Genomic DNA, 453,630 nt, shown 5'->3' with positions numbered 1-453,630 from the left:
CATCTTCCTCTCGAATTCATCATTTTTCAAGAGATCTCTTATCTGTGGTCCAGTAAAGATGCCTTCCTTTATTTTTGCTTCCGAAAGTTTAGGTAGTACTTGAAAAATATGCATGAAAGCGGGACTTTCATTTCGGCTCATAGCCTTGACAAGCTGTTTGATAATACCTAATTTTATGTGCAAAGGTGGAAGAAGGACCTTATTAGTTGATATCAAACTTGGACCTATGATATTTTTTTCGCCAGGAATCAATTCCTGCCTCAAAGGCCAGTCTTTTTTCACATAATGCAGATCTCTAGCTCGACTGTTCCATTCACAAATGAAGCACGGAAAAGAAGTATTTCCAGATTGTTGCCCTAGTACAATTGTAAATATCTTTAAATCTCCACACAGATACCACTCATTTTCTTCGTACTTCAATTTTTGTAACAACAATTCTAAATTATGGTATTCTTCATTTAAGACAACTGAATGAGCAACTGGCAGAGGGGCATAAATATTTCCATTATGTAGCAAGATTGCTTTCAAACTTCTTTTTGACGAATCTATAAAAAGTCGCCAATCGCTTGGTGTATATTCTATATCGTTCTATTCTATATCTATATTCTATATCTATATATCTATATTATTCTATTCTTTCACTAACTCTTCAATATTATGGCAATAAACTAAATTTTTCATTTTTGAAAAATATTTTCGGAAAGTTCGTTCTCTCGAACGATACAAAGAAATTTTTGTTCCTGTAGAAAGACTTTTTTTTTCTTTTAGTCTGGATGCTAAAAGTTCTGAGCTCTCTTTCGAGAGTCCTAAGTCTCTGCAAAGATCACTCACTTCATCTTGGTCCCATTTCTCAGCATCTGCCGTATTTTCCTCAAAATCTGACTCTTCTGTGCTAAAATTTTGACTCTCATCACATTCCAATGATCCATCTAACAAATCTTCATCATTTAAATCTTCCAGTTCCTCTTCATTTATTTCCTTGCTATCATTAGTATTCGTGTGAATAGGAACTGGAAAATTCACAGATCTGACTTGTGGATATGAAATTAAATTTTTATTCTTTCGGTTGTAACCTTTCACGTTTGTTAAACAGAAGAAACAGTCGGTAGCATGATTTGTTGGGGATCTCCATATCATTGGTTTAGAAAATACCTGCTTGTTAATTTCATTAAGAACACTACGGCATCTCGAACATATAGTTTTGGGAGTATATGAGTTGTCCAATGAACTTGTATCAATACTATAAAGTTGTTTATATTTTATTTTCAAAGCATCTGAAAATACAAATTTTTTCTTTTGTGGAATAAACTCCCCACAAACAATAAAAATTGTTCACGTCAATAGTACATGACAAATGTCTTGTAGCATTCGACTCTACAGAGGCCAAGTTTTCCACCACTGTAGAGCTACGGTCGCTTGATGACGACGCCTGCGGGCCCGCTTCCCCACCTTGACCAGCCGCCGATTCTGGGTATCCGAAACCCTGTCTCGTAAATTTTCTACGTTTAGTTGCCATGACGGCGTAACCCAGGGACTTCGCCGGATAGTGAGACAACTCCGTTGCACACCGTCACCACGGGGAGGTGCCCTGGTTGCAACCAAACCTAAATTCTGGAATCGAAAGCTAAACTCAAAAAAGATATGTATGAATACATTTTGTTTGTGCTTTATATTCAAATTACCTTAGAATGACCTTGTATGACCTCTAGGATAGGTCGCGGGTTTAAACAATTTATGGATTCGGATTCGGGGACCTCAAAAACATACCCATGCATTTTTTCATATTTTTCAGACGGTTATTTCTCTACTTGACCTACAAATTTCCTACGAATGACCTTGAATGACCTCTAGGAGGGGTCGTGGGTTCAAACGAACTACGGATTTGGATTCGGGGACCTCAAAAACATACCCATGAATTTTTTTGGATTTTTTCGAAGGTTTTCTCTCCACTTGACCTTGAAATGACCTTGAACCTGATGTGATGAAGCTTAACCAATCCGCTCATCGTAATCAGCGACCCAAAAAACCTACTGGGACCAGTCCGCTTCCAGAGTATCCTTTTAGATCAAATGTTGACCTGTGTTATTAAGGCCGAGACAACAATTTTTTTCAAAAAATCACTGTAGCTCTAATTTTTAAGATTAAAAGTTCCGTCTGGCATCAATTTATCAAAGAAGAATTTAATTTGCTATTAAAAAATTCTCGAATTTTTTGTTGTCGAAAAAATTTGTTTAAAACCATTGGAAAGTTGAAGAACGTGGACGAGACAGTGCGCCGGACGGAGTGAGGGAAGCCGCCCTGATGAAAATAAAACGTAAAACGAGTGTCAATAAAACGTTAATTGGAGTGTGAAGGAAGTGTAAGGAAGAAGTAACAGAAACGTAAATTAAACTCGTAAGAAGCGAAAATTGGAACATGAAACGGAAGGAAGCGTCAACTAAACGTTAAAGAAACATTAAAGTATACAGGGTGCGTAAAAATCCGGACAAATCAAACAATTTCTTTAAACATATTTTTAATGAAAAATTAAATATTTTTAATAAAAAATTAAATATTACAAAAAAATCCTTTTACATGACACTTGGGGGATCCCCGTAGAGCAATTATTATCGATATATCCCCCATTAGCTTGAATGACAGCCTCTGTTCTCGGTCTGAAACGTTCGCATGCACGCTGTAATGTAGCAGTGTCCAACGAATGTTGCCTCGAATAGCGGCCCTTAATGACGTCACATTGGGATGCCGAGATTTATTTGTGACCTTTTCAACTACGCTCCATACGTAGTAGTCCAAGGGACTACTGGGCTTAAATCTGGGCTGTTGGGAGGCCAGAATTCCTTGGACCAAAACATATCGACGTTGTCTGAGAGCCAATTTTGAATCAAATGACTTGTATGAGCTGATTCACCGTCCTACTGAAAAATATATAGTCTTCCGGTTGCCACAGTTTCCATCCATAGTTTCACTACATCCATCAGAACGCGCAAATACACTTCTTTTATGACAGTTTCTCCTTTTTTAAAAAAATGTGGTGGCATCATCCTCACTCGACACAACAACTTGCACGTGAACATTGGCTGGAAATTTTATTCTGGTGACAATAGGGACATCCAGGATTATAGACCATCATTCCTTGATTTTGGCATCAACAGTAAAAATTTTTTTGTCAGAAAAGAATCTGATTCGTTCCAATGCTTCGTTTTTCAAAGAACACAATAGTAGATTGTCAACTTGACTTGTCCTGGCAGCTTCAGAGAATATCTGTCGTATCTTTAATGTGTACGATTTGTATCGAAGGTCTTCTTCGGCAATTCGATGCATTGTTGGTTCGCTTACACTAATAATCGATGCTAATTTTCGCAACAATTGCCCTGAGTTATTCCAAATCAGCGCTTAAGCCCTTTTAATGACTAATCCTCGCGGTGTGACTAATCCTCGTTCTTTCGAGTGACTCTTCGCTGGTATACTGGAACCTTTATTGGACTTGTTGTACCGCTCAGTGTGCAAGGGTGCCGCTCCGGGCACCGTTTATAGAATTATGGGTCAGCCGTTAACCAGTCCTACCGTAAGGTATGACGTTCCGCTCAGGCGTGTCCATCACAGATTGGACATGGCGGTATCGTTTAGGAAGGGCTCGAGGTTTCCAATTAATCTAAGCCAACGTTCGTGGTAAGAAGTTTTATTGTCACTTACGAGTATTCGATGTGTTCCAATCTTCTCGCAGTAATGCTCGCAGTAACGGAGATTCTCACAGTAGTCGTGTGTCTTCTTGACTTTTTGGAACCATCCGCAATGCTCGAGGCTTATGTTTTTATATATACAAATTAGGCCGAATTAATGCGTGATTGCATTTTAAAGTAAAGTATGTCGTCAGTTTTGAAATCAAAAGTAGGTGACTTGATTTGTGATGCTTTAACTGCTGGTCTGCAGAGAATCTGCAGACGTAGATTTTGGGTATGACCTATTTGAGTCATAACATCCTTCCCTCATTGAAAAAAGAAAACGAAGGGTTGTCATTTTCTTTTTTTTTCTTACGCGAGATTTGTTACATTCGCCGCGCGATTCTTTCGTTTGTTGATAGTTATACAATTATTACAATAATTACAATAATTAATATATTGTAATAGTACTACTTAAAATTGTATATATAATATTAAGTGTACAACTTTGCTTCCGACGTTTTTCTACAGATGGCTTTAGCGGTCAGTGGTGGTTGAAATAAATAGATCATAGAAGTCATACAATAAACTTGGGCATCTGTCAATATAACCCCATAGAAACATTAGTCGATTTGTGTCTGCATCATAAAGTTATTCTCGATTGAAAATATCAGTTTACGAGCCAAATTCTCGTCATTTGCGGAAGGTTTTAATTTTCTGCTTCAATATGAAGAAATCTGCGGCTGAGACTCATCGAATGCTCTCAAATACTTATGATGAGGCTGCTATTAGTGAAAGAACGTGGCGTGAGTGGTTTCAACGCTTCAAGGTGATTTTGACGTCGAAGATCAGCATAATGGTGGAAGAGAGAAGGTTTTCGAAGATGCAGAATTGGAGGTATTATTTGATCAAAACTCGTGTCAAAATCAAGAAGAATTGGCACGATCATTGGAAGTGACTCAACAAGCCATTTCAAAACGCCTCAAAGTCATAGGAATGATTCAGAAGCAAGGAAATTGGATGCCATACGAGTTGAAGTCGAGAGATGTTGAACGGCATTTGTTTGCTTGTGAACAGCTGCTTGAAAAGCAAAGACGGAAGGGATTTCTGCATTGCATTGTGACTGGGGACGAAAAATGGGTTCATTACGATAACCCCAAGCGCAGAAAATCATGGGGAGTTCCCGACCATGCTTCCACGTCGACGGCCAAACCGAATATTCACGACTCCAAGGTCATGCTCTGTATTTGGTGGGACCAGTTCGGCGTAATGTATTATGAGCTGTTAAAACTGACTGAAACAATCACAAGCGATCAGTATCGAACGCAATTGATGCGTTTGAGCCGAACATTGAAAGACAAACGGCCGCAATACAACGAGAGACACGATAAAGTGATTTTGCAGCATGACAATGCTCGACTCCATATTGCAAAAGTGGTCAAGACATACTTGGAAACGTTGAAATAGGAAGTCCTACCCCACCCGTCGAATTCTCCAGATTGCTAGCTCTGACTATTACTTTCGATCAATGGCACACGGCCTGGCTGACCAGCATTTCCAGTTTTATGAAGAAGTAAAAAATTGGACCGATTCATGGATCGCCTCAAAAGATGATCAGTTTTTTCGACGCGGGATTCGTACGCTGCCCGAAAGATGGGAGAAAGTAGTGGCCAGCGATGGACAATACTTTGAATCATAAATGTATAATCAGTTTTTTACAATAAAGCCTCGAATTTCGGAAAAAAACGGCGGAAGCAAAGTTATACACCTAATAAATTCCGGCAGAAGTAATGAATTTCGTGCGTTTTTTAATTTTGCTGTTAAATCTTGTAGTTTGACGCTTAAATCCATTAATTCCGTCGGGTCACGAATAATTTTTTTTAATTTTACTACTTCCGGTTGGCTTAAGTCCTTATGCTCTAGTTGATTTCGCACACGGGTTAAATTGCACTCTGATTAGCGAATTTGAATGGTTGTAACTTTGATGGTTCCTATTGTTTTTACAATCATGTCCGCAGTTGTTAATTTACATTCTCCGTATAGCGCAACTTCTCCCGTTCTTACAATTTTCATTTTATATTCCTCACGATTTTTACAGTCTATAGTATTTATTTGTTCATAAGGGGTAAAGTATAATCATGTTCGTTGATTTTCGAGGGCTATCCATATGGAATGATTAGATTCAATGTATCGCGTGTTACACATATCTTAGAATTAGAATTTTGCACATACATTTGAATTTCACCTAACGAATTTGTGTTTTCATGGTATATAAGATTGGTGTGTTCGCAGATATAAATATAGTTAATTTGTTTACATCTTACGCTTAAATCTTCGCATGTTAACATCATATAATGCTGATTTTCGCTATCTACGGCTATTATGGTCTGATCTACTTCAGTCAGAGCATACATTATCGTGGTCGGATATGGGTAATGGTATGACCTTGAGTATATCATATTTCGGATAAGAGATTAGAGGGAATTTCAAAATGGTATATTTGGTTCGTCATAATCGCACTGACAGTGATGCATTTTTCTATCAATAATTCAATTTCACTCAAGGATTCTGAAAGAGAAATGGAGTCCTAATGGCAAATGTACTTGAGCTTTCAGGCTGGTTACGATCTCATTTATTGATGTAATCCCAAGATGTAGTCTTCCTTTTTTAAGAAAAGTGAGATGGTTGATAATAGAATTTATATCTTGTAAGATGTCCGTAATAATGGCGTTTAGTGTAAGAAAATATTCATCCATCTCCTCTCTTAAGTTCTGTTTGGCCATCTTGCTATTTATTCTAGTGATAATGTTAAAAAGTAATTGAGCATTGTAGCTGGTTACTTCTTGTAACTCATCGACATGCGCGAGTGTGGTGTTTAGAATTTTTCATTGATTCGCCATGACATGATGAAGTGTTTGCTGTTTATTATTTAGAATCGCAATTTGTTCGCAATTTGATGATTTTTTTCATCCGAAGCATCCATAGTGCCAAAAAGTGCTTTAGCAATGGATCCACCTATTCCATCAATTAATCCACATTTTTATTTTGGAATGTTTGATAAATGGTGTTTATTCGATCGGCTAAAGTAACTATTTTATGATTTTCCGCTTCGATTAGCTGTTTCATATTTTCGTATGTTTCGCGTCCTTTTGTCTGGATTTTACACAAGTGATGAGCATGATCGATATAATCTTGTAGTGTGTAAATTCGCTTATTTATCGAGCCAATGTCAATATTTATCACTAGCTTCCATGATGATTCTGCTTGATACAATTCTCCTAGTTTTTCATAGTATAATCCTGGCTCATATAAAAAATTTTTTACTTCGTAAGCTTCATTCTTTATATGTCACCCGGTTGTTGAACCAGCAGTCATCAACTTGAAATAAATGTATCAGGTTATTGACCGGTGTATTTTGCTGATACTATGCAAAAAAATTTTTTTTATATTTTATTATATTTCTTTTCGCCTTTCTTTTGCTTTCTTAATCGTTGCTATTCAATTATACTGTAATCATGTTGTCTCATATACCGCTACAGCGTGCTGATTCAGTTCATGGTGTTGTAAATCAAGACGAGTTATAGACGATGTTGAATTTACTGACCGGGAGGTTTAAGATTTGTTGAACTTCATTGAGTTTCTTAGCGAATCCTCGGAGGAGGAAGTACGAGGATAAGATGAGATAGATACGTATGCTTAGACATAACTTATATATATTTTCATCTTCCTTCCATCTTCTTTATTTTATTAGTTCTATATTTCCATCTTCTATATTTTATATTCGATAAATGCTTTTAGACGATGTGTATACATTTAATTTTTCGTCCTATTTTTATCTTGTAATTGACAGCTGATAATTTCTCGATAATTTCGCATGGTCCTGTCCATAATGAATCTAATTTTTTCGATCGATTTCTTCGCAGAGTTTCGTCGTGGAGCAATACCTTGTCTCCTAGTTTAAATAAGATAGCTTTAGTGTTTTTATCATATTGTTCTTTGGCGGCTAATTTAACTTTAATTATATGTTCTCTAGCGATTCGATTGGTTGTCCGTAGTCGTTCTTTTAACTCCTTGACATAATAGTCATAATAGTACATAGGATTTGGAGATTTTGTCAGTGCAGAGAGTAACGTCGGTTTGGTATCCAAAAACTAGTTCTCGAATGGAGTATATCCTGTTGCTGTGTATGGAGTAATATTGTATATGAACATGGCGTATGGAATCCATTCATCCCAGTCTATTTGATCCGCATTAATGTAATGTCGCAAATACTTTCGCCAGAATACGATAAGAGCGTTCTAACGCACCATTGCTTTCAGGATAATACGCAGTTGTCTGTACTTTACTGATTTGTAATAGTTTACAGACATTCTTCTTGATGCTTCCATGGGTGCTTTCTATATAACTAATCTGTGCTTCGCGGGTTTTCTCCATGTCTTGGTCCATTCTTGATGTGCCAACGTTTCGTGGGCCTTGCAGTCCACTTCATCAGGGCGAGGAGCAGCCTGATACTAGTTTACAGACATTTTTAAACATTTCACTTACGAAGTTTGTGCCCTGATCGGTCAATACTTTGTTAGATATTCCATATTCGAAAATAATTTTAAATATAAATTGTTTTGTTATTTCGGCGGCTTCTTGATTTAGTATGGGAATAGTTTTACTGAATTTAGTGAGATTATCTTGGAAGGTCAATATATATTTATTTCCATGGTTGCTCAGCGGCCGACGATGCTTAAAGCACATTTCTTGAAAGGTCGTCAAGCTGTATTTGTGATTTCCAGTGGCGCCTTTCCTTTGTTCTGCCTTTTAATTTTTTTCTGGCATGTCTCGTATCTCGCGATATAATTTTCTATGTATAGTTAATCCTGGCCAATTGTGTTTCAATCAAATCCGTTTAATAGTTCTTTCCATTCCTTGATGTTTTCCTAAAGGTGAGTTGTGGTATTCATAAAGTATTCGTTATTTATCTACGTCGTTATATTCATTCATTTTATCGTTATTTCCCTCGTGTGTGTCTTCGTTTGTCGTGTCTTCTGGTGAAGTAATAATATTTATGCATCGGCTTAATGCGTTCATGTGCATCTTGCCTGCACGGTGAATAATCTCGTATTCCTCTAATTTGAATCTCCATCGAATTAATCTTGATCTAAAGTCAGTTACATTAAACAACCACTAAAGGCTCATGATCAGTTACTATTTTAAATTTTGTGCCATACAAATATGGTCAGTAAACTTAACTATCCAAATGGCTAATAATTCTTTTTCGGTAGTGTTGTATTTACTCTCCGCTCTTGACATTATGCGACTAGTGTATGCTATTTTATCTTTTAGTGTATGCTAGTTTATCTTGATCCAAAGTCCCTTGAGAGAGTATAGTCCCGATTGTGTAATCAGATGCATTGATAGTCACAAGAAATTCTCGTGTGAAATCTGGATATTGAAGCGAGTGCGGTAATCAATTTACTTTTTAGCAATTCGAACGCATTTTGTTGTTCGATTGACCATAATTTTAATTTGTGCTGTCTCAGCTTATTGATTATTTCGACTTATGCTCCTATAAACTGGCTCTGTACACTATGTTATCTAGGTATACTAAACATTTAACACTTTGTAATCCAGTTAGAACAGAATTCATCAATCTTTGAAAAGTGACTGCATTTTTCAGTCCGAAGGGCCGATTAAATTCGTAATACCCATAAGCGGTTGAAAAAGCAGTTTTGCCTTTATCCGACTCAGTCATAGGAATTTGGTAGTAACCAGACGCTAGGTCTAATGTAGCAAAGTATTAATTTAGCGTTTCCTAGCTGATCCAATATATCGATTATATTAGGCAGAGGAAAAGAATCACCTATAGTCAAGTCATTCAATTTTCTAAAGTCTACGATTATACGTAATTTAGATGTTCCTGTTGCATCAGTCTTTTTGGGTACAAATAATGGCGCGTTTCACTGACTATTTCTTGATCTATTTCGTTGGTTATTATTTCGTCTTTAAGCATTGTGCGTATTTGCTTGTGCACTTCTTCCTTATACTTCTTCCTTATGCTTCCTTATGCTATCCGATATGGTTTCACATTAACAGGCGCACTGTCTACCTGCGTGTGAATTTCATGTGCGACAGTATTAGTATGCGTCAATGGATCTCCTTTCAAATGGAATATGTCATTGTACTGCATGCAGATTTCTGTTATGCTCTTCTTTTCCTCAGTATTTAAATGTTCTAACTTTAAAGTATTTTCGATGCAGGTGTTTCTTGAAATTACTGTCTTAATTTCTTCTTCTTTTTCTTCTCCCTTTTATATAGACGACTCACAAATGTCTTCTGACGCTATTTCTATCGGAGTTACGCAAGATACTTGCATTTCTACATGCGTCTCCGGTATTTATGATATTGATCAGACAGAGATGATTTTTCGGCTGTACTAGACAGTTTCCAATAAGTATTCCTGGTTGCGCTTCTTCGGCTTGAATTATTCCTGTAATGTTCGTAGTTGTGGTGACTTCTATGATTGTCTCGCGTCTAGGGTTGATTCTTATTATTTCAATATGCTGTCTCTTATTTTTAAAAGCTTGTTGCTGTAATCGCATTTCGCAAGATGTTTTCGTAGGAAATCAACTCCAAGTAGCCTTCGAAGTCGATTGGAAAAATCATCTGCAATTATATATATGGGGTGTTGTATCTGGCGTTCACCTAATAGTATAGTAGCAATTATTTTTTCTATAACAATTATTTCGTATCCTGTAACTCCAGCTAACGTCATTTTGTCTTCATATATGAACGTTTCTCTCCTTAAATTTCGTAGTTTTACGAGGGTTACTGCTGCTCCAGTGTTGAAAAGAAATTTAGTTTTTCCTTTCTTGAATTCTTTGATTTGCAAATTTATTAAATCCAGCCCTGCCACTGGCTCGTGGCATCTTAGTGACTTGCGAAATTTTTAGTCGCGTGTAAATTTTGGCGGTTTCATCTTTGCGAAATCGGTTCTGCTCCTTCCATCACCATTTTCTGCTGTACCCTGCCTTCGAGTTTTTCCGTCATGCGTTTTCATGCTTCCTCCTGATGCGGTTCTTAAGCGTCCATTTAACATTCACTATTTGTTACGGATGTGTCCTGTCTTTTTGCAGTAATTGCAATATTTTGCAGCTGTATTTATGTTACCTTATCCGCTCGGCTTTGGCAAATGTTGGTCAGCGTATCTGCTGTTTCGGCATTCTTGACCACTGTGTACCATTTTCCCACATTTTTGACAATATGATCCTCGGTGATGATTTGACAAGTTTAAGTATTGAGGGTTCCTTGGCTCCTACCAAGTGGTTCCTCGATTTTTTCTTCGGCAGTGGCCCCTGCTATTGCTTCTTGCAGTGTAGCATAATGTTGTGACCTCACAAATAATTTGATTTTATCTCGCAATCCTATTTGGAAATTCTGTAGAGCTTGTTTTTGGATAGCATTTAGAATTATGCGTTTTTGTTTGCTATTATGCTCCTGTCCTTCGATCATCGACTCATATATTCCATTGATAGTTATCGATTCTCAAGCCGTATTGTCTAGCGTTCTCGTCCAATTTTTGTTTAATAGTATTACATTCTATTTGTAAGTGAGTAGTGCTTCTTTTGCTAAGATAACAAGTTTCTAGCTCCGATTTTAATTGTTGGAAGTCATATATATATATATCCCATGTCTCGAAATCTATCATTGCTTTGCCTTTTAACTTGGTGCACAATATAGCATCTAGTAACGTTCATTCATCTATTGGATTTATGGTTTTTATGGCATATGAACATGCGCTTAGAAATTCTTTTAGTTTAGCCTGTGAATTTCTATCGAATTCGGGTTATCATTTCTCATGCTTCTTAAGTTTCATACATTCGTTTACGTGTGGGTATTGATTGCGTACGTCCTCAGTCGTACGTCCGTAAATGTTGTCTAAGCGATAATCATTCCTCGTGTGTGTCGCGTGCTGAGTATTTCGATGATCCTCTAATTTATCTATTCTTTTATGCATAGTTTCCATTTCTTCCCAGAGTTCTCTAATTCCCAACATTACATTGCGTAAGAGATCTGTTTGCAAATCATTATATCGTTTCCAGCTGGTAACTGTGGTTCCATTACAGCTTGCACTAATTCTTCGGATGGGACTGTCAGTACTTGTCGTTTTGCACTAGGCAGAGTGCGATGCATTTCTATGACCGTGTAATTTTCTTTGGGATTAAAAATGCTACTGTCGTATGACGTAAGGGAGTATTCCCGTCTGAGAGTGACTTTACTCTTTAGAAGTTCTGTTATGATTTATTCGCCTATCGTCTGTGCTATCGTCACTAAACATAGAGGTATCGTCGTCGTTTCCTGTTTCGGAATTTACGATCTTGTTATTTTCATGAGAGTTTTGTTCTTCGCTTGAATTTAATTCGATGAGATTTTCTCGATTTTCACGATTTATAGTATTCTCGCGATTTTCGCGGTTGTCACGATTCTCGTGAATCTCCCATTCCGTCTGCTACAGGTAGTGAATTTAACCGTTCTATTGCGCGCTGTGCTTGTGGACTTAATAACCACGATGCGTTCGGTGGAAGATTATCAGTATTGTCCGACATTCACACGGTTTGCAAAAATTTTCGACTTACAGTAGAAGTACAGTTAGTGCTTATAGTTTGCTTGGCCTAAGCCGCATGATCAGCTCGCTTACCGATGTTGAAGTTGGTCGATATACGTAGTCTGCTCTGCTTAGTTGTGACATGCGTTGTCCTTGAGTGAATTCCGGTAAGGCTGGATCCCACTGCTGCCACCAAATGTTGTACCGCTCAAAGTGCAAGAGTGCCGCTCCGAGCACCGTTTATAGAATTTACATTAACCAGTCATATTATCAAGGTACGACATACCGCTCAGGTGTGGCGGGATCACAGATTGGACGTGGGAGGTGTCGTTTGGTAAGGACTCGAGGTCCTTCAATTAATATAGGCCAGCGTTCGTGGTGTAAGAAGGTTTATTGTCACTTACGAGTACTCAATGTGTTACAATTTTATGACATCTCGCAGTAACGGAGATTCTCACAGTAGTCGTGTGTCCTCTTGATTTTTCGTAATCACCGGCGATGCTCGAAGCTTATGTTTTTATATATACAAATTAGGTCGAATTAATGATTGCGTTTTAAAGTAAAGTATGTCAGTTTTGAAGTTAAAAATAGGTGATTTGATTTGTGATACTTTAACTTCAGAAAATCTGTAGACATAGATTTTGAGTATGATTTTGGATCATAACAAACTATTCTAAAAATATATTATATTTTATCATAACGTCATAAATGGTTGATCTTGAGTATCCAAAGAATTGAATTATTTCCGTTGCTGAACGCCCAGCGAGGAGGCCTTCGATGATAACGACTTTTCGATTATGCTCTTGATTTCAACATTGCGGCCATTTTAAGAATATGACTGTTTACTAGAAGCATCAGGCTTTTTCGGATACCAACAACAAGCTCTGGCGGAGACACAATATAGCGAAAAATTTAAATTGAGATTTGTCCGGATTTGGATGCACCCTGTAGATAAGTTCTTCGGCAAGCACGAAGCAGAATGTTCGTTGAATGTAAACGGAGCGTGATTAGGCAGTCTAGAGAACATAAACGGATTATCGTCGAATTCTTAGACGAACGTGAATGAAATGTAATCGAAGTCCTTGGTAAGCAAATGATATTTTAAAATATACTTCATTTATTCGGTAAATATCTAAAAAAAGTGCTATCTTCTTGGAACCCTAGGGGCTCACTTCAAAAAATTATTTTATTAGAACATAGCTGAAAAATCTTTCGGCTGAAAAAAATGCTACGTCTTTTACCCTAATCTGTGCAGTTTTTTAAATTTGAGAAGTTAGTTCTCACTAAGTCTCTCTGGTGGCGGTGCCGCGTACTACTCAACGACGCTTTGTTTACGTTCGCTGTACAACTCAATGACACTTTAAAATAAATTTGTTTTATCTCTATATTCTGGAAGCGTATTTGAATAGTCCGTATACTTTTTGCCGAACGTTTTCTCAATGAACAGAGAACAGAAAAAGACCCTTTTCGGTGTTTATTTTTTTTTCTACTGAACTAATAGATCGATTTTAATGGTCCACGTTTCATTTTGTAGATATTTCGAATATCTACATTTTTTTACCGAATTTTTTTCGATACAATCAATATCTTTCGTTTTATAAAAAAAAAGGTGCTTTTTGCAACTATTCGATTTTTTTTGCATATTTTCTTCACAAGTTTTCTTCTTGAGTCTCAAACATACGCATTTCTTTTCTGATGGCTTTTCCATGAAAAGAAATGATGGTTATAATTTTTTTCCGGTAAAATTCTATTTCTACTGAACTATTCTTGCAACTCGAGTTTATGAAGGAGGGATATACTGTATAATGCGCATGAAAAATCATAAACAATTAAATATTTCATAAACTATTGCGTTTTAACGCAAATAAATAAATGATTTATACTATTCTGGAGGTTCATTATACTTAATGGGAGGATACTCATTGTACTTAATGGGAGGGGTACACTATTACTATAATTTATTAAAACTTATATGTTATTTAGAATGCCCCCCGCCCCTTATTGATGCCTAGGGTCGCTGAACGGCCGAGATTGCCGAGAAAACATTTTCGGTCGCTTGAAATAAGCGACTAATATGAGGAGCTCGCTGTCTTGTTCACTCTCAGCGCGCCGCGAAACACGGACATGAGCTCGTGCTTAAGTGTGTGGTTACCGGTTTCGCTAGACTATCGTCTGATTCTGTGTCGCCACTGTCAACGCAGAATCATAGTATAAGTAGAGCACTAGAAACGTATATATTCGTCTATCATTTTTATTCCTTTTCTCACTCCCTATTCTGTCTTCATTCCATCACTGAACTGTGATGGGTTATGGTCATTACAGGTTATGATTTGTATTTGCTGCTTGAAATGTAGCTCCTTTCATTCCATTTTGCTCTCAAAATCAGTTGAATATCTATTGGAATATTAGTGCAGAACCTGAAGAGTGTCTAGCAAATTCAAGTTATTTTTAGTTAAGGTGCCAAATATATATGTCAATTTGAAGAAAAGGAAAATGAAATTTCTCTGCGAGGAAATGTAGTGATGTTTATTCACAAGTCATGTATTTATTTTACAGCAATACAGCAAATTGTCGACGAATATTATCCGCAGGAAATTTAAATAATCGAATACTTTTTTTTTATTTATTGATACAGTTTACCGCAATACGGCATTTTATAATTTTTTTTTGCTTTCGTCAATATATAATATTTTAGTTTTTTTTATACCTTCTTTTCGTATTTTAGTTTTATGGTAAAATTTCGAAGTGCAGAAATACATAAATATGAAGCTACAAGGTTTCCAACAGAAGCGATAACCTATCACAACCGTAACGATCATAACATTCTCAGCTCAGTGGGATTAGAGCAAAGAGTGGGAAAAGAAGTAAAAATGGCGGATATGCGAATACTCATATTTATAGTGCCTTAGTATAAGTACATACAGTATGGACACTGAACTTTTTATGTGGTCCCCAATTTTTATTGCGCATGCACGTCGATTTCCAACCAGGAATGTAGCTGCCTTCAGCAAGTTTCAACACGCACGCACGCGCGCACGCACGCTCATCATCCTTTTCTATATGTAATAAATTATTAATTTATACATAAGAATGAAATGATACGTAATGGAATTATCTTTATTATTCCTTATTATAGTCTATGATATTTTTACAATGTTCATAATATACAACTTACCTTATTAGATAATAATGAAATAAATTCTATTTCTAAATTTTGTTTTCTTCACAATTCTACTTTAACAATAATCTTGATATATGTTCTGTGGACACACGACGCCGTGACAGTTTATAATGTTTATTAGAGAGCCTATAATCAGAGTGGCGTCATACGAGAGATGATTTATTATTTTATAAAAAATATGGTCAAAATTCTACGAAAGAGAAAGAGATATACGGTCTCAGTCTATCCAACAGACTGTCAGTTTTTAGGGTTAGGTGCAACAGCATTGAACGACATAGATACGTAAAGGTACATTGATAAAAATAAAATTATTGAAATTATTTTAGAAATAGAGGTTGGATGTACAATACCGTTTTGTAACAATTCATTAAAAAAAGGATATGTTATGAAAATAATTCCGAAAGACACAAAACGCCCAATAAATTGGTTAAAGAGTATAAATGGCAAATATAAAAATTGGACACCGTCAAAAAATTCATCTGTATGTGAGGTAAAGTAATTTATTCTTTATAAATAATCTATTTAAAATATTAAAATAAAAATGTAACATAAAATATACACAGATTAATTATAATATCTGAAGTGTCTTGGCACTAAGTATATGTACAGTCATCATATTGGTTACGAATTTAATTCTTTCTCTTTTTGTCGTAATCTTTTCAATTATATATCACTGCATTGTGAGTCTAAATCAAATAATATGATAATTACGATATTTAATATATAATATTTTATGAAATGGTATATACATAAAAATGGTATATAATATTTTTCTGAATTTTTTATTTCTTTTATATTATTACAGATGCATTTTACAGATGCTCCTAAAATGTAGGAACAGAGAATGGATAATAAACTAGCGCATTTAATAGCGTAAATAATGTGCAATAAATAACGTTTTGTATAAAGTAATGTGCAATATTACAAAATGTACAATATTGCAATAGTACAAAATAAATGAAATTTTATAATAAATAATATATGTAAAAGTTTTATTATTTTATATACAATATTTATTTATTATATACAATATTTATTTATTATTTTTTAATTTGTCACAATTTTTGAGCATTTTTTAGCATGAATTCAAAATTTAGAAAATAATGCGTTTAAAAAACTGGAGGGAATGGCTAAAACATGACGGACCAATCACAAGTGATACCCGTATGGCGCCACTCTGATTATAGACTCTCTAGTAATCAGAAGTCCCGCTGGTAGAAGTCGACATTTCTGCTTTCTATACTACTTATTTTACTACTAGCACGAATTCTGATTAGCTGCTGCTTTTCCGTTTTCTGCTTTTCCATTAAGGTACGAATGCGCCCTTATTACTTATTAGATACCTGATCACTCTATTACGTAATATCATCACATAGTTTTATAATTAATTAATATTAATTAATATTATTATTATTAATTTTTTTCGTTTGATATTTCATACTTCTGATTAAACAAGATTCAAATTAATTCCCACAGGTTATATCTATTCTCTGTTCGACAGTAACATTTGCGTGAAAGAAAAGAATCGTGGAATCTTTCCGACATAAGAGACATAAGACACAAGAACATAAAATATCTCGTAAACTATAATACTGTGATTTGTTATAATTCTGAATACAGCCAATGTAAAGAAATCATATGATTTTATTTACAAAATGGAAAATTAATTTTACAACACAATTAATAAGAGATGAAGATCTAACGGCCGAAGTTGGATCTTTAATGCTTAGATAATTCCATGTAACTTATATATACTATACAGTAAGATCTAAAAATTCTGGAACGGTTAATATAAAAAAATATTGATTTATTTGGAAAAATATTTCAGACAAAGTTGTAGAGTTTAAAAAGATCTATATTGATTTTTTTAAAAGATCTTTTAAACTCGCACACCGTTTGTTCTTGGGTGTCGCCAATGTCAGGTCAAGGTCACATCGGTTTTATTAAATGAAATGCACTAGCTATTTTTTATTCCAGAATCTAGTAGCTAGTATATCAAGAGCTTTCCAAAACATAAAGTTCATTTTCATCAAGTACTTTTCAAGTTATAAGGCTTGAAAGTTACAATACCGACATTAGCATTATCCAAGTCCGATCAATAATTGAAACCTCTTGAACATTATTCAAGGTCATGTCCTGGGGGGTCGATTCTGTATCTTCAAACAAGGTGAAAATTACAAAAATGAACAAATTTATTAGATGTTGACCAATGAAATTATCATTATTCTAGTAAGTTCGCTCACTTTTGTAATTTTCACCTCGTTTCGAGATACAAAATCGATCTCCTGGATAACATTTATTAAAATCAAGACCATAGAAAGTTACTATTCTTATTTTCATTTGAGTACTAAAAATTCATTTTTACGTAAAATTGGATTTATTCGACGCGTTTTTACATGAAACGAAAGAAGTTAACGACTATCAGGATAAGAAATTTGTCAGATTTGTTACATTGATGGCATATAGAAGGACATAAGAATGTAAACAAGGCTACAACAAATATTACTTATATGATCATAATATGAACAGGAAAATATGTATTTCTAAAAGTTTTTTACACAGCCAGTTTTATAACTTTTTAAAATTCATGCAGTGATAGAAAACCAATTATAGTAGAAAATTTTTAATTTTTTTCATATTACATCCCTTAGTAAATAATTCTTACAGTTCTAGTATATATATTACGTATTATATTATAAAACATACATAATTAAAATTTATTACATTTATTGCACTATTTTTGCCAAAAGGTCATTCTAAAAATCAAAGAGAATTACCACATAAAGATAGGTTTTGTAATATATCTTGTATATATGTTCATATATTAGCAATGTTATTGTAGAAAACAAACAATATAACTCTTCTTTAACTGTTAACTTTAACTGTTCTTTAACTTATGAAATAAAGATAATAAATAAAATGTTTGAAATTATATAATATCCTAGAAACATATTGAAATAGCTATATATTCATATATATTCAGTTAATACAACAATCCTGCTGAGAATCTACTCCAGGTGGGAATGGAAAAGTGGGATTACTTCCGAAATCAAATTGAAAAGGCAAGAACTGTTCGCCAAAAAGATCGTCAGGTGCTTGACCATAATTTTGCATTTCCGTCATAAATTTTAATACACATTCAAATCGATGTTGTTTAATATCTTCTGTATCGTCTTCCTTTTCTTTTTCCAATTCAATACATACCTTACATAGAATATAAATATATATAAATAAATATATATTAATTGTGTAAAGCTTCCACATAAATCATAGGTTGGTTAGTTTATTAGTTTATTATTAACATACCTTTTGCATCAATTCTGACTGTTTTGTATACCTCTCTAAATCAGAAGCATTTAAAGTTGCTTTATGCTCCTCTAACCATGCTGGATATTTATCAGATAGTTCTTTCAATGACGGATAAAGAATTTCTTTTGACAAAAGATGCTCCATCATTCCTTGCATAAATGGTAATATATCACCAGTATCGCCGTCAAAAGATGTTTGTTCAAGCATAGCTGCTACATCTGTTTCATTCTAAAATGTATTATTTATTTTGATCTTATCAGAAAGATGAATAGAAAATAATATTACTTATTTACTATTATTGGTTACTTTTATAAATTTTAAAAAATGTTAAATTGTAAAAATCAATATAGGCAAGTATTATTGCTATAAAGATAACTTTTATGAATCCTTATATGGTACAACACACAAATCGGTATATTATCGATACGAATCTGGATATTTCGAGTCTGTTCACTTTTCCACTTATTTAAAGTGATTCAAAAATATTTAAAAATTCATGAACATACGTTCAAGTTTCTAGAACAAGTTTCTAGAATAATGTCTGAATTTCGTTTTAGACAATAATTAAATGTAATATAATTTACTGAATTTTCTTAAAAAAAATCATAAGTTGAGTAAAAGTGTAATTTGATTTAAAAAAAATGTAACTTTTTATAATAAAGGCATATAAAAATGGCTAACTTTTTAGTTTAGATACAAACAAATGTTTTGAAAAAAAAGTACAAGAACTTCAAAGGACTTCGTCATAATCTTATGGAAATTGGGTTTCGGCGGAATTGAAATTTTGATATGTTGTAGCTTTCGGCATCCTGAACAAATGTCTCCATAGACACAACTCTCGAGATCACAATCCTTCGCTCGCTACGAATCGACAAAGTAAAGATCAGTAGGCCTAATTGCAATAACAGGCTATATATTACGGGAAAAGGATTGATTGGATTTCTGGGGGTTGTGCCTATGGAGACATTTGTTCAGGATGTTGAAAGCTACAACATATCAAAATTTCAGACAATTCTGTCGAAACCCAATTTTCATAAGATTATGGTGAAGTCCTTTTTAAAAAAATATAATTATTTGAGCACACAAAAATAAGAGATTTTTAATAAGCACGCGCACGCGCGCACAATTTTTTAATACAATTTTTACTTTGCACAAAAAGGATACATTCGGTACAATTCTGAGTCATTATTGTATAAATGCGGAATCGAATTACATACTATTTACAAGGAAACTGACAGCTGCAGTCGCTTTATACTGCGCACAGATGTTCTCCACTACAAATTTTTTTTTAATAAGAAAATAATGAATGAAAGATTAATCGAATTTTTAGTGAAAAATTTGCACGAACAGAAATCGATCGAATCAGACACAAAAAATATCCAATATTGTACCATATTAAAATAACTATTAATATAATTATTAAAGTAACTAAATTTGTCACTTATGATCTTATTTTAATCTTTCGTCGGTCATGCGAAATTTCGCATCTTTCGTTAACAATCTAGGTTTTTGAGGTTTAGTACAAATTTTTATATTATTCTAGACAATATAAAAATCTGAGAAACAATCTTATAAAAACTTTAGTAACTGTTACTATCATAGAAATCGGATTTTACTTATTTTTTACAGATTTACCTATCAGAATTTATAATTAAAAAATCGATTATATCTTCAAGGTTAATTTAGTCAACGGAGGCTTAAAATAAAAGCATCATACACTATACAAGTTGACTTGAAAAGAAAGTTGTAAAATATCTAAAAAATAGTTCGAGAAAAAAAATGTCATGCAAAAATTGTAGGATTACAATGAATCACTTTGCGATATCTCATTTGATCTTGACCACAAGAGTAGATATAGAGTTTCACTTAATGTGTTTACAACACTCGTGTGCATCATTTCATCCTTGTTTGACATTCGATTATTACGAAGCTGAAATGACGCTCGCGAGCGTTAAGTGAAACGCACCCATAGAGCAGCTATCAAATTAACTTTAAAATTTTTAATGAAAACCTCTTTTATTCAATATTATAGCTAATATCATAATCTCTTCAAAACATTACAATGAAATTCCTTGATATTTTCGTATTTTTCGAGATGAATTGATAACATATTTATTGCTGGCATTAACATTATTCAAGATGTTCGACTGATGGCCAAAACTTTTTGGATGTTATTCAGTCATATGTCAAGGCCATCAGAGATTATTTTTTATTTTCATTTTAGGAGTGCCTCATACATCTGTAGTCATATATGAAGCTGCATGAAATATACCATTGTTTTTTGCGAATGAGTGGATTAATTCAGTCACATCCTGCACTTAATTTTTCCTAGGATGTGTTCCACTTGTAAGTATCATTTCATTCCTATTATCATCAAATATTAAACAAGAATGAAATGATGCATGTCAGAGATGCATGTGAGTGTTGCAAACATTAAGTGGAACGCATCCCCTAATAGTGTGAGATACGAGCTGCATTCTCTTAATCCTTTCAAGAATGTGAGATATAAGTTGCAGTTAATCCTTCCTGAATACAGTGAAGTATAAGTTGCACTCTCCACATGTCCAATCAAGAGAATCTCTCTCTTATCCCTTGCTTTGATCTTTGCGACTTTTAATTATGAATGTTTCAGCATCCTCCCACATCAAAATTCCCAAAAAAAATTCTATTTATTTGTAATACCGTTACTCTCTTTATCATTATCTTATTATACGATTTGACAATGACGAATTTTTTTTATAATTGTAACAGTTATATTAAGGTTGGAAAGTCACGCCGGTCTCACGTAATACTAAAAAAAATTAATTCGCCATTTGTAACTCATTATTTTTTAGTCGTTACTTATAACAAGGTAATATTACTCGTTGCTTATAATGAAATAATGTTACTTATTACAAATTACTTTTTTCAGAAGTAAACGCATAATAATGCAAGTTGTTTAAATAATGCAAGTTGTTTCAAAGTGACTTTTCCAATCTTAGAGCAATCTCTCTTTAGTTAATTATTATTACAGTCATAAAAAATTGCAATCATTATCAAATTATTATAAAAAGTAAAGAAATAGTAACTTTTCCCCAATTAAAACATACTATTTGGCATTTCCTTTGAGTCTACTATACAAGGAAAAGGAAAAAATAGAAGAGATCAGAACAAATCTCTGTACTGAAACATTCATCATTGAAAGTAGCAAAGATCAATAGAAGAGTTAGCCTGTACCGTAACAATTCTGATTGATCTCTCGCTAGCAATTATCTCAGATTACATCTCTATAATGCGAGTTTAACTTCAAATGTCTACAGTTCGTTAGCTGTTACGTTGGAGCTAAAGCTCTTAAGAAAGATTCTAGAAACAGATCCAAGATATATTGTGAAAAGAATGATGATATTCTATATCTTGTGGTCAAGGAGCATTAAAAACACAAATATGTTTTATTTTTAAGACTTTACAAGAGTAAATCAATTCCCTAAACATCAGTGACTTAAAAATGAAGCAATCCATTGTGCTCTTGGAACCAGATGGCACACTGGAATATGACGTAAAACTTACAAAAATTAAAATTAAAAAAAGAGGAACAACTTCCAATGACTTTAACATACATTGTCAAAGTTATGTTTAAGTCCTGAACAATATTCAAGTTTTTAGCTGTCTCTATACCTAAAATTTATTAGTTAAATACTGAAATTAATATCTAATAATATCTGAAATTTGTTAACCTATATTTCAAAAAATACTTAATCAAAAGGAGTTTCATCATAGTGTTTTAAGATCTTGATAACTAATAAGAGAACATTGAATAAAGTTTCCAAACAAAATTTAAAAGTTAACTTTGAGAGCTCCTCTATATTCAAAGTTAATGGATATCACTATCAATGTCAATATCATCGCCATTTCATACATTTGTTGAAATCCTACAACTTGTATTTGAAACACTTCCCAAGATGTCTTGTCTTTGAGATATTTCATTGATTCAATATTTTTTAATTATCCTTATAAAGATTAAATACCTGTAAATTTTCAGAATTAGCAGTTAAATCCTTCAAAACTTGTGAAACAGCTGACTGAAAGTCTGTATTCACATTTTTTTCATCCATTGCATTATTGGCCGACATTTGTCCAAGCTTCTGTAAAGCAGCTTCCAGTTCGCTATCTTCTGATAATAAATTATTATTCTACAAATATTTGTTTAATGTTTTTTTTCATATATTTTTAATTATCTCACCATTTTGCAATAAATTTTGTAAATTTTTTTCAAATTGATCAGCTGTTTGTTTGAGAAAATCCTCTGTCCATTTCTCCTCAGACGTTTCATGTTTATCTGTTTGCTTCTGTGAATTTGCTGTATTTATGTCATTGCTTTTTTCGACATTTGATAAGGATACTTTATCAAAATCTTGTAAAGCACCTAAACAAACAACAAAATTTAATGCATATTATATATACATATATATATACATATATATATATATATATATACGGCAGTTTAAGATATTTATAGTTTACAAAACAAATAATGATATTACATATAATGATATTAACTACTATACTTCCTTAATGTCAAAGATATGTATTTAAAATTACAAAACAATTTATTAAGTAAGTATGAATAATTTATTTGTTTAATGACCGTAGAACTGAACTTGCGACATAGATTTCCGTAAGGTTAGATCGATTTTTTTAAACATATAAGATATACTTACTATCCAATAAATCGTTCAAATCTTGATTTTCTGTTTCATTATTTGTTTGTTCGATATTATCAGTCATATTTCCGTGATTTTTTAATATCCTATTACACTCTTTTCACAGAGAGAGAACTATCACGTATGGTTCTTCTTCTTCAAATCCCTAATTGGTTTCCAACCTAGGCCATCTTCATAAATTGAGGTGCGTTCGGATTCCCTAGATATTCTATTGTACAATATAATCAGGCCTTCTTTTTGGCTGAATTTTTGCACCAGTGCATCTTTCTTCCTCTTCTTTTCTCGAGAATATCGATCATATAACTTTTTCTCTAGAGTCGAAACGTGAAAAGTGAAAATTTTTATGCATGCATGTATGAACATATACACACATATTGGGTCATCTAAAAAGTATCCGCGGTTTTTTGTCACTAGATGTGTGTTGATGGTCATATATCTAGTGACAAAGTACCGCGGATACTTTTTAGATGACCCAATATATAGCTTAAAAATTTTTTTTCTCTAGAGTGGAAACATGAAAAGTGAAAATTTTTATGCGTGATGAACATATACACACATATTGGGTCATCTAAAAAGTATCCGCGATACTTTGTCACTAGATATTGGGTCATCTAAAAAGTATCCGCGGTTTTTCACTAGATGTATGTTGATGGTCATATATCTAGTGATAAAGTACCGCGAATACTTTTTAGATGACCCAATATATGACCATCACACACATCTAGTGACAAAAAACCGCGGATACTTTTTAGATGATCCAATATATAGATCAAAATGTAAGAATCAACCAACTACAGTCGAGCATTCCCCTGTCGTTCGACTGTAACAGGGGAATACTCGACTGTAGTTGGTTGATTCTTACATTCTGATCCGGATTAAACTCTCGGTGAAAACTAGGCTAGTCATGAAACTTTATCCCCAGGATGGAAAGTGAAAAATGAAAATTTTAATTATTGAAGCTAATGAAGAAATTGTTTACTTTTTTTACTTTTTAATCTAGGTCTGTTCTTTTTGACTAAACTTTTGCACCAGCATCTTTCTTCCTTTTCTCTCTAGGGTATCGATTATGTAACTTCTTCCCTAGGATGGTGAAAAATGGAAATTTTTTTGTACATGGATGGAGCAACCTAAAATTGTGCTCTACCATTCACTGAGCGCTATATAACGGCCTAAAGGCATTAGAGAAAAACAGTAATAAATAAGTAAGAAAAATGATATTAAAGATTATTTACGTTACTAATTATAATAAATAAACATTAATAATAGATAAATCCCTTTTTTGCTCAGTGAGCGCTCAATGAGCGATCGTCGCTTCTGAATGTACCTACTGAATTAACATTTGAATTCAAAATGGCGTCGAAGTACTATCCTAACCTGATTCTATTAAAAAGTCGGAAATTCATACAGGGGTCTGAAAGAAGAAGAAGAACCTGATTTTATTATCGAAAATGGTTGCTGTGTTGTAACTGCAGTGAAAGAGGCTGAAATTTTGAATAACCACGCGTCATGGAGTCAAAATAGCGGCAGTTCGCGGTACTTTGTATGCCTTCCAACAAGCGATACAGTGCGACACAGTGATCATGTCATCTTTATTTAACATTGACAAACAATAAGGGTGTAATTATCCATTGTGTCACACCGTATCATTTGTGTCACTTGTTGGAAGGCACACTTTGTTAATCTAGTGACTTTAAACGACAGTGATCATGCCATTTTTGTTTAACATTGGCAAACAACAAGGATGTAATGATCTCAATATTGCAGAGAGAATCATGGAAGAGTAGAGCGGATAGTGTTTCTTTTCTCTGATTAGTTCCACCATATATAGCTTTTGTGCAAGTGTGTGTATGTTGTACATACAGGCCCGTTGCACGCGCTTTTATTGATAAAATCGCGCTTTTGGCCCGTATTCAGAACGTGCTTTTATCGATAAAAGCGCGCTTTTATTTCTGAAATTCTATTCTAGTAACGTAAATTATAGTAAATTAGCACGCTAACATCATTGTAAACGCGATCTGAATACGGACCATACAATACTAATGCGGTACAATATCATAGACTTAAGGTGTATTCACATGCAAGCGTCAAGCAGTGAAACAGCAACCAATCAACGAGGCGATTTTTACAATAAAAATATTTAAAAAAAAAATATTTTTTAGGCCGCCGTCCCATGAGCAGAAGTTTACAGCGGAACGGAACAGCGCGACCAATCACTCTGCAGTCATTACTCAGCTTTCCTTTCTGTGATTGTGATTGGTCTTACTATTTCGTTCCGCTGTAAATTTCCACTCACGGGACGGCAGCCTTACACCACTGCCCGTATCGTCCAGCTGATATCGTCTAGCTCGTATTGACTGTTGGTCGCTGCTTCCGCTGTTTGACGCTTGCATGTGAATGCACCTTTAATCTTCCTTCTTATAGACAACGCTTAAGGAAGGGTGTTGTGTAAATGTGGTCTATGGTTTTAGCACTGGCAACGAATTTTGGACAGCCCTTATAGTTGAAATTTATTTGAAACAATGGATCAGGTATATAAGCTTTACGATCGTCAAGCATCATCACAGATTTGTATAAAAGATTATTTTCATCAATATAGTGAATTAATCAAGTCATCTATGTGTTATGAAATTGATAAACAAAGTGAAGAAAAGATTTTTCAACTTATGGATACCGATCTCTCACAAGCGAGAATACTTTTAATGAAACATTATTGCAGGTATTTTATTTTACGACATATAATAAATATGACTTATATTTCTTAACAAAATGAATGCTCATATATATTGTATCAAAATCTTTTTTATAGTATCGATAATTTAACATTACCAGTGGAAGCTGTTATTATGGAAGAACAGGAAAAACAAGGATATGTTAATGTACCTGAAAGAATTTTAGATAATGTTTCATTAGAAACAATTAAAGTATTAGAGATCTTATCTAAACAAGCTTCAGTAAAACCTAGAAATCAAAATGGCATTCCTATTGTAAGTAATTACTTCAAAGAGCTATTAAGACCTATAGAATAATAAAAAGATTCACTAAAATTTACTTGAATTATAATTGTATGATCGATAATTATATAAGCACTACATTGGTTTTCTTGATTAATGTGCATGATTAGTACTTATAAAAAGAAGAGTACAAGATATTGTTTGTGATATTTAATTATCATTACATTAATAAAACATTAGACGTTTCAGCCATAATCTGGCCATCTTCAGTAAATTCACAATATTCTTAAAACGCAGAATTACATATAGCTAACATTAAATTCAACCGTCGTGTACTTGAAATTCATCATTTTTTTTGCTGTAAAACAGATAACGATTCTATTCTCATATATTTCGACTAGAAGATATTAATGATAGGTTAATTTATTAAATTAGAATCTGGAAATTCTTGTTCTACATATTTCGTAATATAATAATCGACGCTGTAACATTTTTGTATGAGGCACCTTCACATAATAAAAGAACACATTTATACATAGTTATATTACACGACGGTTGAATTTAATGTTAGCTATATGTAATTCTGTGTTTTAAGAATATTGTGAATTTACTGAAGATGGTCAGATTGTGGCCAAAACGTCTAATGTTTTATTAATGTAATGATAATTAAATATCACAAACATCTTGTGCGGTGGTTTTTATGCTCTTCTTTTCATAAGTTTTAATTTATAAATTATGTTTATTTTTATTATGCATGATTAGTATTGACAAATCTAGAGCATTGAAATAATTACTTGTTTCTTTTTAGAAATATGACAAATCAAGATCTGTTGATGATAATTCTTTAAAGCCGTATGAAGAATTTTTAGTTTATATCAGGATATATGAGCCATTTAAAAGTCAGCCTCGTTCTCTTAAGTATAGAACAAGTATACCTGTTCTTAAACTTAAGAGTGTCATATCGATATTGGGAAGCCAAACTCTTTATGAATTACGTCAAAAGATAATGTGTCAATCTGACTTGTCAATTACAAAAGAAATTAGTGAAAATCCAAATCAAAGGCCTGAATCGATGGCAAAAGTAATCATTTTTTCAATTTTGAATTATATCTATTTTATAACAATCCATGTATTTGTTATAGATTAGATATATTAGAACAATATGAAATATTTTATAAACGAAGCGTTTTTGAGAAAAAGGTTTCATATAAAAATCGTAATTCACTATTAAAAATCAAAGATTATTTAGAATAGCCCTCCCTCCCCCTCCCCATTTTTTTGTTTTCATTCAAAACAAAAGAATCGCAACTGAATCTGACAAGGAAATGCGGCGGTCGGTTTTATGAATCAATTATTAAGATTTTAGAGGCTAAGATATTTGTCCTGACTCGATACAGTGCTGTGTATACATTCTGCATTACATAAATTCTCTGCTTCACAAACACAAATTCACTGCTTTAAAAATGAATTCATTGTTTTAAAAACACAAATTCACTGCTTTACAAACAAAAATTCACTGCTTTAAGCACACAAATTCTTTACATTAGCAATGAATTTGTGTTTTTGAAGCAGTGAATTTTTGTTTTTAAAGCAGTGAATTTGTGTTTTTAAAGCAATGAATTTGTATGTGAAGCAAAAAAAATTTGTTTTTAAAGCAATAAATTTGTGTTTTTAAAATAGTGTAATTAAAATAGAACGTATACATAGCACTATATTGAGTCGGGATAACAGATATCTTAATCTCTAAAGTCTCTAACGCTTAATAATTCGATTCACGAAGTTGACCGCCACGTTTTTTTTTTGCCAGATTTTTTCGTTTTGAATGAAAACGCGTTGAATGATATTTTTATAAAGATTTTTTGGGAGGGGGACTATTCTAAATAATTATTAAATCAAAATAACCTCCAATTTTGATCTTGACAAATATTATCAAGTTCATGACTTTGAGTAATATTCAAAATTTTGTCGTCAGTTGAACATAATGTATAATATTAATGCTAGTGCCTGAGTTTTGTCAACTCATATTTCGAAAAATACTTAACTTATTTTCGTAAAAATGCTTTGTTTTAGAGATACTTCACAGTTTCACATTAAGATGAAATATTCAATATATAAAATTCAATTGCATTTACTATTATAGGATGTTTACCAATCTGGATTTTTTTATATTGAAGATACATTTTATAATGATACTAGTGTATCAACTAACATTGATTATAGTAATATTATATTAGAATGGGCAACAGTTCGTGATATAGGTCCATTTAAAGTTGCCACTATGGATGCTCTGATAAATTCTCTTTATACAAAGTTTGGTTTTCCATGGGTATATCAGCATCAAGGTTGTTGCGAACACTTAATTGTCTTGACTGATGCCAGGTAATTTTTATTAACATAATTTAGAGGAATCTATCAAATTTAAAGTTTTTAAGTCTTAATAGTTCTTAAAGGAGGAGTCTGATGTAACACACTGAAAAAAAGTGATTTCTGGGAATTTTTTTTTAAAGAAACGATTATTTAGAAACTTTGAAACTTTTAGCATGCTTTTATATGTATATTTCAAGAAATAAAAAAAATGTTTCTTTGATAATATATTTGAAAATAAACAAGCCGATGTCCAAGCGCTGGACGTCATTGGCATATAGTCTAGCTTTTATTGTATTTGTCTGAAACCAAATTCTCAAATATTTTAATTTTATTATAATATTCCACTATGAATAAACTTATCTCTAAAGTGAAAAATGTAAAATTAAAAAAATAATGGGAAAATATTGTGATGTTCACAAAATATTTGCGAATTAAAAATGCAATAATACAATAATTACTTAATAATATCATCAAACAAATAGGTTTATGTAGAATTTAGTTACCTATATATGCACAGGGAGAAATCGATTAGTTGAATATTTTTTTAATTATACTGTACGCCAATTCGAAAAACTTGTTTTTAAGAAAAACATGTTTAAAGTTTGTGTAAGGAAAAGTAGCTGTTTTTAGATACTTAAGTTTTTTTTAAGTTATTCTGCTATTCCAGATCCATAGAGTGAATCTTCTATTTCCTCATAAACGTCTTTCAGTTGTATTTGTTGCTCCCTGCGAGTTGTTCGGAAACCAAAGCACTTTTCTGACCAGTCATGATTGCGATTTCTACGTTTTTTTCTTATCTCACATCTTACATCATGTCACAAATACGTCTTGTTATGTTTCGTTACATCTCGTTCTCTGCCATAGCCTTGTGTGACGCGCAGGTATAAGCATAGACTTATGAGATAGACAGAGCATTTGTACGAGAGAAACTGAAGATTTGATAAAAAGAAAGAAAAATAGTCTCGGAATAGTCCTCTTCTTTTCTAGTAGCGAATTGATTGATTGCCGTGACTGGCCGAGAGCAACGAAAATAAACGTCCGAAGGTCAGTGGCCGAGAGTTGTGAGCTTACGTTCAAGCTGATTGGTCTCGGCCACTGATTCTCCCCCCACTACTCACTGTGAAAGAGAGAAACAACTATGTCTGAAATAGAGCTATCCTTCAATATTGTCTTCAGCTTTTCTCGTATGAATGTTCCGTCTCATAAGTCTATGGATATAAGATAGTCAAAAGTATCGTTAAAACTTCGAATTTTGATCTGAAACTTTACGAATATATTTTTCAAATGTAGTACTAATAATTTATGCAAAATCGATTTTTTTTATCTGTTACATCAGGTTTCTCCTTAGGATCTCTTTCATCAACCTCACTTAAGTTAACTGACTGGTTATATGGGACTCATTTAAGCCGAGTTTCATAACTCATAGTTAACTTTTAACCGAGATTTAACTTAAAATAAGTTGTGAAAGTTGTGAAACTGAGCCTAAATGAGTCCTATGTAACCATCGGTTAACTGAGGTCGGTAAAAGAGATCCTTAATGCTTTAAAATGAAATCATGAAATAAAAGAAATGCTATGAAGTGAAAGATACACAGAACTATACACTAGTTGCATTACTATAAACAGCATTATCTACTATTACATTTGAGCAACTTCTGAATTCAAATTTGGCTATCAAAGTATATTAATCTGTTAATTAGTAACACTTTTGTAAAAAAATAATCTGTACTCAAAAGTATTGTGTTCCTGATTGAAGAAGAGTAAAGAATGAGTAAAATAATCCTAAGCTCCATTTATAATTATTTTCTGGTAAAGAATAGGAATTTGAAAAAAAGAAAGATTTAAGGCTGTGTGAATCGTTTCAAGCAAATAGTTATTTTTGGTATTGTATTAAAATTACTTTGCTTAATGAAAATCAGTAATATTTAGTATAGTATTCTATTTTATATTAATAGTTTTTCATCAGTTTTTAATATTGAATTTTTCATATTTATAAAAATACAAACAGCCGCAATGTGTTTGCTTTTCTCTTTCCATCTTTGCAATTACATAAAGAACTTCTGATGAATTTATCTTTATTTAGTTATATGAAAGATTGAGATTTATATTGAGTGTTATTACTGTTATTTAAATTATTTAACGAAAAAAATATTTTGATTTATATCTATCTTTATTTTAATTCAATAAGATAATTCGATAGGTGGTCATTTACATTAGTTTATTTACATTAGTTTTTCGAATGATAGATTCTTCGATCAATCTATTTTCAGAATTTAATTTCAGAATTAATATTTTTGGAAACATTAATACATGACAACTTTATAAGTCGGCTACTTTCAGAAATACTTTTCAGTGAACAGATTAGTTAGAATTTCAGCAGTCCTTATTATTTTTGACAGATATCGAGCATGAAATAAATAATATATCACAGGTAATATGAAAATAACATCCAACTATGTTTACTATTAGGGCAATTACATAATATCTAACTAATCCAAAATTCTAACTAATCTGTTCACTGCAGAAGAAATTTATCCAGTAAATAATAATAAATAATTTTATTAAAACTGTAATGATTAAACAATAAGTAAGAATAAATATTCAACCCTATAATGGTCGAAACTAGATCTTTAATGTTCAAATAATTTAGTGTGAATTATATATTGGGTCATCTAAAAAGTATCCGCGGTTTTTTGTCACTAGATGGTGTTGATAGTCAACACATCTAGTGACAAAAAACCGCGGATACTTTTTAGATGACCCAATATACAATATATATATATATATATATATATATATACTGTATATGTACATGCATATATACCATATTTGTAGCTATTCAAACTATGCCGAATTGGTTTTCCGGACTTATAAACGCAATTAAATTGTTAATAAATTTACATATATTGATTATTGCGAGGAATATTACTAAGGCCTTGGTGGTCTAATGGCTTAGGACGCTCGTACGGAATACAAGACATCCGGCTCCCGGCCGAGTTAATATTTTTCGCAATAAATTTATTTACAGTTTTTCAACACATTAACATCTTTCTAATATGATACTGGATTGAACATCAAAATTATTAAAATTTGCTTGTTAATTTAATTTATTTTATGATATTATTCCAGTAATTTAGTTGCGTTTAAGTCCAGAAAATCAATTCGGCAGTTTGAATACAAATATGATATATATGCATGTACATATATACAGGATGGCATGAATATACGGCCCCACTCGTCCCGAGCAGGTAGAGTGGACTAAACTGAGTAGAAAAGTCCTTTACCATTTTGTAATGCTCGCAATGATTAACGAGATATTAAAGTTTAAAGATAGCCGAATACGCACGTCCTTCCGACCTATTATTGCCGAAAGTACGGTCCACTGAGCGCGCGGGCTGCGAGGAGTGGGCCTCTAAGCTCGAACGGCGCGGCGCGCCTGCTAGGCCATTGTCGCTCCTCGCGGCCCGCGTGCCGTGCGTCCGATGGGCCATACCTTTGACAATAGTAAGTCGGGCGGACGCGCGTATTCGGCTATCTTTGAACGTTAATATCTCGTTAATTATTGCGAGTATTGCAAAATAGTAGAGGACTTTTCTACTCAGTTTAGTTCGCTCTACCTGCTCGGGACGAGTGGGGCCGCATCTTCATGCCACTCTGTATATATATAATTCACATTGAATTATTTAAGCATTAAAGATTTAGTTAAATTTTTAAATAATAATTTTCAAGCAAAACATTTCAATATGGAATTTTATAGATAAATAAAAAATATTAGAGAACTGATGAAAACTATTTGTGTCATTAATTTTTTCAAAAAATTAATGAGAAAATGTAAATTTAATTTTTTTTCAATGTGGCCCACCTTTTAAAACAATCTGAAAAAATATATTTTGGTAGGAAGTTAAACAGAGATTCATGTGCAATTTTTTTAAGGTGATAGATTGATAGATCAACATAATCAGGGTGAAAAAATTTTTTTGAAGTTATTTTAATTTTTTTTTAATCGAAATTTACTCCCAAAAAAAAGAATTGAAAAAATATCTTTATTGATATCCAAGATTTCAGATTTTTTTCAGAATTTTATTTGATTTTTTACTAAGTATTATATAATAATTAAAATTAGAAAATTGTAAAAAAAATTATTTTTTTTTGCTTTAATTTGGTCACGTCACGATATAGAAATCTGAAATTTGATATGTAAGCGTTTTTTATAAAATGTTACCTTAGAAAAAAAAGTCAACTCAAAAAGGGGGCATTTACACCATACTTCTTTCACTAAACCCTTATCTAATGATCTATATTGTAATTATTTTGTAATTATTTAAAGTAATTTGATCTTAAGAAAAATTAGGATACTATGATTTAATAAAAGTGTTTTCAAAGTTAACTTTTTATTTAACTTGAGTTAACTCAAGTTAACTCAATTTTATATATATATAAAACGCTAGAACTACGGGTTTAAATTAATTCAATCGCAATTCAAGATAAATCTGGCTTTTTACGAGGGAACGTTGTCACCACAAAAGAAAAAACACTTTTAATTAATTATGATTATTTATGAAAAGTCACAAAAATCTAAAGCGTGCAAATCCAAATTAACAAAATTCTGAATATGAAATGTAGTTTTTCAATTCAATTGAATTCAGTTAAATTCAATTTAATTCCATTGTAACAAAAAAGTTTTTGTTATTTAAAATACGCATTCAGATAAATAAAATTTGAATTAATTTTAATCCATTTTCATTTACTGGGAATGTTCCTCGTAATAATCTTTTTAATAATAACATTATTATTTTATTATTTTTATTTATTAATTTTAATCTTTACCTTGCGGCTTAGGATGGCTTTCAGTATACATATATTTACATTTGTTCTTAATTTAATAACATCTAACCCTTATCCTCATTCAGTATCTATTCTTCATATCTTTCTCATACACAGCTCTATTCTCGCTCTATATATATATATATATATATATATATATATATATATATATGTATATATATATATATATATATACACGTATAAATACTTATAAACATTTGAAATACTTGAAATACATATAAATGCTATTCATTCAAAGACAAAACAGTGAAATACTTGAAATATATATAAATGCTATTCATTCAAAAACAAAACAGTGAAATACTTGAATACATATAAAAAATACATATAAAATACATATAAAAGCTATTTATTCAAAAACAAAACAGTGTGTATCGCATATTACAAACTTTCCTACCTATAGCGTGCCTACACATAACTACTTGTGACTTTATGATTGCTTTTGGAACTGCCCTTAAAATTATACTTATATATTAGGTGTTGGAATTAATTCGTAGCGTTTTTAATGAAAGAATGTTATTTATTTCACATGAGCATTAAAAAATACATTAATGAAAGTACTTCCCATCACTTGTAAAACGCTACGAATTAATTCTAACACCTAATACAACTTTACTTTCTAATCTACTTGGTGTGGCAATCTGTGATAAGTTCTCACTCTTGTTTCTTTTCTCTCCCTTCTGTTTCTTTTCTTGCCTTATCTATCCTCTTCATTATCTTTATCCTTTTACCTTCTATCCCTATGAATTCTTCATAGCATCAACATCTCACTCTTTGTCTCCTTGCACTCCTTGAGTATATAGCCCATACTCTCTTCTGCAGCATGGCAGATTCTACATCTCTTTTCTACATCCTCTCTCTAATACTGGCCTCCTTTTATCTTGTTCCCATATCTGAATCTTGCTATTAAACTTCTATCTTTCATCCTTTTTTTGCCTTCCAAGTATTTTGGTAACTTTTCTGATCGTATATTTTTATAATTGCTATTATACCTTGACTCGTTTATCTCTTTACTTGTCTTTCTTCTTTTTCTCTTCTTTCTAGTCTCTTCATGAGATCTTCTGTTATACTTGATCTCCTGCCTCTCTTACTCTTCTTATTTGTTTCTTACTCATTCCTGCCTCTTTCCAGCACTTCTCATCTCTTCTTTTCCCAGTCACCTTTTCCTCTACTGTTCTTTTCCAACTCTTTTATACATTCTTTTATTAACTTTTTCCTCGAGTTCCCTATTCTTTCCTTTACTGCTCTTCTGATTGCTTTAATTTTCATTTCATTTATCTTTGTTTCTTCTACCAGTATATAATTAGGTGTTCTCCAGTCCAGTTTTAGAATTCATTTCACGTACTTCCTTTTTATTCCGTCTAGTCTATCTGTCCTGTCAGCCCCACACCTCCGCTCAATACAGGGCTATACTCTCCACCAAAGAGTTGAATATCTTCATTCTCCTTTCGAAATTGTCTTTGAATATTTTTTTCTCCAATGCTCCATGTTCTCTTCATTGCCACTGTTGCTTTTTTTATCCTTTTTTTTTATATGTTTCTCAATTCCTCCGTTTTTTTGTAGCGTGTATCCTAGATACTTGATTTCTTTAACTTCTTCTATTTCCTCTTTTCTCCATTTCCACTCTCTCTTTTTTGTCCTACCTCTTCCTTTCTCAAATACCATTATTTTTTACTTCTCCGGGCTCAGATTCAGTTCTTTTTTTTTGTGTAAACTTTTCAAATCTCTTCAGCATCTCTCTCATATCAGCTTCTCTATCTGCCAGTAGAATCACATTATCCGTATACATTATTGTCCAGCATTTCTCTTTTCCTATTACTATTCCTCCTGTCTGACCTTTTGCCATCTCTTCCTCCAAGTCTGACATATATATATATTAAACAATGTCGGGCTTAGCGGACATCCTCTAAGGCCTTTTTCAGTCCAAAACTCCTCCGACTTCCTATTACCTACTTTCATTATATTCCTTGTTTCTTTATACGTCTCCATAACTCGAAGTCTGAGGTTGTTCTCTATCTGCATCTTTCTTATCATTTCATTTAGCAGCTTTCAGATCCACGAAAAAGGCAAACATCTTTCCTCCTCAATTCCCTGTTAACCACGTGATTTACTGTGTAGACTGCATCCATCGCTCCTCTTCCTTTTCTGAATCCATATTGTCCTTCCTTCAACTTTTCCTCTGCTTCTGTTTCAAATCTTCTATTTAGGATAGTCACGTAAATCTTATAGTTGTGTCCATTAATGTAATTCCTCTATAGTTTTTAATTTCTTTTTTATCTCCTCTTTTGTAGGACAGATTAAGCCTTTGTTCCAATCTGATAGTATTCCTTCCCCTTTCCATACTTTGTTAATCATTTTCCAGAATTCTTCTCCGATTTCTTTGGACATAAACCTCCATGTCTCATTCTCTATCTTGTCTTCTTCCGGAGTCTTTGCTTTTTTTAATTTTCTCAACACCTCTATTAACTCTTCTTTTGCAATTTCTTCTACTTCTTCTCTTCCTGTCTTTTCCTCTTCGCTTTCCTCACTTTCCATACTCAGAGTCGTTTTCTCCCGCGTGTCTCCTAGCAGCTCCATAAAATGGTCCCTCCATCTGTATATCCTTACTTAATGGTCCCTCTGATTTCTTCTTCCTGTACTTGTTTATATATTTCCATGCCTTTTTCTCACTTCTTATATTTTTTATCTTTTCTTCTGCTTCCTCATGCTTCTTCTGTGCTTCACACCATTCTTTATAATTCCTCCTTTTTATCACATAATCTTCCCTGCTAATTCTTCCTTTCTTCAGTTCTCTCAGTTCTTTTCTTAACTTTCTTTTCATACTTCTCTATTCTTTATTATATCAATCTTTCTTTCCTAATTTCCATGGGAGTATTTTCTTTTTATCTTTCTTGATCGCACTTTTAATCTTTTCTTTTATCTCCATCCAAATGCCCTCCCGTATCCTCCCGTGTGCTCCTCCATTCTTTACTCTTCTCTTGATAGCTTTTTATCCCCTCTTCCGTCCAGTCACTTCTCTCTATTTCCACTTCCGTCTCTTTCCTATCTTTTTTCTCCATTATTTGCGGTCCTCGCAGCTCTACCTCTAATGGGATGTGATCTGACTCCGTTTCTATTGCCTTCTTCTACCCTTTTGATTTCTTCGCATGCTCCATCATTTCCTATCATATGGTCTATGAGCGAAAATCCTCTCTCCCCTATATAAGTCCATCCCCCCTCTTCTTCGAAGCTTCCATTCAGTATCGCCCATCCTCTCTCTTCTATCCTTTCTATTAGTCTACGGCCCTCTTTGTTTATTATTATATCTATTGATTTCTTGCTCTTGTTTCTTTTTTCATTTTTTTCCTCTATTATCAATCCTCCTTCACTACCTATCCTTGCATTCAAATCTTTTCCTATTATTAAATACTCTTCCTCTTCTTCTTGAATATTCTCTTATTCTTGTTCCATCAATCTTTTCATTGTTTTTTCTACCTCTCGACTATACTGTTATTATTCTCCATTTATTTCCATTTTACATTCTATCGCTGCTTCGCTTATTTCCCTAACTTCTATATTCTTTATTTTCTTGTTCACTGCAGTGATTATCCCACCTTTTGCTCTTCCTTTTTTTATGTTCTTTCTTTGTCGACACATAGTTCCACTCGTAGTCTTTCGGCAATCTATTTTTAATTTTCTCCCACCTTTCTTCGTTTATCCATGTCTCCACTAATCCCACGATTATCAAATTCTTCCAGATATTCCCATGTTTCCTCACATTTATTAGACAATCCCGCAATATTCCAAAAACAAATTCTTAATCTTCTTTTCGTCTCTTCCCCACCATCCTTTTCCTTTTCTCATTCTGTTCTTCCTCTTCTGTCTTCTTCTATTCTTCTCTCTTTCTCTCATTCCAGCGTAGCCACTTATCTTTCACAAAAATCTTACCATAGCTTACTTTCACTGTTTCCTTTCTCTTTCTCCTCTTTAGCTTTTTCCTTCAACTGCATTTGCATTTTTCTCTCTTTTCTTGTTAGATTATTATCTATAAATATTCCTGCACTTAACTCTTTCTTTCTTGTCATAACCTCTTTTTTTTCTTCCCAGCTCTCTAATTCAGCTATTATGGTGCACTTATTCTCCTTGTCCTGTACCTTAAACACCTTTTTTACTTTCACCTCTACTCTCAAATTTTCTTTGACGAATTCTACAACCTGCTGTTCTATCTTGTTTCCGCCTCATTGTTTATGCCTCTGATTACTATGTTGTTTCTCCGTCTTCCTCTATCCTTCTTTTCGTTCTCCCATTCTAGTTTTTTTATTCTTCTTTCCAGTTTTTTCCTTTCTATGTTGTGTTCTTCTTTATCTTTTCTTCTTCTTTCCTCCATCTCCAGCTTTCCTTCTTTCCATTCCTTTCTCATTTGTTCGATTTGTTCTATCATGTTTTCCATCCGTTTGCAAATATTTTCCTCCATCTCCTTCATAAACTTTATCATAGGTTCCTCTTTTCCTGTCATGTATCTCTGCATGTTTTCTTCCTTAGGTTTGTTTTTATTGCCTGTCAGTCTTCCTACCATTGGTACTACCTGACGGCTGCTGCCATGGACTCTTTGCTCTTCCTCCTCCAGATTGCTCTGTCTTTTGTCTAACCTAGCGGTTTTCCCGAACCTGCTCAGATCTTTTATTCCTTCAGATTCTTCTTTTCTATACTCGCCTTCTTTTCCCGACCTTTTTCCATCTTTTCCCACCTTCTTACTTTCTGATCCACTTATTATTTTTTCTTTCTCTTTCTGTTTTTCACTGTTTTCTGTTACTATTCCCTCTGTCAACATACACACGTCACCACGCTCTCTAATTCACGCTTTCCTAATCGGAAGTTCCTTAATAATAACATTTAATATCTTCTAATAATTGTATTAGCAGCGAAATTATTTAAAAAGAATTTAAAAATGTATAATTATATTCAGATAACGCTTCCGTCATTTTCGTGATTTCTGTGAAGTACGCAACTAATGTATGGTATTTACCATGGTGGAAGAAGATAGATACAACTTGAGAGATGCGCAGTAGGACTAAATTTAGAACCCAAATTTGATTCAGTTTGATTGGCTGTTGTGTAATAATGAAAATTTAGGACCCAAATTTGATTGACTAGTTGATTGCTTTGAATTGTGCCGTTATGCGCGTTGTCTCACCTGTCTTCTTCCACCATGATATTTATATTAATAATATACAAAAAAATAAAAAATGCAATAGAACGAAATAACCATCATAGATTTTTGGGCATTGAATATGATTTTGTTTGTCAAGTTATGGCCGCAGCACAAACTCTTGCATAACGCATAATGCATAATGCATAAGGGAATTAATTAATTAGAATTTTTCCTTTTCTCCTATTCCATGGAAAAAAAGAATTTCGATTGGTTAATTCCCTTATGCGTTATGCAAGTCTGTGGCCATTACTTTATTATGTTATAATTTTTCGAAATTTGTAAATAAAGATATAAAAAATAGCTTTTTTTAATGTCTTTTAATGTATTTATTACAACTACAATATATATTGGAAATGTTTCATTGTATAATAATCAAAATTAAATGTATCATAATCGACATAAAATCTTTTTAACTTAATTTTAACACTGACGTCCGCACAAAAATCTGCTAATATGATCGTTGTGCCTCTTGTAATTAATTGTTACCTTATACAATACGAACGATATGCGACTAACATTTATTCGATGACTGCGTGTGACATTCAATGTGGTGTCGCCATTTGTCTGATAGTTTCGCTTGCGATATCAATGTGGTGCCACCGGACGGTATAGTGTTAACTGTAATAAAACTTCTTCAATACGCCACACATTATAGCCATGCTATTGGTGATTCTCAAAAAATTGGAATTATTTGATAGTGATTTTGTTCACATACTTTTCCATTGAATTTATGAAATGTAATAGATTTAAAATATTCCATAAGATAGTTAGTTAGTTTTGTCACAAAAGCAGCCAGACATCCAAATAATATTGGATGTGAGAAAAAGTTTGTGGCGTTTTTCCCACTAGATGACATTAAATGTTCAGCACTTGGTAACTACTAATCGCATCGACAATACTAGACATGCATTTAAAAAGTGATATTTCAACCTTTGTTTTGAGCCGAAAAAGATTCAAATCCGTGAAGTGGATTAAAAGTTATTTTATTTTGAAAATGGAAATAAATAAGGAAAAAATTCGCTACATTTTGCAGTATTACTACGATAAAGGCAAGAACGCTGCACAGGCTTGTGAAAAAATTTATACTATTTACAGAAAATATTCTATCAAAATCAGCAGCAAATGGTTCGCTTGTTTTCGTACTGGAAATTTCGATTTGAAAGATGAACCTCGCTCCGGTCAACCAATCACTAAAAAGTCCGATGAAATCATGGAAAAAGTCGAGCGTGATAAGCATGTGAGCACTATGAAGATTGCCAGGGAACTAGGCATCGATCACAAAACAGTTTTAAATCATTTACACAAAGCTGGATACAAAAAGAAGCTCAATGTTTGAGTTCCTCATGAATTGAGTGTTAAGAACATGATGGACTGAATTAACATTTGCGATACGCTACTGAAACGCTACGGCATAAATTAATACGGAATGAAATTGAGCCATTTCTGAAGAGAATGATAACTGATGATGAAAAATGGATCACGTTCGACAATCGAACTCACAAAAGATCTCGAACGTGGAAGGAGAGAAGGCACAAGCAATCGCAAAACCTGGATTGACGACGAAGAAGGTGATGTTATGTGTGTGGTGGGATTGAAAGGGAATCGTTCACTATGAGCTGTTATCGCCTGATCAAACAATTAATTCCGAATTCTACTGTGAACAACTAGAGAGATTACAACAAGCAATTGAGAGGAAGCGGTCAGAATTAATTAATAGGAGGGATGTCGTCTTCCATCATGACAATGCTCGATTACACACATCTTTGATAACTTAGCAAAAATTGCGAGAGCTGGGAAGCATTCACCGTATAATCCTGACATAGCGCCCTTAGACTATCATTTGTTTAAGTCTCTGCAGAACTCTCTTAATGATGTAAAGAACTCTCTTAAAGCTGTCTTCAAAAGAGGCCTGTGAAAATCACTTGAAGCAATTTTTCGTCCAGAAACCACAGAAGTTTTATCACGATGGAATTATGGCTCTGTCCCAAAAATGGCAAAATATTGAAAATAATGGAGCATATTTGGTTTAAATAATTAATTTATTTAAACCAAAAATAAATTGATTTTAATACTCTAAGAAAAACAAAAAGAAATTGAATTTTACTAAAAAAACCGCCACGAACTTTTTCCCATACCCAATATAATCATGATAATCTAACGATATAGAGGGTGTCTCAAAAATAATCGCCAAATATTTCATGGACAGGTAGTGTGAACTAAACTGTCTCAAAAAGTTCTGTACATTTTATAATTTTCGCAATGGTTAATAAGATATTAATTACTAAAAATTGTTGAAAATTGGTCTTCAATAATTTTTTACACAAATTTTTAACACTATTAACTTTACTATTAATTAACTTTACAGAAAAACTGTAAGAGACAAAAATTATTTATTTTCTTCTCATAGAGCTCTAAGAATTTTTTCAGAATTTTTAGTACTGCATTTTCTTATTTTTATCAACATGAGAAAATACAGTATTAAAAAATTAAAAAAAGAATCTCAGAACTTTATGAGAAAAAATAAACAATTTTTGTCTTGAGTAAAAGAATACTGAAGACCAATTTTCGGCACTTTTTAGTAATTAATATCTTGTTAACTATTGCGAAAATTGCAAAATGGTAAAGGACTTTTCGACTCAGTTTAATCCGCTCTACCTGTCCATGATAATATTTGGCGATTATTTTGGGACTGTGTACAGAATAATCCAGACTACCCGCAGGAGACGGCATGTATGTATCCCTCATGAAAAACTGAATAGAAAATGTTAATAGAATATGTTAAAATGTTGAGGTGTCAATACTTTTGAATGGTGAGTCTTTGAAACCGTCCAACCATGGCATGTAAAATTCTCGCCGTCAAGTGGTCGACCACGTTCGCTCTTTGACGGATATAGAATTTTGCATAACGCATACTGCATCAACTAATCGAAATTCTTCTTTTCCATAGAATGAAAGAAAAGGAAAGATTCTGATTAGTTGATTCGCTTATGCACGTTATGCGTTATGCAAAAGTACTGCGGCCTTATCGTTAAACATCACGATGCTGAATGAGTATTGAAAAGGTTTCGTGAAATCTCTATTAACGTCTACTGCTGTATTCTTAAATTACATCCAATTTAATTGGCGAGGAGTAATTTCAATTGCAAATATAACGAAACATCATTAAAAAGTATGTTTTTAAAATACACATTTTAAGTAATAAATATTATATTGTAATAAATTAAATCAATATTAATTAAATCATCCAAACAAATAATATTAAAAACATTAGCCAACATACATTTCCAAAATTTGTATAATTTCTCCATAAAAATGCCATTGCATATTTGTGTAATCTTGAAGGTGCTAAGAAGACCCTGAAGCACCTTCACCACTTGTCATATAGTCGCGATCGACCTAAGCGCGCGAAATATCAGCTCCGTGATTAGTAAACTTTAATCGTTATTAATTAAAAAATTATTATAGTCTCGACATTTCCGTATTAAGACTTTCGTCTTAGAATGTTCCAAAGAATCCGTTCTTAAAAGGATATTCATGCGTTTTGGGATCTCTGTATATAAATAGATTCAGTAGATATATAAACTTTTATTAGTCTCCTTGGTACATTTTTCAGTTCTCTGTCATACTTTTTGACAGGGAATTAAAAATTTTGATTTTTTTAAATGTGAATAAGTTTAAACTAAATTAGTATTTCATTCTGATATCAAAAATATATCAATACAATATTATATTCATGTTACATTAAATAAAACTTAATAAAAACAAAAAATTTGAAGTATAATACATACTAAATAGCTGATGCTGATGGTTGAGTAACTTAGTACTTTTTTCGCAGCGAATATGCGGCGTAGCATAATCGTGAAACATAGGTTATGTTTAACTTATTTCGTATTTATTAAACATGTGAAAGTAGTTTCTTTGCTGATATTGTACATGCCATATTTTTAGAAACAATTTTAAGGCCTTGGCACATACAAAAACTTAAGACGTAAGACTTAAGCAAGGAAATCATCATATTGGATTCTACTACTTACCGTAAGCTACTGCTTACGTTATGATCCTACGTCTTAAGTTATTTTATGTACCATATATCTTTATATTTAAAAGGACAAAGTTTGATGGCATTTTTTTGTAAATAAAATAAAAAAAATGTGAATGATACGTATGACTAATGTAGAATATATATAAAGCGAAAAAGTCAATAAATAACTCTAAATTTATGTTATGAACATTGGATTGTAGTATAAATTTCATAATTGTGACACTCTAAGGGACTCAGATTTTCATATAGAAGTTCATTACATACAGAAGTTCATTTTTAGACATAAATAAATTATCGGTTCTTTATTGGTTGCCTATATAGGTATAGTTATAATCTTTCTCTGTGAGAAAAATCAAATACAATTTTAATATATTTAAATGTATTTAAATGTATTTAAAAAGTGTAGGAGGCAAAAATTTCAATTTTTTTAGAACCCATATGACAAAAAATATTAAAATAATTTTCTTTTATCCTGTTCGAGAGCGAGTTAGAGCGAGAGTGATAGTAAGAAAATTTTGAGTGATACGGCGTTTTAGCTGAAGTTCGATTTACGCGAATTTTCTATCGCGGATCGAACGCGGCGGTTTTCTGGCGGCAAAGCGTCTCCTAGGTGGTTGCACTTGTAGTGAAGAGTTGATTCTAATCGAGAACAGCAAAGTAAGAGCGAAGAGGAAAGGCATTGCTTCTCGATTTTGCCTTTTATCCTCTTTGAAGAACAAAGGCTTCCTTTTGCATTCGCCTATGAGATTCTCGCAAAATTGAAAAATTTGAGATGACCCTCTTCGGGCAGCGATTGGCAATTTCGAACGCGATGGCCAAGCAGTACGCTATTGCCATGCGCGCCCGCTAAATCTGGAATCTTGATTGGGATGTACGCATATTACGCATTTTGCATCATGCGAGCGCGCGTGCGCTGCGACCGATCTGAGTTAGCTCGCCGTTATAGCGGTTGAGATTTGTGTACGTACGACATGCGGCTTAGCTTATGTTTTTCGACTTTATTGACAAGGTGATGACCAAGTTTATGTTTTGGAAACCTCTAAAGACGCTTGGAATCCTTCTAGAAGCTTCCGATCCGCATGTCGCACGTACGCTAAGTCTGCAAAAACTGCCTATGTTAGTATCTCGAATATATCCCAAAAGGAGAAGGGTCAATAAGGACGTTTTTGATTCGCTTAGGATTTTCAATAAATAATTTTTTATTATGTGATTATTGGGAATATGAAAAATAATCATCAAAAATGAAAACTTAATCCATAAAACTACAATTAATAATTAGTCTAGGAATACCACTATAATATTATCAGTCATGAAAAAAATACTTTTCATGACTAATAAACTTATTGCCATCATAAAGTTTCTTCATCGCGTCAAGGTTGTGATCATTGTAGAGATTTTAATATTTAAAAAAACCTTTATTTTTTTCATTTTATTTTTAATAGATTTTTTATTTATAAAGTTTTTAGATATTATTAAGGCTTCTACATGAATCGTGATGCCATAAGCGAGAAATGACACGTTCGTTTTTGTTGTATATCATTTGTAAATTAAAAACAATTTGGATAAAACGATATATGATTTATGTCTGTAAATAATCATAAAAGACACTTAAAAGTGCAAATAGGCTACGAAATAAATTGCCTTTTACAATCTTTTACGATTATCAGGATAAGAGCTTCAATCCATTTTTCCAAGTGTTTTGAAGCAGTCTCATTATTTCGTTTTATCCAAATTATTTTTATGTACAAATGGCACGTAACAAAAGTTAACATGTCATTTCTTATTTGTATCACGATCCAATATGATCGCAACAACTATTAGTAGCCTTAAACATTACGATCATAATTTTTAAGCATCTTCTGATGATAATTGTTCAAAATTTGATGGTTAGAATTTAGATACAGTAACAAAATTGGAAATTATTTCATAAAATTAATGCATTACCGTAATGGTGGATATCAAACTATGGATTGAATGACGATGAATTCAGACGAATACAATTGACGGTTGCTCGGATCTATTTTAATTCAATCACGTTGCACTCCCTATATCGTAATTGGCTGAAATATAATCAGACAAGTGTTAATCGTCAACCCATAATATACAAGCATTATCGTTATTTTTTGTAATGTTAAAGTATATTAAATTTAAAAATGATATTAGTTAATAATTAATATGATATTAGTTAATAATTAATATGATATTAGTTAATAATTAATATTAATTGTGAAATGTTAAAGCTTAATATTTTAATATTTTAAGTTGGTCTCTAACAAGCTTTTCTTTATATTAAATTTATCTAACAATTCTGTAATAATTCTTTATATTAATATTTTTATTTTTTTATATATGCTTATTATTAGGAAATTATAATTTACAAACGCAGATTAAAAAAATATTTATTAAACATTATTTTCGATGTTATTAAGAATGTATTCTAATATTCTTTGTTGATACTAAAAAATTTATAATCCATATTACATATAGGCTGCGGTCCGATTCACGATCACAACGCTTAAAAATCATTTCATCCTTATTGTTTGCCAAATGTTAAATGAAGATAAACGATGCTCATGAGCGTTGTCAGCATGAATTGGACCACGTCCATAGATATATTACAGATTTTCAATATCGGCAGTAAGTATCATAGCCTAAGATATGAAGTATAAAACATTTGTCGATATTTATATTTCTATTTAATAAAATATTTATAGCTAATTAAAAATGCGATCTATTGAATAGTTATGAAAGTAATAAAGAATTAAAGTAATAATAAAAGTAATGACTTAATTTGTTATCGTTACATTTAAAAGAATTTAAGAAATTATGAAGAATTTGAAAAGAAGAAAAGGAACAAACTGCATTTAAGTACAACTGCAGACTTATGGTCTTAGCACATTTAGAAGATAACGATTCTGTTTTACCATCTTATGAACAGAACTCTTAGATAAATTAGTTTCAGTAGCAACTGCACAAAAGGAAGCGGATTTTCTTCTAATATAAAAACTGAATATAAAAACTGTTGAAGCATTCTATGCTATACTACAAGTTATGTTGATATTTTTTTTACGTATATACTACATACACGTATGAACTACATTCGGGAATATCACGAATTTCGAAATGGTTACGTTTGTTCTTCACGTCTGACTGTAAGGTCATCTCAAGGTCATAGTATAGCAGGGCATTGAACTCGTCTTGACTCAATTATGTTAATATTATGAAGTAAAAAATATGTAGTGCCACTTAAAAAAATTAGGGTGACCTTGCCTTTTTCCTAAAAAAGAGTATTTTGCAAATTTTTAATATTGCTATTTTTTGCCGAATAACTTTTATCCAAACTAATTTTTGTCAGATCATCGGAAGTGCCGGAAAAATCATGATCACAGTTACGTGGGACACCGTATATATATGTGAAAAATGTTATAATTCTTTGATAATAGATAAGTGGTGTAAACAATCTATGTCCGATTGTAAATTTAAATCTGATTGATTTGCTGTTTAACGTGTAGCATTTCTGCGAGTTTTTTTATTATAACGTGTCTCTTGATCAAGTACTTTAATATTATTCAAAAATCATGGTCATATTAAATTCTATTGGTCAGTGATGACTGAATGTGTTATTGTATTTCTATTTATGTATCTAATGTGTTCTGATACTCTAGTATGGAGTACCTATTGGTCTGTCCCACATAAGATGCATTACAATTTAAATGAAATGTTATATATTAGGTCATTTAAAAAGTATCCGCGGTTTTTTGTTCAATTTTTGAATGAAAAAACCGCGGATACTTTTTAAATGACTCAATATAATACTATATTGCTATTTTCATTCAATGGGAGAGCGTCCTTTTGCAATTTAATAATTTATGTAACTTATTTAAACTATGAAAGACCATAAAATTAAAATTCTTAAATATATTTATGAATTTCTCAGAGCAAGTAGGAAGATAAGCATCACAAACCAAGGAACTTGATCTATTTGTAGTCGATTGTATGTTATTATTAATCTGTTTTTTATTCTGTAAAAAAGTCTTTATTAAAAAGTGTCTTTATTAAAAATATGTCTAAGGCGTTTCTTGATTGTTTCAAATATGTATTTTAAAGGGTAATCGTTTTCTGAAAAAACGTGTATGATATAATTAAAATTTTTCTCGTGAAATCTAAGATGTGAATAAAGGAAAGCTGTCCACCAGGCTCATTATCATGCATCTTTTTAGAGAATCTGGATGCTAAGACAAATAATTCAGATACCTGCCTGAAAAGGATGGTTTATGATATCGAATTCAATATCTCTTTCATAATAATGATAATTGTGTCCAAAAAATTAAGTTTTTGACCACCCACTTTCATAGTAAATTGTAATCTCCTATGGAAGGAATTGAAAATCTGAAGAATGCAATGGACTTTGTCAATCGGTATAACCATGGCAATATCATCTATATATCTATAGTAGAAAGGTATTTGAAAATCGAATTGTCTTAGCGCCTAGATTTCAAGGTAACACCAAATCCGCAATTATCGGTGAGGGGGAGCTTATAAGTGTTCAGAAATTTTGTTTGTAGAATTTCTCGTCAAATTTAAAGTAAATAGTATGAGTTGAATATGAGCGTCAATAAATTCTTTTTTGAGAATATTGCACTTGTTAGCCATGTGAGTCCACCTTACGGAAATGTTATTAATAGCTAGATCGATAGGAACATTCGTAAAGAGGGAAACCACATTCAAAGGAACCAAAATATAGTTATCCTTTAAATGAAGTCTCCTCAATTTGTCAACTAGTTGAAAACTGTCAGAAATATAGCTATCAGCTGTAGATATGTTATTCAAAATTAAGTCATGCAAATATTGTGCTAACAAATGCATGGATTATCAATGGAAGATGTAGTGATTCTTAACGTGAAATTCTCCTTGTATTCCTTCGAAGGATCATAGAGCTCTGAGAAGCATCACTGATCACAGGATTCAATATGATCATGATTTTGACTGGAATAATATTATTGGGAGTACAAATTAGTTCGGTCCGTTTTCCAAAAAATGGCTCCGGCTGTTGTGAATGGTTCATAGTGACAGCTGATTTTGACGTTTTCAGAGAGGTTAGACATCTGCTAATAATATTCAGTTTATATCGCTTTGAGTTTCATACAAAAACCTTGATTTTTACTGTGTTTAAAATGTCGAATTTTGTGTTAACCAAGCAGCATTTGCGGGAGGTTCTAATTTTCTGCTTTAATTGGAAAAAAAGTGTAGCTGAAGCCCATCGAATGCTTGTCGAAGTTTATGGTGACACTGCTCCAACTGATAAATCATGTAGGGAATGGTTTCGATGTTTCAAGAATTTCAGCTTTGAAGACAAGCCTCGCTCTGGACAGTCAAAAAAATTCGAAGACAAAGAATTAGAGGCATTACTCGAAGAAGATCAGAGTCAAACGCAAGAGGAGCTTGCAGAATCATTGGGAGTAACTCAACAAACCGTTTCTGCACGATTGAGAGCCATGGGAATAATTCAAAAACAAGGAAATTGGGTGCCTTATGAACTGAAACTGAGAGACGTGGAAAGGCGATTTTTCACTTGCGAACAGCTGATTCAAAGACAACAAAGAAAAGGTTTTTTGCATTGGATTGTGATTGGAGATGAGAACTGGATATTCTACGACAACCCCAAGAAGAAAAAATACTACGCTAAGCCTGGTCAATCGTTGCCATCGACCTCAACATCAATACCAAAGCCGAACATTCATGGTTCGAAGATCATGCTCTGTATCTGATGGGACCAAAAGAGTTGTTTACTATGAGCTGCTGAAACCTGGCGATTCCATTACGGGCGATCGGTATCAGCTACAATTGATTCGTTTGAACCGTGCGAGAAAAACGGCCGGAATATGAGACATGATAAAGTTATTTTTCTTCATGACAACACTCGGCCTCATGTCATAAAAAGTCGTAAAAAAATATTTGGAAACGCTCAAATGGAATGTTTTACCGCATCAGGACATTGCTCCTTCTGATTACTGGTTGTTCCGAAGGATGCAGCACGATTTGACAAGTCACGATTTGGTTTACTTCTTTCGCAGAAATCGAAAATTGGCTCGCCAAAATTGGATCGCCTCCAAAGATAAGTCATTTTTTCGAAATGGAATTCGAAAATTGCCTGAGAGATAGGAAAAAAGTAGTAGCCAGCGATGGACAATACTTTAATTAATCTGTTCATTCATTTTGTTTTGAAATAAATGCATTCTTGAATATAAAAAAACGGACCGAACTAATTTGTACTCCCAATATAATTATAGGATGCGATCGAATTGCCATTTCAAAGCATTTTTTTGATTGGTCAATTAATAAAATTTTTTCTTCCGATTGATTAATCAAATACTTCGAAGCATTCGTAGTGGCAACTCGACCACATTCATAGTAACAGACTCATTACAGAAATGCTATATATAAACATCAAATCAACGATTTAAATTTGCAATCGGACACAGATTGTTTACATCATTCTTACTTATTTATTATCGAAGAATTATAACATTTCTCACATATATTTATATATTTTACATTTCTTGTTTGACCTGCAACACTTAGCTCTTTGTCATAAACGGACTCTCATAGTAATCAGACATCAGAGTACCACATTTTAATTTTTATTGCTTTAAACTTTTTACTAAATGTAATTTTTATTGAACGGACTTAACGAATATATCTTTGTTATATTCGTTTCTGTAAATTGTGGATCTCAGGGTGAGTCTCTTTTTGTGTTATTAGCTCTTTATTATCTCATCTCATTTTGCTAAGAAAAATTGTTTGAATTATAGTGATATTCATGCTTGAGATTTGGATTTTCTAATCAATATTCTAAATTCTGGCATTTCCTTAGCCAGGTAGTTTTCATTCTTGAGATCGATAATAAAATCCATTCTTCTCTCAATTGATCTATCTATATGGTTTGACGCTTGTCATCATTTTGGAACATTCTGAAGATGGTTCAAATAACGAACCACGAAAAACTTTTTTAAATACACTACTTATATGTTGTAAAATTTGTTTCATTTATCACACTATACCTGCGTCCTTGACTCGTACTAGCCATTCTCTCTCTAATTTCATGTATTGAATATTGTCTTCCAGGAGAAGAAACCTTCTTAATCGATAATCATGATTATTTAGTATAGAAGTCACAGATCCTATGAATTATTAATGTAATTCAACTTCAAATATTAAACTATATTAGTATAGCTATAATAAATGAAACATAAGTCATGAATGTAAAAATTATAAATATCGAAAAAAATGTTTTTAGACATTTTAAAGTCAAAGTCAAAATTTATATTTAATAATCAAAAGTAAAATACCTATGCATCTAACCTGATCTGACTATAACTATCTATCTTTCATGTTCTTTTATTATAAAAGTAATGACTTGATCGGAGTCGAAACATTAGTTTAATGTAAGCATATTTTTATTTAACATTATTTATATCATATTACGTACATTAAATTTGTTACTTTGGCTTATAGCCCTTCTTAACACAATTTCTTTTATAAAAGTAATCATCGATGACAGAAGAAGCATAACAATCTAACTTACGAAAATATTTGTTTAAATAATTCAATATTTGTGTAGATAGAAAGAACTATTCAGGGAAGAAGGATTCCCTCTAAAATAGAATTCATGGAGTGAATATATTTTCAAGGACAGGGAAATAAATATTCGGTGATTTATCAGTATCACTTTGCCTTTAATCTGTAAGTCAGTTTTTTTCTTATATACATGATTTCAGATAATCGTGTAATATGAAGGTTCTACATCTAGGATTGCAACTGATTGTCCCATTCAAAATCATAGTTTTGTTGATTTAGATTAATCACATACAGAGAGAGTGAGAGAGAGAGAGGGGGGGGGTTGACATGTTTTGTAGCTTTTTGCAAATGTATTTTTATGTATGTATTTTGAACGATAAGGTCTACAAAAAAAAGTATCTTGTGCTGGGGTGGAGACCCAGCTATTCTTATGTATTTTGAGTCACTGAATAGGAATCTGACATAAAAATAGGACTTTCCAGGGCAAATTTTCAATCTAGAGCGAAAAAATGGGTCAAAAATGGGTCATTTTTTTGCTCTAAATTGAAAATTAATCTTGTAAAATTGGTTCTATTTTGATTCGTATTCAGCAACTCAAAATACATAAGAATACGAACTCGAAATACATAAAAAAATATTCTGTGCTGTGTAATTTTTTATATTGAAATTGATAAAAATCGAAATATTTATTGTTTTTCTGAAAATGAAAGAATTTATTATATTTCGCAACAAGAACCAGTGTTGACTTTCATGCTCCTGTTGTCACACGATTTTGATTTATTCATAAAATCTTTATTATTAGTTTTATTATAGCATTATAGATCAAGTTTTTTCTCATTTAATGGTTATTTTTGACCTGATGATCATACGAGATAAAAAAATTGTTTTTTGAAAATCATTAGCGAACCAAAAATGATCTTATTAATCCTTCTCCCTTTTGCAAATTGTAATGTAATAGAGAAATTTGTATGAGAGATCATATTTAACGCTTAAAAAAATGGGAAATAGTTACGTATTCTTGTTTTTGAAAAAATAATTTTTTATTAATATATAGTAAATCTTTTTTTATTTAATAATTATTAAATAAACGTTATTAATGAATCAATTATTTTTAGGTTGGTAACTATAGATGATGTATTAACGTCATCTGCTTATCCAAGAATAGAAAAAATAAGACCTATTTCTGGAAAAAACTGCATCTATTGCGGAATATTTAATGTACATTGGATTGTAACAGAACATGATAGAATACCACATGATACAAGTTACTTTTGCAATAGATGTTTCATATCTTATAACTATGTTGACGGCAAAAAAGTTGGAAATTTCAAAGCATATAGTTATCCTTGTATACCACAATTAATGTCGATAATAAGAAGACCTAAAAAATCTTAAACTTTTATGTATGTATCCGTCGTATGTGTGTGTATAAATATATTTGAAATACATATTAGTGTATATTTAATGTAAAATATTAGTGTAACAAAATTATTTTATTGATGCTTTTAATGTATACAATCTTTGCAAGTTGTCTTTTGCACTGTATAAATCTGGTTTTAATTGTAGTGCTTTCTTATACATCTCCTCTGCAGCATTTAATTTATTCCAACGATGATATAAGACACCTAAATAAAATATTTCTGATTTTATATATTATCTTAAATTATATCTTATGCATACAATTAAAAATTAGTGTTGTCATACTAGTTTGAAGAATAGTTTGAAAAAATCGTCGAAATAATGGTGTATAATTTAGACAAATTGTTATAGCTGTACTTATTTAAAAAATTCAGAAAGAGTTTTTTATCAATACGTCTTTTCTTTGGCTTTCTTACATCAAAACTTAATTTTTAAAAAACTTTAAATCTATTAAGGGTTAAGAGGAGTGACAAGCTAATTCACATCCACCTCATTTACAATGCAACTACATATCTGCATTCTATAAAATCATATATTATCTTGTAGAAGAAATATTTTACTGTGAAACTTGTTTTGACTTACATTTTATGAAGCTATGAGACCTGTTAAACAAAATTTTGCAATTTTTAAATTTTGCTCTTGTCAAGGCTCTTGACTTAGCCAAAAACTCTGCGGTGACGGTAGCGACATAGAATCAGACGGCGGTCTGGCGAAACCAATAGAGTCACAAACTTAAGCATGAGCCCATGTCCGTGTACTTGCCTGCGGCGCGCCGAGAGTGAACGAGACAGCGAGCTTCTTCTCACATTAATTACTTGTTTCAAACGACCGAAAATTCTCGACAATCTCGGCCGCTCGGCGGCCCTAGGCATCAATAAGGGGAGGCATTTTAAATAACATATAAGTTTTAATAAATTGTAATAATAGTGTACCCTCCCATAAATCCAGAATAGTATAAATCATGTTAAAACACAACAGTTTACGAGATATTTAATTGTTTACGATTTTTCATGCGCGTTATATAGTATACCTCCTTCATAAACTCGAGTAGCAAGAATAGTTCAGTAGAAGTAGAATTTTACCGGAAAAAAAAATTATAAACCAGCATTTCTCTTTATGAAAGTCTCGAAAGACTATCAGAAAAGAAATGCTTATGTTTGAGACTCGAGACTTATAAAGAAAATATGCAAAAAAAATCAAATAATTGCAAAACGCTTATAAAACGAAAGATATTATAATTGTATGGAAAAAAATTCGGAATAAAAAATGTAGATATTCGAAGTACCTACAAAATGAGACATGGAACATTAAAATCGATCTATTAGTTCAGTAGACAAAAAATAAACCTCTTGATGAAAAAGCCCTTTTTTTCACTCGCTCTCTGTTCATAGAGATTTAAACGCAAAGCTTTGAAATTCTCGCAAAATGTAACCTTCGTAATGACGTACAAATCTAGCTCTGAACAAACTGATGAAATGTTCATCGGTTTTTGCAAAAAGCCATTTGTTCACTAAAAATCTGTCTGCGGAAAACTTAATTTCTTCATCTTTGAGCAGTCGCACAGCAATTTACAGGAGTGATTTTTCTTCTTTAAGAATTGCACTCTCACGTACACTTAATAACAAAACGATTTTTTGCAGTTAAACTAGTATAAAACGCCTTTAAAAAGTGAATATCTTTTATAAAAAAATGGAAATAATTTCGTTAATATGCATCATATCAAATAGCCATGTGAAGCATTCGAAATCTTGACATTTTTCTACGAATTTAAAAAAAAAGATTATCCTCTGATTAATAGGAGCCGAGATAACAATTTTTTTTTTAAATCACCGTGGCTCTAATTTTTAAGATTAGGAGTTCCGTCTGGCACAATTTGTCAAGGAAGAATTGAATTTGCTGTTGAAAAATTCTCGAATTTTTTGCTGCCGAAAAAATTTGTTTAAAACCATTGGAAAGTTTAAAAACGCGAGCGAGATAGTGCACCGGATGGAGAGAGAGAAGCTGGCGCGCAGTCAAGTAGGGAAAATCGGTCCGTTTGGTGATTCGCGAATATTAGATTTCATGCGTCAAAATTTGCTAAATTTACATTTTCAAAGCAATAAATTGACGTGGAAATCTGATTTTTTTTATCTGGAGCAGCTCGACGAGATATAAACAAATAGCTTAACCAAATGACTTTTTGCAAAAACTGATGAACATTTCAGGTTTGTTCAGAGCTAGATTTGTACGTCATTATGAAGGTTACATTTTGCGAGAATTTCAAAGCTTTGCGTTTAAATCTCTATGAACAGAGAGCGAGTGAAAAAAAGGGCTTTTTCATCAAGAGGTTTATTTTTTTTCTACTGAACTCTAATAGATCAATTTTAATGTTTCACGTCTCATTTTGTAGTTATTTTGAATATCTACATTTTTTTATACCGATTTTTCATACAATTAATACCTTTTATTTTGTAAGCGAATAACGTGCTTTTTGCAACTATTCGATTTTTTTTGCACATATTTTCTTCACAAGTCTCGAACATACGTATTTTTTTTCTGAAAGTCCTTTCGAGATTTTCGTAAAAAGAAATGCTGGTTTATAATTTTTTTCGGTAAAATTTTACTTCTACTGAACTACTTTGCTACTCGAGTTTATGAAGGCGAGATATACTATATAACTCGCATGGTAAACAATTAAATATCTCCTAAACTGTTGCGTTTTAACATGATTTATATTGTACTATTCTGAATTAAGAAGTATACTATTACTACAATTTATTAAAATTTATATAAAATGCCCCCTCTTATTGATGCCTAGAGTCACCGAGAAAACATTTTCGTTCGCTTGAAACAAGCGACTAGTGTGAGAAGGAGCTTGCTGTCTCGTTCACTCTCGGCGCGCCGCAGGCGAGCACACGGCACACGGACATTGGGCTCATGCTTATTTATGTGTTACATACCACATTGTGTGCGCCATACCAAACTTATAGGCGTGGAAAAATGATGTTTTGACGACGAAATTTATGTTGCGTGCTATTTCGTTATTATTTGCTTAATTATGAAAATGTGACTTGTCTCGTACTTATCAAAGTCATAATTATCGGTGAAAATTAAAGTTATCTTGGAATTTTATATGTAAAAGCGTATATTTTACTCGTTTCAATAGCTGTCGGACCGTGTGTTTCAGCCTGAATATAGGCTCACTTTGCGTGCCTTTTACGACCATTTACTGACTGTCAAGGGAGGAAATGGCAGTTTTCATCAATTTTTACAAGTATTTTAAAGTGTCTCGTCATTTCGTTTTATTCAAATTGTCTTTACTTGAAAATGACACGCAACATAAATTAACGTGTCATTCCTCGCTTCTGACGTCACGATTCCAACATGGCCGCCGCGATTAGTTAAGAGTCTTAAAAACGTTATAATAAATAAAATATATTTCTTATTCGCGATGCAGATACATGTTTTTATGCTGATATTTATCTCTTAGAAATAATATTACGTTTTGAGATCTTTTTAGTTTATTTTATGAAGATGCGAAGGTGTATATACATTGAAAAAAAATTTACGAAATTTGAATAAATATTTGTTTAGATAGTAGGACCATTGCTTATAGAAAATAAATATTTATTCAATTTAACAAATGATTAAAAATACCTAAATTTAAGTTTAATTTTTTTTAATTTAACAAATATTTATTTACTGTAAATAAATCGTTCCATTGATATCTAAATAAATATTTATTCAAATTTTGTGAATTTTTTTCAGTGTAGAGCCAGATCAAATTGATTCTCGCAAAATTATAATAAATAATGTTACTAATAATTATGTAACTTCAACTATACTATAATACACATCGGATAAAATCAGAATGAATTTTTATTTTGTCTTTTTTTATAAAAAAAATCGCTCTATAGCCAACTTTCTTGATTATGAATATCGTTAATGAAACACTATTCATGTCGTACCTTAGCGGTAATGTCAACATAAAGAAATTTGTCTCAGACACTGGAATATTGATTTTGTCTTTGGCTTATGAAGTATCATTTCTAAAATATTCTTTGACATTGAAAACGATGTTGTTTTCAGAATTTGCTTATCACATTTCTGAGAAAATTGAGATAATTAGATAAAAATTGACGTTTTTGGCTACTTTTAAAATGAAATTGTGGTTAAGGAAATTTTATTTTGCCAATTTTGTTTACGCTATCTTAAAGTGCCATCTTTTACCTTTAAAATGTATTTTTTTTGTTTCTGTACGATTTTTTATGACCAAATTACGTGGATTTAAAGTTAGACATATGTTGCTTCGCGTTGTCGCGCTGCGCGTTCACTTAGCACGAGACACTACCGTATCTCTTTATCACACGCGCACGCATACACGAAGAGAGACATATCCGTACGTGTACAGAGTGAATGATAACGAATGTTCTTACATTTTACTATGAGAGATAAATATTTTATTTTCTCTTGCGTTCTTTCTAGTTCCACAGTCGGTTATATCTCCTATATTATAACGTAGAGACGTATTTATGGTTCATTCTGTATACGTGTATGTATAATGGACAGGGTGTATCAAAAGTCTGGAAATGGTCGAATATCGAAAGCAAAGCATTTTTGAGAAAAATGTTTCAGATAAAAGTTGTAGCATTTAAAACGATCTATTCACTGATCACATCCATTTAACCTTGAATCCAAGATCAGATTAAGGTCAAATCGATTTTTTTGTAACGCCTTATTTTTGATGGCAGAATGTAATAGCTGATGTCAAGAACTTTTCAAAACACTATAATAAAATCATTTTTCATTAAGCACTTCTTGAGTTATAAGGCTTGAAAGTTACAATAATTCCGGCATTTAGCATTACGCAAGGTGTCCGATCGACGGCTAAAACCTCTTGAATGCTATTAAAGATCATGCCCTGGATAACATTTGTCAAAATTAAAACTATTGGAGGTTGTACTTTTTATTTTCATTTTAACGAATGAAATTTTAGAAATGAATTGTAGAAATGTATTTTTAATGCAAAAATTAAAATAAAAGGAACAATCTCCAGTAGCTTTGGTCTTTGCAAATGTTATTCAGGACACATGATCTTGAGCACGACATTTAAAAGATTTTAGCCGTCGATAAGACACCTTGCGTAATGCTAATGTCGGCGGTACTGCAACTTTCAAGTTTATAACTCGAAAAGTACGTAATAAAAAATAACTTTATTATAGTGTTTTGAAAGTTCTCGATATCGCGCGCGCGTACGCACGTATACATGTATATATACATATAATATTATACGGGGTAAAGCATTTTAATCGCCTCAGGCGAATATCTCAAAAACTAAGAGAGATACAAGAAAAAGTTTTATATGAAAGTTATAGGAAAGCTTTTGGGAAAGAGAAGGTGGAAATAACGGATTTCGGATAGGAGGCACTACTAAGATCAGGTCAAGATGATTAACATAAATTTTTTGAATAGAACCCATTTTTTATTGCATATTCTTGTAGCACACCTCGAGAGCTTTCCAAAACTATAATAAAATATTTTTTCATGAAGTTTTCGAATTGTAAGGCTTAAAAGTTACAGTATCATCGACTTTAGCACTACGCAAGGTCCGACTGACGACTAAAACCTTTTGAATATTGTTCAGGATCATGTACTGAAAATAAAAGAAATAATCTCCAATGACCTTAATCTTAACAAATGTTATCTAGGACATGGATTCCGTTTCATTTAAAAAATTCATGTTGACCTTGACCTGATTTTGGTAATGCCCCCTATTCGAAATCCGTTATTTCTACTTTTTTTCCAAAAAACCTACAACTTCTAAAAATATAAAACTTTCTTGTATCTCTCTTAGTTTCTGAGATATTTACTTGAGCTGATTTAAGTGCTCCTTATATATGTATATATATATATATATATTTATATATATATATATATATATATATATATATATATATATATATATGAGTGTTTTATTTTAAATGATATGGTGATTATTTTGAATCGATGATTTTATTAAAAAATTTTTCGAACGAAAGTTGCATTGCTGGAAGGGGGACACATGATGGAAATGTGGACTTGATCTTGTGTGATCTCAAAATCAGATCAAGGTCATTAATGTTTTTTTAAATGGAAACCCCCTATTTTTTATTACATATTTTTGTAGCTTATTTCAAGAGCTTTCCAAAACACTATAATAGTTACTTTTCGTTAAGTATTTATTATAAGGCAAGATCACTGATCCGGCTGATTAAGGCAAGATCGAGACTGATCCGGCCGATTAAGGCAAGATCAACGATTTCATTTGAACTGTAAACAGCCATTTTGAAAAGCTTTGAAAAACCCCATTAATATAAAAAAATTGAAAGAAAAAGCTATACGAAAAAAAGAGAAAAGTTGAATCGTTCAATTGAGAAGATGTTGGGATAAGGACAAGGGTACAGGATCCAGCTGGCCAGAATGCACTTTGAAGGCGAACCGAAAGCAGATTAGTAATAAGAAAGTGAATATATTTTGGATAAGGTATTATAAGGTATTAATGAAGACCTATGATTACAGAAACTTTTTTACAGAGAAGTTATTTATAAAATAAAATTTAATAAGATAAAGGAAGCATACTATTTTAAAATGATAACATGATTGTAGATTGTAGATTGTTTACGAGTCTTAGCCTGAGCCGATCATCAGGCTCCGTGTTTACGAGGTGTGCACGAGGCACCGCTTGAGACCGTTCAAGTAAGTCTATTCGAGCCAATTCATCGGACACTCACTGGTGGAATAACTCACCGCCTGAGTCAGGCAACAACGAAAGAAAGGAGGCGGCCATTGTGTAAGACGCCGTTGAGATTGACATTATGAGCGAGAACATTTGGAGGCCCTTTCTTCTCTCACCTGTGTTATAAGTAACTTGACTTCAAGTTATCAGAATAACGGGAGTTGGCTGCTGATGTTCCACTAATGTGATTAGGCTTGTCAAATAATTCGTCCTTGCCTATCGAAAAGCTATTTATGCAGTGCATCTATCACACGCTGTGCCGATTAAAATCGCCATGAAAACAACAGTTTGCTAAAAGCAAAAAAAAACGCGACTATAATCACAGCGCGATCTATTCGCCATCACATCTTCGTTGATAATCGAGCTTGACCGAACAGAAGGATTGGATTCAATTCCGTGCGTGTGGGCATACGAGGCCTGTCCCAAAAGTATCCGACCTACCTCCATTTTTCGGCGCTTGGCTTATTCTTCGTTATCCGGTTGGTGGCATCCTTCGAAGTAGTCCCCATTTGATTGAACAACACGCTCATATCGATGCTTCCACTTCCCAAAGCAGTCTTGAAAGTCAGTTATTGGAATCGTCTTTAGTGCATTCGTCGCATTGGTTTCAACAGTCTTCTTGTCGTCGAATCGGTGTCCTTTAAGCGGCATTTTCAATCGAGGAAATAGCCAAAAGTCGCAGGGAGCTACGTCGGGACTGTACGGAGGCTGGCGAAGCTGTACAACACTGTGTTTTGATAAATACTGCTGCACAAGGTTTGATGCATGCGCTGGAGCATTGTCGTGGTGAAGAAGCCAGTCACCGGTTTGCCAAAAGTGCGGTCGTTTTCTTCTAATTGCATCACGCAATCTTTTCAAAATTTCAACGTAGTACTCTTTGTTGATCGTCTGACCTGCAGGAGCATATTTGTGATGCACGACGCCTTCATAATCGAAAAAAACAATCAACATTGACTTGATTTTGCTCCGACTTTGACGTGCTTTTTTATTTGTGTTTTGCCCATACACTCGTCTCCAAAGGCCTTTTGCAACATTTCAATAGTTTCTGCACAAGTTTTTTCAAGTTTAAAGCAAAACTTGATGCAAATTCGTTGCTCAACTTTTTCGGTCATTTTTAGCTACTTAAAAATCCGACGAACGTGAAAAAGACACTATAAATAAATACACACTGCGTATGAACTATACGTCCTACTAGTGTCGGCGACTAACCGATAAGTTCGTAAGGTCCTACTGTTGACGTGCCTGCCCGGTAGAGGTCGCTAGAACACTTTGGCGCGAAGATATAAATGCAGGTCGGATACTTTTGGGACAGACCTCGTATGTTAAACAGTGTGGATAGATCAAGGAGACGCGTACACGTAAGAATCCTGCTCACGCGCATGCGTACATGGATGACGCCGGCGATACTGTAATTTTCAAGCTCCATAACTCGGAAAGTACTCAATGATAGTGTTTTAGAAAGCTCTCCAGATAAGCTACATTGTAGCTGCTACAAGAATATGTAATAAAACATAAGAATTTCCATTTAAAAAAACATTAATGACCTTGATTTTGACAAGATCACTCAAGGTCAAGTCCACATTTCAATCATGTGCTCCCTTCAAGCCATGCAACTTTCGTTCAAAAAATTTTTTAATAAAATCATCGATTCGCGAGATAGTCGACCATATAATTTTAAAATGAAACACTCTATATATAAAAGAAACCTGTCATATATATGTCCTAATGTGCGAAAAAGTTCGTGACGGTTTTTTAGTAAAATTCAAGTGTTTTTCTTAGAGTGTTAAAATCAATTTATTTAAACCAATGCTCCATTATTTTCAATAATATTTTGCCATTTTTTAGGCAGAGCCATAATCTCATCGCGATAGAACTTCTGTAGTTTCTGGTCGAAAAACTGCTTCAAATGATTTTCACAGGCCTCTTTTGAAGCCAGCTTTACTATTAAGAGAGTTCTGCAGAGACCTAAACAAATGTAGTCTGAGAGTGCTATGTCAGGACTATACGATGGATACATTAAGACTTCCCAGCCAAGCTCTCGCAATTTTTGCCGAGTTATCAAAGATGTGTGTGGTCAAGCGTTGTAGTGATAGAAGATGACACCCCTCCTATTGATTAATTCTGGCCACTTCCTCTCAATTGTTTGTTGTAATCTCTCCAGTTGTTCACAGTAGAATTCGGAATTAATTGTTTGATCGGTATCGCGATAACAGCTCATAGTGAACGATTCCCTTCGAATCCCATCACACACACAATATCACCTTCTTCGTCGTCAATCCAGGTTTTGCGATTGCTTGTGCCTTCTCTCCTTCGTTTATCCACGATCTTTTGCGAGTTCGATTGTCGAACGTGATCCATTTTTCATCACCAGTTATCATTCTCTTCAGAAATGGCTCAATTTCATTCCATTTCAACGTATCGCAAATGTTAATTCAATCCATCATGTTCTTAACACTCAACTCATGAAGAACCCAAAATCGAGCTTCTTTTTGTATCCAGCTTCGTGTAAATGATTTAAAACTGTTTTGTGGTCGATGCCTAGTTCCCTGGCAATCTTCATAGTGCTCACATGCTTATCACGCTCGACTTTTTCCATGATTTCATCGGACTTTTCGACCGGAGCGAGGTTCATCTTTCAAATCGAAATTTCCAGTACGAAAACGAGCGAACCATTTTCGTGCTGCTGATTTTGATAGAATATTTTCACCGTAAATAGCAAAAAATATTTAAAAAAATAAATTTTTTCACAAGCCTGTGCAGCGTTCTTGCCTTTATCGTAGTAATACTGCAAAATGTAGCGAATTTTTTCCTTATTTATTTCCATTTTCAAAATAAAATAATTTTTGATCCACTTCACGGATTTCAATCTTTTTCGGCTCAAAATAAAGGTTGAAATATCACTTTTTAAATGCATGTTTAGTATTGTCGATGCGATTAGTAGTTACCAAGGGTTGAGCATTTAATGTCACCTAGTGGGAAAAACGCCACGAACTTTTTCCCACACCCAATATATATGTAAGACAAATATGTCCCCCCATCCCATTTTTGCCTTAATGTATTTTTGTTTTTCAATAAATTTAATAAACTCGAGTTTTTTAAAGCTACGTTTTGATCTTAAAAAGTCAAAGAAAAGACATGTACACACACACATACACACACGCGCACACGCACACACGCACAATATATATACAGGATGTAGAAAAAGTCCCGGACTTTTTCTATTTAAGTCCCTTAAATATCTTGAAAAGTAATCATTTTTGAGAAAAATGTTTTATATAAAAGTTATAGGATTGAAAATGATCTATGATCTACTGACCTTATCAATTTCACCTTGGATCGCACCATCAAGATCAAATTGATTTTTTTATACAAAACACCCTATTTTTGATTTTAAAATTTAATAGCTGAAGTCGGGAGCTTTCCAAAACACTATAATAAAGCCTCTTTTTAATTAGTACTTTTCAAGTTATGAAAGTTAAAAGTTACGGAACCGCCGACATTAGTATTATCTAAGGTATTACGTACAAATTGCCCGACTGAATTTATAAGTCGTGTATGTGCCCGCGAATGTCTGTATCTCTATCTCCTCTTCCCTCCTACCCTTTCCTTCTCCTCTCCTCCCCCTCTTTCCCTCCTACTCCTTTGCATCCCCTCTCCCTCCTTCTCACCCTTTCAACAAAGCTGGAGACTACATAGCTAGAGATCTCTCCTGTCAAGTTCACTCTTTATCTGTGACCTGCGAATGAGAAGGTATACTTTTTCATGATACTCCGTTCTGAGATTGCTTATCGCCACATAGTTATCTTTGTGTATAAAGTATTTATAAAATATTTTATAATGCTTACTGAACAGGAGCGTATATCCCTTTTAATGATGCGAGGATAGGGATCATAGGTCTTACGCACATCTGACAGAACTTTTCAATCAACTTTTAGGAATGAGGACAATGATATATCTAAATCAACTGTTATTCGTACTGTACAACGTTTTAATGAAATTGGTTTTGTAAAAGATCGTAATTGACAAGATAGACCAACAGCAATAGCGATAAATCCTGATAAAAGATTGAATGTTCTATAGTCTTTTATCGAAGATCCGCAGAATTCAATTCGCAAAATTGCATAACACATCGATCCTATGTCAGTTCTAAAATTCTAAAAAAGGAGAAATTTCATCTATATAAGATCCATCTGGCGCAGGAACTATGTGAAGATGATTTTGATCGTCGCATTAAATTTTGCGAAATGATGTTAAATATCGATAGAAATCTTTTATTTGTAGTCAACATTATTTTTTCAGATGAAGTTACTTTTGAGCTAACTGGGAATGTAAATCGACATAATTGCAGATATTAGAGCGATGAAAATCCTCATTGGATGTATGAGACACATACTCAGAATCAGCAAAAAGTCAATGTATGGGCTGGAATTTTAAATAAAGCCATTATTGGGCCTTTCTTTATTGAAGGTAAACGCTGACAATTACTTATCCATACTTCAAGATGAAATAGTTCCGGCAATCCGAAACATCGTCAAAACTTCAATGACATTTGATTCCAGCAAGATGGGGTGCCACATCACTACGGTTTATGAGTACGCCAATATCTGAATGAAGTTTTTCCGAATAGGAAAAAGGGGTTACATTGAATGGCCAGTACGATCTAAATCCACTCGACTATTTTTTGTGGGGATATTTAAAGGGAAAAATTTATAGTACTAAACCTCGAAATCTTAATGATTTATATCAATGAATAATAAATGAATTTAGAATCATGTTTCGCGAATTCTGTAGAAATACAATCTTAAATTTTTATAATCGTCTAACACATTGTTAGACTGCGGAGGGACGCCAATTTGAGTATAATATGTAATATTCTTTTAACCTTAACTCGCCATACTGGGATATGACGTATCTAATGCGATTTTTCACATTGCAATTCAGACTTTAACTTTTTATGATGTAATTTAAGAATAAAATATTTTTTGTTTCATCTTTGTTTATTTGTTCTTGTCTTATTCTAGAGATATCAATTTTGCAAGTGATAAGTTAAAAATATGTTTTCTATTTAACTTGACGAAGTTCTAGATTCCGATGTGATCTAGCCGAGAATGTAACTAAAAACTGGTAGGTAAGGCGAACTGGGTTAAAGGAATGACAAATGCTCAAACGAATGACAATTGATTTAGATATACCATTGTCTTTATTTCTAAAAGATTGATTGAAAAGTCTTGTCGCTTGCGTAAGATCTTCTATGACCACCCTATCCTCGTATCATTAAAAGGGAGCATCTTAGCTTAGGTAATGTTAATGCCGCGATTCCGTAACTTTCAACTCTCATAACTTGAAAAGTATTGATTAAAAAGAGGCTTTATTATAGTATTTTGGAAAGCTCCCTCAATTATTAAATTCTAAAATAAAAAATAAGGTGTTTTAATTTAAAAAATCGATTTGACCTTGACTTGACTTTGGTGGCGCCCAATTGATAAGATCAGTCAATAGATCATTTTTAACTCTACAACTTTTGTATAAAACATTTTTCTCAAAAATGATTACTTTCCAAGATATTTAAGGGGTCCGGGACTTTTTCTACACCCTGTATGTGTGTATACACACACGCGCACACACACACACACAGAGATTTTATAATAATCATATATATATTAGGTCGGGGAAAAAGTTTCTTCGTATTTAAAAAAAATTTTTTGCAAAAGTTTTTCATTTGTTGCAAAATTTTCGTTACAATTATATTATTTGTTAGAGTAAAGTTTTAGCTTTAAGAATCTGTTTTTTAAATTGCGGTGGGATGATTTTTATCGGAGTTACGAGCAATCAAAGTTAGAATGCTCCTTTACTTAATTCGCGAATAACTCAGTAACAAAAAATCATAGGAACATTTTTAAAAAATGATTTTATAGGAAAAGCTTCGAGCTTTCACGATAGGTAGTCGAAAATTTTTGTAAATTTTTTTTGGACACGTGAGAGACCCTCAAAGTGAAAAGAAAAATTTTCATCTTTTTCAGCTCGCAGTTTTTTTGATGTAAAAATTATCAAACTCACAGAAACTGAAAAAATATAGTAATCTTTCGAAAGTAGAGATTTCAAGCTTTAAAACTCTCTTTTTAAATTGAAATTTCATTTATTTTTGACGAAGATATTGTATATACAATTTTGAATTAAAAAATACGAAGAAACTTTTTCCCCGACCTAATATATATATATATAAATGATTATTATAAAATCTGTTTTTTTTTAATCACAATTATAGATAATTTTATTAACTATTGCATTTCCAAATTGATCTCTAATTATAAATCGAACACAATAAGAGATTAACAGTAACTTATATCACTTATCGAATACATATGTTCTCTGATGATGTAAGTTATAATCTATTATATTCCAGTTCTGTTTTAAACTTATTACATTTTTCGACATCAATAGAAATAGATAGTCCGTTTAACATGAAATATTTTCTTTCTCTATAACTGTTGTGTGTTTCGCGGGTTTTCTCCGTGTCTAGATCCATTCTTGGAATGCCAACGTTTCGTGAGCCTTGCAGTCCACTTCATCAGGGCCAAGAGTAGCCTGATACTAAGCTGTTCCTCCAGGCCCTTCCTTTTTTATACGCTTTATACGCTGCTTGTTGGAGTAGGGGGAGGTGGAAAGAAGAGGGAGGGGTGAGAGAAGAGATGGTGGAATTTGGTTGGTCTTCAATAATCGGGAGAATGGTCTTCCATATTTTATTTATGTTGTAGCCATTATCTCTATTCAGATTATTAGGATGTTTTTATATTTCTATAGCTTCTCTATACTTTCTTGGAAAGGCTCTATCTTCATGGAGCACTTTGAGAAAGAGGCCCTCAGAAAAACACAGAAATTTGGTTCCGTTATGTGGATGACACATTCGTGATATGGAGACATGGTAGAGCCGAACTCCGAAAATTCCTTATTTTCCTCAACATCCAAATATCCGCTTCATTATAGACATAGACGAAAACGGAAAACTCCGTTTTCTTGATGTTCTTGTCTCTAAGAAAGCCGACGGCACTCTAGACCACCAAATGTACAGAAAACCAACACACTACATGCATACTTACATGCCGAGTTGCACCACCATCCAGCACAAAAACAGTCAGTTATCAACTCATTTGTACATAGAGCTTTCGCCATCTCTGACAAAGAACATCTACAGACAGAACTCAACCACCTAAAACTAGCCTTACATAAAAACGAACACAAAAAAGATATAACCAAGATAATCAATAAACATGCAAACAAGACAACGATCTCTGACACACAACCAGACGATAGGATCCTACCTATTGTTCCATATGTCAAAGGAACAACAGATCGGATTGGCAGGATATTAAACAAACACAATATCCGAATTATCTTCAAATCACCCAAAAAGATAAGACAAATCTTAAGAAACCCTAAAGATTAAAGACCTCCACTCAGCTCTGCAGGAGTATACAAAATACCTTGTTCCTGCGGACAAGTATACATTGGAGAAATCGAGAGAATGGTCAACCTACGAATAAAAGAACACCAACATGATGTCAGGTTAAAACACGCCACGCTGTCGGCATTATTAGAACACAACATCAAAACAGGACATCAAATATTGTTTGACAAAGCGATCACGATAGCCAATGTTACATCATACTTTCCAAGAAAGTGTAGAGAAGCTATAGAGATACAAAAACATCCTAATAATCTAAATAGAGATAATGGCTACAATATAAATAAAATGTGGAAGACTATTCTCCCAATTATTAAAGACCAACCAAATTCCACTACCTCTTCTCCCACCTCCACCCCCTCTTCCTACCTCTACTCCAACAAGCAGCGTAATATAAAAAAGGAAGGACCTGGAGGAACAGCTCAGTATCAGGCTGCTCTTGGCCCTGATGAAGTGAACTGTAAGGCTCACGAAACGTTGGCATTCCAAGAATGGATCTAGACACGGAGAAAATCCGCGAAATATACAACAGTTATATAGAAAGCATCCGTGGAAATCTCAAGAATATTATTTTCTTTCTCTTATGCATTTCCCGATATACCTAAATTTGCATAAATCATAGGGCCTGTAGGATCTCTCGATATCGCTTGCTTAAATTGGATTTCTGCTTCCTCATATTTTCCTTTTTTTCCCAGTATGTTAGCAATATTGAAATAGATAGAAGCATGATTTGGAATAAATTTCAAGGCTTTGTTTGCCATTTTTAATGCTTCTTCTGTCCTATCTAAAATCATAGAGAATATCTTAAAATATGTTTTTCTTAATAATTAATGTATAGAAAGTTACAATGTTAATTTAAATAAACACAAACCTAAATCATCTAATAATAATATCATATTTGTCCATGCTCGTTTATGCGTAGGTTTTTGTTTAGTTGCGTTTATCCAAGCTCTTAATGCCTTATTGTATTGCTTTCGTTCTAGATACTATCATAAATTTTGATAATTTGTAATATTTTAAAATCAGATTAAAATCATAATTTCATTATAGTACTTACTAATACGCCTAAATTGTAATAACAATCTGGGTAATTTAATCGATATTGTAGAGCCGTAAAATAGCTCGTTTCTGATTCCTCATATTTTTTCAATGCTGACTGAACTATACCTAGATTCATCCATGCCGTAGAAAAATCTTTCCTAAAATTTATGAATTTTATGAAAAACACTACATCTATATATTTATATTCATAATATATACATATATATTTCTTAATTTGTCACAAACATTACATATATACAGTGCTCGCCATGTTCCATGCAACCTAAATAAAATATGAATGATTCGAGATATAGGATTAAAATTTATAAAGATACAATGGGATTGTGAAATTTATTATTTAAGTCTCCTCAGTCAAGAATTCGGCATTAATAGCGACACCAAAGAAGTTGTATATATAGAGTAGGCAAAGCTTAGAATCCCTATGAGTGAAAATATTAGACAGTAGAAAAGGAAAGAATACAAGATGTCTTAGAATATCTATAATAAGAGTACGGCCAATAGGATAATGATCGGTGATTGGTCCGCCAAATTGAGGCAAAAGCGGAAGTTGCATACCTGTGTGTACATCTAAGGATTTCGATTCTTTCCCTCGGAAATTTTTACAAACTGAGAAATGACCACTTTTCTACATTAATACTCATAGTCCGTGCGCGATTAACGACCAAACCTTACGTCCGTTTACAACTAAATTTGACGTAAAGACGAAATAACTTGAATTTTTGAAAATTTTAAAAAAGTAATCGAGGAAAAGAACTTTTCCTTGAATGTACATACAGCATACACCATTTACACAGCCATTAATTTATACTGTTTTAAGTGAGTTTTCTATGTGTCAGATGTGATTCGTTTGCTGGTCATTTTATTCGGCGAGTCAAATTGAGAAGGAGAAGAATGAGTGACGAATGTTATTATAACTTAATCTTTGATTATTGAGACAATAGAGTTATAATGCCTGATTATGTAACAGATTAGTGCATAAACTCTGCTACAAAAGGTTTTAAGATGCGTCATTTTTCTGAAAAAGACGAAAAATTTGGGCTAAAAAATCAAACGATAAGACTGGACTCCATCTAATAATTCAGTGTTATGTGAGAATCAGTAAGAATTTGTTTTTGTGATTTTTTAATATAAATAAATTATTAAACGATGTATAATATTATTCCAGGTATATTATTCCAGGTACCAGGTCCATTTTAATGCAGAAATGTGAACTGAAAATGACAAGCATATGCTGAAAAAAGATGCTATCCAATTATGTTTGGTGAACTCGTCAGAATATATAGGAAGATGTATACAAGATATATTAATTTATTACTTTGTATTATTATGCAATTTTATCATCACTGATAATATATTGGATGTAAATTGATAAATTATATATATATACTATAATAAAGTACTATAATAAATATACCTAATAAAAAATTAAATATATTCTTAAAAAAGTAGTTAATAAAATCCTAAAATCCTATTTTTAAGCTCATTCATTTTTACTATTATTTTTAAACAAATTTAATTTTCATTCTATATTTATATTTACTTCTCTTATCATTCTTCTTTAATTTACAATATTTATTATAAAATCATTAGCTCTCTCCTTCTGCGTTCAGCAGAATATTTATTTTGCAATTGTTAAAAATTTTCTTCGCGCTGATTGAATTAGTTTTTAGATTTAGAGGAATGGTCTTATCTCAGTAGACATTCATAAAACAACACGGTTACATTCTGCTGAACGCACCCATTGTTATATGTACAATTTCAGTTTTACACTTCAGGTTGCGTTCCAAAATTTACTATCAGTACTGGTAGTAAACTTTTGAACATAGCCTCAATTTTACACTTCACATATGAAAATGTGCGCGCGTTTTGATGCGTTTTCGGTTTTGTCTCATTCATGCTGTGTTGGCCGTACTCTTATTATACAATAGGTACTCTAAGATGACCATCTTTATCTTTGTCTAATATTACGCATCGAACTTTGAAAGTTGAGTGGGGCGGCATCGAAGAGGGGAAATATGTTGCTGTCCTCAAATCTTTCCATCTAAGTAAAAATCAACAGCGATTAAATAAGGATACATCTTGTTTTCTATTTCTTTCTATTCGCTCACGCATTTCTTAGCTGGCTCCTCTACTCTATTAGGTGCTTTCCAATTGTAATATCCCTAGACACTTTCGTGCACATGGCAACACAAGTTGCGTTCCGCAATTGTCCGTTATCATCGACACAACACTACATCTGTACTTAATCGAGGACTGTGTAAGTTTGTGTTTTCTAGTGACAATTACATGTTATTAACTAGCGGCGGCTATAAATGAGATTGGAGGACGTTGAGTGACCGGTATTTTTACTTTTTTTTTTTGTTTAATACACGCTGGAAAAGCTACATTTAATCTAACTCTATCCGAAACGGATCTTAACCACAGCGTACACATTCTGTTCCAATTGAATCGTGCATAATGTTATACTTTGTGCATTCCTGTGTACCTTGTGTTAAGATGTGTTAAACAATTGGAAAGCGTCCTATATACCTCTTTGGGCGACACAGAATCAGCGACAGTAGTGAGTATAGAGTGACACCAATTAATCGGAAATCGCCATTTGGTGTCCTACATCTGGGATATCTATATGACGCAATTTCTTGTCTTAACCTCTTCTTTTTTGAACGTTGTCTTTTTTCTAACTAACAGTAAGGACACTTAATGGCGAAGCCAATCAACATTAGACACGCGATCTAGCGTCACTAGTCAGCGGCCTAGTATAATCGACCGATAGCCATACACATAACCACGAATCCATAGCCATATATTCGCCTTCGACGCGCAATAGTATACTTCGTCGAAGTAGCTTGTATACACAGATCAGCAGTCGCGGAGTGAAGACAATAAGAATAGGCTCTTTCTCTTGATACATTTTTTCGGCCATCGGCTCTTTACATTGGTTTATTAAAGCAGATTAAATTTTTGTTCTATGGAGGAATAAGAATGAAATGCTAAAATTATAGAGTCCCTTCAGCAGTCTATCAATCATCACAGTTGCGCACGCGTCAAAGCACACTATAGTGTACATAATCTTAGCACAAGTCATATGTATGCGCATATATATCACATATTATGTATCACAAAAGAATATATTACACAGATAGTTACACATAATCTGCATGAAATTACATTGCATACTAGGCCTGTTCTTTTTGGCTAAACTTTTGCACTAGTTTATCTTTCTTCCTTTTTTCTCCAGAAAGAAAGAAGAAAAAGAAAGGTGAATTGGTGCAAAAATTCAGTTCAAAAAGAAGGTCTACTATGAAAACCTAGTACAATTAGGTACAGATGCGCGCGCAACACATGTCCAGCCTATCATAACATGGAAGGGGCAACGTTAATGTTGTAAAAGTACGTGTGAAGAATGCAAAGATTACAGAAGTCAAATTTAGAGAGATTCTAGTGTACATGTAATAGGATATTCGAAAAGTCCCGGACCCCTTAAATATCTTGAAAAGTAATCATTTCTGAGAAAAATGTTTCATACAAAAATTGTATAATTTAAAATGGTCTATTTACTGATAAGATTATCAGTTTAACTTTAGGTGGCGCCACCAAGGTCAAGTCAAGGTTAAATCGATTTTTTTTTAACGAAACATCTTATTTTTTATTTCAGAATCTAAAAGATGGTATCAAGAGCTTTTTAAAATATTATAATAAAGTTATTTTCCATTAAGTATAATACTTTTCAAGTTATAAAAGACTTGAAAGTTACAGTACCGCCGTCGATATAACACTACCACACAAAGCTGTCTGACCGACGGTTAAATGTTGTTCAGGATCGTGACTTGGATAACATTTGTTAAGATCAAGACCATGTGGAGATTATTTCTCTTATTTTTATTTTTGCACAAAATTCATTTATACATAAAAATGAAAATAAGCGGTAAAAATTCTAATGACCTTTCGTTTGAAAAAATCGATTTGACCTTGACCTGACTTTAATAGTGCCACTTAAGATCAAACTGATATGATCAGTAAATAGATCATTTTAACTATACAACTTTAGTATGAAACATTTTTCTCAGAAATACTTACTTTTCAAGATATTTAAGGAGTCCGGGACTTTTCGAATACCCTCTATATTACATGCATAATATTGTGTCATTTTTGCCTTAATTGGTTGGATCGATTCTCGGTCTTACACACACACGTGAATACATTACAATCTTATCGATTATCATCGAGCGAATAGGATGCATTTTCATATTTTAGTGCTCCATGATTCGGTCCCTAGGATTTTTGAACTTTGTGTCCATTGAAACATTTGTTCAGTAAAGAGAACAAAATATATTGGGTCATCTAAAAAGTATCCGCGGTTTTTTGTTACTAGATGGTGTTGATGGTCAACATACTTTTTAGATGACCCAATATATATATATATATATATATATATATATATATATATATATATATAATATTAAATTTTCAGACAATTTTACCCGGAGCCAAAATCCATAAGGTTGGTGCGGAGTCCCTTGTAACTCATATAATTCGTAAGCGAATTGCGTGGATTTAACAGTTGTATTTAAAATTTAAGATGAATAGCAGTAAACATATCAACATGAAAAACAATATTTTGTATAAAAGGAAGATTCGAATGAACGATAGGGCTCGAAGACAAAACATCGAGAGAGTCAATATAGAGACACGGTGTAGAGACATATTCCGCATATATAATTAAATAGTACATTTTTTCTTTCACATCTAATGACGCGAGTATAATTATTTGATCAACCATCACCTAAAGCTTAATTAGAATAACAATTAAAAATTAAAGAAATGAGGTGCCAAAGCTACGCTATTAATTTATTAATACGAGTATTAGTGCTAAATTATTAAACTGATAAAATTTGTTAATAATAAATATTTTCCCTTTATTTGATCATTCTCTCAATGTATAACAAATTCAAATGTTCGTAATTATTAGAACCGTTATATATTGTAGTATAAACATAAAAAAGTACCGATTAAATATAAAATTTAACTTATAGAAATTAAAACCTTAAACGATCTAGTTAGATCTTAAATACTTATATGATTCTTGTGTGAATTTATATACTATGTATGTAGTCCGCAGAAGCGTATCAAAATGATAAAACTTTGATTTCTATAGTTTGTGTTATTGTATATACGTCAATATGTTATATTGTTTATTTACTTTATGTTTGTTACTATCTTTGTTATATTGTTTATTGTCGCCTAAAGAGACATTCCTTCATATATCAATTATTAGGTGTTGGAATTAATTCGTAGCGTTTTTTAATGAAAGAATGTTATTTATTTCACATGAGCATTAAAAAATACATTAATGAAAGTACTTCCCATCACTTGTAAAACGCTACGAATTAATTCCAACACCTAATATTGCGAAGAATATTACTAAGACTTCGGTAGTCTAAAGGTTTAGGACGCTCGCACGGAATGCAAGAGATCCGGATTCAACTCCCGGCCGAAATAATATTTTTGGCAATAAGACTTAATTATTTACAGATTTTATTCAATATATGTTATTCAACATTATTAAGATCGTTTCGAAGATGCGAATAAGCATCAAATTGCTAGTCAATTTAACTCGTGATATTAATGCGGTAGTTTAGCAGAGTTAACGTTTTCAAGACCGAAAAATCATTTCGGCACGCGTTTCTGGGGATTATGTTGAAATAAGAATTTTATTTACAGTTGGTAATCGCGTCGAACTAATTGTCAGAAATGGCGTTGAATTGCTTTTTTCTTGTTTTAGAGAAGTTTGAACATCGCTGTTCTCTCTCGTCCCTTTTTCTAGTGAACTTAGTACCAAGCGGTTATAGAGATTGTGAGGCCTTGCAATAGCGATAGTTTTGTTCTTTCAGATAAGTTTAGAATTATACTTACTCATTGTAAAACATTTATGTACTAATTTTTGTATTTATTAATTAATTTAATATTGTACATCTATTTCTATATTTGATATTGTATCATCAAGTCTTACGTTCCGATTGTATTCTTGCCTTTTTCTTTTTATCGACTTGAAATAAATTAATGTTCTAATTAAATTCTAATTTATAAAACAAGATTTAAATAAACTTGATTAATCTTCATACAAAAGAAATAAAATTCTTCTATTAAAAGTTTATTTCAATAGACTATATGCGTAATATATATTCACACAAGAAGCATTTAAGATCCAGTTAGGCCATTTTAGGCTTTGATTTCTATAGTTTGTGTTATCACATATACGATCCTATAATATGTTATATTGTATAAAATTTAAGATGTGATAACTTGAAACCAGGGAGAAAGATTAAGGAGATGTCACTTAGTCTAATCAGTCCTCAGAAAAATGGACTGATTTTGCGTTTCGAATTATTAAGTTTCGATTCTCGACACTCACGGCGCTTGTGAATTTGACAGTCCTGCGCATAATGAGTGTGCCGTAGAAAAAAGTGTCACAAACGTAACTTAACCCGAAGGCGATTTTGTCTGCGGTTAATCTTCCTTCCTGATAATCCTGACGAAGATTAATCGCAGATTAATCGCACTTTCCTACAGCGCACTCATTATGCGAAGGATTGTTAAGTTCACAAGCGTCATGAGTGTCAAGAATCGAAACTTAATTCCAAATGCAAAATCGGTCCACTTTTATTAACGTAAATGGAATCTCTTGAAACTAACATGGTTCTAATATTAACACATAAAAAATAAGAGCATAAAAAACCACAGCACAAGTTATAGTTTGTGATATATAATTATTATTACATTAATTAAAACATTAAACGTTTCGGCCACAATCTGGCCATCTTCAGTAATTCAATAATATTCTTAAAACGCAGAGTTACATCTAGTTGACATTAAATTCAACAGTCGAGAGTTGTAATTAAATAAACATGTTCTTTTGTATGTGAAGATGCTTCATGCAGTAATGTTACACCGTCAATTGTCATATCAAGAAAAGTGTAGAACAAGAATTTCCAGATTCTAAATAAAATTGTATATATTAAAATCTTCTTTAGTCGAAATATAAAGAAATAGAATCATTACCTGTTTTACAGCAAAAAAACCAAACGATGAATCTCGAATATTTCTTTTACACAGTTAGAATTTTGTCGTGACATTATGTGTTGTTATTTGTCCTATCATATATTTTACCACTATTTATATATCTGAGTCAAAATTTTTAGAAAGTTCTAGAATTGTTTATTAACAGAAAGAGACATCCTTTTTTAGAAGAGGAAAATAAACCTCAGGCAAACCTTCCGTGTCACTTTGCTTATTGATACCACTTGTTTGTCTTTTTATATGTATCATTTCCGAAATTCTTCTTTTCGCTAAAGATTGTTCTCTATCTAAAATTCTTATATTATCCCAATCTAATTCATGCATCTCATTCATACGGTGACGTGAAACCACAGAAATTTCGGAAGAAGGTTTTCTTATATCAGCCTTATGTTCTTTAATCCGAGTTTTTAATTTCCTTTTGGTTTGGCCAACATAAGACGATTCACAGTTTGAGCAATTATTTTTAAGCAATTGATACAAATTTTAGTATTATATCATTTGACGTGGTCTCCATGTACACGAATATTCCGACCGAATTAGTACCAAAAAGCATTGAACGCAGGTGGAATCTTATGGAGAATAAGACTTCGATTCCTTTACATGAATTTATCAAAGCAATTATGATTATAATTAATTCTACATTTTTTAGTTTTGATAATAAAATATTTAAACAGATTTTTGGCATGCCAATGGGTTCTCCTTTGTCCCCCATACTGGCGAACATTGTTTTACAAGATTTTGAACAAGAAATCATTACCAAGAATAACATTAATTCATCGTTTTATTTTCGTTATGTGGACGATATTGTATTAGCTATACACAAAGAAAAAGTTGAAGGAGTTCTAGAATTGTTTAACTCATATCATGAAAGGCTTAAATTTACTGTGGACTTTGGCGATGATAACGGCATACATTTCCTAGATATTAAATTAATGAGACAGGAAGGAAATATCATCTTCGATATTTATAAAAAACCTACCAATTCTGGGAGATATCTTAATTATTTTTCGAATCATCCGTTAGAACACAAAAGGGGAGTTATTATTGGGCAATTTGATAGAATTCTATTCTTATCTCATCCTAAATTTCATGAAAAAAACATCTCTGAATTAATTCACACGTTTCTAAGTAATGGTTATCCTTTAAAGTTTATATTTTCTACAATAAATAATAGAATTAAAACGTTGGAAAACAGAACTAATTTAGATCAAAATCGTAAAGAAATTAATAATGAATGTGACTCTAATGTTACTTCAAAAAAATTTTTCACGATACCATATTTGGGCAAAGTTTCGGAAAAATTTAAAAAACTTTCACATATGTACGGTTTTAATATAGCTTATAAACCTATGAATAAATTGAATACATTTATTAAGACAGGAAAGGATTCTTTGCCTAAGGATGACCAATGCGGAGTAGTTTATAAAATTAATTGCTCAAACTGTGAATCGTCTTATGTTGGCCAAACCAAAAGGAAATTAAAAACTCGGATTAAAGAACATAAGGCTGATATAAGAAAACCTTCTTCCGAAATTTCTGTGGTTTCACGTCACCGTATGAATGAGATGCATGAATTAGATTGGGATAATATAAGAATTTTAGATAGAGAACAATCTTTAGCGAAAAGAAGAATTTCGGAAATGATACATATAAAAAGACAAACAAGTGGTATCAATAAGCAAAGTGACACGGAAGGTTTGCCTGAGGTTTATTTTCCTCTTCTAAAAAAGGATGTCTCTTTCTGTTAATAAACAATTCTAGAACTTTCTAAAAATTTTGACTCAGATATATAAATAGTGGTAAAATATATGATAGGACAAATAACAACACATAATGTCACGACAAAATTCTAACTGTGTAAAAGAAATATTCGAGATTCATCGTTTGGTTTTTTTGCTGTAAAACAGGTAATGATTCTATTTCTTTATATTTCGACTAAAGAAGATTTTAATATATACAATTTTATTTAGAATCTGGAAATTCTTGTTCTACACTTTTCTTGATATGACAATTGACGGTGTAACATTACTGCATGAAGCATCTTCACATACAAAAGAACATGTTTATTTAATTACAACTCTCGACTGTTGAATTTAATGTCAACTAGATGTAACTCTGCGTTTTAAGAATATTATTGAATTACTGAAGATGGCCAGATTGTGGCCGAAACGTTTAATGTTTTAATTAATGTAATAATAATTATATATCACAAACTATAACTTGTGCTGTGGTTTTTTATGCTCTTATTTTTTATATGTGTAAATGGAATCTCCTTAGTCTATCTCCCTGCTTGAAATAATACAAAAATGCTCTTACTAATTGTAAGTACAATTCGCTCACAAATCTTGTTAAGATGTAATTAAAGGTTGAAGTACAATTTACTCGTAAATCTTGTAAAGATGTAATTCAAGGATGAGAGCTGTTTTTAGTGGATAATCGTCAATAACAAAGACTACAAAAAAAATTGTACGAGACACTATGGCCCTGTTATTAATATGTAAAATTGTAATAGTGACAATAAGATTTTTTGAAATAAATTATCAAACTAAAATCCAAATATCAAAATTATCGGTCACAATGAACAGTTATTAAATAATTTGTACATAACATATCACAAATAATAAAATGTTAATGACGAGATTTATTAATGATATACATAGTAGTTCCGCATACTATTTTTATTTTTTATTTTTCATTATTGACTACTATCCATCGAAGATAACTCTCATCTAAAATTTTCAGTTACGTTTTTAAGATTTATGAATAAATTGCACTTACAATTAGTAAGAGCATTTTTGCATTGTTTCAAGTTGTCACATATTAAATTTTATATTTAACTGACATTTCTTTATATTTATGCTATGTATCAGTTTTAATGATTACTCATATTTGAATTCGTTATACAATGATAATGACGGGAGAATTGACCATGTTGCGCACTATTGGATACGTTCAATTAAACACAGCACGATTGTATGCCGCATAATAGGATACACAATTCGATAAAACACAATCCTACATTGCACAATTCAGCACCATGCAATTCGATACTGTGCAATTTGACACCATACAATTCGAGACCAAATAATTTGACACTGAGCAATTGGATACTGCACGATTTTGAACATCTTTTGCAAACATAAAGTGCATTCAGGAGTGCAGTTGTCCAATCGTACCGCATCCAATCGAGCGTGCCGTGATTTTTACATGAAAAGAAATAATTATTAATTGAAATTTAAATATATAATGTTTTATATAGTTTACTCTAAGTTTATAAGTTTACTCTATACCGCATGGATATGATATCTTACAATTTGACATGTCTAATTGAATGTATGTATTCATTCAAATGTTGCATGTCTAATCGAGCGGTATCTAATCGTAACGTGTGCAATTGTTGTCACTGAAAAAGAGAAAATAAAGAAAAAGTGTTTATTATGATATGACAAGTTTTATCGATTAATAATTTAGGATAATATATATTAATAATTATTTACAACAAGGGATCCCACCAATGACCTTGACCTTGACATATGTCATCAAGGTCATGACTTCCAAAAAGTTTTAGCCGTCGCTCGTTATTCGTTAAAGTTATTATAAAAAAATTTGAAAAATGATGTCCCGTTTCTACTATATAAAACAGAGATTTTCTACTTTAAAATATATTTTACGACTTTCTACGCAAAGTGAGTTTCACTCTATCTCCCTCTCTGCTAAGAGACGTTCGACTTTTCACGCAAAGCGAGTTTCGTCTCATTTACCACCTGCCAAGGGGTGCACGACTTTTTATGCGAAACAAGTTCCACTCATCTCCCTTGCCAAGAATTACGACTTTTCATTCAGATCGTTCTTCGTGTGGAAAGTTGTATTTCTTTAATCGGTTCACTCCGTATCTCTCTCCGTGTCTAGAATTATCAAATTTTTCATATAAAGAAGGGAAATAATTGCTAATTTGACTGTTAATAACTTTATAACGAATAAAGAGCGACGGCTAAAAGCCTTGTTGGTCACTCAGAGTCATGATCTTGACAACATATGTCAAGATCAAGGTTATTGGGGAAGGAGTTCTCTATTGTAAATAATTATTTAATTTAGCACTAACACCTAGCTCTGACTCGCATAGCCTCTTATTTCATTAATTTTTAGTTGTTATTTTAATTGAGCATTTTATTATTATTATAATTTTAACTACATTTTCTTGTGTTGTTAGAAGACTTCATTTTGATAAGAAAGACGATTATAGTTCGAAGCGAGGTTCCGACAATGTCACTCGTACAATAGCCACCGTAGCTATTGCCGCATATAATGAAGAACTTCTCGCGAGTCTAGTAACCATGATTACTGGGTGGCCGTATCTCGCTACGAGCTTAGATTTAATGGTAGACCACATGATAACGAAATTTGCGTTAAGAGTTACAGAATAGCCCTGCAGGCTTATTAAGGGAGGATTACTATTTTTTGGACGAAAAAAATCGATTTTTTGAGAATTTTTTTGACCAAAGTCAATACAATTGAACTCTGGCATATTGTTTTGTGATACTTTAATGGAGTTACAGTTTTTTTATTTAATTTGACCCTAAATTACGTCCTTTCTCTCTTCTCAAACGTGGCGCCACGCGTCGTACTTCAGTTACTGGTTGGAAAATATTTTTCCTCCAAGTCATGTAAAATGCGAAAACTTGATGGAGTTTTATTATATATATATATATATATATATATATATATATATATATATGTTTCAGAATATTGCAAACATTGCAAAATGTCACAAGATTTTTCGATTCGATTTAGTCCATACCTATGCATGAACATTTGCTCAACATGCAGTTCAAAGTAGAAGATGATCGATCCATAGTTTCGATAGTTAGATATCACATCAACCAGTCGCAAAAACCTATTTTCAGTGTTACACTTAATATCAAACATCCTGCATATATATAATATAATGTTCATTATATTATTGACATATGTTCATTATATTATTAACTCATGTACAGGTAGGGCGAACTAAATTATGTATCATTTTGCAGTTTTTGTAATATTTATAGAGATATTAATTTTTTTAAATGCTGAATAGCGGCCTATCGCTAAATACAAGCGTACAACACATAGCTCATTATCGTAAATTGCTAGGCGTACAAGAAATTGTTTACTCCAAGCGACCTTGATACACAAGACTACTAGCGGCGAAAGAAAACATCTCAAGTCGCGAGTCTTTAGTGTGATACGACCATAAGATGTCGTATGCCACGTGCTTGCATTTGATGGTAGGATACATACTTATTCGGTGATCTTTGGAAATTAATATTAATATCTTCTTTACTATTGAGAAAATTGCAAAATGATAGAAAATTTTTCAACTCAGTTTAGTCTGCTGTATCTATCCATGAAGTGCCTCCAGGGTGTTACTTAATATTACACATTCTGTATATATAGAGTCCCAGATAGTAAAATGCTAGCAATACGCTAGTGGCCAGCAAACTCGATCATGACAATGCAGTAGATTTCAATCTATTACTTCCTCATTAAGCTTAGTTCCTAACAATTTGCCAATATAGAATGACGATAACAATACAACAAAAATCCAGCAGTATATTACCACATCATAGCAAATATGTAGCAATTATCGGAAACAAAGTTTGCCATATCAAATACTGACAGCAGAAATCAAGCATAATCTGATTACATTGTGACGAAAATGTAGCAAGGCTATAGCACAACTTATTATATATCAAATAGTGACAGTAAAAACACAGCAAAAATCGAGTATAGCCCATCGTAGAAGGAATAACATGGTGTGTACAGTTGCACACTCTGTCTCTGCTGTTATCCCTTCTATCATGGTATAGCCTATCTTTGTCCAGTTGCCCCCCCCCCATCATACCAAAATAAAAAACCGCATAGCTCAGAATTTGGAGAAATTTATGAGCTTCCAAATCCCGCAAAAAATTTTTTTGAACTCGTCCCGGTTAGCAGGAATCTTAATTTAAAAGTGGCGGTGGGGGGGGGGGAGGCTAAGTGAATGTCCACTCAGCCCATCCCTTAAAATTGATAACAGGAAATCACTCCCAGATTCAGAATTAGGAGCTCTTTATGAACTCTTAAATCAGTGCTCTTTCGATTTTTGAGCTCCATTCCTTATCCCCAAAACTAATCTACACTCAAGAGGTAAGTCATTGAAAATAGGACTACATCTAAAATTTCATTAATGAATATGATTTTGGTATAAATCTGGTACAAAAATATATAATCATTAATTTTTGAGCTATAACCCTTTAGCAGGAAAACCACTTCTTGCCGTTTTCACGCAAGAGAGAACTATGTGTGAGGAGGCTGAGTGGACGTCCACTCAGCCTCCTCACCTTTAAATTATTTCTGCTCGGGACGAGCTCAAAATTTGTTTTTGAAAGCTCATAAATTGCTCCAAATTCTGAACTATGCATTTTTCGGCATGATGGGGGGGGGGGCAGCTGGTCAAGGTGTATAGCCTGTCATCACGACGTGCAAAAACGCAGTAGTATAGAAAGCAATCTGCGTTATCAGCTGCTGAGGACAAAAACGCAACAAAAATTACGCATAATAAATAAACATATTTCTCTCATCACATATTTAACTGTTATTAAATAAATACAAATTAAGAGTTATTAAAACCTGGCTGGTTACAATTCATGCCAAATTATATATTTTTGTGATATAATTATATTACAAATACATTTCGATCCTTAATATGATTCTTTTCAGCCTAAACTATCTAAATTATCAATCACAGTCTAAATTATCAATGCTAATTAATTACATCAATCGCTTATATATAGCTTGATTTCGTATATCGTATTTCTTTTTTTGTCATTTCACATATCGCAATCATATATTTGGAACAAATCGTTTTAGATTGAATAAAAACTTATGTATTCGTGTATGTAATTCGTTATGTGCAATTTTTAGTTGTCATCTTAAATGAAATCAGATGGACAAAAGAATCCTGATTCCCAAACTATGTATATTAAAGAATCATTGTAATACGATGTCGTTGTACATTGTAATTAAAAACGTAATTATAATTATTAATTTGAAAGAATATTATTTGATTTATGTTATTTGAAATTTATTTAGTAGAGCCAATTAATATATTATAATATTTTATTTAATAGAGGTATTTTTATTAAAGAAGTGCATTTAATCAGAATAAGATTTTGCTGAATAGAAATTGCACTTTTAATTTTTTTTTTACATCTTAAGTAATATTAATAAATGAACAATTCTCTGCATTGTGTGTGAGAGAATTGTTGCCCGATTTTCAAAAAATCAGTTTAATATTATGAATTCTCTAAAAGAATCAAAAATTAAATCGATAGGAAAGTACTGCACATTTTTACTTGCACTAGCCGCGATATGTAGTATTTATATTTGCGTAACAGAAATTTAAATACGAGATAAGTATTGATATATACGTCGTATAGAGGTAAACGGAAAAACTATAGTCCGATATAATATTTCCATGTCGTATTTCTGCTGTGTTTTTGCTATTACTTTTGAAACAGCAGCACATTATTGATTTTTGCCATGTTTTCACCATCATGCCGTGAAGCAGATAAAATTTCTGATGACATTTGCTAGTACGAGGGCAAGGTGAAAAGTTCTCGGCCTAACATAGATGGTACTGCTACAAATAAATGTATTTTTAAAGTAAAAAACTTATTCTTTCACTTTCTAGGCCGAGAACTTTTCACCTTGCCCTCGTATATGATGATATCACGTTATGCTCAATTTAGTTTCTGATGACATTGTGTCAGCATGCAATGTATTGTTTTTATACCAAGAACTTCTACTTAATTTCTGCAGGATTTTTTAAAAATATATCTTGATATCGGAAATACTTGTTTTTTGCTACATTTCTACCGACGCTACATTTCTAATTGAGACGCTAGATTGGCTACTGTCCGAGTTCTACCAACATAGTATGTAGCACACAAATAGTAATACATGATCTTGGCAGACTTGGCTGGGGTGGAGCATTTTAATCGTCTCAAGCGGATATCTCAGAAACTAAAAGAGATACAGGAAAAAATTTAATATAAAAATTATAGATTTTCTTGAGAGAAAGTTGGAAATAACAGATTTTTTTATATGGGGCATTATGAGGGTAATTATGTTTTATTGAGAGTAGTGTGCCCGAATGAATATAAAAATTTGTAATTGAGCTCCAAATTGTATTTATTCAAAATTTTCCCGTAAAAAGATGTAATATATTCATTTAAAATTTTGGGTTTTTTAAAAATATTTATTCACAAAAAACTATGAATATTTAACAAGTATTCATATTCATTCAAACAAAATTATTTTTCATATAAACTGAAAAAAAGCTCCAATAAGCAATTGTTATCCCTTAACTATAACCGGCACTTTGATGACTTAAGTAAAAAAAAAAATAGAATATTATTTATTTTTATCATTGTAATATTCTAATTTTATGAAGGAAATTAACAAATTTTGATATTTTAGAAAGCAATACATTTTTTATTTATAAATATCTATTATATTTGATAGAGCGTCATACCGATATAATTCCGGTTACATCACAGTAAATACAGTAATGTTATAAACATTTTATAAGATATCTTGGGCGCGTTCATTATGGTGGACACTAAATTCCGAAATATATTATTTATTTCCAATAAAAATATCTTTGTTTAACTAATAGATTAAACAAGAACGTCCATCATATAGATTGGACTAAGCACACGGTGTAATCGTAGCCATTGGTTTTATAGATTTTTGTTTTCTCTTGCAGGCTTGCAAGCTATGTACTAAATAATACAAGAGTGAATACAAAAAAAAATGAAAAAGTAAATACAAAATGAAAATATTTGTAATCATATTAAAAAAATATTCATTCAAATGGAATGAAAAAATATTTATTCGTTAAAAATATTTATTCGAATGAAAAAGAAGTATATTCGAATGAGTATTTTCATTCAATTTTTATTCATTTATTCGAATATTAGGTACATTCATCGGACAGATTAATTGAGAGGCAAGAGGACTCACGTAAATCAAGCACCCTAAAGAGTTGAAATTCACGTTGTTCATCCTAGGTAATGTTAAGCACGGGAAAATACATGTCAGTCGATCTGGTTGATCATCAAACATAATCAGTCCGATAATGAATAAAAATAAAAATAGGATATATATAATACAATTTTGAACTCTTCTTCCTCTCCCTCACACGCACGCATATACGCACGTATACATGCACATACACACGCGCGCACGCACGCACACACGCAACAGATTAAGGAATCTAACCACTCTGAAAATTGGAAAAAAACGAAAAATTTTTTTGCATTTTTAAAAAATTTGAACCTTTAAGAATATTTTAAGACAAAATTTAAGATAAAGTAAGTCCATTTTATTATATAAAAAAATCGTTTCGAATCTTCTTTTTTTCAAGACGGGTGTAAACTTTTCTCTGAAACTAACAATCCAATTGACTTCAATTTTTGCAGGAATCTTAAGAAGATTATTTATTGTGTACATACAATTTTTTTTATATGTTAATCCATTTATTTATAATAAATTTTTCAAGTTGTTTTAAATTGAAAAAAAAATTTTTTTTTTCAAATCGCTACTTTCCACATTTCGTAATAAAAAAACCCTTATGTTTCACGATAGCTGTTATATCTGTTTACAAGAAAATTTGTTTTTTTATTTCAAACCACCTCTTCCCTTGGAAATGTTACACTCGTCCGATCGAAAGAGCTTTACGCGAATTGCTCTGTAGTTTAAACTTTTTAATTAATCTGTTTCAAAATTTACAAATTTACAGTTTGAACATTGTATATTACACATACAAAATATAAGTTAATTCTACGCAGTAGTTAATTTAAAAAAAAAATCTTAATTTTGTGCTTATTTTAGATCCTGTCAGGATGGTTAGACCCCTTAAATGAGTACCTCCACGTGGTACATTTTGCGTAATTAAACAAGTATATAACAGTAGTTAGTAGTAGTCAACAGTATAGTAACTATCAAGTTTTTCTCGAAAAGTGCTTAATGAAAAAAAAATTTTATTATAGTGTTTTAAAAACGTCTTGACTTTAATTACAACAATATGTAATAAAAAATAGGCTCCTATTTACAAAATTCATATTTCACTTTAACTTGATCTTGGTAATGCTCCATATACAAAATGTTATTTCCATATTTCCCCCAAGAAAACCTACAACTTTTATACAAACTTTTTCCTAAATTTCTCTTAGTTTCTGAGATATCTGCCTGAAGATTTAAATGTTTCATCTTGTATACAAAATCTCATTGTGAGATATAAATGAATTTATAAATCGATGCAACTATTCATCTTAAATAACGATATTTGATCAAACTTACTGTATATTAATAGCTTGTTTAAATAAACTTATAGCCTTCAAAAGCTGCCCGTCATCTTTGAATAAATTACCAAGATTGTTCATAGCTTGAGCATAATTTGGATTTAATCTGTGTGTAGTATAAAGAAAATAAATATATAATAAATTTCTTAAAAGAAAAGAGATTTTAGAAAAATAAATTTTAGACTTTGCAACTTTATATAGACTGTATACAGTACCGTAAAGCCTCTTGATATTCTAATTTGGCAAGGTCAATGTTTCCTGCATCTGCAGCATTTTTTGCGATATTATAATGCACTTTTGCATTGAGAGGACATACATCTAATGCTGATTGAAAAAGCAGCTTCTCATTTTTCCATTGAGTACTCCTTATCCAAGAACGTATAAACAATAATACAATGAGCATTGTATATGCTGACAATGACGTTTTAGGCAAAGAAAATCGGGCGGAAAATTTCTGTAAACCGATAACAACCAACAAGCAATATCCCGCCGAAGGAATATACAATACTCTCTCTGCCAAAACAAATCCAACATTGAAGAAGATATTACTAGCTGGCAGAAACGGACAGATCAATATTGTAAGTCCCATAATTACATATCTGTAAAAGTTACGTATTTTACACATATATCATTCTCAATATATATATATATATATATATATATATATATATATATATATACAGGGTGTCATAAATATACGGTCCCACTCGTCCCGAGCAGGTAGAGTGGGCTAAACTGAGTAGAAAAGTCCTCTACCATTTTGTAATGCTCGCAATAATTAAGATATTAACGTTTAAAGATAGCCGAATATGCACGTCCTCCCGACCTATTATTGCCGAAAGTACGGTCCATCGAGCGCGCGGATCGCGAGGAGCGGGGCTTACCGTCGCGAGCATCTAAGCTCAAAGGGCGCGGCGCGCCTGCTAGGCCATTCCCGCTCCTCGTGGCCCGCGCGCCGTGCGCTCGGTGGGCTGTACTTTTGACAATAGTAAATCAAGCGGACGCACGTATTCGGCTATCTTTAAACGTTAATTTCTCATTAATTATTGCGAGCATTACAAAATGGTAGAGGACTTTTCTACTCAATTTAGTCCGTTCTACCTGCTCGGGATGAGTGAGGCCGTATATTCATGCCACCCTGTATATATATATATATCTTTTTAATTTAAAAAAGGTTTCAGATTACCTTAAAGTCTTATTTTTATGAGAGATAAACGTGTACATTATTAATGTTCCAAACATAAACCAGAAAATAATGACTACAAAAGTTCTATAGTCGTAGTTGGTGATCAAAGATATACAACCCATTGACCAATCAAAACAGAGCCATATAGGGCAGATAAGTAACCATATATTCAAGCAATAGATATAGTTATAATTAAGTATACGAAGCAATACGTTATCCATAAAAGATGCTGGATTATCTACTGATTGAAATTTTGGAACTGAGAACCCCATAATACTGAATCTTAGAAGCAAAAGTATTATTGCAATAAAAATAAGTGCAGCAAGCCGTAACAAAATATTTTTATACTTAATACAGTTATTCAAATTTTTATCGACATGTTTAAATGAAAAAAAATTAATTACGTCAATTGGATATATTTTATTCACAATAACTATATCATATATTGCGCAAATACCCTAAAAGATAAAGACAAATATCTGTTATTGTCATATTTAAAAAATTTAGTTTAAGAACGCAATTTTAATACTTACAATAGCAGTAATACCAGTTTCTTTACACAGTATCGCTGCAGTTATGCAAATAATAAAACTGAACATAGCAACCCATGCATGTAATATATTTTTTGCATATATCGTATGATTATACAACAAGATCGATAGCCATGTAAACAAACCACATAATAATTCAGCACGTCCGACAATTCCAGATACCTAACGTATGAAGAAATAACTATAATTATATTCTGATATATAAGTACTGATATGTAAAGATTAACCTGGGAATTGTCATCTAATTTTTTCACATGAATGATCACCTGAATTTTTTTTTACAGTTCACTGTTATTAACTACATATTGTATACTGATTGTTGTATAATTTTTTAATATTTGAAATCATTATGTATATATAGTTTTATTCTTAATATTCAATATTTTCTTAAAAAAAGAGAAAAATAGATACAAATTACTTGATCTGTAATCTATTGTAACTATTATAACTGAACTTTAGGTTCTATTTTATAACTCTTAACGACGTGTTAATATCATTATACTGTCGTTGCTAACTTTTTTACAATAAAACTACCAATACTGCCGTGTGTTAAGAACTGATTTTACCATTTTAGATTAGATCTTGATTAATAAATTAAATATCAACTGTGACTCATTAATTCTTACGACAATGTTGTATTTTATGGATCAAGATGATGAAACTGGCCTTAAGAGTATAGAATAGGGACATCAGTTTCTTATTCTGCTGTGATATAAAAATAATTTCAAATTAATATAATTTCCAGGTTAATATATATAATGATAATGATGCATTTATAATTATAATTACAGCTTCTGTATGAATTGGATGAACTGTAAATAAGGCTGCGGCGTAAAATGAAATGCTCCGTCCTTCTGGTCCCAAAAATATATTGTATACAAATAAAGTTAGTAGACAAATCATACTATGCAATATTATATTTACTACATGATAGTCCTGCGAAACTAAGTCTTGTCGTAACCAGAATTGTAATCTACAGAGAAAGAAGAGGAAATTAATTTTTATAGTTTCATGACAAAGTATCATTATATATACATATAATATATGTAAATATAATGTTCCAGACTATCCATGTACTCCTTTTAAAATGAAGGGAAGTGATCTTTATGAGAAGTATCAAAAATTGTGATAAGTATATCGAGTACACAGAATCGAATGATGATATATTCAACTTCCGGTTTTGATCGGAAATGAAGTATCTAAATAGGAAGTTGTTTTTTAAAAATGCAACATAGTATTTTTTTATTGCAGATTCTACGCGAAAAAACTCGAAACTTTCGTCTTAAACATTTTCTTCTTGAATGCTTTTATTGATCTTGAAATAATTTTGAAAGTAAGGAAAAATAAACTTTAACTGCTGTAAGCGTAACTCAATCAGGGAAACATGGTAGATATCTGATCTCGTGTTTATCTCTATGTGTATGCGCGCGCATTTGCATGCATATATGCGTACTTGCACACAAAATACCCATGTGTGCAAACATATGTAGGTATGTATTCAAATGCGTGTGCACATGCACCATGGTTGTTACTAGAGGTGTGCGGGTATCCAAAATTATGGGCAGCCTCGAGTTCGGATCGGAAATTTTTTTCGGGATTTGTTTCATAGGACAATCGAAATCAAAATTAATAAAATTTTTTCATGATAAGTAGAGTAGAAGAAGAAAAATAACCATATTTTCATTTCGACATAAATAAAGAAATGAAAATTTATTTTTCGGAAAGAATTCTTCGGCGAAATATCGATGCAATAATAGATATGTGAAAATGCAATCATACAAGATTTCCAATACTGGCAGCAATTGTAAAATAATATATTTTTGCAATTTATATATATATCATGAATTGTTGTCCTTGTGGACTTTTAAATTTAATTAATTATGCTATAGTTTAAGTGGAAAACTCGATTGAAAGATCATGAAGAAGTATCACATTTATGTCGTTCAAAAGTTTCTATGATCACTGTCTGATCCGATTTTAAATTCGGGTACATGAAATTTACGAGTACCCGAACATTACAAATATTCGGGTCCTGACCTGATCCCAAAAAAAATTCCCACCGATCTAAACTCGAAATCTAAGATATCCGCATACCTCTAGTTGTTACGTTTTAAACATTTATGTTTAAAACATTATTTTTTTAATGTGTTTTTAACACTATTTATAGATTTATGAAATATTAAACTATTAAATTTAATTAAATTATTTATTATTTTTAATTTGAACATGTAATATAAAATCATACAGTGAATAAGGCCAAATTCTGCCTCGCGATGGAACCTAAATCTTTAAAAATCTTTCGTTAAGATTTAAGAAGGATGAAAATAATTATTTATCCGAGAAGTGATAAAAAAGTTGTGAAAAAGTTGTAAGACTAGAGCAGTAAGCTATTGGCTTTGATATTACATACACAAACGATCTGCCATATACAAACTTTAGAAAATCACATCTGTATAACCAAAATAAAGTATTTTGAATTTTTTTCTTTTAACAAATTGTTTTTTAACTTTTTTATTAATTTAAAATTGAATATTTATTTGATTCTTTTATAATATGGGTTAATAATTAATAATAATAATAATAATAATAAATAACATTTAATCATTAAACATAAATAATCCATGTGCACTTTTTATTTATATTAGCGAAAAGAATATGAAATTGCAACAAGAAACAATGATATATTGAATAAAGCATAAGCACACATCTGAGGTAGATTGATTTTCACATCTGAGATAAATTGATTTTCATATATGCGAATGATCGAACGCGATTATATCTTAAATTTAATAAAATCAAGAATACTATATTATTCGAAAAACCTAAACTTTGATCGATCATTGGCACTCTTTATTGTATTTGTTGTACACGGTCGGGTCTTATTCCTAAAGCGTAAGCATCCTGCCAAAATGTAATCATGTTTGTATCTGTTGTGAAATAAAATATTAAATATCTCAATAAAGCTTTTTAGGCTTTCACGGATATTATCTTCAAAGATACAGAAGATTTGTGGGTTGTCACTGTGTTTTCATCTATTGCTAATACCAGTTTTGTGAACTTTGCCGTTCACTTCATCAGGACAAGGAGTGCACTTATACTGAACTGCTCCTCTGAAGAAATATCTCATAACTATTAATTTTTTTTTATAATCGTACCTTGATATTTTTATGAACAAAATAATGAGATGAATCAATTGGTGTAAAGAAAATAAATAATTGTCTTTAAAAAATATGTAGGCACAATGGATAATTTTTTAAGTAAGCAATTATGTGTTTTATATTATTAAAAAATATGTATGTCAGTAATTTAATATTTATACTTGAAAACATATAACATATTTATAAGAACATGTTTTTAATTTTCTACAACAATGTTTCAACTTTATTTTAGAAAATAATAAAATATAGTATATATAATGATATGTAAATGTCAGTACTATATGTAATTTAATTCGTTGAATTTGCAAAAAATTTGCACGGATAGGAATCGATCGGACACGAAATACTCAAGATATTTTAGAAAAAATAAATTTTTTAATAAGATTCTTTGTGAAAAATTGTATAAATCTTTTGTAAAAGAAAATGTTTAAAGTTAAAAAATCTACTTTAGACTGTTTGTTAAATTTTTTCCAATGATGTTTCATTAAAGTATGTTTTAAAATAAAACAAATAAACAAAAATATAAATTTTCAATTTTATATAATTAAAAAAAATATATTGTAAAAGCATAATTCGAATGTCAATTAAAAGCTGTATCGTTCCTCTTTAAAATTCAATTTTAAAAACTTCTCTACGATTATTTTTTTTTCATCGAGATTCTTGAAAGTTTTTGTAAAATGTAAGCATTCTCAAATTCTTACATATATAAACGATAGTGTATAATTCACACGACACACACATATATGTGCATACATATATATTTTTTTATGATTATATTTAATAATATTCTTTTACCTGAAACTAAGTATGGTGAAAGGTCTATATGATTTGTGGCTTTGCTTGTGGGATAATTTAGTACCCCAAAAGTCATTTTGAAATATATCCCAGAACGGTGTCTTACGCACATCAACATTATTGACAATAGCCTCGGTATCGTCAAAAACAAAGTCTCCGTTATAACTGTTAACAAAACAAAGTGACAAAATCACAATTATCCATGGAGAAAGCGATGGTGATACGGCTGAAAATGTACAAAATATCTCATTAAAGTGTTTTTATTGTCATGCGTAATTGTGTATTAAGTGGTAATTTACCTGGTAAATAAGTATTTATTTTACTTTTCATAATACTCCGAACAAACACAAATTGCTATTTTTGTAGCTATTATCGTAGATATATATGCTTAGATACAATTTTCCCTTTTGTGACTAGGTGTTATAATTGTACCTTTTTCTTTATCTTTTTCTTAAATTTTAATTGGCACTTTCTTCAGTCGAAAATAATTCGACCAATATTTCAAGATATAATATACATGTTTTTTTCTATGGCCGAATCCCGATGCATGGTGAGAAGATTGCGTAGGGTGCATCCACAGACTTCTATATATATTACTAGACTGCTAACTCCTTAGGACTAGAGAGCCTACAATCAGAGTGACGCCATATGGGTATCACTTGTGATTGGTCCGCCATGTTTTAGCCATTCCCTCTAATTTTTTAAACGCATTATTTTCTAAATTTTGAATTCATGCTAAAAAATGCTTAACAATTGTGACAAATTAAAAAATGATAATAAATAAATATTGTATATAAAATAATAAAACTTTTACATATATTATTTATTATAAAATTTCATTTATTTTGTACTATTGCAATATTGTACATTTTGTAATATTGCACATTACTTTATACAAAACGTTATTTATTGTACATTATTTGCGCTATTAAATACGCTAGTTTATTATCCATTCTCTGTTCCTACATTTTAGGAGCAAAATGCATCTGTAATAATATAAAAGAAATCAAAAATTCAGAAAAATATTATATATGTATATACCATTTCATGAAATATTATATATTAAATATCGTAATTATCATATTATTTGATTTAGACTCACAATGCAATGATATATAATTGAAAAGATTACAACAAAAAAAGAAAGAATTAAATTCGTAACCAATGTGATGACTGTATATATACTTAGTGCCAAGACACTTCAGATATTATAATTAATCTGTGTATATTTTATGTTACATTTTTATTTTAATATTTTAAATACATTATTTATAAAGAATAAATTACTTTACCTCACATACAGATGAATTTTTTGACGGTGTCCAATTTTTATATTTGCCATTTATACTCTTTAACCAATTCATTCGGCGTTCTGTGTCTTTCGGAATTATTTTCATAACATATCCTTTTTTTAATGAATTGTTACAAAACGGTATTGTACATCTAACCATATTTCTAAAATAATTTCGATAATTTTATTTTTATCAATGTACCTTTACGTATCTATGTCGTTCAATGCTGTTGCACCTAACCCTAAAACTGACAGTCTGTTGGATAGACTGAGACCGTATATCTCTTTCTCTCTCGCAGAATTTCACTAAAATGTGACGTTATCTCTCGTATGGCGCCACTCTGATTATAGGTTTTTTACTTAGGACGCTTATGTGAAAGTTATGGACCCCGAAGTATGGTAGTTCTGCGCGTGCGTCACAAATATACCAAAAGGAATGCAGTATGCTGTGTTTTGCATCAACTGTTCATATGCTAAACGTATAACCTTATGAAAGTGGTGTGATCTCATAGCGAAAAATATTGTTTCTTTTGGAAGAGAAAGAGTTCAAGTAAAAATATTAGAAAGACAATTGAAGTAATAATTGTAGTAATTGAAATAAAAAATTGTAGTATTAGTAAACGTGTATAAAAGATGTAATCGTATTCAATTTCTTATAAATTATTATAATTTATAATAGCTGGATTATGAAAATAAGTACTTGGTAGTTTTAATACTGTTAAATTAGGTTAATTTGTCAAACAAGTTAGCAGTCTAATAGTATACAGGTTTTAATATATTGGGTCATCTAAAAAGTATCCGCGGTTTTGATGCTGTTGATAGTCAACACATCTAGTGACAAAAAACCGCTACTTTTTAGATGATCCAATATTTCGTCATCCATCATGAGCAGATAGAGTGAATCGAATTGAGTCAAAAAGTCATCTACCATTTTACGTAATACGTTAACGAGATATTAATTATTAAAAATTGCTAAATATTGATCTTGAATAATTTTTTACTCAAATACTATCAACTTTATAGAAAAACTGCAAGAAACAAAAATCTTTTTTATTTATTTTCGAATTTATTTTCTTCTTAAATTAGAAAAATAATAAGACTCAATAAATCAAAATAAGTAAAGAGGAAAAAGGGCTACGAGCCTAAAACATAAATTGACAAACTGTATAAATAGTTTAAAAAATTGAAATAAAACTATGTCTTAAAATTAAAAACGTAAAATATAATTTGACAATCAGAAGGTAAACAAACCAAACGTTTCGATCCTAGTTGGATCATTTTCAATGTGTATGTTTTTATCTACGTTATAACTCTATTGTTAATTACCGTTGTTAATTTATTTGTCACACTAATTTATTTGTATATAAAAGTCTGTAGGTGCATCCATAATGGAAAAGATAACATAGCCCGTGTTCGTATATTACTGCCAGTTGTGTCAATACAGGCTATGTTCCAAAATTTACTGCCAGTACTGAAAATCTGTAATGCACATGACGTAAATTATAGATTTTTATTGGCAGTAAATTTTCGAACACAGCCACAGTATAGTAACAAAAACTATAGATTCTCAGTGCTGGCAGAAATGGTGCGGTTCCATGGTGCAGAATTGGCGGAACGTTCGTGATTGGTCATGGATCCATTCCGCCAATTCCATCGTATTCTGTTGCGCAAATTTATTTCTTTTGCAGATTCCGCCGATACCTGCGTGTGTGCGTGTGCGTGTACATGTATCTATAAAAATTAACCTCATTAAGCTGATTTAAACGGAGAAAAGTGTCTTCTACAAGCGCATAGTTAATCAACATGATGAGGCATGTCGGATTCCTACCTGGGTGTTCTCCGAGTGTCATGTCATCTTTATTTAATGTTCGGTAATAACAAGAATAGAGTGATATCTGGGTGGGACTCGGATGGTAATCTGGGCTGCGTTCGGGAATTATCCAGATAACTAAATTATAGTGTATATTATAAATGCAAAAATGCACACTATAGTGTGGCGTAATTCCCGAACATAGCCCTGAAGGTAATTAAGTCTCCACATAAATTCAGAGGTCAATATGGTTAGAATACGAATGTTGTATAAATAATATACAGAAAGACGAAAATGTAAATCAAAATCAAAATGGATACACAAACGAAGTCCCTGTATGTGTGATTTCCGATCTGCAGGAATTTATTTTCCTATGTCCCATTGAGCGGAACGGAATGAAGCCACGGCTAAGCATGAACGTTCTGTCAATTCCGCATTGCGCAAATTCCGCACCATGGGACTGCACTATAAAGGTGTCTTTTCATACTAACGCTCCATACTTATTTTCAGCGTCAAAATAGGTCACATGATCAAAATTGCCGTTGATAACGAAAAGCACAAAAGGATTATAGCGTTAAATTTTAAGCGTCACAGATCACAGTGTCAGCCGCAGTTCAGTCTTTAGTCTTTGCAGTGATAGAACAGAATTAGAAAATATACACTTGTGAACTAATTTGGATACTTGACATTATGACGGAATTTGATAAAAAAGATGAAAATTATAATTAAAATTAATATTTTCGAAAGTTACGAAGATTATTATATTAATAAAAGAATATATAGCATTACATAGTATAACTTCTAATTTAATATAAACACTACGTTATTAAAATTTTCTTTTTTTGTCTTGGTATGGATATTAGAGTGTCAAATAATCATTGAAATTATGTTTTACTAATATTTCTGTTTATATCTTATTGATTTTGATACTTTCGTCCAAATTAATAAGTAAGCATATATATTCTGCAGATTTAATCTAATCTAACTTTTTATTTTAGAATGATAAAAAAATTGAATAATTTTAGAATAAATGTTTAATTAATTAGAATAAACATTTAATATGATAAATTTATTTACAAATAAATATTTATCGCCTCTTCAGATTCCATCTTGTTTAAATCTAAATCTAGCTACTTGTCGTGTTCTTCTTTTTGTATCACTGTATTTCCGACTTGTCTATTTTGCTTGTCACGTTGATGCTAGAAATTGAATATCCAACTTCTCTTTCTTGATACAGCGTCACAGTAGATAGTCACGTGCATAGAACTTATAGTAAATGGAAGGGAGATACGGACGTTGAGCTGTGAGCAACATCTAAAGGATAAAAATATCTTTCTATCTTGCTCAGTAACTGCTTTTTATGCGCATGACTTTCCTCCGCCAATAAAAATTTCAAATGCCAACACATAATCATATTGTTTACTTAAAATTTTTATGAGACGATTTTTTGTTTATTAATAAATATAAACACGATTTTATTATAACTTTTTACATAAAATGGTTCAATATAGCATTTTGTGTTGTAATCAAAATAATGTCTTACCACAAGTAAATGTATTATACAACCCGTAATTATCAATATTTGTATTCTCGCATGTTTTATATTGAAAAACAGAGGAAAATTAACAATTCCTTCGGAAGATGTAGTAAAAGTTATAGGCGCGTGCAAAAAATTATAAAACAGAATAATCATTTTATTTTTGTCAAACAAAATATTAAAGATTTCTTAACGTTAAAAATCATTAATGTGATTGATTATGCTTTTATATATTATGTTTGAACATAAAAGAAATCAAAAAATTTTCGATAATAAAATAAAGCTGATAAAATGTATCATTGAAATCTAATATTAAAATACGCCTATATCACGAAGCAAAATTCTTAAATGACGCTGAAAAAAAAAAATACATTAAATATTAAAAAATGATACATTTTTGTCATCAGTAAATTTAAAAGTATTTTTAATTTCCATTTTAATTTCTTTTGAATTAATTATTTATAAGTATTGTTTTTAGTTTTTAGTGATTATACATATAAGAAAAGTACAATTATGTCAATTATATACAAGATATAAATGATTACTATATCTCGTATATAATTGACATAATTGTACTTTTTTTATATACTCTTTATAATTCGAGTTATATTCTGTATAATTCAACATACATATATTCTTATATCTTATCAAGTGATTTTTCCTTTTCATTCAATATAACTTCAATCTTTCTTCTTTAATATACAGTTTACAATTATTTTATGTTTTATAAAATAAATTAAAGAGAGAACTCGCGATAACCACGCCTCACTTGATACATGCGCGAAAAAAAGAAAAGTCACTGAGCAGAACAGAAATACATCTTGGGTATGTACCGAATTGCGCATGAAACGCATAGACTGCATTACTGGTGCGTAATGCTTTGAAATCGTTTCGTTTAGTTAATGCGCATGAAGTTATTTGGAACGATTTCCTATGCGAGTTCAAGATGGACGCTATATAAGACGTCAATAATCGATTTCCAGTAATTGTAATTTCTTCGTTAATATTTTTAAAGAAAAATGATGAAAATTCCGATGATAGTTCCGAATCGAGCGATAGTGAAAATGAAGTCGAAAACATATCTCTATGCAGACGTTATTTTTTCTATTAATGGTAGATAAATCACGTGGAAAACAAATTGAAATTGAAAAAATTACAGATTACGTCGATCGCGTAATTATAACAAAGTTACGTTTAAATAATATTTTAGATATAATAAATATTTTAATATAAATGTCATTAAGTTATAAAATTGTAACGTTATTCATTTGGTTTTATTAAAATCATGATCTTATATTCTAGACTATATCCAGTTACATTTGAAATGGTTTTATCACTGAACCAGCATTAAATGCTATAGGAACCACAATTGGTAGAAAACCAATTCCAGCAGAAAAGCAATTATATATTGCTCTTTGGTTTATGGCTACTCCTGATTCATATAGGTTTGTATTATCATATTGTATTTAATGCATCTTCATGTATGTTTGTGTAACTTTATAGAATTCTTTTGAGTAGTGTATTATATTATATTATATTACATTATATTTTATTATATTCTTATTATGTTTCTATCCTATTACATTCTATTATCCTATTATATTATATTATATTTTTATATTCTAAAAAAATAGAATAATCATCTATTACTTTTCTGGACTGTTACATATCAATTTGTCTCAAATTCAGAGTTGGCAGAGCAACTGCTTTTAGGACTGTAAGACGTGCTACTTATGCACTTTATTGTATTGCATCTCGATTTATACAGTGGCCTAAAGAAGATGTTGCTTTCAATGTATGGAATGTTTCGAAAAGACTTTTCCAAATGTCATCGGTGCCATAGATGGAACACATATTAAAATTCGAGCTCCGCTAATTCATTCAACTTTTTATATAAATCGGAAAGATTTTCCATCCTTAAATGTCCAACTAGTATATGATTCACATGGCCTTTTTAAGCACTGCTATGCAGGAGAAATAGGATCAGTTCACGATCCTCAAGTTTTTCGAAACTCCCCAATAGCACGTTTTCTAGAGATGCCTAATGACTCTCATATTATCGGATATGCTGCGTATGCAATTTATCCGCACCTCTTGGTCCCGTTTCGAGACAATAGCCATTTGTCAAACCGATAAAAAAATTTTAATTATTCTTTATCATCGACAAGGGTGGAAATTGAACATGCGATTGGACAATTAGAAATATGTTTCAGAATACTTTTAGATTGTCTATCTTTGACAGATGTCAAAAAAATTCCAGAATTCATAATAGCGTATTGCGTGTTACACAATATTTGCATGTTACAAAATGATGTAATGACTGTTGGCGTCCGACATTATGAAGAATTACAGGCACCTATTTGTAGTGATAATACTGTAGTGATACTACTTATAGTAATACGGAAAATATTAAAAGAATAAGAATAATGCATTGCAAATGAAGTTCGTCAATAACTGATGAATGAATACTAATCGATATAATATAATAATCAATAATGAACATTTTAAAAATATTCTTTTCAAAACCAAAAAAATTGTTGAAATATTTTTAATTAATAAACAGATATTTTTAATTAATAAACAGATATTAATTACAATTTAATTTTTATTCATATTATACTATTCTTACATTATATTTCAGTCTTATAGTAGGTTTATTCGAGTTGCTTGAAATTCTTAAAATTTTTGGCAAACTTAACAAGAGATAAATTTATAATCAAGAGTTGAAGCGAGAGGAAGCAAAGGTTGTGAGTGCAAAAACATTAGCAATGCGAATAGACTTATTGTATTACAATACATTTGTACTTCTTCCACATTTTAAAAATATTTTTCACGTTTCAAAAAAATAAACATTTCTTTTTAAATAAATTGATGGATGAGCCTTATTATTATTATTCGTAAGCGGAATAACATATTATTCATAAATAAAATAACATAACATTACGTAACTTTGAGATTTAACATCTTAAAACTCATAATTAAGATAAAATAAATTATAAAATATTGGGTACGGAAATAAGTTTCCGCCCTTTTTAAATGAAAAAAATGTGTTTATTTAAACAAATCTATATAAGTGAGTTTATTCAAAGTATGCTCCTTCGGAAACGACAACTTTCTCCTACCTTTCCGGTAATAAACGGATTCCTCGAATGAAAAAAATCTGATTCTTTTGAAGCGATCCATTCATCAAGCCATTTTTTGATACTTTCATAAGAATTGAATCGTTCTCCAGAAAGGGCCGATTGCATGGATCGGAACAAATGGAAATCTGAAGGGGCAATGTCCGGTGAATACGGCGGGTGGAGCAGAATTTCCCACTTTACTCCTTCCAAGTATTTCTTGACCGGTTTTACAACGTGTGGCCTAGCGTCATCATGTAACAGAATCAGCTTGTTGTGCCTATTGTCTCAATCCGGTCGTTTTTCTTTCAAAGAAAGCTTGATTTAAACGTATCAGTTGTAACCAATAACGATCGCGAGTGATGGTTTCGGACGTTTGAGTAGCTCATAATATATTGGGTCATCTAAAAAGTATCCGCGGTTTTTTGTTGACTATGTGTTGACCATCAACACCACTAGTGACAAAAAACTGCGGATACTTTTTAGATGACCCAATATAAAACAAAAAACTTTCAAGGCTTCAATTAGTAATGCTCAACTTTAAACTTAGCTTATATTTTGTCAAGAAATTGTTGTAATATTGATATTAATAACTTCTGCACTTCCATTTGTTCCTTATATTTTCTGTTTCATTCTTGTTTTCTTCGCGCCTTTTTTCTTTATTTGCCTCCCGTTTTCTAATATCTTCTTTTCTTTCTTCTTTTTCTGCCATAATATTAGCTAAGAACTCTTCCATAACGTTTTTAATTTGTCTTCTCTCTTTTGGCGGCTCTGTAATGAATAATACAAAAACAATTATTATGTTGATAAATAACAATCGAATTAAATTAATTCCCTTCATCTTGCTTGCATATTTTGTACTTAAGATCAACTTTCTATACAGTCTACACTCTCATTCTGTCTCTTACGTATTCTAGTAATTTTACTAGAATACGTTATATTGGGTCATCTAAAAAGTATCCGCGGTACTTTGTCACTAGATATATGACCATCAACACACATCTAGTGACAAAAAATCACAGATACTTTTTAAATGACCCAATATTTTACAATATTTGCTAGAATACGCTATTCTAAAAGCTGGCATTCACTTGGGCGTATTTTGTGGAAAATTAAAGAAATGCGGAATGAATGCAATCAATTGCTGATTAGAATTTCTGTTGTGCGCTCGTAATAGAAATGCTAAACGAATTTACAATTGGTTTTCGTAACCTACGTATCTCGAAAAGTATGCCTGATGAGGAATCGATATTTTCTATCGCGTATATGTATATATGAGCGGATGATCGAATGAATCTGAAAAGATAATAATGAATCGAATTTCGTTAAAATCGGAGATGAAGCAGCTGTTCTAAATAATTATAATTTATTTAATATAAAAATATTAAATAAACATTTATATATATAAAAAATGGATAATTATTCAATTTAGCAATCTCAAAAATCAAATGAAAATAGGCTTATTCGACGCGTTTTTGCATGAAAAGAATCTAGCAAAAAAAAAAAAACGTTGATGTGCTCTGTGATCTGAGATATTAAGCGTTAAAGTTGATGACCATTGAGATTAGGAAATCTGTCACAGAGGCAAAATGAGGTCTATAATTGTACTGTTTCACATGGGTAATGACTGGTTTCGACTTTCCATGCGAAGCATGGTTGAAGGGATAATGTGCTTAGTTTGCAAGCATCTCTCTTTAAATCTCCGCCGTCTCTGTCTATGAACCATAACGCGAAGCGACTCTCATCCTCCCTCCCCCTCCCTGCAAAGGGGCGAGACTTCTATAATTGTACTGTTGCAAAGTCAAAACCCATGTGCATTTTTTCAGACAGAATAAGCTAAAATAAATCAGAAATTAGATACGACGCATAAAATATGGTGATTTCACCATATTTCGGCATAACAACAAAATAGCGTAAAAAGCATACGTAACTAGGCGGAAATTGATGTTCAAATAAAACGATATGTTGATTGGCGCAAGTTGCGCTTACACAAGTTATGCATATGACGACATTCTCATTGCCTGGATAGATTATTCCGGTTCTATTACTATAAGTTATATCACGTGATACGTTTGATGCTGCTTCTCAGCGTCCTACGAGATGGCACTAGAAAGGAAAACTAAAGCACAAGGTACATTCATATACAAGCGTCAAGCAGCAACCAATCAAAGAGGCGATTTTTACGTAAAAAATATTTTGCCCATATTGCCCAACTAATTGGTTGATGCTTCCGCTGCTTGACGCTTGTATGTGAATCCACTTTGAAGACTCCACTCAGGGGTGCGTTCCAAAACTCGACTCCAAGTAATGAAGTTAACTCTAATGCTGTTCCAAAATATGAAGTAACTAACCATATAGGCGGAGTTTATTTGTTTCAAAAGTGGCCTAGTTTCCATTGAGGATTTAATCCGGATCAGAATGTAAGAACCAACCAACTACAGTCAAACATTCCTCTGTCGTTCGATTGTAACAGGTGAATACTCAGTACTGTAGTTGGTTGGGTCTTACATTCTGATCCGGATTAAACCCTCGGTGGAAACTAGGCCAGAATTAAGTATCCTTGGAATTAATTCTATAGCATTGTTCATTTTGTCTCTCGGGAGCTGCTCGGGATCGCCCCGAACGAACCCAACATACTTGAAACGTTCGATATTCATCGTTATGTCGTATGACGGATGTCACATGCAGTGTGAATCCTGCATTTCAAGTACGCTGGATTCGTTCGGAGCGATTCCGAGCAGCTTCCGAAAGACAAAATGAACAATTATGCGTTCGTTTATGCAATTACTGTTTACGCAGATGTCGTTCATTTATTCTGCCTGCAAAAGCGACTGCAGCGCAGTTTATCATTCGTTTACGCAGGGATGTATACCATCTGCGCAGTCGAAGATCGTACTCAGGATGTTTCATAAGAGTGCAAGCAGGATCAGGAAAGAGAAAACAACTATGGCGGACGTGCCACAGGTGTGGGGATGAAATTTGCATTTGCGCTTGTGTAACTCGGAATCGAATCCGAAGTATGGCGATAATGACTAATTGGACACAATTCTTGAATCACAACGCGCCGAAGCACTCAGTCATTGTTCTATTGTGCTTCCATAACATTATTAACCACTATCAACGTACAACGAATACTTAGGGTGCGATTATATGAAGTTCGGTACGCGGCACGCGATACAGTAACTAATAGTAACTAACTAGGCAACTAGGAAACCACGTACCACACGTATCGCCTATTTCTTTCATTGATATTACATGGAGCGTGGTTTGCGCGCGGTTTACGGCACGGACTAGTGACAAACTCATATCAGTATGAATTTTTTTTAACATTGTATATTAACTTACTTTTGTGCACATTTTATCGATATTTTTATTTTTTTAGCAGATTTATTTAATAGTTGCGTTTAAATCAATTAATTCCATCAAAAAGTGCATAACAGTGTATAATAATGTGAGTTTGTTACTAACCCATGCCGCAAACCGCGAATCATCAGTGAAAGAAATAGGTGGTATGCAGTACGCGGTTTCCTAATTGCTTAGTTACTATTAGTTACTATACCGCGTACCACGTATCGCACTCCATGTAATCGCATCTTCAGGGATACGTTCCAAAACTAGACTCCGAATAACAGAGTTAATTCTGCCGCTCCAAAACGCAAGGTTACTGACAATATGAGAGTCTATTCGTTCCAAAACTATAAATAATCTACCTCGGAGTCAACTTTATGAATCCTGCTTCCGAAGTGAATTGAAGGAGTAAGTGCGGTAAACGAAATTTAACGTATGAAAGATATACCTATTATTACTTGTGACATATAAAGATACTAAAATAGCTCTAAAATTAATTAAGGATGTGCATATATTAATAACTAATAATAACGGAACACCATTACAAGAAAATGATTCATTGTGGGTAATGAACATGAGAGGTAAGTAAAGAATATGATTCGAAAGCTTGTATCAAGATTAGATGTATGTACGTACATATATAGTTTATCTCTTTGTACTAAATAAAATATTAAATATAATATTATATGTACGTACATGTGTGTGTGTGTGTGTGTGTGTGTGTGTGTGCGCGCGCGCGCGTGTATAACGAAAAATGAGTCATTCAATAAATAACCTTAATTTTCTCAAAAATCAAGGAGATATACTAAGAGCTGTTTTCCAGCTAGGACACAGAGACGTTACACTGTGTTTCTCTATGTAAAGTACTTGTTAAAACGTAGTTTAGTTTCATAGTGTAACATCAGAATGCATTGCAGTCTTCCATTCTATTCTTATAATTATATTTAGTATCAATAATAAATTTATGATTTTTATTTAAACTTAAGTTATAATTTTTTCAGAATTGGCAATTTTTATAAAGGAACTTTTTATAAAGTTGGTAACAATGACATATTTTACACGTTCGTACTTAGCGTTTTACTGTGTCGAGCAGTATAACAGTGTTATAGTTGGAACACTTTGTGTGAGACACTGTGGCGTTGCGAGCGTTGGTCGAGGCGCTGCGAGCGTTGGTCGAGGCGCTGCGAACGTTAGCTGCGGCGCTGCGAGCGCCAGTGGCGGCGTCCGTCGCGGCGCTGATGTGATCGTTCTTTCCGCTTCTTCTTCCGTTCGCTCTCTCTGGTGTTATGGCATGCCGCGTGCGTACCTCGTGTAAGTCTCTGCGATAGTCAATAAATTAGAACTCAGAAGTTAAGGTTCCGAATTACTTTGTGTATTCCGCGAGACCGATATCGATCACCGTTCATGTCTGTGATAATTATTAGCGTCGTCGAATAATTACTTAGAGTGTATTTTCATAGTTCTTGTATTATAACTCCGCGACACAATGCCGGTATCCGAGCCGTCTTACACGCGCAATCACGTCTCTATTTTCTAATCTATATTTGTATTTAGTATTTAGTTTAATCAAGTTTGTATTAAATCGTCTTATGGCATAAAAATCAGAAGCAGTGAGTAGCACTCATTCTCAACCTAACGATTTCCCACCAATTGTCCTTCGTCTTTGATTGGTAACCATCGGCGCCATATTGCACAGCAGTCGCTCCAACAGCCACAACACAGTGTTACACAGTGTCACCTGTGTATGTTGTTGAAAAACATTTAAGGTTATTGACTGACATACATTGATTAAGACATTATATAAATGATGTGATTTTAATATTAACTGTCTTTCTTATTTAGAAAAAACTTTATTATTAACATAATATATGATCTGTATATATAATATCTGTATGTACATATCATATAATATACATATCATAATGACTTCATCTCTAACGACTTCATCTCCCTTACTTTTTCACGTTCCAAATTTGTTCAACTCGAGTAACGTACTTTGAGAGTGCGATTACATGGAGCGCGGTACGCGATACGCGGTACAATAACTAATAATAATTAACTAGGCAACTAGGAAATCGCGTACCACGTACCGCCTATTTCTTCTGCTAATATTACATGGAGCGCGGTTTACGCGCGGTTTGCGGCACGGACTAGTGACAAACTGACATTAGTATGTGTGCGAGAGCGCACCGCGCGGAAAAATTCGAGTGAGAGAACGGCACAAGGTTGATGTGATGCACGACAGTAAAGAGAACTCCGTTTCTTTTAATTTAACAAAAGAATTTTCTTTAATATAATCAGTTACAGAGTCAAAAAATATAATTAATTAAATATTAGATTAACAAAATATCAAATGCGGTCACCCTTTCCAAAATTGTATTTGGAATCGCGGTGATGGAAAATCTCGGCGATTTTCTCGGAAAGATTCGTTTTATCGCGATTTCACTAAGCGGTTAGCACGGCGATTTTACGAAGCGGTATAGTAGCGAGACTATGATTCTAAGAACTCGAAGAACTTTTAGAAGTACGAACTCTAAGAAGTCTAAGAACTCTAAGCGGTGTAAACGGTATAAGCGGTGTAAACTATTTAAGCAATCTGCTTCGCGGACCGGCGAGATCGAAGCATTTATTGCTTCCGGTCCGGGCTTTCTTCTTGGGAGAAGTCCAATTAAATTTTGCCACAATCGTAATTATCACGTGGCATTGGTTGTACAAAATTGATTGGCGCTTTCGATTCTTTTCTAGCGACGTAACAGTCATGCGCGACAGAAAATCTGTACGCGGGATTGGTGACAGCGCGTGACGTATTCGTCGGAGCGCGGCGCTCGCGTGCGCGAATTGAATTGTTCTAGAACTTTCGATGGTCCGTTGCCGGTGTCTGTTTGCGTGAACCGAATTGTTTTGAAAAGACTAAAGAACAATGAATCCCTGACTTTGACGAGGCTTAATGTCAGGCTCGAGATGAAATCACGAGCTCGCCTTGTGCGTGCGTTCAATAACAATTACTGTCGGTCGACCGAAAGAATTCTTACCCTTTTTTTTTTAATTACCGATCTCAAACAGTATGAATTTTTAAAAATATATTAACTTATTTTTATGCATACTTTATCGATTCTCTTATTTTTTTAATAATACTCTTATTTTTTTAACCAGATTTACTTAATAATTGCGTTTAAATTAATTAATTTCATTAAAAAGTCCATAGCAAAAGTGTATAGTAAGTCATCGTTTTCGCTCCCGCTTCGCTCCAACTGCCTCATCTCGGGAGGTAGGTTAGCTGCAGCGTTCTAAGATATTTGGCGGGAAATCATTTTCACGACAACCTTATTTAGATTTTCAAAATGCAATACCAAATTACAGATAACGAAACCGGTAACATTTATATATTTAACCTGACTGAAGAAGAATATCTTTGTGCTTCATAAGATTAAATATTTTTTAAATATTTTTTAAATATTTTTTAAATATTTTTTAAATATTTTTTAAATATTTTTATTCTGCTTTTTCTATGCTTTCGATATGCACGAAATAGAAAAGGTTAGGAATGCTATATACAAAAAGATTTTAAGATAATTTACAATATATTCAAACTTTGGTGTCTTTCCTTTTAGATTTAGTATATTGTACTCATTATTAGAAAAGGCAAAAGAGAAAAAAAATAATGAAAATATTGTGTAGCAAGAAATACTGTCTGATAATGAAGTTTATAATGATACGTATGAATATACTTGTATGTATATGTATAGCCCTGGATATCTATCAAGGAACAAGTTGAAATGGATTCCGATTGGAATTACTCTGTTTTCTCTAGAAAACATAATGGAAATCTACAGAATAATTGGATAATTTCGATTAGAATCCATTCTGACTTGTTCCATGACAGGTATAGGGTTCAGGTGTTGTCCATGGACATTGGTTTGACATGTATTAGCATTCACAGCTATTTTCTTTCTTTTTCTTAATGAAAAAAAAAGGAAAGTAATAATTGTGGATGTTAATATGCATCAATTCAGTATCTATAATTATAAATCTAAGCCAGTATTGTATGTTATATTTTTGTATTTACTATTCTTAATAAGTATCAAGTTACTTTTTTGTAATAAATAACATATAACAGTTACAAATATTTATCGAAAAATTGACTTTCTTGAATTTAGCTTTTAGTTAGTTATCGAATAAAAATTGTAATGGTGTTATCAAATTATTATTATAAAAAAGAACGATAAAAATAGCGGTGTTACTTATTCCCCCCTCCCCCCCTCCCATTCCTGAATTTATTCCAATATACACTACTGATACTGAAAATATGTAGTATACATAACATGAAAGCATATTATTTTCATATATTTTCATATATGAGTTATAGATTTTCAGTACTGGTAAATGTATATATCAGAACGAGATCTAGATATGTATAATGTTTAATTTTAGATAGCTTTATATGGGCGGATGAACCTACAAGATTATTTTTAGCAACATATAAACAGCATGAAAATTTATTACATACAGGAAAATTATCTCTAAAGAAATTTTGGAAAATGATATCCAACAAGTTAAAAGAAAAGGCATATGACGTTACAGGACAACAATGTAAAAATAAAATCGGCTTAAAGAAAACTTACAAAAATGTTAAGGATTACAATAACAAAAGCGGTAACAACAAACGGACTTGGCCTTATTTTGAGGTATATAATTTTGTGTGTGCGTATGTGTGTGTGTATGTGTGTGTGTATCTCACACACACACACAAAATTGCACGATGTATAAATATACCGCTCCTTATCCAAGCAGAACAACTATAGTATTAAAATGATGTCAAAATGATTCCAATATGATCATTAAAAGTCATTTTTCAATCATTTTTGATTCATTTTAATGTCATTTTGATATTATCGTAACTTGCTGTTCTGTTTTGGTATATTTTCATTTTTTAGTTTTAAAATATAAAATACAACAAACCTGATTTATATTTTTGTTTAGATGGATGAGATATTTAGACAAAAACCATGGGTGACGCCAATTTTAGATTCTTCAAAACAAGAATATATTGGGTCATCTAAAAAGTATCCGCGGTACTTTGTCACTAGATATATAACCATCAACACACATCTAGTGACAAAAAACCGCGAATACTTTTTAGATGACCCAATATTATCCCCTGCCAGTCCTACTTCAAGCAACGGCAATAACAGTAGTAACACTTACAATGAGATCTCTTCATCTCCATAATCTTCTAAAAGTTCTCGAAAACGTAAATATTATTAAATATATTATTATGTAAATATTATTAATATATAATATATAATATTAGAAAGAAGAAAAAATAAAAAATCAATAATTACATATTGTACAAAAAATATTAAATACGAAATTTGCAAATCCTTTCTTTCAAATATTAATAATATTTATTAATATATATTATATATTAATAAATATATAATATATTGGGTCATCTAAAAAGTATCCGCGGTACTTTGTCACTAGATATATGACCATCAACACACATCTAGTGACAAAAAACCGCGGATACTTTTTATATGAACCAATATATTAATAAATATTATTAATATTTGAAAGAAAGGATTTGCAAATTTCGTATTTAATATTTTTTGTACAATATGTAATTATTGATTTTTTATTTTTTCTTCTTTCTAATTCAAGACAGAAACTAACTTAAGACTGCATTAGAAAAATTACTCGCAGTTATGGAAGAAAATAAAGAAGAAAGGAAAAAAATGCATAATGAGGCTGTGGAAAGGCAAGATCGAATGTTAAATATCTTAGAAAAACTTGTCAATAAATAACGAGTCCACTTTTCTCGGTGATTTTCAACTGTGATTTTTTTGTTTAAGTTCGGCTTTGGCATTAGTATGTTTAATTAATTTTAGTGAGGTGTTAATATGGGCTGTGCTCTTTTGCCACAAATGATTTATTTTTATTAGAATAAATGAAGCCTTTTTTATGCTAAATTTTTACTATGTAATAAATTACTGCAAATGTTATACATATATACATGTAATTAATACATGAATTTCCAATAATTATACTATTGGGTCATCTAAAAAGTATCCGCGGTACTTTGTCACTAGATATATGACCATCAACACACATCTAGTGACAAAAAACCGCGGATACTTTTTATATGAACCAATATATTAATAAATATTATTAATATTTGAAAGAAAGGATTTGCAAATTTCGTATTTAATATTTTTTGTACAATATGTAATTATTGATTTTTTATTTTTTCTTCTTTCTAATTCAAGACAGAAACTAACTTAAGACTGCATTAGAAAAATTACTCGCAGTTATGGAAGAAAATAAAGAAGAAAGGAAAAAAATGCATAATGAGGCTGTGGAAAGGCAAGATCGAATGTTAAATATCTTAGAAAAACTTGTCAATAAATAACGAGTCCACTTTTTTCGGTGATTTTCAACTGTGATTTTTTTGTTTAAGTTCGGCTTTGGCATTAGTATGTTTAATTAATTTTAGTGAGGTGTTAATATGGGCTGTGCTCTTTTGCCACAAATGATTTATTTTTATTAGAATAAATGAAGCCTTTTTTATGCTAAATTTTTACTATGTAATAAATTACTGCAAATGTTATACATATATACATGTAATTAATACATGAATTTCCAATAATTATACTATTGGGTCATCTAAAAAGTATCCGCGGTACTTTGTCACTAGATATATGACCATCAACACACATCTAGTGACAAAAAACCGCGGATACTTTTTAGATGACCCAATACATCGTATACAAATTAATAAGAATAATCGCATTGGTTTAAGTTTTCTTTTCAGTTCTTTTTAATTTTGTGCATATTGTATTGTTTTAATAATAAATAAGAATAAAAAGAAGCTAGTGAAAGTCAGTACGGTTTAAAGTGTGCAATGTAATTTAATCATTAAATTGTTTAAAAGAATTGTTTTAAAATAATTATTGTATTATAAAAATGTTTAAAATCATGACTGTTAAAAATAATTTTTATACAACTATTTTAAACAATCATTTTAATGATCCAGTATTTTCTTAATTACAGAAAAAGCATATTATTTACATATATTTATCATGTCAAATATTGCACATCACAACACGCTAAAACATAATAATAAGGAATATATCTTTATGATATAATAAATTTTGTTTTAGTTATGAAATTATATTGCGTACTTTCAACTGCGCCGATTCTTATAAATTTCTTTTTAGCCTTGTTTATTATTTATATTCAGAGACTCCTACCAATTTGTTGTGTTTTGATTATACTGCAAAGGTATTTTTTTTTATATAGTTTATATATAATGTTTAGCAGTATTAATACAACATAAATTTATATATTAGTAATATGTTAGAAACAGATAAAAATTTTTCTTTTTACAATATAATTAAAAAATGTTGGAGTATTATATTAGATGTAGTAAAAAGAAATCCATTATTTTTGCAATAGATGGCTTTAGTAATCTGTATCTCGTCTACGCATGATACAGATTACTAAAGCCATCTATTGGAAAAATAATGGATTTCTTTTTACTACACCTAATATGTATGAGTTATTATATATTGGGTCATCTATTAGGTGTTGGAATTAATTCGTAGCGTTTTTTAATGAAAGAATGTTATTTATTTCACATGAGCATTAAAAAATACATTAATGAAAGTACTTCCCATCACTTGTAAAACGCTACGAATTAATTCCAACACCTAATAAAAAGTATCCGCGGTTTTTTGTCACTAGATATGTGTTGATGGTCATATATCTAGTGACAAGTACCGCGGATACTTTTTAGATGACCCAATATTTTGAGTGATATTTAAAAATATTTTTAGTTCTTGTAACAATATACAATAACATATTATTCATTCTTCAATATCCATTCAGACTTAAAAATTCAATGTTTTTCATTATTTGTGTTTATTTTGATCAACAAATGTTACTTAATCTCAAGAAAATAAAAAAAGGAATTAAAAAATATTTTTAATTATATTTTTGAACAATTTTTTTCATTTAATTCTATTATGAAGAAGTAGTAACTATTTATATTAACATGATTATACAAAGACCTATGGCATCCTCAATATTTTTTCTAAAAATTATTTCACATTCACTATAAAAGAGTAATAATATATTAACGTTAATATAGGTACAATTAATAAAATTAATCCATATTTTTTGTAGTTCATGACTAAATAACCCTATAATTGAACAGTATAACTTTTATTCAATTTAACTGTTTTTAATCATTCAACATTTTCATAATTACAAAAAACATTATTATCATACATTTCTTATGTTAAGTGTCATACATATCAAGTTTCTTTTGGCTTCAGCTTCATCTCTATTGCATCTTTGAATTTCTTCCAGATTTCTACTACTATATTATCTATATTATCTAATGTTAATGTTTCAAAGTCATCATTTTGTATTAAACATACATTGTGTAACAACACAATACGCTAAAACATGATAAGGAATGTATTCAATCAATCCCATGACTAAATAATGAAGAAGGCTCCGCCAACGTTCTTTCAATAATCCGATAGCTCTTTCCACATGTATACGAGAAGAAGAGAGACAAAAGATATAATTCTTTTGTCTCTGTAAGATGATCATTATCAGTATGGCACCATTAATTGCTTCAAGAGTGGATAAGCAGCATCTCCTATCAGATGGCTGTCATCTGGAAATTTTGTTGAATCAGAAACGTAATCTTGTAAGGCTGACAATCGGAACACCCTAGCATCGTGCACAGATCCTACATTTTTCACATACACGTGGGTGAAAAGACGCTTGTGATCATAAATTACCTATAACATAAAAATAATTATATTTAATTTTTTACAAGCAATAATAGAATTCAAAATAACAAACAATATACTTGGGCTTGAATGGAATGATGACCTTTCCTATTTACATATGCTTCAGGATTTTCCTTAAGAGCTAGTATATTGAACATGCGCCAACAATTCCTGGAAAGCCATTAGCATCAGAGAAACTTTGTTTCTTCGAGTCTTCTTCCTATTGGCCATTGTATGAAGCAATTCTATAATACATAACGCTACACTCGTATAATTCGCTATAACTCGTCGTACTGTCCTTATACATGTGGCTTTTCCTATTCCAAATCTAGTATATATATATTGATCTGAAATAATATTATGACTTAAACGCGGACTGAGTTGATTTATTAATATTAACAACAAGTATGATAATTTATACCTATACGAATCTGGTGTTACTATAATGTAACTAAAAGCTGTTTCTCTGGAGTAATTATTTGATTACCATCTGCAGCAGTTCTTTTCAGATACTCAGATGATCTCTCCTAAGAGAAATTCAAATGTTGTAGGTAACATTCTGAAAAATGAAAAATACTAATAATGTAATAATTAATGTCATTTTTTTTTAATGCTGCTCATAAAATTATCTATTATATTTTCGTATAATTTATAAATTAGATGACTCTTGTATGGATTTAATAAAAGAACAATAAATATAAAATATACTGAATAGTAATTGACAATAATGTCAATTAGTCAATAATCGTTTTCAAGTTTTTTCTTTTTGCTATCACATAAAATAAAAAAATTTTAATTGCGATTTTACCTGAAATGACTCTTGAATTCCATGGCAGTAAGTGACGGGACAATGTGTTCTACATAGCCAATTCTGGGCGTATTTGTTTGCTTTGCCTCTTTCAAAATTTAACAACTTATTATTAATTGAATTTCTTCTTCATCATTTTCATATATACAAGTTGATATGTCGTTAAATGTATTCAAATTAATTAAAATTGGAACTGAATTTAATTCCATCACAATGAAATTTTCTTTATGATTACAATACAAGAATCGGATTTCCTTTGTATAAGTTAAGATTGGCATCAATCTCATGCAACGAAAATTAAAATTCATATGGCGCTACAAATGCTACAATCGGTCCACTAGCGTAGCGATTGCAGCATTCGTAACATTAGTGGACCAATCGGAGCGTAGCGTTTGGAGCATCAAGTGGACCGCAGCCTAACTTAATCGACGATTAGCTCAATCAACAGAATTATTATTATAGATAGAAGATTTTCATTACTTTTATCAGTTAAGTATAGGAACGCAGAGATAAAAGTATATCACAAAGAGATAAGGTTAAGAACAATATACAGTCTTGCTGTTGAGTTAATCGTCGATTGTCGAAGTCAGAAAAGAACTGACGTTATTTGTCATTCTAATATCAAAATGATTGCAAATAACGTTATTTCTCTCTCTCTCTCTCTCCATCTGGGAATGTGTAGGTTTATTGCGTTGCATGCTCCAACACATACACATTATAGGATATTAGTTTTCTGTCAGACCATTTGAGGCGCGACGATTATCCTCCATTTCCATTATTCAATACAGAGCTCGCATTTCTCTTTATATATGTTCTGTGGAATGCTCTGCTGCTCGCAGTACTGCGTAAACGAATGACAAACTGCGCTGTAGTTGTCTTTGCAAGTTGAATATCGTGCTGTTCATAATACCGCCAACCGCCTATAATAGCCGATTGTATTACTAAAAATAAATTTTATTAAAATATTAAAAAATGGAAAGAGCTAAGAACAATTTGTCGAAATCGATTCTACTAAAGTGAAAATAATACAATATTTATAATGGAAAAGGTGTGTTTGCTAATTTGTATTTGCGATCAGATTAATCTAAAAATCACGCTTTTTGAATGTAGATTGAAAATATTAACATATATAAGAATTATAAACTTTTATGAATAAATTTTATAATATTTTGGCATTTATTTAATATTTCCGGATTTTTAAGCCTAATTTCACAATTCATAGTTAACTCTTAACCGAGATTCAACTCAATTTTCATCTACTTTCAATTCTATCATTAGAATGAGATGAATAAGTTGAAGCCAGATTCATAAGCCAGATATTCATAATCAGAGTTTATATTCAAAATCGTTTTAAGTACGGTCTTAAGAAGTCATAAACTATTCAGAGGGCTGCATTAGCGTCTTAAGACATTACTTAAGACCGTGTTGAAATAAAAATCGATTCTGAATATCGACCTTAAGAGTTAACCATGAGTTCTGAAACTGATACCTTATTTTTGAACACATAAATAATTTTTACATACGAAAATGACAGTTTCTCGATTATGATTGATCGATTATATATGAAATTGCTATTTCCGTATGCGATATTTGTTCAAGAATAGAGCCTCTAGGCCTTAATTTTCAATCAGCTTAGTTTTTTCAGATTTTCTATTGGAAGATACAATCCAGTACGATATGAGCAGCTATTCATGCTCATGCAGAGGTCCATTCCGTAAATTTAGGGAATCAATCATGAAAAAAACTTTATCCCTAGGATGGAAAGTGAAACATGAAAATTTTTACTATTGAAGTTAATGGAGAAACTTTTCACTTTTCATCCTAGAGAAAAAAGTTTTATGATTGATACCCCCCTGCTGCAAATTCCTATGGGAAATTTTCCTATGAGTTTGTCTAATCATGGGTATCCATGGTAGATTCGAATGGTTCCCATGAGAGGAGGCTCTTATCTTGCTGTAAACTCCATGGATTTTTTCATGTGTTTTTTCCTATAGAGAAACTGTAAAATTCTGGCTGTGTTCCAAAATTTACTGCCAATACCGAAAATCTACAACTTTCGTTACGTGAATTATAGATTTTCAATACTGACAATAAATTTTGAAACAGTCTCTGTAGGAGCTTGTATAGTGTAAACAATTAATGACAACAGAGAAAAATATCAGGGCATTCCTCGTCTCGAACCCAAGTCTCTCCTTCGAGTTGGTAGACTTCCGTCTTGCCACTGAGCCACACAGTCCGCTGATAGCTTCTTTGTTGTGCCTATTTCCTTTAAATTTCTTACAATACCTATAGGATTTAAACAGCATGTATATATAGAATAATATAGGAAATTTTTGTACAAGGTTTTACATAGGAATCTGTGACATCCAGTCCATAAAAAGAGGCTCCTATAAAATAGCATGGAAAAAAGAATGATGTACACGTCATTGATGCAATCCTAAATATAGGATGTCCCGTATTTGGGACTATTTTCGTGTACAGATAGATTAAACTGTCGAAAAGTCCTGTATCATTATGTAATTTTCACAATAGTTATATAGTTTCTAAAAATTATTGAATAAACGGGTAAAATCGACGCATAAGATATTTTTCAGAGTTCTTTATGACGTATTTTAAAGATATTTTTCAAAGAACTCTTAAAGATACCTTAAAGTTGTTTAATGCGTCGTGATTGACATTCTGTTCATTGGGTAATAATTGCAAAAATTGCAAAATGATAGAGGACCTTTCAGTTCAGTTTAATTCGTTCTATCTGCACACAAAAATAGTTCCAAATATTCTGAGACACCCTGTATAGTCCCTATAATTTACATATTAGACAAAATATTATACACAAAATGTTATAACAGTAGCCGACTGATGTAATTAAACGTAAAAATCTAAGATAATTTTTCTATAACTACAAAAATTTAAAATCACGTGATAAACAAAGTGTGTTTGGTGACTCAAAAAAGTCATGAGTATATATTTTCTTTATCAGTCAGGACTTTTTTTATTCGACATGGAACGTACCTCATTTATTAACTATTATCGTGGCTTCTAGTTTTTACGAGTTATGAATTATTCTCTCAAATTGATATAGGTACCTATAGGAATGCGGAAAATATGCCTTATGGGGAATATCTATATCTATAGGAAAATATCTATAGGATACTACACTTTGTATAGGAACATGTAGGTGCACATAGAACAGGAGATGTGCATACGTCATCCTAGCTTATAGACATGCTAGCTTATAGGCATTTTCAGTTTCCTTGAGGCATCTCTTCTTTGTCTTACGTACGCTTACATATTACTATATGTCAAACTTGTATCCTATAGACCTTTTAATTCTCATGGGGCATCTGTCTACGTTCCTGTAGGTACCTCTATTACCCTATTTGCATTCCTATGAATGTCCTACGTACACCTATGCATGCTGCGCCAACCCTATAAATAATTACACAAACTTCTACCGAATCTTGTAGTCCTCTATAGCAACCTAAAATATAAAAAAACCCATAAGAATTTGTGAACAGGGCCAGATCATGTGAGCAAATGAATAAGCAGTGCATGCGCTATCCACTGCATAAACAATTGCACCCTATGAACCCTGCTTCCGAGGTGGGTTGAAAGAGTAAACCGTTGCGGAACTAAATTTGAATAACATACGGCTTCGACGTAAATAAGTTATATAACAATCTGTGCGTATAAAAATAATAAATAATGGCGGTAAAGCTTGATAATACCCCGGTCACCTCAAATTTTGATAAAAATAGATTCAATCTATGCATTTTCGCGTAAAAATAAAGATTCCACAAGAAAATGTGTCGCTCTATGAATCGAAATATTAAGTGTTAAAGTTAACGACTATTAAGATTAGGAAATCTGTTACAACCACGAATGCAAGCATACGCTGCGGGTCACAATTATTCATTACTTTAAATTCTCTGCTCTAAAACACATTCACTACTTTAAAACAAATTCTCTGCTCTAAAACAAAAAATTCACTACTTTATAAACAAAAACACAAAAATAAAATAAGAAAATAATTTGTGTTTTTAAAGTAATAAATTTGTTTTTTTAAGTAGTGAATTTGTTTTTAAAGTAATAAATTAGTTTTTAAAGCAGAAGATTTGTTTATTAGAGAATAGCTTGTAATTTCCTGGGAAAAAATGTTTTATATATAATTATATAAAATTATATAAAAATATATATAATTTTATATATAATTGGATATATTTTATATATAATTATATTGTATATAATTATATTGGATTATCTAAAAAGTATCCGCGGTTTTTTGTCACTAGATATGTGTTAATGGTCATATATCTAGTGACAAAGTACCGCGGATACTTTTTAGATGACCCAATATATATTTATATAAAATTATATATATGATTATATAGAATTAGATATAATTATATATAAAGTATGTCTGTTTATATATTATACAAATATATAAAGTTATAAATAATTTAATATAATTATATATAAAATATTTTTTCTCGGATTAACATTTATATCTGTAAATAATTTACGAACAGAGAAAAATATTAGGACGCTCCTCGTCTCGATCCCAGGCTCCTCTACTCCGATTTGATAGACTTTCGTTCTGCTACTGAGCTACACAGTCTTGACGCTGTTGGTATATCTGTTGTGTCTATATCTAGTAAATTTCTTACATACTTTAACTTTTTTTTATATGGATTAAAGTATTCATATCCAGCATTTCTTTAAAATATACGTTATAACTGTAAACGCGGCTTCGACTAAATAATCCTATAAATTTTGAAAAATGTTACAAATTTTTCATAATATATTATATAATTCGTTAATTAAAATAATATTACTTCATGATTTAAATGAGGCATATCCGTCCAGGCTGAGCAATCTTTCGAGACTCTCCAACTTTTTTGTGTTCTAAATTTGTCCGATTCGAGTAACTTACTCAAGGTGCCTACTAATGGACACAACAAATGCCGAGCGCGGCATTTTAGAAGGAAAAACTAGATTCTAGAAGCTAGTTCCTTCTAAATCATTCTGCTTCTGAATCATTCTGCGTTGCAAGTGAAGTTGGATTAATCCAATTTCATTTACGGCAACGCAAAAGTGGCTACTTGTGCGAAATTCAAAAGAAAAGATTCAGTGATGGCTGAAGTGAATCGAGATTCCAAAAGTTAGTTATATTTATTAGGTGTATGACTTTGCTCATTCGGTTTTCGTATAGATGGCTTTAGCGGTAAGTGGTGATCGAAATAAATAGATCATAGACGTCACACAATAAACTTGGGAATCTGTCAACATAATCCAAAAAGAAACATTAGTCGATTTGTGTCTGCATCATAAAGTTATTCCCGATTGAAAATGTCAGTTTACGAGCCAAATTCTTGTCATCTGCGGGAGGTTTTAATTTTCTGCTTCAATATGAAGAAATCTGCGACTGAGGCTCATCGAATGCTTTCAAATATTTATGGTGAAGCCGCTATTAGTGAAAGAACGTGTCATAAGTTTCAACACTTCAAGAACGGTGATTTTCACATCGAAGACCAGCATAGCGGTGGAAGAGAGAAGGTTTTTCGAAGATGCAGAATTGAAGGCATTACTTGATCAAGACTCTTGTCAAAATCAAAAAGAATTGGCAAGATCATTAGGAGTGACTCAATCAGCCATTTCAAAACGTCTCAAAGCCATGGGAATGATTCAGAAGCAAGGAAATTGGGTGCCGTACGAGTTGAAGCCGAGAGATGTTGAACGACGTTTGTTTGCTTGTGAACATTTGCTTGAAAGGCAAAGACGGAAGGGCTTTCTGCATCGCATTGTGACTGGGGACGAAAAATGGGTTCATTACGATAATCCCAAGCGCAGAAAATCATGGGGAGTTCCCGGCCATGCTTCCATGTCGACGGCTAAACCGAATATTCACGGCTCCAAGATCATGCTCTGTATTTGGTGGGACCAGCTCGGCGTAGTATATTATGAGCTGTTAAAACCGACTGAAACAATCACAGGCGATCAGTATCGAACGCAATTGATGTGTTTGAGCCGAGCATTGAAAGACAAACGGCCGCAATACAACGAGAGACACGATAAAGTGATTTTGCAGCATGACAATGCTCGACCCCATGTTGCGAAAGTGGTCAAGACATACTTGGAAACGTTGAAATGGGAAGTCCTACCCCATCCGCCGTATTCTCCAGACGTTGCTCCCTCTGACTATCACTTGTTTCGATCAATGGCACACGACCTGGCTGACCAGCACTTCCGGTCTTATGAAGAAGTCAAAAATTGGATCGATTCGTGGATCGCCTCAAAAGATGACCAGTTTTTTCGACGCGGGATTCGTATGCTGCCCGAAAGATGGGAAAAAGTAATGGCCAGCGATGGACAATACTTTGAATCATAAATGTATAACCAGTTTTTTTACAATAAAGCCTCGAATTTCGGAAAAAAAACCGCATGAGCAAAGTCATACGCCGTTAGGTGCGCAATTAAGTTCTCGCTGTTATTTTGATGAAAATGCAACTTTATTGTGAAAAAATGGCTTGGAAATGGTTCGGCGGGTAACTCCTAATACTGAAGCAAGCTCTTCTTGCGTTTGGCACGGATCCTCATCGAGCAATGCCTCCAATTCAGCGTCTTCGAAGGTTTTTGGCCTTCCTTCAGGCAGACGGTCGTTGACATCGAAATCACCGTTTGAAGCGACGGAATCAATCTCGGCACGTTGTTTCACTTAGAGCAGCATCTCCGTAAACTTTTTGAAGCTCTCTATGCGCTTCAGCCGCCGTTTTCTTCGAATGAAAGAAGAAAATCAATACTTCCCGTATATGACAATTATTTGGCACAAAATCAAACATTTTCACACAACCAAAAGAATATGACGTAAAAACAAAATCATTAATGTTTCAAAGTGGTTTGTTTACCATATGTCTAAGCTTGGTTCATGACGTTTAGGTTATGTCAGAATCGACCAGTACTTACTGCTGGAGCCATCTGTTGACAAACAGCGGGAACTTAGTTGCGCACCTATGTTTTTGTATAATACAATTTTAGGACAAAGATAGGATGATAATGGCTGCTTTCCTTTTAAGAGACACAGTTGACACACTTGACACAAATCGACACGTCGCTTTCCATTTACAATTTTGTTTAAACTCAATCGACATACTTTGCCTCTGCTCGGGAAAGTCAGAGTGTTTTAAGTCTGTTCAAGTATGATTTTAATGAATTAAGTGATATTAGAACGCACCCGCATACCAATTTTTATCATTTTTTCTGTTTCCAATATACAAAATTACTTGTGTCGACGAATGTTAATAAAAAATTACAATGGCAAATATTATACACTTTTAATATAATTTATATTAAGAATAAATAAGAAAATAATTTTATATTAACATTTTATATTAACTTTTTTTACATTAATAATTTATTGAGGTTAACTTTTTTTATTAATTTGTATAGGATTTCGATTCTAATTTCATTTGTGCTACTTGCGACGGTATTTTTATGCACGCACGCACGCACGCACGCACATATACATATATTTATTTTTGTTGTGAATATGTTTGTTTTCCTTTTAGAGGATATATTTGACACAAATATTCTATCTTTATCGTTCGATGAATGTTAAAAAGAATAAACAATAAGTCAAATTTAATAAGTCAAATCGAAAAGGTAAATAATGTCAAAAAAGAAAACATCCTATGTAACACTGTTTATGATCATACATTGAAATCGTTTGAATAACATTGTTGGCTACGATATATTTTCGAAAGATAGTCACAGTCATTATTTCTTTAGAATTAATTGATCTTTGTAGATAATATTTTCATAAATAATTATAATTATAATAAGTATCATAAATTGATAGCAATAAGGTATATATTCAGATTATAATATATGTATCATCATATAATATATGTATTATAACATTCTAGTGGAATGCTGTATTAGGACTATATAATACTATATTAGGTCTATTAGCCGTATATGTTACTATACAATGTGATAAAGAAAATGTTAGAAAACACAAAAACTTCTGGTAGAATGTTGCGAAAGATTTACAAACATTAAGATATGAGGTAAGTATAATTATTTTTTATAAGTTTTACAAAAATCTGAAATCCTCGATACAGTATAAAATTTAACTAATGAATATTATAGGTGATACTGCTGATCAGACCAGATGCAAATTTAATGCACTGTTAAAAAAATATAAAGAATGTGTCGACAATAACTCTAAATCAGGAAAAAGTCCAATGACATTCACTTATTTTAATGAAATACAAGAAATGTTTGGAAAAATATTAATTGCAACCACATAATCGGTTCTTCATTTTTTGGGAGCAAAAGACAATAATCTTCATTCGTTGAATCTGATAAGCAAATATCAACAGCAACAAAAAGAAAACAAGCGGTATCATCTATATCTGGATCGTTATTAACAAAACTTTCAAGAATTGAATATCAGCAAGAGTTATTAAATGTGGCACCTTCTGCAACATCTTCTGAAACATTTTCTGTAATACCACCTTCTAAAGAAAGAAAAAAAAGTCGACCTGGATCTGCAATATATGTTGCCAAGACAAAACTGGAATTAGAAAAGTAGTGATTGGAACATCTAAAAGTATTAGCTATAAAAAATCAGAAGGAAGATGAAAAACTAAAGAAAATAGATGAGAGATTACAATTAAAAGAAAAACAGTTATTATGGAAAGAAGCGGTAATAAATCGAAAGATGGAAAAGAAAGAAGAGAGGCACAGAGAACGAATTGAAAATGAAAAATGCCAATTATTGAAACAATTAGTAGAATCAAAATATCTATTCTATGAATAATATGCTCTCATTTAAAAAATAAAAAAAATACTGTTTATTAAAATTTTTTTTATTATAATACTTTAATTAAAAGTTACGTAAAGTTTAATAGAACTCAATATATTTGTAATTTAAAACTCTTCAAATAGATTTCTTTTCATTTTAGTATTTAAAAGTATTTAATTATTTAATTGGAAAGTTTATGAGTTTATATGAATTTCTGAAAGAGTTCCTATACATCAAGTTGAATTTAAAGAAATATATATTTGTTTTAGACTAAAACAATTTTCAAAGATATTTTAGTTATATTATTAAAAGTTACATGTCATTAATAAATGTATAAGAGTTTCAGAGCGATCTCATTTCAATAATAAGAATTATTAGTTTAATCAATATAATTTGGTTTTGTCAAAAGTCATTAGTACAATCCCTTATTACAATATATAATACATAAAGGATAGTACTATATAACGACTTTTATTTACATAAATGTATGCATGTTTTTTTTTATTCTAAGCAAATACATTGAGTTACATTTTTCGTAGTAAGGTTTAAAAGATACGTGGCCAAAGGTATGCAAAGATAATTTTATTTCTAAAAGTACAAATAAAAGTAAAAATATTTATGAATATACATATAAGATGTGACATTATATTATGTGGATTCCCTGTGGAAATATTTCATATAATAAAATAAACTCTATCTTCGGTCGTTACCGTTTTCTTCATTTCCATTTTCTCTTACATTTATATTATTATCTAAATCGCTATCTTTATCATATAAATCCATGCCGTCATCAAAAGCAGCAATGCATATATTATGTAAAATACATCACGCAACAACTACTTCAATTATAAATTGAATATCTTGATATTCATTAAAAAATTTTAAGCGTCGAAAGCGTGCTTTCAATACACCAAAAGCCTTTTCTATTGCCATACGTGTAGATGAATGAATAAAATTAAACTCAATTTGCTGTTTTGTGAGTTGATCATTATTTCTAAACGATAGTACTAACCAAGACAAGGATGGATATGCAGAATCACCTAATATAAACATTCTGTTTAGAAATATTCCATTTTTATTATTTTGTGATTCCCAATGAAGACGTAATACCACCGTAATACCTGCATCGTGGAGTGATCCAGGTTCATCACAATAAATTGTAAATCGCATATTAGCTGTAATAACTGCTTGTAATATTATCGAGTAATTTTTTTTTCGATCAGCAGCATTTTCTTGTGGTTGTAAAATGGTAATATGCGAGCCATCAATCGCCCCAATACAATTTCGAATTCTTCTTTTATTTTGAAAGCCTTGAGCTGCTGCAATCAATGATTCTTCTTCTGGCCACTTGATTATATTATCTAATTTAATTAGAATCCAAGTAATTACTCGCGAAATATTGATGATATGAACACATCAAATCTATCCGATAAAGTGCGATATGGTTCAGTGTTAGCTAGAAACCATAATGTGATAAATAAACTTCATTCTGTGGATATCTTTGGTCGACCAAATGAATGCAGAATTCCACTTTCTGCAAGATCATCTGCAAATTCAAATAAAAAATGATAAAGAAAGTTTATAAAGCGAATAAATTGATAAGAATAATAATAGTAAGAAATAATTATCTATTTGATATTCAAGATTATACAAAAATTGCGCATATATTTCATAAACATCAAAGATGAGAAAATCTTATTCTATAAACAACATCTCTATTATAAGCTACGACAGGCGTGAAATAACTGTAAAAGAAAAATAATCATGTAATTTACTAATTTTATCTTTATCTTTATCTTATAATATTTAGATATATCAGTCATTATAATTTCTTATCATTCTGTACTAACTGTAACTGTAAAATTATCTTATTGACATATATACATTCATAGAATATATCATAACAAATCATAACATTTGTTTAAATAAGAAAATATAGTAATCTATAAGAAATAATTTCCATATATGTACCAATTAATCTTATGGCAACATTATGATGCAATCTGAAGTATTCTTTGAATTCTGCATCCGTCCAACTATGTGCAACTTCGATGTAGTTTTCTACGCGATGTCTTCTACAATCATTTGTAGGATTGGAAACAGAATATCATGATTTTATTCATCATTAGTTAAAAATTCATATTCACTATTACTAATAATGCTGCTACTGCTACTGCTGTTGCTACTACTACTACTACTGCTATTTTCCATCAGAATATTTGTTATTGCATTCATCTTAAAGAAATAATTTAAAAATTAACATATTAATATTCATATATAAAAATGTATGTATTTTCGATTTCTTTACTGTTCTCTGAGTTTATATATTAAACTGCATTGTTGTTAATTTTTTTTCAAATATATTATTATTTTTATATATTTTATTTAAAAAATAATAAAAATAATAATAAACTTTATTTTTAAAATATATTTCATCTGATAAAAAGTTTGATATACAATCTATTATAGATGTTCGAGATACAACTAACACGGATAGTTTTTGCTGATTTGGCGTACGTGCGACATGCTGATCGGAAGCTTCTAGAAGGATTCCAAGCGTCCTTAGAGGTTTCCAAAACATAAACTTGACCATCACCTCGTCAATAAAGGCGAAAAACAATAAGCTAAGCCACACGTCGCACGTACGCAGATCTCAACCGCTATAATGGCGAATCAACTCAGATCGGTCGCGTTCAGTGCGCATGGCAATAGCGTACCGCTTGGCCATCGCGCTCGAAATTGCCAATCGCCGCCCGAAACAGAGGATCACCTCAAAATTTTCAATTTTGCGAGAATCTCATAGGCGAATGCAAAGGGAAGCCTGTGTTCTTAAAAGAGCATAAAAGGCAAAACCGAGAAGCAATGACTCTCTTCTTCTTCGCTGTTCTCGAGTCAACGCTTCGCTACAAGTGCAACCGCCTAGGAGACGCTCCGCCGCCAGAAAACCGCCGCGTTTGATTTGCAATTGAGAATTCGCGTAAATCGAAATTCAGCCAAAACGCCGTCTCATTCAAAATTTTCCCGCTATCGCTCTCGCTCTAATTCGCTCTCGAACATTGCTGGTCCTTTGAGCCGGATTCGCCTTCGCCGAATTTATCGTTCGTTCGGAAGTATCATCGCGTTCAGTGCGTGTATTATCTAAAGGAACAGAGAGAGAACGTACGCAAGTGAAATCATGAGTGATGAAATAAACGTCTTGCTGACCGCTCAGAGTGACATCCACGGTCGCATGGCCAGATCAATGGCCAATTTAAAGAAGATGGGAATGGCCAACATCACCCTCCACGCCGTCAAAACCCGCTCAGCGCTTCTCGATCAGCTGTGGACGAAGTTCGAAAAACAGCACGAGTTCATTCGAGCACATTACAAGGAAGCCTTCGATCAGAATGAATACAATACGTCTCAATTCGCCGATTCCGCTGAGATCACTTACATACAGCAGCGCAGCCTGCTGAACGATCGAATTACCAGACAAAGCTCAAGGCTAAGAAATCAAGTTCAGCTCCTCTGAATGAATCGGGAACCAATTTTTCTATCAAATCGACGCTGCCGCGTTTAAAAATCCGATCATTTTCGGGCGCATTTGAAGACTGGCCATCGTTTCGAGACATATTCTTGTCTATCGTTGGCAATAATCCGTCTATCTCAAACGTAGAAAAGTTTAAAGCATTAAAGCATTACTTGGAAGGATCCGCGGAGGCATTGATACGTCCGTTGGCCGTAACCGGAGACAATTATTCGCGCGCGTGGGCGCTGCTGTGCAAGCATTACGAGAACAAAAAGGAGTTGTCGCGCTCCAATTTTTGCACGTTCACCGCAGTGCAGAAAATGAAAAGCGATACCGCCGAGGAACTTAGCCGCATTTACAATGCCGCGATCAGTGCCGTGAACGGCCAAGAAAGTATAGGGAGACCAATTGATTCACATGGCTTCGATCTTTTCAATCACTTCGTCATCGAGCTTTTCGACCCGAAAACGCGCCTCGAGTGGGAATCACACACGAGCGATTCCACGGACTTGCCAGATCACGACACGTTGTTGGACTTCATCATGAAGCGAACTCTGAGTCTCAAGGCCGCAAAACCAAGGGCCACTAAGGTCTTTGGAGATCCGCGAATCGCGAAATCGCACATCGCCAAACGTGTAGCCGACACTCCCGGTTGCGTTCTGTGCAGAGGTCGGCATAACGTAATAATGTGCGAACAATTTAAGTCGAAATTCGCATCCGAGCGAAAGTCCGTCGCTGAACACATCGATTATGCTACAATTGTCTCGGTTCGCACCCAATCGCGAAATGCCAGTCAACGAAGACGTGCTTTTCGTGCAAGGCGAGACATCACACACTCTTGCATGAAGCGTACGTCACTGCGAAACCCGCCGACGCAAGCGTGTTGACCGCTGTGCGCCAAGATAACGAGTGCAAGGCTATTCTACTCGCTACCGCGAGAATTACTGTTGATGATCGCCACGGGGATCCACACCCGGTTAGAGTCCTGATCGATCAAGAATCGGAAGTGTCCTTGATCTCCGAGGCGCTAATCCAGCGCTTACGCCTGCCGCGATTCCGCGCGGCAATCTCAATTTTCGGCATCGGCGGCTCACCCTCGGGTTCCTGTCGCGGGAAAGTATCTCTCAATCTCACCTCCAGGATCAATGGAGCTCTAGTCACCGCTGTTGCTTTCATCCTGCCACGTCTCTCGCTATATCAAGGAGCAGCTACGATATAAAACTACATGGCCTCACATTGACGGTCTCCAACTGGTCGATCCGCAATTCTCAGCCGCCGATCCCATCGAGCTGTTGCTCGGCGCGGAAGTGTGCTTTATCATTCTGCAAGAGGGTCTGCGAAAGGGCGATCCGCATACTCCCGTCGCTCAGCATACCCTGCTCGGATGAGTTATTTCGGGAGGCTGCGGTGAGAATCTCTCAGCGACTCCACACCGCTCCTTCCAGTGCACCGCCGACCACGAGCTGACCACGCGCTCGTGCAATGTTTTTGGGAGCAAGAGAAGGAACCTTCCGCCTCAGTGTCCATCACGTCAGACGAGCAACGATGCGAGGAACTCTTTGCTCGAACTCACAGCCGCATCGATGCAGGGAGGTACGTTGTGCGACTGCCATTTGCCGCGCCACCAGCAGCACTCAGTGACACCCGCCAATCAGCCGAGCGACTGCTCACCGCCATGGAGCGACGATGCGACCGCGACGTTCGATTCGGACTTCTGTACCACGCCTTTCTAAAAGAATACGAAGAGTTGCATCACATGGAGGTAGTGCCATCGGAATCTCAGGCAAGATGCCTACCTGCTCACCATGGAGTGCTCCGAGAATCAAGCTCGTCGACCAAACTCAGAGTAGTATTCAACGGATCTCAGAGTACAAGATCCGGTAAATCACTAAACTCCCAGCTGTTGGTCGGCGCTAACTTGTTGCCATCGCTCGCCGATGTGCTAATCCGCTGGCGATGGCACCGATACGCGATCGTGACGGACATCGAGAAAATGTACCGCCAAATCCTCATGGCGCCCGAGGACAGAGATTACCAACGCATTCTCTGGAGTCACTCACTCAACGATCCGGTTCGCGAGTACCGATTGAACACGTGACATACGGTCTGTCGTGCACGCCATTTCTTGCTATCCGTACTCTTCGTCAGCTCGCCGACGACGAAAACGCAAGATTTTCGCGAGGTTCCGCCGTACTGAGACACGACTGCTACGTCGACGACATTGTGACCGGAGCACATACGAAAAACGAGGCGAAACAATCCGAGCTCCGTCAGCTGTGTCGAGCGGGTTCCCGCTGAAAAAATGGGCCGCCAGTCATTCTGAAATTCTCGTCGATATTCCTGCGAATCACTGTCTCGCGGATTCGCGGTCGTGGGAACACGAGGGTCATGCAACGCTGGGCTTGCAGTGGCACCCGGTGGACGATACCTTCGCATTTTCCATTCAAGAACCATTGAGAATTTCACCAAGAGGAAGGTTCTTTCAGAGACCGCGCGTTTATTTGATCCGCTCGGATGGTTGTCACCAGTAGTGATCCGCGCAAAAATCTTACTTCAATCAGCACGGTTGCAGAAGCTGGACTGGGACGCCCCGCTCCCTCGAGCAGACGCCTGCCATTGAAGTCGTTTCCTGGAGGAACTCCCAAGGCTTGAACAGCTTAGAATCAATCGCTGGTTGAACATAGACGCCAAGGACGCGAAAGTCGAACTGCACGGATTAGCCGACGCGTCCGAACGAGAGTACGCAGCCGTGGTGTACCTTCGTGTTCATCAGCACTGACGATGTCAAGGTTCTCCTACTAGCAGCAAAGAGCAAGGTCGCTCCAATCAAGCCGCGATTGGAGCTGTGCGCCGCCGCCTTGCTCATGAAATTAGTCGCACACACACACGTACCGTTTTAAGACTGTCCACAGATCTAGTTACTCTTTGATCCGACTCCAAGGTCACACTCTACTGGATTCAGGGTCACGCCTCTCGATGGAAGACTTATATGGCCAACCGCGTGTCTACAATTCAAGAGGCACTTCCAGAAGAACGATGGCGCCATGTTCCTGGAAGGGACAATCCGGCCGACTGCGCCTCTCGGGGGATAACATCAGGAGAGCTCATGGATCATCCACTCTGGTGGTCAGGCCCCCCTTGGCTGCTCAGGGACGACTCGACTTGGCCTAACGTTCAGCCTGAAGTCCATCGGAGGAAGTGCTCGAGCAACGCATCCACTCTCGCACCATCACGTCAAAGGTGGTCACGAAGCCGAAGCTCCTTCTCCGATTCTTCTCACTTCACTGGCTCCTGAGGGTCACAGCGTGGTGCTTACGTTGGCTGTGCCCAAGGAGAATGTGCCAACAACAGAAGGAAGTCTGAGGTCGACCTTGATACCCGACGAGCTCGACGCTGCACTAGGACGATGGATCCGAGCAGTTCAGGCACTGCATTATCCACGCGAGGTTACTGCCGCAGAGGATCAACGCCAGTTGCGGACCTTGAGTCCCTTCATCGACAAGCAAGGGGTGCTGAGAGTCGGAGGTCGCCTAAAGCACGCAATTCTCTCTCTGGACGAGCGGCATCCGATAATCATTCCGCCGCACTCACACCTCGCACGCCTCTTGATATCATCGTGTCATCGCCGAGCACTCCATGGAGGGGTGCAATTGACTCCTGTTGCGACTGCGGTACTGGATCCCTCGAGGGCGAGCCACAACAAAATACTGGCTGCATCGGTGCGTCACTTGTACCAGATGGAGAGGGGTCACAGCCGTCGATGGGCAATCTCCCTCAAGGATGCGTAACTCCTGCATGTCCATTCCTCAGGACCGGTATCGATTACGCCGAGCCGATCATTCGCACGAGTCGAGGACGCGGGCATCGGTCCCACAAGGCCTTCATTGCAATCTTTGTATGTCTCTGTTCCAAAGCGACGCACCTTGAGGTCGTGTCCGACGGACGCATTCCTGGCCGCGCTTCGTCGATTCATATCAAGGAGAAGACTATGCTCGGATATCTACTCCGACTGTGGCACGAACTTCATTGGCGCGGATCGACAGATACGAGAGCTTTTTCGCACATCTTCCACCAATGGCAGCCGCATAGCGAATGCTGCTGTCACAAGAAGGAATCCGGTGGCATTTCAACCCACCTTCCGCACCTCACTTCCGAGGCCTCTGAGAAGCAGTAGTAAAATCGACGAAGTACCATCTTCGAAGAGTAATCGACAACGCTACGCTCACTTATGAGGAGATGAGCACTCTCCTAGCTCAGGTAGAGGCCTGCCTGAATTCTCGGCTATTGCTGGCGTTATCCGACGATCCCGACGATCTCTCAGCGCTTACTCCAGGACACCTGCTCATCGGAGCTCCGCTGCTAGTCATTCCAGAACCGTTGCTCGCAGAGAAGCTATGAGCTCTCTCTCTCATTGGCGGCACCTTCAAGGAATGCGCGATCATTTTTGGGAAAGGTGGTCGCGGAAGTACCTGCATTCCTTGACCTCACGCCCGAAGTGATGCAAGGTAAGCGCCGCGCCTCAGATTGGCTCATTGTGCCTCATACTTTCAGAGACATCACCGCCGAGTAAATGGCCTCTAGCTCGCATCACCAAGCTGCACCCGGGAGAGGACAGTGTGACCTGAGTTCGCACGGTTTCTTCCGAGCTCATCCGACCTCTGGTCAAATTGGTGATGCTGCCCGGACCTGCTGCCTCGACCACTCTAAACGCAGACTTGCAGGAGCAGTAAAACCGCACATTATATTAAACCGCGCGATCTTCTTCAATGTACTCGCGTCAGTTAAAGCGTGTGTAATCACAGTAATGTTCGCGTTGATTTTATTTACCTTTCGCAATCTTCGATGATGCGAATTTTTCAATTTCTTGAAAATAACATGTTTACCGCTTGATGCAATGTACTATACACTGTTACATTTTCGCCGTTTCGTTTCGAAATTATTCTGATTACGTTCGCAACCATTGCGCAACCAACGCCTTGTAATCGCGATTGCCTGCTAATTTCTTTTGATTGATGTCATAAATTACATGACCACGTCTGAGTCATTATATCTCTTGAATATTTTCTTGTTACTTCAAACTTAGAGCGTATTCGATCATGTGCACAGGCTTCCACGACACCGTGCGCGGAACGCGCACACATCATCAGCCTGCGCTACCTAAAACGCCGCGATCTCCCAAGCAATAAACAGAACTCGCGACATCTATACGCTTGCCGAGCGTGATCATTAATTTCGTCACTGCGTGACAAGGCGGGCGGGTTCGAGATATAGCTAACCCGGACAGTTTTTGTCGATTTCGCGTACGTGCGACATGCGGATCAGAAGCTTCTAGAAGGATTCCAAGCGTCCTTAGAGGTTTCCAAAACATAAACTTGGCCATCACTTCGTCAATAAAGTCGAAAAACAATAAGCTAAGCCGCATGTCGCACGTACGCAGATCTCAACCGCTATAACGGCGAATCAACTCACATCGGTCGCAGCGCATGCGCGATCACATGACGCAAAACGCGTAATATGCGTACATCAAGAATCCAGATTTAGCGGGCGCGTATGGCAATAGGGTACCGCTTGGCCATCGCGCTCGAAATTACCAATCGCCGCCCGAAACAGAGGATCACCTCAAAATTTTCAATTTTGTGAGAATCTCATAAGCGAATGCAAAGGGAAGCCTTTGTTCTTAAAAGAGCATAAAAGGCAAAACCGAGAAGAATGACTCTCTTCTTCTTCGCTGTTCTCGAGTCAACGCTTCGCTACAAGTGCAACCGCCTAGGAGACGCTCCGCCGCCAGAAAACCGCCGCGTTTGATTTGCAATTGAGAATTCGCGTAAATCGAAATTCAGCCAAAACGCCGTCTCATTCAAAATTTTCTCGCTATAGCTCTCGCTCTAATTCGCTCTCGAACAATAAATATCTGTAAAGTTTAAAAATAATTTTGAAAAGTTTGTAACTTGTAAGATGTTAAATCTTTTTTTGAAATACCTCCACCAATTGATACAAAGTATGTACCTTTCGAAAATATGCACATCACTTCTTGCAATAATCGGATCTCATATGTGCTTTAAGGTCAAAATTCAAATCTTTTAAGGTTAGGTATTAAAAGTTTGTACACACACACTGCACATATCGCGTTCCATTTAAGTGTGGCAAACTGTGTTCGAGTGTGTTATACTATGTCGATTTGTGTCTCCTAAAAGGAAAGCAGCCAATGTTACACTAATTAGAGTAATATATAAATTATATATATATATATTGTATACATTGGGTCATCTAAAAAGTATCCGCGGTTTTTTGTCACTAGATGTGTGTTGATGGTCATATATCTAGTGACTCAATATATATTGATATATATATTGGGTTATCTAAAAAGTATCCGCGGTACTTTGTCATTAGATATATGACTCAATATATATTGATATATATATTGGGTCATCTAAAAAGTATCCGCGGTACTTTGTCACTAGATATATGACCATCAACACACATCTAGTGACAAAAAATCGCGGATACTTTTTAGATGACCCAATATACAGGGTTGGCCATATTCGACAGAAAAATCTGGCAACACTGTAACTTTTGACAGAGATGTTAGATCGAGTAACGACGTTTCCCATGATTGAAAAAAAAAACATCTTTCCGTCGAATGGCCAACCCTGTATATGTATAATTATCAAGATTGGAGGTTAAGTGTATATTTTATTGGTTCTACCAAAAACGTACTAATATGTGCGAATAAATCATCTATTTCAATTCTTATAAATATTTATGATTTGGAACCAAAGTTTCGAATGATACATTACGTGATGTTATTAGTATTTTTTTGTTGCAAAAGGTATATACACATGTGGAAGTTGCAAGACAATTCTCGAAGAAGATGACGTACATGTCCAAATGTTTAACTAAAATTATCCATCGCTTTTTTGTGATGAAAACACCCTTTAGGCTGCATTCAGAATCATCACTCATTGGTGTGTTTCGATGACTTCAGTAGAGAAGTATGAGGGTATCATGTGCCTTTGGTGTGTGATGAATGTTCTCGAACGGCTTCCGTAGCGTGTGTGTCATCTCAATTCCATCTCACCGCTCGTGTTTAACTCTAACCTCGAGCTATAATTCACCGATGAAGAAAGGCGGTGGAATGATTGTAAAGAGGAACGACGACGGTATATGATTATAAAAAGAAAGGAATATAAATCATTCCTTCCAAATTTCGATTGGTCGATTCCCTTATGTACTCCACTATGCGTTATGTAAGTCTGTGCCAGGGTTGCTAGATTAGGCAACATGTCGCCTTTTAGGCGACTTGGAATAAAAATTTGCGATAAAAAATGGCCGAGATCCTGGTCTGTGCTGTGGCCATAACACACCGGCTCACACTGACTCCTCTTGTTTTTCGCACTGATGGTTTAGTGACACTTGGTGTGACTCTCTCGACGTTTCCGAACGATCTCACACTAGTGCACACCGAATACATACGAGTATTTCCGAACGGCTGTGTATAGTAACATGGAATATTTATGTATAATAAATAAATTTATCACCAATGAGTGTTTCCGAACACAAGTTTATTTATATTCTCAATGTGGTAAGTAAAATTATTTAAAACGTACCTTTTTTTAAAAAAAAGTGGAAAAGTGTGATACTATCTTTATCTTTATTATGTTAATGATATTATTGGGTCATCTAAAAAGTATCCGCGATACTTTGTCACTGGATATATGACCATCAACACACATCTAGTGACAAAAAACCGCGGATACTTTTTAGATGACCCAATATATGCATGATATTTGTACCAAATTAGAAAGTAAAAAAACCCAAATAGTACTATTTTTAACATTTATTTACTTAACTCTAATGATATCTGTCATTTGTATAAAAGATATGATATCAACAATTGGCGCCAAGTTAAATTCTATCAAATTAAAAAAGGCAAATAAAAAATAAAATATAAAAGGCAAAAATGAATGATATGTTATTTGAGCGAATGTAATAATTTAAATATCTTGTAGAGGGTGGAAACATTGTGCGCCAAAGTGCAGTTGACGGAGCAAAACTTTTTGTTATGGAGCAAGTTCAGACTAACAAAGAGCCAGTGACACCAAACCAGGGGTGAAACCTTGAAGAACTAATAATTGCAGAAGTATCCACACGAGAGCTATTGTGGAACCAAAAGATAAATATAACGAAACGTGACATGCAAATTGTACAACAGCTTTGAGAGTAAGTGGTTGACGCAACGAATGATACGTACATATAGTAGGTGATCATATTATAATCTATATATTAGAGCCATAGTTCAAATAATGTGATTTTTGAGTTTGAAATAAAATCAGTATATTTGTACATATAATAATCTTTAATGATAATTGTGCATTAAAAAGGTAAACTTAGTAATACTTATGTAATTATCATAAGGTAAAAATAACAATAAAATTAATATTTGGTAACGCCTTTTGCTATAATTACCATGTTGATTAGTTTCGTATACATTTTAGGTAATTTAAAATAATATAAATAGAAAAAGGACTGCAAGCCTCGCAAGGTATTAATTGCTCAGATTTACGCTTTCCCCCGGATTTTTTTAGAGTTAACAGAGTCAAGTTTTAGAACGCATCCCAGTTTAGCCAGAGAGAATCGAGGGAGAGTAGAGCGGATTCACCCGGGAGTCGCCATTTTTAGTGCACTGTTAGTGCAAAGTAAGTAGGAGTAGAGTCATTTTTTCTACGGATAGTCTTCTAGGATTCTAATTTCAGTAAGTATCATGATTTTTAAATCTTGATATGTATACTGTAGTCTCCAAAGAGAATCAGTATTTCTTTGTAATCGGTAGGGATACTACTGTTATAGGAATTGCACTTCGTTTGTAGAATGACATAAGTAATCGTAAATCGCCATTTTTTTTAGACGATTGATTATAACCTTTAAATATGCTCGGTTGTACTTCTCTGTTATATCTATAACTTTAATGCCCATATTCATAGTCAGACTTTTTGTACTTAAGGCTTCTTTAAATTTATCTTTAGATGCTCAGCAGCCAATGAAATAATTCATAGAGTATTTAAAGATAAATTTAAGAAAGCCTTAAATATAAGGCCTGTCTATGAATACGAATATAAGTAGGAGATATGGTAGTCCAGCAAACGAGAATGGATTAAAATGGATTGAAATTTTTTTCTATCCAAATATGTATTTTAAAAATAGCGAATACTTTTTTTTGGGTTTAATTGGATTCAATTAAATTCAATTGGATGCAGTTGAATTGAAAAACTTCTTATTCAAAATTTTAAATTGAACAGTATTCGCAATGCACAAAAAAGCTAATATTATTTTTAGATTGAAAGGCATAGAGATATGCTCCATGTAATTCCTATAAATGAATAAAAATGCATTTAGGATTGAAAAGTATTCATTGTAACATTCGTGAATCAATATTTCTGAAAATCCATTTCAATTCATTTCAATCCATTCTCGTTTGCTGGGAGGAGCGTGATGGAATATACGGTGCTGCACGCACTAGTATTGTGTATATGATACATACGTACATATACATACATGCACATTTGCGGAAGTTCACTATAAATGGCGGAACTAATCGGAGAAGAGAAACAGTCTTCGCTTCACTCTCTCTTGAGTCTAGCCAGTCCTTAGAATATAGTTTGATTTGTGTTTCGAGGAAAAAAGAAAATTCATAACATTTTTTCTTGAGATATATTGCAGTCTCACACCGCACCAATTGTGTGTAAGCGCCACACTCAGCTACACTAGAGATGGTGCACACCATAGTATACACTGCATCATTATTATGCTAAAACTCTATTCCCGCTTAACTTTCATTTTCAAATTTTAAGGCCGATATTCATAGTTAGATTTTATATTCAAGACCGTCTTAAGACACGATACGAAGTCACGAACTAATCAAAAGACTGCATTAACGTCTTAAGACATTATTTAAAATGATCTTAAAATAAGGCTCGACTATGAATACCGGCCTAAATGTCACACTGGTTTTACACGTTTCCTTTGATACGGTGTAGCAAAATCCCACTTCGTGTATAAAATTTGCACTGCACCATAACCACGGAAACACGATACACCGAATGAGTTCGCTTACCACCAACTATGGAAACACTGTCTTAGAGAGCCTTATAGAGAGATAGCAAACTGCATCACGTGACCCGGTCTCCTTTGATTGGACTTGGTAATCGAGCTCCAGAGCCATGGTGGGGATATGCCATTTAGGTTAGATGACTGCAAAAGCAATACGCTATTGTCATCTGCAATTTCCTTCTCGATTGATAAGATTTTGTAAGTAATACGTATTATTAATCTTGGAAGTATGTATCTTCCTCTATTGTACATATATACATGAAATAAAATTACAAATTTTTACATTTCAGATATTTGAACAGGATTTGTGCATATTATAAAATGCCTGTCAGGTATAGTGTTCCAAGATACACAAACTCTAATAATTGCTACAACATTTGCCCAAGATCCAAACTTGAGACAAAAATGAATTGATGCTGCCGAAATTCTTGATTGAAAATCTTCAAAATGAGCTTTACTGTATTGATACCGAAGCGTGCATACAAATGTTTGATAATGTAACTCCCGTAAACACCAACAAAAATAACATCAATGTTATAATTTCTTAATATTAATACATTAAATTCAATATAATGCGAGTGTATGTAACAATTACGTAGTTGCATGACAAATTCTAACATATTGATGACGTTAATGATAGATAGTTGGTAGAACAAATATTTTTCTCTAATGTGTACCTCTTATTTTTTAGGTTCATTTCCATTCATCAGAATTATATAGCATAATTATATTGCATTAGTAGCAAAAAACTTATAAGGAAAGATGCCATATCAAGTTTGTTTTGCAAATGTGATGAATCTGTAAAATTAGAAAGAAGAAAAAAATTGAAACATGTTATTCATAATAATAGTTGTTGCGGAAAAAATTGCCTGAACATAAAAGTGTTAGAGGAATCAGCTAATAAAACAGTATGTTATTGATGAACTCTTACAAACCTATGAAGTAATACAAATTAAGTTACAAAATATTATACAAGAAAATGAAATTTTAAAAGAAAGATTTCATCGTTTACAGGATGATTTGACACATATAAAGTCCTTTACATTTGATATGTAATGCATTAATTTTTTGATCAGTTAATTTTGCAATTGTATAAATTCTGTAAGACGTCTTATTCTAAGAGATAAAAATTTTAATGTTATTTCTGATATACATATTATTTATAGAGAATTTATTATAGCTACTTAAAAAAAGTGAAAGTTTGAATACGTATGTGTTTGTAATATTAAAGTGGTTTGGTAATAAAAATAAAATTTGTGGCAAAATAATTATGTTTGATTTTTTAATCGTAAGAAATATAAAAGATTAATTTATGAACATCATAAAAAATATATATGTCATTCATAAAAGAAAAATATAAAATATTTATTCAACATAAATTTTTAATAAAGTATTTTTATTTATTAAAAAATTTTTAATAAATTACACAACATTTATTATAAATTTTCTTAAAAAAAAAAAAGAAAAATACTGATAATTCAATCACATAAAATTATAATCAATAATAGATTATAGAATAATTCTAAACAAACTCAAATATAGAATAACTTTAAAAAAATAAAATAAAAATAAAAAATACTGCAAACAATCACGAAAAGATTACTGAAATCATTTGTCATTTTAAATTTAGCATACATAAAAATGTGATATTACAAAATAATTATAATATTTACAAAATAAATAAGTTTCGAATTAAAATAAATAAGTTTTTATTTGAATCTTAAAAATAATTTTATCTCCAATCAGTCTTTTTGTGCATAATTTTTCTGTTGAAATTATAGTATATTAGTAATATTTCTGCTCCCATAGTTTTTACTTCCAAAAGGTGATGATTTATTTTTGTTCATTTTTTTTGCACTCAGAGTTACTGATAGTTGGTTTACGCATATTGACACAAATCGAGATATTAATTTGTTTTTAATATAATGGCAAGCTTCAAGGGAGATAAAGAGCAAAGCAATATGAAGATAAGATACTAAATTGTCATTCAGAAACTTGTTTAAGAGTAATAATTTGGATTTGACTTTTCATATAATTTTTTCTGCTCCTTCAAGAATATGAAACACTTCTTTACTAACTCTTTATTTGAGCTTCAGGAGTATAATCTGAAATAGTTACAAAGGCAGATAAAGAGGATGGTGTAAACGTTAAATCAGAATTATCTTGTAATTTCAGATAACAATCTTCACATTTGATGAAATTCCTCAATTTGAAAACAACATATTCTATAAAATATTAAACAACACATTCTATAAAATATTTGTTGTACAGTCTCTGACATAGGCAATCATTTAATTTAGGGAAATTGCAATGTGTTTTTACAGTTTCTTCTTTTTCATTTAATTTAGTTAGAAGTACATTCAAAAAGGAAGGTACTTTATCATATGTGTAACTAGAGGTAGGTATTGCGTGGTTTCTTATTATACACATCTGTCTTATTTGAATTGAAGAGCTGTTGACTTGGGACCTCTACATATGTTTGAAAAACCACTTTCCAAACTATCTTAACTTGCTCGGGCTGGAAAAAAGAAAAGAAACTCTTCCTCGTTTAAAAGACGATCTAATTGAATCATTGATTTCGTGGTAAGTATTACACGAGTCTGAGAGGTTTCCATAAACCACATCCGACTTTCATATTTTCGAAAACATGACAAACTAATTTTAGAAGTTCTATTGTATCATTATATTTTTCAAGGTTACGAAAAAGCATGGTAAAGGTTTCTTCCGGTCATTATATCAAATTATTCTCTAATCAATCTAATAAACCAGGCTACTGTTTCCATTTGCGGAAGTCCGCCCTTTTGGACTAGAAATGTTAACGCAGATGCAGTGGAATGATTTATAACTCTAGTAGAATTTGTGACTTTCATTTTACCGAAATGGTTTGGTCTTTATACTGTTTTGCTTAATTTAGGCGCAAGTTTTAGCTCCATGCAATTTTGAGACTGATATAAATGTAACAACTTAATATGACCCATATCAACAACATTACTAGATAAATTATATAATTCTAATAACATCCTGTGGCAAGTAAATAAATTGATTTTCCTTAGTCATTTTTTCAAATTTTTAAAAACATGAACAGGATCTGGAATTAACTGTAACATGATCTCTGGATCGCAAGGATGTGTTATAGTGTACACTATGTCTGCCTTTATAATTTTGTCAGCAATCCTCTATTTCTCATATCACAAACCAAAATAATTATTTTTAAATCTACATAATGACATTTTTAGAGTATTTCTAAAATAACCTCTTTAATTGCATCATTTACTGAATAAGATGGAGTAAAGTAGTAAGCTAGATACTGCTTTCAATGAAAACCGAATCCAAACAATTGGAAAAGTAAAGTTTTACATGCCAATTTATTTATATTGCCAGGCAATGTCATATTTCTAATATATGCTTTTGTACTTGTATCAAAATCAATCTGCTCTTTAATCACCATTTCATCAAATACTAGTCCACAAATTTTCCATATACATGGAGTACGATCAACTGCAGATATTTAAAAATATCTTCAAATATTCCTGGTTCAAATTTAATGTGCTGTATCTTATTTCTTAGAGTTCTCAATGAAGGAAATGGAGCAACAAGTTTAATATCTGATTATAACCATGTAATCTACATGCAAAATACAAGTTCAATCCTTTTTTGATTGTTTCATCTGACCACTTGAAACCTTTTGTAATACCATATACAATTGCTCTTTGATTTTTATTAACAACTGTTTTGATTTATTTTAGTATTTTCTTCTATATATTTTTTTAAGTCATTAATTTTACTTTTTAAGATGTCTCTTTCCTTTTCTTTTAGCCATTTTCTTTTCGTATTTCAAATTCTTCTGGACTAGGTAATTTCTCCGTAGACAATATTTGGTTTGCAGTAATTTCATATTCTTCTGGATTAGATAAATTCTCTATAGACAATATTTGGTTTGCAGTACATTCTGATGATATATGTATATCTAAATTAGAATTTGATATGTAATTTTCCTCTTTAGAGAATGTCTTCAATGTATTTATATCAATGGGTTCTTTCATTACAGTACAATGTGCAGTATGGATATACTTCTTACGTGACTTTCTTTTTTTGGAAAGTAAATCATAAATGTAATTCATTTAAATACTGTTCTTTTGCAATTTTTGTTTTCTTGCTCCACAGAATTTTCTATAGCAGTATACAAATGATTACTTCTTAAATCTGTCTTTTTGTGAAGAAGAAATTCAATTGATTCATTATATTGCTGTTTCTGGTTGAATTTCTGCAAGAGGTTTCCTTTTCATAGGTTGTTGACATTTGCAAAACAAACTTGGTATGGCACCTTTTTTTATAAGTTTTTTACTACCAACGCGGTATAATTCTGATGAATGGAAATGAACTTAAAAAATAAGAGGTACATGTTAGAGAAAAATCTGTCCCACCAACTATCATTAACATAATATCAATATGTTAGAATTTGACACGCAATTATGTAACATACACTCATATTATATTAAATTTAATATATTGATATTAAATAAAAAATTATAATATTGATGTTATTTTTGTTAGTGTTTACGAGAGTTACATTATAAAACATTTGCACGCTTGGGTACCAACCACACAGTAATGCTGATTTTGAAGATTTCCAATCAGGAATTCTGGCAGCATTAATCCATTTTTGTCTTAGTTTGGATCTTGGGCAAATGTTGTGCAGCAATATCTGTATTTATTAGAATTCGCATTTGGGAGCATCTGACAGGCATTTTGTAATATCAAATCCTGATATCCGAAATGTAAAAATTCGTTTTATAAAGAACATAATATTTATAACAATTTATAATAGTTCTTGTTAAAACGTGTATCTCAAGTACTGTTATAATAGTAAGACGTAAGTATTTTTATTGGAATCATGGTTTACTTATTTCAAGTATATATGTACAAAAGAGGAAGATACATACTTCCAAGATTAATAATACATATTACTTACAAAGACCTTACCAATCGAGAAGGAAATTGCAACACAAGGTGACAATAGCGTATTGCTTTTGCAGTCATCTAATCTAAACAGCATACCCCCATGGCTTTGGAGCTCGATTACCAGATCCAATCAGGGGTACGTTCCAAAACTTAACTCCGAATAACAGAGTTAACTCTACGCCGTTCCAAAATGAAAGGTAACCACATAGGCGGAGCCTATTCGTTCCAAAAGTATAAATAAACTTATCTCGGTGTCAACTCTATGAACCCTGCTTCCAAAATGGATTGAAAGAGTATAGGTAAAATCACGGTGCGGAAAATGACTGCGGAATAGAGAATGCGTTATAGAAGCAATCAATCAGCGTTATTCAGCGTTATTCCGAATAGCGCTAATTGATTGTTTCAATGACGCATTCTCTATTCCGCAGTCTTTTTCCGCATCATGTGATTTCACCCTAAGTGCGGTAAATGAAATTTGAATAATGTATGGAAGATATACCTATTATTACCTGTGACATGTAAAGATACTAAAATACTCTAAAAGGCTCTAAAATTAATTAAGGATGTGCATATATTAATAATTAATGATAACGGAACACTGTTACAAGAAAATAATTCATTGTGGATAATGGACGCGAGAGGTAAGTAGAAAATGTGATTCGAAAGCTTATATCAAGGTTAGATATATGCACGTATATACATACAAGTATATGGTTTATTTCAGTTTATCTCTTTCTACTAAATGAAATATTAAATATAATATGTGTGTGTGTGTGTGTGTAACGAAAGATGAGTCATTCAATAAATAGTCTTAATTTCTTCAAAAATCAAGAAGATATATTAAGGTTACTGACTCACATATATTGATTAAGACATACAATATAAATGATGTGATTTTAATATTGTATATTAATTGTCTTTCATTTAGAAAAAAAAATTTTATTATTAATATAATATATGATCTGTATCTCAGACTTCATCTTCCTTACTTTTTCACGTTCTAAATTTGTTCAACTTGAGTAACTTATTCTATCTTACTCTTTCCCCCACTACTCCGGGTTCTTTAGAGTTGGCAGAGTCGAGTTTTGGAACGCACCCTCGAGGAGAACGCACCCCGGGTCACGTGATGCATTTTTTTTCTGTGAGGCTCTCTAGTCTTCTTCTTCTTTTTCTTCTTCTTCTTGGCTAATAGTTTCTGTTTCCCCAAATAATAAACGGAGGTCGATACGGCCAGATCATGTCCTAATGGGATGTACAAAAGCAAAAAAAAAAGTGATGCAAAAATGATGCAATGCGAAAATGGCAAAGCCCGCACGGACACCAGACGCCTGCGTCTACGGCATCGTTACGCCGCACGGACGCGTGTCAGGACGAACGGACTGGTCGTCCAAAATTACGGGACAACTGCGAGAGGTTCAATGCTCAGTCAAAAGTCGGCAACACTTTCAAAAATATGTAAACTTGTAACACCCGAGCCGAAACACGTCCGCCACGGTCGAGTGGTTCTTCGGTACTGGCTCTCTAGTCTGAATATTGCACCTAGTTGTACTAGTAGACGATAGTGCAGCCAAGAGAAAACTTTATAAAGGACTTTCGTAAATAAAGATAAACCAGGTAAACCGATTTTGCGCTTCGAGTTAAGTTTCTATTCTCGGTATTCACGGCACTTGTGAAGTTTGTAGTTTTGTGCTTTGTATTTGAGTGCGCCGTAGGAAAAAGTTTTCACTCAAAACGAAAGAATTCGACAAAAAAATGTGGCGGTCGGCTCCATGAATCGAGAATATTAAGCGTTAAAGTTGGCGACCATTGGGGTTAGGAAATCTGTCACAGATTTAATGCAGTGTTATTTACACATACTTTGGTCAGCATTTATTTAGAATGACTCATCTCCGATTTTAATGAAATTAGGCTCATTCAACGCGCTTTCTTTGAAAACGAAAGCCTGTTCTGCTCTTGCTATGTGCGAAAAGTGATAAATTCGTATGGAATCATTCATAGGTTTACAACTTTCTACGCGAAGCGCGGTTCTACATAAGTTTCCAAGTTTGCACGCAAAGCGAGATTTAACATCTTAAATAACGTTTTAAGATGCTAATATGGCTCTCTGATTGGTTTTATGACACTTCAAAGCTGAACCTAAGATGATCTTGAAAATAATGTTTACGCTTCACTTTTTTAATCCTAAAAGCCAATGGAATAGATTTCAGTTAGGACTAATTAAGACTGGTAGACCTATTGAATTTTAGATTTTTATCGGTCAAGACGGAAGTATAAGAATTAACTATGAATACTGACCTAAGGGCGATTTATACCAAGTTCTGTTAACTTAATCAGAGAGAAACCTGTGAGAAGACATGACGGCCCAAAATCTGTAACCGTAAAATGCTATCGTCTTCTGAAGAAGTGGATATTAACTACACAATAATATGCACCTTTTTGCAGTACTTCTGATGAAAATAAATCGTTGAAATCGTTGAAATCTTTATTAATTTAATAGATTTTAATTATTTTAGCGATTTCAACTATCTATTTCCATTAGGAGCACCGCAAAAAAGTGGATATTGTTGTGTAGTTAACGTCCATTTTTTCAGAGGGCAGAGGTGCGCGGCATTTTGCGGTTACAGGTTGTGGACCGTTATGGCCGCAGCACAGATTCTTGCATAACGCATAATATTGGGTCATCTAAAAAGTATCCGCGGTTTTTTGTCACTAGATATGTGTTGATGGTCATATATCTAGTGACAAAGTACCGCGGATACTTTTTAGATGACCCAATACATAGTGCATAAGGGAATCAACCAATCGAAATTCTTTTTTTCTATAAAATGAAAAGAAAGGGAAAATTCTAATTAGTTGATTCGCTTATGCACTATGCGTTATGAAAAAGTCTGTGCTGTGGCCTTTATGTCCTCTCTCAAGGTGCGATTACATGTAGCACGGTACAGAAACTAACTAGGTGACTATAGGAAAACCGCGCAAACCATGCCGCTTGCTTCTTTTTCCTTCTATTACATGTAGCGCGGTAAGCAGTGACACGGGCTAGTGACAAATAAACTTTAATATGAATTTTTTTAAATATATTGGGTCATCTAAAAAGTATCCGCGGTTTTTTGTCACTAGATGATGTTGACCATCAACACCATCTAGTGACAAAAAACTGCGGATACTTTTTAGATGACTCAATATTAACTTACTTCTATGCATATTTCATCAATACTCTTATTTTTTCAACGGATTTATTTAATAATTGCATTTAAATCAATTAATTCTATATTAAAAAGTGCTTAGTAACGTGAATTTGTCACTGACCCGTGCCGCTTACCGCGCTACATGTAATAGAAGAGGAAAGAAGCAGACGGAACAGTTTGCACAATTCCTATACTTACCTAGTTAGTTTCTGTACCGCGTACTGTGCTACATGTAATCGCATCCTCAGATTTCTTTCCGAACCATTCTAGTAGCTTTCCAACTGATGTCAGAGAACATCTCCGGAGAATATCTCCGATATTTGTTTTAGTTGGAATCCTGCAAAGTAATTAGAATGTTTAAGTTAATCGGAGCTTGGTAAAAGTCATCTAAAGTCACTAGATTAACAAAGTACCGCGAATTGCCATTTTGGCTCCATGATACGCGATTATTCAAAACTTCAATCCTTTCGCTGCGGTTTTTGCAATTTTCAGCATAACAACTGAACATTTCCGATAATAACAGAATCAAGTTCTTCTTCTTCTTCCAGACCCCTGTATGGATTTTCAACTTTTTAACAGAATCAGATTAGGATAGCACTTCGACGCCATTTTGGTCCCAAATGCTAATTCAGTGAATTTTCTCATCGTGGTACTTCGTTAATCTAGTCATTTTAAAGTCATCCTATGCGGAACGCACCCTATACAGTTTATGTGCCTCATACGAGAAACGGAATGGCTCTAAGCTTGTATTTTCTAGTGACAATTACATATTGCTAATCGCAGCAGCTATAAATGATGTTGAAGGACGTTGAATAGCCGGCATGTTTACTTTTTTTTATTTAATACACGGAAAAAGCTACATTTAGTCCAACGACAAAGGCTGCGTTCAGCGGACTCAACAGTTGAGTAAGCACTATTGATGTATTCTTCCAGATCTAAAATGCTAATTGGCTGATCTAAAAGAATACATCTGTAACAGCAAGCATTCACTCAACTATTAAGTCCGCTGAACGCAGCCATAAGATTTTGTTCGCGTCGCAACATGTTTCAACATGTTTCTAACATAGCTCTTACTCACTCTAATGAACGCGTTTGAATGAGGAGCTACGGTTGGAGGAAGTAGGAGCATATTGGAACATGCGACGCAAATAAATCTATAGAAAATGGACTACGATCTGTATCTAATGACGAATTTGATTGAAAGCACTAGTGCGCACTAGTATATTAAAGCCATTATACACTGATTTAATTTGAGTATAAAAATGAAACGCAAATATTTCGAATTATAAAATACATATTTTACTTAATAATATAATAATATGTATATCTCATATTGAGTATCTCACAATTTAATCGATTTCTATGTTTATTTATAAACATATCTTTACATTATTTTATGTATAATATATATGACGGATTTAATGCGCACTGAATGCGTTCAATCGAATTCGCTACAAAGGATTGCGCACAATGAAAGGAACAGGGAACAAGAATTTCAACCTATTAGAAACTATGTATTCCATAGTATTGGGTCATCTAAAAAGTATCCGCGGTTTTTTGTCACTAGATGGTGTTGACCATCAACAATATATGATAGGTTGAAATTCTTATTCTCTATTCTGTATTCCTTTCATTGTACATAGCCTCTAATTAAACACAATAGACACAGCCAACAGGGAATAACGAGCTCTAATCAGAGCTCTGATTGGTTGGCTCGTTATCCCTGTTGCCTGTGCCTATTGCCTGTGCCTATTGTGTTTAAGCATTAACTCTATCCGAACGGTCTCAATCATGCACAGCGTACACGTTCTGTTGCAATTGAATCGTGCACAATGCTGTACTTTGTGCATTCCTGTGTATAGTCGTTCACAGAAAGGTTGCAACATCTTTTTTCGATGGATTTCGGAATGCAGCTTACTCACCGAGCGAGTTCTTATTCATGGATCCACAAATAAAAACCAGTCGCTTGAGTACGTTGCATTGCGAAACTCATCGAAAAAAGTATTGCAACGTTTCAGTGACCAACTGTACGTTTGTGTCAAGATGTGTTAAGCAATAGTCTAATTTACATCGCACCTGATACGGATACTAACTAATAACTTTCTATTAAATTATCTTAATTTTGCGTATTTGTAGAATGTATTTAAAGACTAATGTATTAAAGTAATACAATATGCGTCAAAATGATTAATTAAATACATATACAATGTATAAGTTTACACTTACCCAGGAAGGAAGGCTAAGAAGACTTTACTTATGTAAATAAAAGTGGGTCAATTTTGCGTTTCGAGTTAAAGGTTGACAAAAGAGACCCGTGGAGACCTTTAGTCGAAGATGAATTTTTTTTATAACAAAATTGCGGCTAAAAATATTGGATGGATCGCGTTTTAATTGCGATATTCATAATCAGGAAAGACTCGTACAGAGCGATTTTTTTGTAAAAAGAGAAAAAAAAATTTGTTCTGATATCTCACTCGATGTGTACTATAGTTGAGGTGTATATGATCTTATTAATAAAAATTTTCAAGAATCAATTTGCAAAACTGGCTTTGTACGAGCCTCCTAGTAATATAAAAAAGAAATCCTAAGATTTCATAAAGAAATATTGTAATATTTCTTCAAGAAGAAAAATGAGCATAACTTAGGTCACCAGAATTGCACGTTCTGCTATAGCTGATTGCTAATCATAGAGAAATTCTTCACAGAGTTGAATAAAAAAAGGTAATAGGTTTCCTTGTCTTTCTTGATGGCATTGACAATTCTTGCCTTCATCGTGCCGAAAGTGGCCGAGAACTAGACAGCATGAGACAACCTATTGAAAAAAATCCTCTTTCGATCTGTCGCGCTTGGAACGACCGAAGACCGAAAATGCTTCCTCAGCGATCTCGGCCGCTCGGTGTATATCAGTATAAGGGCAATCGAGATAACATATAAATTTTAATAAATTTTAGTAATCATATACTTTTCCCATTAATGTACGAGGTCTGTTCAAAAACTATCGCGAATTTTGTGTTTTTTCAAAAATTATTTATTTATTCATGAATATCTATTTTGTCCCCTTCAAAGTAATCCCCATCAGATATTATACACTTGTGCCAACGTTTTTTCCAATCCTCGAAGCACTTCAAAAAATCATTTTTTGTGATCTTGTTCAGCTCCTCCTTCAATGCCGTCTTTATCTCCTCAATCGTAGCGTAGCGTCGTCCTTTCATGGGCCTCTTTAGTTTCGGGAACAAGAAAAAGTCACAGGGGGCCAGATCTGGGGAATACGATGGCTGCGGCATCATTAGTGTGTTGTTTTTGGCCAAAAATTCGCGCACAAGCAACGATGTGTGAGCAGGGGCGTTATCATGGTGCAAAAGCCAATTTTTGTTCTTCCACAAATCCGGGCGTTTCTGGCGGATTGCTTTGCGCAAATTGCGCATAATTTGCAGGTAATATTCCTTATTGATCGTTCTACCCTGTGGCAAGAACTCATGATGCACCACATTGCAATCGAAGAAAACTGTAAGCAAAACCTTCACATTCGACCGAACTTGGCGCGCTTTTTTCGGTCTTGGCTCGTGCGGCAGCTTCCATTGGGATGATTGAGTTTTGGTTTCCACATCATAACCATAAATCCATGATTCGTCACCAGTTATGACCCTCTAGAACACATTTGGGTCGTCGCGGACAGAGTCCAACAGCTCCTTAGCAATGTTAATGCGATGCTGTTTTTGGTCGAAATTGAGCAATTTTGGTACGAATTTCGCGGCGACCCGTCTCATGCCCAAATCATTGGTAAAAATCGAATGGCATGAGCCAATCGATATGTTTAGGTCCTCAGCAACTTCTCTAACGGTGATTCGACGATTGGCAATACTATTTTCTTCACTTCATCAATGTTTCGTCTGTTGTTGACGTGCTCGGGCGTCCGGCACGCTCTTCGTCGTTCACATCTTCTCGGCCCTCTGAGAACATTTTGTACCACCGATAAACGTTGCTTCGATCCAAGGTAGCTTCACCATATGCCACAGTCAACATTCGGAATGCGTCCGCGCACTTAATTTTGTTTTTCACACAAAATTTGATACAGATTCTTTGATCCATTTTTTGGAATAGGCAAAAATCGAAGACGAGCCAAAACACGTGCAAGCAAAGCAGCTGTCAAAAATTAACTGAATATTCAAAATGGCCGAACTTGTCGGCATAAGTGAGAGACATGAGTACCAACATAACGCCACAAAAAAATCGAAAATCGAATATACGTAACCCGCAGAAATTCGCGATACTTTTTGAACAGACCTCGTATAATAGCAAAAGTGATTTTAAAACGCAATAATTTATAAGATATTAATTATGATTTTTTATGGGAATTATACTGCGTTTATAAACACAGTTTGTAAGAATTTTATGTGGTCGCGTAAGGTGCGAGATCAACATGCTGAAGATCCTACGTTCTAATCCTATCATTTTTTTCTTTTTTTCATATATTTTTTCTGAAATAAAGTTATTAATAAACATATTAGGGCGAGCATATTTTTATATATTATAATTATTGAATTTATTTGTGTACTTTTAAAAGTTTTAAACGTACAATCAAAATATAATCAAACGTTAGAAAGAATATATTGTAGATAAAATTACTAAAACCATATTAGAGGTTGGATACAATATACATAAATTAATTTATTAAATCTTTATTATGTGTTAGTGAATAGTGTTAGTAAAAAGTTCAAATCAGATCTACACTTTGTTGAAAAGCGAGAAAAATTGGAATCATGAGTTAAAGTATAATATTTATAATTACGTTATATATGAAATTAGATGATGAAATCAACTACTTTATTTTATCTCTTTCCTGATATATTATTCTTGTTTTACAACTAATAAACAGAAGATGAAATAACAGAAATAGCGATGATGTCTTTCCAAATGCACTCGTCAATTTCAATTTCTATTTCAAAGTTGTTCTGTTTGTGAAAATAATTTCAGTATTAGGAGAGTGGCTTTTTATCTCAACACATAAATAAAAGCACGTGTAGCGAGATAAAAAGCTAATATTTTACAATGAAAGCACAGTATAAACTAAATTAAACATTGAATTGATTAATCAACATTTGGATATATAATATATGAAGAGAAGTTATTGTTAAATTAGTAAATTATTAAAAGAGGTTTTAATTAAAAATATTTTTTTCATTAATGCACTAAGGTCTGGTTGCATCAATGTTACTTTGATTTTAAGCGAAATTTAAAACTCTATCTTGTTTTAAAACCGAAAAGAGACAGGAACAAAGAGAGTTTTAAGCTTCGCTTAAAATTAAACTAACGTTGGTACTGGAGGTAAAAAGTTTATTTAATCTTAAAATTTTATTATTTTATATATTATAATATATTTATTTATATTTTTATATCAAAATTAAGAAAAGACTCACAGAAGAAGAGACAATAATTTTATTATTTTAATATATAATATTGATTTAAGAGTTTTTATTCGCTAGTCCGCCTACGAGTATTTATAAATATTTTATAAATATTTCGTCTGTCGGAGAGTAAAGTTATCAATTTTTACGTTTCAAGTTTCGTTATTTGTTACAACATTAGTCAGAGAAAATACTTTTTATATTGCGTTTTTCATTTATTAATTTTTCTAAAAAATGTTAGCGTATACTGTCTCGTCTTTATTTTATTAATATAATTGTGTAAAATACAATAAATAATTATTACTACAAATACTGATTATGTAAATATGTAAATTTGTAATCTGTTAAATGACTAATTATAACAATTGATGTTTAATCTGTCTGGTAGAAACTTTAATTCAACTAAAAAATTAATAATTCAATAGTCATATTAATTATACAAATTCTTTTATGATGTTTTATTAATTTGTATATATACAAAATTATTAAGTTTTTTGTAAAGACAAATAAAGAATATTTAAAATATCAATATTTTAATATATTTTAATATATTCGGAGGAGATCATGGTCATGAAAAAGTAATTTATTTGCTGTAGAAGAATCTGAAACGTCCTTTTATTCTTTCAAAATGAATATTTAATACTCTATAATTATAATTTCCTTTAAAGCTTGATTATACGCTATCGTACTTAATTGTTTGAAATATTAATAGGAGTATTAGATCATATTGCTACTATTAATTTATTACGAAACATTTATTAAGAAACATTAATTTGTTCATAGAGTATTTTTTTTGTACATGTGTATTTACAATGTATGCGTAATTATAAAATAACATTTACGCAAATATGTATATACCTGTATACAAAAATTCACAATTTGCAGTGGCGCCTGTTAGCCTTATTCCTTATTGTTTTCTGCTACAAAAAGCCAGAAAGGATTTTCATACCAAATCTTGAGTAGATACACGGTGTGACACAGTGTATCGTTACATCCTTGTTATTCGACAAGAATAACATGATTACTGTCTTGCACTGTGTCACTTGTAAGAAGATACATGACGCTTTATTGCAATACAAAATATAAAAATCAGGGCTAGAATTATTATATTGAAAAAAAACGAGCATTCCATCTAATGAATTTATTTTCATTGTAAAATTCATATTCTCTCTCTCTCTCTCTCTTTCTCTCTCTCTCTTCTATTTATTTTACTACTAAAACACTAAGACCCGTTGCATCAACATTACTTTGACTTTAAGCGAAACTTAAAGCTCTGTCTGTCTCGTTTTAAAGCGAAAAAGAAACAGAGTCAGAGTTTTAAGCCTTGCTTAAAGTCAAAGTAATATTGATGCAACTGGGCCTAAGAGCTTAATTTGGAATTATTCTGACATGAAGCATTTTTACTGTTTGGTCTATTTGAATATAATTTTTTCATAAAATCTGTTATTATTAAATTGAATTTTCTTATAATTAATTTATTTTTTATATATAATATGTACATAGATGTACTTCAGGACATTCAATTTTGGCTAAGGTGCATCAATTATTTGATTTTATATAACGTAATTATAAAAACTTTAACTCATTTAACTTAATTTTTTTTGCATTTGAACAAAGGAGTAGTTTTAGTTTGAATTTTTTACTACTCACTGACACAATGAAGATTTAATTTATTTATCATATTTATTTATTTATATTGTATCCTCTGATATGATTTCAGTAATTTTATTTATATTCATTCTTTGACTATATTTTGTTTTTGTTCGACTATATTTTGGTTGTTTGGTTTAAAACTTTTAAAGTGTACGTATAAATTCAATAATTATATAAAAATGTTCGTCCTAATATGTTTATTAATAACTTTATTTTAGAAAAAATATGTGAAAGAAAAGAAAAAAAACGTAGGATTTCCAGAATGTAAGATCTCCAGTTTACTGAGAGTTTATCTCGCATCTTACGCGCACGACCACGCAGAGTTCTTATTATGCTTCTTATATTGCTTTATGAACGTGGTATATAACGCGCACAGAAAATTGTAAATAATTAATATCTTGTAAGTTATCGCGTTTTGAAACCAATTTTGTTATTATACATTAATGGGAAAGGTATATGATTACTAAAATTTATTAAAACTTATATGTTATCTCGAATGCCCTTACTGATACACATCGAGCGACCGAGATCGCTGAGAAAACATTTTCGGTCTTCGCTTGTACAGCGACCAGAGCGAGAACGTCGGGTTCTCGCTCTCTTTTGTTGTCTCGTTCGCTCTCGACAGGAATCATATTAGTGTTCGTACATATATGAACACACAACCACATAAGATAGAGATGATATTGTATTATCTGAAATTGGCAGCTCTGAATCCAGAGCTTTAAGGTCCTACTACGTGAGGTCTCCAAAGTCAAATCGGAAATTGGCCCATCACTCCTGTCGATCTTTAAGTTTCGATTTTCGACACCTCACAATACTTGTGTACTTTGTAGTTCTGCGCGTAATGAGTGCGCCGTAATTAGATTAGATACGATAAGAAGAAAGAAATCAGGAAGGAAAGTCTTTCTTCCTGAAAAAAACATTTTTATCTCCGATTTCCGAAAATATCATGAATCTGGATGTTTAAAGTATATATAATTTTTGAAGATAAATAGGAAAACAATTGCAATGTCATTCTAAATTGTGTAATGTCCGGTTGCAAAATAGGATATAAGGACGTGGAAAGGAATATAGGAACGAAATTGAGTTCCTTTCAGATTATACGTTCTTTTTTAATCTAAGATTTCAACATATAACATAAAGTCCTGCATATATCGTTAGAATTAAGAAAAGACAGTACAAAGTTACTAGTCAAAGTTAGTACTCGTATCAAGTGCATGATGTAAATTAGGCCAATTAGAAGTTGTGCTTGCTTTCGAATTCAACTAGTACCTTACTATCATGGATCTAGTGACCGAGCGATTTCTTACTTTTTCCTGACTTATGAGTCTTTCGATAATGATAACTTATACTACATTTCATTATTTTCCAAAATGAAGTTTAAACATTTGTTCTAGAAAATCAAATGTATGTTTGTGAATTTTTAGAACTATTTTTTGAACTATTTTAAATAAGTAATATGAGACACCAAATTGAGCAGTGTTATAAGAGTTAAACTTAGAATACTATTATAACATATACTATTGAAAGGAGCATAGGCCTATAATCCCTGTACATTCGGCTGAAGCCGAGAAGATTGACAAGGATAGAGATAGAATGCATGCAATTAGCAATGTGCATGTTCCATACTGATATGCACGGAGTGAAATCGCCTTTTTTCATTGCTTTTCTTCATCCCGCAGACCCCCATGCGCACCAATATGGAGCATATGCATTGCTGATTAGGCGCATTCTATTTCCATTCTTGTCAATCTTCTCAACTTTCTATTTCCATCCTTGACAATCTTCTTGACTTCAACTATGCTCCTTCCAGTAGTATATGTTCTGAAGGATTAAATATCATTGATCTTATACACTTAATCGGGTTTAACATCCGTAATTATGAAGTTGACCAATCATAGCTGTTCCCAGACTTATATAAATAGACTGCTGACTCAATGTGATAGAAAGAGATGAACCTAATTTCGAGATGTCTTTGTTTTAATTCCCCTATGCGTATGTATATGCCCTGTCTGTAAGTATCGTGTGAATTTATCCATATAATTTATATATATAATTTATACATGTGTAAACGAGAGAACTCATATGGCCTAGTTTCCACAGAGGATTTAAACTGGGTTAAAATGTAAGAACCAATTAACTACAGTCGAGCATTCCTCTGTCGTTCGACTGTAACAGGGGAATATTCGACTGTAGTTGATTGGTTCTTACATTCTAAGCCTATGTCGCTGCCCAAGTGCTGTCTTCAAACATGGAGGTGAAGTTAGTAGCTACTTATAGAAGTATGTGCTGTTCCTTGGAAGAATGGAATAATTTGTGATTGACCAATTTCATAACTGCAGATGTTATTAAACCCGGTTAAGGGTTCTGTGTAAATGTAGTCAGTGAATAAGCAGGAAGACTTTTTGACTTAGTTTATAAAGAATGTTAAGTAACGATAAAACTCTTGCATAGAGGTAGAGCGGACTAAATTGAGTTGAAAAGTCCTCTACCATTTATTTTCGCAATAGTTAACAAGATATCAATTACTAAAAATCATCGTATATCGGTTTTTAATCACTTTTTACTCAAGTACTATCAACTTAAAAAAAAATAGCAAGCGACCAAAATTGTTTATTTTCTTCTCATAGAGCTCTAGAAGAGCTTTAAGAATTTTTTATCAACTTAATACTGCATTTTCTTATTGCAACTATTTTTACTAACATGAGAAAATGCGATACTAAAAAATTCTCAGAACTCTATGAGAAGAAAATAAATAATTTTTGTTACTTGCTGTGTTAAGGTTTTTTTGTATAGAAAGGTTATTTTTATGTTCTATTTGATTCATAAGTTTATTTATATTCTTGTGGATATAACCTAAGGTTATATGATACTGTGCGTTCACAAATACAAGTGGCCAATGTCTGCACTCTATCATATATTTTTTTTATGGTCTTGTTTGCGCGCGCCGTTTTTTGATGCGTTGACAAATCGGTTAAGTTCATTTATGTATTTTGTTTTTGCAATCTGAGATAAAAACGGATTCTGAAATATCTCGTGTTCCTGTTTCATTTTTCCTTCGTCATTTGGCGGATCATATAAAATTTTAGTTTAACCTTAATATGCTGTTTTTCTGTAAAGTTAAATAATTAAAGTTAGACAGCACTCCTACTGAAAAAATTTTGCTGAAATTATTCTGCGTTTTGGAACATTTTAGTGAAATTGCTGAAAATTATTGAAATTTTACTGAAAGTGAATTTTTCAGTTAATACAAAAATCACTGATATTTTTCCGAAAATAAATTGAATTTCTCTGAAATTTTTACTAAAAGTTCTTTGAAATTTTGTTGAAATTTTGCTGAAAATGAATTTTTTAAACTAAAAATTGCTGAAATTAAACTTAAATTTTTCTAAAATATTGAAATTTTGCTGAAAAATGTTCCAAAACATGAAATAATTTCAGCGAAATTTTTCTATCAGGGATTTGAGTAAAAAATGATTGAAGATCGATATTCGATTCATAATAATTAATGATATTAATATCTTGTTAACTATTGCGAAAATTATAAAATGGTACAGGACTTTTCAACTCAGTTTAGTCCGCTCTACTCCTATTGTCACTAATTCTCTCTATCTGCACACGAAAATTCTTTCATATATTATGGGATTCCTAGTATATGCATGTACATATACAGGATGTCTCATTTTAAATAATGCATTAAGATTTCTCGAAAACTGTGGTAGATATGGAAAAACGTTTCAAACAAAAGTTGTATGGTTCGGAGGGGGACATAAGAAGGTATTATTGATTTGACCTTGGATGGCGTCGCTAAAGTTAAGTCACATGAATTTTTTTTAATGGGACACTCTATTTTTGATGGCAATCTAATAGTTGATAAGAGGTTTTCAAAACAATAAAGTTATTTTTTATTACGTACTTTTCGACTTACAAGGCTTAAAAGTTACAGTACTGTTGGTATTAGCATTATGCAAGGTGTCCGACAGCTAAAACCTCTTGAATGTTGTTCGGGATCATGTCTTGGATAACATTTGTCAAAATCAAGACCATTGGAGATTATTTCTTTTATTTTCATTTTACGCTAAAAATTCATTTTTATGTAAAAATGAAAATAAGAGATACAACCTTCATTGACTTTAATCTTGATAAATGATATCCAGGATGACATGATCAGCATTCAAGAGGTTTTAGTCGTCGGACCTTGCGTAATGCTAATGCCGGCAATGCTGTAACTTGCAAGCTTTATAAGTCAAAAAGTACTTAATGAAAATGAACTTAATTATAGTGTTTTGGAAAGCTCTCAAGATAAGTTGCAAGAATGAAAAATGGGGGAATTCCATTAAAAACATTCAAAGTGACTTTGCCTCACCTTGACAACAACATCAAAGGTATCAATGGTACCATCTTACGTTCCCCTCAAAGTCCCAAAACTTTTTGTCTGATACATTTTTCCTTAAAAGCTAAAATGCACTGTTCAAGAGATAGAATTGAGGTGATCGATTGATAAAATGGGACAACCTGTACATACAGAGTGTTCGATAATAACTGCATAATCTCTTGTGAGTAGGTAGAACAAACTAACTGAGTTAAAAAGTTCTTTATCATTTTACAATTTTTGCAATAGTTAACTAGATTTTAATTTTTAAACATTGCCAAATAAGCGAATAAAATCAACACATAAGATAACTTTAAGATATTTTTCGAAGTTCTTTATGAAATAGTTTAAAGATATTTTTTTAAGAGCTTTTAAAGCTATCTCAAAGTCGTCTTCTACGTCGATTTTAGATATTTTGTTCATTGAGTAATTAAAAAAAATTACGAAAACTGCAAAATAGTAGAAGACTTTTCGACTCAGTTTAGTCTACCTGCTAACGAGAGATTATATAGTCATTATTGAACATCTTGTATATGTATATATATTTTTATATGTACATATATTTGTATTATATTGTATTATATTTTGAGAGAAGAGACATTACATGTCTTGCACGATTTTCTCTCTGTAATTCATATCGTTCACACAAATATATTTTTAAGATGCGATTTACATATGTATTAACATTGTATAATATCGTTACTACTTCAAAAATACAAAGCGAACATTGATTTTATGTTAACCGACAAGAATACGATATGTATTTTTTTTGTTGGATGGCACAAAAAATTGGAAATATCGTTAACAACTAATGTTCACGCTTCCCATTCAGCTGTCTTACGTCAATCGGTCGCGTTCGGATTTGTATAAGAGAATCCGCGGAAAACACCTTGATCCATCGAAGTCAAAATCTGCTCAGGCACTGGCGTAAGCCTTGGACGTTCAGTCGTGAATGCTGTATCAAAGTATTTCGTATCCAAAGTATGATCAAGTGCGGGCTTAAACGGTGGTTCTAATTGCCTTCTTTCTAATCGATCCCAAGGCAAATGCTATGAAATCAAAATGTTATTTGACTGCTATACATGATATATTATTGCCATTTAAAAAATTATAGTAATTTATACCTGAAAAAAAGCATGCACAGCGATTTCGTGAGCAGGTAGCCTCTTTCCAGAATCTTTCTCTAACAAATAGATAAGTATTTCGGTAGCTTCTTGACTTAAATATCGAGGTATAAACGGCCGTTCATTACAAATGCTCCAAAACAACTCGTCCTCATCGCATCCAGAAAATGGTGATTGACCAGTGAGCATTTCATACAACAGAACACCGTACGACCACCAATCCACAGCTTGATTATACTTAAGTCCTTTTATTATCTGGAAAAATGAATCATTACATAATTTTATCATTAAATAATTAATGATATTTTAATGAAAACATAGAGCGAAATAAAAATTTAAAGAGAATTATGATATACCTCTGGCGCCATGTAATCTGGCGTACCACAGAACGTATCGGCCGTTCTATCTAAGAAGATCTGAAGTTTACACATGCCAAAGTCCGCGATTCTAATATGACCCTCGAAATCGAGTAGCACATTGTCAAGTTTGAGATCCCGATAAACAATACCCTTCTTATGTAGAAAATTCAATCCAGACCAGATCTCGGCAGCATAAAAACGTGCACGCACCTCAGAAAATCGGCCAGACTTCTGTATGTGAAACATTAGATCACCTCCATTGAGATATTCCATAACAAAAAAGAGATGCGAATCAGTCTGGAAAGTGCAAAACAAGTGACAAAGATACGGATGTCTAGTCGCCAGCGTGAGGACCTTCCTTTCAATTAATGTGCATTCGACATCGTCATCCTCGAGAACCACATCTTTCTTTAAACATTTAACTGCGTACACACAGTCCGTGCCACGTAATTCCGCCAGCAATACTTTACCGAAGCTGCCTTTACCCAAGACCTACGAAATAGAATTAGAATTCATTATAGCATTTCAGTTTATTTTATAAACAATTTTATTTCTTTAACAGAAATATAACTAAACAGATATCTTGATATCCTATTAAGAAAGACGATATAGTTGCGAAATTATGAAGTAAAATTACTTATTTATTAAATAGGAAATTACTATAAAAAATATTTACCTTTTATATATCTTTTTTCTTATCATTGAGTCAATATAACAAATCATTTTTTTTCTTATATAATTAGCTATACTTTAATTGATATATTTTTTTCGAATACCTTTTTTTTTCTATTTTAATAATAAAAAAAATTAATTTTTTATTATTTTGATTGCTATAATAACATTTGATAACATTATGATTTTTTACAAACTTAAATTTATTAAATCAGAGATAGATCCTTTAGTTCTAATTTATAAAAATTATAAAATCAATTCATTATATTTCTTATTAAGAAAAATATACATAATATTAAAAAAGATATGATTTTATAAAAGAACTTTTCAACAATTTTGATGTTATTTGGTATCACAATCTCACATTTCGTTTGATTCATTTTATTTTTTTTTATATTTTTCAAAAACTAAAAGTAGAAAATTTTATCTTACTATATCAGAATAATATCAATGGGTGCATTCAGGGCCCCTATTTTTGAAAAGATACGTATAAAAAAATTAAGGAAATACTATAATATACGTTTATACATATTCCGTAAAACAGCAATCTCATTGGAATTCAGGCTTCATTAAATTCATGATTTTTTATTATATAAATAATAAATAAATATGAATAATTGTAAAGCTATAATATCCTATATATTATAATTTTTGCCGAAAAATTACAATTTTTTTCTCTGCAGTTATCATCTCTGTTGATAATTAAACTTTGACGATAACACTGAAATCACAATTTTAAGGCTTCTGACTAATCGCGGCGGCCATGTTGGAATCGTGAGATGAGAATTATGGCAGAAGTGAGGAACAACATGTTAATTTATGTTACGTGCCATTTTTAAATAAAGACAATTTGGATGAAATGAAATGACAAAATCACTTTAAAACAGTTGTAAAAATCGATGAAAACTATGCTCTCCTCCCTTGACAATCAGTAAATAGTCGTAAAAGGCACGTAAAGTGAGCCTATATTCGGGCAGAACACGATCCGATGTTGAAACGAGTAAAATATATTTTTACATAAAATTTCAAGATAGTTAGTTTTCATCGATAATTACTACTTTGATAAGTACGAGACAAGTCACATTTTCAATTAATAACAAAATGGCACGCAACATGAATTTTGTAGTCAAAACATCACTTTTCCACGCCTATAAGTTCAGTTATTTATCGTGGTGCGGCGTTGTAACGCACAAACAAGCACGAGTCCATGTCCGTATGCTCGCATGCCAAGAGTGAACGAGACAGCAAACTCTTTCTCATACTAGTCACTTGTTTTAAGCGACTGAAAATGCTTTGTCTGCAATTTCGGCCGCTCAATGGCCCAAGGCATGAATAAGGGGGGGGGGGAGGGCATCCTAAATAACATGTAAGTTGTAATAAATTGTAGTAATAGTGTATCCCTCCCATTAATCCAGAATAGTATAAATCATATTAAAATGCAACAGTTACGAGATATTTAATTGTTTACGATTTTTTATGCGCGTTATATTATAGTACCTCTCCTTCATAAACTCCTTCTAATATTCGAATAGTAAGAATAGTTTAATAGAAGTACAATTTTACCAAAAAAAATTTTAAACTATTTCTTTTCACAAAAGTCTCGAAAGGCCATTAGAAAAGAAATGCGTATGTTTGAGACTTGTGAAGAAAATATGCGAAAAAAAATCGAATAGTTGCAAAAAGCATGTTTTTCGCTTATGAAACGATATTGATTGTATAGAAAAAAATTCAGTATAAAAAATGTAGGTATTCAAAATAACTACAAAATGAGACGTGGAACATTAAAATCGATCTATTAGTAGTTTTCAGTAGAAAAAAATAAAAAACACCGAAAAAGATCTTTTTTCACTCGCTTTCTGTTTATTGAGATTTAAACGCAATGCTTTGAAATTCTCGTAAAATGTAGCCCTCATAAATCTAGTCCTAAACAAGCCTGAAATGTTCATTAGTTTTTGCAAAAAATCATTTATTCATTAAAAACTTGTATGCGAAAAACTTAATTTCTTCATCTTTGAGCAGCCGCACAACAATTTACAGAAGTGATTTTTCTTTTCCAAAATTATACTATCATGTACACTTAATAACAAAATGAATTTTTGCAGTTAAATTATTATAAAACGACTTTAAAAAGTGATTTTAAAAAGTAAAATATCTTTTTTCATATAAAAAAATGGAAATAATTCCGTTAATGTGTATTATATCATGTGTATTATATACAAATAGCCGTGTGTGATCTGACATTTTTCGACATCTGACATTTTTCTATGAATTTAAAAAAAAATTACCTTCCGATTATTAGGAGCCGAGATAATAATTTTTTTTTTCCAAAAAATCATGTGGTTCTAATTTTTTAGATTTAGAGTTCCATCTGACATCAATTTGTCAAAGAAGAATTTGAATTTGCTGTTGAAAAATTCTCGAATTTCTTGATGCCGAAAAAATTTGTTTAAAACCATTCGAAAAAGTTGAAGAACGCGAGCGAGGCAGTGCGCCAGGCGGAGTGAGGAAAGCAGTCGAGTGGGGATGATTCGCGCCGCTCGGCAATTCGTGCGTATTTGATTTCGTGCATTAAAATCTGTTAAATTTACATTTTCTCAGCAATAAATTGACGTGGAAATCTGATTTTTTTATCTGGGGTAGCTCGATGAGATATAAACAAATAGCTTAACCAAATGTTTTGCAAAGCAATTGTAACCATGAAATTTTTAGTTTTTTGTTTCTTGAATTTTTATTTTTTTGGTTTATTACTAAAAAATCACGTTTGAGTATGGAGTGCATGTCTGATTAACAAATTTAAGTCACCTTAGTTATGTTTCTTTATTTAATATGTTGTAAAAAGTGTCCAATTAGATAATTAATGTACGGAATTATCAGTACAAAATTGTTTTTGTGAATGTAATTGCAGATGCAAATATGACATATGTAAACAATTAATTATTTACAATTAATTAATTAATAATTTGCCATGTTAGTGTAAATGTTAGTGTAACTGTTAAATATAATTGTAAAATATATTTTTCATGTAACACTAATTTACTTTTATATTTGCGAAAGTTAGTTATATCTTTAACAGTTACGCTAACATTTGGCAAATTACTTATTAATTATTTGATATATATACTTATTAATTATTTGATAATGATATTTACATATATCATATTTGCATCTGCAATTAAATTCATAAAAACAATTTTGTACTGATAATTCCGTACGCATTTAATAATTTAATTATCCAATTGGACACTTTTTACAGCATATTAAATAAAGAAACATAGCTAATGTGTGCTTAAATTTGTTAATTAGCCATGCATTCTATACTCAAACGTGATTTTTTAGTAATAAACCGAAAAAATAAAAATTCGAGAAATAAATATTTTTTAAAATAAAAATTTCATTATTACAATTCGAGATTTTTTTAACAGCAAATTCAATTCTTCCTTGACAAATTGTGTCAGACGAAACTCTTAATCTTAAAAATTAGAGCCACGATGATTTAAAAAAAAAATTGTTATCTCAGCTCTTAATAATTTTTTTTAAATTCGTAGAAAAATGTTAGATTCTAAATGCTTCACTGTTATTTGATATGATATATAATATATTAACGAAATTATTTCATTTTTTTATACATTTTTATACATTTTTTTTACAAAAAAAGGTACTCACTTTTTAAAGTCGTTTTATAATAATTTAACTACAAAAAATCGTTCTGTTATTAAGTGTAAGTGATAGTGCAACTCTTGAAGAAGAAGAATCATCCCTGTAAATTGTCTGTTCAAAGATGAAGAAATTAAGTTTTCTGTAGACAGATTTTTAGTGAACAAATGGCTTTTCGCAAAAACTACATTTCAGGCTTGTTTAGGACTAGATTTACGAGGGCTACATTTTACGAGAATTTCAAAGCTTTGCGTTTAAATCTCAATAAACAGAAAGTGAGTGAAAAAAAAACTTTTTCGGTGTTTTTTATTTTTTTTCTATTGAACTAATAGATAGATTTTAATGTTCCACGTCTCATTTTATAGGTATTTCGAATACTTACATTTTTTACATCAAATTTTTTTCTATATCAATATTTTTCGTCTTATAAGCGAAAAACGTGCTTTTTGCAACTATTTGATTTTTTTCACATATTTTTTTCACAAGTATCGAATTTCAAACATGCACATTTCTTTTCTGATTTTTCAAGACTTTTATGAAAAGAAATGGTTTATAATTTTTTTCTGGTAAAATTATACTTCTACTGAACTATTCTTGTTATTCGAGTTTATGAAGGAGGGATATACTATAATATAACGCGCATGAAAAATCGTAAACAATTAAATATCTCGTAAACTGTTGCGTTTTAACACGATTTATACTATTCTGGATTAATGGGAGGAGAACACTATTACTACAATTTATTAAAATATACTTATATGTTATTTAGAATGTTCACCGCCTCTTATTGATGGGCTGCACTGAGCGGCCGAAATTGCCGAGAAAACATTTTCGGTCACTTAAAACAAGTGACTATAAGAGTGAGTATGAGAGTGTCGATTCTGTATCTTGAATGAAAATTATAAAAGTGAGCGAATTTACTAAAATACTGATTATTTTATTGATCAACACCTAGTAAATTTGTAGCTTTTGTAATTTTCACCTTGTTTGAAAACATCCAAGATTGGATGCTTTCCAATTGCAATATCCCTAGACATACGGTTTCATGAATACGGCGACACAAGTTGCGTTCTAAGGACCTATTCTTGAAAAGTATCGCATACAAAAAACTAGGGAAATGCTATAGTATATGTAATAGTATAATATTTCTCTAGTTTTTCATATACGATACTTTTCAAGAATAGAGTCCTAATTGTCCATTATCGTCGACACAACACTACACATCAGAATATCGATTATGTATCTTTCCCTAAGATGAAAACGTAAAAAGTAAAATTTTTTTGTATGATGTGTGTACCTATACGTGCATATATACATAACATTTTTCACTTTTCATGTTTCCATTTTAGAAAAAAAGTTATATGCTCGATACTCTGGGGCCTTAGTCTTGACAAGTATCGCATACTATAGTATTTCCTTAGTTTTACGTATGCGATACTTTTCAAGAATAAGGACCCTGTACTCAGTTGAGGGCTGTGTTGTAACAATTACATGTTGCTGCGGCGGCTATAAATGAGGTTGGAAGATGTGGAGTGGCCGGCACTTTTACTTTTTAATACAGAAAAAGCTACATTTAATCTAAGATCCGAAACGAATTTCAACCGTACACATTCTGTTCCAAGTGAATCGTGCACAATATTATACTTTGTGCATTCCTACGTTTGTGTTAAGATGTGTTAAGCAATTGGAAAGCATCCATTATTTCGAAAAGTAATCTGAAAAAAAAGAACTAAATCTTACCGGATCAAATTATTGCCTAGTGGCTCAATTTACATTGTGGATCGTGTACTTAATACAAGTATTAATTTGTAACTTTCTATTGAATTATCTTAATTTCCGCGATACGTGTAAACATATACATGATATGTATATTTAAGTAATCATTTTAATGGAAAGAATAGAAAGTTACTAGTTAGTATGTGTCCCTGAAAATTTCGTCGAAATTGTTTCATGTTTTGGAACATTTATTCTTGCTAAATTTCAGCATCTCGGAAAAATTTCAATTTAATTTTAGTGTTTTTTAACTGAAAAATTCATTTTCAGCAAAATTTCAAAGAAATTTCGGCAAAAATTTCAGAGAAATTTCAAAGAAACAGTTTGATTTCAGCGATTTTTTAATATTAACTAAAAAATTCACTTTCAGTGAAATTTTAGCAAATTTTCGGCAATTTCGGTAAAATGTTCCAAATGTGGAATAATTTCAGCGAAATTTTTTCATCAGGGGTATCAAATGCACGATGTAAAATAGGCCATCAAACATATCTCGGCAGATGAGCTCCAAGGCTGTGTTTTAAAATTTATTGCCAGTGCTGAAAATCTATATGTTACGTACATTATAGATTTTCAGTACTGGCAATATATTTTGGAACACAGCCGAAATTATATCTGGTCAGATATATTCAGATATGACTGTACATATCTACGAAGATCTGATTATATATGTTCATATATAACCATATATATAGCATAATCTAATCTTCGATGTCTTGTGTCTGCTGCTCAGGGCTCCTATTCTTGAAAAGAACCGTATACGAATAGAACCGTATAGTATATTATAGTATTTCCTTTAGTTTTTCGTATACGATACTTTTCAAGAATAGAGCCCCAGTTTTCTAAACATTTTATCGACAATTGTTGCTATCATTAACTAGCGACAGCTAATGACAATCGCGTTGTCTTCTAGGATTATCTTGTCATTGGCTATCGCTAGTTAACGATAACAATGATCATCGATAAGATGTTTAGAGAATCCCGTTACAAGGCTGCTATTCTGTAATTCGTTAAGAAATTGTGTATTCCACAATACATGATTTCTAATAGATTTTTTGTTCTCTGTTCCCTATTCCTTTTATTGTGTGGAGCCTCTAACGATATTGTTGCGCAGCTTTTTATACCATAAAATATTTTATGCAACGATGTCGTTAACTATCTTAATGAGTTATAGAATAGGTATCAGTCTCTGTATTCTGTAACTCGTTATGTGTTTACAACGATAGTTGCGTAGGTACTTTATATAGTAAAAAAAGCTGCTCGATTGTCGTTATGAATACATAATAAGTTACAGAATACAGAGGCTGGATTCCTATTTTTGAAAAGAAACGACAAAAGTCTAGGGAAATACTACAATTATGTATACTACATTACGTACTATAGTATTTTCCTAGAATTTCGTACACGTTTTTTTTCAAGAATAGCGGTATTTATTGAGCGATTGATTCTTACTTGAATCCATAATTAACAACCAATCGCTTAGAGAATAGGATGCATTCCAAAACTCATTGAAAAAAATGTGTTACAACTTTTTAATTGCTGATTATATCTTTAGGATGCTATTTCATTTCTGCGTTTTTGTCGTATGACAATGTGTGCAGAACAGAGAGATCTTCGGATTTCTCTATTCTATAGCCAATCGAAAGGCTTGAAAAATTTGTCATACAGTAAAAACGCACAAATAAAATAGTGGCCTTAAAGTCGATCCTTAAATTAATTTTTATACAAAATTAAACAAAATTGTCAAAATATGTCTCATTTCTACTGCAATGTTTTGATATATACTACTATTGAGAATATAGTTTACGTTACATATATGTATATATTTTTAATACTGATACATATTGGAATATGATTTGATTTTTAGTATAAAATATTATTTAGCTCTATTTTATGCATTCGCTTTTAAAAAATTATTTTTATCAAAACATAGATGAAAAATCTCATAATGTGCTTTTAATTAAGAGCTCAGACACAATGAAAGGAATAAAGAATAAGGAATAAGGAATAACATAGACTTATTGTGAAATTTTTTTGGGGGGAAGGGGGAGGGTTTCAATTAACCCAGGGATGTATCGTGCATCATTCGGAAAGACAATAAAAAAAGATTTTGTTATTGTACTGAAAAGAATGTCACCCCTGATGAAAAAATTTCTCTGAATTTCTCCGAAAATTTTTCTGAAAAAGTCTGAAAATTTTCCTGAAAATGTCCATATTTTCGGACACGTTGCAGAGCTTTTCAGAGAATTTTTCAGTATAAATTTAGATATTTGTCAGAATATTTCAATGACTTTTAAAGATTTTCATAAAATTTTTTACAATATATTCATAGACTTTTAGAATTTTTCAGACATTTTCAATGTGATACTTGAAAACAAATTTATATTTTAAGACTTATAAATTTTGTTTCTTTATTTAACAGAAGTTGTTCCATACAAGATATATGTAATAATTTTACCCGAAATTATTTTGAAAAACACACTTACCTAATGGGATTCGAACCTGGGACCTCTGGATTGTAAGTCTCCTACATTACATACTATACCACTTCTTCAACTGATAAAGCGTGTTATTTATATCTATTTAAGTTTCAGAGACATCATTGAATTCGCGTGAAATTCAGGAACATTCAGACCCTTGAAAATGATTTTCAAAGGATTCCTCTGAAAGCCTTTGAAAAAGTAAGATATTATCTTACTTATTATTAAAATTCTATCTTCAGAGATATCACTGTAATAAAAGTAAGATACTATCTTACTTATTATTAAAATTCTATCTTCATAGATATCACTCAACAAAATTCGAGGAATTTTAGACACTTGGAAATAATTTTCAGAGAATTTGCTGAAAATCTCCGGAAAGTAAACAGTCGTGAAAATTTTATTTCCAGAGATATCCCTTAATTCTCGAGTTTCAATGAAATTCAGAGACTTTTAGACACTTGGAGATGACTTTCGGATAATTCGCTGAAAGTCTCTGAAAAATGAGAAACCATGAAAATTCTACCTTCAAAAACATCACTGAATTCTCGAGTTTCAGCGAAATTCAGAGAATTTAGACACTTGGAGATGATTTTCGGATAATTCGTTGAAAGTCTCTGAAAAATGAGAAACTAGGAAAATTCTACTTTCAGAAACATCATTGAACTCTCGAGTTTCAACGAAATTCAGAGACTTTTAGACACTTGGAGATGACTTTTGGAGAATTCTCTGATAATCCCTCAATTTCTTTGAAAAAGCGTCTGAATGTCACTAAAAATCTCTGAAAAATGATTTCAGACATTTTCAACGAAGTTTTCAGAGATATTTTTTTATCAGGGATTGCATCAATTTTGTTATTGTAATTTACAACAATTTTTAACATTATTGAATTCCATTTGGATATTTTTACAACTTTTAATATCTTTTTATATCTCATTTTGAATAGGAAGAATGTTACATTTAATATCATGTAACTTTTATTTCTCATTTTAAAGACTTCTTTTTAAAAAAGAATAATACAGGTACTATAAGTATCAATTATAGCGTATTCTGTTTTTCATGATAAAAACAAAAATTTTCTATATATCGCATATTTTTTTTGTCAAAGCTCAAACTAACAAAAATATTAAAAATTATTTAAATTTTTTATAATGAGAAGAAAAAAAAATTTTATGTTACAGCAAAAAAACTCACACAAAGTAAAGTTATATGTTTTTTACATTTAAAAGTGAAAGAGAGAAGTTCGATAGAGTATATGTATATTGTCAATTCAAAATAAAATATTCTTATTAGTAAAGTAATGAAAAATTATTAGACACCAATCGATGTGAGTGGAAGTGAATGCTATCAGGATGTGCTAACAGAACTCTCTCAAAATGAAATAATTAATAAAAAATTTCGGGGAGGGAAGGGGGTTAAATCCTCCAAAACCCCCTCCTTGAATATGCCCATGAGAAATAAACAAATTTTACCCTATCAAAAACTATTATTTCGGTGTATTTGGTTTTTAGTAAGTTAAAATCAGTCATTCCTTATTCTTTATTCTTTATTCCTTTGAATATTGTGTTGAAATTATGTTTGAGCCATTTCTATCTTGCTGGAAAAAAACAAAGGGCTGCTGGTGAGTCAAGAAATTTATGGAACAAGGCTAATGAGAGACTAATGCTGTTATAAGAGCGAAGAGGAGATGTAAATAATACTCAAGTGTTGGAGGTTGTCTTCACACGATTTGTGTTAATTTATATCTCATGAAAATTGCGAATCGATGTTTGTGAACTTCTTTGTTTTCCCATTGAGGTGAGTCACACGATTATTACTGATTTTAAGTATTGAACTAACAGTAAAATGTTAATAATTTATATACCGTATTGATTACTGCATTTCTGTATCAATACGGTATATAAATTATTTTCAACGTGATATTATATTTTATTTTTTCACTGAAGAGAACTTTAAAGTAAGCCGAAACCTTCGATATAATAAATGAAGACAACCTTCAACACTTGAGTATTATCTCCTAACTCTTCGCTCTTACAACAGCGTTAGACTCTCATTAGTCTTGTTCTAATTTTTTTCTTTGAGTTATTAAACGTTGAAAAATGATCACTTTTGCTTCAACGTTCAATAACTCGACGAAGAAAAATCACTCAGTAAATAAGCAAATTGAAGATAAAGATTAACTCTTTCGACTGCCGTAAACCGCATTTTTATGAAAAATGAAATTTTACCTCACGCCATAGATCTTCGTGAAGTTTGTAAAAAATTTTCAGATTTGACGGGTATCAATTTGTCTCTGTATATCTCCAGAAATCCAAAGAATCAATCAGATTGAAATATAAATTACCGATTTCAAAAGTAGAGATTTCAAGCTTTCAAATGCTTTTTTGATTTTTTGTCTGCAATAATTTTTTATCAAGTTACAGTGTTCTGAATATTGCGCAATTTTGAGCGTGTCTTAAAGTGTTCTCTATTTTTTGTTGAATAGTGATTGTTGAGTAGTAATTTGTAGGTATTCAATATATGTTCATCTATTGTTCGTATCTTTTATCACAAGATTCAATGATACGTTTATAAAAAGCGACACAACATCCAAAGAATCTCCGAATTTTTAAATTTAAAACCAGAGAGTGTTCTAAATTAAAACTATTATTAACATGGCCGAGGGAATACTATAAGAAATTATTTTATGCAGGAAATTAGCTAGAGAGAGAATATAAAGCAATATTTTCAGCTGAAATTATAATGCGAAACAGATAATTCTTCTTATGAATCTTTGGCAATCGTATGCTTTTGTTGACAATAAATCGCTGAAATGTAAAGTCCTGAGAAAAAATAAATATTTTTTCTTAGTGAATAATCTTTTTGGAACTACTTTTTAAAAAGATTATTAAGATTTTTTTCATTTGCTGGACTGAATTTTTAATGATTGTAGAGTAAGTTATCTTTGAACATTTATTTAACTACATTTAGAGCATGGATGATCAGAATAATTGGTATCAATTATTTTGGCAAATGTTCACCTAATCTTTATTAATAAATATAGATCTCGGAAATTTACGGTTTATTTCATCGAGTTATTAAAATGGCCTTTGGCCAGTTTGGCTTAGAGTTGGACTAGAATTAATCTGAATCACGTGTATTTACATCACGTGAACTGATTATGACTCATGCAGTGTTTTCTATCAGGAAATCTTCCAGAGGATGAAGTGTCCATTTTCCAAGATTTATTATCAAGCAAAATTCTTGCATATTTTATTTTGTTTTTATAGAGAACAGTCATTATTAAGGATTTATTTGAGGATACTTGAAACAGAATTTGTACGAAATAGCTATATAAATATAGATTACTAGAATTAGCACATGCGCAACGCATTATTTTTAACGTCCAGATGCGCGCGACAAAACTTACCGCTCAACATAAACTTGGAGCATTCATCTAAATTACATGTTATTTTAAATTGAATATATAACAATAATAATGTAGTTTTAAGATTCTTAGTTTTTGCACCTATATTATATTATAACATAAAAAAAAGGATTTACGAAAATGTTTTGCATTATATATAAAATAAATTATAATTTTTTCATATACTATGAAAAACGCAAATATACACACACTGCAGTATAAATTGATAAAATATGTCACATTAGATTTTCTTCTACGTTTGTGGATTAAATTAATTAAAATGATCAATAAAGTCTATTTTTGTTGAAAATGTATGATATAATGTTCATTGAATATTCAATTATATGTATCTAATATATAACGAAAAGAAGTTGTCAATATATTTTATCAATTTATACTCTTGAAAAACTACTAAATGATAATAAATAAATTTATTTATTTTTATTATATATTAAAAAAATATTTTTCGACTATTTGTTCAAATAACATTTAAATAAACATATGTTTATCCTATATATTATCAACATTTTTTCATCGTATGCATTATTAATTGTTTTCTATTGATGCATATATGATATATATTTCCTTCTTATTAATCACTATTTAAAATTTTCCGTATGCATTATATTTTTATTATTTCCAGAATTTTATATTTTTTATTGTATAAAATAATATAATATTTTGTATAATTATGAGCTATTTATTTATATTATTTTATAAAGTATAATAATCGAATGAGAGTCAGGTGTTTGACTCTCATTTGCCTATATTATTTTTAAATTTAGAGAGTCCGTTAATTATAATTATTATATTATTTTTATTAAATTTATTTATATTTCAAATGTAATATCTAATGTACATATAAATTAAAAAAAGAGAGGAAATGATAAAAGGGAAAGAAAATGAAATAGTAGAAGACTAGTATGAAATAAGGAGATCGATTGTGTATCTTGAAAAATGAAAATTACAAAAATGAGCAAATATTTACTAGCATATTTATAATTTCATTGATAAATCAACTTGATAAATTCGCTCAGTTTTGTAATTTTCGCTCATTTTAAAATAATCGACCCAAGATCTATTCTTTTGTAGCTCAACTAAAGTGTACATTTATTATATACTCAGTAGCGCAACTCGCTGTCGATATTTTTTATGTCAACATATTCGAACTGAACTGCACATGCGCGAGTTAAGCGAGATAATCAATTATAAACCTGCTCTTCGTAGCACTATACTGCACTTTCTAAAACTTTCTATTTCGCTTTCACTAAATGTCAAAATTATTGTATTGTATAATATCTATTTCATTTTAACCTTACGTTACGTACCCTACGTTAGTATGGTATTATTATTTTTGGTTACTTTCTCGCTAACACTAGGATTTGTGAAACCCTGCAATTTTGTCATGCAATATATCTCTGGACTGAATACATATTTTTTAGCTCAAAACGTGTGAAATTTATACCTCGAAGTCAGACAAAAACAGGTAAAAATATGAATCAAATAAATAATATTTTATTTTCAATTATTTACAATGCTTTAAAGAAATTATATTGGAAAAATTCGCAAAAATAACTACTTTGGATAAAAAATTCTCAAATTTTTAAATTTAATGTTCAAATAAAAACCTGTAGAATTTTTTTAGTTGACCCTTTGGATTAAGGGGAGAAACCACAGTAAAAGTTTGAAAAAATCGAAAAAATTTTTTTTCGCTTATAAGGTGCTTTAGGGTCTTAAGAATAACATACCAAAAGATGGAGTGCCGCAAAAATTTCGGAATACCCAAATTTTCCATTCTGCAGCAACGCCTCTCAGGTATGCTCCGAGCGCCTTTTGTGATTCCGGCGCGCGCTGTAATTTATGAGTACGGGAGCAGGTATAATGGCGATGGAGAAGGAACTTCCCTCCGAAAATAAACGATAACTAAAAAGGAATGCGTAGATCACGTACAAAAACGCATGGGCACCCACCTCCGTAATTTGAAGAAACGCACAAAAGGCTTGGGAAGAAAAGGGAAATTGACAGGCAAACTGATCGACGAACTGTCAATATATTTCGAGTTAGCTATTCGTAGAAATTGCGAATCAGTCGAAAAAATGAAGACAGCTATATGGGCCACATTACTTCACAAAATATCTACGGATAACCATCCCCAACACGACGATTGCCCGACTGGAGAAAATTCATGGTGCTCGTGGCAAAGGGCGAAATCTTCTAACACTTTGGCTACCTATACGCACAAATCACTAATGTCTGATATAGTTTATGAAGCAATTAAGCCAGTTTATGAACAACTCACTATGGATGATCTTCTCACTCGCTGCATCGGGGGTTTCACTCAAAACAACAATGAGAGCTTCAACTCGACAGTGTGGGCGATGGCTCTGAAAACTATGAATTCCGGCAAAATAATCATCGACATTGCTACGAACATCGCTTCGTTTTTAATGACGGATTAATATCAATTTTACATATAATCCAGGTCATGGGCATGAAAATTGGCTCAAAAAGTCACGAACTATGCATGGACTTGGATGAGAAACGCATACAGAAAGCGGAACGATCTTTGAGTGAGCGCAAAACAGGCCCGCATCGATCTGAAAACAATTCGAAAGACCAAACAAGAGCAGGAGATAGATGAAGAAGGCCAATTGTATGGCGCAGGCATCGCAGATTAGAGGTATATAAAAATATTATATGATTTTACAGTACTTAAAACTTTAAATGCGTTTTTCTCGAAATCACTTTTTTTAAACTGGGCGGACACATAACTCGAATAAATCTTTACCGATCGGTTTCAAATTTTGACAGTATATTCAGAATACCTTTCTCTATGGAAGTGCGTAGGGTTTTTTTTATATTACATGGTTTTTTTATCAATAATTTTATGGCGTTTTTTTTTGTTAAATTTGCAAGTTTTCCTTAAAACGTGCACCATTTTGCGAAAAATTAATATATCGAAAAAATCCTACGTACTTCCTATATAGCTATTGATATATAGAACCTAAAAAACTGTCATTTTTTGTTCCAGGTCAAAAATTGAGGACTCTAGATATCCGCCCATGGTCCCTCCTTCAAAAATAGGCGCCATCGGACAAGTGCGGCACAGCCGCCATTTTATACCAAAAATGTATGAAAAAATTCTTATTTGTACTTCATTCATAATATTATAATGCTTATTTTACAAATTTTTGATTGATCATTTCATTGAGCCAAAAAAAATTCTCGAAAATATACTTACTTTTTCGTGCTCTACTGTGGTTTCCCCCCTTAACCAAAAAAAAAATAGTACGATATGAATCGCTAAAAAAAGTATAACATATTGCAATAAGTTTATTATAGGTAGTTTTTTAAGATTAAATTTGGGAAATTTGAGGGGATTATTAATATTTCAGATTGATTTCGTTGAAAGTCTAATAACCATATCGGCACGCAATTAATAATTTCTTTAATTAATTCATTTAAATAAATATATATAATAATTCAACATCTTAACATTCAGATCATAGTGGCGCTTCGTATTTAAAGTAATAATTTTTTTTAGTTCTACATTTTTGTGTACTTACTTTTACGCTATCCGAAATTTAGTAAACGTATATTTAATAAAAAATAAAGAGATACCCAGCACGCCGAAAACTTACAAGCTGATCACATGTGCGTCTCAAGTATCCTCTTTGAAATTTCGTGCATTCTCACATCGAGAATAAAGCAAAAAAACTCTTGCAGGCTTATTATATTTATGGACAGTTAAAGTTTTTTTTTCAGCCTCAATCCGGGTCTTCAAATTATATTATAAAAAAGTTATAGTAAAATATAAAAAATCACATAGAATATATTGAATCCATGATTACCATACTAGAATTAAGTACACTCATCAATTAGGGCCAATATTACCGTTTTTTGTTGTAGGATGAATTTTTCAAGTGTATTAATTGCTGCAAGACTGAGGATCTCGGACCTGTTTGTCTCACAGCTAATCGACAGGCTTTAAAAATTTGTTATACGGCAAAAAACGAATACATGTAATATTGGCCTAAAAGATTGTAACACTTTTTTTTAATGGGTTTTGGAATGCAGTCTGCTCACCGAAGCATTGGTTCTTACTTATGGATCCGTAAGTAAAAACCAATCGCACGGTGAGTAGGCTGCGCTTCGAAAACCATAGAAAAAAATCTATTATTTTTAGTCGGTGACTTAAACTTATTGTATAATTTTGATGTTTAGTGAAAGCGAGATAGAAAGTTTTAGTGCAGTCTAGTACATCGACTAGTACTGGACGGAGCATTTGCCTAGTTTACATCGTGCACTTGATAACGTACTAACTTTCTATTAAATTATTTTAATTTCGGCGGTACTTGTAAACATATGTATGTACGATATTTGTTTTTAATTAATCATTTTGACGCATACTGTATCAATTTAATACATCATTCTTTAAATACATCACTGAAATTAAAATAATTTAATAGAAAGTTATTAGTTAATACATTATCAAGTGTACGATGTAAACTAGGTATATGATTGATTACCTCCTTATAACTCATATACATGCAGTTCAGTTTTATATACACTGACATTAAAGGTATCGACAGCGATTTATGCTACTGCACGACAGTATAGGTAAGAATAGTAGTTTCATTCAGCCAAAAATAGTAGCGACGTTCTGCACAATTTTCAATATGGCGTACCAATCAGTTTTTTTATTTTCTAAGATTCTTCGCTCTTATAGGTGCTCATCATCAACATATACAATAGAATGGACTATCAATAGCAGTGGTGAGTTGCTGTTGATCATAGACGTAATATCTCTAGACCGAACATTGTCAAAAATTTGGGGAGTGGGGATGCCCTCATTTAGGAAAGGACACACTCATTTGGTCCACGTGCGTTCTCTCTCGTTTCGTGCGTATAAAATGTGTCTCTGAAAGAGGGAGGTCGAAAAAGAAAACAAGGAATTTAAATGTAACAGCTTACAGTCAGGTTAGCGAAGAGAGTCTCGTATATGTTCTGTGAGAGTTTCACGACAATCGCAAACCGAGACAGACATGTCTCGGAATTTTTATTAGCCAGATTAGCTCACCGAGCTTCTTCGTGCTTTCGATCCCCTCTTTCAGAGGTACATTTTATATGCAAGTGCGAAACGAAAGAAAACGCCGTAGGCCAAATGAATGTGTCTTTTTCTAAAGAAAGGCTTCCCTCACTCCTTGAATGCTCGGTCTAGAGATACTATGTCTATACTGTTGATCCGGCAGTAATTATCAATCAGGCTTTAGTAAACAGAGAAAGAAGTTCATTCATTTATCTGCTTCTCACTCTATTCGTCTTTCTATCCCTGCCACTGTCATTATGATCCATTCTATATGTCGATGCTACTCAGGCACATTTACAACATTGGGGTCGTTTGCATCAGATCAAAGGTGCCGACATAGAGTGAAACTACTGTTCTTACTTATATCGTGATTATGTATATGGTTAAACTCTAGCGGCAAAGTAACTCCGGTTTAAGCGGAGAGCACATACCGCATAACACGTAATGCATAAGAAAATGTACTAATCGAAAGCCTTCATTTCCTTCCTTTCTATGAAATAAAGAAAAATCTGATTAGTTCAATTTCTTATGCTTCATGTGTTATGCGTTATGCAAGAGTCTGTGCTCCCCACTTTACGATACTAGATATAAATGTGTTCACTTACACTATGGGAATCATAACATGTTGGAATAGTTGTGAAATAATTAAATATTAAATATTAAATCATGGCAAAGATGTAGAGAATAGATTGCGCGATCTGTATCTAATTGTAAGTAGTATTCAAATGAGAAATGTATTGACAATAATGAGGAATCATGGAAGACGATCAATCTCCATCTCATCTTCTCCCCTTATACCTTTGAATGGAAAGTGACAGAGATTGGCTATCTTCCACGATCCCTCCTCTCTTACTTTTTTATCGACCATTTTGACACACAAATCGCGCGACGGGCAAAATCCATTCTTTATGTCTTTGAACCAAACATTGATGTTTAGAATTATGATTTTGTCAAAACATATGCGCAAAAGCTTATAAAATTCGGAATAAGATTAAATTTATCACTTTGTCACTATTACATACAATTGTATTGTATAAAAGACCATATGCATAAATAACTGTAATATATTGTATCAATTAGAAATATTAATATTTACTTTATATCGGAGTAATGTTAATTTTAAAATAATTCCATAGCTGCATTTTACCCAGTATGCGTATACCTATAATTGTGTGTGATATCTTAATAACGTTTTTCACTGAAATCTCATTTGAAGTTTCCTCACTACTTAGGATGTTATATTGCAACAATATTACTGTAATATTTTGATATTATTTATTAATGTAGCATATTAATATTTCTTTAATATCTTTAACTATCTATTGCACAATCTTTAGAGTCTGTTGCATAATCTGATTGCAGATTGGTAGCAGAAACCGAGCAAGATCTGTCATTTTATACGGTTCGCCATGAGATGGATTTGTTTCTCGTAAGAAGAAAACGTCCCGGAGTCCTATAAGAATTGGCGTATATAAATCGAATAAGCAAATCTAAAGATTCCCAAGTTCTTCGGAGTGTTTCTGAATTTCCGAATATTTTTTTGATTAGTTTATAACTTTCTCATGTGTATTTTGAAATATGAAGCTAATAATACTTTAAGCAATAAAACTGTATTGATTGTTTCCAGTTTTCACATCAATATATACATATAAATATATAATTAGATATGTATAATTATACATATATAATCGTTTATATGTATGTATGTAAAATTTCTTATAAGAAATTAGGTAGAATGAAACTGACAGATTTTGCTCGGTTTCTGCTGCCAATCTGCTGTCAAATTATGTCAGCAGACTCTGCTCGGTTTCTGCTCGCAATCTGCTATCAGATTCTATCAACAGATTCTGTTTGATTTCTGCTATCAGTCTGTTTGCATAGAACAGGTTCTATCAGCAGAACAGAAGCAGAATGCAACATCAGTTGTGGTCAGTTTGCTAACATCTTCTGATTAAATCTGCTATCAGTCTGTCGACATCCTGCTAATATTTTGCTATCTGGAATAGATATGCATGACGCGCATAACGACAAATGAAAACACAAGTACATGTATAAAAGATATATATTTTAAATTAAAGTCAACCATTTGCATAAAAATAGCATGTAGATTTCACTCTGAATAAATCAGATACATTTCATCACTAAGGAAAATGTTAACAAGATCTTTGACTTATACTTACTTTGAGAAAATTAAAATCCATTATAGTATATTTCTTGAATCTGGGCAAATTCGTCGCCGGTGGTGTTATTCGGCCACTCGAAAAATGATCCAAAGAATCTGAGTTTCGTTGATTATCTGACGACTGTGAAGGAGCTAAAAATAAATCATAATCAGCAAATCGATTTAAATGTAAAATTAAACGTTTCATTGTTGGAATACATTTATTGGAATATAAGCATATGTTTTCTCCGATTCATGCAATTTGTTAGACAGACAAGAATAATTAATTTTAACTTTTCAGTGCAACAAATACGAGAATACGGACAAATATATTAAAAATAGATGAAATATTAGGTGTAGTAAAAAGAAATCCATTATTTTTCTAATAGATGGCTTTAGTAATCTGTATCACGCGTAGACGAGATACAGATTACTAAAGCCATCTATTAGAAAAATAATGGATTTCTTTTTACTACACCTAATATATTATATAAGCGATATTTGTATTACACATATACGTGTATGTGCGCGTTTGTTATATGATTTGCATATACATACGTATATAAAATATGATAGTTTCTTCATTACGATCAAAAGAATTTCTTATGATTTTGATTACCTTATTAATTCGTTTTTATAAATCAATTACTAACCACGTAGCAGTAAAATATTTCTTAAAAATAGATCTGACAGTTAAAAAATTATTTACATAATTAGTATTTATATTTCATATTCATGTTTGTGAAATCAGCTAAAAATCAACCACAAAATATTGTTTACTTTAGTAGAACTATGTTTATCGATATGTTGCAATTAAATAATTAATACGAGAGGTACTCAGATCATTACTCACTTCTCTTCAAAGCTTGCAATGCTTCAGCGACTAGTTTTTGATTCAATCCACATAGATTCCCTGTCAGTTTTTCGCATTTCTTATGGCAAGCCATGTCACAATCTGTAGGGACGTTTTATCAGAGACCAATCAAGGATACTATTATTATATATACATTATTATATATAATATATGTATAAAATAATTCGGGAGAAGATGCCACACGGAAAAAGATACCACGCGTTATTTATAACATGTAATATTATAGCAACATCACAGCAATATTATTTTTCTATTGCAATATTATAACGAAATATATCAGAAATATTGCTGAAATATTGGGCTATCACAGTAACATTAAAATGTTCTCGAAAATGAATCACGATAATATTACGATGACATCTCACAGTTGCATTATTATAATATTATGCAATATTTATATGTGATACTTATATAATATTCATATATTAGGTGTTGGAATTAATTCGTAGCGTTTTACAAGTGATGGGAAGTACTTTCATTAATGTATTTTTTAATGCTCATGTGAAATAAATAACATTCTTTCATTAAAAACGCTACGAATTAATTCCAACACCTAATATAATACCATAAAGAATTAAATCGTATTAATGAATTTTTCAACATATTATTAAAAAACTTAATCAATTAAATTTTTATATCAGCCATTCCGAAATACATGGCAAAAATTTCTTGAGATAAATTACAAAAATGATCCATTAAATTATGAACTTGATTATAAAACACGGTACATAAGATTTAGATTCATTTTATTTAAACTGAAAAGATAACAAAAATAACTGCATCTTATTGAGAACAATAATACGTTCGCGTCCATATTGTTAGAAGTCAAAATAATAATCTGTACAATATAGAAAAAAATTGATACTTGATTTTGTTTACTATATTGCAAATTACAGCATATTGGAACAGCTAGTCAAACAAAACAGATATATAGAATCACGGTTCCGTCAGACATATATACCGCAATTGCTTATAAAATTCCATACAAAGATAAAGTTATTATTTTGCCAATATTATATACAACTCAATAAACCAAAAACATGTAACATTGCACGAGTAAGTGTTATGTTTTGGTGTAGCTTTATGTCAATAACTTTGAATAGTATATCTATGTATTAGATATACTTCAGTGATATGTTACTAACATATAGTATGTTTACGTGTGTATGACATATATGTACGTATGTAAATGTTATATATTTTTTAATATTTTATTTATGTAATTCCATACGCTCTAAGAGCATATACATGAGTATATACATGATAATTATAACTTTTCAGATTTAAAGGCACAGAAAGCACTATAAAAGAGTTGAGAATCTCTGGAAGATTTGCCAAGATCAATTCGAACGCCTTTTTATAGAAAGTCTGGATGTTTTCCTACTTACAAAAAGCGTTTCTCTTATAGCGTATTTGCATACTTATTTTTTATACATTTAACCATGAAATATAGTATTGTTTTTTCCGCGAGCTCTCTAAGTCATATTACAGTTATGATGCTCTGGGATAATTTTGTGATATGTTAATAACATCTCACTAATATCTCTAAGATGAAATATCATTGAAACATCATTTGATATTATCTTGCTCTATTTATATTATAACAATATATTGCATTTTGTAATATTTCAATGTTATTTATTAACATGTAATATATCAATACATTTCAATTCTCTAGCTGTAGTTTGTTAAACAATGATAAAAAGAAGATAAGTCAATTAAGAACAAAAAAATTGATCAAATTAAAAAGTTTATTATAATTTCGCAACATTATTACTAATTTTTTCTAATAAAATACATAATAAGAGGAACGTTTCGACTTTAATTAATCTTCCTCAGCTTCCTAAATAAAAAATAATAATGAAAATAATTAAAATTCACATCGTAATTGCATAATGAAAAGTCAAAAAGTCAATTGTAAAACCGACTGAAATCATAAGTTGGATACATGTAAAATCAAATTAAACATATTGTAAATTTTTAATTTGTTTTTTATGCTCTTAATTGATCTTTCTTCTTTTTATTGTTGCATATCAATAACATTTTCGTAATATTGTATTTAATTATACTACGTAATATTAAATTTAATTATACTACGTAATGGATATAATGCAATATTACTGCAATATTTACGTATTATGCAATATTACTGCAATGCCATGTGTTATGTGGATATTTTTTTTCCAGGGATTAAAAGTAAACACATTATTTATAACGTTATCTTTTTTGGAAACTGTAACGGAAACGTAGTAATATTTTTTTTGTGTATAATGGACCTGTTCTTTTTGGCTGAACTTTTTGCACGATTTATCTTTACTCTTTTTCTCTCGAACGCATTGCAACGTGGAAAAAAAAGGAAGAAAGATGAATCGTGCAAGAAGCTAAAAAGAGCAGACTTAATTTTCCTTTACAGCACAAAGTTGCACAAAAGTTGCAGCAACACTGCTGCAACACGTTACAGCAATATTGCAAAAATTTTGCAACGATATTGCTTCAAATTCTGTGCTATATGAGTTACTTTTATCGTTACTTTTATATTTTGAATCTATTTTCGATAATTTTGTGTATAGGTACTCAATCTTTGGCCGACATTCATAATTCATTCTTACTTTAAGACTGTTTTAAAATGCTAATACGGCTTTATAATTGATTTATGATGCCTTAAAAAAGCCATTAAACCACAAAGCTATATTATTAGGTGTATGACTTTGCTTATACCTTTTTCGTATAGATGGCTTTAGCAGTAAGTGGATGCCAATGGACATGTCCATTGTTCCTTATATTAGCGAATATTGTTCTACAAGACTTAGAACAAGAAATTATTACTACTAATAATATTATCTCGTCTTTTTGTTTCCGTTATGTTGATGACATTGTATTAGCGGTGCATAAAGACAAAGTGGAGAATGTTCTGAAATTATTTAATTCATATCATGAAAGGCTAAGATTCACAGTTGACTTTAGCGATGAAAATGGCATTAATTTTCTAGACGTTAAATTAATGAGACAAGAAGGAAGAATCATCTTCGATATTTATAATCTACTAATTCAGAGAGATATTTAAATTATTTTTCGAATCATGCGTTAGTACATAAAAGGGATGTAATCATTGGGCAATTAGATAGAATATTGCTTTTATCCCATCCAAAATTTCAGGAAAAAAACATCTCTAACTTAATTCACACTTTATTAATGAATGGTTATCCTCTTAAATTCAATTCTTTTCAACAATAAAAAATTAAAATTTTAGAAAATAGATCTAATTTAGATAAAAATGGTGAGCACAATAATAATGAAAGCGAATTCTAATTTAAAGAAAAAGTTTTTTATAATATCATATTTAAGTAAAGTATCGGAAAAATTTAAAAAACTATCACATATTCAAGGCTTTAATATCGCTTACAAACCTATAAATAAAATGAATAGATTTATTAAAACTGGAAAAGAACCTTTGCGTAAAGAGGACCATTGTGGAGTGGTTTATAAAATAAATTGTTTAAATTGTGAGTTTTTTTATATTGGCCAAACAAAAAGAAAATTAAAAACTCGAATAAAAGAACATAGGGCTGACATAAGAAGCTCCACCTCGGAGATGTGGTTTCACGTCACCAGTTGAGATGTATAAATTGGATTGGGATAATATCAGAATTTTAGATACAGAACAATCAATAATGAAAAGAAGAATTTCTGAAATGATGTACATAAAAAGCCAAATAAGTAGTATCAATAAGCAAAGTGACACTAGAGGTTTACCCGATGTTTATCTGCCTTTTCTAAAGAAAGATCTCTCTCACACTTAATAAATAATTCTAGAACATTCTAAACTTTTGACACATATATACAAATAGTGGTAACATATATGATATGACAAATAATAATACACAATGTCACGACAAATTTCCATCTGTGCAAAGGATGTACTTGAGATTCATCAATTTTTTTGCTGTAAAATAGGTAACGATTCTATTCTCATACATTTCGACTAGAAGAGATTAATTATAGATTAAATTTTTTAAATTAGAATCTGGAAATTCTTGTTCTACATAATTCGCAATATGACAATTGGCGCTGCAACATTGTTGTACGATGCACCTTCACATGATGAAAGAACACGTTTATACATAATTATATTATACGACGGTTGAATTTAATGTCAGATATATGTAATTCTGCGTTTTAAGAATATTGTGAATTTATTGAAGATGGCCAGATTGTGGCCGAAACATCTAATGTTTTATTAATGTAATGATAATTAAATATCACAAACAATATCTTGTACGGTGGTTTTTATGCTCTTCTTTTCATAAGTTTTGATTTATAAACCACGTTTGTTTGTATTAAAGAATTTTATTTCTATCATAAGGGAATATTCAAATAAAGAGGTTAGTTTTGAAAAAGTATATACATATGGATAAATAAAATATAAATGAAATGAGAAAAAACATCAGGAAAAAAGTGAAAATAAACATTTTTTCTATTTACAATGTAATTTTTTACAAAAGTCTGTTACTATTAATAGAAATACTGGTAGGATCTGTTCTGAAAGTGAGAGAGGGAGGGAGGGAGGGGAGTAAATGAGTGTGTATACACTTTTATTATTTGCAATATACATATTTGCTTTATGAATTTCAGTTTCGAAAACACTTCCGACTGAACAAAGATATAGCTTATAAACTCATTGAAAAATATGAACAATTATCTTACCCACCATTAAATAATCATGAAAAAATTAAAAGAAAGTTGCCAGAAGAAAACATGCTGGTATTCTATAATATATATATTTTACATATTTTTTCGCAAATATATATTTTACATTTTACAGGTATGCCTATTTTATACATATTTTAAACTGTGAAATAGTAAAAAGGAACTCCATGCATTCTATTTCATTTTCATTGCAATATATTTAAAGAATTTTTTAAATCCAAATATTTCAAAAAATTATGAGAGATGATTATAAAGTTTTAAAAATCTTCTCGCGCGGCGATGACAACAAATGTTCCAATGAACACTATAGTTCCTTAATGGAAATAATTAACAGTCATCTAACGTGTAATTGACGCATGTTTCCATATGTGACAGCAGTTCATTACTCAAAAACTAAAATGTTTTTAATGTCTCTGTAACAGTGCTGCAAGATTTTTAAAATCTTGCGCCATAATATGTATTATATACAATTCCTAATATCTATGTTGCAGCGATATTACAGCGCAATCTGCAATATTGCAACCTTTCTGCAATGTTTCTGTGCTGTATGGATAGTTGTATTTTCACATATCGGCCTAGTGTCACTACTGTTTATTGCGTTATTAATATTTAAACAAAATATATTGCAAAATGTTTTAAACTGATTTTGTTTTAGTATTAAACATAACGGAAACATAACTTATCGTTACTTAATAAGTAACGGTAACGGTAACGAATTATTATTAGTATTAGTTATTTTCGAAATTAGTAACATAGTAACGGTAACTAATTACTTTTAAAAAGTAACTACCCATTCTCTCTACCCAGCAAACACCAAATATAAATACAATAACGTAGGAGGATAAATACAATATAACATATACATTAAAAAAAGAATTCATGGAGCAGCAGAATTTTATGTACGTTTGTAATACACATAAATATAGTACAACGTTTCGGCAACGGGTTGGTGAAGGAACAGGAATTTAGCTGAAAATCGGCCGAAATTAGGGCTGCGTTACGCATGAAGCGCATAGACTGCACAGACAGTCGTTCCAAATTAGCTATTGCTTCGAAAGTGCTAAGAATTCCTCAGATTGTACTAACTGTACTAAATTTTTAGTACTCCTCCCTGCTTCTCTTTTGACTTGAGGCAGTTGATACGTCTGATGTGTTCATGCAGTCTATATGCTTCATATATTATATAATTCGGAACGAATATTCATATGATACTGTGATCTTTAAGTGGATCGGAAATCTTTCTAAGAACTCTAAAGAAGAACGAATATTGTGAAGAAAAAGTTGATATAAATACTTGAAAGTTGTTTATTTTATATTATATTAGGTGTTGGAATTAATTCGTAGCGTTTTACAAGTGATGGGAAGTACTTTCATTAATGTATTTTTTAATGCTCATGTGAAATAAATAACATTCTTTCATTAAAAACGCTACGAATTAATTCCAACACCTAATAATTAGTTTATTTAACCTTAATTAATTACGAGTTTTTAAATTTAGAAGTCAATCTTTTCAATGTTTAATGTTATGTTATTATGTTAAATACTTTTAACTAACAATTAAAAATGTGTTATAAAATAATGTAATATATTTAATAACAATATAGTAACATAATATATATAATAATTATATATATAATATATATATAATATATATAATATATATAATCCATGTATTATATTACATATTATTGTATAGTATAATATAATAATAACATAATTTGAAATATATTTTTAATTTTTAATATTTTTATAATTTGCAATTAAGGATGTATGGGTGATATTTCAACAAAACAAAAATTATGAAAAAAAATTCAGATTATTTTAATTGTAAATAATTGTAAATCATATTTAAAAATAATACGACAAATTTGGATTTACTATTTAAATCATAAATTATTTTAATAAATAGTAGTACCTATTTTTTAAATCTGTGCTCTAATAAAATTGTTTAGAAATGTATTATACATATGAAATAAATGACAAAAGTCTCAACTTTTTAATATAAGTACATTATGTATTCAAGATTATGTCAAGTTATATATTGCGATGCATGAACTAGTTGTCCAATAAATAAACAAAATATTTATTTGTTCTGTATCTTTGTAACTAATCAATGAATTGCAATTATCCATTTTTAACATTATCACTGCAGTCTACTCAGGGCACAGCTCGCATAGGAAACTGATCTGAATTCACAAACGCTTCATGCGTGTTATGCACGCATTGAAAAAATGGAACGATTTCGCATCAGTATTGTAGTCCATGCGCTTCATACGTAAGAGTGAAATCACACAGTGCGGAAAAGGGCTGCAGAATAGAGAATGCATCATTGAAACAATCAATTAACGCTATTCGGAATAATGCAGAATAACGCTGATTGATTGCTTCTATGACGCATTCTCTATTCCATAATCATTTTCCGCACCATGTGATTTCACCCTAACTCGGAAAGCATCCTAAATCTCAGCTCTGCGATAGGAGATTATTTCACCAACGGTGAGCAGGCTGCATTTTGAAACTCATTGGAAAAAAAGACTTGATATTTATTTATTATTATTATTTTATTGGAAAAAGTGTTGCAATCGTTCTGTTCACAACTATACATTATTATATTACTAACATTGATCGTGAAATATGGTCTTTATAATATTCGATACTAATAGCTAAGGTTTGGTAGTTTATTCGAAGCTTATTTAAAACCGAGCAAATAACATATGATTTTGATCAGTGTTTTCATCACGTAGCTGGTATAAGTTATAATCTGCAGTATTCTTATATGCGTAAAAGTTACAATGGTATTATTAAATGAAAATAAACCAATGAGATTAAACACATATGTGTAAAATACTATATTCGATCAAGGCAGTTCTTCGTGCTTAATAATATTATATTTCTTATAAATTTGTACAATTTCCATGAGTTCAGAATGCTCGTCAGATGCAAAGTTATTTGAGATCTGTTTTTTATTGCACTTTCTGAACTAGTACACAGAGTGTAATAAGTTAAAGTGAAAATACATTTTTTCATTTTAACTTATTGCACCGGTTCAGAATACAACAATAAAAAACAGACCTCTGGACATCATATAGTGACAACATGTATTGCATACTGCTGTGCATTATGCTGGCATTTTGCTATTATAATATTTTTGTTATTTGAGATAATATTAATTATAATATGTATAATAGATAAAATATCTTTTTCAGGTGAATTAAATAAACAGTATTAAGAGGATCTTGAAGTGAAGTCCGAACTCTGATGAGATCGCTGCTTACAGATAAAATGCGATACATCGACATATCTTTATATGCGAGGGCAAGTCAATAAGTTCTTAGAAAATTTGTCAGAGGGCACTCGCAGAGTCATGTCATATTATTTAATATCTTTCAGCTGATTACTATCAAATTTTGAGCGGAATTCATCGCGTGGTTTCATTTCTGTAGACGATTAAAGCGAACAACCTTTGTATTCTTTGCAAAATGGAAAAAAACGAGTTTCGTGCAGTGATCAAACATCTACATATGAAAGGTTTAACATCGAAAGAAATCAAAGCCGTTAGATAATGTTCATAGCACATCTGCACCAACGTTTGCGACTGTATACAATTGAGTGAATGAATTTAAACGTGGTCGTACATCCACATGTGATGCACCTCGGGACTCAAATTGAGGCTGCTATGCCAGAAATCATCGATAAAGTCCACGATATTGTTTTGACAGATCGACGAGTGAAAGTGCGCGAGCTTGTTGAGGCCACAGGTATATCACATGGCACAGTGATTTCAATTTTGCACAAACAATTGGATATGAAAAAGCTATCGGCAAGATGGGTGCCGCGTGGACCATAAACGCGACTGTGTGACGATTTCAAAACAATGTTTGTAGATGTTTCAACGTAATCCAGATGAATTTCTGCATCGATTTATTACTGTTAACGAAACATAGATCCATTACTTTACACCCGAGATGAAGGAACAGTCAAAACAATGGACTTCACCGAATGAACTAGCTCCGAAGAAGGCGAAGATCATGAAGTCGGCCGGAACGGTGATGGCCACAATTTTTTGGGATGCACGCGGTAATTCATATTGATTACCTTCCGTCGAAGCAAACGATCAATGGTGATTATTATGTAACCTTATTGGACTGTTTCAACAATATTTTAAAGAAAAAACGTCCCCATTTGGCAAAAAAGAAAGTGCTCTTCCATCAAGACAATGTACGGATTCACATGTGCCCGGCACCGATGGCCAAATTCAACGAATTGCTTCCCCATCCAGCATATTCGCCAGATTTAGCCTCCTGCGACTATTTCCTGTTTCAAAACCTGAAATGGTTCAGAGGAAAGAGATTCACCACCAGAGAGCAGCTCATCGCCGAAACAGAGGCTTATTTTGAAGAGTTGGATAAATCATATTATTCGGACGGCTTGAAAAAGTTGGAGAATCGTTGGATCAAGTATATCAAACTGAAAGGAGACTATGTTGAGAAATAAAAATGAATCGATCAAAAAAAAGTTTTACTACGTTTTTCTAAAAACTTATTGACTTGCCCTCGTATTATACTATGTCAGGGTCGTACTCACATATACCTACACATTTTCTAACTAACTAATCTTTCGTATTAAGTATCTAAACCTAATTTTAAGTACTCTCAGCATTGGTTGTTTATATAATCTCTAGTTCAAATCAAGATTGTTATATATGCACGAAATATAAAACTCATATATAAAGCAAACATTATTACGAGTCGACATTAAAAGTTGATAACAAAGTTGTAATTTTCCACCTTCTTTTCATTTCTGACATAAAGTCGACTGGTTTGAACTACATTCATTTATATTTTAATTATGGAGAAGGATTTTTTAATCTGTAAAGGCAATTAGAAAAATACTTGTTTGAAAAAATTGATAAAACAGATTCTAACATTACAGTGAAGCCCGAATTCCGACGAAGTTACCAGAGTCGCTGTTTTTCCAGCGCATTGACCTATCTTTATATACTACCACACCAATATCTCATGCAACTTATGCAGTCGCACTTTCGTGTCAATTTTCGTAAATCTCGTGACGAATGTGAATCGGGACATATGTCCTCGGCTTGGATATTGTATCATCCCTAATTTTTTTGAAAATGTTGCCATTGAAATGTTTAACTGTGCTTTGGATTTAACTGGCTATATATTTCGTTTTCGAGAACCAGGCCTAATCAAATCAGAAGAAGAAGTCAATTTTCATATAACAAATTCGTCGTGTTTAAGTCTAATTTTAAGAACGTTATTTGTTTGTGTAAACTACATGTTTATGGATTACTATTTCGTAAGTACAGGTTACAAAACTTTCGTATCAAAGCAAATGTTGTCACGACTTGACAGCTTGAGACGCCATGTTACACTAAGAAATGGTAAAAAATATATCAATTTCGAAATTTTTGGTCTTTCTCGGCATAAACTTCACCTCACAAATGTATTAATGCATATACTTTAATCCTAAAAAAAGATTCTCGAATCTGTGAAAGAGAAAAACAATATTTGTTATACAAAAATTACATGATTTAATCGGTAATACAGACGGCTTTAGGATCTCCTTAAGTGCAGAGAAATAGATTGATGAGATTAAAACCCATATGAGTGAAAAATATTCGATCAAAATGATTTTTGTGACTAATAATACTTGTGAATTTATACAATTTTTAGTTCAAGAATCGAAGCTGAGTAATATCACAAATTATTGCTGCAAATAAGCAATAATTCTTAAAAAACTGTTAACGATTTATGCCAAATGTGTAAATAATTTATCTGCCTGGCAGTTTTCAGCACAGCATGCATTTTTCAATGCCTTACTTTTTGTGTACTTGATTGTTGATGAAGGCTCAAATGCCAAAATTAAATAAATGGAATGTTGTAAGGTTTAAATTACTTGACTTATTGAGTAAATGTGATTTTTTTATAAAAATTTTATTAAAAAAATTTTAATCTGTGCACTTTTTACTGTACTTAACTCCCACAGCCTTCTTGTTATTTTAATTTATTTGAAATATCGAATCCTTATTGTTTTTATTATTTGTAAATAATTTATTGCGAAAAATACCCTAGGTATATTTTCACTCAATATCAAGACGCAGCAATGTTCTGACATGTCTTGATGCGAAAATTATTTATTTACGTTGCTTGAAAAAGACGTTCTATTTAAATATACTTACAATTAATTGTCACATGCTACTGTGATTGAATTGGAAGCACGCAATACAGGAGATCCGGGTTCTGGAATTCCGGCTGAGGTAAGATTTTTCACGATAAATTAATTACAGTTTTTAAGATACTTATTAGCATCAAATCATTAAGCTTTAATTTTGAGATGCTTATTTGCAGCAATAATATTAAATTTCTTATCAATTTAATTTGTGATGATTACTATTCCAGCTTCTGTTTAAGATTGTGTTTCAAGAATGACAAATAATCAGTGCACAATTAACTTGAACTGGAAATTGTATAAACTAATAAGAAATATTATTAGACACTGTTACGTCCTATCATCCGTACAAGTAAAATTTTCTTTTTTTTCCTTCTCGCTATTCTATACTATATTTTCGTTTGCTATTTGATTTCACATCGTCTGTATAAAATACCTTAATTTAAACATTTTGCGTGAATATTTCATGTGAAAACTTATTTGGATAATCGTATTACTCTCTATCATTTCGTATCAGCGTGACGCGTATGTTGACTAGCATGAGCCCCAATCAAATCACTTACGAGGCGCGTGCCGCGTGCCGATGCCGAACAATGCAATTCTCGGAAGAGATAACTCTATCCGGAGTCGAGAAATTCATTCCCACGAACCGAAGTTTTTATCACACTGTTACATAACTGTCGTACATAAAAATCATTATGAATTAATTTGATTGAAATGCTTTAACCCTTATAATCGTTCGAAACAAGTTGGTTATTGCGGACCAATCACGGCCCTCGACGCGCGTATTGTTCGAATTCATGAAACCTCATTCATGCAGACTAGAGTTCTTGGTGTTTTGCATTCGTATGTTATGCTCTTCACATTTTTGTTTAATTTCACTATTTTTATCGTAATTACTTTATACAAGTCCGAAATATGTATTAGCGAACGCGCCAATCACATCTTTTGTGAGGCGCTTGATTAATCAGAATAAATAACGTATTAACTAATCAGAAGTCTAGCAAAGGGGGACTTAGGCTAGAATGAAAAATTTGAGAAATAAATCAGTTAATAACTCCGTAGCTTCATTAATTTATAGGAAATTGATCCGATCTTTTGAAATTTACATAAATTTAGTTGTTTCCGTGCCAAATTCCATCTTGATACCATAAATTCTATGCCCAAATTCAGCAATGTATTTGTCGATTCCTAAAAAATCGAGCCCCCCTTTCCTCCCGAGTCGCGAGCGTCACTTGTGCCTATATAAGCGCGACAAAAATCGTCAAATTGATTATTGTGATTCATTCATGTTCGGATTAAGGCACCTCGTTGAGAAAATCAAGCAGGATACTGCGAAATCGGAAAAGAGCTTGGAATATCTCGAAATGTAATAAAAATTTTTGAAAAGTATACATATTTCTATTTTCTTTTTCTTTTTCTTTTTCTTCTATACTGTAATAAACTGACTGTACTCGTAAAAGCTGCTCAGTCTTTCTCTTCTTGTTTCTCCTTCAAGAGGGCTGATTACACTCATAGGAGCTACTTAGTCCTTTCCTTCGTATTTTCAATCGATTTACATTAATTTCATAACAATAATTGCAAATGCGTTAGTAAACAATTTTTGTCTTTTTGTAGAATGACTCAAAGAGATAATCGCGCTAATAGGAAGATATGTACACTCCGTGCCGCAGTAACCGCTCTATCTCCGTCTTGCGACAAATCTCGCGGTCCTTCAAGTCATCGCGATTCCCAAAATCATTTGATTCTCAAAAATCATTTCCGACATGCCAGTCAACAATTGGGTAGTAACTCGCGTTTCAGTCGGATATACAGTAAATAAAAATGTCATGGAAAGATATTCAGCGTCCTCATTTTTTTTTCAATTCACTCCTCTTCCCCTTTCTCATAAGTACGAAATGATAACAGGGCTCTAATGCTGAGATTAATCATAAATTTCCTTGCTCAAAGAAATATATAATATGCTCAAATTGATTATTGTCTTTAATCTTTAGAAGCATAAATGTTAACCATCGAGTCAGACAAATGCTCTATGCTCTGATTAATTAAATCAATGCTCGCAAAGATTTGCACATTTCGGGCCGATCTAGCGCACTACCTCCGCTATCGCTCGAGGCCCGCCGAACACTCACGTGATGCTCTGGTTCAGGAGCGTCTCTGTAGCTTAAACGTGCGGAGATCGTACTTTACGTTATTATATTTTTCTTGCAAAATAATTTTTATGTTCTTAAAAAAATGAAATACTAAATTTTCTAAAACATTTTGTCATAATAATTCTTACCTACCAGAAACCATTTAATAATTATTATAAATTTACATCGAGAAGTTTCTATAACAGACTTACGAAGATTGAAGTCAGGAAATATGTAAACTTTGTGGATTTCACGGAAATTCCGTGTTTTCCATACGAAGTTTTGTAAAGTCTCAAGTAGATTCTATATAAGAGGATTCTATACAATAACTATTTTCTTCTATAAACGAATATAATTTTATCATTGTAATTAAATAATAACAAAAAAATTTTTAATATAACGCAAAAATCTTATGTACTTCTCTAGATTAAATATCTGAGAATAATCTGTGCAAATTTCAAGTGAATCGATTAAGAATTATAAAAGTTATCGTGTATACCGATTTTTAAAACCTCGTTTTGAGAAAAACGCGTTTAAAGTTTTACAGAACTGATTTTTGCTTATAAAATTATAAATCGGAATTGTGCTTTTAGTCTGCGCCATATACTTTACAAGTAGCAACATCTATCTGCCAAAACCTGTTTCTTCGAAGGAAGTTCTTTGGAGTTTTCTTTTATCTGCGGAGCTCTGCTGCGCGAAGTCTGCCGCTTGCAGACTCAACGAAGTGAGGAGATGCAAGATATTGCTTCTAACTATACAGTTGAAGTATTGATTTAAAACTATTGAAATATTATTCTAAACAATATGAACAAAATATTATTCTTAACAATATGAATATTATGAACAATATAAATATTATAATTAACAATGAACAATAAATTTAAGAAAAAAAAATTTTCAATTTTTTTTAAACCTCAAGAGTGGTGTCTCCCCTTAAACGAATAAAAGTATCTTCAACTTACTTCCTAAATTATTCTCTTCCTAAATTATTTCTTCAATTTATGTTTTATCATACCTTTATTTTTATAACTTAAGTCATAATTGCCTACAGCAGATAAATAAAATATGTAAGTTTATATTGTACTGCGTCATATTATTATTTAATTGCTTGTGGCATTTTCTGCCGATGTGGTATCTTATGTGCCCGATACGTGAATATCAAAAGTGTAATATGTTAATTTGTATAAATAAAGGAATGATTCTAGAATATAAATAACATTTTTTCAATTTAATTCAATAATAATGAGAAGTTATTAAAAATAAATTTTAATATGGCATCCTTTTACGAGACACTTTGCACGCATTAATAAAATAATTGATAAAAATACCGGTCAGGGAACCCCGGTCTGATGACTTTGACCTTGACATATCCCATCATGACCCTGAGTAACCTCCAATAAGTTTTAGCCGTCGCATGTTACTCGTTAAAAAGTCATAAAAGAAAGATATATATACGGACACGCGTGCGCACATACACACAACTTATACAATAAATTCGGCAACCTCCACGCAATACAAGTAATGCTAATGCCGATGATATTGTAAGTTTCAAGTCTCATAACTTGAAAAGTACTGATTAAAAAAAGGTGTCATTATAGCATTTTGGAAAGACACCTGTTATTAGATTCTGAAATAAAAAATAGGGTATTTTGTTTAAAAAAATCGATTTGACCTTGGTGGCGCCATCCAAGATCAAACTGACAAAATCAGTAAATAGATCATTTTAAACCTTACAAATTTGTATAAAACATTTTTTTCTTAGAACTTACTTTTTAAAATATTTAAAGGATCTCGAACTTTTTGTACACCCTGTGTATATATATATATATATATATATATATATATATATATATATATACTTGTATATATATAAAAGTTTGATTAAAAGTTCACCACGTTTTTTTTTCAAAAACGATAGGAGATAGGGGAAAGACATACTCATTATCAAAATTGTAGAATAAATGCATACTTTGATAACTTTGTGTAACTTTGAATGTTTCTTGGTTATTTACTACTAATAAAAAAAGGTCTTTTTAATGGAAAGGAGTATTTTTAGTCATTCTATCGATAATATTCCGTCAGTCAAATATCTTTATAATAAAATATTTCTTCAAAAATTCAAGTGCTTCAGAATATAAATTAAAAGAAGTGAAGTTATGGATTATTTCGCCTTTTGATAAATTTGAGTTCTGTCTTATCCTTTTATGCTTTTACTCTATTACTCTTTTGTTTATTTAATAGGTTAATTACCACATAATTTATTTGAAGATGAAACAACCGATCCGAAACAACATAAGTTTGAAACAAATTTTTTTATTATTGCAATGTTCAAAATGTTCATTATGTTGATCTAAACGAGTCTGTAGTCTTCGTGGATAGCTTGTTTGGACTTTTTTTGATTTTTGTAAACATTTTTCTTTAGAAAGAATGTATAAATTGCGATTTACATTTACATACATTATCTTTTATCAATATCTAAAATACATCGGCAGTGTGGCCAAACATTTTAAAAATATCCCATATATTATAACATCTTCTAACATCTTTTCTTTCTAATAGTAGATAAATAGTAGATTAAATTTATTAGACTATTAGTTGATATTACGAGAATTTTAAGTCGTTTTAGTAATACTAATAAATCTGCACTTGCGTCGTGCTATTATCCTGTATCTATCGCTTCCATCATTGCCGAATGTCAACGCGTAATATTTCTAAAATAATATACGTTGTGAAAAATTATGATGTAAAAAACGAGTTTCAAAAACTTAAAAATGTTCTGGCGTGTTGAATGAAAAGATTTTGACTCAATTTTTTGGATTTACAATACATGGTAGACTACATTTATACTACAACGTTTATACTAAATATGAATATTTTCGGCAATCATTTTTGACAAAACCTTTTTTACAAAATCTGATTTTTTTGCTCGCGCATATCGTTCGTTGATTTAAAAATCAGCATATGTAAAAGTAATTCGGAAAATGTAGACATTATTAAAATGCAGAAATGTTAATATTAATAAACATAAATTAAATTGCCATGCAAGGATACTCATTGTCATACAAGTATCTTTGAGACGGGACTATGTAATAAGTGCAATTTAGATAGTTTCTGTCTAATTCCGTAACACATACTGTCCACATGCAAAATTATTGTCAAAAAATGAGAGAATTAATAAATATTTGGAGCATTCAAATGTAAACGTAAATTAATATTATGATCACATATTACTGAATTAGTATTATTATTTTCTAGATATTTTTCAAATGTTATATTTAAAATATATGAAATAATATTTTCAATAATAATTAAAATGATAAAAATGGCACTCATAAATAAATTTTGCACGATAACTTTGGCGATGCGATTTAATAAATGTTTTCAATTATTAATTAGTTCCACAGTAAAAAAAATGCCAAAAATTCTACCAAAAAAGAGCATTTTTACTTTCCGAATTATTTACAGCTCTTTAATAAGTATCAAATATAAAAAATCTGAGACTTTTATATAGAAATATATATATATATATATATATATATATATATATATATATATATATATATATACATTAAAATTACATCGTAAATTTAAAATTAATGCCTGCTCATACATTTTATGGGAAATTGTTCTCTTTCTTTTGAAACATTTGGAATTTGTGCACTTTGTAATTTTATAGTTCATGGGACACTGATAAAAAATGTCAATTGTACAATTGTACAATTCTCTAGAAACTATACTGAAGGAAAAATATACTAAATTTTAATAAATAATTGTTTGAATATAGTACTAATATTTATTTACGGAAAATAAATAATAGCTAAATAAAAAATGTGATAGTTAAATTAAATTAATGGTTATTGTACCAAATGAATATGTATATGTTCACATTTAGTGAATATTTAATCGATATTCAAACAAATATTTATTAAAATTTAATACATTTTCCTCTTGGTATACAATTTAGTCTTTAGAGAGTGTTGAAAGTTAATAGTATTTTAAATCATAATGCAAAAATTATCATGTTTCCAATTCTCTGTGACTTTTTTTGATAAGTATAATATCTCGTAAATCACCACATAAAAATGTCTGCAAATCAAATCCTACCAATCATCGAGCTATAAAATTAAAGTATTTTTAATGATTGCATCGTGATTACATCAAATCCAATAATTAGCAGATATAATCTTTTAATCAATATAATGATCACAGTTTTGTTAGTTACATCTTGTACCTTACTTAAAAGATCTGATAAAATATTTTAATCGCAATTTTAAATCGCTTCATGAATATTCTATATTTTAATCTCACATCCTAAATACCATAAGATAATAGTAACACGAATACAAATATCTAATGTTCATGCTTTCGTTTTGCATATACAATAGTATATTAGAATAGATTCTTTATTGTTCTAGAATTTTACAATATAGATTATAATGATTAATACCTTGTGAAGTACTGAAATTGTAAATTTATTCTCATCCTTACAAATCCATGACTCATCTGATTTCTAAAATTTCGTCTTCATCTACTCATTCTAAACTTATCTTGTATGTAAGTTGGATCAAACTGTAAAATGTAACATTCAACAAAACTGAAAGTAAAAAAATTAATTGATACAGACTTATTGATGAAATAATTATAGATTTATATACATATATATTATATGCATATACATATATGTATATATATATATACATATATATATATATATATATATATATATATATATATGTATATAGGGTGGTCTATTTAAATCATCTGAAATATCTCGCTTATTTTTGATGATATAAAAAAATGTTTCAAGTGAAAGTGGAACGGTTTCAAGGGGGTTTCAACGTATTTTGATTATGTATCTTAATTTTGATATGGTATATAGTTGCTTAAATACCGATCGGCACGCGAGTTGGTGAGGTAAAGGATAGAAAACAAGCTGAAAATCGTGTGAAAGTTGCAAGTAAATTCCAGCACCGTTTTACATCATTAAAAAAAAGCAAGATATTTCAGATGATCAATTTAAGTGGACCACCCTGTATATACATACATATACAGGGTATCTGATCTAACTCGAGCAGTTGAAATATCTCGCTTGGTTTAATGATAGAAAAAAATATTTCAAATGAAAATGAAACGGTTTCAATGAAGACGTATTTCGGTGTTGTTTTTCTTCTAGAAGAAGGCGTCAAAAATAAAAAGGTAAAGGTCAAAAAGGTATAAAAATATAAAGGTCACCACTTTTTTAAATGAAATTGTGTTATTTCTTTACACAATATGATTCCTCTAATTACATGCATATAAAAGTATTTAAGCAGAGACGTAAAAAAACCAATTATTAAGATATTGTACACTTTTCTGGTATAAATTGACATAAAATGTTAAAATGTTTAATAACTCGTAAACTATTAACTTTTTTACACCCGTACCTTAATACTTTTATGAACAGAATAATGAGATGAATCAATTGGTGTAAAGAAAACACGTAGTTGCTTATTTGAAATATAATCCATTTTGCCAATGCTTTTTTTTAAGCAACTACAGTATCAGTCAAAAATTTAAGTTCACTTCCCATAAATATACAATTCTGAATAAAATGCAGTCTCGCCATATTTTACAACGTTGCTTTTTCATGAGGAAAGAGAATAATAGGTTCTGGTTTTGTTTTCCAGCAGGATAACGATCCTAAGCATACATCAAAATTGTATAAGAAGTACATCACGAACAAAAAAAAAACAGAAAGAGTTAAAATTCATGAATTGATCCTCTTAGTCATCTGACCTGAACCTAATCGACTACTATGGAATGAGTTGGACAGAAATGTGCGAAAAATGCAACCAACTAATCAAAATCAACTGTGGGAGTTTTTGCAAGTGTGTTGGACTCAAATTTTAGTTACTGCTTTGAAAAAATTTATAGAAAGAATGCTCAACGTATGTGCTGTTCTGAAATGTAAAGAAAAATATTTTGAAAAGTCAAAAATCAACAAAAAAAAATATAGAATTTAGTTTCTATGCTGTTTTATTTTACGATACTACTTTTTTCCTTGAAAATAAAGCTGTTAGGCCAGGATTGATTACAAAAACTTGTGTTATTAATATATTCCCAATAATTTGGGATAAAACTTAAACTTTTGACCGGTAGTATATATATTTTTTTATTCCAATTAATTCATCTCATTACTCTATTTATAAAAATATTAAGGTACAATTATCAAAAAATAAGTAGTTCACGAGTTATTTAATATTTTATGTCAATATGTATCAGAACAAAGTATAAAACATCTCTTAAACTATTTGGTTTTTTTTATGTCTCTGTCTGAATACTTTTTATGTGCAGAGTAATTAGAGGAATAATGTAAAAATAATCATACAATTCCATTTTAAAAAATGGAGTTGACTTCATATCTTTTTGACATTTCCATCTAAAAGAAAAACAATATGACCGAAATACGTTCCCATTGAAATCGTTCCACTTTTATTTGGAACATTTCTTCCTATTATAAAAACCAAGCAAGATATTTCAGATGCTCGAGTTAGATAGGATACCTGATGTGCACGCACGCACGCACGCACGCACATAAAATATGTATATTCATATATATATATAATTACTGTTAATAATTATAGTGAAATTTAACATAATCTAAGTCGCCACGCTCTTATTCAATATATCGTTTTATTAAAACAATGGTTAAATTTGACAATGTAGTTTTAAATTTTATCATTATTTTTAACGATATATTGAATAGGACCAGTAGTGACTTACTTAATTTAAATTAGATTAAATTTGATACTACAGATTTAACATATTATGCATTATCATTCACTATATATAGTATGTATTTATCATTTTCTTATTTCTTAATAAAACTTTGTAAACACATTTTTTTATGTTATTGTCTTTTATGCCTTATTTATAAACATTGTTTGTAAATTTTTTTATTTGTCGTATATTTCACCTCTATAGGATATATTACAAAAATACAAAGATTTTAAAAGTTTTTTTTTTTATATAAAAAGTAAATATTTTAAATTTCTAATATTTTTTCGTAGTAGTAGACAGCATAAAGTTTTTATTGACACAGTTTATTTAGTTTAAACATATAGTAATTAATACTTGATAAATTAAGTTTTTTTTAGATCTAGCGTATATATCGAAGTTACTCTAAACATATTTGGTAAGTGCTTGTACTGTTTAAGATATCTAAAACAATGAAACAAGAAATTTGGGCTAATAGGAATCGGCGCTGTAAACAATGCGCAAATATTTAAACCCGCACTTAATATTAAATCATTTATCGTACTTCTTAAAAAATATTTCACAATTAAAGTACACTTCTATTAATTTTTTAATCATCTTCAATCGAAAATGAAATGATCGTAGTAAACTCTTATGTTAGACTATGTTACTCGTTACTCGGTCTTTAACGCAATTTCTCTTTTATAAGATGGAAATTATCCCACAATCACTTATAAAGATGGATGGTCTCAAATGAATATGATAATATTATTAAATATATAAAATTATAAAACACTAAGATATAAAAAGGGAAATAAATAATGTGTATAGAAATTAATTGACTTCATGGAAACGCAACAGATGTACAAGACATGAAAAACATACATATGTGATGTAAATGTAAAGTTTGAAAATTTAAAATACGGTATATATAAAATTAAAAATCACCAAAAAGATGTAGTAACACAATTAGTAATTGCTAAAATAAATAAGCTAAAGTAAACTACAGAATGTGAACCTAACAAGTCAGAAAATAAAATTAGACTTAATGTCATCATTAAGAACAAAATCAAAATTGTTGTCAAAACAAGATAAACTATTACGGTTATTTAAATAACGGTAATAGGCTTGGTTAAGCAAGTATTTGTTTTCAGATTAATGTAATTATTTTGACATTTGATGTTTATTATTTCTGAAATAAATCATTTGTTATAATTCCGCTTTATGTCCAAAATTTCGATGTTCTTGTTGTCTATCAAATATTAAACAAGAATTAACTAATGCTTAAATTCTAATTGAGAAAAAAAATTGGGGAATTAGATATTAAGGAATTAGATATTAAAATACATTGATTAAAGAATATGAATGAATGTTTATTACTGACTGCAACATACGCTACAATTTTGCTTTTGATACGTCCTACTTTATATACGAGTCTGTCTAATCATTTTAGTTTTCATTATTTTTAATATATTGTAGATATATATTTAGAAACAGAAAAATTTAATAAATATATTCAATGTCTTTTATTGCATAGGAATTATATGTCTTACATTGCTTAGGAACCTGTCTAATCTATTCGGTATATATTATTTTTAGTGTGTTATAGATTCATTCATATGTAGTTGGGTGAAAATTTAATTTAATACATAAAGAGCATGCACACATGTGAAAAAACAATATGTTAAATAAATTTTTTGTTAATAAAATTTTGTTTTTAATAAATAAACGACAGCTAAATTCTTTCAATTGTTTTCAGGGATATATCTTTGATAATATATATCATGGTCATTGAAAGGCTTGACTTAATGTTTTAGAACATACATACTGAAAGGGCCATAGGTGACTGTCGATGGCTGTAACATCTATTTGTCCTTGTCTAAATGCTTCATCGTAATATGTGTCGATTATTATTATGTAGTATTAAGAGTATTGTACTTTCACTTTAGAATATATACATGCACGTTCAAAGCTCACATGTAAATCACGCGCAAGCGTACACAAACAAGCTTTCAGATAAGGACAGATAAATGTTGGAGACACTTTTATTACATTGATCAGATACGGTATAACCCTTTCAATATGAAGCCTAATGTGAAGGTTTACTCATGATCAATGCAATTGGTCAATTTTTTCTTCATCCGAGATTTCAGATCGACTTCTAGCATTGTAAACACAAAGTTTAATAACCGAAGTGCAATCTAGTTATAGAAATATGTGATTGGAAGTATGGATAAGATTTGAATCAGAGCTCCATTTTTAAATTTATTTATCTAGATTTATAAAAGTAGCGCATTGTTGTAGCTCCATTTTGTGTAGCTCCATTTTACATGCCGACAACCCCGTTTTCTTATTATAGTTAACCCGTTACTCTTGTAATCTAAAGTTCTAATTTGAATTGCAGACATCTTTACGTGATGGGGTGTTTTACTTGTTAAAACTAATAGGAGTTGTAAACACGATAATTTTTACATTATAATTCTAAAAATTACTAATCTTCAATGCCTTCTAGAGATTAAACTTATAAACTTATAAAAAGTTATGTTTATTGATATTTTTGATCAGCATTAAAATTATAAAATATAAACAAATTCGGGAGACAATTTCTTATAAAGTATGGGCGGAATCATTTTATGTTCAATTTTTAAAAATTAAATTTTTAAAAATTAATTTAAAAAATTATACTTTTGTTATTTATGTGTAATATATGTATATTGACTTAATAATACTTAATTATGTAAATCTGAACTTTAATGATAATTAAATAAACTTTAATGTTTATATTCCATTATCTTTTTCCAATATAATTCGAGAATAATTAATTAATTTTGATTTAGTTTTAATCATCATTTCCAATGTTTAAAAAATTATTTGGAAAATCATTCTCATATATCACATCGTCAAAGTATTAGATTCTCCTTAAAAAATATTTAGAATCTGTTTAGATGTGTTCAATGGCAAAACTTCGATGCAAACAATCGCAAAATAAGTACTCAAAATTCTCGGTGAACCATCAAATCCGGAATCGTTGCTCCTTGTTGAATTCATTCTCTTATGTTCGGAATCGTCATTCAATTCAATGCGAGTCGATCCATTTTCGTCCGTACTCCTTGTCGTGACAGTACTCGTCGTACTTTCAGTACTGTCGCTACTGATGGACGGTGTTCGCGAATGATGCCGTCTTCTCTTGATCTTTACCCGTCTGACTTTGGAGAGATCCCGCGGCGTAGCCGTAAGCAATGCGGACGGCGTCGTGTAAAACATCTTCATAAGATCGAGTGGCCGTTGTAAAGGTGTATTCTTCGGACTGGACTTGGGAGACGTCTTTGGCAAAATTTTCACTAGATGGTGCTTCTCGGGGACAAGTTTTGTGATAAGCATATTCCGTTCATTCACTGACGTTATTAATTCATTATTACAAATCTCCTTTAGCCCCTTTTCACTTTTTTCTAATAATGCCTTTTTAATTGATGGTTTCTTCTTTTTAATCGCACGCTTCGTTTTGGAAGATTGCAGAGGACTAACGCTAGGACTAGTGACCAAACTGATTTCCTCTGACGCAACTGGAATTTCGACATCGTTTATGTTTGTCAAATCGTCTTGATTGCTCCATCTTGAAATTTTCCTGATTAAAGAGGGATTGAATGACAAGTCATTTGTTGGAGTGTTTGGATTTTCATGTTCCTCCTCGACTTTTCGATTGTTGCACTCTTTGAACAACTCGGGTGCTTCAACTATATTTATTTCCGGCATGGTAACCTCGACTGAAGTAATCACGGAAGTTGTACCGAAATTGTTGCACTTCAACGAAGCTTTCTTCACAGTCGGACTTATGTTCTTAGTGTCGATCACTATTGAAAAATTCTTCTTTTTTGATGATATCTTATGCATCGTCGGCATGTTTCTTTCGATTTCCATTGCTTTTGCAAGTCTCTCTTTTTCCGCCTTTTCTAATCTTAAAGATTTCGAAACATTTTTTTCTTTTTCTTTCTCCTTTTCAAAGACTATATTATTAAATCCGTCTATCGAATTTTCGAATGTCGTAGTGTTCATTTTAACGTTAATCTCAGTTTTTCTTTCATTATCTTTCCTCTTTGAATTCATCGAATTTATATTTTTTTCAATTTTAGAAGTACTTGTTTTGCGGAGAGGAAATCCATTTTGTTGCTTCGATCTCGTCATTTCAGGACTATTCGGCGCTTTGATTTCGCTCCAAAAATCAATGGACTCAGTAGAAGTGCTTCTCGATAATATTACACTTTCATCTTGAGAGTTATAACTCGGATCGATCTTCGTTGATTTCTTTTCTGTTATTTTGCTTACAGGTTTTGTCTTTGACGTCTTCTTAACAGATATATCCTTACCTGTAGCTTTTTCATCATTAGATACAGACTGCTGGAAAACCTTGGAAATATTATTCGCTGAACAATCGTTCATCAATTTCGAAGAATCAACAGAAATGTTTTTTTTCAAAATTCTTATCTCATCATTAGCATTATTGCATAAAAATGATTTTCCATCTTCAATTTTTATTATGTTAAATGTACCTGAATCTTTTCCAATATTTGACAAGCCACTTTCGTTTGTATTGTTTTCTAAGAACATCGGCATCTTACTCTTAAAACTCGATAAATCTTTCAAAGAATCCTTTCCTACAATACAATTAATTTTTTTAATTGAATCAGTCTTTAATTCCGCTTCTTTTGCATCCGCTGTTGCTTCGGTAATAATCGTTTCAGTTTCGATGTTTGATGAATCAGTTGTTTTCAAGGTTAATATATTTTTGTTAGTCCTTTTCGCATTGTTTCTCGATGTTTTCGTCAGACTGATATCTTCTGGCTTAATATCTGCTGCTAGTTTTACCTCGTTACAGTATTCATTACTATACACTTCGTCATTTGTTTCCTTGGCCAAGGTCGTTTCGTTAGCCTCTAATTTGACTGCATTATTGTGTCGAGTTGCGTCGATTTTAAAACTTAATTTATACGCGTCTACGCTATTGGTTCTCTTTGAGGCATTTAAGGAAGAAACTTGCGCCAAGTTCGATGTTTTGTTCATCTTCTTTTCCGGCAATACAACAGCCGCGGTCCCGACGTCATGATCACTTTTCAGCGAATCCGCCTGATACTCTGCAGTCTCTCGTAACGGAAGCTTTGGCGCTTCTACGGCATTATTTCTATCCGTATTAATTTTAGACAGTTTTGGCAGACGACAGGTCGCGCTATTTGTTGTGAGCATCGTATCGCTGACGTTGTTTTTACCAACATTGTCGCTGCTTTCAATTTCAATGTTTTGCTTTATCATATTCTCGTTGTGCGACATCGCCAAACTCTTTGGCGTGAGTTTTTCCGATATGAACTTATCACTTTCAACGGAAGCAATAGAATTTTTTCTAGCGAGTACTTTTGGTGTTTTGATAGTTGAATCGACTTCCAAGTAGTCAAATATCTTCTTGGTAATATTATCAATCAAATGATCCTTCTGATTTTCGTCATTTTTTATATCTGCGATGAAAGTGTCTTCCAATATTCCTCGAAAATTTTCCATTTGTGAATCGTTTCTCGATGCGTTTGTTGAAATAAAAGCTAAAATGTTCGATTGTATGGGAGTTATCTCAGTTTCTTTTGAGAACGATAAATCTTCAGTAACGATTTCTCGCATATTGCTTTTTGTTGTTAAAATATTGATATCTCGATTATTCGACGAGTCATCTTTCGATATGGGAATACTATTTTTTGCCAAGGATTCCGTGTTTTTAGATTTATACATTGCCTTTTTTAACGCTTTAAAGTCTTTAATATTATTTGTCATTTGAATTTTGCAATTCGGCTCTGCTGAATCTACATCTGTTAAACTTTTTGATATATTATTTGTAAGAATATTATTTTCGATGTCGACGAAGTTATTCGTTAAGTTCAATTTATTTTCATTGGCTTTCACGTCGAGTTTCTCGAGTTTCTTGTTAAATTTTTCTGTCGGTTTTTTTATCGTCAAACGCACGCTATTTCTCGACATATCTTTTACGTAAGATTTTTGTACTGTCAACACGACTTGCGTTTCTGCTTCGTCTGCATCGTTCGAGATAACGTCTATTTCGTTTCCAGTTCCAAATCTATTAGGAATGGAGACTTTTATACTCTCCTTAAATTTCTCGTCTGTCGATTTGCACTTTTTGTTCTCTGCATTTGTATTCATCCAGAATGTGGAGAAATCTCCAGCGCTATTACATGCTTCGATCTTATATATCTGAGGTCTTGATTCATCATTCTCTGTAATCTGCGAATCAATGGAAATTTCACTAGAGATGCTTGATCGTCTTTTATCAATCTTATCGGTCGATGATAATTTATCAACAAATCTTTTTTTCTTTGTTTTTTTCATGGCTTTCCTTATTCTTGTCATAGCCGTTTGTTCTTCCTCCTGAATCATCATATCAGAATCGATATTGTTCGCGTAAGGATGCTCGAGCAATCCTTTTGCCATCGTTCCCTTTTTAAATATTGAAGTACCTCGACGTGTCTCATTCTCGATCTGAGCTTGCTCCTCTGCTACAAGACTGTCTAAGACTTTCGCCTGTACTTGCGCGTACGCAGCTTCTCGTTGCATTTGCTCGGAATTAAGTTGTAAATCGGAGGAAGATCTGCGTCGCGTGAATCTGCGAGTGATTCGCTTTCGCACAGCTTCTCGCTCCTCAGAATTTTCTAAATGATCTAAATTAATCTGATGATCTAAACGTATTTCCTGTTGACTATTATGGTTGTCTACTAACTTTTTGTCCTTAATAAAAAACTTCTCCATTAAAAGTTCACCTACTGACTTTTCGTGCTTCTCGTTGTGCTCGCGTAATGCTGGATTGTCTTTCAGGGCCTGCGATCTGATCTTGATAGTCGGCCGATCGCGACGTAGATTTCTGGAAGGATTCCTATTGTGCGAGAGTATTTTCGGTGATGAGACATCGATATCCGCCGTATCGATCACTCGTCTAGCTGATCTCACAGAGATCGGCGAGAAACGATGCAGATGGCTGAGTGGTGATTCGGAAATCGTCGACAAATGCGGCGAGAAACGCGACAACGAAGTGTGAAAAGGCATTCTGTGCGAAACATCATAATCTTATAAATACAATGAAACTTAAAAGCTCAATCGAGATAAATCAAATAAAAATATGTAATGCCTTGTTGAGCCAGCCATTGGATGTACATGTGAACAATGATTTATTCAATTTAAAAGTACATTTAACTGGAATAAATGACATATTTTCATTTGATCATAATCTTATTTGGAATTAGTGAGTCATAATTCTAGCTCTTTACATTTTACATAAACTAATTTCTGTTTGGCGGATACTTTTCTCATGAATCGTTCAACATGTTTATTTCATATATAAATGGTATAGATATATTTCATATATAAATGTTCAGATTATACCATATACAAAACAGAAGCTCATTAGAAGTTCAAGTCTTAACCCTTTCAGATCCTACGTACATTATAATATACATCAAATTTAAAGACATTCTTCATTGAAATTATTTAATTCTATTTACATAATTTAAGATCTGATGTACATAATAATGTATATGTTGGAAAAATAATAAAAATTTTGAAAACAATTGTTTAGTGAGAATTACTTATTAAAGTGCGAGTTTAAATTAAAAAATTGTTAATATAGTTCCAATAAAATCAAGTCTGACAGGGTTAACATAAATCATATCGAAAAAATATTACAAAATAATATAATAATATAGTATATATTATTCATATATATATTATTTAAAATATATCTATTATTTAAAATATATTTTGAATATCTTACAACAAATAAATATACGCGATTTGTATATATAGATTTATTAACATAAATTATGAATTTAATATTTGTTACTTCTATGATCATCGGTTTATAATTAATTCCCAAATTCATCATCATTGGCTACGTTTAGCAGAAAAAGCAGCTTTGCAACTGTTGTAAAATTCTTGAATATAACTGATTCATATATTTAGATTCAGTAAGGACTTAAGGGCAAGATCAATCATATTAAAGAATTTTACAACAATTGTAAAGCTGCTTTTTCTGCTGAACGCGGCTATTGTCGATGATAAGTGATATAATATGCCGTATCTGTCGTAGTACTTGTTTGTCTTGCCAAAGACAGATTTCATTCGTAATCCTAACGTTTTATGTATTTATATACATATTTTATAATTGTTTAAAAATATTTTTAGTACTGACTTTTCTGAAAAACTATGAAAGTTTAAACCAAAATCAATCCTGATAATAAATATATAAATTTTCGCAATTAAAAATTTTAATTTGTCTATAAGCAAGTCACACAATAATTGTCGATTTAACTAATTTTCAAAACATGTACATATTAACGACCTTGAGAAAGATTTCCACCAATAAATGTCCATTCGAATAAAAAAAAGAACATATTTTGATCCAATAAAAATAAGCTACAAAAAACTTCTCCGTTAAATATTATATATAAATAATAATGTTTTCAGTCGCATTAAATTAAAATTGTCTTTATTCTTACCGTACTATTCCTGTCATTAACGAACTATGATTAGCGTAAGCTCCTCCTCCATAATAGTACGGCACATCGTTATAGTACGGCATTTTCTTTTATACCTTCTTCTTCGTTTACACTAAATAATAATAGTCACAACGATAATATGAGAAAACAATGACAAACAAATTCGCGAGAAACAATCGATGCGTCGATCAAGAGGACAATTGAACAACTGCGTTGTTCTGCTTTTAGAGATAGTGGAGCGGTCACGTAAACGCGGTAGCTCTGGCTCTCAGGTGTGCGAAAAGTGAAGCTGTTCTCACGGTTCAGAGAGCCAAGACCAACTGAGTTTAAGCGACCCAGTGTAATAATAGAATTCTAGTATATGAGGCTTCCAAGCGCTTACTACTCGACTCTAATAACCTACTCGTTCGCCCGACTATTATGACTGGTAATTTTAACGATAAAAGGAATGCGGAGCAATAATCTTATCTGCATTTCCCACAACATTGCATTTAATACTTATTCATGCTAACAAAAATTAAAAGAATCTTTCGTTCCTATGCATATAATTGTTCCTTCTATTAAGGAACAAATTTATGCATAAAACGAAAGGAAAGAACTAATTGACCGTGAATGTTAAAAAAGAGATTTTGCTTTATTCATTTTTATTTATTTGTATATAATTGACTACATCAAATAGAAAAAAATATATAGAATATATATAGAAATATATATATAGAAGAATATTAAATACAGGATGTCTTACGTAACTGTGATTTTTCCGGCACTTCCGACAAAAATTAGTTTGGATAAAAGTTAATCAGTTTTCAATCGGTTATAAATTGCAATATTAAAAATTTGCAAAATACTTTTTTTTTAGGAAAAAAGTCAAGGTCACCCTAATTTTTTTAAATGGCACTACATATTTTTTATGTCATAATATTGTAATTAGAGTCAAGACGAGTTCAATGACCTGCTATACTATGACCTTGAGATGACCTTACAGTCAGACGTGAAGGACAAAGCCATTTCCGAATTCGTGATATTCTCGAATGTAGTTCACACGTATATATACGTAGAAAAAATATCAACATAACTTGTAGTATAACGAACGCTTCAATAGTTTTGTGTTCAGTTGTTCAGTGTTGTCTTAGTTTGTTGTTAGAGCAAATCATAGTTCAGTCTCAGTTTGTCGAAAATATATTCCTAATGAGAAAGTTGATATACTGTTAATATTCGGTGAATGTAAAAGGAAAGCACATGAAGCTGCAATTCTGTATGCCACAAGGTATCCACAGAGATATCACCCGTGTGCAACAATGTTTTATAACATTGAAAAGAATTTAAGAAATTATGGAGAATTTGAAAAGAAGAAACAAGATGGAACAAACCGCATTTAAGTACTTGCAGTAACTGCAGACAATATTCTTATGTCTTAGCACATTTAGAAGAAAATCCGCACACTTCCATTCGTGCAGTTGTTACTGAAACTGGTTTATCTAAGATTCTGTTCATAAGATGGTAAAACAGAATCATTATTATCCTTACAAAATGATTAATGTATGACATTTACGTATAAACGTAACTGATTTACAACGTCGTCTAAATTTTATAGCTAGTTGTCACATATGAAAGTAATCTTGAAATATTACAAAATATCCTATGGACAGATAAATATAAGTTCTCAAATAATGGTGTAATTAATCGTTATAATCATCACTTTTGATCGAAAGATAATTAGTTCCGAGAACATAATTTTCAACAGAAAGTTTATTACAGTGAATGTTTGGTGTGATCTAGTATACGGTTGTATGATTGGACCTTACTTTTATGAACAGAATTTGACAGCCCAAGCTTACTTAAATTTTCTTCGTTCTCAACTTCCAACATTGTTGCAAGTGATGTTGCAACGTATTTATTTCCAACAAGATAGTTGTTCATCTCATAACGCTCGGATTATTGTTTAATATCTAAATTCAAAATACGGAGAACGTTGGTTGGGCACTTACGGATCAATTCCTTGGTCTCTCGATTTGTCACTACTAGATTTTTTCTATGGTCATTTGCAATCAATAGTTTACGCGGTACCAATTCAAAATATGGAACATTTAAAACAGCGAAGAAATCCGTACAGCATGCGAAAAAATTCGCCGTGATAGTATTATAAGAGTAACTAATGGAAATTTATTATATAGAGCAGAATTGTGCCTACAAGAAAGTGGACTACAATTCGAACATTTATTGTAATTACATAATTTCTTTCATTAAAATTTGTTATAATTTTTTGTTCTATTAGGTGTTGGAATTAATTCGTAGCGTTTTACAAGTGATGGGAAGTACTTTCATTAATGTATTTTTTAATGCTCATGTGAAATAAATAACATTCTTTCATTAAAAAACGCTACGAATTAATTCCAATACCTAATACTTTCTTGTTATGCTACTATTTTTGTTTATAATTTGTTATTTTGTATGTAGTTTCATTTAAAAAACAAGAATCCATATCTGTAAAAAAATAACAGATACAAAAATCTTTTTTTACTGTAGAATAGTCCATATAAAAAATTTAATACAAATAAAATAATTTTTCACAAAAACGTTTCCGTTCATCCCATAACTGTAAGGTCATCTCAAGGTCATAATATAGTAGGTCTTGACACCAGTTATAATATTATGAAGTAAAAAAAAAGTAGTGCCATTTAATAAAATTAGGGTGACTTTGACTTTTTTTCTAAAAAAGAGTATTTTGCAAATTTTTAATATTGCAATTTATAGCCGATTAAAAACTGATTAACTTTTATCCAAACTAATTTTTGTCAGATCATCGGAAGTGCCGGAAAAATCGTAATCACAGTTACGTGGGACACCCTGTATATAAAATAGGGAGAAAATATGATACATACAAAAAAAAATTTTTTATAGCAGAATTTTATTAGAATAAATGCCAATCAAATTAATATAACCGAACATTTGATTATTTCACCATAATAGCTATTACCAAATTCTAGGGGGATCAACCACTGTTAACATATACTGCTATATATACTGTACAATGATTGCTAATTATGGCAATATACATTTTATTGCTAGTATTGTTAATATTGTTATCCTATGTGTTGTTATGTACTACTACGTATTGCTAGCGTATTGCTAGTACTGCTAACATTGCTTTATTACTGTACTGTCACAATATATTTAAAAAAAATGTATACTAATTGCCATAGTGGTTGACTCTTTGATAGACTATTTTTTCAGTGTAAGATAAGAAATAATGAAAATACTCATAATACGATTATGCATACTTATCCGAAAAACTCCTGCGTCTAATAAGTCAATAAGGTCTCGGGACTTTATAAAGTTAGAATGGCTCAATAATGTTTACTTTGCAAATATTAACATATAGAACAAAATATCTTATCTCAATGTAGATTGTAACTTATGAAATTAGAGGAAAAACGTAAGAAATAAAAAAATGGTACTTACTTATTTAATATGATAAATATCCGAAGTACATAAATTTAGATCAAACTTTGCAGCAAATTGGAATGTCGTGAGGACAAATGCATCTTTTTATAACAGTTGGCACTACTACCGATTATTACAGAAATATAAAGGATGCTCATATTACTTGCAGTATACATAGTATCCAATCCTATCCTATATAGATCAAGCATTCTTATGATTTTTAATGAGGGATGAAGTCGGAAATTGACAGTTTATGTGGCGTTTAGAACTCGTGCTATTTCAATCTATCGTACTGCTTTCATCAAAATAGAAAGAGAGAGAGGGTCCTAGACGCTACATAAACTGTCAATTTCCGACTTCAAACTACAAACAGAATGTTTGGATTATGTATACATGTCGTTGGATAAATCGATTGATGTAGAGAAAAAATACATAGGTAACTATATTTAAACTATTTGCATATGAAATGCAACAATTCAGAAAAAGTATACATAATTTTATTAATTTTTTATTATATGTAATTATTTAGATGAATTATTTCCATTTAAATAAATAAATAAAATATACTACGCAAAAAAATTAAGGGATACTCTATTCTGTTCTCCAAAAATGGACAATTTTCAAGAGAGTGTAACTTTCAAGGGGCGTTTTATAACTATCTAGAACTGATTTGATTCTCTTTGAAATATTGTTGTTAAATACGAAAACTCTAAATGACATATATCTTTTTATACGTGCAAAATTTCATGTTTAAGGGATGAACAGCTCTTTGAAAAAAAAAAACGGTTTTTTTCTTTCGAAGCGTACATCGTCGGAAGTATTAAAAAAAATCGGTAATTATTTACTCAGCCCCTTTGAGCTTAACATATGTTGTCAAAGTTATAATAAATCCTAAGTAACTTTTCCTCAGCAACTAGATGACGGTCTCTTATAGTTTTTGAGATATTTAGAGTTAAAGTGCAATTTTAGTATTATGCGTCTATACGATTTTCTACCCGAAGCGAAGTCCATTTCTTTTTCCCTCCTTATCAAAAGGCGACTGATTTTCCACATAAAGTGAGGTCCAACCGACCACTTCCTCTACCTAAAAGTGTTTGATTTTCCACGCGAAATGAGGTTCAGCCCCTGCCTAGCGACGTCCAACTTTCCTTTTCACGCAAAGAAAGTGGGCTGGAACTCGCTTCGCGTAGAAAATTTTTTTAAAGTACAAATTCTCTGCTTTAAAAACATTCAAGATCAAGATCATCGGAGGTCCGTTATTGTCAAAATTTATCGAAATATTTATTTGTTACGAATTAAATTATATAATTTATCTATTCATCTACTTTCCTGATGAAATGATTAAATCCTAGCTCGCCATTGTTATTTTTTGTTATCTACTCGGCCACACCAAAATCTGTGAAATCTTACAACTTTGTCACGCTATACCTTTGAACTAAATATATATTTTTTTAGCTCAAAACAAGTGAAATCTGTATCTCAAAGACAGAGAGAAAGACAGATAAATATAAATCAAATAAAAAATATTTTATTTTTAATTAATTACAATGATTTAAAAAAATTTTATTGGAAAAATTCGCAAAAAATGATGATTTTATATAAAAAATTCCCAAATTTTTTAATCTAAATGTGAAATTTTTTTAGTTGACCTTCTGAAGTAAAAAAAAAACAATAATATGATATAAATCGCTCAAAGAAGTATAATTATTTGAAGTATCGAAAATCGACGTTTTTTTAAAAATCTAGATATTTATCTAGATTTTTAGATATCATGATTTTAATAAATAAAATTTTAATGAAAAATGTAAAAAAGCCCATCAGAGCCTACAACTGTTCGGATGCACAGAAAATTCTTATTTTCGCATAAATGTAACAAAACGAATAAAATATACGATTCGACTTTTTAATTCAGGTCCTTATCAATATAAAATTATAATACAAATTTATCTGATGTTGTTAGCAATAATTCTCATACAAAATTTCACTTCCAAGAACCGAAAAACAAAACGAAACGATTAAAGTGAATCTTTCTGCTTCCCAATTTAAACACATTTCATATGATATCTTTGAAGTAAATAACAAATGGTTAAAAAATCTCAGCAATGCCATAGGAAATCAAAGTATTGTTACAATTAGGTGAGAATTTCTGCTTGCCAACGTTCAACATTAGAAACACCTGATTGAATTTGTTAAAACATCGAACATAATTTTGTCAGATTAAAATTACTCAACATTAGAGAATTTAGGAACAGAATTTTTCCTTTAATCAAGGAGATAAAGCAAGCATGTGATAGTAAAACTGACATAGAGAAGAGAATTTTTTCTTTAATCATGACAACAAAATTATTTGTTAAAAACAATCCACATATTCTTTTTACAAAGGTGAATAAGGATGATGTCATAGTGGCACTTGACAAAACGGAATTCATACAAAAAACTTTACTGTATCTGATACTGATACTTATAAGTTATTGACACACAATCCAGTTAATAAAATTTTAACACAACTTAAGACGTTATTAAAAGGATGGAAGCAGCACAGTTTCGTTGAGAATTTTGTTTACAACAAATTGAACGCTTCTAATCCTGTTATTTTCCGAAAATACAAAATAGGTTATTCACTTCGTATTATGTTTCTTCAGTGGGAAGCTCTCTATAATACCCTCTCTATAATGTAGCCTCTTTTTTAAATGATATATTACACGACAGTATACTAGCAAACAATTTTATCAAGAATAGTTTTCATTTGACTAAACACATTTCTAATTTGACAATCTCTGACAACGTTCTTTTATTTTTTGACATGATTTCATTATTCACAAATGTACTTATTGACTTGGTTTTGAAAAGCATAGAGAGGAGATGGCATCTCATTGAAAAAAAAACGAACATTCTCAAAAGGAAATTTTTTAAAGCGTTGGAATTAGTTCTTAATTCAACAATTTTTAGTTTCAACGACAAATTTTATAAATAGACTTTTGATGTTCCGATGATTCCGGGTTCACCATTATCACTCATTGTGTTGAATATTGTTATGCAAGATCTTGAAATAAAAGCATTACAGAGACTTCCAATTTTCACTATCCTTTTATATGAGATATGTTGATGACATTGCGTTAGCATATGATACGTCATACATTGATACACTGGTGAATCATACACCTTTAATTCATTCCATTCTAGATTAAAATTTACAACTGAAATAGATGGGGACAAGTTAGATTTTCTTGATGTCAGCTTAATTAGAAAAAGAAATTCTCTTATTCAGAATTGGTACCACAAATCTATTTCTAATTGATACCACGACCTTCTTCTGGTCGTTATTTAAATTATTTTTCTAGACATCCTTTATGCCAAAGTGAGAACAATCGTTGGTTTAATTGATAGTTCTTTCTTTGTCCCATCTTCTATTTACCATCAAAAGAATTTCGAATTAATAATTAAAATTCTTTTAAACAATGGATATCAACTGAAACTCATATTCTTTGAAATAAAAAATAGATTGTCAACAAAATTTAATGCCAGGATAATACACCTACGGATAAGACAACGGACAATAATGAAGATTAATCACAAATTTTTTACAATCCTTTTTATACTACTTTTATTAGAAAAGATCAAAAAATGTTTTAAAAAAGACTCCTTAATATGACATATAAAGGGATTAATAATCCTAGAGGGTTCATCAGGGATCATAAAGACGTTCGTCTCAAACTATCTCACACAGACGTTGTATATAAAATTGATTGTCGAGATTGTGAAGCATCATATAATATGTGGGCCAAACAGATAGATGTTTGAAGACACGCATAAATGAACATAGAAATCATATAAATTGGAACACTACACAGCATTTCGTAATAAGAGAAGACAGAATTAGTCATCAACATAATTTTGATTGGGGAAATGTTAAGATATTAAATGAGGAAAAGGTACTTAATAAAAAACTGATTTCGAAAGTGATCCATATAAAGCAACAGAAACAGAGTTTAAATTTACAGAATGCTACGTATTCTTTAGATCCACTATACATGAATTTGTTTACGGAATTGTGACGTTGATTTTACTCTCTTTTTTGTTCTTATTTTTATTTTTATTTCAATAACTACTTGACTTTATTATTTTGATTCTCATTGTATCTCTAACTGTCGACACCACAAGACTTTTACGTCGAGTTGCGAGAAAACGCTTACATGTAAGTTGATAATTAAAATTCAGACAAATGATTTTAATGATTCTCTAATTTTTCGTTTTCGTGTTTTTTTTGAATGACAGTAAATCTGCAAATCTGATAATCTGATGAGCGATTCTACTTAGTGACGCAATGTATATGACTTCGGTTTTACTTTATGTAAGTTTTTATATTATTATTGTATAAGTTAATATTTTTGATAATCATTGGGCTATTCATTACATAGCTAATGCTTTGGCATTTGAATAAAGAAGAACGAACTAAATTGTCGGGAATCATCAACTTGGAATTCACGTTATTTATATAATTTCGATTTATATTTTATATTGATAAGGACTCGAATTGAAGAGTCGAAACGTATATTTTATTCGTTTTGTACATTCACGTGAAAATAAAGAATTTTCTGTGCATCCGAACAGTTGATGTAGGCTCTGATGGACTTTTTTATATTTTTCACTGATAGATTCTTTCGGGCCTCATTTTATATATTTGTTTAAAATTTTAATATTTAGAACTACCTGTAAAATTACCTATAAAACTAACTATTTACCAGTAATTGCGTTTTTTTATCTCTTGGTTTCGGAAGCGCCGAAGGTTACGCCAATGATTTAGAAGATGATGTAGCTTGATCTAAAAAAAATTACTGTTGCAGGTTTATTGTACCTATGGATAGTTAAAGTTTTTTTCTTAACCTCAATCCAGGTCTTAAAATTATATTATAAAAAAGTAACAGCAATAGGAAAAATCGCATAAGGTATATTGTCTCCTAGGGTGGCGAGGTAAATAATGTTTTATAAATACAATAATGTTATTGTATTATAGAGAAATACATATAGGCGAATTTAAAGTTTACTATAAAAAAAAATTTTACATATTTTTATTTTACAGTGTGTCTCGAATTTAAATGGCTAAACTTCGAGAGCGTATAAGGGATTGATAAATTAAGAAAAAAAGTCCTTTAGAGATATGCTTGTTTTTGCTTCATTTAAAAAAAAAGACAAAACATAATTTTTATTTTTGTATTTATTTATTACTTATTCGTTCACACTTATTTATTTGTCACTTGCTTAATGTAGATATTGTTCAAAATATTGGCCTCTTGCAACAATGCACGCATTGCATCTTGTACGGACAGTTCATTTTGCAGCCAAATACTGATCTGGTCAACGTAATGACGTCCGGCACTCTTCTGTCTGGAAATTGGCACGCACTCTCGCACTGCCTCTGAAACATTATCGCTGAAGTTGTATACGAAGAAAACAACAATATTCCGAAAATTATGTTTGTTTTCTTTAGCATTTTTCTCCAAAACAAAGTAAAAACAAGCATATCTCTAAGGACATGTTCGAATTCCCTGGATGTTCCTCGAATGTCATATTATCCTTGTTGTTTATTGAACGTTAAATAAGGATGACATGACATCCGAGGAGTAGAACTCAGAATCAGAACACGCCTCAAAGGACTTTTTTCCTAGTTTATCGATTCCCTATAGTTTGCCATTTTAATTCAGGACACCCTGTACAATAAATTGTTTAAATGTATTTATTTACATACAATTTCAAAATATACAATAAATATAAAAAATATAAGAAAAATATACAAATATTACAAAAGTATAAATGAGGAGCAGACTTTCAAAATGTGTATTTGTCAAAAATTTGTAATTTTTAGAAAACGAAGAAAGAAAGAAAACCAGGAAAAGTCAGGGGAAAATGTAAAAATCTGGAATTTCGAAATTTTGCTCACAATTTCCTTAAAAAAAAATTTCCTGAGTTCTGCTCCTATTCCAAATAATTGTTATAATTTTTTAAATATTATATGACATTTGTAGTCAAATACGTCCTTGCGAACTTTAAACGATTTTAATACAATAATTAAAATTTATATTTTATTCAGTATTTTTATTTGATTCCTTTTTTCCTAACTGCATTCTTTTTCCCAAAACGAATTAATTTTTTGCTGGCTTGAATTTGGCCCAAAATTTTACTATGCTTTTTTGGGGTTATTTTTAATAATATAGACTAGCTTTCCTATATTCCTTGAGTTTAAATGTTAAAATTTACATATTTTATATTAGAAAATTTTCCATTTTCATCTAGAAAACCTTGAAAAGTCAGGAAATTTTTAAATTCGTTTCCTGTGGTAACCCTGACATATAAGAAAATTACGCACTTTACAAAAAATAACAATATGCCAATCAGTATGTGAAACATTAAACAAAATTGCTAAATAATTGCTAAAAATGTTAAACAAATGCATTTTGTTTATCTTTCATTAAAAAACATAATGCACTTCGAAATGTTTATGGCTGCATTGCATGCATAATGTGCATGATGTATCATTCTTTAGAAATTAATATCTCAATTGCGAAAATTGGGAAATAATCAAAAATTAAACTAAGAAATGATTATGACAAAGCGGTTTGTTTGTCATCAATCTCTATTTGTGACTTAATACATAAGGTAAAACCACTAGATGTGAATTAGGCACTAATTCTGAATCACTTTTTTATATTTACATAATTATAGTATTTTTCATTAAATGGTACATATCACAAGATTCTTTATTGTATTTGTTTATTTCTTTCAAGTGTCAATTGAATTTAATTTATTAGGAATGACGCTACACATTTCATTGATGTCGTTGACTAGTTAAATGTGCGAGGTTAATTAACGTATGTATCTTTAAAAATTCATTTAACGTGTAATATCATAAGAATTGCCTTATAACTTTTATAGTAAGTAGTAATTAAATTTCATGGAAAAAAATCAACGTTATGCTCAGTTAAGATTAAATGTGTCTACGGGTGTTGTGTAATCGTTATGTTATAACGATACTTTTATTGCGTAAATTTATTATGAAAATGTTTAAAAACTTGTCAAATCTCAAATCTTACAAATGATGCCATCCCGACAAAATTTATTTGTTTTAAGTAGATCATAAAATAATATACATGTCTATATGCAAAAAGTGTCACTATTAATAATTTAACTGTTTTTTTATTGCTAAACTTTAATTTTCATCAATTTTTTAAATTATCATTGATTTTTAATTGTCACTAATTTTAAATAAACTTGAATATGTTAAAATTGCATCATTATTCACAATTAGATCCTAGAACTAGATGTGGATCATCAATTATAATTTTATTATATATACTAAGATATACATGCGCAAATCTTAATATAATCTTAGTATAATTTTTATTATCCTTATAGGATGTAATAACGCCATCAAAAAGAATAAAGCATTTGATGAATTGATTCACAATTAGTACATGGGATCTAATTGTAGATAATTGTTCTAATTGTGGTAATCATTACTTTATTTATTGTACATATAATTCAAATTATAATATATAAAACTAATGAAGTGAAATAAAATCATCCATGTAATCTTTATGATCAATCAGGACTATTAAATATTTTATTAATTGTTTGATATTATTTTGGATAAAAATATGAATTTTTTTTTTTAAAGAGTGACAACTAGTGGTTTTACCCTAATGAAAGGAAATCGAACGAAAACGAAATTATACACTATATTTGTTAACTAAGTTAGATGATAATGATCTACTTGATTTCAAATTGTTTATAACTTAATATTTAACAAAAGGAGATCGGATGGAAACGAAATTATACGCTGGTATTTATTAACTAAGCTAAGAATAAGCTAAGAATGAAGAAGCGGTTTATTCATCATTGATCTCTATTTGTATAACTTGATACATGACGAAAGAATATTAAACGAAATTATACGCTATATTTGTTAATTAAGCTAGAAAATGAAAATGATCTATTTGACCTCTATCTCTATTTGTTTATAACTTAATTATAAATTAATTATTATAATTTAAAGAGATCGGATGCAAATGAAATTGCACGATGATATTTGTTAATACAAAATGCGTGATATCAGTACAAACTTTAAAAAAAGGTAAAAAAAACGCTAAGAATATGCTTTTTAAATAGAACTTAAGTGATTACCTTACGTATCTTTTTACGTATCTTATTATTCCAACCCAAGTAGTAGTAGTTTTAATTCTTTTTCAAAAATATTCTTATTGGAAATTCTCTTATTCCAACCCAAATAATGACAGCTTTAATGCTCTGTCAAAAATTATTACTCTTCGAAAAAAACTATTGTACCAAATTAAAAATTAAAACCAAAATGATACAGTCTTAACTAACCAAGATATATATTAAAAGTAAAATCTAAGTGATAATATCTTTGTTACTTAACTTTAATGATATGTATCTTATTGGTATAAAAGATTTGATATTATAACACCTGGTGCCAAGTTAAATTCCACAAAATTTTATATATCATTTGTATAAAAAATTACTTTATTTAAAAAAGGTAAAAAAGGCGCTAAGAATATAATTTCTCGAATAGAACCTAAGTTATATGTATCTTTTTATTATTCCAACTCAAGTAGTAGCAATTTTAATTCTTTTCCAAAACTATTCTTATTGAAGGTCCTTTTATTCCAACTTAATGGCAGTTTTAATTCACTGTTAAAAATTATTACTCCTCGAAAAAAAATTAATGTACAAAATTAAAAATTAAAACTTATATGATATAATCTTAACTAATCAAGTTAAATTCTATCAAATTAAAAAGTAAAACATAAGTGGTGCTATCTTTGTTATTTATTTAACTTTAATGATATGTATCATTTATATAAAAGATTTGATTTATCAACAATTGACGCGAAGTTAAATCTCATACCAAATTAAATTAATAATATTAATTCTAATATGTATCATTATTAAAGATTTGATATTAATAACTGGCGCCAAGTTAAATCTTACACTAACCATACCAAATAAAGAATAATCCAAGTGATATATTATCTTTAATTTTTGTACTATGAAATCTAAATATACAAGGTGTCTCACCTAAGACCGGTCATCCGAATAACACTCACAGTTTTGTAAACAAGAAGAAATGCTTGAAATAAAGTTATTCGATATCGAGAGGGGCATCATGTGACGATAAACATTTTTTTCCAAGTGGAGGCGCTTAGGAGATTTGAAGGTTACCTTTGTTTTTGAAAATAGAATTATGTGAATTTTTTTACATAATATGATTTCTCTATTTTGCATATAAAAGTATTAAGATAATGATATCGAAAAACTAATAGTTTATGAGATATTTTATGCTTTATTCTGGCACATATTGACATAAAATGTTAAATAATTCGTAAACTATTAACTTTTTGATAATCGTACTTTAATACTTTTATGAACAGAATAATGAGATGAATTAGTTGATGTAAAGAAAGCACATAGTTCCTTTAAAAAAATATGTATAATAAATGCAAAATGAATAATTTTTTAAATAAACAATTATGTGTTTTCTTTTCACTAACTAATTCATTTCATTATTCTGTTTATAAAAATATTAAGGTGTTATTCGGGTGACCGGTCTTGGGTGAGACACCCTGTATATCTTTTTATTTTTATTGAAGAATCTTCTTATTTCGATCGAAATGATTTTAATTCTTTTTATATGAAATTTTTATATCACAATTTATTCAAAGACATTTCTTCTTCCAACCAAAATAATGTTTAAAGTAATTAAATTGTCCTTCAAAACATTATTTAAAACGTTATGACAAAATTCTGTTACCTTGTATTACTTCCATTCAAGTATTACCATAAAAAAATTAAAGAAGTAAATATTTAGCGCTGCTAAATCACAGTATTAAAAACATGAACGTAATATTTGGAATAAGAAAAGTAAAAAAATATTTTCATTTAAGAGTAACAGTATCCATCGTGTATATATATGTAATTAGATTATACATTCGTATAAGTTATGAAAGTTGTGCAAGCTACTAGATTTAAGTTTAGGATAAATAAACTTATATTTGTAAGATATGCATTATTAAAATAAAAAAGAAATTAACAGTGAATTTATTTTTATTCAATGTAAAACATTCAGATTAAATTCAGTATTGCATAAAAATGGTAATTATCTTTTATAATAATAACAATAATAATAATTTTATTGAGAACAATGGTAACATAGAAATTATTTATTTCTGTTACCTATTAATAAAATTTTTTAATTGTTTTTATAGTTTTTCTTATTTGATCCTACAGTGCCAAATGTTTACATCTTTCATTTTTTGTGATAACATTGAAAGGAAGTAATACAAGGTAACGCAACTTTGTCATAACGTTTTGGATAATGTTTTTGAATGAGAATTAAATTACTATTGTACTACTTTGATTGGAAGATAAAAAGTCTTTAAATAAATTGCGATATAAAAATTTTATATAAGGAGAGTTTATATAAGGAGAGAATTTTATTAAAGTCAGAATAGAAAGATCCTTCAATAGAAATACAAAGATACATACTTAATTTTCGTAGTACAAAAGTTAAGATAGTACCACTTGAATTATATTCTTTATTTGGTATGGGATTTAACTTGGTGCCAGTTGATATCAAATCTTTTATACGAATAATACTTATCATTAGAGTTAGTATTATTTAAATAACATTACTTTAAAATCCGAAGCACCACTACGTCTGAGTATTGAGATGTTGAACTAATATATATATTTTCAAACAAATGAATTAATTTCAGAAATGATAATTGCGTGCCGATATGGTTGTCGGCATTAAACGTAATTGATCTGAAATATTAATAATTCCCCCAAATTTCCTAAATTAATCTTAAAAAACTATAATAAACTTATTGCGAAAAATATTGCCTCGGCCGGAAGTCGAATCCGGATCTCTTGCATTCCGTGCTAGCAATAATTCTTCGCAATAACCGATATGAAAAAATGCGTTACTCTCTATACATATCGGTTATTGCGAAGAATTATTGCTAAGGTCTCGGTAGTCTAAAGACTCAGGATGCTCGCGATCTTATAGTATTATTTATTTAATTTGGTATGGGATTTAATTTGGCGCCAATTGTTGATATCAAATCTTTTTTACGAATGTTACATAAAATTGTGTGGAATTTAACTTGACGCCAGTTGTTGATATCAAATCTTTAATATGAATGATACATATCATTAGAATTAATATTATTTATTTAATTTAGTATGGAATTTAACTTTGCGCCAATTGTTGATATCAAATCTTTTATACGAATGATACGTAAAATTAAAGTTAAGTAAATAACAAAGATAGTACCGTTTGTGTTTTACACTTTTTAATTTGATAGAATTAAACTTAATTAGTTAAGACTTAATTAGTTAATTTAACTTAATTAGTTATTACTATATCATTTAGGTTTTAATTTTTAATTTCATACTTTATTTTTTTCAAAAAATAATTATTTTTAACAGAATTAAAACTGCCATTACTTAGGTTGGAATAAGATATCGTTGACTCTGATTTTTTCTTATCAGCAGTGACAGATTAACCCATAGGCAAACAAGACACTTGCTAGGTAAATTTGAGGGCGGGGGGCGACAAAATTTTCAAGAAAATTTTTATATAATTGAGATAAATTTTTAATTTGTTAATCTAACGCATGAGTTACACCGAGCGTATTTTATCAGAAACGATATTTTAAATACAGTTAAAAATGTATTATATTTATATACTTATTAAGGATTATTGAATATTTTTATCAACTAATGTATCATCATGTGATTTATATTGCATTAGTTAATAAAAATATTCAACAATTCTTAATAAGTATATAAATATAATACATTTTTAACTGTATTTAAAATATCGTTTCTGATAAAATATGCTCGGTGTAACTCTTTTTAATCTATTTTTCCTTTTACCAAATTTATAAATTAATAAAACCACCTGGGGGCAGCTAGATGTTAGTGCCTAGAGGCGGCAAAATGTTTAATCTGTCACTTCTTATCAGTTTATTAAATTCAATTAAATCATTTTTTACAGTATAACTTTTAATGTCATTAATTTATTCAGAAAATTTCAAATTTATTTAGATAATTAAATTGATATTTTACAATTTAATAATCTAATTCATGTATTAAATATAATATGTATACATTTATTATAATTAAAATAATTTAATGTAATAAAATTAACTTTTATGTTTATTTCAATTAATAAAATATTAAATTAAATTTATGAAACATGATTTAAATTATACAATATATAAATAAAAGAGTAAAAAAGTCACACACAGGATGTCGTTAGTGAAAATCATATATTTAAAATTCAATTAAAAATTAATAATAAACGTAAACGTTTCGGCTAAGATATGGCCATCTTCAATATGTAAAATATATAAAATAATGAAGTCAAGACAAAATTGAGTCAACGTATTACAATTAATTACATGAACGCAGATCATATAATAACATTTTTTTAGCAAAAGTTGAATTGATTGAGACCAATGTCAATTGATTAATTCGTCAAGTTAATCCTCATGTATTTGGTCTAGTAATGATTGCCGTGTATCACAAAATTTCCAAGTTCTATTAAGAAATATTATGAATAAGATTAAATTAAATTAAATTGTTAATGCCGAACGATTTTTTTTTATGTGAATTTCAGAGACCGATCTTTTAAAAAAGGACGGATTCAGAATCGAGAATCACAACATTACTCCAATTTATGATATAGTCATTATCTATTGGATGTGGGAAAAAGTTTGTGGCGTTTTTCCCACTAGATGACATTAAAAGCTCAACAGTCGGTAACTACTAATTGTATTGACAACACTAGACGTGCGTTTAAAAAGTGACATTTCAACCTTTGTTTTGAACCGAAAAAGATTGAAATCGATGAAGTGAATCAAAATTTAGTTATTTTATTTTGAAAATGGAAATAAGGAAAAAATTCGCTACATTTTGCAGTATTACTATGATAAAGGCAAGAACACTGCGCAGGTTTGTGAAAAAATTTGTGCTATTTACGGTGAAGATACTCTATCAAAATCAGCAGCACGGAAATGGTTTGCTCATTTTCGTACTGGAAATTTCGATGTGAAAGATGAACCTCGCTCCGGTCGATCAACTGAAAAGTCCGATGAAAAAAATTCATGGAAAAAGTCGAGCGTGATAAGCATGTGCACTGTGGAGATTGCCAGAGAACTAGGGTAGGATTGCCATAGAACCTATCGACCACAAAATAGTTTTAAATCATTTACACAAAGCTGTATACAAAAAGAAGCTCGATGTTTGGGTTCCTCACGAGTTGAGTGTTAAGAACATGATGGAATTAACATTTGCGATGCGCTACTGAAACGGAATGAAATTGAGCCATTTCTGAAGAGAATAACTGGTGAAAAATGGATTACGTACGACAATCGAACTCGCAAAAGATCGTGAATAAAGGAAGGAGAGAAGGCACAAGCAATCAAAACCTGGATTGACGACGAAGAAGGTGATGTGTGTGTGGTGGGATTGAAAGGAAATCGTTTACTATGAGTTGTTATCGTCCGATTAAACAATTAATTCCGAACTCTACTATGAGCAACTGGAGAGATTACGACAAGCAATTGAGAGGAAGCGGTCAGAATTAATCAATAGGAGGGGTGTCTTCCATCACGACAACGCTCGACCACACACATGATAACTCGGCAAAAATTGCGAGAGCTTGACTGGGAAGTCTTAATGTATCCACCGTATAGTGGACTGACAGCACTCTCAGACTATCTTGTTTAGGTCTCTGCAAAACTCTCTTAATGGTGTAAAGTTGGCTTCAAAAGAGGCCTCTGAAAATCACTTGAAGCAGTTTTTCGACCAGAAACCACAGAAGTTCTATCGCGATGCGATTATGGCTCTGCCCCAAAAATGGCAAAATATTATTGAAAATAATGGAGCATATTTGGCTTAAATAAATTGATTTTAATACTCTAAGAAAAACATTTGAATTTTACTAAAAAACCGCCACGAACTTTTTCCCACCTAATAATTAGTGCCGTGATATCATTGAACATGATTCTGTAGGCTTTTTTATATTAGCTTTATGTTCTTTTAAACGAGTCTTTAGTTTTCTTTTTGTTTAATCTACGTATGAGGCGTTGCAATCAAGGCAATTTATTTTATATATTAAATTCAATATATATTAAATTCAAATGTTCTTCCTTGTTCAGTGCGTCTTTACCAGTTTTTATAAATCTATTCAAACAATTGTTCGATTTGTAAGCAATTTTAAAGTTAAATTTGTTAGAAACGGTTTTAAATTTTTCCGATACGCTAAAATAAGGAATTGTGAAATCTTTTTATGTCGTCAGGGGAATTATTGCGGAATTGCTTCTAGTGCCTGTGTAGAAGCTGATTGGATGGTCGGAATATCATCAAAAAAGCGTTCTTTCAATTTCAATTTCAATTTTGGGAATAATGAGAAGTCGCAGGGGGCCAAATCAGGTGAATACGGTGAATGGTTTAACACAGAGACACGATTTCGAGCAAACATTGATGGACAATCAATGAAGTGTGACTCGGTACATTATCATGCAACAAAGACCAATTTTCTGGATCACGATATTCGGGGCGAATACGATGAATTCTGCCCCAATCGCTTTAAAACTTCGAGATAATATGCACCAGTAATTGTTTGGCCAGTTGGAACAAACTCTTTGTGGATAATACCTTTGCTATCAAAGAATGTGATGAGCATTGTCTTGATTTTTGATGGAACTTTTCGTACTTTTTTTGCTTGTGGTGAATTTTTTGACTTCCATTCCGCACTTTGACGCTTAGTTTCTGGATCATATTGAAAGCACCATGTTTCATCACCCGTAACAATTGATTTTAGGAAGTTTGGATTATTTTTTGCGGCTGCAACGATGTCTCTGGAATAATTGATTCTCGCTGATTTTTGATCGCTTCTTAATATGTGTGAAACAAACTTCGCACAAACCTTCGTTTTACCCAAATCTTCATGTAATATGGTTCGAATCGTTTCTCTACTGATATTTAAAGCTTCCTCCATCATTTTTAGTGATGCATTGCGATCATTTGCAACAAAATCACGTACTTTTTCGATCGTTTCGGGTGTTCGAACCAAAATTGGCCGTCCTGATTTTTTGTCATCTTCAAGGGTCTCTCTGCCTTCCAAAAAAAGCTTATGCCACTCAAAAATAGCTGTATGACTTAGACATTGACTGCCGTAAACTTGTTGCATCGATCGGAATGTTTCTGATGCACTTTTACAAGTTTTGCGTTAAATATAATCACTGCTCTTTGTTCCATATTAAAATTTCTACTTCGATCAAAATCTTGTTTAACATGAACTGTCATATCTTCGTTATATGTCAACCAAAATGAATGAAACTTTGACAGATGATAGCAAAATGTTCAACCTTTAAAATGCATGTTTGAACGCACAGATGTCGCCACTGATTGGTGAGATGTGGTTCGTGTCCGGAAACATATTTATCGCACTGTGTATTGTCAGCTGAGGATCTCTGAGAGAGCATTTTCATCCGATTATTAATTGTGACAAAAATCATGTATAGAATATGTAATAGGATATTTATTATTAAGAATATTTGGATCATGGAATATGTTTCTTTTCTACAAGGAGAAGGCTCAATAAGATGAGTTTTTGGGCCCATCACCGATTAGTCTCAAAGTGTCATTTTATTTTTCTATTCAAGGATCATAACGATCTGAAATGGTTTTTTTCCAAAATGATTCGGAGGAATAATCTTTTTTAAGTTTCCATTTAACATGGGTTTTTGTACTTTAAAGCAAATCAATATGCGTTTCATATTCTAAATATTGCTCACGCAAGATCAACTTCCCTACAAACTGCACATATGTATGCACTATGACGTATGTCAGAGCCATCATTTCCCTGAGGTACTTAATCTTCAAAGAAAGGCTTATTTTTTCCAATTTCTTTTATGTTAACTCTAAAATATTTTATTTTATAAGCTTCGTCAGAAATAATTCCCAAAATGAAATAAACAAATTTGAAAATGTAAATAACATGTGTAAAATATTAGGTGCGCAACTAAGTTCTCGCTGTTATTTTGATGAAAATGCAACTTTATTGTAAAAAAATGGTTACAAATGAATCATTGAAAGTATTGCCCATCGCTAACTACTATTTTTTCCCATCTTTCTGGCAGAGCTCGTATATCATCACGATAAAACTGTTCACTTATTGCTGGAGCCTGTTGACAAACAGCGGGAACTTAGTTGCGCACCTAATATAAAAAAAAATATCGAGGAATGATAGATATTCAATATAATTCTTACGCAATTTCAAGATATATTTTGAGATTTTTTTGGGACAATCTCTTTTGCAATAAAAACTGTGCAAGAAAAAAATTAATCAAACGAACTTAAAGAAAAATACGTTTTTCGAGAACGAACAGAATTCTTGAATGAAGTAAATAAATAATGTCAATAAGAGTATATGTGATTTTGAATAGATTTTCCATGTGGGTCTCACATGATTTCAAGATATTTCGGAATTTTCTGGGGATGATTCTTTCAATATAGAAATTACAGAAAAAATGAATCAAACGAATTCAAAGAAACATGTTTTTAGGAATAAATACAATTCTTGGCTAAAGTAAATAATAATACAGGACCACAAAATAAAAAAAAGTATTTTGTTCCGGAAGGAAGACCAATTGAATCCTACATATGAGGGCAAATCAATAAGTACCCGTATTAGTAATGAAGACGCAAGCTTTCCACAAAAAATTTTTTTTATTTTTCTACATCAACTTTTTTTAGGAGGATACACTTTTTCAATGCTTCTGCCATTTTTTTAATCCCTCAGAAAAATATGATTTGTCGAACTCTGCAAAATAGGCCTCTGTTTCGGCGATGACCTCCTCATTCGACGTGAATTTCTTTCCACCGAGCCATTTTTTCAAGTTTGGAAACAAGAAGAAGTCGCAGAGGGCTAAATCCGGAGAGTACGGTGGATACGGCGTAATTTGACCAATTTGGCGACTGCGGAGGAGTGAGCCAGTGCATTGTGAGCAATCGCGGCACCCATCAGGCCGACAGCTTTTTCCCAAGTTATCATGCAAAATATTGAATACCGTTCCGTACGATAGACCTACGGCCTTTGCTACTTCATGCACTTTTGTTCGGCAAGAATCATGTCGTGGACTTTTTCAACGATTTCCTCAGTAACGTCTGCTGGGCGGCCTGCTGGGCGCTCCTCATCAAAAACAGACGAACGTTTGAATTCGTTGAACCAATATCTGACGGTTGTCATAGATGGTGAAGAGTTGCCATAGATGGCATCCAACTTCGTTTTTACTTCTTCGCACGTTTTTCCATCCAAAAATAAGAAACGAATCACGGATCGATATTGCTCTTTTTCCATTGTATCGGAAAACATCAAACATGCTCACTACGAATTGCTATCAAATCAAAACTATTGCATGAATCACTCTGAAATTTTGTATGGCATCGTTTGAAAGATGGTAATGCCAACTTGCATCAGCCTGTCTTGAAACACGGGTACTTATTGATTTGCCCTCGTATATTCTGACGTGCTGAAACAGGATCTGTTTCCCGAAAATTCGTATCTCGTCACATTTATGAGATACACGAAGACAAGATTTTGAAATGATTCGATCAGTGGAGGCAAGATCTCGAAATGATTCGGTTAGTGAAGGTAAGATCTCGAAATAATTTTTTATGGGAGAATCATTGTATTAGATCATATACAATCAGAATTACTGAATAATCAAAATACAGTTCACTGAAAAATCATTATTCTAAACAGAAGTTTCACCCATCAGAACTAGATATGTCATTCGCAGATGATACTTACAATTTTCTTTTCTGCTTCTTCCTCCGACCAACATAATGCATCATTGAGATGACTCTCAAATTGACATGATCCTTCGATCATCGCGGCTCTTCGATTATACTCCGCACTTTGTTTCAACATCGCGGCCATTTTGAGAATATAACTGTTTACTAAAAGCATCAGACTTTATCAGACGCCAACAACAATCTCTGACGGAGGCACAATATAATGGAAAATTTAAATTGAAATTTGTTCCGGATTTTGATGACCCTGTATATATGCAATTTTTAGGGAAGATATGTAAAATGGCAACTTAAAAATAATTATTTCTTCGGATCAATCATTTTTGAAAAAAAAACCATTTCAGGACGTTATGAGCCTTGGACAGAAGAATAAAACGACACACTTTGAGACTGATCGGCGATGGGCTCAAAAATCCATTTTATTGACCCTTCTCTTTTAGGATGATTATTCAGTCAAACTGTCCAATAATTACACCTTTCTTGTGTTCGATAAAATGATTCGAATTGAAGTTAAGATATTTTTCAGAGTTGATAGATTTTTTTGAAAATATCAAAGATTATTTTTCTCTCTTCTATTATTAATCTCACATCTTACCATAGGTTCTGTGGACGAAATATGAATCCATTACTTCACACCCGAGACGAAGGAATAGTTAAAACAATGGACTTCACCGAAGAACCAGCTCCGAAGAAGGCGAAGATCATAAAGTCAGCCGGAAAGGTGATGGCCACAGTTTTTTGGAATGCACGCGGTATAATTCATATCGATTACCTTTCGTCGAAGCAAACGATTAATGGCGATTACTACGCAGCCTTATTGGACCGTTTCAACAACATTTTAAAGAAAAAACATCCCCATTTGGCGAAGAAGAAAATGCTCTTCCATCAAGACAATGCACGGGTTCACATGTGCCTGGCACCGATAGCCAAATTCAACGAATTCCGCTTCGAATTGCTTCCCCATCCTGCATATTCGCCAGATTTAGTCCCCTGCAACTATTTCCTGATTCCAAACCTGAAGAAATGGTTCGGAGGAAAGAGATTCACCACCAGAGAGCAGCTCATCGCCGAAACAGAGGCTTATTTTGAAGGGACAAATCATATTATTCGGACGGCTTATAGGATTTTTATTACAGATTATGTATGTATTATCGTCAGACAAAATTTCATGCATCTTGGTTTTACATTCGTTTAAGTCTAATATCATCGAGGTATTTCCTTTATCTGCGCGTGTAATTAAAATCTCAGGATGTTTTGAGATGAATTTACGTATTGAAGATGGCCGAAATGTTTATGTTTATTATTAGTTTTTGATTGAATTTTAAATATATGACTTTCGCTAACGACAACTTTTTTTGCTTTTTTATTTATATATTGAATAAAATATTACTTTTACACAATTTTCCCAAAATTTTAACATATACTCAAACGTATACGTTGTATCCCATATCTCACAATCAGTAAAATACTTCGTATTAATGATAATATTATTAGGTGTTGGAATTAATTCGTAGCGTTTTTTAATGAAAGAATGTTATTTATTTCACATGAGCATTAAAAAATACATTAATGAAAGTACTTCCCATCACTTGTAAAACGCTACGAATTAATTCCAACACCTAATACTTAGAAATTCACAATAAAATGTCTATCTTTTTTGTAACGTTGCATATGATAATGGCAAAATAGGAACTTTCTATAATATGTATTGCAAGGAAATTATGTAATAACTTCGAATTCACCGCGGAATGATGTAGGCTTGATGACAATTCTGATGACAATTCTCTTGACTATTACGTGATTTTTTTATGCGCATAAGCGTATCTACTCTTGTATTTATATCATGGCTCAGAATGTCCGGCATTTTTCTTCAAAATTGTGGGAGAGAGAAAGTTGTGCTATCTCAATTCTTACTCACTCAGTGGCGCTATGGTGCTGTAAATATGGCAACTCTATAAGCTTCATACAGATTTCATAGTTCCCCACAGATTTCGTACTCATATTCCTGGTGAACATAAGTAAATACGCGGTGAATATAATGAGTGCATTCAGAACGCTCAGCGAGCGCTCAGTGAGCTCTTTCATGATTGGTCTATATTTTAGAATCTAATGGAATCTATGCCAATCAGATGAGAGAACTCAGTGAATGAATGCACCCAATATGTACGTAGTACATATCTGTATAGTATTTCTGATTTTTTTCAAATATAACTTTATTTTTTTCAAATAAAGAAAGCCATCGGTCAAAGTTAGATGCTTCGAACAATAAATATATATTTTTATTAATATATTAATTTATTTCAGATATGACTGCGCACCGATAACTTTCGGACTTTCAACACAGTCAGTCTGAAATGCTAATAATCCCCTCTAAATTAGATTAGAAAGAAAGAAAAAAAGAAAGAAAGAAACTTATTGCAAAAAATATTACCTCAGCCAGGGTTTCAAACCTGGAAACCTCTCGACTTTCCGGGAAGAGTGTTTTAGCCAACTCGACCATTGAGGCTTCGGAAATATTCCTCGCAATAACTAATATAGAAAGAACGCGTTACATGGCCGCGTGTGTATAAACATTATAAGATTTAAGAATGACCATTTATATGAATACATCATATATGATAAAGAAAGCTATGGTCGGTCAAAGTTAGATGTTTCGAATAATACATTATTATATTCTTTTTATTAAATCAATTTAGGTACAATTGAACCTCTATAAAAGTAACTTGTCGAGATCGACCCCCGTAAAAGTAAACAAATGCGCATGCGCTAACATATGTGCGGATTACTCTATATGGGAAGTTAAGACATGACTTTTATGCATGGTCTACAATGGATAGTAACAGTAGTTGATTAAGGAATAGGCATAGAAATTGACCAATCATAGTTGATTATTTTTCTCACATTCAACTATGATTAGTCGATTTCTACGCTTATTCCTTAATCCACTACTACCCACTGGAGATCATGCAATAGGGAGATTAAAACAAACGGAAATTAACTTTACGGAAGTTCGACTGTAATATTTTTCGCAATAAGTGTCTTTCTTTCTTTTTTTCTAATCTAATTTAAGGGGGATTATTAGCGTTTCAGATTGACTGTGCTGAAAGTCCGAAAGTTACCAGCACGCAGTCATATCTGAAATAAATTGATTTAATAAAAAGAATATATAATATATCATTCGAAATATTTTGACCGATCATGATTTTCTTTATCGTATTTGATGTATTCATATAATCGTTCTTAAATTTTATAATATTTTTTTTATTTTATATAATATCTAAGTATAAGTACTTCTTTGTAAGTAAAAATGGTTGGAGGCACCAGCACTTTTCTGCAGCAATTCATCAAAAAAGGCTAGATAATGAAATACATTTCAAATAACTGCGGCGAATTGAAGAAAAATGTCGGATCATGAGGCTACATCGTGATCAGATTCGAATTTAGACCTGTCCAATTTGAGTTCTAGAACCAAAATGCAAAGCCATCAATGTAAAAAAATTCAATGTGAGTAAGATTTTAGGAACTGTAAAGTATTGATACGCATTTAAGTGACGCTTATCAAACACAATTTACAGTTTCTAAAATCTTACTTACATTGAATTTTTTTATATAGATGGCTTTGCATTTTGACTCCGGAGCTCAAATTGGATAGGCCTGCTGTAATTATAGAGTCTCTAGGAATCGTAAGGGCAATTGGAGCATATTATGCGAATAAACCTATTATCGCTAAAAACCGGTATTCATATAGATTTATTCTTATACTAATATGGTTCTGTGATTAGTTTATATCTTAAAATTATTCTTAAGACGATCTTAAATGTAACAAACTATGAATATCGATCAAAGACTGCAGATTAAATATGCGAAAATCATGTCATAAATGAGTCTAAAATATAAAAAGTAATAACAAAAATTTCGTTACTGAAAAAATGAAATTATATACCGTTATAGTTACCCAAAAAAAGTAACACATTACCAGTCCGTTACCAAAAAAAGTAACTTGTAACGGTAACGATGTTACAAGTAACTAGTTACTTCCATTCTCTGTTAAAAATTGATATTATCAATTTTTTGACGGAAATTCTAATTTTGTTTTGGAACAAAATATTCGTTTACAAGTGAATCCAATTGATCCTAAAATTTCCTTTACAGTGCCATATTCTATATATATTAAAGTATTATAAACCATATATATATTAAAGTATTTTTGAGAATTTTTTTGAGATTTTAAAAAGTGAATATAATTTATTATGGAAAAAATTAATTTCTTTATACTATTTATTTTTCTCACTAAAATTAATCTTTATCTGTGAAAGTATGGAAAAAATTCTAAAAAATTCATGCTTATAAAAATTTTACATAATTTTAGTTCACGAGAAAAATTACAACATAAGAAATTTTTTTATACGACTCTAATATCTTGCTGACTCTAATATAAGGCACATAATACTTATATTTTTTACTTTCAACTTTATACAATATATTCACTTACAAGTTTTCATGATCATTTCAAAATTTATTTTTAGATAAAGTACGTAGAGTATACCTTTCACGTAGAATACACCATAATATAAAGACAAGGGTATATTCATTTCGTGGTAATCCACTGTGCAGTCAAAGTGTGACGTCACACTCGGAGCCAATCAGATCGTCCGAATGATTTGACTATTAAACATGGTAGACTCTGATAAAGAAAAACAGAATCTGGCCATCGTTTTTTCTGGCCCATGTTTTTGATTGACTCATATTAACTTGCTCTCACTATGGCAGAACGAATTACAATGTAGTTACATAAGGAAATAGCACGCTTATTGAAAAATTTGTAGACATAAAATAACGTAAAACATTCTTTATTGATATATTTCATTTATTATAATCATAAGGAAATGTTACAATTGTAAAGAAATAATATAGTTATGAAAGAATATACAATTTATTTAATAAAAATATAAAATTTCAAATGAAAACAACAATACGACCAGTATTAAATGTTCCGCGCATACCTTCACAAGGGAAGGTGGGAGAATAATAAAAACGAAATGTGAAATCAAAACAAAAAAACCCGGGCGGACTTAACAAAAATTGGGGATGGTGCAACATCCAAGCCAAGACAAAGACAAACATATCTGTCCTGGTTTACTCTCGTCATAGAACTAAGTCCTAAGTACGAAAGTATATAAAAGTGTAAGCACTAAGAACATTCCTATCACTTTTATCTGACATTTTGGGTATGATTAGACTCTGTTTTTCTAGGGATTCTAGTCCTTGATAGAATCCCTAGAAAAACAGAGTCTGACCATCAGTCCATGTTTTCGATGTTTGTGTCCGAAGAAACATGATTTCAGTAAAAACGCATAATTGAGTCTCTTTTCTACTTTAATTGTTGATATTATATATGCAATGTCTTGTTTCGTAAAAGGTTGTGACAATTATTTTCGGAAAACAAAATTGCTTAATGGGAATAGCATAAAATATTTGTTTTCGAAAGATTTTACAATCGCAGGTAAATGAATTGCAGCATGCAAAAAACAAAATGTTAATATCAAAAAAGGTAAGATTTTCTATTTCTTATAAATGTATAAATATACGAAGTAAACTATATATAATTTTGTTCGTGTTCAGTTATGATATGTTTCCAACACTTCAATGCATCATGCTTCATATTGCTGTCGAAAGAAAAGTACAGGATATTTATTAGTTTATAAAATATTATTTTAAAACAGATTTTTCCTGTAAACTTAAAATCAAAATAATACATCTGACGAATATGCTGCTAACATAAGCTATTTGAAAATAATAGTTTTAAATTTATCATTTATCTATGACGTCACACTTTGACAATTTTGATTGGTCGCATGAGCATACCCTTGTCTTTACCATGGTCATATATGCCAATTAAAGGCTCGTATATCATGTATTGAATCAGTTCGTGTCAGTTGATCGATATAAAAAAATAACTTAAATCTAAGATGCATAAAAGAATTTTTTAAACTGTGCAACATGTTGTTTAAAAATATCCTAAACTGCATTTTACATTCTTACCGTCGCATCTTAAACCTTGTCGAAACAATCCATACAACATTGAGCCGCAATGATCGCAGAAAGTCGGTGACATGAATGTGTGAGTACGAAATCTATGAGGAACGTCTATCTTAAAACGTTCTCTCAAATACTATAACAAAATAAATATTTAATAATTTAGATAACAAAATGAATGGCATTACTGCTGCTATTATATCTGTCTAATAATGATTACGTCGTTTAAATATTTATATAGTTTATTTTTATATTATAGATTAAAATAATCAATATTACAATTTTATTTTATTTACTGTAATCTTCTTTTAATTTCTAATCGTAAACACCGATACTTACTATTGTATTTTCTGATTCTCTTCCACTCTCAGGACACTTAGTTAATAATTTGTCGTGGCATTTCTTATGTACTGCCGTTTGACACGCTATAATTAAAAAAATTCTTTCATAAATCTTATGAAGAGATACAGGAAAGTAATAAATAAAAAGAGCAAAATTATAGAAACTAAAAACTTTACCCTGACATTGATAACCCTGTTTTCCAAAACCCCTAAAATAAAAAATAAACAATTAAGGAATATTTATTTATTATCAAAAATATATGTATAATTGTAGAAATTGTAAGAATATAAGATAAAATTCAAAATATTAATAAGAAGAATACAAAGGAAATCTAAAGTATTACCACAAAAAATCTTTACAAAAAGCGCAGAATGTCGGTTGTCGAAAAAACTTGGCTACAAGTTTATGACCTCGTACAATGTGTACTTTGTTATGTTTAACAGCACCCCTTCTTCTCGTTATAGCGCGTCCAATGTTGTTCTCTCGTAACAGCGAAGACGTCGACATTGTTGACTCCGCAAGATCTTTCCTTGGAACTCTGGTTCTATAAATGTATATTTTGCTTTGCGTTGTAGTTGTCGAGGGTAATTCCATAGGATTTAACGTTGGTACTCTTGTCCTAAAATCATTCGATGCCAAGACATTTCTTATGTGCGTGGGTGTTTCATACAATAAAAAAACTTAACGATAGATATATTATTATACATTAGATCATTATTTTTTTATAAAAATAAAAGATATTAAAACATTTTTATTTAATCTTTTGTCTGTGTACAAATAATATTTTAACATTAACCATGCATAGAAGTGTAATTACACTACATGCATTTTTAATGCAAAATGTAAAGAAAAAAAAAAGAAATGAAACGGCTTTATATGTAAATAAATTCGATAATTATTCGGATTAGGAGACACCGCGCCGATCATCTTGACTTTGACATCATACGTCAAAATCAAGGTTATCGGCGCGGTGTTCCATTGTTGATAACTAATCCGAATAATTACCATAAATTCTGTTCTATAAAGAGCATGCAAGCTTGCACAGGATCTCAATATGAAAATATTTTCGTTCTAAAACATCTATTTTATAATAAAACATAATAAATACAATTGTATGTTCTATTGGATCATCCCCAGTAACTTTACAAATTCAATTAAACAATTTAATGATGGAAGAATTAAATTTGATCTATATAAACAGCCCATCTCTGGTGAATATGTAAACTTTAATTCGAATCACCCAAGGTTGCTTCGAAAACGTTACCCGAGTGCCTTCGTGTATCATTTTATCCTTGTTGTTCATCCAATGTTAAATAAAGATAGGACGATACACGGGAGCACCCAGATAATGTTTCCGAATGTAGCTCAATGGAGCATAAAAAAGGCGTGATACTGAATCTTTTCGAGAGAATCCTTTTCTCATTTCATTTAAAATTCCTCACAAAAAATTTAAAAGCGATGGTTAACACTTTGCTGAATGACTGTTACCCATTAAACTTCGTATTTTCTACTGTTCTGAACACTTTAGTGTTCTGTACACTTGATACATGAAGTGTATTTTTAATACGATTTTTACAAATAAATTTATTACAATTTTGATCTTGTACTGTATTTTGTATCATTACTGACACGGACATAATATTGTGATCGTTTTTCATTAACCGCTATTCTGAGTTATCTTATCCCTCAAAGATCAAAATGACCCTACATTCGTCGTATGAGGATTAAAATTACATTAATACTCATGCGTAAACATGGGTATTAATATGAAATAAAAATACTAAAAACTCCACAAGAATAAAAAAAAAATAATAAACGATAGAAAACATTTTACTATCCCATATTTAAAAAATATTTCAGATGAATTTAGAACATTCGCCAAAAAATATAACATCAGTATGACACATAAACCATCAACTTCCTCAATAAAAATGGGAAAAGACAGTATTGATCCAATGTTACGTTGCGACGTTTATAAAATAAATTGTCAAAAATGCGAAGCCACTTATGTCGGCCAGATGAAACAACAATTAAAAACGAGAGTAAAAGAATATCTTACAGACATTAATAAAAGACATTAATAGTTCTTTATCAGTAATTTTGAAACAGATTTTTAAAAAATTGTGAGTTTAAATGGGATAATGTAACCCATACAGCATAAAAATATTGCAAAATGATTGCAGATAAATCTCATTGCAATGTTGTAATATTGTAAATAAATTATGCAATGTATTTTTGCAACTATTATTAAAAATAATTCTTTTATTATTAGTTTCTTTTATTATTGAATATAATTTGAAATATAATTTGTGATATAAATAAAAAAAATACAGAAAAAGAATTAATCAATATATATTTTATACTATATATTAGGTGTTGGAATTAATTCGTAGCGTTTTTAATGAAAGAATGTTATTTATTTCACATGAGCATTAAAAAATACATTAATGAAAGTACTTCCCATCACTTGTAAAACGCTACGAATTAATTCCAACACCTAATATAATTTTATATAATTTCATATTTTATATAATTATTATATTTTATACTGGATTGCAAATTTTATATGCAGATATACACACATATATATATATATATATATATATATATATATATATATATTAAAGTTTACATATATGGATACATATATAATTTAACTTTTTTGTAAATATATATTTTATATTTTATACAGATACGCCTATTTTGTACATATTCTTAATTGGTGATATGGAAATATTAGGTGTTGGAATTAATTCGTAGCGTTTTACAAGTGATGGGAAGTACTTTCATTAATGTATTTTTTAATGCTCATGTGAAATAAATAACATTCTTTCATTAAAAAACGCTACGAATTAATTCCAACACCTAATAATAAGAAATATTTTATTTCATTTTCTTTGCAATATTTAAAGAATTTTTAAATCCAAATATTCTACAGATTATCAATTAATATTATAAAGTTCGAAAAATCTTGTCGAGCAGCGAAAACAAATGTTTCGACGAACACTAAAATTCCTAAATTAATGGAAATAATTAACAATCATATAACATGTAATTGACGTACGTTCCCATATGTGATAGCAGTTCATTACTCAAAAGTCAAAATGTTTTTAATGTCTCTGTCTCTGAACAATGCTGCAAGATTTGTAAAATTTTGCGACGTAATGTATTATATTATTGTACAATTCCTAATACCTACAATGTTGCAAGGATATCACAGTGGAAAACGTTTCTGCAATGTTACTGCAAATTTCTGTGCTGTATGGTAAATATTTTAGATGTTGAGCCCTCATATTATAAAAGACTAGTGTCTGAGATAATATATATTAAAAAAATAGCATAACGGACTCAATAAACAGAACAATGATCGCTTACCGGATAGCTATCTCCCTATCATTTATGGAATATTCTCTCCATAACAACTAATGTAAGAGCTCCTATTTACGATGGCTTTCTCACTCACTTTTTAATCGAGGTAAAATACAGAAGAATAAATTTTAAGAAAGTCGTGATTAATAATTTTTCCATCGTTCTATATGTTCAATTAAGAAATTTGAGAGCGACGCACAGTAATGATAGCAATACAGGTAGAAACCTTCTAGATACAGTAATTTCATGTTTTTTCTTATTTTTTTCAATCATTGCAGTGCTGGGTAAAATGCCTTTCGAATTCCATTTAAAATATTAATTAAAATACTTTTAAAAAGTATATTTAAAATTCAAAATGGGTTTTTTTGAATCCATTTTAAATGTAAAATGGATAAATAAGTATTTTAAATAGTTTTTGAATGCGAAATGGTTTTTTTTGCCTTAGCAGAAAAAATTTTTACAAAAAAATACAGAAAAACTTATAAATTGAGACAAAATCTTAGAAATCCTTAATTATTCGTAATGGGACATACAATGAGGTTTATTTGTCTCATTGTCAGAAATCTAGTTTTTCATAGGCAGTCAATAAGTTCTTAGAAAATCTGTCAGAGGACACTTGCAATGTCATGTCACATTACTTTTTGATAAGTAGCATCTTTCAACTGATTACTGTCAAATTTGCAAAATACAAAAAACGAGTTTCGTGCAGTGATCAAACATCTACATATGGAAGGTTTAACGCCGAAAGAAATCAAAGCTAAGTTGGATAATGTTCATAGCACTTCTGCACCAGCATTTGTATACAATTGAATAAATGAATTTATGAATTTAAAATGGTCGTACATTCACATGTGATGCACCTCGTTCGACACATCCAATTGAGGTTGCTAAAAGAGAAATTATCGATAAAGTCCACGATATTATTTTGACTGATCGACGAGTGAAAGTGCGCGAGCTTGTTGAAGCTCCAGGCATATCACATGGCACAGTGATTTCAATTTTGTACGAACAATTGGGTATGAAAAAGCTATCGGCAAGATGGATATCACGTTTACTCACTGTGGACCATAAGCGCAACCGTGTGACGATTTCAAAACAATGTTTGAAGATGTTTCAATAATCACATAATCCAGATGAATTTCTGCGTCGATTCATTACTGTAGACGAAACATGGATCCATTACTTCACACCCGAGATGAAGGAACAGTCAAAATAATGGACTTCACCGAGTGAACCAGCTTCGAAGAAGGCGAAGACCGTGAAGTCGGCCGAAAAGGTGACCACAGTTTTTTGGGATGCACGAGGTATAATTCATATCGATTATCTTCCATCGAAGCAAACGATCAATGGCAATTACTACGCAGCCTTATTGGACCGTTTCAACATTTTAAAGAAAAAAACATCCCCATTTGGCGAAGAAGAAAGTGCTCTTCCGTCAAGACAATGCACGTGCCCGGCACAGATAGCCAAATTTAACGAATTGCTTCCCCATCCAGCATATTCGTCAGATTTAGCCTCCTGCGACTATTTCCTGTTTCCAAACCTGAAAAAATGGTTCGGAGGAAAGAGATTCACCACCAAAGAGCAGCTCATCGTCGAAATAGAGGCTTATTTTGAAGGGTTGGATAAATTATATTATTCAGATGGCTTGAAAAAATTAGAGAATCGTTGGATCAAGTGTATCGAGCTGAAAGGAGACTATATTGAGAAATAAAAATGAATTGATAAAAAAAAATATTTTACTATGTTTTTCTAAAAACTTATTGACTTGCCCTCGTTTTTATAGTGAGACGTAGAATGACATTGTTTAAAAGCGGAGAATTTCTTGGTTTTTCAAACAACACTATTCTACATCCCACTACAATATCTATTAGGTGTACAACTTCGGTTCCGCCGTTTTTTTTCTGATATTCGAGGCTTTATTGTAAAAAACTGGTTATACATTTATGATTCAAAGTATTGTCCATCGCTGGCCACTACTTTCTCCCATCTTTCGGGCAGTGTACGAATTCCACGTCGAAAAAACTGATTATCTTTTGAGGCGATCCTCGAATCGATCCAATTTTTTACTTCTTCATAACTAGAAGTGCTGATCAGCCAGGCCGATGTGCCATTGATCGAAACAAGTGATAGAGGGAGCAACGTCTGGAGAATACGGCGGGTGGGGTAGGACTTCCCATTTCAACGTTTCCAAGTATGTCTTGACTACTTTCGCAACATGGGGTCGAGCATTGTCATGCTGCAAAATTATTTTATCGTGACTCTCGTTGTATTGCGGCCGTTTGTCTTTCAATGCTCGGCTCAAATGCACCAATTGCGTTCGATACTGCCTGTGATTGTTTCTGTCGGTTTTAACAGCTCATAATACACTACGCCGAGCTGGTCCTATCAAATACAGAGCATGATCTTGAAGCCGTGAATATTCGGCCGTCGATGTGGAAGCATGGCCGGGAATTCCCCATGATTTTCTGCGCTTGGGGTTATCATAATGAACCCATTTTTCGTTCCCAGTCACAATGCGATGCAGAAAGCCCTTCCGTCTTTGCCTTTCAAGCAGCTGTTCACAAGCAAACAAACGCCGTTCAACATCTCTTGGCTTCAACTCGTACGGCACCCAATTTCCTTGCTTCCCATCATTCCCATGGCTTTGAGACGTTTTGAAATGGCTGATTGAGTCACTCCCAATGATCGTGCCAATTCTTCTTGATTTTGACACGAGTCTTGATCAAATAATGCCTCCAATTCTGCATTTTCGAAAACCTTCTCTCTTCCATCGCTATGTCGGTCTTCGACGTCAAAATCACCGTTCTTGAAGCGTTGAAACCATTCACGACACGTTCTTTCACTAATAGCAGCCTCACCATAAGTATTTGAGAGCATTCGATGAGCCTCAGTCGCAGATTTCTTCATATTGAAACAGAAAATTAAAAGCTCCCGCAAATGACGAGAATTTGGCTCGTAAACTGACATTTTCAATCGAGAATAATTTTATGCAGACACAAATCGACTAATGTTTCTATGGGATTATGTTGACAGATGCCCATCTTATTGTATGACGTCTATGATCTATTTATTTCGACCACCACTTACCACGCTAAAGCCATCTATAGAAAAATACGACAGAAGCAAAATTGTACACCTAATATAAAAAATTAAGAATTTATAACATTTTTCAATCTATATAGATTAGAGTTAAAAACTTTTTGTTAGAGGTATACATTTTTTAAAAGTATTTTACATTTGAAATCTATTTTCAACGGAATTTGAAGCCCTGACTACAGTATTATATTATAAATAAAGTATTTCTGACGAGAATATTTTACATTTTTTAATATTATGATTTGGAAATGTTTACTTGAATAAATCAAGTTAATATGAGAAGCGCCGGTTACGATCAAGATTAGATGTTAAGAGTAATATATATTTTTAGAAATTTATAATGTATTTTACATAAAGCTAGAACATTAATTTTTTTATTAAGATTCTATATTTATGGACTGTCTGAAATTAATTTTCTCTTTACAGTTTAATTTGCAGTTTATTTAAATATTCATAAAAAGTTTTGGCCAATCACATAGGACTTGGTTTTTCTTATACGTCAACGATTCTAAAGAAAATTTGCGAAAATAAAAAATTTAGGAAAACCATTTACTTATTTTATAAATGATTAAATAATAAATATGATTCCATTTGAAATGTAAAATGAAAATGATTTTCCAAAAACCATTTAAAATGCAAAATGCAAAATGCCATTTCCATTTTAAATATATATTAAAATGGAATTATTTTAAATATTACCTAACCCTGCAGTGCACCTATAAATTATTAATGATTCGTTATTTCAAAATATTACAGGATTTAGGAATTAGGATTTCTGTATGAGTATTTACAAATCTTAATTATTAAAATTTCAAAGGTAAGTAAAAATAAATAAGAAATATACATATATGAAGAAAAACATTTTTGTAATCTGGTACAATCTGAACAAAAATAACTAGAGTATTTGTTATAGTTGATACGCAAAATATCTGTTTTGCATAGGGAACAACTTGTACATTGAGAAAAGAGTTAGAGTTGTTTAATATTTGTAATTATAATAATAATTATAATACATGATAAAAGATAGTTATAGTTAGGAGTTCTATTTTTATGATTATTATTCAGTGCCATATTAAGGCATGAGCTAAGAGAACTATAGGCTCAAGACGTGAAATTTTTAACAAATTTTAAAAAGAACTTTTTTTAGTTATGCGTTAAAAAATATTAAAAAATAAAAAAAATAAAAAAGAAAATTTTTTTTATCCAAAATATTTGTCTCTTTTCAAGAGACAAATATGATGGTGATAGCTAGATATTGCAGAGTATATAAAGTGAATTACATAAAGCTTACATACGCTCGTCTTATACGATCAGTTGTTCACTGAGAGTATTGAAAATTTATATTAGGTATATGACTTTGTTTATTACCGTTTTCGTATAGATAGCTTTAGCGGTAAGTGATGATCGAAATAAATAGATCATAGACGTCACACAATAAACTTGGGCATCTGTCAACATAACCCCATAGAAACATTAGTCGATTTGTGTCTGCATCATAAAGTTATTCTCGATTGAAAATGTCAGTTTACGAGCCAAATTCTTGTGGGAGGTTTTAATTTTCTGCTTCAATATGAAGAAATCTGCGGCTGAGGCTCATCGAATGCTTTCAAATATTTATGGTAAAGCCGCTATTAGTGAAAGAACGTGTCGTAAGTGGTTTCAACACTTCAAGAACGGTGATTTTCACGTCGAAGACCAGCATAGCGGTGGAAGAGAGAAGGTTTTCGAAGATGCAGAATTGAAGGCATTACTTGATCAAGACTCTTGTCAAAATCAAAAAGAATTGGCACGATCATTAGGAGTGACTCAATCAGCCATTTCAAAACGTCTCAAAGCCATGGGAATGATGGGAAGCAAGGAAATTGGGTGCCGTACGAGTTGAAGCCGAGAGATGTTGAACGGCGTTTGTTTGCTTGTGAACAGCTGCTTGAAAGGCAAAGACGGAAGGGCTTTCTGCATCGCATTGTGACTGGGAACGAAAAATGGGTTCATTACGATAATCCCAAGCGCAGAAAATCATGGGGAGTTCCCGGCCATGCTTCCACGTCGACGGCCAAACCGAATATTCACGGCTCCAAGATCATGCTCTGTATTTGGTGGGACCAGCTCGACGTAGTATATTATGAGCTGTTAAAACCGACTGAAACAAGCACAGGCGATCAGTATCGAACGCAATTGATGCGTTTGAGCCGAGCATTGAAAGACAAACGGCCGCAATACAACGAGAGACACGATAAAGTGATTTTGCAGCATGACAATGCTCGACCCCATGTTGCGAAAGTGGTCAAGACATACTTGGAAACGTTGAAATGGGAAGTCCTACCCCACTCGCCGTATTCTCCAGACGTTGCTCCCTCTGACTATCATTTGTTTCGATCAATGGCACACGACCTGGCTGACCAGCACTTCTGGTCTTATGAAGAAGTAAAAAATTGGATCGATTCGTGGATCGCCTCAAAAGATGATCAGTTTTTTCGACGCGGGATTCGTATGCCGAAAGATGGGAGAAAGTAGTGGCGATGGACAATACTTTGAATCATAAATGTATAACCAGTTTTTTATAATAAAACCTCGAATTTCGGAAAAAAACGGTATAAGCAAAGTCGTACGCCTAGTTCACATTATATATGTTATTTTCAATATTCGATCACTCATACTAGAACAGTGCATATTAAAAGCTGCTTTGCATGAAATTAGCAAAGTTAAATGTAAAAATATATAAATATTTTAAACGATTAACTACTAATGATATTGTCATGTTATTTAACAAAATATATGTGTATCATTTCATTGTCTAATGTAGTGCAAAAAGTAATCGAATTTGCGCTAATATATTCCAATACAGAGCTAATACTATTGCCGCCATATTTGTCTTGTATGCAGATTTTCACCTTAGGGTCCCTGTATTAAAGATCTGTTCTCTGTAATAAAGGTCTGTTCTTTTTCGAAGAGTTCCTTCCTAAAAACTGTAATAGTTCTGAGTTAGTGCAATAAGTTAGAATGAGACAAACTATATATTTATCCCACTTTAATAACAAATCCGATTGAACGTGCTCAGTGCACACTAGTGCACATTAAAACTAACCTACAAATTGACGTAAAGATATTTGCTTATATATAAATACAAAAATCGATTAAACCATGAAATATTTAATATTTTATTGCGTTATTAAGTAAAATTTATATTTTATACATAATTTAAAATGTTTGTATTTTACTTTTATACTCAGATTAAATCACTGTACAATAGTTTTAATATATACCAGTGCATACTAATGCGTTCACCGAATTCGCTATAATTTAATGCACTTATATAAAAGGGCGAAATATTTTAACCCATGGCACAGTGGAACCGATTGCCGAAAAAGTGGCCAAAAGTCAAAGATATTATAAAAAGCTGTATTCATAAATTTTTCGGGTCGCTGAACACGATTCTGATAGAAATAAAAAATTTTTAATGGCAAATCCAATATGATGAATTTCAATGTAAAAATTTTAATTTTGTTTGAAGTGACATAACATGGCATAAGACGCTGTAAGGCGCTATATGAAGTCGTCGGCCGCCACGTTCGTGACTCCGGATTCGGCAAAAAGCGGCAACCATAAAAAATAAAAAAAAATTTTATATTTTATTTTTAGTAGAAACATTATAAAATTTCATTGCATGAGCAAGTTAACTTATATACGCATCTTTTATACAGACATTTTGAATTTTCTAATTCTGATACCAGAATCATCATGATCAGCCATAAAAAAAACCCCTAGAAACCCACTGTTATTTTAAACAATACTTTAAATTAAAATTCGCCATATTGAATCCGCCATTTTGAATTATTTATTTTTTACATCAGAATCGGGATTGGCGATTCAAAAAATTTTGGAAACCAATTATTATCCATTTTAGACAATATTTTAAAATTCAAATCCGTCATATTGGATTCGCCATTTTACAATTTTTATTTCTGAAGTCAGAATTATGTTCAACAATCTGAAAAACTTATAAATACAGCTTTCTAATAATGTAATACATCTTTGACTTTGGGTCACTTTTTTGACAGTTCATTCTACCACAACGCGCAATATCTGAATTTTACAAACTTTCAGCTTTGAAACTGAAATTTATAAATATCAGCAAATTTCACTATATAAAGCTAAATATACAATCAAAAATGATACTTTACTCATGCGAAAATTCAAGGGATCAAAAAAGATCAAACTTTTGAAAGTTTGCATTATAACGAAAATATAACATAAAACCGTACATTAATTATCTGTATAATTGCGATGAGCAATGGTATTTATATTACATCTTTTAATTATATACATATGTTACATTTAATAAAAAAAACGTCTAAAAAAGTTACAAATTTTAAGACAGTATTAGAGAGACAATGGATTAAAAGCTTATGCAAATCAAAGCTTATGCAAATTTTTACAATCATTATCAGTTTTAATTACGCATTATTTCCATATTTGTCTATACAATGCTTTGATATTTGAGTATTTTCTAGTTTTAAGTATGTAAAAAATCATTATGTACTTTCCATATGTGAATACTACAAATAACTTTTGGCCACTTTTTCGGTCCCACTGATGGGCAGGAACCGGGTTAATGAGGCACTGTTATTACTAATGTTAGTAATAATAATTATGTCTATAATTTTATGTACTCTCTAAATCTTTTGAAGTGAGATCTCACTCCAAAAGACTGAAAATTGAATCAGTCTTGAAAAAAGAGTGAAAATATTTATTTTAGTTTATTTTAAGTTTAGAGTAACAAAATAAATATATAACTGATTATGTCTTAAAATCTCATCGTAGACGCCGCTTTATATTTTTTAAATAGCACCATATAATTTTTTCCATAATATTGTAGGAGTCTTCAAGACGAATTTCATCATTGTCGAAATGCACTTTTATGCTGAATACTGTATAGAACTATAAACATAATCAAGTAACATAAGTGATTTATTATTTTCGGTCAAACTTACTGTTTAATAATACTAAATGCAAATTTTTACAAATATATTATTTCAGTTATAAACTGCGCACCAATACAGTTTGTCGAATTTGAAACGCCATCGCAAATTGAAGTTGAAATTAATATCTCAAATTAGATTGATTGTTCATTTTAATAATGATTCTAATTTAAAAAAACTGTAAATAATTTTTTATAAAATTTTTACTTCAGCCAAAGTTTGAATTTGAAATTCTCGACTTTTCGAGACAGATGTCATATCAATTTGATTATCAAGGCACAAATGTGGAAATATTCATCATAATAACTAACTAATCAGTAACTAGAGAAAACGTCATTTTTCCAGGAAATGTGTATAAATAAAATTAAACCGACAAGAATAAATCGTATTTTTCGCAATAAATTATTTACAAGATGTTTATTAGCATCACTATAAAAATAAAAATGATCAATATTTGAGATATTAATTTTAGTTTCAGTTTGCGATTACATTGTAAATCTGACATATTGGAACGCAATTTATAAAACTGAAATAATATATTTGCAAAAATTTGCATTTATAATAAAAAGTATTATTGAATATTAAGATCCGCTTACACCGAAAATAAGATTTTATTTTTATTGATTGGTTTATTCTCGTCAGTATAATTTCGATTTATAATTATAAATATAATTATTATAAGGAACATTATGACAGTAATAATTATAAAAATGAAGTATCTGGTTATAATTATTTTATTAATTACAGTCACAAATACCAAACTTTTCTCTTATTATAATGACTTACAGTATCTTACAACACAAATTATACACTCATTTATAGATATAATTCAAAGAAATAAAATAATCCATATTCACAATGAAATTACATTACATACAATCTATAATATAACAATATAATGTAAATAATATAGAATATATAAATAATATGGTAGTAGAAATAAATAAAACAATAAAAATTGCTTTTCTTACGTAATATTTGATAATGTTCTTTAATAACTAAATTGCCAAACATTAGTTTATGGCACAATATATCTACTTAATTTAATAATATTTATCATAAAACATTAAATTCTAATTAATATTACTAAATTATTAATGTTTGTCCATCGGATTATATATGTATAAGTCTCATGCATATAACAATTACGAATATCTAAAAAACGATAAAATTATTAAAACTTTCTTAATCAAATTAATGTTCGCGAATTACGAAACGAAATCGTGAAATGTCAGAACGTTCATTTACTATATAAAAATATAACACGGAAATAAAAATTATTTCAGATCAAATAATAGACTCGAACAGTAAAGAGATTTATTCAACAATAACTTATTTGATACCTTGCTGCTATTTTAAACTTGACTCAAGTTTACTCTACTTCTAATCATTTTCGGAAAAATAAAATGTCACCCCACAGATAGTTCAGATAAACTTCAGTAATAAATATTTTTTTCCAAACTTTCAGCCACTATCCATTTTCAAGAAAAAAGGATGATATGGGTGAAATACTCTACATATTAGGTGTTGGAATTAATTCGTAGCGTTTTTAATGAAAGAATGTTATTTATTTCACATGAGCATTAAAAAATACATTAATGAAAGTACTTCCCATCACTTGTAAAACGCTACGAATTAATTCCAACACCTAATAAAATTATCAAAAATTTCAAATTATTTTTTTGGCTTTAAAGTTATGTAAAATATTGCACAAGGTGCGTTTAAAAATAGAGAAAAAGGTAGTAATGTAGGCCTCTGTTATTAATGTGAACTTCACTTAAAATTCTGTTCTAACATCATTTTTTGTAAAAGGTTTTTTTAAGGAGGTTCTCGCGCTTGATGAAATACAAGACAAATCTATAATATATATGTCATACAAATTAATATTAATAATATCAATAATATCCAGAAAAAATTTCATTGACTTTAACCATACCATATTTTGAAGATATTTAATTTTAAATTTATAGAATTTTGCATTACAAGTTGAAGATATAACCTTATTCTACAATTATTCTCTTTTAAATTAAGACACTTGTGTATAAGGTAGCAATTTAAAAATCGTTATAGTTATACAGTAAATACTTAAGTTTGTTCTCGTAAAGTTTCATTTAAACTGATCGTATAGTTTACAAGAAATTTATATTCTTCAATGAAAAAAAGTTAGAATATATGTTAAATAGATGATACGTGTACATCAAACGAACATCGTGCAACTTTTATTTTGTCATTTTGAAAATATTTAGTAACATATGAAATTAACAATAATTATATATAATGATATAAGATATTGTTACTAAGCTTTTTATTCCATTATTTCAATCGTTTTACATAATATGAATAAACTGTCTATTGATTAGGAAGTAGCCTGAGAACCTCTTTAACTTGTTTTTGGATGAGTAACAAAGGTGTGAAAAAATTGTCACACGACTGACGCGATATTTTTATTGACAATTTATGTTTATCTATTACAAGATACATCAAAATTTTTTTTTATAATTTTTTACAATTTTTAATGTCAAGTTTAGGGTAAAACGTAGTTTAGGGTAAAACCATTAGATGTGGATCAAATCTAAAATATTTAATAGTCATGTTTGATCACAATTAAGATTACATTATGGATGATTTTATTCCATTTCATAACCGTTTTATATATTTAAATTTGGATTAAATAAAGTAATGACAATTATCCATGATTAGACCCTATATAATTGTGAATCAATTCACCAAATGCTTTATCCTTTTTGGTGGCGTTCTACATTCCATATGGAAAATAAAAATGATTTGCGTATCGTAATATAATGAAAATATAATTGATCCATATCTAGTTCTAGGGTCTAATTGTAGATAATGATGCAATTTTAACACATTCAAATTTATTTAAAATCAGTGACAATTAAAAATCAATGATAAATAAAAAAAATTAATTAAAATTAAACGTATAACAATAAAAAACAGTTAAATTATGAATAGTAACACTTTTTGCATATAGACATGTATATTATTTTATATTCTATTTTATATTCTATTTTACTTAAAACAAATAAATCTTTTCGGGGTGACATCATAAGATTTGACAAGCTTTTAAACATTTTTATAATAACATTTTTATAATAAATTTACACAATAAAAGTATCATTATAATCTAGTGATTAAACAACAATCACGGACATATTTAATCTCAATTGAGCATAACGTTAATGAAATCTAATGTTATAATATTTATTACCTACTATAAAAGCCATAAAATAATTCTTATGATATTACTTTGAAATTTTTAAAGATACATACGTTAATTAATCGTACATTTAATTAGTTAATGATATTAATAAAATGTGTAGCTGTTCCTAACAAATAAATAAATAAATAAATAAATTCAATTGACACTTGAAGAGATATTTGAAGAGAGAAAACAAATGCTAAAAAATCTTGTGATATACCATTTAATGAAAAATAATGTAATTATTTAAATTAATTAAAAAATGAACCGGAATTAATGCCTAATCCACATCTAATGATTTTATCCTACAATTAAGAATAAGTAAGAATAACGAGGATATATTTTGAATTAATTTTTAACGCTATTTTGCTGTTTTTCTATTTTGAGAAAATAAGTAAATTTGAATAACTATATTTTCACTGAAACATAAGGTTTGTTCGCGTCGTATGCTCCAACATGCTCCTACCATAGCATTTACTCACTTTAACGCGCTCGTTGAAGTGAGTAGGAACTATAGCAGGAGCACATTGGAGCATACGATAAAAACAAACCTATAATTGAATGTAAAGGAGGATGTTAAAAAAAGTCCGATTTTTGGCCCTCCTGTGGAATCTTAGGATTGCCACAGAAAATGAACTTTAAAATTCTCTGACTTTTCCAGGTTTTCAGATAAGAAAGCTAGTTTATATTATTAAAAATACAAAAGAAGTTTAGTAGCATAATAAAATTTTAGGCGCAAATTCAAGTCAACAAAAAATAAATTAGTATTAAAAAAAAGAATGCAGTTATGATGAAAAAGGGCGATCAAATAAAATTATTGAATAAAATAAAAATTTTAATTATTTTTTTTAATTATTTAAAGTGCACGAATTTTGAATGTATTTGAATATAAACATAGACATAATATATTTAAAAATTATAAAAATTATTTGGAATATAGGAATGATTTAAAGGAATTGTGAAAAAGTTTGAAATTTCAGTCTCTTTTAAATTTTCCCTTGTTTTTCCGGTTTTCCATGATCAATTGTAATTTTCCTGTCTTTTCTTGGTTTTACAGGTATGTGACAACCCTGTATAGTGAACTACAAAAAGTTGTTGCTTCCCAGTAAACGAAAATGGATTGAAACGCATTCAGATTTTCAGAAATACGCATTCGCGAACGTTAAAATTAATCCTTTTCAAATCGAATACATTTTTATTTATTTATATAGGAATCGCATGAAGCACATTTCTACGCCTTTCAATCTAAAAAATAGTCTCAGCTTTTTTGTGCTTTGTGAATATTTCTCAATTCAAAATTCCGAATAGGAAATAAAGTTTTCAAAATCCAGTTAAATCCAATTGAATCTAAAAAGAGTTTTTATTATAAATAAGCATTCGGAAAGATAAAATTTCAATTAATTTTAATCCAGTCTCGTTTACTGGGTGATTCAGATTTAGAGTGGAACCCCAATGAAATAGTGAAAACAATTTTATATCCCAAAAATGTGGTGAAAATAAATTTTTTTTATGTTATATCGTGTCTCTTCTTGTAAATTGAATTTTCGTATACATTCTAGAATTTATCATGAATCAGATGTATTGTAAATTATCTCATGATAATTAATACTTAAAGATTTTAAACATTGATCACAAATCTGTTACTAAAAATGGCAAATTATAGAAATAGGGGACCCAAAATCGTCCTTAACATACAGTTTTATATGTAAAATTACAATAATCAATTTTTATCGAAATGAATCTGAGTGTGCTTTTTAAGATACGCTGATGATGATTCATTAAGGTTCGGTTGCACCAACGTTACTTTGACTTTACTTAAGCAAAGTTTAAAACTCTTTCTGCCTCTATCTCTCTTTTACTTTAAAACAAGACGAAGAGAGAGTTTTAAGTCTTGCTTAAAGTCAAAGTAACGTTGGCACAACCAGGTCTAAATGAAAAAAAACAATGGTAACGAATTCAAAATGGCTGATCCAAAATGTTTGTGTCTGATTAATGTCACATATTTAATATAGGTATTTCACACAAAAAAATGTATACGACATCTTTCGAGGTTTTCTATTGCGCACTGTTAAAATAGGATTAAAGAAAATTTAAATTAAAAAGAATTCTCATAAATGATGCATACTAGAGAGCGGATGTAAGTTTAATTATTTGCTTCAGCCAATGAAAATGTCCTACTTGATTACTCTCAATCAAATCCAGAGATAATGGCGACGATGTGGTAGTCACTATCTCTTACTTTAACATTTAAAAAAATTTTTTTGTGTTTTATGTCTTTTAGTCTTAGAATTTTTTTCAATTTGTAATCTGTAATGTATCTAATGAAAAAATTTCAGATAAAAATAAAACTATTTCGAAAGGGACGTTCATGTTGTTTTTTTTCTAAGTGGAGGCATTATATAAAAGTTACTATTAATTTTTTTAGATGTAATTCATCTCATTATCCTGCATAAAAGTACGATTAAAAAAATAAATAGTTTATAATACTTTATTCAATATGTGCTAGAATAAAGTATAAAAATAATTCGAAAATTATTATTTTTTCGATATCTCTAATACTTTTACATAATTAAAAGAATCATATTATGTAAAAAAAAGTTATATAATTATATCTCAAAAAAAAAGTGAAGACTTCAAATGCTTTCTACCTATAAAAAAGTATAACATAACTAAAATAAATTCTTCTCGAAACACTTTATAACACTTATCTAAAACATTTTTTCGTATCAAATATTAGGTGTTGGAATTAATTCGTAGCGTTTTTTAATGAAAGAATGTTATTTATTTCACATGAGCATTAAAAAATACATTAATGAAAGTACTTCCCATCTCTTGTAAAACGCTACGAATTAATTCCAACACCTAATATTATATAAGTGAAATATTTAAGGTTTTCAAGTTAAGTGTAATAGATTGGTTATGTCAATAACCCCTATTTCTTCTATTCTTTCCGATTTTAAGGTGGGTTCAGGAAATTCGCCCAGATAACTTTAGATTCTAGATTATAATACTCATAATGATAAATTATGATCTAGAGTTCTAGAGTATCTGAGCATAATTTCTGCCTTTATGGCATAAATCCTCGCGCGGCGTATTACATCGGATTACTTTATTGTACGAATTCTATTTCTATTTATTTTAAAATATCTAAAAAATATTATAATGTAATAACTTTTCGATTGCAATTTAAAATAATGTGTAATTAATAAACGATAAGTAAATGCATGACTTTTTAACGTGCTTTTTGTCATATTGAACGAAGTTGAGTCAAAGAGAATTAACATATTGTCACTCATTAGCTGAAAAATGAGTATTGAAAATGAACAATTTACTCAAAAATATTCATACACACGCGCACATATTTGCATATACATTGTCGTTCATCAAAACAAAAAATGAGTACTGAAAATAGTAATCTACCCAAAAATACACATACTCGCGTATACTCATCAAGTTCCTTCTCAATAGCTAAATTGCATACTTAATAGATCAAAAAACAGACGTAAAAATGATGGAAAGGGCTAAAAACGGTTCATATAAGACATAAAAACAGTGAAATATTTTTGTAAGGATTGCAATTTATTAGGTGTTTGACTTTGCTCATTCGGTTTTCGTATAGATGGCTTTAGCGGTAAGTGGTGATCGAAATAAATAGATCATAGACGTCACACAATAAACTTGGGCATCTGTCAACATAATCCCATTAGAAACATTAGTCGATTTGTGTCTACATCATAAAGTATTCTCTATTAAAAATGTCAGTTTACGAGCCAAATTCTTGTCATTTGCGGGAGGTTTTAATTTTCTACTTCAATATGAAGAAATCTGCGGCTGAGGCTCATCGAATGCTTTCAAATATTTATGGTGAAGCCGCTATTAGTGAAAGAACGTGTCATAAGTGGTTTCAACACTTCAAGAACGGTGATTTTCACGTCGAAAATCAGCATAGCGGTGGAAGAGAGAAGGTTTTCGAAGATGCAGAATTGGAGGCATTACTTGATCAAGACTTTTGTCAAAATCAAAAAGAATTGGCACGATCATTAGGAGTGACTCAATCAGCCATTTCAAAACGTCTCAAAGCCATGGGAATGATTCAGAAGCAAGGAAATTGGGTGCCGTATGAGTTGAAGCCGAGAGATGTTGAACGACGTTTGTTTGCTTGTGAACAGCTGCTTGAAAGGCAAAGACGGAAGGGCTTTCTGCATCGCATTGTGACTGGGGACGAAAAATGGGTTCATTACGATAATCCCAAGCGCAGAAAATCATGGGGAGTTCCCGGCCATGCTTCCACGTCGACGGCCAAACCGAATATTCACGGCTCCAAGATCATGCTCTGTATTTGGTGGGACCAGCTCGGCGTAGTATATTATGAGCTGTTAAAACCGACTGAAACAATCACAGGCGATCAGTATCGAACATAATTGATGTGTTTGAGCCGAGCATTGAAAGACAAACGGCCGCAATACAACGAGAGACACGATAAAGTGATTTTGCAGCATGACAATGCTTGACCCCATGTTGCGAAAGTGGTCAAGACATACTTGGAAACGTTGAAATAGGAAGTCCTACCCCACCCGCCGTATTCTCCAGACGTTGCTCCCTCTGACTATCACTTGTTTCAATCAATGGCACACGACCTGGCTGACCAACACTTCCGATCTTATGAAAAAGTAAAAAATTGGATCGATTCGTGGATCGCTTCAAAAGATGACCAGTTTTTTCGACACGGGATTCGTATGCTGCCCGAAAGATGGGAAAAAGTAGTGGCCAGCGATGGACAATACTTTGAACCATAAAACTTTGAATCAAATGTATAACCAGTTTTTTACAATAAAGCCTCGAATTTCGGAAAAAAGCCGTATGAGCAAAGTCATACTCCTTATAAAAATGTTTAACTAACTCCCTTCCCCTCCTTTTTTATTTAATATTCTTATAGCTATAATATTGAGATCTTTTCACTACAATGAAATTTCTTTTGATTAATTATTTTATTTTTCATGATCTAAATTATTCTAAATTGACAGAATTTAGATACAGCCGGTATTAGCATTATACAATGTATCCAATCGACAGCTAGAACTTCTTGAATGTTGTTCACAGTCATATCTTTGATAATATTTGTCTAGAAGACTATTTAAGGGTTGATTTTTTAATTTTAATTTTTACGTTAAACATAAAAAATTTTTTTTTTCTTACACGCACACACACGCACACACATATATACTATATGGAGATGCCAAATTGTCTAGCGCCATCCTCCTGCTTTTACGTACTGAATAGCTTACCTGTATATGTATCCTTCAGTTCCGACACTACGCGTTGAAAGATTTCGTTGATCTACAGAAGATTTCCTTCCAGAAAAACCGGATCCACTGCCGCCACCGGCGTTTCTCCTCTTCGCATGAGAACCACCAGTAAACATCATCTTCCAAAACTTCACCAATGGCTCAATAATTTAACTTTACTTCATTACCCTTGCATCAATAATATTATTGTTGTGATTCATTATTCATGATTCATAATTCATGATTTGGGTGTAAGTGAACGGGCACTTCATACATCCTCTCTGCATATTTGATTTTTAATCTATGACAAATATTTAACATATTCTATTTCTTGTCTCAGTCTCTTCTTTTTAATTATGGATACATCTTCAATTATATATAAAAATATGATCTTTAATTATAAATATGATAATAATGATATATGTAATAAAAATTGCCCATAAAAACTTTAATTTATAATAAAAATTTTTTAATAGACGTGGAATTAACAAATAATATTAAAATTTGAGAGATGTTTTCATAGATTATAATCATCTTTATTTCATAATGATTACTTGAATTAATCGATTAATTAATTATAAATTTGTACGCAAAAATTAAGGATTATTTACAAGCCACGAACTGTAAATAATAGAATTGTAAATAATAGATCTTTCAAACATAAAATTTGTAAAATATTAACCCAAATGGCTAAAACGATTTACAACAAAAATTAGTTTAGAATTAGTTTGCCTCTATTCAAAGAATTCTTTACTCTTAGTTATTTACATATATCATATAATATCTTTATCGAGTGTCATTCGTTAGTTAGGACGTTAAATCGTTCACATTAAAATGAGACTACGAATTCGATGTAAGTACTTAGTAAGTAATTAATAACGTTTAATCTTAGTTATTCTATAATTTGATGTTTATTTGATTTTTATAAAAAATAATATGGATTCAATTTGACTAATAATTGATGATCTTACTGCCAGTCCATTTTTCAAGAAATTTATCAATACTAACACATCTTATGTATCTCAATGTGATATGCTGTTTCAATGTATTTGATTGCGACATTCTCTTTAATCTTCATGTAATAATTTTGGATATATTTTCGTGTTTGTTAATTATTGAGGATGACTCAAAGCAAGGAGTCTAAGTAATTTGTATTCACATATTAATTTGTATTATATCTATATAATAAAAAATTTGAATTCGCACATCTAATGTTGATTCTGATTGACAATTATACTTTTGTGATTTATGTTCCTAGAACTTCTTATCTTTTTTTTTTAATCAAAAAAATTTATTGAAAAATTTTATATTATTTTTAAATTACTTACAATTATGAACTATTCAATGTGTTGTCACTGGTATGTAATAATAATTATATGAAACGACCATCATATTTAATACAGAATGATCAGAGTAAACACGACTCAATGCAAAAAAATTCGCACACGAAATTCAAATTTATAAATATAGTCAATCGTTTCGCAATTTACTAGTCAACATACCACCGATTCATTCGTCAATAACAAAAAAAATGACGTATTTTTGATGTCGACTTATGACGTTATGTACCTGTGACAAATCACGTCATTTTTATGATGTTTGGATATCATTTTAAATGTCACATTCGTCATAAGAATGACTAATTAATGACATTAAATAGACGATACCTTGTTATCTGGGCAAGGTATTACGCGCAGATATTACGCGCGAAATGTGTTTCTAAATATCAATTCATTTTGTCCCTCTCTATTTATATTTGATAGTAAGAAATGATCGTGCATGTGATTGTGATATTATATTTTTGAAAAAATTTTAAATCATGAGAAAACTTTTTAATAAGAAACACGTTCCGTTTCTTCGAAATAACTTCAATCAAAGTTATAATTTGATCAATATATTTATATTTAACTTACCAAGAAATATTTACGTTATTTTGACAATATTTACATCAACATCTTACATATAAGATTATTAATATTTGTTAACATATTTGTAATGATTAATATACAGAAAAAGATTTAATTTGGGACAATGAATTATATTAGAAATTTTACTTAAACAATTCGTCGGTTAAGTTTATCGATTAATCTTTTGTTGTACAAATTTTTTTTAATATCTATTTGGTTAAATTTCAGAATGTATGCCTAATAATCTAAAAATTTTTGGGATGCAATTACTAATTGCAAATTTTAAGCAAAATTTAACAAGTCAAAATAGCAAATTCAATAGACAACCAAAAAAATTTAATTACAGCTTATACACAATAGGCGATTTCAAATTTATCAATATTGGAAAATTGACAATCTCTAATACCGAAGAAATCTTTGATGCATTTTAATGAAATGTTTCGCTCCTAATCGAAAATTGACGAAGTTAGAAGTCTCAAATATAAATATATAAGGTTACAGTTTAATATAAATAATTGTTCAAAATTTTTATTCATTTTATTCACTATAAATGTGATGTTTTAGACTTTCCATTTTTGAGTACAGATTTGAAATCAGCGACTTCAAAAATTAATATACAGATTTTCAGGACATATTTTTATTTGTCGTCTTCTTTTAAGCATAATTTTTTTAAGTATTAATTTTGATTGATATTTATAACTTATGCTAATACAAAATAATTACATATTTACATTATTAATGTCTCAGGAACATAAAAGTCAAACATAGTATACAAACCAATTATGAAATGCGTAAAGATACGAAAAAATTGCAAAAAGAGACAAATATTTCATATATAGGACATATGCAGCAAATGAATAAGTTAATCCGCATTTCATCAAAGTCTTTCTGAGAATTAAAAATTTCCGTGGCATTAATGTGCATTCTTTAAGGATTAATCCACTGCATTAATCCACGCATGCTCATTCACGCCATTTATACTGTCGTGATATCAAATTTCCACTTTTCTCTTTTTATAAAAAATATATTTCACATAACATTATATTATAGATTTTTTTTTATAATTATTCGGACACCGCACCAATAACCTGGACCTTGATATATATTGTCAAAGTAATGCCTTGAGTGATCTTCAAAAGATTTTAGGCGGTCACTGTTCATTCAAAAGTTATTAACAAATAAACAAACAAAAGTAATTAACAAACAATATTAAGAATCTTTATTTTAGATCGCATATTTGAGAATACATTCAATATTAGAAATTAAATAACGGTCAAAGTTGGATCTTTAATGATTAAATAATTCAATGTGAATTATAAATATACTAGTATGTTACAATTATAAATATATTTGTGTGTGTGTGTGTGTGTGTGTGTGTGTGTGTGTGTGTGTGTGCGTGCGTGCGTGCGTGTGTGTGGCGTGTGTGTGCGTGTGTGTGTGTGTGTAAGTAGTAGACAAAATAAATCATACACTTAAATAAGTATAACATAGAATCCCGTCATTGTTTACATTTCGTCGTTCTGTTACTGTTTGTCATTTCATTGTTTGTTTACGTTGTATCTACCAATTATAATTTACATGTTCGGTGGATCAGTAGTAATTGTGACGAGCAAAAACAATGTCAGGAAAGCAAATTTCTCTTGATATCCGAAATTTTTTTTTAATTCGTGACAGACAGAATGGTGATTCCTTTAGAATAATCGTTGATAAATATGCTATAAATATCTCTCACCAGAATTGTTCGAATGACAAAGTTCGAACAAAATTCGAAGCTATTATCGCGAAATATTATGGAATCTGAATGTCAGCAGTCGCACTGTAGGTCGCAGACTTAAGGAATCTGGACTGAAAAGCGTGTTCGCATCAAAGCGTTCTTTCATCAATAAAATAAATAAGAAAGAGATTCGAATTTGCCAAAAAATACGTGAATATGCCTCTAGATTTTTGGAAAAAAGTATTATGGTTGGATGAGAGCAAATTTGAATTATTCGGACAAAAACGATAGTCTAGGGTGAAAAACTGATGAAGCTCTCAAAGAAGTAAATATTCAAAAGATAAAAACTATAAAACATGGAGGTGCTAATATCATGATATGAGAGTGCTTTGCCTGGTCTGGTGTGGTCGATAATTTGGCTCAAATTAAAGGCATTATAACGGATGATGTACTGTGCGAGAATTTAGAAGAATCTCTTTTGAAATTAGATTTAGAAAATAACTTTATCTTTCAACAAGATAACGATCCGAAGCATAAGGCAAAAAAAAACTACTGCCTTTTTCAAATCTAATAAAATAAAACTGCTCGAATGCCGCTATAATCACCAGATTTGAATCCAATTAAAAATTTATAGGCTTATTTAGATGGAAACGTGAATAAAACAAATGTAGTTGACAAAATATCGTATTATACAGCACTGCAAAAGGCCTGGAATAAAATTGATCCTGAGTATTTGAAGAAATTAGTCGAAAGTGTGCCTCGTCGACTGGAAGCAGTATTAAAAACAAAAGGCGGGCACACCAAGCTACTAAGCATCATTAAAATTAATTTTATTTGTTTGTTACTTATTATTTTTAAAAGTGTATGATTTATTTTGTCCAGGGTAAAATGTATCAATATATAAATGTATCAATATATTGAAAAATAAATTTTTTACAAAGGAATTGAACACAATTTTAATTATATGACATTTTCTTTATTTAAATACTTTCAAATATTGTGATTTTCTAGTATCCAATAATTTATTTGTTAAAAAAATAGTTACACGAATTCAATTTCTTACTATATGTATGTGTGTATATATATATATATATATATATATATATATATATATACTTATATATATACACACACACACATATATATGTATATATATATATATATATATATGCATATATATATATATGTGTGTATATACATGCATATACCATATTCGTAATCTTTCGAACTGCCCGAATTGGTTTTCCGGACTTATAAACGGACAATTAAATTACTGTAATAATATCATGAATTAAATCGACAAATAATTTTTTAATAATAATTTGATGTTCGATCAGGCATCATATTAGAAAAATGTTAATGTGTTGAAATAAAGTTTAAAAGATAATGTCTTATTTTTGCCATATTCAATATTAAAAATTATCCTATACTTTTCTTGCCTAGAGTGTTTCACTTTCCACATGAAGGGAAGTTCATCCCACTTAGCCCCCCTGACTACGAACGCATGACTTTTCATGCAAAACGAGGTTCACTTCCCCCTGCTTTAGGGGCATTCGACTTCCCACGCAAAGGGAGGTTCTCTCTTCTCCCTATTTAGAATCGTTATGTTTAATGTCTGGAACAAGCGTCAAACAGCGGAGCAGCAATCAATTAGCGAGGCGATATTTATAATGACGTAAAAATATCGCCTTGCTGGTTGGTTGCTGCTCCACTGCTTGACACTTGCTGCATCCAATTTGAACTAGGCATTAAGATGCCTTTTCATGTTGACGTTCAACGCTCATTTTCAGCATCAAAATAGGTCACGTGATCAAAATTGCTTGATATTCGTCATTTTTATCATGTGACTTATTTTGATGTCAAAATTGTGCGTCGACCGTTAGCATGAAAGGACTTTCCATGTTAGACTGTCCACACTAGCAAGATTCACCGTATGAAAAGTCGGTAAGCTCTTATACAGGGGGGAGGAGGGATAGTTCTCGTTACGTATGGAAAGTCGTACGCCTATCAGTATGTAACAGAAATAATTACCTTTTAAACTTTATTTATTAATAACTTTTGAACGATCAATGACCGCCACCTAAAACCTTTTGAAGTTCACTCAGGGCAATGGACACCGCTCCGATGATCTTGATTTTGACAATATATGTCAAGGTCATCGGCGCGGTGTCCATTAATCCGAATAATTATCTTTCTCTCTTTATAAAAAGTCAAATAATTTTAATTGTATCGGCCAATACAAAACATTGAACAAATACAAAAAATGTTTTGTCGATGTGCTTATTTTATTATAAAAAAACGAAAGAAAAAAATATATAATTTTGATGAGTGATTTTCTTACGTCGATTATTAACCTTCCATTGGCAATGTGCAATCTTTGTTTCCAAAATGGAGCGTCTTTACAGCAGATGTTTTTATTATTTCGGACTTTATAAAAAACTTAAACGGACTCTGAAAAAAGTTTTGTGAACTATTTGTGAGCTTTTAACAAGATTTTAATATGATAGAAGCTCGATTGTATTTTACATATTTTTTTAAATGTAAGAGTTTTCAAAAACGTAATATGAGTTAAAATTTGTAACTTTTATATGAGTGTGAGTGAAAAAAATCTTTTTAAACTACAATAGTTGAAGATATATATTTAAAAAAAATAATATAATATTAGCTTCAAAAAGTTGAATTATTTGAGTACCTGGAAATGAAAATTTATATGATTAAAAAATCAAATCTTTTTTTGAGTAAAAAATAATAAAATTAATTTTATCGAATTAATTATTAAATTCTTTTTATTTTAACCAAAATGAATAAAAAAAAATCTAAAATAAAAATATAATACAGCACAGCCTATACAATAATATGTGCTTATTTTATTATAAAAAAACGAAAGAAAAAAATATATAATTTTGATGAGTGATTTTCTTACGTCGATTATTAACCTTCCATTGGCAATGTGCAATCTTTGTTTCCAAAATGGAGCGTCTTTACAGCAGATGTTTTTATTATTTCGGACTTTATAAAAAACTTAAACGGACTCTGAAAAATATGTATAATGCTCCTTGCTAGCGATTTGCCATATAAGGTACAATACATAATTTCCCTATTATTTAGTCAATGATGAAACAAACCTCTTTTACGTTCCTCTAATTTATCAAGTATTTCTGAAGAAGTTTCTTTTTCAAAATTTCGAGTAATGTTATTATATATATTATATATTATATATGTATATTTTTCGTGAAATATGTCCGATATCTTCACAAATATTAATTTATGATAAGCAAAAAATGATATAAAACACTGAAAAATCTAATAAAATTCTTATGTTATTAAAATTAGCGTCAGAAAGACGTAAAACACAAAAAAAACATCAAATTTTTATTTGTACAAAACTTTATGTGAACTGTAATGCGGATCGTTAAGGACACGATTTTTATTCGTCCTTGCAACGAAATTAATAAGTTGATATTGATCCTTCTATAAACACAATCTTAACATTACTAGGGCTGCGTTCCATTTAACACTCGCAATGCTCGCGAGCATCATTTGTTCTTGTTTAATATTTGATAAACAAGATTAAAATGATTCCATGAGCGTTGCGGGCGTTAAAGTGGAATGCACCTTAGTTGAATGTTTTTTTAGAAGGCAATACCGTACTCTGCTATGTACCCATTTTTATAAAATTCACAATAAAAAATTGTGTCTTAAGAGGACAACATTACCGATAAAGAGTTAAGAATCATAGAAAATGTTCGCAAAGTGATTACGGGAAGAAAAAGGATTGCGGAGCGATCTCGATGTGTAAACTCGATGACAGCATATAAAAAGGTGCGCGCTGTCAAGATGATTCACAATTATTAGGGCAATCGTTCTCAAAGCAAATCTTCATTTACATTACCTCAACTGCCAACGGGAATCACATTTCCGGCAAGAAAACATTCCATATCACAAAATTCTCGTGTATATAACTTTCTATAAGTCGAACGATATGTCTCCGATTTCGAGATTTTTCTATCATTCGCCACTCGCGAAAAAATACGACGAAAGTATTATTCCTTTTCTCTTTTCTTCCTTTTTTCTCTCTCTTTCCATGGCTCTAGGCATGCAAAGGATAATGGATCACGTCGTTACGGTTGACGTTATTGCGGTTAGCATTCTCGATTCGGCTCATCACGACACAAATAGCAACGTTATCAAAAACTCGACACGACACGACACCAAGCGGAGAGAAACGCGTTACCACGACGGAACTGACAAAGATCTGATTCGAGCGAGACTCGAGCGAGTGGCACAGCTGGTCTCGGATCTTACATTAGAATTCCTGTGATTTTCCCAGCGGAACCAGCCGACGAGATGTTCGCTATACGTCGTATTCGAGAATACCGTTATCCTCGTCGTCGTCGTCGTAGTATTTGTTGTAATACTGCATTACCGCACCATCATGCTCGTCAAATCGAATCCAATGGTTATCAGACAGACGCTGAAGTGAACGTAGAAACCAGTTATTGATACCGAAAGCTTTTGCAGATTCATAAGAAGCTTCGCCAATAATCTTACATCTATAACAATCTATAAATATCAGCCTGTTGAATGCTGTCCATCATGGCGCGGCACGATCGCTGCGCCAACTGCGCTAAATATCTCAAGACTCGGTAGCTCCTCAAGTATATTTTCCAGGCTGGAAAATAGAATCGAGATGCGTAAGCAGTAATAATGTATCTCTCGACGGTGATGCGTTTCGTAAAATATATACGAACGATATCTTATACTATCCATTTTGTCTAAAAAATGTCTAAGTAATACAAATTATATCGAGTGTCTTTGCACTAACAATATAATTAAGAAAAATGAATTATTTTTTAAAAATAAATTAATAAAATAAATAATAAAATTTTTATAAGATTTTTACTCTAAAAAATGACTTTCAAAATTGGAAAATTATTGTATAATAATTATTATATAATAACATTATGGAGAAGACTTTATTACATAAAACTCTATATACATAACTCTATATACATGCAATAAGCCTAGCATGTTGTTAATACGACAAATATTCTATTTTATTTATTTATTCAAATCAAATCAAATATCATTATAAATAAATTCCATATGTTTCGATTCTCACAGAACCATTTTCGATAGAAAAGGAAACTTACAAATTTATGTAGAATAATGTAGAATCGGTCTTGCCTCATTTATCAGTTGAAAGCTTATCAATTATATAAATTGTGATTTTTAGTAACAGAATATCTAACAAGAAGTGGCAATCCATAGGTATGTGGAATGAATTCCGTTGAATTTTTTCATTGTAATTAAGAGATATAGACTTAGAAATGTTATATAGATTATAAGTTAGCAGGTGACAGAAACAAACAGAATGACTTTATTAGTTTCAAGGAGAGAAAGGGAAGAGAGGGAGGGGAGAGAGAGAGAGAGAGAGAGAGAGAGAGAGAGAGAGAAACATGCTGCAATATCTGGGTGTTGTGGAAATTTCGAAAATATTTGCAGAGTTTTTCATAAAAACCAAATATAAGATCACTTTTTTAAATCTGAATTATAACATCAGACCGTTCTCTATCAATAGCGTTACATAATGAACAATTTAGTTTTGACAAAAAAACAGAAAATATAAGAGTTTAACAAAGGATGTTTTGTTAAAATCAATTTGTAAAATTTTGTAATAAGAAAATTATTGCTTTATATTTTAAATAATATTTCTTTCTTTTTTATTATTAATATTATAAAAAAAGGTAAATGTAAAATATTATGACATAGAGATAGTATTGGGATAAATCTAATGGGCCTTCTACAATAAGCCATTAGTCATAAATCAGAAGTCAGAAACTAAAAATTGACGACTGTGATTGGTCATATTATTGAAGATCCAATAGACATATAAGATAGACCAAACATATATACTTTTTATAGTATACGCTGGATTTAGCAAATCGATGCGAGAGGCAAAATATCGGGGTCAACATATCCTTCTCTATGCGTACATTGATATTTATATTACTAAAAAAAATAAAATAAGATAAAAGTTAAGAGTATTTAAGAATTTTACCTTACTCACTGATTTTGATGAAATTAAAACAAAAAATATTTTCTAGTCTTACTTACATGATCTCATGTTCCTCTATTAAAGCACTATTTTCATCCGCTATTTTGGTTCCACTTGATTGTTAAAGTACGATTAATGGTAAAGGTAAATGTTAATTAAGAAGAGTCCGCTCATCTCAAATTTTGATAAAAATACACTGAATCGATGCGTTTTCTCGTAAAAATCGAGATTTGACAAGAAAAACGTGTCGTTCTGCTTCGCAAACTGAGATATTAATCCTTAAAGTCGACGACCATTCTGGTTAGAAAATCTGTCATAACAACCCTTACAGAAATGGACTATTAATGGACTATTTGATTATTCAGTCGTAGTTTTTTCGCGAGAAGAACTATTGAGAAGAGCTATTATTAGATTACTGGAAAAACTATTCAGATAATTATTGAAAAAATTAATTCAGTGTTATGATATATGCTAAAATAAATATTAGTGTTTATCATATTCCAGATATACACGACAAAATTATAATAAAGAAAAGTTTCTTCTTGAAATCGGAATTGCACGATGCTCTCCAGCTGCTCATCCAAAACTATACTTCATCTAGTGTTATGGTCAATAGATATTGTTAAAAAGCTCAAAAAGTTTTAGTTTAATTTGTCCGACGAATAGTTTGACTATAAGAATGACTATTACAGATACTTTGATTACTGATATGGCATTATCTCTTGATTATAAGTTTAATAAATTATATTGTAATTAGGCATAATTTATTTAAATAGTCATTATTGTGAATAGTTCTAACCCACACAGCATGTAATGCAGTGAGATTACAATATTACAGTAATATTACAACTTGCAATGCAATATTACATAAATACTACTGAGATATTACATTGTGATGTATCACAATGTAATATTGCAATAATTTTTTTGAGATATTGCAATGTGATATATCATTCTGCAATATTATTACAATGTCGTCTAAATATTATAGTGAGATATATCGCAACACAGTGTTACCATAATATCATCCAAATATAATATATCACACTGAAGTATTACAGCAATATCGTTCAATTATTACATTATAGTTTATCGTATTGCAATATTAATGCGTTACAATGCATTTTATCACAGTGCCATCTTTCTAAGATATGAATAATATTATGTTTTGATTTATTATTGAATAAAAATTAAGTATTAAATGTAAAAAATTAGGAATATAGATTGAACATAATTCACAATGGATATAAATAAGCTATAGTATCTTATATCTTATTTGTATCTATTGCAGTTATATTTAATATACATTTACAATTTTTTTATTTCTCCAATATTTAATATTTTTTTCCTGTTTTTAATTTTTTTTTATTATGCGAGGCTAAATAATACATTATTGAAATATATATACAAGTCGATGTACCAACATTCGCTATTCAAAATATAATATAATAATAATGAAGATTTAAAAAAATTAAGTAAAAAAATTAAGTAAAAATAGTTTATTTATGAATTTTTATTTTAAAAAATAATCTTTGAAATATAAGGATTATAATATGACTATACGTACAGTACGAAATAGCAGTATTTTAATAGTGTAGCAATATTTTAATAGTGCCCAATATTACAAAAATTGCAGCAATAATGCTGTAATATTGAAATTTTTATATTTTATTGAATATGTTACAACAGTATTGAAAAATATTTTGTAGAAAATATTACAATTTACTGTTGTAGTGTTACAATTTAGTAGATTATATTTAGAGAAATAGTACTTACATATTGCTTTAAAATTATGCAATATTTCAATAATTATTCCACTTTTATTACCTAATTGCTAACTAATATTATATTGCTTATATTCCAAAACACATACGATAAAGTTATGATGAAAAAATATTCGGGGGCTTAGATAACACATCCAAAAAGGTAATAATTTAGGAATCTCCAGGAGACTTGCCTATTCGACTTATAAGAAGGAGTACTCCTTCTTATAGAACTTTTAGACATTTTCTCCTTATGAAAAGCATATTCCTTTCGTGATGGGACCGCATATTTATTTATTGAATTGCAATTTTGCAACAATATTGCAATATTTTCTACAAAATTTAAATTATAATATTTTACAATATTGTAACAATATTTTCAATAAAATATTATAATTTTATTAGTGCAGCAATATTGTTGCAATATTGTAATATTGAAATATTGCTGCAATATTTCGTGCTAAAGATAAGTACGCGGCCCAGCAACAAGAGTGATACGCTACTCGTAAGAAGAAAATGTTCAGCAATTCTATAAGAAAGAATATACAAATCGAGTTGGCGTGTCTCCTGAAGATTCCCAACCTTTTTTGGAAGTGATTTCTAGATCTCCGAATGTTTTTTATCATGACTTTATCATACGTACTTTAGCGTGTAATATTAAGCAATAATATTTTAGCAATTAATAAAATTGGATTAATTATTGTAATATATCATAATGTTGTAGCAATAAGGCAGGAATATCGCAGAAATATTGTATTACTGTGATAAATTTTTTGCGAACATTTATTATTGTATCAATATTTATTAGGAATGCAACGGATTGTAAAATTACTGGATACCGGATATCAGAATGTAATATCGAATATTCGAGAAGGCAATCTTCGAGTTGGACATCCGACCGGATTTCGAGAATGTCTTCTAAAAAAAAGAGTCTATAAGGAAAAAGATTGTAATGTTGCAACAATGTATAAGATATTATAACATCATGAATATGCATACTTATTTCTAGAACATTTGTATAAGAAAAAAATCAACAATTTAATGATATAAAATTTCAACCGGATATTTCCCTAGATAATAATAATCTGACTACCCAGTTGGATAGTAAAAAAGTGCCGGATAATACCGGATATTTTCCGGATATTCGGTGCATCCCTAATATTTATACTATATAATATTACTGCAATATGACTATAATTATAATAATATTAAGCAATATTTCTGCATATTATGCTAATATTTTACAATATTACGATAGTATTATATTTATATGTACTGTAGTAATATTGCAGTAATATTATATAATACAAAATCGTTACAATAATAAACGTTCACAAAAAATTTATCGCAGAAATATTTCTGCGATATTTCTGCCATATTATTGCATTATGATATTTTACAATAATTAATCCAGTTTTGTTAATTGCTAAAATATTATTGCTTAATATTACACTCTAAAATACATATGATAAAGTCATGATAAATAAACGTTCGGAGGCCTAGAAAGCACTCCCAAAAAAAATTGAGAATCTCCGAGAGACAAGCTGACTCCATTTATTTTGTATTCCTTCTTATATAGGACGGCTAGATTGTTTTCTTCTTACGCGTGTCCCTCTTAGCATGGCTGGGCCGTGTGCGTACTCCTTCAGCACGAAATATTGTAATATTTCAATAATGTGCAGCATTTCAATAACATACAATATTACAAAAATTGTAACGATATTGCGGCACTTAAAATTACAGTATTTTATTGGAAATATTGCTAAATATTGTAATTCTCTCTCTCTTTTATAAAAAAGATTGTAATATATTGTAATATATTGTTGCAATTAAATAAATAAGCGCCCCGCCACGAAAGGGATATGCTTCTTATAAGGAGAAAATGTCCAGAAGTTCTATATAAAGAGTACGTGAGTACTTCTTCTTATAAATCGAATAGGCGAGTCTCGTGGAGATTCCCAAACCTTTTTGGATGTACTTTCTAGGCCCCAGAATATTTTTTTATCATAACTTTATTGTATTTTGGAATATAATGTTAAGCAATATATATGTTAGCAATTAAGTAATAAAAGTCGAATAATTATTAAAATATTGCATAATTTCAAAGCAACATGTAAGTAATATCTCTCTAAATATAATCTACTGAATTGTAATACTGCAACAGTAAATTGTAATATTTTCTACAAAATATTTTTCAATACTGTTGTAATATATTCAATAAAATATAAAAATTTCAATATTACACAATATTGCTGCAATTTTTGTAATATTGTGCATTATTAAAATATTGCAATATTGCTGCAATATTTCATATTGTAGGAATAGTTATATTTAAATTTCTCTTAAATTTATCTTAATTTACTTTATCTCTTAAAGACTATTGTTTACAATAAAAATTTATAAATAAATGTTTTTATTTAATTTAGTTTTTAAACTTTCGTTACTATTATAATATATTATATTTTGGACGGCGAATCTTGGAACATCGACTTGTATAGGATATTCGAAAAGTAATGATAAATTTTTCGCATAGGGGCAGAATGGATTAAACTGAGAAGAAAAGTCTTCTATCATTTTACGATTTTAACAATAGTTAATAAGATATTAATTGCTAAAAATTGTCGAAAATTGGTCTTCAATAATTTTTTATTTAAATACTATCAACTTTACAGAAAAATTGCAAGAAATAAAAATTATTAATTTTCTTCTCATAGAACTCTAAAAATTTTTTCAGAATTTTTTATCAACTTTTTAGGACTGCATTTTCTTATTTTTACCTACATGAGAAAATATGATATTAAAAATTCTGAAAAAATTTTGAAAAATTTCTCAGAACTTTTTTGAGAAGAAAATAAATAATTTTTATCTCTCACAGTTTTTCTGTAATGTTGATAGTATTTGAGTAAAAAATTATTGAAGATCAATTTTCCTCAAGATATAAGACGATACAACTTATTTTTATCCATTATGTTCAATCTATATTCCTAATTTTTCTACATTTAATATTTATTCAGTAATAAATAAAAAAACATAGTATTATTCATATCTTAGAAAAATAGCATTGCGATAAAATGCATTGTAATATTTCAACGTTGTTGCAGTAATATTGCAATGCAATAAATTGCAATGTAATAATTGAACGATATTGCTGTAATATTACAGAGCAGTATATCATATTCCAAACATTGAATGATATTGCGATAATATATGTGATATATCAATTTGCAATATTTAAATGATATTGCGGTAATATTACTTTGCAATATATCTTATTTAGCATTATAAAAAAATTTCGTAAATTTACATATATAATAGATATAAAAATTATATGATTAGTCCTATAAATATAAAAAAATCATACAATTTTACAGAAATTATGTAATTCCACAAAAATTGTGTAAATTTGCTTTTATTGTGTTAACATATCTTATTTTATATAGAAAATTATGAAAATTGTACAGGATATTTTGAATATTTTCTATAATTATTCAAATTTTAGTAATATTCTGTATTATCCAAATTTTAGTAATATTATGTAATGTAACAAAAATTTTTCGCGTATTGCTGTGAAATGTATAATAATATATAGTGCAAAATGTATTGTCATATTATCGTTCTTGTAATTGCACATACACGTTGTAATTGTACTTTCACTATCTGTTTAATGAAAGAATAACTAAGAATTATTGTTATTTGCATATTGCAAATTTACAAACGTGTGGACGTTTACAACTATTATAGTGGGTCTCAAAATTACTCATTATAATAGTTGTAATTTTACACAAAATTTTTTTATAGTGTGCAATATTTGGATGACATTACGGTAACACTGCATTGCAATGTATCTCATTGCAATATTTGGACGACATTGTAGCAATATTGCAGAATGATGTATTACATTATAATATCTCAACAAAATTATTGCAATATTACATGCTATGTATGATATCTCAGAAATATTTACATAATATTGCATTACAAGTTGTAATACCTATTACTGCAATATTGTAATCTCACTGTTATTGCAATCTTATATATGCTGTGTGGGAAGCCAGTAATACATAATTATTCGTACACATAACTATTAAAACTAGTGCACTGTAGATCATTACGGATAATCTAATTAGAAAATCAATAATTACTCATTGTCAGTTAAAACTTATTGGGGAATGATTATTCTAAATAATCTGATTAGAGAATCAATAATCACTCCGTCAAAAACTATTGGGAAATAATTATTGCAAATAATCCGACTCTCTTTACTGGATAATAAATACTGGATAATAAATACTACTATTAAAGAGCGAAGAAGCACTATTAAATTTAATAATAATGATTATTGGTTTTTCAATAGTTTATTTCCGTAAGGGATACATCATGCGCATCATGCATGAAACAAAATGCACCCCTGTCTTAATTTATACATATGATAAGTGAACACAAATATGACGCTGCTCAGCGCTTCAAACATGGAGGTGAAGTCGGTAGTCTATTTATAGAAGTCTATGGCTATTGTATGTAATGACGGAAATAGTGGGAATACATGAAATGACAACCACAGTCACATTGAATTCGTGTGAAACATACAAATTTCAAACACGCACCATTGATCGAAAATAAAAACACAGTGTTACTATATTGAAAATAATAACAATGTTAACTAATCCAATTATAAAAACTTTTAGAACTTTTTTCATCAACTTCTGATTAAATTAATCGACGATCAACTCGCAGAAGTGCCAACAGCAGTTTAATGTATCAGAACGTTTCCTCTCTTTCTTTCTCTCTTGAGACAAACTGTATTTATAGTTCTTACGTTGACTGCAGTCGTGATGATTGAATCAACCATTGATTAGCGTTAATTGGAATTAGTGAAAGAGGTTCTTAGTATGTAATATCATTAAAACGTAATAAATATAACATTACATATTTTGTTTATTTTCTTTTCCGATTGTTTATTTAGTCTCTTACACAAATACCCGTGATTGGTATCTTTCTTCTCAAAAACTATCCCTGTAGCATGAAATATTAGCAATGGCTGCATTCAGCAAAGAAAACAGCTTTGCAACTGTTATAAAATTTTTCAATATGATTGATTTTTATGCTTTTAGTCCCTTATAGATCTAAACGAATAAACCAATCGTAAATTTTATAAGTTGCAAAGCTATATTCTCTTTGCAGAACACAGTCAATTCATACAGCACCAAAAATTTTCAGAAATATTTCAACTAAAAAGTGAAATATTTCATAAAAGTTGTGAAATATGTATGTAACATTTCTGAGACAGTTCTGGAATAGCAAAAAAATGTTCGCAATTCTTGCACATAAGACCTTATTGAAAAGTTAAAATGTAAACAGAATCCTTTTGAAATATTACCAAAAAGATTTCAGTTATTCAAATACATACAAATGAAAACATTTTTCAGGGATTTTCAATAATATTCAGACTTTCTCAAGGAAATTCAGGGATTATTAGCGATTTCTCTGAAATCGCCAATATTTCTAAGTATCTAGAAGTCTCTGAATTTTGCTAAAACTCAGAAATTCAGCATGTCTCTGAAGATAAAATTTTCACGGTTTTTCACTTTTCAGAGATTTTTAGCGAATTCTGGGAAAATTATTTCAGTGTCTAAAAGTCCTTGAATTTCGCTGAAACGCGAGAATTTAGTGATGTCTCTGAAGATAGAATTTTCTCACATTTCAGAGATTTTCAGCGAATTCTCTAAAAATCATTTCCAAGTGTTTAAAAGTTCCTGATTCAGCTGAATTTAGAAAATAGAACTTTTATGGTTTTTTTCTTACTTTCAGCAAATTCTCTGAAAAAATAATTTCCAAGTATTTAAGAGTTTTTGATTGAAATTCGGGAATTCAGTGATACCTCTGAAGATAGAATTTTAATAGTTTTTCACTTTTCATAAATTTTCAAGGGATTTCATTGGAAATCATTTTCAAGGATCTGAAAGTCTCTGAATTTCGCGAGAATTCAGTAATGTCTCTAAAATTTAAATAAACAAGAAGTAACACACTTATAAATTAAAGAAGTGTAGCACGTAACGCAAGAAACTCATAATCCAGAGATCCCAAATTCGAATCCCATTAAATAAGTGTATCTTTCAAAATATAATAATTTCAAGTGAAATCATTACATGCATCTTGTATACAACAATTTTTAAAAGAAATAAAATTTATAAATCGTAAAATACAATATAAATTTTTTTTATTATCGCATTGAAAATCTATGAAAATCTCTGATAGTTTATATATTATAAAAAAATTTATAATAATCTTTAAAAATCACTGAAATATTCTAACAAATCTTTGAAATTATACTGAAAAATTTTCTGAAAAGCTCTGCAAACATGCCCGAAAATACGCACATTTTTCGAAAAATTTTCAGACTTTTTTAAAGAAATTTTCAGAGAAATTCAGAGAAATTTTTTAATTAAGGTTCTGAAAATTTATTCAATTTTGTAATCTGTTTACAGATTTTAAAACCTATTGAAATAAACTTAAAGTAAACATAGGTGTACAACTTTGCTTCCGCCGTTTTCCTATAGATGGCTTTAGCGGTAAGTGGTGGTCGAAATAAATAGATCATAGACGTCATACAATAAACTTGGGCATCTGTCAACATAATCCCATAGAAACATTAGTCGATTTGTGTCTGCATCATAAAGTTATTCTCGATTGAAAATGTCAGTTTACGAACCAAATTCTTGTCATTTGCGAGAGGTTTTAATTTTCTGCTTCAATATAAAGAAATCTGCGGCTGAGGCTCATCGAATGCTCTCAAATACTTATGGTGAGGCCGCTATTAGTGAAAGAACGTGTCGTGAGTGGTTTCAACGCTTCAAGAACGGTGATTTTGACGTCGAAGACCGGCATAGCGGTGGAAGAGAGAAGGTTTACAAAGATGCAGAATTAGAGGCATTACTTGATTAAGACTTGTGTCAAAATCAAGAAGAATTGGCACGATCATTGGGAGTGACTCAACCAGCCATTTCAAAGCCATGGGAATGATTCAGAAGCAAGAAAATTAGGTGCCGTATGAGTTGAAGTCGAGAGATGTTGAACGGCGTTTGTTTGCTTGTGAATAGCTGTTTGAAAGGCAAAGACGGAAGGGATTTCTGCATCGCATTGTGACTGGGGACGAAAAATGGGTTCATTACGATAACCCCAAGCGCAGAAAATCATGGGGAGTTCCCGGCCATGCTTCCACGTCGACGGCCAAACTGAATATTCACGGCTCCAAGGTCATGCTCTGTATTTGGGACCAGCTCAGCGTAGTGTATTATGAGCTGTTAAAACCGACTGAAACAATCACAGGCGATCAGTACCGAACGCAATTGATGCGTTTGAGTCGAGCATTGAAAGACAAACGGTCGCAATACAACGAGAGACATGATAAAGTGATTTTGCAGCATAATGCTCGACCCCATGTTGCGAAAGTGGTCAAGACATACTTGGAAATGTTGAAATGGAAAGTCCTACCCCACCCGCCGTATTCTCCAGACGTTACTTCCTCTGACTATCACTTGTTTCGATTAATGGCACACGGCCTAGCTGACCAGCACTTCCGGTCTTATAAAGAAGTAAAAAATTAGATCGATTCATGGATCGCCTCAAAAGATGACCAGTTTTTTCGATATGGGATTCGTACGCTGCTCGAAAGATGGGAGAAAGTAATGGCCAGCGATGGACAATACTTTGAATCATAAATGTATAACCAGTTTTTTACAATAAAGCCTCGAATTTCGGAAAAAAAACGGCGGAAGCAAAGTTGTACACCTAACAATCGTTTGAAGAAAATTATTATGGCTAGTAATAGGAAAAGTGTTGTTAAAGATAATAGGGTTGAATCAGTGCAGCCTTTGTAGTTCATTGTTCCTTTCGTTCGTGGTATTACTGAGAAGTTTAGTAGATTGAATAGCGAGCGTATGAGGGTATCGTTTTATAATACTAATAAATTGCGAGAATTCATTAGGATGCATAAGGATCCTTTACCGCGTGACAAGAAGTCGGATGTTGTTTATAAGATCTTGTGTAAAAGTTGCGATGCAAGTTATGTGGGACAGATGTGTAGACAGCTGAGGTCAAGAATCACGGAACCACATTCGATGGAACACCTCTATTCGTAATGTCATAGGGTGCGTTCGGGGAGACACTATTCGCGCTATGGATGCAAACGCTACTAATGCTGCTTTGGAGCCAATAGCGCGATGGCGTTAGCAAGCTCCATGAACGATTCTAGCGTAGCATTGGTAGTGTTTAACCAGAGAGATATATTCGTCGAAATTAAGTTAATGTAGGGGAGTTCTGTTTTCAATCACCAACAAAACTTTTCTCTATAATTAAAATTTTTAAGGTTTTGTAAAGTATTTGTAACGTAAGTTTTTAATTTTCTCGTAGTGAATAACAGAACGCAATCTCATTTGCAATCTATGATAGCTTGCCGTTAGGCCGGAGTGAAAAATGTAAATTAGATCAAAAAATTAATAGTTACACTGAGTAAATTAATCAAATAAAAGGAAGAACCTTTGAGCATCCGTAGTCGATTTCAGAAAAAGAAGCATATCTACATCTGATAAAGTATCTGCAGCGGAATATCCTGTCGCGCTATACCGCAATAATAACTTTTTTCCACGGGAATTAAAAATTGCCAGTAACAAGATACCTCTGACTTTCACATTTATAATGAAATCAAATACACAAGTTGAACTTCGCAGAAACTTTGAAAAGTTAAAGATGATACACAAGAAAGAATTACGTTCATTCTAGCCTAGTGACAAACCATCAGCAGAGATTAAAATTAAGATTGCCTTCATTATGATAAAATTTGAAATTTACACATTACGTACGTACTCTATGAAATTCTAAGAGAGAAAAGTTTGATGCCACTCGAGAACAAAATCCCCTCAAACGTTAATGTAACTTTGACGAATGTTAAACGCTATCAACGTTACGCTAAGCTCGTTCACGAATCTGTAAACATTAACGCTACCATATACTACCTCGGAAGCAATAGTGTTGATAGCGCGCAGTTGTGATGTAACACGCACTATTAATAACGTCATGATCGTGTTTGTTAGCGCTATCTTTGCAACTCCGCGAACAGTAACGCTAAATAGCGCGAATAGTGTCTCCTCGAATGCACCCATAACGGAGTTACACGAAGGCCATGATTTCGATTGGGACAATGTTACAATACTGGACGAGGAGCCTCACTATAGGAAGAGATTGATTTCAGAGATGATATTCATCAGGAGACAGATGCATGGACTTAGTTTACAGACGGATATGGAGGGGCTACCCAAGGCCTACTTCTCGATCATAGACAAGCTATAAAGACTTGAGTTGTTGTCACGTTTAGTCAGTCAATATCGTTCATAAGTAATGAGTCTTTCTGACGTGTTTACTTTCCAACTTTCTTATTCTTGGAATTGATTAACGCTTTAATGATATATTTTTCCATTTATTATTTCGGAAAATTACTAACTGAAAAACAAAAAGTGACTCACTGTGTCTGATATTGATTGGTCAACATTATCAAGAGCCGATTCTTGAATTGTTTTTATAGTAACGTTTGCGATATGGTGCTCTGTGAGCATGATGAGCGTTCTTATATTTGCTGAATAATTAATTATAATCTTAAAATTGTTTGATAAATTAATTCTCCATATTCTATTTTACGATATTTCTTAATTTCTTTTCTTTTTAGTTTTAATTCCGACATTTAAATTCTCGATGTAGGGAAGCTCACCATAAGATAATTTTTATTCACAGTTTTTGTATATGTTGGTTTACGTTGTCTCTGAGAAAGGTTCAAAAGCCGAAACATGTAAGCGCGTTTTAGTGAATAAAGAAGTTTCACATTTCATAGATATACGAGAGTAAGTCAATAAGTTCTTAGAAAATCTATCAGATGGCATTCGCAGTGTCATGTTATATAATACATTACTTTTTGACAAGTAGCATCTTTCAGCTGATTATTGTCAATTACTTCCGCTTTTGAGCGGAATTCATCGCGTAGTTTCATTTCTACAGACGATTAAAGCGAACAACTTTTGTATTTTTTGCAAATGGAAAAAAACGAGTTTCATGCAGTAATCGAACATCTACATATGAAAGATTAAACGCCGAAAGAAATCAAAACTGAGTTGGATAATGTTGTCATAGCACATCTGCATCAGCATTTGCGATTGTATACAATTGGGTGAATGAATTTAAACATGGTCGTACGTCCACATGTGATGCATCTCGTTCGATGTCCAATTGAGGCTGCTTCACAAGAAATTATCGATAAAGTTCACGATATCATTTTGATTAATCGACGAGTGAAAGTGCGCGAGTTTGTTGAGACAGGTATGCATATCACATGGCACAGTGATTTCAATTTTGCACGAACAATTAGGTATGAAAAAGCTATCGGCAAGATGGGTTTGCTCACTGTGGATCATAAGTGCGATCATGTGACGATTTCAAAACAATGTTTGGAGATTCTGTGGACGAAATATGGATCCATTACTTCACACCCGAAACGAAGGAATAGTCAAAACAATGGACTTCACCGAGTGAATCAGAAGAAGGCGAAGATCGTGAAGTCGGCCGGAAAGATGATGGCCACAGTTTTTTAGGATGCACGAGGTATAATTCATATCGATTATCTTCCGTCGAAGCAAACAATCAATGGCGATTACTACGCAGCCTTATTGAACCGTTTCAACAACATTTTAAAGAAAAAACGTCCCCATTTGGCGAAGAAGAACTCTTCCATCAAGACAATGCACGGGTTCACACGTGCCCGGTACTGATAGCCAAATTCAACGAATTCCGCTACGAATTGCTTCCCCATCCAGTACATTCGCCAGATTTAGCTCCCTGCGACTATTTCCTGTTTCCAAAGAAATGGTTCGAAGGAAAGAGATTCACCACCAGAGAGCAGCTCATCGCCGAAACAGAGGCTTATTTTCTAGGATTGGACAAATCATATTATTCGAACGCTTGAAAAAGTTGAAAAATCAAGTGGATCAAGTGTATTAAGCTGAAAGGAGACTATGTTGAGAAATAAAAATGAATCGATCAAAAAAATGTGTTTTTACTATGTTTTTCTAAAAATTTATTGACTTGCCCTCGTATTATTTGCGCGACATCTTCTACGTTTGACTCCTACTGTCCGTATCCTTTCCAGTTCTTTTATTGCTATTATTTTAATTAATTGATCACATTATACAGGATTTGATTAAAAGTTTACCACATTTTTCTCGAAAACGGTTAAAAATAGAGAGAAAACATTTACACTTATTATCAAAAATGTAAGATAAATAAGGGAGACTTTGATGACCTTGAATAACCTTAAAAAAATGTCATGCTTTTTCATATTATCAATAACAAAAATTGTTTTTTAAATGGGAAGGGATATTTTTAACTTGTTCTATCGATACTGTTCAATAAGCTGAATAATTTTGCATTAGAGCATTTTTTCGAAAATTCAATTACTGTCGGGATATAAATCAAAATAAGTCAAACTGAAAGTTTGAAACAAATTTTTTATTATTGCAATAAATATTCAAATGTTCGCCATATATGTTAATCTAGATATGTCTGTAGTTTTAATGGAAACTTTACTTGGACTTCTTCTAACTCTTCAATTATTATTTCGCGAAAAATATTACTTCTTCTGTTTCGAAATGCTAGGACATTGAAATCAATTATGACGAAACAAAGGAAAATGATGTAAAATGACGATACACTTTTATCTCATTGCAAATTGATCTCTCACTTAATAATAACATCTTTCTAGTCATTTCATATTTCCCTATATATGTGTATAATATTATATAATATTAAATAATATTCTTGGAATATTAAATGTAGCATTTCAAGAATATTTTATTGAAATTATATAATATTAAAATTATATAATATTAAATAATATCTTCGAAATATTAATGCATAGTTATATGTTCACTCCTGATAATGTTATATTATTATTAAAAGTAACATTATTTAATGTTACTGTAATATTGTTTAAACATTAAAAAGTATTATAATAGCATTTACTTTAATCTGCTACATCTGTTCAGAATAAGTATACGTTTAAAGATTAAAAATGATTTTAGCGCGCAGTTGTAGTACTGGATATGTATAATATTTAAAATCACGCCGAAACATTTTTTTATAATTTTTGCACAAGATGCAGCATAGACTGATAAAAACTTTTCGCTGGATTGTGAATTCAAATTGCACTAAATTACAAATAATTAATATTTATAAATATTTTAATAATATATCAGGGATATTAAAAATACAATAAGGATATTATGTAAATGAATATAATCTCTATAAAATGTTCTTGTAATAGTAAAAATTATTATATAATATTCTCAAAATATTATAATTTATTTTAATTTTTTTTTTAATAATACCCATATAACATTCTAAAAATATTTTGCGCTTATAGGGCTACAATAATGGACCGTTGTTAATCTGAATCTATTGAAATATTTCTAACATGTACTGTTTGTTTTATTCGGCAAAATACAACAAACAATTTAGAAGATCTTAAACACTAACAATAGTTTAACGATGATCTAATGACTCGAATATTATACAACTTAATTTTTTAACACTGTGGATAGCTTTCATCATATTCAATTAAACTGAAGAGGACCTAATACCAGGGTTGAAACGTCTGTATTTAATTAAATTATAATCTACATATATTTACACACGAATAAAAAACTTGTATCGACTCACATAGGCTTTCCCTTTGTTTCGTCATAATTGATTTGGTTATTTGAGAAACCTTTATATATTTATTAAATTTTATATCGTTATAAGATGTTGAAACTAGCTTCTTCACTCTTCTCCAAAGTTAATAGTCCAAACATGTTAAATTGGGTGATCTCGTAGGAAATATGCACATATATGTATAAGCACGTATACATAATCCCTTACAAAAAAAACTGCCGATATATTAGGTACTACACTTAGTTTTTGCGGTTTTTTTTATTTAAAAACTCATTTATTTCGATATCAAAAGCAAAAAATACATCAATCAAAGTATCCTTCGTTAGCTATACATTTTTCCCCATCTTTATGGCAATAAATGGATTCCGCGATGATTAGTCTTTTGCAGCAATCCATTCATCGATCCATTTCCGCACATCCTCGTAATTTCTGAAATGTGTATCCACCAGCCGTGCTGTATCGATCGAAACAAGTAATAGTCTGAAGGAGCTAAGTCTGGTGAATACGCTGGGTACAGGAGAACTTCTCACTCGAGCTGCATTAGTGTTTCCTTGACGGCTTCTGCAATATGTAGTCGAGCGTTGTCGTGCAAAAGCATAACTTTGCGTCGACTACTGGTCTTTTTTTCAACAATGCTTCATTCAGATGGTTCAATTGTAATTGATATCGATCCCCCGTGATACTTCCGTTCGGTGAATAACTCGTAGTAAACGCCTTGCATATTCCACCAAATGTAGAGCATTGCTTTGTGGCCATATTTCGCTTTGGTATAGATGTTGACCAGATGTTGTTGGATGACCAGGGTCCACCCATGACTTTTTGCGTTTGGAATTATTAAAATAGATTCATCGCCACAATGCGCCACAAAAAACTTTTTTTTCTGGCGAGCAGAAAAATAGAGATGTTTAAGCGATTCGCAATGGCATTTTCGGTTAATTTGTGTGGTACCCATTTTCTTTTGAATCTTTCCAAAATTGCATGTAGACATTTGGAACCAGCTATCGGAATAACATTTAATGCTGCAGACAATTCTTGAAGCGTTTGAGCTGAGTTTTGGTCCAATAATGCTTACAATTCAGTGTCTTCAAACTTTTTCGGTTGACTTGAGCGTTGTTTATCATTCACATCATAATCACCACTCTTAAATCGTTGAAACTATTCTTTCCGATGAAGTACAATTGCTATAAGCTTCGACAAGCAATTTAACTGAGTTGCAGTTTCTTTCAAATCAAAGTAATGAAGCAGTACATGTTGAAAAAACAATTTACACGTTCCATGTTTAATAACAAAAAAATGTCAAATAACTGTTTAATAACAGACAAATGTCTAACTTCTAAAATGCAACCAGCTTCAGATGTCAAAGTAAATTACAATTACAATTAGCGTCATCTAAATGTGAGCCGCAGAAATTAAGTTTAGCATTTAATATACTGACCATTACATAGAAATATTACAGAAAATTATTGGAAATATTACTAGGAATCACACAGATGTATTATTGATAATTAGACAGAAGTATTATGCCTACTGCACACTGAACGTGATTAGCGATGAACGAAGAGCGATATCCAATAAAAGCTTTGCTTTTTCTCACGTGACGACACAAAGCAAAGCTCTTATTGGATATCGCTCGTCGCTTATCGCTTATCGCGTTCAGTGTGCAGTAGACATTATTGCTATGTTTTTTTGCATTATTGATAAAATGTATTGCTGCTTAAATATTACTGCCAGTGGCCTAGTTTACATCGTGTATTTGATATGCGTATTAGGTACTATATCTGTATCAAATTAGTAAGTACTAAATATTTAATACGAATGATGTAAACGCTGTCGAATAATTTTAATATGAGCATATCAAATAATACAAATGATGATGTAAACGCATGAAACGCATTTTGGAGAGCATCTAGCTTGTATAATTTTATAATAAGTGATGTATACATGCTAGGTTATATCATTAATCTTTGTCTCTCTCAAACAATATTATATTATACATATATTAAAATGTCTTGTAAAAAACATTTATAAGATTAACCCTAGTAAAATTAGCCCCTAGTATTATAAGTTATTGTTATATTGGTTACTTTCCCAGTTACATTAGGGTTTGTGAAACTCCGCAACTTTGTTACGCTATATCTTTGGATTGAATAAGTATTTTTTAGCTTAAAACGTGAAATTTATACCTCGAAGTCAGACAAAGACAGATTAATATGAATCAAATAAATATTTTATTTTCAATTAATTATAATGCTTCAAAGAAATGTTATTGGAAAAATTAGTAAAAAATAATCACTTTGGAAAAAAATTTAAAAATGTTTAAATTTAATCGGGTTTTCAATTATATTATAAAAAAGTTAAAACAATGCAAAAAATCGCACAGGGTATGTTAAACCCATGAATGGCCTAGTTTTCACCGAGGTTTAAATCGGATCAGAATGTAACAACCAATCAACAACAGTCGAATATTCCCTTGTTACAGTCGAACGATAAAGTTATGTTCAACCTATACCAACCTATACCTATACCAACGATAAGGTTATGTTGTGGTTGGTTCTTACATTCTGATCCAGTCAATAGGGTTAGAGATCTTATAATCAGAATTTGACGAATGTGAAAATGACAGATAGAAAGAGATAACAGATATTGCTTTTTCGAACACATGCGCAAAAAGTATTAGAATACGTGACACTAATACGTGATAATACTTGAATAAATCAATCAAGTTGATCCAATGATCGAATTGTGCAATTGTAATTTGTTAATTTTTTCTTGCCCGAGATCTTGAAACGATTTCTAATCTTTTTGACACAGGTTTTAGGAAGTGTTTATATTTGGCCGTAACCATATGCCGTAATCTGTAAGAATTGACTAATTACAGTCAAGTATTCCCTTCTCATTCAGCGTTAAGAAGGGAATACTCGAAGATGAATGATCAATTTTTACAGATTATGGCATACGGCATACGGCCAATATAAAGCTCCCTTATTCATCTGTTTGTAGCTATCTCAGGCCTGCAACCGAGTTGCACATTTCGACCTATTTTGCTTATCGTCGTCTCCTTTTGTTTCATAGCATTTAGACCATGCGCAGAGACATAAAAAGCTCGAACTCAAGAATGATATTAACTCATACAAGAGCACTATATATAGGACTGCAGGACTTACATATTGTCTCACACTCACTGTTTACAAATTTTTATTATTATTATTATTGTGTTAGAAACTTAAAAGTAAGAGGCTCCGCACAATGAAAGGAACAAGGAACAGAGAACAGAGAATAAGAATTTCAACATATCAGAAATCATGTTTTGTGGAATACATAGTTTCTAATAAGTTGAAATTCTTATTCTCTATTCTCTACTCCTTATTCCTTTTATTGTACGAACCCCTTACACTTTAAATTAGAACATGTATGTTAATTAAGTTTGCATAGTAAAAAAATATTTAAAAAATTGTTTTTAAATACTTTTACATAAATAAATCAATAAAATAAAATAAGTGTGTGTGAGTGTATGTGTGTATGTGTGTGCGTGCGTGCGTGTGTGTTAAAATTTGTATATATATATATATAGTGAATGTGTAGATTATGTTTCCAAGTCCTATAGTCCTATAGTGCCCTGTATGAGTGATGGCTAATATCAACTTGCGTTCAAGCGTTTTATGTCTCCGCGCGTGGTCTAAATGCTATGAAACAAGAGAGATTTGTTCGTGTCGCTCCAAATTAATCCAGAGAGTACTTGAATCACAGGTAAGATGAGGACAGGTAAGGATGGTTGGAGCAGTTGCATTTATGTGCTTTAATGTTCACGAATGGATTTAGGACAAATGAGCATGTCATCTAACCTAATCCGTGAGACTACTCAAATAGACATGTGTCTCGTTTTGTTTCGGATATTTTGTGTTACTTCGATTATTTGAAAAGCGATTTTTTTTATACAAAATAAATGCGCTTTTAATTTAAATATAAAAGTTGTATTATATTTTTATATTACATCATATTATATTTTATTGTATTTAATATTGTATAATATTATTTTTTTTTTTTAATTTTTCTAATTTTATTTATTTTATTTATTTATTTTATTTTATTTATTTATATTTTTAATTATTAATTAATTATTTACAGATTTTAATATATCATTCAACATTATTAAGATCGTTTCGCAGATGCGAATAAACATAAAAAATTTGTTAAATTGCTAATCAATTTAACTCGTGATATTAGTAGTTTAGTGAAGTTTAGTGAAGTTAGCGTTTCAAGACTGAAAAATCATTTCGGCGCGTGTTTTTAAAAACTATTAGGTGTTGGAATTAATTCGTAGCGTTTTACAAGTGATGGGAAGTACTTTCATTAATGTATTTTTTAATGCTCATGTGAAATAAATAACATTCTTTCATTAAAAAACGCTACGAATTAATTCCAACACCTAATACATACGTAATATATAAATTCACAAGAATTATATAAGCATTTAAGATCCAGTTAAACCGTTTAAGACTTTGATTTCTATAGCTTGTGTTATTTATTTTATTTTTTATTTTATTTTATTATTTTATTTTATTAATATTATATTATATTGTTATATTTTTATATTTATATCAAAAATTTATTAAATGCGTTTTTATACAAAATGAAATACTTTTTTCGATACAGTACGTTTTCAACCACTACGCATGCATGCGTAACATGCTCCAATCGTATCACCTCTGAGGTGAGGCAAATGGAGCATGCTCTTAATTGATCCATGGAGTATGCTCCAACGCGACGCGAACATCTAGTCGCCACACTAGTTTCGGTGACGCGAATGTATTGGAACGTGTTGGGCATGTTGGAGCGTGCGACATGAACAAACCTAAGGAGTGGAAATGATGATAAGCAAAATCGGTCGAAATGTGTAACTCGGCTGTAGGCTTGATCTACTTCTTTCTTTTCTTTGCACTCGTTTTCCGACAATGTATGAAAAATACCAAGTGAATCAAAGTGGAGAACCAATCAGAAGTTGTGCTCACTTTCGCCAAACTCTGATTATAGAATCTCGAACTATGATTAATTTGGGGAGAAGAAGAAATGCAAATATTTTTAGAATTATGTACAGAAAAGCAGATTATTTTATTAATAGACGAAAAAAAAAAACATGTTGATATTTTTCAATCATTAGTTGAAAATATAGAGCAAAAAAGCTTTTTTAAGACGGCCCAATAGACGAAATTTAAATTAAAAAATTTGAACTTGCAAAACAAGAATGAACTGAAGCAAATTGCTATTCCAAATATCAGGCACTACTAGGAGGCAATCGACATAAATTAAATTCGTATTATTTTTTCGTATTATTCGTATTATTTGTAGTACATTCAATATAAACCCGTTCTAAAGCATTGATGCACATCAACTTAATACGTGTAAGTACTAATACTTTTACAATGTAAACTAAGGGTCTGAATACAAGAATTGTCGTAACACTTACTTAGAGACTAATATATGGTCTACAACGGTAGTAGCAGTAATGGATGAAACTGTAAGAATAACAAATTGACCAATCACAGTTAAATATAAAAAGAATGATCGATTGTGATTAGTCATTTTCTAACTCTTACAGCCTCATCCATTACTGATATTGTCATTGTAGATCACGCATTAAGTTGACATAAGTAATGCACAAGCTTTGGCGTACAACTATCATACTGTATGACGTACGATTTATCTTTTGGAGATACGGCAATAAGTTGTACGTCATACGTGGAAGCTTGTGCGTTACTTATGTCTATAATTTAAGTCTAAATAAGGGACTCCGCACAATAAAAGGAACAGGAAACAGAGAACAGAGAATAAGAATTTCAATCTATCAGAAATCATGTATTGTGGAATACACAGTTTCTGTTAGGTTGAAATTTTTATTCCTTGTTCCTTTTATTGTGCGGAGCCCCTAAGTGAGCACAATTCTTGTGCTCAGACCCTAAGTCAGTAATATACGCGTATTAGGGTTGTCGCACACAAAATTCCGTAAGACGTAAACTTAAGCCGATGAGCCAATTAGGATATTGCTTTAGGTCTACGTTTAAATTTATCCATAAGAGTTTCAACCGGTTGAAGTTCATCTTATTGTGAGGTTATGAATATGTTTACTGCTATTTCTATTTAGAGTATGTAGATTTAAAGCAGTATCATGATTGGCTCATTGGCTTAAGTTTATGTCTTAGGGTGAAATCACATCAGTATTTGATATAGCGAGTGCGTCATTGTTCTTGTAATAAACCATCATATTTTGAAAGGTTAAAATAATTTGATGCTGATTGATATGGAATTGCGTAATATCGAGATGAATGAAGCAAAATGACAAATCTGAGTGCAATATAGATACCAAGATCAAAAAAACAATGATGCATTAAACAATGATGCGATTTCAGTGTGCCCTTTTCCGCACTTTTCCATCACGCCAATTTTGTGCGCTATGTTCACACGATGCAGAAAAATGATGAGTAAATGCGTTAAAGCAGTTTAAAAATGTCTTACGGTCATTGTTGCGGAATTTTGTGTGCGACAGCCCTAAAGCCTGCAGCACACAATGCTAAATTGCAAACTGGATTAGAATCTTGCAACCGTATTGGCTACGTTGCTGGCACTGACAGCATCAGCCAATACGATCGCAAAATTCTAATCCAGCAGGAAAACAAATATCGTGTGCCGCTGGCTTAAGGATAAAATTACACAGTGCGGACTGCGGAATAGAAAATGCGTCATTGAAGCAATCAATCAGTGCTATTCATTTGATGTTGTGGAATAGAGAATGCGTCATTGGTTGTGTTCAGCGGATTCAACAGTTGAGTGAGCGCTCGCTGTTGTTATTGAGTGCATTCAGTACTACAACTGCTCACTGAGCGCTCAGTGAGTTCTTGCATCTGATTGGCATATTGCGTTAGATCTAAAAATATAGACCAAACAGATACACAGCTACTGGCAGCTTGCTGTACAAATTCTATATATTATTACTTGGAAACATTCTAACATGACGTCAAATGACGTTCCCGCAATGACGTCAATAGTCTGCAACTTCGTCATTAAGACGTCATCCATGGTCAATAAATGACCAAAATTTGACATCAAAATGACGAGTGTTTGCTATCCGGGATAGTAAATAATAATTTATAGCCGAAATTTATTGAAAGCTTTTATAACAGTTACATATATAAATTGCATGTGTGCCCTGGTAGAAATTTTCTCGTCAGTGCCACGAATGCCGCGATACTTTGCCACTGCTTTGTCACGCTCATAAAAAAAATCTGACATTCATAAAAGGCTTAGTCTTGTGCCTAATGTGGATCTGGTACAAGTATGGAAATAGTTTAGCATTCGCAGTAAAATTTATTAAATAGTTTAACATAGCCCATGTCAAACTCAGGCTCGCGCTTTACATGAAAATATGACCGCAGTGCTTATTTGCATCGCAATATATCGTATGATGGATTTTATAATCTGAAATAGTCGTAAACTTTAACGATTAATATCTCAGGCTTGCGGGGCAGAGTAACGCTTTTTTCTGCCAGATTTCTTCTTCTTATACAAAATCACTTCAAGTAAGCCTAATTTTATTGATTTTTGAGATGGCAATGGCGAAACTAAATTATTATCCTTTTTTCTTGTCAAACCTTTATTTTTACACGAAAAATCAATAAAATTTGGCTTACTTGACGTATTTTTCATAAAATAAAAGAATCTGACAGGAAAAAACATCTTTCTGTTTCCTGAATCTGAGATATTAATCTTACGATTCAGGTTAGAAAATCTGGGTGCTGATAAGTATCATGCTGCAGCCGAGGACAACCACTTCTCGAAGAAGAACGGCAAAAAGGATGCGATAGACTGGGGTAGGAAAATATTAGAATACAAACACAAATAGCACAGTCAAACACGGTCACATTTACGCTCAAAAATATAACATTCATATGGCAATATGCCATGAGACTTCTTCTTTTTCTTCTTCTATATTTGAGTGATCTAGAGTTTAGGTGCAGCCGGATTAATATAGCCAGTCTTATCCAATACATCTCCAACCTTCCACAAGAATTCCCCAGAAAAGAAAAGACAACAGGATTGCTATGTTGTAAGATCGCCTGAAACAGATGAAGCAAATGCCACGTAATCCCCCCCCCCCCCCCCGGGACCCCCTGAAATGCCTTGGAAGAGAACCGAAGAGAGAGAGAGAAAAAGGGAGCAAGCCCCGGCAACTGCACAGTTCAAATGAAAATATCAATAGCCTTAAAAAAAAGAAGAAGAGTAGTCTGCAGAGTTTAGGTGAGAGGTGTTTCAGGGCAGGAAAAATGTTCAGAGGGTTTTGAGAGAAGAAGTTCTTAAGATGCAGACAAATGTCTGGATTTGTCTCTAGTGAGCTGACAATTAAAGATGATATGGTTGGCATCCTATCTGGGATTCCCGCACGGACATGCTGGTGAATCTATCATATTCTTTCTATGAAGACTGTAGTTAAGGTTGTAGTGGTTGGATCTTAGTCTGTTAACAAATACTATCTTGCTCCTACTAAGAGGAAGTTTAAAGTATCAGGGTTTCGCTAATTTTGGTGGGTATAGGGTGGAATAATGCACGCCAGTATCCCTGGCTTTGCTCTCAAGATAGTTGTTAAAGCGCTGCTGCGATCTAAATGTAGCCTCCACTTGAAGGTTCGGGTAAAAAGTTAAAAAGAATCCTCTTGGGCTCAAGGAACATGCCTCCTTAGCCGCTTTATCAGCCATCATATTGCCCAGAATACTCTTGTGCGTCGGAATCCAGAAGAGAGAGCATTTGATATCGTTCCCCTCCAATTGCATAAACATTATTTGATTCTGTGAATAATATAGTTACTCAGCTTGATCAGCTTGACCGAATTGATGGCCTCCAGCACGCTCTGAGAGTCGGAGAAAATTACGATTTTCAAGTAACTCGCATCTAGTGCGAGGATAAGGGGCTAAAATAGCTCAGGCTTTCACTGTGAATACCGAGGAGTTAATTTATATTTAAAGCAGTGGCTAAGCTCTGGTGAATAGAAAGCTGCACCTGCGCAGCCGTCCTTCGATATTCTAGATTCGTTCGTATAGATTGTAAAAGTAGAGCTGTCAGCTCAAGATCCCGAAGATTGTGATTGAATTCCTGAACGATTTCGCAATTAGAACTATCTTTGCGGTATGTCACAAATTCGGAATTCTTTACGAAAGATGAAGACCGAATAATCGCGATCAAACACTGGAAGGGAGTAGGATATGTACATGTGCGCCAATTCGTGTTTGTTAGTGATATAAAATTTAAAAGAAGGGGATTTCTTGAGAATGAGCGTTCTTTGCTTACCGGTAAGCAATACCCTCTCCAAATGCTTTATATTATTGATGACCGGATAATTCTTTTTGGACATGCACTTTAATAGAAATCTCTCACTCAAGAGATTAAATCTAAGTTTTAAAGGCAGTTCTCTTGCCTCACATTACGTTGATTGGAGTCAATCAATTGTTTGTCCCATTGCCACTCTGATAGCCTTGTACTGTAATCTTTCCAATTGAAAGAAGATGTTGGAATTATCATGCTAAGCAAAAATAGAGCAGGCGTACTCTACGACGCTCCTGAATACTGATCTGTAAATAGAGAGCAAGCACTGGGGATGGGAGTCCCACCATAACCGTAAGCGAGGAAATGATATTGATAATCGCTCGTCCCTTTTAGACAAGGTACTTGAGATGAAAATTACCTTTCATTCTGCTATCCAGAGTCACTTTCAGAAATCTGACTTGCTCAGTCCTTGGTATGACCTATTATCCCATCATGAGCGAATGGTTAGCAATTGGTTTGTGCTTTTTGAATGAAAACCATCCATTCGGATTTGAAGAGGGAAAGGTCCAAGCCTCTGTCGCTAAGAAAGACTGCAACAGAACTTGTCCAGAACACTTTGCACCTTAGAGAGCGCTTCCAAAGAATTGCTATTTACGGCAAAGATGATTATACCATCTGCATATTGACGAAATTCGGCATCCTTCACAGCGCATTCCTTAATCCTGCTCAAGAACAGATTGAAGAGTAAGAGACTAAGAGTCGAGCCCTGAGGAGTGCCTTTATACGTAAAATGTTTGTCACTAATTATATTCCATCTTCTATGAAATGTATTGTCTTGGCGATAATCAAATTCTCCACAAATTTTTTGAATGGAGCAGGTGCTTTTGCGTTTTTAAGTTCGCTAATTACTGCTGAAGGATGTACATTGTCAAACGCTTCGGTGATGTCCAAGAAGGCAGCGAATAGAAATTCTCTGCTGAAAGCAGTTCCAAGAATATGATTAGTGAATGTAATTAAATTATCGTTGCATGAACGATTAGGACGGAATTCCATTTGTTCGTGAGGAAGAAATGATTGCGACTCTATCAGCCAGAGTAGTCTCCAGTACACTAGTTTCTCAAGTAATTTTAAAATGCATGAAAACAAGGAAAAACTCCTAACTCCCGAGCCTTCCGCTTTGGGAATAAAGATAATCAAGGATATCTTCCATTCGCATTCAGAATAAATCCCTTAGCTAGAAAGCTGTTGAAAAAATTCACTTTTTGTATTTATATGGCAGATATGCCAGCATATTGATTCCAGGCCGAGAGCCGATTTCTTTTTTGCAAAAATGGCGAGATTTAAATGTTTGATAGTGATTGGTGAATCAATTTCCTCGAACAGCGCCTGACAGTGCAATCTTCTCTCTTTATTTCTTCTAAACTCGTTGAGTTATCTTGAAAATAAGAAGGCGAGCATAGCTTCTGAATGGCTTCCTGAACGGACTATCTTTCTTTAGAAGGGTCAGCTGTATAATTTGAAAGTGCCAGGTTGCGTTGTTTAAAAGCTCTGATCAGTGACCAAATTTCCGAAGACGGAATTTTGGAATCAAAGGATTCCACAAATTTTCTCCATTCTTTCCTCTTTTCCCTGCAAAGAGCATTTCGCCCTCTCCTTTTTCAAATTATAAAAGTTTTCGGTTGTAGGAATTTTTTGCCAGATTCGAGCTGCCTCTCTGCGTTTGATGATTGCTTCCTGACATTTATTCGTCCATGGAGAGGCGGTTTTTTTCGTTTGATACAGGAATAGTGTCCGCACTTAAGTTTTTAAAAGAAGAGGAGCACGCTACGATCATGTCTACCAGATGATTTGCTAGACAAGTGTGATGTCTCTTTTTCATCAAATGGTAAATAAACGAATCGTATGAACCAGCCAGTGTGTCCTGAAAATCAATCAGCTCTTTAGTACTAAGGTTAATCTTATAGACGTACTTTTGATGCAAGACCAAACTGATGCCAATTTTAACCATGATGGGCTAGTGATCGCTGCCCCAGATGTCTTCTTCTGTGCGCACTTCATACAGGGGAGCCATATTAGCGGTTGCTATGATCAAATCGATGACTGACAAGCCAGAGTTAGAAGAAACAACGTGGGTTGCTGATCGTTAAGAATGCAAGCATAGTGATTCTCTACTAATGCTAGAATCAGTCTGCTGGCGCGATCCGTGTTTGAGCAGTCCCATTGGGAGTAATGAGCGTTGTAATCCCTAACAAAAATGCAGTTAACTTTTGAGTCTCCGAACCTTATGAGGTCTTCATATAATTGAGCAGGAGTGTTACGATTCGGATGACGATAGATATTGATAATTGTAAATTTCTCGTTGTCAAAAGACACTTCTATCTACCAAGCATCTCCATCCGAATCATCCTTCCAATTTGATAGGTCAATAGTGGTACGCCGTCAGGCAAGTCAGGGCCCTCACGGAGCAGATGACCACGGGAGGGGAGGTGGCGTTGGCGGTATCCCTTGACATCGCCAACGCCTTTAATAGCATCCCATGGGGCCGGGTAGTGGGGGCGATGAGAGGACATCACCTCTTGCCCCCCTACCTGGTCGCTATTATAGAGGACTATTTCCGGGACAGGCAGCTGGAGTTCCATAACAAAACGGGACTCCGGCAGCGGAGGGACGTGTCGTGCGGCGTTCCACAGGGGTCCGTGTTGGGACCCCTATTCTGGAACGTCGCATACGACTACGTTCTCCGCGCGGCCCTACCCCCCGGCTGCCACGTCGTTTGTTACGCGGACGACACGTTGGTGGTGGTCGGGGCCACGACCTGGGAGAGAGCCGTCGGTACGGCAAACGTCGCAGTGGCGTGCGTGGTCGGCTCCATTAAGGAGTTGGGCCTGAGGGTGGCCCCCGCTAAATCGGAAGCTCTTTTCTTCCACGATGGAAAGAGCGGGGTGCCCCCTCAGGCACATATAGTGGTGGATGATGTCCGCGTCCCGGTGAGGCCAACGATCAAATATCTGGGCCTCACCGTGGATGGTCGCTGGGGCTTCGTCGAACACTTCGACGAGCTAGCCCCGCGGTTGGGCCGCCGAGCAGACGCTCTGCTCGGCCTCATGCCCAACCTCCACGGTCCGAACGGGTCGGTCAGGCGAGCTTATATGCACGCCGTCCTGTCCTCTACGGGGCCCCGGTATGGAGTGGGAAGGCCCTGGCCAGCCGCCGAATAAAGCAGAAGTTGCACAGCGTGCAACGGCGGCTGGCCTTGCGTATCTGTAGGGCCTACAGGACGGTGTCGTACGCCGCCGCCATGGTCCTCGCGGGGGTCCCCCCTGCCGAGTACGTGGCCGACGCCCTGGCGGAAACTTTCGCCGGGGTGAAGGCCATTCGGCTTCGGGGGGGGATCGTAACCCCGAGGACCACTGACCGACTGAGGAGGAACGCCCGTCGGCGGGTCTTCGAGGAGTGGCGCACCACTCTCGAAAACGACCCGCCGACAACGGGCGCTCGGACCGTAGAGGCCATCCTCCCCTGCCTCGAGGAATGGGTAGGCAGGGGATGGGACTATCGTTCCACGCGACGCAGGTGCTCACCGGACACGGATGTTTCGGGGAGTACCTGTGTCGCATAGGTAAGGAGCCGACCACTTGTTGTCACCACTGCGACGGGGACCGGGACACCGCGCAGCATACGCTGGAGACCTGCCCGCCTTGGGCGGGCGAGCGCGGTGTGAGATAGGGGAGGATCTCTCCCTGCCGGCTGTCGTGAAGGAGATAGTCGGCAGGGAGAGTGCATGGAGGGCCTTCTCCTCCTTCTGCAATCAGGTGATGTCGCAGAAGGAGGAGACTGAAAGGCAGAGGGAGAGAGCACCGGGAGGTCGGGACCCTCTCCCGCCCCCGCCGCCTCCGGGTGGTGGGGCTGACGGGGAGAAGGAGATGCGGGGGGTAGTGGCGTTGGGGGTCAACGCGGGCGCCGGCTCCAGCCGGGTCGCTCGCGCCCCGGGTCAACCCTCGCGCGTACCCGCCGTCGGGACCGCCCCACGGGGCGAGAACGGCGGCGACCTCCTTCCCCCATAGAGGAGAGGACGGAGGAGGAGGACGGTGGAGTGATGTGCGGGAGTGTCGGGGTCAATGAACCCTCCACCTCCGCCGCCACCACCATCAGCGACGGCCCCGCGTCTCGAACGCGGGGCGCAGTGAAGCGGCGGCGGATCGCCGACCCTAGGGTCGATCCGCCGTCGGAAACAGGATGACCCTCTGCGCGCGCGGGGTGCAGTGGCTCATCATCCTCCGGCCGCGTCGAATGCGCGACCGGGCCGGGGGCCCTGCACCGCCGCGCGCGGGGGGTGCGCCGCGAGACTTCCTCTCGCGGCGCCGAAGCATGAGGGGCGCCAAACTTCTGATTGGCGCCCCTCGGGGGGCTGGGGATCGCGGCGGGGGCCGTGATCCCCAACTCCCGCCCCCCAACACCAACCGGGGTGGCGGGCGCAGGGGGTGGTGTCCCCCCTGCGCCCGAATAAAGTCGAAGGTGCCAAGCACCGCCCGGGGTCACGTCGTCTTTCAGACGACGCCATACAAATCCCCGGGCGGGAACTGAAGTCGGCAATAAGCCGACTGGCCTGAGGGACTCCCAGAAGTATGCTGCACGCGTTCCTGGGAGTCCCTCATGCAAGGCCAGGTAAGGACACTCGGAGGGGTTTTAGTGGGTGCAAGCCCCACATAACCCCGGGCTCTCCCCCGAGACCCGGGGTATGCGTTAGGCATTTCCCCTCCGTTATCAAAAAAAAAAAAAAAAGGTCAATAGTGATGAAAACGATATTGTGTCTTTAATCTGTGGTTAAGATGCAGACTCCTCTCATACCTGGATTAGTTATGTCCTCTCACGACATTCGCGACATAGAATCCGCGCAGAGAAAATGTAGAGGATGGAGAGAGGAGCAATTCTTGGATGCAAATAATGTCATCATTTTTGCAGATTGACTGCAGTTGAGATAATTTACTTCTAGTTCCACAATTCCATTGAAGGATGCTGAATGAGCAGGGAACTCTTCTGTTATTAATGAATTTTAGTATTAGTTTCTGAAATTCCAGTGAAGTCAAAAGAGTTGTTAAGTCCAGTACCGCCGAACAGATTAATGAGAAAATCAAGATTGAGATTAAATTTTTAGATAAAGTTAGCTAATTTTGAAGGTAGTGCGATTATTGGATCAATGAATGCTGATAGCTGCTAATTGTTGAACAGATTCTTGAAGCTGGATAAGAGTGTTAATATCTGTTCAAAAACGACATAGTAAGAGTTCTCATTTCTTGAAAGGGAAGAATTTGTCCTCACTTGTAAGAGTGACCATTGAGTTCACAGAGAATTTCGTTATGTTGTTGCATAATGGAGCTGTTATTTTTGGAAGTCCGCTGTCACTATGTCCTTGTGACGTCTCCAGAGCACTACTCACTGGAAAAGATTCCGTATTGATGATCCTCGGCTTGCGGAGGAAACGCCCCGACGAAGATGTACTAACTGCTTCCGTATAACTAGAGTAGTATGTTGTAACATCCCCAGGATCTTCAGAATTTAGATTGGGGAATCTATTGAAAGTGGTTATGCCACAGTGATCTCTGTAAGACGACTGCTATAAATTATTAGAGATATAAGGAATATTACGAGGATTCATAGAGATGGAGGAACTAGTTGAGTTGCCGTTTGCAGCATTTTTATTTTTTTCGCCTCGACAAGAGTGAGGTATGTTCTCATATGCGACAAGGTTAATGACCGGACAATCAAATGAAGTTGCCAGGTGTTCTCCACAGCAGTTGATGCATTTAGTAGATAGTAAAGTAGTCTGCAATCAACAGACTTGTCATATTCTTGACCGCAGTAAAGGCATCTTGATTTTGAGCTTTTGCAGTCCTTTCCTATATGTCCTACTCTATAGAACACGTAATATATCCTGATCTTGGGCATATACGATTCAACGGCATACTTAGCCTTGCATAAAGTGATGTCTCTAGGCAATGACTGTCCTGCAAACTTGATACAAAGAATTCTTGAAGTCGTTTCGTGATTAGTCATGCGACGGTTCAATCTCTGAACCTCTAAAATTTTGACCGGCGACCGAATACTGTCCTTGATGCATTCTAAGGAGAGTAATTAGTTTATATCTTTAACGATACTCGTTCCGAGAACGTGGTACGATGGAATGAAAGCCCTGATCTTATATTTTTCAAAGCGGTGTTTGTAACCAGTTAGCGACTTCCGCCGACTTAACCTCTACAATAGCCTTGCCCATTCGTCGTTTGATGAATAAAATATCCGTATTAGCAATCTCGGAAACTATTTTGAATAAGATAGAAAAATGTATGGTGGAAGATTTATCCGAATATACCGTAACCGCAAGGCGATTTGTCCATGTCGGAATAAAGATAATTAGATTTACGTGGTACAACTTGTTTGGGCAGAGACCTGAAGGATTCATCAACGTTATCAGAAATGACGGGAAAACATATAATGGCGTCAATAGGTTGAGTGGGCGTCTCCAAAACCTTCACTTTAATTTTATGCGATTCTTTTTGTTGCATACCTCTCTCCCTGGAAACTTGAATAAATTCTTGATCCGTTTCCATGGGGAGAGGTGTGTTGCTGCTTTCACTTATTCGCCACGTATATTAGCCGCGCGTTCAGACGAAGTTTCCGCCATTAAATTGAAAAGTGCGGCGCCGATAATATTGGAATCTAAATTTGTCAGTAAGACCTGTCCATTCGTAAAATTGGAAGGCTTCGAGGGATTAAGGAAGGAGGGGAGGACAGAAGAAAGTGGTCGGCTGCCATGCCGAATCGTTCGATCGCGCCCCTCACGCCTCCTCAATCCGGGGGTTCAGCCTCAGCTATACGCACGAATACTGCTCAAAAAAAGGAAAACCCAAGTGGATCCGCGTTATATAAATACAAGCCTTTTCTAGGTCGGCCATAAGAGCCAGCAATAATAATCCCGATAAATCGAACACCTACGCGATACTCGACGATACTGCAAGGTTATGAATACTTACTGAAGTTTACTGTTATTTCTATTTCAGTTAAATTATATAATCTAAAGTAATATCCTGATTGGTTCATCGGCTTAAGTTTATACCTTGCACATACTGTTAGACTGGAATCAAACTATGCATTGAAGATTGAGATTAAAGATTAAAGATTGAAATTTCGCCAATAAGGACAAAAAAATTTTGGCTCTTGTCACGTCAACGGTACTTATAAAACTTGTCCAGGAATGTCCCTGGCCAAATTACAAATTTTTCCTTACTTCAATAACCGACGGGGCACTAGAATTGCAGGGACCGCCCCTGACATCTTCTCCCCACCTCACGCGCCCTACCAGCATGGAGGGGCACCTTTTTCCTGAAAGCGTTCGGGTTCTAAAAACGGGACTTGCTCTCTCTTGCGAGCAGCGAGTGTTTTAAGGAGTTAGTTCAAAACCTCCCGGGGTCAGGTCTCGTCGAAGAGAAACGGTCTCTTCCAGAGTATCGCGATTTCTAGTTTAATTCCTAAATTCTACTCGCGTGAGCAATCCAATCTAATCATAGGTACATCTTATTTAACCTTCATAGTTAACCGCGTCTAATTATTAGTAGTATAACATAAATTTGGATATGTGTGTAGCAACTGCCGAAGTTATAAAATACACTAATTACTTTTGAGCAATTATAAGTACGTATATATAATAATATTTGACGAAACCTCTCCTTTTACAATAAACGCCGCCGCGCGTATACGTTTATCGTTTAACTTGGAGATCGCGTGTGTGAACGAGCGGAATCAGCGCCGGCCAATCATCGAGCACCTACAAGGAGTCTGACCAACCGGAGTCCAGACTGAGCCGCGTGTCCCGCACCACGGACCGAACCACCAGCAAGATTCATGAAGGGATTACCGGTTTCTAGGTAGGTTTCTTCTTAACCGAAAGGACGCGCAACTCTCGATTTGTTACCCGCCATTGGTCCCCGGTTTGTCCAGATATCAATTACCAACGGTTGGACCTCGGGACGTAACACTCTTTTTGTTCTGATTGGTTAAACTTCAATCATTTAATCTTCAATTTCATTCTTCAATGCGTAGTCTGATTCCGACCTTATGGAATTTTGTCTGTGGCAGCCCTTAAGTTTCTAATACGTCCACCATATTCCTAAGTGTACAAACCGACATATACGCACTAAAATTTACAGATCACAAAAAAAGTTCACTGTCGCTATGGATATGATTATACTGTGGCAGTAATTTAAAAAAAGATTTTCTCGAAAAGTATCGCCAGAAAGAAATCTGAGAAGACATGATGGTTCAAAACCTGTAATCGCAAAATGCTTGTGACGTTGCAAGCGTTATGGCTCTTGCACACCAGCGCGATGCGCGACACACGATACTCGACACGCGACATCCAGGTTGCCTTCACTCGAGTGCATCTATATCATTTTATTCTTGTTGTTCACCAAATGTTAAGGCTTAAATATATATAGGCACAGGCAATAGGCACAGGCAACAAGAAATAACGAGTCATCTAATCCCAGAGTCAGAGCTTATAATATCGAATTTACACACCAGAGCTCTGATTGGACGGCTCGTTATTCCCTGTTGCTTATTGCGTTTTAGCTTTTAAACAAGGATAAATAATACATGGGTGCACCCGGATAAATTTCCTAACACAGTCTAATAAACATATACAGGGTGGCATGAATATACGGCCCCACTCGTTTCGAACAGGTAGAGTGGACTAAACTGAGTAGAAAAGTCCTGTACCATTTTGTAATGCTCGCAATAATTAACGAAATATTAACGTTCAAAATAACCGAATACGCACGTCCTCCTGACCTATTATTGCCGAAAGTACGGCCCGCGGGCCGCGAGAAGTGAGGCTTACCGTCGCGAGCCTCTAAGCTCGAACGGCGAGACGCGCCTGCTAGGCCATTCCCGCTCCTCGCGGGCCGCGCGCCGTGCGCTCGGTAGGCTGTTACCTTCGATAATAGTAAGTCGGGAGGAAGCGCATATTCGGCTATCTTTAAACATTAATAAACGTTAATTATTGCGAGCATTGCAAAATGATATAGGACTTTTCTACTTAGTTTAGTCCACTCTACCTGCTCGCGACGAGTGGGGCCGTATATTCATGCCATCCTGTATATAATTTTTTCAAGTATCGCAACAAAAATTGGGCGAAGTTGAACATTTCTCGTATGCGACAAGCGAATGAGTCGAACTGCGCATGGCTACACAAAAAGCAGAATTAATTGAAAAATGTGATCTTAGTATCAATCATGAAACTTGATTTCTAGAATGGAAAGTAAAAAATAAAAAATTTCTCCATTAATTTCAATGATAAAAATTTTCACTTTTCACTTTTCATCCTTTTCGTCCACTTTTGAGCCTAATAGATGCATTCGTTCGAAGCGTAACAAAGAGTAACATTTTTTGCGTTGAAGATGTCGGAATTTATTCCAAAAAAGCAACATTTGCGGGAAGTTTTACTCCATTATTTTATTTTAAAGAAAAGTGCTGCGGAAACGCATCGTTTGCTCGTAGATATTTATGGTGAGCATGCTCCATCGAAAACTAGTAAAGAATGATTTCGGCGATTCAACAGTGATGATTTTGACGTGCGTGACAAAGAACGCGAAGGTGCACCGAAAAAATTTGAAGATGCAGAATTGCAAGCATTACTCGAAGAAGATTCGTGTTTATCGCTCGATAGGTTGGCAAAAGAGTTAAATGTTGATAGATACACTGTTGGAAAATGTCTACACGCAATGAGAATGGTGCAAAAAGAAGGAAATTGGGTGCCATACAAATTGAAAGAGAGAGACATGGAAAGACGTTTGGTCATCTGCGAGATGCTTCGTCAATGACAACAAAGGAAGGGTTTTCTACATCGTAACTGGCGATGAAAAAATGGATCTACTACGATAACCCTAAACGCTTGAAGGCATGGGTGATGCCAGGTGAACCAGGTCCTTCAACGCCAAAACGAAATATCCATGCTTCGAAGATTACGTTGTGCATCTGATGAGATCAAAGAGATATTATATATTATGAGCTGCTCAAACCGTCCGAAATCATCACTGGCGATCGTTATCGGCTACAACTGATACGTTTAAACCAAGCTTTGAAAGAAAAACGACCGGAATGTGACAATAGGCACAACAAGCTGATTCTGTTACATGACAATGCTAGGCCACACGTTACAAAACCGATTAAGAAATACTTGGAAGGAGTAAAGTGGGAAATTCTGCCCCACCCGCTGTATTCACCGGACATTGCCCCTTCAGATTTCCATTTGTTCCGATCCATGCAGTCGGTCCTTTCTGGAGAACGATTCAATTCTTATGAAGGTATCAAAAAATGGCTTGATGAATGGATCGCTTCAAAAGAACCAGATTTTTTCATTCGAGGAATCCGTTTATTACCGGAAAGGTGGGAGAAAGTTGTCGCTTCCGAAGGAGCATACTTTGAATAAACTCGCTTATATAGATTTGTTTAAATAAACACATCTTTTTCATTTAAAAAGAGCGGAAACTTATTCCCATATCCAATACTAATACAATAAAACAATATTTTTAAACAATCTCGACTGAATGGTACTTCTTCTTCTATATGGCTTCTGTATGACTTCTTCTATATGACTGGAATATCTGAACCTGCTGAAGATAATGGCTTTATCCAAGGTTTTTTTTAAAACAAATTATCCATAATCTATTTTAAAAAATCAAAAATAAAAATTGTATATGCGCGTGAGTAAATAATGTATTAAATAATATTATAATAGGAAGACTAACAATGTCTTAAATGTATGAATTACATAAATCATTTTCTGCTATATTATGTAAAATACCTACATCATAATGTTCACAAGTCTTTCTATTGTTTCCACTTTGAGCATTGTGATCTTTTACTTCTTTGTATATCTTTTTCATATTATTTATTTTATTTTTGCATTATTCCAAAAAAAAATATTTAAAAAATATAAAAAAAAATATATCCTTTCTTTTCATTAAGATATTTCCAAAATGTTCGATTACTAATTTCACTGTTATCTTATGCTGTGCAGTGTTTTTCATATAAATGTAAGAGTAATCGAGTTTGTTCATTTGTCCAACGTATACGTGAATTATCTAAAATATTATTTGTTTCAATATTTTTATTATATTGGATGTACAACTTTGCTTCCGCCGTTTTCCTATAGATGGCTTTAGCGGTAAGTGATGGTCGAAATAAATAGATCATAGACATCATACAATAAACTTGGGCATCTGTCAACATAACCCCATAGAAACATTAGTCGATTTGTGTCTGCATCATAAAGTTATTCTCGATTGAAAATGTCAGTTTACGAGTCAAATTCTCGTCATTTGCGGGAGGTTTTAATTTTCTGCTTCAATATGAAGAAATCTGCGGCTGAGGCTCATTGAATGCTCTCAAATACTTAAGGTGAGGCCGCTATTAGTGAAAGAACGTGTCGTGAGTGGTTTCAACACTTCAAGAACGGTGATTTTGACGTCGAAGATCGGCATAGCGGTGGAAGAGAGAAGGTTTTCGAAGATGCAGAATTGGAGGCATTACTTGATCAAAACTCGTGTCAAAATCAAGAAGAATTGGCACGATTATTGGGAGTGACTCAACAAGCCATTTCAAAACGCCTCAAAGTCATGGGAATGATTCAGAAGCAAGGAAATTGGGTGCCGTACGAGTTGAAGCCGAGAGATGTTGAATGGCGTTTGTTTGTTCGTGAACAGCTGCTTGAAAGGCAAAGACGGAAGGGATTTCTGCATCGCATTGTGACTGGGGACGAAAAATGGGTTCATTACGATCCCAAGCGTAGAAAATCATGGGGAATTCCCGGCCATGTTTCCACATCGACAAACCGAATATTCACGGCTCCAAGGTCATGCTCTATATTTAATAGGACGAGCTCGGCGTAGTGTATTATGAGCTATTAAAACTGACTGAAACAATCACAGGCGATCAGTATCGAACGCAATTGATGCGTTTGAGCCGAGCATTGAAAGACAAACGGCCGCAATATAACGAGAGATACGATAAAGTGATTTTGCAGTATGACAATGTTCGACTCCATGTTGCGAAAGTAGTCAAGACATACTTGGAAACATTGAAATGGAAAGTCCAACCCCACCCGCCGTATTCTCCAGATGTTGCTCCCTCTGACTATCACTTATTTCGATCAATGGCACACGGTCTGGCTGACCACCACTTCCGGTCTTATGAAGAAATAAAAAATTGGATCGATTCGTGGATCGCCTCAAAAGATGACCAGTTTTTTCAACGCGGGATTCGTACGCTGCCCGAAAGATGGGAGAAAGTGGCCAACGATGGACAATACTTTGAATCATAATGTATAACCAATTTTTTACAATAAAGCTTCGAATTTCGGAAAAAAACGGTGGAAGCAAAGTTGTACACCTAATACATAAAGTAATTTTAAATAAAATGCTGTAGTATCAACTTACTTAAATTACTGTCAAGAGTGTAATTCTCTTTATCAGTGAAAGTAAAATTCTCTTCGAGACCATTTATACTTAAAGCATATGATGCTTGTTTCATTAATGTAGCTTTGTGTTGATTCAAAAGAGTTGTTGTAAAATTCAAATCTACCATAGAAAAACAAATTAAATTTATTAAAACATTTATTAAATAATTTAAAACATCCTTCCTGAAATCGATTGTCTATTTTAAGACGAAAAATTACAAAATGAGCAAATTTATTAGGTAATGACTAATGAAATTGTAAGTATACTAATGGATTCGTTGATTTCAAGATACACAATAGATCCTTTACATAATTAGAACCTCACACAAGTATAATGCTAAAAATATATTATTTAAATTCTTCAAATATGTTTGCAAAAAAGAATGTATTATAGAAATTGTATTTACCATTAGCAGCATGTTGAACTTCAGGAGATACATACAAAGTATAATTTGATACTCCATCACATAATATTAAAGATTTTACTTGTTTATTTTACTTGTTAATTTTTATTTTTTAAATTACCCTCATTTATTTCTTTGGGGATATTCATCTTTGATATTTTTCTAAATTTTTAAGTAAGGTCAACATTTTTGTTATTAAATAATATTTTAAATAAGGGGAATCCTATATTCGATCAAAGCGGATCTTAATATTAAATACATAATTCTTTATGAATTTATAACATTCTGATTCTACATATTGCATGACCGAATATAGGATTCCTTTATTTAATTAAATTTATTCTCATCAGTCCAATATTCGCTTCATATTGCTTAAATCATATTTCAATAAATATGTATAATAATATTAGGTGTTGGAATTAATTCGTAGCGTTTTACAAGAGATGGGAAGTGGTGGGAAGTACTTTCATTAATGTATTTTTTAATGCTCATGTGAAATAAATAACATTCTTTCATTAAAAAACGCTACGAATTAATTCCAACACCTAATAAATAATAATAAATAATAATCAACTATATATTATAAAAGTAAAAATTCCCTGCTACCTGAACAAGCCGATAAAGCAAATGCAAACGATGTCAGCTGGTCTCTTACGGAACACAGCTATGTTAGTTACAGCGCTACCAACCTTATAACTAAAAAGAAAATTTTCAACACAGCTATCGGAACACAACCAGCATACTCCATGAGTCAATTAAGAGGACGTTCCATTTGCCTCACCTCAGAAAGTGGTACGATTGGGGCATGTTACGCACGCATGCGTAACGATTGAAAACGTACTGTGTTGGCGCTTGTCAGTGTTAGTGCAGCTCAACAGACTATACCAGCCCATTGGCTTTGCGACGTGATTGCGGCGTGATAGCGACGTGTCGTGTCGCTGATGGAGCCCACCGAAGGGGAGGGCATACGCGCGACTATGCTGCCTGCATGTAAGCCGCCGCGCTTCTCACAGTTGGTTTTCTAGAAGATTTCGTGTGCGACCTCCTCGCGAATAACACGTGCACGAATAACGAATAGTGCACAAGTTTTATTACTTAACTTTATATTTATTCATAAACGACGCGAGTGTAATTCAAATATAATAAAAAGAGGTCTTATATCAAGGCAGGGTATTTATTTTTATCACACGCTGCCAATACCGACATGGACAAGCCACAAGGCAGGAGACACAGATCTCAGACAAGGAGAAAATAGCGCTCCACATAGCGCAACGGGGACACCACGGTCCTCTCCCTAACATACTGTATCGAAAAAAATATTTCAGATTCATTTTGTATAAAAACATATTTAATAAATGTTTGATATAAATATAAAAATATAATATAACAATATAATATAATATTAATATAATAAAATAAAATAATATTAATAAAATATAATAATATAATAAAATAAAATAATATAAAAAATAAAATAAAATAAAATAAAGAACATAAACTATAGAAATCAAAGCCTTAAACGGTCTAACTGGATCTTAAATGTTTGTATGATTCTTGTGTGAATTTATATACTACGTATGTAATTCTCAGAAACGCGCGCCGAAATAATTTTCGGGTTCGACTCTCGGCCGAGGTAATATTTTTCGCAATAAGAATGAATTATTTACAGATTTTAATATGTCATTATTAAGATCGTTTCGAAGATGCGAATAAACTTTAAAAATTTGTTAAATTGCTAGTCAATTTAATTCGTGATATTATCGTGTACCCATGTGTCATCTTTTGCGAACGGTTTCTCACACACATGACAGTGCGTAGCGCTATTAAATTTTATCCAATCATCTCATATAAAATCTGCCATGGAATCTAAAAAAAAATTATTATTTTTATAAAGAACATTTTTTTATTACAAAAAAAATTTTTTCATAATTTTTAATTAAATATATACATACCGATCGCAAAAGTATTTCTTGTGCTCATTTTTGTTGATTTGCGAGTTCGCAAGGCGAAATAGATCCTTGATCAACGCGAAATGCCTCACGTTATCATCTTGCGAATCTTGCATATATTAAGGGTTTGCATTAAAAGCCGCTGTTTTTTCTTTATATTTGAGCACTTATTTCAATAACAAATGAATCAAAATATTTTCCCTCGGAAGCTATGACTTTTTGCCACTTTTCAGGCAGAAGTTGAATTCCACGACGAAAGAATAGTCTGTCTTTTGAGTCAATCCATTCAGCAACCCAATTTTCGACTTCGCTATAATTATGGAAGTGTGTATCTTCTAGAGCATGTTGCATCGATCGGAACAGATGATAATCGCTTGGTGCTAAGTCCGGAGAATACGCTGGGTGCGGGAGAATCTCCCATTCGAGATCTATCAGTGTTTGTTTCACGACTATAGCAACATGCGGCCGAGCGTTATCATGGAGTAAAATCACCTTTCGACGATTTGATACAATTGATGGTCGTTTTTGCATCAAATTATCATTCAAACATTCCAATTGTTGTTGATAACGCTCGGTGGTGATTGTTTCGTTCGGTTTAAGCAGCTCATAATACATGACACCTTCCATATCCCACCAAATACAGAGCATTGCTTTGTGACCGTGGATATTTCGTTTTGGAGTCGATATTGATGGTTGGCCAGGATCAACCCATGATTCTTTGCGTTTTGGGTTGTTGAAAAAGATCCATTTTTCATCGCCGGTCACGATACGCCACAAGAAACTCTTCTTGTTATGCTTTGCAAGCAAAGAAATTGAGATGTTTAAACGGTTGGCAATGGCATTTTCGGTCAATTCATGTGGCTGCCATTTTCCTTCTTTCTGAATCTTTCCCATAGCTTGTAAACGTCGAAAAATAGTTGATTTATCGACTTTCAGTTGTTGAGACAATTCTTTGAGTGTTTGAGCTGGATTTTCTTCCAATAGAGCTTGCAGTTGTTCATCTTCGAATTTTTTCGGTTGACCTGTTCGTTGTTTGTCGTGAACGTCACAATCACCACTTTTGAATCGTCGAAACCAGTCTTTACATACTGTTTCCGATGGAGCAGATTCACCATAAATTTCCGCAAGCAATCGATGAGTTTCAGCTACACTTTTTTTCAAATCAAAATAGTGTAAAAGTACACATCGGAAAAACAACTTATCACGTTCCATTTTAATTCAGTTTATAGAAAAGCACATATGTAAACAAGGATGACGTCTGTTGACTGAATTTTAGTAGGAAACATTTCACATTTAAAAATGATATAAGTAGCAGATGTCTCTGACCATAGCATACGCAGTTACTGCCATCTAAACGTGAACAGTGGCTTTTAATGCAAACCCCTAATATAATAGATTGATGTGCTCTTGTTCCTTTTTATATTGGTGAGCCATAATGGAAGCTTGGTTCTCGATATAGTACACGTTGACGGATATATCATTGAGATTTTCAAATTTTTTTATATGATTTAGCATCATTGGGAACACAATGTTAAAGAAATGTATCTCGTCAGGAAGCACAAAGACTGTTCTTTCCATACACTAGACAACAGGTGGTCGTGCTTAGAATGCGAAGAGCCGATGTACATTGTATTCCCGTGCAGCATTTGCCCACTCTGCGCACATTGAAAAACTATTAAGTGCTCCGTGTAAGAGTATGATCTAAAAAAAAAACATGGAAAACCATAAGCGAATGGAACGTGAACTGTTGAAACAGTGTGACCAGGTCGCTACTCTGGTAGAGTGTTTCACGTGGCTGCAACGATGAGACGAGTGCATCGAGCAGTTCGAAGAACTTTGTCGTGTCAAGCGTCCGCGCCTCGTCGTTGGACACAAACAATCGCAGTGGCAAGGATCGCGCGACTCGCAGGTGCAAAGTCGCAATTGGAGCGACGTGCTTTCGTTTTTCGTGCACATTAGTGGCGAGTATGCGAGTGCTAACGAGTTCTCTTGTCTGGCAAGAGATCGACACTGCGTTCGAGAGTCGTATATTGACAGGTGCGGTGATAAACTCTAATCACATCGAGCTGCGGCAGTTTTTAGAAGACGCTGGTAATGTAATTCTAGAGCGAGTGCGAGACGCTGTAAAAAGACACACAGGTAGTGTAAAAGTGAACATCGCGTTCAACGGCGAGTTCATGACGAAGGATAAACGTAATAAGAGTATAATTACATAGAACAGCGAGATATATTGATGCCCCGATATGTGCGAGTGACACGAGCGACATGTCGTCGAGCCTATCCTAGTATCGTTCGAAGAGTTCCAGGAACGCGGGTGGGCATTATCCTCAACTTGACTGTTAACGTGAACAAACTAAATCCCCATCGCGCAGGATGTCACATCAAAATGCTATGGGAAATAGCGACGAAACGAGCGGTGATCAGTGTTTGTTCGACGGACAATGTGTGTTTTGCGTGGTCGATGATAGCCGCTCTGTACCCCACAGAAAGACATGCAGATCAGGAATCATCATACCCGCATTACACCGCAGTGTTAAATCTCACGGATATCGAATTTCCAATGACATTATAAGACATTTCGAAATTCGAACGGTTGAACGCGGATCAATGTATGGCATTGAAATTGGACAGGTCCTTTCTCTGCGGTTCACTGATGACAAGAAGGAGAAGCATGTCAATCTCCTATATTTACAAGATCTATGCAAGCACAGCCTGGGCCACTTTGCGTGATTAAAAATCTGTCGCATCTCGTGAGATCGCAAATTACTACAAGAACAAGAAATATTTCTGCAACCGGTATAAGAAAAGCCATTAAAAAATAGTAAAAAGAAATAGCGAAAAAATGATTTCTCTATTATTTACAAGTGTCTCTATTACTTCAGCTCGTGCGAAAAATTGCAGTCGTACGAAGTGGACTGTCAGAAGATCAACAACTGCGCCATTCGATTATCGAGCGAGGACGATAGGTGGCTCGAATTCGGCAACTATAACAACCGGGAATGAGTTCATCGTCTATGCCGACCTGGAATGCGTCTTACGCAAGACGGAATCCAACAGGGAAGACGCGTCGTCATACGCGTATCAATAGCATGAAGCGTTTAGCATAGGCTACTACGTGCGATGCGCGTACGATGACGCGTTATCGTTGTATCACTTCCGTCTCAATGAAGACTGTATATAGCGTGGTTCGCGCGACAACTCAACGAGGCGCATCGCGTAAAAAATATCCGCCAACATGCCCATGGAAACGTCGAAAGAACAATGCGAGGCGTACCCTAGCGCGACGCGTTGACACACCTTGTTTTTCTGTGAAAAACCGTTCGCGCCGACCATGATATGCAGGTCTGCGATCATTGTCATCTCACCGATAGATATCGCGATCCAACGCATTCGAATTGTAACTTAAATTATAAAAATTCGTTTTAGATTCTGATCGCTTTTCACAATTTATCGGACTACGACATGCATTTTATAATTAAAGAAATTGCTACTGCGTACGATGATCATGTAGATGTATTACCAATAACCAAAGAAAAATATATTTCGTTCACTAAACATGTCGATAGCACCAAAGACAAAAATAAAAAGAATTTTCAGAAAAATTGCGTAAAATTAAGATTCATTGATTCTTTCAAATTCCTAACAAGCTTCGATAAATTGGCGTCGTATCTCGAAAGAGAACATAAATTAAAAATTATACATTCCGAATTTCCAACATTATCAGAAGAATTTGAATTATTCACATAAAAAGGTGTCTTTCCGTACAATGATTGCATCGAAAAATTACACGCTTACCACCGCGCGAATTATTTTTCAGTTCATTGACAGGCGATCCAAGAGCGATTACGTTCATGCTGCGAACGTCTGGAACGTCTAGAAGCGATTTTCTATCCGAACGCTCGGCAAGTACAATGATCTCTTGAAAAACCGATGTCTTGTTATTAGCTGATATTTTCGAAAATTTCGGCAATAGTTGCGTCGCGAGTTACGGTCTCGATCCTGCGCATTATTATACATTGCCAGGTTTCATTGCCGTGGAATGCCATGCTGAAACATACGCGTGTAAGATTCGAATTGCTCACCGATAGTTATATTCGTCGAGCGCGATATACGCAGCGACCTCAGTCAATGTTCCGATAGATACGCGCAAGCTAATAACAAGTACATGTGTTCATATCATTCATCGAAACCGTTGTCGTACTTGATGTACTAAGACGTAAATAATCTATACGGATGAGCGATATGTCAACCTTTGTCGAATTTCGATGGGTCGAAGATGTTACGAATTTTGACGTGAGCGCGATCGCTCCGGATTCACCACTCACCGGTTATATTCTCGAGGTCGAAAAAACCAAACGATGAATCTCTCTTTTTGCTGTAAAACAGATAATGATTCTATTTCTTTATATTCCGACTAGAAGATTTTAATATATACAATTTTATTTAGAATCTGGAAATTCTTGTTCTACACTTTTTTTGATATGACAATTGACGTTGTAACATTACTGTATGAAGCATCTTCACATATAAAAGAACATGTTTATTTAATTACAACTCTCGACTGTTGAATTTAATGTCAACTAGATGTAACTCTGCGTTTTAAGAATATTATTGAATTACTGAAGATGGCCAGATTGTGGCCGAAACGTTTAATGTTTTAATTAATGTAATAATAATTAAATATCACAAACTATAACTTGTGCTGTGGTTTTTTATGCTCTTATTTTTTATATGTGTTAATATTAGAACCACGTTAGTTTCAAAATATATATTAGGTGTTGGAATTAATTCGTAGCGTTTTACAAATGATGGGAAGTACTTTCATTAATGTATTTTTTAATGCTCATGTGAAATAAATAACATTCTTTCATTAAAAAACGCTACGAATTAATTCCAACACCTAATATATATATATATATATATATATATATATATATATAATGCATATATACATACACATAAAATGAGGATTTATTAGAGAATTTGTAATTTGATTATTTTTTTTAAGATGTTACGTCTGATCATCTGTGTTTGACTCTCGTTAGCTTTGATTTATGTTAGTTATATGTATATTCTGGTATTGAAAATATAAAAGCATGTATCACTAATATCTGTATATTTGATCATAAAAAAATATATCTCTTTTATTGAACGTAGAAAAAAAAGGACATCAGTACACCTTTTTGTTACACGTAACAAAAAGAGATGAAGTAGCTACACACGTATGTAAATATGAATTAGAAATATATTTTAGGTAAGTGTACAACATAATGCACATAAAATATAATTCTAATGTTCATTAATGTGTCTATATTATATGTGCATGAAAAGCTAAATATGAGTAACTTCTATCTCTCTTTTATGGGTCTTCTACAATAAGCCATTAGTTACAAATCAGAAGTCAGAAGCTAAAAATTGATCAATCACAGCCAATTTTTAGCGTCTGACTTCTTATTTATGGCTGATTTATGACTTATAATTGTAAAAGGCCCATTAAACATAATAAAAAGAGATGGAATAGTTACATATGTATGTGCAATGTATTTACGTACTGACAATATATGTTACATCCTAAATTAAAATGACATTGGGAATAAAGGAAAAAGTGCTATTACATTACACGTGTATACATGTATTTCAAATACATAGTTACATCCGAAGATATGCCTAAGTCACAGTCAGAGTGTATTTAGTAAAAATATACTTATTGTAACTTGCTGTTAGTTAACGTACACATTGACTTATAAGTGTATACATTTGCTAAAACACTTTGAATATGATATACTTATATATATTTCATAAACATACAGCATCGTACGAAAATTATGCATGTGACTATTGACTGTGTAATGTATGTTATATATATATATATATATATATAGCATATATATATATATATATATATATATATATATATGTATAACATATATATTATATAGGTTGAAAAAAGACTCCGGATTTAGGAGCTGAACATAAAAGTGACTATAATTATAATCGTAAAGGAATGTGAATTGTACTTGTATCGGCATGCATAGTACGCCAAAATATAATGCGTTGACCTATGACTATGATTCACATTCTACGATTGAATTACCATTCTTGTGCTATAAGGCCATTACATAACGTTTTTAGAAAAAACGTTTCAGACAAAAGTTGTAAGGTTTCAAAGAAACTGTTTACTGATATTCAATTTTTTTTTCTTCATTAGTTTCTTTGTTTCGATCATATCAAGCAATCAGCTTTTGATTCCATCATGACAATGCATCTTTCTTTCAATGCAATTCATATTTCTTTAAATACAGACGCAAAATTCTACAAATTAGTTCTGTAATTGTATTTCACCAAATTTGATAATCGAATGCCACTGCCAATAAATTAAAAATAGTCAGTCCACGAAAAAATATTGCCTCGGCCGGCTTTTTTTCGCAATAAGTTTATTACAGTTTTTTAAGATTAATTTGGGGAATTTTTGGGGGGATTATTACATTTCAGATTAATTGCGTTAATGTCGACAACCATATCGACACGTAATTATTATTTCTGAAGTTAATTTATTCGTTTGAATAATATATATATTAGTTCAACATCTTAATACTTAGACCGTAGTGGCGCTTCGGATTGTAATGTTATTTTCCATATATCCTGGAAAGTTCGCCGTCAGAAACATACAATTTTTTATATACATTTGAGTCAATATAACCTTTGCTCTTCCAATATTTCAATAAATTTCCGATTTCTGCGGTAATTTTATTAGTAGGATCTTTTTTTATTAAAATGTATGTGGAATGATCATTGAGAATGTCATACATTTTTTCTTTGTAACTATCACGGCTCAAAACCACAGTGGTATTGCCTTTATCAGCTCTAGTGATTAAGATATCTGTATTATCTGAGATCAGTCTCTTCACTTCCGCTACACCTTCACTCAAGACAGTGTTTTCAAACGATTTGATATTACATTTATTAATGGATTTTAAAATCTGAACCGTTTCATTTCTAATATTTTTGCTTGTGTCATCATCAGCTTTGAAAAGGTTACCTTCCACATGTTTGATAAACTCACATGCAATAATCTCCTTATTCACCAAATTGTTAAGTAAATTAAATTCCTGACCTAGCTATAATACTATTATGGCTTTATCAGAGATGTTAATATTGCTTAAATTTATTAGTCAATGTTCGTTAATGTTACGTATATCAAATGACTTGTTAAATATATCCGGAGTGATGTTAATATTGTAACCTGAGTAAATTTTATTCGAATTCGTATTAGTCAAAACTGTATTAAATTTTGAAGGCGGAACGGAAGCAACAACACCCACTTCAGACTCCACCCTTCGTGAAATGTTGTAATTAATGCTGTTAATTTTTAAAATTTCTTATCGAGTATGTTTGGCCCGCAAATTCGAGATTTTTTTGGCAATTATAATCTATTCTTTTTTCCACATGATGTTAAAATTAATTTCCTGTCTTCGAAAGAATGAAACCGCTATATTATGAGGTAAATTATTTTCAATTCTTCTGCACATACTGAGTAATTCAATTTTAGTTTGGCCTAGATGTTTGTAGGCGTCTTGTAGTTCTACACGTAAATATTTAAATATAAATATGTGTTTAATTCTGTCAATTCTTTCCCTCGAAGACCGAAACAATTTGTTGTTATCTTTACATATAAGCTTATACATATGAATAGGAATTAATTGTTCTTTTATGCACGATTTAAGAAATTGTATTTGTAATCTAGTATATAAATTCGCTCTGTAAGTTCGCACGCATTTCTTAAAAAACAAACTTGCATTTACTCCAAAGTTAAATTTAATGAAATCGAAAAATTGCGATAATTCACACATGTCAATGCTCGTGTAATTAAAACATATCTTAAATAAACGTGGTTATAATTTTAAAAATTAGAAAACAAAGAACATAAAAAATCACAGCACAGGTTGTCGGTTGTGATAATCAAACTTTCAACAATAAAAAATTTTTTTAAGCGTTTATCAATACATTGACTCCACATTTTTCGCGTTTGACAATAAAATATTTAAACAGATTTTCGACTTGCCAATGGGTTTTCCTTTGTCTCCGATACTCGCTAATATGGTTTTACAAGATTTGGAATTTGGAAGAAGAAATTATTACCAAGAATAATATTGTTTTATCTTTTTATTTTCGTTATGTGGATGACATCTTATTAGCCGTGCATAAAGAGAGCATTGATGAATTTCTGGAATTGTTCAACACATATCACGAAAGACTAAAATTTACTGTGGATTATGGTGACGAAAATGGTATAAATTTCTTAGACGTTAAATTAATGAAACAAGAAGGAAAGATAATCTTTGATATCTATAAAAAACCTACTAATTCGGGAAGATATTTAAACTTTTTTTCAAATCATCCATTAATACATAAAAGAGGTGTTATCATCGGTCAACTTGATAGAATTATATTTTTGTCTCATCTTAAATTCCAAGAAAAAAAACATTGTTGAACTAATTAATGTATTCTTGTGTAATGGTTATCCGTTGAAATTTGTTTTCTCCACCATAAATAACAGAATTAAAACATTAGCGAATAGAATTAACTTGGAAGAGAACAACACCGGGTAGAAAACAATTCGAACTTTAATTCAAAAAAATTTTTCACGATACCATATCTTGGTAGTGTATCTGAAAAGTTCAAAAAACTTTCACATATTCATGGGTTTAATATATATGAATACAATGAACAAGTTTATTAAGACGGGAAAAGATTCTCTTCCCAAGTATGAAAAAAGCGGATTAGTCTACAAAATAAACTGTTAAAACTGCGGATCATCATACGTGGGCCAACCAAAGCGAAAATTAAAAACTCGGATAAAGGAACATAAAGCGGATGTAAGGAAACCTTCTTCTGAGATCTCCGTTGTTTCGCGTCATCGTCTTAGCGGGATGCATGACTTGGATTAGGAGAATATAGAAATTTTAGACACGGAACAATCTTTGATTAAAAGAAGAATTTCGGAAATGATACATATAAAAAAACAAACAAGAGGTATCAATAAGCAAAGTGACACGGAAGGTTTGCCTGATATTTATCTTCCTTTTCTTAGGTTCTCCTTTTCTTTCAATAATTGTTCTGGAACTTTCGAGAGTTTTAACTCGGTATGTAAATAGTGGTAAAATACATGTTATGACTAGTAACAACACACAATGTCACGACTAAATTTTAAGTGTGCAAAAGTGATATTTGAGAACCACCGCTTAGTTTTTTGGCTGTAAAACAGGTAACGTGTCTATGCTTTATATTTCGAGTATAAGAGATTAACGATATACAATTTTATTCTGATTAGAATCTGGAAATTCTTGTTCTACATTGTCCGGATATGAAAACTGGCGTTGTAAGATTATTGTACGATGCATCTTCACACAAATAAGAACACTTTTATTTTATTTTAACAACCGACTGTTGTATTTAACTCAACTAAATGTAAATTTGCGCCTTAAGAAGATTTTTAATTGCTGAAAATGGCCAGATTGTGGCCGAAACGTTTAATTGTTTATTGATTGATATGTTGTATTGATAAACGCTTAAAAAAATTTTTTATTGTTGAAAGTTTGATTATCACCACCGACATTATTTGATTATCACCGACAACCTGTGCTGTGATTTTTTATGTTCTTTGTTTTCTAATTTTTAAAATTATAACCACGTTTATTTAAGATATATTGTAAATTAAAACGTTTAGAAATACACATATAATTTCAATAATTAAATAAAAATATATTTAGCCTGTAACATATGTTTGTTAACAATGTCACTTATTTAAAAAAAAAAAATTATGAAAAAAGAAAAAAGGAATTGATCATGAGATCTCTAACATTCAGATCTCGCATCTTACGCGTGAGACCACGCCGAGATCTTGCAAATCATTTCTATGAACGTGGTATATAACGCTCATGAAAAATTATAGAAATATCAATATCCCGTAAATTATAGTGTTTTGAAATTATTTTTGCTATTATACATAAATTGGAGGGATATAGGATTAGCATAATTTATTAAAACTTATATGTTATCTATAATGTTCCTTCTCCTCTTAATTATACACATTGAGCGGCCGAAATTTTCCAGAAAGCATTTTCGATCGCTAGAAACAAGCGACCATAGAGAGATGGGGGGAGAGGAGAGGAGGGGAGAGGAGAGGAGAGGAGAGGAGAGGAGACAGAAGAGAGGAGAGGGAGGGGAGAGAGAGAGAGAGAGAGAGAGAGAGACTCTGAAGGATAGACTCGCTGTTTCGTTCGACGAGCCCAGCTCGGCATGCGGAGTCTCACCGATTACAATCGGAGTTTCTATCCTTTTTTGTTTTTTCTCTTCTCACTCTGTCGTACTTGTGTTTCAATAATTCGTTCTGCAATTCAAGAATGTGATTTCTATCGATTCTGGCATCATTGTCGATGCAGCAAGCACGCATGATTCTTTCTCTAAACAACGATCCTGATATATATTTCTATATACAAAAATATATTATGGCGTTTCCAGCTGATAATATATTGGTTTATTTACAATGGTTCAATCCATTTCTATAATAGTTGAATAGCGGTACTACTTCGTTTGCGCGATAGGAGGAATGGCGCTTCTTACTAAGTCGACATTTCGACATTCGAGTCGAGTCAAAAATGTGCTGTATACAATAATCTCAGACCTTGCATAAGTAGCTGGCGATTTACAGAAAATCTCAAAGAACAATACTATGCTTGCAGAAACGAGTTACGAGCTTTAGTATAAGAGCAATGTGTATTCGAAAATTTCATTTATATGCTACGTCTGCTACGAGATTGCCGCTTGTCGTTCCGATATCCGAGCAGAAAGAAAGCTCAACCGAAACACACATCGCGTTCCGAACCTTGATATATGCATGTGTAAATAATTCAGTAAATAAAGTTTAGACATGTATTGTATATATGTACATGAACACACACGCGCGCGCGCGCACACGCATACATACGCACACGCGAGTGTATTTATGCTATTATATATTATATATATATATATATATATATATATATATATACACATACATACATACATACATACACACATATATATATATATATATATGTGTGTTATTTTATATATATGCATCAATAATTTACTAAATAAAATGTATGTAAAAGACAGAATAGTGTAATTAAAATAATTATCTTCATTTGTATTTATATGTAAATAATATGGTATGTTTCTTGTTTAGGAAGAAATTATTTCAACAAAATTGAAATAATATCATATTTATTTTATTATTTTTCCTCTCAAAAGAAAAAACTTTGAGCATGTTTATTGATATGGGCCTGAGTAGGTCGATAATTCAGATCATTTCTATGGTTCAGCGACGCACTTTTCATGACAGCGCCGCTGTCGGAATATCGCGGAACTAAAATACTGCTCAGTTTCATGGCTTCACGTCAATTTCATTCGTAATATACAAACGAAATTTTCGGGTGCACCTTTCTCTTATACTAAAACTCCTACCGCGTTTCTAAAAGCATGGGATTGTTCGTTTAGGTTTTCCGCAATTCGCCAGCTACTTTTCATGAACGTGCAAGATCTGAAACTCTTATATGCAACACATATTGTGATGTGTTGACTACAGAAGCCGATAACAAAACTGTAAGTCTTTAATTTTCTTTCGTTTTTCGTATTCAAATGTAGCTGGCGATTTGCGTTGTTGTCGATACTTTAATTGTGGAGAGGGATTTTTCAATCTATAAGTTACGAGAAAGGTGTTTTTAAAATTTAATGATAAAACAGGACACTCCAGCATCCCCTTAAGTCGTACAAGTTAGCTGTTGACTTCACTGATTCACCGATAAGACTTAGGAGATATTGATGATATGCGATTATATGGAGCGCAGTACGCGGTACAGTAACTAACTAAGCAATTGTAAGCAACTAGGAAAATAGGCGGTATGCGGTACATGGTATCACGTGATATGATCGGCTCTGGACACTAGACAATCAATAATTATATTTTATAATTATATATGGGTGTACAAATAAGTTTCCGCCGTTTTTAATCAAAAATTAAGCATTTATTGTGAAAGAACGATACATAATGTTTTATTGAAAGTATTGTCCATCGCTAGCCACTACTTTTTCCCATCTTTCTGGTAGCACGGATACAGCGTTGGAAGAACGCTTCATCTTTTGAGGCTATCCAATTATTGATCCAATTTTTGATATCTTCATATGATGTGAAGTGCTGCTCAGCCATGCGTCATCGATCGAAATAGATGGTAATCGGAAGGGGCAATGTCTGGTGAATACGGCGGGTGGGATAGAACTTCCCAATTGAGTGTTTCCATGTAGGTTTTGACCGGCGTCGTAACATGGTCGAGCATTATCATGCAGGAGAATAATTTTGTCATGCCTGGAGTAGTAGTGGGCGCGTTTTTCCTTGAGTGCTCGGCTCAATCTCATCAATTGTGTTCGGTAGAAAGCCCCAGTAACGGTTTCGTTCGGTTTGAGCAACTCATAATACACAACACTAAGCTGATCCCACCAAATACACAACATGAGTTTTTTTCCATGAATATTCGTCTTGGCTGTCGATGAAGCATGGCTAGGTGATCCCCATGATTTCCTCTTCTTTGAGTTATCGTAGTGGATCCATTTTTCATCACCAGTGACTATACGATGTAAAAAATCCTTTCGTTTATGCCTGACAAGCAGCATTTCACATATGGAAAATCGGCGTTCAACGTTTCTCGGCTTCAGTTCATATGGAACCCAATTCCCTTGCTTTTGAATCATTCCCAATGATTTCAAACGATGTGAAATTGCTTGTTGAGTCGCTCCTAATGTAAGTGCAAGTTCTTTTGCGTTTGGCACGAATCTTCATTCAATACTTCCAATTCCGCATCTTCGTACACTTTCGGCCTTCCGCTACGTTCTTTGTCTTTGACGTCAAATTCATCGTTCTTAAATTTTTGAAACCATTCACGACAACTTCTCTCACTTAAGGCAACCATATGCTTCTACAAGCAATCGATGAGCCTCAGCTGCAGATTTCTTCAAATTAAAGAAGTAAATCAAAAGTTCCCGCAAATGACACTTATTCGGCTCAAAACTCGGCATTTTCGCATAAAAAAAAATATATGATGCTGATACAAAATCGCTAGTATTTCAAGGTTATGTTGTTGACAGATGTCCAACCTTATAATATTTTACACTCACCCCGATATAATGTTTTACATCAGACAATTTTAACCACAGCTTGCTAGTGGCGCCGTTTTTTGTCAAACGTCGGAAACTTATTTGTACATCTAATATTATTTAATTATATATAATTTTATTTATACGATGAGTAGTCCTGTAAGTGCTGTATAAGCGAAAAATATATATAAGAGTAAAGTTATATATAATGACCTTAATATGTTTCTGAAATAGGTTTCAATTAATTGTATACCAATTAATAAAACTATTACTTTTTTAATACTTTTAATATTTTTAATACTTTTTAATACTTTTTTAATACTTTTTTAATAATTAATTTTTTAGTTAAAATATGGCTATTGCAACTTCATCCTTCGTGGCTCTTGCGGAAATGCTTTTGCACATCACTGTTTCAAAGATTTTAATGAGAACGTGCATGCCCTAAACGTCAGTGAAACTCTGTCATTACAATGGGTAGGTGTAAAATGTTTTTATTGTGTATTATTATACGTATTAATAATTATCGAAGTAATTGCATAAAATTGATTTCATAATTATTATTTCACAGTACAGAGGTATGACAGTGCAGAGGAGGTTGACGATGGCTGTGAGGATGTAGCAGAATCAATGCTTCAGACAAGTAATCTGATGCAAAATATCGATGAATTGTAAATAAATAAAAAAAAAACAAATAAATTGTAAATATCAACAAATTGAATATTAAGAGATCTTTCTCCTTCGGAAGTCAGAAGCCATAATTTTTGATTATGTCCAGTTTAACTGACTATCGCGTACCGCGTACCCGGCGTATCGCCTATTTCTTTCGGTGATATTATGGAGCGCGGTTTGCGGCACGGGCTAGTGACAAACTCACATTAGTATGAAGTTTTTTAAAATATTGGATCATCTAAAAAGTATCCGCGGTTTTTTGTCACTAGATGGTGTTGATGGTCAACTGCGGATACTTTTTAGATGACTCAATATATTAATTTACTTTTATGCATACTTTATCGATACTCTTATTTTTTTAACAGATTTATTTAATTGCATTTAAATCAATTAATTTCATTAAAAAGTGCATAGCAGTGTATAGTAATGTGAGTTTGTTACTAACCCGTGTCGCAAACCGCACTCCATGTAATAGAGGAGAAAAGAAGCAAGCGGCACGGTTTGCGCGGTTTGTATAGTTATCTAGTTAGTTTTTGTACCGCGTACTGCGCTCCATATAATCGCACCCTTAAGACTACTGACTACCGATTCATTGTAGAATCAGCTTTATAGTGTTCCTAAAGGATTTTAGGAGACGTTTTTTTTTAATGCTTCAGGGCTTTTGATTACATGATTCATTAAAACCCAAACATCGTTCTATTTCTTTCTAGGTCTGCCAAGATGGGTTCGATGCTCCGTTCAATACTGTATGTCGATGGATACATCCAATGAAAAGCACAAGCAATAGAAACAAGAAATAATAAATTTCAATCTCAGAAAGCATTAGAATGGACACTTTCTAATAAGTTGAAATCTCTTATTCCCTGTTCCCTATATAAATAAAATAAGTTATAATAAATAAGAATTACACTCAAGAATTGTTCCTATACTAAACTGCACTAGAACTCTCTTTTTTGCTTTCGACAAATATCAAACGTATACCTACCTCGCTTTATTAAGTTATACACATTCTGTATAATACATAAAGAAAAGACCCTTATTATGAGATACCGAGTATATTTTGGATAAATGCTAGAAGACTATGGGCAGAATAAAAAAAAATAATAGGTCATTTTGAACGGAAATTAATAAGCTTTAAGATAATATTGGGTCATCTAAAAAGTATCCGCGGTTTTTTGTCACTAGATGGTGTGACTATCAACACCATCTAGTGACAAAAAACCGCGGATACTTTTTAGATGACCCAATATTATATAAATTTAATTCAAATTCTATTTTTTTTTTAAATTAAAGAAATATAAAAGTGAGTAAATCGCAAAGTTGTGCTCCTAAGATGAGATGCCTCGAGAAATCGATAATAAAAAGTGCAAAGTACATCAGTATTACAATTAAAAAAACTTTATTCAATGTTTCTAAAGTACAAACAAACACAGTATCGCGCATAGTTAGTGCACAGTGTGCGCGAAAAATGAACATGCGATGGATTATACCTAGGGGATCGATTCTGTATCTTGAAATGAAGTGAAAATTATTGTACAATATACAATAAAAATGAGCGAATTTACTAGGATACTGATTATTTCATTGGTCAACACCTAGTCAATTTGCTCACTTTTATCAATAATTTTTACCTTGGATGCGTTCGGAAACCTATTCTCCAGGATAGTTCGTCCAAACCCGTTCGTAAATATCATTTTTTCCTCATTCCCCGTTCCCAATAGCGAAAACATATGGGAAAAATCTTCCCAGAGTATTCCTCACTCGGGAGTGCAGGAAAGATTATCTGTCTTGCACAGTGCATCAAATCACACAAGTGCGGTATATTTTTCACTTAGTATATGTTCTGTGATCTTCCAAGCGCGTATTCATATGTGTACAATATAATGAATAAAATAATTAAACTAAATAAATTATCACACTGCGGAGAGTACTGAGAAAATATCAATTTTTGACATGAAAAAAAAAGTTCTACAAAACAAGTAAATGCAATTATTTAATCTCTTTTATTAACGCATGTATTCTTATTTATAAGTTTAGTTATTTTGACATAATTTATAGTCTGTAAGTTTTAATCTGTTTATTTACTATTAACTTTTCTGGAATATACATGTAAATATGTATGTAAATGAAGATTTATATATTATTGAGGTTATGTCACCGCTATCAGCTTTTGTGTATGAATAGCTAGCTTAATTTAATATGTGCATCAAAGCGTCAAGACAATCATTTTCTATACATTTTATGATTGCACTGTACATTTTTCAGATGGAAATGTTATATATGTTAATATCAATGATGCTGTCATGATAATATCAATGATAATTAAAACATTTCTATTGAACTATGGCTATGAAGTTTCTAATAAGAGCAATGTAAGCAAATTTATAGAAAATTCAAATGTGGATTCATGTTACAACATATTACAACCATCTAATTGAAATTGCAACACAAAAAGAAACCCAGGAAGATTGCAATCCTAAACATTTTGATAACGACATGTTAAATGCAAGTGGCATATCATGTAAAGCTTCATAGATCCATAAAAGCACATTATTACTCATAGATTTATATAAGAAGTATGAAACACAATTTACATCCACAATGATAAAAGCTGAAGCTGTGGAAAAAAATAGTTGCTGAAATGAAAACTGCTGGTTACGAATTTTCATCTGGCCAGTGTAAAGATAAAATGAAATACATAAATCGCTGTTATTTAAAAAAAAATAAACAACATGGAACCTAAGAGCACTGGTTCAACTCCAATAAAATGTAAATATTTTGATGAATTGGACAACTTATTTGATAAAAAACCAAACATTAAACCAGTCTCTGTTTGTAGCACATCAAAAGTCAAATGTCAAAGTATGTTTACCTTTATTTTATAAATATTACGACTTCAGTGGACAAATTTTTCCATAAATTTCCTGTAAAATATCATCTTTTAGAAGAAAAATTGTAGTTTTATAATATTTTTTATATTTTCTAAAAGAAAATCAATTCTATACTTTATAAAATTTTGTAACAGTTACAAGAATATAAAATTGATCTTATTTTTAAGATGCTCATTTATTTTTAAATTTGCAATTTTTCAGCTAATGTTTCAATTTTAAGAGTTTTACAGAATAATTTTAAAGTTTTTGAGAAATATGGAATTTTTCGAAGTCTTTATAGAGAATTGACAAATTTTTCTACTACAGATATCTCAATATTAGCCTCTTGCAATTATATATACATATATATATATGTGTATGTATATATATATATATATATATATATATATATATATATATAAAGAAAAGTTATTTATTTAATGCTATTAATTGTCTTTGCAGTAAAAACAGATGAAACAATTGAGATAGAAGAAGATATAGAAAATACTGACGTTAAAGAAGAGAAAACTTTAGAAAAAAAAGGATAGAAAAGGAAGAATACAAGTGATGATTTACTAGCTAAGTTGAAAAGAGGCCAAAGAACGCAGACATCTTGAGAAATAAGTAATTCAACATGAAAGTATAACTGTTTTCAAGAATGTCATGAGTTACTGAAAAAACTGAGTTCAAGAAATACCTTAACTTAGAAATCTTCAACATATTGATTAAAAAACCTAAATGTTATATTATGTTTTAAATATTTTCCACTAGTTGAATCTGTGATACTCTTCGCTACTCTAACTGTGATTTATATATTGCTTTCTCTTATCCGATATCTTCAGGATAAGCAATATATATTAAAAATATCTGTAAAGTTAGAACATTAAGTATAAATTAATTAAATATAAAAAGAAGTATATTTTATGCGAAAGTTTATCATAGGCTATCGACTAGTAAAAGGACTAGTAAAAGTCAGGGACTTAATGTTCTATTCTTTTTATTTACACTCTAAGTATATTATTTGTTTTCATAATCTAAAGTTTATAAATATCTTTTTGTTTAATTTAACAATCTATGTTTAAATACTACAATCTATCAAAGCCTAAAATTTATTAAACAAGAAGAACTATTTATTTTTAACTTTTTGGATCTTATAATTGTGAACAAATGTTTCTGAGCTTTTTTGTTTCCCATTGAGGTGAGTCACATGATTTAATATTTCATGTTTGAATTTTTGACTTATTACAATTGTACGAAACGTTCGATATTGTATAATAAATGATGATAACCATCAACACTTGAATATTATCTGCATCTTCTAATTCTTCTAATTCTTCCTATATCAGTTTGACTCTCATTAGTCCTATCCAATAATTTTGATTTATTTTATTATTCTACACTACTATACGAATTACTCAAAAAATTACTTTACCGTTGTATAGAACAAACTATTATTGAAATTTTTAATATATACAAGTCAACAAAATTTTTTAGTAATTTGTAGTAGTGTAAAATTTGCGTATTTATTTTTTGAACAAATATAACAATGATACAATTTTTTCATGTTTTATGAAATTTTATTGAATACTGCCCAACTCTGCATTATATATATATATATTAGGTGTTGGAATTAATTCGTAGCATTTTTAATGAAAGAATGTTATTTATTTCACATGAGCATTAAAAAATACATTAATGAAAGTACTTCCCATCACTTGTAAAACGCTACGAATTAATTCCAACACCTAATATATATATATATATATATATATATATATATATATATATATATATATATATACAATATCACTCCAGGTTTCGATACGATTCTCTACATAGAGCATCGCATCGACTGTTAGCGATTTCTCTATCTTCCATTCCTGTAATTTCTTCTCTTTCATTTTGTACATCATTCATTCCTTCATTTATATATTTCAATAAATCATCACCACTATCTATATATAAATTATGCAATATGCAGCAAGCTATAACTGTTGCAGTGAAATCTGTCAAGATATTTTAGTTGTCGAAATCTTCCAAACAATAAAGCAAATGCTCTTTCAATTATTTGTTTAGTTTTTGACACTAACTCATTAAAATGACATTGCGCTCTCGTTAAATTTCCTCGATCAATATATGGAGGAATACACCAATTTAAAATCGGATAAGCTTTATCTGCTAAAATAAATTCATTTCCGGGAAAATATTTTTTAACATTTTCACATATTAAGTGATATATATCAGAGTTTCGAAAAATTCTAGCATCATGAACAGAGCCAGGGTAACCTACAAAGCAATCAACAAATTTCATGTCAGAATCATACATTGCTTGTAATGTTATGGCGTATTGATGAGTAATATAAACATTTGGATTTTCTGAGGATGCTTTTATTGGCATATAAGTTCCATCAACTGTTGCAACAACACCACAATATCAGCCATTGCTTTAAATTTTTCTTTTATTGTTACAAGTTCTTCTTGTTTTAGCCAACAAATAACTTTAGAGGATATACTATTTAAAGCACCAATTACACGCTCAAAGCAAGTGGATTTGCTAATATTAAATCTTTCTGCAATAGACCTGTCCACAGAAATACAGAACAATATTTATGAATTATTCAAATTACAACTGTTATAATAAAACAAAAAAAAACTATTATAGTAATACATAAAAGTTAGTAGAAAGTTCGGACAACTAGGAAATTTCCCGAAAGTGCAGAAACAATTTACGATTATAGATTTGTTATAACTTGTTTTATTAGAATAATACAAATAATTTTTTTATAGATTTTTTTTCAGATTCCTATTCAGACAATTTACTATTTAAAGCAGATAAGAGAAATATTTGTATTATTTTTTCAATCGTTGTGACAAAGTAAATAGATAGATATTTATATGTATATTTTACACGTTCAAATATATACCGATAAGAATCAGGAGTTGCTAAATCACTGAAAGTAATTGCTTCTCTACTGACGTTGTTGGCCTACCAGTATCCAAATTATTTTTCAAGTTTGGACCAATTGTTAATAAAACTTCAAATGTGATACGTGTAATCCGAAAGTGAGATTGGAATTGACGATTTGTATAAATTGATACAACTCTCTCAATATATCCTCTCAATATATACGCTGTATCTTCTTCCTTTTAGCGAACTTATATAATAAACAAATATTATAATATAAAACATTCTGCACAAACCAATAATAATATACGTAACCTTAAACTGCAATAACTAACTTTTGATAATTATTCAATTTCACTATCTGAAGACGTTTCTGAATTATATTCATAATCTTTTAAAAGTTGTCCCCACAACTATTGCAGTAGCAATAAGTACATTTTTTTAAATTTTCTGCCATTCTTTTTCTCTAGTCTTTACTCTAATCGTTCGGCAGATTTTCGTTTCTCATCGACCGCCATATTTACCCATGTGGTCACGTTTCCTGGACAAGTTAATCCCTACCCTGGGGAATAAGTTTCCGAACGCACCCCTTATTTGAAGATACAGAATCGACTCCCAGAACTCGTCTTCAGGTAGTTGAAACTAAGCATAGCATTCTATGTTTATTTCGGTCGTCCTTTTTATTATTGTACAATAACATTTATGCTTTAGCAACAATTTTTACTATATAGGAGCATACGTTATTTCATATTAGAAATACCGTACCTCATATTATTTCCACGCCTTACGGTTTTACTATCATCAAATCTGACTTCTGTAATTAAACAATTCAACATATCCCGTATTTTTCTATTAATATGACCTTACTCTATCACTACATGAAGAATTTATTGTCAAATATTTATTTATTAAATAATAAACAAGGTTTAAAGATCACGCCAATTAAACTTGAAGACATCCAAATTCTAAAATCTTTTTTACAATAACTACAAGCATGATCTAATAATGAATTTTCCACTAAATGGATTTTAATTTAAAAGCAATAAATTCATGGTGGAACCAATAGATACCAGAAACGCCGCTCATATTAGGCGCTTATCTAGTAAAAAGGGACTTTTCTCTATATATGCTGTAATATATATATATATTTATCATTTTTTAAACTTCTAATTAAAACATTAGTTTATTTTGATAAAAATAAAATTTCTGAAGAGCACTAATTTATTGGCTAAAATCAATACGATTCGTTCTTAATTTGGATTGTGCCGTATACAAATAAACCATTATTTTAGATTTCATATTGGCAATAAAATTATATTTGCAAAAATACCAGGTGTACAAGTATGAAGTGCGGATTTGAGACAATAGATGATATACCAATACAATGTGTAGTATAGATTTGACGTATATGCCATTTTGTTGTGCCATCAACAAGTGTCAAACGCGCATAAGTGATAAATTGAAAAAGTGTTTACATAGTATTGTTTTGCTGTGTTCAATATGTCGAAATTTGTGCCAAATAAAGAGCATTCGCGGACAGCATTAATTTTTTGTTTTCATTTGAAGAAAACTGCTGCTGAATCATACCGATTATTTCGAGAAGCTTATGGTGAACATGCTCCATCCCAAGATACGTGTGAACGATGGTTCGGCGTTTCAAAAGTGGTAATTTCGATGTTGCAGACAAGGAACACGGAAAATCGTCAAAAAGGTACGAAGATGTAGAATTGCAAACATTGTTGGACGACGACGATTCACAAACACAAAAACAACTCGCAGAGCAATTAAGCGTTAGTCAACAAGCTGTTTCCAATCGCCTACGAAAGATTCAGAAGGTCGGCAGATGGATATCACATGAGTTGAACGAGAGGCAGATGGAGAGGCGCAAAAACATATGCGAAATTTTGCTCGAACGATACAAAAAAAAGTCGTTCTTGCATCGTATCGTTACTGGGAATGAAAAGTGGATATATTTTGAGAATCCCAAGCGCAAAAAATCATGAATAGACCCAGGCGCACCATCCACATCGACCGCAAGACCGAATCGTTTTGGCAGGAAGACGATGCTCTGTGTTTGGTGGGACCAGAAGGGTGTGGTCTATTATAAGCTGTTAAAGCTTATACGCTTGCTGAAACGGTTAATACCAAACGCTACAAATAACAATTGATCGATTTGAACCGTTCGCTACTCGAAAAACAACCAGAATATCGAAAAAGGCAACACAAGATCATTTTTCTCCATGACAATGCTCCATCACATACGGCAAAACCGGTTCGCGACACGTTGGAAGCAATCAGCTGGGAAATGCTAGCCCATGCGGCTTACTCACCAGACTTGGCTCCTTCCGATTACCACTTGTTTGCATCGATGGGTCACGCACTTGCTGAGCAGCGCTTTGGTTCGTACGAAAATGTGAAAAAATGGCTCGATGAATGGTCACGGCAAAAGGGGAAGATTTTTATTGGCGTGGTATCCACAAATTACCCGAAAGATGGGAAAAATGTGTAACTAGCAATGGAGCATACTTTGAATAAACCACTTTTTATCATTCTTCCGTATTTTTTTTTGAAAAAAAATCCGCATTTCATACTTGTACATCTGGTAGATAAAAAACATTTTTCTATTAAGATTACACATTTTATGAGCTTACACGACCAATTTTTGTGAAACAATAAAATAAAAGTATATTATAATGTTGAAATATACTTAAAACCATTTCAAATACCGCAGCTAAATATTGTATGTTTGTTTTCTTAGATGTATAATATGTTATTCACAAAAAATGTATTATAATATATGTACAACCTATCGTGTTTTATTTATGACATAATTTTTAAAGATTTAATTAAAATATAGTACAACATATATATATACGCACACATGCATGTACATGTACGCACATGCAAGCACAGATGAGAAAAACACAATGTCCTGTTTTATACACATGTATATATATATATATATATATATATGTATATGTACATATATTATATATAAAATATATTTTTTTTTGTTATTCATCGTGCATAAATGATACTAACTGATTTTGCAATACATTCATATATATATGACTATATAATATAATTCACTTATCTACTTATTCATTTATTATTAAAAGTAATCCTACAATGATACAAAAATTTTACATGACTGTCAAAATTTAATATGTAATACTACGGATGTGTGTGTGTGTGTGTGTGTGTATGCGTGTGTGTGTGTATGCGTGTGCGTGCCTGCGCACGCGTACGCGTGCAACCGTATGTATGTGTGAGGAGAAAGAATTGTGAAAAAAAATAAAAAAATATAATAGTAATAATATACTGAAAATAAATATAAATAAAATGATAACATAATATTGATAATAACAGTAATTACGATACGTGTAATGTCATAATTAGTTAAACATTAGTTATACATTAAAATTAGAGTTGGTGTCCAGAAAATATTTACGTAAAAAATATTTATAATACTTTGTAGTAATTATATTAACAAAATCTTAGAACAAAAAAAGAGTCTCCATAAGGTCTAATTCGGTCCAATTTGAATTTAATTTTAAACTGTCAGAAGTTTTACTATTGTAAAAATTATAGAAATAAGGTAATTTTAGTTTAAACACCTATATGTAAACACATATTTGACATCTATTTATCCTGTAATTAATTAGTCACATTTTTACCATTTTTACCATCAATATTCAGGGACGCGTTCAGATTTTCACTCGAGTGCTACCCCAGTAAGAAACAACAATGGAATCGACGTCGAAACGACATCGATTCGATGTCGATTCTATTGTCATTTCTCACTGGAATTCAAATGTCATTTTATCCTTGTTTTCACATTAAATAAAAATGATAACATGACACCTGGGGAACACTCGGGTGGGAATCTAAACGCGCCCTTGAATGTTGAAATAAACAAAATACACACGCAAAGTCACGAGGTGCTTGTAGTCATATCAGAATCAGACAAATGCCCAATGTTGTTTTTTGAAATTGATTCGTCAACACATAAGTTGCGTTCGCTTCAGGCGCTGTACGCATATTCTATCTAACGCTCACTACATATGAAAATAAAATGAAGTTTATAGAACATGGACGTTCAAAAGTGCATCTGTAGACAATGAAAGATTTCGAGTGATGTTTGTCTTGTATTGTAATGCTGTGAAAACTGAGGATGTATTAATTAATAAATGTACATATGTATTTTATGTTCTGTTAGTTCTTCCCTAATAAAATGAGCGCTGATGAATCAATTTACAATTTAGAGTACGAATTAATTCGAATTCGAATCGAATCGAATCACAATGGATCTAAAAGATTCGAAACCGAAATTTTAAATCACTCGCCTATTTTATAGCTTAATTTGCGCGACTCTCTCTCTCTCTCTCTCTCTTTCTCTCTCTCTCTCTCTCTTTCTCTCTCTCTCTCTCTCTCTCTCTCTCTCTTTCTCCTGCGATCAATATTGTATCAGCGCTTACCAATCTTCGTGCAAGCACGTGTGCTTATTGGCTTACATTTTGAAGAAAATATTAGGTGTTGGAATTAATTCGTAGCGTTTTACAAGTGATGGGAAGTACTTTCATTAATGTATTTTTTAATGCTCATGTGAAATAAATAACATTCTTTCATTAAAAAACGCTACGAATTAATTCCAACACCTAATACTATTCATTTTGTTTAAGCCAATGAAAATAAAGGTATAAATTTAGTACAACAATTAGCTCTAAATTAGGTTTCAACACATTGAAAAAAACGTTTTGTACATATAAACATTCATTTTCTTGACAACCAAATTTTGATTAGAACAACAAATTTGGTTAGAATAAAAAAAATTTTGGTTAAGACGACACAATTTTTAATAATTTAAATAAAAGAGTAAGAAAGTTTTTGTCAGTCACATATCAACAAAACGGATGGTTATATGTACTAAACATTTCTGTCAGTGCAGAAATAAATAGTCACTAGTTCCTTTAAAATAATACATTATAACCGCGATTATTTCACTGGTGAAAAAAAAATTTTTATGAAAAGATGTAGTAGAAAAATTACATAGATTGAGACAAGATCTTAGAAATTCTTAATTTTTCGTAGATGTTCGTAGTGGGATGTAGAATGAGGTTTGTCTGTCTTAAAAATTCTTAGTTTTTCGTAGATACTCACTCGTAGTGAGACATAGAGTGGTATCATTTGAGGGCGGAGGATTTCTAGGTTCTTCAAACAAATAACGCCGCTCTACGTCCCGCTGAATATCTATGAAAAACTAATAATTTCTAAGATGTCTCAATCTATGTATTAGGTGTTGGAATTAATTCGTAGCGTTTTACAAGTGATGGGAAGTACTTTCATTAATGTATTTTTTAATGCTCATGTGAAATAAATAACATTCTTTCATTAAAAAACGCTACGAATTAATTCCAACACCTAATATAATAGATTTTCGTAAAAGTTTTTCCGCCAGAGTTGTTTACTTATACACATATAAAGATTTATTCTCTAATTAATAATTATTGTTATAATACAATGTGATATCTCATGTATTAGAAAAATAAAAGATAACAGACTAATAAAAACTCTAATTTAAAAAATAATAAGTATTTTCAATGACGATTTTAAATCTCTTTAAATAAATGAGAAAATGAGTCATTTTTAACGTGCAGGTATTACCAAAAAGTATTGTTTTTAATGCATTTATGTCACAGTATCAATTTTTTGATATACTTATATATTAAAAAATAACTTATATATTAAAAAATAAATTTTTTCAGCTTGTAAGTTTTTTTAGATGTCAATATGTGAAAATTTGATTCAAATTCGATTCGTTTTCGAATAAAAACAAAATTCGATTCGATTCGATTTTGCAAATGCTTGATTTGCACATCTCTATTATAATTCCTTTTGGAGCAACTGCTAGAATTCTTAATTATGACATTATTTGTAATGCTTCAAGAGACCTAGTAATGTTACCAGGCGAAATTTATTGTATTTTCAATAGAAATATAATTTATTCAAGGAAAAACACCTGGGCTTGGGTATTACTAAGGCTCGATTGCATCAAAGTTACTTTGATTTTAAGTAAGGCTCAAAACTCTCCGTCTCTTTTTCGCTTTAAAACAGACAGAGAGAGTTTTAAGTTTCACTTAAAGTCAAGGTAACGTTTGTGCAATCGGGTCTAAGTGATGCAGATAGAGAGAGAAGCTTAAATAATATAATAATTATAAAACGTATACATAAAATATAACAACAATTGATCATACACATGTTCATAGCTACAGCTCAATTTATACACACGCACATACATATATAAATAGTTCAACGTTTTTCTCTATTTAAAGTATACACACTCACACACACACGTAGACACGCATGCATACGTAAAGAGATATATAGATGACATAATAACACGATAACATAAAAGTGTAGGTGATAAAAATGAGATTAAATAGTTATAGAATAAAAAAGTATTAAATATGTTCGTTTAAGCTAAAATCACCTGATAATGATAATTTTTACAAAACAAAACGTTTTTAGTAGTTTGAAAAGAAATTCAAACTGGTCCAAAATCGGTCTTACGAAGATTCCTCTTTTTTCTATTTGTTTTATTTTTTTGCAAATAAAATATAATCGAAATTGTTTATCTATAGATATAGAAAATAGTTTGAACATTAGACAGATCTTAATCTCGAAGCATAACGTATATTTTAAAAAAATATAAAAGTATTAATTTTCAAAAAGTATTAACAAAATATAAATATTTCTTAATTCCTAATTTGCTAGATATGACCTTGACTATGTCTCATCAAATGATGAGACTACTTTAACATTGTTTTTTTGTGATTTAAAGGATTCAACGCCATCTCTTGTTACAGAAGTACCAGTAACATCTAAGTATTCTAATCTTGATGCATTTAAAGCCAAATGGATCAGACTCGAATTTGTTACACGTGGATAATTTCTGCGAAAAAGAATATTAGATGTAAATATTTTCCGCTTTTTTTAAAAAGTTTTTAAATTTTTTGGTTCCATTGACTTACCTAACAACCAATGTTTTAAGATTTGGATTATTAGATATTCGTCTATCTTCTCGTCTATCTTCTCGTATATCTTCTCGTAATATTATTATTCTTCTTTGTGGAGCTAAATAGCTATTTACTCTTTCTCTATCGCAAATATCACTTCCAAGTGCACAGATTGCTCTATCTGATATCAAACATCGTTGAAATCCATAATTTTCAAAAGAAAATCCATCCTCGACTAAAAACTGAATTAGAATAATTTATTTTTATGGTCATTATTAAAAGACCACAATGTAAACATAACAATTAAGAAATAATAGTGTGAAACTAGTCCTCATTATTAAAAAGATTAAGTTTTCTCAGAGTTCTATACAGATTTTCGATAATTCCAGATAATTATGGATAATTTGAAAAAATTATTTTGAATATAAAACTGCGATTCAAAGATATGGGGGAGGTTAACTTCATGCAGTCCTCCATTTTCGAAAAAAAATAATGTTTTATTAGAGTTCTGGATAGATTTCTTATAATTCCACAGTTCTTGATGCATTTAAAAAATAATTCCGTTCAAGAAAGTAAAAAAAAACTATGACATTCAAAATCGGTATCTAAAAAATAGTCATAACTTTAAAAATGTTAACGCAATTTTTTTATTAAGGTGTTTTATTGAACTCTTTGAGGACTATAAAGAAGTCTCTCAATAGAAGTCCTAGAACTGTCAAAAAAATTTTTTGCAATACTTTAAAATTACAAAATTGACACCTATAATCGCCCGTAACTTTTTCGATTTTCTACAGATTTTCGTTATTAGAATTTCTGATAGAACTCTGCGAGGGCTAGCCAAAATTCTGAACAGAACTGTTACAGCTCTCAAAAAATTTTTGTACTTTATTAAAATTGGAAAATCGACACCTATATATATGTGTATATATATATAATACACACACACACACACACACACACACACACACACACACACACACACACACACACACACACACACACACATATATATATATATATATTATATATAAATATAATCGCTCGTAATTTTTTTCGATTGCAATTGTATAGATTTTTGTCATTAGGATTTTCGGTAAAACTTTACGAGGGCTATCCAGAACTCTCAAAAAATTTGTTCTGTTAGTTTTCTACATTATTGATATTCATAGTCCGTTCTTATTTCAAGATCGTCTTAATTAAGTGTCTAAGACGGCCTTCTGACTGGTTTGTGATATCTTATTATTGCATTTAAAACTAAAAATATAAGAATCTTAAATCTAAAGTCTTAAATATAAGAATCAACTATGAATATTGATCTCAATAACGTTACTACCATAAATGTGAGTTGGGACAGTGCAGGAAACTTAGGATATACTTAGGAAAATTAGCATGTACTTTTATTAAATTCAGTCGTGGTATCTATCCATGAGTCATTAAAGAAAGTTTAAGTTTTTACATTTTTTTTAGTGACTCATGGATGGATACCACGACTGAATTTAACAAAAGTATATGCTATCCCAAATTACTGACACTGTTTCAAGTCACCTAAATTTGCAGTAACGAGTTACTTTTTAGAAAAATGACGGTAACAATAACGAGTTACTTTTATAAAGTAATTTTGCCTATCCTTTTAATTAGCATCATAGTATTGTTCGTAGTATTTCAAAACTATAAGAAATAATCAATTAGAGAAATAATCAACTTTATTTTTCGCGAGCACAAATCTTTTTGTGTGTAATATCTTTCTTTGCTTTCTCTATGTACCTGTGCTAGATTGCCATCTTCAAATATAGGTAATCGTAAAGCTTGTTGCTGCCGATGTTGTATAACTTCAGGCGATTCATCATTTCTCCATGTCGAAGGGCATTCCAAATATAGATGCGTTAGAGTTTTAGTACTACTAAAACAACCAACTTCACTATCCCCAAGTGCTGTATCCCGTAAGTCTAAAATCTGAAACACAAGAATATTTTGTATGCAATGTCTTTTCAGTAAGACTATAAGCATAAGAATGATTAATGTGATATAAATTGAAATGCACAAGAAAAATATTATACCTCTAATGTTTTGAATCCAAATCTAGTTGCTAAACTAGCATATGCAACACACTCGCCCAGACGATGACATGAATTCAATCTGAGTTCTTTAAGTTTTGGTATTTTGCTAATAACTAGTAAGGAATGTGGCGTAAACCACTCACAATTACTTAAAATCAAACACTAAAAATAATATTGAATGTTTAATACAATATCAATAATTATAATGATCAAGAAAACCGATAAAATAAGTAATAATAAAGTGTATTTATTATTTTTTTAATTTTTCATCATAGATAAATTTTTCTAAAAAACTAAATAAAAATTACAAAAATAAGTCATTTACTGAAAACTATATTGAAAACCAAGTATATATATTAAATATACAATACAGAGTCGATATTAACAAGTACTCTAACAAATTTTAAGAATTGATTCCTCACATAAATTCACGATGAATACTTCATATGATCATAATATATCCAAAATAATAGTTTCAAACATACTTCAAAACATGCTTCAAACATAGCATGTCAAAATTTAAGGAAAACTTTCATCTTTTTCTAAAACTTCGAGAACTACTCAAGTTATTTTGATAAAACTTTAAACACAAAATTTCAAAATCCGAATTTTTCGAGATTTTCGCTAAAAATTTTTTTTCCAATTCTGTAGGGATATTCTGTAAAGATGTGTGGCACTGTGTGAGAGCGACGAAATTCTTACTCTGACGAGATTCTGTCTCCGACAGATTGCGGATTCAAATCCCACATCCCGTATATATGGAAAACTTTCGTAATCCATATCAACTTAGCAAAAGTCGTAGAGAAACTCTTTAAATGTAGATGACTGTGATTAGGTTCAGCTATCTCAAAATACAGTTCCTCATCTTCCTATTACTGTTACTACTTAACATCCTGTATGTTTGAAACTATGTCATTTCAGATGTGTAGTCATATGCAGTTCTCATTTTGAATTTGTGTAAGGAATTAATCACATCTTAAAATCTTTTAGAGTACTTAGTACCACTTTGTACACCTATATTTTATATATGGGGCATTCCACATCAAATCGGATGGCCTTTATTATTGATATATGGCCTTTACTACGATATTTGGCAAATTCATTGGATCTAACACTTCCTCGAATAGTTCATGTGGAGTAGGTGTCTGGTAATCAGATGGGCGTTGAAGGCTTGCATGAGCCATTCTTTTTACTGTACCACCTATTCCGTCACATGAATGCTTGCCATGCGCCGGGGCAAAAAATGCTATTTCCAAAATCTTCTTCATCATAATAGATATTTGTAAAGTTCTTAAAATTTTTGAATTATTGAGGAACACCATCAAAAAAATAGTATATCTTAGCAGGATCATTCAAAATAATCCTTTCAAATTCATTAATAATTTTGGAAATATAAAAAAATAGCTACTGGTGCAAGCCTTCAAGCCCATCTGATCGCTAGATAACTACTCCACATGAACTGTTCGGATGGGCGTCAGATCCAATAAATATGCCAAATATCATAGTAAAGTTCTCATTAATGGAAGAATAACTTAGCAAAAGAATATTTTACGATTCGATTTGGAAGAAAAAAACTTACATCTCAAAAAATGCGTAGTATTATTCCTCAAAAAATGATACATTTATTGTAAAAAAATTTTCAAATTTTCTGAATTATAAAATGTACAAAAAAAAACTGAAAAATAAAAATAATCCAATATTTATTAATAAATTTCTTCACATATTCTAAAAAACGTTATTTTATTCGAATGACATTCTTATAAATCCTTATTCTCTAAATAATTATAAAACTGAAAATATATTATCTAGTATTATCATGAAATAACATGATTTATGTAACTCGTCAGCAGATTTAAAAATCTACTAACATTAAATAATATATATAATATTTTGAAAAATTAAAAAAAACATGGACGAAAATTTTGACTATAATCAAATATGACTTTGTATTTGTACTAAGAATATAGGAGAATTTTTTTAATAAAAAATAAATGTCGATCTTGACAAAAAACGATTTTGTTTATTTCAATCAGATTTCTCGAATAGAAACAAAAACTTGAAGTTTTTTTTCGTATTCTTTTCCTTATAGAGAATTTTAAGATGAACAATTCGATGTGATTATGTTTTTGTTTTTCCATAACCAAATTTTGAACAGAAGTTCAGCTAAACGTGTTTACAAAATAAAATAAATTGAAAATATTTAAAAATTCATCTAGGAAACTAATGAAGATAAAAATCTAAAAAAAATAATCGAATACGTATTTTAATCTGAAGAATATATTAAAAAATCGATAAAAAATCGATAGGCATCGGTGACGAAGACTGTCCGATTTGGAATGTTCCATATATATATATATATATATATATACACACACACACACACACACACACACACACACACACACACACACACACACACACACACACACACACACACGCACGCACGCACACGTATATAAATTTTATAGAAAACTATTTCAAGTAAAAGTTATAAGGATCAAAAAATTCAGTTTGACCTTGGGTATCATCAAGATCAGACTAAGATTATATTGATTTTTTTAAGAAATTTTTTTAAACACAATTTTTCATTACATATTCTTGTAACTTATTTTGAGAGCTCTTTAAAACACTGTAACGAAATATTTCTTCATTAAATAATTTTCTAGTTGGCTTGAAAATTACAGTGCCACCAGCGTTAGTATTGCCAAAGTATCCGACCGACGACTAAAACCTCTTGAGGACCTCTTTCACTAACCTTGATTAATCCATGGTTAACTCAATCATCACGATTGTCAACGTGAGAACTAAACACAGAAGAGGAAGAGAGAGGAGACGTTCTGATATTGGGTCATCTAAAAAGTATCCGCGGTACTTTGTCACTAGATATATGACCATCAACACATATCTAGTGACAAAAAATCGCGGATACTTTTTAGATGACCCAATATATTAAATTGTTGGTATTTCTGCGAGTTAATCGTCGATTAATTTAATCAGAAGTTAATGAAAGAGGCCCTAAATATTGTTCAGAATCATGATCTGAATAATATTTGTCAAGAACAAGGTCATTGGAAGGTTATCTCCAATTGGAGATCCTCTTATTTTCATTTTTGCATTAAAAATCCATTTTTACCTAAAAATATAAATAAGAGAAACAATTTGTAATAGCCTTTTTTCAGAAATGCTTACTTTTCGAGATATTTAAGGGGTCCGGAACTATTTGTACACCGTGTGTGTGTGTGTGTGTGTGTGTGTGTGTGGGTGTGTGTGCGTGCGTGCGCGCGCGCGCGTGTGTGTGTGTGTGTGCGCGTGGGTGCGTGCGTGCGTGTGTAAAAGGAATTCCATTTTAAATAAGGCGTTAAGGACATGCTTAGTCAGGAACTTAAAAATAATCAATTTTGTTAGTTTTTGACATTTTTTGTAAATATAATATTTGGAAGATATTCTCTGAAAGTTAATCCGATTAAGACGGAGTTATCGACGTTTAAAGTATAATCTGCTCGATCGTTAAGAGTAGATCTAGTGTGCAGTTGAAACAAAGATCGTTTTTCTAACTGTTTTTGTGAGTCTTGTGTTTTGGAGGCTACAACATCTTTTGAAAATGTACTATATGGATCTGGAATAGATAACTCTATATAAATAAGAAGAGAAAGAAATGAATATTTGATTTAAGTATATATTTCTAAAAAGTCTTATAATTTTTGTAAAAAAATTCCCAAAAATCACATATTTTTTTCTGACTGAGCATGATACCTTAAGATTTCTCGAAAACTATAATAGACACGAAAAAATGTTTCAAACAAAAGTTATATGGTTCGAAGGGAGATATAAGAACATATTAATTTAATTTTGGACGTTATTACAATCAAGGTCATTTCGAATTTTTTAAATGAAACTCTCCCAACTCCATTTTCATTACATATTCTCGTGGCTTACTTCAACAGTTTTTCAAAATAATAAAATTCTTCGAAAGCTCGAAAGTTATGGTACTATCAGCGTTAGCTAGGATTACCAATCGTACTCTTTTCGAGGTTGGAGAACAGTGTACTCTTACTTTTCACTTATTGTACTCTTTTTTGAGAAATGACAGAATTTAAAAAATTATTATTTAATAATCAAATTTATTAGGTATATATTATTAGGTATACTTTGCTTCCGCCGTTTTCCTATAGATGGCTTTAACGGTAAGTGGTGGTCGAAATAAATACATTATAGACGTCATACAATAAACTTGGGCAATATAACCCCATAGAAACATTAGTCGATTTGTGTCTGTATCATAAAGTTATTCTCGATTGAAAATGTCAGTTTACGAGCCAAATTCTCATCATTTGCGGGAGGTTTTAATTTTCTACTTCAATATGAAGAAATCTGCGACTGAGGTTCGAATGCTCTCAAATATTTATGGTGAGGCCGCTATTATTGAAAGAACGTGTCATGAATGGTTTCAACGCTTCAAGAACGGTGATTTTGACGTCGAAGACCGGCATAGCGTTGGAAGAGAGAAGGTTTTCGAAGATGTAGAATTGAAGGAATTACTTGATCAAGACTCGTGTCAAGAAGAATTGGCACGATCATTGGGAGTGACTCAACAAGCCATTTCAAAACGCCTCAAAGTTATGGGAATGATTCAGAAGCAAGGAAATTGGGTGCTGTACGAATTGAAGTCAAGAGATGTTGAATGGCGTTTATTTGCTTGTGAATAGCTGCTTGAAAGGCAAAGACGGAAGGGATTTCTGCATCGCATTGTGACTGGGGACGAAAAATGGGTTCATTATGATAACCCCAAGCGCAGAAAATCATGGGGAGTTCCTGGCTATGCTTCCACGTCGACGGCCAAACCAAATATTCACGGCTCCAAGGTCATGCTCTGTATTTGGTGGGACCAGCTCGGCGTAGTGTATTGTGAGCTGTTAAAACCGACTGAAACAATCACAGGCGATCAGTATCGAACGCAAGTGATGCGTTTGAGCCGAGCATTGAAAGACAAACGGCCGCAATACAACGAGAGACACGATAAAGTGATTTTGCAGTATGACAATGCTGGACTCCATGTTGCGAAAGTGATCAAGACATACTTGGAAACGTTGAAATGGAAAGTCCTATCCCACCCGTCGTATTCTCCAGACGTTGCTCCCTCTGACTATTACTTGTTTCGATCAATGGCACACGGCCTGGCTGACCAGCACTTCCGGTCTTATGAAGAAGTAAAAAATTGGATCGATTCGTGGATCGCCTCAAAAGATGACCAGTTTTTTCAACGCGGGATTCGTACGCTGCCCGAAAGATGGGAGAAAGTGGCCAGCGATGGACAATACTTTGAATCATAATGTATAACCAGTTTTTTTACAATAAAGCCTCGAATTTCGGAAAAAAACGACGAAGCAAAGTTGTACACCTAATATTATTTTATAAAAAGTTTTGTTTGAGGTTGTGTTTGCTTCATGCAATATGTAATATATAAATGTTTATTTATATATTATATAGATATTTAATTTGTCTTATATAGAAGTTTTATTAGAAATTTGATATATTATGTGTAGTAAAAAGAAATCCATTATTTTTCCAATAAATGGCTTTAGTAATCTGTATCTCGTCTACGCGTGATACAGATTATTAAAGCCATTTATTGGAAAAATAATGGATTTCTTTTTATTATACCTAATATATACATATATTACATATAATATGCACATATATTTATGTACATATATTTATTAAAAAAACTTATAAGATGTAAAATACGTTGAATATGTGAATCAATTTTATATTCTCAATTCTATTGACATTAACATCAAAAATTCTGATTGAATACATTATTAGAAAGATATTTCAATTCTATCATTCTACGTTTGAGTTTTTCAATTCAATTAATTCATTTAGGAAATACAAGATGTTAAATTTAAAACAAACAAATTTAAAACAAAATCTTCATATCTTCAAACTTTTTTTCTGTTATGTATGGAACCAATCCATTAATTAATTTTAATCTAAAGACATACTATCATATAAATTAGTGTAGTAAATGTTTGAAATATTGACTTTATCATATCAAGGTCAAATAAAAATTTTTTTAAATTGAAACACACCCTATTTTTTAATCCAAAGTCTAATAAAACTGATGTAAAGAACTTTTCAAAACATTATATAAAGACTATAAACACTATATAAACACTATAATAAAGTCATTTCTCATTAAGTACTTTTCGAGTTGTGAAGTCTGCTCGAAAGTCATCATTAGCATTATCAAAGATGCCCGACTAGTTGAAATCCCTTAAATGTTGTTCAAGATCTTAATCTTGACATCATATGTCAAACTCAAAACTATTGGAGGTTGTTCTTCTCATTTTCATTTTCACATTAAAAACTCTCGAAAAATACTTAATGAAAAATGACTTTATCATAGTATTTTGAAATTATCTTGACACTAGCTATAAGATTTTGAAATCAAAAACAATGTATTTAAAAAAATTGATATACAATTTTATACATAAATCAACCATGATCTGGTCTTGGCGACGCATAAGGTCAAATTAATAAGGTCAGTAAATAGATTTTACATTTTTATTGAACTTTTGTTTGAAATATTTCTTCCGTCATCCTTCTGAATGAATTCGGGAATCCAACCTTTTTGAATATCCTATATACAAGGTGTCCGTCCATAAATATCTGAGCAAATATTTCGCAACTAGTCGAAGTTACAAGAAAATTTAATAAAAAAAAGTACGACTCCGAGTCAGCGACAAAGTACACGCAAAAATTTTTTTCTACTCTTTCTACACTTTCTCGAGTTATGTAAGTTAACATAGCTTTTTTAAATGGATATCTACAATTTTTTGCATATTTGTATAGTAGAAAGCATTAGCAATCAAAATCATATGTAGTAAAAAATTGCTACTATGCGTTTACAAAATAATCGACGTCTTAAGTATTGAATCTTAAGTATTGAATCTTGATTTCCATATCATAATTTGAAAACAAGATTCAGACTAATATTTTGAATTCGTTATGTCAAACAGGATCACTGACCTTTAACTCGTCAAAATACATGACTGTTTGTTTTGTAAATAAAGTATTTGTCTGCAGTATGAAATTCAGTGCAGTATCTGTTAGTCAGTCAGTCAGTCGTCTTTTCAATGAATACATATCATATTGTAGATTACGAAAATAACGATGTTAACAATTAACGAAAAGTGTGATATGCTCGAGATATGGCATTTAAGTATGCGTAAAATGAAGTTTGGCTTCTTTATCAATAAAAGTATCCAAAACGAAGAATACCAAACGATTGTACATTTCGGCGAATTAAAGATCAATTACGTCGAACACGATCACTAACAAAACAACGTCATACAATTAGAACAGACGAAGAAAAACAGACAAGTGTACTATTAAGTTTTATTGAAAACAAACATCCATAAGAATAGTAACACATAATTTAGAAATATCAAGAGATTACGAATACGTTGTATTAAAGAAATCCAAATTCAAATCGTTTTGTGATAATTTAGTACAAGTTTTACATGAAGAAGATGCATATCACCGATTAATATTCTGCCATATTAAAGACATTGTCTACGCAACTGTATCTGAAAATGAAGAAAAAATTTATGACATAATAAAATAACTAGAACTGTTGAAGGCATTACAGTAGAAATGCTGTAGTCAACAATGAGAAACATTATAAAACGCGTTGAATGTTGTATTGAACACGATGGTCAAAATTTCGAGCAATTTATAGGTTAATAAATGTTCAATAAAAAATTATTCGTTTTTTTCTTCTTCAACCTCTCTTTAACATTTCAAACCACGTTCAAAATTACTTAGAATTCAATTTACTACTTGATACTTAAGATGTCGATTATTTCATAAACGATGCATAATAGCAATTTTTTACTATATATAATTTTCATTGCAAATGCTCCCTACTATACAAATACTATGCAAAAAATTATATTAGGTGTTGGAATTAATTCGTAGCGTTTTACAAGTGATGGGAAGTACTTTCATTAATGTATTTTTTAATGCTCATGTGAAATAAATAACATTCTTTCATTAAAAAACGCTACGAATTAATTCCAACACCTAATATATCCATTTAAAAAACCTATTACTACGTTTACACGGCACGCTTTACACTGAAGTTATAACATCGATGTTATAACTTCGGCGTAAAGCGTGCCGTGTAACAGAGATCTATATTAATCTACATAATAATAATAATTCGTAATCTACATAATAATTCGAAAAAGCCAAGAGTAAAAAAAATTTTCACGTATACTTTGTAGCTAATTCGTCGTACTATATAAGGAGTCATATAAATTTTTCTTATTAAACTTTCTTATAACTTCGATCAGTTGTGAGATATTTGCTCGGACATTTGAACGGACATCCTATATAGAATGATTTATTTTAATCTTTACAAATATCTTTAATAAGGGGCTTAAAGCAATAGCCAGTATTTAGTTGCTAATTTTAATAAACCTTAAATTAATTTAATTTGTCATTATTTTTCGAACATTGAAAATGTAAGGTCGAAATGTCATGTAATTTAAGATTTATTAAAATTAGCAGCTAAAAACTGGCTATTGCTCTAAGCCTCTTATCATATTTATGAATTTAATTGAGTGTCGTTATTATAATACAATTTTATTAATCTTAACAGATCAATATTTCGAAAAATATGAAGATTTTAAACAAAAATGAATGATTTCGAGAGCTATATCTGGACACGTTATTTCTTTTCTAGATGGACGCGCCAAAAAAATATGAGTTGTCTTCATTTTTTTAAATGCAATTATAAATATATGGTTTTCTTTTATAATATAATTATTCTTCCACATATTGACATGAACCATTAAATATCTCGTAAACATTAAATTTTTTAATAATCTATATTTTCATAAATACAATGAAATGAATTAATTGGAATACAAAAACATAGTTGCTTTAAAACTATGTAGGCAAAAGGGATAATTTTTTAAATAAGAAACTATACGTTCTCATTATACTAATTGATTCATCTCATTATTCTAATAAAAGTGTTAAGGTGTAAGTCTAAAAAAATTAAAAGTTTAGAAGATATTTAACATTTTATGTCAATATGTGCCAGAATAAAGTATAAAATATCTCGTAAACTATTAATTTTTTAATATATCTATCTTAATACGTTTATATATAGAATAATTAGAGAATATTAATTTAAAAAACATATAATTCTATTTTTTTTTAATGTAACGACCTTTGATCTTTTCTAGCACCTAGAAAAAAAATAATGATCAAAATATGTCCCTCTCGAAATATACTTTTGTTGGAAATATTTTGTTTGACGTATTTTGGTCATGTTATTTTTGTATTAATTAAAATGAATATATCCACTCTGTATACATTCACCTACAAATAGGGGACATTGTAACATAATTTTTTACTTGTTTTTTTTGCAAGTATAGTTTTATGTTATACATAATAATTTACATAAAGCAGCCAATTCAAAAATTAAATTATATAATTGTAAACACAAATAGAAAAGAAATAATGAGAAATAAACAGTAATCAAAAACAGTACATCATTTTGATATTAAAAGCTTTATCTATAATTAAAATATCAACTTACTGTCAAATTAGGCATGTGAAGATCCATTTTAAAAAAATAAGATTTATTGCTTTGTAAGTAATTCATTTTGCAACCTTCTAATGAAAGCTTTTCAATAGTGCATGGAAAATCTGTTATATGAATCTGTAAAAGTCGTGCATTGTAGTAAATTATATATATATTTTATGATAGAAAAGAAGGAAGCAGGCAGAAAAAATCATATTAAATACATTCTAACATTTTAAAAACAAGAATATGTTACTTATAATCATATATTTTATATCATAAAATATACCTTATCTCCATTGATATAATATTCTTCAATGATCAATTCTTTGAGTTGATCACATAGTGTTTTCACATTATTAAAGAATCTTTGCGTAAGAGATGAACGTTCACGAGAAATCAGATTGCCACGCATTGCCAAACTCATTGTTATTGGTTGCAAAAACTTCATATACTGATTCAAATCTTCTAGATATATGGGCTTTGTTCGAAAATCTGCTCTTCTCCACAGAGTTCTGTCTTGCGTTAATTGTGCAAATCTTTGACAACATCTATGATTTAAAGAAATAAATAAGTAGAAGCATCACAACAAATATAACATAGATAAATACAACTCACAAGCTGATTGCCATAAGATCTTGTGGATGTAAATATTTCAATATATTAAGTAAAACATCATCCGAGAATTCAAGGATATGCAGAGATGTTGATCCATTTAGATTTGCAATTTCTTCAAGTTTTATACGTTTTATATCTCTGCTACTAGATGGTTCAGGAGAAAGAGACTTACTGCGCTTTATTTTCATCTCTCTTTTTTCTCTTCTTCTTTTATCTGTAAAACAAAAAAGAAAAGATAAGAAATCAACATACAAATAACTTCATAATTCTACGATTTAGAGAAGATTTTTATGTAATTTTCATATTTTTAATGTACATTATAAATTATATACAATGTCATAAAAAATTTTAATATACGCAAATATAACATAATTTACATATGTTTTTTTTCTCTACAATTACTATATTACTAAAATTTTTTTTTTTTTATAAAAAAGCTATGTTCTTTACATGTGATAAATAATTGAGAGGGCCTGCTATACAGATATAGATACAGAAATTATAAATTCTTCTGCATATTTTCATGGATTTAAATAGAATTAATCAGATTTTTTTTCATATTATGACCAAAAAGATTGTGACACAATAAAAATTTAATTTATCAAACAATCTAATTTTAACTGCTGACTAATCGTTTTCCATGCTTGAAATCTAGAAGCAGTGGATGCATTCAGAAGCATGATCGCTAACTGAGCGCTCAGTGAACTTTTGCATCTGATTAGCATGTTCCATTAAATCTAAAAATATAGACCATCTGATACAAGAGCTCAATGAGCGCTAAGTGAACGGTCGTGCATTTAATGAGAAATCTTAAATAATTATACATATACATATAATATGAATAATACAAATTGCTTACTGGATCGTTTAGTTTTACATATGAAAGAAATTATTTTTGTATTAAATAATCTGTTTTTTTTCAAAGCATAAAAAATTTATTTATATAAAAATTTTTTATGCTTTCCAGCGAGAAAGTGATTATCTTTGCTTTGGCGCCCACAGCGTTTGTAATAGCACTTTTCCTTGTTTAATATTTGATAGCCAAAAAGAAAAAAAGACTGCGTTCAGCAGAAAAAGTAGCTTTGCAACTGTTATAAAATTCTTCAATACGAATATTGATTTTTGCTTATGATCTAAATGTATAAACCAATCATATAGAAGAACAGTTGCACAACAGTTGCAAAGCTGCTTTTTCTGCTGAATGCATCCATTAGATGCGTTCAGTAGAACGCAACAATTTTACAATTGTTTTACGATTGTCTGCTGAGCAATCCTAGATACAATTAGCATCTCAACATGTTTATTCAGTGATCGCCATGACTTCCACAGCTACGTTGCGCAACAGAAGGCAAGTTTTGTAATCGTTTCATGATTATCTGCTGAACAGTCTAAATGCACTCAACTTTTTAACATGTTTGTTTAGCAGTCGACATGCTTTCCAGCAAAGTAAAAGTATGCTGAGTCACAAACGTGTTGAGCAAAATGACTGCAAAGCGATTGCATCTCTTTATCAAATATCTAATCTTCATTGCGTTTCAGACTTAGGGTGCTGCCTCACACACAATCGGAAAACGGAATCTCGGAAAAGTGATAGAGTGCTGATCAATCAATCAGAATTATTAGATACTTTACTGTTCGTCTGCACATATACGTTAAATACAAGATTATCAAAATTGAATTTTTATACGATTCTACAAAAAAAATTCATTATTAATAAATAATTGTTCGATAAATATTCATTAATGTAAGTATTCATTTTTCCAACATATCCAGGTGTACAAATATGAAATGAGGATTTTTTTCAAAAAAAAACACGTTAAATTCGGAAGAATGATAAAAAGTGGTTTATAAAGTATGCTCCATTGCTAGTTACACATTTTTCCCATCCTTCGGATAATTTGTGGATACCACGCCAGTAAAAATCTTCCCCTTTTGCCGCGAACCATTCATCGAGCCATTTTTTCACATCTTCGTACGAACCAAAGCGCTGCTCAGCAAGTGCGTGACCCATCGATGCAAATAAGTGGTAATCGGAAGGAGCCAAGTCTGGTGAGTAAGCCGCTAGCAATGGGCTAGCACTTCCCAGCTGAGTGCTTCCAACGTGTCGCGAACCGGTTTTGCCGTATACGATGGAGCATTGTCATGGAGAAAAATGATCTTGTGTTGCCTTTTTCGATATTCTGATCGTTTTTCGAGTAGCAAATGGTTCAAATCGATCAATTGTTATTTGTAGCGTTTGGTATTAAGCGTTTCAGCAGGCTTTAACAGCTGATAATAGACCCTTCTGGTCTCACCAAACACAGAGCATCGTCTTCCTGCCAAAGCGATTCGGTCTTGCGGTCGATGTGGATGGTGCACCTGGATCTATTCATGATTTTTTGCGCTTGGGATTCTCAAAATATATCCACTTTTCATTCCCAGTAACGATACGATGCAAGAACGACTTTCTTTTGTATCGTTCGAGTAAAATTTCACATATGTTTTTGCACCTCTCCATCTGCCTCTCGTTCAACTCATGTGATATCCATCTGCCGACCTTCTGAATCTTTCGTAGGCGATTGGAAACAGCTTGTTGACTAACGCTTAATTGCTCTGCGAGTTGTTTTGTGTTTGTGAATCGTCTTCGTCCAACAATGCTTGCAATTTTACATCTTCGTACCTTTTTGACGGTTTTCCGTGTTCCTTGTCTGCAACATCGAAATCACCACTTTTGAAACGCCGAAACCATCGTTCACACGTATCTTGCGATGGAGCATGTTCACCATAAGCTTCTCGAAGTAATCGGTATGATTCAGCAGCAGTTTTCTTCAAATGAAAACAAAAAATTAATGCTGTCCGCGAATGCTCTTTATTTGGCACAAATTTCGACATATTGAACACAGTAAAACAATATTATGCAAACACTTTTTCAATTTATCACTTATGCGCGTTTGACACTTGTTGATGGCACAACAAAATGGCATATACGTCAAATCTTTATACTACACACTGCAGTGATGCACCATTTATTGTCTCAAATCCGCACTTCGTACTTGTACACCTGGTAAATATAATTTATAAGCTACAAAAATTTCGGACTGACAAGCATACAATTTTATCTTCAACAATATAAATGAATATATTTATATGCTTCCATTTTCCGAAATTTTGACTGTTATGGGACAGCATTCTTATTCTCTGTTGTTATGTTGTTTCGAGTCTGTGTGAAATTTTGAGTGAAACACAAAAGATATCCAAAAATTAGCCTCTGATTTCCGATGATTTATATTTTTTGTAAAAAAAAATATATAAAATCCTGAAACACAATATTATAAAGATTAAATATTTGATGAAGATGCAATCGTTTTGCAGCCATTTTGCTCAACGTTTCGTGACTCAGCATACTACTTTTACTTTACTGTTTTAAATTATGTCGACCGCTGAACGAAAAATTGAAAAGTTGAGTGCGTTTAGGATTGTTCAGCAAATAATCATAAAACGAATTCTATATAATATCGGCTTTCTGATCAAATCAAAATAATTATTCAAAGAGCATAAAAGCCAACGTAAGATATTAGTGCAATAGTCTATTTCTCATATATAACGATAAACGTTTCGATCTTAGATTAGGTTATCTTCAGTATCAGAACAAAATTATAAAATGTCTATTTTTAGTCATATATTATTTAACGCCATATAAATTTTACATATACTTGTACGATGTTCTTGTAGTCTCAATTAATCCTCTTATTTCGTCCTATAAGATTACTATCTTGTGTTATACGGCCAGATTTTTCCATAAAATAATAAAGAATTTGATATCTTAATGTCTCACACAATTCCCAATTTTTATAATGTCATATTTAGAAGTTAAAATTCAAAATTGTCGAATATATTTTTAATATTATATATAGTTACGTTTTTTATTATTATTATAAAAACCAACAATCGAGAGTAAAAACTTATCTGTGTGAGTTCAAATTTCTATCTTACCTGTGAGAGAACAATAAGATCATCAATTTGTCTTTATAATTATTCTTATAATTTACAATAATTCTTGTTCTTTACAATAAACAAAAAATATATATCATATATAGTATATATCAATAAAATTCAAGTTTAAATTATTAATTTAAAGTAATGAAGATCCAGTATTCGACCGTATTAGGCATTTTAAAATTTCTAGTATGTTAAAAATAAAAGTTGTTAAAAATAAAAGTTTAGAAAATATATGATCCAAATAACAACAAAGTAAATGTATAAATATAAGAAACAAATATAATTATCATGATCTAACATGAATAACAAATAACAAATGTCATTTCGAGCCGATCATCTTCAATGTTAAAAATAAACATAATTAGAAAGAATTAAATTAATATACTTAAAATAAAACGGGTCAATGGTAAAAAAATATAATATAAATGGCCATCAGTAGAATCGCATCCTGTCATCATGAATGTGAAATTATCCGCAACGATATAAAGTAAAAGTTAAGATGTCAAAATAATAAAAATCCATATTGGTGTCAAATTACGCAAAAAATTCACAAGCATCGTACGTCAAAAATTCATATTAAAATCTATAGCAATAGTGAAAATAAAAAATTACATCAATGCGATATTTAAAACAAAAAAATCAAAGCATTAAGTGCAAAAATACTGAATAAAGAACGAAAATCCGTCTGATTACTATATATATAATATAAAACTTATCAAAACTTATAGTAAGTTATCTTAGATTTATAGTTGTATCTAATGATATAAAAACCTCCAGAAATATATTAATACAATATTTCTTCAGACAAGGATAATTTCACATTAGCAAAAGAGTATAAAAATTAGGAAACTGTATCGCGAAGAAACGTCTCAGTCGTCTGGTGGCGATACACAAAGTGAAAGAAATGTTAAGAAGATAGGGGATTGGAAATAGGAAAGGGAAACAAGAAGAAAAAGGGGAAGAAAGGCTAAGAGAGGGAGTATGATAGAAGATTGTATGTATAGAAAGACAGGAATCATATAACGAATCAGATTCACTCTGCTTGTTTAGACCCTGACTTTTTGATATGAATCATCTCAGATCAACCTTTTTTTATAGGAAGGTTCCTTATCAAGGATTTTTACATTGCTTCAATCAAAGTGGTTACATTCCATACGATAATTCGAGACGACGGTTGGAGAGCCCGTATTTTTATTTATGCCAAGTTTATGTTCTTGCAATGTAGTCTTTAACTTTTTGTTCGTTCGACTCTCATAACTGGCCTCGCAATCCTCACAAAATATGTTGTAAATCACATCTTGATTTGATAAAATGTCCAATTAGTCTTTATCCCTTCTTACATACTTATTTAAAATGTTAGGAATTGAATAATTTAGAATTCATGATCTAAACTTAGAATTCATTTTTAAGGCGATAGGTCTAAAATTTTCAGAAACTGCCTTAACATAAAGGTGAAATATTTGTTCGTAGATATCTCTTTCTTAGGAAAATAGGAAATATGAAAATTTTTATATTTACGAATGTAAAAGGAGTCTGTTATTAATCGTGATTATAGAGGATAATCATTCTCTAAAAACATGTGAACAGTCTCTATGAGATTACGCTCATGAAATTTTGGGTTAGACAATAATAATATTCTATCTATTATGATAACTTCCCTTTTGTGACATAAAGAGCGGTGGGAATAAAAATCGAAAAATCTCCCTGAACAATTAGGTTTCTGAAATCTATTGAATTCTATTCTCCTCAACAATTATAGTCGTCTAAAAAATTCAAAGTACCATGAGTACCAATTTCAATGGTGAACCTAGTATGCAATGAATTAAAGATGTTTTTTTATGTCATGATATCAGAGGGGGCCGCCAAAACAATATCGTCAACGTAACGATAGTAGAACAATGATTGTACAGGCAACATTTCAATAGCCGATGTTTCCAAGTCTTGTAAAATGATTTTAGCAACAACCGGAGATATAGGCGACCCCATAGGGGTCAAATATCTGTTTGTAAAATCTATGATTAAAGGTAAAATACGTAGAATCCAGAATAAAATTCTCAGCAATAAGGAACTCATTCAGCGGCATAGTGTTATTCTTAGTTATGTGACTATCTCCTTTCAATGCTTTTCGATATCAAATCTATGAGAATGTTAGTAAATAATGAGACAACATCAGGAGGCTAAAACATAATCAGGTTCAAAACGTTTTCAAACGCAGCCCATTTAATTTGTTGACCAAATGGAAACTGTTCTTCACCTGACTAGATATCCCTGGAATGCTACCATGGATGATATTGTGCAAAAAAAGAGAAAGAAACTAAAGTGGACTATTAATAACAGAAACAATAATTTTAAGTGGATTTCCCGGGTAATGAACTTTAGATAAGTCATAAGCTCTAGGATTGCCATGAGTAGTATTCAGTCATCTGTACAGAGTATTATCTATATAACTCATGTTCTGACAGGAATGTTATGCAAATCGTTAGTTATCTTTCTAGTGGGTTCTTTAGTTATTCTCTGATAAGTATTAGTATCAGAGAGAATGACTTCCATATCATGAACATAATCAGCTCTCCAAAACCACTGTAATGTTATCTTTATCAGCTCTCGTGACGAGCAATTCTATGATCTTCGATGAACTTACGCGTGGTTTTTAACCAAATAAAAAGCTGCCTATCACTAAGATTAACAGAGGAGAGCTCTTTAGCAAATTTACTAAGGATGAAAGTGGAGTTATTTCTGGTGAACCTAATGATGTTATCTGGACGACCAGATATATTATTTTCAATTTTTTTTATAAATTCAACTAAGGTTTTATCAATATTGTTCTTGTTAATAGGTATACCGAACCCTTCGCCTAGTTGTAACAATAACTGAACTTTCCCGTGCTATATTAATGTTAGGAGAACCAACCATCATGTATTGAGTCAAACGAAGATATTTCATTGAAAATGTCAGAAAAAATATTAACAGTTTTTTTTTGTTCAGCCACGTCATCAACAACAGAAAGGCAATAATAATGTAAATCAGAACCTGATGAAATTTGATTCGAAACAGAGCAAGGCTTACCTAAAGTTCATAAATCGGGGAATCCACTTAGAGTTATTGTTTTTGCTATTATAGTCCACTTTTTCTCTCTTTTTTTGCACAATATCATCCATGGTAGCATTCCAAGAGTAACTAGTCAGGTGAAGAACAATTTCCATTTGGTCAACAAATTAAATGGGCTGCGTTTTGAACCTGATTATGTTTTAGCCTCCTTGGATATCTCATTATTTACTAACATTTCCATAGATTTGGTATCAAAAAGCATTGAGAGATGGAACCACATAATTAAGAATACCACTATACCGCTGAATGAGTTCCTTCTGCTGTGAATTGTTCTGGATTCTGCGTATTTTACTTTTAATCATAGATTTTACAAACAGATATTTGGTTGCCTAAATCTCCGGTTATTGCTGAAATCGTTTTACAAGACTTAGAAATATTGGCTATTGAAATGTTGCCTGTACAACGATTGTTCTACTATCATTTCACGTTGACGATTGTTTTGGCGGCCCCCTCTGATACCATAAATGATATAAAAAATATCTTTAATTCGCACTAAAATATTTTTAATAAAAAAATATTTAAAAAATCATCAATAAATATTTAAAATATTAAAAAATATCTTTAATTTGCATTAGGTTACAGTTCACCATTGAAATTGGGATATTCATGGTACTTTGAATTTTTTAGACGACTATAATTGTTGAGGAGAATAGAATTGTATTCAATAGATTTCAGAAACCTACTTGTTCGGGGAGATGTCTCAATTTTTATTCCCACTCTTTATGTCACAAAAGGGGAGTTATCATAAGTACAAGATAGAATATTATTGTCTCACCCAAAATTTCATGAGCGTAATCTCATAGAGATTGTTCACATGTTTTTGGAGAATAGTTATCCTCTATATTTCGCCATGATTAATAACAGACTCTTTTTTTACATTCGTAAATATAAAAACTTTCATATTTCCTATTTTCCTAAGAAAGAGATATCTACGGACAAATATTTCACCATATCTTATGTTAAGGCAGTTTCTGAAAGTTTTAGATCTATCGCCTTAAAAATGAATTCTAAGTTGGCTTATTCAATTCCTAACACTTTAAATAAGTATGTAAGAAGGAGTAAAGATCAATTAGACGTTTTATCAAATCAAGGTGTGGTTTACAAAATATTTTGTGAGGATTGACCCAGTTATGTAGGTCAAACGAAGAGAAAGTTAAAGACTAGATTGCAAGAACATAAACTTGACATAAATAAAAATACGGGCTCTCCAACTGTCATCACGAACCACCATGAAATGCAACCACAATTTTGATTGGAGCATGTAAAATTCCTTGATAAGAAATCTTTCTATAAAAGAAGATTGATATCTGAGATGGTTCATATCAAAAAGCAAAGCCAGGGTCTAAATAAGCAGAGTAAATCTGATTCGTTACATGATTCCTATCTTTCTATCAACCTTTCTCCCTCTCTTAGGCTTTCTTCTTCTTGTTTCCCTTTCTATTTCCAACCCCCTACTTTCTTAACGTTTTCTTCACTTTGTGTATCGCCAGATGACTAAGACGTTTCTTCGCGATTCAGCTTCCTAATTTTTATTCTTTTTTGCTAACGTGCAATTATCCTTGTCGGAAGAAATATTGTATTAATACATTTCTGGAGGTCTTTATATACACTCCGCAACACTGTAAGATAACTTTGTCTAAGATAACTTTGACTATAAGTTTTGATTTATATATATAGTAATCTATAGACGGACTTTCATCTTTCTTCTTTGTTTTAAATATCGTATTGGTGTAATTTTTATTTTCACTATTGTTATAGATTTTAATGTAAATTTTTGACGTTTTACGATGCTTGTGAATTTTTTGCGCAATTTGATATCAATATGGATTTTTAATATTTTGATATCTTAATTTTTACTCTATATCGTTGGACATAATTTCACATTCATGATGACAGGATGCGATTCTACTGATGGCCATTTATATTATATTTTTTTACCATTGATCCGTTTTATTTTAAGTATATTAATTTAGTTCTTTCTAATTATGTTTATTTTTAACATTGAAGATGACCCATCGGGCTCGAAATGATGTTTATTATTTGTTATTTATATTAGATCATGATAATTATATTTGTTTTTTATTTATACATTTACTTTGTTGTTATTTGATTCATAGCCTTTCTAAACTTTTATTTTTAATTTGTATTATTGAATCATGTTTTCATGATGTATTCTAGTATTGTGTTCTCACATATACGGTCTAAAATAAAGATTCTTAATATAATTCTTGTAATGTTAAGGCTAGTCATGCGTGATTTTTTAAATCATTAAACGGTTATAAAACTGTTGTCTTCTGAGTAACGTAGCTTTACTTTGCTAGAAATCATGGTAACTGCTGAATGAACATGTTGAGACGCTGAATGCATCTAGGATAGCAGACGATCATAAAATTGTTGCAAAATTGTTGCGTTCGACTGAACACATCCATTGCTTAAAGCGCTGTAACTACTGTAAAGCTGCAGAACGAATGTAGTCAATGTAACATAACAATCGTCTTTATTTAATGTTGGAAACAAAGATGTGACTAAAAAAAATGTAATTATTCATTGTAGAAACCCTATAACAAAATTTAATCTTAAGCGATTATGTCAAAATTTTATGAGAAAGAAAGATATACATACCATCCGCCTGTATCTAAACTATCTCACTCTAACAATGCCTTACTCTCTAAAATTTTAATCAAAGGTATAGAATAAAACAATATTAAAATAAAATAGTATATATGTGTGTGTGTGTGTGTGTGTGTATGTGTGTACAGGGTTGGCCATATTCGACGGAAAGATGTTTTTTTTTTCAATCATGGGAAACGTCGTTACTCGATCTAACATCTCTGTCAAAAGTTAGTGTTGCCAGATCTTTCCGTCGAATATGGCCAACCCTCTGTGTGTGTGTGTGTGTGTGTGTGTGTGTGTGTGTGTGTGTGTGTGTGTGTGTGTGTGTGTGTGTGTGTGTGTGTGTGTGTGTGTGTGTGTGTGTGTGTGCGCGTGCGCGCGCGTGTGTGTGTGTGTGTGTTACGAGAAAGAGGTACATATACGAGGATTTGAAAAGTTTTGAGCCTTAACATGATGGCATCACTCATCAAAACCATTCTGGTATTATAATCATACATGTTTTGTAATATATCTGTGAAAATTGTAGTCATTGTGGACGCTTAGTTATTGTTTGGCAGTCAATTGTGCCAGTCGATGACAATGTTTTTGTAAAACTGGACAAAATTGAATATCGACAATCGCTATAACAAAAATTTACGAATTGCGGTTCGAATTAATTAACTATCCACTCTATTCATCAGATCTGATCCCTAATGATTTTTTCCTGTTTCCTAAGCTCAAAGTTAGGCTCGGAGAACATAAATTTTCATCAAACGAAAACATTTGACTGGCACAAATGATTCTTAAACAACAACTGAGCATCCAAAATAGCTATAACTTTCACAGATATCTTGCAAAACATGTACGATCATAGTATTAGAATGATTTTGACAAATAATGCTATCTTCACTAAGGCTCAAAATTTTTCAAACGACTCTCGTACTTTTGCGCTATATATTTTTTAGAATAAGAATAAATATATTAGGTGTTGGAATTAATTCGTAGCGTTTTACAAGTGATGGGAAGTACTTTCATTAATGTATTTTTTAATGCTCATGTGAAATAAATAACATTCTTTCATTAAAAAACGCTACGAATTAATTCCAACATCTAATAGCATCATGAGGTATTAGGAGTCAGCGCCAGTACTGATTTGCGCAAAAAAAAAAACAATAATAAAGATCTAAATAAATTTATTTTGTCCAGAATTTTTTTTTTTTTGCGGAAATCAATATTAGCGCTGACTCCTAATGCCTCGTGATATTAAATTTATTTTTATTATATGAATTAAAGGAGTTCCTAAAATAGTTACTTTTTAAAATAATTATTTCATTTATTTATTGTTATTACATTTATATATTTGATATATTTTTTACTTTTATACGTATATTAAACTGCCAAAAAAAAATTTTTTTTTTAATCGATCACTTATAGCTCAAAAGCTTTCATTTCATGCCAAAAGAACACTCTTAAATTTTTATCAAAAAATATTAACATTTAGCGGTCGCTAATGAACAATTTTTAAATCAAAATTTCGATTTTCCTTAATACATTTAATTTCATGCAAAAATGCATAATCCGGATTTCAAATGTGGTACTGTATGTTTTTTAATCACTCAACACGATGCAATGAACACGATTCATTTAGCTCTATGATATACGCCTTAAGAAATATAGCCCGATTAATGTGAAAAAAATGACCAAATTTCAAGTTCAAGGTCGATTTTAGCAAGGTCCCAAATGTTCAAATAGATCGTGACTCCCCTCAAATTGTAGATCTGTTCACCCACAAGATCCAATTAGAATTTTCCTACAGGGGCTTTAAAAGTTACATTTAACTGGATTATAAAACAATAAAAAAAATTTTTTTTCTATCCTTAAAAAAGTTTTAAAGTAAATAGCTTTGTAGTTTTGACATCCTCAAATCAAATGCCTCAATTTAGCAATAAAAAACTCTTTATTAGAAAATAAAATAAGTACTAAATAATGTAAAAACCACAAAACGATTTACTTTAAAACTTTTTTAAAGAAAAAAAATTTTTTCTCTCCTTAAAAACGTCTTATAATCTAGTTAAATGCAACTTTTAAAGACCCTGTAGGAGGTTCCAAAAAAATTCCAACTAAATCTTGTTCTGGGCGAACAGATCTACAATTTGAGGGGAGAGAGATAGATCAACGATCTATTTAAACGCTTGGAACCTTTGAACTCGAAATTTGGTAATTTTTTTCACATTATTTAGGCTATATTTCTTAAAGCGTATATCGTAGGATTAAATGAACTATTGCATGTTCAGCGATTAAAAAAACATACAGTATCATATTTGAAATCCGGATTATTAAACCATTTTTGCATTAAATTAAACAAGTATTAAGAAAAATCGTGCGTTATTCGACAACGGCTGCGGCGGCGGCTCAAGTGAGATAGGCTGTGCTACGAATTCTCGCGGCCTCACCGCACATTGACTTAGACGTTTCCTGTTTTAATTCGAAAACTACAGCGAATATCTCAAAATAGTGTAAGATTTTTTTCTCCTCTCGACCCATTCTACGCCTCCAAAGTAGCTCCTATCCTTTTTGAGAAACCGTGCGTGCGTGCGTGCGTGCGTGCGTGCGTGCGTGCGTGCGTGCGTGCGTGCGTGCGTGCGTGCGTGCGTGCGTGCGTGCGTGCGTGCGTGCGTGCGTGCGTGCGTGCGTGCGTGCGTGCGTGCGTGCGTGCGTGCGTGCGTGCGTGCGTGCGTGCGTGCGTGCGTGCGTGCGTGCGTGCGTGCGTGCGTGCGTGCGTGCGTGCGTGCGTGCGTGCGTGCGTGCGTGCGTGCGTGCGTGCGTGCGTGCGTGCGTGCGTGCGTGCGTGCGTGCGTGCGTGCGTGCGTGCGTGCGTGCGTGCGTGCGTGCGTGCGTGCGTGCGTGCGTGCGTGCGTGCGTGCGTGCGTGCGTGCGTGCGTGCGTGCGTGCGTGCGTGCGTGCGTGCGTGCGTGCGTGCGTGCGTGCGTGCGTTCCTCCCCCTCCCCCCCCTCTCTCTCTCTACATATATATATATATAATATATATGTAGAGAGAGAGAGAGAGAGAGAGAGAGAGAAATATATACCTTTCTTTTTCATAAGATTTTAACAAAATCGCTTATGGCCAAACTCTGTTTATTGCTATAGGGTCTGTATCATTTATGTCTCTTACTCGAAAGAACCTTTCATATAAATTTAGTATAAACATCAGGGACTCGACCAAAAAATTTCCATCTGAATAACGATCTGAGATTAAATCCAACTTTTGATTCCAATTGTTTTAATATATTTGCCATAACACCATTAGCAGATTCTTTTCGGTTAGTTTTTCAATTATATGCCTGTAATAGTCACCATTATACTAAGAAGAATTGGAACCAATAACGAAACTGAAAATTGGATAGTCTCAGATCATGGTCTTAATTAAGCCGAAATGTGTAATCCGAAATATAATTTCGGTCAGAGTCATTGATAAAAACACAATAAAAAATTTATCTTAAAACAAAGTCATCTTCAAAAATCTTCCTTAAGATTTCTTATTATAAACAAATATCAAATAACAATGTATGATTGATTGTAGCTGATTCTGTTCTACTAAACGTAGAACTTCATTACAGAAATTGAATTATAATAAATTATTAGGTCTAAATAGTCAAGTAAAATTCTATATATTAGGTGTTGGAATTAATTCGTAGCGTTTTTTAATGAAAGAATGTTATTTATTTCACATGAGCATTAAAAAATACATTAATGAAAGTATTTCCCATCACTTGTAAAACGCTACGAATTAATTCCAACACCTAATACAATAAATATAATATATATATAAGTTAAGATTTGAAATTATTAAAAAGTAATTGCATTCAAGATTATTTGTTAGTATGTAGTTTCTTTTTGTTTTAATATTATTAATGTTTTATTAGTTAGTAGCAAAATTAAAATCTAAAGGCGCTTGTGTAAATAACAGTTGATTGCAAATATCGTGTAGTTTATCTAATCTTTCACTTTTTCCTGGCGATCGTAATGAGCTCATCATTGCTAATTAGTATTAAAAACAATAATTCTGCGTTATAATAGAAGCTTGAGCAATGAATGGATTGGTATGGTACTAAATGATTTATTGTAAAATGTTTGATGTCAGATACTAATTTGTTGTATTTTATCTATGCGTTCTGAAGTGCAAAGTACACATATGTTAGAATTTACTACATGTTTAATAGAATACTGATCTATTACTACTTGAGTTTCTTTCAATGTATATGAGTTCTTACATCTTAATAAACAATTGAATTACAATAATATTTTACTTTTACTTAGTAGAAATCAGTAAAAAATTTTAATAGAAATATTATAAAGTGAATCAAAATTAGTATTTAATATAAAAAGATAAACATATAAAAAGAGAATATATTCATATATTAAACATGACACATTCATATAATGATAATTTAATGTCTAATTTTTTTCATAAATAAAAATATATTAAAAAATTTAGTTCGTGGAGGAAAATTATTTCTATATTTTTAATTGCAAAGACAAGTAACATTTATTTTCTCAGTCTCTGCTTATTCCTATTATTAAATAAAAGAATAAAAATACCATAAAAATATCATAAAAACGAACGTGGTTTATAAATCAAAACGTATGAAAAGAAGACCATAAAAAACCACCGCACAAGATATTAGATAAAAGAATAAAAATTAGGATACTTAAAATAGAGAAATTCAATTATAATGTTTTAATACTGTCCTTAATGATACTCACTAGATTTTTGGCTGGAATTATATGAAGCTTTCAGTGTGTGTGAGAATGCAAAAGAACTTCAATTTAAAACTCGTTATTTTCATAAATATCTCTCTTTCCCTTGTACTTTTTAGACTGCTGTTTTCTATTGAGATTCTATGAGAATGATATAAAAAAACTACATTAATATAAACGGAGCTTAGTAAGTATAAATAAATCATTACATATCACGCATAAATCATCTTTTTTCGTCGAACTTACCTTTTAACAATTTTTTAACAAAATACGTAAATTCACGTTTAGTAAAGCGTCAATTTTGAAACCATTCTTATTTAAATAACACAAATAGAGAAGACCAATAAAAGTTATACAGGAAATATTATACTGACACAAACCACACCACTATTTTGTGATCAACAGAACATACCATTGTTGCATTTCTTACGGATTGGTGGCATTGGTGCACTGGTACTCGACAAAAAAGGCAAACCATGAACATATGAAATACCTAGAAGGAGTATAATAGCCTGAATTACATTTACAAGGTACGCTTTACGTAGAAGTTATAACATCGATATTATGAAACTGGCCAATCACAGTCATTCCATTCTTCAAAGGAATAGCTATGATTGGCCAATTTCATAACATCGATCTTATAATTTCGGCGTAAAGCGTGTCGTGTAAGGCCGGGTTCACACCGTGACGGAAAAGCGGAAATTATTACTGCGAATTCCGATTGGCTTCCGCTTTTTCGCTTTCCGTCAAAGTGTGAACCCGGCCTAACAGAGGTTTGATGGATTCAAGGCCATTCTACATTATCGTATCATAGACGTCACAAGTCACAAGTTTGTTGCTTCAGCCAAAAATTCCGATGCTTCAATTTTAAAGTCTCATGATGCTTACGACACTTCCGATGCTACGATACGACCAATGTAGAAGTGATCTTCACACTAAATCCGACATGCGTCATACGATGTTCTGCAACCAATCAAAAAACAGAATTTTATTTCGTATTGATGATACAAAGCAAAATTCTATTTTTTGATTGGTTGCAGAGCGTCGTACAACGCTCGTCGGATCTAATGTAAATCCAATAATTGATTACGTTTACACGGCACCTTTAGGGCGAAATCACACGGTGCGGAATAGGATTGCGTAGAGTTTCTATAAGGACGGACATGCGCGCGAATGCAGTGTCCAGACTCTGTTAGAGACTTCGCAATAAAAGGAACAGGAAACAGAGAACAGAGAATAAGAATTTCAACCTATCAGAAATCATATGGACACAAGTTCCGATAAGTTGAAATTTTTATTCTGTTCTCTGTTACCTGTTCCTTTTATTGTGCGAAGTCTTTAACAGAGTCTGGACACTGCGTGCATGTCCGTCCGTCACAATCAAAACCGGAAATATATCGCCGTGTTTGTCGCGCAATTCAAATGACTGCTTGCTGTTATACGCAACAATAGAGTTGAATTCAAACTATTTAAATAATCCAAAATGAAAGATAGAATATAATTGTAAAGCGAGCAAAAATATGTCTGACAGCGTGTCAATATGTCTTGCAATCATTTATATAATGATGTACCTATATAATGTACAATATATACTAATCTATATTGCTTACGGGATTCTCTAACATTTTATTGACAATTATCACTATCGTTGACTAATGATAGCTAATGAAAGCTGCACTTTCTTCCAAGATTATCTTGCCATAGGCTGTCACTAGTTAACGATAGCGTCAATTGACTGTTAATGACGGAACCAATCAGCAATCGCTTCAGGATTGTCTAAATTTTGTTATAGGGACTCTAGGATTGCAAAATAGAGAATGCATCATTAAAGCAACCAATCAACGCTATTCCGCACTTTTTTGCATCAAGTTTTATATGCTATGTTTACATAATACATCAAAAATGTATTCAGGATGAACTAGATGTGTGTTGATGGTCATATATCTAGTGACAAAGTACCGCGGATACTTTTTAGATGACCCAATAATTTAAACACTAGTAACTTTATGTTAATAATTTGCTTATTGAAATGAAACATAATTTATCAAATTGTAAAAACACAATTATCACTGTTGCATTATTTAATATTTTACAAGTAATATTTACAATATTACAATAATTTTTTTAACTGCTTTAACGTATTTACTCTATCATTTTTCCGCATTGTGTGAACAGGGCACGCTAAAATCGCACGTAATGTGGCATTGTTTTTCGATTCTTCGGTTGTGTATCTCGAAATAAAGTGAAAATTAATGAAATTATAAATAATGAAATAAATGAAATTATAAGATCCGAATTCATAGTCGTTTCTCAAATCTCAAAATTGGTTTCAAATCTCAAATCTCAGATCTTCAATCTCAAATTTCCAACCAAAATTAGCATTTCAGTGCTAGTGTCTAATCATGAATCTGAATTCTTCGTGACTGTTCGTGACTGAGCGGGAAATGCGAGAATAAAATAAAACGTGGTTGGTCGGAATTGCTGCTACTCCGCGGCAAGGGCCAATTAACATTGAACAAGAAAATAAAATGTGGTGACTAATGAGGTTACAAAATATAACAGCTGAACATTTAGAAAATTCATTTTTTAAAGAAAATATGAGGTAAAAAATTAAAATATTTATAATATATTTATAATATTTGTAATATATAAAATATTTATAATAATTGCCTGGTGAAAAAATTTCGCTGCAACATTTCAGTGAAATTGCTAAAAATTTGCTGAAATTTCACTAAAAATGAATTTTTCAGTTAATATTGAAAAATCGCTGAAATTTCTCTAAAATTGATCTGAAATTTCTCTGAAATTTTGTCAGAATTTCTCTGAAATTTTTACTGAAATTTCTCTGAAATTTGGTTGAAAATGAATTTTTCAGCAAAAAATCGCTGAAATTATAAACTGAAATTTTTCTAAAATGCTAAAATTTTGCTGAAAAGTGTTCCAAAATGTAAAATAATTTCAGTGAGAATATGTAAATTCACATGAAATTAAACTAAAATTTTTCCACCAGGGAAGGTTAAGTAAATATTTTAGAGGTACAAACTACTCAGTTATGATTCTCTTTGTCAAAAATTCAATTTTAATTACTATAATATATGTACTATAATATTGTATATATGTACTATAATATAACGAACATAGTTTTTCAAAATAAAGAAAAATCATAATTCAACATTTATATATTATATATTGTAACTTTATAATGACGCCGCCTGCCCACAGTTTGGACAGACCAGTTATGGCAACCGATTGTCTCTTTGGATCCGCTTCAGTGACCGCATTAGACACACACTCACAGAATTATGTTAATCCTAACATATGATAGACCGTTGCTAAGATTTCATCTTCATCAAATCAAAGCGGTTGTTTTCAATGTGTTCACGATGTACCATGATAAACCACATGGTTTATTGTCTGTAAAATTTAGCGGTGGACAAGAAGGTGATGGTCTGTACTTAACATTATTGGTATCCTTCAAGTTACCATTAGAAGACGTGCCTGTAATTGGAAAATATATTTGGCACGAACTTTTGGCAACCTGTCTGCCACAGAACATGACTGAATCATCCTTTGAAAGTCATACGTTAATTGTATACAAATGTTTTATTAAGCAATTATTTTGTTTGATGAAAATGAATGGTACAAGATACAGAAGAATATAATATACAGTAATTTTTTTACTATAATGTTAACATTGAAATTATATACATAGTCTATACTAATGACTTTATAACAGATGTTAATACATAACAAATAACATTCTATATTTTTAACTAATATAAGCTACATATAATAATGTTATTATATTGGGAGTACAAATTAGTTCGGTCCGTTTTCTAAAAGATGGCTCCGGCTGTTGTGAATGGTACATAGTGACAGCTGATTTTGGCGTTTTCAGAGAGATTAGACATCTGCTAATAATATTCAGTTTATATCGCTTTGAGTTTCATACAAAAACTTTGATTTTTACTGTGTTTGAAATGTCGAATCTTGTGTTAACCAAGCAGCATTTGCGGGAGGTTCTAATTTTCTGTTTTAATTGGAAGAAAAGTGCAGCCGAAGCCCATCGAATGCTTGTCGAAGTTTATGGTGACACTGCTCCAACTGATAAATCATGTAGGGAATGACTTCGATGTTTCAAGGATAGAGATTTCAGCGTTGAAGACAAGCCTCGCTCTGGACAGCAAAAAAATTCGAAGACAAAGAATTAGAGGCATTACTCGAAGAAGACCAGAGTCAAACGCAAGAGGAGCTTGCAGAATCATTGGGAGTAACTCAACAAGCCGTTTCTGCATGATTGAAAGCCATGGGAATAATTCAAAAACAAGGAAATTGGGTGCCTTATGAAACCGAGAGACGTTGAAAGGTGATTTTTCACTTGCGAACAGCTGATTCAAAGACAAGAAAGAAAAAGTTTTTTGCATCGGATTGTGACTGGAGATGAGAAGTGGATATTCTACGACAACCCCAAGAAGAAAAAATACTACGCTAAGCCCAGTCAATCATTGCCATCGACCTCAACATCAACACCAAAGAACATTCATGGTTCGAAGATCATGCTCTGTATCTGGTCCAAAAGGGTGTTGTTTATTATGAGCTGCTGAAACCTAGCGATTCCATTACGGGCGATCGGCTACAATTGATTCGTTTGAGCCGTGCATTGCGAGAAAAACGGCCGGAATACGAGCAAAGACATGATAAAGTTATTTTTCTTCATGACAACGCTCGTCCTCATGTCGCAAAAGTCGTAAAAAAATATTTGGAAACGCTCAAATGGGATGTTTTATCGCCATATTCTCCGGACATTGCTCCTTCTGATTACTGGTTGTTCCGAAGGATGCAGCACGATTTGACAAGTCACCGGTTCATTTCTCCAAAATTGAATCGCCTCCAAAGACGAGTCATTTTTTCGAGATGGAAGTCGAAAATTGCCTGGGAAAAAGTAGTAGCCAGTGATGGACAATACTTTAATTAATCTGTTCATTCATTTTGTTTTGAAACAAATACATTTTTGAACACAAAAAAACGGACCGAACTAATTTGTACTCCCAATATATAAAGTAATATAATGATAGTATAATATTATAGTATACAAATTTCACACAGTATATTTATTATATTATAGGTGCGTCCCAAAATTTTCCGAACTTTTGAAATAAAACAACGGTTTACTTTTTTTTTCAAATTCAAATTGTTTATTCAAAGTAGTCCCCGTCGGACTCAATACAACGTTTGGCACGATCTAAAAGCATTTCAAATGAGTGTTTTATGTTCAAAGGCACGTCCTTCAGAATAGTGGTACAAGCCCTTTGGATGTCTTCTACGTCCACATACCGCTTTCCTTTCATGGACAAATGCATTTTGCCGAATAGGTAGAAGTCACAAGGTGCCATATCAGGCGAATACGGGGAATGGTTGATTGTTAAAATGTGATTTTTAGTCAAAAAATCAGTGACAAGTGTCGAACGGTGAGATGGCGCATTATCGTGTAACAAGCGCCAACTTCCTCCTTCGCGATATTCTGGCCGAATACGACGAATGCGGTGCACCAAACGCTTCAAAACGCTTACATAGAATACAGCATTAACTGTTTGGCCTGCTGGAACGAATTCTTTGTGCACAATACCCTTGGAATCATAAAACAAATGAGCATTGTCTTCACTTTTGACTTCTCTAAACGCGATTTTTTGGGTTTTGGGTCGTTTCGCGCCTTCCATTCCGCGCTTTGACGCTTGGTTTCTGGATCGTATTGAAAACACCACGTCTCGTCACCAGTAACAATGCTATAAAGGAAGTTTTGGTCCTTTTTTGCTTCCTTAATAATGTCCTTTGAATGTTGAATTCGATGCATTTTTTGGTCGTCAGTCAACTTGTGTGGAACAAATCGTGCACAGACTTTTTGTAGGCCCAAATGTTCGGTCAAAATGCGATAAATCGTTGATTTAGGGATGTTCAATTCCATTTCCATGTATCTCACTGAAGATTTTGGCTCATGCTTGATGAAATTACGCACAACTTCGATGGAATTTTCGTTAATTGTCGATTTTGGGCGACCTGTATGTGCGTCGTCATTTATGTCCTCACGACCGTTCTTGAATCGCGTATACCACTCATAAACACTGGCACGGGCTACACAATTATCACCATAAACTTGTTTCATCAAATTATGGGTTTCGGTAAATGTTTTACCAAGTTTAAAACAAAACTTAATATTGGCTCTTTGTTCGAAGTTCATTCTCGTACCGATGTATACAACATACTGACACTTGAGACGCCATAACTTCGTTTCCACTGAACCAAATGTCATGAAATTTTTACTGGAAGTCAGCTAGGGATGTACCTTTCAAACGCGCAATCGAACACACGGATGGCGCCACCCGACCTATCCCTATTGAAAAAGTTCGGAAAATTTTGGGACGCACCTTGTATATGTATATTTGAAATTCAAATTGGATAATTTAAATTATAGATTATTGTGTATATATGTATAATTGTTACTATAAAAAAAATTATTAAAATTCAAGTTTTTAAGTTTGTTTAAAAAAATTCATTATTAAACATTACATAAAAAATATTTAAAATTGTTAAATAGATTTGAAATAGATATTAAATATTGTAGATATTATTATAAATAGATATTAAATAGAAATATATATTAAAAATTGTTAAATAGAATTTTTAGTGCAAAAATGAAAATAAAAGAAATAATCTCCAATAGTCCCTATATATTATTGTGCATTATTTAAGATATATCCTATATAGTTGCTATATAGGATATATAGCAAGTTATAATTGTTCGTAAACGAATCTTCAGATGAAAATAAAATATTATAATTTACGCCAAATCTTATAGTTGTCTTAAAATTCTTGATAAATTATCTTTGATTATTGTCTTATCTTTGATTATTATCTTATCTTTGATATTATATCTAGATCTGTGAGTATCTTTTTCTTTAGAAGCAAATTCATAAAAAAAGGAATTATTCTCATATACAATACATATAGTCATTTAAAATGCTTTTGCTAGATACTGAATCTATCTGATAGTAAATATCTCTCAGCATTTATTTAATTTATTCTAATTCTATATATATAGGAGACATCACGTGAGTCATTTTAACATGAAAGGGAGTCGAACCTGGATTCCTTAGCACTCCGTGTGAGTGTCCTAAGTCTTTAGACCATCGAGGCTTTTGTTTTTCGCAATAATGGATATATAAGGAAATAACACATATTTAACGATTTATTAGAACTGTATAGTGTGAATACACAACAAGCAATGCTGAGGGATCCGGAATCGACTTTCGGCCAAAGTAATATTTTTCACAATAAAATTTATTTACAAATCTCCAGTATATTAAGATATCTCTCCAAAGGATGGCTATTGAGCATCAAATATTGAGCATCAATAAATTATTATTAGTTCAAAATTTCATCTTCTTTCACTCCCTGAAATATTAATCAAAAGTTATGGGTCACCCTGTATATATATATATATGCATATATATATATATATATAGGAGATCGGGGTCAGTTGAATATAGGGGTAAGTAGAATAATCGAGGCTACATTAAAAACAAACCACGCGAGACATGCGTAAACGTGTCTGAGCACGTAGCAGCGACTGCCGCTAAGTCTGCTGTAATATCTTGTTGCGAACACATCTGTGATAGAAGTTATACCACAATTTTAAAAAATTATATACCTAAGTAAATATTTTTATTCTTAAAGTTTTTGTTTTATTATCGTATATGATTTATTATCTAAGATATTTGATTTCTACTTAGATAGTAAGTGTAGTTACTTAATAAAGTCCAACAGATTTTTTTTTGTTTATGTGTCTCTGTTATCGTATATTGTTAATACTTCTAAAAAACGGATGAAGTAGACTAACAGCATGGAACTGTATGACTCATTTAGTGACGACTCTTATAATACTTACTCAAAATTTTATTTCCTTTAAAGAAATTTTGCTCAGTGGTAAATGTTATAAGTTTAGTTCCCTCATGTCCAATCTCGAAAACTAGGCTTATTCGATGTGTTTTTGCACGAAATGAACAAATTTTGGAAAAAGAAGTATTGTTTGCCCTGCGAAGCGAATGTTTGTGTTTAAAATATATTTTTATAAAAGTTTTATTAATATGTAGTAGCCAAAGATGCAGCTTAAAATACATTAATCTTTATTTTAATAATCTTAGTCAAATTACCCCGGTCCCGAGGCTAGTTGAATCAGATGGAATGCATTAGAAAAATGCATTTTTTTTCATATTATCAGTTTCATATTATCAGTTATCAGTTTCCCCTTATTATTAAAATATTATTAGGTAGTCAAATGTATGTAGTAACTGGTGTAGAATTTATTTTTTTCGATAAGTCTCTAATTTTGTCTGTAAAAATTCGAAACTGAAAAATGAGTCTATTAGCCTCGGTTTCCCCTATATTAGATTAACATGGAAGACTTAGAAGACTTTTTGGAATTTATGGATATGACAGAAGCTGCATGTATAAAAACTAAGCGTTACATTCGGGATTTTGCAAATCCTTTTGAATTTTTCTCTGCAGAAGTATTTAAACAACATTTCAAATTTAGTAAAGAAGTAATGATATATTATATATTGCCAATTATTGAAGAGAATTTAACAAAATATAGTAATAGAGGTTTATCAGTACCATCTGTTTTACAACTTCTTATGGCTCTTCCATTTTATGCTACTGATAATTATGAAGTGAATAAAAAAATTATCAAGACAAGCACTAATTTTAAATTTTATTTAAGATTTAATTATTTTTAATTATTTTTAATTATTTTTAATTATGAATATTAGGCTGTTACAGGCGATTTAAAAAGTTTTTCGCTATCTACTGACATCACAGATGTGTTAAAGCATTTGCAGAGAAATTCTATGAATACGTACAATTCCCTAAATCTATAGAGAGTCAACATCAGAAAATATTATGAAATAGCTAGATTCCAAATGTTGCTACTTGCATTGGCGGAATCTGATAAAAATTGCCAGTCTTGACAAAGAAATAGGAGAAATTTTTCGCAATAGAAAAGGCTTATTTTCTTTAAATATTAAGTGTATAACTTTGCTTCCGCCGTTTTCCTATAGATGGTTTTAGCGGTAAGTGGTGGTCGAAATAAATAGATCATAGACATCATACAATAAACTTGGGCATCTGTCAACATAATCCCATAGAAACATTAGTCGATTTGTGTCTGCATAAAGTTATTCTCGATTGAAAATGTCAGTTTACGAGCCAAATTCTCTTCATTTGCGGGAGGTTTTAATTTTCTGTTTCAATATATGAAGAAATCTGTGGCTGAGGTTCATCGAATGCTCTCAAATACTTATAGTGAGGCCGCTATTAGTGAAAGAACGTATTGTGAGTGGTTTCAAGAACGGTGATTTTGACGTCAAAGACCGGCATAGCGATGGAAGAGAGAAGGTTTTCGAAGAAATGGAGGCAGAATTGGAGGCATTACTTGATCAAGACTCGTGTCAAAATAAAAAAGAATTGGTACGATCATTGGAAGTGACTCAACAAGCCATTTCAAAACGCCTCAAAGTCATGAATGATTCAGAAGCAAGGAAATTGGGTGCCGTACGAGTTGAAGCCGAGAGATGTTGAACGGCGTTTGTTTACTTGTGAACAGTTGCTTGAAAGGCGACGACGAAAGGGATTTCTGCATCGCATTGTGACTGGAGACGAAAAATGGGTTCATTATGATAACTCCAAGCGCAGAAAATCATGGGGAGTTCCCGGCCATGTTTCCACGTCGACGGCCAAACCGAATATTCACGGCTCCAAGGTCATGCTCTGTATTTGGTGGGACTAGCTCAGCGTAGTGTATTATGAGCTGTTAAAACCGACAGAAACAATCACAGGCGATCGGTATCGAACGCAATTGATGCATTTGAGCCGAGCCATTGAAAGACAAACGGCTGCAATAAACGAGAGACACGATAAAGTGATTTTGCAGCATGACAATGCTCGACCCCATATTGCGAAAGTGATTAAGACATACTTGGAAATGTTGAAATGGGAAGTCCTACCCCACCCGTATTTTCCAGACATTGCCTCTGACTATCACTTGTTTCGATGACACACGATCTGGCTGACCAGCACTTCCGGTCTTATGAAGAAGTAAAAAATTGGATCGATTCGTGGATCGCCTCAAAAGATGACCAGTTTTTTCGACGCGAGATTCGTACGCTGCCCGAAAGATGTCAGAAAGTAATGGCCAGCGATGGACAATACTTTGAATCATAAATGTATAACTAGTTTTTTTCACTTCGAATTTCGGAAAAAAAATGACAGAAGCAAAGTTATACACCTAATATATTGATAATTTTATATGAAAAATATTATATTGTTGTGCATTGTATATATATATTTTTATATGTTTAGGCTGTTGTAAGATCAAGAGGAAAAATTTTGTATTGATGTTAGACATCCGGGAAGCACCCATGACAGTACTTGCTTTGATCGCAGTGCTTTAGAACTATTTTTCATGGAGACTAGAATAAAAGATATAAATATAAAACATTTTTTAAAAAAAAGTAAAACTTTAAAACTACATAAAACAGAAATATAATTATTATTCCTTTTGTATTTTGTAGGTTTACTTTTAGATGATAATGGATATGGTTGTCATTCATATTTATTTACACTTGTTTTACAACCATTTAATCAGAACATAATTATAACAAAAGTCATAAAAAAAATAAGAAAAGACATTTGGTCGTTGGAAAATAAAATTTTCTTGTTTATAAAGAGGACTTTTAAATAAGTTAGATACTTTTATTGCTATCATTTGTGCTACAGCAGTTCTGTGGAACTTATACATCCATATCAATTGTCCAAATGAAAATGTTTTAGTCAATGAAGTAGAGCCAGATAATGCAATATATTTAGATGGTAATCCTCCTCATAATATGAATGGATTGGATTATCGATTAAAATTCATCATTCGACACTTTTCAAGATAAGAAATACTGTTTCAGAAATACTGTTCGTTAATTATTGCGAAAATTGCAAAATGTTACAGGATTTTTCGACTAAGTTATAGAATTTTTCGACTAAATTTTTCTTATCAGGGAAAGCATTAGATGATTATTGCGTTATTTAAGAGATACCCTGTATTGTTGCTAAGTTACAAATGTTTGTAAACAAATCTTCGGATGTTAATAAAATATTATAACTCACACCCGAAATCTCACAGTTGTGTTTAAAGATTCTGATAAGTCTTATCTTTGATATTGTCCATCAAATTTGATTGACGATTTATAAGATATCATTGTACTTCGTGATCGAAGAAATTTTTCTTGTTATTTTTCTGTGTAACATTAAGAGGAAATCTTATCAACTAAAGATTAGTTCTTTCTATAGTATCAGTTAATATCAGTTAATGCGTACGTGTTAATTCATATTTTTCTATTTAATTCTTGCTATTGCACTTTATTTCAATACATTATCTTTATTTTCAATTTTTACATTATATTGTATATAGCAGATATTGATTGAGTGGTATAATTTGCATAAACAAGATATGTAAAAGACTAACTTTTAATCGCATATATGCAAATATAAAATTTCAAATCTACTTAACAATTTTAAATATTTTTTATGTAATATTCAATAATGAATAATGACCCTAGTGAAAAAATTTCTCTGAATTTTTCCGAAAATTTTTCTGAAAAATTCTGAAAATTTTCCTGAAAATGTCCATATTTTCGGACACGTTGCAGAGGTTTTCAGAGAATTTTCCAGTATAAAATTTAGTCAGAATATTTCATTGATTTTTAAAAATTTTCATAAAATTTTTTACAATATATTCATAGACTGAATACTTTTAGAATTTTTCAAATATTTTCAATGTGATACTTGAAAAAAAATGTATATTTTAAGACTTATAAATTTTGTTTCTTTATTTAACAGAAGTTGTTCCATACAAGATATATGTAATGATTTTATCCGAAATTATTTTGAAAAACAACACTTGCCTAATGGGATTCGAACCTGGGACCTCTGGATTATAAGTCTCCTACATTACGTACTACACCACTTCTTTAATTGATAAAGCGTGTTATTTATATCTATTTAAATTTCAGAGACATCATTGAATTCGCGTGAAATTCAGAAACATTCAGACCCTTGAAAATAATTTTCAAAGGAATCCTCTGAAAGCCTTTGAAAAGTAAGATACTATTAAAATTCTATCTTCAGAGATATCACTGAATTCCGGAATTTCAACGAAATTCGAGGAGTTTTAGACACTTGGAAATGATTTTCAGAGAATTTATTGAAAATCTCCGAAAAGTGAAAAATCGTGAAAATTTTATCTTCAGAGACACCACTGAATTTCCGAATTTCAGCAAAATTCAGCGACTTTTAGACACTTGGAGATGACCTTCGGATAATTCGCTGAAAATCTCTGAAAAGTGAGAAACCATGAAAGTTCTATCTTCAGAAGTATCACTGAATTCTCGAGTTTCAGTGAAATTCAAAGACTTTTAGACACTTGGAGATGACTTTTGGAAAAATCTCTGATAATTCCTCAATTTCTTTGAAAAAGTCTCTGAATGTCATTAAAAATCTCTGAAAAATGATTTCAGATATTTTCAACGAAATTTTCAGAGATATTTTTTTACCAGGGAAAAAAAATAATATGTATAATATGTCTAATATGTTATACTGGAACAACCAATCAAATGTTATCCAAATTCACTTTCCTACTGCACTTCCACGGGAATGGATTACTTTATATTCTTTCCATGGTTCGATTATAACAGACGTGTTTCGTCTCATGTCGTGGAGATTCGCGTGTAGATGCTTTCAGGGATCGGATATGTTTTGGTCAGGCTGAGCTTCTCGTCGCAATATAATATTGGGTCATCTAAAAAGTATCCGCGGTTTTTTGTCACTAGATGTGTGTTGATGGTCATATATCTAGTGACAAAGTACCGCGGATACTTTTTAGATGTAAAAAATATAATATGTATGATATAATAAAACGTAGATATCACTTTAGGTTTATATAGGAGTATATATATATATATATATATATATATATATATATATACAGGGTGTTCAAAAAGTCCCGGACCGGGTGAATAACTTGAAAAAAAAAAATTTTTTGAAAAAACGCCGAAATACGTGAAACGATTTTTCAAAAAATCTATCTTTTGAGAGGGGTTGCGACCCCCCGCCCCCAATGGGGCACGTGGAGGGTCGAAAATATTAAATAGCAACATAGGTCAAGTGAGGGCTCATTTGAAAGGTCTTTTCGAGACGAATCCAAAACACTACGCAGGACTTTTTGCACATGAAACACACCGTATTTGTTGTCACACATGTACATCAATAGTCGCGTTTTTGAATGCCGATAAAGACACTTGAAGTCAAAAGTTCAAATCATTGAGTCATTATTATTTTACACTTTATGTAACTTTCTTCCCTGATAAAGCTGTTTTGTCATAGTTCATTTCTGTAATTTTGAAATCAAGCGTCTTTATCGCTGTTTTTGTGGTTATTTTCTTTTTCCTTCAACGTCGTGGATTTTTCCTACATTTAAGATAACATGGCTCCTCTCACCTTAAAAATCAAATAACTCCGCCGAAAATGATCGCAGCGCCCTCTATGCGCAGTGTTTTAGATTCGTCTCGAAAGACCTTTCAAATGAGCCCCCACTTGATCTATGTTGCTATTTAAGATTTTCGACCCCCCCTCGTACCCCACGTGCCCCATTGGGGGCGGGGGGTCGCAACCCCTCTCAAAAGATAGATTTTTTGAAAAATCGTTTCACGTGTTTCGGCGTTTTTTCAAAAAATTTTTTTTTTCAAGTTATTCACCCGGTCCGGGACTTTTTGAACACCCTGTATATATATATATATATATATATATATATATATATATATATTCTCCTATATATATATACTATATATACAATATATTGGGAGTACAAATAAGTTTCCGCCATTTTTTATCAAAAATTAATTATTTATTATGAAAGAATGGTACATAATGTTTTATTGAAAATATTGTCCATCGCTAGCCACTACTTTTTCCCATCTTTCTGGTAGCATACGGATACCGCGTTGGAAGAACGCTTCATCTTTTAAGGCTATCCAATTATCGATCCAATTTTTGGTATCTTCATGTGATGTGAAATGCTGCTCAGACAGGCCATGCATCATCGATCGAAATATTGGGTCATCTAAAAAGTATCCGCGGTACTTTGTCACTAGATATATGACCATCAACACACATCTAGTGACAAAAAATCGCGGATACTTTTTAGATGACTCAATAGATGGTAATTGGAAGGGGTAATGTCTGGTGAATACGGGTGGGGTAGAACTTCCCAAGAGTTCCCTCCTTGAATTTCTATGTAGGTTTTGACCGGCGCCGCAACATGTGGTCGAGCATTATCATGCAGGAGAATAATTTTGTCATGCCTGGAGTAGTAGTGGGCGCGTTTTTCCTTGAGTGCTCGTCTCAATCTCTTTAATTGTGTTCGATAGAGAGCCCCAGTAACGGTTTCGTTCGATTTGAGCAACTTATAATACACGACACTAAGCTGATCCCACCAAATACACAACATGAGTTTTTTTCCATGAATATTCAGCCTGTCGATGTTGAAGCATGGTCAGTGATCCCCATGATTTCCTCTTCTTTGGGTTATCGTAGTGGATTCATTTTTCATCACCAGTGACTATACGATACAAAAAACCCTTTCGTTTATACCTGACAAGCAGCATTTCACATATGGAAAATCGGCGTTCAACGTTTCTCGGCTTCAGTTCATATGGAACCCAATTCCCTTGCTTTTGAATCATTCCCAATGATTTCAAACGATGTGAAATTGCTTGTTGAGTCACTCTTAATGTAAGTGCAAGTTTTTTTTGCGTTTGGCACGAATCTTCATCCAATAATGCTTCCAATTCCGCGTCTTCGTACATTTTCGGCCTTCCGCTACGTTCTTTGTCTTCGATGTCAAATTCACCGTTCTTCTTTTGAAACCACTCACGACACTTATCTCACTTAAGGCAGCCTCATCATATGCTTCTACAAGCAATCGATGAGCCTCAGCTGCAGATTTTTTCAAATTAAAGAAGTAAATCAAAAGTTCCCGCAAATGACGCTTATTCGGCTCAAAACTCGACATTTCTGCACAAAAAAAATATATGATGTTGATACAAAATCGCTAGTATTTCAAGGTTATGTTGTTGATAGATGTCCAACCTTACGATATAACGTTTTACATCAGACAATTTTAACCATATGTGGGGGATTCTTAACACCTCACTAGTGCAGCGAGTGTAGAAGCTTAAGGATTTTGTAGGTAGCGAGTTGCCTAGCAGCGTAAAAATAATAAAAGAAAAATTATAACAAGAGATCGATTAAGGCGTTCATCCTGTACGGTCGTATTAATTTGTGCTCGTGTAATAAAGATTATTAGTCATTTATTCCCACATGTGGGAATGAGTGATTCAATTGATAAGTCAGATTCTCTAGACAAGCCCACGCTTGTCGTGTGATGTGATATAAGAGATAATGATCGACACTTTTCTTGTAATTGGTAACGATGAATCTTTATTACTCGAGCTCAAATGAATATGACCGTACAGGATGAGCGCCATAATCTATCTAAAGTCTCATTTTTTCTCTAACGCTGCTTGTAGGCAACTCGCAACCTACAAAATCCCTAGGCTTTCTACACTCACTGCGCTAGTGAGATATTGATAACGTAGTTCCCTACACATAGCTTGCTAGTAGCGCTATCTTTTGTCAAACGACGGAAACTCATTTGTACTCCCAATATATTGGGTCATCTAAAAAATATCTGCGGTTTTTTGTCACTAGATGGTGTTGACCATCAACTTACAACTACTTTGTCACTAAATATATGACCATCATCACACATCTAGTGACAAAAAACCGCGGATACTTTTTAGATGATCCAATATATTATATAAATATATATTTAAACCTTGAATATGCGTAATAATAATAATAACTAATTATCTTTCAGATCTGCGATAAACTATAATTATAGGATTGAAGTTGATCAACGTAAGAAACAGCGTACAAGATAGAATAAGATTCTGTGTTAGATCTGCGTCTGAGACAGTGAAATAAGACGTCTTAACGTGATGACTACTCTAAAACTGTGCTTCGCGATGAGTTATCATCTTCGAATCTCGGATAAGACAAAGAAGATACTGCGACAATCAATCGAGCGTCTATTCTTTTATTTGAACAATAAAATAATTATTCTGCAACTTTAGATTTTGATTTTTGTCCTTCTAATTTCCTTCTTTTTTACACACCTTGTAAAGCGGTAGATTAAAGTTCCAGTTCCCAAGTTTATATTTAAATTAAATTCGAACATGAAAAAATACGTGTACTTCTCTATGAACGCTCAATTCACCGCTGGACATAGTTTTGTTGTTTATTACAATAATAATATATTTAGATGTTATACAGGTTAAACTGTAGTAAGCTAAAACATTAGAGTTAAATTATACGAATTAAACTACGTGTATAAAGTATTGTATTTAAACAGGAGATATATAATTTAAAGTATTTAAACGGGAAATATATAATATATAATATATAATATATATGTATATAAGAATAATTATAATTAAGAATAACTGTGATAAATTTCTCCAATTGTTGTCGCAACTGCAGTAATGAAAGTGGAATTTATTTCCATAAAGTTTGAGAGATTCTAAATTTTGATTTTCGAAAGGGACTTCTATAAGCCAATGCTTGCGATTAGTTTATATTACGAATTCCTTCAGGGAAGGAATTACCTCCCTTAAGAGCGCGCGATACTCCTTTGTGTCGTCTACGTTGACTCGCTAAGAGAGAAAAAGATTTAATAAATATATTTGATTATTTTATTACTACTAATAGGTAATTATTGTATTTATTAACTTAGATTTCTCAAGATTATAGAAATCTATTATTATACAACATATAAAAAAAGAGTATTGTATAAATATATATACATTTCTGTGAGCAATTCATAACATTAAATTGGCATTCAATATTTGGAAATTATTTTAGTATTGTTGTGCAATGCGTTAAAGAATACATTATTGTTAATTATAGCTTCGAATTGGAGAAAAGAAAATGAAAATAAATAGAAGTATAACTATTGTACTATTATAGATATTATGTTACATTAATTAGTTATATATTTTCATAATCATGGCAATATTTCATTTATTATAGCAACTTTATATTGCAACATAATGTTATGTTCACCGGAGTGAACTACCTTAGAAATTTTATGTGTGGTGCGATCTCTTAAAGTTAAATAGAAGTACGTTCGCATTTATTTTATCGGCGGACGTTATAGTCTGTGTTCCCCGCTGTACTGTGCCGCTATCCGTACAGCCCACTGATTGGTTGCTGCTTCCGCTACTTGATGTGTGTTTGTAAATGCACCTTTATTAATTCCACCATGATAGAAACAGATGGGAAGTGTCATTAATAACTTGAGAGTTTTTTCCTGTTGGATTCGTATATTTATCCGAGGGTATTTGTTGTCGCAGAATATCAAAGACTTAAGGAGCGGTTTTTTATTGAAAGTTATTTCTAGTTTAGGAATGATATATATATATTTTTGAAATTCTTTTTTTTTTTTTCCGAGACGATCATCTCTATGTGCGATTACGCGAATGGGCGATAGATCAATGTACATTAACTTATTATAACGATAATAAAGGAAACGTTTTAGATACGAAAAGAGAAACCTTAGATCGAATATTTGGCTCCGTGACGATCTTAATCTTGAGCGACGATAACATGAAGTCGGACAATACGGATATGCATAGAGGTACAATACTCCTGAAACCGGAAGAAAATGAACATGTCTTCCAGTTAATAGGAAATCGATGCCAGGTTACAACTTTTTCGCATAATTATCAATTTTAATGTGAATATCTCATTAAGTGTGATTTGTTTTACATATGATTTACATGAAATATTTTTTTTTTGTTCATCAAATGTTAAGCAATGTATGGCTGCGTTTAGCAGAACACAACAGTTTTGCAATCATTTTATGATTATTTGCTGAGATAGAATCATTATTTTAGATCTAAAAGTATAATACAATCAATGCAAAGAAAACTTTCAACAGTTGCAAAATAAATGTTCTGCTGAACGCAGTCAATGATAGAATGATGCATCATGCATAAAATAAAACATATCCATTGATCTACTAATTCAACATTGGTTCAATTGACAAATAGTTTATTTTTAATTTTTCCTTCAAAGAATCCTGCTAATCTTGGAAATTGAGTTTTGACAAAATTGTATAAAATTTTGATATGTTATAGCTTTCGTTGCGACATCCCAAACAAATGTTTTCATGGGACAACTCTCAGAAGTAAATTTTTTGCTCCCTATCAGTTGATAAAGTAAAAGCCAATAAATAAGTCTAACAGCAAACCATATTGTCTGTGATTACTCCGAAATAATTCTCTCATTATACTCTCATTATGAGAACGACAAAATATCCATTCACTTTTTTATTTCAAAGTGAAAGATGCTACAAATAGAGTATGAGTTAAGGGATCTTGTCACACACAAACACACATACTACATACACACAAAAGGAGTCAGTTTAATGGCACATCAGTTCTTGATCATGCTGAGAGTAAGAATTTTTTTGGAGCAATTGCAAAGTAAAGGTTAATAAATAGACCTAACGACATTTACAAATTATACATTTACTAATAGCAGACAAAGAGAGTTGATTTTTGTGGATTGTGCCCATAAAGATATTTATACTGGATGCTGAAAGCTATATATCAAAAATTTAGACAGTTTTATCAATTTCCATAAAATGGCCGGGTCCTTTTATCTTTTTCATTACTTTTTATGTTTGTCTTGAATAACATTTGACAACTTATTTAATTATATCTTTAGTAATTATATTTAATTTTTATTAATAACTCTTAATAACAATGAAAAACTGAAAAGATGCATAGCCATATATTTACAAAAATACATATAGTTATAATTATTCAGCTAGGTATCAAAAATGAAATTAAAGAAAATATGATATTTAAAAAATTTTATTTTTTTTTTAGTTATGATTATTAATAAAATTACGATTTGTAATATATAATATTCATTATTTTTTAAAGTTTGTAAATATATCTGAACGTTTGTAATTTCGTATTTACACCCAATTATATTATTTATATCATATGAGAGAGAACGCCATCAATTCAGTCAAAGTTAGATGTTTTAAATATATAATACAATTAAATAAATTTATTTTAAATATGATTGCGAGCCAATAATTTTCGGATTTAATACAGTCTGAAACATTACTAATCTCCTTAAATTTCCCCTAAATTAAATTTAAATAAATTATAGAAATTATTGTGAAAATTATTATCTCTGATGAACCCTGGCTGAGATAATATTTTTCTCAATAATTTTTATAGTTTTCTAAATTAAATTAGGAGGAATTTAAGGGAATTAATAATGTTTCACAGACTATGTTGAATCCAAAAGTTATCGGCTCGCAATCATATCTGAAATAAATTTATTTAATTGTATTATATATTCGAAACATCTAATTTTGACTGAATTAATTCGTTCTTTCTCGTATACGATGTATTCATATGTATGGTCTCGTTCGAAAGAATATTTATATTATTATTATTTATAAATTAAATTGTGTGCTCATTTTGTTTGCGTAAATTTATATAGGTAGCAAAAGTATACTAATACAATTATAAAATATGTTGAAATATTAAAATAAAATGTTACCAAAGAAATAATTATAACTTGTATATAAATTATTTTATTTGTATAAGTATATTACAGAATTAATTAACATTTTTTTATCAGGACTAATTATAAAATAATTTTAATTATAGAAATTTTTATATTTTTTAAAATAAAAATAAAATATGTTATCTATACACTTATTTTTTATATCGCTTATTTATATTGCTGTTTTAGTGTTTAGCAGCTGGTGTTATACAATTATATTTGACTGAAGCTCCCTTACATAAGGATTGGGTTAAAAAGAATACAGGTATTATTACTCTAATAAGAGATAATCCAAGACGCAGTTTCTTTTTGCGATTATATTGTTTGCAAAGGAAGATAATGATATGGGAACATGAAATCTACAATTCAATGGATTATAAAGCACCAATGTCATATTTTCATACATTTGAGGCAGAGGATTGTATGGCTGCATTTAATTTTGCAAGTGAAACCGAAGCTATTACATTAAGGTACATTAATATACAATATTTAAAATATTGGAATTCCCATGGATTTCTTTTTTACCATTGAAGATTTGGGATTTTATTGGTAGAATTTTATTAATATTCAGAGTATTTTTAGAATTTTATTAAAAAATTTAAATTCTGTTTTTTTCTGAAAACATTGCTTTTGTGATGACAAAAAGAGAAGAAAACCATTTTTGGTCAAAATGGCTCTTCGTGTTTAGTAATATTTATATGTAAATAGATAAATACAATTATCAGTTTAATTCAATATACAAATATAGTAATAATAATTTTTTTTATCAATTTTCTTTGGTCATGCAAAATGTTAACAATTAATTAATAATAAGTATGACATATATGTACACATCCGTGTACATTCTCGTGTGTCTCGCAAATTTTTATAATGAAAATTAGGTGACATTAAAAAACAATACTCAGCAGAACAATTTACTGATATTATAAATAGCTTTTTCTATATTAGCTTATAGGTTTCACGATTTCAGTTATAGAAAATTATAGATATTTTATAAACAGAATTATAAATTATAGTTTCACAGAATCCTTATTTTCTACTAATTTATACAGAGTGTTATAATATACAGAGTGTCTCAGATCATTCTTCCGTCTACCCTTTTTATTTCCGCGTGCGTGCGTGTGTGCGTGCGTGCGTGCATGCGTGTGTGCGTGCTCTAATTTTATTTAGAATTTTAAGCAAAATACTTACAGAATTCAGGAATTCTCAGGAAATTTGTTTACAAGATTTTGATAAACTGAATAAGAATGAACAAAAGTTTTATAAGTAAATTACATTGATTAAAAAATACACATGATAAGGAATGATGTATAGAAATAATTTTTGATCTCTTGATATTTTAATTTTTTAAATAGAAATATACTTCTTGGAAAATTAAATGCTAAACGTCAAAGAAGACAAGAAAGAAAAGCAAAAGAAATGCAAGGTAATATTACTTGGAAGAATCAAAGTAGCATATCACCTTTTACTGTTACATCAGGTTCATCGGGTAATTTGTCAAATGGTGCACTTGCTACAGTTGGTGTCAATAGAAGTGCTTCTAGCAGTTCGATGTACAAAAATAAAAAGAAAAAGAGCGAACAAGATTTAAAGCGTAAATTAACTAAGGATGATATTAGTCTACCTTCTAATTTTAGGTACAGATTAAAATTTTATTATACTAGTTTGATCAAAAAGTTTCCGGAATTCATTCAGAAAATTCAAAATACAAGTTTATTCATCAAAAGTGATATTGTCCCCTTCAAAGTACTTTCCAGCGACTGCAACGCACTTATGCCAGCGCTTGATCCAACTCTCGAAACATTTCTGGAACTCTATTATTGGTATAGCCATCAGAGCCGTCTTCGATTTTTCCATTACCTCCTTTCGGCTGTTAAAACGCGTTCCCCGCAGGTTTTTTGACTCGATCGAACAGAAAAAAATCGCAGGGAGCCATATCGGGTGAATTCGATGGCTGTTGGATGGTATTCGTTGTTGCAAACTCGTTGTTGCAAATTCAACTCCATTTTTAAAACTGTAAAAAATCGAAAACACGCGCAGAGGTAGATGTACTCAAGACGGCGTAATTTTTACAAATGTCAAGTTATGGCGATAAAATTTGATGGAAATGTCAATGATAGATGTGGCAACCTAGCCAAAAAAAAAGAACTCAAATCAGCTGACTCAGAGCATCACCTGGTGGTCTCTTCCGGAAACTTTTTGATCAAGCTGGTATATAATATGTCCATTAATTATATATAATAATTATATATATATATATATATATATATATATATATATAATATATATATGTGTGTGTGTGTGTGTGTGTGTGTGTGTGTAAACATACATTTGTTTACAGACATGTGGCACATTTAGGATGGGATGTAAATAATAAAGGTCTGGAATTAGATTCTGTAGATTTACAATTACAACAATTTTTTAATAATGCTGGTGTTTCGGAATATGAACTTCAAGATAAAGGCACTCGGAAGTTTATTTATGATTTCATTGAAAGAAATGGAGGTATGAGTGCAGTGCAGGAAGATATTCGGCCATTGATCAATGCAAAAAATAGTAATCAACCTCCAGCACTACCAGAGAGGCAGGAATATCCTCCACCTATTCCAGCACGAACAATACCTGTGAGTTTGATCCATAGACATTTGTATATTAACTATAACCGCCTTCTCACGGAGAGATTACAATTCGTATAGGTTGCGATCAAGTTGAGAAACTCAAGCATTATTTAGTACTGCATGCGTTATTGGCTGTATTTAGTAGAAAAGGTAGCTTTGCAATTGTTCTAAAATTCTTTAATATTTCTTTTATATGCTCTTAGTTCCTTATTGGATCTAAATGTATAAACTAATTATATTCAAGAATTTTACTACAATTGCGAAGCTGCTTTTTCTATTGAAAGTAGTTATTGTCGTACACGTTAAGGTCATTTGACTTTGTCGAGCCCAAGATTCTGGTTCTGTCAATAAACGCGGTATATATACTAATATATACACATACATACACTAGACTGACAAGAAAAAAAAAATTTTTTTAATCGACTTCAGCTCAAAAGCTTCCATTTCATGCCAAAAGAACACCTCTAAATTTTTATTAATAAATATTAAGATTTAAAGGTCCTTAGTGAATGATTCTTAAAATTTTGATTTTCCTTAATACATGTTTGATTTCATGCAAAAATGATTTAATCCAGATTTTAAATGTAGCACTGTATGTTTTTTTTTGTCGCTGAACACGATGCAATAATTTATTTAGCTCTACGATATACGCCTTAAGAAATATAGCTCGATTAATGTGGAAAAATGACCAACTCATTTTATTTTCTAATAAGCTTTTTTATCGTCAAATTGAGGCATTTGATTTGTGTAACTCGTCAACAGATTAAAAATCTATTAAATAATAGAGTTAATATTTTGAAAAATTAAAAAAAAATGGAATAAAAATTTTGATTATAATCAAATACGGCTTAAGTTTTTTGTATTTCTACTAAGAATATTAGAGAATTTTTTTATAAAAAAATATCAATCTTGACGAAAACCGATTTTGTTTACTTCAATCAAATTTCTCGAGTAGAAACAAAAATTTTAATTTTTTTCATATTTTTTTCTAATACAGAATTTCAAGACGAACAATTTGATGTGATTAGTTTTTGTTTTTCAATACTGTAAACAGGAGTTATGTATAATTAAACATTTACGAAATAAAATAAATTGAAAATATTTAAAAAATTTTTTCTAGGAAACTAATGGAGATAAAAATAAAAAAAATAACTGAATACATATTTTAATTTGAGAAATATATTGTAGTACGAGGGCAAGTAAATAAGTTTTTAGAAAAACATAGTAAAACACATTTTTTTGATCGATACATTTTTATTTCTCAACATAGTCTCCTTTCAGCTTGATACATTTGATCCAACGATTCTCCAACTTTTTTAAGCCGTCCGAATAGATTTGTCCAACCCTTCAAAATAAGTCTCTGTTTCGGTGATGAGCTGCTCTCTGGTGATGAATCTTTCCTCCGAACCATTTTTTCAGGTTTGGAAACAGGAAATAATCATAGAGGGCTAAATCTGGCGAATATGCTGGATGGGGAAGCAATTCGTAGCGGAATTCGTTGAATTTGACCATCGGTTCCGGGTACGTGTGAATCCGTGCATTGTCATGGAAGAGCACTTTCTTCTTCGCCAAATAGGGACGTTTTTTCTTTAAAATGTTGAAACGTCCAATAAAGCTGCGTAGTAATCACCATTGAGCGCCATTTTGCTTCGACGGAAGGTAATCGATATGAATTATACCGCGTGCATCCCAAAAAACTGTGGCTCATCACCTTTCCGGCCGTCTTCGCCTTCTTCGGAGCTGATTCACTCGGTGAAGTCCATTATTTTGACTGTTCCTTCGTCTCGGGTGTGAAGTAATGGATCCATATTTCGTCCACAGTAATGAATCGACGCAGAAATTCATCTGGATTACGTTGAAACATCTCCAAACATTGTTTTGAAATCGTCATACAGTCGCGCTTATCCACAGTGAGATCCACAGTGAGCAAACCCATCTTGTCGATAGCTTTTTCATACCCAATTATTCGTGCAAAATTGAAATTATTGTGCCATGTGATATGCCTGTGGCCTCAACAAGCTCGCGCACTTTCATTCGTCGATCAGTCAAAACAATATCGTGGACTTTATCGATGATTTCTGGCGTAGCAGTCTCAATTGGACGTCCCGAACGAGATGCATCACATGTGGATGTACGATCACGTTTAAATTCATTCACCCAATTGTATCCAGTCACAAACACTGGTGCAGATGTGCATTATCTTGGCTTTCTTGATTTCTTTCATGTGTAGATGTTTGATCACTGCACGAAACTCAGTTTTTTTCATTTTACAAAAAATACAAAGGTTGTTCGTTTTAATCGTCTACAGAAATGAAACCACGCGATAAATTCCGCTCAAAATTTGACAATAATCAGCTGAAAGATGCTATTTGTCAAAAAATAATGTGACATGACACTGCGTGCCCTCTGACAGATTTTCTAAGAACTTATTGACTTGCTATTTCCCTCGTATATTTAAAAAAAATCAGTAAAATAATCAACAGAGGTCGGTGACGAAAGCCGATTTAGCATGGAATGCCCTATATATACAAGATGTTTCAGAAATAGTTGGTCAAACTTTAAGAACATATTCCACTCATTGTAAAGGTGAAAAAAGTCATATAAACAAACAATGGGTCCGAAAAGCTTTTTTTTCAAGTTATAAGCATTTTTTTATTTTATACTTATACCTGTATTTTATTTCATACTTATATCTACATTTTATTTTATACTTGTATCTATTTTTTATTTTATATTTATATTTATATTTTTATTTTTATTACAGAAATTGCTGCAAATGATTGCCTTCTGCATCAATGCATGCTTCATATCGATTTAAATTTCGTTCAAAAATTCTCGGAGCATTTCGTATTTTTACACACGCAGCGATAATATGAAGGAAATCATTTCCAGCAATTTCTGTAATGAAAATATAGATATAAATATAAAATATAAAATAGATACAAGTATAAAATAAAATATAGATATAAATATAAAATATAGGTATAAGTATAAAATAAAAAAATATTTATAACTTAGAAAAGAAGCGTTTCCAAATCTATGTTCATATGACTTTTTTTCATCCTGACAATGAGTGGAATATGCTTAAAGTTTGGCCAATTATTTCTGAAATGTATATATAATATATATATGTGTATATATATATATATATATATATATGTGTGTGCGCGCACGCATGTGTGTGTGTACGAGATCTGATAAAAAAAATAAACGAACTTTTTGAATTACTCGACAATGAAGCGTTCTAGCGACGTGCGGTTTGCAATATTACAATCATTATAATGATTTCTTCTGAGTAACTGGCTTTTTTAAAATTGTTTATTCTCATTTAGTTTCAGAATTATTGCTATTTGAGTGCAACGTGTTTTAGTGTTCGTGGCAATTTTTGCCTCGAAATGAATTTTTACAATTTTTGCCTTAAATTCAAACAACCGTTAGTACTACGATGGCGTTTTGAAAAGATTGCAGGAAAAAATTCACAAAAAGAAACTACAATTGTGGCGAAACAACTCATGGTTCCTTCACCATGACAATGCGCCTGTCCTCTCAGTCTTGTCAATTCGTAAGTTTTGTGCAAAAATCAGATGACTGTCCTCCCCCAGTCTCCCCAGACCTTGCTCCCTGCGACTTTTTCTTGTTTCCAAAATACAAATTCAGTTCGAAGCGAAAATCGCCACGAACACTAAAAGACGTTGCACTCAAGTAGCAATAACTCTGAAACTAAACGAGACGTAAACAATTTTAAAAAACATCAGTTACTCGGAAGATTATAACGATTGTAGTGCTGCACATCACACGTTAGGACGCTCCATTGCCAAGTATTAATTCAAAAAGTTCGCTTATTTTTTTATCAGACCTCGAACATATATATATATGTTACACTATTACATTTATATATATATACAGAGTATATCATTTTAATTGATATTAAAATCGTATTGAAATATCTTTTATTCATGGAAGGATTATATGGTGTGTGCAGTTGGACAGTGTCTCTTTTTAAATCTTTGCCCTCTCCATTTATGAACTGTTCATAAGGTGCAAGGACTATCAACTGTGAAACGCGGAACGTAGGGCAATTATATATATTTATAAGATTGTACTTAGATGTCATAACTGTCATAAGTCAATCCGAGGACTATATTAGCATCTTAGGATATTATTTAAAACAGTTTTAAATAAAAACGAACTATGAATACCGTTCCATGTTTAGCATTTCAGTTTCTCCTTATGAACAGTTCAGAGAAGGCAGAGATAAAAAAAAACATTGTCCAACTGCACACACCATGTCATTCTTTCCACTATGGTCTTACCTCGCCCTCCACTTGCATTGGCGGTTGATCGAACAAATTTGATTATTTTCATAAATTAATATCTCATTAATTATTTCGAAAATTGCAAAATGGTAGAGGATTTTTCGACTCATGTCAGTTTAGTCCGCTCTATATACACAAAAGTGTTTTGCCAAAAACTGCAGGAATTTACTCCTGTATATATACAGTGATGGCAAAAAGCCCCGGAACGGTCAAATATTTCGAAAACCATCGGTATTTAAAAAAAACGCTGAAACACATGAAACGATTTTTCAAAAAATCTATCTTTTGAGGAGGGTTAAGATCCCCCACCCCTAAGGGGGCACGTGGGGCACGAGGGGGGTCGAAAATCTTAAATGGCAATATAGGTCGAGTGGGGGCTCATTTGAAAGGTCTTCTCAAGATGAATCCAAAACACTCCGCATAGAGCGCTGCGTTCACTTTTGGCGGGAAAATGCAATTTTGAAAATTTTTTAGTCAGAAATATTAAAAAAGTTTAGTGTTTCGATAATCACCGAAACACGTGAAATGATTTTTCAAAAAATCTATCTTGATGGTGTAGTAAAATCCAAAACACTAAGCATTGAAAACATTACAATCATTTTTCGCAGATTGTAATCGTATCTGTTATATGAAAAACGGTTCTCGCAAGTGAAAATGACTTTCGCGACCTATAAGTTTCTTGGTTTACCAAGAATAGTAAAAGCTGGTTTTGTTCCGACACTATAGGTATTGACACAAACTACTTACAAATTGTACTTTATTTTTAATTCAAATTGTAAAATCATTATTTTATAATAATTTTGCATTTATTTAAAAATGCCACTAAGTATTACCGACCGAATTACAATCCTTAGAATGCGCGGTTTTGGTGACCAAATTCGATCTTACGAAGCAGTCGCAAATTTGTTTAATAACATCTATCCGGAGCACTATCCAATTTCTAAGTCTACTGTTTATCGCACAGTTTCGCAATTTGAAAGAACAGGTTCTGTTGAAGACCCCGATTTGGAAGACCAAAAACTGCTAGCAACGACGATACAGCATTAGAAGTTCTTCAGAGTGTTATTGAAAATCCAAATAAACCTCCGTTTAAAATTGCGCAGGAATGCGACATTAGTCGAAAATCTGTGACAAATATCTTAAGAAAACATCATTATCATCGGTATAAAATAAAACTCGTGCAGGAATTATCAGAAGATGATTATGACAGGAGAGTTGAGTATTGCGATGAAATGATAACGCGTGTTCAGAATAATCGTCAGTTTTTATATTGGGTTTGTTTTTTCGACGAGGCTACTTTTGAATTAAACGGATCTGTAAACCGACAAAATTGTAGATATTGCTCAGATAGCAATCCGCGTTGGATGAGAGATTCTCATACTCAGAATCCTCAAAAAGTAAACGTTTGGGCTGGAATATTGGGTGATCGTATCATAGGGCCATTCTTTATTGATGGAAACATTAATTCAGAAAACTACGTTCGCCTTTTGACTGCTCAAATCGTACCATGTCTACAAAACATAACAGGAGATGCATTTGAAAATGTTTGGTTTCAGCAGGATGGTGCACCAGCTCATTATGCCACGACAACGCGTAATTTTCTAAATCAAACATTTATTAATAAATGGATTGGTAGAAGAGGTCAAATTGAATGGCCACCAAGATCTCCAGATTTAACGCCACTAGATTTCTTTTACTGGGGTTATCTAAAAAGCAAGGTCTACGAAACAAAACCAGCGAATCTTGACGAATTAAAGGCTCGAATTGTTGAAGTGTCGAATTTAATTACGCCAGAAATGCTTCAAAACGTAAGGGAGAGTACGTACAATCGATTAGCACACTGTCAAGAGGTTAATGGATATCAATTTGAGCATTTGTTGCATTAATTATTGCACGCAAAGTGAGAGGCAAGGGGACTCACTTAAATCAAGCACCCCGAAGAGATGTAAATCTGATCGTGCAACCTCCACGTGGTACATCTCGCGTAATGCTGATGCCGGCAGTAGTTCCGACCCATATTACCATTATAAGATTTTACTACACCATCAAGATAGATTTTTTGAAAAATCGTTTCACGTGTTCCGGTGATTATCGAAACACTAAACTTTTTTAATGTTTCTGACTAAAAAATTTTCAAAATTGCATTTTCCCGCCAAAAGTGAACGCAGCGCCCTCTATGCGGAGTGTTTTGGATTCGTCTTGAGAAGACCTTTCAAATGAGCCCCCACTCGACCTATGTTGCCATTTAAGATTTTCGACCCCCCTCGTGCCCCACGTGCCCCCTTAGGGGTGGGGGGTCTTAACCCACCTCAAAAGATAGATTTTTTTGAAAAATCGTTTCACGTGTTTCAGCGTTTTTTTTAAATACCGATGGTTTTCGAAATATTTGAGCGTTCCGGGACTTTTTGCCATCACTGTATATATATATATATATATATATATTTTTTTTTTTAGATATATACGTATATATGTGGGGCATTCTCCGTGAAGCGGACTCTCTCTCTCCCCTGCCCAGAACAGTTTTGAAAAAAATGAGGTTTGCGATAACTCAAATTAAAGCTTGTGATAACTACTTTCAAAAACCGTCTGGCTTTTTTCTGAATTCAAAATGGCGTATCCAAGATGGCGGTCGATTTCACAATAGTCTTAACAAAATTCAATTAATTTGCCAACCTACTCAGCAATGCATTACGGTGGAAAACGATCCGATCTGAAGTTATCACGTTTGGGTAGAGTAACCACCAGGTAAGTGTAGATTTGATCTTGACTCCATTTTCAAAGTTAAATGACCCCGCATCAATCTTATGGGAAAATGTCTTTCTGTAGATGTGGCTAATTTTTGAATATGTTGTAGTTCTCTTCATTCTGAACAAATGTCTCAATGAGCACAACTTGCTTCTATGAGCCGTTCCGTGTTGTAAGCCTTGAAAGGTCCAATTTTATATTATTACTGGACCTTTCAAGATTTATAGCTCGGAAACAGCTCATAGGATCAAGTTGTGCCCATTGAGCCATTTTATTTTCCACCGTAATGCATTGCTGAGTAAATGGTTGGCGAATTAATCGAATTTTCTAAGGCTACTGTGAAATCGGCCGCCATCTTGAATACGCCATTTTGAATTCAGAAAAAAGCCAAGCTTTTAAAAGTAGTTGTCACAAGCTTTAATTTGAGCCGTCGCAGACCTCATTTTTTTCAAAACTGTTCTGACAGGAGGGAGAGTCCGCTTCACGGAAAATGTCTCAATGTAAAATGTACACATATATATATATATATACAGGATGCCTCGAAATTTTTTTGCCAAGCGCTCTTGTGTAGATAGAGCGGACTAAATTAAGTCGAAAAGTTCTCTACCATTTTTAATTTTCGCAATAGTTAACAAGATATTAATTACTAAAAATCGCTGAATATTGGTTTTCAATAATTTTTTACTGAAATACAATACTATCAACTTTACAGAAAAAGCGAGAGACAAAAATTGTTTATTTTCTTTTCATATAAAGTTATGAGAATTTTTTCAGAATTTTTTATAATATCGTATTTTCTCATGTTGGTAAAAATAGTTACCAATATACAGGGTGAGGCATTTAAAATAGATCATCTACATAACTCGTTTGCTTTTAACAATAGAAGGAAAAATGTCAAACAAAGATTGCATGGTTTCAAGGGGGACATATTTTGGTCCGTTTTAAATGCCTCACCCTGTATAAGAAAATGCAGTACTAAAAAGTCAATAAAAAATTCTGAAAAAATTCTTAGAGTTCTGTAAGAACTCAGAAAAATAAATAATTTTTGTCTTTTGCAGTTTTTCTGTTAAGTTGATAGTAATTGAGAAAAATATTGAAAATCAATATTCGACAATTTTTAGTAATTAATGTTTAGTAATCTTGTTAACTATTGCGAAAATTGCAAAATGGTAGAGGACTTTTCGACTCACAAGGGGGACCCAGGTCGACAGTGTCGGAGATTTTGATGCGCTTTTTACAGGCTATTATTGAGCGAAAAAGAAACGATATGTGTCAGGCCGTTTTACTTATCGGCCCATAGTTTTGAAGAAATCGATTTTTTAAATAATTATTGTAATAATTTGAAAAACGAGCTGTATTGGAAAATATCAATATCTTTATAAATTTCATTTTATTTCACCGAATGTTAAAGATAAAATTACACTTGGGTGGATGATTTTGAATCTTGGATAATGATTGCTGAACGCAGCAAATAGACCGCGCGCTAGTCAAAATGTTGCTCACTTCAGTAAGCATTTGACTCGCGCGCGCAGCTATTCTCCGAACTGAAGAAATATTTCAATAAAATTTACCAATATGGGAAACGATAAAAAATGTTTATGAAATCGCATATGCTAATAAGAGTGAAAATGCGATTATTGGTCTGGACATGAAAAAAGAACATCTTTGTCGCTCTCAAAACAAGATATAAACTGATACAGTACGTTTTTCAAATTATCACAATAATTATATAAAAAATCGATTTTTTCGAAACTAGAAGCCAATAGCTGAAACGGCTGGATATGTATCGTGTTACGTCCCAAGGTCCAACCGTTGGTAATTGATACCTGGACAAACCGAGGACCAATGGCGGGTAACAAATCGAGAGTTGCGCGTCCTTTCGGTTAAGAAGAAACCTACGATAATCCCTTCATGAATCTTGCTGGTGGTTCGGTCCGTGCGGGACACGCGGCTCAGTCTGGACTCCGGTTGGTCAGGCTCCTTGTAGGCTCGATGATTAGCCGGCGCTGATTCCGCTCGTTCACACACGCGATCTCCAAGTTAAATGATAAACGTATACGCGCGGCGGCGTTTATTGTAAAAGGAGAGGTTTCGTCAAATATTATTATATATACGTACTTATAATTGCTCAAAAGTAATTAGTGTATTTTATAACTTCTGCAGTTGCTACACACATATCCAGACTTATGTTATAACTAATAATTAGATGCGGTTAACTAGGAAGGTTAAATAAGATGTACCTATGATTAGATTGGATTGCTCACGCGAGTAGAATTTAGAAATTAAACTAGAAATCACGATACTCTGGAAGAGACCGTTTCTCTTCGACCAGACCTGACCCCGGGAGGTTTTGAACTAACTCCTTAAAACACTCGCTGCTCGCGAGAGAGAGCAAGTCCCGTTTTTAGAACCCGAACGCTTTCAGGAAAAAGGTGCCCCTCCATGCTGGTAGGGCGCGTGAGGTGGGGAGAAGATGTCAGGGGCGGTCCCTGCAGTTCTAGTGCCCCGTCGGTTATTGAAGTAAGGAAAAATTTGTAATTTGGCCAGGGACATTCCTGGACAAGTTTTATAAGTACCGCTGACGTGACAATCGTTCATTTTTCGTTCAAGAAAACAACAGCCTGTAAAAAGCACATCAAAATCCTCAACACTGTCACCTGGTATTCTCCTTGTCAATTTAGTTCGCTCTATCCATATAGAATGAATCACCGATGGCAGTGGTGAAGGTAGAAACACGAGTAAGAGGCAGATAAATGGATGCAAAAATAATCAAGGGAGAATGGAGCCGCCGTTTATTGGAGTGAGTACGAGATATATGGTAGTAGAAGCGTGATGGAATACGGTGGAATATACGGTGTTACACACACACTAATATTGTACCACGCTAGTATTGTGTGTATGTACATATACACACATGCACATTTGTAGAAGTTGAGCTATAAATGACAGAACCAATCACAGAAAAGAAACACTATCCGCATCACTCTCCCTTGATTCTCTCTGAATGGATAACTTTTTTTTTCTGTTTACCAAAGCCTGATACGTTAGCAAGTACTGCTCAACTGGATCAACAGCAACCAATCAGACTTTAGTAAACAGAAGAAAAACGTTCATCCACTTATTTCTCTCACTCTACTCTATAGTCCCTAGAAAAACAGAGTCTGACCATCGGCCCATGTTTTCGATTGGTTCATGTTAGCTTGCCCTCACTATGGCAGCACGAATCACGATGTAAGGAAATGGCACGCTTATTAAAAAACTTGTAGACATGAAATAACGCAAAATATTCTTTATTGATTTTATATTGTAGGATGCTTTCCAGCAAATCAGACACAATCAGACATTGTGACACAGTAAATTGTTTCATCCTTGTTTCAACGTAGGCAAGCAACAACAATGTAATGACTGTTGCTTCACTGTGTTACACTGTGTCCTTGCTAGAAAGCACCCATAATCATAAGAAAATGTTATAATTGTAAAGAAATAATATAATCATGAAGAAATATAATGTTTAATAAAAATATAAAATTTCAAGTGAAAACACAGTTTGAAATAAAATTTCTAACAATACGGCCAGTATCAAATATGTTCCGCATACACCTTCGTAAAGGAAGGGCGCCGATGACAGATCATAAAATTATCGCAAATAATAACAAATAACGCAATAATTAAATAATATAATAATATTAGGTGTACAACTTTGCTTCCGCCGTTTTCCTATAGATGACTTTAGCGATAATTGGTGGTCGAAATAAATAGATCATAGACGTCATACAATAAACTTGGGCATCTGTCACAACATAACTCCATAGAAACATTAGTCGATTTGTGTCTGCTTCATAAAGTTATTCTCGAAAATGTCAGTTTACGAGCCAAATTCTCATCATTTGCGGGAGGTTTTAATTTTCTGCTTCAATATGAAGAAATCTGCGGCTGAGGCTCATCGAATGTTCTTAAATATTATACTTATGGTAAGGCCGCTATTAATGAAAGAACGTGTCGTGAGTGGTTTCAACGCTTCAAGAACGGTGATTTTGACGTCGAAGACCGGCATAGCGGTGGAAGAGAGAAGGTTTTCGAAGATGTAGAATTGGAGGCATTACTTGATCAAGACTCGTGTCAAAATTAAGAAGAATTGGCACGATCATTGGGAGTGACTCAACAAGCCATTTCAAAACGCCTCAAAGTCATGGGAATGATTCAGAAGCAAGGAAATTGGGTAGGAAACCGTACGAGTTGAAGCCGAGAGATGTTGAACGGCGTTGTTTGCTTGTGAACAGTTGCTTGAAAGGCAAAGACCGAAGGGATTTCTACATCGCATTGTGACTGGGAACGAAAAATGGGTTCATTATGATAACCCCAAGCGTAGAAAATCATGGGGAGTTCCCGGCCATGCTTCCACGTCGGCCAAACCGAATATTCACAGCTCCAAGGTCATGCTCTGTATTTGGTAGGACTAGCTCGGCATAGTGTATTATGAGCTGTTAAAACTGACTGAAACAATCACAGGCGATTAGTATCGAATACAATTGATGCGTTTGAGCCAAGCATTAAAAGACAAACGGCCTCAATACAACGAGAGACACGATAAAGTGATTTTGCAGTATAACAATGCTCGATCCCATGTTGCGAAAGTCAAGACATACTTGGAAACGTTGAAATGGAAAGTCCTACCCCACCCGTCGTATTCTCCAGACGTTGCTCCCTCTGACTATCACTTGTTTCGATCATTGGCACACGGCCTGGCTGACCAGCACTTCCGATTTTATGAAGAAGTAAAAAATTGGATTGATTCGTGAATCGCCTCAAAAGATGATCAATTTTTTCGACGCGGGATTCATACACTGCCCGAAAGATGGGAGAAAATAGTGGCCAGCGATGGATAATACTTTCATCATAAATATATCATAAATATATAACCAGTTTTTTACAATAAAGCCTCGAATTTCGGCGGAAGCAAAGTTGTACACTTAATACACAAATAATAATAAATAAAATAATATCCCAATAATACAATAATTAAATAGTAATAATAAAAATAATATCCTAATAATACAATAATTAAATCGGTGTAATATATTGAGCGATCATAAAGAAGAGCCGGTATAAATAAAATTGGTATGACGATAAAAACGAAATGTGAAATCAAAACAAAAAAGTTCGACAAGCTTAACAAAAATTAGGGATGACGCAATGACATCCAAGCTAGAGACAAGACAAACATTTCCGTTTAGTCTCGTCACAAAACTAATTCCTAAATACGAAAGGGTAAGCACTAAGGACATATCCTTATTACTTTTATCTGACATTTTGAGGCCAGGGCAGCGATCATATAATTTCGAGCGAAAAGTTTGATTTTTCATAATTCCGCTCATTCAGATTCGCGTGAACTTGTTCGAGCGATCATGTATGAAGGATTTGTGAAAAATAAAATCACTAAACATGTCACATGTAAATAAAGATGTATTTAATTTTTACGATACATTATGTTTATATACACAATTACCGGAATTTAGATAATATTTTATTTATACATGTATTAAATGATATCAAATGATCGCTAATAAACTACAGTAATAATATTCCATTTGCCTTTATGTATAATATTGGGAGTTTGCATTAAATTTTCAAGAGATGGCGTAACTAGTATTATCACATCGAACCATATTGTTGTTACCTTCATGTTCAAAGCACCATCATGTGGCTATAGTTTTCAGTATATGTCATTTTGCCGAAGTGTAAACAACATTATTTTTCTGAGTATTGAATATGTCGAATTTTGTGGCAACAAAACGTAATTTGCGGGAAGCTTTGCTTTTTGCTTCCTTTTGAAGAAAAGTGCTGCTGAAAGTCAACGAATGCTGTCGGAAGCTTGGTGATTATACTCCATCGATTTCAACATGTGAGTACTAGTTTTGACGCTATAAAAAAAGGTAATTTTGACATGGAAAACAAGAAACGTTCAGGCCAGCCGAAAAAGTTTGAAAATGAGGAAGTGGAAGCTTTACTCGAGGTCGATCAAGACCCGAATCAAACGCAAGAAGAACTTGCAAAATCATTAAATGTTGATCGATCAACGATTTCCAAACATTTGAAGGCCATTGGAATGATTCAAAAGCAAGGAAATTATGTGCCGTACGAGTTGAAACCGAAGGATGTCAAAAGGCGCAAAATAACCTGTGAATTGTTGCTTCAAAGACATATAATAGAAGAAAAAATTTTTTGCATCGTACCGTGACGGGTAATGAAAAATGGATACGCTATGAAAATCCGAAGCGCAAAAAATCACGGTGCAGGCCAGGCGAACCATCAACATCGACAGCAAAGCCGAATATTCATGGCGCCAAGCTCATGCTCTGCATTTGGTGGGATCATCTGGGTGTAGTGTATTATGAGCTGCTCCAACGAAACCATCACTGAGGAACGTTACCAACAACAATTGATGCAATTGAGCTGAGCAGTAAAGCAAAAACAGTCAGATTACGCGAAAAGACATGACAAAGTGATTTTCCAGCACGACAACGCTCAGCCACATGCGAAACCGGTCAAGAAAACGTTAGAAGCGCTTAACTAGGATGTCCTATCACCCGCCGTATTCTCTAGATATTGCTCCTTTCGATTACCACCTATTTCGATCGATGACTCATGGCCTGTCTGAACAGCGCTTCCATTTTTATGAAAATACCAAAAAATGAGTCGATTCGTGGATTACCTCAAAAGATGTGTCGTTCTTTCGAGGTGAAATCCACCTATTACCAAAAAGATGCGATGAAAAAAAGCGATGGACAATATTTTGATCAATTTGTAATCATTTTTTCATAATAAATTTATTTTTACCAAAAAATCTCTTAAAATTAATGCACACTCCCAATATATAAATATTATATGTATTCATAACTTGAAAATCCGTTTGATTTAAGAGTTTGAATAAGATTAAATCGTGTTCATATAATAAATCAAAATAGTAAGTATTAATTCTGACACTCTGCACTAGAACTCCTTAAAATTTTAACATTGTTTTTATTTTTCAATATCAAATGCCGCTCAAACTTATGTGTTATATGAACTAAAGTAGTTCATATAACACATATAAGATATAGGTATTACTGGATTACTGCATCATAGGCCTAGTTTCCACCGAGAGTTTAAATCGGATCAGAATGTAAGAACCAACTAACTATAGTCGAGCATTCTCCTGTCGTTCGACTGTGACAGGGGAATACTCGACTAGTTGGTTGGTTCTTATATTCTGATTCGGTTTAAACTTTCGGTGGAAACTAGACCATTTCCCTATATTTTCACCTTTCCGCTCATAAATTTTATGGCTAACAAGTTCATGCGAAAAATTTCATGTTCCGCAGTTTGAAAGTTATGATTGCCCGGTTCTCGTGAAAGTTTTCACTTTTCACGATTCCGTCCTAGGGGAAAATTACATGCTCGATACCCAGACTCTATTTTTCTAAGGACTCTATTCTACTCGTGTTTCTATCTCCATTACTGCCATTGGCGATTCACTGAATCCATTCTATATGTCGATGGCTCTTAACACTTAGTAAAAAATTTCGGGACATCTTGTTGTATTACGTCCGACGGCATAACAAGGAAGGCGTGAGTATCACTAATAATACACACTAATTATCCGGTTATGAGTCTATCGTATATTTGTATCATTGACTTTTCTTTGCTCGTTACAAAAGATAGCTAAATAGATTTAAGGGTCCTCTACATAGACGGTCGTGGAGTCTTAAATCACAGGAAACCAACCAATCACAATCAATTATAAGAAGATCAAATATAAGAATACTCGATTAAAAATCCTCTACATAGAAGTCGTAGACGGTCTTAAGTCGTAGGAAACTGACTAATTCTAATCGAATATTCTCCTTATATTTGATTATGATTGGTTTCCTACGACTTAAGACTCCACGATCGTCTATGACTTCTATGTAGAGGACCCTTTAGAATTGGCCAGTTTCCTATGACTTAAGGCTCCATGATTAAGGACCCTTTACTGCTTCCTTCTCACTCAGTATCTCTCCACGCTCTCGCACGCCATTTCTCGTCGCGCTTCATACAACACCTGTATATACTAGGGCTTCAAGATTGATTCGGAATTAAAGCTATTCGTTTATCCGAATTAATGTGATGCTTCAAATTCGAGTTATCCGGAGATTCGAATTTTCTAAGATATCCGAATCTGAATAGTAGATCTGAATAGTAAAAGTCGAATTCAGATTCGGTTTTGGATTCGTAGCAAACGTATAGCGAATTCGATTGGATGCATTAATGTGGACTGAGTGCATATTGAAGTCATTATACATTTATTTAATCTGAGTATAAAAGTAAAATACAAATATTTCTTTTATTAGTCTTATATTACACATCTTTGTTATTATAATACTATTTTAAGATTGAAAGATCTGTTCTTAATATTTATATTTATAAACAATATTAAATCTCATAGGACGTATACTACATGGGCTGAAAAGTCCCGGGATTTTTCAATAGGTGGCGCCACTAGAAAATGAACATGACTCATTTCGAGAGGTTCATCTGTCACTAGTTTATGTATGAAGTTTCATGACATTTCGTTCGTTCGTTTACAAGATACAGTCGTTTAAGTGGCGTTACTTTCGCCTTCGTAAAAAAAATGGAAAAACAGGAATATCGCATCTTGATCAAACATTGTTTTTTGATGGGAAAAACTTCTGAACAATCATTGAAATGGTTGCAGAAATGTTAACCCACATCTGCTCCTTCAAGAACAACAGTTTATCGGTGGTTTAGTGAATTTAAAATGGGTCGTACCGAAGACGCACTTCGTTCTGGAAGGCCAAAAGAGGCTACGAATGCGGAAATCGCAAAGCAAGTGCATCGAATCGTTTTGAGTGATCGTAAAGTGAAATTGCGCGAGTTAACTAAGGCCGTGGGCATCTCAAAAGAACGGGCGGGATACATTTTGCACGATGTTTTGGAGATGAAAAAGCTATCGGCACGATGGGTGCCGCGTTTGCTGACCATCGACCAAAAACAGCAGCGCGTTGATGATTCAACGGTCGGTTTGGCGTTGTTGCAGCGTAATCGAGCGGACTTTTTTCGACGTTTTGTGACGTGGGTCCGTTACCATACGCCTGAGTCCAATAGGCAGTCTGCAGAGTGGCTGAAAAGCCACGAAAGTCGACCAAAGCGGCCAAAAGACCAACTCGGCCGGAAAGGTTATGGCTTCCATTTTTTTGGCATGGCATAATCTTCATCGATTACCTGCAGAAGGGAAGAACAAGTTACGGGAGAGTATTATGCAGCGTTATTGGACAAACTGAACGACGAAATAAAGAAAAAACGGCCCCATATGGCGAAGAAAAAAGTTCTGTACCATCACGATAACGCACCGTCACACATGTTCTTGAAAGCGATGGTCAAATTGGACCAATTACGATTCGAATTGGTTGCTCACCCACCGTATTCTCCAGACTTGGCCCCCAGCGACTATTATCTGTTCTCAAACCTCAAGCGGTGGCTCCAGGGAAAGAGATTCACATCGAATGAGGAAGTCATCGCGGAAACCGAGGCGTATTTCGAAGGCCTGGACGTTTCGTACTACAGAAAGGACATCGAAATGTTGGAAAATCGCTGTACCAAGTGTATCGCCCTCGAAGGCAACTATATTAAGGAATAAATATAACTTTACCCAAAAAACGTTTGTTTTTATTAAAAATTCCGGGACTTTTCAGTCCATGTAGTATGTGAAAAACAAATGCTTTAAACGTCTAGCTGGATTTTAAGTGCTTGTATAATTCTGTGTGAATCTATATTTATATTTTTTAATTTTATTTTTCTTCAAATATATGTGAATCAAAATTCAGTTTTTATTTAAAAGGTAACTTACGTTAAAATTCATTAAATACATCGATGTTTTCTTTCTTTCTGGACATGGATCTAAATTCGGAGCCAAATTCAGATCCGCGGATCCGAATAATTCGGATATCCGGATTACCCGAATAATACGGTTTTGAATTCTCGGATCGGAATCGATTTCGGATATCTAGATATCCGAATACTTCGAAGCCCTAATATGAACGTCCATATCGAGCCATATTTAATATTAGTTCTGTACTTCCAGCTGTTATGCAACGGCGGCACCATAAAAATATATGAGAGTTTAAAAGCTTTGTCTGTTGTCCGTATTCATAGTCAGGCCTTATATTTAAATTTAAGGCTTCCTTAATTTATTTTCAGATGTTCTACGAATTATTTTATTGGCTACTGAGCATTTAAAGATAAATTTAAAGAAGTCTTAAGTATAAGGTCTGACTACGAATATGGGCATATGTTGTAAAATGATAGAAATTAAGACCAGCGCGTTGTATAAACTGGTTCTAATTACAAGTACACCATAAGTGTGTTCCACTTAAACCCGAGGAGCATCCGGATGAGAATCTGAACGTGCCCTAACATTCGTAATTCGCAAGTATCATTTCATTCTTGCTATCCTCAAATATTAAACAAGGATGAAATGAAGTATTGCGAATGTAGTGAAACATATCCTATATTATTATTATTACTTGCATTATAACCTGGGTAGAGTCTCTAGAAAAAGAATCTGGCCATGCCCTACAAGTTTTTTAATAAGCATACCATTTCCTTACATTGTGATTTGTGCTGTCATAATGAGGGCAAGCTAACATGAACCAATCGTTGGCTCCAATCGGTCAAAAACATGGGCCGATGGCCCGACTGTTTTTCTAGATTTTTCTAAACCTGGGGAGCTTCGGGTGGAGACTTCGCGAGAATCTGAACGCACTCTAAAATTAGGATTACATTAGAGAGTTTTGCAATCGTGTATTCATATATGGTGGACATTAAAATTACGTTATTTAATGGAAATCGAACTGCGCATGCGCTATGTTCCAAAATTTACTACCAGTACTGAAAATCTATAGTATATACATGACGTAAACTATAATTTTGTAGTACTAGCAATAAATTTTGGAACACAACCTAAATAATGTGATTTTGCGTACATTGTATCTGGATACAGAGTATTACAAAAATTCCTTATTCTCTTTGAGGAAAATTTTACTCAATATAATATAAGTACATATACATTACGTATTCAGAGTGTCTTAAAAATAAGGTAAGAACCGCATTGGGGACGTAGGATGGATCAAGGGGAATCAAAAAATCTGATACCATTTTACTCGACAGTGGCGGCGGTGACCGTACATTGGCTTATACGTTTTCTTTTTTAATTCGAAAACTACAGCGAATATCTCAAAATGATATGAGATTTTTTTGTTCCCCTTGATCAATTCTACGCCCCCAATGCGGCTCCTACCTTATTTCTGAGACACCTGTATATTTCGAGTAAAATTTGCCTCGGAGAGAACATTTTGGAATGTATCTGAAAATATTACATGATATTTTCAGATCACGTGGTGAAGACTCACTGATAATATGCATATGTTTGTATAGTATGACATGTAATAATGTTAATCACGGAGTAATAAGAAGGAGACCAAACTCGAGGTCTGATAATGAGTTCGAAACACGGTGTCGGAAAACATAGAAAATCGGGCCGATGTGATTTTAATGCCATTATATGTCATCTACAATACATAGAGTAAGAAGTAAGAATAAGAAATTGATCAATCACAGTCGATTATTCTTCTCACATTCGACTGTGATTGGTCAATTTCTTACTCTTATTTCTTACTTCGTGTATATAGATGATACATTATGTCTTGCGGGAAAAGTTGGAAGTATTGACTGTCACGTGGTCACAGGTCACATGTATGTATGTACACGCATCGGCAGAAATGGTGTTCCCTGGCGTTTTGCGCGCGGCGCTACACACTCGTACCGAAGCGCACATGTACGTGTTACTGGAAATTTATAAATGCATGCAAAGCTATTACAATGAGTTTTAAAATTACACGTAATGTTATAATTATGCACAAAAATTTTTTACAGTATTAAAAATTTTTGTACATAATAAAAGTATTATTATGAATATTGGCGAGCGAAAGGTATCTCACTCGTACTAGTAACAAATGTGCGAGACAACAAAAGGACATCGCGAGCCGGCATCACGTCCAATCACGCTTTCACTCAATCATGCGTCTTGCGCTGACAGAATATCGGAGCGCCCCCCACTACTTTTTCTCTTCGCGCTCCTCGTCTCCTCCGCGTTTTCAGTAACACGTACGTGTGCGCTTCGGTATGAATATGTAACGCCGCACCGAACACCAGAGAACACTATTCCTGCCAGTGCATGTACATACATATCACAGAGTGTTTCGTGCGCAACAATATACGAACTATTGGAAAATACTCTAATTCATAGTTTTCTCTGATAGGAATGCTCGAATTTGTTCTACCATATAGACTTTTCTGACACCATGTTTCGAGTCCATTTTTTTTTTTGGGATCGGTCGCTTGAATTTAGTCTCCTTATTACTCCGTGATATCAATTCAAGTTTACTTTTTTTTCTTTCTATTGCTTGTAAAGTCGACGGAGTGAACAGTAACAATTCTAATTAGTGTGTATAAAAGTCCATGGTTTTGATATTGGTTACATACTGTTTAATAACATTATTAATTTCCAACATTTTTATTTTTTATTGCATAAATCGCTTAATTCATTAATCGCTTAATTATTCAAATATATAATTCTATATAAAATTTGTAATGAAATGACGATGTTGGATAGAGAAATTTATTATAAAAATTTATTATAAAAATTATTAAATTTATTATATAAATAAATATTAATTGCAATAATTTTATATAAATTATATTTATATAAATTATATTTCTTTTTTAGGAAATCATTTCAAATAATATTTTGAAAAGAATATTAATACATATAAAAGTTATAAATATCATTGATAATTTTATTACATAATTAAAACATTTTTAGTTCGTTGTATATAAATTAATGTTTTTGTTTTTGAATTAAATGTTAATTTATATTTATACATACATGAGGTATTTTTTGAGTGTATTCCCACCGAGCGCGTCACGCTTCGCGTCGCGAGAAAGAGAGAGAGAGAGAAAGAGGGGAGGGGGGATTATGCTTATGTACATGACACAGATGGGATGGTTTTGATTGATTAATTCGTGATGCCGCGACGTGTGACCGGTGTGTTCTTAGTAGAAACGGATCCTTTGTCGACCACCCATTCCAAAATTGTACATAGAAAAATCATCTTGCACAGAAACGTGCTTCAGACATAAGTTGTTGAAAGCCATGAACAATTGCAAAATTCAAGATGGCAGATCCAGTATGGCGAACATGAAGCTGAAAAATATGGAAATAAAATGAGACGGTGCCAATATTTATTAAATCACTTTGAAGTTTGTTTTTATATGTGTCATGGATGATTACAAATACGTTACTAAATTTTATAAATTTAAAGGACAAAAAGTGCAAAATATAAAATAATTTAAAGATTTACTTCAATCTTTTATTAAGTACTTCGAATAAAAAAATATTATTAGTACTCGGTTTTCTACTTTTCATAAAGTTTTTACTGCGAATACGTATTCTATCTTTTTTTGTTAAATATCTGATCGTGATAAAATAATTTTGCGCTTGAAATGAAGAACGTTCTTCTTTCATTTCTTAAGTCGTTTTATTTTCAGTATTATTGTCTAGGATAGACCCGCGTTTGTTAACTTTTCCTATCCCTCACCACACACTATTAGCCTGAAGAGGGCGGTATTCATAGTCAGATCTTATATTCAAGATCGTCTTAAGTACAGTCTTAAGAAATCACGACTATCAAAGGGCCGTATTAGCGTTTTAAGACATTACTTAAGACAGTCTTGAAATAAGAATGGGCTATGAATTCCAGCCAGAGTATATCTAGATCAAGCGTTGGAGAGAGAAGTAGGAGGAAGTTCACATAGAGTCATGAATACGGTCATGTGTTTTTTCTTGTTCGCAAAAAAAAACGGAAGAAAATTCTTTCATTAAGCTTTAAACACAATATGAAATAACAATAAAAACGATAGAAGTACAGACAATAAGCACAACGATAGAAACAGATGAAACCATCATACGGGAACGCATATGTCAATGCAGATTGAAACACGGAATAGGCAATAGCGATACAATTTCCTACGAATTAGAATTCTATGTTTATTCCTATCGCTGTTCTTATCGCTGTTGCTTTATATTATGTTTAGGGCTTTACTCCACTCCTCAAATATCAGCATATATTTGGTCTAAGTAAACTGTATCGAAATATACTATTTAATGGAAATTGAGACTCAAATGAGATAAATCAAATACAATGTAATTGCCTTAAGAGCCAGACATATTAAAATGTATAATTTTAATTTATTTCATTAATTGGCTAACAAACGTTTCCATCTATGCTTAGGATCCTTTTCAATGTAAGGTACAATGAGTTCGATGAATTGATGATCAAATTTTTGTACAATCCAAACCATTATTAATATATTAGGTGTTGGAATTAATTCGTAGCGTTTTTAATGAAAGAATGTTATTTATTTCACATGAGCATTAAAAAATACATTAATGAAAGTACTTCCCATCACTTGTAAAACACTACGAATTAATTCCAACACCTAATATTAATGTTATTATGTATGTTAATGTACAGTATTATGGCCGCCTGTGTAATATTCCAACAAGTATCATTAATCTTCCAGGTTTACTAAATGAACAATATTATGTCAGAAGATTAAAATAAGGCAAAAAAATATGAATTAGACTTATATGATAATCGTTGTTGGACACATGATTAGAGATGGTAACTGTTTGCAAGTTAGAAGTCATTTGACAATATCTGTTACAAAACATTATCACCAAGGCATGGAAATAAAATATTGAAGAAAGAGAAACATTATTTCTTAATAAGTAAATCTAAGTAAGCCGACCTATATATAATAATTCCATAATATATTCCGACATATTTTTGTAAAATATTATCGCCAAGCTCTTTATACGCAAACAAAAAAAATTAGCTTAAATGCAAACAGACACGGAATTATTAGGTCGGCTTACTTAGATTTACTTATTAAGAAATAATGTTTCTCTTTCTTCAATATTTTATTTCCATGCCTTGGCAATAATGTTTTGTAACAGATATTGTCAAATGACTTCTAACTTGCAAACAGAGATTACCATCTCTAATCATGTGTCCAACGATTATCATATGAGTCTAATTCATATTTTTTTGCCTTACTTTAATCTTCTGACATAATATTGATCGTTTAGTAAACCTGGAAAATTAATGATAGTTGTTAAAACATTGCGCATGTGGCCGTAATACTGTACATTAACATAATAACATTGCGGTTTGGATTGTACGAAAATTTGATCATCAATTTATCAGACTTATATTGAAAAGGATCCCCAAGCATGGATCAAAACGTTTGTTACCTAATTAATCGAAAATCGTAAATTAAAATTATACACATTAAAGGGATACTGAAGCCGCCTGTATTACCGATAAAACTAGCGTTTTTGACATTTTTGTTCCTGTCGGATTTCTTCGTAGTGGTTTCACAGAATAAAGATTTTTTTTCCGCGATTAAAATGTACACGCTAATATACTTTTCGCTGGTGTATTTTGTGTTTAAAGTTGAAAACAATAAAAAATTACAGATTTCTTTATTCATTTTACCTTCAGCGTTGGTCGCCATACTGATTGTGAGATAAAAATGTATACAATAATCTGCAATTTTTTATTTTCTCCAGCTTTGAACACAAAATACATCAACGACATTAGCATGTACATTTTAATCGTGGAAAAGGAATTTTTATTCTGTGAATCACTACGAAGAAATTCAACAAGAACAAAAGGTCAAAAATGCTAGTTTTATCGGTAATACAGGCGGCTTCAGCATCCCCTTAAGCCTATTCCACAATGAACTCTTTGTTTCCTATTTTCTTTTTTTACCTTTTGCTTTTTTTTCCTTTGTAACCGTTTTATCGATAATTGTATTTCTTGCTATATATTTCTTGTTTCTTCTTTCGAAGTTCGTTAACTTTTATCTCAAGCGATATAAAACAAAAAACCAGATTGAAGCAAAAAAACAAAATGTAAAAAATAGCAAAAAGCAAGAAACAGAAAACAAAAAGCACATTGTAGACCAGGCTTTAATATCTTGTGTCTGGCTCTTAAGGCAGTTATATTTTTTGTATTAAATATACTATATTATTTAAAAAAACTTTCAGTTATTGAAATACATATTTAAAAATATGCATAAAGGTAACACATTGAAAACGAAAAAAGAACAAAAAATTAAAATACAAAAAATTCAAAAAAAAAAAATAATGTACGCTTTATATTATATGTACGCTTTATGTTTTTAGAAACGTATGAATGCGCTCAATCAATGTGCACCTCTTGCATAAAGTGCCTGCGTCTAACCATGAGCGCCGCTCCTGCTCGTCTCCTATACTCGTTATATGCTAACTATTTCTTTTTGTAATTTGAAAACTAAGGACAAAATTTTTGTAAAGGAAAAATCGTCTTAGAATTCGGTCAGGAATACATCTTTTCAGGGACACCTGAATTGTGTTCTGAATCACCCTTATAGATAGTCTTAATCCTGTAAAAGATAAAGAGCTTTTCGATTTGTCTATTTCATATCTTTATGTCCATTATGATTCATTACTTTAAATGAATAATCTAAAATTTTACAACAGATTTGTCTTTAATAATCAAAGTTCGCAACACATTTGAAAACAAACTTTAAATTTAATTCAACGAGTACTGGCATCGTTTTTTATCTTATTTCCATATTTCTTCTGCTTAATGTCCGCCATACTGAATATTGCAATTGTTTACATGGTTTTCGATAGTTTATGCATAAAACTACATTTGTGTGCAAGCTGATTTTTCTATGTTAAGTACAATTTTGGAACGGTGAATGGCCGACTTGACAAAGAATAGCCCATAGAAATCCATAAAATCCTATTTTTTATATATCTCTTTATGTACAATTTTTATATACATACATATATGAATTAAATGTACATATTTTTTTTATTACTATTACTGTTACTATATATATACTTAATATATAATTTATTGATATATTTACATTTGCACATTTTACATTATTAGACATAATTAAATTATTGATATTATATATAATGTTAAAATAAATATTAAAATAATATATAATTTTAAACATAATAAAATGAAAACAACATATTGTGTTTCAGCATCAGATTCGCATTGCTCCGCCTTTACCTCCAAATCGTTTTAGTGCATCTTCTGCATTACCAAGTGCGCCATCTAACTTAACTTTGAGCACACCTTTAAATACTTTATCGAATGTTCCACCAGTACATAGAACCTTACCATCGAGACCACCTCCACCAACTATAACATCAGCACCGGCTCTTCCTCCACCTCCACCTCCACCTCCAGCTCCTTCAAAAATTAGTAGGAACGTTCCTACACCACCGCCTCTGCCACCTTTATCCGACTCAAATAGTTCTAACAACACAAATGTTACTAATAACAATAATGAGGAGTCGATAACTGATCTTAGACCAATGCTCATGGAATCTATTAGAAGTGGTACAATTTTAAAGGTATGTACAAGTATGAGTAATCTATTATTTCTAGCTGAGAATTAGTGTTCGTTTTATAACTCATTTTATTTTTCTGTCCTTTTCTGTAGAATCTTCTCTCTCGTATAAAATTATATGAACATAATTGTATAGAAAAACGCAATTGTTCTAATTTTTTGAATTTTCGTACTTTTCTAATCTTTTGCATAATTTTTGTATATATGTATCTATTTCTCTCTTTCTCTTCCCTCCTTCTCTTCCTTCCTTTCCCTCTTCTCCATTCCTCTCTCTATAATTTTCTGCTTCTCTCCTTCTCTTTCTCCCTCCATTCCCCCTCCCCCTCTCTCTCTATTAATTAGCGCACCAAAGTACGCGTTCACCATCGCTCGCTAATACTATCACATGCACAATAGTTTAGTGAACTCGTGATCAGATGGCCGTTTAAGCGTTGTCTGCAATTGGTCATATTTAAATTCTTATTACTTTAAAAATTACTACTTCAAATAAAAATGTACAAATAATTTTTTTAACTAAATTTTTTGAAAACTTTCTACAGTATTTTGATTAGTTTTTCTAGAATTTCGGGATCATGTGGATATACAGGGTAGGCCATTTTAATTAATACACGCGAATATCTCGAAAAAGAGAAATTTTTTCGAAAAATGTTTCAGACAAGTTTTATTCATTTAAGATTTCAAGGGGGAAAAAAGACAGTGACCTTGAGAAGTCCTGAAAGTCAGGGTTATGTTACATAACATTTTTTTAATGGAACTCTCCATTTTTTATTGCGAATTCTTGTAGCTTATTTCAAGAGCTTTCCAAAACGCTATAATAAAGTATTCTTTCGTTAGTACATACCGAATTATGAGGTTCGAAAGTTACAGTACTGCCGGCATTATCCATTTATATTATTCATTTGCATTATTCAGTATGTTACGTTGTATTTCCGAATAATAAATACTATTTGTTATTTTTTTTTATATGTTCTAATACAAGTCATTGAGTCAAAGTTATCTAAATTGATGGAAACTCTTTCTATCAAATATAACTGTATTTTTTGTACTTTCTATTTATTCACGTATTTAAGTTTTATGCTCAGTCACTTTAAAGCTCTGCCACCTGGGTAATACTAAGCACGAGAAAATAATATGTGTAATTGAGTCTAGAAGCTGGTTAACTATCAAATAGAATCAGTTTGGATAACAAATGGAAGCGCACACACAAACACGCGCGCATGCACAGAGAGAGAGAAGGGGGAGGGATATGTCAAGATTATGACTTTGAGTAATATTTAGAAGGTTTTAATTGTCAGTCGGACACCTTGGATAATCTCGTAAAGACATGAAGCTATTTTTCTAAGAGATTGAATTCGACTTTGTCAAGTAATATCGAATCACTATCATTTGATAGAGAGTTTCCATCAATTTAAATAATTTTGACTCAGTGAGACTTGTATTAGAATATATAAAAAAAAAACAAATAATAACCCCTCTTCACTCTCCTCTTTTCGACCAATTTCTATCCCTCCTTTCCTCGCTAAATTGCTTGAGCATATTTGTTTCGATCAATTGAATGACTTCTTCTGAAAGTGCAATTCGATTCCTGATTGTCAGTCTGGCTTTCGGCAATTCTCACACAAACACGCGCGCATGCACAGAGAGAGAGAAGGGGGAGAGATATGTCAAGATTATGACTTTGAGTAATATTTAGAAGTTCTACTACTACTGAGCTACTTCACTTATCTGATACTGTGTTACGCGGATTTGACTCTTATTAACATCGCTTTGTCCTTGATTTTTCGAGGACTTTTGATACAGTTGATCACGAATTGCTTCTCCTAAAGTTTCTTTCCTCCGACCTATCTTCTTCCGCTCTTTCATTTTTATGTTCCTTCCTTATTAATTGTTCTCAACGTGTTCCTTCTTTGTAACCCTTTTTCCTCCTTCTCTCCTCGCAATATCCCCTCCGGCGTCTCCCAAGGTTCCATTCTTGGTTCTTTTTTTCTTTTTTCACCACTGGTCTTACGTCCATATCACTTAACTCCAAACTCTTCATGTATGCTGATGATGTCGTACTATTATACTCTTTTCATATATCCGAAGTTCCCTTTGCTGTTGCTGACATAAACCAAGATCTTTGCTTTATTGCGCAATGGACCTCTTCCAATGCACTCCATCTTAACTCCTTCTAAATCCTCTTTGTTCATTGCAGGATTACCTTTCTGACGTTTCTTATCTCTCTTCTTTCAATATTTTCTTTAACCACTCACAAATCCCTCTCTCCCTCTGTTAAAATTTTTTGAGTCCATATTGACTCTTACGTTTTCCTATATTGCCACAAAATTTTACAACATGCTACTCTCTTCCATCTGCTCTTCCCCTTCAGTTTCTTCGTTTCGCTCTGCTGTACTAAGTTTGTATCAATGCTTTAAGTATATTTATTTTAATTGTCAATATTTTTCTGATCTTTTAATTGTCTTCGTTTACTATGTAATAAATCTGCGTTTATTATTTTAATCATGCTTTTTTGCAATTATACTCAAATCATTCTTGTCTTCTATTTTCTTAAAACTATCAAGTTATTTACTAAGCAAGAAATTTATCTTTCTGGAATTGTACTAATTTCTCTGTAATTTGTAATCTGTAATTCGTTTCGTTTTCTGGGAGGCTTAGTAACAACAGTTCTGCTCACCATTTGTGTATGCTTTGTAATTTCTCTATATACAATTATATATATATATATATATATATATATATATATATATACATATAATATATTATATATATATATATAATTATATTATATATATTTTATATATATATATATATATATATATATTTTCTTAACCTGCGAATGGTCGCGCTACGGTTTTGCCGTACTCTTCCATTTTCTATCTATATCTTTCAATTTATTGGCACTATTATATTTTTACTTTTACGTAAATGTTTTTAAATGTTTTTCCGTATAATATGCAGAAATAGGTTACATAAACACGCTTATATTTACATAAAATTTGATATGTTTGTAACGGTTGGTCTAAAATTCTAAAAGACTGTAACGCGCGCACTTACGTTAGTCTTCTTTTTTTTCTTATACTCTCGCAGCCCGGCCGCGATCTGGCCATAAACTAGTTCGAAAATGCAAGTAACAGATTAAAAAAAGGAAACAATCATGAAAAAGCTCGGCAGTTTGACAAAAATTAGGAATGATGCAATATCCAAACTGAGACGAACATGTTCGTCCCAGTACGCAATAGTATGTAAACTCACTTACGTTAGGGTTTGTAGTCTTGTTTTCTTATTAATTATTACTTACTGTAATTATAATTATATATATATTCTAGTTATAACACATATATGTGCAAAAATATATTTCAAAATGACGTTCCTACTAACGTTAGTTTTGAGACGCGCCTACTCCCGGGTTAAAAGATTAACAGCTTACAAAAATCGATTTTTTATTACATGATTTCTACAACATCGATTAATAATTGGTATATATATATATAGATTTATTTTTTAATGTATGATTGCATTCGAGTTTCTTCCGGAATTATCATAAGATTTTTTGTGGAAGAACAAATATAACAGTTTTGCGTAGAAATATGCGTATGTCCTCTGAATAGGAATTTTAATATATTCAACTTCAGGCATAGCTTCATTTGGTTCTAACTGAACTTTGATGTCGGATCAGAAGAATTCAGAGGAAGGAAGATTTCTATCAATTTCTAATTTAGATTCATCTTCGGATTTCTTCCTCTTTTTTTTTTGTGGATAGAAAGCTGACATTTACAGCAAAATGTGATTGACGGATATCGTTCTTTTTAAATAATTAAAAAAAAATTCGCTTCACCTTCATTGAGTATTAATATTTTTGAACCTTTAATTCTTTTTTTATTGTCACAGCTAATATACCGTAATTACACGTTTAACGCTGTAGACATTTTTCAATCAAAATAATCTATAAAAATGAATTTAAAAAATAGAATATTAACAGGAGCAACATAGTTGTTATTTATTTACAAATATAGTTATTATTTATTTATAGTTATTTATTTTAATGGAATTGCCGTAGTTCTTTAGCTTTTAGCGGGCAGGCAATCAAGCTTCGAGCCAAATGGCGCTCACCAGCACTCGATAAAATCTCGATAAAAAATTCGAAAATTTTTTTAACGCCTTTTTTTAATCATTAAATTTGCAAAAAATTTTCTTAAACTTTATCTAAATGACATTTACTTACATATATTTTTTCCAATAAATTCAGTCTAGTTGTTTTTGAGAAAAATCGTTTTTTTTTATTTCGCTTTCTCCCCCCCCGTAATTCTCCCCCAAAAATGTAATTTCAAGGCTAATTTTTGGGAAAGTTTTATATCTCAAAGGTGCCAACTAATGACATTAATTTGCTCGATTGGTGCGGGGGCCGATTTCACATGCTTATTCTGCTATGCTCTTTTTGCTTTCTAAGAATTAAGAGGATCCTAAAGCCGTCTGTATTACCGATTAATTCGTAATTTTGTATAACAATTACTTTTTTCTCTTTTACTGATTCGAAAATCCTTCTCCAGGATTACAGTATACGCATTAATACCTGTCTGTAAGATGGACATAAAATTTTATGCCGACATAAAATTTTTCTTAAGATTTCAATTCCGAAATGTTTTGTTGTTCTCGCCATAAACTCCGCTTCATAAACACGTATTAATGCGTATACTCAATCCTAGAAAAGAATTTTCGAATCTGTAAAAGAGGAAAAAAGTAATTGTTATATAAAATTACGATTTAGTAATACAGATGTATCGGTAATACAGATGGCTTTAGGATCCCCTTAAATATATATTATAATTTTAAAAAATAATAAGAAAAAATAAGAAAAATGAATGACGAAAGAAGAGAGGAGAGAGAGAGAGAGAGAGAGAGAGAGAGAGAGAGAGAGAGAGAGAGAGAGGCAGGCAGAGATAGAGGGACAAAGAGAAAAGGAGAAAAAGAAAAAAAGGAAAGATGGAGAATAACATCTAAATTTTTGTTTCAATAACTGTACAAATCAATCAAATTTTTTTTGTAAATTAAAAAACAATGAAATAATCTCCATCTTAATCTCAACTACATCGGAAACATTAGTAATTTATTGTGTTATGTACATTTGTTTGTAAATGATTGTACTTTACAGAAAGTCGATAAGACAGAAATGAAACCAGCATTAGTCGAGGATTCAAGAGGTGAATTACTACGACAAATACGTGAAGGCATTGAATTGAAACCTGTTCGAAACGAAGCAAAATCGAATTCAGTACCTGCACTTCGTGGTGGCTTGGCCGATGCATTATCTAGAGCTCTAGCTGAACGATCTCGTGCAATTCATAGTGAAAGTGAAGAATCCACTAGTGATACTACCGATGACGATGAATGGGATGATTAAATCAGGTTAATTATTTAATTTATGTGGGTTATATATTTCACACACACACACACACACACACATACACACACACACACACAAATTTACTATATTATCTTTACTGTATTAATTTTTCATATTAATAAAGGTATACACCAATTTTTTTCAGATAAAAAGTTAATTGAAAGGCTATAATAACATACTACTGTGATAAATGCATTATTAATAAAGACGTTAATAAAGTTCTCTATATATAAATATGTAATGTGAATGGTTCAATTTTAATATCTGAAGAAAAGTATAAAAATTAGACAAAAATATTTAAAACGAGTTATTTATAAATAAAATTTAAAATAAAGGCATTATACACAAGAATAGGGCAGGTAAGGGCAAGAAATTGTAGTTTAGTAGTTTATAAACTAAAGTTATTGTGTTTGGTATAAGTGTTAATACATAAACATTTTTTAATTAGTGGAGTTTAAAAAAATGTCTTTGTACAAACTTTGTTTTGTGAATTATTTTTGTTGCAATTACTTAAAATTATGTATAGAATTATTCTTCAAAGACATTTTACAAAATCAATTATATCTATAATATTTCAAATAGAATGATATGTTTGTCTAGTTTAAAATAAATAATTAAATAAATCATTTGAATATAACAAATAGTTTGATAATATGTAACGTTATTAGAAGAATAAATAACAATGTATCATAAAAATGAATAATTAAAATCCTTTTTACGTATTATTAAAGCTCCTGAATAGTTACCATAGCCTGAAATGTGACGTCAGAAGCAAAAACCAATATGTTAATTTGTATTACGTATTTGTAAATAAAAACAATTTGAATAAAACGAAATAATAAGATCATTTTAAAGTAATTGTAAAAAGTGATGGAAGACACGTATAAGTGAAAATAGACAATACATGCGCATCGAATAAAAGCACATAAACGTATCTTTTATCTTTTTTTATAATTATTTATTGACTGTCAGGATGAATAAGGACAGCTTCTATTTTTACAATTGTTTTAAAGCGATTTCATCATTTTGTTTTATTCAAATGATCTTTATTTACAAATGGCACGTAACACAATTTACGCGTTATTTCTTGCCTATGACGTCATGATTTTAATATGGCCACGGCGATTACTTAGGAGCCTCAAAGATATAATAATATTAAAATAAATATTTTGAAAACTACTAATTTTGAAATAGTCTTAAAATAATGATTTTAAATTTACATATGTGTTGATCGTTGTATAAATTTTATAAAATAAAATAATTTTTTTAGAAAAAATTTGTTTTACATATCTACTAGTTAAACATATTTACATTTTAACATTTAAATCTAGCACACTATGTGTATAATAGATTTAATACTATAATTATAGTAATGAGATCAAAATTATATTTGGTTTGATATAAAATATTTATATATATTGATATTTGATACGAAATATTCATTTAATTTTATGATTTTATTACATAGTTTATCATACATTATCATTTTTTATAAACTATGTATTATATATTTATTAATGTAAATTTATTCTTATGTATCTTTATTATTGCGTCAAATAAAAATAAAAAGCTTTTGAGAGCCAATGCTGGATATTGTTGTGATTAAAGTTTGTTGTATATAACAATTAATTGGACGTTTCGATCCTCAGTTAGGAACCTCTTCAACAATTACAGTACCGGTCAAAAGTTTAAGTTTATTTCTCATAAATATACAAACTTGAAGAAAAAGCAACAATACCCGCATGTAAGCATAAAACATTAATAAAAACTTCAACACAGAACTTCGTACTATAGCGCCACGCATTTGTTTCATGGTAAATATTCACCACAAATCTAAGTTACTTCGAATCTGTGTTTTGACGTTATTATTGTGAGTTCTGCAAATGTGTTAATAGCTTTGTTTCTTTTTCTGTTCTGAGGTGAGTCTCACTTAAATCATAACTGTGCTGTACTATAACCAGATGCTAGTGGATTTTATATTTTTGAAAAATATATATTATGACACTGTAAAGAAAGTTACAATCATTTTTTCTGTTTTTTTAGTGTAAAAGTTTGGATCGGAAACAAGATTTAGATATAGAAACACATGCTGTTATCGTAGCGTTACACGGAGAAGGCTATTCTATGCGGAGCATCTAAGGTCAAGGTTTCTCAAATTGCAGTTATGAATGAGTTGAAGAGGAAGTAATACACCGGGTCAAACAGAAGCCGCCATCCGTCTGACGTAGGGTAACATCACAGAGTGAAGACAAGTTCATCTGCGTGCAAAATAAGCGTCAGCGAACTCGAACTGCGTCGGAATTTATGAAGAATTGAATTCTACCAGACAGAGCTTTTGACGACTGTCAAACGCTGTCTTCGCGATTATGGGTTGAAAGGATATATGGCTGCCAAAAAACTATTGCTATGGAAACAAAATAAAGTAAAAAGGTTGCAATGGGCTAAAGAACATAAAGATTGGTTAGTAAATTATATAAAATATTATTCTCGAACGAGTCGAAATTTGATATTTTTGAAGGAAAATGCAGGCAGTACATTTGTTGCCAGGTTGATGAACGTAACATAATGAATTCGTGTTTAATACCAACAGTAAAGCATGGTGGCAGATCTGTCATGGTTTAGAGCTGTTTTGCCGGAGTCGAAGATATCGTAAAAATTGAGGAAATTCTGGATATAATGCAATATCGCCATATTTTATGTCATGTTTTTCCATATGGAAAGAGAATAGTGGATCATGGTTTTATTTTCCAGAGAGAGATAACGATTCTAAGCACACATCAAAATTATGTAAGAAGTACATCACGAACAAAGAAAAGTAAAAAGAGTTAAAATTCATGAATTGGCTCTTTCAGTCACCTAACCTGAACCCAATCGAACTATTATGGGATGAGTTGGATAAAAACGTGCGAAAAATGCGACCAACCAATCAAAATCAACTGTGGGAGTTTTTGTAAGTGAATTGGATTCAAATTTCAATTACTGCTTTAAAAAAGTTAATAGAAAAAATGTCCAACATATGTGCTGCTGTTCTGAAGTCTAAAAGAGGATATTTTGAAGAGTCAAAAATCAACAAAAAATATAGAATTCAATTTCTATGCTATTTTATTTTACGACATTACTTTTCTCCTTGAGAATAAAGTTGTTAAGGCTCCTGATTAGTCGCGGCGGCCATGTTGGAATCGTAAAGTCAGAAGCGAAGAATGACACGTTAATTTATATTGCATGCCATTTTTAAATAAAAACAATTTGGACGAAACAAAATGACGAGATCACTTGTAAAAATCGATGAAAATGTTTCCTTCCTTGACTCAATAAATGGTCGTAAAAGGCACGTAAAGGAAGCCTATATTCGGGCAGAAACACACTGTCCGTCAGCTGTTGAAACGAGTAAAATATACGCTTTTACATATAAAATTCCAAGATAACTTTAGTTTTCATCCATAATTACGAGACAAGTCACATTTTCACAATTAAGCAAATAATGAAATGGCACGCAACATAAATTCCGTCATCAAAACGTTACTTTTCTATGTTTATAAGTTCGGTCATTTATCGTGGTGCGGCGCTGTAACATGCATACTGTGGGAATAAGTGACTCAATTGATGAGTCAAATTCTTAAGACAAGCCCACGCTTGTCGTGTGATGTGATATGAGGTGTAATGATCGATACTTTTCTTGTAACTAATAATGATGAATTTTATTACTCGAACTCAAATGAATATGACCGTACAGGATGAGCGCCATAATCTATCTGTTTTCTTATTTTTCTCTGACGCTGCTTGTAGGCAACTCGCAATCTACAAAATCCCTAGGCTTTCTACACTCGCTGCGCTAGTGAGGTATTGAGAACGTAGTTCCCTACAATACAAGCACGAGCCCATGTCCATGTGCTCGCCTACGACGAGAGTCAACGAGACAGCGAGCTCCTTCTCATATTAGTTGCTTGTTTCAAGTGATCGAAAATATTTTTTCGGCAATCCCGACCGTTTAGCGTCAATGAGGGACGGGGGACATAAAGGGACTAAATAACATATAAGTTTTAATAAATTGTAGTAATAGTGTACCCCTCCCATTAATCTAGAATATTAATCTATAATATAAATCATGTTAAAATGCAACAGTTTACGAGATATTTAATTGTTTACGATTTTTGTCAATGCGCATTATATTATAGTATACCCCTCCTTCATAAACTCGAATAGCAAGAATATTTCAATAGAAGTAGAATTTTACCGGAAAAAAATTATAAACCAGCATTTCTTTTCACGAAAGTCTCGAAAGGTCATCTAAAAAAAAATGCGTATGTTTGAGACTCGAGATTTGTGAAAAAAATATGCGAACAAAAGAATAATTGTAAAAAGCACGTTTTTCGCTTATAAAACGAAAGATATTGATTGAAAAAAATATTATATGGAAAAAAATTTGATATACAAAATGTAGGTATTCGAAATACTTATAAAATAAGACGTGGAACATTAAAATCGATCTATTGGTTCAGTAAAAAAAGTAAAAAACATCGAAAAAGGCCTTTTTTCGGTGTTTATTTATTGAGTATATCACTCTTTATTTATTGAGATTTAAGTGCAAAGCTTTGAAATTCTCGTAAAATGTAGCCCTCGTAATGACGAACAAATCTAGCCCTGACAAAACAATGTCAAGCCTGAATGTTCATTAGTTTTTGCAAAAAGCCATTTGTTCACTAAAAACCTGTCTGCGGAAAAAATTTAATTTCTTCATCTTTGAGCAGTCGCACAGCAATTTAGAGGGGTGATTTTTCTTCAAGAATTGCACTATCAAATAAATATACAAGAATTATATATTTAATAACAAAACGATTTTTTACAGTTAAACTATTATAAAACGCCTAAAAAGTGTATATCTTTTTCCGTATAAAAAAATGGAAATAATTTTGTTAATATGCATTATTTCAAACAGCCGTATGAAGCATTCGAAATCTGACATTTTTCTATGAATTTAAGAAAAAAAAGATTACCCTCCGATTATTAGGAACCGAGATAACAATTTTTTTTCAAAAAATCACTATGGCTCTAGTTTTTAAGATTAAGAGTTCCGTTTGGCACCAATTTGTCAAGGAAGAATTTGAATTTGCTGTTGAAAAATTCTCGAATTTTTTGCTATCGAAAAAGTTTTGTTTAAAATTTTGAAAAGTTGAAGAACGCGAGCGAGGCAGCGCCGGGGGGAGTGAGGGAAGTCGGCGCCCAGTCGAGTGGGGAAGATCAGGCCGCTCAACGATTCGCGCGTATTTGATTTCATTCGTTAAAATTTGCTAAATTTACATTTTCTCAGCAATAAACGGCATTGACGTGGCAACCTGATTTTTTTTTAATTTGGATTAGCTCGACGAGATGTAAACAAATAGCTTAACCAAATGTTTCGCAACGTAACCATAACATTTTTAGTTTTTTGTTTCTTGAATTTTTATTTTTTCAGTTTATTACTAAAAAAATCACGTTTGAATATGGAGTATATGTTTAATTAACAAATTTATATCACTATGTTTCTTTATTTAATATTCTGTAAAAAGTGTCCAATTGGACAATTGAATGTACGGAATTATCAGTTAAAAACAAAATTATTTTTGTAAATGTAATTGCAAATGAAAATATGACATATGTAAACAAGTAATAAATAATTTGCCATGTTAATGTAAATGTTAGTGTAACTGTTGAATATAGTTGCAAAATATATTTTTCATATAACACTAATTTACTTTTAATTTGCGAAAGTATTATATTAGTGTTATATCTTCAACAGTTACGCTAACATTTGACAAATTACTTATTAATTATTTGTTTACATATGTCATATTTGCATCTACAATTAAATTCACAAAAACAATTTTGTATTGATAATTCCGTACATTCAATTGTCCAATTGGACGCTTTTAACAGAATATTAAATAAAGAAACATAATTAATGTGATTTAAATTTGTTAATCAGACATGCATTCCATATTCATATTAATTTTTTAATAATAAACCGAAAAAATAAAAATTCAAGAAACAAAAAATTTTTTTAAATAAAAATTTCATCGTTACAATTCGAGATTTTTTTAACAGCAAATTCAATTATTCTTTGACAAATTAGTACCAGACGGAACTCTTAATCTTAAAAATTAGAGCCACAGTGATTTGAAAAAAAAAAAATTATTTCGGCTCCTAATAATCGGAGGGTAATCTTTTTTTTAAATTCGTAAATAAATGTCAGATGTTGAATGCTTCACACATCTATTTGATATGATACATATTAATGGAATTATTTCCATTTTTTTATATGGATAAAGGTACCATTTTTTAAAGTCGTTTTATAATAGTTTAACTGCAAAAAATCGTTTTGTTATTAAGTGTATGTGATAATGCAATTCTTGAAGAAGAAAAATCATCCCTGTAAATTGCGACTGTTCAAAGATGAAGAAATTAAGTTTTCCACAGACAGGTTTTTAGTGAACAAAAATGACATTTTGCAAAAACTAATGAACATTTCAAGCTTGTTCAGAACTAGATTTGTTCGTCATTACGAGGGCTATATTTTACAAGAATTTCAAAGCTTTGTGTTTAAATCTTAATGAATAGAGAGCGAGTGAAAAAAAAAGATCTTTTTCGGTATTTTTTATTTTTTTTTCTATTGAACTAAGATCGATTTTAATGTTCCACTCTTCTTATTTTATAAGTATTTCGAATACCTACATTTTTTATATTTATGAATTTTTTCCATACAATATCTTTATAAGCGAAAAACATGCTTTTTGTAACTATTCGATTTTTGTTTGCATATTTTCTTCACAAGTCTCGAGTCTCAAACATACGCATTTCTTTTCTGATGGCCTTTCGAGACTTTCGTGAAAAAAAATGCTGGTTTATAATTTTTTTCTGATAAAATTCTTCTTCTACTGAAATATTCTTGCTACTCGAGTTTATGAAGGAGAGATATACTATATAACGCGTATGAAAAATCGTAAACAATTAAATATCTCGTAAATTGTTGCGTTTTAACATGATTTATATTCTGGATTAATGGAAGGGATACACTATTACCATAATATATATACAGTAGCGCAACTTTCTGTCGGCACCTTTGATGTTGACCAAAATGAAGTGCGCGTGAAATAAGTAAGTTACCTAGCGTTGCCATGGTTACCATCTAAACTTCTTTCTTTTCATCCTTTTTTCACTCTGTCAAAATTCCTCGCAAAATTAGATTTATTCGCATTGCAATCCAACGAATTCGTTGAAGTGAGTGTTATTGTAGGAACATATTGGAGCATATTAAAACATGCAACGCGAATAAATCTAATATTGCAATGAAATAATTTGAACTTTATGAAAATTAATAAAAATAAATTGTAAATGTATTGAAAAATAAAAAAAAATATAGAAAAATTAGGAAAAATATTAAATTAATCTAGAAATGTATATTTGTATAAAGAAATATTATGTAAATTTATGAAAAGAAGAGCATAAAATCACAGCACAGATGTTGTTTGCGATATTTAATTATCATTACATTAATAAAACATTAGACGTTTCGGCCACAATCTGGCCATTTTGAATAAATTCACAAATATTTTTAAAACGCAGAATTACATATCTGACATTAAATTCAGCCATCGTGTAATATAACTATGTATAAACGTGTTCTTTCATCTTGTGAAGATGCATCCTACAACAATGTTGCAGCACCAATTGTCATATTGTGAATTATGTAGAACAAGAATTTCCAGTTTCTAATTTAAAAAAATTAACCTATCATTAATATCTTTTAATTGAATTGTATGAAAATTGAATCGTTATCTGTTTTACAGAAAAAAATGATAAATCTTAAGCACTTCCTTTACACATGGAAATTCGTCATGACATTGTGTATTATTATAATATTTGTCATATCATATATGTTACCACTGTTTATATATTGTATATATGTCAAAAGTTTAGATTGTTCTAGAATTATTAAGTGTGAGAGAGATCTTTCTTTGAAAAAGGCAGATAAACATCGGGCAAATCTTCAGTGTCACTTATTGATACTACTTATTTGGCTTTTTATGTATACTATTTCAGAAATTCTTCTTTTCAATAATGATTGTTCTGTGTCTAAAATTCTAATATTATCCCAATCCAATTCGTGCATCTCATTCAACTGACGTGAAACCACTGACATCTCCGAGGATCTTCTTATCTTTTATTCGAGTTTTTAATTTCCTTTTTATTTGGCCAACATAAGAAGACTCACAATTTAAACAATTTATTTTATAAACCACTCCACAATGGTCCTCTTTACACAAAGGATCTTTTCCAGTTTTAATAAATCTATTCAATTTATTTATAGGTTTGTAAGCGATATTAAAGCCCTGATTATGTAATAATTTTTTAAATTTTTTCGATACTTTACTTAAATATAGTATTATAAAAAACTTTTTCTTTAAATTAGAATTAGAATCGCTTTCATTATTGTTACACTCACTATTTTTATCTAAATTATCTATTCTATTTTCTAAAATTTTCTCTGTTTTTTATTGTTGAAAAGATGAATTCAAGAGGATAACCATTCATTAACAGAGTGTGAATTAAGTCAGAGATGTTTTTTTCCTGAAATTTTGGATGAGATAAAAATAATATTCTGTCTAATTGCCCGATGATTACATCTCTTTTATGTACTAACGGATGATTCGAAAAATAATTTAAATGTCTCCCTGAATTAGTAAGTTTTTTTTAAATATCGAAGATGATTCTTCCTTCTTGCTTCATTAGTTTAACATTTAAAAAATTAATGCCGTTTTCGTCGCCAAAGTCAACTGTAAATCTTAACCTTTTATGATATGAATTAAACAATTCCAGAACATTCTCTACTTTGTTTTTACACGAACAATACAATGTCATCAACATAATAGAAATAAAAAGACGAAATAATATTATTAGTTGTAATAATTTCTTGTTCTAAGTCTTGTAGAACAATATTCGCTAATATAGGGGACAATGGAGAGTCCATTTTTGGCATGCCAAAAATCTGTCTAAATATTTTTTTGTCAAATTTAAAAAATGTAGAGTTAATTATAATCAATAATAATTGCTTTAACAAACTCATGGAAAAGAATCGAAGTCTTGTTTTCAATCAAGTTCCAATTACGTTCAATACTCTTTAATACTAAATCGGTCGGAATGTTCATGTACATCGAAACCACGTCGGATGATAATACTGAAATTCTTATCGATTAGCTTATTCACAATTTCAAAACTGTTTTTGATATAACTGAAATTCTTTTTGTTATTATTGTCTATAATATCTTTTAGGAACGTTGCCAATGGATAAAAAGCACTGTTTATGCAACTAATAATATCTAACTATTAATCTCAGCGGATGACTTCCTTATGAACTTTTGGCAGCCTATAAGAAATATTATATAATTATATGTCTATGAAAATATTATTGTATGAGAAAGCTGATATAAAAGAAATTTATATACATATATGTTTAAAAAATAAGTTTAAAATAAGTTTAAATAAAAAGAAATCTTGCTCGGTTTTCTATGTTACTTTTGTTAATTTTTTCACTTTATCACTTTTTTACAAAAATTAGACCAATTTCTCGAGATTTTTCCAACATTTCATCAAATAGACAATACACGTAATATTTCCCTTTAAATTTTTATTCTGAACCATATATACTTGAAAGACAAATGTTTAAGTGGAATATTGAAACGCTTACTTAAATAGAAAGAGAGAGAGAGAGAGCAATAAAAAAAGGAGGAAAAGAGACAGGGCAATTTATTTATTTCACGCATGCGCACTCCATTTTGGCCAACATAAAATCAGGAAAGTTGCGCTACAGTATATACTCTGCTATTACTGTAATTTATTAAAACTTATGTTATTTAGAATGTTCCCCTCCCTCCTTATTGATATCTAGGGTCGCCAAGCAGTCGAGATTGCTGAAAAAGCATTTTCGATTGCTTGAAAGAAGTGACTAGTGTGAGAAAGAGCTCGCTGTTGTTCACTCTCGGCGCGCCGCAGGCGAGCACACGAACATGGGCTCGTGCTTAAGTATGTGGTTACCGGTTTCGTCAGATCGCCGTCTGATTCTGTGTCGCCACTGTCAACGTAGAGTTCTTGACTGAGTAGTCAGGAACCTTAAACCAGAATTGATTACGAAAAACATATTATTTAATATTATTTAATATTTTCCATCAATCTATGAACTTGAACTTTTGACTGATAGTGTACATTAATAACATAACTAAATATATAAAATTATACGTAATTGAATTATTAAATTGTGTTTAAAATTACAAAAAATATTTGTTCATCGTCATGTAAATTATTGGGTGTGGGAAAAAGTTCGTAGCGTTTTTCCCACTAGATGGCATTAAATGCTCAGCATCGGTAACTACTAATCGCATCAATACTAGACGTGCAATTTAAAAAATGACATTTCAACTTTTGTTTTGAGCCAAAAAAGAAATCGGTGAAGTGGATCAAAAGTTATTTTATTTTGAAAATGAATAAGGAAAAAATTCGCTACATTTTGCAGTATTATGATAAAGGTAAGAATGCTGCACAGACTTGTGAAAAAATTTGTGCTATTTACGGTGAAGATACTCTATCAAAATCAGCAGCACGGAAATGGTAAAGGGTTCGCTCGTTTTCGTATTGAAAATTTCGATGTGAAAGATGAACCTCGCTCCGGTCGACCAATCACTGAAAAGTCCGATGAAATCGTGGAAAAAGTCGAGCGTGATAAGCATGTGAGCATTATGGAGATTTCCAGGGAACTAGGCATCGACCACAAAACAGTTTTAAATCATTTACGCAAAGCTGGATACAAAAAGAAGCTCGATGTTTGGGCTCCTCACGAGTTGAGTGTTAAGAACATGATGGACCGAATTTAATATTTGCGATACGCTACTGAAACGGAATGAAATTGAGCCATTTCTGAAGAGAATGATAACTGGTGATGAAAAATGGATCACGTACGACAATCGAACTCGCAAAAGATCGTGAATAAAGGAAGGAGAGAAGGCACAACAATCGCAAAATCTGGATTGACGATGAAGAAGGTGATGTTGTGTGAGATTGGAAGGGAATCGTTCACTATGAGCTGTAATCGCTCGATTAAACAATTCCGAACCCTATTGTGAACAACTGGAGAAATTACAACAAGCAATTGAGAGGAAGCGGCCAGAATTAATCAATAGGGGGGTCGTCTTACATCACGATAACGCTCGATCACACACATCTTTGATAACTCGGCAAAAATCGCGAGAGCTTGGCTGGGAAGTCTTAATGCATCCATCGTATAGTCCTGACATAACACCCTCAGACTATTATTTGTTTAACAGAACCTCTGCAGAACTCTCTTAATGATGTAAAGCTAGCTTCAAAAGAGGCCTGTGAAAATCATTAAAAGCAGTTTTTCGACCAGAAACCACAGAAGTTCTATCGTGATGGGATTATGGCTCTGCTCCAAAAATGACAAAATATTATTGAAAATAATGGAGCATATTTGGTTTAAATAAATTGATACTCTAAGAAGAACACTTGAATTTTACTAAAAAAAACCGCCACGAACTTTTTCCCACACCCAATATACAAATAAAGTATCTGAATGAATAGTCAATTCACATCCTTATATGTTCAATAATGTCCATTTTTCTAAATTTAATAGCTGTTCGAGAAATGAATGAATCCGAAAAACCGATTTCACGGAATCGGTGTATGTGCGACAGGTGGATTGGGAATTTTTAGAACAATTTCAAACGAGCGCTCTAGAACTTCCAAAAATAAACTTGACAATCACCTTTCGTTGGAAAAGTGAAAAATATAATCAAAGCCGCATGTCGTACGTACACAAAAAACCAACTCTTAAAACGGCAATTAAAATTCGGATCGGTCACAGCGCACGTGTGCTCGCCTCAAATTTCGTAATTTTTAGAGAATCTCATAAGCGATTGAAGAAAGAAGTCTTTATTCTATCAAATTGATAAAAAGTCGAATCGAGCAATGATCCTTCTTCTTAGCTTTTTCAGTCACGCTCCGCAATTCAGTGCACTCGCCTTTGAGACTCTCCGCCGCGTTCGACTTGTGATTGGTTATGCGTAGATCAATCTTTCGCTCAAACTCTCTCTCTCTCTATCACTCTCGCTTTGTCTCGCTCTCGAACAATAGCAGTTTAAAGATGGGCATATCATGCAATGTTGGCAGCACGCTTGTCGTGGATCTAATGAAATTCTCAATGACTTATTAGATCCATGAAGCGTGCAACATCACATGATATATTTATCTTAAGCTAGCGACACAATGTTTTTTTCCTGCTGGATTACTATCTAGATTAGAATCTTGCCACTATATTGGCTGTGATGCTGGTACTGCAGCCAATACGATGTAAAATTAATCCAGGAAAACAAGCATCGTGTGCCGCAGGCTCAAATAACGTTTTCCATTGGGAGAACTAGTGCAGAGAGAAACCTGGGTAGCGATTATGGGTAGATTATATAATTTTTTCCCTAGAGCGGAAACGTGAAAATTCTTTGTATGAATGTGTGTGCATGTATGAACACTACGAACATCATCACGAGCGATTCGTTCTTATCTATGGATCCGTAAATAAGAACCATTGCTCGGTGAGCAGCCTGCATTCCAAAAAAAGGTGTTGCAACCTTTCTGTGACCGACTATACATAAATTTTTACTTTTCGCGATTCCGCTCTAGCGAAAAAATTACATGATCGCTAGCCTAAGAAAGGACATGACAGCCCTAAGGCATTATAATATGAATATTCGCATCCGCCATTTTTAGTCCTTTTCTCACTCTCTTGCTCCTTTCCTCAATCCTTTGTCCTTTCCTCAATCTCTCTCTCTCTCTCGACTCCGCTGCTAAACTAAGAAAACTGAAGAGAGAACAAAGAATGGGGAAGGGACTAAAAATGGCCGATGCGAATACTCATATTATAGTGTCTTAATTTTAGGCTGTCATGTCCTCTTTCAGGGTAGCGATCATGTAACTTTTATAGGTATAATACTTATAGTGCTCTACCAAAATTTGTAACTGCAAAATATTGCCGCACTACCGCCCTCTGAAGAAGTGGATTAATTACACAACAATATCTTCCTTTTTGCGGTACTCTTGACGAAAATAAATAGTTGAAATCGCTAAAATAACTAAAATCTATTAAATTAAAATATATTAAAATCTATTAAATCTAATAAAGATTTCAACGATTTCAGCGATAGTATTCACGATCTTCGAGAAAGAATAATTACAGCTTGTGTAACTTTGGATCAAAATAGTATAATAGCTGTTATGTATACTTATTTAAAAAGAGCAGAATTTTGTGTTGCAGAAGAAGGTAAGCAATTTGAACATTTGCTTGCATAATATTATAGTTTTTCTTCATTAATTTATGTTTATAATCCTGCAAATTTGATATTAAATATCAATAAAATTTATTCACATATATTATTAAGTTCACGTAAGTATTTCTTTATTAATGAGTATTTGTGATAAATATTATGTAATAAAAATCAATAAAACATCAATGAAAGTCATAATCTCGATAGTTGAATTTGTCTTGAAGATCCTTATAATATTATAGAAAAAAAATTGTATGGTGTTATTTAAAAAATTCAAGATGACCTTGATTTTTTTATTAAAAAAAATTTTTTTAAATTTTTTTATCGCATGTTGTAACCCGCATGAAATAGATGGATAATTACCTTTCAATCTTTTTTTTTTTAATTGTCGGAAGTGTCTAAAAAATTGTGCCGTTATACTGAACACTCTGTATATACAGGGTGTCCCGAAAGTTTTTGCCAATCGCTTTTGTATAGATAGAGCGGACTAAATTGAGTCCTCTATCATTTTGCAATTTTCGCAATAGTTAACAAGATATTATTTACTAAAAACTGTCAAATATTAGTCTTGAATAATTTTTTATTCAAATACTATTAGGTGTTGGAATTAATTCGTAGCGTTTTACAAGTGATGGGAAGTACTTTCATTAATGTATTTTTTAATGCTCATGTGAAATAAATAACATTCTTTCATTAAAAAACGCTACGAATTAATTCCAACACCTAATATTAACTTTACAGAAAAATTGCGAGAGACAAAAATTATTTTCTTCTCATAGAATTCTAAGAAATTTTTCAAAATTTGTTATCAATTTTTTAGTACTGCATTTTTTTATTTTTACCAACATGAGAAAATACGGTATTAAAAAATTCTGAAAAAATTCTCAGAAAGAATTTTCTTCTTTTATGAGAAGAAAATTAATGATTTTTGTCTCTTGTAGCTTTTCTATAAAGTTGATAGTATTTGTGTAAAAAATTATTCAAGACCAATATTTGGCAATTTTTAGTAATTAATATCTTGTTAACTATTGCGAAAATTGCAAAATGGACTTTTCAACTCAGTTTAATCCGTTTTGTCTACATAAAAGAGATTGGCAAAAACTTTATATATATATATATATAATATTATATTATATATGTGCGTGTGCGTGTGCGTGTGCGTGTGCGTGTGCGTGTGCGTGTGCGTGTGCGTGTGCGTGTGCGTGTGCGTGTGCGTGTGCGTGTGCGTGTGCGTGTGTGTGCGCGAGGTTATATCACATGTTGAATTATTTGTAATATATTATTTAATTATTTGATTTAATATGTATTTTTATTATCATGAAGTAAATGTACGATATAATTATATTTCATACATTATCAATATTATATTACATTCGCAACTAAGTTCTCGCTGTTATTTTGATGAAAATGCAACTTTATTGTGAAAAAATGGTTACAAATGAATCATTGAAAGTATTGCCCATCGCTAGCTATTACTTTTTCCCATCTTTCTGGCAGAGCTCGTATACTATCACGATAAAACTGTTCACTTATTGCTGGAGCCATCTGTTGACAAACAGCGGGAACTTAGTTGCGCACCTAATATTAATATTGCATTGAGTGATTATATCGTACATTAGCTATTGTGATAAAAAAATCTTAAATATTAATTTAATTTCTCATTTTAATGCTCTATTTTGATAAAATTGATGTGCAATTATTTCATTTCATTTACAAAATTTTTTTTAATTTATATAATATAATCTATTTTTATTATATTAATCTATGCTATCACATTTTATCTCTTATTTATTTATAATAAAATTAAACTTAAAAACCTTTTTTGTCTTTAAATGTTTCAATACTTATTATCATTATATAAGATTTATTATCAAATATTATATTTTAATATTTATGTAAACGTACACAATAATAATAAAGCACAAATACAATATACATCACAAATTTAATAATAAAAAGTAAATTAATTCTATATGTTAAACATAAAATAAGTTTTTTATAATAGAAACAACCTAAATTATATTTGAATTTGCCACGCTTTCAATTGATGGGGCGGAGCTAGAGATCGGTCAATGCCGATTCGATCCGTGATTATCTGCCATATTGATGTGAAATCAGATATGAGAGTGAGAAAAGCGAATATGAGAGTAAGAGAATAGAATACCTATAATAAGAGTACGGCCAATAGCGCGAATGAGGCAAAATCGGTAATGCATCGAAACGCGCGCGCATTTTCAAGTGTGAAATGTAAAATTGAAGTTGTACATATAACAATGAGTTCAGCAAAATCGTTTTATGAATGTGTTGCTGCTGAGATAAGATTATTTCTCTAGATCTAAAAATACAATTTAATGAGTGCGAAGAAAACTTTCAATTGCAAAATAAATGTTCTGCTGAACGCAGAAGAAGAGAGCCAATAATTTTATAATGAATAAATTAAAGAAGCATACAACAGAAGTAAATACAAATAGAATGAAAGTGAAATTTATTTACAAATAAACAGTATAAAAACGAAAAAATAGGATTAAAATAGGATTTTAGGTGTATTAATTATCTTTTTAAAAGTATAATATATTTAGTTTTTTATTAGGTATATATAAGTATTTTATTATAGTATGTATTCAATTTGTCAATTTACATTCAAAACATAACTAATGAAGATAGAATTGCATATAAAATAATAAATCAATATACAATTATGTCTTCTCTCTATTTTCATTTTTGCATGAAAACATTTCTGCATCAAAATGTACCTGGAATAATATACAATATACATTAATAATTTATTTATATTAAATTTATTATATTAAAAAAATCACAAAAATAAATTCTTAAAAATCTCACATAACACTGAAATATTAGATGGAGTTGTCTTATTGTCCTGTACTTTCAGCACAAATTTTTGGTCTTTTTAGCAGTCTCGTGAAAACGACACATTTTAAAATCCTTTTTAGCAGAGTTTATGCAATAATCTATTACACAGCCGGGCATTATAGCTCTAATGTATCAACAAACAAATAAGTTAAATTATAATGACTGCACGAGAAATTCACGTTTTTATTTTATTAAAAGAATACATAATTCCACTGTAATTCACTCGTTACTCACCTCTCCTTTTCAGTTCGAATGACTCGTCGAATAAAATGACTAGCAAATGAACCATTCACCTCTGACACATAGAAAACTCGCTCGGAATAGCGTAAATGACTATGTAAATGGTGTACATCATATGTATTATACATTCACCGACTAAAAGATTGCAACACTTTTTTAAAATGAGTTTCGGAATGCAGCCTACTCACCGAGCGATTGGTTTTTACTTACGAATCCGCAAGTAAGGACCAATCGCTCGGTGAATAGGCTGCATTCCGAAAATCATAAAAAAAAACCTGTTGCAATCTTTTAATCGATTATGTACACTGATAGTACACACGGGTACATAACTTCCGCTTTTGCCTCAATTTGGCGGGCCAATCACTAATCGTTACCCTGTTAACCTTACTCTTATTTAGGTACTCTATGTGACAGTATATAAGAAGCGACATTTATAATATTAACTTCGTCAAGATTTATCGAAATTGGCATTGATATAATGACGCGCATTTCCAAGATCACGTGATTTTCAGTTTCACATCATACTAGAGTCCTATATTTATGAGAGAAGCACGATCAACTTATGTCAGCATCGCAAAAATATTGGGTCATCTAAAAAGTATCCGCGGTACTTTGTCACTAAATATATGACCATCAACACACATCTAGTGACAAAAAACCGCGGATACTTTTTAGATGACCCAATATTAAAAAATACTAGAAAAAATATTGGATCATCTAAAAAGTATCTGCGGTTTTTTGTCATTAGATGTGTGTTGATGGTCATATATCTAGTGACAAAGTACCGCGATACTTTTTAGATGACCCAATATTAAAAATGGCGTTTGCAAGACGGATTATGAAATCACCCATTAAGCAGCCATTTTTAATACACAGAAATAAGTTCATAATTGGCTGCTAATTATATGATTGCAATGTCCTATCAGAATACGTCATTCGCGCTTCTCTTATAAATATATGACTCTATGACCGGTAATCATAGTCAATTCTTAGACCGTCTTAAGTAATGTCTTAAGTAATGTCTTAAGATGCCAATGCGGCCCTTTGGTTCGTGACATCTCAAGACAGAACTTAAGACGGTCTTGATAAGAACTGGGTATCAATCATGAAATTTTTTTTCTAGAATGAAAAGTGAAAAGTGAAAAATTTCTCCATTAATTTCAATGATTAAAATTTTCACTTTCCATTCTAGGGATAAAGTTTCATTATTGATACTCTGACTATGAATATTGCTTTATATCATGCCGGGCTTTGGCCGATCTCTACTTTTAAAGACTGTTTTTCAGCTAGGACATAGAGACGTTACATTGTGTTCCACTGTGTAAAGTACTTGTTAGAACGCAGTTTAGTTTCATAGTGTAACACCAGAATTGCAGTCTTCCATTCTATTCTTATAATTATATTAATAATAGATTTATGATTTTTATTTAGATGTAAGTTATAATTTTTTCAGAATTGGCTATTTTTGAAAATTTTATTGTAAAATAAGTAAATAATAAGCTATCAAATAATTTTTTAAAAAGTTAGTTGACATATTTAACATATTTTACACGTACTTAGCTTTTTATTGCGTCGAGTAAGGGGCTCCGCACAATAAAAGAAACAGGGAACAGAGAACAGAGAATAAGAACAACCTATCAGAAATCATGTATTGTGGAATACACAATTTCTGATAGGTTGAAATTCTTATTCTCTGTTCTCTATTCCCTGTTTCTTAAGGTCACTTTCATTAAGTTCCGATTAACTTAATAGGCCCAGTAATTTTGCAGGATTCCAACTGAAGCTGATGTCGGAGAAAAACTGAACTGAAGAGTTAAACATATTTCACTAATTATAATTAACTGTAATTTTACATACTATATTAAACATAAAAATAGATTATTAACAAACAGCTCAGAGAGAAACATTGTTACATAAGTTAGTATTACAAATTTATATTTATAACTTCTCTCTTTGCATTTTTTCTACAGCGACATCAGTTTCAGTTGGAATTCTGCAAAGTTAGGCTTGTTAAGTTAATCGGAGCTTGATGAAAGTGGCCCTTATTGTGTGAAGCTCCTAACACTGTGCATAGTTGGAACACTTTGTGTACGTATAAGACAGTGTTACGCTGTGTACGTTGTTGATAAAGATCTCTAGCATGGTGGAAACGATAACATGATGTACTCAGTTTGCAACGTCTCTCTCTAAATCTCTGCCGTCTCTGTCTATGAATGTTGCGTGAGGGAAAAAGTCTGCCAAACTGTGAAACGCTAAATATGGGACGATAGTCTATTTTTATTTTAAAACTGTCTTAAATAATGTCTTAAGATGTTAATACAATCCTCGGCTTATGTTATCTTAATATTGTACTTATTAAGACAGTCTTAAATGGAAGATTTGACTATGAATACCGGCCTGTTTCGCGTCGTGAAATTGGTACTGAATTTTTCCTTGTTTAACACGCTTTATGTTTCTCTTTTTATATAGAAAGAAAAACATAAAGTGTGTTAAACAAGAACACACTTTATGTTTTTTTTTCTATAAAATTCTGAGGCCCTTACTCGTTAAAACAGAAACGACATCGTTGCGCAGCTTTTTATACCATAAAATATCTGCGCAACGATGTCGTTTCTGTTTTAACAAGTAAGGGCCTCAGAATTTTATAGAAAGAGAAACATAAAGTTATAGAATAGAGGCTCTGGGATCTTATTTTTGAGAAGTATCGCATACGAAAAACTAGAGAAATGTTATAGCATATGTAACGCATATTATAGTATTTCCCTAGTTTTTCGTATGTGATACTTTTCAAGAATAAGATCCCAGGGCCTCTATTCTATAATTTTATGTTTCTCTTATAGGGGCGAGAATAGGGGCGCGATTCCATAACTTCGGTGTGGCTCGCAGATATTTTATATAGTGAAAAAGCTGCGCAACGACACCGACAACTGTCGGTAGGCGTAAAACAGCTACAGAATATAGGTCCTAAAAGTCTATTCTTAAAAGGAAGATCCTAGATGTTGCATACGATATCATACTGTGGGGAATGAGCGACTCGATGGACGAGCGACGTCGGATTCTCTAAACGAGCCCACGCTCATTGTATAACGTGATGGAAGGCGTAAAGATCGACCACTCTTCTTATAACAAGTAACAATGAATTTTATTCTTGGAGCACGTGTGAATACATCCGTACAGGACGAGCGCCATAACGTATCTATCTTTTCTCTGGAGCTGCTTGTAGGCAATTCGCTCTACTAAATCCCTAGGCTTTCTCCGCGCGCTGCGTTAGTGAGGTATTGAGAACGCAGTTCCCTACATATCCCCACAATACGATTAAAATCAAAATTGTAAATCAAGATTAACAAAATACCGCGAACTGCCGCCATGATGCGCTGTTATTCAAAACTTCAGCCTTTCACTACAGTTTTTGCAATTTTCAACACAGCAAGCGAGTATTTTCGGTAATAACATAATCATTTTTTTCTTCTTCCAGACCCTTGTATAGATTTCCTTTTAACAGAATCCGGTTAGAATAGCACTTTGATGCCATTTTGGCTCCAAATGCTAATTCATGAAATTTCTCATCGCGTACTTTGTTAATCTAATGACTTTACATACGATATTGCTTGCGATAACAGAAATGATATTCTTGAATGGGTGAGATGTGTAATGTCCGCCCATTAAATCAAATGCAAACGTACTTCCATTCCGTTCTAAGAGATCGCGCTACATTTTTGAACTAGCGCATTTTGACTAACAAAATTTGAGTACCGATTAGTGACACATGCATTAATTAACAAAATATGTATTTTTATGATGTTTTCAGTTTACTCACAATGTTTTTTTTTTATATTAATTCAATTTTGATGCTTGTTTTTATTTACTTTTAGTTTAATAATAGTTAAAATCATTCGACGAAAGGACCATATAATTATAATATTTTAGCGTTTACAAAAGCATTTAATTCTATTCAAAATTCGTTGTAATAGATAACATATATCATTTCGAATATAACACATTTTTAGAAGAAAACATACACACATTGATCTATATTAATTGATTTATTAAGCAAAACAATTACGATTGTCAATAATTGGGACATTGCATAAAAAAATTTATTTTTATATTTTTAAAAGAAAGATCGATCGTAATAATAAATGATCGAAATATATTTACCCATCGAATTTTTTTTTCTCTCAGCGAGCCAACGTAGACGACACAAAGGAGTGTCACGCGCTCTTATCTCTAAGGAGAGATAATTATCCCGTAGGAATTCGTAACATAAACTAATCGCAAGCACTGGCTTATAGAAGCCCCTCTCGAAAATTAAAATTTAAAATCTCAAACTTTATGGAAATGAATTCCACTTTTATTATATTGCAGTTGCAACAACAATTAGAAATTTACCGCAGTTATAATTATTCTTAATATATGTGTATATATTATATATTTCCCGTTTAACAAATATTTGTTAAACCTTTATAATACTTTATATACATTGTTTAACTTTAATGTTCTAGCTTACTACAATTTAACCTGTACAACACCTAAGTATTATTACTGTAATAAACAACGAAACTATTGCCTAGCGGTGAATTAAGCGTTCATAAAGAAACACACGTATTCGAATTTAAATATAATGGAACTAATCTATCGCTTTACAAAGTAAAAGAAGGGAATTAGAAGGCAAAAAGAAGAAGACAAAAAAAAATCAAAATCTGCAGAATAATTATTTTATTGTTCAAATAGAAGAATAGACGCTCGATTGAGTGTCGCAATACTTTCTTTGTCTTATCCGAGATTCGAAGACAGTAACTCGTCGTCGCGGAACGAGTTGTCTCCAAGCAGTCGCCACGATAAGACGTTCATCTATACCATTGTCTCTTGTGCCAATCCTCTTTTGAAAAAAGATTCAAAAATCTATTCAAAAGTCTTTTGCGACTCTAATTCTATTTGATAATATCGTATCCTGCGCGTTCATCTCCGAGCATAGTTCTGTACGATAAATCTAAAAGGTAATCATCAATTATTAAAAATTTAAGATCTATACAAATATACATTTTAAGTATTAATATATATTTTAAATATTATAGGACAATAATCGATATCTTTATTATTGAGTATATCTAAATCACATTTGTCGTCTCTTAGTGAAACGTTCCTTTCATTATGTCATCTAATGAAATAGATTATCTTATTTTCTTTATGTTACTTCAGTACATCTAAACTATATATATATATATATATATATATATATATATATATATATATATATATATATGGTTAATTACATTGTACGTATTTTTCGTAATCATTTATATCAAATCTAAATTTCAAATAATATTCTATTACTTAATAATATTTTATTATATCACAATATTATGTTTAATACTCTACTATTATAATATTCTGTTATATTCCTGTGCTTATTATCTCGGATTATACTAGATTCTATTATGATAATTTATGTTAGAGATAATATATAATTTATTATCTCTCTTACAATATTATAATAAAGGGTGTCTCAAAATAACCTGACATTTTAATGTATTAATAAAACATATTATTTATTTGAAAAGTACACATGTTTTTACTTTAATATAAAGTACAAACATGGAGGTTATATGTGGAACACAATATCTGATAAATAGCCGCCTCGACTCTGTTTGCAAACGTTCATTCTTTTGACAAAATTTTCAATGACATTTTGGCATAATTGCGGACTAATTTCATTAATGGTACGTCTAATTTCTTCCTTCAACTCCGGAACGGTCTGTGGATCATTGGCATACACTTTTCCTTTCAGAAAACCCCAAAGAAAGAAGTCCAATGGCATCAAATCGCACGATCTTGGTGGCCAATTCACATCGCCGCGGCGCGAAATAACACGACCATGAAACTTCGTCTGAAGAAATTTCACAATTTCTATGCGTTGCTCGATCGTGTAATTCTCCACTAAACCTCAATACTTCTTGATGCCAGTTGTTAAAGGTTAGTACGTTACGTTCGCTGCAAAAAAAATGGCGCGCAATTTAAAATGTCAGATCATTTTGAGACACCCTTTACATTGTCTTTTCAATTTATTCAGTTTTTGTTACAAATATACACATACTACATACATTATATACATATACTTTATTGTTCTTGGTAACTACTATCCATTCTTTTATATACTGAATATGAAATAATAATATTAATAGATCTTAATTTTAAAACATTCAGACTTTTCTTGAATTATATTACTACGTTTACACATTACTGTGTTATATTTACTATTCCAATTATATCAGATTGGAGATGAATTATATTCATTTAATGTATCAGCTGAATATTTCTATAATGCTCAATTATCATAGTCCATATTAACTATTCACTATATTAAATAAATACATGCAATTTATACATATTTTCACACATACTATTATTTCATGTTCCATCTATTATTATTAGACTTATTTAATATAATAATTATTTCACTTTACAGCTATTTTAATTTACTTTAATAAATTATATCGAAAGCAATACCCCCCTTATCCCTTAATCATTTTCTTGATCAGTGTCATTTATCATTTCGATAAATTAAAAATATTGCCACTTTGTCAACCAACCTAACCTTATTTTAACTTTCATATTTCATGACTATTACATTAACATCGAGTCAAGATTAACTAAATTACCTAAGCTTCAATTATTATCAAGAAGAGGCTCCATAAGTTTCCGCTTGGGCTACGAATTCATTTTCGTCATCTTTAAATATAACAGTTGTAATCCTAATTTGAATTTGCCGGGACATATCATTTGTCCATGCTACCTCACCTCAGCGTCTTCTCCCGGAACATAATAGATGTATCACGAGAAAATATCGAACAATTGATATCGAGCATAACCCACGATATACAAGTCACGACATACAACAAATATAGTAATAAATGCGGTTTCCCGATAGAAGTGAGGTTAATGTGAAGTATATTTAATTTATGTAGCAATGGATATGACATATTAAAATACTGTTTCGTTTCATACCCAAGGAGAACAAGAAAATAAAAATAATGTCAATTTGACGAATTTATACTATTTTTTGGTCATGATAAAAATCTCGATCTAAGAATGATTTTATATATAATTCTTAGAATATCATTGAGCAATTAGAAAAGATATAGGTAAAATTTATACTTTATTTATACTTCGGATACATTACATATTTCAAAAATGATTAAGATCGTACATTTATCTTTTAAGCCGGTTCTACATTAGTTGCAAGTATGTTGCGATAGCCAATATGAAGCGTTGATTTTAAAATGCAAACTTTACATTGGTTGTTGCAACAAACTTGCAACTAATGTAGAACCGACTTTACTTTATGAGTTACATACATATATAAATGATAACATATATATGAAACTTAATACATGTGAAAATGAATACATTTCATTGAAGCTTTATTTTCCATATATACTACTCAACAAAAAATAACAAAAATTACATGTAGCACGATTATATGAATCAAATATTGATTTATTATCTTCAGCCTTGAAAAGTGGATGATGTATCGTAAGAAAAGTGGACGCTACGTAGTTCACATCTACTTTGTCAGAGAGCAGTAGTGTGCGGCATTTTGCGATTACAGGTTTGGGTCGTCATGTCCTCTCTCAGATTTCTCTCTGGTCATACCAATTTACATGAAGAATGTTTCAATCTTCATGCAGTTTTAATGACAATTTACGTCTTCCTGTTACTATCAGAGAATGTCACAGAATAACGTCTCTATTCGTAGGTTATGTGTGTTCGATTGTGTGTGCGTAAGTGTATATGAAACCGGTTCTATATTAGTTGCAAGCCGATCTCAAGTTTGCGACAGTCAATTTGAAGCTTGCATTTTGAAATCAACGCTTTATATTAGCTGTCGCAACAAATTTGCGATCAGCTTGTAACTAATGTAAAACTGGCTTGAGTTTTGCGATTCGAACGCCGCCTACCGAGCACCACCAATACCAATTCAGAAACCTGATTTTGACCACACTTTTCAAAGCCTAGTTCGGCCTCCTATTCTCTCTATTCCATGTTGACAACATATCACATATGGTAGCAGAGAATACGATTTCGAAGTCGCATGCAATACTGACTGCGCGATATTTTCCATATATGATAATTATCGCTGATAGACTCCCCTGAGACACGATTCCGTAACTGTTTTACACGCTTGCCGATGTTACTGTTTTACACAGTTGTCGATGTTATTGCGCAGCTTTTTCATATAAAATATCTGCGCAACGACACCGACAACTGTCGATAGGCGTGTAAAGACAGTTATGGCTCCTGCATAGACGCGGAAACGCTTGCCGTGCGGCAAAATGTGATGCGGTAGATAAAAAGTTTACAGCTCCCAATGTGTCCCAATTGGTTACCGCGTCTCATTTTGCCGGACAGCAAGCGTTTCCGCGTCCAATATATAGAAGCCATTAGGATACGATTACGTGTAGCGCGGTACAGAAACTAATTAGGTAACTATAGGAACCGCGCAAACCGTGCTGCTTGCTTCTTTTCATCTGTATTACATGTAACGCGATAAGCGAGGCTAGTGACAAATAATCTTTAATATGAATTTTTTTAAATATATTAATTTATTTTTATATCATATTTCATCACACTCTTATTTTTTCAATGAATTTCCTTAATAATTGCATTTAAATCAATTAATTCTATTAAAAGTGCTTAGGGTCGGTTGTTCTACCTTTTGGCAAATTTTACCTGTTGAGTAAGTAGCAAGATTACGCAATCACATGCGTGAATTACTAAATTTATCTCACATTTATCTCACTTGAAATTTACTAAAAGGTGGAACAACCGGCTCTTAGTAATGTGAATTTGTCAGGGTGTGATTATATGGAGCGCGGTACGCAGTACACGGTACAATAACCAATAGTAACTAACTAGGCAACTAGGAAATCGCGTACCACGTACCGCCTATTTCTTTCGCTGATATTACATGGAGCGCGATTTGCGACACGAGCTACTTAGCAAACGAGAATGGATTAAAATTTTTTTAATGCGTAATTTAAATCCATGAAAATGGATTGAATAGATTGAAATGGAGTGGATCCGAAATGACACTAATTTAATATTCGAAAAAAAAAACGTTCATCCTTAAGGGTTACAAATTTTATTCCTAAGATATTTATAATAATTATATTTGAAATTAATTACTTCAAATTGATCTTAAAAAACGCTTATTGTTAGTGGGAACCTGATTATTTGAACCTGGGACTTCTAGATTATGAAGCTTCTACGTTATCCATTACATCACTTCTTTAATTGGTAAATATGTTATTCATTCTCTACTTCAATTACAATCAGCTAAACTAGTAACAAAATTAAATATAATAAAAATCATCATTTAACAGATATAATAAAGTATAAACAATTTATATTACTATGAGACATTGATAAGTGTAACTAGGAAATCGCGTACCACGTACCGCCTATTTCTTTCGCTGATATTACATGGAGCGCGGTTTGCGACACGAGCTACTTAGCAAACGAGAATGGATTAAAATTTTTTTAATGCGTAATTTAAATCCATGAAAATGGATTGAATAGATTGAAATGGAGTGGATCCGAAATGACACTAATTTAATATTCGAAAAAAAAAAACGTTCATCCTTAAGGGTTACAAATTTTATTCCTAAGATATTTATAATAATTATATTTGAAATTAATTACTTCAAATTGATCTTAAAAAACGCTTATTGTTAGTGGGAACCTGATTATTTGAACCTGGGACTTCTAGATTATGAAGCTTCTACCATTACATCACTTCTTTAATTGGTAAATATGTTATTCATTCTCTACTTCAATTACAATCAGCTAAACTAGTAACAAAATTAAATATAATAAAAATCATCATTTAACAGATATAATAAAGTATAAACAATTTATATTACTATGAGACATTGATAAGTGTCGGATAATCTAATCTCGCTTAGCCGATGTCGCCATGATTAGCCTAATATTCGGGTTGTGTTCGATTTAGTTTGCGAGTGTTCACATCGATCATTCATTTTATTTCTAATCAGAGATAAATAAATGAACATAGCTCAATTATTTTTACGTTACAATTTTTTTGAACTTAGTTGGATTAAAACGAAAAATTTCCTACTTATAATTTTAAATAATTTAAGTAGCATTTGTGGTCCATTTTTAAATAAAAACTTTTTTTATTCAATTAGATTGAAAAACTGCATTTTATATTCAGAATATTGAATTGAGCAGTATTCACGTTGCACAGAAATTGCAGATATTATTTTTGAATTTAACTGAATTAAAAAAACTGTACTTTCTATTCATAATTCTGAATTGAGTATTCACGATGCATAGAAAATGTTAATATTATTTTTGGATTGAAAGGCATAGAGATATGCTCTATGCAATTCGTATAAATGAATAAAAATGCATTCAGGATTGAAAAGGATTCATTTTAACATTCATGAATCCGTATTTCTGAAAATCTGAATCCATTGTAATCCATTTCAATCCATTTCTCGTTTGCTATAGTAATCTTTGATTAGAAGTAAAATGAATGATCGATGTGAACACTCGCAAACTAAGTCGAACACAGCCCGAATATTAGCCAAACGAGATTAGATTATCCGACACTTACCAATGTCTCATAATAATGTAAATTGTTTATATTTTATTATATCTGTTAAATAATGATATTTTTATTATATCTACATAATATTTGGATAGACAAACTCACATTAGTATGAATTTTTTTTAAATATATTAACTTATTTTTATGCACACTTTATCGATACTTTTAATTTTTAAACAGATTTACTTAATAATTGCGTTTAAATCAATTAATTCCATTAAAAAGTGCATAGCGGTGTACAGTAGTGCGAGTTTGTTAGCCCGTGCCGCAAACCGCGCTTCATGCAATATCAAAAAGAATCAGGCAGTACGTAATTTGCGGTTTCCCAGTTATCTAGTTAGTTACTATTAGTTACTGTACCGCGTACCACGTACCGCGCTCCATGTAATCGCACCCTCACTGATCCGTGCTGCTTATCACGCTACATATTGGGTCATCTAAAAAGTATCCGCGGTTTTTTGTCACTAGATGTGTGTTGGTCATATATCTAGTGACAAAGTATATATAATTGCACTATATGTAATCGCACCCTTATGGAACTGCGCCCCTGCAGGGCTATTTTGAAACTTTTTGCGTTATAACTATACTAACGAAATCTACGTTTAACTCATAACGTATTATTCGTAGGAATTATATTCTGTAAATTATGTTCGTGATTTGTGGCACGGGTTATGAGTTCGGGCATGTTCGGAAATATTGTATTGTATAACGCAAGTCACAAAAGAACTAGGAAGAAATGATGACATAATGTTCTGCCATTGGCTGTCGCTAGCGACAATCATCAAGACATTTAGAGAATTTCGCTACAATCGCGTTTTTTCAATTGTTTTAGACTGTAGTCAAAGTTTCGACAAATGCTTTGAAGCATTTAATGGATCAATTAGAAGAAAGAATTTTACAAACTGATCAGTTAAAAAACGCTTCAAAGCGTTTGCAGTATCGCGTTGATCCTTAGTCAAACTAGAGAGCCTACAATCAGAGTGACGCCATACGGATATCACTTGTGATTGGTCCGCCATGTTTTAGTCATTCCCTCCAGTTTTTTAAATGCATTATTTTCTAAATTTTGAATTCATGCTAAAAAATGCTCAAAAATTGTGACAAATTAAAAAATGATAATAAATAAATATTGTATATAAAATAAAACTTTTATATTATTTATTATAAAATTTCATTTATTTTGTACTATTGCAATATTATACATTTTGTAATATTGCACATTACTTTATACAAAACGTTATTTATTGCACATTATTTGCGTTATTAAATGCGCTAGTTTATTATCCATTCTCTGTTCCTATATTTTAGAAGCAAAATGCATCTGTAATATAAAAGAAATAAAAAATTCAGAAAAATATTATGTATATACCATTTCATAAAATATTATACAATATATTCAATATCGTAGTTATCATATTATTTGACTTAGAATCACAATATAATGATATATAATTAAAAAGATTAAAGAGAAAGAATTAAATTCGTAATCAATGTGATGACTATATATTGGGTCATCTAAAAAGTATCCGCGGTTTTTTGTCACTAGATGTGTGTTGATGGTCATATATCTAGTGACAAAGTACCGCGGATACTTTTTAGATGACCCAATATATATACTTAGTGCCAAGACACTATCGTGTCTTCAGATATTATAATTAATCTGTGTATATTTTATGTTACATTTTTATTTTAATATTTTAAATACATTATTTATAAAGAATAAATTATTTTACCTCACATATAGATGAATTTTTTGATGGTGTCCAATTTTTATATTTACCATTTATACTCTTTAACCAATTCATTCGGCGTTCTGTGTCTTTCGGAATTATTTTCATAACATATCCTTTTTTTAATAAATTGTTATAAAACGGTATTGTACATCCAACCATATTTCTAAAATAATTTCGATAATTTTATTTTTATCAATGTATCTTTATGTATCTATGTCGTTCAATGCTGTTGCACCTAACCCTAAAACTGACAGTCTGTTGGATAGACTGAGACCGTATATTTCTTTCTTTCTCGCAGAATTTCGCTAAAATATGACGTCATCTCTCGTATGGCGCTACTCTGATTATAGGCTATTTATGTGCTTTTACTACATATGATTATATCTCACGCACGCACGCACGCACACACGCACTATATATATTACTAATTGTAAGTAATATTATATTACTAAGTCAATGCGATGCTGTAAACGTTTTGAAGCATTTTTTAATTTTCAATTTATAAAATTCTTTCTTCTAATTGATCCATCAAATGCTTCGAAGCATTTGTAACAAAACTTTGACCACAGCCTAAGCTGCGTGTACATATTTATAATAAATAAATTATAATTAATTTTTTCACGTAATACGTGAAAGGAATATACATAACCTATAATTAATTTAGTAAACAATACGTATTATTACAGCAAGTTACAGAAAAAACACAGAAAAATTTAAAATATTTATTTAACACATTAAAAATATTTAAATTTAAATATTTAAATTAAAAATATTTATTTAACACATTTTTTAAATATTTATTTAATTGCGTTGATATAACTGCGAATTATAACATCTAACTTGCGTTATGACATTTAACGCTGTCCAAAAGTCGGCGTTAGCATTACTTTATGTAACGCATAGGCATGCACTACGAATTTCGTTAAATAGCTCACAGAATACAACTTTCTAGTGAAATTTAATATTGTATAACGCAAACTTAACACAAATGCAACGTAAATTGACGGTGCGTTAAGATGCATTTACAGAATATGAAATCGTAAAGCATATAACACATGCGTTAAAAAGTTTCAGAATAGACCTGCTGGGCTCCTATTCTTGAAAAGTATCGCATACGAAAAAAACTAGGAAAATACTATAATATACGTTACATATACTATAGCATTTCCCTAGTTTTATCGTATGCAATATTTTTCAAGAAATAGGGGCCCTGGGGTCCGATATTTTTCTCATGTTGTCATTTATTTCTTACAATATACACATATGCTCTCATCAAAATTTCAAAAAAAGCATAAAAAAATTTTACTTTTCATGTTTTCGCCCTAGGGAAAAAGTTACATGATTGCTACCTTGATTTATCCTTTCTGTGGCGTTGGCGGCGACAGCGACGGTGACGGCGTTGACGGTGGCTGGTGGCGGTGGTTTTACTAGTGTTTATCGCTCTTGTGTATGTTACGCAGTTGAAAAACCTTATTTCTCTTTTTGTGCGATTTTTCGGTATTTGCGATTTGTTTATTGTGAAAAAATAATGTCGGGATACCGCAAGGTGAACTATTACGAATTGTGTCGATTGTGTACCAGCAGTGAAGGTAACAAGATGAATATTTTTCGTGATGAAGGACGTAGACGACAATTGCAAACAAAAATACAGACGTATCTTCCGATACAGGTGAGCATTCATGTTTAACTCGCGAGCTATTTTTGGTTCTTTTGTAATAATGTGATAATTATTCAATCTACTTAACTCTTGTTAATTTCATATGCCATGAGCAACACAAGATTCCAAAGTTCGGAAAGTTTACGAAGAATACTTGTGAGATCTTAGACTTTAATAGATTATATTTTAATTCACTTGGTGCGAATTATTCTTACACGAAAAATCGTGATATTGGAATAATTTTTTAATTATGAGCATGTTATTAATATATATTTATGAGTTATGATATATATGAACATTTTATTCAAAATATAACAAGGTTATTACGGTCTCATATTTTAGAACAATAATATATATTTATTTATTTATATGTGTATAATAAAAAGAATATTTAAAAAAGTTTTAGTAAGAATTAAGAAATAATAAATCGCAGTTTATTATATATTTATCTCTCTCTCTCTCTCTCTCTCTCTCTCTCTCTCTCTCTCTCTCTCTCTCTCTCTCTCTCTCTCTCTCTCTCTCTCTCTCTCTCTCTCTGTGTGTGTGTGTGTGTGTGTGTGTGTGTGTGTGTGTGTGTGTGTGTGTGTGTGTGTGTGTGTGTGTGTGTGTGTGTGTGTGTGTGTGTGTGTGTGTGTGTGTGTGTGTGTGTGTATGTGTGTGTATGTACAGAAGCTTAACAAATTTATGAAAAGAATTTAAATAATTAATACAAATAATGAAATATATTTAATTAAATTAATTTGAATACTTCCTTTATATATTTTTTTTAAATCTTTTGACTTAATATTTAAGAGTTAGTATATCTCTTTTGAATTAATATTTAAGATTTAATGTATGAGAGTTCTGTTTTCATATAGCTATAATATAAACAAGCATATTCTTATGTAATTATTTGTATTGTTTCTCTACGATATGTTTCAATAAAGATATATCATTATATTATATATCATTAATGTCAGTTGATATATTTTCATATAGCATTATACTATTATTGATAAAACTTTAATATGCTTCTTTAAAACATTAAAATATTGTTTACATTTAAATCATTTAACTAAAAAGCTCAGTTGTGTTATTGGTATAGTCAATTTTAATAGATTAAAAATATATATATTTTGTTTATACAAATTGTCAAAATGATATAAATTCTAATTATTTAATAGATTAATTTAGCTATTAATTTATTTTAAGCGTATTAATATATATGAATTAACATTATATATATAAACATAATTATATATATTAACATTTAATTTTGTCTAATTGCTAAAATTAAAATAGAATAAATTATATATATAAAAATGAATAAATTTTTTGTTTTTAAAAATTAAAACTATTTATATTTTTTGAAGATTATGGAGGAGGATTCATTACCAAAAATTGTATGCCATGAATGCGTCAAGAAGCTAGAGAATTTCATAGAATTTCGAGAAACTGTTGTCAATGCTGAGGGTATGTTGGAATCTTATTTCACTTCACTTCGTTTTTCCGAAGAATTTCTGAAAGAAGGAAAAGTTTATGTAAAGAATACTGAAAAGGAAAGACCGTCTACACCAGAGGATGAAGTTCTAAAGTCATTGGATAAACCAACATCAGTGGGAGGCCAAATAATAAATAATCAACAAACAACAGATCAAATACATCAGCAACCTGTCGTAGTTAGCAATATAAATACTTCTAATATACAAATTATTAGTGGTGTTCAAGCAAGGGTACAACAATACAAATGTGCTATGCAGGTCTGTAATGAATAAGTAAAACTTTATATTAAATATAGCAAAGCTTTTTGTTGCTGTATCTAAAGATTATTTATTTACATTAGAAATATTAAAATTTTTTTCTTGGATTTAGATGCAACCAGGCGGTATGGCAGCAGCTGTCGTTGAAGCTACAGCAGAGACTCATTACAGTTACCAACAACAAACTTCTCAAGTATCACAACAATCAAATGAAGCGCAAAATCAAATCGGTGATCAACAAAATCAGTCTCCTGTAATTCAGACACAAACTCAAAACCAAGTACAGAATCATAACCAAATAAATCAGCAAGTACAATCCCAAAGAGCAATGTCTCAACAATTGAATCAGTCGGCACAGTTATCTCAACAGGTCCAACAACAGAGTCAAAGTCAAATCAGTCAACCAATACAGAGTCAATCACAGATATCACAGCAGCTTCAACAATTACAGAGGCAACAACGTGAATTTGAAAAGCAGCATAGACAACTTCAACTTGAGAAACAGCAAGTGCAAATTATAACACAACAAGAATTTTCAGTGAAACAAGAGACACCAGTTGTACATCAAAATAATAATATAGTTTTCAAAACTGAAACAGATATTGAACCAAATCAACAAATTATACAAAAGATACAATCCGAAACCCAAAAAGATGAATCTCCTAACCCAACTGTACAAACTTATACTACAGTACAAGCAACGCCAGAAGTATTTCTAAATTTAGGTTTCAAAGAGACTCCATTGATGACGATTCGAGACGACAAAGATTTTAAAGAATTGACAAAAACGTCGTCTGATGACGGAATGTCTCGTAATTCAATTGAACAGATCAGAGAATTTCTAAGGCTTAGATCAGGATCGGAACCAAATTCTTTAATCACTGTCAATTCTCAAGGACTTTCACAAGGTGGAAGAAACGCTATTTGTCGCGATTGTGGTAAAAGTTTTCCTTCATTCAATCAAATGAGCAATCATAATTGTAATGTTGAGACACTTGTAGGCGAACCATCAGATTCCGGAAGTAAGGATGATTCCTTACAAACTAATGTTAATTCTTTTAATTGTGACATTTGTAGCAAGCCATTTAAACGGAAAGAGCATCTTTTCCAACATCGAAAATTACATACCGGTGAGCGACCATATGTGTGCACGACATGTACAAAAGCATTCAGTCGTAAAGAACATTTAGTTAGACATTCGGTTTCTCATACTGGACAGAAAATGCACGAATGTGAAATGTGTGGTAAAAGTTTTTCACGTAAGGATAATCTACATAAACATCGAAAAACGCATGGTGTATCTGGTCCTTACATCTGTGAAACTTGCGGAAAGTCATTTGTTGTAAAACATTATTATGTAATGCATTTAACTACTCATGCGGTAGCTGTCATGGATGGTATAAATTGTCCTGATCCATTTCCATATAAATGCGATATATGCCACAAAGCATTTTCAGTAAAACAATATCTTACTACACATAGACTTAGACATAGATCGAAAAATAATAATTCTGCACAAAATAGTTTAAACGGGCATCAACAACAGTCGAATTCTACAAATAATGTGAATGTAGTGACAAATAACGTTAGTAATACTGGAAATTTAAATAATAATGGGCAATCTAGCAATGAATCGACTGTTGAAATGCAAAGCGTTATTGAACGAAACGAACAAGTTAATAGTTCATTTGCTAACAGTCAATATCATACTAATATGCAAGAGTTTCAATGAGATAAGGGAAAGCGTGTCTATTATGTTCTCTTGCCAAATGGTAACAATCATAAAATCGTGGTTGTATAAGCAAGAGAAACTTTATGACGCGCTGAAATATTTTCTTATGGTTTTGTTCTCTTGAACGAACGTGGTATTTGTACTTTAATACTATAGAAATGAAATCAAAATAATTATTCTAACAAATTAGATATTTTGATGTACACACATCGGACAGAAAGTAGATCTGTTGAATTCATCGGACATAACGATATATTTTGCCAACAAATTATATGGAATGCATGCTGTAGTTTTTAAATGAGTGCTCATTCGCGCGGATCTAATATTTGAAAGATATGTGTTATTATATGTTATTAAGGGGATACTGGAGTGACGGCCGAATCGATCGATCGATGTCGATAATACAAATTCTTTTTAATACTAAATTATAAAAATGTCGATAATAGCATCTTTAATTCATTTCTTACATTATCGTTCTGTCTCACTCAAATGCATATCTGTCCTTATCTAACATATTACAGCGCAATCTTTTGTAAGATCCGACACCTACTGCTAGACACAATTACTGCTCTGTTTATGCATTCTGAGTCTTTGCTAAACATACGTATACACATAATTTGCAGCTGAATATGAAGCCTAAAATGTGTTTTTTGCTTCCTGTTTCTTATTTCTTATTTTATGCTTTTTCCTTCTTTACAATCGTTTCCTTCTTGACAATCGCGTTTCTTTTCACGTGTTTCTTGTCTCTTTCAAAGTTTTTTTGTCAACTTTTATCTCCAGCGATAAGTGAAGAAACTGGACAAAAGGCGAGAAATAAAAGTGGTAAGAAGCAAGATGAGGAAATAAAGAGCACATTGTAAATTAGGCTTAAAACTTTCTTTTTAAGCTTTCAATCTTAATTCTATAAACTCAATATTGTTTGTTCATGTAATCCGACGGGTGGTGCAATATCACTTTGTCCATACGAGCTATAGAACTTTTATATTAAGGAATCGTCTACATCAGATGACAGCTTTACGAGTTGAAAAATGTAAGTTCTTAATTTTTTTTTGATCTTACAATTAGTATAAAGTCCATTACTCTATCTCTTAGTTTTGCGTCTACTTCAATCCTGTAAAAGGAGATTTTTATTTCGTTCAAAAGTTTTTATACGGCTGTAATGTATCGATAATTCGCGACTCCATCATCCCCTTAATACAATACCCCTATACTTGTATGCAATATTCTGTATATGAGTATATTCATATCTAGATACAGCAAATACAATGATTATAGAAATTCAAGGTCATTCAAGATCATAGACATAAAAAAAGAAAGTTCATCGTCATTCTCGAATGCACGCCAACAAACATTAGTATATATTCTAATTTATTCTTTGAAAGAACCAAAATAATGATGAATAATTTTGCAAGATGTAATATGTCCGTATTATTAAAATCACAAATCAGTTTGAACTTATGAATCGTGCCAGTACAATGAAGTAATTGTATTGATCCATTAACCAGCACACACATAATGAAGTAAATTTAAATTTACATTTACAGATATATTTATGTGAATGTAATAAGTTATACAGGGATGTTAAATAATCAAATTGTCTATATCACATTTTTCATAAAATGGAATTTAAATGTATAGAATTTGAAAGATTTTTGTCTAAGACATCATGTCTTTTGCAAATTTTTCGATAACAGATTTATTTATTCAATTGCATTTTTTTAAATATCTATAACTTGAAATAGAATATGTATTCTTGTTATGTTTTATTGTCCTAAAGCATAACAAGAAGAGCTTGATTTGAGCTCCGGAGCCAAAATGCAAAGCCATCGACGCAAAAAAATTCATGTAGATAAGATTTCGGGGACTGTAAAGCGTCAATACGCTTATCAACACTTTATAGCTCTTAAAATCTTACGTTGAATTTTTTGTATTTTGCATCGATGACTTTGCGTTTTGGCTCCGGAACTCAAATTGGACAGGCCTATTTTAGAGAAAGAAAAAAGGTATAAAATATAGAAAATTTGATATACATTGAATTTAAAATAAAAAATTAGATAAGTATATTAAGATTCTTATTTGGAGACAATATATCTAAAACATGGAAAGGAATGTAATTTTATATCTGATCAATGATTGAAGCATGACATTCTTAATGTTGGATCAATATAAAATTATCAATTGCATTGTATTAGCATAATTTTATACATGATATTCAAACTGAATTGCGAATTTGATCTAGTATTTAAAAAGTGTTTTACGAAATAAGTTGTTTTTTTCATAATGAACCACATATATTCGAAAAACAATTATATTGTTATAGTCATGAGATTGTTCCAGTTTCTGACAAAAATTGTCATAGATGCATTATTAGTAACATATAAAAAGGTTTCGGTAAAAAAAATACAATTTAAATTTTAAGATTGAAATAATATTGATCATGATACTTCAAATTGTGACTTATGATATTTCGAATTTTTAAGTAATTATATTGTTGTATGTAAAAGTTCTTCTTTAGAACAGCTATGTATATATCAAATCTCAACTATCTATTAGATTACAGTAACTGCAACAATCTCTGATTATTTTAAAAAGAATGTTCCAAAAATATATAATTTTTATGTATAAATAGATATAGAACAAAGACCAAAGAAATTTATATTATGTTTATATATAATATATATACATATATACAGGGTGCCCCATTTTAATCAATCCAGTCAATTTTCTCTGAAATTAATTGATAACACAACAAAATATTTCAGATGAAAATGGAACGATTTTGAAGGGAATATACTTTGGTTATGTCGATTTTTTTCTAAGTGGAGACATTAAAAAGATATGAATGTGTCCTCTCCACTTTAAATGAAATTACTATCAATTTTTAAACACCTACGTGTGTTGTGTAGTCACCTCAAAACAAATACAATGATCATAGAAACTCAAGGTAATTCAAGGTTACAGGCATAAAAAAAATTTAAAAAAGAAAAGTTTATCGTCCATTCCCGAATGCGCGCTCACGAGCAAAGATGGGCAGTTTAGAGCGAGTAGTTTCTTACATGTATAATACGTATAATACGTATAACATACGGTATTATATGTATAAAAACCATATATAATACGTTATGTTTAATGTATGCCCAACCCACAAGCATGTATTCTAATTCGTTTATTGAAAAACTTTTGGACCTCTAATAGGTTATTTGACTGAATGTTACGATGCAATTATTCTTGTTTACATATTATCTGTGCGGGATTCTCTCAAACATTTTATCGACAATTGTTGCTATCATTAACTAGCAAATGAGTGTCGCATTTTTTTCCAGATAGTCCTACCATTGGTTATCGCTAGTTAACGATAGCAACAATCATCGATAAAAGGTTTAGAGAATCCCGCTACTGGGCCCCTATTCTTCAAAAAAAAAAAACGTATACGAAAAACTAGGGAAATACTATAGTATATGTAACATATACTGTGATATTTTCCTAGTTTTACGTATGTGATACTTTTTTATTTTGGCACAAATATTACAGCTATAACTGATCTCTGTTATGCTTAATCGGGTTTAATAGCATCCGTAGTTATGAAATTGGTCAATCATAGCTGTTTCTCGGACGAATAGAAAGGCTGTGATTGGCCAGTTTCATAATTACGGATGTCATTAAATCTGATTAGCCTGGATCTACAATAGATTTTTAAACTTTAAGCTATAAGAAATGAACGAATCACAATCAATTATTCTCCTCGCATTTGATTGTAATTAGTCAATTTCTTATGGCTTAAGGCTTAAAACACCTATTGTAGATCCGGACTTAAAGGTGTCGTGTAAATATAATCTTGGATGCATTCAGTACTACAACCCTTAGAACATATACTAATAGTAGGAGTGAGCGAACTGTACTGAATAGTGATCTCTGCTGCACGGCACGCTTAATCGGGTCCGTAAAAACGTCCGTAGTATGAAACTGACCAATCCGATTAAGCGTGTAGCAGAGGTCAGTGATGCGAGCAAGTAACATAGACTACATTTAGGAGTTCCGCACAATAAAAGAAACTGCATTCTACAATACATGATTTCTGATAAGATTGAAATTCTTATTCTCTGTTCTCTATTCTCTATTCTCTATTCTCTGTTTCTTTTATTGTACGGAACCTCTTACACGGCATTCTTAATCGAGTTTAATAACATTCGTAGTTATGAACTGGCCAATCACAGTCGTTTCATTCTTCCGAGGAACAACTATGATTGACTAATTTCATAACTACGGATATTATTAAATCCGATTAAGCGTGCTGTATAAGGTCATAGAAAGGGGAATATATGGTTGTGGGTTTTTTTCTCTGTCACTGTCAGGAGTGTAACGAATAGAGATTAGGTTTTGTTATTAACATTAAAGTAAATATTTGTTTATATTTTTAATTTATCTGTGAAATGATATGTCCCGATATAATTTATTATTGTCTGTTGCTTTACATGTGAGAATTAAATAAAAAGCTAGGATTTTTAAAATTTTATGATGTCGCACGGGCAGGGATCAGCAGGAATCATATCGCTTAGGACATATACCATGGTAGAAGGGATAACATAGTGTGCTTAGTTTGCAAACGTTTCTCTCTATGTCTCCGTCGTCTCTGTCTATGAATGTCGCGTGAAGGGAAAAGGCTGCCAACTATGAAATGTTTAACATGGAGCGATATTTATAGTCCGTTTTTATTTTAAAACTGTCTTAAATAATGTCTTAAGATGCTAATACAGTCCTCAGATTGACTTATAACAGCTTAAGATTGTACTTAAGACAATCTTAAGACCATTCTACATTAGTCATATCGCAGACATTGTAAGTCACAAGCTTATTTCATTAGCCAATCCAATGCTACAATTTTAAGGCCATTCTATATTGGTCGTATCGTAGACATCGCAAATCACAAGCTTGTTGCTTCAGCCAATCCGATTCAATTTTAAAGTCGCATTCAGCTAATACGACGCTTCCAACTCTATGATACGATCATTGTAGAATGGCTTTTAAAAATGCAATCGGTTATGAATACCGGCTTGTTTCGTGAAATTGGTACTAAATTTTTTCTTGTTTAACACATTTTATGTTTCTCTTTCTATGGAAAGAGAGAACATATTTTATGTTCTAAAGAACGAGTCAATTCAAGCGTTTTATAATTAGCAGCCTTTTCCCCTCATTCATAGACAGAGATAGAGGCAGAGCGGAGATTTAAAGAAAGACTCTTGCAAACTGAACACACCATATGATCTCTTCCATCATGACATACTATTGGAAGAGGAATAGGTCGCTGATCGTGAAGCCAACATCTGTGCAAGAGAGAAAGGTATAGAGATTCATTTGACTGCGATGCGCATGTACCACTCATCTCCATTCAACCCGTTGTCTTCGCAGTTTGCATTTCATGTCCATTCCACTTCATATGTACATTCGTAACATCAGTGATTTAATTTTTACCGAGGATTTAATCCACCAGATCAGAATGTAAGAACCAACCAATTACAGTCGAGTATTCCCCTGTTGCAGTCGAACGACAGGGGAATGCTCGACTGTAGTTGGTTGGTTCTTACATTCTGATCTGGTTTAAATCCTCGGTGGAAATTAGGCCAATGTGTAAAAAACACTAACACAACTGTACGATTCACACAGATGACAGCAGACGACAGCCGGTACAAAAAGGTTGTAACACTTCTTTTTCGATAGGTTTCGGAATGCTGCTTGCTTATCGAGTGATTGGTTCTTATTTATAGATCTGTGAGTAAGGCTGTTTTTTCATACTGACGCTTGACGCTCATTTTCAACATTAAAACAGATCACGTGATCAAAATTGAATATCAAATCATCCATTTTGATCATGTGACCTGTTTTAACGCTCGACCATATATGTAATATTACTATATTGCTAACGGCAATTAAGAGCTGCCGAAAACATCACAGTGCAGACGATCGCTTCTCACTTCCACAATTCGTGTACTTTCGCAATGCGCATGCGCGTGTTCCTAACCTATTTTATTACGTTTATTGTGTCCGACGTGTTCAATAGTGAAGTTGAGTTTGTTATTTGACCTATATAACAGTACTATACAAAAAGTGAAGTACAATTATATATTTTAGACTTAGTATTTCTTTTAATTATACTTTATAATATCTAACCTCTACAATACGTGCCATGAGTCCGCTTGCATACGTTTCCCCTCATGCGCAAAGTACACGAATTGTGGAAGCGAGAAGTCGATTTTCTATCTCACTATTTTAGCACACCCCCCCCCACTCTCAAAAAGAGGCTGCGTTAGCAATATAGTAGTGTTACATATATGCGCTCGACTCGAGCGTCAAGTATGAAAGTACAGTATAAGAATCAATTACTCGGAGAGCAAGCTGCGTTCCGAAACCCATCGAAGAAAAAATGTTGCAACTTTTCTGTAATCAGCTATACTGATTCATGCGCATTGCAAACATTTGGACCTTTCTACCTTTCTCTCCCGCACAAATGTTGGCTTCATCTCGATATACGGACTATCATAGGGAATTCCTGTTCCAGTAGTATGTTTTAAGGTATTTCGTTACTGAATAGAGATGGGATCTGATGAGTCAATTACAAATTGAGGGAGAGAGAGAGAGATTATTAACAAATTTTCTTTATCTTACTTACCGACTCGCCAGTTCACTATGCAAAACAGGCTCGCTCCTTGATATTGGGTCATCTAAAAAGTATCCACGGTTTTTTGTCACTAGATGTATGTTGATGGTCATATATCTAGTGACAAAGTATCGCGGATATTTTTTAGATGATCCAATATATACTCTAATACCCGATGCAGAGCGATATTCAATGTATGAGCGTATAGCTTTAGGATGAGAACATCGATGAAGCTATACGTGCATTAGATATCGCATGTCGCACGTGACGAACATCACTCTGGGAGCTTATTACGGTTTAGACGAAGTGAAAATTACAAAAATGAACAAACTCACTAAGTGTTAATCAATAAAGTTACAAATATTCTAGTAAATTCGATCACTTTCGTAATTTTTACCTCGTTTCAAGAACCATAATGAACCCCTAGGTCGACAACAATCGCTTACTGAGCGTTCAGTGAGTTCTTGCATCTGATTGGCACATTCCGTTAGATCTAAAAATATAGATCAGATATAAGAGCTTAGTGAGCAGTTATAGTACTGAATGCACCCATTGGCTGCGAACTCAACAGTTGAATCTGCTGAACGCAGCTATTTACACGGCATCTTTAATCGGCAGATTTAATAATATTCGTTGTTATCAAACTGACCAATCGTTTTATTCTTCCGAGGAACAGTTATGATTGATCAATTTGATCAATAACTACGGATGTTTAAACCTTTCAAGTAAAAATCTGACAGTAGACAAATGGTGGAAATACTTCACTTTATATTGCAGAGAATATATAAATAGCGGTAACATTTGGCTTTGTATTGCAGAGTATATAAGATCACATAACCTGATTTAATGTAGAAGAATCGTAGAAGTTTGCGGAAATATAAATAAATAGGCATATGTTCATATACGAAAATCGTATATTACAAGAGAATCTATACATATTCATATATAAAAAAATGTTGATCCTTATAATATACGATTTTCATGAAAACATAAACATTTTTATTAGTTCAACTTTTCCTTATTTTTCAATATAAAGTTTGTACATTTTTCTGTATTTGTCACTGTTTTTGGTGCCTTTAAACCGATTTAATGACTAGACCACACTTTTCAACAGACTTTACAAAATTGTTTGAATTAACGTTTGTTTCCTTTAGGAGGTTTTCTTGTGCTAAACAGCTATAATAAATAAATAAATAAACAGTAATATTGGAACTATATGTACAATAGCTAGGAAGGAGATCAGTTCCAAATTATAGTTTCTTTATTATCGCTAATTCCCTAAAAAAAATAAATATCATTTGAAGCAAATTTGCAAAATTTCAATATCTGTTGCAAGATGCGGCCTCTAACTTTGTTAAATTGATCCACAATATGTCAAAAATCAGTAAAAAATATAGACAAATTTTTACAAACTTTAAGATAAAAGATGGGAAAAATTAGAATCAAAATGTATATTTGTAAATTATATATTACGAGGACCAATATTTTATTATGCATCTGTATTATATATTAATATTTAGGTTTTCGTAATATACGATTTTCATTCATAGGTGCGCATTTATTTAAATTTTCGCAATTTTCTGCTTTTTCTGTATTATGAATGTTTTTATTGAATCTTAACATTCGATTACTATTTTTATTAGCCGATCGAAAAAAATAGTTTTTCGTTTAAAAGAAAAAAAAATCTGCATTTCTTTGATAAAAATGGTGATGAAAATCGTTGGAATTTAAATGAAACACAGAAAATAGCGAATAGAAGTATATAAATAAATGCGCATAGGGGAACCCAGGGCATAATGGTTATAGTAAGGCTTAATAAGGTTTTAGGTATATTAAAAGGCTTAATAAGATGTTAAAATATATTAAAAATAAATTAATTGACTTTGTTAACCGGCAAAAAATTTTGTATGCATGAATATGTATAAACACACATAAATGTTCATAAATATGTATAATTATATTTGAAATATGTCAATATACATACATGTTCACTGTTTCTTTTGTAAAATTGCTTTTTCGTGTAATAGAAATAATAATAATAATGTGAAAACATAAAAAATAATTAAAGGAATTTTCGCATTGTTTGTTTAAGAAAAAACAAGTTTGGAAAAATGTAAAAAACTCATACATATAATTATACATAAATAATTTTTTTACATTTCTTCAAACTTGATTTTTTCTAAAACAAATAGTGCGAAAATTATCCCTTCAATTATTTTTTATGTTTTCACATTATTATTATTATTATTTTATTCACTAAAAAGTAATTTTACAAAAAAAAAAGAAGAATGTACGACATGTAAGAGGAAGTCAATAAGTTCTTAGAAAATCTGTCAGATTTCACTCGCAGTGTCACGTCACATTACTTTTTGACAAGTAGCATCTTTCAACTGATTACCGTCAAATTTTGAATGGAATTCATCGCGTGGTTTCATTTCTGTAGATGATTAAAGTGAATAACCTTTGTATTTTTTGCAAAAGGGAAAAAAACGAATTTCAGCAGTGATCAAACATCTACATATGAAAAATTTAACGCCGAAAGAAATCAAAACGAGTTGGATAATAGCACATCTGCATCAGCGTTTGCGATTGTATACAATTGGGTGAATAAATTTAAATGTGGTCGTACATCCACATGTGATGCATTTCGGAACGTCCAATTGAGACTGCTACGCCAGAAATCATCGATAAAGTCCACGATATCATTTTGACTGATCAACGAGTGAAAGTGCGCGAGCTTGTTGAGGCCACTGGCATATCACATGACACAGTGATTTCAATTTTGCACGAACATTTGGGTATGAAAAAGCTATCGGCAAGATGGGTGCCGCGTTTGTTTACTGTGAACCATAAGCGCGACCGTGGACGATTTCAAAATAATGTTTGGAGATGTTTCAACGTAATCCAGATGAATTTCTGCGTTGATTCATTATTGTGACCGAAACATGGATCCACACTCTCTCTTACTTCACACTCGAGACGAAGGAACAGTCAAAACAATGGACTTCACCGAGTGAACCAGCTCCGAAGAAGGCGAAGATCTTCGTGAAGTCGGCCGGAAAGGTGGCCACAGTTTTTTGGGATGCACGCGGTATAATTCATATCGATTACCTTTCGTGGAAGCAAACGATCAATGGCGATTACTACGCAGCCTTATTGGATCATTTCAACAACATTTTAAAGAAAAAACGTCCCCATTTGGCGAAAAAGAAAGTGCTCTTCCATCAAGACAATGCATGGGTTCACACGTGCCCGACATCGATGGCCAAATCCAATGAATCCGCTACGAATTGCTTCCCCATCCAGCATATTCGCCAGATTTAGCTCCCTGCGATTATTTTTTGTTTCCAAATCTGAAGAAATGGTTCGGAGGAAAGAGATTCACCACCAAAGAGCAGCTCATCGCCGAAACAGAAGCTTATTATGAAAATATTTATTCATAATTAATTATGAATAAATTTTTTTATATACTCTAAATGGAGATCCTTCTAATTTTTATTTATTTTAAATCATCACTCGTATCCCATTCTCTTTAATACTTGAGATCACACGAGGTTCAGTCCCGGGTCAAAAGGATTAAGTTCCTTGACCCAAAAATAGGACAGATGTTCGCACTGTTCATTGGAACAGGTGTCATAGCGTACTTACGGGACGGCTCATATTTCGGGACCGAAAAAGTGTATTCGACTCACAGCTGTTCGCTTCTGTGCATATACTTGTGAAATTCAACTCTAACTGTCTTACCATACCTTTTCAATTCTCTCTCATTGTCTCCTTGACCAAATTTTCCAAAGTTTTGACATAACAGACTAATGAATTTTGGAGGCTTGTCCAAGATTGAAGTGCAATCTTAGAAATAAATATGGAATTCTGACGATAGGTCTGAAGTAGAAAGTCTTTATAAAACCGCAATAGAAAATCTGAATAAGTTAAAATCGAGTACACAAAACACATTACACACTTCTATTCCTCTCAAATCCTCCGAATCTAAATTTGAAATGGCAAGATTTTCTTTGAATGAATCAGAAATTTCAGATAATTTTAAAATTCTTGTGTTTGCAGTTCCGCCGAGGACATAACTACTCAAACTGCGCGCGAATTCAATGGTATTACGTCTGAGAGTAAAACAGTTGTGACCATCCCTAAATCGAGGGGATCTGATGACATGGCGCATCAAAATTTATTCGTTACCTTAAAATGTACTATCGAAACCGTTTTTCAACGGCAAAAACATTCCTTTAAATTACTTTATTGAGGGAAGCAAAATCTATGTTATCGGATGAAGCTGAATCGAAATTCACAAAAATCATAAGTTCGAGAATTGTGGGTGAAGCGCGTCGCACTATACAAGATCAGGACTTTAACAGTATAGCACAATTAATCAAATATTTAAGACAAGTTTATGGCGCTTCAAAAAATATGTACCAACTGCAAGGCAAGTTAAGCCATATTTATCAACAAAATAAGAAGGATGTAATCACATACGCGAATCAGATAAAAATTTTAGGAAAATAAATAATGGAAGCTCATAAAATTTTGGGAAATTCCCTTTCCGACAAAAGTATTAAATCATCTTTAGAAAAAGACATGTATAAGTGTTTTATTAGAGGATTAAAACCAGAAAGTGAGCAAATAATAGCAAGATATTTAGGTATATAAAAAACGGTAGCCAACGCGTTATGAATAGAAAGAGAACTTCATTCGATAACAGATTTATGACAAAATCAAGAAAGTACATCAAATAAAGCGATGAATATGAATAAATTATGAGAAACTTGTCAGATTTGTTATAAAGAAGGACATTCAGTTTCAAATTATATTATAGAAAACTAATTTTGGAACAGAGATTTTAATATGTTAAATCTGCAATAAACGCGGACACAGCGCTGACAAATGTCGACTTCGCGACCCTCAAGCACGACAATCCGTTAACATTCTACAGGGAAATAATATTATTTATCAAATATATTCTAAATCATGAGGTTAAAAGATGTCGAACTAATAATAACAGTAATCAGAATAAATCCTCTATAATCTGTCAGTGATGTGATAAGTCAGGTCATTCGGCTAATAACTGCTGGAAAAAACAAAATGAGCAACATAACTCAGTTAAAATAAAAATTGTCTGTCAAATCTGTAATAATTTTGGACATAATGCTAAAGATTGTCGATCTATTATAAGATAGAGTAAAACGCAGCATCCTCAGACTCATTATTCTGCCAGTACTGTAAAGGGCAAGGGCATCTCCTCAAAAGTGTGAATTACGAATTGCAAGTAATAACCGAAGAAAGATAAATGAACAGGGAAACTCCGACAGTTCCTCGAAATCGGGTATGACACAGGAGTTCAAGCAAGTCTCACATCGACATCGAAAAAAGTTTTGTCAATAGATTAAAAATACGTCCCGTAACTGTGATCCTCGATAAATATAGTCGCGTGCCTATTGTTTAGGTAAATTTTTGCGAGTCAACACCACACATAGCTTTTATATTAGATACCGGTTCCGGGCCCAACATAATCAAGGAAAACTTTGTATCTAAAGACAGTATTGTCAATTATAACAATATTCTAAAATTCAATGGCATAAATCAATATCCAGTTTATACGATTGAAAAAATAATTGTATCCTCTTTGAAAAAAAGGTTACTTTTCATATCGTGTCAAGTGATTTTCCAATCTCACAATTCGGAATATTAGGTAACGATTTCTTCAAAAAAATTTCCTCGAAAATTAATTACGCGAAGGAATATATTTAGATATATCAGGAGTTAATATACTTTTCTTTTTACTAGAAACAATCATCGCACCACCACGATCAGAATCTTTATTTTATGTGAGAATAGGCAATCCAAAGATAAAAATAGAATATATACCGAAATTAAAAATAGCACACGGAATTTATTTAGGAGATAAAATAATAGAAAATATCTCTGGAAAAGTATATTTGAACATCATAAACACATTAGACGAAGAAGTTGAGGTACAAGTACCAATCTTGCGCTTCAAACGGCTGAATGAATTGATAACGATAGCTCAAGCATTGAAATGCAAAATAATAAAAAAGAAATTGCAAATGCGCAAATTTGTCTTATCCATCCAAGGGATATCCAAATTTATTTCGAGAACTTTAGTAATGACGTCAGTTTAATAATAATAATAATGGAGGAATTACAAACGAAGACATAATCGTTATAACAAGAAAAAAGAGTGACAGAAAAATAAATGAAAAATTTCGACGTTCACAGTTCTGTAGAATATCGCATAGAGAATTTCCCGATTAATTTCGATAAAGAGTGGTACGCTCACTCGTGCCTGGCGCTATCGGTTTCGAGATCTTGCGTGGCCCCCAGAAGTGGCCACGTAAGGACACATTTTCTGTCGCGTTTTCTTCGGTCGGACGAATATTCGTTATAAAGAAAGGAATTATATCGAGTCATGAGAGAATTAGCTACGAACGCGCGACGAAATTGCACTCACGTTCGTGAGTGCGATTGCAATAGTTATACAGGGTGCGGCAGCATAATTTCCTTTTTTGAAATGCGCGCCATTCAGTGAGTTGATGTCGTAGCGGAGCGCTAGTGGTCTCGTTCGAGAGGCGGGAGTATAAAGTTTTCCCGACACAGTTCAGTCGCCATCATGCGTTGGAACAGTGAGGAGCGTGTTTTTGCCGTCGAGGCCTACTTTTCGAGCGGATGTTCTGTGATCGCAACCCAGCGCGCCTTTCGGAATCGCTTTAATTTAGCCCCGTTGGCCCCTGTCCCGGATCGGAAATCAATTGTTACGTGGGTTACTACGTTCAGACAAACTGCAAATGCGACAAGACGAAGAACTGGAGTCCCTCGGCACATTAGATCACCTGAAAACATTGAGGCAGTGAGAGCTTCAATTTTGCGATCACCACAGCGTTCTGCGCGCAAACATGCGTCTGCCTTTGGACTTTCCGATCGTTCTGTGAGGAGAATTCTTCAATTCATGATGATCTTCATTTCCATCCTTACAAGATGGCGATTGCGCATGAACTTTCTGAGCGTGACTTCAATTCTCGGAGGAACGCGTGTGAGGTTCTTCTTGAAGTCGTTTCTGAGGATGCTATTGTTTTTTTTAGTGATGAAGCCCATTTTCATTTGTGTGAATCCGTCAACAAACAAAACATGCGCTACTGGGCTGACACCAATCCTCGAGAATTGCATCAAAGGCCTTTGCATTCACCTAAAGTTACAATGTGGTGTGCAAGTAGCATATCTATGTATATTCTAAGCCATGGGGCAAGCCGCGGGGTGAGGGGCCGGGGGGAAAACTGGGCGAGAGGGGTATTGTGGTGCGGGGGGGCAGCCAATGAGCGAGCTGCTATGGCCTCCCACCACCTCTCGCGGTTTTCCTGCCCGGCCCCTGTCCCCACGGGCGCATGTGTGTGTGAGCTGGTGACGTCACGGCGTGACGCGTCGCGACGACGATGATCCGGCGAGCTTGAGAGCGGGCGAGCGACTGAGGGGATTCGCGCGTTTTTCTTCCCGCGTGCGTGCCGTCGCTCTCACTCGCACCAACGGGTTTCTCACTCGCTGTAAATATATAATATAATAATGTAGTCTTATCTCCTTTAAAGATACGGTCCTCCATTTTTACCGTCGCTCTCGCTCGCACCAACATTACGTTTCGTTTGTCGCTCTCGCTCGCACCAATGTTGTCGTTGCGTTGTTTAATAAACAAAAAAAAGTAATAAAAAAAGGATAGCGAAATCCGTCACGCAGTTTTTTACATATGTTTCTTCCCCTGTCGTTCTCGCTCGTACCAACGCGTTTCTCACTCACTGTAAATATAATATAATAATATAATCTTACCTCCTTTAAGATACGGATTGTAGTTCTCGCTCCCATCAAGTTGCTCTCGCTCGCACCAACGTTTAAATTTTTTCACCGCATCCTTAAAAAGCGTGTTCGTTAAAATCACTAACGTAACCAGAATCGTTGGAATTTTCATCCACGTTAAAATCAATTTCCTCGAACATTTCGTCTATAATATTTTCGAATTGTTCCGCGTTCACGTTTCTAATATAATTGACTACGGCGTCAATGTTCGCACGGTCCGCCATACTTTTTTTATCAATTTCGACCAAATTACGAATGAAGAAACATAAGCTCACACGTTTTTTTCATTACTAACGTTCGTTTAGTGCGAGTAATTATATATATATCGTACGAGTCCACATCCGTTTCCGTCTTCCTATTTGCTATTTTTTTCTATTAAGTTTGCGTTAGCGCGA

The 453,630-nt window shown here is 32.1% G+C and overlaps 14 protein-coding genes, 11 long non-coding RNA genes and 4 pseudogenes across 45 annotated transcripts; 15 read left to right on the top strand and 14 right to left on the bottom strand.

Annotated features, from left to right (window-relative positions):
* Window positions 1-1,243: 1,243 nt before the first annotated feature.
* On the bottom strand, window positions 1,244-1,775 carry LOC105148524 (uncharacterized). Its single transcript, XM_087404069.1, has 2 exons — window positions 1,683-1,775; window positions 1,244-1,611 (listed from the first exon to the last, which is right to left on the bottom strand). Exons 1-2 carry the CDS (start codon window positions 1,773-1,775, stop codon window positions 1,375-1,377), a joined length of 330 nt encoding a protein of 109 aa, XP_087260195.1. The 3' UTR covers window positions 1,244-1,374.
* Window positions 1,776-9,955: 8,180 nt separating this feature from the next.
* LOC147910758 (uncharacterized) lies at window positions 9,956-12,396 on the bottom strand (annotated as a pseudogene).
* Window positions 12,397-18,040: 5,644 nt separating this feature from the next.
* On the bottom strand, window positions 18,041-24,588 carry Pex19 (peroxisomal biogenesis factor 19). 3 transcript variants are annotated; one of them, XM_011060307.2, is made up of 6 exons: window positions 24,422-24,588; window positions 23,440-23,753; window positions 22,962-23,144; window positions 22,747-22,911; window positions 18,740-18,970; window positions 18,041-18,637 (listed from the first exon to the last, which is right to left on the bottom strand). In XM_011060307.2, exons 3-6 carry the CDS (start codon window positions 23,049-23,051, stop codon window positions 18,413-18,415), a joined length of 711 nt encoding a protein of 236 aa, XP_011058609.1. In that variant the 5' UTR covers window positions 23,052-23,144; window positions 23,440-23,753; window positions 24,422-24,588; the 3' UTR covers window positions 18,041-18,412. The 3 variants fall into 3 exon arrangements, with proteins under 3 accessions (XP_011058609.1, XP_011058608.1, XP_011058606.1); XM_011060306.2 differs by having other exon boundaries at window positions 22,747-22,889; window positions 24,422-24,586; XM_011060304.2 differs by lacking the exon at window positions 24,422-24,588 and having other exon boundaries at window positions 22,747-22,892; window positions 23,440-23,793.
* Window positions 24,589-24,833: 245 nt separating this feature from the next.
* On the top strand, window positions 24,834-51,980 carry Pbp49 (proximal sequence element A Pbp49). The gene is made up of 7 exons (XM_011060309.2): window positions 24,834-24,975; window positions 25,911-25,970; window positions 26,039-26,158; window positions 26,249-26,426; window positions 27,202-27,474; window positions 28,534-28,772; window positions 51,531-51,980. Exons 3-7 carry the CDS (start codon window positions 26,058-26,060, stop codon window positions 51,808-51,810), a joined length of 1,071 nt encoding a protein of 356 aa, XP_011058611.1. The 5' UTR covers window positions 24,834-24,975; window positions 25,911-25,970; window positions 26,039-26,057; the 3' UTR covers window positions 51,811-51,980.
* LOC147910757 (uncharacterized) lies at window positions 32,899-35,638 on the bottom strand (annotated as a pseudogene).
* LOC147910756 (uncharacterized) lies at window positions 32,899-38,414 on the bottom strand (annotated as a pseudogene).
* LOC105148517 (Transmembrane O-mannosyltransferase targeting cadherins 4) lies at window positions 51,890-90,892 on the bottom strand. 4 transcript variants are annotated; one of them, XM_011060310.2, is made up of 11 exons: window positions 90,567-90,888; window positions 90,268-90,493; window positions 87,104-87,287; window positions 86,297-86,476; window positions 85,764-86,221; window positions 84,793-85,176; window positions 84,576-84,683; window positions 67,108-67,249; window positions 66,922-67,036; window positions 66,652-66,834; window positions 51,890-52,040 (listed from the first exon to the last, which is right to left on the bottom strand). In XM_011060310.2, exons 1-11 carry the CDS (start codon window positions 90,595-90,597, stop codon window positions 51,904-51,906), a joined length of 2,148 nt encoding a protein of 715 aa, XP_011058612.1. In that variant the 5' UTR covers window positions 90,598-90,888; the 3' UTR covers window positions 51,890-51,903. The 4 variants fall into 4 exon arrangements, 3 of the variants coding, with proteins under 3 accessions (XP_011058612.1, XP_087260123.1, XP_011058614.1); XM_087403997.1 differs by having other exon boundaries at window positions 90,268-90,432; XM_011060312.2 differs by lacking the exon at window positions 51,890-52,040 and adding an exon at window positions 63,857-63,996 and having other exon boundaries at window positions 90,567-90,889.
* Window positions 71,657-75,106, bottom strand: LOC147910755 (uncharacterized). Its single transcript, XR_015544425.1, has 2 exons — window positions 74,172-75,106; window positions 71,657-74,108 (listed from the first exon to the last, which is right to left on the bottom strand). It is a non-coding gene; the product is annotated as an uncharacterized LOC147910755 (long non-coding RNA).
* LOC147910754 (uncharacterized) lies at window positions 76,017-77,068 on the top strand. The gene is made up of 2 exons (XR_015544431.1): window positions 76,017-76,096; window positions 76,160-77,068. It is a non-coding gene; the product is annotated as an uncharacterized LOC147910754 (long non-coding RNA).
* Window positions 82,006-85,841, top strand: LOC147910753 (uncharacterized). Its single transcript, XR_015544424.1, has 3 exons — window positions 82,006-82,147; window positions 85,007-85,155; window positions 85,752-85,841. It is a non-coding gene; the product is annotated as an uncharacterized LOC147910753 (long non-coding RNA).
* Window positions 87,720-89,857, top strand: LOC147910752 (uncharacterized). The gene is made up of 2 exons (XR_015544433.1): window positions 87,720-87,804; window positions 88,562-89,857. It is a non-coding gene; the product is annotated as an uncharacterized LOC147910752 (long non-coding RNA).
* A 1,996-nt stretch (window positions 90,893-92,888) lies between the features above and the next one.
* Window positions 92,889-120,495, top strand: LOC147910750 (uncharacterized). Its single transcript, XM_087408963.1, has 3 exons — window positions 92,889-96,350; window positions 118,907-119,290; window positions 119,329-120,495. The coding sequence occupies exons 2-3, from the start codon at window positions 119,120-119,122 to the stop codon at window positions 119,575-119,577; spliced, it is 420 nt and encodes a 139-aa protein (XP_087265089.1). The 5' UTR covers window positions 92,889-96,350; window positions 118,907-119,119; the 3' UTR covers window positions 119,578-120,495.
* LOC147910751 (uncharacterized) lies at window positions 101,163-102,979 on the top strand. The gene is made up of 3 exons (XM_087404071.1): window positions 101,163-101,780; window positions 101,875-101,953; window positions 102,374-102,979. Exons 2-3 carry the CDS (start codon window positions 101,941-101,943, stop codon window positions 102,685-102,687), a joined length of 327 nt encoding a protein of 108 aa, XP_087260197.1. The 5' UTR covers window positions 101,163-101,780; window positions 101,875-101,940; the 3' UTR covers window positions 102,688-102,979.
* LOC105148519 (hypothetical protein) lies at window positions 104,179-107,618 on the top strand. The gene is made up of 3 exons (XM_087408977.1): window positions 104,179-106,057; window positions 106,353-106,589; window positions 107,051-107,618. Exons 1-3 carry the CDS (start codon window positions 105,911-105,913, stop codon window positions 107,174-107,176), a joined length of 510 nt encoding a protein of 169 aa, XP_087265103.1. The 5' UTR covers window positions 104,179-105,910; the 3' UTR covers window positions 107,177-107,618.
* A 627-nt stretch (window positions 120,496-121,122) lies between the features above and the next one.
* LOC147910749 (uncharacterized) lies at window positions 121,123-124,426 on the bottom strand. Its single transcript, XR_015544417.1, has 3 exons — window positions 122,280-124,426; window positions 121,762-121,865; window positions 121,123-121,336 (listed from the first exon to the last, which is right to left on the bottom strand). It is a non-coding gene; the product is annotated as an uncharacterized LOC147910749 (long non-coding RNA).
* A 547-nt stretch (window positions 124,427-124,973) lies between these two features.
* LOC147910748 (uncharacterized) lies at window positions 124,974-125,396 on the top strand. The gene has a single exon (XM_087408956.1). The coding sequence runs from the start codon at window positions 124,974-124,976 to the stop codon at window positions 125,394-125,396; it is 423 nt and encodes a 140-aa protein (XP_087265082.1).
* Window positions 125,397-130,637: 5,241 nt separating this feature from the next.
* Window positions 130,638-134,673, top strand: LOC147910747 (uncharacterized). Of its 4 annotated transcripts, XR_015544422.1 has the most exons (8): window positions 130,638-130,880; window positions 131,308-131,518; window positions 131,794-131,840; window positions 131,906-131,994; window positions 133,333-133,603; window positions 133,696-133,985; window positions 134,097-134,313; window positions 134,420-134,673. It is a non-coding gene; the product is annotated as an uncharacterized LOC147910747 (long non-coding RNA). The 4 variants fall into 4 exon arrangements; XR_015544420.1 differs by having other exon boundaries at window positions 133,436-133,603; window positions 134,097-134,673; XR_015544419.1 differs by having other exon boundaries at window positions 134,097-134,673.
* Window positions 134,674-135,090: 417 nt separating this feature from the next.
* LOC147910746 (uncharacterized) lies at window positions 135,091-138,461 on the bottom strand (annotated as a pseudogene).
* A 368-nt stretch (window positions 138,462-138,829) lies between these two features.
* LOC147910745 (histone-lysine N-methyltransferase SETMAR-like) lies at window positions 138,830-229,286 on the top strand. Of its 2 annotated transcripts, none has more exons than XM_087404051.1 (2): window positions 138,830-139,008; window positions 224,826-229,286. In XM_087404051.1, exon 2 carries the CDS (start codon window positions 224,842-224,844, stop codon window positions 225,418-225,420), a length of 579 nt encoding a protein of 192 aa, XP_087260177.1. In that variant the 5' UTR covers window positions 138,830-139,008; window positions 224,826-224,841; the 3' UTR covers window positions 225,421-229,286. The 2 variants fall into 2 exon arrangements, with proteins under 2 accessions (XP_087260177.1, XP_087260171.1); XM_087404045.1 differs by lacking the exon at window positions 138,830-139,008 and adding an exon at window positions 203,216-203,304.
* Window positions 153,617-203,135, bottom strand: LOC105148513 (Protein kinase C delta). Of its 3 annotated transcripts, XM_087403962.1 has the most exons (7): window positions 202,878-203,117; window positions 197,331-201,430; window positions 174,554-174,655; window positions 173,720-173,853; window positions 154,466-154,960; window positions 154,110-154,364; window positions 153,617-154,034 (listed from the first exon to the last, which is right to left on the bottom strand). In XM_087403962.1, exons 1-7 carry the CDS (start codon window positions 202,958-202,960, stop codon window positions 153,828-153,830), a joined length of 5,376 nt encoding a protein of 1,791 aa, XP_087260088.1. In that variant the 5' UTR covers window positions 202,961-203,117; the 3' UTR covers window positions 153,617-153,827. The 3 variants fall into 3 exon arrangements, with proteins under 3 accessions (XP_087260088.1, XP_087260091.1, XP_087260098.1); XM_087403965.1 differs by lacking the exon at window positions 174,554-174,655 and having other exon boundaries at window positions 202,878-203,116; XM_087403972.1 differs by lacking the exons at window positions 153,617-154,034; window positions 154,110-154,364; window positions 154,466-154,960 and adding an exon at window positions 173,434-173,536 and having other exon boundaries at window positions 202,878-203,135.
* LOC105147870 (protein kinase C beta type) lies at window positions 211,522-259,030 on the bottom strand. 2 transcript variants are annotated; one of them, XM_011059187.2, is made up of 8 exons: window positions 258,728-259,028; window positions 258,069-258,650; window positions 250,556-250,856; window positions 230,947-231,222; window positions 230,780-230,811; window positions 230,601-230,686; window positions 230,268-230,397; window positions 211,522-211,737 (listed from the first exon to the last, which is right to left on the bottom strand). In XM_011059187.2, exons 3-8 carry the CDS (start codon window positions 250,693-250,695, stop codon window positions 211,562-211,564), a joined length of 840 nt encoding a protein of 279 aa, XP_011057489.1. In that variant the 5' UTR covers window positions 250,696-250,856; window positions 258,069-258,650; window positions 258,728-259,028; the 3' UTR covers window positions 211,522-211,561. The 2 variants fall into 2 exon arrangements, with proteins under 2 accessions (XP_011057489.1, XP_087260156.1); XM_087404030.1 differs by lacking the exon at window positions 230,268-230,397 and having other exon boundaries at window positions 258,728-259,030.
* A 51,216-nt stretch (window positions 259,031-310,246) lies between these two features.
* Window positions 310,247-313,929, top strand: LOC147910744 (uncharacterized). The gene is made up of 3 exons (XR_015546472.1): window positions 310,247-310,563; window positions 312,454-312,582; window positions 312,677-313,929. It is a non-coding gene; the product is annotated as an uncharacterized LOC147910744 (long non-coding RNA).
* A 370-nt stretch (window positions 313,930-314,299) lies between these two features.
* LOC147910743 (uncharacterized) lies at window positions 314,300-316,955 on the top strand. The gene is made up of 3 exons (XR_015548495.1): window positions 314,300-314,756; window positions 315,043-315,639; window positions 316,110-316,955. It is a non-coding gene; the product is annotated as an uncharacterized LOC147910743 (long non-coding RNA).
* A 4,682-nt stretch (window positions 316,956-321,637) lies between these two features.
* Window positions 321,638-352,843, bottom strand: LOC105147868 (F-box/LRR-repeat protein 12). 3 transcript variants are annotated; one of them, XM_087416888.1, is made up of 9 exons: window positions 352,526-352,843; window positions 352,286-352,442; window positions 337,842-338,055; window positions 337,513-337,774; window positions 337,239-337,361; window positions 327,626-327,787; window positions 327,333-327,521; window positions 325,584-325,810; window positions 321,638-325,504 (listed from the first exon to the last, which is right to left on the bottom strand). In XM_087416888.1, exons 3-9 carry the CDS (start codon window positions 338,027-338,029, stop codon window positions 325,339-325,341), a joined length of 1,317 nt encoding a protein of 438 aa, XP_087273014.1. In that variant the 5' UTR covers window positions 338,030-338,055; window positions 352,286-352,442; window positions 352,526-352,843; the 3' UTR covers window positions 321,638-325,338. The 3 variants fall into 3 exon arrangements, with proteins under 3 accessions (XP_087273014.1, XP_011057485.1, XP_011057486.1); XM_011059183.2 differs by having other exon boundaries at window positions 352,286-352,420; window positions 352,526-352,828; XM_011059184.2 differs by lacking the exon at window positions 327,626-327,787 and having other exon boundaries at window positions 352,286-352,420; window positions 352,526-352,829.
* Window positions 352,844-366,296: 13,453 nt separating this feature from the next.
* On the top strand, window positions 366,297-368,568 carry LOC147910742 (uncharacterized). Its single transcript, XR_015545284.1, has 2 exons — window positions 366,297-367,171; window positions 368,319-368,568. It is a non-coding gene; the product is annotated as an uncharacterized LOC147910742 (long non-coding RNA).
* A 1,137-nt stretch (window positions 368,569-369,705) lies between these two features.
* Window positions 369,706-406,024, top strand: LOC105147867 (actin nucleation-promoting factor WAS). 4 transcript variants are annotated; one of them, XM_011059180.2, is made up of 8 exons: window positions 369,706-369,836; window positions 370,038-370,201; window positions 372,281-372,561; window positions 373,447-373,728; window positions 374,433-374,715; window positions 398,977-399,351; window positions 404,497-404,750; window positions 404,894-406,024. In XM_011059180.2, the coding sequence occupies exons 2-7, from the start codon at window positions 370,106-370,108 to the stop codon at window positions 404,743-404,745; spliced, it is 1,566 nt and encodes a 521-aa protein (XP_011057482.1). In that variant the 5' UTR covers window positions 369,706-369,836; window positions 370,038-370,105; the 3' UTR covers window positions 404,746-404,750; window positions 404,894-406,024. The 4 variants fall into 4 exon arrangements, with proteins under 4 accessions (XP_011057482.1, XP_011057484.1, XP_011057483.1 ...); XM_011059182.2 differs by having other exon boundaries at window positions 369,729-370,201; window positions 373,447-373,517; window positions 373,611-373,728; XM_011059181.2 differs by having other exon boundaries at window positions 369,729-370,201; window positions 373,447-373,517; window positions 373,572-373,728.
* Window positions 406,025-419,502: 13,478 nt separating this feature from the next.
* Window positions 419,503-421,771, bottom strand: LOC105147864 (uncharacterized). Of its 2 annotated transcripts, XR_846348.2 has the most exons (4): window positions 421,434-421,771; window positions 421,218-421,358; window positions 420,954-421,107; window positions 419,503-420,862 (listed from the first exon to the last, which is right to left on the bottom strand). It is a non-coding gene; the product is annotated as an uncharacterized LOC105147864 (long non-coding RNA). The 2 variants fall into 2 exon arrangements; XR_846347.2 differs by having other exon boundaries at window positions 421,218-421,487.
* Window positions 421,772-425,924: 4,153 nt separating this feature from the next.
* Window positions 425,925-434,914, bottom strand: LOC105147866 (uncharacterized). The gene is made up of 3 exons (XR_846349.2): window positions 433,590-434,914; window positions 426,819-433,177; window positions 425,925-426,213 (listed from the first exon to the last, which is right to left on the bottom strand). It is a non-coding gene; the product is annotated as an uncharacterized LOC105147866 (long non-coding RNA).
* A 25-nt stretch (window positions 434,915-434,939) lies between these two features.
* Window positions 434,940-440,033, top strand: LOC105147863 (uncharacterized). 3 transcript variants are annotated; one of them, XM_011059176.2, is made up of 3 exons: window positions 434,940-435,258; window positions 436,599-436,985; window positions 437,098-440,033. In XM_011059176.2, exons 1-3 carry the CDS (start codon window positions 435,118-435,120, stop codon window positions 438,715-438,717), a joined length of 2,148 nt encoding a protein of 715 aa, XP_011057478.1. In that variant the 5' UTR covers window positions 434,940-435,117; the 3' UTR covers window positions 438,718-440,033. The 3 variants fall into 3 exon arrangements, with proteins under 3 accessions (XP_011057478.1, XP_011057480.1, XP_011057479.1); XM_011059178.2 differs by lacking the exon at window positions 434,940-435,258 and having other exon boundaries at window positions 436,599-436,698; window positions 436,785-436,985; XM_011059177.2 differs by lacking the exon at window positions 434,940-435,258 and having other exon boundaries at window positions 436,599-436,698; window positions 436,773-436,985.
* Window positions 440,034-453,630: the final 13,597 nt, after the last annotated feature.

Source organism: Acromyrmex echinatior, chromosome 1 (assembly GCF_024713525.1).
Source record: "Acromyrmex echinatior isolate Ae372 chromosome 1, ASM2471352v2, whole genome shotgun sequence".
Lineage (NCBI taxonomy): Eukaryota > Metazoa > Arthropoda > Insecta > Hymenoptera > Formicidae > Acromyrmex > Acromyrmex echinatior.
The sequence above is the reverse complement of the archived record's forward strand: the minus strand, read 5'-3'. Positions and strand labels throughout refer to the sequence as shown.

Coding starts and splice junctions, on each gene's coding strand:
- LOC105148524 (XM_087404069.1), bottom strand. CDS start 1,775: ATGCATGGGTATGTTTTTGAGGTCCCCGAATCCGAATCCATAAATTGT. Junction 1,612..1,682: donor TCATACAAGGTCATTCTAAG/GTAATTTGAATA, acceptor TTTCGATTCCAG/AATTTAGGTTTGGTTGCAAC.
- Pex19 (XM_011060304.2), bottom strand. CDS start 23,506: ATGACTGATAATATCGAACAAACAAATAATGAAACAGAAAATCAAGAT. Junction 23,145..23,439: donor TTTGAACGATTTATTGGATA/GTAAGTATATCT, acceptor TTGTTTGTTTAG/GTGCTTTACAAGATTTTGAT. Junction 18,638..18,739: donor AGTCAGAATTGATGCAAAAG/GTATGTTAATAA, acceptor ATTCTATGTAAG/GTATGTATTGAATTGGAAAA.
- Pbp49 (XM_011060309.2), top strand. CDS start 26,058: ATGTGTTATGAAATTGATAAACAAAGTGAAGAAAAGATTTTTCAACTT. Junction 26,159..26,248: donor TTAATGAAACATTATTGCAG/GTATTTTATTTT, acceptor TCTTTTTTATAG/TATCGATAATTTAACATTAC. Junction 27,475..28,533: donor GGCCTGAATCGATGGCAAAA/GTAATCATTTTT, acceptor TTACTATTATAG/GATGTTTACCAATCTGGATT.
- LOC105148517 (XM_011060310.2), bottom strand. CDS start 90,597: ATGAAAAGTAAAATAAATACTTATTTACCAG. Junction 84,684..84,792: donor GAATATCAAGAGGCTTTACG/GTACTGTATACA, acceptor TACTACACACAG/ATTAAATCCAAATTATGCTC. Junction 52,041..66,651: donor TATGATTTATGCAAATTTAG/GTATATCGGGAA, acceptor TATTTTATTTAG/GTGTCTTATATCATCGTTGG.
- LOC105148519 (XM_087408977.1), top strand. CDS start 105,911: ATGATATCCAACAAGTTAAAAGAAAAGGCATATGACGTTACAGGACAA. Junction 106,058..106,352: donor GGACTTGGCCTTATTTTGAG/GTATATAATTTT, acceptor ATTTTTGTTTAG/ATGGATGAGATATTTAGACA. Junction 106,590..107,050: donor ACACTTACAATGAGATCTCT/TCATCTCCATAA, acceptor AACTAACTTAAG/ACTGCATTAGAAAAATTACT.
- LOC147910750 (XM_087408963.1), top strand. CDS start 119,120: ATGAATATTATAGGTGATACTGCTGATCAGACCAGATGCAAATTTAAT. Junction 119,291..119,328: donor AAATATTAATTGCAACCACA/TAATCGGTTCTT, acceptor AAAAGACAATAA/TCTTCATTCGTTGAATCTGA.
- LOC147910748 (XM_087408956.1), top strand. CDS start 124,974: ATGGAGCGACGATGCGACCGCGACGTTCGATTCGGACTTCTGTACCAC.
- LOC105148513 (XM_087403962.1), bottom strand. CDS start 202,960: ATGCCGTACTATAACGATGTGCCGTACTATTATGGAGGAGGAGCTTAC. Junction 201,431..202,877: donor TTAATGACAGGAATAGTACG/GTAAGAATAAAG, acceptor TGTTTCGCACAG/AATGCCTTTTCACACTTCGT. Junction 154,365..154,465: donor CAGATTACATGGCGCCAGAG/GTATATCATAAT, acceptor TCATTTTTCCAG/ATAATAAAAGGACTTAAGTA.
- LOC147910745 (XM_087404051.1), top strand. CDS start 224,842: ATGAATCCATTACTTCACACCCGAGACGAAGGAATAGTTAAAACAATG.
- LOC105147870 (XM_011059187.2), bottom strand. CDS start 250,695: ATGATGTTTACTGGTGGTTCTCATGCGAAGAGGAGAAACGCCGGTGGC. Junction 230,398..230,600: donor GAGAATCAGAAAATACAATA/GTAAGTATCGGT, acceptor ATTTTGTTATAG/TATTTGAGAGAACGTTTTAA. Junction 211,738..230,267: donor ACAAGGTTTAAGATGCGACG/GTAAGAATGTAA, acceptor ATAATGTTTCAG/AGGCAGTGCGAGAGTGCGTG.
- LOC105147868 (XM_087416888.1), bottom strand. CDS start 338,029: ATGAAAATAAAGCGCAGTAAGTCTCTTTCTCCTGAACCATCTAGTAGC. Junction 325,811..327,332: donor AAGATGGCAATCTAGCACAG/GTACATAGAGAA, acceptor ATTCTAATTCAG/TTTTTAGTCGAGGATGGATT. Junction 325,505..325,583: donor CTTAAAACATTGGTTGTTAG/GTAAGTCAATGG, acceptor TCTTTTTCGCAG/AAATTATCCACGTGTAACAA.
- LOC105147867 (XM_011059180.2), top strand. CDS start 370,106: ATGAAGTCGGACAATACGGATATGCATAGAGGTACAATACTCCTGAAA. Junction 374,716..398,976: donor TTCCAGCACGAACAATACCT/GTGAGTTTGATC, acceptor ATTGTGTTTCAG/CATCAGATTCGCATTGCTCC. Junction 399,352..404,496: donor GAAGTGGTACAATTTTAAAG/GTATGTACAAGT, acceptor TGTACTTTACAG/AAAGTCGATAAGACAGAAAT.
- LOC105147863 (XM_011059176.2), top strand. CDS start 435,118: ATGTCGGGATACCGCAAGGTGAACTATTACGAATTGTGTCGATTGTGT. Junction 435,259..436,598: donor AGACGTATCTTCCGATACAG/GTGAGCATTCAT, acceptor TATTTTTTGAAG/ATTATGGAGGAGGATTCATT. Junction 436,986..437,097: donor AATACAAATGTGCTATGCAG/GTCTGTAATGAA, acceptor TCTTGGATTTAG/ATGCAACCAGGCGGTATGGC.